This window comes from Mesoplodon mirus, assembly GCF_964341445.2.
Source record: "Mesoplodon mirus genome assembly, chromosome: 3".
NCBI lineage: Eukaryota > Metazoa > Chordata > Mammalia > Artiodactyla > Ziphiidae > Mesoplodon > Mesoplodon mirus.
Window position 1 is genome coordinate 145,160,219 of NC_138978.1, and position 517,537 is coordinate 145,677,755.

General features: G+C 42.6%; 4 protein-coding genes across 6 annotated transcripts; 2 read left to right on the forward strand and 2 right to left on the reverse strand.

The window, feature by feature from the left end:
- Positions 1–1,355: 1,355 nt before the first annotated feature.
- HHAT (hedgehog acyltransferase) lies at positions 1,356–365,604 on the reverse strand. Of its 2 annotated transcripts, none has more exons than XM_082612886.1 (12): positions 365,533–365,604; positions 351,119–351,252; positions 337,204–337,271; positions 301,026–301,139; positions 285,977–286,171; positions 283,048–283,263; positions 274,106–274,277; positions 215,869–216,019; positions 155,948–155,983; positions 83,853–84,054; positions 52,313–52,457; positions 1,356–2,895 (listed from the first exon to the last, which is right to left on the reverse strand). In XM_082612886.1, the coding sequence occupies exons 2-12, from the start codon at positions 351,207–351,209 to the stop codon at positions 2,804–2,806; spliced, it is 1,482 nt and encodes a 493-aa protein (XP_082469012.1). In that variant the 5' UTR covers positions 351,210–351,252; positions 365,533–365,604; the 3' UTR covers positions 1,356–2,803. The 2 variants fall into 2 exon arrangements, with proteins under 2 accessions (XP_082469012.1, XP_082469011.1); XM_082612885.1 differs by lacking the exon at positions 365,533–365,604 and adding an exon at positions 365,157–365,232.
- Positions 198,858–206,397, forward strand: LOC309801051 (Golgi-associated RAB2 interactor protein 4-like; the record flags this gene model as incomplete). The annotated part of the gene is made up of 4 exons (XM_082615503.1): positions 198,858–199,329; positions 199,402–199,712; positions 205,259–205,379; positions 206,281–206,397. The coding sequence occupies exons 1-4, from the start codon at positions 198,925–198,927 to the stop codon at positions 206,395–206,397; spliced, it is 954 nt and encodes a 317-aa protein (XP_082471629.1). The 5' UTR covers positions 198,858–198,924.
- A 76,193-nt stretch (positions 365,605–441,797) lies between the features above and the next one.
- SERTAD4 (SERTA domain containing 4) lies at positions 441,798–452,721 on the reverse strand. Of its 2 annotated transcripts, XM_082614671.1 has the most exons (4): positions 452,631–452,721; positions 447,512–447,703; positions 446,165–446,280; positions 441,798–444,305 (listed from the first exon to the last, which is right to left on the reverse strand). In XM_082614671.1, the coding sequence occupies exons 2-4, from the start codon at positions 447,684–447,686 to the stop codon at positions 443,547–443,549; spliced, it is 1,050 nt and encodes a 349-aa protein (XP_082470797.1). In that variant the 5' UTR covers positions 447,687–447,703; positions 452,631–452,721; the 3' UTR covers positions 441,798–443,546. The 2 variants fall into 2 exon arrangements, with proteins under 2 accessions (XP_082470797.1, XP_082470798.1); XM_082614672.1 differs by lacking the exon at positions 452,631–452,721 and having other exon boundaries at positions 447,512–448,260.
- On the forward strand, positions 451,655–454,195 carry LOC309799287 (uncharacterized protein; the record flags this gene model as incomplete). Its single annotated transcript, XM_082612239.1, has 3 exons — positions 451,655–451,982; positions 452,253–452,946; positions 453,885–454,195. 2 exons carry the CDS (start codon positions 451,655–451,657, stop codon positions 452,876–452,878), a joined length of 954 nt encoding a protein of 317 aa, XP_082468365.1. The 3' UTR covers positions 452,879–452,946; positions 453,885–454,195.
- Between the last annotated feature and the right edge of the window lie 63,342 nt (positions 454,196–517,537).

Genomic DNA, 517,537 nt, shown 5'->3' on the forward strand with positions numbered 1-517,537 from the left:
ACTTAATCAGTAATTATATTATTACCTAAATAAGCAATGAGCAGTCTAAATTTCTCAAAGGGGAAACCCCCTCCCACTAAATTACTGTTCTCCCAATATGCAGATCATTATACAATTATATATATGATTGATATATTTTCTTTCTAAGTCTGCAGCCTTTAGTAGAACAAAAGGCTTCTGCTGTCACTTTTCAAATAAATTAATCTGAGGAAATAACGAAATAAATACTTTTCAGTCTTCTTGCATGGTCCCAAGAATTAGTCAAAATGACCAATATTTTGCTGTCCTTCAGATGTTTTACTTGCCTCCTTGAGGCTCATCATGATGATCATGCTTGGAGCTCTCCGGTTTGCTCACAGAGCTAGGTTGGAGTCGGAGGATCCTGGGGCTAGAAATGACCTTGGGATCTGTCTAGCTGTTTCCCTTCCCTGTGCTTGAAGTGGCCCAGGGCTGATAACTATGGAAAGCGATGCATCGGATGCTCCTCAGCTGGAACTGCTCTGTCTTCTCAGACACCTCAGGAGTCTTTCATTTAAAGGAACTCCAAGATTTGAGCTCATATGCATGAAAAGAGACATCATTTTCATATTACAGTTGGAGAAAAGCAAGAGGTTAAAGAAAACACTGGTCCTGGATAATCCACATATTGTTTAACCAGGGCTCAAATATATAGCTAAAGACAGTAATCATTTACTCATTCCTGAGAACCACTCTAAATCATAGAATAGCTTAAAAGAAATTCAGGGTTATTACTTCCAAATATATTCACTGACTCTTCCAATATAGTTTAATGAGTAAATAAGCCTATTTATTTTTATATAAATGGCGTCTCTGAAGAGTTGAAAATATTTTGCACTGTTTATATATGCACATGCATTAGACATTTCCCTGCAATTATCGTCACACTACTTTTTCCCCTATAAACTTCAGCCAAGAGGGTTCTGGCAGACCACAAATCTTGAATGTGTTAAGAGTCCATGAAGTTTTACTGTATTCATCTGAGTGCTCAATCTTCCTCAACTTCATCCCCTCCTGAAAACTTCGCAGCACCTTGGACTCACCTGCCTGTCTCCCCCTTGTCCTTTACCAAGCCAGCTGCCGAGGCGACTGCTGCCCTGGTCTGCCTGCCTCCCTCCAGCCTCTGTCCTTTGCTGCAGCTAACATGGTGTGTGCCCCTCCCTGGCATCCATGGCTGGTCCCCTCCCCGCTCTCTTCCAAGCAGAGTGGCTAGGAAGAAAGGACATCAGCAAAATGGTCCTGCGCCAGGAGTTTAAACCTCATTGAGCTAATAACCACAGCCTGGACACAAGCACAACAGCAAATGACTAACGGGAGACAGCGGGGCACAGACCAGGTCCAGGTGCACCTTTCACTCAATGACGATTAATTCATGTGCTTGAGATGTTCTATTCTCCCGTAACTGGGTACACTCTGGATTCAAATTTTGAAACTGCTTCACTTACCCTCTTCCCCCTCAGAAGAAAAAATCCAAAGCCAAACAGAAGTATTCTGAGTTATCTACCACTTGGGGCCATTAATGGCCTGTCAGCATCTTTCCAGAAAAGTGAATAATTCAGAATTAGGTAAGTGTGGGTTTTTTCTTGTTTTTTTTTTGTGTGTGTGTGTGGTATGTGGGCCTCTCACTGTTGTGGCCTCTCCATTGAGGAGCACAGGCTCCGGATGCGCAGGCTCAGCGGCCATGGCTCACGGGCCCAGCTGCTCCGCGGCATGTGGGATCTTCCCGGACCGAGGCACGAACCCGTGTCCCCTGCATCGGCAGGCGGACTCTCAACTACTGCACCACCAGGGAAGCCCGGTAAGTGTGTTTTGATTTTAAACATTTTCCTCAAAAAATATTCAAAACAATTTTACAAAAATATGAATTATCTATGTGATAGAAAAGGCTCCATTTTATTGAAACAAAACAAAACAAGGTAAACCACAGAGTGTAAATCGCTCAGGGGGAAGATGACTGCTGGGACTTGTGTGAAGAGAGGAGAGACCACAGGAAGTTATCTTTACCCTCTATGGCTTGCCTGATAGCACCTGTCTGTGATACACTATTCCTTGGTTTTTTAATTCTGCTTCTTTATTGGGAAACAGTTAACTGTCAGGTAGAGGAACTGCCATGTTTATACTTCTCTGCAAATCTAGGGAAGAAGCAGCCAAATGTAGATCACCCTGATGAAGCTCAAGTAACAGCTCTCCTTGGGTACTGACTCCTTGCAATGCCACAGAACACATTCAGTCTTCTCTGACCCAGTAATTAGAAACACAGCTGTGGCTTTGTCACCTCCCTGCTGAGGAGCTAAAGTGTGAAGCTAAACCCAGTGCTGGTTCTACAGACTACACTGCAGGACATGGGGAAGGGGACACTCGAATGCCACTGACCCAACATGTTTCAGAAATACTGCCCAGTGGAGGACAGGCCTATCACTAATCAGAATTTCTATGCCTCAGTCAAGAAATGTCTATTACATTTCATTCTTGGTAAAGGAGAAAGAACCCAAAGGGCCCTTGGGACTGATTCTGGATCACAATGTCACCATGTGCAGGTAGGCAAGACATTTTACTGCTTTGGACCCCAGCTTACTCAACAGGAAAATGATTGGGCTGGGAAGATGATCTCTAAGTTCCCAAAGTTATGAGAGCTCAACCTTACAGTCTTGGAGTGAGGTAACTTCAACAAAAGATGAGCAGATCAGGCACTGGTCCCCTGGAGGTTACCTTGAGGTGCAAGGTCAGGGTGAAGCACTATTTGTCTTGGAAGCCAGCAAAAAGGTCTGACTGGGGCCCAGCGCCATTAGTTCACGGAGTATGTCTGGGCCCAGGCAATGCCCACGTGGGAGTAGCAGTACAGGAATCCCAGGACAGAGAGGGTCACACATGGCCAGCCTGCAGGGGGAGGACAGAGATAGAGGAAGATTAGAAATGTCTGGGGCAGGACCTCCCACCGGTCCAAACTGTCCCCTTTGGAGAAGGCAACTCAGGAAACAACGTGGGCCTCCGTTTATGCGTTAAGACACATGCCTCCTAGAAAGTCTGCACTAACTGGAACACCAGCAAGTTGATCCCTATGTCCCCACTGGGAATGGGTCAGCATAAAATGAGGGGGTGCACTATCACACATGCAAATTACGTTGAGAAATAGGACAAGCTTTTAAAGAATACATATTTAGAAGACTAACGTAGTTAATAATCAAAAAAGATGAAACATCCATGAGACCCATAGTAAATCTCAAAAATGTACATTGACCATTATATTGAATGGAGTGCCATCTGCCAGCACACAGAAAAGAGAGCCTACATTAAACATTCAGTTGCAAAAGTCAAAGCTTTTAGTGGTTCCTTCTACAAGTACTTGTCTTAGAATATCTGATGTTTTTTTCTTCTTTAAAAAAAAAATAACAGCCCTCTCTGCTACTTGTTACTTAATCATCTCCATGTCTTCTACATGTTTCACTTATTCAAACACTGGGGCCTTGGGGAGCCAGAGGTGCTGTGGAAGGTACCAGGTGCCAAAATAGAAAGATTTAGTCCTGTGTCAAAGGTGCTCTCACTTCAGCGTGGAAAAGACAAACACACTCCAGTGGGATCTACAAGCCATGTGATGTGTGCTAGGTGATGATGTGTACAGAGCACATTTAAACTGCACCATGTGGGATGAGCAAGAGTATGTCAGATGGAAAGGAACCAGGGACAAGCTACCAGAGAGACCACTTGACGTGTGACCATAATGGGGTCATCCAAGGAACAGGGATCCTGTGATGTGACTACTGCACAGGGAGGGGCGGGCAGGGTAGAGACAGAAGTAGGAGGAGGGAAGCCACTGAGGGTGATTATAACTCTGGCAGACTCTCTCCTTGCGATGTCAACCATTAGTTACTATTATTAATATGACATAGGTTCAGTCAATATAGCATAGTGGTTAAGTGTGCAGTTGCTGAAGTGGAATTGGACACAAGTTCAAATCCTGGCTCTACCATTTGCCAGCAGTGTGACCTTGAGCAACTTAACGAATCTCAAATGTAAAACTAGGAGGGATAGAGCAACTTACTGAATAGTGTCTTTGTAAGGTGCCACGGACTGAATTGTGTACTCACTCCTCAATTCGTATGTTGAAGCCCTAACCCTCAGTGTGATGGTACTTGGAGGTGGGGCCTTTGGGAGGTAAATGGGTTGAGATGAGGTCATGAGGGTAGGGCTCTCATGATGGGATTAGTGCCCTTATAAGAAGAGACAACAGAGACCTGGCTTCCTCTCTCTCTATGCCATTTAAGGACACAGTGAGAAGGTGGCCATCTGCACGTCAGGAAGAGAGTCCTCACCAAGAACAAAACCATCAACCAGCAAAACTTTGATCTTGGATTTTCCAGCTTCCAGAGAAATAAATGTCTATTGTTTAAGCCACCCAGTCTATGGTATGTTGTGATGGCCGCCTGAGCTAAGATATAACAATTGTGTGAAGTGATGTAAAGACCTGCACGGTGCCTGGCCCATGGTGGAGCACTAAAGAAAGGTAGTAATGTAAGAGTGGTATTGAGAGGGTACAGAAGTCTTTCTGCACCAAGATTAGAGTGACAACAGGGAGACCAAGCCCTGGTCTTCCTCCTAACTCCTGTCTTCGATTTGCTCCTGGGACTGGCTTGGCACAGTGTTTTCCCAGGCCCTGAAGGCAAGAGAAGAAAGGGCAGCAGAGGAGGCCCACCAGCCTGGCTCTAGGACCAGCCCTGCAGTCCCACCTCCCGTCTGCCAGTCAGCCAGGCTAAGAGTTTCCTATACCTGCTGGAACAAATTACCACAAACTTAGCGGCTTCAAAGAAGAGAAATTTATTCTCTCACACTTTTGGAGGCCAGAAGTCTGAAATCAAGGTGTTGGCAGAGCTCCCCTCTCTCTGAAGGCTCTGGGGGAGGATCATTCCTTGCCTCTTCCAGTTTCTGGTGACCCCAGGCCTTCCTTGGCTTACGGAAGCCTTCTTCCCTGTGTCCTCTTCTCTAATAAGGACACCACCAGTCATTGGATAGAGGGTCCACTCTAAATCCAGGATAATTTTTTTTCTCAAGATCCTTAACTAATTATACCTGCAAAGACCCTATTTCCAAATGAAGTCACATTCTGAGGTTCTAGGTACATATGAATTTTGTGGGTGCTATTCAGCCCAGTACATCCAGGTACTTTTTCAAGCTTCAAGACAGACCCATCCTGCCTGGAGGCGCCCTCAGATCCCTCACCCCTGTGGCTCAGACACAGATGCCAGGGGACCTTTCAACACCTGGTCCTCAGTAGCCTCAGAGAGCAGGGAGAGGGGAGGGGGCTTCAGGTGCAGGAGGCGAACCCAGACTTCAGCTGTGTTTAGGGTAAGGCATCAGCACGTGTTTGGTAAACACAGAAACCAGAGGCTGGCTGCAGAAGTGGGAGAATGGGGATGTTTCATTTACACAAAGCTGGGCCTGGGGCATTGCACAGCTGTGCTTGGCCCCGAGGCTGTGAAGGGACATCCCTGTGAAAGCTTCTGCCCAGCACACAGAACTGCAAGGAGCCCTGCCCAGAGGTAAGGCATATACATGTTCAGTCTGGACCACAGCTGGGCCCTGAAAATTCTTCCTAGTGTTACTGCATGCCATGCACAGAGGCAGCTAGACAGCAGTAATCCTGACGCTACTAGGAGACCCTAGCAGGATCTCAGTTTCTCTATCTACATAACGGGAGGTCAAAAATAAATAAAAGCATGTGAAATAAGATCACAGGTTTGGTAGTGCTTTTAAAAAGTATTTCAGAAAGGCAAAGGATTACCTGAGAATTCTCTTATGTACACACAGCTCATTGGTCTTTTTAATGCATGAGTGTTCCTCCAGACGGTAACCCCAGTGTGTACCAGATGGCATTCAAGAACCCGTTCTCCTTTCCTGACCTCAGGAGTAAGATATGTGATGACAACAAAAAGACAGATTCCACAACTCACCCTTCCACAGCATTCAACCAACACTCGACGAGCATGTGCTATGTGCCTGGCCCTGTTCTTCAACTGCGGTTGCTGCTAACCAAGCAGATGTGGCCCAAGCATGACAGGGTGCTTGGGGCAGAGGCCCCTCTTCATCAGGGCTCAGATAAGCACAGGATCATAAAACTGGAAATAAATGGACTGTTATTCTGGCAACATGCCAAGGGTTGCTATGATACATGGTCATCCAGGCTTGTCAACCGTTAACAAAAAAGATGGCATCAGAAAGGGTTCTGTCCTGCCAAAGGAACACGGATCTCATCCTTCAGCCCTCTCTCCCCCTGGCCTTTCCCTACTAAGTTTTCTTCTTCCATGTTGTCCCTTCTCACCAGGCTTTCCAAACCTATGTGTCCAGAAAACTCCCTTATCCCCACATCCTCAAACCCATGCATGCATACACACACACACATCATTAATGTGGCTTATAAAGACTGGTGGGCTGTACTGTACTGGTCAAAGGAAAAGATCCTACTTTAGGGCTGAAGTCCCCTGCACACACTCTTCATTTACGGCTAGGCCCCCAGAGTCAATGATATGTGCAGCTTCCTGGTGGGCTTTTGATACCTGGAGCTAACAAGATGCAAACAGGTGAACAGTCTGAACAGGTGAACGGCGAGGCAGCATTGAAGATATTATGAACAGTGTGCTAGCGAGCCAGACAACAGTTGCAAAGGATTGGGGTATACAGATAATAGGACAGATCATTTAACAGACAGAGCGAAATGCATATCAGTAGGATGTTTAGCACAATAAAGTCAATTAAGAGGACCAAGGTAGGTGTATAATATATGGAGTTAATAGGTGGCTGTATCATGATATTGTTAATAGGATATTGGTGGGTTGTATAATAACTACAGCTAATGAGAGACAGGTAGGACGCAGAGGGGAATGGCTGTAGCTAATAGAAAGTGAGCCATGTAATTTTACTTGAGGTTATTAAGGCTAAGCCACTCTGAGCAATTACATCAGTAGGAAAGGACTAGAAAGGCAGAGGTTCAGGACACTGAAGGAAAAGACCATTATCATGCAGGGCCATGAGAAATCAAAGGATATGTCCAGCTGGTTTTCTGGAAAGTGAAGGGATAATCAGAACAAGAAGCAGGTCTAATGAAAAATATTGTTTAAAAAGTTAATGTTGTAAAATGGTGCAGCCACAGTGGAGAAGAGTACGGAGGTTCCTCAAAAAAATCAAACACAGAATTACCACATATATATCCAAAAGAATTAAAAGCAAGAACTAGAAGAGGTATTTGTACACCCAAGTTCACGGCAGCACTGCTTACAACAGTCCCAAGGTAGAAGCAACAAGCATCCACTGACAGATGGAGACACAAAGTGTGGTCTACATATATAACAGAATACCAATCAGTCTTAAAAAGGGAAATTCTGACACGTGCTACGACATGGGTGAACTGTGAAGACATCATGCTAAATGAGAGAAGCCAGTCACAAAAGGACCAATACTGCAAGATTTTCACTTAGATAAGGTACCTAGAGTAGTCAAATTCACAGAGACAGATAATACAATGGTGGTTGCCAGGGGCTGGGAGGAGTGGGGAGTTAATGTTTAATGGGTACAGAGTTTCAGTTTTGCAAGGGGGCAAAAAGATCTAGACATGGATGGTGGTGATGCTTACATAGCAATGTGAATGTACTTAACACCACTGAACTGTAGAATGAAAATGGTAAATTTTATGTTATATATATAATTTACCACAATAAAAAAATTATGCTGAGTGAAAGAAGCCATCAACAAAATAATACATGCTGTATTATTCTACTTATATAAAATGCAAACTGATTTATTGTAACAAAAAGCATGTCACTGGTTGCCTGGGGCTGGAGCAGAGGGAGAAATAGATTACAAAGGGGCACTAGGAATCTTTGGGGATGATGAAGATGTTTTGCATCTTGATCATGGGACAGTTTTCCAGGGTATATACAACTGGAAAATACATTAAATGGATATATTTTATTGTGCGTAAATTATTTCTCAATAAAGTTGTCATAAAAAAAATTTTAAAGGTGTTCTTGGAACATTAGCAAATCACAGGCTTGCAGTACTCTACTGCAATGTCCTAGGCTATATATGCCCCAAGGTATTCAAACAAAAGATGCAATTCATTTTTTTTAACATCTTTATTGGAGTATAATTGCTTTACAATGGCGTGTTAGTTTCTGCAGTATAACAAAGTGAATCAGCTATACATATACATATATCCCCAAATCCCCTCCCTCTTGCGTCTCCCTCCCTCCCTCCCTATCCCACCCCTCTGGGTGGACACAAAGCACCCTAGCTGATCTCCCTGTGCTATGTCACTGCTTCCCACTAGCTATCTATTTACACTTGGTAGTGTATATATGTCCATGCCACTCTCTCACTCCGTCCCAGCTTCCCCTTCCCCCTCCCCATGTCCTCAAGTCCATTTTCTACATCTGCGTCTTTATTCCTGTCCTGCCCCTAGGTTCTTCAGAACCATTCTTTTTTTTTTGGATTCCATATATATGTGTTAGCACACGGTATTTGTTTTTCTCTTTCTGACTTACTTCACTCTGTATGACAGACTCTAGGTCCATCCACCTCACTACAAATATCTCAGTTTAGTTTCTTTTTACAGCTGAGTAACATTCCATTGTATATATGTGCCACATCTTCTTTATCCATTCATCTGTCGATGGACACTTAGGTTGCTTCCATGTCCTGGCTATTGTAAACAGAGAACATTGTGGTACACGACTCTCTTTGAATTACGGTTTTCTCAGAGTATATGCCCAGTAGTGGGATGCAATTCATTTCTTGATATGGTGCTGGGTCTTCAGTCCCTCACCTCCCTAGGGGCAGGAGGACTTTCCATGTGTGGGACTGAACGCTGGGCTCCTCTCATCACGCTTTCTTCCACTGGGGCCTCTGAGGAGGACAACCAGAGGAAGTCTCTTAGCCATGCCCATGTATTCAGCAGCTGAATCAGCACAAATCCCTATCCAGGGGAAGAAATCAATCCTTCCTAATGGGAGAGGAGTTAACTGAGTTGCTGAAATGTATATGAGCTATCAATTACCGCATCAAAGGCTTGCTCTGCTGTCAGGATGGGCAATGCTGCTGAGCCTGTGACCGCCATCTTGGCTCTAACAAGGCTTTTTTAAAGGCCACATCCCACTGTTAACCACTTTTAGAAGAAAATGGCTGGTGACCAGCATGTGAACAAACTTTGCAGTGAAGCCTTCTTCCCATCCTTGCTTCCAGTCAACCAGAAACATAGTCCCTATCCATATGTGAGTAGTTTACAAAGAATATGCAATCTACTGTACAGTTCACAAAGAATACACAATCTTTTTTTTTAGTTTATTTATTTATTTGTTTATTTATTTACTTATCTATCTTTGGCTGTGTTGGGTCTTTGTTGCTGTGCGCAGGCTTTCTCCAGTTGTGGCGAGCGGGGGCTACTCTTCGTTGCAGTGCGTGGGCTTTTCACTGAGGTGGCTTCTCTTGTTGTGGAGCACAGGCTCTAGGGCATGAGGGCTTCAGTAGTTGTGGCTCGTGGGCTCTAGAGCACAGGCTCAGTAGTTGTGGTGCACGGGCTTAGTTGCTCCGCGGCATGTGGGATCTTCCCAGACCAGGGCTCGAACCCATGTCCCCTGCATTGGCAGGCAGATTCTTAACCACTGCGCCACCAGGGAAGCCCAAGAATACACAGTACTAGTGAATCCTCACAACACCTTGAGATAGAAATTACTAACCTATACTAATATTCTTTCTTGAAGCTATGTTGCCTCAAAGGGGCCCAGAGTCCACATCCCAAGGCCAGGGTATCAGACTGAATCCTACCTGGAGAATAGTCTGAAGGACTTGAGTCTGTCCTTTAGTTTTATCTACAATTATCTATCATTTATCTACCATTAACAATGACCTAGCTTCCTCCCTCCATCCACTCAGGCAAGATTTCTAGCCAGAGGCTCTGATGCCCTGTTGCCCGTCGTCCCTCCCACTCATCCACTGCTCAGTCGTCCCCTTGCTGAGCCACAGTTCTCCTGAGGGTTGAAGAACATCTTGACCCTCTCAGCTTGGCTCTTGGGTCCCTACAGCTGGACGGATAGACTCTCACCTTCTGGCCGCATGAAGCGACAATGTCACACAGCGACTCACAACCATTCTAAGAAAGGAAGAAGAGGAGCTTCCCATCCTAAGAGCCATCAAAGGAAACAAGTCTCACCTCTCCAGACAAACTTGCCTTGGCTGGAGCCTAGAACACAAATGTGAAGGATGTATCATGATCATCAAGGGCCACCAACATATCCATCCATATCCCTGGGGATGCTGGTGCATATATATATATAACAGCCCACATCACCATCTGCGTGAAGACGAATATGAGACTGATGAATTTCAACCTCTACGGAGGGCCTTTGTGAATGGGCAGGCTCGGAGGATATCCAATAGGGAAATAGAATGAAGAGGGGATTCTAGAAGATGCTGCAGAAGACAGAGACATAGGATGTGGTGACTGATGGAGTTGGGGGCCAAAGAACACATTCCCTCTCACTGACCCTGAGGCAGTACCCTCAGGGCTGATACCAGCTGGTGCACATCAGAGAGACCATACCTTACGTTAATAGACTGATGCGCTACCCTACTAGTTAGTAAAAGCCATGGTCCCAGCCTTCCCTCAGGACCTGTCCTCTGATATATGTAACATCCAAAGGAGTAACACCTGGTTCTGTAGGGGCCTCTAGGGCCTGCTCCAGCACTTAGCCACCACCTTTTTGAGTTGACTGGTCTGTGCCCATTCCTTACCATTTGTTAGATATTTTGAATACCATCCCCACATCCTACATATATATTGCTCTGCCTTGGTGGCATTTTCTACTCTGAGGCCAGTGAAGGCTGAGTGTTTCTTTGCTTGGAGAACGAGCTGTGCATCAGACTCTAGTCCCAGAGGGGCTGGCTCAGGATCTGAGAAACACCAGGGCACTCTCTGCACCGCCCCACCGGCTTCACTACTGTCATTTCATTAATTATTCAGAAGGACTTTATACGCTGTCTTCATTAAAACAGCTTGCTCCTGACAGCACTTTATTTTTTAACAATACTCAGATCTGATGCGGGGAAGTGAAAAAGGGCCTTGGTAGCTTTATTTCAGTCTTATTTTCCCTAGTAGCCCCAGTCCGGAGATATTGTGGAGCCGTTCATCAAATGGTCCCGAGCCTGCAGACCTTCCTTCACAGCTCAGTTTAGAGCTTTCATCTTAATAAAGCTATAGGACAAGAGCCTTTTCCTGTCCAAGGGCTACCTTACTTATTTATTTTTTTTTTTGCGGTATGCAGGCCTCTCACTGTTGTGGCCTCTCCCGTTGCAGAGCACAGGCTCCGGATGCACAGGCTCAGCGGCCATGGCTCACGGGCCCAACCACTCCGCGGCATGTGGGATCTTCCCGGACCGGGGCACGAACCCGTGTCCCCTGCATCCACAGGCGGACTCTCAACCACTGCGCCACCAGGGAAGCCCAGGGCTACCTTATTGAAGGATACACAGCAAGAGCACAGCTGCCCAGGCTTCCAAGCCTGTACACTGCTGGGTCTATTTTCAAACCCATGGGCATATGGACAGAAGGTCTAAAGAACAGGCTCTTGCTATTCTAGGGTTAGAATAACCATTTCTTACCTTCAAGTCGTTTATAAACCAGGGCCTCAAACCCAGGTTTTGAGGCCTTGGTGTTCTTTCAAAAAACGCTCAGCTGCCTCTTTCGCACCCTCGCATGAGAAAGAAGAACTAGGTGGTTCTAATTTGTTCAAAATTGAAGCATGAAATTCTAGGGCACTGGTTCTCAAACACGAGCCCACATCAGAATCACCAGGAGGGCATGTTAGAATGCTAGGTCCCATCCCCCAGAGTTCCTGATCCAAGATGTCTGGGTGGGCCTAAGATTTGCATTTCTATCACGATCCCCAGTGATGTGGATTCTGCTGGTCCAAGAGTCACCCTTTGGGACCCCTGTTCTAGGGCACTCTGCACAGGGCTGAGGGAAGAGCTTATACCGGTCATTCACACACTGACTGGTCTCTCTCTCGAGCAGAGGGGATGGACGAGCACTGAGCATTACAGGTCGCCAGGTGCTTTGCTGGGTGCACTCCACATCCTCACAAACACCTTCTCAGGGAGGTATTATTCACTCCACTTCACAGAAAAGGATACTAAGGATCAGAGAAGGAGAGTAACTTTCTTGAGGTCTGACAGCCAACTGGTCATCAGGTCACACTTGGAACTCAGGACCATGTGGCTCCAAGTGTGCTCGGCCGCCTAAGCTCCAAAGCCCTGACTGGCCTCGGAGCACATCGGGGAAAGGCTCACATCAGAGCCCCACCTCCTAGCCTGGTGCCTTTCCTTTAAATCCTCTGCCTCCAAATCTCGTTTCATCCCTCTACTCATGGTGCTAAGGCAACAGGAAGTGGGAAGCATCAGGTTCATATTTTTAGGCGTCATCATCACTAACTTGCTTGGTCACCCCATCTCTGGGGTCCTCAGTTTCCCCATCTTTGTAATAATTGGGAAGAGAAAGCCTGGATGAACATTTTACACCCCTCGTGGCGGCAGCTGCCTAATTTAGACTGGGGCCACTATGGAACATGTTCCCAGTGCCTGGATAGTCTTTTATTAAAATTGTAAGAGTCACAGTTATTTGATCCTGGCCATGGGCTGAGCCCACACAGGGTATCCAGCAGGGAGACAGAGAGGAAGGGGTGACTGACGGCCCTCAGAGGGCTTACTGCCATCCTAAGCAAGAGTCATTTGCTGGGTGCTGTGTGCACATTTTAACAGGAACAAATAGCGTGCCTTTAATAACTCATGTTGTTCACAGTCAATTTCACATTCTGAGGAAGCCAACCTGTGCTGTAGTTTTCACCCTTCCCCACCTCCCAGCACAAGCCCCGCAGACTGGTGCTTACTGAAGCACTCGCTGCCATAAAGCAAAATCATTTCATGTGAAACTGAGGAAGTGGGGAGAACAAACCAGAGCCACTTTTTCTTATTCTGACAGCGTGAATAGAAGGTGGAGCTGAGAAAACACATATTTTCTTCTCTCTCCAGGGCAGGTGGGGGACCTGCTTCCAAGAAACTGTCCCTGCCATTGCTGCCACGCCCCCAACTCTGGCCACTGGGGCCAGAGGCTGTGCAGTCGGATCATGCTTCCCAGCTGTTTCTCTTCCTTAACGTGTTTTGTTTTAAACAGGCTGATTAGGGCTATTGTTCATCGTTAATTCATGTCCACGCAACATAACACGGCGGAGACTGCCTAGCAAATGAGCTCGGGGAAGCGGCTTCCCGCAAACAAAGGGATGGGGGGCAGTGTGGGGCAGGCTCCCTGTCACACGGCCCTGACAACCACTCACCCACCTGGGCATTTATGAAGCACCTACTGTGTGCCCAGCGTTTAGACAGGCAGCCTTGACACATGTCACACAAGCAGTCTGAGCTTTCATCTGAGGCCTGTGAGAACGTGCCCCCAAAGGCTAAGAGCACGCTCGGGGCCCCCAACTCTCCACCTAACCTTGAGATTTGGCTCTACAACTCCACCTCCAAACGTGCACGTGACGGAAGGCTTGGGGAAACACAGACGACAGAGACAAATTCTCAAACACCTGGGCCAGCCGGGATGGTGGGCTGACACTAGTAAGTTGACATTGCACTAGGATAAAAATGGCTGAGCTTAACGGTTTTTGTTTCATTTTCTAATCCAACTATATACATATGGGATGGCGGCGGCCTGGGATCCATGTCACGGGAGGAGGGGTTGACAGACCTGGCAATGTTTATCTGGAATCACGGAGACGCTGGAGAAAAGAAGTGCCTGCAAATATAGAACAGTCTACCCTTTGGAAGCAGGATGAGGAGACATGTGCACACCCCAGAGGGGGTGCTGGTTGGGGGAGGGACACTCTGGAGGCAGAGAAACACTCTGGAAGCTGGAGCCCTCCAGCACTGGAACAAGCTCAGGACACTCTGAGCATCCCCGTCCAGGGGAAGGCAGCAGAGGCAGGACAGGCGGCAAGGAGATTCCTCTTCTGGACTGGAGGTGGAATAGGTCTGAGAGTCTGTGAATCGGCTCCTTTCTTCCCAGGTCACTGGGACCAGGGCATCCTTGGTAAAGTGGTCAATGAATAAACAGACATAGGTACATGAGTACTTTTGAGTACTCAGTCACAAGACTCCCAAATCCCTACTACAGGTAATCAAAAATAACAGTTGCTGCAAAATCCCTGATCAAGAAACCCTATGTATGTACATCTGACCTCTATCTTCCCAGCCCATGGGACATGCAGCCAATGGACAGAAGTGCCCACAGTTGAACAGTTGAAGCATCATCTACACTTGTGCGCGTGCCTGGGAGAAGAGGCGCCTGGCGGGTACTGGCTGAGAACACCTAGACTTTAGCAAAGGACAGCGGAGCAGGAAGGCCACTCCAGTCATCCCGCTCCCTGTCACCACTAAAGGAATACACCAGGGAGAGCTGGAAAGGAAGAGAAAGAGAGCGACGCCTAAATCATGCGAACCTCTGAAAAGGTGATGTCAGCAGATCCGGCTGACACGTTCTTTTCCTAGAGCAGTTATTAGATAAATGACTCCAAATTACTTGACTTAAATTTCTCAGCAAAGAACACAATGATAAAACCAAGCTCCCGGCGGTGGCGGCGGCAGCATCTCTCCCCGGAGCTCTTGGAGACGACAGCGGGCTAGGCACTCCAGCCGCCCCTCGGGAAGAAGGAAATGTTCCTGCCTGTCAGAGCCACCTTTGTTCTCACCTCGCCGCTCCCACTTACTGTGTCTGCAAAAGTGTATTTTGCTCATCTCCACGCTGAGGAACGGGATCAGACTGAGCGCAGGAGGTACTGCGGAGCAAAGGGCTTGTCTATGCACCATCCTCAGTGGCTGCCACTCTTAATCCAGGGGCCATGCCCTCTCTCTCCCTGCTCCTCCTGCCTGGTCAAAGGCAGGCTGGCTGTGCCTGGGGCGCAGTCAGTGGCCAGGATGTAGTTTCTCTCTAAGGGTACTGAGCCCAGAGGTTTGGTCTCATTAGTGCTGACTTTAACCACCTGAGCTGCTGCTCGCCTTCTTCAAAAGGCACTTGACAGAAGCACGAAACAGCTCTGAGATGAGCTCAGAAAAAATGTGGCTCCAACATCTATAAATGGTATTCGGGAAAGGCATCTTCACTTCCTAGGTGCTGGTGTAAGGAGGGCTGTGGGAAACAGAGGTAAGAAGAGTGTCTAAGCTCAGAGGATGTGCTGCTGGCAGCAGCGTCCACATGTCCCCCTCCAGCCAGCCAGCTTGAGGCGGGGGTAGCAGCCTGCTCATCCCACAGTAACACAGAGCACCGAGGTGGTCCTGAGCACCAGGTGAAAGCAGCACAGGGAACGGCCAGCCACAGTCTCAAGGAGCCCGGGGCCCTTCTCTGCTGAAGAAAAATCAGCGCTTCCATGGGATGGGGCAAGGGCTCTTAGGTCACTGTTCCGGGGAGGGAAAAGAAACACGGAAGACTTCATAGGGCCCTCCCATCAAACCCACACACACTGGAGACCCAGGGCTCTGCTGAGGGTGGACAGAGAGGCACAGAGCAGCCCCACATCATAGCTGCTTTTCCTCTGCAGGAGGGTAAGGCTATGGGGCCGTGTGCAAGCATGGGGCAAGCACGGCTCTGGACAGTAGCCATGGTCACCGCTGCTGTCACCTCAGGCTACAGGGCACACTGGGGCTAGTGAGAGGGATGCACACACTCACACGTGTGTGCTTTCTCTTACTCTCAGCCTGAGAGTAAGAGAAAGCACACACGTGTGAGTGTGGACTCGAGCAAGGCTGACCAATTCCAGGCACCATGTTTTACAAGTGACACGATCACACAGAAGCCACTTCGAGGAGGGTCTAGAAGGGCTCCTCACGGTGGGCATGCTGATAAGTTTAGGTTTAGCCTGGAAAAAGGCCACGAGGCCACGTGGAAAGAGAATTAGTTAGACTTGTTTTACGTCACTCCGGAAGACAGAACTGGGGCTAAGAGATGGAAGTCAGAGGCAGATTTTGGCTACTACCGCAAGGAGCCTGTAACATTTACAGCCTCCGCATCCTGGATTCCCATCCCTGTCAGCATTCATATTAAGGATGGCTGCCTCTGATGGGCGATGGGACCAGATGACCCCTTCCAACTCTTTTTTTTTTTTTTTTTTTTTTTTCTTTTTGCGGTATGCGGGCCTCTCACTGTTGTGGCCTCTCCCGTTGCGGAGCACAGGCTCCGGACGCGCAGGCTCAGTGGCCATGGCTCACGGGCCCAGCCGCTCCGCGGCATATGGGATCCTCCCAGACCGGGGCACGAACCCGTATCCCCTGCATCGGCAGGCGGACTCCCAACCACTGCGCCACCAGGGAGGCCCCCAACTCTTAAAGAGATTACAGCCCTGTAAAATTCAAGTCCTCAAGTCATCTTCCCCTCCACCTGCCCCAGGAAAGGTACAAAGACTGAAGTTAGACTAAAAGACCACTGCAGTCAGGTGCAGGGAGAGAAGGGGCATCCTGTCTGGACTGGGAACAGAAAGCAGCGTCCTAGCAAACTGTGGAAATGTCACAAGATACGACAGATTCTTAGTGAGGTGCTTATGAAGATATTTACCTGACATATAAAGTGACTCAGACACTTTTTTGATTACAGAGAAAGATGTTTCTGTGCCTTAAAGATCCCATTCCAAAGGAACACTGTGTTCCTCTCAGGCTACTGACTCTAGCCCATGATCCTGAGGGTGGGTCTGCCTGAGACAACAGGCCGGTACCGCCAGAAGCCGGGATTTGTCCCCCGCTTCCAAGGGTCCCTTCTGGCACCTCTGCTCACTTGGGCAGCCTGGATGTACCTGATCCCATGCAAACCTCTGCAGGGAGCAAACATTCAGCAATCTCACAGGGGATGCTCACAGAGAAGCGCTCTTCCTCCCTGCCCATCTGCTCAGAATCAGACACCTCGAACCAGTTTTCTACGGGGCAGAGAAGACAGGACAGGGCTCTGTTTAAGTGGAGCCGAGGAGGAGCAAGGCAAAGGCAGCCTGGATCTCTCCACGGATGTTAGGAATTAACTAATGGTAATTAGCTGTAGTCACTAATAAGGAATGAGCACCCTTCCCCGCCACCTCCTCTGGGCTTCCTGCCCAGCCAGCAGGAGTGGCGGGAGGCTGGGACCCTTCAAGGAAACTTATCCCACTGTTTACTCTCTTCCCGGTAGTCTTTACATGGGATTAATTGTTGGGCTCCAGGGAAGGGACAGCCTCCAGGGAAGGGATCTCAGTTGCCGCAGTTTCTGGCGTGGTTCTGCTTGTGACCTCAGAGCACACATTACACTCTGGACTCCTTGCAGAGTTCCCAGATGCTGCCTCGGTGTGGGTCAACTCAGGGCGTGGAACCAGCCCGTAATGCGCTTTCTCGGATTCCTCTAAAGGGACAAGGCAGTGTCTCCGCGAGTCAGCTCTATGGCGTGGATCTGGACTCCCCCGCCATCTGACCCGTCACATCTACCCAGTTCTTCCTAACTTGTGTCCCAGCAACGGAGCTTGAAGTGGTGATGGAACTGTGACAGTCCCCTCTCCCATGACACTCCTGGGTGGAGGACTGACCTTGGCTGTTGCCATCTTTCATTGCAGAGCCTTCACCTCCCTCCCCTAGGGGGCTGCCCTGTGTTCCACTTGGGAAGATTTGGCTCCGTTCTTGCTGTAAGGGCTGGGAAGGATCTGATCTTAAACTAATCATCTTCGTGACTCATCATTCAACATTACTGAGCTCCTACTACATACAGGGCACTGGGTTAAGTGCTAGGGATACTGGAGAGATTAAAAGGCTGACTTGCAGTTACAGATACAGGAATTCCACGTAAAAAGATAAGTCATGACCTCAGGGTGTTTCCCAGTGTGGAGGATTTTTCCATGCACTGGACATAATGTCAAAGGCTGGTAAAACTGGACAGGAAGAACCGGCTTCTGTGCTCAAAGAGCTCCATTCTGGAGAAGGAGAACCCAGAGCACTGAAAGCCCGGCCGTGGAGGACACAGGATCAGAGAGAGCTAAGGAAATGTGGACTGCCTTGATTTTGACCATCACCAGTACGTGAGCCAGAAGGGCCAGCCATGGCTAGCTATGCCACTCTTTTAAGCGCATACCTTCCAGTAATTTCCATCCTCTGGATAAACGCTCCCTCGGTGGAAGAAGGCCTGCCCTCCAGTAAGACTGTCCATCTAACAAGACTTAGAATGGATTTTCCCCCCAGATTTTAATCTGTTTATTTTTTGACCAGGTAACGCACAATATAAAATTAAAATGTACCAAAGGGTAATGCACAATATAAAATTCAAATGTATCGAAGAGTAAGCAAGGAAAAGTAAATCTCCATCTCCCAACCCCCATGTCCAGTCCACCCAATTCCTCTCCCTAGAAGATCTGTTTCCAGTTCCTTGTTTCTACTCCCAGAGATATTCTATGCACACAGAAGCATAAATATATATATCCATATATACAAATGCACACATACAAATACATACATACACATATATATTTAAAATGGTTTTTAACTCTTCATTCAGAAATATGTATTATTTTGAACACAAACACTACACACACTGTTCATTTCCTTATTTTATTAAGGTTTTATATATTGGGGATTGTTCCATGTAAGTACACGTAATGCTGCTTCATCCTTTTTAATGGCTGTGGAAATTTCTGACTTTATATACCATAATTTATTTACCTGACTCCCTCTGATGGGTATTATGTCCACTCTAATTTTTGCTAATACAAACAATGTCACAATAAATATTTTTGTATAACATTTCATTTCACATGTATGAAAGTATATGTGAATGACAAATTCCTAGAAGTGGAATTGCCGCTGGGTCAGTTTTGGTAGATATTTCCAAACCATTCCCTACAGAGGAGTTACTATTTTATACCCCAAGACGAATGTATGAGGTTAAACTTTTTTTTTTTTTTTGCGGTACGCGGGCCTCTCACCACTGCGGCCTCTGCCGCTGCGGAGCACAGGCTCTGGATGCACAGGCTTAGCGGCCATGGCTCCCGGGCCCAGCCGCTCCACTGCACGTGGGATCCTCCTGAACCGGGGCACGAACCCGTGTCCCCTGCATCGGCAGGTGGACCCTCATCCACTGCGCCACCAGGGAAGCCCGAGGTTAAACTTTTTGATCTGTGCAATCTGGTGCTTGTAATTTTCATTTCTCTTATTGAGGCTGATACACAAATACTGACTCCTTATGTTGTACACCTGAAACTAATATAATTTTATATGTCAATGACACGTCAATAAAAAAAAAATAGTGAGATTGGGCATCTTTTCATTTCTTTCAGAGCCATTTGTGTTTCACCTTTCTGTGACCTGTCTATTCAAGTCCTTTTTCCACTCTTCTACTAAGTTGGTGCTTTCTTCTCACAAATTTTAGGGGTGAGAGTGGTTATTACTATGCCCAGCCTGAAGGGTGTTCTGCAACCATCAACAGGAGTGTGAGGTCAAGGGTGCTGAGTCAGTGGGTAGCTGGCCACAGTCAGGGACAGGCCTGGGTACAAGCTGCTGAGATGGGAACAGTCACCCTGAGCAATCAAGGGGCCCCCATGCGGGGATCCCTGCCCAAAGAACACGGCCAGCACTAGGTTCCACCTTCTGTAGCAGCTCAGTGTTCCACTGTTTCTGAATCTTTATTAAGTGAAGAAATCAAGACAAAGTTCTTTACTATTGGCATCATAATCTCTGCAGAGAGTTCTTGGTGAGCCAGGCAGGAAAGGCTGTACACTTCTATTCTCCCTCTATACGGCCCTTCAGCTGGGAGCTGGGGCAAGGCTTTATTTGCCTGCCTGTTGCCTGCCTTCCTTCCCTCCCTCCCTCCCTCCTTTCTTTCCTTCCTTCCTTCCTGCCCTGCTCTCTCCCTTTCATTCATCTCCCTCCCCTCTCTTCCTTCTATCCACCCCATCCACTGCTCACTTAATACTGAATTGTGGGGCAGGCAAGGCTTTGCTCCCTAAGCCTTCTCTCATGCATCTCCCAGTACAGCTGGGTGACATGTGTACCATATCTAGCATCTATTCCAATTACTTACCCTCTACCTCCTTGACAATTAGGTCTTCCTTCAGTTCTGAGCCAATCACAATGCATGGAAGCAAGGACTATATAAATTAGCCTCAGCCACACCATGCAATGGGCCTCGAGGCCAGGGTTCTGGGCTGTTGTGAGCCTCCCATCTACTGCTCCACTAGCCCCTTCTCTGGGCTTTCCTTACCGCCAACCAAGTCCTGGCCTAGAGGCTACCAGTGGCAAGTCCAGATATCTGCTTATTACTGTGAAACCCGGGTTTTCTATGTTCCTCTCCAGGATGGTCCAGGGCTGATCATTAAGCTTGTTTTGCTCCTCAATTCTGAGCAATTTCTACTAGAATGGAGGAGGAAGAGGAGGGGAAGAATGGACTTCTTTCTGTTTCCAGTTCTTGTCAGTATTCCTCCAGCACCAGAAGGCGGCAGTGGCTTCAAACTCCAGCTCCTACTCACACTCTCAGACTCAGCAGCACTCGACTCCCTTAAGGTCTAAGAACCAGTCACGGCACCCCTGGTCTGAGGTTCAAGCATAAGCCAGAGGGCACCCCTCCGAGATCTGAACACCAGCTACCAGAGGCCTCTTCTCTGAGCTCTCACAATCCAGTGATCCTACCCCTTCCTTTTTATTTCCCCAGCCCTAGGCTTAGTAACTGCTTTCTACAGTTGCTAATATCTGGGTTACTTCAGGGTCCCTTTTTGATCTTTCAGCCTTCTGATACTTATGTAATTCCCTGTATTAAATCCCTCTGTTTGAAATACCTTGCATCATCTCTATTTTCCTGACTAGACCTTGACTTTGTGCATCACTTAACTCCCAATTTTAGCCCAGAGCCTGATGAGTGTCCCCTGTGGTAGCAGGAGGACTAGAGAAGGAGAAACAATAATCATGCTGAGTCTGGAAAGGTGAATGGGGGAGACTGCCATGCACAGAGGAGGGACCCAAGATTCTGGGGGTTCACCATTTAAAGAGAATCACCTAGAGGGTTCTCATCCAAGTATTATTTCTCCCATAGTCAGAGTCATGATCTGTTGTAGTTTTTTTTTAATTGCTCCAGGCTCCATTCTGAGCTGGTTCTTCTCTCCCCGCCAAAGATGAGACTGTATAACTCCCAGGAGACAGTTATCCAGGGCTTCTCAACACAACATTTAATCAGTAAAATTTCTCATAGTGAATTATCTTCTCTTTCTCCTTCTGAATTTATAATATGAAAATATGTTTAAAAAAAAAACACACAACCCCCCCCCATGTTTGGCCCTCCTGGACAAACTAGAGAAGGAGTGTGCCATGAAGCAAATAAGTTAATAAAGGGTAGGCTTGCCCAGTGCCCACATACCTCTAGCTCATTCCCTACCTTCTCCATCACCTTATAAGGAGAGAAGGGTTCAACAGCTTATCTTGTCTAAATTAATAGCTATACAGGGATATCCAGTTGCTCTAGAATGAGATAAAAAATTCCTTTTGTCCAGAAATAAAAGCAAACATAAACAAGTGGGACCTAATCAAACTTAAAAGCTTTTCACAGCAAAGGAAACCATCAACAAAATGAAAAGACAACCTATGGAATGGGAGACAATATTTGCAAATGATGCGACCGAGAAGGGGTTAATAATGTCCAAGATATACATACAGTTCATACAACTCAATATAAAAAAATAAACAACCCAATCTAAAAATGGGCAGAAGACCTAAATAGACATTTCTTCAAAGAAGACATACAGATGGCCAATAGGTACATGAAAAGGTGCTCAAAATCACTAATTATTAGAGAAATGCAAATCAAAACTACAATGAGGTATCACCTCACACCCATCAGAATGGCCACCATTAAAAAGTCTACACATAATAAATGCTGGAGAAGCTGTGGAGAAAAGGAAAGCCTCCTACACTGTTGGTGGGAATGTAAATTGGTGCAGCCACTATGGAGAACAGTATGGAGGTTCCTTAAAAAACTAAAAATAGAGCTACCATACAACCCAGAAATCCCACTCCTAGGCATATATCTAGACAAAACCCTAATTCGAAAAGATACATGCACCCCAGTGTTCACTGCAGCACTATTTACAACAGCCAAGACATGGAAGCAACCTGAATATTCATCGACAGATAAATGGATAGAAAAAGATGTGGTGTGTGTATATATATATATATATATATATATATATATATATATATATATATATACAATGTAATACTACTCAGCCATAAAAAAAGAATGAAATAATGCCACTTGCAGCAACATGGATAGACCTAGAGATTATCATACGAAGTGAAGTATGTCAGAAAGCGAACAACAAATATCATATGATATCACTTATATGTGGAACCTAAAATATGATACAAATGAACTTATTTACAGAACAGAAACAGACTCACAGACATAGAAAACAAACTTATGGTTACCAAAGGGGAAAGGTGGCAGGGGACGGATAAATTAGGAGTTTGGGATTAGCAGATACAAACCACTATATATAAAATAGATTAAAAAACAAGGTCCTACTGTATAGCACAGGGAACCATGTTCAATATCCTGTAATAAACCATAATGAAAAAGAAAACTGAATCACTTTTCTGTATATCAGAAACTAACACAACATTAAAATCAACTATACTTCAATAAAAATGTTTTTTAAAAACCATAGTGAGGTATCATCTCACACCGGTCAGAATGGCCATCATCAAAATGCCTACAAATAACAAATGCTGGAGAGGGTGTAGAGAAAAATGAACCCTCCCACACTGTTGGTGGGAATGTAAATTGGTGCAGCCACTATGGAAAACAATACAGAGGTTCCTTAAGAAAACTAAAATAGAGCTACCATATAATCCAGCAATACCACTTCTGGGTATATTTCCAGAAAAGATGAAAACTCTAATTCGAAAAGATACATGCATCCCAATGTTCACAGCAGCACTATTTACATTAGCCAAGACATGGAAACAACCCAAGTGCCCAAAAACAAATGATTGTTTTAAGATGTGATATACTTATGTCCCATTATATATATATATATATATATGGGATATTATTCATATATATATATATATATATATATATATATATATATATATATATACTGGGATATTATTCAGGCGTAAAAAAGAATGAAATATTGCCATTTTCAGCAATGTGGATGGACCTAGAGATGATCACACTAAGTGAAGTAAGTCAGACAAAGAAAGACAAATATTGTATGATATCACTTATATGTGGAATCTAAAAAATAATACAAATGAATCTATATACAAAACAGAAACAGACTCACAGACATAGAAAACAAACTTATGGTTACCAAAGGAGAAGGGGAGGTGGGGGGATAAATTAGGAGTATGGGATAAACCACTATACGTAAAATAGATAAGCAACAAGAATTTACTGTATAACACAGGCAATTACATTAAATACCTTGTAATCACCTATACTGAAAAATAATCTGTAAAAAATATGTATATATATAGCTGAATCACTTTTCTGTATATCTGAAACTAATACAATATTATAAATGAACTATTCTTCAATTTAAAAATTGCCTTATGTCCAAGAGCTTCCAATCATTCTGATAAGAATTTGAGTTGTAGCTGAATCCCCTTAAATGTGTTTACAGTTGGCTAAATTCCAAAACTGCAAATAAAAGGCTTTTGTATTATGTTTGCCCTTTTAATAAAAAGAAAAAATAATCAGACTATGTTCTCCCCTTTGTTACACCCAAGAATGCACCTATACGCCAACCTGTTTAATGGAATCTTTAAAAATAAGTTTTAAAAAATCCTCTCTTACTTCCATCCTCTCTCTCTAGGATGAGGAACCACAAAGCAGAAAGGAGTAATATTACCTACCTCCATGGTTGGGCTAGTTTCAGGAGCCAGAACTCTCAGCCCCAGTAAGGAGCCCTGCCCTTGGACTCAGGAGTCTGAGTTTCACCTCACGTTAGCTATATATACTAACTTCGTGTTAGCTATATATACTAACTTCTCTGAACCGCTTGTTTTCTTTTCTTTAAAGACAAATTTTAAAATCTCCACTCACAAAATCATTATGATTCTCCATTCATTCAATAGGATGCCTGAAGAGAGCAAAACATCTCAAAACGCTAAGTCCAAAAAGGTTTCCTTATGCCTAAAACCTGCTGTTGAACAAGCCCATTTCTGGCCTGTAGAGGTATGGAGACACAAACCCTGAATATACTGTGCCTGCATAAACATTTTGCTATTTTGTTGTTTCTAACCCCAAACTTGCTGCTGTTATTTAAACCTATCATCCCATCAGCATCGCTGTTTGTCAACAGCATGATTTCTATAACACCAACTTGGATCCCCATGCCCAACATTTCAACATTCTGCTTTCCCACTTCCCATAAGCCAGACAAGCTGGTTGACACCTACATATGACAGGTCAAGGTCATTCGTGACTCTGACCCCCACGTGGTCACTGCCAGAGATAACACGGAACCTGAGGCAGCCACCTTTCAGACACAGTGTGGGCAGTGTGGATGGCTCCAAGCAGCCCACCCTCATAACTGGAAAAATACTGTGCTGTCTGCATCCTACTATCTGAGGGTCATCCTTGTACAGAAAGGTCTACCACGGCCATGGCAAGGTTTGCCTCCAGTACCACCAATCATTGCTGTATTCAGTGTGGCCAGCACTATGTGGGAGCTACCTCGGTCTGACCCACTCAGGCCTACCTAGGTTATCCTTTGGGAGCTGATATGAATCCAGGCTTGTTTTGTGAATTCCTTTGTAATTCTGCTATGCTTTAGACTCCTAGAAAGGAGTCTACATTCCTAAGCCCACTGAAACCTGGGGGAAAAGGGACTTCTGTGTATGCTGGGTGGTCAGAGGGCACCCAGAATGGGATTCCAAATGCCATCTGAAGACTGCCATCTATCTGAGGATAATCTCCATGTACTAGAGTTGAATGTATAGCCAAATATATGCTAAATATCCCTTGTACCCTCCTCAAGTATTTAAAATGGCCGAGGCCAAGATTATACAGTTGGGCTTATTCCAAGGATTTAAATTAGTGTAAGCTGTTTCATATACCCCAGGTGGGTTATCTAACACAAAATTCAACAGTGGTAGATGACTGAGTCTGAATAAATTATAGAATCATTATGCTGGGAATGGTCTGTTTTTAAAAGGCTCAATTCTGGTGTCACTTTAACTGAACCACAAATTCCCTGAATATTTTTGCATGAAGACATGTTAATTCAAACGTTCATAATACAACCAGTTTTTTGCATTTTGCATAATGCACTTTCAGAACTCCATGCAATTTTACAATTAATCCTGCATTTTGTATGAACACACATGCAAATACGTACAGCCACTAATTTCTCTACAGAACAAATAAACCCTCCTTTGGAGGGGAAAAAAAAACTGCTGGAGAATGCATATGGTAGTATACATAATCAATGAGCTTGTGGGGCTTTACACCAAGTGCATATGGATTTAGGGTCTTGGGATAATAACCAAACAGCACTGAATAAGCAAATTGGATACTGAGGTCAAGACTGAAGACCTTAACTGATGAGTAATTAACCCAGAGCAGTGAACAGCTCTTCCCTTTTCTCTCAATAACCTTTGATTATAAGGTATAACGTTCCAAGACAGAACCAGGAAGAAATAGAAAACATGAACAGACCAATCTCAAGCACTGAAATTGAAACTGTGATTAAAAATCTTCCAACAAACAAAAGCCCAGGACCAGATGGCTTCACAGGTGAATTCTATCAAGCATTTAGAGAAGAGCTAACACCTATCCTTCTCAAACTCTTCCAAAGTATAGCAGAAGGAGGAACACTCCCAAACTCATTCTACGAGGGTCTCACCCTGATACCAAAACCAGACAAAGATGTCACAAAGAAAGAAAACTACAGGCCAATATCACTGATGAACATAGATGCAAAAATCCTCAACAAAATACTAGCAAACAGAATCCAACAGCACATTAAAAGGATCATACACCATGATCAAGTGGGGTTTATTGCAGGAATGCAAGGATTCTTCAATATATGCAAATCAATCAATGTGATACACCATATTAAGAAATTGAAGGAGAAAAACCACACGATCATTCCAATAGATGCAGAGAACGCTTTTGACAAAATTCAACACCCATTTATGATAAAAACTCTCCAGAAAGTAGGCATAGAGGGAACTTACCTCAAAATAATAAAGCCCATATATGACAAACCCACAGCCAACATCGTCCTCATGGTGAAAAACTGAAACCATTTCCACTAAGATCAGGAAGAAGACAAGGTTGCCCACTCTCACCACTCTTATTCAACATAGTTTTGGAAGTTTTAGCCATAAATCACAGCAAGATCCTTTTTGACCCACCTCTTAGAGAAAGGGAAATAAAAACAAAAATAAACAAATGGGACCTAATGAAACTTAAAAGCTTTTGCACAGCAAAGGAAACCATAAACAAGATGAAAAGACAACCCTCAGAATGAGAGAAAATATTTGCAAATGAAGCAAATGACAAAGGATTAAGCTCCAAAATTTACAAGCAGCTCATGCAGCTCAATATCAAAAAAACAAACAACCCAATCCAAAAATGGGCAGAAGACCTAAACAGACATTTCTCCAAAGAAGATATACAGATTGCCAACAAACACATGAAAGAATGCTCAACATCATTAATCATTAGAGAAATGCAAATCAAAACTACAATGAGATATCATCTCACACCAGTCAGAATGGCCATCATCAAAAAATCTACAAACAATAAATGCTGGAGAGGGTGTGGAGAAAAGGGAACCCTCTTGCACTGTTGCTGGGAATGTAAGTTGATACAGCCACTATGGAGAACAGTATGGAGGTTCCTTAAAGAACTAAAAATAGAACTACCATATGACCCAGCAATCCCCCTACTGGGCATATACCCTGAGAAAACCATGATTCAAAGAGTCATGTACCACAATGTTTATTGCAGCTCTGTTTACAATAGCCAGGAGGTGGAAGCAACCTAAGTGTCCATCAACAGATGAATGGATAAAGAAGATGTGGCACATATATACAATGGAATATTACTCAGCCATAAAAAGAAACGAAATTGAGATATTTGTAGTGAGGTGGATGGACCTAGAGTCTGTCACACAGAGTGAAGTAAGTCAGAAAGAGAAAAACAAACACCATATGCTAACACATATATATGAAATCTAAAAAAAAAAAAAAAGTCATGAAGAACCTAGGGGCAAGATGGGAATAAAGACGCAGACCTACTAGAGAATGGATTTGAGGATATGGGGGGGGGAAGGGTAAGCTGGGACAAAGTGAAACAGTGGCATGGACATATATACACTACCAAACGTAAGGTAGATAGCTAGTGGGAAGCAGTCGCATAGCACAGGGAGATCAACTTGGTGATTTGTGACCACCTACAGGGGTGGGATAGGGAGGGTGGGAGATGCAAGAGGGAAGAGATATAGGGATATATGTATAACTGAATCACTTTGTTATAAAGCAGAAACTAACACACCATTGTAAAGCAATTATATTCCAATAAAGATGTTAAAAATAATAATAATACTATAAATAAATAAATAAATGGCTTCAAGTCTCCACAGTGAAACATACACTGACTGTATGTTCATAGTAGTCCTCTGAGGATTAGCGCAACAGCACTCAATTTGCTTGAATATTTTTATCTGTGGTTGCCCCGCAGAACGCCACCACCTTCAGCAAAAGTGCTTCAGGTATCGAGAAATGATGATGCCACACGTGTACCAAGAGGGTAAAAAAAGTTGTATTACTCACATAATGAGGATTTCTGGGGAAAGCAGGCACCCAAGCCATCCTGAAAGGGAGGGGCAAATGGCTTTGGTTTCTGTCGTGGTTGGGGGCAGGGCCAGGGTGAGCAGTGGCTGGGTTTGCATGGTTTGAGTTTGCCACCAGCACCCAGGGAAGGAGAGAGTCTGTTTTCTTGTTGGCTTGCCCAGAGATGGGACACAAGGGGATGAAGGAGGGTGGGGCTTGGGTGCTGTCAGCAGTCGAACATGCAAAATGGGGCCAGAATATTTATTATCATCTTCCTATCTTCCAGCTGTCATTTAAGGATTTAAATCTGAAATCTACCTACTCTGAAATTTACCTACTGTGTGACTCAACCTACTTAAACTCTCTCCTCATCAGTAAAAATTGCATAACATTTAAAACAAATTATGTCACACATATCAGAGGAAACTGGCTCAGTGGCTGCATAAAAGAGACACTCAATAATTGTTTCTGAATCTCAAGCTGGAAATTTAAGAAAAAAAAAACAAACCTGTTTCCTTCCCATAGTTCTATCTCTACCCTTAGTTTGTATTCTTATAAAAACTGAAGAGATGGGCTTCCCTGGTGGCGCAGTGGTTGAGAGTCCGCCTGCCGATGCAGGGGACATGGGTTCGTGCCCCGGTCCGGGAAGATCCCATATGCTGTGGAGCGGCTAGGCCCATGAGCCATGGCCGCTGAGCCTGCGCGTCCGGAGCCTGTGCTCCACAACAGGAGAGGCCACAACAGTGAGAGGCCCGCGTACCGCAAAAAAAAAAAAAAAAAAAAGGATTCAATGCCTTGTCTTATGGGCTTTTGTCTTGACTTCTAATCCTGGGGCTTGGGGATGTGTTCATAGCCTGCTGATTAGGCCTAAAAGGATTAGAATAGGGCAAGCAGTAGTAGGATGCATTTGTTCCTTGCGAAATTGGAAAAAAATGAACTTATTCTGCCCGCACAAGAGGCTCAAGCCAGGGAGTGTGAGGGTAATTTTTTTCTGATATAGTATAATAACATGGATAGTCCTCTTATTCTCAGGAGTTTTCACAAACGAGTCTTAAAGTCCTGCTGCTCGTAAGTGTCTTTGCAACAAAAATCAAATATATTTAGTAAAAATAAATGGAGAGTTCATGTTCTGAAATGACCACATAAACTTAATACAGCCTGTCTCCTGCTACTTACTAAAATGACATTACCAGGGCTTCCCTGGTGGCACAGTGGTTAAGAATCTGCCTGCCAATGCAAGAGACACGGGTTCGAATCCTGATCCGGGAAGATCCCACATGCTGCAGAGCACCTAAGCCCGTGCGCCACAACTACTGAGCCTGCGCTCTACAGCCCGCGACCCACGACTACTGAAGCCTGTGCGTCTAGAGCCTGTGCTCTGCAACAAGAGAAGCCACCACAATGAGAAGCCCGTGCACAACAATGCAGAGTAGCCCCTGCTCTCTGCACCTGGAGAAGGCCTGCACGCAGCAATGAAGACCCAATGAAGCCAAAAATGAAAATTAATAAATAAAATTAAAAATTTAAAAATTACATTATCAGCAACAAGAATTATAAAACTTCACTAATTAAGACATTACAGAATTGGCCCAAGAAACAAATAAACCATTGGACATCTGATTTATGACAAAGACTGCACTGCACATCATTGGGGAAATGATGATCTTTTCAATCAGTGTTGCTGGGTCAATTCGATATTCACACAGAAAAAAAAATCTTCAGCCCTATATCATATCATACACAAAAATTAGTTTTAAATGGAGTGGAGATGTAAATGGGAAAAATAAAAAAATTAAAAGGTCTAGAAGATAATATAGAGTGATACCTTCGTGACCTTGGCATAAACAAACAGTTCTTAACGAGGACACAGAAACCACTAACAATGAAGGAAAAGACTGATAAACAGGGCCTAATGAAAATTAAAAACATCCGTTCATCAGAAAACATCATTAAAAGAGTAAAATATGGAAGCCACAGAGAGGGAGAACGTATTTGCAATATATAAAACCAACAAAAGACTCTTAACCTGGAATATATAAAGAATGCTTACAAATCAAGGGAAAAAAAGGCAACTGACTCAATTTTTTTAAATGGCCAAAAGACTTCGAAAGGCATTTCACAAAAGAGAATATACAAGTGGTCAATAAACATATGCAAAGATAATTACACTTTAGTCATCAGGGAAATGTAAGTAAATTGATGATGAAATCACACACACACACACACACACACACAGCAGAAGATCAAGAAGATGGACAACTCCAAGTTTTGGAGAGGATATAGAGTCACTGGAATCCTCGTGCACAATGTTTAGAGAATAAATTGGTGCAACAACATTAGAAAACTGGTGACTTCTACGGAAACTGATCATATACATATTCTAAGACCCAGCAATTCTACTCCTGGGCTCACACCCAATAGAAATGTGTACATATGTCCAGTAAAAGACCTGTACAAGATTTTTCACAGTAACGCTATTTGTAATAGCCTCAATCTAAAAACAACTTATAAAGTCCAGTGGAACAGATACATGAATTGTGGTATATTCATACAATGAAATCTTATACATCAATGAAAGTGAAAAAACTAAAGCTATATGTAATGATATTGATGAATCTCTCAAACATAATGTTAGAAGAAGTAAGACACAAAAGAGAAATACAGTAAGATCTGCTAAAACATGATGTATGTGTTCCTTAAAATCACCACACTATGCAAAATCATGCAGTTAAAACCATAGGGCCTAAGGGGAAAAAAAAACAGACTTAGGGTCATAATACTCAAAAACCTTGCCAGTGACCCACAAAAGAAAAAAAAAAAGATAGAAATCTAATCAAAGTGGTAGCATGGTTTTACACATGTAAAATGATTAAGAAATGAGTAAATACTAAAATAAACAGTACTTTACGTTTACAAAGATCTGAAGTTTGCTTATGGAAGTGGGTGTCAGAAGGGCTGCAGCTTGCAAGTTACTATATACAAAGTGATGGAAGGAGGGTTGACTGACATTGGATGGAGTGTTGTAATAGTAGACATGGCTGGGTGTGGCTCACAACATGCTAGCTGAACTGAGGTGGCTGGTAGACCTTTGAGGTGTGTGCGTGTGTGCGCGTTGTGTATTCCTATGGGCTCAGTTCAGCTGGGTGCAGTTTTCTGCATTCACCTAGAGTTTCTTAAGGACAACACTGTTCATAAGCAAACAATAAACTGCATTATGCTCAAATTGTTCCCTTATGTATCAATCATGATGGAAATTTGCATTTCCAAAACAAGCATTACAGCAGAACTGACAGTACCTTATTATTCTATTTAAATAAGGTTCAAACACAGGCAAAATTAATCCGTGACATTAGACATCAGGATGTTGTTTACCCTAGAGTGGGTTGTGACTAGGAGGGATCACAAGGAGAAACTTCTGGAGCGCTAGGTACTAGCTAAACAGGTATGTTCAGTTTATAAAAATTCATCCTGATGTACACTTAAGATTCGTGCACTTTGATTTACATATATTTTAAAATAAAAGTTCAAAAAAACTTTTAAAATTGAAAAACAAAATCTGCCCCTTTTCAGGAAGGCTTCCTGGGCTTTTAGGATAAGTACTGAGATTTTCCTGCCCCACTGTATGGACATCCAGTTCCTCACAAAACACAGGGTACACTAATCGCTGACACTCATGTCACATTTATATAGCTCTTTTCATGCAGTGTTCAGTAGTTCATCATTCATACCCCAAAGAGTTACAAACGAGGATTCCTAAATTATCAACTCCAGACAGGTAGTTTAGCGGAAACTGCAGCATTTTCTTAGCCAGGTGAAAATAGCATTCAAGAAGAAACTACATGACATGGATTCAAGTCTCAGCTGTGCCATTTTCTAGCTAATTGGGCTTGGCAAGTCACTTCACCTAAGTTCTAGTTTCCTCACCCACTAAATAAGTATAATAATTCTGTTCAATCTGTAAAATAGGACTGTAATGCAAATGAAAGTGCTTTGCAAAATGTAAAGAGATATACATGCATAAGGTGTCGATACAGTATTTTCTCTCTCATGTTTAACTAAAATTTAGTTTAAGCCTCCTCTTTCCCTGTTGGTGTACATCAACAATGTTGTGGACATCAAAATCCCAAATAACAAGGATGGCTGGCATTAGCCTAGATTTTTTATACAGCCTCGTGTGTAATTAGGGCTTCCACAAAGGCATTTTGATGGTGATGTCATGAGGGATTTGGTGCTCTGATGCATTAATGTCTTCATCAGGAAAACATGTGTCCACTCAGCATTTGGAGGTATGTGCACATCTAGAGACACTGTAAAGCTTCCTCCCCACCATGTTGGAGTCAACACTCAGTTATCTGTGTTCAGAGAAGAGTTTTTGCTACAGCTAACACTGCCCCCTTTCCACTCCCCCTGACCCTGGTTCATTCTCTTCCTAAGGCCCCTCCATCCTGTCTCCTAAATTTTGAGTTTGTTTTTTCTATCAAGTAAATTGAAGAGGGCACAAAAATCTGTTATCTAAAAATATGCCTCTAAATGCAGATGATGGACTTCCCTGGCGGTCCAGTGGTTAAGACTCCGTGTTTACACTGCAGGGGTTCGATCCCTGGTTGGGGAACTAAGATCCCACATGCCATGCCGTGCGGCATGGCCAAAACAAACCAAAGAAACTAACTGAATAAATAAATCTTATAAAAAATAAACGTAGATGTTGATTATTTGGATAAATTCTTTTGGATTATCCATATATCATTGGATATATGGATGCTGCCTAGAGGTGCTAGGCTGTTGGGTTCTTATCTCCTTCCAGAATCTCAAAGCTCATTATAAATTCTACCCACTAAACTCAGTGGGAGAGGTTCACACACAGAATAATGCTTACTCCTTCTTAGCCATAAAGCAACTCTTCCACGCTTGAAGAGAAGGACACTAGAAGGGAAACTAGAAATTTCCCATATTGTTAACTAATGCTTGTATTAACAGACCTAATTATGCAACCAAAGGTCTCAAGGGTGACAGAGAGCATTTCAATTAGAATCATTAAGAGTGTTCATTAAAATACAGAGTTGGGGTGCTATCCTAGACCTACCAAATCAGAATCTCTTAGAGAATCTCAGGGTTATGCATTTTAAATAAGCTTGTCAGGTGGTTCTGATGGGCAATAAAGTTATGAAACGACTGTCCTGGAGGTTGGGCAAGAGAACGGCTGACAACATACTGATTAGTGATGACACAAAGGGGAGCAATCTCGTTAAGGAAGCTGTGTTAGACCAGATCAACCTTGAAATCACTCAACACTGTGTTAATAATGAGAAATGTAGCAACCAGGCATCAAACCTGCACTCAGCCACAGACAGGAGGCAGGAGAGAATGTCATACATATTTAACACTGAGTTGTCACAGCAAATAAACAAAACCAGAAAATTTCCTACACACCATTCTGAGGACTCATCAGAAGTGAGATGTGACCAGAAGTGAGGTGTTCCTGCCATTTCAGCATGCCCCTGACTACGTATCAATCTCCCCACTCTCCCCGCTTCTATGCATCCATCTGTTTACCAGATGGATTGATAAAGAGCATCTCCTCTGGAGAGCTTGGAAAAGTCACCTTATGCTAGGCAGTTGCAAAGCATAAGGACACCAGAAATGTCAAACTAACATGATGAAAGTCAGGGACTAGAATGGTTCCTGGACTTTAGCAGATGACCAATAAATCTATTTTTTTTTTTGGATTTATAGAGTGAGCAAGGAAGGAGAAAATGAGATAGGATAGGATAAGGGGATGGAAGACAAGGTAAATGGATAAACGCATGGACTGATAAAGAGTGGATGGATGGATGGATAGATGGATGGATAGATGATAAATAGATGGGTGGATGGAAAGAGGGATGGACAGATGGCTGGAAGAAAATGTAAGAGAACCATGTCTGATCAATTATCTTTTATCCCTAAACTACTTTTACAGATTTATTGAGATGTAATTAAAATACCATACAATTCACCCATGTAAAGTGCATATAATTCAATGGCTTTTCATATACTCACAGAGGAGTACAACCATCACCACAATCATAGAACATTTTATCACCTCAGAAAAGGAACCCCTGCTCATTAGCCATCATCCTTCAAACTCCCATCCCTCCCAGCCCTAGGCAACCTAACATAGTTTTTGTCTCCATAGATTTGCTTATTCTGGACATTTCATATAAATGGAATCATACAATATGTGGCCTTAATGACTGGCTTCTTTCACTTAAAGTTTTCAAGATTCATCTATGTCGTAGCATGAATCAGTACTTCATTCCTTTTAATTGCTGAATAATATTCCATTGTATGGATATACCACTTCTTATTTATCTATTCTTCAACTGATAGACATATGGGCTGTTTTCACTTTTTTGTCTATTATCAATAATGTTGCTATGAACATTTATGTACGAAGTTTTTGTGTGGGTATATACCTAGGAGTAAAATTGCTGAGTCATATGGTAACTCTATGCTTAACTTTTTTTTAAGTCCTGTTTATTTTATGTTACTTATTTATTTGTTTTTTATTTTTTGGCCGCACTGTGCAGCATGCAGTTCCCCGGCCAGAGATCAAACCCCGCCCCCTGCAGTGGAAGCGTGGAGTCTTAACCACTGGACCGCCAAGGGAAGTCCCTATGTTCAAGTTTTTGAAGAACTGCCAGACTATATTCCAAAGTGTCTGTTTTCTACTTTACATTCCCACAGGCAATGTATGAGGGTTCAAATATTTCTATATCCTCTCCAACACTTATTTTCCACTTTTTGTTTGTTTATTTGTTATTATAGCCATCTCAGGGGTATCTCACTGTGGTTTTTATTTGCATTTTCCTGGTGGTTAATGATGTTGACTATCTTGTCATGTGTTTGTTGGGTATTTGTATATCTTCTTTGGATAAATGGCTATTCACCTTTGCCAACCTTAAATTGAGTTATGTGTTATTCTATTATTGAGTTGTAATAATTCCTTATATAGATACAAATTCTTTATCAGATGTATGGGTTGCAAATTTTTCTTGTACTCTGGTTGCATTTTCACTTTCTTGATGTCCTTTCAGGCACAAAAATTTTTACTTTTGATGATGTCCAATTGATCCATTTTTTCTTCTGTTGCTTGTGTTTTTGGTGTCATACATAAGAAACTATTGGCTAATCTAAGGTCACAAGGATTTAGCCCTCTACTTTCTTCCAAGAGCTTTATAGTTTTAGTTCTTACACTTAGGTCTTTGATGCATTTTGAGTTAATTTTTGTATATGGTATGAGGTAAAGGTCTAACTTCATTCTTTTGTATGTGGATATCCACCAAACTATTTTTGATAGAAGAAAAAGAGGCCATGTGAGTAGAATATAATAATATAATATAACATAATAATATTACCAATATTATTTCAGGAGCAAAGGTAAGGAAACAGAGGAGAAATCCGTACTGGCCATTCCTTCTCCGAAATTCAGAAATTAATCTATGTGAGCTACAAAAACAGTGGATAAACCTCAAGTATTTCTGTCCCTGTCTCAGGTGCCAAAACCATTAAACTGTACAAATATGAAGACTTAAGCAATTCCCTAAAATCTTCTGTGGGAGAATTGTGAAGATTCCTTCTTCCATCTTTCCTGTCTTTGACACCCAGAAACCCTTGTCATTCCTCACATAGCCTTCCTCACTGGCTTTCCTGTTCCTAGTACTGCTTTCCTCCAAATCAGCCTCCACATTACCTCTACAGGGATCTTTCAAAAATGATTTGTGCCACTCCCTCGTAAAACTCTTTCTGTGACCCACCCCTATTTCAGCCTATGAAGGATGAAGTCCATGCTTCATGGCATGGCATGCGTGGCCTTCATTATCTTGTCTTCAAGTTACCTTTTTGGTGTCCCCTGGTGCAACCAGCCTATTCCCTGACATCATACTTCACATCTTCTCCTGCTATGATCCTAAGATGCTTGCAGTTTCCTGGATGTACAATTTTATGCCTCCATGCCTTTGTGCAAGCTGTGCCCATCCCCTAGGTCTGATACTTAAACATCCTTTAAGCCCAACTCTGAGGTCACCTCCTCCATGCTGAATTTCTCACCCAGAAGATAAAGTTAACCATTCACCTCTCTGTCCCCAAAACACTATGTCCCAAAGCACTGTGGCACACTTTGCCGTATTTGATTATCACTGTCTCCCAAGCACCTAGCACAATGACCAGGAGGAATACAGGAAGGCCCTCTCCTTTAAGCAATTTTCTCTGTAAAAAAAGATCTTAGCCTCATCCAGACTCATCTGAGCACTGTACCTCTTTTTCCTGAATCAAATAGGCAGAGACACTTCCCACATTTCTTATTTTCTTACTGGGTACTTTTGCTTCGTTTACTAAAATCCTCCCTATGGTAGCAATTTTTTACAGCAAGGCAAAAAGTATGACCCAACCCTCCAGCAATCTTGTTGGGGCAGCCATGAAGTGAGAAAAGTAATCAAGAGGCAAGCTTCAAAAATGAGAAAAGTAAGCGATAGGTAACTGTGGACACAAATAGAATGATAAAACAGGAGCAGAAACAATTTTATTATAAGTTATCTGTTTTCTTCTAGATTTTTTTTAAAAAAATGACTTTCCGAGGAAAGGCATGGCTCCCACGAGAGGTCTGTGTGACCACCATTTGTCTATCTGTCATTTGAAAGTCAGCCAAATAACAGCACTCATATGTTATCTGACATCTTCGTGACTGACAGCCCTCAGAATGCAAATGGTGCCTTCTTGTCCCTTATTACAAATGTTGTCAAAAACCTTCTCACAGAGGAAACTCAACTTGGAACCAAGACAAATGAGAGTGGACCCACTCTCATTTGGACCGACTCTCATTGTTACCCAATGTGCCGACAAACAATTGGGGAAAGGGAAATCAGGTTTATCAAGAGAAATCCCATGTTCCCGTGTCATAAACTGGGTGGCCTGGCCTCCTCCAAACAGCCCAGAGACATCTTCCTGGGCAGAGTGTTATATCCCCTGGCTCAACCCTCAGTTACCTGTTTTCTTCGCCCCCTAAAAGCCAGAGGTTATAGGTAACTCCCTTTGGTACATACCCCTGGCCCCTGGAAGTCTTCTAACAGCAAAGGAATACAATCACCATTTAAAACAAGATATCAGATTTTCCCTTTTATTTTCCTGACAGCAGGTGAATCTTCTCAGTTTTTTCCCCCCAAGGTCACATGAAAATGTCACCAGAAAAATAAAGAAAAGTCCGTAGATGTGCTGCCTAGAGACCTAAATAGGGCTAAAATTAGCAGCTGCCTCCTTCTCCGGGCAAGAGCTGGCAGCAGCTGGAGTGTGACAATACCCAGAGGAGAACAGAGGGGAGCAGAGAGGCGCCGCAGGCATGCTGCCACAGGCATGCTCTGTCCCCCACCAGGGAACAGAGGCTTCAAGCCTCAGGCTGGCTGGATGCTGGGCAGCTCCCGAGTGGAGCATCGGCCCTGCCTGCCCCGCCGGAAGCCTGACGTACGGTGACGTACATCTCCAGACCAGCTATTTCTATCTGCTGCTTCCTGTATAATCAATGTCATGGTTAGAGAAGGTCACACGAGCAAGAGACAAATGTTAAGGCAGGTGGTTGTTGGAAGTTTGACTTCGTTTTAAAATCAGCTGATTTGGGATTTCCCTGGCAGTCCAGTGGTCAAGGCTCCGTGCTTCCAATGCAGGGGATGCGGGTTCGATCCCTGGTTGGGGAACTAAGATCCCACATGCCACATGGCGTGGACAAAATAAATAAAACCAGCTAGTTAGTGCATCCCTGGATGGTCACTGTGGGTCCCCGCCTCTGCCGGCCCATCTTCACCAACCATCACCACTCTTTAACCTGACAGGGATCACCCATGAAAGATGAGATTTCTCCAGGAACTAGGAGGTCAGCTTTCCTTGCTTCTCACCTTCACTGGGCTCTCACCACTGGGCTTCTGGCTCAGAATACCCTACTCTGAGTGACTACATTTACCATGTGACATTGTTGTGGCCGGCATGTAACTACTCCCACCCTCATTTCAGACCTTTGGGATGCCTGTCCTGAGGCCCATGCCCAGAGAGCAAAGTCTAAGGTGTGGATCTCAACACTTGAAGAGTGTATTTCTGACCGTCCAGCTCTGCGCTCATGCTCTGCACTGCATTTCTTAGAGTGGGGAAGGAGTCACCCCCCGCCCAACTCAGTACTGCATCCGACCCCTCCACCCACCTTCCCACACCACACAACCTGTATGAGCTTCCTAGGGCTCCTGAAACAAAGTACCACAAACGGAATGACTTAAAACAACAGAAATTTATGGTCTCACAGTTCTGGAGGCTAGAAGTCTGAAGTTAAGCAGTCGGCAGAGCCATGGTCCCTCCGAGCCTCTAGGGGAGGTTCCTTCTTTGCCTCTTGCAGCTGCTGGTGGTCCCAGGCCTTCCGTGGCATGCGGCAGCTCAAGTCCAATCTCTCCCTCTGTCTTCACATGGTCATCTTTTCCTTGTGACTTCACATTATCCTCTTTCTGTGTACGCCTGTCTAGCCAAATTTCCCCTTTTGATAAGGACACGAGTCATATGGATTAGGGCTCACCCTAATGGTCTCATCTTGACTTGAGTCCCTCTGTAAAGACCCTATAAGGTTACATGTTGAGATACTGGGATGAGGACTTCCACCTATCTTTTTGGCGACACAATTCAATCCATAGCACCTCCTTTGCCATGCCTTCCTCTCTGAGTAAGTTCCCCTTGTAAAGAAAACTCCACAACAGCAGGTAATCTGACCGGGGGCAGCTGGCAGGCTACAAGAATCAATCGCAGGGTCAGTGCAGAGAAAAATGGTCCAGATGAGGCTCAAGTGCCTGTCGGCATGAAGCTCTAACCTCCTAAACAATCCTGTGTGGAACCAAACAGGTGCTCCCAAAACAGGATTCTTCTTTTTCTCTATTTTTTTCTCTATCTTTATTTCAAGACAATGAAAGGTTTTTCTCCATAGTTTTCATTCTCATTTACTGAATATTCACATAAATACTTGACTGCCTTAATTACACCCCAGAGAGGTGACCACAGCGCCCGACAGAATTCCTGAGGCAAGGTAACATTCCCCTGGATTCCAGCTCCTGATCTTTACTGCAAAGAAAAGAACCACAAGCAGCCCATGCTGCTGCTGCCTTCTGCTGCATTTCCAGCACTGCACAACATAATATATCACGATCAGAGGCCTTCGGCTCTTACAATAGCCATTCCTGAGATCGTTTCGTTTCTTTGGTAATTCAGATAGCACACCCATACAGAACCATTTTCTCCTTCCACTGCTTTCTTGGTCTGAGCAAGGGTGATGAGAAACAAGAGAGCAAGCTAATGCAATGCCCGAGTAAGCCTAAAAGAGGCAAAACCAACACCCTGAGGGCTGGTTCGACGGGTGAGCCAGAGTCCTCCACCAACTGAGCAAGATTAGGATAAAACTGCAGCAGTCCCTCCTTGTCTGTGGGAGATATGTTCCAAGACCCTGGTGGATGCGTGAAACTAAACCCTATATATACTGTTTTTTTTCCTATACATACACACCTATGATAAAGTTTAATTTACCAAGTAGGCACAGTAAGAGATGAACAACAATAACTGATAATAAAATAGAACAATTATAACAATATACTGTAATAAAAGTTATGTGAGTATGGTACAAATTTAATGCCTTTCCCATCTTAACTAAGTACCTGTAATGCACCATGGCCATAACTTTTGCAATTTGAGGTATAACAGCAAAACTAGCAGGAACTTCTTTTTCCTTCTTCATAATTTCATGTATAGAAGATTCATTCTCACTGTAGATCTTAGCACCTCAGCATACGATTTTTTTTCTTTCCCTATTAAGTCAAGAACTTTCACCTTTTCACTTAAAGGACGCGCTTCATGGTTTCTCCTTGGCATATCTATACTGCCGGCACCACTACTCCTGTGCTTTGGGGCCAGAATTAAGTAAAATAAGGGTTACTTGAACACAAGCACCAGGATACCGTGAACAACTAACCTGATGACCAAGACGCATACTAGGTGATTAATAGGCAGGACAAGCTGCACAAAGGGATGATTCACATCCCAGGTGGGTTGGAGCAGGACAGCACAAGATTTCACCACACTACTCAGAATAGCATGCAATTTAAAACTTAAGAATTGTTTATTTCTGGAATTTTCCAGTTAATATTTTCAGACTGCAGTTGACAAAGGGTAATTGAAACTGAGGAAAGTGAGACATAGGATAAGTGGGTACTGCTACAGCTGTAGAGGGATACAGACCAGCTAGCGGCCAATCCAGATAGTGGCCACGGGCTGGCCCATCAGCTCCAGAAACTCTAGGTCTGACCTCTGTCACCTAGCCCCAACCGCCTACTGATAACTACCAGAAACAGGACAACAAACCAGGCACCCTGGACTCTGTCTCCAACGAGGACACTCAGGCATGTTCTGTGATGACAACTGTGGTCACGTGAACGGTTTAGTCCTCACAGAGCAGAGAGGTCAGTGTAGTATAATACAAAGCTATGGGATTTGGCGTCAAAGGGCTTCTAACTCACCTGGCTCCTCTGCTTCCCAGCTGTGTAACGATAACCAAGTTTCCCGACCTCTGTGAGCCTCAGTGCTATTAGTAATACTGTGATGACGGCCGCCTAACGATCTCACAGGGGGTTGTGGAGAAGATCAACTGAACTAGTGACCTGGAAATTACTTAACCAACAATGAAGAGTTAAAATAGTAACAATGGATGCTACTAAGTGGCATTAAATTACATTGAGTCAGAGGACTCAGGAAAATCTGAATGCCAGGTAGCCTAGAAATCTGTGCAAAGGAAAGGAATACTTGGGCGCTGGTCCCACACCCTATGCGGACTCCACGTGGCCAGGCTGGACCACAGAGAAGCTCCTTTAAGTGAGATCAGCCTGAATGTCTCAATGTCCCAGATTTTAACAATATGGATCTCTCTCTCTCTCTCTCTCTCTCTCACACACACACACACGCACATGCACACACACACACAGAGTGTTAGTGATTATTTCACAGAAAGATGCAGAGCTGGCCAAGGACTTAGCCCCCAGGCTTGCTCCTGGCTTTCCCCAACCAAAACAAAGGGTCTGAGTTACCACACGGGAGGCAGAGAAACTCTCTGCAGGGAGAAGAGGGAGGGAATCTGGGAAGAAGAGGTCAAGGGAGAGACGGCAAACTGGGACCAAATTCATGGGATCGTCTAAATGACCACACTCTTGTGTCAAGTGAGGTAGACTGCAAAAAATGGTCAGTCACACTCCTTGACTCCTACTCGTATCAGCACCCTTTGCAATATGATTTCGTAGCTCTTCCTATCAGAGATGGAATCTATTTCCCCTCCCCTTGAATTTGGGCTAGTATATCACATGCTTTGGCCAAAAGGATGCAACAAGACTGATTATGTGCCAGTTCTGAGCCTGAAAAGCCTTGCATATTTTCTGCCCTTTCTCTTGAACCACTATGACTGCCATATGAACAAGACTGGACAGGTCTGCTGAAGGATAAGAAATCAACATGGAGCAGACCTGACTCAGCCAATTCATCCTAGTCAAGGCCTTAGAAATGTGACAGCCTATCTAAGATCAGCAAATCCAGCCCAACCACAGCTGACCCATAGATTGATGCATGCAGCCGTCCTAGACCAGCCAGACCCCAGTTGACAGAGAGACCCATGAGTTATATAAATGCTTATTCTTTTAAGCCATTAAGTTTTGGGGTGGTTTGTTATGTAGCAGTGGCTAACTGATACATGCTAACCTCAACCACTGTCCAGTCCAAATTAACACTTCTTTTCCTTTGGGCTAGAATAAAGATGGTGAGGCGGGACTCAAAGGACAGATTGACCTTCTCTCCCCAGTAGAGCAGTAGTCTTCAATCTGGGTTATGCATACCACTAGGTGTATGCAGCAGGACTTTCCAAAGTATAAACAACATGGAAAACTTTAGAAGAATGGATTTCCAGATCCTAAAAATTAACCTAAGGCTAAGTTTCTCCTTTCCCCTTCTCTTCTCATAAAATATCCTTCATCTCACTTTAAAAACAAAAAAAAAGCATACTTCCTCCTCATCTTTCTTATCTCAGATTATTTCTCCAGGATGTAAAAAAGCTCAAGGGAATCAGTACAACACTTTGAGAAACTATTTGACAGTGGCTATGAAAGCTGAATATATGTACACCCAGTGACACAGCAATCCCTTCCCAGGTATAAACCCAACAAAAATGCATACAGAGCTTAACCACAGGTCATATACATGACAGCCCATAGGAGCTCACAGCTATTATGTTCATCAACATTAGAATGGATAAATTGTGGCATGTTCACACAATGAAATACATTATAGTAGTGATAAGCAGGAAAAATCTATAACAACACTCAAAAATATGAATGAATCTCTCGATACGATATTGAGCAAAATAAACCAGACAAAAGAATACATATTATGTGATTCTCTCTCTCTTTATAGAATCACATAATATGTATGTATCTGTGTGTGTGTGTGTGTGCACTAAACGAACAAGCTCCTCACAGAAAGCTATGCATTTAGATGTCAGAATAGGGCAGGTAGTAACTGGTAGGGGTCATGAGAAGGAGCCTCTAGGTGCTGGTTATACTTGTGTGTTTGCCTAGAGAAAATTCTTATGATACATGCACTTTGCTAGGCTATGTTATATTTCAATAAAAAGCTTTACAGTAGAGGAAAAACATAAAGGGACAATTAGATAATTCCTTTAATGAAATAACCATAAATTCCTACTCCAACCATTTCAAGAGAAATTTTACTTTTTATGTTGAATAATTATGTATCAAACGGTATCATCTTTAAGAGAAGTTATGCACTAATAAGAACTGTAATGATAACCTAACCCAGGAGAAAAATGATTACACTTCTAGCCTTACAGTGGTAGAAAAACAAACCAAAAAAACCCAGTGCCAGAGAGAAGTATGATAGTTGATAAAGGACATAACTTTGAGACAAGACAAAATTCTGCAGGAGCAATGAAATAGAAATATGAAATCAAGGAAATGTTACTGTGAAAAACGATCTTGCTCATTTATATTCTTAAAGGATGATGGTGGATATCAAATCAGTAAGTTATTTATAATTTATATTATTTAGAGGTGTTGGTTTATCTTTTAAACGTCAATATTTATAATATGGCAAAAATTAGGTATTTCATAATTATTTAAATTTATAATACAAGAAATTAGATGCCTACTTTAAAACACATAACCGGGTACATAATTTCTCAAAGTTACTCTATTAGGAGGCACATAAGCCCAAAAAAATTATACCAAAAAATGATTCAGTATAAAAGAATCTCCCCAAATATCCTTCCCTTAAGGACCTGTAACAGTGGTGTATTCCACCTACATTATCTCATTAATCTACATTAATCATATGCTTTTGGTTACAAGTTACAGAAACCTAACCAAACTGGATTGTCAATAAGTGAAGGATCTTCTGAGATTTAACTCTACTTGCAAGCAACAAATTAGCCTGACACAGTTTCATGGATGCTGGCAGAAGACATGAGACTCTTAGGTCAGAGACAAAGGACTTTCTCGCTCATAGCAATAAAAGTAGCCAGAGCATCTGTGCCGTTTCCCTGAGCCCCAGATCCCACAGTGCGATGCGAAGAGGGCCAAAGTGATGCCTGCATGTGCAGTGGTTATGTTATAGGAGATAAGCCCCAGACATAGAAATCTAAATATATTACAATGGGCAGTAAGCCTGCCTGACCTTTGCCCCAGAGAGAGAGAGATTATTTTTATTACACTGGACAGTAATCAAATACCCTCTACATTGGAGAAAGACACTATCTCCATCTTCCAAAGATGTTTGCTATACAAATATTCTTGGAAAGACAGCCTGGAACAAAAGCAGTCAGAATATCTGCTCAAAAGACAAGCAGAAACACAAGAGAGCCCTGGAGAATTATGTGAACTGAGTAAAGAATAGAGCCTCCTATTATTGAAAAGTACACGTATATGTTGGCTTCAAGATCTCCTGGAAATCAGGAGCTTGGGATTAACATACACATGCTACTATATATGAAACAGATAACCAACAAGGACCTACTGTATAGCACAGGGAACTCTATTCAATATTCCGCAATAACCTATGTGGGGAAAAAAATCTGAAAAAATATGTATAACTGAATCACTTTGCTGTATACCTGAAACTAACTCAACATTGTAAATCAAATATAAAATTTTTTAAAAAAAGAATATGTTGCAGTGGGTTGTCTCAAAATACTACCTCCAAAATACAGTTTCTAACATGCAGTTCTGCTTTCCTCAGAGTCGGCTTCCCTCTCTACTTGGCTCTCCACTGGTGACAGCAAGAGGGCTGCCAGCAGCTCCAGCCCAATATTCTGACACCTCTGCAACAAAAGAGAGCTTCTTCTCCCTGACAGTTCCAACAAAAACTCTGGAATTGCACCACGTGGGGAGACGGACCATACTGATGGGCCAGTCCTGCTCACATGTTGACCCCTAGATCTCAGTATGACATAGACTGAGAGTGGGGTAACAGAGATTTGTTACCAAAGAATGCGGAGCAAGTGTTGAACAAGCAAAACTGCAGCTTTTCCCTACACTCCTCTCTAAATACCCTCAAGACAACAAATCTCACATGTGTACTTCTGTGAAATTAAGCATCATTTCTTTTCACAGACAGATTCTTATTTTAATAAGACTAGCAGTGTGTCCAAATTGCTATTTTATAATCAAATTTCTTGAGAAAGAAGCTATTGCAGTGGTGCAGTGGTGCCACATCCAGTGGCGGATGTTCTGTGTAATAGCAAATGTTACTCAATCGTGCTGTGGCGGGCTAAATAATGGCTCCTCCAAGGATGGTCGTGTCCTAATCCCTGGAACTCATGCAAGTTAGCTTACCTGGCTTTGCAGGGACTTTGCAGGTGTGATCAAGTTAAAGATCTTGAAATGGGAAGATTATCCTGGATTATCCAGGTGAGCTCAATAATCATAAGGGTCCTTATAGGCGAGACACAGGAGGAGTTAGAAAGTGGGCAATGTGATGATGGGAGCAGAAAAACAGGACAGAGAGGAGGAGATTTTACAATAGCCAGGACATGGAAACAACCTAAATGTTCATCGACAGATGAATGGATAAAGAAGATGTGGTACATATATACAATGGATTATTCAGCCATAAAAAGTAACGAAATTGGGTCATTTGTAGAGATGTGGATGGACCTAGAGACTGTCACACAGAGTGAAGTAAGTCAGAAAGAGAAAAACAAATATCGTATATTAATGCATATATGTGGAACCTAGAAAAATGGTACAGATGAACCTATTTCCAGGGCAGGAATAGAGATGCAGACATAGAGAATGAACATGTGGACACCGGGGCAGGAAGGGGAGGGTGGGACGAATTGGGAGATTATATGTCAATACATATATACACTACCATGTGTAAAATAGATGGCTAGTGGGAACGTGCTATACAGCACAGGGAGCTCAGCTTGGTGCTTTGTGATGACCTAGATGGGTGGGATGGGGCAGGGGGAGGGAGGTCCCAGAGGGAGGGGATATATGTATACGTATGGCTGATTCACTTCGCTGTACAGCAGAAACTAACACAACATTGTAAAGCAATTATACTCAAATAAAAAATAAAATTAAAAAAGAAAGATGCTACACTGCTGGCTTTGAAGAGGAAGAAGGTAAGCCATGAGCCAAGGGATGTAGCTGGCCTCCAGAAGCTGGAAAAGGCAAAGAAACAAATTCTCCCCTAGAGTTTCCCGAAGGAACCAGTCTTGCCAACAGCTTGAGTTTAGCCTAGCGAGACTGATTTCAGACTTCTGGCCTCCAGAACAGTAAGAGATAAAATTGTGCTCTTTGAAGTCATTAAGTTCATAATAATTTGTTACAGTGGCCACAGGAAACTAATGCAAGTGGCAGCATAAAGCAAGTGGTCACTGTCCGGTGTGCTGGTAAACAGAAACAAACTCAAGGATGGGGTCTACTGCACAAAAGAATCTGCTCCCAAAGCTGAGACACCTGAGAATGATGACTCTTGCTAGATTTGCCCTTCTGTTACAAAAATGTTACTGAATTCCAAATTAAATATTCTTAACTGTTAACACTTTAAAAAAATGTTCAGTAATGACTTGAGGAGAAGGTTTGGTGAAAGGGGCCTCCAGCGCGTGAGATAACCATTTCAGACTGCCAGGGCACTCCCCTTTCACCGTCAGCTGGCATTCACTGGCACGGCTGGTGCTGAGCTATTTCTGCACCCACTGGTAATATAATAATAACAGTGATAAGCAGTCAAATAAATTAATAATATAAATTCCAGGATGTGTGTTCATTTCAGAAATCCCACATGATTTCCTGGTTTGAGCCTTCGAGTACAGACTTGGGAATCCGGCTACAGATAGCCTCTTATATACTGAACACATATCAGGTTTAATTAGAGGATAAAGGGAACTTATTTAAATTTTTAAAATTATTTTGGTTTGATTTTAATTTGTAACATGCTTTTTTTTCCTATTGAGAAATAACTGACATATAATTATGGAGCTATAATTGACATGTAATATTGTATTTATTTAAGGTGTACAATATAATGATTTGATTGTAATATGCTTTTGAATTTCACACTGCATATATATGATTGAGGGCCAATGAGAGGTAGAGACTTCGAATCAGTAAAAATCAAAATTGTTTTCTTTTTATTCGATGAACTGTGTCTAACCATACTATTCTTTACTTGATATTCTATTTAAAGACACTTTAAAATGTTCCCAAATTCCATAAAACTCTTTTCAAATGAATTCACAAAAACTCCTAGTTAACAGCAAAAAGTTTCACACAACCTCACAGAAAGCAGGACTTAAATGCACGATGATTCAAACTCCTTTCTAGATATTTTAGAAATTCTCTCAGCTTTAACATAACCCCCAGGCACACTTCTGGAGAAGAACTCCCACTCTCTATTTCTCACGTCCTATGCCTAGTGACTTGTGCTGAAATACTTTTAGGAAAACTGATGCCCATGACATCTGGGTGACCACGTGGCGCAGACTAAAGAAGGAACCAAGGCATCTGAAAGTCTTGAAATTCAGATTCCAAGAATGGTCTGTAATGGACCAATGTGCAACCATGGATAAATCACTTCACCTATATCTACGTATCAACTTCACTGCCAATATGATGGGTGGGAAGCTCCTGCTCCTCAAATTCTTCTAGAACTTGCAGAGGATCCAGTGGGGCAGAAGCAGAATCAATCAGAGCAATGAAAACTCCATTGCAAGGTAAGGGCTAGTGAAGAGGGTGTAATAAGTAATCACAAAGAAGGTGCCTGAGACACCGACATCTGCCTTCTGTCTCCCCTCATCAAAGATGAAATTCTAGTCCCAAGAATGTAACGAGATGTGAGGGGAATGAGTTTCTATTTAACCACAGCCTTTAGGAATTTCCAGTGCAACACCCCAATTCGGCTTTAAATAAAATGCCTGTCCAGAGCCATCTGAGTCAGGAGATGACTGAACCGCCTGGACAAGCTAGTAATCAGGGAGAAAATATACTGTCCCCTTTCTCAGCTAGAGATAGCAAGCAAATATGGGGAGTGTAAAGGTTCTGACCTGCATAAGAAAATTGCTAGCTCCTCTCTCACTGCAATCTGGTGGGAAAACAACCCAAATCTCCTCGCCTTGACACAGGGTCAGGAGCTAAGTGTTGAGATGGATACCATGTCTCTACCACCTCCAACAGATGCAGGATCTAGGGCTCTACCACTTAGGAAATGATTAGGTTCCTTTTTGACAAAATCCATGCCTTCTGTTGACTAGATGGACTTTTCAGAAGGAACACGACCCTGCACCCAAACAACACTATAAAGCTCTCAGCCCCCTCAAGGCCAGATATATTCCCAGTGCATACCCATCCCCACTGACTGCCTTTTCTCCCCACTGTCCCGGGATGACAGAGCACCGCAAGGATGCTTAAGACACAGATTTGGAGTTATAATGCATTGATATTTTTGAGTTACAGAGCAGTCATCAACCGCTTGTTCAAGAAATTAACTTACACTTCAATGTGGAGATTTTAAGGCAGACATGAGAAAGCTCCTTCCAACAACAAATCCTTTTCAGAGACACAGAGTTATGTAAGAAGCAACCTGTGCCTGCTTCTGCAAAGCATGACACAGCAGGGTCCCTCTTAGAGCAGGCTTAGGGACCAAACCCCCAGCCACAGCCTTCTCAGATCCCTAGACCCAGCTAAGTTCCTTTAAATACATATATAATAGGCTTAATCAGTCACACTCCTCAAGCTGCTTGACGTAAATTTCAATAGTAAAAGTTGGGGGATTTTTTTTAAAGGTAAAGATCTAGATTCTTTATTCTCCACTGAATTAACTGAACATTACTTTTCCAGTCTCTGCAGCAGAGATAACACTGTGTGGCATGTAGCAGACCCCCAGAAAGCCACTCAGCATTTCCATCCTGTGGCTGGCATTGTCCACTTTTCTGGACAGCTGGGCAGAGTGCAAAGCAGAAAGGGAAGGATCTGGTTTTACAGCCTCACATCACCAACCCTGTTGAGACCAGGATAGAGATATTCACATAAGGTAAATATTTAGATATTTACTAAAACAAGCTTTGTAGCTTAAAGCAAACAAATCCATGTCTAAAGCAGTGAACTGGAGTCAGGGAGACAAGGCAACTCCTCCAGGCTAATCGTGAGATACTTCTAGAGACACCAGTGATACCGGGAAAAGGCTCCCTAAGGATTAATGAGGCTGGCCTTTAGGGCGTGTGTGTATCCACATCCCATTCACTGTGGGGCACTGGTAATCTCCTCCATAATCCCTGTCCTCCTTGGACACCTTGGAAGTCTGTGGTATTACCAGCTCCTCTCTGTCACTGCAAGTCCCAGCCCATCAAGGCACAAAGGGACAAGGGTGGCTACCCTTGGGGGAAGATTTACCTTCCCATGAAAGCTGGAACTCTAGAGACTGAGCTTAACCACTCTCTGTTCCCCACAGTCAGACCTCCTGGCTCACTCCTTCGCATTTTCCTCCGTGTGTAGAGAGGGGTCTTAGAAAAACAGGTCCTGATCACGTGGCCGAAGGAAGAGGCCAGAGACAAGCAGGATGTCTAAGTCCTGGCTCATCCATCAGCAGCTATAGGTACAGCACAACAATCCCTTATCTGAAACCTTTGGAGCCAGACGATTTTCAGAATTCATATATTTTTTTTTAATTTTAGAAAGCTAATATGACACCCCCAGCAGTGGCTGAGGAAGCAGCCTATAAACTCATTACTACTTTTTGGTACCAAAACATGAATATTCATACTAATCTTCTATCAGGTCAATCAAATTAATTATGAAAAGAAATCCAGAGTTCTCAAGGATGGTGGATTTGGCACCATCTGGTTCACTTTCCTCCAAGAGATATATGTAAATTCAATCACTCAGGGATAAAAGACCCACAGCAGGGAACAAACGAGGTAACCACCAAAACCCCAGGAAACCTTCCCTGACTGAGGGCACCCATGGGACAGACCAGCTGAGATGGGACCAGGCTGACGTGAAGAATCTCTGACATAGAAAATGCCTTCTAAGCTGAGCTTCCCTGGCCTCAGAACCCAGAGAGAAATGATTCCAGCGCCCCCCATATTCAGAGAATCATTCGCTCGGGACTCCAGCACCTGGCTCCAAGGAGGACACAGGTATATCCAGTCGTAGATCATAATAGGACCCACACAGCAGAAGCAGACCAGATATTTCAGAGCCCTGATCCCCGCACCCCGGGTGCCTGATGTTAGTTAGCTCCACCGGGTGCAGGGCAAATCACGCTTTGATCTTCATGTCTTTGAGAAGCAGAAAGAACATCTTACAGCTGCTGTCTTTCCTCTGCCCCTTTAAATGCCAGCATCGTCAGGTTTTACCTCCCAGCAGTCTCTTCTCACTCTGTGCATGATGCTCGGCGAACTGTATCCACTCCCACGGCCTCACCCACCGCCTCCATGCCCTGTCTCGCACTCATTCCGTCCCATCCTCCTCCCCAGTGCCAGGTCACATTTTTAACTGCCTCCTGGGCGCCTCCAGCCGGTTGCCTTCATGTGCCCTGTCCTGCCGGGCCACAGCCTATGGTACCTGTGTGCTTCCCCACATCTCCCTGAACTGCATTTAGGGTGGTCACATGACTGGTGCTGGCCAACGGAATGTGGGCAGAAATGCGGAGTGTTGCTTCTGGCGGGGGTGTTTAGTACCTGGTGACACTGTCCCCGTGTTCTCTTCTCCTCCATAATGCCGGGACAACAAGGTGAAGAATCAAAACAGAAACAGTCTAGGTCCTGGAGTCATTGCTTAGAAAAAAACACTGGACCTTCACTGAACTGTGAGAGGAATACACTTCTATGGGGAAAAATTGCTGAGAGTTTGGGATGGTCTGACGTAGCTGTTAGTGATCAATAACCCCATGCCCCTGCCTTCTTCACCTAGCAAGTTCCTCCTTCTTGCTCAAAGCTCCAATTCAGATGTCACCTCCTCTGTGAAGTTCAACTTCCACGGGAAGGCCAGCCCTCCATGCTGTGATGTCCAGCAATCCTGTATGCCTTTGGCACAGCATTTACCTGACTCTGTTGACACGTCTGCATGTCTGGCTCCCATATTTGTGCTTCTTTCTCCACCCTTGTCTTCTCAGAGCCTTACAAGTAGCAAACTCCCGCTGTGTTTATTTACTGAAGCCAAGATTAGAGTCTTCTTGCTCATGTGACCAGCAAAGCCCAAGTCAGCATTTTCCAGAGTCATCGTGTTCTTTGCACTGTGCTAGGCATGGTGGGAGGAGGCAAGAAAGGTCGACATTGTGCTGCCCACTTCGAGGAGGATTCTTTTATCTTTAGGTCCTCTGCACCCCATTACCTTCCATCTTTTTTGGTTGTGTTGGGTCTTTGTTGCTGCGTGCGGGCTTTCTCTAGTTGCGGCGAACGGGGGCTACTCTTCGTTGCGGTGTGCATGCTTCTTATTACAGTGGCTTCTCTTATTGAAGAGCACAGGCTCTAGGCGTTCGGGCTTCAGTAGTTGTGGCACGTGGGCTCAGTAGTTGTGGCTCGCAGGCTCTAGAGCACAGGCTCAGTAGTTGCGGCGCACGGGCTTAGTTGCTCTGCGGCATGTGGGATCTTCCTGGACCAGGGCTCGAACCCATGTCCCCTGCATTGGCAGGCGGATTCTTAACCACTGTGCCACGAGGGAAGCCCTGGCAGGCGGATTCTTAACCACTGTGCCACCAGGACAGTCCACCTCCCATCTTTATTAAAGGGCAGCTTCCACTTAAAAAAGTACCTGGTCTTTTCAGGAACTATCAGCTAAAACATTTCTCAGAAAGCAAGATCAAAGGGTTATTGTGACAAGATGAAAGCAGAACAGGGCTCTCTCATGGTCCCTTTGAGCCTGGCTCACCTAAGCCTGCCACAGTTTAGATTCATGACCTGGCACCCTGGGATCATGCAGCTGTGTTGGGGTTATTTCTGTTGTGAAAAGAGCTGCAGCCAAAGCATCGCTGGCTTGTTGGGGACCCAGATGTAGAGGTAACAGCCTAGCCATGACCATTACCACTTGGCAAAACTTCCGAAACCAAAAACACAAAACCAGGTCACTGGTCAGGGAAACAGAACAGGGGACCTTGGCTCTGAACACACAGTGAACTGGCTGAATAATGTGCTCTGTGAGTAGTTCCCCTTCTCCCAATACTCTTAGGACGTGATGTAACTCTCAGTTCTAGCCCAAAGGAAATGATGACCATAAATAAATGATGACCAATTATGAATGCAATGCAATTACTAATGCAATTTTACCTGCTGCAGGGGTGACTTCGCTGTGGACATGGAGACATACAAGACATTAAATACATGTACATTAAACATCAGGTTGGTTGCTGATGCTGGCAAGCCAGTGTTCAGAAAAAAAACATCCACAACAAAGAGGTGTGGCAAACCAGGCACCATGCCCATAGCAGCAGCACAATGGGGCTTCTAGGACATTCTCCTGGTAGGACATTCAGAGTAGTAAGTGGAACAAGGTTAAGACTCTACAGTATAGTGAAGGCTGATCTAAAGATAGCAGGGAATATTAGGAAAAATCCAAAAATTGGAGAGGTAACTTAGTAGAAGGGAATGATAAGAGTTTGGGAGATTTGGGATGGTACATTTTGATGATGAGTATCACACACGGCAGATAAAATGTACATCAAAATAGGGAACAGTTAAAACCACAGCTAAACACAGGACTTTGCTCCTGGCTGGTTATTTTTATAGGTCACACACCATGCATAGAACAAGGAATGCCTCCCCGCCGTCACATACATGATACCAGCTGCACAAATGCAGAAAACAAGAAGTTGTCTGAAAATAGCAACTTACCTTGTATGAAGATCCTATCCCAGTAGATTTTCCCGACTTGAATGCCCCCAAGAAACACCAGGTTGGACAGGATCAGCATGGAGGTGGAACAAGATGCAAGGGCAGCATGGAGTCGACGGCGAGCTTGTGGGGAGAGGAACTGGGCCTATGGGGAAAAGGTAGAAGGCATCTCATCACAAGGGTGGAAAATATCAGGCTGAGACATCACACAGCCTTTCTCTGTTACCAGCTCAGGATGCCTCCCTGCAGAGCCTGAGGTAGGTTGATATTTAAACAGCACTCAAAACTTCTGTTCCTGCAAGATGCTCATTCTGGTCTAAGGAATGAAGTGACACACTCCCAAGTTGCTATTTCCTATTGCCAAAATGGGCTTCCCTCTGACATGTGTAACACAAGTACCGAACCTAGTAAGGATCTAGCTGAAATGTCTCCACATGCTTTCTGCACATAAATCTACAGGTACAAGAACTGTTTAGACTCCTCTCCATGATAACAAGCACAACCCTATGTAATGAGGTCAAGCTCAGGGCGATCTTCTGGGCCAGTTAACTTGACTCCAGGAAGCACCCCCATAAATCTGACCCACTATTAGAAGGAATCCCATTAAAAGGGTTCAGGAGAATCAGTACAAGCCAACCCCCTTCCTGGAATCAGAGCTCCGGGTACATGCCCCACCGAGAGTGAACTTGTAGCAGCATCAGAGAATGTCAGCTTATCACAGCGCCTGAAATATGCAGGAACTGGAGAGATGTTTTCCAGTAATGATGATAAAAAATTCTGCTCGTCCATCCAAGGTCTTCACTGCACTTTTCCTCCCCTTCTAATATTTTCTCAGGGATTTCATAAATTAAACAAAGTGTTTATTTCTCAGCGTTGATCATTCTGGTGCCCTACTGAGTGAGATCACAATGCTGTGGCTGGAGTATGTGCGCCCCATCAGTATGTGCACAGGGATTGTCCTTCGGGACTGCAGATTCAGAATGAGAACCAGGTATGGCTCAACCCAAGGTTTCTGACAAATACCTCAGCCTAATCCAAAGATACAGAAAAGAGGGATTTCCCTGGTGGTCCAATGGTTAAGAATCCACCTTCCAATGCAGAGGACATGGGTTCGATTCCTGGTCGGGGAACTAAGATCTCACATGCTGCGGGGAAACTAAGCCCGTGCGCTGCAACTAGAGAGCCCGCGGGCTGCAACGAAAAGATCCCGCGTGCCGCAAAAAGACCCGACGCAGCCAAATAAATAAATATTTTTAAAGATTTTTTTAAAAAAACAAAAAAACAAAGACATAGAAAAGAGAGAGAGCAGAGGTTCTAGAGATCATTCCTGAATATCTTCCTAAAGCCTGCACATCTCTGGGGTCACTTGCATCTTGATTTCAGCTGTGCTCCTGTTACAAACAGAATTCTGAATTAACAAGCAAAAAGGACTAAGCTAGAGGGTGAGTCTCAAATAGGAGATTTACTTATTCCTGGTGACCCTACTATGGATCATCTGTGGCTACTCTGTAAGCCTTGGTCAGTGTCCTGTGAAAGCCTAGAGAAATGAATTCCTGATCTCCTCCCCGTTTCTCCCCTGCCAGTCCCAGGTCTGGTCTGTAGGCTCAGATATACCTGCTACCCTATAGCTTCCCATCCATGGCTCTCTCCTCCAGCATCATTTTGGAGCATGGGTTTTACTGCCACCCTATGTGAGAGTGTGGCTTTCTCTGATAAGCTGTGTAGCAGGCAGTGACTAAATTGTCTGCCTGCACATGGTTGTTCTGGAAAGCTCTCAAGTGATGCTGACATGGCCCTGGTTAGAGGCCACCAGACAAGATGACCTCTAGTCTCTCCCCCTCCTCTGAGAGGCCACAAGCATGCACAGGGGATGCTGCCAAACAAGATCAGATAAGAGATAACTACACAGCATAAAAACTGGTAATGAAAGAGAAATAGGGATGAAGCAGGATTGTAATTCAGCACTCTTCACCTCCGAGAATAAGGAGACATTAATCTGCCAGTTTCTGCATTTTCGAGCAGAGGAAGATACTTTAGGAGTGTTACTGACTCAATTAGCAGTGACTCAGGAGGTGGGGTGAGAGGAAGCAGGGGGATAGGGGGAAAAATCCACAATAATAAATCAAGAAAATATGAACTGTTGTAATTGACATAAATGTGCCCAAATAATTCTCTCCAGGTACAGGGGTCACTGATAACACATTTGATTTCTAAGGAACGTGAGGAACTTCTGTTCAAACCCTATCAGTCTTCCCTAACCTTATATCCTGTTAGGGGAGTTCAAAGACCCCACTGATCTTTCCCTTTTTAATGCCAATTACAGAGAGCGCACATTGCTTGGTTAAAGCTCAAAGTGGTTCTCCTTTTGTGGAAAATGATTACAATTATTAAATAATCAACACAGAGATGACGAGAGAGGAAAACACTGCTTGCGTTAGGTTGCTAAGCGGGGCTGTGGTGCCAGGTTACCTGGTACAGGGCGAGGGCCAGGATACAGGGGGAGGCAAAGCTGGGGGGCAAGAGGCAGAGCAAGGGAAGAGATGCAGCGGAGAGTGAGGGCTGGAGGCACGGGGATCCTCTCTCCAGCACCTGAGACCCTGGCTCCTACTGCTCTTCCTTTGATTCTCTGATTACCCCAGTATCTCTCTCAGCTACATGATTCAATAAATTCCTATTTCTGCTCAGGAAAGACAGAAGTCAGAGTAAGAGCAAATACAAAGGAGCCTCTTATCTCAGAGACAGGAGGGAAGATCTAAAATTTGAAATGACCGACTACAAGTTAATCTTTAGAAATAGTTAATTTATTTTTTAAAAATTAACAAGAATGTTAAAGGCACAGGCTGTTGGAATCAATAGGCTAGAAAAACTTAAGGAGAAATCAAGATGCTTATAGGCAATTCTTGATTATTTGCCCCCCACCCCGGGGTGAGTAGGTGGAAGACAAAATAGATGATGATAAAGAAAATCCCAAAGCCTAATTTTAAACTAATAGCCCCATCCTCTGAACTGACAAAATTAGCCTTGCCAACACGCAGCAAACTTGACAGAACATTGTCTCTCTTCTTTGTGAACCAGTGGGAAGGCAGAATGATGGGCCACAAGAAAGGAAAAAGAGGACCTGTCTGGATAATCCACAGGAGGGTAATAATTAATAGCAAAGGGGATGGAAGTCTTGGCTGCAACTCCTCTTTCCTCTTTGGGTTCCCTTGCCTCATTGTAGAAGGTGACAGATTTGACATCAGGGATTTCTTTCTATCTTGGGAACCATCTGGCCTTAGTCATTGGTTTACAGGAACTCTAGAGGTAAGCACCAAATTCAGGGTTCCCAGGAGAAAAAAAACGCCATCTGGGCAAGGCTGGAAGAGTATATTCCCTTGGCCCAGCCAGCTCCGTCAATAAATATGACTTTCTGAGCCCCTAGGGCCACAGGATCAAAATTCCCACTTTAAACACTTCGTATCTTTTGCACTGTCTCTTCTGAAGTCCTATTGCAATTACTGTCATCACTCCTGTGGTCCTTCACATCTAGGATGCAGGTTGTTCATGTGCAGGGTCAAGCCTCACATGTTAGTCACCCATCTTCCTGGCTCAGGTGCTTGAAAGGTTGAGGAATTGTAAACCAAATAGGGAGAAAAAAAAAAATCATTGTGCAATGAAGAGCCATCAGGTATGAAAAGAACTGCCAACTTGATCAGATAAGGCACTGATTAGTAAACAGATTTTCATTTTCATTAACATGACTACATGAGGATACAAAAGAGCCCTGGTCTGGTCATGGTCTCTTCCCAGAGGATAGATGAGTCTGTGGCCATCCAATATTCTGGCAGCAAAAAACCCCAGGGGATGTTTGGAAATTCGCTGGACATTTTTGGTTGTCCCAAGGACAACACAATTGGCAGGAGGTAACTGTGGCATTTGATGGGCCAGGGATTATAAACATACTGCAATGTGTGGGATAGAACCATCCTGCCCAAAATGTCAACAGCGCCCTCTTGAGAAAGGGTCAAAGGTTTTCTTCTACTTTCATTATAGAGCTAACTTCTCTCTCGGCCCATGGGGCACAGAACCTCCCTTCCTCTCTCATTAGGAGCAATGGCAAAAACATGCCCCTTTCCCCCTGGGGCCCAGAAAAATGCACCCCAGGGTAGGGAAAGCATTCTTTTATAGTGTCCCAGTGCTAGGCCCCCTCGCTTCCCCCCCCACTACCACCTGGTATCACATTTGAGAGAGGGGGAGCCTCTTGTGTCCCCAGTTATGTTCAGGCAAGACGTAGCAACCTCCTCACCCTCACAGCCCTGAGACCTGGAGGAGAAAGGAAGAATGGGAGGCCGAGCACGTTGGAAAGCACCATTTTGTTCCCCTACAGGGGTGACCAGTGCTCCCACACAGACTCTTAACTCATGTGACAGGTTAGGGCAGTTTCTCTCCATGTTAGTGTCGATATAACCCACTCTTCAGGCCCAAGGGCAAGTACCCTCTAATTCCTCTGGGTGAGCTCGCTGTCTCTGAAAGAAGAAACAAGAAGTGGAAATGCTATAACAGTTTAGCGATGGCTCTAAACTTCCCTCTAAGACACTAACTCCAAAGGTGAGGCATGTAACCCAAACAAAGGAAACCTGGGGCTGAACTAAACGTCTGTCAGAAGAGTTTGCAGTTCCTGCTGCAAGGTGTCTTCAAGTGTGTTTATTCATATCTCCATGGCAACCCCTCTATCTTTTCCAGTCAACATCCTGTCCTTGGAAATCACAGGACTGGCCAGGCAAACAAGCCAGGGCCTGGGGGGCGGGGGGGTGCGGTCCACGGAATCTGGGTCAGAAGTGATGCTCAGAGTGGCCATGGGGGTGAGAAGCAGATGGTGTGGTGGGGCTGCAGGTGGCTGTGCTCCGGGGGCCCCGCACTTGTCCACGGAGGGCCTGCACGTGGGGCTGAGACAGGAGGAGGGGATGGGCTGAGCATCTGGGGGAGCATATGGGCCGGAGAAACGGCTGCTGGAGACAGTGACAAAGGCTTGGCAAGTGGGACCTGATGCTGTTTATTTTTAAGTGGGGGAGAAGCTAAAAAAAGAAACTGGGTGGGTTTGAGCAGCTGGACACAGTTCTTCCATATAATCACTGAAGTTTTTCATTTTCTAATAAAAACACTAACCAGAGGGAAAGAGAGGATAAACAAGGACATGGCAACGGGAGAGACTAGTGCAGACCAGGGAGAGCAAACGAGGGGTGGACACACCACAGGCCATAAAGATGAGACCAAAGACAACAAAAGAAACAATTATAGCTCTTGTGAAAGAGAAGGGTGGTCAAAGTGAAACACTCAGGGTCAGGAGGACCCAAACCCCAAAGTCATTCCAGTGTCCCTGTCCCATCTCTGTACCAACCTGCCAGGACACTGCTCCCCTTGCTTTCTTTCTCAAGGCACTTGGGTCATTTCCACTTAGAAGTCTGTTTTACCAGTTACCCATCTCTCTCATGTTCCTACCAGCATGGTAAGTTCCTGAGGGACAGCGTGGCCTGTTCTTCAATCTGTATCACCCAAGGCCCATGCATACTCTGTGTGCGCTCAATAATTATCTTACACCTGTTCCTCCCATTGCCCTACGTAAGTTATGGAATCTCCTGACTTCCTTACTATTCCATCCCCATGCTATATCCAAGCCAAATGAATACATGAAGGCACTCAGAAAGCAACACTTCCTTCCCTCTTGTACACGTATGGAGCATCAAAAAATCTCTGGCCAATGAAGTTAAATTTTTCAATCTCTGTTTGCTACTGTGATCTAAGCAATGCATGCTCCTAAGAGACAGTCAGATACCTGCAGTGATGAAGGCAAAGCTGGTTTTGCTTAAACGGAACAGTTACCTGCTCCACAGTTTAGAAGTCCAGTTCAGTTAAAAACAGCAGAGGCTATAACTTAGGATCCAAATCCATGCAGCATATGAAAAAATTTCAGAGAACTTTCAAATAACTAAGCAAACAGCTGTCTCCTGTTACATTTAGAAAGCTTAAGCCATATATTAAGTGCCTGGGGTCCTGCTAAAAGTTCTGGAATGGCCAACAGAACCGTGTCACCCTGTGTTTTTACTTTTCCACTACCATGGACCCACCTCCAGTCTGTACGTCTCTGCTCTGGATTTCGCAGAAGCCTCTTTCTTAACTGGCATGCTCTATTCTGGCCTTTACCTCTCTAGTTCATCAAGCACACTGACTAGGACTCTCCATTATGCAAAGTATGTTAGTGGTTTTTCGTTGCTTACAGACTAAAATCCAAACTGGGAAGGCACTTTACAATCAGAGCCCATTTCACTTTCCAACCTTAATTCCTACCACTCTTTATCAATGGTATAGCTCTATTCACTGCCCTCCAAACATAACATGCACTTTTACATCTCTGTGCCTTTGTACAAGCTGTTTTCTCTACTTAGAATGTGCCCTCCTTATTCCTTCTTCAAGCTCTAGCCCAATGTCAGCTCAGGAGAGCAATGGCCTTCAACCAGCCCAAATTGGGTTCAGGTTCTGGCTTTCCACCTTTTAACTGTGCTGCCCAGAGCAAGCTCAGGCTCCCCATCTACCTAGTTCACAGTTGGTATTTGATAACTGTAGGCCACCCTAAACCTGGGAGTGTTGATCACCTATTTTCTGGTTCTATAAGCTATGGATGGGATAGAGAGCATCAATCTATAGGTCTTAGGGAGCTACAGTTTTTAATGTAAAACATTTCACTATGTGAGGAGCTTTACCTATACTGAAAAGTAGGTTAAATTATTCCCATTTTACAAAGGAAGAACTACAGGAGCAGACATTAAGTAACTGGCCCCAGGTTATATACACTGGTAAGTACAGAGCAGGATTCACACAGGTTTCTCTAACTCAATGTCTTCCTACCCCCCACTACATTATACAACTTCACGTCTGTGTAACAGTGATTATCCCCCTCCTCTAGACTGGAATCTTCAAGAAGTTTATCTCTTCAGTGCCAGATACAAAGTAGATTTTCAAGAAATGTTTGTTCCACAGATACTTCATGCATGTGTTCCTTTAGCAATGGTTGATAGATACCCACCAAGTGTCAATTTCAGGACCTCAATATTTTCAAGAACAATATGGCTTAGAATGACATTGGACTTTTAAAAAGCAATTGGAATTCACAATTACAGAAGGAGGTTTAGTATATCCCTCCAGAAAATGACACCTAACAGACCAAAAGTAAGAAAGAATACAGAGCTGCTGAATAGAAATTAATAGGCCTAGCATCCAAATTGAAAAGGATGAAAAATTACCTCTGTTCACAAATGACATGATCTTATATGTAGAAAGCACTAAAGATTCTATTTAAAAAGTTATAACTAAGAAATTCAGCAAAGGTTACAGTATATGAAATTAACATGCAAAAATCAGTTGTATGTCTATACATTAACAATGAACAATCTGAAAAGGAAATTAATAATTCCATTGATGATAGCATCAAAAAGAATAAAATACTTAGGAATACACTTAACAAAGGAGGCAAAATATTGTACACTGAAAACTACAAAACACTGTAGGTATGACATCCATATTCATGGGCTGGAATACTGAATATTGTTAAGATGCCATTACCACCCAAAGCTGTCTCTAGCTTCAATGAAATCCCTATCAAAATCCCAAAGATTTTTGTTTGCTGAAACAGAAAAATTCATACTAAAGTTAACATGAAATCTCAAGGGACCCCTGAGTGGTCAAAACAATCTTGAAAAAGAACAGGAGAGTCAATCAAGATGGTGACATAAGGGGGTCCTGAACTCCACTCCTCCCATGGAGGCACTGAATGGACAGCTATATATAGAGCAATTCCCTGTGAATAAATAGATAAAATATAATAAAGTATCAAACAGAAATCATAGAGCTGAAGAATACAATAACTGAACTGAAAAATTCAATAGAAGGGTTCAATAGTTCAACAACAAACTAGATAAAGCAGAAGAAGAGATCAGCAAACTCAAAGACAGGGCAGTGGACTTCATCCAATCAGAGGAACCAAAAAAGAAAAAAAAAGAATGAATATGAGTGAAGATAGCTTAAGGGACTTATAGATGCCACCAAGCAGACCAATGTATTATGGGGGTCCCAGAAGGAAAACAGAGAAAGGGGCAAAGCACTTATTCACAGAAATAATGGCTAAAAACTTCCCTAACCTGGGGAAGTAAACAAACATCTATATCTAGGAAGCCCAAACAGTACCAAATAAGATAAATCTAAAGAGACCCACACAAAGACACATTATAATTAAACTGTGAAAAGTTAAAGACAGAGAGGACCTTAAAAGCAGCAAGAGAAAGCAACTTGTTATATACAAGCGAACTCCCATAAGACTATCAGCATATTTTTCAACAAAAAATTTGTAGGCCAGAAGGAGCAGAATAATATATTCAGATTGCTGAAAGAAAAACACTGCCAACCAAGAATACTCTACCTGGCAAAGCTGTCCTTCTGAACTGAAGGAGAGATAGAGTTTTCCCAAACAAAAACAAAAACAAAAACAAAAGCTGAAGGAATTCATCACCACTAGACCAGCCTTACAAGAAATGTTAAAGGGATTTTTTTCAAGTTGAAACAAAAGGATTCTAATTAGTAACAGGAAAACATGTGAAAGTATAAAGTCTAATGGTAACGGTGAACATATAGTTAAATTCAGAGTACTCTAATGTTGTAATTGTGGTGGGTAGATCACTTATAACTCTAGAATAAAGGTTAAAAGCAAAAAGTTTTAAAGATAACTACAGGTACAATAATTTGTTTATGTCCAACCCTAATGTCCATTGATGGATAAATGTGTAAGCAAACTATGGTATATATGTAGAATGGAAATATGGCTCAGCCTTAGAAAGAAAGGAAATTCTGACAGACACTGCAACATGGATGAATCATGAGGACGTTAGGCTCAGTTATAATCATGACACAGAAGGGCAAATACTGCACAATTCCACTTATATACAGTACCCAGAATAGTCAAACTCATAGAAAAAGAAAGTAAAATAGTGGTTTCCAGGGATTAGGGGGAAGAGGTAATAGGAGTCATTGTTTAGTAGGCACAGAGTTTCAATCTGGGATGATAAAAACATTCTGGAGACTGATGGTGGTGACAGCTGCACAACAATGTGAATGTATTTAATGACTCTGAATTTTACACGTAAAAGTGGTTAAACTGGTAAATTTTCTGTTATGTATGTTTTATCACAAGAATTATTAGGCCTTATCTAATAGACAGATCTGCCGAATAGTGAATACATGCAATTTTCATACACATGTGGGCCATAATCAAACTGAATGTGTACTAAGCCAGGAAAGGAATATAAGTACATTTTAAAATTTTATCATGAAGTTTATGGTCACCAGCAACAAATATTAGCAAAAATTAACACACCAGTAAATTACTTTAAATTTCATTCATTTTAGCTAAAAGTTTTTATTGCAGGAATAATAAAATGGATAAACTTTGGCAAGTGTGATCAATTAAGAAAATAAGGTAAAATAAACAACAAGAGGAATACATAGGACATTTAAAAATCTTTGGAGAGTATATAGCAATATATTTGGAAACCTAGATAAAAGATAATTTATCTAGAAAATTTAAACTACCTAAAACTCTCATAGAAAAAGTAGGAAGACTAAAAAAAAAAAAGCATAAACATAGAAGAATTGAAACAGTGGTCAAAGCTCTATGCTCAAAGAAGAACTGCCCAGATATTCTTAATGAGCAAGTTCTACCAGATGGTCAAGAAACAGATAATTTCCATCTCATAAGAACTGTTTCAGAGGGTAGAAAACCATGGGAAGCTTCCACTCATTTGAGGATGCCAGCATAACTCTGATACCAAAGTCATAAAAAGCCAAAACAAGAAAAGAAAACCAGAAGTCAATCTTTGTTCCAGAAATTACCTTAAAAATTCTAAATTAAATAGCTGCAAATCAAATACAGGAATGGTTCAAAGAATACTCTCGATCAAGTAAGATTTATCCCAGGAATGGAAGGGTGATTCAACATTAGAAACATTAGAAATCCATATAACTCATGGGATTAAATAATTAAAGCAGAATAATCATATGATCACTCAATAGATGACAATAAAGTAAGCTTTTTTAAGTTGATAAAGAGGATATGTCAAAAACCCAGAGAAAGTATTCCCACTAGCTTCAAGAAAAAGACATTTTTTTCCTCTATCATTCAAAACTGTACCAAAGGACCAAGTATAGTGAAACAATTAAATGCAGCAAGAGTTAAAATTGTTGGCAAAAACAAAACTGTCATTATTTGTAGATGATATGACCATCAATCTAGAAAATTCAAAAGAAACAACCGACAAATCACTAGAGCTAAAAAAAGATTTAAAGTAGATGCAAAATGATCAACTCAAAACAAAAATCAATACCTTTCCTACACAATAGCAATAATTCAAAAAGAGATGCACAAGACTTCTAAGAAATGATAAAACTTTACGTAAGAACATAAAGGAAGACTTGAATAAATAACTATTCAAGGCTGGGAAGACTCAGCATTACAGACATGTCAACTCTACTCAAAGATACAATTCAGAGCAAATCTAATAAATTCCAATATAAATACCAAAGGGAGTTTTGAGAAACTTCACTTTTGAGGAATTCTAAGATTCATATAGAAGAAGCAATGTGCAAAAACAGCCAATGTAGCTCCAAAAAAGAACAAAAAGGAGCACAGGACTTTCATTACTGGGAATCAAGATATTCAAAACTCTAAGATTTTAAACAGGACTAATTAAATAGATCAATGCAACAGAAAAGAGAGCCCACAAATGAACCCGTGTGTATTTGGATATTTACAATATATTAAATGTGATCTTTCAAATCAGTGAGGGAAAGATTACTGAATAAAACAATTTTTAAATGTAGAAAGATTTCTTGTTGCAGGCCATACAAAAATGGGCAGCAGACCAGATTTGGTCCCTGGGCCATCCTTTGCCAACTCCTGCTCTATTCTATTCTCGGTAATGCCCTAAAGAAGCACTTTATGAACAAGGAGGCATGAACAGGCAATGTACTGCAGCAGCATTTGCAAAAGAAAAAAAAAAAGAGAGGCAAATTTTCAATAGAATAATTTTCAACAATAGAATAAGCCAATTATCACATATCCATATTATGTCCAGTTATGCAGATCGACATACTCTAATATAGAAACATCTTCAAAACATAATATGAGGAGGGAAAAAGGTGAAAACTTAAAAATATACATTTCTAAACCACACACACACATATATGTACATACAAAGTATGAAACGTATGCAAGGCTACACTGCAATCTGATAACAATGGCTACCTTTCATGGGAGGAAAGTGAACAAGTGTGTCTGTTTGGGTGATGAGTGCCTTATCTGTATTTTTTTCAAGATCATATGGTCATAAATGACTTCATAAATTATAAAGAATAAATGAATAAAAAAAGGAAGTCTAGGAATCTTTCCACTAAATGACCCTAGAGCCTTGGCCACCTCCCCTGAGTATAGAGAGTCAAGGCACATGGGTGGAAAGATGGAATCCAGACGACCATCACACCCAAGTCGTGGCTGCTCATGGCACTGGGGTCCTCCCGCTCTAAGCAGCACTGAGGTCCATTGGGACTATTAAATAAGCCTAGGATGTCACAGCTGTGGCCTCAGCTATATCCTGTTCAAACACAGAAACAAAAGCTTAGGGCAAGGCCTGCTTTTAAAGCAAACTTGACATTTAAAAATCTAAAACTGACAAACAGGTAAAGCATTCCAAAATAATTCACCAAATGATGGCACAGAAAACTCTTCTAGTGACATTCAGTTAAACACAGTAGATGAGACATCTCTGCTCCCTCCACAAACCCCATTAAAATGAAAAGTAAACATTTGAAAAGGTATAAATCCACAGACAGGAATGGAAGAGAAGTGAACAGCAAGTGAGCAAAGTCAAACCATCTTTATAAGATAGAAAGCAGATGAATGAATTAGCAGAGCTGAGATACTTGAATACTACTAGATGCCAAAGAGAAGAAAAGTCATTCATATACCAGGTCCCCAGAAGTCCCAGGCATTAGAGATACCATATACCACAGGTGACAACAGTAAACCATGGAGGAAAAAAACAGAGATTGGTTGAAAACCTGGGTAATGAGCATATGGACCACAAGGATAAAGATCCTCCTTTCTCCCCATCCCCACCCCCACCCATGATGAAGTTTTTTTTTCCATAAATAAACTCCATCAAAGAGATTCTAAAGTCAGGGACAATAAGCACAATGACATTTCAGAATTACCAAAGGTATCTGCATTAAGCTTCTAGAGAGAAAAATAGAGTACATACAAGGAATCAAGAATTAAATGGCATTTCTCAACAGTAAAGCTAAAAACTAGAAGACAAATAATATCTTGAAAATTTTCAGGAGAAATTACTTTTCAGCCTAAAATTCAGTGCTCAGATAATCAATTAAATGTGAGGGTAGAATAAAGAGAGTTCTAGAAATACTAGGTCTCAAAAAAAAAATAGTATCACCCATGATCCCTTTCTAAGGAAGCTACTAAAGGATGTGCTCCAGCAAATCAAAGGTGGGGGGGGGGGAACAAGGAGATCTGGGACCCAAGACACAGAGATTCAGCCTAGGAGAGAGGAAATGGGACATGTCAGGACAACAGCCACAGAGCAGATCTGAAGAGAAATAATCCAGATGGGAAGGGAGGATGGAAGGTCTTCAAGAAATATTCTCCAGGTAAAGAGAACTGACAGATTACCAGAGATATCTGACCACATGGAAAATAAAACACTATTCTGAGGGATTTTTCCAATTTTATTAGGGAGTTTGGAAAGAAGTGATGACAGTAAACCAATTAATCAAACAAAATAGGCAAGGCAATTCTTAATCTGAGTTGGGGAAACAGTTGACTAAGAAAGAAAATGCAATTATAGTACTTTAACTGGTTTGGCAGGGAGCCACACTTAACATAGTGATGATAATGTAAACATTGAGTTCTGATTTAACAAAAGGGAGAGATATTATTACATTAGGAGGAGAAGTGGGGAGTACATCTAAGAGGCTAAACCTCATGTAGAAATCACTCAATATTTATAATCTATAAGTGAAGAATAATAGAATACACTTTAAAAAGACAGGGGTAAATATCAGAAACAACTAAGAGAATTGAAAGTTGTGGTGGGATGAATTGGGAGATTTTGATTGACTTATATACACTAATATGTATAAAATAGATAACTAATAACCTGCTGTATAAAAAATAAATAAAATAAAATTCAAAAAAATTGTTGCTAATGGAGATAAGAACATAAACGCGGGAGGAATGGAGATAGCTCTTCTATTTATTTATCTAAATGAAACCTTGTGTAATATTTGACTTTTGAACCATGAACCTATTTTTTTTAAACTTCCTGGGTTTCAGTTTTTTGCACTGTAAAATAGGGATAATGATGCTACTTACCTAACAAGCTACTATTAAAATCACACGAGATAATGCAGTAAAAGTGCTTTGGGGAACATTCTCACTTCTCTTGGACCAATTTTTCAGAAGAGTTCTTCCACAGACAAGTTGTATGGAGCCACACTTAAAACACAAGTTGTCTAAGAACTGAGGGCTGTTTTGTTGATTCATCGAATGCCAAATGTGCACAAGCAGCAAGGAGATGGGACATGGATGAGTACTTTAAGTGGCTTGGGTTTATCACGGAAGACTCCTAGTCTGAAATCAAGGAGGCTTGAATAGATCATGAGAAAATGGATTTGACTTCTTTCTATCAAACTAATCATCTGTTCTTAGAAAGATTACTTATACATTCCTCATCTCTAGGTTCCTCATCTGTAAAACTGGAGGTAGTAACACTTGCCCTGAAGGGTTGTTGTGATGGGTAAATAATATAATGAACGTGAAAGATCTTTGTGCAGTGTCTGGCGCAGTTCCTTCTACAGCACAGGATGACAGTTACAATAGTCGCACATCCATCTGCTCCTGAGAATGACAACTTTAACCTTCAATTTCTAACATAAACTAAGCATCCAGGGTCAGCTAAGCAAAACCGGTGGGTAAGTCCACCCTCTTCCCTTTTCTCTCAATAACGCTTGATTAGACAACAATACTTATTCACTGTAGAAAAGGTTGAAAATATAAATGAGCCAAAACAAGAAAACATGCATCATAAATACTCCGACCATTGATGTTTTAGTGTATAACCTTCCATACGCTTTTCTATGTTTCAATTTCTAAATAAAAATGCATTTTTATTATACCTGTTATTTCGCATTCTTTATTTCCATCTTCTCACAGTGAAACTATTTCAACATCATCACTTTCAACAGCTGCATATTTGGCTTGACAGATGACCTGCACCGTTTATATTATACTCTTTCCTGTCACCCTTCAGGGGTTAAACAGTGGCCGTTCCAACACTCATTCTGGCCTACTGAGTGGATTACAGGGTTGACACCAGAGGAGAAAGCAAGAGCAACCTTAAATTGTGTGTTTCAGTACATGTTGGTGATCAACAGTACATTGATTCCAACCCAGCTCATCTCAAAAAAGGCCAGCAGCTGCTTGATATGCTTTTTAAAGCAACATTTATTTCTAGGCATTGAAAGGAATGTGAGATATTTTGGAAGTTCTGCACATTTCTGACATCTCAGAGATTTAAAAATGAATAGATAGACAAAGTTTTACTGAGCTCTGCCCACCAGAGCAACAGTCAGCTCTACCCACCACCAGTCCCTCCCATCAGGAAACTTGCAAAAGCCTCTTAGATAGCCTTATCCACCAGAGGGCAGACAGCAGAAGCAAAAAGAACTACAATCCTGCACCCTGTGGAACAAAATACCACATTCACAGAAAGATAGACAAGATGAAAAGGCAGAGGGCTATGTACCAGATAAAGGAACAAGATAAAACCCCAGAAAAACAACTAAATGAAGTGGAGATAGAAAATCTTCCAGAAAAAAATTCCAAATAATGACAGTGAAGATGATCTAGGACCTCGGAAAAACAATGAAGGCAAAGATCGAGAAGATGCAAGAAATGTTTAACAAACACCTAGGAGAATTAAAGAACAAACAAACAGAGATGAACATTACAATAACTGAAATGAAAAATACACTAAAAGGAATCAATAGCAGAATAACTGAGGCAGAAGAACCGATACGTGACCTGGAAGACAGAATGGTGGAATTCATTGCTGCGGAACAGAATAAAGAAAAAAGAATGAAACAAAATGAAGACAGCCTAAGAGACCTCTGGGACAACATTAAACACAACAACATTCGCATAATAGGGGTCCCAGAAGGAGAAGAGAGAGAGAAAGGACCAGAGAAAATATTTGAAGAGATTATAGTCGAAAACTTCCCTAACATGGGAAGGAAATAGCCACCCAAGTCCAGGAAGCGCAGAAAGTCCCAGGCAGGATACACCCAAGGAGAAACATGCCAAGACACACAGTAATCAAATTGACAAAAATTAAAGACAAAGAAAAATTATTGAAAGCAACAAGGGAAAATGACAAATAACATACAAGGGAACTCCAATAAGGTTAACAGCTGATTTCTCAGCAGAAACTCTACAAGCCAGAAGGGAGTGGCATGATATATTTAAAGTGATGAAAGGGAAGAATCTACAACCAAGATTACACTACCGGCAAGGATCTCATTCAGATTCAACGGAGAAATCAAAAGCTTTACAGACAAGCAAAAGCTAAGAGAATTCAGCACCAACAAACCAGCTTTTCAACAAATGATAAAGGAACTTCTCTAAGTGGGAAACACAAGAGAAGAAAAGGACATACAAAAACAATTCCATAACTATTAAGAAAATGGTAAGAGAAACATACATATCAATAATTACCTTAAACGTGAATGGATTAAATGCTCCAACCAAAAGACACAGCCTCGCTGAATGGCTACAAAACCAAGACCCATATATATATGCTATCTACAAGAGACCCACTTCACACCTAGGGACACAAACAGACTGAAAGTGAGAGGATGGAAAATGATATTCCATGCAAATGGAAATCAAAAGAAAGCTGGAGTAGCAATACTCATATCAGATAAAATAGACTTTAAAATAAAGAATGTTACAAGAGACAAGGAAGGACACTACATAATAATCAAGGGATCAATCCAAAAAGAAGATATAATAATTATAAATATATATGCACCCAAAATAGGAGCATCTCAATACATAAGGCAACTGCAACAGCTCTAAAAGAGGAAATAGACAGGAACACAATAATAGTGGGGAACTTTAACACCTCACTTACACCAATGGACAGATTATGCAAACAGAGAACTAATAAGGAAGGACAAGCTTTAAAGGACACAACAGACCAGATAGATTGAATTGATATTTATAGGACATTCCATCGAAAAACACCAGCTTACACTTTCCTCTCAAATGCGCACAGAACATTCTCCAGGATAGATCACATCCTGGGTCACAAATCAAGTCTCAGTAAATTTAAGAAAATTGAAATCATATCAAGCATCTTTTTTGACCACAACGATATGAGATTAGAAATCAATTACTGGGAAAAACACGTAAAAAACACAAACAAATGGAGGCTAAACAATACGTTACTAAACAACCAAGAGATCACTGAAGAAATCAAAGAGGAACTCAAAAAATACCTAGAGACAAATGACAATGAAAACATGACAATCCAAAACCTATGGAATGCAGCAAAAACAGTTCTAAGAGGGAAATTTATAGCAATACAAGCCTACCTCAAGAAACAAGAAAAATCTCAAATAAACAATCTAACCTTACACCTAAAGGAACTTGAGAAAGAAGAACAAACAAAACTCAATGTTAGTAGAAGAAAATAAATCATAAAGATGGAGCAGAAATAAATGAAATAGAAACAAAGAAAACAGCAAAGATCAATAAAACTAAAAGCTGGTTCTTTGAGAAGATAAATAAAGTTGATAAACCATTAGCCAGACTCAACAAGAAAAAGAGGGAGAGGACTCAAATCAATAAAATTAGAAATGAAAAAGGAGAAGTTACAACAGACACCACAGAAATACAAAGCATCCTAAGAGACTATTACAAGCAACTCTATGCCAATAAAATGGACAACCTGGAAGAAATGGACAAATTCTTAGAAAGGTATAACCTTCCAAGACTGCACCAGGAAGCAATAGAAAATATGAACAGACCAATCACAAGTAATGAAATTGAAACTGTGATTAAAAATCTTCCAACAAACAAAAGTCCAGGACAAGATGGCTTCACGGGTGAATTCTACCAAACATTTAGAGAAGAGCTAACACCCACCCTTCTCAAACTCTTCCAAAAAACTGCAGAGGAAGGAACACTCCCAAACTCATTCTAGGAGGCCACCATTACCCTGATATCAAAACCAGACAAAGATACTACAAAAAAAGAAAATTACAGAACAATATCACTGATGAATATAGGTGCAAAAATCCTCAACAAAATACTAGCAAATAGAATCCAACAACACATTAAAAGAATCATACACCATGATCAAGTGGGATGTATCCCAGGGATGCAAGGATTCTTCAACATATGCAAATCAATCAATGTGATACACCATATTAACAAATTGAGGAATAGAAACCATATAATCATCTCAATAGATGCATAAAAAGCTTTTGACAAAATTCATCACCCATTTATGATAAAAAAAAAACTCTCCAGAAAGTGGGCATAGAAGGAAACTACCTCAACATAATTAAGGCCATATACGACAAACCCACAGCAAACATCATTCTCAGTGGTGAAAAACTTAAAGCATTTCCTCTAAGATCAGGAACAAGACAAGGATGTCCACTCTGGTCACTAAGATTCAACATAGTTTTGGAAGTCCTAGCCACAGCAATCAGAGAAGAAAAAGAAATAAAAGGAATACAAATTGGAAAAGAAAAAGTAAAACTGTCACTGTCTGCAGATGACATGATACTATACATAGAGAAACCTAAAGATGCCACCAGAGGACTACTAGAGTTAATCAGTGAATTTGGTAAAGTTGCAGGATACAAAATTAATGCACAGAAATTTCTTGCATTCCTATACAGTAATGATGAAAAATCTGAAAGAGAAATTAAGGAAACACTCTCATTTACCATTGCAACAAAAAGAATAAAATACCTAGGAATAAACCTACCTAGGGAGACAAAAGATGTGTATGCAGAAAACTCTAAGACACTGATGAAAGAAATTAAAGATGATACCAACAGATGGAGAGATCTATTGGATTGGAAGAATCAATATTGTGGAAATGACTATACTACCCAAAGCAATCTACAGATTCAATGTAATCCCTATCAAATTACCAATGGCATTTTTTACAGAACTAGAACAAAAAATCTTAAAATATGTATGGAGACACAAAAGACCCCAAATAGCCAAAGCAGTCTTGAGTGGAAAAAACTGAGCTGGAGGAATCAGACTCCCTGACTTCAGACTGAACTACAAAACTACAGTAATCAAGACAATACGGTACTGGCACAAAAACAGAAATATAGATCAATGGAACAGGATAGAAAGCCCAGAGATAAACCCACGCACCTATGGTCAACTAACCTATGACAAAGGAGGCAAGGATATACAATGGAGAAAAGACAGTCTCTTCAATAAGTGGTGCTGGGAAAACTGGACAGCTACATACAAAAGAATGAAATTAGGGCTTCCCTGGTGACACAGTGGTTGAGAGTCCACCTGCCGATGCAGGGGACACGGGTTTGTGCCCCGGTCCAGGAGGATCCCACATGCCATGGAGCGGCTGGGCCTGTGAGCCATGGCCGCTATGCCTGCGCGTCCGGAGCCTGTGCTCCATAACAGGAGAGGCCACAACAGTGAGAGGCCTGCGTACGGCAAAAAAAAAAAAAAAAATGAATGAAATTAGAACATTCCCTAACACCATACACAAAAATAAACTCAAAATGGATTGAAGACCTAAATGTGAGACCGGACACTATAAAACTTAGAGGAAAATATAGGAAGATCACTCTTTGACATAAATCACAGCAAGCTCTTTTTGATCTACCTCCTAGAGTAATGGAAATAAAAACAAAAATAAACAAATGGGACCTAATGAAACTTCAAAGCTTTTGCACAGCAAAGGAAACTACAAACAAGATGAAAAGACAACCCTCAGAACGGGAGAAAATATTTGCAAACGAATCAAGGGACAAAGGATTAATCTCCAAAATATATAAACAGCTCATGCAGCTCAATATTAAAAAAACAAATAACCCAATCCAAAAATGGATGGAGGACCTAAATAGACATTTCTCCAAAGAAGATATACAGATGGCCAAGAAGTACATGAAAAGCTGCTCAACATCACTAATTATTAAAGAAATGCAAATCACAACTACAATGAGGTATCACCTCACACTGGTTAGAATGGGCATCATCAGAAAATCTGCAAACAACAAATGCTGGAGAGGGTGTGGAGAAAAGGGAACCCTCTTGCACTGTTGCTGGGAATGTAAATTGATACAGCCACTATGGAGAACAGTATGGAGGTTCCTTAAAAAACTAAAAATAAAATTACCATATGGTCCAGCAATCCCACTACTGGGCATATACCCAGATAAAACCATAATTCAAAAAGACATATGCACCCCAATGTTCACTGCAGCACTATTTACAATAGCCAGGTCACGGAAGCAACCTAAATGTCCATCGACAGACAAATGGATAAAGAAGATGTGGTACATATACATACAGTGGAATATTACTCAGCCATAAAAAGGAACGAAATTGGGTCATTTGTAGAGACGTGGATGGATCTAGAGACTGTCATACAGAGTGAAGTAAGTCAGAAAGAGAAAAACAAATATTGTATATTAACGCATATATGTGGAACCTAGAAAAATGGTACAGATGAATCAGTTTGTAGGGCAGAAATAGAGACACAGATGTAGAGAATAAATGTACGGACACCAAGAGGGGAATGTGGCGGGGTGGGGTGGTGTGATGAATTGGGAGATTGGGATTGACATATGTACACTAATATGTATAAAGTGGATAACTAATAAGAACCTGCTATATTAAAAAATAAATAAAATATAATTCCAAATAAAATTAAGATATATACACATATACATACATATACACATATATAAATGCACTATATATATGCTACACACAGTCACAGCATATATACACAACACACATCATACATAATACATAAATATACACTGTAAATAAATACATACTGTAAAAATATATTGCACTAAGTATGTGCATATTATTTTGAAATGAAGGGACTATTTTACCCTTCCATTGATAATAGGAACACTGAAAACTCAAGGTCTGCTACCTCTAGTGGGTAATTTGGATTTTCTGGGAGGAAAAAGAGACCCAGATTTGGAAACACACATCCAAAGCTTCAGCATGTACATAACAAGACTGTGCTTCTTCCTAAGCTCATCTATAGAAAAGTGCTAGGTGCTAGATTGATTAGAGTAACCACCACTTATCTGTGCTGTAGAAGCAGAAATCAGGGTCTCTCACATAAGGAATCTCATACCACAAGCCACCTAGAAAAGCCCGTTTCAACCATTTACATTCAAGCCATGGAATCTCATCTTTGGCTCAGCATTCTTTCCTGAGGCTACAGTTCCCCAGGGTAAGGGTTTGTGCTGCGCACTTGGAGGGGAGAATGGACAAGAGTGCCCTGGCGGCAGCAATGATAAGAGAGCAGCCCCTGCCTTGCTCAAGCCTAAACTGAGAGGGACGGGAAAGGCAGCAGAAGCCCCAGAGCTGACCAGACCAGGGGGGCTGAATATCTGAAAATTGCCTCCATTTAAAGCCTTCTGTCAGATAGCAGACTCAGTAATGGAAAGTTAAAAAAGAACCTTTGAAAATGCTTTTGCCTTTCTAAACATATTTGAACTAAAAGGTGGAATTATTTGCAGCATTCTACCACTCAGACCAAGAGGGGTTAAGGCACGGGTTCAGATTCCCACAGAGAAGAAAATGTATAACCAGTGAATTGCACCATGTTTCCTGCACTGTTAATGATCCTTTGGAGTGGGAGACAATGAGGGGGTTGCCAAGAGATCGTCATCCACCAAGGAACACATTGTTCATAAAAACGGGCATTGCTTTTTTGAGACCGAGGGGCCCAGGTGAGGGCTAGCAGGCTACTACAAAGGCTAATTTAACGTGTAGGATTAATATGTTAATTTGATGCTCTCCTGTTTGGTTAAGTGTTGCATTTCTATATTTCTAAGTCTGGCATTCAAATCTCTTTATGGGGGGACCATTTGGCCTCTCTAACGTCTTTTCCTCCATTGCCCCCAGTGACAGCCCCTTGACTGTCAAAGCAGCCTCCTCTCCTGAACATGGCATGCCCACTCCTGACTTTAGGCTGTGTGTGCTATTCCCCTGGCCTTGAGCCTGTCTTCTCTCTACTTACTTATCCAAATGCAAGATCTTAATTCCTCAGAATCCTACTCAAGCCCCAGATCTTTAAATAAACCATTCCTAAAAGCTTAGCTCACTCTGACCACCACCCCTTATGAACATCAGCTGCCTTTATGACTCAATCTGGTCTCTCTGCACATAATGCCTTATACTGGTCCTCAACTGGTTTGCACACATCTTGCCTCTCCAACCAAATCATAAACTCGTGGAGATGGGGATGATGACTCACTGCTCTTCTCTTCCACTGTTAGCACTCTGACATGGAGCCATAACCTCACCTTACTTGACTCCCCAATAGCATCAACACCATTGGCCACTTCCTCCATGAAGTACCTTCTTTTTCTTGGTCTCTGTGAAATTATCCTCTAGATTTCCCTCCCACCTCTTGGTCCCTCCTTCTCTATCTAACTTCTAAACGTTGGTGTCCTCAGGTTCATTCCTGGGCAGTCTCCTTTTCCTCTCTTTCTGTACTCCCTCTCTTTAGAAAGTCTCAGACAATTCCACAGCTCCAAAATATCATCTACATGCTCCGAAACATCTGTCTCCAGCCCAGACCTTTCTTCTGAGCAATGCCTGGGAAGAATAGCCCAATTAGTATTTTATGATATTTATGAAGACAAGTCCATTTTAAAAATATAAATCACTTAGCTCCTCATGGAGAAAAGCTCTCATTCCGTGGTTTTATTGCCTCTCTAATCCAAAGGAGCCACTGCAAAGATGATCATCCTGATAGGAGGCTAGGTGAGATACCTTATTCATGGAGAAAATCGACTAATAATAGACTGTACCACTATACACTGATATTCTGTACACTGTATTCATTGAAGCACCAAAAGAATATGCAAAAAAAGGAATGAGGAGGGAGGGATCAAGTCTTTTACTCAGAGTTCCCCAACTGCAATGTATCTCCCACATAGGGCGCTGAAATTTTTTTTTCCTAGATGAGCAAACTCAGAAACAAAGGACCAGGTTGACTCTGCCTAAATGGGCTCAGTCTAAGAAGGGTTCTGGTCTGAAGAAAAGTGCCATTGACAGGAAGCACTTGATCTCTGTTTATCAAAATGAATGCAAGCGGTGGAGGAATAGAAGATCATGAGCCATTGTCCAACAGAATAACTCTTCTCAGACCAGTTTGCTTTGTATTCCTTCAGTGAGTTAACTGGGCTATGATCACTGACCTCCAGTGAAAAGTTTTTCTGATCAGGCCAACTGCCATGTACATCTAGCCAATTGGTGAGTTAGGGTTCCACAGAACTAGGACACCATTGGGTGGATCATGCCAATAGTTTTACAATCAATTATCCTTTCAAGTTGACTGATCTCTCAAACTCCTCTTCAAAGTCAAACTGATCAATTTAACTGATAAACTGAATGGACATCACCACAGAGCTATGGGTTCTTTCTGACACAGCAAAGCATCAGGTCCCTCCAAGAACCGTTAGACTGACCGTCCATGATTTTCAGTGGAAGCATGTTTTCTCAATTAAGTCTATACATAGAAATTTTACTGCTTCAGAAAGGACATAAATCAGCTCAGCAGAACACTCTTGGGGCAAAGAAGAAGGGACAAGGGCTGGGGGAGGAGGAGGTATTTAAATTACTCAATGAAATGGAAATCAGGAGTAGGGTGGGTGAGCAGCTTGAGATGTAGATTCTTCTTTGTGTAGGAATAACTAACAAGCACCCTGAAGGTGTCTTCCTTCAAGGGAGAGATCAAAAGCTTTAAATGATACATTAAACAAGATGGACTTAATTGATATATATAGGACATTCTATCCAAAAACAACAGAATACACATTCTTCTCAAGTGCTCATGGAACATTCTCCAGGACAGATCATATCTTGGGTCACAAACCAAGCCTTGGTAAATTTAAGAATATTGAAATCATATCAAGTACCTTTTCCAACGACAATGCTATGAGACTAGATATCAATAACAGGAAAAAAATCTGTAAAAAATACAAACACATGGAGGCTAAACAACACACTACTTAATAACCAAGAGATCAATGAAGAAATCAAAGAGGAAATAAAAAAATACCTAGAAACAAATGAAAACATGATGACCCAAAACCTATGGGATGCAGCAAAAGCAGTTCTAAGAGGGAAGTTTATAGCAATACAATCCTGCCTTAAGAAATAAGAAACATCTCAAATAAACAAACTAACCTTACACCTAAAGCAATTAGAGAAATAACAAAAAAAAACCAAAGTTAGCAGAAGGAAAGAAATCATAAAGAACAGATCAGAAATAAATGGAAAAGAAATGAAGGAAATGATAGGAAAGATCAATAAAACTAAAAGCTGGTTCTTTGAGAAGATAAACAAAATTGATCAATAGAATTAGAAATGAAAAAGGAGAAGTAACAACTGACACTGCAGAAATACAAAGGATCATGAGAGATTACTACAAGCAACTCTATGCCAATAAAATGGACAACCTGGAAGAAATGGACAAATTCTTAGAAAGGTATAACCTTCTAAGGCTGAACCAGGAAGAAATAGAAAATATGAACAGACCAATCACAAGCACTGAAATTGAAACTGTGATTAAAAATCTTCCAACAAACAAAAGCCCAGGACCAGATGGCTTCACAGGTGAATTCTATCAAACATTTAGAGAAGAGCTAACACCTATCCTTCTCAAACTCTTCCAAAATATAGCAGAAGGAGGAACACTCCCAACTCATTCTACGAGGGTCTCACCCTGATACCAAAACCAGACAAAGATGTCACAAAGAAAGAAAACTACAGGCCAATATCACTGATGAACATAGATGCAAAACTCCTCAACAAAACACTAGCAAACAGAATCCAACAGCACATTAAAAGGATCATACACCATGATCAAGTGGGGTTTATCCCAGGAATGCAAGGATTCTTCAATATATGAAAATCAATCAATGTGATACACCATATTAAGAAATTGAAGGAGAAAAACCACACGATCATCCCAATAGATGCAGAGAACGCTTTCGACAAAATTCAACACCCATTTATGATAAAAACTCTCCAGAAAGTAGGCATACAGGGAACTTACCTCAACATAATAAAGGCCATATATGACAAACCCACAGCCAACATCGTCCTCATGGTGAAAAACTGAAACCATTTCCACTAAGATCAGGAAAAAGACAAGGTTGCCCACTCTCACCACTCTTATTCAACATAGTTTTAGAAGTTTTAGCCACAGCAATCAGAGAAGAAACAGGAATCCAAATCGGAAAAGAAGAAGTAAAACTGTCCCTGCTTACAGATGACATGACACTATACGTAGAGAATCCTAAAGATGCTACCAGAAAACTACTAGAGCTAATCAATGAATCTGGTAAAGTAGCAGGATACAAAATGAATGCACAGAAATCTCTTGCATTCCTATACACTAATGATGAAAAATCTGAAAGTGAAATTAAGAAAACACTCCCATTTACCATTGCAACAAAAAGAATAAAATACCTAGGAATAAACCTATCTAAGGAGACAAAAGACCCATATGCAGAAAATTCTAAGACACTGATGAAAGAAATTAAAGATGATACAAATAGATGGAGAGATATACCATGTTCTTGGATTGGAAGGATCAATATTGTGAAAATGACTCTACTACCCAAAGCAATCTACAGATTCAATGCAATCCCTATCAAACTACCACTGGTATTTTTCACAGAACTAGAACAAAAAATTTCAGAAGACCCTGAAGAGCCAAAGCAATCTTGAGAAAGAAAAACAGAGCCGGAGGAATGAGGCTCCCTGACTTCAGACTATACTACAAAGCTACAGTAATCAAGACAGTATGGTACTGGCACAAAAACAGAAATACAGATCAATGGAACAGGATAGAAAGCCCAGAGATAAACCCACGCACATATGGTCACCTTATCTTTGATACAGGAGGCAAGAATATACAGTGGAGAAAAGACAGCCTCTTCAATAAGTGGTGCTGGGAAAACTGGACAGCTACATGTAAAAGAATGAAATTAGAACACTCCCTAACACCATACACAAAAATAAACTCAAAATGGATTAAAGACCTAAATGTAAGGCCACACACTATTAAACTCTTAGAGGAAAACATAGGCAGAACACTCCATGACATAAATCACAGCAAGATCCTTTTTGACCCACCTCCTAGAGAAATGTAAATAAAAACAAAAATTAAAAAATGGGACCTAATGAAACTTAAAAGCTTTTGCACAGCAAAGGAAACCATAAACAAGATGAAAAGACAACCCTCAAAATGGGAGAAAACATTTGCAAATGAAGCAAATGACAAAGGATTAATCTCCAAAATTTATAAGCAGCTCATGCAGCTCAATATCAAAAAAAACAAACAACCCAATCCAAAAATGGGCAGAAGACCTAAACAGACATTTCTCCAAAGAAGATATACAGATTGCCAACAAACACATGAAAGAATGCTCAACATCATTAATCATTAGAGAAATGCAAATCAAACCTACAATGAGATATCATCTCACACCGGTCAGAATGGCCATCATCAAAATATCTACAAACAATAAATGCTGGAGAGGGTGTCGAGAAAAGGGAACCCTCTTGCACTGTTGCTGGGAATGTAAATTGATACAGCCACTATGGGGAACAGTAAGGAGGTTCCTTAAAAAACTAAAAATAGGGGCCTCCCTGGTGGCGCAGTGGTTGAGAGTCCGCCTGCCGATGCAGGGGATGCGGGTTCGTGCCCCGGTCTGGGAGGATCCCATATGCCGCGGAGCGGCTGGGCCCGTGAGCCATGGCTGCTGAGCCTGCGCGTCCGGAGCCTGTGCTCCGCAACGGGAGGCCACAACAGTGAGAGGCCCGCATACCACAAAAAAAAAAAAAAAAAAAAAAAAAAAAAAAAACTAAAAATAGAACTACCATATGACCCAGCAATCCCACTACTGGGCATATACCCTGAGAAAACCATAATTCAAAAAGAGTCATGTACCACAATGTTCATTGCAGCTCTGTTTACAATAGCCAGGACATGGAAGCAACCTAAGTGTCCATCAACAGATGAATGGATAAAGAAGATGTGGCACATATATACAGTGGAATATTACTCAGCCATAAAATGAAACAAAATTGAGTTATATGTAGTGAGGTGGATGGACCTAGAGTCTGTCATACAGAGTAAAGTAAGTCAGAAAGAGAAAAACAAATACCGTACACTAACACATATATATGGAATGTAAAAAAAAAAAATGGTCGTGAAGAACCTAGGGGCAAGACAAGAATAAAGACGCAGACCTACTAGAGAATGGACTTGAGGATACGGGGAGGGGGAAGGGTAAGTTGGGACATAGTGAGAGAGTGGCATGACATATATACACCACCAAACATAAGCAGCCACATAGCACAGGGAGATCAGCTCGGTGCTTTGTGACCACCTAGAGGGGTGGGATAGGGAGGGTGGGAAGGAGGGAGATGCAAGAGGGACGAGATATGGGGACATATGTATATGTATAACTGATTCACTGTGTTATAACACACCATTGTAAAGCAATTATACTCCAATAAAGATGTTTTTTAAAAAAAGGAGCGATCAAATCGAGAATTGGCAAGAAGTAGTTTCTCTCTATTGATGCTTCAAAATGTTTCCACTTATTAAAAGATTTCTATGCTGAACACAAATTCTAGCTCCCCGGGAGAGTACTTGTACAGAGAAGAAGCATGCTGCTTTAGCAGTAACTCCTCTTCATCCACCCTGCTTGGTGCCTTGTGAAAATGCCTTCTGTCAGCTTTCTACAGCTCTGGGCCTCAGTGAGTCACAGCCAATAATTCCCCCTCTCATAAAGCAGTAGGGTACCAGGAAGGCTAACTCCTCCCTACCCTTTTCTTTCCTCTATATATATTTTGTGCATCACTAGACCAATTAGCATTTTGCCATCACTAGACCAATTAGTGTCTACCCTGTTACAAAACAATCTCCCTATATAATGTTCAATAAGCCTCAGCCTTAGTGAGTTCTTCCAGTATTCAATCTATATTCTTTATGGTGCTCTGTAAGCTTATTTCCTCTTATATGCCCCTCAGTAAAGTCAGAAAATATATTCACTCATTCATTCAGCAAGTATGTACTGCATGTTTACTCTGCGCCAGGCATCATGATATGTGTCAAGGATACAGATCTCTGATTTCATGAGGCTTACAGTCTCGTGAGGGAGATAAGGATTAAATAAGTTATTGTATAAAAATATTTCATTGTAACTGTGATAGGTACAACAGAAGAGACCACATACAAGGTGCTCCAAATGAGTTACTAATTGGGACCTGATTGACTTAGGAGGGTCAGCAAAGGGTACCCAAACAAGCTGTCATTGAAGGTGAAATCTGAAGGATGAAATAGGAGGGAAAGAAGCAAGGGCATTCTAGAGATGGAAGAGCCTGTGCAGGGGAGCTGGGGCTGGAGGGCCCAGGTATGTAAACGAAGAGAAGGAAGGACAGAGTGCGAGGGGAGAGAGGCAGAGAGGATGGAGAGAGGTAGCAAGATCAAGATCAGCCAAGGCCTTATAGGTCATCTTAAATATGGTGGACTGAGCCCCAAGAAAATGGTATGCCACTAAGGATTTTAAGGACAACAACATGGTTAGTTAGGTTTTTATTGAGAAGCATCACTTAGTACTATGAGAATGATGAACTGAAGAAGGTAAAAGTGGAAGCAGGGAGACCAGTTCAAAGCTACTTGGTAGACTGGGCAAGAAATGATAACAGTGGGGTTAGGATGATTCAGTGGAAATGGAAACAATTTTTAAAAATTAAGATCTACCTAGGAGGTAGAACGTACATACAGGTAGAACTGGGAGAGAGGGAGGTACAAAGGATAACTTGATGGTTTGGGCCTTGAGTGACTAGAAAGATGACGATGGCTTTTGTAGAAATAGAGAATGCTAGAGGCAAAGGAGCTAATTGGAATTATTGGGGGACAGGGGTCCATGAGGTCAGTATTATGCATGTTAAGTCTGAGATATCTGTGAGATATTCAAGTGGAGAGGTTCAGTAGCCAGCTGGATATACAAGGCACCACATCAGTAATAAAAATCATTCTATATTATAGCAGAGTCAAACACTATATTCTTTTACTTTTTTTTTTTTTCTAGAAAAGGGGTATGTTCCAGAACTGTACTGTTCAAAATGGAAGCAACTAGCCACAAGGGGGCTACTTAGATTCAAATTAATTAAAGTTAAATAAATTTAAAAACTAGTTTCTCAGTGATGCTAGGCGCATTTCAAGTACTCAGTGTGGCTCGTGACTACTTGTATTGGACAACACAATGGACATTTCCATTACTGCATAAAGTTCGATAGGAAAGCCCTGGCTAGAACGTCAGAGGGCTTCCTATTTACAACAGTCAGCTCTGACTGGTCTTTCAGTGAGTGTTCAACTGTCACCAAGAAATAGAATCCTACTGTATTTTGTGTCCCAGACAAAGCTTTGAGGTTGAAGATGAAGAAGATATGGGAAAAGAAATAATGATAATCCTTGTTATTCAGATATCTTTCAATCCATCATAAAAATAAAAAAAAAAACAGATGAAGGATGAAAGGCATGGGGAGAGTGTATAAGAGGCATGGGGAGAGAGCCCATATTTTAAAAATACTATCAGATCAACTGGGGAGACTAAAATCAGATGAAATTAAGTACCAAGGAGGCATTAAGTGCTTATTCGGATTTTGACAAAAGAATGGTAAATTTATAGCCAATATTTTACAATAACTATAAATGGAGTATAACCTTTAAAACTGTGAATCACTATGTTGTACACCTATAACATATAATGTTGTACAATAATATTGTATCTCAATTTTAAAAATGAATGGGAAATGGATTCATGAAAGAGAGGGAAGGATGTAACCCAAGTGGGGAAACGATTTATTCAAAAGGCTGTGTACATCTGTGACGCCAGCCATGTTTTTCTGAAAGAAAAGAGAATCTGTGCTGAACTGTATAAGAAGCAGAGTAATGGAGAAGAAGTCCTTACGTGGACAAGTGGAAGAAGAACTAAAGAACCCAATTTGGAAGCATTAATTGTGTACTGACTTACTGAGGCTAACTCAGACACGCAGCTAACCACCGGGGATATAAGTGATAATGGGGTCCTGACCTTGTGCTCAAGGAGCTCCTAGTCTAAACAGCCATAGCCAAGCACCAGGCTGTCAGGATGCAAGACAGATGATAAAAATAGGTTTTACAAAATGTGTTCTTGCTCAATAAATATGTAAACTCAACACCACATTTGCAATATACAAGACATATATCTCACCAAAAAAATGCATGTTCAGAAATTACTATACACCTGGGAGCTTGAATTGTGGATGGAAGCTCAAATGAGGTGAACACGTGAAGGTCCTGGAATGAGCTGTGATGGGGCAGAGCAGACATTCAAGCGCTTCATCCCGTGAGCATGTCTTTTCACTGTCTTCCTTCATTATTAACCAAAATTAACAAGCCAGGCACTGCATTGCACAGTGTGGGTTATTCCTTTAATATTTTAGATTCTTTAGATTTCTTAGTAATGTAAGCCACGGCTCAAAGTCTACGGAGCTCTGCTTAAGATTAAGTTCAAGGTTAATGTCAGACCCTTCATGAGGAACATGGAAATATGTTATAGGGCTTCAGCCAGGGCTGAAAAGAATTTTCTGGCTTTCATGGCTGATGACTGGGTTTGCCACTTTGGGGAAGACTACTTAGATTTGAGGGTGAAGTTTGTAACCTTTATGATACCACCTTTCATGGTTTTTCTTTGTGTTACAAAGCCATGACTTTCATTGAAATTCCACTTTCTACTGGAATTCACTGACATTTCTTTCCTGCTGATTGCTGGGTACTAGTACTGAATAAAATACTTATCTGTAAACATACATAAACATATTTAAATTCCTTCAGGAGTGTTATCTTTGCTATATGCTTTGTATCAGTTTTTATTGAAACAACTGTCCACTTGTACTATGGCTATCTTTATAGAAAAACACTCAAATGTATTATATTTTGGTGATGTTGGCTTTTTGAAATACATTTGCTTTAGTTGCAAATACAGGGGGAATTTACCCACATTAATCATTTCCCAGTAAATTTCTTGTGTTTTACTGCCTGCCATGAACACTGATGCTAGCGTATTTCTTTTTAGATACTTTTTTCAGGGTTATCGGAATATTGCTGCATATTCAGAATTGATGATTTCCTATAAGATTCTAATACATACTATGCCAGATTTACATGATAAAACACTTGCTCATAGTTTAAAATCACTTAAGATATGTGTGTAAAGAAAAATGCTTAATTTTCCAAATCATTTGCCTATAGAGTGTGAATATGTCTTAAATCCTTACCTGATTTTTATGCTACTAAAACTTATCAAAATAGCAATGATTAAAAGTATCAGTACTACTCAGTATTGGCAAGGGCATTCTCAGGCACTGTTGGGTAGGAATGTAAATTGGCAAACTTTGTCTACAGGGCAGTTAAGAAACAGGTAAGCAAGTATGTATGGCAAAACTTAAAAGTGAGAAAAACATTTAACTTAGCAATGTTACACTGAAGAATGCACCCTGGTTATGACAGTCATCTCAATGCAACTGGTAACTGCAAAAAAACTAGAACAACATGTTAATAATAGGAGACTAATTAATAAATGTTATGACACATCCACATAATGGAATTCTATGAAGCCATTAAAAAGGGTTGTTAGAAATGCATTTGATGACAAAGAAAGGGGTCCTGATACAACTGTATCTCTAGTATAACAGCATGTTTTAAATGGTGTGTGTGTGTGTGTGTGTGTGTGTGTGTGTGTGTGTGTGGAGAGAGAGAGAAAAAATTTAGAAGAATGGGTATTAACAGTGGTTTCTCTCGAGGAGACTTTTTTCTTTCCTTATACTTGTCTGAATTTTCTAATTCTCATATAATAAATATGTATTACTTTTATAGTTAAAACATTTATTTTTTAAAAATAGCTACAGAAGCCTCTTTTTCAGCTGTCCTACTTCTGGGCACATGAGTTTTGAACCAATCTAGCAGGAATGGCCCACAATGGGGTAAACGTGATGACCGCCTTCCCTCCCAAACCCAGTCCACCGAGCGTGGCTGTCGCCTACTGCACAAGCAAGGACCCAGCTCACCAAGCTGTCCTGGATACGCGGCGCCTGCACAAGCCTCTGGACTCCGTTCTCCACGGTGACTCCCAGCCAGTTGAGTGTTGCCCAGCACCAGAGGTAGTCATTCCCACCATGCCAGAAGCTCACAAACGCAAACGTCATTGCAGTGGAAAACAGTGTCCCTAGCAGGCCGTGCTGGGACCCGCCCATTGGAATGTACACATACCTAGAGACAGAAGAGGCTTTTAAGAACCATGCGGAGGGTTGTCCCGGCAATACCACTTGCTCCAGGGCTTGATTCTCCCATCACACATTGCTATTCCCCGTGTGCAGACCCTTCCTGACTTCCAGGAAGCCACAGAGCACTCCCTGAATTCTCCAACACACACGGAGGTGGCAATACATAGACCTCAGCTCTGAGGGGCTTTAGCTTAAATGAACACACAGGCTAAAGAGCTCTCATTACTAGAGCAAAACAGCACTTATAGGAGGCAGGGTGAGGAGTACTGAATTTAGAGTTTCTAAAAGGGATGCACCCAACTCTAGAAGCTCACTCGCAGGATGGCAATTAAGTTTCTGGTTCCATGAGGACACCAGACTTCAAGGCAGGTATGTATTTTACAGCTCAAACTATTAAGTTTCTGGTAAACCCAGTATTTAAGCACAATTGCTGAATTCAGGCCCCTAAATGGCAGGACAGCTCCTGCAGAAGAGGGGTGCCAAGGCCAGATCCTCCAGCTTTCCCGGGAAGTTGCCCAGAAGCAGTACGAATTCGCAAGTGAAGAGAAGAGCTCTGTGCTCACAGGGCAGCCAACTTATCACCCGAAAGGTACAGCCATCCCTTGGGTATGTTCTCTACTGTTGAGGCAGCTGTCTGACTACATACCCACAGAGCCATGTTCTTCAATCAGTATGTTCCTGCTAGAGTTGGGCAAAACTCACATCTTGGGTTGTCAGGATCTGGACAACTAGGAACACACCCTCCTTACAGCAGCCTTTTTTTAAAAGCCCATAGGCCTTTGTTTACTGCTGGTCAGTGCTTCTTTGTCCAACCTCCTTCCACGAAGGAGAAGGAAATCATCATTTCCTGAATACACAGTGTGTCCCAGGCACGGCACTAGACACTTTCCATGGATCACTCAGCTTGATTCTTTGAAACACCATATGCTGTTCTAGCATGCCAACCCATGGACAAGTTGTCTTGTTTATATATTATTTTAATATTTTGTCAGAAATATTATTTTTAAAATCATTTTTGAATAGAACAGCTTTATAGGCAAGCCAAAAAATACAAAATAAAAACCATTCCCCAGTCAATAAATACTTCTAGAGACTATGTGACTGTAAGTATTTTTAAATGTCCTCCCTCACTTTCAAAGGTGCTCCAGGTTAGATGGTAGCTTATGTGATCAACTTAGCTAGCCCCACTATCTGGGTGAGAAAAACGGGCTGAGAAGGGGAAGAGCCTAGATGCAAATCTGCAACCATGGCACCAGAGTTAGTGTTTTCCATTACACCTCTGGGTTTATTTTGAAAGCCTTCCTATCTTACATCCCAATCTGAAACAAACCGGAAAGCATGTGAGAGTGGAGGTATTTCAGAAACAAGCGAAGCAAAGAAAATACTTTCTCTCCTGCACAAACAAGACCATCTTGACAATCAAGTTAGCAAATATGCATCAAGCACTCACTACCGATCAAGGAATCCTCCATCTGCTGTCAAGCATTTATTTAGGCCTCCAGGGCAGTCCTGGCATTATGAGCAACACAGAGACATAAGATGTTGTTCCTGCCCAAAGGACAGTTATAGCTGGTTGTGAAACAATAGCAAACAAGTCCCATCATTAAGCTGATATGGTACTTGTTTGCTCTATGATATGGTACAAAGTATACCAGGAGGGCTTAAGAGTGTGGAGGAGAACAGGGTCAGTGGAGGCGAGTGGGTTATGGGAGGCTTAATGGTAAAGGTTCCCACCCTGGCAAGGCCTAGAGGATGAATTTTGCCAGGCAAAGGGAAGAAGGGTGGGTGCTGCATCATGGACCAAGAAGGGGCGGGCAATGAGCCAGAAAAGCCTGACAGCCCCAGGAACAGGTGTTTTATTTGGCATTCTGCTGCCCCCTACAGGCTGCTTGGTTATTGGTGTAGAATGCCCAGCAGAGGCAAAAAATGGACCACAAACCTCTGCAGCCTCCTACCTGCATGAAGGTAACCACTGACCCATCATGGAGCTCCATAAGGCTATACTCCACTTCATACAATCAGTTCTGTGTGTAAGAAGGTTGCATGTTAAAAAAAAATGGGGTGGTTAAACCAAGTTCAAAAGGATAAGGAATAACTGCTGTTTACAGAAACTTTGCAGATAATCATTTTATAAAACAAGTTAATTCTGATCCTAATACTCTTCTCATCCAACACTGGTGTGTTTTATGTTGAGATTTTTGTTGTATCTCACTACATTAAAGTGAGCTGCACTATATATATCAGAAAACCCCAGTATAGAATAAAAACCTCGCATCGTCCACATCAATGGTCCTTAATATTAGATTCAACTCCAAAAAGAACATGTTTTCAAGCTTGTGACAAGGAAGCATCTAGCCCCATAATTACATGCACAGCTATTTCAGGCATCTCTTGGCATCATGACTTTGTTACTTTGCCTTCAAAAGTGACAGCCGACAAAAATTTCTGAAAATTCCTTTTACTCCAGAAACTCATATATGGCAGGTCTCCAAGGACATGAGGTTGCTTGCTTGTTTTAAACCAGAAGAGGGTATGGTTTCTAGACTGGAAGACAAAAATCCCTTCTCTCTTAATTTCTAGATGGCAGTAGGTACAGCAAGAAGGAGAGGGAGCATGTTTCCTTTTACAAATTCTACCAGGCTTGTGTCAGTTCTATGATTAATAAAAACAGAAATATGTGTCTCTTTTAGAAAAGTAGTAGTACGACCTCACTTACTTAGATCCACTTCAGACTGAAATTGATTTCCCAGTGGAAGAAAACATTCAGTACCACCTTCTCAGCAAAGCAAAAATAAAAAGATTTTTTTTCCTGTCAGTGACTGTGTGAGCTTGAGCGTGCACAAGGCCTGCCCCTGCCAGGATGGCTTCGTGGGGTCACTGCTTGCAGAGAATGTTGCCTGAGGTAGCTACCATCCATCTGTGCCACCTTATTAATTTAAAACCATCTAACAGAATTAATGCAACATAGCAAACCCCCAACTCAGGAGGAGGAACCTACATAAAATGTAGATGTTGGGCTTCCCTGGTGGTGCAGTGGTTGAGAGTCCGCCTGCCGATGCAGGGGACACGGGTTCGTGCCCCGGTCTGGGAAGGTCCCACATGCCGCGGAGCGGCTGGATCCGTGAGCCATGGCCGCTGAGCCTGCGCTCCGCAACGGGAGAGGCCACAACAGTGAGAGGCCCGCGTACCGCAAAAAAAAAAAAAAAAAAAAAAATGTAGATGTTATTTATAACGTCTACCCTCTACTGAATATCCATGTACCAGGTACTTTATATAAACTGTTTCTAATCACTTACACAACTTTGCAAGCCCTATTTTACATGGGAGAGGTGGAATCCGAACCTAGAATGTTCTACTTTCAGAACCCCTAGGCCTGTGTTCTATGAAGCCATTTACCGTAATGGGAGCATCTCTTGGTGATATGTTCCTCTGATTCAACCAAATCTTCAAAGCAGTCTCCACAGAAACATCCACCAGTATTTTATTAACTGAAGAAAGATGCTCATTATTTACAAAGGAGTTTAGGCCAAGGAGCTCTGTGCCAGAAAGCCAGAGTTACAAGTTCCATTTTTAAACAGACTAAATAAATTCCTTCTGTCCCACCTACCGTCTTGTCCAGGCAGGCATCGTGCAGATGTCTATGTCAGAAGTTAAGTGTAAGAGGTTGATGGTTGGGGCTTGTTGCTGAGTAGTAGGCATACGTGAAGGGAGAAGAAAGTATCTATTTCCCTCATACCCACTCTGAAAAACAACTCAAGAATGTCTGACAGTTGGGACAGGGGTGGTGAGAATCTACGTGGTAACAATAAATGCTGGAGAGGGTGTGGAGAAAAGGGAACCCTCTTGCACTGTTGGTGGGAATGTAAATTGATACAGCCATTATGGAGAACAGTATGGAGGTTCCTTAAAAAACTAAAAATAGAACTGCCACATGACCCAGCAATCCCACTACTGGGCATATACCCTGAGAAAACCATAATTCAAAGAGAGACATGTACCACAGTGTTCATTGCAGCACTATTTACAATAGCCAGGACATGGAAGCAACCTGAATGTCCATTGATAGATGAATGGATAAAGAAGATGTGGCACATATATACAATGGAATATAAATATAATACAATATAGTATATAATATATACTATATTATATATAATATATAATTATACTATGTTATATATAAAAACATAATAAAATATAACGTAAGTCTCAGTCACAAAAAGAAACAAAATTCAGTTATTTGTAGTGAGGTGGATGGACCTAGAGTCTGTCATACAGAGTGAAGTAAGTCAGAAAGAGAAAAACAAATAAATACCATATGCTAACACATACATATGGAATCTAAAAAAAAATGCTTCTGATGAACCTAGGGGCAGGACAGGAATAAAGATGCAGAGATGGAGAATGGACTTGAGGACACGGGGAGGGGGAAGGGTAAGCTGGGACGAAGTGAGAGAGTGGCATGGACGTATATACACTACCAAATGTAAAATAGATGGCTAGTGGGAAGCAGATGCATAGCACAGGGAGATCAGCTGGGTGCTATGTGACCCCCTAGAGGGGTGGGATAGGGAGGGTGGGAGGGAGACGCAAGAGGGAGGAGATATGGGGATATATGTATACATATAGCTGATTCACTTTGTTACACAGCAGAAACTAACACAGCATTGTAAAGCAACGATACTCTAATAAAGATGTAAAACAAATTAAAAAAATTTTTTTAAAGACATTACTCTTAAAATCACAATGCTCTCTTTTTTTTTCAGGACCTACCCAATAGCTTCCTGGCTTGCCATGTTATTTTCAAACCCTTTGCCACGAACCCCAGACCCTAGCGAGGTAAGAGGATGAGGCACCTAAGATACTGAAAGACTTAGTTTTTACTGTCCCATGGATTGAACTGAAGTTGCTGACTTCCCATCTTCAATTACCTATTACTTGGCTGGGCTGGGGCAGGCAGTGGCTGACATCCTATTCCAGCTCTACCTTATCTTTCTACTCTATTTCCCACTAGTTCTCTTGAAAAATCCTGAAATCCTGAACAAATGGGGCTTTCACACTTCTGTGCCTTTGGTCATACCATTTTCACATCCTCCATCCTCTCTGGTTTCCCAACTCTTCCAGGAAGTCTCTTTTAAATATTCCCACTCTCTATTTAGCCCAGAGAACCTACTGTTTGTACCATTGAATTGAACAGTTATTCATCAAAAGATGTCTTTTCTATTAAGATGGTCATTTCAGCTAAACTGTAAAATTCTTTTAGGCAGTTCTACATATGTGTGTGTGTGTATGCATGCATGCGTTATTATATAGTTACTAGTCAACAGTATTTAAATACCTAACAATATAATTTTCATTTACTTTTCATAATCTCCAATAGCTTTTACATTTGTGATAAACTGTCACACTGTCACAGACCCATTATGAAAGATTAGGAAACAAGGAAGGATTACACAGACCTGCTCTCATTATTGGGGAGGCTTCAGAAGACACCCATTCCCAAAGAATACAGACACCTGACGGCTCTGAAGTCTCCCCACACTTTGTAACCCTACTTCCCCTATTAAAGTAAAAATCATGCAGCCCCAAAGCTCCAGACATATCCCAACCTCGAGAGATTTCAAAAATGACAAGTACCAGCCTTTTAAACACTAGAGTCTTTAGTGGTTGGGAAGGGAGGACTTCTGGCTGTGTCTCACTGGTGGTAAGGTGACCCCACCTTGGCTTCACCTGGGCTCTGAGATGAGTTCCTGCTTAGAGTTCTCTGCAGAGGTGGCCGTGCTCTCCTAAACCCAGCTCTCATGGACAGTGGCTCCTGCAACCCGACCCTGGCTCTGGCTTTGGCCTTGGCCCAGGCCCACATCTGAGTTCTCTTTCTCACAGCCCAGTGATGACCCACCAGTCAAATCCCCATCCTCTAGGTAGTGGACAAAGGTCTGGTGTTTAGTTCTCACAAAGGAACTAAACTATATATTTGCTTATTAAAAGTTTTCAAAGGAAGATGCACGCAGAAAGTATAATTTACTTTTAATATCTTTCTGCCCTGTACAGATCATAATGGGATTTTAATAAGTAAAAACCAGCAGTTGGTTAATGGGCATCTGCAGACCTTATCATCTCCAGAGGCTAAGAGAGGTCCACTTTCAAAGCAGAGGGCACGTCTGAGCTGGGCTAATTCTCAGCTCCTTTACTGAAAGATGCTGGCTAAAAGTTTTGTATGCAACTCTGAAAAATTGCCTATTAAAAATGTTATGTCCTATTTGGCAACAAAATACTGTGGAATTTATAAAACAGAGATTGAAATCCGGCTATATTTAGTCTACATTTAAAATTCTAGGTTCATGTAATTAGATGCCAACATTTTTTTTTAATTAATATTTTCATTCCATGAAGCCAGTAGCTCAGTGGGCTGAAGTACCGTGCTGATGAACCTAAGCCTATAACTTCCATCCTAGAGAAAGATTCAACTCTACCCTCAAAAACCAAAACCCAAACTCTAGCTCCCCAAAAGCTCTATCTTCCTTCCTGCGGAAGAGGCTAAAAGAGCATGAATGGCTCAGCCCAGCTGCCCTTACCACTAGAACACGCCCAAGCAGCAACAGCAGCAAGGCATGGGACAAGAAGGAGGGCAGCACCTGGATGCTGGAGATGTGGCCTTGGTCCTGCTGTGCCACTTACCAATCTCTGTAACCTTGAACTTGACAATCAAGGCTGCTCAGCTTAAGTCTGTACACTGAGCACATACTGGGAATGTTAAAATCTTCTTTGGTATGAGTTGTTGTAAAGATCAGATGATACAATACATGTTTAAGGAGTTTGGAGATTTTAACACTCCATGTAAACAGAAGGATGCATACTTAATAACAGTGGGCCAGGAGCAGCATGCTTGTACTCAGGAATAAACAAGATGCCGTTGTCATAATGATTAGCATCCCTATATTTTTCACAAGCATTTCAAGGCACCAAGACCTCTGGCCTGCTTGCTCAGGGATGTTCTTCACTTAAAACCATTAGCCTTAAATATGCCACCATTGGCACCAGGTCGCTTAGTGCTAAGGGGTCAAAGCTAGAGCAGAGGAAAATTTTTTTCTCCTACTCTTCTAGGTTCTTTGGCTGGGTTAACAACATAAGAGACATAGGCAGATTAGTAGGAGAAAAACAAATGTAATTACATATGCAGGGGAGTTCACAAAGACAGTGAGACTCAAGGGCAAGTGAGGCCGTTGAGGCTCATATGCTGTCCTGAGCTAAGGAATGGGATAGGGATCTGGGGCTTCAAAGTGTAGGAAGGGAATTCACAGGGTGATTAAGAAGAGCAGATGTTTGGCCATTAGAAGTTTGCCCTGCCCTGCAGATAGGTCTTTCAGATAAATACGTTATCCCTGGTAATAGCTCTTTTTCTGGTACAGGCCCCCTATCTAAATTCTTTGAGATAGTTAAGTTAGAGGGAAAAGTTTTTCCTGAGTCTGCTGGATCTTGATTGCCTTCAGCTCAAAATAATCCACATGCCAAAGTGGCATCTTTGCGGGGTGGCACATTCTGCTCCCCTTCAAAGTTATGGGTTCAACACTCACATGGACTTGTTGATTATGCTTAACCCAGACATCTGATACAGGCTACAGAAGATCCTGTAGGGGCCATATGGGCGGATCAGGGCAAAGCAGACTCTACCACAACTTGGTCTGTTACCAACATCTCACCTTCAAATAGCCGTAGCCCTTCCGCTCAGGTCCCCTCTTATCTGCAGAGTACAAGTCACCTCACCAAATCCTTTCCTTATAACGGGGGACTGCTGGGTGGGCAGGACCAGAAAGTGCTTATTATACTGGTTCAGTCATTCAACCCATTTAAAGCAGCCTACTAATGTTCCAGAGGTTAGAGTCCTGGTGATGCCTAAGTCTTTGCAGTATTACAACCTTCATGCTCACAGACTGAAAAAACAAGCAAGTCTTTAAGAGGTCCTTCTTCGAAAACGAGCTTCCAGTCACAAATGAGAGATGGGAAGGCCCAGGGGGGAGTGAGCACAAAAAGGGGCCTGTGCTTTTTCCCTCCAGGGGGCTGCTAACCCTCTTTTGCTTAAGAGCACACTGAATCCTTAGCAATCCCCAGGGTTCCCAGGCCCACATCTATTTGGGGTTATACATAAACACCATATAAAACAGATTCTTTGGAGGTCTGAGCAAAGGAGAGTGAGCAGGAGTTTGCACTCTTTAGTACTAAGGGGTTGAGTCTCATTGCTAATAAAAAGGTCCTCAAAGCCTCAGTTTAATAACCACCAAGATTTCCTGGCTGCCTGCCTGTCTTCCCACCTTCCTCCTGAGAGGATGCTGAAAGCATCTATAAGCTGCCCTAGGCCAGACCAAGAGGGGGAGGGTACAAAAAGCCGGCTGTTTTGCAGGCAAACCTGCAAGTCTGTAGGATGGAGATGTGTGTGATTCCGTGTCTCAGAGTCAGAGGGAAAGGGTTGAGGGGAGAGACCCCATTGTCCCCTTCTCCTAACACACTTCTCAGCCTTTGCTCCATCAGCAGATCCCAAACCCAGGGTCCAAATTACCACCGTCCGGGGCATATGCCTCCTCTTCTCAGCGGCTGTCCTGTGTCTCCTTTGTGCTCCCTTTGCAGCTCTGACTCTCACCCACATCCTATTCAGTGCCACTCCTGCTGGTCCTAATCCTCTCACTCATTTATCGCAGCTGTTAGGAAAATGTTCACTATAAAACGAACATGTACAACTCAAAAATGACTGTGCTGGTACAATGCCTTGGGGGGGCCTCTAGAAGAACGTGCTCTGCAGATGAGCGCGCTAAAGAAATGCCTGACTGAATGCTGAAGCGTTTCATTCTCCATCTGGGTTGGTGGTGTGATGATTTTGAGACAGCCGTGCTGGACAGGTCCCCACAGAGGCAGGCCCACAGCCTTGACAGGTGTATACGCTACATTCCTATGGTGACACAGTATCTCAAGTGATAAAGCCCAGTAGCTTGGTCACTCGGGCAAAAACAAAAATGAACTGCTGAGGCAAAGAAGAGGCAAATTCTTTGTCCTCGGGAAGCATCCAGTCTTAGAATGGCAGTCCCTAGCCTCGGGGGTCCTGCTTACAGTGCATACCCATCACATTACGTCCTAAACTAAAACCCATCAGCCTGTTTTTTTTTTTTTTTTGCGGTACGCGGGCCTCTCACTGTTGTGGCCTCTCCCGTTGCGGAGCACAGGCTCCGGACGCGCAGGCTCAGCGGCCGTGGCTCACGGGCCCAGCCGCTCCACGGCATGAGGGATCCTCCCGGACCGGGGCACGAACCTGTGTCCCCTGCACCGGCAGGCGGACTCTCAACCACTGCGCCACCAGGGAAGCGCCAGCCTGGCTTTTTAAAAATCATTCTCCCGCTGGCTCCCTCCTATGCCATCAACTCCATCTTATGAGTCTCCAAAACAGGTTCTCCACTGCAATTAATGAACTTCATTCTGGCACAAGTGTGGGCCCTACAGTCATGCCAGCCCATCCCCCAATCATGTAAGACCTCTGGCTGTTCTTTCCACCATCTGATCTTTCAAAATGGGCTCGGCATTCACTTCAGGGACTATTTCCCCAGCTGATCCCACTGAATGCCGGTGGCCCGATGATTCTTCATCTCTGCAGAATTCATGTGTTCGTCTCGGGCTAAGTTATTTCTTCAGACTTGTTGATGTGCTGTTCCTTAGCAAGTCTGAGCTACTTCATCCAGTCTGAGGGTACGTGGGACTCCCCACCTCACAGTCAAGACACGGATCAGAGAACTATAACATTTCTCTTTTTATTTCCCCCAGAGTCTAACTTAAACTCTGAACTCAACCTTACGTTGATTTCATGGCTGAGTGATATTCCATTGTACATAAGTACATAAATACCACATAAGTACCACAACCTCTTTATAAAGCAGGGGGGTGCTCAATGAACCCTGATCAACTGCCTTCTTTTCCTGTTCTTTTCCTCATCCTCCTCATTTCTCTGACTCATTCATTCATTCCCTTCCTCTTTTCCTTGTCACTCTATATAAACAAAAGAGAATTCTCCAGCTGGAAAGCGTGGCCTCCTGAGTAAATGTCCTTGTTCACGTCTGCCTCCACCACTTTCTTCTCTAAAGTGCTATGGGGTTTGGAGGGTGATATTTACAAAGTCAGACTAAATCACAGATGCCAACTGGAGGTGCCCCTAAGTGAGGGGACAGCTGGCAGGGACCGAGAGGTGGGACAATTACCAACTCCAACTTCCCCAGGAAGCTGCCAGAACTACCCAAAAGGGAGATTTAACCAAAAAGCAAAACTTCAGCGTTAAATGGTTTTAATATTAGAGTACCCAAATTGGGAGGTTTAAGATTTGTGATATTAACTTTAAAAGCCTCAAATAAAATCCTGGACACGCTCCTCAGTACCAGATGAGTGCGGGGGTGGGTGTTCACGAGGCCAGCGGGAGTGTGGCTTTGGCCCTTCGCTGGATCGCTTGGCTTAACTTTGCTAACAAAATCTCTTCCTCTGCCGTGAATGTCACTTCCAAGTCCAATGCGTACTTTGGCCACAAGAAAAGTAGTGAGGGGTCAGGATCACTGTTGGACATAAACGAATGCACACACATACACATACACACGCACACACATACACACACACAGAGTGCCTCAGAGCACAGAGGAGAGTGGAGTGTGGATGGGGAAGCCAGGGTCACTGATTTCAGTGCTGGTCTCTTTTCCAGGCCTTGGTTTACAACTGGTAAAAGTTTCAGGGCTACGGGACAGCTAGGGGTGAGGTCTATATAGTTTGGAACATTTGGGACATAAGCACGAATGGTCTTGCAGAGTTATGATCAATTACAACAGTGTGCTGCTTTGCTACTGGTCTCTGCTAAAACAGAAAGATCTGTCTTCTCTAATGGATTTTCAGGACACGGAGCTCCTAAAACCATAGCTTATGCTCCTGAGCTCCCCATTCCCCCCACTTCTCTGCTGCCATGAAGCTAACTTATGAACTAATGCAAAATGCACAAGGAGAGGGTTATCTGAAGGAAGCCTGAAGTGAATCTTGACTCAAGGTGACAAATCCATTCCTAAGAGCAAATTTCCACCCCCCCACCCCACCCCCAGTTTATCTGCTTCGTCACTTCAGACATACGTATTCTGGACTTCCTTAAAAAGTAACAGTCATTGGTAATAAAAATATTCAGGTGAGCGGGCCATAGATGGGTTTCAATGCCCAGAAAGGGAGAAAAATGGGAGAAAATGCCAGCAGGTACACAGGTACCTCTTTCAAACCACTGCCATTGAAGACTGTTTTCAGGAGGAAGAAAAATAAAGGTCTCAGGCAACGAAGTGCTGTTTAAAAAACAATCAAAGACGAAGACCTACTAGAGAATGGACTTGAGGACACAGGGAGGGGGAAGGGTAAGCTGGGACGAAGTGAGAGAGTGGCATGTACATATATACACTACCAAACGTAAAATAGATAGCTAGTGGGAAGCAGCTGCATAGCACAGGGAGATCAGCTCGGTGCTTTGTGACCACCTAGAGGGGTGGATAGGGAGGGTGGGAGGGAGGGAGATGCAAGAGGGAAGAGATATGGGGATATATGTATATGTATGGCTGATTCACTTTGTTATAAAGCAGAAACTAACATACCATTGTAAAGCAATTATATTCCAGTAAAGATGTTAAAAAAAAAAAAGAAAGAAATTATCCTAAAAAAAAAATTAAAGAGTAATGGTTGCTTGTGGTAATAAAGAGGCTGCTGCTCCCTCTCTGGACTGAAATCAGTACTCTGACAAATCAGCTTTAACAGAACTGTGTTAAGTGCCTCTCATTTATCATAATTATGATCCACAGTCCCTACCAGACATGGTACCTTTTAAGGCTGGGCACTGGAAGGGAAAACTGATAATGCTTGGGTTTGGGCATGAATGACGATAAATCTGCAGCAGCGTCCAACAAAACCATGCTAGTGCAACACTTAATGGAAACAAAGCAAGATCATCATCCCATGCCCGGGAAACAATGCCCCATAAGCATTTTCCCCTTAATGCAGTGAGAGCCACCCAGATGACGCTGCTTATTCAAAAGATGCTATGGTATAATTGAATGAACTCTTGAGTGCACATTTAGAGATTAATATTTTAAGAGCTAGCATTTTACAGAGACAGTCTAACAATGACATTCAATGTGTGCCAGAAAAGGGAGTCTTCTGTAGATTAAAAATGCCACCGTTTATACAATAAAACCATACGAAATCCAAAGATGTCAGTCATGGAACTGGATATTACCATGGTCATCCATGTTGGGAAACAGTCACTTCCCAAGGGTTGGAGAAAGACGCAGACCATCAGAATGGGACTTTGCTCACCAGGCTCCCTCTCAAGTGGGGCTGAGATGAAGAAAGAAGCTTTATGGGCTGGAGAGTACTATGCTTGACTTTTACCTTATCCCTGAGAAAGGTGGGCGGAGAGGATGACGGGAAATCAGGTTCTCTCAAGCAACCTGTGGCTAATGTAGCTGCAGAGAAAAGCCAGATCTTGAGTCTGAGCCTGCAGAGAGGCAGCTGGGGTCCAAATGAAAGAAGTGCCGTTGCCAGCTCTCCCCTCCCACATCACCATCTTGCCTCCCGGTAAAACAGCAGACAAAGAGCAGCTCCCAAGCAGAGTCATTCCGTGGAGGCCAAAGGGCAAGGATGTCCCCTCGGAGCTCCTGCCTGCCTGTGGAGTCTCACTGGCTCAGGCTACAGCCACTAACACAAATCTAAGATCCAGTAACCGGTCCAGCAGGTCTGGGCCTCCAACATCATCAGCTTCCCTAAGGAAGGAGGAAAGGACGTGGAGGACATGCAGTCTATTTGGGTCATGTGCCCAAAGACAAGGTGGAGGGCAGGAGGTAGCTGACTCTCGGTTTACTGTTGGCGCCTTAGGTGGCACAGATGAGGAAGTCTGTTTTGAGAACTCAATAAACAGACCCTTTTCAATTCCATGGCCAAGTCTAGGAGACAGGGAGCCCCCTTCAAGAATATTCCCTCTTCTAGAATGAGTTTCTGGAACCTCCCGAGAGAGAGGGTGGCTGCCCATGCTGCAAAGCACAGCACGCACGGGCTGTGTGGCCATGGGCTTTAAACAGCAACTCCTCTTAGGGAGTCAGGAGCCAAGAACCATCCAGGGGGATGTTGGAGTGGACCAGATGGAGGGGACAAGCAATCTGTTCTTCAGAGTTCAACTCTGGGGCCAACATCCCCACCCATCTGGTTGTCATCACGTCTGCGACAATTTCCTGCTGTGTCACGGTCATGAGTAGGCCCCTGAGGCCTCAGGCTGGACTTGAGGGCACTGCCTTAAGTGACCTCTTCTGGGAGTTTCAGGACTGCAATTCTCAGTCACTTCAGTCCTCAGTGTTCTAGCTCCTCAGCGAGAAGTTTGCTGGGAGAATGGAAATCTCTCCCCCACACTGGATGTCAAGGGTGACTCGCAACCCACACTGGTAAACAACTCACACCACAGACAGCCTTGGGGCGGGTCTGGGGCTTATGCTCTTCCTCGGCAGCACCAGCCCCTGCACGTGCGGCTGCCTCTGATGCGGCTGCGGCATCCAGCACCTTCCATCCTCTCAAGGAACCCCTCGTTCTCAGGGGCTGCCCTGTGCAGTGACAGGTGCCCAACACCAATCTTGAGGGGAGCTCGCATCAGGGTCTCTGCTGAGCCCCTCAGGGCTGCACAGCTCTTTGGAGGACCCGAGTCCAAAGTCCCCTCGGGAGTAAGACACCCCACGGCATCACACGCTGAGCAGGGCACAGGACTCTGCCAAGGAAATGCCACCCTTTAAGGGTACAAAGCATATGAAACTCTAACGGAGACTCTGAGTTGCACCTGTATAACCTGGTATCACGTAACTGTACAGTGACTGTCCACTAGACTCAAACCAAGGGACTCCTTGCTCCCAAATCACGCATGTGTGTGTTTGCTTTTGTGAAAGGAATGTGCCTATAAAAAAATATGCCGACTACCTACTACAGTCTAGGCACTGTGAGAGACACTGAGATAATAAAAAAATGAATAGAAACATCCTGCTGCCTGGAGTGGATGGTCTAGTGGTAGAATCAGACATCTAGAGGTACAGTTAAAAACTGCACGTCAAAGCAGAAGGAAATACATGCAGCCTAGAGATGTAAACAGCACGCACGTGCTGGGGGTGTGCCGGGGAGGGGGGAGGGGGAGGGTCTGTAGAATGGTCCCCAGGGGAGGGTTTATAGAGAAGGCCACACCTGAGATAGAGAAGGAAGGGACTACAGAGAGAAGGGCGGGGGCTCTATTTTGCCTTTACTGACTAGTTGACATCAATTTCAAGTTAACCCTAATAAGGCTGGCAAACTCTCCCCAAAGCCAATGTCAGAGGAAAAAGTTTATCATTCCCTTCTTAAATCTCTCAAGGAAAAAAACATCTTAAAAGTTGACAAATCTTTAGAAAATGTAATCTTACATTTCCCTTTGGAAAATCTAAATGGCAGGCTACAGAGAGATATTTGGGTGCATGACACACGAAATAAAATGAGGCTTTCTTAATGAGTTACCTGGGAACCAAGAGCACCTAGATGTCACACGTGGATGTTAATGAGGCTGCCTGGGGGGTGAGCCTGGCTTGGCAGGCAGCACCTTGAGTACATGCCAGGATCTGTCTCCACCTCCATAATCCTGAACTGCTGTGACCCAGGCAGGACCAGAGGGTCAATCTAGGAGATACATTATTTATAATCCATGTCCAGTTCACCTCATAGGATTGTACATGATCATCAGATAAGGCAAAAGGGATGAAAAGAACTGAAAATTAATGTAAAACAAATGATTATTATATTAACAGTATATAGATAATAGTATATTAGGGTTACCATTATCCATAATAATCAAGGAAGGAATTTCCAATGAATTAAACATTTTTCTTAATAAGGAAGAGAGAGAAAACACTGACTGCTCACCGTAAGGCGGGCACTGTGCTGAACACTTTACATGTTATTCAATGTCCAAAACTACCCAGGGAATCTGCCCCTCCCCCCATTTACAGATGAGGAAAATAAAGCTCAGAGAAGGTTATTTACAGCCCCAGCCAAAGAACTGGAAGACTAGATCTATGTTGCATCAGAGAACAGGACCCAGACCAACTGGTAGGAATCACAGGGAAGCACGTTCTCTTCACTCTGAGCTGTCTGAAAGGAGAAAAGGAACACAGCTAATCGTGGAGCGGGGAAGGAGAGTCAGGTCTGCTTCCAAAAACGCATGCTCTTTTCACTACATCAAGTGGTTTCCCCACGATAACTATAGACTTGAGGCATAAATAACCTGTATGCCTAACATTAAAAAGAGAGTTAAGAAATATTAGATTAAATACTATCTATCTTTTTTTTTGTTTGTTTGTTTGTTTTTGCTGTACGCGGGCCTCTCACTGTTGTGGCCTCTCCTGTTGTGGAGCACAGGCTCCGGATGCGCAGGCTCAGCGGCCATGGCTCACGGGCCCAGCCGCTCTGCTGCATGTGGGATCTTCCCGGACCGGGGCACGAACCCGTGTCCCCTGCATCGGCAGGCGGACTCTCAACCACTGCGCCACCAGGGAAGCCCCCGATACTATCTATCTTTTGAGCCCCAAATAGGTGTCAGTCACCCTATTCAGTGCTTTCTACAGTATCACATTTGCTTTAGATGGCACTTTAGCATTTTTTGGTGCCTCAGAGTCATTTCTGCGAACCTAAATTATCTTTGTAGCAGCAAAGCATGACAGTTTTAGATAAGTGTCCAGATCACTATGAGATGACAAAAATCCAGTGAACTTCCACTCAAATAAATCTGGTAGAAATGTATTATAACACCTCAAAGTCTAGAGGTCAAGAACAATCCCCTCTTGTTGGCACAAAGGACCCTGGAGACAGTAAGGATCTGAGAGGTCATCTTGTGTATGGTTCCCCCTGTACTATACCCACAACCAGAAACCGTCCAGCCTACACCTCAATGCTCTCAGTGACCAAGAACTCTTGGCTTTTTGAAACAGTCTTTTCTACCCTTTTAGGACAACTTAGATTGGAGAGAGCATGCTTCTCTGTACTTTTCACTGTTGACCCTGGTTCTCCTCTCTGAGGCAACATTTTGAACATGGGTACCGGGTCTTCAACTGGCAGCCTGTCAAACATCTGATGAAGGTTCTCATGTCTCTCCAAAGGTTTGATTTTGGACACAACGTATCCTCAGTTTCTTTATCCATTCTTTTACACCCAGTTCCAAATCTCCTGTTATAATTTCCCTTTTTCTAGATATTTCCTCATTTGTCTGTGTTCCCCTGGGATCGTGATACCTGAAATAGATTGCACATTTATGGAACGACATGAATACTGAAGAAGAGACTCAGAATACCATATTCTTTTTCTAACCATATATTCATATCATCAACAAACATTTTCTATGTATTTACTATATGCCAGGTACAACAATTAGCAGTGGAGACATTCAGGAATGTGCCATGGAAGACTGCCCTCAGAGAGCTTACATCTAACCTATTATAATGATGAAGCCCGCTGTGACATTTATTTCAAGGCAGGCTTATCTCATACCAAAGTCTGCACCTACTATGTTTCTGAGAAAGTCAAGGCCATTGCATAAGAGTGCCCTCACTTCTTTCCTAACCACATACATTTTTATCTCTATTGGTACCTATCCACTCATTCATTTATGTGCCCACAGTGGAAGAGATGTCCTTTCCATGACTAAGGTTACCTCTGCTCTTTTGTTCTATCCCCTTCTGACTCCTGAGGGACCATGCTCCATCAATTACCCTGTATCCTTATCCAGCTTAACTGAACTGGTTCCCTCCTTAGCACAAAGACATATTTTCCAGTCCTTCCTATTTCATAAACACCCTTCTTTTACCCCGCAACTTCTACTTCTTCAACTTTGATCCTAACTACTTTTCTTCACAGTCAAGTATTTCAAGATCCTTTAAAGAGCAGTCTACACCCAGTCTCTAAGCTCCCCCACTCCCAATCGATCCCTAACCTGCTGCAGTCTGACTTCTGTCCCTCCCCATTCCATTCAAACAACATTTGTCAAGATCATTAATGGCCTCCAGATTGCCAAAGCCAATGAATATATTTATATCTTCCTCTTACTTGTCTGCTACATTTGGCATTGCCTGTGTCTTGCATTTTCCTCTTTTGATAAATTTCTGCTTTATGTCTTACCGTTACAGCACTACTTACGTTCATTATAGACAATTTAGAAACAGATATATAAAAAATCCAGAAATAACCACCAGTGACCGTTTTGTCTACATTCTCTCTGACATCTTTCTATAAATACACATTATGTACCACTTTAGGAAACTGCTCTGTTCACCTAATCTATCACGAGCATCCTTCCGTGTCTCCACCTTCCTTATTCACATTCTTTCCTCCCTTGGCTCCAGTGAAACCACTGTTTTTGTTTTCCTTTTACCTCCAGAGCCATTGCTTCTCAGTCTCCATCGCAGGCTTCTCACTCTCTGCCTCGTTCTAAAAGTGTCAGCAGCTTCTCAGAGCTCTCTCTCTAGACCTCAATGCGCTCACACTGGGGGGCTGCACTGGCACACTGACAAAGCTGTCACTGAGTGTGGGTTCATCTATCACAGCCAGCTAGTCCACCACACACAGAAGAGGTAAACGGAGATGCTAATATACAGAAGATGCTCAAGGAATATCTGCTACACTCATCAGAAGGCAAGAGGAAGGGAGAGAAGGGCTCTGGTGAGCAGTACTGCTGGGACATGACTTTCCCCAGCAGTAGACCCATCTGAGGGCAAGGAAAAGAAGAAAGAAGGGGTGAAGGGAAAACGACAGAGAAGCACCAAAACCAATCTCTCTCCTTCACGCCTTTGCTGAGAGCTGGATCTGTCATGCAGTGGCTGAGATGCACTACTGAATGGGCAAGAAGAAGCTCCCAACTGGCCCCTCGGGTGATCAGCCCCCAGCAATCCCTGGGCACAGGTACCCTTGGGAGGTGACCCTGAAGAAGTGCTCCCTGTATTTCACTCTAGAACCCTGCCCACCACGCCTCCCACCTTCCCACCCACTCTCTCAGGAACTGCCTTCCACTCCCCCACCCACCCCAGCTTCACCTCTCAGCTCCTTCCCAGATTAACGTCATTCAGCTGCCAAACCCAAAGGACAACCCCTGACCTCCAACACAATTTTTTTTTTTGCTGTTCTTAAATTTTTGTAACGATACAAGTTTTCAGTTGCTTCATTTTCTTGACTACAGTTGAATGCCATAGGGTTGAGACCTAGTCTGTTACTTGAACCTACAGCCCCAAATGCCCAGTATACTTCCTTATTCCCTCTAGGTGCTTGCCACAGGCAGAATCACCTGACCCAGGGGTATTAACATAAGGAGCTTAAAGTACAGTGGTTGAGAGCATGACTCCTCCCCTGGGTTCTAATTCCACCTTCACTTACTAGCTGTGAGGCTCTGAGTCTCAGGGTCCTGACTGGTCGAGTGGAGGTAATAAAACCCACCTCATAGGCTTGTCATAAAGATGACCTGGGATATTGAATGTAAAGAGCTCAGAACAGTGCTGGGCATACAGCAAGCACCCAATAGATGTCAGATGTCAGCTGTGACAAGGAAAACACACCTGAGAAGACGAGTGAAGAGAAAGCAAGAGAGCCTACTCCTCTCTCCAAAGCATTAATGTCCTCACATCCACAGCAACTTCACAATTCTTCACCCACGCCCACCCTCTTCACCCTTAGTGATTGGATTGAAAAGAACTTCTACAAAGCACTCTTTTCTTTATGAGCATTATCCATGCCTTAATAAGCTGGATAAGTGGGAGTCCCAAATGTCAACAATTCAGATTAGAAAAATACACATTATTCCCAAGTACCCTCTCTAATTAGTGTTTACATGATTTGCATGTCTAGTATATTTTACACTAAAGGGTGTTCTAGAAATAGCAGTAAATACCCAATGTCCTAAGAGTTCAATAGCTACCTAAAATTGAACTGGCTTATTGCATGATATTTGTGAGTTCTAATCCTGTAATTAAGGCTTCATTAGTCCCTGCAATGCCAGGGCTCTGTAGTGGGTGATTTAATATGATGAAGTTTGTCATATTCAGTTAACCTCTGTCATATTCATTCATTCACTCATTCATTCATTCATTCCCTACTTTGGGCACCCACTATGCACCAGGCACTGGGCTAAGTGTTGGGGATATACACACCTCAATGATGTCTCCCTGAAAATGTCTTGGCACCAGATACCTCTTGTTTCACCATCTCTAGGTGAACCTTCATTAAGGATTTATTAAGTGGCTTTTAGGTATCAGACACTGTGCTGAGCACGATGAGAAATATAGAAATGCTAGAGACATACTCCTTACCTCCACGGAATTGATGATCTGACTGATAGACTAAACAATCACTGCTTGAAAGAGACAGCAGTGTGAGTGCCTCTGAAAGAGGAATAACAATTAACGTTCATCCAGTACCTTCTATATGCCAGCCACCTGGCTGGGCACTTGCCACATTTAAACCTATCAGGTAAGTTAAAAACTTCCCATTTTCCAGAAGAGGAAAACTACTCAGTGAGTTTAGACTTGGACTCAGATCTGTCTCTGAAACTGGCATTTTGTCACCATACCATGCTAACCCTTAGCTCAACCTCTTCAGCTAAAACTTATTTATATAAAATTTATGCAAAACGAGGTATAGAATGGTTAAGGGCCCTGCTCATATTTTAAAATTATGAACAGATTTATTTTTAAGAGTTCTTAGTCTTTTAATCCTATAAACTCTCTATGACTAAACCAACAGCCGCTCTCTCTGCCCAAAAAAGTAGCCCATGATCACCCAGAAGCCATAACAAGAGTCAAGAGCATAGGCCAGGAAAGAAATTACCTGGTTCCACAGGGCTCGTCCCAAACTCAGCTGGGGACTGGAGTATGGCAAATGATTCTGTATTAAAACTAGGAAAGAGGGTGGCCACTGTCACCATATCTCTCAATTCTTTCTTTGAGAAAAGGTTTATGAAAGAACCTTGTAGAGAATCTGGCCCTCAGTAATGATTAACTTCTGCGATGGACTGATTTGTGTCTTCCCTAAATTCATATGTTGAATCCTAACCCCCAGTGTGATGGTATCAGGAGGTGGGGCCTTTGGGAGGTAATTAGTTCATAACAGTGGAGCCCTCATGAATGGGATTTGTGCCCTTGTAAAAGGAACCCCAGAGAGCTCTCTTGCCCCTTCCACCATGTGAGGACACAATGAGAAACCAGCGGTCTCCAGTTGGAAGAGCACCCTCACCAGAACCTGACCATGCTGGCACCCGAGTCTTAGACTTCCAGCCTCCAGAACTGTGAGCAATAAGTTTCTAGTCCGCCCAGTCTATGGTATGCTGTTGTAGGAGCCCGAGTGGACTAAGACAGCTTCCTTCTGTCTCCATGGTCAGTGTAGCTCAGGGTTTGGCATTTCTTAATCTGCAAAGCTTTCAAAGTGAAAAAAGAAAAAGGATAAAAGGAATCCACCGTGCTGTCCTCTGCTCATGCTATCTGACAATGTCACTGCTGTCCTTTTTCTACTGGCTCTTTCTAACCTGTAGTTAAGCACTCTGCACCACAAACATGTCTCAGAATAATCCCATTTGGGGAAAAGCAACCAAGTATGAGAGAGGCAAGATGTCAGATACGTTCTCATCCTTTCTCTCTTTGTTCACATTTCTAAAAGAGAATAAGCAAGAACTAAATTTAATCTTCAAGAACTAAATACCAATTCGAAGGTAGGGCCTACTCCTTAGAATGGTCCCAGAGAGAACCTGGAGGCCTGAACACCTCAGTACTGAGTATTTTCACATGATTCTAAAGGTTCATGAGAAAGGAAAGCACAGGAAAACTTTACAGAGTGGCGGAGCTACGAGGTTGTCAAACCAAAAGAAACATTGGATCCTACTAAATGGCCTTTTAGGGCCTTCTAATGTCAGAGTGGACCAAAGCTCTCACTCCCCTGACCACTACCCAAATTATTTCAGACTCATCAGGTTCTCAGCCTTATTAGAAACATTTCTGGGTGGAAATGCTATAATTTCTTAGATAATAAGTTATGGAGCCTGGAACATATTGTTTCACTTATAACACACACACACACACAAAATACCTTCATTTTCCTGGTAGCAAAATGACTAGACAGCTGAAAGAAGGAACAACATCTACATAACTCATGGCAGAGCTGCCAGCACATCATCACAATCAAATTAAATCCTGGGGCTTCCCTGGTGGTGCAGTGGTTGAGGGTCTGCCTGCCAATGCCGGGGACACGGGTTCGAGCCCTGGTCTCGGAGGATGCCACATGCCGTGGAGCAACTGGGCCCATGAGCCACAACTGCTGAGCCTGCGCGTCTGGAGCCTGTGCTCCACAACGAAAGGCCGCAATAGTAAGAGGCCCACGCACCGCGATGAAGAGTGGCCCCCGCTCGTCGCAACGGGAGAAGGCCCTCACACAGAAGCGAAGACCCAGCACAGCCAAGAATAAATTAATTATATATATATATATATATATATATATATATATATATATATATATATATATATATAAATTAAATCCTGGTTGGTTGGTCGAGCACATGTAGACCAGATCTGAATTTCTGTCTCTGACCTGTGGTCCCCAGGACCTTTGGGGGGAAGACCTGGTCATTTTTGTAGATGGCAGAATCCTGTAGCGGGAAGATGTGGCTTTAGGAGCCAGACAGGCCTGGGTCCAAACCCCAGCTCCACTACTCCAAATATCAGCGTGACTCTGCAAAGTGAGCGAAAATCTACATACAACCCGTGCTGAATAATATATGCTGAATGGAATTAAAAATTAGGCCTATTACTAAATCCTGCTTCACATTAACCTTTCCTGACAAACCTCTCCTCTAGCACTTAGGATCCACTCCACTGATTCAACAGATACTTACTGAGCACCTAATATGGGCCAAGCAGACAGAGATTAAATTGTTTATGTAAAATTGTGAATAAAACAGAGTCTCTGCTCTCACGAAGGATTCTAGTGGAGGAGACTTAAATAGGTAAACAAATGAATAGGTGAAATACTTTGATCCATAATAATTTTGATTATACTTTTGTTAACAATAATTAATTAATAATACTTTCTGTGAAAAAATAAAGCAAGATAAGGGGCTAGAGTCGGATGACATAATTTAGAATCTCACTAGAGATGACATCGTGTTATTCACTACTCTTTCCTGTATGTTAATCCATATCCTGAACTAGGAGATAAACTTCTTGGGCACACAAATCATGCCTATAAATTCTTTATGCTCTATGACATCTGTTAAGAGTGTGAAGTACACAGCAAATGTTCAGCAAATTCCTATCAACTGACTAAAACTGAACTGGCTAAAGAGGATTCCTTCAAGTTAGATGTTATCTAATTCTATGAGTTACTACTTGACATCATTATGAAATAAATAGGAACTTTACAAATGCAGTCTCCTCACTATTTCCAGACTAGGAGGTATCTTATATACTCCTCATCCTTGCAACTGATCTGATGCCAAGACAGAGCCTAGCCTTCCATTTCAATTTCTTTGGGCACCTTCCTCAAGGATGCTCCATCAAACCACATACCAACCATCTGACCCCAATCTATGGATGCCTAATCCTGAGAAAAACCTCCTTCCTCTGGAGCTGCTCTGGAGCTATGAAGAAAAGAGCAGAGATTGTTTAACCACATGGAAAGGAAAGTATTTTCCTTCCTCATTTTGCCAAAACATGTGAGCCCTTTCAATGAGGAATACCTCAAAACTGACCAGAAAGCAGCAAGAAAAGAAAGTTACTAAATCCATTTCCTAATGCTAGACAGCTTTTTTCCCTTCCCTATTTCTTTTCCCTAGCAATTCGCCCACCAGAATCACTAAACACTACAAACCACTCAAGCAAACAAAAACAGACCCAAAGGCAAGTCCTGGCAGGTGGCAAGTGTCTGACCTTTGGGACAAATGCATCCTTTGTCTCTGAATAAAGTAGCAAGAGAAAGAAACACAGGGTCAGCCGAGTAGGAGAACTCTGCTGCAGTACTCTGCAAAACAAAGTCACCAGCCTTCAGCTAAAGCTCCCACTATCCTGATTCCTTCTGTAATATTAGGACCCATCTAATAGTTGTGCTTTGTGAGGCACATTTCATTATTTTTTTAAGCTTTCATCCAACTACCATTTGTTGAATACCTTCTAGTAGAAGGTCCAGTGTTAGGTGTTAGAGGATATTCAAACCTGAGTAAGAAGAAAGTCTCTGGGCTTCCCTGGTGGCGCAGTGGTTGGGAGTGTGCCTGCTAATGCAGGGGGCACGGGTTCGGGCCCTGGTCTGGGAGGATCCCACGTGCCGCGGAGCAACTGGGCCCGTGAGTCGCGACTACTGAGCCTGCGCGTCTGGAGCCTGTGCTCCGCAACAACAGAGGCTGCGATAGTGAGAGGCCCGCGCACCGCAATGAAGAGTGGCCCCTGCTTGCCACAATTGGAGAAAGCCCTTGGACAGAAACAAAGACCCAACACAGCCAAAAATAAATAAATAAATTTATAAAAAAAAAAAAAAAGAAGAAAGTCTCTGCCACTTGTAATATGGTATTTCCCCCAAATACAAAGAGGAGTCAACCATTGTTATTACCTAAGCTGAAGAAAAAATCCTTGAGGATCCAGGTCCATGTGAAGTGTAGCCACTTGCCCAAGACACAGAGGAAGGTCAAGTAGGAAGACTGCCCTTCTGGCCCTCCTAGACGATGTGTCTGAATGCTCATGCAGACAGTGTCATCTGGCCTGCTCTACCTACATACTCTTGTTCACCCAAATAATCAGCTAACACCTTTCCCACTTCTTCCCTGACAGTAGCCAACAAATAACTGGCCCTGGGTACCTACTACCCAAGCAGGAGGCATTCATTCAGAAATGTGACTTGGGTTATGATCTCAACACTGGGAAGATTACAAAACTGCTCAACTCTCTGAACCAGGGATTGTGGAGCTGGAAGGGTAGGGAGGGGAGGTTGGCTCATCTGGGACTCACCTGTCATCTAAGGAAACTCTGACATCTGCGGGGTTATCTACTATAAGGAACCAGTCCTTGACTCATAAGAAAGACCTTTCTGTATCATTTATCCAGCAATTTGCCAAGTGTCAGTTAATAGCATAATGCATTTTACTCTTTAAATGAACTATATACTCAAAGTTGACCCCAGCAAATACAGCCTCTCTTCCTGAGGTCTCTTTCTCATGTATGAGTCTTTAGTGTCACTGGGCTTTCTCCACACTTCTTCAACACACTCAGGGGTAAGGACTGAGTGTGGGCGACAACCAGCACAGTCTATAGGAAACCTCACATGAATTTGGCTCCCATGCCCCTCCAGCCATAATGCTGCACCCTCCCTCATGTAAAAGGATGAAATACCTATCTGGCCCTGCAGGAGGTCACTGACTTTGAGCTGTTTTCCTGGTGGTATTAAATTATGGTGAGTCTGATATACTTACTCTCCCAGAACAAATCATACCCATTTGAGAGTGACTGGCTAGTTTAGGGGTAACATCTGTGGTCAACAAGTTGCTACTTTGGGGCAAATTACATGAAGTTAAATTTCACAGTCTTGGTCTCATCAGTGCCAGTCTCCAACTCAAAATGCTAATCGACAGCATCTGCCAAACTGCAATCAATCTAACGTGGGCACGAAAGCAGAGCTGTCGTGTCGGACTTTGGACTACTTCTGAGCCTGCAAGATGGTCTATGTGTGTATCAGTGGAAGGAAAGGACGTGCAGGGGTAGGAAGGTGATGACAGGAAGGCAGTACCACATGTTGGTAAGATGGCAGGGAGGGAAGCCCCCAGAGTCCTGGTGAAGCAGCGGGGAGAAGTGGGAAACAGGATGGGTGAGGATGCTTCTCCTTATTCATGCACTTAATGTCTGGGGCTGACCACAGATAAGGCATGTAGTGATAAGCAAAAGGGACACAGTGCTGCTCTAGTAGAACTGCCATTTTAGCAAAGATGAAGTCAAATTATAGAAGGTTTAGGGGTTTTGCTTGTTTTAAGAAAACTAGGTGAAAGATACCACCTAAGAGGAAACTCTCTCTGAAGGCTGGGTGACATGAGGAGGTGGTTGGTGGGACTGTGACTTGCACCTGCTGCCCTCCCCCCCGACCCTGCCCTATCCCCACCCCTCCTGAGAGCTGGGGACTAGCTGAGAAAAGACAGGGGTGAGGGATCCTGGGCATATATCCAGAGAGAACTCTAATTTGAAAAGATACATACAGCCAATGTTCAATTTAGCACTATTTACAATAGCCAAGACATGGAAACAACCTAACTGTCCACTGACAGGTGAATGGATAAAGAAGACGTGGTACAGGGAGATCAGCTCGGGGCTTTGTGACCACCTAGAGGGGTGGGATAGGGAGGGTGGGAGGGAGGGAGCCGCAAGAGGGAAGAGATATGGGAACGTATGTATATGTATAACTGATTCACTTTGTTATAAAGCAGAGACTAACACACCATTGTAAAGCAATTATACTCCAATAAAGATGTAAAAAAATAAAGATGTGGTACATATATACAATGGAATATTACTCAGCCATAAAAAAGAATGAAATAATACCATTTGCAGCAACATGGATAGACCTAGAGATTATCATACTAAGTGAAGTTAAGTCAGACAGAGAAAGACAAATACCATATGATATCACTTATATGTGGAATCTAAGATATGACACAGATGAACTTATCTACAAAACAGAAACAGGCTCAAAGACATAGAGGACAGACTTGTGGTTGCCAAGGGGGAGGGGGAGTGAGGGAGAAAGGGACTGGGAGTTTGGGATTAGCAGATGTAAACTATTATATATAGAATGGATAAACAAAAAGGTCCTACTTGTATAGCACAGAGAACTATATTCAATATCCTGGGATAAACCATAACAGAAAAGAATATGAAAAAGAATGTATATATATGTATAACTGAATCACTTTGCTGTCCAGTAGAAATTACCACAACATTGTAAATCAACTATACTTCAGTAAAATAAATTAAGAAAAAAAAAAGGCAGGGGTTGGGGGGAAGGAAGAGGAGCAAGAGTGTGGAGCAGACCAAACCCTCTGCAGATCACAGGGCTGAGCCTTCACAAATTACGTTTTCAAATGAAAACTGTCATTGCAAAAAAACACACAAAAAATCAGGTGGAAGGAAGGGTGAAAGAGAAAAGAACAAAGATAGCTGCTCTTATGAAAACAGGGACTCCAAACATCAACATTAATAAGCAGATTTACTGGTGGGAAGAAATTCCAATCAATACTAATAAGGCTCAGCTGGCCCACTTTTCCTTGCTGGGTTTAATAACCCTTCCCGGCCCTTATCTGATTGGAGTCCACACACATGCATACTAATGAGGCCACCAGCACCGAATTTACTGCTAGGCTTCCACGGGGCCCAATGGGCATCATTTCTGTCCCTGAGTGTCTGTCAACCATACAAGAGTCTCATGCCATTAGTTCAGTTGGTTTTTGTTGGTTAGCCTCTAAAGGTTTCAACCCAGGTGTCTGATCACGGCCACACTGCTGAGTCCTGTTATCGGATGGTTATCAGGGATGGCATGTGAAAGACTGGCTGGTGTGAAACAGCACAAACTCCCCTATGAAAACAGAAAACCAGAGAACTTCTTCTGACAGTGATTGACTGGTGGTCTCTTCTGATATTTCCCTAATGGCCCCAGCTACTCTATGTCATCCCCACCCTCCCAGGAACTCCCACTGATGGGTGCCACTTTCTGAACAGGATCCCAGCCCAATTCCAGGACTTCTCAGGCCATGTGACCTACAACTCCAATCTCATACATGAATTAAAACTAATCTCTTTCCTGTCGCCCCAGTACAGGCAGGAATTGTTGTATGTTCTACCAGCTCAGAGAGAAGGGGAAGCGGGTTCTGTAAGCACACGTTTCTCCTCCCCCGGTGTGTGCGTCACTTCTAGTGTCAGGGTAGGATCATGGGAGGAACAGATAGAGAGAGCTCTTCTCAGGTGAGGGCTTACGGCAATGAGATAGTCCCCTTTCTGTGGCCTGTCCCTGTTTCTTCAAACTGGCTCATGGTTAGTTTTTCCTTGTGGCAATGTGTCCAAATGCCAGTCTTTTGTGGCAAGCTTTTATTGGTTCTCAGGAGAGACTCCCTCCAGAAGGGTCTGGGTATGAGGTGTCCACCCAAAAGTTCAGCAAGGAGCTCCCATCCATCCATCCTCTGGTCTCTCTCAGAGGAGGCCCAACCCACACCTTCTTGCTTCTGGGACCCCTTACCTGGTAGACAGCTTTCTCGGCAGAAAAAGGGGAAGAAGCACAGAAGAGAAGATGCCAGCAAGACGGCTCAAGCCCTGGCACCTTCCAAGAGGCCCATCCAACAGACATGAACCTCAGGTATTCTAGCCTTGCCAGATGGCCACAGAGCAGACTGCTGGATGGCAACCCCTTTCCAGACTCTCCATTTCTCCCCTGACCCCATCTCCAAACCACAGCAGCTTTGGGATTTTGCAAACCTGGTGGCTCGACAACTTTCAGAGGTGAGGTAATCACTAGTCCTGATTTAACTGAGGGGGAAGAGTTTTGGGCACCCCCAAATTTTTATGAGTTATTTTCTTGGGATCTTCTTCTCTCAGCGTCAGAGAGGGGAAATACTCCTCTCCTTCCCCCAGGGATAGGGAATGGAGGAAATGAAGAGCATCTGTTTACGAACACCTCACTCCCCCTAAACCCCTTTCCTCTCTTCTGGTCCCTTAATATTGGCAAGTTGGTGGTGGGAGGGGGCACGTAGGGCTGCTTCTCTTGACTCAGGACTTTCAATAAGCCCTGGCAGCACTCTGAACTTAGAATGTGGGGTTAACTGCCTCTTGTCCCAGCTGTGGATCTTCACCAGCTTCCCAGAATAAAAAGAAAAATCTCTCTTGGCATCACGTTCCAACAGTTACCCACCCTTAGCTCAGATCTCCACTGATCACATGGGGCACCCTGAGGAAGACTAGATGGTTCCATATAAATCCATTCCTAAGGACAGGAAATCCCGGAAAACCCACCCTCCTGGCCATGGTTTAGGGATGGCAACTCCCCGCTTAAAGGACCACAGCACCTTTACAGGCTTAAGCTGAAAGCTACCCCCTTCCTCCCCAGCATCTCCCCTACACACACCAGCAACGCACTGACGCACATGCTCACGGCACCTCCACAGACTCACACACACAGACCCATGACTCTCTCTGTGTAGAGAATGGTGCCTTCATCCCCAAACCCAAATCTCAACCTTCAAGGCCTAGGCCCTACACTGAGCTCTAACTGAGACTTCACTGAACAGTGAAATCACTCCCTCGGCCCTCAGAGTTACAGCATCATCAGAGCACAGTACCGAACCAAAGCTTGTCGGCCAAGCCAGGAGAACAAAGCAGCAAAATGAGGCTATACCCTTAGCTGAATGAGAGTAGAGAGTTATGATTTTCCTGGAAGTCATTCATTCATTTATTCAACAGTATATTTCAACCCCTACATTATCATAAACACTCTAGACGGTACTGAAGATACAGCAGCGAACAAAACTCTAATTACACAATTGTAACAGTGGGTTGTCCTCGTCCTAAAATTATTAACCTATGTGTTTTTACTACTACTGCCGCCGCCGCCGCTGCTGCTGCCTACTACTATTACATTCTCTGAAAATTCCTGCTAGAAAAATCACAGGCACTCACCGTCCCCAGCCCTGCCCCTCCACACACACAGCTCATAAACGCCGTCAGCCCTCGGTTTCGCTCACTCACTCACTGCAAGGCTTTACGTGCCCGTGATATATGACAACATAAACGGAGCCTGCTCCTCTCGAAACTTTCCATAAAAATACACATCTAAGTGATGAATATTTTTATCCAGGGGAGAAAACAATCTCAGGGCCATTTCTAATAACACGTCAACCCCAGACAGGAGCAGGAGGGAGATGGAGACTAATGAGGTGGATAAGTACCAGCACCAGGAGAAGCCAGGGCCAAGGGCGACCAGAGGGGGAGAGAGAGAGAGGAAAGGAGGCCGCAACAGCCCCGTCTGCAGAGGAAGAAACCGAGGCCCACGGAGAGGTGATTTGGGAAGTGCACACCACAGGGGACTAGGCCAGTCCTGAACGTCAAGATGTTTAACCCTGGCCTCTGTAGGATGCTCTGCGAGCAGGTAGCAGGTGTAGGGATGGAACTCAGAGGGGCCTGTGAAACCCCATAGGTAAGCGAGCGGCCACTCCAAAACGCAGATGGCTTTCAGCCTGTTTGCCCTGCGCATGCTCTTGTGTCTAAAGTCTCTCTCTTTTGCCTTCGTGGGTGTGTGTCTATCTTCTCCATGATCCTGGAAGCAGCTCGATGGAAGGAATAATGTCCCTCCCCTCCGCCTGGAAGGTTCCTGAGAAGAGGGAAGCTGTGTAGCCTCTCTCCATCCCAACCTCTCTGGGAGCCTCTGAAGTCAGAGTGCAGAGAGGGGCCCCAGCTGAGAGCTGAGGAAGAACAGGCAGCAGGGGCTGCCAGGCTCTGAAAATTCACCGGACTTGGCCCTTCTTGCTGTGGACCGAGAAGCCAGCCTTGGTCCCCACCTTGTGGGCAGCCCTGGAGCCCCTGGGGACAGGAAACCTCCACAGCTGCCTCTGGAAACCTGTCTTCCTCTCCTCTCCTCAGCCCCTCAGTCTACTGGAGCAATAAAAGATGCTGCAGACAAGCAAAGATGGTTTACAGTTGCTGGAATGAGAGAGAAACTGTATTTAGTCATTCATTCAACCTGCGCTTACTGAGCCCAGGAACTGCAGTAAATGCCGGGACAAGAAATGGAGGAGGTAGAGGAGACCTGCTCCTGCCCTCAGGGAGCTCACAGTCCTACAGAGATGCGGGCAGGGGGCAGGACGGGGGGACGGGGGGACGGGCAGCTATGGTCGCACAGAAGCCAAGCCCAAAGGAGGGCACGAATCACCCTGCGGGGGGAGAAAGTCACAGAACACTTCTCAAAGGAGTGCTGATGGTGACAGGACACAACCACCACGACCACCACGTGCATTTGTTTTCCTGGTGGATAGCTGAGTCTCTCTCCAGGAACTGCCCTCAGTCAGACAGAGCTGCCAAGGGCCCAGCCTCTTCCTAGAGGCAGCTGCATCCAATAACTGGTCAAGAGGGAGAGGGCTGTAAAGGTCTAGCCTCTCTGTCTCAACTGTGAAGAGCATCCCGGCTCCAGAGCTACCCGTGGGCTCACTAAGGGAGGCCTCTTTGTGAATGACAGCAGTTCAATCTTCCCTTTGCTTAAACCCGCCTCCCGCGCTCCCTCAGAGGTGTTTGTCCAAAGAGCACTTCCCAGAAGAGAATCTGCACTCAGGATATTGAATATAGTTCCCTGTGCTCTACAGTAGGACCTTGTTGTTTATCCACCCTGTGACAAACCATAACGGAAAAGAATATGAAAAAGAATATATATATACACACACACACACATATGGGGGGGGGGGGGCTGAGGTACTCTGCTGTCCAGAAGAAATTAACACAACATTGTAAATCAACTACACTTCGATACAATTTTTTAAAAACCCAAAGGGGAAAAACAAAGAATCTGCACTCAAATCTCTACCTTGGAATCTCTTTCCCAGATAACCCACCACCTCAGCCAGGTACAGGGCACAGGCAGAGGTTTTTGGGGAAGACGTCTCTGAAGGAGATAAGTCTGATGCATAAATCACTTACATTTTAAACAAGTAAAGCATTAATTATTTGTCAAAGATGAAACTTTCTCCCAAAGCACTCAAAGTTATGAAACGTCTGGAGGAATCTATATGGAAAATTCTAATGCCTGGAGGAGTTCTCTCGAAACTTAATTCCCGCCACCTGCTTCCCTGTGGACCCTCTTCATTCTTCACAACCCTGTTTATCCACAGAAACAAAATATTACCGCTGTCATGAGGAATACAAATGGGGGGAAAGCTGCTCTCAAGGCAATCAATAACGCTGAGGGAACAATGTCACTGCAAACTTTTTTTTTTTAACTGCTGGTCATGGATTTTGAAGCAGAAAGAAAGGAAACTGAACTCTTCACATTGTAGCTGACTGTCAGTAAGGACAGCCTGTTTCCCTATCAGAGTCTAGTTTCGCCACTTTGCAGAAAATCAGAGCTCAGGCATAACTGAAATGGCCTTGAGAGTGAATTCGAAAACTAGCTTCCCTTTCCAAAACTTCCACATTACAAAACCTTCAGGAGCTCAGCCATTCTGCAAAGCTTGCACGCCTATTTACAAAGGTAAAAGCTTCTCCAAAGTACCTTGGTTACCAGAGCAGCCTGGCAGACAAAAAACCAATTTGTTTTCCCCTCCATAAATCATTCATAATGTTGCTATGACATTTAAAGTTTAAAATGGTTTTATGACTTGAGATTAAAAAAGAATCATTCCAATAAATTTCTTATAACCGAGAGGATTTCTGGCATTTTGATTAAGTCGTTCCTTGTGACGATAAAACTGTATCTTGAATAATGAAGGGGGACAGCACTCATCACTTTAAAGTCACTGGTGGCTGGTCCTGGAAGCCAACAGCCCAGCTGCCTCTCCTCGGGGTTACTCAGAAACACAATTAGGAAAACAAACTACCAATCTTCTAGCAGGGTTAGAATTTTCAGAAGAATTACTAAATCTGAGCTGTCTCTAAAATGGTGCAGGATCATCAGAATGGGGACAAGGAGGGCTGGGTGCCCTCCTTCCAGCTGGTCGTGGAATAGGGCTGGGGGAGGGCAAGGGTTCTGGATCTTGTCTCATGGATGGCACTTCCACTGGGGGTTGCGGTAGGGCAGCACTAAGAACTTCTGCAGGCACTTAAATTTGTGCAGCGGAGTATGTGTCACATTATACAAGGAACCCAAGACTTGTGAAGAGTCAGGACATCACTGCTGAAACCCACACTCTGGCTAATGTCAGGATTCTTGACACCACAAGATGTGTGCATCCGAGCCGTGTCAGTCTTCAGAAGATGTCCTCATTCCTGTTGAGAAATCATCACTTCTGAAGATGAGACAAGCCACTGAGAAGTAAATGTTGGGTTTCAGTGGGATTAAAAATATCTTTTTCACCTCTCCTCCCCTCCCCCACTAAGCCATTCCCAGCAGGGGAGAAGGGAACTGAAGCAGCATTTACTGAACGCCTACCACGTGCTCGTCACTGTGCTCAGAGCTTTCCATCATTTAAGCTGCAGAGAAATCCTGAAGTAGATATTAATATCACCATTTCACAGTGGAGAAAACTGAGGTACAGAGAGCTGAAGTAACTCACCCAAGGACACAGATTGTGGAAGGCAGATTCCAATCTCAAGACTGAGAGTGCTTTTTCTGCTGTACAGACAGATCTACTTCTCCAACGTACTTCTGGACGTACACATGATAACCGTGGCTCATACAGGCAAGTCGCTTACAAAGCCGTTAGAAACCCAAGCTATCTGAAGTGTAAGTCAGTGCTGATTTTTGGATTTTAGAAAAGAGAGAACGCTTTGTGGCTGGAAGAGTCAAACAGCTTTGGACCAGAGTGTGAAACGTAAGCTGGGCATGAAGGCAGAGTCACGTTTAGATAATGAGAAATAAGAAAGAAAACACTTCAGGAACCAGCACAAAGGCCTGTGCTGGGAATTGGGAGGTGGGGACTGACAGTAAATTTCCTCCTCGTTGGCCGTAATGATCCTTTGGTACATGTGTCCCAGGATAGATGATGACTCATTATGCTGTTTTAAAAGGCAGAACGTGAGGAGTGGGATCCAATTTAATAATAATAAAAAATCGCATTTATGGATATCTTAATCTTTTCAAACCTTTCCCTTCTTCATTTTTATGCTGTCATAATGCCATAGGGCTAACAGGGCATGCATTATACTGCTCAATTTAAAGAGAGGAAAAATGAGGCGTAACTGACCCACAACTGCCCCAGGTTAATGGTGAACCTAAAACTCAAGACTCATAACTGCCAGACCCTGCAGGGGGATGGATGATTTCCCAGGAAATGGTCACAGAGAACTGACCAGAGCTCTGGGTTCTCCTCCACACACTCTTCTTCATACAGTTTCACAAGTTCAGGAGCCCTGCCAGCTGACCAGGGACTCTGAATATCAAAGCCCACACAAGACCACACTCTGCTAGTCCATCCTTCATATATAAACAACAAAACGCATTCCCTCACTGCCAGTGGCTCAGTACTGACCCTTCATTCTGAGAACCTAAGCCTCGGTTGAAAAAAAAAAAGAGATGACATCTGATCCTGCTTCCTTCACCCTACTTTCAATAATAAAAATAACAATGAAAACAAAAACAACAATAATACCTAACTTAACACTTTGAATGTATTATGCCACTTGACCCTCACAATGACCCTGTGAGGTAGGTACTATTATTAATCCTATTTTACAGATGAGCAAACTAAAGCACTAGATGCCCAGGGCAGTAAGTGGCAGAGCCAAGACTGAAACCTGGGAGTCGGGCTGCAGAGTCCATGTTCTTAACCATTGCACGGCCATCTACCACCTGGGAGGCCCCCGCCCAATGAGAGGCTGGTGGTAAAGCACAGAATACCTTCCCCCTGGTGAGCGGGGTCTAGAACAGTCTGTTGCCTGCTCCCCAGTGCACCAAAGAGAACCAGAGCCCTGGATGTGGCATGGGCATCAAGCTGCAGCCTGGCTCCTGTCTCCAGCCTCCTCTACCCACCTTCTCACTGGAGTCCCCTGCCTCCTACTCTGGGTCCTTGGCTTGGACCCTGATTCACCCTTTCATCCATTTGTTCTTCATTCATTCATTCATTCATTTGCTCATTCATTCATTCAACTTACAAATAACTATTAAAGATTTACGATTTTCAGGACTTTCCTGGTGGTGCTGTGGTTAAGAATCTGCCTGCCAGTGCAGGGGACACAGGTTCGAGCCCTGGTCCGGGAAGATCCCACATGCTGCGGAGCAACTAAGCCTGTGAGCCACAACTACTGAGCCTGGACTCTAAAGCCCGTGAGCCACAACTACCGAAGCCCGCGTGTCTAGAGCCCATGCTCCGCAACAAGAGAAGCCACTGCAATGAGAAGCCCATGCACCTCAATGAAGAGTAGCCCCCGCTCACCACAACTAGAGAAAGCCCACATGCAGCAACAAAGACCCAACACAGCCAAAACAAATAAAATAAAATAAATTAATTTTAAAAAAAAGATTTACTATTTTCTAAGCCTTGTTGTAGGCTGGGGGGATATAAGCTTTCAAAGCAGCTACTGTTTCTGTTAACCCTAGCATCACGTCCCCTTAAACAGAGCCCCAGGGGCTTCCCTGGTGGCGCAGTGGTTGACAGTCTGCCTGCCGATGCAGGGGACACGGGTTCGTGCCCCGGTCTGGGAAGATCCCACATGCCACGGAGCGGCTGGGCCCGTGAGCCATGGCCGCTGGGCCTGTGCGTCTGGGGCCTGTGCTCCGCGGTGGGAGAGGCCACAACAGTGAGAGGCCCGCGTACCGCAAGAAAAAAAAAAAAAACAGAGCCCCAGAAGCTCTGTACCTCCTCCCATCTGCCCCAGCACCCATCTCGAGAACACCAACACAGGCCACGCTCAGGCCTGAGTTCACAGTGGCTCGCTTGGCTTTAGTAACTGGGTCAGGCCCTTTTCCCAGGTGTCTGTGGGAGCTTTCCCCAAGTTCCATGAGTAGGCACCAAGCAGATGGAAACGTTCAAATAAGACAACAGCGACTCCCGAGGACGGCCCATCACTTCTGGTGACAGTAAGTACGGCGGGATATGGAATAAGAGAGCAAACACAGCTCTCTCATCAGTCTCCCCCGAAACCTTCTTGGACTCTGTTTCAGGTAAACACCATCTTGCCGCTAGGTTGTTTTATACCCCTTTTATGTGAATAGTTTCATATTGTGACTTTTCAAGCCATCGCACTTCAAAGCCAATCTGCTGAGCTCTCCACACACACTTGGGAACCAGCACCTGCTCGGTGTGACACACCTGCTCAAGTAGCCCAGGTTCAGTACAGGCCATGGGAAGTGGGTCCCTGAGGGAGGCTCTGGAGCCCCTGGGGCACTTGGGCAGATTTACAAAATAAAGCTATCTGGGGGGAAACTTGGGAGTCTGAGTCACCAGAGGCTTTAGAAGAAATGAGGTTTTCACAACTCACTCAATCGTATTCCTCACAGCTCCCAACTCAATGCTATATACACAATGGGGGTCCGATAAATCTAGAAAATAAAAACGGTAACTAGATTACTGGAGTATTGCTAAATAGAGGCCCTTTGGGACCTGCCTTAATAAGCAGATAAAATCAATGTGCCCTCGTCACAGCTAGCAAGAGCACTGCTTAGGGGCTGGGATCCAGATTCTGAATGGACTCACACATGTCCCTGTCATTTTCTGTTAATACTGTTAACAAGTCAGGTAGCTTGCTTTTTCATAGAAAACCAGTTCAAATTTCTGCTCAGGCTGTCCTCAGATTATGAATCAAATATTTTTTTTCTTGCAATCTATTAAATTTAATTCTCTGTATTACATTTCAACCCACCCTGCTATCTGCAGACCAGTAAGGCCACCTGGGACCATCTGAAAGGGTCCAGAGAAGTCTTGACCCGCTCAGTTCAAAGCATCGTTATCTATCACTTCCCTCTAACTAAAAGCCCCAAGCCATCTTTGACTCCACTCTCCCTTCATTCTTACCCATCAAGACTCATTCATTATCAAGTCCTGTTTCTTCCACTTTCGTGATGTTTCTCAAATCATCCCATCCTACCCCCTGCCACTTCCATGGCGAAGATTCAAGCCCTTCTCATTGAGGGCGCGGATCATTGTAACGACCTTCTACCTATCACTATGCCTCCATCCTTGCCATCACCAGCTGCTGCATACTCTCCATACTAAGACTGGGCTATCGTTTTAAAAACATAAATATGATCCTGTTAATCCTGTGTTTAAAGCCATGCAGAGGCTCCACAGTGCCTGGGTAGGGTTAAGCCCCAGCTCCCTGGCCTGTTCCTCAAGCCTCCCCTCTCAGCATGAGACAGGCTGTGACCTGGGACCCTTTGCTGCAGTGCTTGCACCTGGACAAACGTCTCCTCAAGCAACAGAATACAAAGGAACTATAAGGGACTAAAAATAAATGCGTGCATACACAGCTGGGGAAAATTATGGACAACAAGATACAAAGAGACCAAAACCCCAACTACCACTTTCTGAAGAGCCGCGGGAGGGAAAGCACCGTGTTGGACTAAAAGCAGGGTACCGCGCATGTCCCCGGCACATACCACCACCAAAGGGGTGGGCAAACTACCTAAGCCCCGCCTCTGGCCCAACCCGTGGACACACGCCTACCCTCACCCCATATAAAGAACCAGCTCGCTGCCCCTCCGCAAGCAAGCGAGCAAGGGAACCTGTTGCTTATTTTCGCTTCCTTGTGCTGCAGCAGGGGCCCCCAATACAGCCTTGCCTGAATTTCTTGTCTGGCTTCTTATCAATTTCTATTGATTAAGGAGGCCAATAACCCTGGTCTGTAACAACCACAGTCCTCCACATGGGCCTGACACCTCTGCTCTAGCCACACTGAACCCCGTTCTCTCCAAACACATTCATCTTCCCACCTCTGCTCCCACAGCTTCCTCTCCAACAATGCCCTCTTCCCCCGCCCAGCAGGCTTAGCAAAATCACACTCAGATCTTCACATCCAGCCCCTGTGTCACAGTCTCTGAAGCATTCCCCTGGCTTCCCCAGGCTGAGCTGATGCTCCCTCTTCTGTATTTCACTGTCACTTTATGTTATCACTGAGCACAGCACTTAGTCACACCACATTCTGATAAGCTATGGGTCACCCTGTGTCAGGGACCTTGTCTTTTCCATCTGTATATCCCCAAGGAGCAGTGCATTGCCAGGCACAGCAGACACTGAGAGAATGTTAGCTGAACTGATCAGCTGAATTACAGAGTAATTCAGGCTGCTGAGGACTAGAATAGTATAATCTAGGATCAGGCATCTAGACTGAACCTTAAGTAAGAGGAGGAAAAAGAGGAGCGTCAGTGAGAAAACAACATGAACTTAAGTGTATGGTAACTGTCCTTCCTCGTGGCCTTCAACAAATATTTAAAGGAACCTATTAAGTACCAGGTATTGAGCTAAGTATTGGTGATCTAATAATGAGCACAACCAGACATGATCCCTGCCTTAATGGAGCTTACAGCCCAACAGGGAAATAAAGCAACTGAATCATTTAACAAATAAATAAAAAACCATAATGAGGCCCCAAAGAGGTAGAACATACTATTTAGAGAGAAGTAATAGGAGTATTTGACTTGAAGATCAGAAAAGGTTCTCCTGAAGAAGTAATGACTAAATTGAGTTCTAAAGGGAAAGTTTATTAAGCAAGTGAGAGAGGGATAGTATTCTAAGCAAATGGAATAACTTGTGCAAATGCCTGTGGCAGGAAGGGAAAGAGTGCATGCAAGGAATGAAAGAGAACTCATGAGGCTGAAGTGCAGAGAGCGAGGGATGCACAGCACAAGTTGAGGCTGGAGGGGTAAGAAAGGTGAGAGGCCAAGAGCAACTTCTTTGCCCTTTCCAGGTCAGTTCAAGAATTTTGTCTTCATCTTCAAAGCAAGGAAACCACTGAGTGTTTAAGCAAAGGGTGCCATGATCAGAACTGTGTTTCAAAAAAGTCATTCTCATTACAATATGGAGAATGGACTGGGGGTAGGACTGGGGGAATGAATGGAGGTTGACCACAGAAGAAATTATTTCAGTTGTCCAGACAAGAGGTGAGAGTGGCAATGGAGATTTGGAGACAATGGGCAAATCTGGGAGACATTACGGACTTAACAATCAACAGACTTGGTAATGGATTGACCTGGAGGTGAGGACAAGATATGAGACATGACTCCTGCAGTCTGGTACACGTAGCAGGAGAAGTAATGGCACTGTTTACTGAGATAACAAGTCTTGAAGAGATCAGATCTTGGGGAAAGGTCATGAGTTGTAGTTAACAAATATGTTTTGGATGAACCAGGAGGGGGCCACATGTAAGAGAACTGAACCCTGGAACCCCATCAGACCCTTCTGACTTTCCCTAGATGAAGATATTTGACAAAGTCACTTGACAGGAACCCACACAGTCAAAAGTCACGAAAACTGTGTGCACTGATGGCTACACCCTTCTCCAGGGAGATGCCAAGAGCTTGAGAGGATCCTGCCTCAGGACCAGTGCTGGGAGAATAGAGGGGATGGCAGTGCATACCACTTCCTTCTCTGTCCTTTTATCAGGGACTGGTGTTTGAGAAGGCCAAGGACCATGGAACTGACAGATCTTGGATCTTACAGACAGTTCACAGGCTATGTGCAACCCAAAGGCACAGAGGGGAGAACTGTCAACAACGTGTTCTGGACTAACAACCGTTTCAGCTCCGAGGTTAAGTGCAAGGTAAGGAAAGCAGGTGTAGAGAAGTAAGGTTGGAAAGGTGACCTGGGGTCCAATATGAAAGCCTCTGATTGGCAGGCCTCTGACCCTCACCCTGTGGGCAGAGGGAGGGGAGCTTTCAAAGGAGACTCTGATCCATGTTCTGAGAAGGGAATGAGGCAGTGGAAAGGCTGGGCTCAAAGGGCAAAAGAACACAGGCGATAATATGAAACACAGCGAGAAGACTATTGGAAGGGTCCTATGAAGAAATGATGAGAGTCTAACAACAAATTAAAAGAAGGAAAAACATGCAATTATAAAAATTCATAAAACCTGAGTTTAGAAGTGTCAAGAGATTATTTGAGCAACCCCTTCAGTTTTTCAGATAAAGCATGGAGAACCATCCCACTCATGAGGTTAACCCTTCCTGTCACCTTCTCCCCCTATCCCTCTGGTTAGCCTACCTTTATGAAATGTGCTGAATTTCTTTTCCTTCAAAACCCACCTGCTTTTTTTAAAAGTTCCTTTGTCGTTTCCTGATCATGGACTCACTAAATGTGCCTTCCCCCTCTCAGTCGGACTGAGGTTCTATAGAGGCTTTGGAACAGGAAAATTAAAACCTTTGCTTAACTCTGGTCATTACAGTGAAGTAAATGTAATTTTCTCCATGATGCTTGCCTGTGAGCAACAGTGTCGCATTAACACACCTCTATTGGCAACCAGATCTGAGAACAGCCCCTAAACCTTTTGCAAATGTAGAACAAAACAATCGAAAATACATAATCACACACATATATGAAATATCTATACAACACATATATGCAATATCTATACAACACATATATGACTTAGGATAATACTGATTCTTTTACACAAAACGCTGAAGCAGTAAAAACAGTTTCAGAATTTTATTAATTTCCTACACCTAACACTGAAACGGCAAAAACAGGAAAAGAAGCTAATGCTTTTGCTGGATTAGAGAGGAATCAAGATCTGTTTTTCAAATACAATGACCCCAGTGGGATAACCATGACAATGGTAATCCAGGGGTAACAGTTCAGTGACAGCAAGAGACATCTAGGCAGTTGGAAGCCAGTCTCCCCCATCTGTTTATTTCCCACCTCCAGGTCGGAGAGGCTGGCAGATGGGAAAGCAGAATAGTCAAAGTCTATAAGGATGCAAAGGCATCATTTCTGTCAATAGTGACAGTTTCTCGTCTTGTCCATCTTGAAACAGTTTGAATTTCATCTTCCTTTGCCACCCAAAAAGTAGGGCTGGAGGCAAAGGAAACAGCCAGGAAGACATCCAGGGGGAGCGGGAAGAGAAAGCAGGGGGAGGAGAGAGACGAATCCACCAACTGGTCAGCTGACCTGTTTAGACACTGGGGCACTACAGGCAACCACTGAAAAAAACCTTGACAGATTCCCCCAGCCAACTCAGAAGATGATCACCAAGGAGTCGCATGGCTGGCCTGGAATGCTGAGCGGACCCCGGGCTGACTCATTCAGACTAGGATGCAGATGATTCCATCGAAGCTCTCTAAAGTTCCCCGTGGAAGTGGATATTCTTTTTGAGGACAGTCAACCTTTAATGTAATGTAAATTTTCTCAGAGGGTGGGTTCACAGGTACTGCATAAATACCAGTTGTAAGGGATTACCCTAAGCTGTCTCCAGAGGCACAGACCTACCCCTGCAGCTCTTCACCCCCAGCCACGTATGCACTGCTATTCAGGGGCCCTTTCACCACCCCCGTGTGGCCTTGATATTACCAAAGTGCCCAAGAACTCAGGTCCTGGAGTTGAACTACTTGAGTAAATGTTCAGCCGTTCAACCTTATACAGTTACTGACACTCTTTGAGCTTTTTAACTTTAAGTGGAGTAATAGTACTCTCTAACGTCAAAAGGATGTCCTGAGATTTAACTGAAATAACACATATAAAACACTCAGAAAGTACCTGAAACTTAATGAGTACTCGATAAATGCTGGCTCTTACTGTCATATTTTCTGTGGATTTTGTCAGTCAAGTGGAGTCCAGAACTCTTTAAAAAGTGAGGAAAAAGTAGTTTGTAGGCTACAGTGAGTGTTGGAATGGGCATAGTTCAACTCATTTTATAGATGAGAAAATTGAAGCCCGATAGGTAGAGTAACTTGGCCAGTTTTATATAGATAGGTAGGGGCAATCTCCTGGCTCCCAAGCCATTGTTTTCTTTAATATACACGTGGAACATGATGTATTCAGGTACAAAAACAGAAAGAAATTAAGATAATAACTTATGGTTAGGTCAACTGACTCATTATAGTGTGAATATGTCTATAACTGATGTCATTTAAGGAAAGTACTGGAACATGTGTTACGATTTCTGGTTAGAATGAAAAATCTAGAATTTTCCATAAAAAATGTACAACTCAGGGGCTTCCCTGGTGGCGCACTGGTTGAGAGTCCGCCTGCCGATGCAGGGGACACGGGTTCATGCCCTGGTCTGGGAAGATCTCACATGCCGCGGAGTGGCTGGGCCTGTGAGCCATGGCCGCTGAGCCTGCGTGTCCGGAGCCTGTGCTCCGCAACGGGAGAGGCCACAACAGTGAGAGGCCCGTGTACCGCAAAAAAAAAAAAAAAAAAAAAAAAAAAAAGTACAACTCAGATGAAAAAGTAATTGCATGTTTCCAAATCATTGTTCAATCCATATTATGTATTGCATAATAATTACTGCTTTCTGGGACTTTAACCATAAAACTCTCTAACTGAACTCTACTGTACTTTACAACCCTGCCCATGTTTTTCGTTCCCATCTCAAATCCCTGCTAAAGCAAAAACGAAAAGCAAGCAACAACAAAGAAACGAGCCCAATTCTGGTTGGCGTGCTTGTTTAGATAAGCCCAAGAACATAAGAGTGGCAAGATGCCAAGGGACTGAGTGACCCAAGTCCTTAGTTTCACAAAGAAACTGAAGCTTGAATGGGAGAAGAGTCGATGACTTGTTCCATATCATATACCTGGTGGTTTCTCTAAATAACCTTCCTTCAAAAACCTGGATTCTCCCCAACATCTATTCCTCTTCATCCCAGTGCAGTGACACAAGTTTACAAGCCCCATCTCAATCCCTGGCTTATTCAGAAGATGTAGTGCAGTGGGGTAGAGAGAGGACTCGGGAGTGGAAGGGATCTGGATTCAAATTCCCAGACCTGCCAATTACTGCCTGTGAGACCTTGTCAAGTCTTTAACCTCAAAGAACATGAGTTTCCTACTCTAGAAAATGGCAATAACCCACCTTATCTTTGTTGGGTTCACAACATTTGGGGAGACAATGCTTTTAAACACCTTGAACATGGTACCCACAAATAACAGGCTCTTAGTAAGTCATTACTACGGTTTTATTTGGAAATGTTGCTCAGTATTTTTTCAAATGTTTTAATAATATAAAGTTTATCTTTTAATTTAAAAATCAACATTTACTCACTGAAGCAAACATATACACACAAACATCTGTGTGGATATGTGGTGTATGAGAGAGAGAGAGAGAGAGAGAGAAAAGAAAAAAAAATCACTTCTTGTCCCACCATCAAAGAAAATCATGTCAATATTTTGGTATGTTTTTTCCCAGTTTTCTTCCCAGGCTACGTCATAGATGTTTGCTACATTGTTGTAGTTATATTTAAATGCAATTAAAATCTTGATGATAAAACCATAATGGAAAAGAATATGAAAAAGAATATATATATATATATATATATATATATGTACAACTGAATCACTTTGCTGTACACTGGAAACTAACACAACATTGTAAATCAACTATACTTCAGTTTTTTTATTAATTAATTTTTTAAAAAGATAATGCCCTATGATAAACATATAAGATCATTATTTCTCTTATAACCAAGCATTCTAATCAACAGATAACCTTTAGCTAACAAAGTAGCCTACACACTGTTAATTCTTAATAAATATTTGCTGAAAGTCCTGATGATAAATGCTACCTCAGAGAGAAGCTGCTCTGGAAGATCCTTTATGTCAGATTATAGGATTATTGCCTAAATTAGGAATAATGATCCCTAACAACATTCTTTACTTTTTAAGTTTCATCCTGGTGCCACTGTGAAAAGAAGCACCAAACCCTCTGCCATCTTCTATCATGAGAGTGGCTAAGACATCAGGGTGGCCCACTAGGTGACGAGTGTCCTCAAGAATTTAGTGATAAATTGAGTATTACGCCTGATGAGAGGCCCACAGAGCAATCCAAACTTTTCATACTTCATTATTATTTGATTTATAATTTTTATTCTGCTTCAAGCAACTTTTTCAATTCCAGGTTCCAAGGTGGCATACTTCATAAGTCCTTGATTATCTGAAAACGTCCTTGTAGTAAGAACTTTTCTTGACTGGAAGGAAGAGACACTTGCTCATGCCCAAGAGGATTTACTGTAAGGACACAGGATAAAACTCGAAAGATGAAAGGGCTTCATGGGAACAAGAAAGGAACTGAGGTAGCAACTCTGTCTCCTTTCACAGCCTCTCTGCTTCCCTCTGACCCTGGTCTCTTCTCCTGTCTCTCCCCTGATCAGCTTCTCTGCATCCTCCTAGTTTCTGCTTCTCCCTGAAGGTTAGTTTGCACATGGTTTGACTTGCCACGGTCAATACTCTCATCCCTGTGACTTCCCAGCTCCAGTCTTCAAACCAACCACAACATTTTCTCTGCTCCAAAATCCCTGAAGAAGAATCTAATTGGCTCGCTCATCTCCATTAGCCAACTCTTAAGTCACAGGTTACTTCCGAGAGATGTCCACTCCTAGTCCAACCAGGTTAGCTGGAGATGGCAAGTCACATGGCTCAAGGGCCCACCTACTCCTCAGCGTCCTTAGGGTTGAAGGTGATTCTACGAGAAGAGGGCTTGACCACAGCAGGCACCTCAAAGCATCTTTAGAGCAGTCCTTCTGTTGACTTCACACATTAAAACAATTCTACTGGATATAAACTTCTTGAACTACCGTCTTCTCCTCTCAGTACTCGGTTACATCATTTCACTGTCTCTGGCATGAAGTGTTACCAAGCAGACGTCTGACATCTTTTTCCTCCTTATAAGCAACTCTGTTTTCTGCTTGGATCCTTATACACTTTCTTCCTTGGTTCAGGAATTTTAAAATTATGGCAGACTGTGCCTCCATATGGCTCCCTTTCTGTGTATTTTGTCTGTAATACGGTTAGTCCTTTTAAGCCCAGAAAAGATTTCTTTTCTCTTTTATAAAATGATTTCTGCTCTCATTGTTCTGGTTTCATCATCAGGAACCTCAATAATTCTATTCTATATTTACTACTTTCTCTCATAATATTCATCTGTTTTTTCTACATTGTGGAAGAACATCTCAAGACTGCCTTCCACATATGAGTCAATATTCTAAAAGTGTCAATTCTGATCTTTACGTTCTTCAAGTGAATTTTAATTATGTGTTTGCATGCTTATTGTTCCTATAATCCTTTCTTATTTCCCCTAACTCCATTTTCTTCCCTTCTTCTCCTCTATGTATGGCTTACCACTCCTATTTCTTATATACCACCATCTTCTTGTTTCATCCTGAGTAAAGAATTTTTTAAATATTTCTCCTGTTTCTCACAATAAATCACCTTACAGGTCTGCTCTTGCACTGAGATGTAGGGTGATGTGGCCTTTATTTTATAATGGGATTGTTTTTCAATTGCTAAATATTATTATATATATATATAAATCCCTAGATGAAGTAAATTATATTCAGACTTCGCATCTATCAACAACGTGATATCTATCAACAAAAACTATATTGCCTTTTACTTTTTTATATATTACATTCAGCATTATGTTTCAGAGATGGAAATAACTCATTTTCATGATGTAGGGTAATAGCAGATTATAGCACACAATGAATCCATTCTGATTAAAGTCTATATGGAGAAGAGCAAAGAATACAAAATACATACAACTGTTGAAAGGAAAAATGCCACGTAATATAAAAGATACTCTAATCACTATTTCTAACTATGAAGAAAAGAAAACCACTAAAAATTCTTACAGCATTTAATTACTCAAAAAAGGACCCATAAAATTACTTTCTATAAAATTAATAGATCATGAGAGATTATCACAAGCAACTCTATGCCAATAAAATGGACAACCTGGAAGAAATGGACAAATTCTTAGAAAAGCACAACCTTCTGAGACTGAACCAGGAAAAAATAGAAAATATAAAACAGACCAATCACAAGCCCTGAAATTGAAACTGTGATTAAAAATCTTCCAACAAACAAAACCCCAGGACCAGATGGCTTCATGGGCGAATTGTATCAAACATTTAGTTAAGAGCTAACACCCATCCTTCTCAAACTCTTCCAAAATATAGCAGGGGGAGGAACACTCCCAAACTCATTCTATGAGGCCACCATCACCTTGATACCAAAACCAGACAAGGATGTCACAAAAAAAGAAAACTACAGGCCAACATCACTGATGAACATAGATGCAAAACTCCTCAACAAAACACTAGCAAACAGAATCTAACAGCACATTAAAAGGATCATACACCATGATAAAGTGGGGTTTATCCCAGGAATGCAAGGATTCTTCAGTATATACAAATCAATCAATGTGATACACCATATTAACAAACTGAAGGAGAAAAACCATACAATCATCTCAATACATGCAGAGAAAGCATTCAACAAAATTCAACACCCGTTTATGATAAAAAACCTCCAGAAAGTAGGCACAGAGGGAATTTATCTCAACATAATAAAGGCCATATATGACAAAAGCACAGCCAACATCGTCCTCAATGGTGAAAAGCTGAAACCATTTCCACTAAGATCAGGAAGAAGACAAGGTTGCCCACTCTCACCCCTATTACTCAACATAGTTTTGGAAGTTTTAGCCACAGCGATCAGAGAAGAAAAATAAATAAAAGGAACCCAAGTTGGAAAAGAAGAAGTAAAGCTGTCCCTGTTTGCAAATGTCACGATACTATATGGAGAGAATCCTAAAGATGCTACCAGAAAACTACTAGAGCTAATCAATGAATTTCATCAAGTAGCAGGATACAAAATTAATGCACAGAAATCTCTTGCATTCCTATACACTAATGATAAAAAATCTGAAGGAGAAATTAAGGAAACTTCCCCCATTTACCACTGCAACAAAAAGAAAAAAATACCTAGGAATAAACCTATCTAAGGAGACAAAAGACCTGTATGCAGAAAACTATAAGACACTGATGAAAGAAATTAAAGATGATACAAACAGATGGAGAGATATACCATGTTCTTGCACTGGAAGAATCAACATTGTAAAAATGACTATACTACCCAAAGCAATCTACAGATTCAGTGCAATCCCTATCAAATGACCAATTAACTTTTTTCACAGAACTAGAACAAAAAATTTTACAATCTGTATGGAAACACAAAAGACCCTGAATAGCCAAAGCAATCTTGAGAAAGAAAAACAGAGCTGGAGGAATCAGGCTCTCAGACTTCAGAGTATACTACAAAGCTACAGTATTCCAGACAGTATGGCACTGGCAAAAACCAGAAATATATCAATGGAACAAGACAGAAAGCCCAGAGATAAACCAATGCACATATGGTCACCTTATCTTTGATAAAGGAGGCAAGAGTATATAATGGAGGAAAGACTGCCTCTTCAGTAAGTGGTGCTGGGAAAACTGGACAGCTACATGTAAAAGAATGAAATTAGAACACTCCCTAACACCATACACAAAAATAAACTCAAAATGGATTAAAGACCTAAATGTAAGGCCAGTCACTATAAAACTCTCAGAGGAAAACATAGGCAGAACACTCTATGACATAAAGCACAGCAAGATCCTTTCTGACCCACCTCCTAGAGAAATGGAAATAAAAACAAAAATAAACAAATGGGACCTAATGAAACTTAAAAGCTTTTGCACAGCAAAGGAAACCATAAACAAGAAGAAAAGACAACCCTCAGAATGGGAGAAAATATTTGCAAACCAAGCAACTGACATAGGATTAATCTCCAAAATATACAAGCAGCTCATGCAGCTCAATATCAAAAGAACAAACAACCCAGTCCAATAATGGGCAGAAGACCTAAAGAGACATTTCTCCAAAGAAGATATACAGATTGCCAAAAAATACATGAAAGGATGCTCAACATTACTAATCATTAGAGAAATGCAAATCAAAACTACAATGAGGTATCATCTCACACTGGTCAGAATGGCCATCATCAAAAAGTCTACAAATTATAAATGCTGGAGAAGGTGTGGAGAAAAGGGAACCCTCTTGCACTGTTGCTGGGTATGTAAATTGATACAGCCACCATGGAGAACAGTATGGAGGTTCCTTAAAAAACTACAAATAGAACTACCATAAGACCCAGCAATCCCACTACTGGGCGTATACCCTGAGAAAACCATAAATCAAAAAGAGACATGTACCACAATGTTCACTGCAGCACTATTTACAATAGCCAGGACATGGAAGCAACCTAAGTGTCCATCGACAGATGAATGGATAAAGAAGATGTGGCACATATATATATAAAAAAAATAGTAATGGAGTAGGACTTCAAATGACTATAGTTCCTCAAAATTTTTCAACTGAAAAAGATAAAGGGAACAATCCTTTGCCTTTCACTTTGTTCTGTCTTTTTTAAAAAATATCTTTATTGGAGTATAATTGCTTTACAATGTTGTGTTAGATTCTGTTGTACAACAAAGTGAATTAGCTGTAAGTATACATATATCCCCATATCCCCTCCCTCTTGAGCCTCCCTCCCATACTCCCTATTCCACCCCTCTAGGTCATCACAAAGCTTCAAGCTGATGCCCCTGTGCTATGCAGCTGCTTCCCACTAGCCATCCATTTTACATTTGGTAGTGTATATATGTCCATGCCACTCTCTCACTTAGTCCCAGCTTCCCCTTCCCTCGCTGTGTCCTCAAGTCCGTTCTCTACATCTGCATCTCTATTCCTGTCCTGCCCCTAGGTTCATCAGTACTGGTTTTTTTTAAATTCCATATATGTGCGTTAACATACAGTATTTGTTTTTCTCTTTCTGACTTGCTTCACTTTGCACGGCAGACACTAGGTCCATCCATCTCATTACGTATAACTCAATTTTGTTTCTTTGTATGGCTGAGTAATATTCCATTGTATATATGTGCCACATCTCCTTTATCCATTCATCTGTCGATGGGCACTTAGGTTTCTTCCATGTCCTGGCTACTGTAAATAGTGCTGCAGTGAACACTGGGTTACATGACTCTTTTTGAATTATGGTTTTCTCAGGGCATATGCCCAGTAGTGGGATTGCTGGGTCTTATGGTAGTTCTATTTGTAGTTTTTTAAGGAACCTCCATACTGTTCTCCATGGTGGCTGTATCAATTTACATACCCAGCAACAGTGCAAGAGGGTTCCCTTTTCTCCACACCCTCTGCAGCATTTATTGTTCGCAGATTTTTTGATGATGGCCATTCTGACCTGCGTGAGGTGATACCTCATGGTTTTGATTTGCATTTCTCTTATGATTAGTGATGCTGAGCATCTTTTCATGTATTTCTTGGCCATCTGTATGTCTTCTTTGGAGAAATGTCTATTCAGGTCTTCCGCACATTTTTGGATTGGGTTGTTTGTTCTTTTGATATTGAGCTGCATAAGCTGCCTGTCTATTTGGGAGATTAATCCTTTGTCAATTGCTTCATTTGCAAATATTTTCTCCTATTCTGAGGGCAAATTACCAATGACATTTTTCATAGAACTAGAACAAAAAAATTTACAATTTGTATGGAAACACAGAAGACCCTGAAGAGCCAAAGCAATCTTGAGAAAGAAAAACGGAGCTGGAGGAATCAGGCTCCCTGACTTCAGACTATGCTACAAAGCTACAGTAATCAAGACAGTATGGTACTGGCACAAAAACAGTAACATAGATCAATGGAACAGGATAGAAAGCCCAGAGATAAACCCATGCACATATGGTCACCTTATCTTTGATAAAGGAGGCAAGAGTATATAATGGAGGAAAGACTGCCTCTTCAGTAAGTGGTGCTGGGAAAACTGGACAGCTACATGTAAAAGAATGAAATTAGAACACTTCCTAACACCATACACAAAAATAAACTCAAAATGGATTAAAGACCTAAATATAAGGCCAGACACTATGAAACTCCTAGAGGAAAACATAGGCAGAACACTCTTTGCCATAAATCACAGCAAGATCTTTCTTGACCCACCTCCTAGAGTACTGGAAATAAAATGAAAAATAAACAAATGGGACCTACTGAAACTTAAAAGCTTTTACACAGCAAAGGAGCCCACAAACAAGACTAAAAGACCACCCTCAGAATGTTCTCTGTCTTTTTAAACAAACAAGAGTCCAAGCTCCTTCTCAGGCAATGCACATGAAGAATATAACGAGGTGTCAGCACCCAGTCCATTTCCAATTTCTAATGGGTATTCCCTGATATGGCTCATCTTTCCTCAATCTACTTCCTTGCTCATCCAATCAACCAACCAATATGACACATTAAAATGATGATTTCCAATGTGTTGGCAGGGCCCCTCCGTCTCCACTCTCACCTCCAGCAGAAATGCACCACTGCCAGTCCAATCCCACATTGCCCCCTTCCTGCCTACTTAACTTATTACCATCAGAGTTAGTCTCCATACTGATGCAGAAAGAGAGGTGCTTATGAAGGGAGGAGGAACAGAACAACTGTATTGGGACAAAATACAACAGCTATGGACTGGCAGAGGGCAGTTTACTTTTCTGGTGGGACAGACCATGTGTTTTTAAACTGGTAGAACAAATACTAGGAGAGGGGCGAGGGCACTGCCCAGCACAGTATGTAGGAGCCACTGAGTTCCTTCTTCAGATCAGCTCCGTGTGCCGTGTTAAAGGAAATTTCTCATTGATTCTGACAACAAGCTGAATTCCAGCCCTACTTTCCAGTATTTATTTTCATCTCTTCCAGTGTTTTCTAGGCATCATCATGGGTAAATGAGTGAGGCTGTATCAGAAGCCAGAGGCAGACATCATTTTAAACTTGAAGCCCTTATAGCCACCTTTTTCACATCCTCTTTATGTACAGTTCAAAACCAGACATGTTTTTTTTGTTTGTTTGTTTGTTTTGCGGTACGCGGGCCTCTCACTGTTGTGGCCTCTCCCGTTGCGGAGCACAGGCTCCGGGCGTGCAGGCTCATCGGCCATGGCTCACGGGCCCAGCTGCTCCGTGGCATGTGGGGTCTTCCCGGACCGGGGCACGAACCCGTGTCCCCTGAATTGGGAGGCGGACTCTCAACCACTGCGCCACCAGGGAAGCCCTGGTATTTTATTTTATTTTATTTTATTTTTTTTTTTTTTTGAGGTACACGGGCCTCTCACTGTTGTGGCCTCTCCCGCTGCGGAGCACAGGCTCCGGACGCGCAGGCTCAGCGGCCATGGCTCACAGGCCCAGCCGCTCCGTGGCATGTGGGATCTTCCCGGACCGGGGCACGAACCCGTGTCCCCTGCATTGGCAGGCGGACTCTCAACCACTGCGCCACCAGGGAAGCCCGCTGGTATTTTATTTTATAGAAGTTTCTCAACCAAGAGCAATTCTTCTCTCCCCACCCCACCATCAGGGACATTCTGCACTGTCTCGAGACATTTTTGGTTGTCACAACTGAGGCTACTACTGGTACTTAGTGACTAGAGGCCAGAGATGTTGCTAACCATCTATGGTAGACGGGGCATCCTTCCACAACAAAGATGTTTTTGATCCAAAATGTCACTAGTATCAAGGTTGAGAAATCCTGCTTTATATTTTAGCAAGGGTCCAGTTAGACAGTAGCTCTTGGGGGAACTATTTGACAGAGGCCTTTGCTACTCTCCCGATCACCTGTATTAGCACCACATCCCTTATCTGAATGCCCCAGCTACATTAATTTTCTGTTGATCAGAATACACAAATCCTTCTCCAGCTGAAATTGGAAAGGACAGCTTTTGCCCTCTTTGGTCTTCCCATCAGATGATGCAGTGCAGGAGAGACACACAATCACTAAAAGCCCCCAGGCCACAAGCAGTAAAGTGGCGCCGGACCCAGCATGACTGGGGTAGACACACACAAAAACAGCAGACAGCTGGGTTCCCCAGTGGGAAACTGGGGCAAACAGGACACATTTTGTCTAATTAGACAAACGGTGTTGAAAGAGCACCGGAAAGATGCTCCGAAACTCATCCTCAGAATACTAGCAGCAGCTTTGAACCAACAGGAGTCAGAGCCTCTGGGCTGCGTGGGTGGTGGACGGTGTGGGTCTGTGTGCAGGAATGGGCTACATTTATACAGCTGTCTCAGCGCCTTCAGATAGGTTATCTGTATACTGAACAGCAGTGGCTTCAGTGATTACCTGACGAAAGCTCTAAAAGTGTTTTCCCCAGTTAAAGGGAAGAAAACATTTTTTAAAAACTCTGTCACTTTAAGAGAACCAGACTAGTTACCCATGAGGCACGGGCTGGAAGTGACATGCTGGTACTCCAGGCCTCCCTGCAGCAGCTCTCTCTGAGTCAAGGAGCTGGCTGCTGGCTGAGTAACTGCTGGAATTAGCCTCTAGACCTCAAAGCCCACTGCCAAGATGCTCTTCCGGGCTCTGTAATTCAGAACCACGGGGGGTAATGCTACTGGTTGCAATGCTCTTAGCATATTTACATGTTTTCTGTGGTTGTCACTTTGGTTTGATCTGGAACATTGTTTATTTTGTGTCTTTGTTTTTTGGCTCTTGGAAATACACCCGTGGGTATGCTAGACACAGGGATTCTCCCCACCTCCAAAAAAAAAAATCAGCCAAAACCTTTGCTGTATTTCCCATGCAGATGCAGCATAAGGAGATACAGACCCTCACACACATCAGCAAGAGCATCCCTCAAAGTAGCTTCTGTTATAAAAGGCCAGTCCAGGTCTGACGTCTGATGTGTGGACAGAGCTTTCTGTACACTAAGCTGGCTGGCTTCCCTCTCCTGCTCTTCTCCCTCCCCCAGCCACTGGGATTCCAACCAATGTCCAGAGAATCATCAGCTACAAAACATCGATTATTTTTATATATCTGTTTCTCTTAGATCCTTGAAAGCAGGGCACATTTCTTCCACCTTAGCAAACAGCAAGAGGCAACCGACTGCCACATTATCCAGTCCCCTGTCCCCACAAGATTACAACCCAGTGGGTTAGAACAACGGGCTGGTAATTAACCTTAACGATATTTTACAAGGGTACCAAGTTCTTCTGCACAGATCATCTAACCCAGTCCTCCCCAGGGTGAGGAGGGGCGGGGGGGGGCATTCCACCATTCAAGACATTTATATTAAACAAAGTGCTGTACTAGATGCCATGGGTTTTTCAAACACTCAAGAAAAAGCAGAAGGGAGGAAGACCCACCCAATTATATTTTTAAAAATGATAGAAAGAAAATAAATAGTCTAGGATAAACAACAAGGTCCTAATGTATAGCACAGGGAACTATATTCAATATCCTGTGATAAACCATAATGGAAAAGAATATAAAAGAAGAATGTATCTATGTGTGTAACTGAGTCACTTTCCTGTACAGTAGAAATTGACACAACATTTTAAATTAACTATACTTCAAAATTTTTAAAAATAGAAAAAAGAAAAGATAGAAAATAAATAGTTTAGATTTGGCTCAGCAAAGAGAGTAGAAAACCAAATCCCATCATTCAGTTATAAATATTGTCCTTAGGAATTTGTCTAATTCCCCAGATTTCCCACTAGGACGCTCTTCCTTCCATATTCCAGAACAACTGGGAAAGCTTGAGCACTGGCATTTCTAACTGGCTTAATCTTCCTGACTATGTCATAAATGTTTGCTTTCCCTCTGCAATTAGACCACAGGAAATTTAGGCAGTTGCTTACGCTTTTGTTCCCTCACTGGCCTTAATGTACTCTGCATACAGTAGAAGCTCTGTGCATGGTGCTGAATAAAACAGAAAATCTAGTATCTTTAACTCCAGTCTGGGGCCTCAAGGAGACCAGAGTTCTTGGATGGCCCAAGTGCTCACAGGAATTTGTCCACTTTCACCAAGGCACAGAATCCTACAATTACGTATGGTCAAAGCTAGAAGAGACCTTTTAAATCATAAGGTATTTTACAGATGAGTAACTGATGCCCAGAAACGTAAAGTGACTTTCCCAAGACCATGAAATGAATGGAAAAGCCAGGACTAGAATCGCGGGCCTCTAAAGCATCAGATGTGAGTAAAAAAATGTCACAGAACCTAGAGATAAAATGAGGAACCTCTCCCCTCTGCCTACCCTGATAGAACAGAAGGAGACAGTATATAGTTGCATCCCATCCCAACTGAATAATTTGCTTGTGTAATCAGATGCACTTCCTCGGCTAAATGCTTTCCAGTTCACTATTTGGCTTAAAAAATGATTAAAAGGTTCAAAAATAATTATCTATTTCCATTTCCAAAATGGATTTTACTGCAACAGACTCTGTATTAATAAACACATACAAATGTCACTCTATGAAAAACATATTGTCTGCAAATAACCTTTCAATTAGAAACAGACGCTGTGGCTTCCAGTATCTAAAGTGTTTTTAATTGAAATGGCCTGGTTGCAACTGAAATCAGGCTGGAGGCAAATTCTTTCTACTCAGGCTCTGTTCTGAAGGTCTGACCTTCCCTTGGGATTTTATGTTACTACCCTCAAGCACCCGGGATGCACATACAGCCCTCCAGTCCAGAATGTGCTCCTGAATCTGTCCTTTCAATACAGATCATCCGGTCCTTGCCAGTAAGCGGTGTCCACACTGACTTAGGAGGAGGAAAGGAAACTGTGCTGGTTGCAGTCTATGTGGATATTTCTCACTGGATCCAAATTCAACAAATGTGGACCGAATGCCTATTACATGTTAGACCCTGTGAGAAGTACTTCACGCGAGCTTTCTCTCCTTAACCTTGAAGCAGATCAGATCATAGACAGATAGATGAGAAGTCAACAACAATAGCCATCATTTAGGGAACTGCCCCAAGTATTTCACATGCATTAACACATTTAAGACAGTATCCTCATTATCTCCATTTTACAAATGATCAAACTAGGGCTCAGACCTAGCACGTGGGAGAGGAGGGATTCATATAGAGGTGGTCTTTCCCAGCCTGTGCCTCTAACTTCTATGCCAGGCCATATCTCTTGCCTTCAGCAATAAGACAGTCTACTCTTCTCCTGGGGTTCCTCCTCTTAAATAATGCTGGGGATCCTTTATCCCACAGTCCCTTTATCTACAGGCCAAGGGTCTTCTATATTTTCAGGTTTATGGAACACTTTCAAATACACTCTCGTCTACTATAGCACACGTTTCCCTAAATACCATAGTACATATGTCACTGGTAAATAAATAGGAGAACAACGTCCATACAAAACACAAATTGTGTCGGTTTATATGTATTTTTTTCTTAGCTTGTTAATCTCAGCTGCAAGTAAAAGCATCTGAACACAAAGCTCACTAACAGAGCTGATTACATTACTGTACCAGGTACCCATTCATCCCACCCCTTTTACCTGTTGGCCTAGTACAGCCACATGCTCTGTCAGAGACATAATGCACAGCATCTCAAAGATGCAGTGTTGGGCTTCCCTGGTGGCGCAGTGGTTGAGAGTCCGCCTGCCGATGCAGGGAGCGCGGGTTCATGCCCCGGTCCAGGAGGGTCCCGCATGCCGCGGAGCGGCTGGGCCCATGAGCCATGGCCGCTGAGCCTGCGCATCCGGAGCCTATGCTCTGCAGCGGGGGAGGCCGCGGCATTGAGAGGCCCGCGTACCACAAAAAAAAGAAAGAAAAAAAAAAAAAAGATGCAGTGTAAAAGAACATCACAAAACAAGGATCCAGAGCCATCCACCTCAGTCATCACTGAAATCTGTGTAAAGCCTGCAAGTACTTTTCCCCACCTCCCTCTAACCTTGCCTTCAGAACTCAGCAGTCTCTATCCCCCTTCCATCAAGGTACCATCACCTTTTAAGGTAAAGGCTGATATTGCCTAGAATATTTATTTCCTAGTAATTCAGTGTGACTTTCCAGTTGAGCTGATATCCTTATTAGGATTGTTGTTTTTCTTAGCGTTCTGGATGGAGTTTCATAGATTTGGGGTGATCTAACCAACTCTATTTTTCCATAAGTCCTGTTATCTTTCTGTGTGCCATTTTATATAACCTGAGATTTGTCAAGTTTGCATGCCTCGCATTACACCAGAAACACCTTGAATTGGCAGCACAACCAAAAGCATGAAACTATCCAGTTTCCTCAAGATTCCCATGGTCTCTGGTCAGCACTGAGTTGTTGTGAGAACAGAGTTGCCTTGGCCATGTCCATTTATATAGGCTCCCATACCATTCAGAGTTTTTAGTTGTAAACAACAGAATGCACTCTAGATAACTGAAGCAGAATAGAAACTTCTTAAGGACATTAGGTCACAGAACATCTGGGTGGACCAGTGAATCAGGCTGGGAGATGACTGATTCACCAGAGAGCCCCTGCAGGCCCTACTGCAGATGCTACTACCGCCCTCTCCAGGAACACCGCAGTGGGATGCCTCTCCTAACTGCCTTCTGAATCAAAGTTACCCCTCCTTTTTTTTTTTTTTTTTGCCGTACGCGGGCCTCTCACTGTTGTGGCCTCTCCCATTGAGGAGCACAGGCTCCGGACGCGCAGGCTCAGTGGCCATGGCTCATGGGCCCAGCCGCTCCGCAGCATGTGAGATCCTCCCAGACCAGTGCACGAACCCATGTCCCCTGCATCGGCAGGCAGACTCTCAACCACTGCGCCACCAGGGAAGCCCCAAAGTTACCCCTTTGATGCATGTGACTGGCAGAGCCTATAATATATTCTGGCACTAGCTGCCAGGGAGATGCAGAAAGTGACTTTTTGATTTGTACTTTGAGGAGGTAGAGTTCAGAAGGCCAGACATTTCCCAAAGCCAGAAGGATGTTCAAAAGGTACTTACTGAGTAGCCAGAGTATGGAGCAAATGTTCACTCTATTTAGGAAGCAAATTTTACCCAACTCTTGGCAAACATTGATCTCCTGGTACTAGGCTGGTGCCCTACCAAGCACCTGCCCCATAGCAAGTCGACCCCTTTCCTCACAGGTGTGCCTGCTTCAATGTTCTGTCTGATGTCCACCAACTCAACAGCACGTATCATCCTCATTGCAACAGACCTTGATCTTGTATGTTGACTAACATTTGGAAACATCCCCAAGGTTCCAAGGCTGCACTTATTAACAGGTCATGTTCAAAGGAGTAACATATTCCCACGAGCACACCAGGATTTTGACAATCCCCCAAAAGAAATGATGGAGAAGAAAATCGCTACACTGACTCACAGCATCATACCTCCTCCCTGGTACATTAGCAACCCCTCATTCCTACAGACTGCATGGTATGCCCAACTCCCAGCTCGCTGACTGTCCCGTCACACATTCTTCTCATTTGGGTACAGGTTTTCTGAATGCAAATGAATCTTCTCTAATTGATACAAAAGTTTTCATCATTTTAAATGTTGGTATTATTAGTATTATTGTCATATTAGTGATAAAGATCCTCCCACTCTAGTACATTAATTAATAGGCTACACTATGCATTTTCTACTGAAGGTTTTTTCCCTTCAGTACATCAATTCCATTGTCTAAGTGAGGACTTCAGATATGTTAGAATACATATGCGTAAGTAATTTTTAACTACAGCTACACTTTCCCAGCAAACTCTTTAGTCACCCATTTCCAAGTTACTGCTTAGAATCTGAGCCTGACTGATTACTTTTTTAAAATTTTTTATTGAAGTATAGTTGTGTTAATGGTGTGTTAATTTCTGCTGTACAGCTAAGTGACTCAGTTATACACACATGTACATTCTTTTTTATATTCTTTTCCATTATGGTTTATCACAGGATATTGAATATAGTTCCCTGTATTTTACAGGAGGACCTTGTTGTTTATCTATCCTATATATAATAGTTTGCCTCTGCTAATCCCAAACTCACAGTCCATCCGTCCGCCATTCCCCCTCCCCCTTGGCAACCACAAGTCTGTACTCTATGTGTGTCTGTTTCTGTTTCATAGATAGGTTCATTTGTGCCATATTTCAGATTCCACATATAAGTGATATCCTATGGTATTTGTCTTTCTCCTTCTGACTTACTTCACTTAGTATGACAATCTCTAGTTGCATCCATGTTGCTACAAATGTCATTATTTCATTCTTTTTTATGGCTGAGTAATATTCCATTGTATAAATGTACCACATCTTCTTTATCCATTCCTCTGTTGGTGGACAGTTAGGTTGTTTCCCTGCCTGACTTTGATCTTTCAAACAGCATTCAGTGGAGCTTATTTTAACAAACACATATCAACACTTCCCCCCCCCCAGTTAACGGTCCTGTCTCAGGAGATGTTGATAGACAAAAATGACATCACAAATGGTCCTCACGGAGCTCACTGCCTCTCTGGGGAGACAGGAAGTGTGCCATGAGGACATGGTGGGGTAAGAGCTGTGAGGAAAAAAAGAAATCACAAGAGGCTGTGGATACATGTTGGAGAGCAAGGAGGCAACTCTGAAGAGGTGATGGATGGCCTGGGACTGAACGTCTGAGTAGGAAACAGCCTGGAAGCAAGGGGGAAGGGGAAGAACATTTGGGAGAGGATATAAAAGCCAAAGAGAGCATCGCCAGTTAGGGCGACACTGCTCGGCGTGACTATGGCTGGTGCCAGGGCAGCAGGAGGGAAAGTGGGGGGAGCTGAGGCAGGGTCAGACCTTCACAGGGCTTGTGTGGCCTGATGAGGAGAAAGCTTCAGGCGGATTTCAACAGATGACGGGACCCAACCTCCTTTTTGAGGCATCTGTGGCAGCAGAGTAGAGGGTGGATTGGAGGAGGGTGAGGCGAGAGGCAGGGATGCACACAGAGGCTAAGGTAGTCATTCTCACCATCCAAGGACTTGAATCAGTGCAGAGGAGAGCGAGGAGGAGGGCATACAGTTCAAAAGTAAAAACAGGGCTTCCCTGGTGGCGCAGTGGTTGAGAGTCCGCCTGCCGATGCAGGGGACACGGGTTCGTGCCCCAGTCCGGGAAGATCCCATGTGCCGCGGAGCGGCTGGGCCCGTGAGCCATGGCCGCTGAGCCTGCGCGTCCAGAGCCTGTGCTCCGCAACGGGAGAGGCCACAACAGTGAGAGGCCCGTGTACCGCAAAAATACAAAAAACAAAAGTAAAAACAACAACAAACAGCACTCAAGACCTTGCATGGCCTGGTCCAGGACAACCTCCCAGCCTCCCTGTGCCCCCGTCACTCTGCGCTTCAACCACTAGGACCTTCTTTTTGTCCTTCCTCCTGGCACCCTGCTCTTTGAGGATACTTTTCCCTCCACCTCAGCATTGCCTCCTGGGGAGCCTTCCCCCCCCCCGGGAAGCTCCTGTTCCACTCCTGGGTCAAGTGCCCTACGCACCTGTAGGACCATGTGTCTCCTTCTTGGCACTACTGGCTACTATACTTGTCCACGTACGTGTATTCTCTCCCACAGACAGCTCTCTGCTCCCAAACCCTAAGCTCCATGAGAGCAGGAGCCATGTCTCTATTTGCTTCCTACTGTTCCAGCCCACAGTAGGTACTAAAATGATCGGATGATAAATGAGTGGATCCCTGCATTTAGAATAACTGATCTCACCCATGTGGTATTGATTTGCTTGATTTAACTCATGTTTTTGAAGTGCCTGACTTTCTTCCTAAAAGCAGCATTTCACAAATGGGGAAACAGCAGCCGTGATATGAAAAAACTTGCTAGTCAAGTCACGTTGCTAGTAAGTGACAGTGCTGGCTTGGGTTTGGGCTTCAGCCAACTCCACCTGTTCACGTCCATCCTGTGGACACACCACCTGTTGCCAGGTGTTCAAAGGAAAATGGAGGAGAAAGCAAGCTCACGGAGCTTACATGTCAATCATCGAACCGAAGAGAAAGCACCATCCTAGATTTCTCTTCAAAAAAAGAAATTGGGGGCTTCCCTGGTGGCGCAGCGGTTGGGGGTCCGCCTGCTGATGCACGGGACACGGGTTTGTGCCCCGGTCCGGGAGGATCCCGCATGCTGCGGAGCGGCTGGGCCCGTGAGCCATGGCCACTGAGCCTGTGCGTCCGGAGCCTGTGCTCCTCAACGGGAGAGGCCACAGCAGTGAGAGGCCCGTGTGCCGCAAAAAAAAAAAAAAAAAATTGGTGTTGCCATTCAGTCTGCTATCACCCCAGCAGATGAACAAGGAGTCAAGTGAAGTATAATGATGGTGACAACAATGAACAATTATTAAGTGCTTACTCCATGCTGAGGGCTATTTTAAGCACTTTAAATATATCAATGTCACCTAATCCTCAAAAAAAGCCTGTGAATTAGGTATTATTACTAATACTCATTGTAGAGATGAGGAAAGTCAAGCACAGAGCTGTCAAGTTGGTCACAGAATCAACAGTGACGCAACCAGCATTCAAACCCAGGCAGCCCAACACCGGAGCCTGAACCCCAAGCCACCGTGACCTTCAAGACGGCAGAGTGCCCCGGGGGAGCACCTAACTATTCTGGGGGAGCCAACAAGGGCTCTGCAAGAGAGGCGACCTCTGGACCCAGTGCTGAGAAGGCCTATATGGGAAGAGGGAAGCAAACACGCACAAAAAGAAGAAAATGAAGGAGCGAGTCTTGTTCAGGGAACAGAAAGAAGTTAATGTGGCTGCTCATGGGGCTAAGAGTTAAGTCTGGAAAAGGCAGTTGAATACATGGCTGTGGAGGGAGGAAAATGGCTGATTAAAACTGCCTTTTGTTGGTTTGTCTGTAAACTGTGTTTCGATTCAATGGCTGGACTGAGGGGACAGGCGGAATGAGGAAGAAAGTAAAGGTGAGGCTCACAATAGAAGGGAAATGGAAGATGAGGGGCCTCGGTTATGGTGCACACAGTTCAAATGAGGAAAACAGGGCACATTCGGTTCATATTTAACAGGAGGAACTGACAGAACTTAGGGACCAAAATGGGGGATGTGAAGGGTGGTGACGAAGGGCACTTCCAGACCGACCCCAAGGTTTCTGCATTGGTTAATATGGGTGGGGAGCCATCCCTAGGATCGGGGGAGAGTAGGGATGGGACAAAGGGGAGGTTGGGAGGGGGTAAGAGTAGATAAGGAGTTCCTTTAGGGGCAAGCTGAATGGCTAATAAGATGGATGTTGATCTTTCAACTAAGGAGGCAGAAATACAATTGAACACCCGGCGCCTCTAGAAAGGAAGTAGACACATGGCATTATCACATAGACCAGTGTGAGCCAGGAGAATGTTCGTGATGATGGAAATGTTCCATATCTGCCTTGTCCAAGATGATAGCTACACGTGGCTACTGAGCACTTAAAATGTGGCTAGTGCAACTGAGGAACAACAAAATTTGTAATTTTGTCGGACTTTAAACCATTTAAACTTAAATAGCCACAGGTGGCTAGTAGCTGCTGTATTAAAGGGCACAGATCTGGACAACAGGAGCCGCTCTCTAAGAATAAAAACACCAAAGCTGCTCATCAGAGGCTGCCGAGATTGGAAGGGACCTTAGAGTTTATCAGGTATAATTTTCTCATTTTACAAATAAGAAAACAAAGGCCCCAACAGGAGAAGTGACTTGCACAACATCACTGCAGCGAGAGAGCGGCAAGGCAGGCTAGAGCCACGGCCTTCTCTATCTGATCCAATGCCCTTTCCATTTCACAGGCTGCTTCTGTTACTGATGCAAAAAATAACTGCAATTTTATTTAAATCTGGTGTGTGGAATCGATGCGGCTCATGGGCAAAGCCAAGTAAAGATCATGTACTCCCCCTGCTGAGCGAGACATCCCAAACATCACTGGGTAAGTAGTTACATCAGATCCTTTAGTTGCAGATAACAGAACCCACTCTGGTTAGTTTTAATATGAAAGGAATTGATTAAGGAAGGATCAGCAGTTTGTACAATCTCTGAGAGAGGGTCTCAAAGCCAGGCTTGGAGGCTATGCAGTCAGGTACTGTTGTCAAATCACACCACCACTGCTCTGATGGGGATCCTACTGTGCCTGCCACTGTGCTCAGGGGAGCGGCCAGCCAGATATCTGCCTCTCCACGCTGGACGGCACTGCTGCCAGGATCACCAGAATGCATTCCACAGCCCCCTCCCTCCACATGTCATTCTCAGTAGAAGCTAAATAGAGGGGAGGAGACTCTTACGACAAAGGAAAGCAAGTTTCTGGCTTCTACCTGGTGCAGAAGCCCCACAGGTCAGAACAATCCCCAGGAATTAGGAAAAGAATTTTTTAAAAAGGCACTGGGCTTCCCTGGTGGTGCAGTGGTTAAGAATCCACCTGCCAATGCAGGGGACACGGGTTTGAGCCCTGGTCTGGGAAGATCCCTCATGCTGCTGCGGAGCAACTAAGCCCGTGCGCCACAACTACTGAGCCTGTGCTCTAGAGCCCGTGAGCCACAACTACTGAGCCCACATGCTGCAACTGCTGAAGCCCGCACGCCTAGAGCCCGTGCTCCACAAGAGAAGCCCCCGCTCTTCTTGCCACAGCTAGAGAAAGCCCGCAGGCAGCAATGAAGACCTAAAGCAGCCAAAATAAAATAAATAAATTTAAAAAAAGAAGGCAACACCACCACCACTTAACAAATGCCCTGTTGAATAAATACCCCATCTGTACTGGTTTGGACCATGGATTTTACAGCCCATCTCACTCAGCAGCATCCTTCTCTGACCCAGAGCTCTGTACACTTAAAATTATGTCTCTATATTGCAATTTTTCTCAATTAATTCACCAGGGGCTCTTTTCAATCTTTTAAAGGATACATTTATTCACCAGAACATCTATATTGATAGAAGCTATGTACGGTGGGAAGTGAATTATGCATTTCGACTCTTGGAGCGTTAAGGGTTTCTTTTCTTTTTTAATCTGGATTTTCTAATTAACAAACTCGATATAGCACAGCCATGAAGATGAACAATTCTGGAAAGTTCTTCCTCAGAAGTGGTAGCAGTAGGAAGGAAGCAAGAGTGGATCTGACAAATCTTCTAAGAACTGAAAAGTATTGTAATGTGAGGCTTAATCATCAAGGCTCTTCCATCCTAAGATTCTACAAAGGAAAGGAAAAGACTACAAATCACTCCAGGTGTTGGAGTCTGGGGGAAGAGAAATGCTGTCTTGGACAGTGACTGTGATGGGGGAAGCCAGGAAGGGGTTCAGTCTGTGACAAAAACTGAGAATGTACCAACCAAGAATATGAGGGAAGAATATACCAGCTCATTATGCAACAGCTCTCATGAGCGAACCAGATGGAGTTCTCCTCCAGGCAGCCCCAAGGTGGGGCACCAGTGCTGTACTTAGATCGAGGAGGGAGGCCTCCTGTCCTGAGGGTGGCCGACATCCAAGGGGAGCGGCACAAAGACAGGAGCACGGAACTGGACCTTCAGAGACCCCACAGTGAAGGAGCGAGAGCTCACGAGACAAGATGGTTACTTGTCCCTGTGAGAAAGCTACGAACACCACCCCAGGTGGCCTTCCCAGAGCCAAGCCACGGTCTCCAAATGCCTATTGCCAGGTTCCACCATCATTTAACTGCCTCCAGGTTCATGTCCACATGTATAATCACACCTTTTACAACACACCAAGCAAACGTAAACAGAAGGAAATTAAAGGATAGTTAGGGCTACTGTTACTCAACACAGAGTAGCTTTCACAGCAGCTGGTTGTCAAAGAAACTTCCCTGAGGAGCAAGGACAGGCCTGGGTCACCAAGCTCCAGCTCACGGTAGAGCAGCATGGTAATGGCTGAGGTTCAAAGATCACAATTTCACTAAATTCCTAGCTAAGCCTGACACAGACCCTGTTACACCCCTACTGAAAACCCTCCAATGGCTCTTACCGCATCTAAAAGAGACCCTGCTCTTCTTCATGGTCTGGCCGTCACCTCGTCCTCCAGAATCATTTTGGACTCTTGGCTCCATGCTCCACACCCTCCAGCCCCACGGGCTTCCCTCCTTCCTTTCCTCAAGGGGCTCCTTCCCATCTCAGGGCCTTGGCGCCTGCCCTTCCCTCTGCCTGAAACAGCCCAGCCTCAGATCTCCCCCAGAAGCCTCTTCCCACTCACCCTTCTCTTACCCAGGGTCACCTACCGCCTCCAAAAGGCCCCTCCTGCCCATGCTATCGAAGAGAGCTAGCTCTCCCACCTGGCTTCTCCATCACATCACGGGCATTACAGGGCTTGCTTACTTGTTTTCTCTGTCTTCACCCACACAAGGCAAGCCAAGGGAGGGCAGGGGTATAGTCTACTCGTCACTGCTTTTATCCCAGCTCCTGGAATAGTGCTTAGACCACTTAATTGGTTGCATAAATAAATGGATTAAAAGAAAAAAGGTTGACCAGGGCTCCCTGACCTGTACAGGCCTCTGCTATGGGGGTGACGGCCAGTCCTGGTGTCTGAGTGATTCCCTGGGCCCAGCACAGGGACCAACTTTCCAGAGCCCTGAAGACAAGGGGTAACACCCCAAAATAGGGACTCATTTTCCACTCTACCTTCATTGGCCGAGCAGCTGCCAAGAACAAAGGCCGCATCTCCCGATACCTGGCAAACAAATGCAGTATTGCCTCACGAATCGATTGCTTCTCTGAGGTACCTACCAGTGTATTTGGGGAGAAGCTTCGAGAACAAGTTGAGGAGAGGCTGTTCTATGAGACTGGAGAGATTCCACAAAAGGATCTGGATGTCATGAAGGAGGCAATGGTTCAGGCAGAGAAAGCGGCTGCTGAGATTACTAGGAAGCTGGAGAAACAGGAGAAGAAACGCTTGAAGAAGGAAAAGAAAATGCTGACTGCGACTGCCCTGGCGTCTTCAGAAAACAGCAGTAGGACCCCGGAGGAATGTGAGGAGACAAGTGCAAGACCCAAAAAGAAGAAGAAGCAAAAGCCCCAGGAGGCTCCTCAGGAGAATGGAGTGGAAGACCCATCTGTCTCCTCCAAACCCAAAAAAGAAATCTTTTTCCAAAGAGGAGCTGGTTAGTAGTGATCTTTAAGAGACAGCTGGCAGTGAAAGTCTTACCAAGAGGAAGAAATCTTTCCCCAAAGAGGAACCAGATAGTGACCCTGAAGAGTCAGGAAACGAGAGGGTCCCCAAGAAAAAGAGGAAATTCTCTTCCAAGGAGGAGCCTCTCAGCAGTGAACCTGAAGAGGCTGCTGCCAGCAAGAGCAGCAGCTCCAAGAAAAAGAAAAAGCTCCGAAAGCTATCCCAGGAAAATTAGAATGGACATTTCCCTAGTAGGGCATAACTTACAGAGATATTTCCCAGCCCATCCCCTATAGCCCAATAAAAATAAAAACAAATTCACAAGTCAAAAAAAAAAAAAGAAAGAAAAAAGGAGATGGTTACTAAGTCATGTTAAATTTTTGAGAAATAAAACGTATTCATTAAACATTTTTTTAAATTAATGGTGCCAAATGCACAGGCGGCCACTTCCCTACACTCTGTGTCCTTGGGTTAGTCGGACTAGAGATCCTGGTTCAGCTCTGTCACCAAGAAAAGGAACTTTCTCAGTCCACTGCTCTACTCTTGTTTTTTAATGGAATAAATATTACATTATTTTAAAATGGAGATATAACTGACATATAGCCTGTTAAAAACAAGACAATGGGCCCAATATGGAGACACTTATGCTGAGCATGGAGAAGGCCGCATCTGAGATGGACCTGAGAGAAGCAGGACTTGGATATGGGGGCAGGGTGGGCACTTCATGCACAGGGAACACATGGGCCAAGAAAGGAAGCCAGGGAATGGGGGAAAGACAGAAAGCAGCATTTAGACCCATTTGGTGGTGACCCAAAGGAGAATAATGGTGAGATGAGATGGAAAGGGAGCCTGAGACCTACTGTGGTGGACCCAGGACATGGGGGTGGGGGGATTAGTCTGGTTCTGACAGAGGAAAGAGAATCACTGACTGGTTCTGAGTAGGGAGAGACGCATCAGGTAAGTCGTCAAGGGCTCAGAAAGGGATAGTGAGCTGCCTAAAGTCACACAGGTAGGAGAGGGGACAGGACTCAAACCCTGTTACCCTGATTCCAGAGGTGAAGTGGGGTAGGGGGAAGGACAAAACTAACCCCTACTATGTCCCCACTGTTTCCAGGCACGGAGCTAAGTGTTTTGTATATAGTATTAAACCTCACTACAGCCCTATGAGGTAAGAAGCCCAAATTACTGACAAAGGTGCGTATCTTTCCTCCAGAAACAAAGGAAAGGGTGATGTGAGAGATGGTGAGGAGACAGACTCAACAGGATCTGGAAGCTGACGGGGCCCGGGAGCAACGGTGGTTGCAGTCACCTTCTCTTCAGCATCCTGCCTGCATCCTATGACCTGCCTCTGTGGGGCCCCTTTGGGATCTGGCTTTCTTCATGCACATATTCCTCGCTTTTTACTGAAAACACTTTGTTACTGGAACACCACACAGCTCATGAGCTGCTGGTCTCATATTCCACAAGTTGAATGAAAGGAAGCTTTAAAAAGAAGGCTGGGAGGCTGCAGTCCCTGCAAAGGAGAGGAGTCTGCAGTGGCCAGGGACCAAGGGGACTTGGTGGCTCCGACCCAAGTGCCACATCTCTCCTCCCACTGCCACTAAGAGGGGATCAGCAGTGCCTAATCAGGGGCAGAAATGCAGAGTTCAGGCTCCCTCAGGTGGGGGCAGCTGTTTAATCAGCTCATTTACTTTTTATACCACTATTAAAAAATTATCTACGTAAACAAACAAAAGTTGACTTCTGTGTTATAGTCACACAATAACAAATTCAAAATCCTATGTAACAAATCAGGTATTTGGCCTCTGGGTTATCACCTCTGTGTGTGCTGAAATATAGATACATATTGGTTTTATCTTCCCTCCTTTTATATTTGTCCATAAAAATATACATAGGGCTTCCCTGGTGGCGCAGTGGTTGGGAGTCCACCTGTCTATGCAGGGGACACGGGTTGGTGCCCCGGTCCAGGAAGATCCCACATGCCGCGGAGCAGCTGGGCCCGTGAGCCATGGCCGCTGAGCCTGCGCGTCCGGAGCCTGTGCTCCTCAATGGGAGAGGCCACAACAGTGAGAGGCCCGCAAACTGCATGCATGCATGCATGCATGCATGCATAAATATATATATATATATATATATATACACACACACACACACACACACATAATGGTTTCAAGTAGGTATTTAAGTTGTTTCTAAGCTACTAAATGCCCACATTCTTCCTCAATGTCTCCGCTTCCAGAGCAGCTCAGAGCCTAAACAGGTCTCAACTGTCCTGAGGAGACACAGGAAAGAGAGAGGCTTATCCCCAGCACTCTTCCTTCTCCTTCTCAGGAGGACGCCTTCAGCCCGAAATGAATCTCGCTTTTGACTACTAGACTTCTTAAAGATGCAAGGCAGACTCTTTTGAACATTTTGGACAACACACAATCCAAGACATATTTCAAATGACTTCTTTATCAGCACCGTTAACTATAGCAAATGTGGTGGTGAACTTCAGGGTGCTCAGAATAGAGGTGGAGAAAAACTACCCTGTGATTCATGAAGCTTCTGTTCTGTTGTGGGGCTGGTTTTGTCACTAAGGGAAAACCAAAAACCGTTTGGCTTATTTCAGAATTCAGTGAACCATTAATTCACACATCACTGAAATGTGCTGCCCTCTGACAATTCAAAGACCCTCCAGACCATGGTGGGATCCCAGGATCAACCTCCAGAAGAAGAGCAAAAGACACTGCAGAAGTGAGCAGCTGGCCCATTCTACCTTCTCTCTCACCAGAACAAAATCACGCTTCAAAAGGGCACAGCTGTGCTGTTTCATGGATACATTAGCATTTGTACAGGATTGAATCTGCACTATACTGAACATTCTCTAAGCAGAATCTGTTTGCTTATGCAAAGGAATTTATCTTCTGATGAGTGTATTAACTCCAGAGAGCTTCTCAAATAGCTTTAGGGCCATGCCTGAGGCTCACTGCCTTTTTCTGTTTGCCTAAGAAGTACCCATGGCATCACTGCCACACTGCACTTCTGCTGGTCCTGACAGGATATCAAAACAGTCTCCTAAGGACAAAAGTAATGGCTCTGATGCACTCACACATGGACTTTAGAATAAAAAGGGAAAGTGATGGTAAAGAAAATTTATTTTGCTTTTTTTTTTTTGGCTGTGCCATGAGGCTTGTGGGACCTTAGTTCCCCAACCACGGATTGAACCCAGGCCCACGGCAGTGAAAGCACCAAGACTTAACCACTGGACCACCAAGGAATTCCTGCTATTTTTTTTAAGTTAGATTCTTATTTGAAATATTTGAAATGGATTAAATAGGTAAATATAAACAATACAGAAAATAAAACGAAAACACAGGTGAATATTTTCCTGTTTTTTACATGCATAAGCGTAGGAGCAACTGTTTAAAAAAAAAAAACACTGACAAATTTTATCTTTCAGACAATATGTAAGAGGGATGTCTCCAGGTTTTCTTTTAAAAGTCACGAGAGCATCCTGTATTACTTAAACTGATTCCCCAACCTGAGGAACTTAGAAGGGGGCAGGGAGGTAGGTACAAAGCAATTATAATATACCTTTCATAAAAGGGGTAGGGCTGGCTACAATTCTGGGTAAAAAGAAATATGCCTCGGTCAGCAAGAATCAAACCGAACATCATTAGTCAATTCTACTTTCTTGACAAAACTTAACTAAGCTAAATTTAAACAAGCCATCCTGTTATCTAAAATCAAAGAGCTGGTTTCTTCTGTAATCTCTTTTCCTAGATTGGTCACTTTTTTCCTTTTTCTTTTGTAGCATCACATTAAGAATTCCAGCCAATACTCTTCTTCTGAGGCTATTTCTTAAGTGAGTTGTGATTACTGTTTCCTGAAAGTCTTCCCTTTGGTTTCTATCAGATGCAGGACTGAACACACTGAGTTTTCCCACAGTCATCATAAAACGCCAATACCAAAAATGCTCACATTTCATTAAACGTGACAGCGCCTTCCTGCCCCATAGCTCAGTGAAGCACTCCAACAACTTAAAAGGAAACATGTCCCTCCCTGCAGTTGCGCAGGCTGAGATCACAGATAGGGCTCTTGCCTTTGTGGAAACTGATGTAATCCTAGAGAAGTCGACATTGCTTCCATCAACGTAAAAGATGCAGCTGATTAATTTCAGGCATGCTGCAGCTTCTTTCCTTCCAAACGCTAAGCATTCAATACAGTGTGACAACCCAGAGTACATGGTAAGAGTTTACTGTAGCCAATAAATGCAGTTAATTTAAAAAAAAAAAAAAAACTATGCCAATTTCTCCAACATCTCCTCTTTTACAAAGGGAAATATATTTTCTTCTCCCGGCCATCACAGAACAAGAAGGGTCCCACAAGTACGACCCCACATTCTTCCAACCTCTAAGGTGCTCTCCAGCGGTATACTTCCAAGAAAGCACCATTGCCCACTGGAGTCACTAAGTCACCATTCACTGCTTTGCTTCTTCGTTCTCCCGGCAATCGTGTGCTGCTTCTCTCCACCCAACTGAAAACACTTTCTCTAAGTCTAAAGGGCACTTAAGACCTTCTGGTGGCTAAATACAAGAGCTCCTCCAATTAAAAAGAAAAAAAAAAAATCCCCACTCAAACCACCTCCTCCACCAGCTGCCATGCCTTTCTTTCCTCCCTATCACAGCTTAACTTCTTAAAGGAGTTGTGGCTGCCATTCCCTCACCTCCCACTTTCATTGTGCCCACACCCTTCTTCAACCCCACTGGCTTCTGGGGTTGACATGCAGATGAAACAGTTCTCACTAAGGTGCCCAAAGATCAACAGGGCTCAGTCCCCACCAGGCATGACCTCCCAAACTGGGAGCAGAAAGAACCCATTTTCTAAAGACAGCTGCAAACAAAGGGGTTTGCACCCCATCCTGGGATTACTAAGAGATGGAGAACTGACTGCTCCCCCAACCACCTCCCTACCCCACGCCCTGCCCCACCCTATCCCCAAGCTGGTAAGAGGACCGAGGAAGAGACTCCTTCGAGCCCCTAGGTTCCTGGCTTAATGGAGAATGCTGCTGTATGTTGGGGGAGGGGATGAAGAGACTTCATCCAGAGACTGGGCATGCCTGCAAGAAGGGGAGACTTTTACTCCCACAGTGGATAACAGTGGGCACGTTGATCTGTCCTGCCCCTACCAGAGTAAAAGAAAGGAAAACTGCAGGAAGATAGCAGGGCAGAAAGAAGCCCCATTTCTGCTTGGTTCACAAAACAACCGATTAAGGTGACTAGTTGAGCATCTTACTAGCACGCACCCATAAGGGCCTCCTGCCAGGGCCAGGGCATCCCAGTATCTGTTCCAGTTACATTAGAGGCACTTAACCCTTCCCTCTGCCTCCTCCACACCCAACATAGGAAACATGGTTGGAGCCCAGAAGGACAGGGAGGAGGGGTCCCAGAGGCAGACCACCCTCCTCCTCACTTCAAGTTGCTCAAACCACAAGGCTGGCAAGAGATGAGCTCAGGGAAAGCTTTAAATCAAATGTCTATTTTCCTCACCGTGGTATTCCCAAGATGGAACCAAGGAAGTGGCACATGGTAGGCTTAATAATTATCTGTTGAATAAATGAACAGCTTCTTCTTAATCCTCTCACCCTCTGTGTCCTTTCTGCCTCATTTCATTCATTTACTCATTCAGTCACTTCTACACAAATGTTTGTTTTCTTGTTTGTTTGTTCTTTTTAACATCTTTATTGGAGTATAATTGCTTTACAATGGTGTGTTAGTTTTTGCTTTATAACAAAGTGAATCAGTCATACATACACATATGTTCCCATATCTCTTCCCTCTTGCATCTCCCTCCCTCCCACCCTCCCTATCCCACCCCTCTAGGTAGTCACAAAGCACCGAGCTGATCTCCCTGTGCCATGTGGCTGCTTCCCACTAGCTATCTATTTTACGTTTGGTAGTGTATATATGTCTATGCCACTCTCTCACTTTGTCCCAGCTTACCCTTCCCCCTCCCCGTGTCCTCAAGTCCATTCTCTAGTAGGTCTGTGTCTTTATTCCCGTCTTGCCCCTAGGCTCTTCATGACCTTTTTTTTTTTTTTAGATTCCATATATATGTGTTAGTATACGGTATTTGTTTTTCTCTTTCTGACTTACTTCACTCTGTATGACAGACTCTAGGTCCATCCACCTCACTACAAATAACTCAATTTCATTTCTTTTTACGGCTGAGTAATATTCCATTGTATATATGTACCACATCTTCTTTATCCATTCATCCAATGATGGACACTTAGGTTGTTTCCATCTCCGGGCTATTGTAAATAGAGCTGCAGTGAACATTGTGGTACATGACTCTTTTTGAATTATGGTTTTCTCTGGGTATATGCCCAGTAGTGGGATTGCTGGGTCATATGGTAGTTCTATTTTTTGTTTTTTAAGGAACCTCCATACTGTTTTCCATAGTGGCTGTATCAATTTACATTCCCATACACAAATGTTTGTTGAAGGTTGATTCCATACAGTTTAATTATAGGAAGATGACTGAGGTGTGTTCCCTGCCCTCAAGAAAGTTACTAGAGAAAGTAAGAAAAGTACAAACTTGCAGTTACCACAGCAATTATGTGAACAGTAGCACAGGAGTAATATAAAGTACCAAAGACATTAACTCAAAAAATCCAAACAACTCCCTGAAGTACACCCAGACAGTTTTTCTGATCAGTTTAGATATAGAATTCTCATGCCTGCCTTTCCCATGACCATTGGCCCTTTAAGCCTCCTACTAAAATACATTTACCCTTGATGTGTCAAGGGTAACTATTTACACACAGCCTTCTGTGTGTGATATCCTGGAGAAAGCCAGGATAATCCAGATTCCTTGGGTCTGGGGTAGGCCAAGGAGATTTCCATGCACAGTCTTGCATAAAGACCTAGAGAAAGGACAAGGTATGTATGGCCTTGCTCAGAACACCACCATATGCAATCTGTCACAGAGGAAATGCTGCTGGTATAGGATCAAGGTGATGCCAAAGATGTACATGTCCCCTCAGACAGCATCTTAACCACAGGGAGATGGCCATGAATTGTGGAGAACTGAACTACTATAACATCTACCCAGAAATCACATGTGATTTACAATACTGTTTATTAGTGGACTCAGAATTAATTAGCATTTAGAGCTACATATTTGCAGAAAGTAAATCATACTACATGATGTCTGGTTTCCTTGTGATCTTAGCTTATAGTCCCTCAGCAACCATTATTGCTCCCCACATATATTTTTGATAGGTGTTTTTAATGACCATTTTCTACCATTATTAGAATAATAAATACATGCTCAGTATAATAAAAAATCTAAAAAGTATAGCAAAGTTTATAGCAGGAAAAATATCGTGCATATTATTACCAACACTGTTAATCTTCTGGCATATTTCCATTTAACCTCTGTTTGATTTAACAGCTATTTGGAATTAATATGCCCCAGAAGCCAACTCTGGTAAAAATCACCAATATACTAGGATATAAACTGCCATCTGTAATCTCTTTCAATTATGAACAAGATTGTATCTTCATGATTGTGAAACAACTAGTAGATTCAGTTTAAAAAGCTTAGGGGCTTCCCTGGTGGCACAGTGGTTGAGAGTCCGCTTGCTGATGCAAGGGACATGGGTTCGTGCCCCGGTCTGGGAAGATCCCACGTGCCGCTGAGTGGCTGGGCCCGTGAGCCATGGCCGCTGAGCCTGCGCATCCGGAGCCTGTGCTCTGCAACGGAGAGGCCCGCGTATCGCAAAAAAAAAAAAAAAGCTTAAATTCAATGGAGGGAAAACTGATCAAGAGCGTTGTTTAATGTATGAATGCAAGCTGGCTCTCTCCACTTTCCTTTTTTAAATAAATTTATTTATTTATTTCATTATTTATTTTTGGCAGCATTGGGTCTTTGTTGCTGCTCACGGGCTTTCTCTAGTTGCGGCGAGCAGGGGCTACCCGCAGCATGTGGGATCTTCCCGGACCAGGGATCGAACCCGTGTCCCCTGCATTGGCAGGCGAATTCTTAACCACTGCACCACCAGGAAAGTCCCCTCTTCACTCTTCTATTTGTCTTTCTAGCAGCCCAATAGTTGGGTAACTATCATTTCAGATACAAACCCCTTTAAAAGTAAATTCCTTTGATTGTTTAAAAAGGATATTCTTGTGTGATTCTGTGAGGCACAAAAAACAGTGCTAGTGTGTTTTCTTGTCAAATATATGGTTGCCATTATTCATCAAGATATTTCACAAGGATTTTATTTTCATCTCAGTATTCCATAATAGACACGCTATTCCAATGATACCTAAAATAAAAACTATTGGCTTACCTAACTAAGAAATCATGCAGTCCAACGTCAAAATACCTGTTGAAGGGAGACAAAGACAAGCATATCAATAGAAGATATTCACAGCAGTGGTGGACTTGACCAAAAATATATCATTTACATTTGGAACATGGTGAATATATGGATTACTCCATGACAGTGGTTCTCGAAGTATGACCCCTGGAGCAGCCACAGCAGCATTCCCTGGGCAAATTCTCAGTCCCCACCCTCACACACTGATTCAGAAATTCTGGGGATGAGGCCCAGCAGTTAGATTTAACAAGCCCGCCAGATGATTCTGATGCAGAGACACTGCTTCATGAGAGCAAAAGTATCTCAGCAAGCCTAAACTCTCTCTCTCTAGAAACAGAAGCCAGAAAAGTGAACCTCATCACTTTTCCAAAAGGGGAGTCATTTTATAACACTAGTTGTCTCTGATGTTCACTTACTCAAAAATAAATGAAATTATGATTTAAAAGCATGAATCCACACTGGCCAGAGGGAAGAAGAGGCGTGGGGAAAGGTCAGCTCTGTTCTTCCATCTCCTCCTGGCCATAGTCCCTGGAGCTTTTCGCAGGAGAGAAAGACCCACCCATATCCGGGTCCACTCTAGCAGGGAAGGGAGAAGGCAGTTCCACGCACTCGCTGGTGAGCCTGCATTGTGCTTGGGCGTCACACCAGCATCCAGAAGGCCCTGGACGGTAGTGGACCCCTTCAGTCACAGCCTCCCTCTGACACCACCAGACTGGCTCAGTCCATATGAGTGGGACTGCCTTGGTTGCCCTAATGAGCACGCTTGTTCCCCCTAAACCTCTGCCCGCTTAGCTGGTGTCCTTCTCTCACCTTTGGGTCTGGCCGTGAGTAAAAAGACTGGGTAGCCCGAGTCATGATGGTGCTGCCCACCAGGTATAATCACTACTCCTAACACCTGGATGGTGGTGGTTATGTGCCACCCACTGGACTGGCCTCCCCAGTTAGCAAGCAGCTTGGGGAAAGCCCGAGGGACTTTTGTTCCTAGAGACAGTGAGCAGTGGACTCAGAAATTGCCCCTAGAGTGAGGTCCAACTGCCCAGGCAGGCCCTGACTGTCCCTAGCATCAGGGTCCACCCTAGCCCTTTCCCTGGAACATCTCAGCCTACTTGGCACCCCACCATCCCTGACATATAGCAGGTGATTATAGATATTAAGTAATATTCCTTGTGGGATACCTTTAAATGACAAGACTCTTTCATGCGCTCAAGCATCTGTTTATAGATTATAGACACAGGGTAGATGAGAATAAAGAAACAAAGCCAAAATACGAGGTACCTCATTTATTATATCACTTACCTGAAATAGTTATATAATTCAGGGAAACTCAAAGTCAAGGTATTGTGCATAAATTCCATCTACTCATAAGCCTCTGAACAGAGCTCTAGAGGGAGATATACCTGCAGGGATAGCTGATTTGTTTCAGCTGATTTTACATTGACCTGGATAAGGTCAATTCCTATAATCATATTTAACACAGATTAAAAAAAAAAAAAGAAACCAAAACAGAAATGATCTCTCCTCTCAACCAAAACATTGCTACGTTGCTCAGCCACATAAGTAAAACCTTCATATGACAGACAGCAATTGTATGTTTGCCAGAACAGCAATATGGGCGGTAGAAGTATGTATGGATTAAAAGAAAGATTTCAGTCTTTTCAGTCTTTTCAATTACACCAGCAACAGACTCTGTTACAGGAATCAGAGGATGAAACAGACATGAAAGGAATCACAGAGACCCTCAGTGCAGAGGTGCGGTAGGGGAAGAAGACCCTGAAGCAATAATGAAAAACCTAATAATATTCATAGAAATTGTTATTCATTTAGCATCTAGAAGGTGGCAACTACTCTGTTCAGTACTCACACACGTACGTGGTTGCCGGAGAGGTAGGTACTGGCATCCCCATTTATCGGTGAAGGAACTAGAGTGCAGAGGCTAAGTAACTGGCACAGAGCTCACAGCTAGGAGAGGACAGGGCTGGGAGTCAAACTAAGCCCTGACAGCCACGAATTACGTGCTCCTCCCACTAAAAGCACAGGCTCTCACTGCCCCTCATTATTACTAATTGAAAACGGCTGTTGATTTTAAATCAGCGCTTCCTTTCCACCTCCACCTGACCTCTGCTTCCCCCAAAGTGGCTGCCCTGTTCCGGGCAAGCCCACCAGCTTCGCTCCCTCTAGCACACCGGCTCTGCAGGCACCACCTACCTCCTCGGGTCTTAGAGTCAGCCAGGCTCTGGAAAGTTGTGTCGATTCTCTGGGCTCCAGCTTCCCCACTGGGAAAAATGGAGATCCCTTACTCGTAGGGAGGTTATGCGAATTAAGCGAGAAAATAGAGATACGGGGCTTAGCACAGTGCTTGGTCCACCACGAGTACTCAATAAATAGTAGTCTCCTTTCCTCCAGTTTTTAAGAGTTGTTTTAACGGCAGCCCCATTCCCAATAACTCAGCGGGAGAAGCAAGCCACATTAAAAAGAAGGACATAAGTTGTCTTACAATGCAGCCCAGAAAGGGAGGCCACTTAATCCAGGGCACGGGCAGGGCCTGAGCCCTGGAGAAGGCGGCAGCAGGGCCGGAACTCTGAGGGGCGAGCACCAAGCTCGGGGCATAGGCAGGCGAGCCGGAGGATCAGTGTCCCACAGAGAGCCTTGAAGCTGAGTGTGGGGGTGAGGGCTGGGGGCACGGGGAGCCTCACCCTGCCTGCCCCGCTCCTGACCAGCATCTCATACTGGCACACCAATACACACCAGTGTACACCCAGCTTCACCTGCAGCTATGGCGGCCCTAAAAGTAAGGGTCTAAATGTATGGAAGTGAGGGACTGTGACACAGGTTGTGTTTCAGACTATTTCTTCTAATACATGTGTGATTGGTGGCAGATGGAATTTGAGGCTGGGACAAGTGGAGGACTTTCAGCATCCTTGTGACAGTCAAGCTTATTAGGATGGAGAATGGTATAAAGAAGGGGTCCCCGACCTTTTTGGCACCAAGGACCAGTTTCGTGGAAGACAATTTTCCCACGGACCGGAGGGCAGGCGAGGGGGCAGGATGGTTCAGGCGGTAATGCGAGCGATGTGGAGAGGCAGGTGAAGCTTCGCTCGCCCGCCAGCCGCTCACCTCCTGCTGTGCGGCCGGGCTCCTAACAGGCCATGGGCTGCTACTGGCCCGAGGCCCAGGGGTTGGGGACCCCTGCTATAAAGGGTTAATAATTACCTGGAAACAAGTAGAATGGAGATGGTCAAGGTGAGGGTGGGATGGGGATTTGCATCAGAAAACGTGACAGGAAAAATGTAAGAGGACAAAAACAGAACTATTTCATAGGTAAACATATCTTATCCTTTGCTGCATTAATTCATCTGATATTCATCCATTCAACAGATATTCCATCTGGGCCTTCTATGGGCCAGGCATTGGTCTAGTCCTGAGGATGCAGGGGAGGGTAACATAACAAGGCACCTACTTCTCATGGCACTCACATTCTAGGTGGAAGAGGTAAACAACAAATAAGCACTTATATACAGAAGATAACATCAGAGGGCAGAGAATGCACACACAGTGACAGCACAGAGGGACAGGCCATACAGGCACTCCCGGAAGGCCTCTCTGAGGTGGTGACATTTGGGTTGAGATCTGTATGGTCAGAAAGAGCCAGCTATGCAAAGATCAGAGGATCTAGTGTTCCAGGCAGTAGGACATCCAGAGAAAGGGCCCAGGTTGGGAAGGAATGGGGCAGGTGAGAGATGGAGAAAGAAGGCCAGCGTGACTGGAGAATGGTGAGCGAGGGGAGCCGGGGACAGCAGAGGTTGGGAGAGGGGGGCAGGGACCAGATCTGAAAGGACTGTGCAAGCATGATAAGGAGTTTGGGTTTTAATTTAACACTGATAGGAACAGAGGAGTGGTATTTTTTCCTTTATTTAAATTTCATTCTTCCAGCGGTAGAGCTGTGGCATGCTTTGGTTTGCATATTAAAAAGAACACTCTGGGTGTCCTGAAGAGAATGGATGGTCAGAGAAGCAGCAGGGCAGGGAGACCACTTAAACAGCCACTGCAGTCCAGGTGAGAGATGATGGGGGCTCAGCCCCCAGATGGAAATACCGGAAACAAGAGAGGAGAGACAGGGACGGATTCCAGCAGGATTTTGTGTAGAGTCAAAAAGACTTGTTGACAGACTCATGCAGGGTGGAGCAAATAAAGGGAAGGGAAACATAACCTGCAAAATAGGTGTGAGCGCCTCTTATCACTCAATTTCAAACCAAGCAGCCTCAAAGTCTTGGCTTCTTAGGGAACTACCACCTCAATAGTGCTTGGTGACCCACATGAAGATTAAGGGAATGAGGATGGCCCGGTGATTAGTTACACTTAAAAATGGCCCACGTTGTGAGAGCTGTAAGTCACAGCAATATTTTTTTCTTTTTTTTTTTGTATTAATTTATTGTGGTGAAGTATACATCACATAAAATTTACCATTTTAACCATTTTTAAGTGTATAGTTCAGTGGCATTAAGTACATTCACATTGTTGTAAAACCATCACCACCATCCATCTCCAGAACTTCATCTTCCTCAAGTGACACTCTGGGTTTCCTCTATACCATGGAAAAGCTGAATTGGGCTCCTTCCAAAGGGTTCGGGGTGGGGTCTCCCCTGTGGGGCTTTGTCTTTAATTTCAAAACACAAGCAAACCAGTGAACTCTAGAAATATGTTCTCCTTGGTTTTCCTGGATAGATGGAAAAGGTGCCTTAAGGGAGCTAGAGTAGGAAGAGAATACTATTTTTTTTTTAGATTTGTATGCCAGGCACTGCTAGGCAATCTGTGTATTCTTTCTTTTAATCCTCACAACCACCTTGCAAAATAGGCCCCTATTTCATAAAGCTGCACGGCCTTATCCCCAGCCACCTAGCTGGCAAATTGCTAAGTCAAGACCTAGCTCAGAGCACCAGATGCCAAAGTCTGTGTTTTTCCCTTCATGCATTTAGCTACTGACCCATTTAACAAATATTTACCTTGTGCCTACAATGTGCCAGGTGGTGGGGATTCAGTAATGCATGGCACATAACCCCCCGCTTCAAGGAGAGCAGAGTCTAGTAAAGAGGTGGCAAAGTCAATAATAATTCAATACAGTGTGATCAATATCAAACACTGTCTCCCTCGGTGAACTGCAAACTCCTTAAGGGCAAGAACCAAAGGCAGCCACCAAGTAGATTCTCAGTAAGTATCTGTTGGATGAATCTGAGACAGGTTGGGACCTGGGACCCGGGACTCTTTGCTGCAATGCTTATACCTGGACAAACGTCTCCTTGAGCAACAGAATACAAAGAGACTATAAGGGACTAAAAATAAATGCATGCATGCACAGCTGGGGAAAATTATGAACAAGATACAAAAAGGCGGGCCTCCCTGGTGGCGCAGTGGTTGGGAGTCCGCCTGCCGATGCAGGGGATACGGGTTCGTGCCCCGGTCTGGGAGGGTCCCATGTGCCGCGGAGCGGCTGGGCCCGTGAGCCATGGCCGCTGGGCCTGCGCGTCCGGAGCCTGTGCTCCGCAACGGGAGAGGCCACAACAGTGAGAGGCCCGCATACCGCAAAAAAAAAAAGAAAAAAAAAAAAAAAAAAAAGATACAAAAAGGCCAAAACCCAACTGCCACTTCTGAGGTGCCTGGAGCAAAAGCAGGACACTGCACACGATCCCCTCCCCCCACACACTCACAGAGCCCCACAAGGGGATGGACAGATCACTCAAGCCACTCCTCCAGCCCAACCCACCGGTCCGCCCCAACCCTAACCCCATTTAAGGGACCAGCTGGCCCCTCCTCGGGAGCAAGCAAGGGAACCTGTTACTTGTTTTCGCCCCCTCGTGCTGCAACAGGAGTCCCAATAAAGCCTTGCCTGAATGTCTCGTCTGGCCTCTTATCAATTTCTATTGATTAAAGAGTCCAAGAACCCAGATGGGTCACAAATCAACGTGTGACTGATGTGCTGTAATAAGGCACCAACGCCTCTGCCTGCTCTGGCACTTAGCATAGTACACTGCAGACAGCAGATGCTCAAAAGTAATTATTTAACACATTCATTACTATATGTAAATACATAAAATAAATACCCACAGATAGAAATGGGGCTGAAATAAGATACCTACCAAACTATAGCACCATTATTCTGATCACCTTTTAAGAAAGTAATCTCTCACAGCTACCAGCTCACAGTAAACCAAGATATCCTTATGAGCAGACATAAGAAGCAGTGGTCCTGTGCCTATTATTCCCGGTTCCTTAAGGAAAATAAAAATGGGAAATCTCCTGTGTGCATATGTGACATGGACATTTTTGTTGTCTGAACATCACCTGATAGCAGCAACAGCTTGATAGAGGAGAGGGAAATTTGGAACAAGCTGCAGTATCCTAACAAGGCAGTGAATTTCCCATCACAAGACGAGTTCAAGCATGGGTTAAAAGGGTGTTTAGAGGAGACTGAACCATCAGATAGAAAACCAGAATGGATGAACTTAAAGCTGCCACCTAGCCTCAGGCTTCCGACTCCCTGTTTCAGTCACTTTCAGGAAGCATCTCTAAGTATGAAGCCTCACTTCCATAGCAGTAGCTCGTGTCTGATAACCATGAGCAAATTAGTAGACTGTGCCTGGGCTAACGCTTCCATTGCAACCCTGACGGTTTATTTATCACGATTCTGACTGCTGTTCCTGTTGGGGCCTCACAGTGCATCAAAATTAGGTTCGTACCACCTGCCAGAGTGGTGTGCACTTACATTTACTCACAGAGCACAGAGAACCCCCTCTGAGAAAAGGAAGGGTCAGGCCAACACAGCATGTCCATGGCAGAACTCAGACCAGAGCCTACAGTTAGATCCAGGATCTGTTCTGCTCTGCCAGGCTGCCTGCCTTTTGGGGTCCTGGTCCTCTCTCCCAGGCTGATCTTGGCTGGTTGGGTGTTAGAGTTTTAAAAAAAAAAAAAAAAAAAAAAAGCAATGAACTGTGGCCAGAAGCTGCAAATGTCATATAATCAGTGAGGTATGGTTTAGAACAGCAGTCCCCAACCTTTTTGGCACCAGGGACCGGTTTCATGGAAGACAATTTTTCCACGGACCAGGGATGGGGTGGGGGATGGTTTCAGGATGATTCAAGTGCATTACATTTACTGTGCACTTTATTTCTATTGTTATTACATTGTAATATATAATGAAATAATTACACAACTCACCATACTGCAGAATCAGTGGGAGCCCTGAGCTTGTTGTCACTTGCCACTCACTGATTGGGTTTTGATATGTCTGCAAGCAATTGATTTATTATGGTCTCTGTGCAGTCAAACCTCTCTGCTAATGATAATCTGTATTTGCAGCCGTTCCCCAGCACTATCATCACCGCCTCAGCTCCCCCTCAGATCATCAGGCATCAGATTCTCATAAGGAGTGCGCAACCTAGATCCCTCGCATGCGCAGTTCACAGTAGGGTTCACGCTCCTGTGAGAACCTAATGCCGTCACTGATCTGACAGGAGGCGGAGCTCAGGCGGTGATGTGAGTGATGGGGAGCGGCTGTAAATACAGATGAAGCTTCGCTCGCTCACCCGCCGCTCACCTCCTGCCGTGTGGCCCGGTTCCTAACAGGCCACAGACCAGTAGTGGTCCATGGCCCAGGGGTTGGGGACCGCTGGTTTAGAACCACTGTCGTTATGGCCACTTAGCATGACACATGCAGGGCAGTATTTGGTGAGGTACCATATTCAGATCTCAATCCTTGCCTCGCCTTCTTCAATGTACAATCCTCACAGTTTTTCATCTCCAGACCTGTTTATCCCATGAGTGGGCTGCCAAAGTTTAGCTCTCACATTCCTACCTGGGAAGTTTGCAGACTGACTTAGAGGGCTGGAGGTAAAAACAAAATCAGATCACTAGGAGAATAAAGTTTACACCCAGACTCAAGAAGCCCTGACTAGTTCTGGTTGGGCTACCTAACTTAATTTCAAAGAGTGAAAAAGACCTTAAAGTTTATCGGCTCTAACCTCCTCACTTGACAGATTAGGAAAGAAAGGATAAGGAAGATGAAATAATTTGAAACACAACTACGCAACGAGCAGCAGAGCTGAGGCTTAACAGTCCAGGTCCCCTAGACCCCAGTTCTAATTTATTCAAAGTGTCACAATACCGCCCTCCTCTCGGCCTCAATCAGCATCTTTATTTTCTGAGAATGCTCAGGACATGATATTGTTACTTAGAACAGGCTTCCTGTTGACATCATATAATAACTGGCATCAGGTCACACCATCTCTATCGCCACCTGTAAAAGTCACGTGTATAGAGTCTGCAGCATGCCGTTCCCTCACTTTCTTATGCTCTTCCACAGTCTGGTCCAGTCTGGATCTAACCTGCCTATCAATTTGAGATTAGAGCCTGCACAGTCACAAACAGAAAGTGATGTGGGGAAAACAGGGAAAAGTGAAAGTGAAGTTAGGCCAGTCAGATCCCAGTTGGCAGCCAAAACATGTTTGGTGAAATACAGTTTGACGGGAAGGTAGACAATGAGAATTGTAGCCCTGGGAGGACAAATTCTCAAAAACAAACATAGCGAAAGCTAGTGCCAGGTTTTCACATGACAGTTCTTCACTGCATCAGACAAGTGTGTCTGCCATCAGATTATCAGGGAGAAAATCCTGAGAAAATAACGCCAAAGCCTAGAGATCTGGACATCTCATACTGTTGGAGAAAGACAAGAAGAGAAGGCACAGTGCCAGGCATAAGTGGCTTGGGAGTGAAGAGCTTTCCTAAACTACAGTGGAAACCACGTCCCATGTTTCTTTATGTGGAATTAGAAATTCAAGGTCTGCTCTCTGGCTCTCCCACTTAATATAATTTGACCTCAGGCAAAAAAATAAATCATCCCTGCATGTCTCAGTTTCCTTCACTGTGGCATGGAGATGATGATACCTACAGTGCCAAAAAGGAATAAATGTAGTGGGTACAAGTGCATTCTACAAATGTTCGAGATTATTTTCTCTCCTCCTCAGTCTTTATTATGTTCCTAAAAACTCTTCTCCAAACTGCATGAGTGCTATTTATATTCATTCATTTATCCCACAAATATTTATGGAGCCCCTTCCAAATGTCATGCACTGCAAAAGATGCTTAGAATACAACAGTGAACAAGAAAGCTAAGTTCCTACGCTTGTGTACATTCTAGAAACAGGTCCTTTATCCAACGTGTGACTTGAAAATATATTCTCGCAGTCTGTAGCTTGTCGTTTTATTTTCTTAAAATTGTCTTTTGAAGTGCAAAAATTTTGAATTTTTAAATGTCCAACTTATCAACTTTTCTTTTATGGGTCATGCTTTCAGTGTCATGGCTAAGACATCTTTGCCTAACCCACAGTCTTGAAGATATTTCTCCTATGTTTTCTTCTAAAAGCTTTAAATTTTGCTTTTATATTTAAGTCACTAAACTATTTGAAGTTAATTTTTGTGCATGGTGATCTAAGTTCATCTTGCTTTTCATTTCTTCATGTAAAACTATCCACTAGACATACTGGTCAACATGAAAGGTCATTGGCAGCTTGGACCAGCGCAGTCTCACTGAGTGGCTGAAATGGAAGCCAGGCCAGAGTGAAGAGTGAATGGGAAGGAGAGGAAGCAGGGATAGTGGGTATAAATAACTCCCATGTTGGGTATACAGTGTGGTCCTAAAGGGGAGAAGGGAAGGTCATAGCTTCAGAAGGATAAGAGGTTTTTTTGGTTTATCTGGGGGGAAATTTTCCACTGTGCCAAGGGATGGGTGCGGAAGCCAGCAGAATTAGTAGAGGGAGGTCTTTTAACAGAGTATGAGACAAAGTCATCCGTTGAGAGAAAAATGGATAAGAGTTACGTGGTAGACATTTGCTGCTTCTGTTTGCTTGCTTGCTTATTTTGGGGGAAGTCTGACGTCCTTCTGGGGACCTCCCTCTCACCCACTGTGTCCAGTTCTAGTGAGGTAGTCAGTTCCTGTTTCTGCCTTCCTGAGGAGGATAGGAAAGACACCGAGGCTAAGCCAATGGGATTCTTGTTCTCAGGATTATATTTCAAATGTAGAGATAGCAAGGAAGAAAAAAAAAAAAGAATTAAGGCTGATCCACCCCAGATGTTGCACTTTGATATGTCCATAACACTTTTCTGATGTGGCTACAACAAATTCTACTAAAGAAGCAATTCTCTGCTTCTTTGTTCTGTTCTATTCCTAATGCACAAGTCCTTGTCCATTAAAATAATAATAAATAATGTCTCAATAGAGCTTTACATTTACAAAGCACTGTCACAAACAGTTCTTAACAAACTGTAAGGAAAATTAGGGCTCGTATATTATGCCCATTTGCTAGCTAAGGAAGCCAATGCAGGGTGCCTAACAGGGCCTGGCCCACAGGCTCAATAAATATGTGAATGAATGAATAAATGCATGAATGAAGGTTAAATGATTTGCCTACAATTATATAGTTAATAAGGAACCCAACTTCAACTTGAACTCAGATCTCCTCTTTAAAAATTCAGGGCTTTAGGACATGGAAGCAACATAAGTGTCCATCAACAGATGAATGGATAAAGAAGATGTGGCACGTATATACAATGGAATATTACTCAGCCAGAAAAAGGAACAAAACGGAGTTATTTGTGGTGAGGTGGATGGACCTAGAGACTGTCATACAGAGTGAAGTAAGTCAGAAAGAGAAAAACAAATACCGTATGCTAACACATATATATGGAATCTAAAAAAACAAAAAAAGAAAGAAAATGGTCAGAAAAACCTAGAGGCAAGACAGGAAAAGAAAAATTCAGGGCTTTTAAAGTGACATATATTATAAATCAAATGAGATATGCTTATCAAAAGATTGTGTTTGTAATTTCTGGACTAGGACAGATTTTTTTTTTATTCTTAAGAAGAATACACTGGGTTTGGACACCTGAAACATAGTAATAGGGGATATTAATTGCTGAGGTAGGACTATGGAAGAGGGGGTCTCCTCACATTAATAAAATTAAAGCACCTACTGATGGGATGGACAGGGTCTTGTAAAAAATCAAACAAACCAAAAAAAAACCCCAAAAAACAAACACAGTGTCCAGCCGCTCACGAAACAGGTATTTACATTATAACAGCAGGGGAGGCATGCAGTAAGGGCTTCCCAGAGGAGGTAATGTTCTAGCTGGGGTTTGTAGGATAAATAGAAGTTGGCCCATCTGGGGTGGGAAGTGCCATCTAGGCAGCATGTCAATTCCACGGTACTTAGGCTCCTCCCCCTGGAAGCCAGTTACTAGGACCCCCACAGAACATCACTATGGGCTGGAATCTAAAATATTGCTGAGTAGGAGGAGAGTTGGCTCCAGAGCCATAGGAGATGGTGATAGACGTACTCTTCTCTCTCCCAGGCAGCACTTGCAGTGATGATGCCCAGAAGGCAACCAGAAGCAATAAGATAAAAGGAGAGAAAACATACCCCCATGGAATTGCTGATACGGCCCTGCTGACCTTTCTGCCCAGGTTGCCCCTGACAACCTGACTACCGAATTATCTCCAAACAGAGAATGAGAACATCTGATCTTTGCCTTTTATTCCCCCATCAGGGAAGATATATAGAGACATGGGCCTCAGCTTCTGTTTATAAAGTAAACTGGACCCAAGATACTCAGTGTTTCAGGAACCTCAACAAAGTAGGTCAGGCCTCAGAAGGTTGGGATTGGGAACTAGGCAATTAAACAAGTCAATACTTATCCCTAAAATGCCACCAAAGCACAGGGATTTAACACAGAGCAAATGTTAACACAGTCTTAAAAGTTGAAAAGTCTTCCCTGTACATGCATATTTACAATCAGTCATCTGATTAAAATCATGTTCCACCATAAAGCATTTCCCTTGTGCATACAACATTACAATGAGTGATCACTCATGCCATGTGCCTGATGAAGCTGTTCATTATGGTCTGAAAAATTGCATCACATGATCATCAATGATCTAGTTTCACTCCTTGGGACAGTCAAACATTTGGTTCTGCCACTATTAATAATCTAAGGCCAATAGGTTTGAAAAGACAGAAATAAGACTCAAGTATGTTTAACTGGGGTGAGGCACACAGGTTCTTCCTCTTTTTTATACTGAAACAAACGATTCATTATCATAATTGGAATTTCAAAAAAATGAAATATATATCATTATAAATAAAAATGATACTTGATAATAAATTTTATAAATAAATTTGATATTAGTGTCAATTCTCACTAATTTGTACCCTTTGCCTCTTCAGTTGTATTTTCATACTAATTATATATGGGAACATTGATAAGAATGCCCCTTTGCTATTTATTCCCTACTTGACTGTCCAAGATGTAAGCAGAGTTGCACGGTTTTAAAACAATGGGTCTCCAAGTCTTTGTGGCCTCTCCTATGCTAATTACTAGCAAAATTTCTTAGTCTCTCCTTAGGCATCTCTTTTACCTAGATGGCTCCACCTAATCAAAGTGAATATGACTATCTTTCCTTCTGCAACTTTCTATCAAATTCTCTTTATTGAAATTCAGAAGAAAAAAATAGAAGAGGTTACACAGCAACCTTTGGCAAAGGGAAAATAACTCACATCGCAATAAAGCAGATACAGGTATAGGGAATGGGGAGCAGGGAGCAGAGGGACACAGATGAGGCTGAGACTTTGCAGGGCTGTATCACGGCGCAAGATCTGAGGCTTAAAGCAGCATGACACAGAAGGTCTTATGCAAACCAGACAGGACATACTGCATGGGACTGATCAGCCCAGCACAGCCAGCGAGGAAAACTCAAGAGACAGCAAGGCAGAGAGCTAATACACACAAAAGCTCTTGACTTTTCACAAACCATCATGCAGACATTTGCTTTTGTTTTTCATAGTTATAATGCCAAAGCCAGGTCAGTGGGCCAAGCCTACGTCAACCTCATTAGTGGTCCTTTGTTCCGTGTTCTGGATGTAACCAAGCAGGACCCTATGGGGCCTTCCAGGGACAGCCCCCTCCCCTCATATGCTCTGCTTTCACTCCTCTCTGAAGTACCTAGATAACAGTATCTGATGCACATTTCCTGAGTTGTTTTACAGATGCAGAAAAACCCCACCAAATGGAAGTTAACTACTTGATGACCATGAGCACATAGTCTCCAGGCCTACTAGAGCCTAAAGATGGATAATGTTAACCCCTGTGACGCCACCCTGTTACCTAACCATCAACCAATCAGAGAATTGGACACGAGTTGATCACATGACCTAGAAATACCCTCCCTCACCTTGCCTTTAAAAATGCTTTGCTGAAACCCATCGCATGGAGTTTGGGCTTTTCGAGCATTAGCTTTCCAGGACTCCTTGTCTGGCGCCTTACAATAAACGCTGCACTTTCCTTCACCACAACCCAATGTCAGTAGATTGGCTTTACTGCGCATGTGGGGAGAGTACCCAAGTTTGGTTCAGTAACATGGATAGAGAGGAAGTCATCTCATACAGCCGACTGATGATGCTGCCTGGTCCACAAGGACTCTGGCCTTCAGGGATGTACACAGCTTTGAACCTCAAGAGACCTTCAGTTCTTTAGCTCAGCAGTCCTCGACCTGCTCACTCACACTGTCAGTGGGCCACGTCTGCATTATGAAAATTAAGCCCTTCTGCCATTGAATGTTACCGAGAATGAGATAGGCTTCAAAGGAAAAAAAGATCTTACTTCAAGAAAGAAAAATGATATTGTAAAGAGTCTTCAACATTTTAAAGTTCACATATTTCAGGGAAAATTAAATTTTACTACACTTAATAGAAACACTGAGAAAAAGTAGCATCATATGCATATTGTACCACAAACCTTGTTCTACTAAACATAAACCCATTCAACAGAATAAAGAATTTTCTTCCTCCCTTCAACAAATGTGTGTCTAGTCCCTGCCTTGGGCCAGTTACTGGCAGGTGCTGAGGACAGTGTCTGCTTGTAAGAGTTTACTGGTTAGGGAGGCAACTAATACACAAATAAAAAATACAGTAAGCCCAGATCGCTAGGAGAGCTCCTCTTGGAGAACCAAATGGGCCTCTCTGTCCCTGGGAGCCTGCTGAGAATAACAGTCCTCCTCTGATCCTCCCCTGCAACTTGTGAAGGAGAAAAGCCCTCAGTCACAAGATCTCAACAAGTCAGAAAAAACCTATGGTTGCAGGGCTGAGAAGCAGTATGAGCATTCTGAAGCACAAACAGTAAACAGCAAACCACAAGGCTTCTTGTAAAACAGCTGTTTTCCAATTAATTGGTAGCACTCCCTTTACCCCTAAGAAACTACTCCATTTTGAAACTCCCAGAGTTTTAAGTTAAAAGCCAATGGCCATATTTTTTTACTTAGTGTTGTGCTTTCCACTGGTCTCTTAACCGTTTAACTAGAGACTTCCTAGCCCGCTTAGAGTCTATTAGTGCTTCAAAGATCATTTGTTCTTTTTCAGTCACTTAGCGTTAATTTTTTTAAAAATCGGCTAGGAAAGCTAAAACAGGTTTGTTTTTCACAGAGGGTATATTAAGCTATATTAAAAGTCACAGCTATAAATATTCTATAAGAGTCCTTTAAATAGGGCACATTGTTATGTATGTAATAAGCCTTCTTCACAAAATATAAAAGTTTAATTATAAACCTACATCTTTATCTACAGGTAAACCCCTTTATCTACAGGTAAAATTTCCCACTAGCTCATTACTCAGACCACACCCACAGGCCAATAAGCAAACAGGAAAAAAAAAAGGCAGAAAGTATAATTACTATCACAAACCCAGATATCATATTCCACAAGATACATGAAACAAGTCACACAGTTGGCATAAAATATGGCCACAGATTTGAAGTGAGAACCCACAAACAGCAGATGTGTTGGCAGATGACCAGATGGGTAAGTGATGCAGCACTACAGAAATCAGATGGGGGACCAGGAAAGGACACAAGCACAGGCTCATTTTATTTAAGGATAAACAGACCCACACAGCTCTTTAAGACTTCAGTTGTATTGTTTCATTGCAAAAATCACTGGTGTTCACATTCATGGTCTGAAAGTCACTGGTAACTAACCATGGGTATAAAAGAGCGGAGCTTCTTAAATGGGCTTCTGCCAGCTAATGTACACCTCTGTCCAATGGCACACAGTATGAGACATCGTAGAGCAGTGTTTCTTAAACATTTTTTCACATGACCCACATTAAGAAATGTAGTTTATATCTCAACCCAGTATTCACAAATATCTAGAGAGCTTGTGGTAGCCAGGCTCCAATGTGGTCCTCAACGGCCCTTGCCTCCTGGCATCACACCCTTGTATAGTTCCCACTGTGCCAGGATTGGTCTGTGTGACTAACGGAATAGAAGAGAATCATGGCAGACGTGACGAGAGGAGGTTATAAACAAGACTGTGGCTTCTGTCTTGGAGATGCTCTCTTGCCCTCTCTCTCAGGTCATGTGCCCTGGGGGAAGCCAGCTACGATGTCATGAGTAGCCCTAAGGAAAGACCCACATGACCAGGAGCTGAGCCTCCAGCCAATGGGCACAAGAGTGGTTGCAAGTGGTTCCTCCAGCCCAGTCAAGTCTCCTGATGACCACAGCCCTGGAGGACAGCTTGTCTTCAACCTGAGTCAAACCATCCAGCTGGGAAGCCACTGACCCTCAGAAATAATAAATGCTTGTTGTTTTAAACTGCTAAGTTTTGGGCTGATTTGTTGCATAGGAAGAGATAACTACTACAGGTATATAACTGAAACAGAGAGTTTCAAGAAATCTGACTTACCTTTACTCTGAGCAATTCATAGTGATGTTTTCTATTCTATTTTTCAAAATGCTGTCTGCAACCCACCAAAATGATTATGACCCACCAATAGGTCATAAACCTGAGTGTTCATGAGACATTAATAATATATCAAATATCTGGAATCCCATAAATGCATATATTCACATATAAGTATACATGCATATATACATGTGTGTATATGGATAGAGATAGAGAATATAGATATGAGAGAGGGAGTATGTGCTAACAAACCATATCTATATCAATTATTTCAACTGATTCTCACAATAACTCTGATAGTAAGACCAGGATTAAAATCCCCACTTTCCAGATGAGTAAAAAAATGTTGCTCAAAATAGCTATTTAAATTGTCTAGAGTCAAAATACTAAGAACAAGAGAACTGAGCCCAACACCCAGCTGTTCTGATTCCTGGTAATTCCCCCAGATGTAATCCATTACATATACTTTCTAATCTATTTGTATTTATATGAAGTATTTATTACATATTCATCTTAACTGTTACACATGATTATATTGATATTGTTTGTAATCTATCATATCAATATCTCCCCTGCCCTTCATTTAGTCATCCAGACACCACACTGTCCTGGTTTTCCTCACCACTCACTGGCTGCTCCTTCTCAGATGCCTTTGCCGACCTCCAACCTGTCAGGTCAGAGAGCCTTGGCTCACTGGTCCTCGCTCCTCTTCTCGTCCCCATATATTCATTGTTTTGGCAGTCCCGCCATCCTATATCCAAATTTTAAATGCTATCTGTATGCCCAAAACTCCCAAATTGGTATTTCCGACCCAGACCTCCCTCTTATCCTCCAGACCCACACATCTCCCTGTGTTTTTAAAACATCTCTAGTTGGATGTCTAAAAGAAGTTTCAAACTTAGCATATCCAACAGCTGGTGTTTGTCAAGTGGAGTAAAATTGGAGCTTTGTTTTCCCTGGACACTCCAAGGACAAAGTTAATGGGAGGAGCTGAGTTCTGCTGGAGTAAAGAGATAAGATGCCCACTCCTGAGGTTAAGGAGACCTCCCCAACTACAAATGTGCAGAAAAGTTACTTGGGGGTCAAAAAGGGAGGGGGCGGGCTTCCCTGGTGGCGCAGTGGTTGAGAGTCCGCCTGCCGATGCAGGGGACACAGGTTCGTGCCCAGGTCTGGGAAGATCCCACATGCCATGGAGCGGCTGGGCCCGTGAACCATGGCCGCTGAGCCTGTGCGTCTGGAGCCTGTGCTCTGCAACGGGAGAGGCCACAGCAGTGAGAGGCCCGCGTATGGCAAAAAAAAAAAAAAAAAAAATCAAATAATCAACTCAATAGATGCAGAAAAAGCATTTGAAAAAAAATCAATCATCCTTCACGATAAAACTGCCCAGAAAACTAAGAATAGAAGTGAACTTCTTAAACTTGACAAAGGGCAATTCTGAAATAAAACTACAGCTAACAACATACTTTATGGTGAAAGATTGAATGATTTCCCCTGAGAGAGGGAACAATGAAAAGATAACTACTCTTAACCCATCTATTAAATGAGCAGGAGTGTGTGTGTGTGTGTGTGTGTGTGTGTATGATAAAATTCACCACTGTAATTTTAGAGTGTTCAATTCAGTGGCATTCAGTACATTCACAATACTGTGTAAGCATCACCACTATCTAGTTCCAGAATTTTTCATCACCACAAAAGGAAATCCTGTACTCCCCATTCTCTGCTCCTTCCAGCCCTAGGCAACCACTAATCTAAAATCTGTCTCTATGGATTTGCCTCTTCTGGGTATTTCCTGATTCTATAAATAGAATCATACAATATGTGGTTTCTTTCAATGAGTACAATGTTTTCAAAGTTCATCCACGTTGTCACATGTATCAGTATTTCATTCCTTTTTATGGCTGAATAATATTCCACTGTATGGAGAGACCACATTTTGCTTATCCAGTCATTTGTTGAGGGAAAGGTGTGTGTATTTTAACAGAAAGATAGCCTTTACCCTCAAGGAATGAATCTCTATGGTGGGATTTCAAGCATAACATCAACCTGAAGATAAGAGAGTTGAGAGCAAGGGCCTTTCTCAGAACTTTCAAGTCACAATTTAGAAATCATTTATTCTGTGACTAGCTCTGTGGGAGTGGCAATGAGGCAGGATGTCTAATGGTACATGCTCCCCACAGGTGTCAAGGCTTCCAAACCACTTCTGCCTGGTAGGGAGGTTACTACAGGACAGCATCTGGCAGGCTCTTGGAATCAAAGCTTACATCTCAGGCTACTCACCCCCCATTTCACTGGGGGAGGACGTCATAAGAATAACTAGGTTTCCACACACAGGCTGTTGGCACAAGCAGAAAGGAAGGGAGGATCTGAATGATCCCCTGGATAATTTAATCCCCACATCAGCCCAATTGCTGTCTTGGGTTCTCTCCATAACATATATACACACATTTAAATTAATTATGCAACTTCTCATAATGCACCAAATAGGTCTTCTTAAAGGTAGTAAATCAGTCCAGTTTGAAAACATTTGGCTGGGCCAAGCTTTCTTGTGAAGCTAAGTACTGTAGTGGTTCAGAACAAAGGCTTTAGAATCAGGTAGACCTACATTCAAATAGTGCCTCTGCTACCATTACCTCTGGGAATTTAAACAGGAGATACAACCTCAATTTCTTCACCCATAAACTGGGAACAGTAGTTAACAGTACCAAACTCAGTGGATTCTTACCACCATATGTGAAGAGTGCAGCATGGTGCCTAGGAGAAGCAAATTTTAATGTTATTATTAAAAATCACCATCGTCCACGTTTACTGAGATTTTATGAAAGGACAGACTAAGGATCGCCACTGCCAACTCTGCCTTATTCAATGCAATTAAACCATGAGCTTAAATGGTTCAAATTGATCCCATCATCTTACCTTCCTATAGATTTCATCCAGTAGCTGAATTTGGGGGAGGAAAAGAAAAAGGACCCACACAAAACTTTCCCACTTGAAGACATTTTTATTTTGGTAACGCACCTGAGTCCCTGGCAGGATAGGCCTGTCCTCCGCAGGGGCAATGGGGTGTCTGGGAGAGGATGGGGGCCCTGCCCTGAGAGGGCAGCTGGGGGATGAGGCAAAGGGCTTTGTGACAGTGATAGGTCACAAAGGGCTTTGTGACAGTGATAGGTCACAAAGGGCATCAGAGGATAAATAGGCTGTGCCAGGGGGTTAGGCTGAGAAAGTGGTTACTTCTCTCACTAGGACGGAAGTTCACCACAGCCTCTTGGGGAGATAAAAACCCAGAAGCAGAAGTGAGGTGAGGCGGAGGGGAGCCTACCATACCTCTCGACACACTTGAAGAGATTCAGCCTGGGCTCCAGGCGCCCTACAGCGTCCCCGCTGTGATCATCTGTGCCCCTACCCACACCCCTGCCTCTGGGAGACCCGGAGGCAAACGTGGGGGCCTGTGGGGCGGGCTTGGAAGACCTGCCACAGGGCCGCCTGTGTGACGCAGGAGCATCGCAGCTCCCTCTTCTGCCAGTGAGGCCGAGGGAGGGAAGAGCCAGGGACCCGCCTTAACCGCGCTGCCTGTCGTGATCAAAGACAGCCATGAGTGGGGACTCTCTGCTCCCGTATCACACGGCCCGGAGCAGCACCTGGGTGGACCTGTTCAACACCACCACGGGGAAGCTGCAGCAGCAACTGCACAAGGGCGAATACGACATATTCAAGTACGCAGCAATATTCGAGAGCGACTTTATCCAGGTCACGAAGAGGAGAGAAGCGATTGACGTGCACAACTGGGGCGGCATGGTGACCATGGGCATCACATCCACCAGCCCCGTCCTCCCACTCCCAGACATCATGCTGCTGGCCCGATGGGCCACCGGCTGTGAAAAGCACGCCGAGCGCAGCCAGGCCACCAAGGGCAAGAGCCACAAGGCTGCAAAGACCTTAGAGCTCACCAGGCTCCTTCCCTTGGAGTTCGTGAGGATCTCCACTCACAGTCGCGAGAAACAACAGCTGCGTGTGAAGCTTGCCACTGGCCGCTGCTTCTACCTGCAGCTGTGTCCCCCTCTGGACGCGTGGGAAGACCTCTTCGCCGAGTGGGAACAGCTAATTTACCTCCTGCGACCACCAGTGGACAGTGAAAACAACACCTATGCCGTTCCCGTCTGGGACATGACCTGCATGCCTGTGTTCGAGGAGCAGGACGGGAGGAGCCCGGCCGTGGAGGATTTCCAAGGAAAGGGGCATCAGGACCAGGTGAGCGTCAGCAGCCTCCACACGTGCTCTGAGGTGGCCGGGACCACGCCTGCAGCTTTTGCTGGGGGGGAGGGGATCCAACTGGACTCCCACAAGCCCGACACCATGCCCGATGTGGCCACTGCGAAAACAAAACCTACTACAGGGCTTGACAAAGCGTCAGCATCGCAGTCAATGACAGAGGTGGGGACAGCAGGGGTGGCAGGAGGCACCGCAGCGGGTGCTTTGAGCACGGCAGTGATCAAGTCTCCTGCCGCTCAAGAGCGGAGCACGGCCATAGCAGCCACAGCCAGCGACGGGCCTGGAGGAAGCAAAACCAACACAGCCACTGGGGACACTGCCAGAACATCCCTGAGGAGGAGGAAAACGGCCTTGGCAGGGGCTTCCCTGGTGGCGCAATGGTTGAGAGTCCGCCTGCCGATGCGGGGGACGCGGGTTTGTGCCCCGCTCTGGGAAGATCCCACATGCCGCGGAGGGGCTGGGCCCGTGAGCCATGGCCGCTGAGCCTGTGCGTCCGGAGCCTGTGCTCCGCAACGGGAGAGGCCACAGCAGTGAGAGGCCCGCGTACCGCAAAAAAAAAAAAAAGCTTTGCTGAACCCCTTCAGGGAGCTGGGGGTATTCTGGAGGCATGAGCTACCTGTATCCTTGCATGGCCCTGCAATAAACCTTTCTGTGCTCCAAACTCTACCGTTTTGGTTTGTTTGGCCTTCACTGTGCTTTGGGCACATGAAGTTGCCTTAGGTAGCAATCATCATAATAGTGAATGTTTATTGGGTGTTTGGCATGTGTTAGAACTCATTTAATCCTCACAACAACCCTAAAGGATTCTATTATTACTATCATCTGTTTTACAGTTGAGGCAGCTGAAGCCCAGAAAGGTAAATATTTTGCCTAAGGGTTCTCAGCTGGGAAGCGGCACAGGCAAATCCTAACCCGGAAGGTGTGGCTCCAAACCCACAGCAGTGAGCTTGGCCTTCACACTGCCTCTTCTCAACAAGCTTGCACATCAGAGTTTGCAGTTTATCCTAAGGGCACTAGGCAGCCATTAAACAGATTCAAGCAAAGGAATGACTGGCCAGAGATTCGTCTTCTACCAAAGATCCCACCCTGGCCCCAGTGAGGGAACGGAGGAGGTGGGGAGGCCAGTTCTGAGAGATGGTGGTGGTCCTGCTGAGATCAGCCCGAGGTGCCTGGACCGGGCTTGCACCAGCATGGACTAGGGTCACAGAGGATTTAGCAGCACATAAAGAAATCCCTGACCCTCTCCCATCTCTTCCCACTTTCAATCAAGGGCTTTATTTAACGTCATTAAAAAAAAATGGCGTCTTTGGGCAGGTTCCATGAGATGGTTACAGAATAAAAAAGCTTCACACATTGGCTGTTTTCAACTTTTTCTTTATGGGACTTCTGGGTTTGGCCTGGTGCTCCTTGCAATGTGTCATTTTTGTCTCTGGCGTGAATAAAATGGTTTTGTAATTTCATATTGTAAGTACTCTTCTAGATGCAAAGTAAAAATCTCTCCTGTGGAATGTTTTTCTTAGTAGATGAAAGTCTCCACAATCTTTCCCTATTACTCAGCTTAGACTCGATGAAAATTAAGATGTTGACACCCAGGTTAAATGCCACAGACCTAATTTCAATTTCTAGTATAATGCCACCATCAGGTCCGTGGGTCCTGTTTCATTCCTTTTGTGAGAACATTAGTTTTGACTAATAATCTTATTAAAGATTTTTGCCTGAGGACACGCAGGCATGTCAAACCTGGGGACTTTTCTGAGGCATGTGATTCAACCAGAATACCACCTCTTGGGTGAACATGAACGTTCTCAGATTTGGTGTTTGAGCCTCAATTTTCATGTCCAGAGGGGTTCTCCTCTAGAGAATTCTCCTGGGAGCCAGGTCTAAGTAAAGGTGTGTCAACACCAAATGAAGATGGCTCAAGAAAATCAGTAGAAACACCTCCTCACTCATTGAAATTTGTGGTCGTTACTTCTGGCAGAGCGCCTGCAGGGGGCTGAAATTTCTCTGAGATGCTCAGAGATACATTTTCTTTCTTTAGAATGTGTTAAAGGCCAGTTTTCCTCTAATTTAACAAGTCTCTTTGCCTCCCCTTCTTCTACAACATTGGTTGGCCCATCACTTCATTGAGGCCCAATGTAACTTGAAGGTCTGACAGCCTATGGGCCCGGAGTCCAGCTCCCTTATCAGACAGATGCCAAACCTGGGCTGATTCAGGGGCCTCTTGGCTGGTTACCAGGTCTCAAAATGGTGTGTTTCAGATACATTGTGGACTTTTGTCAAGTTACTGTTCTTTCTAAAATGGTTTCATAAGGAACAGACTTGTGGTTGCCAAGGGGGAAAGAGGGGTGGGGGAGGGAAAGACTGGGAGTTTGGGATTAGCAGATGCAAACTAGTATATATAGGATGGATAAACAACAAGGTCCTACTGTATAGCACAGGGAACTATATTCAGTATCCCATGGAAAAGAATATATATATGTCTAACTGAGTCACTTTGCTGTACAGCAGAAATTAACACAACAGTGTAAATCAACTATACTTCAATAAAATTTTTAAAATAAAAAAATAAAATGGGCTGATAAGATTCTTTGCTTCCTTACATCTCAGTGGTTAGTAGAGGCTCTATGTTAGGACATGGGAAAATGGTTAAGGACTATGCCTCCGACAGATAAGCCCACTCAGTTGATTTGAAATAACCGTACGTGATGTAATGACCTTCCCAAAGGAAGCACCATAGGCCACTGGAGGCAAATACTTGCAAGTAACATGGGATAAGCATCCAAAACTTTCCACTGAGCCCTTCTTTAACTAAAGGCATGCATTCGAGAGGTGTATGCTCTGATTAACATGGTCAGGGGCAGTTTTCCTGGATTCTCCAGATTAGTCAACATGTAGGACACCTGACCTACAACCTCAGCTTTACAAGCTCCAAATAAGAAACTGAAACACAGCAGCTGATAGTTACCAAGACTGCAATGAAGACCAGTTGCCATGGACAAAGAACATTATAAAAAGAGACCCTGGTCAAGAGAAACTGCCAAAAAACTTGGGGAGGCTGAGAACAAACAAAATAATGCTATGGGGACAATTACAAACACAAGCCAAGGAGCACATAATAAGATCCTCAAATCAGGCCTGCTTCTCTCTCATGAAGACTTTAATCGGCGTGTCCACAACATTTCTGTATTTAACTATGTAGAGCAATTATGTAGTTAAATTGACAGGGTCTCCAAATGACTCCTGAGTCGTTTCTCCTAAAGAATCCCAGTGCGGCTCTGACCCCAGGTTTCTTCTTCCGCTCTTCTACTCTCTTCCCTCCAGCTTGGCTAATCGCACTCCCCACACTTGGCTCTTCACCGCCAGCAGAAAACTATTACCAACAGTAACACAACCTTTTGCAAGACTGTCATATTTGGAAGAAATAACTTATATTGCATTCAAGTTCAGCTGTACCAAAAATGAATAATCAAAATAATGCTTTTTTTTTGAGTTGTCATCTGAGAACACACTATGTGCATTACTGTGAAATTTGGTTACATCTACTGTTTTTCAAGGCTAGAATGTCTTAGGTGTTCCTTCCAGGTAGTATCTTTTAGTCTAGCACTTAATATCATTGCTTTTTTTTTTTTTTGAATTTTTGTATTTTATTTTATTTATTTTTTTATACAGCAGGTTCTTACGAGTTATCCATTTTATACATATTCGTGTATATATGTCAATCCTGATCTCCCAATTCATCATACACACCCCACCCCCGGACCCCCTGCTTTGCTTTTTTGTCAAAGAGATTGAATCTTGAATGAACAAGCACCGGAAAACCCATTACATATCAGTTGATAGAATTTATCGTAAACCATTCAGGAGTTGCTTCTGTTGTTCACCTTTTGTTATGGAAATTCCCTTTTCCTCTTACACCAAACTTGATAATGGGATTCCTCCAGGACCCTATTTGGCTTCTGGGCTATCTGTGAATGTTTTCTGTCTTAGTCATTTCATTCAACCGTTGAACAAATAATAACGGAACACCTACTAGGTTCCAGGCATCATTTTGACTCTTGGAATACATCAGTGAACAACACAAACATGGAGATCTGTTCCAACAGGGAGAGAGAACAATAATCAACACGCACTACAGGTAAGTAGACCGTATAGTGTGTCAGGGGATGGTGAGCGCTGGAGCAAACAGAAAGAGTAGAGCGGGGAAAAGGAGATGGGTGGGGATGGTCAGGGTGAGTCTCATGTTGAGGGCGACCCCTGAGTCAAGACCTGAAGGAGATGAGGGAATGTGTGATACAGAAGTTTGGGGGAAGGCCAGAAGGAAGAAAGGAAGAGCCAGGTGACTTTTATAGGTGTCCCTCTGTATTATGAACTACTGCCCTGAACTGTCAAGTTCTCCAGCAACTCTGGACCTCTTTTCCAAGGGGTTCACTATCCATCTCTCATGTCTCATCACAATGAAACAAACCCATCTTTCCCGGTCATCAAAACAAATGTGCAGGAGGATGGTGCTCTGTGGCGACCACCGTGAACCTTCCTTCAGAACGCTCTTGATCTTCATCTTTCAGCTGGATGCCCCAAAGATCATTCTCTTTGAAGTCCGGGAAGAAACTCAAATAGGTGTTGTGTTGTGTGGCTCTGCAGGAAACCGTGTTTATCCTCTTCCATTGCTAAAAAGCCCTCTTGGTAGCTTTCCCTTATTTTTAAGTCTTAACTAATCCTAGGCATTCCTAGCCATTACCATACCCTCCCAGTTCTGCAACGCCCCCCCCCCCCCGTGCTCTCACCCGTGGTCCTGAGCCCCTCCCTCCATCCACACCTGCTGAGTTGCCATCTGGCTGACTCTCAAGCTCTTCCACAGCCACACAGATGCATGGCAGCCCCCATTCTCTTCTGTCTTCTCCCACCCTCTGCCCCAAGATCTGGATTTCTTAGGAGTGAAACCTGAAAAATCACATCATAGGTAGGAAGCATAGACAATGAAAATGATTTAAAATAATTACATGGCTTTAGGTTGAGAAGGACTGGGGACTTTCTTATCCCTCCTTTTTACCTTCCTCAGAGGCAGATTTTTCCCTCCTTTTTAAAAAAGAGCTGATGAGGCTTTCAAAGCCACAGTATAAACAGCAAACCAAGCTTTCCTTTAGGCCAGCAGCCTGTGCAGGATTTAATGACATGGAGGAGGGGACACTTGCCTGCCTGTCACCAAAGCCAATAAGAAGAGAACCAAGGGTCTTGCTCTTAGATGACACTGGCTCCTGAGCTGGATGCTCTTGACTCCTGAGTTTGCAGAACCCCTTAACTTTCGAAGTACAAAACCTACAGAAAAAGTACTGGGACAAATCCGCTATAATGAACCACCTCAGAAGCTGGTGTGACGTATGGGAACCACTGTTCCTTCCCCGCACTGAAGGTCTGTGTGTGGATTCTGACTGTCCCCTTAAATGGACACACCCTCAGCCAGTTCTACCATCATCTAGCAGATGAGGACACAGAGCTGCAGATGGTCAGAGGACCTAGAAGAGCACCCAATCTCTAGACAAAAGCTCTAGTTATTAACAATGTGAATAGCACTTTCAGCATCTCCAGAACAATCCTTCAGAATGAGCGAAGAAGAAATGAGAAGCTGACTGGACTGGCTTCATTATAGGTAAGCGTTAACTTAAAATGTAGTCTCAGGAGGATTTCAGAAATGTGCCCTTTCACAGACTGTTACAGAAATTCACCTCCCTTCCTTCGAGAATACTTTGTGTCTATGCATCTCTATGTTATAGCTAGCAAAAGTATTCATTAACATCCTGATTATACTTCTATCATTAGAGATAATTTGGAGGGTAAGAAATTATTAAAGAAGGTAACCTATGCAAAGTGCCTGTTTTGCTTGACCCAAGAGCAGAATCTGTAGGGTTGATGGGTACGGACAAATATGTGAGAGTATCAATTCAAGCACATAAAATCCCTACCTCAACTTTCAGAATTAGAGAATTTTAAAGCTGAGGAGGATTTTAAAGACCCTAATTCTAGTCCCTCTTTCAGCATTAAAGGAAACTGAGGCCCAATATGACAGCTTATTAGATGCCCTCTGGAAACACAAGACAACATAGGGCATGCAGTCTTTGATCCCATGGTCCAAGTGGCCCTGGGACATGAAGAGTTGCTGGCGGGAGAGGTCCACATGTCATTTCTGCTGGAAGCCCCCAAGGAGGCAATTAAATAGCCCCTGTTCTTAAGCATCTGTGAACACAAGGATGAGGCCATAGCTCTGAGCGGATATGACTGGTGAACAAGTCTACAGAGCCTGACCCTGAACCCACAGAGAAGGACCAGCCTCCGAGTGACCATATTCTGGAACTCTAACTGTGCCACGTGTACTAGAGGGAGGAGTTCCTGTGTTAAAAGTCAAGCACACAGGTGTGTTCCTTGTTCTCATTCCCATCTACGTCCTGGGCCCCCTCTTACACGGGGGCAGGTCTGGCCTCTTTGTTCTTTCTCCTTCCTCACTCACATTCTCACATACCCTCTTCTCTCTCTTGCTCTTCTTGAGTCACTTGACATGAGGCAAGACACTGAAGTTCAGGTTTGGGTCCAATAATGAGCAAAGAGACCCCAAAAACCTCATCTTACTAGTACTCTGCACATAGCCATGACCCTGGACTTATTTGTAGACACTTCTGGGACCAGAGGAGAGAAAGGTTATTGGCAGGGCAGAGGTTTGCACATATGAGTATCCTTCCCAAATACCATTTGAGTATGTCCAAGGCAGGTTGATGGGGGCCCCACTGGCTAAGACTGGGACAATGTGAGCACTAAAAAAGGAAGTACAGTAATAAATTATAAACCTCTGGAAAATAGGAAGTGGTGCAATTATACAGATAATAGTGAGTTAAACAAATGGGGGAGAGGCTGCTGTTTACAATAGAATGCCAAGTGCCAACTGGTAAGCGCCAAAGTTGGAAAATCATCATTTTGCAAACACCACAGTGAACACTGGCTCAGGCGACGATCACCCATAATGCTAAATCTGGGGGGAACGTCTTGAAGAAGAGCAGAATATTTGTATCATACTAAAGTGTCTCCTACAGAATGCTTATGAGTTACAAGGCCAAAAAAGTAGTACTAACTATACAGTAGATAAATCCTTATCTACTGAAGTGTTCAGTATTCTCTTCCAGGATGGTGAAAACTAACATCACCAATGAGACTGTTGCTCATGATCTGCTTCCAGATGTGATGCCCTAAATAGGACACAAGCAGGATTTCCCTGGTATTGTAGTGGTTGGGAGTCCGCCTGCCAATGCAGGAGACACGGGTTCGAGCCCTGGTCCGGGAAGATCCCACATGCCGCAGAGCAGTTAGGCCCATGCGCCACAACTACTGAGCCTGCACTCTAGAACCCACAAGCCACAACTACTGAGCCCACGTGCCACAACTACTGAAGCCCACAAGCCTAGAGTCCGTGCTCCACAACAAGAGAAGCCACCACAATGAGAAGCCCACACACTGCAACGAAGAGTAGCCCCCACTGGCCACAACTAGAGAAAGCCCGCATGAAGCAACAAAGACCCAACACAGCCAAAAATAAATAAATGAATGAATGAATGAATGCATAAATTTTTTTAAAAAGGACACAATCTAAATCTACTCACAAGGAAACAGCAGACAAACTCACAGTGGGGAATGTTCTATTAAATAAGGCGGAACAACACTCTTCAATGTCATAAAAGACAGAAGGGCTGTGAAAATCTTCCAGGTGTGAGGAAACCCCACAACCACAGCTCCATGGTAGCCCAGAACTTTCCACTCTCTCCTCTGAAAGACATCAGGCGTGGAGTTAATAATAGGGTTTATCATTCCTATATGAATAATGAATGGGTGGAAAATCAGAAGTTGTTTTTTTTTTAATTCACAGACCTCTTACATAACCTAGCCCACACTGAATCTTGCAAAAATAAATAAAGTTAGCCCTCTCTTCGAAGATGAGCCTGCCAATCAGCCACAATCCCATTTTGTCTCTGGGCTTTGCTTCTTAACTCATTTTTTTTTTTCTGAACTGTGAATTCACAGCATTCTGAACCCAGCTTTTGCTTTGTGGTAAAAAAATGGATTTATCTTTATACTACAGAAATAGATTTATACTATAGAATGGTGGATTTATACTTCTATTATCCTACTTTGGTTGCTATGTCTTAATCCCCTTTCCAACTGAACTTTCAAAATGCAGCACATTTGAAGATATACAGTACATGTAATACAAACAACTTTCTTCTGGGAGCTGAGGTCCTAGTTCAGCTGGAAATCTAAAATACATCACTTCTTCGACTTTGTACTACAGAACTATTTATCTAGATCAGCGTTATTGAACACAACCAGAAGCTTATCTATTTTTCACACCACTTCCCCTTGCCCGCCCCCACACACACACAACCTAAAGCTGGAAGGAGCCATTAGAAATCAAGCAGACCTCTCCCTGTCTTAGGATGAGAAGATATCAGGAGCCCCACTTCACAGATGAGGCAATCATAGCTGACTTAAGTTCATGCAAGCAGGCAACACTAACTATGGGGTTAGGATCTGCCAGAGGCTCCAAGAAGCATTCACTGCACTCTTCTAAACAAAGTTATACAATCAGTATAAATTATTGCATTTCACAGTCTAGCTCTCCGGCTCATCTTGAGAATCACTAATATGGTTTGATTCATTACTTTTAATTTCCCACCATTTGAACAGTCTCAGTGCTCTCCTCATAGCACTAGAAGTAAAGGTCTGTGGACTCGGTGCCAAAGTAACACTAGAAAGATTCACAGTGACAAAGGGCCATCGAAACAGAAGACAGTGCTATTATTTGTTCATTAGTTAAGTTTACTGGTGGTAAATCTATAAGAGGCGCATTCACATCAGACAATGTGGGTAAAAAACAGCCCACCACACGGCCCCAGTGTCTGGAAGCACAAAAGTGGCTACACAATACAACACAGTATCTTTGGAAAATAACCCCTGGCTTTGAATCCAAGACGGGGAGCCAAGATCCGCTTGAGAGCATGAGGAAATGAGGAGAGAGTGAAGAAAAGCTACCGTCGTGAGCACATTACACCTTTTAAGCAGTGAGAAATTCATTTAATAAACCGACTGAAGCCTGAAATCGAATTAAATCTAAAAGAGGCATCAACCTGAAATGCTAATAAGTTCACACTTAAATTGTATACAAGGCAGCTCTGCCGTGCGTGCCTTTAATAATGCATTACCCAAAGTCTTTTCTGTATTCATTTGAGCCATGCAGCAACGTGACGTGAATTATTTCTACACTCTACTCTGGGTACAAATATCTTCACGCAGGCAATCTGTCTGGCCACGTTCTCCTTCCCTGTCAAGGTGAATGAGATGTGGTTCTCAAGGGATGTGATTGTGGTTGTGAAAAGGAAAGTCAAAACAGTAAGGATACATCCGTACCTTTCATTAAGAAAAACAATGGAGTATTTTTCTATCTAATTACTTGGCGTCCTGTATTTAATTTGAATGTGCAAGACTAAGAATGCAGATTGCCAAATTGCTTTATACAAACGAAAGCTTCAATTAGTTCAATTTCAAGCTGGAGCACATCTTCAGACAGGCATCAGTAGCACTGGGTACAGCAATCCTGTGGTTCAGCTCTCTTTTAGTTCCTCCTGAGGCTGTGCTCCCTTTTTTAACCTGAGAGTGGTTTAGGGGCAGAGGAGGGGCTGGAAAGTTCTTGTAAGCTGTGAGCCTCACAACGTCAAGGCCTGGTTCTGAGTTACTACAACACCCTCTTAACTGCTCACTGCTCTTGCCCTAACCCCTAAGGACTGGTCTCATAACACAGCACAGTGTCACTTCCAGCTCAAAGCCTTTCCATGTCTGCCCATCTGTGATGGTTCATTTTATGTGTTGACCTGACTGGGCTAAGGGACGCCCAGATAGTTGGTAAAACATTATTCCTGGGTGTGCTCGAGAGGGTGTTTCCAGAAGAGATTAGCAATTGGAATCAGTAAACTGAGTAAAGAAGATCCACCCTCACCAGCATGGGTGGGCATCACCCAATCCATGGAGGTCCTGAATAGAACAAAAAGGCAGAGGAAGGGGGAATGCGCTCTCTGCTAGAGCTGGGACATCCATCTTTCCCTGCCCTCGGCCATAGACACTACTGATTCCCAGACCCTCTTACTCAGACCAGGATGTATACCATCAGCCCTGGATCCTCGAGCCTTTGGACTGGGACTTATACCATTGGCTCCCCTGGACTCAAGGCCTTTGGACTCAGACTAAATTGTACGACTAGCTTTCCTGGGTCTCCAGCTTGCAGATGGCAGATAGTGGGACTTCTCAGCCTCCATAGTTACATGAGCCAATTCCTATAAAAAATCTCCTCATATATATAGTGGACCCTTAAACACTGTTGGGGTTAGGGGCTCCATCAACCCTCTGTGCAGTCGAAAATCCATGTATCACTTAAGAGTCGGCCCTCCGTATCCACAGATTCAACTGACTATGGATCGTGTAGTACTTTAGTATTTGCTATAGAAAACCATCCATGTATAAACAGACCTGCACAGTTCAAACCTATGTTGTTCAAGGGTCAACTGTATATATTATTGGTTCTGTTTCTCTGGAGGACCCTAAATAGTAAATTATCTAACTCGGATAAAATGCACAATAGTTTACAAAGCCCTACCTGACACATATACATACACACACACATATATTTTATTTATACGTGTATGTGCATAATTATATATATACACATTTACACACACGTATACATACGTATACGTGCACATATACATACATATATATACACATACGTATACATACATATGTATATATACACACATACGTATAGATACACAGGCAGCCCTTGAACAACGTGGGGGTTAGGGACACCAACTCACCACACAGTCAAAAATCCAGGTATAACTTACAGTTGTCCCTCTGTATATACGGCCCCCCTGTACCCACTAATTCAGCCAACTGCAGATCGTGTAGTACTATAGTATTTACTACTGAAGAAAATCCACCTATTTAAGTGTACCTGCGCAATACAAACCCATGTTGTTCGAGGGTCAACTGCATTGATTATTGGTTCTGTTTCTCTGGAGAACTCTATCTAGTAAATCTTCTAACTACAATAAAATGCACAACGGCTTACAAAGCCCTATGTGACCTGCCATCCCCCCCACTCCCATCTCCTCTAATCACTCCGCACTCCATTGCAGCTGCCCTGGCCTCCTTGCTCCTCCTTGAGCACTTTGGGCATGTTTACAGGCCGGGGCCTCTGCGCTGGCTGCACCCTCTTCCTGGAACCCTTCTCCGGATATCCATGTGATTCACACCATCTCCTCCAGGTCTTCACCAAATGTCACCTTCTCAGTGAGGCCTACCCTGATCACCCCATTTACAGTCAGTCCTCATTACTCTCTGATTCTGTATTTGCGAATTTGCCTACTCACTAAAATGTATTTGTAACCCCAAATCAATACTTGAGGTACGTGTGCAGTCATTCACAGACAAGCTCAGAGCAGAAAAAAATGTGAACCACCCAGCACCCATGTACCGGCCAAGACGGAACAAGGCAGCACTCTGCCTTCTTGTTTCAGCTCTCAAACTGTAAACAAGGGTCCTTTTCACAGTCTGTCTGGTACCATGTGTTTTGTACTTTTGTGGGGTTTTTTTTTTTTTTTTGGTGATTTCACTGTTTAAAATGGCCCCCAAGGATACTGCTGAAGTTCTGTCTACTGTTCCTAAGCACAAGAAGGCTGTGATGTGCCTTACGGAGAAAACATGTATGTTAGACAACCTCACTCAGGCATGAGTTATAGTGCTGTTGGCCATGAGTTCAAGGCTAAGGAATCAACAATATATATTAAATAAGTGCCCTTAAACAGAAACATACATTAAAACAAGGTTACATATTGACTGGCTGACAAAAATGTTGCAACCAGAGACTCACAGGGAACCTAATCCTGTATTTCCCCAGGAGCAATGGCTCAGTATTCGCTGATTCAGTGTTCGCAGAACCTTTACCGACTGAATATTGCAATGCTTCCCCTGGAATTCCAGATCTCCCTTACCTGGCTCGAGTTTTGCCACAGCATTTATTATGCCCTAACATGCCATATTACTTATTTACTATGTTGACTATTATCTGTCTCACCAGCTGGAAAGCAAACTCTGTGAGAGGGCATGCTTTCACTTGTTTTGTTCACTACTCTGTCCCTAGCACCTAGCACAGTTTTTGGTATAACAGGCACTCAGAAAATATTTGTTGGATCAATAAACAAATACACAAATCAACGGACAGTCAGAACTTCCCCTGAAGCAGGGGTCTGGACAAGTAGGTTCCTGAAGGGTAAGTCACACACGAGGGCATCCAGGGAAACAAGGCATACGGTGGCGATTCTGGGCTGGATAGGGTTTATCAGAGGAAGGTGACAGAAACAACAGCTCAGGGTCAGCTGGGACTAACGGAGGTGGAGGCCAGATGGGACAGAAAAAGTTTGCCCACAGGCTCTGAAGCTGAACCAGGTGGACAGTTAGGAGGTTTCTAAAGGTGGACTGTCTGCTGGGAAGGTGCAGGTCACCAGGGACACAGAACCCAATGAGCTCCAAATGGAGGGGAAAGGGGGCGCCAGGAGCACCCATAACGTTTCCTAGGTCTCTATATGGTCAATGCAGAACTGCTAAAAGAAATTATTAATAATCCTTGATAAATAAATTGCTGACGTTGGTTCCCCTGGAATAAGTTCCAGAGGTGCCCAGGTAAGAAGGACTGTCTCACCAATCAACAGCTGCAGGTCAGAGTGTCTGCCCGGGCACCTTTTGACTTGGGGCTCGACTCTGACAACTCAGCTTGTGTTCTGCCTGTGGAGTCTGAACTACACAGGCTACACCTCTCCCAATCCTCATTCACTCGTTGTCAGCACACCTGTAGGGTGACCACAACCCATCCTGCCCCAAGTGAATTCTGATATGCTGTGCAGCTTATATTTAAGTCAGTTCACCCCAACCACATACATCTTTAATGCCTGCATGACTCAGTAACAACCAGAACATGAACCTTATTTAATTTATAAAGAAAGATTAAACCCTCATTTCCACTCCAGCACGTATGCAGCATTAGCCCATTAACAGGTGGAGAAACTAAAACTTAGAGAGGTTAAAGAAACTTAATCAAGGTCACAGACCTACTAAGGAAAGAATGTGATGTCAGGTCTGTCAGACTCCAAAGCTCCACCTTATTCTCTGTACTATGTAATTCTTTAAATGCTTTTTAAACAAATTGATATAAAAATTGCTGTACTTTCTCAACAACTTTATGTCAATGGTCACATACTATTATCCAGATGAAACAACTTATTTTATATATTTTCAGGGAATTAGTGTAAATCGATTTATTTTTCATGGTGTCCATTAACTCTATGATATTTGCACCTTAAAGACATAACGGTTTAAACCTAATTATTGCTAAAATTTTTTTTTAAGCTAACATTAAGTAAATGAAGACATGTTATTGAGAAAGGACATGGTGTGGTCCCAGCTCTACTACTTACCTCTTTGGGCAAATCATTTAACCTCTATGGCTTTTATTTTCCTTGTCAATAAAATGGGAATAATAAAAGTAAGACCTTCTCTGACTAACCCACTGAACCCACAAATGAGACAACAGATGTGGAAGTATTTTTAAATGCTGAAGTACTTTACAGGCTCAAGGATGGTCATGTCTGTCTTGGGATACATTACTTGTTGGCATTTAATTCCCTGAGGGCAGAGACTCCCCTACTCAGCTCTGTATGCATAAATTGGTGGCTGGCACATAGTAGGTGCTCAATAAATACTGAACAAAGAGAATTTGGACTTTTAGTTACAATCCATTAAGACATCATTTACAATTTATTTAAATAGTCTGTAAATGGAAGATAATAATAAAATCAATCATTTTAATATTTGAGAATCAAATATGAAGTTGCAGAATAATTTGGAAATAAGCCCATGCAATAGGGACACTCTGCTCAGTGAGATGCTGATGAAACTTGCCTTGGAAAAGCAGACAGATTTTTTGCTGCCCCTGCTGCTGGGCACCTCCACCAGTGGTCGGAGCACTGAGCCATCAGTAATTAATTTAACCCCACACAGTCCAAGTGGTTTTGCAAACAGACCGTCCCATCCTGCTAATCCTCTCACAAATGCCCTTCTCTCATTATGGAGGGAGGGGCTTCGGACAACTATTCTCGATACCAGAAAAACATCAAGGCACATTCCCTGCTTCCAGCAGTTCAAGTATCCATCTGTGTTTGGAGGAGCAGTATGTTTGAGAAACTCACAAGAACAGCCTGTGTGGAGTTCTCGAGGGCAGCTCCTGTACCTCTCTACATTGTGCTGACATAGCACTAAATCCCTGTAGCCCAGGCTCCATCAGGGAAGAGCTTTTATAGAGTGGGAGACGATCGCTTTCCCCACCTCACCTCATACCCTCCCCTCTCCTCTGACTCCTCAGCCAGGAGACCTGGACCTCAGGTTACTAAGGATTTTCCCAGATTACAAGAGGTAGCCCTAACCCTCCCCTTTTGCCATGCCAAGGAGTCAAGGACCACAGTCAAATCCCTCAGGTCATTCAAGCTGAGGTCTCCCACTCAAACCCACAAGAGGTGATGGCACAGTTTCTTGGCTTTACTGATAGGACTTGAGGGACCAATGACCTTCAGAAAGTAAAGTGCACAGACCACATGGTAGTTGCTCATGATTTTGAGTCAAAAAATTCTGGCAGACGATCTTGCTAGCAACCTTTAGGAAATTAAATCTGCTGTCAAATAGGAAATGAAACACAGAAAACCTGACATACAAAACCGGTGCCTCAGATTTCTTTATGGACCAACCTCATGGAACTGAGTGACCACACAACTATTAGGAGAAAACACACCCTGTCTCAAATATACCACATCTCACCCTGTTGTCGAAACTCACTTGAAAAATCCTAGGGAATCTAAAATTTTGGCGCTCAGTTTTTGCAGTAAAACCGCAGACTGCAAGAAGGGTACCTAATCCTAGCTGTAACAAAAATATAAGTAGTCTGGGAAATATATTGCTATGACAATTACTGCTACCAATGAAGTCAGTTGCCAACTAGGCAAGTAATATCTTTGTATGCAGATTTATGTTATTGTAAGCAGCTCTTTACAGGAAGCCACCCTCAGCAGTAAGCCCCTTTTCTTGTCACTTTGGCAAAGCTATATTGTAACTAACTTTCAAACCAGGCACCTGCATGCTCTACTCATTTCCAGCCCAAGCACAGCTTTCAAATATTTTAATCACACAATACCTTGCCTAACTTGTTGGTTCTTTCCATAGATCAAAGAAGTGGAAATGAAGAATAAGTAAGTAACAGATGACCAGATCACCTCCCTAGCTTCCCCTTCAGTAATGTATGGAACAAGCCGTGAACAAAGCGTGTGAACAAGATAATATCTGGAGGAAGATCATGAGGAGTCCACAAGCCTGCATACACTGGCGGGTGGCGTCGACTCTGACCCCCATCTCAATGCTTAACTGAAATTACTTCCCTGTTGCTCTTTACACGCTTTCATGGCTGAGCAGAATCTTCAGAGGTTGTTTCTGGGGGACACTGAGTCTACCATCTCCCCAGATTGCTGGCATTCTGATTAAAGGCAGCTTTCCTTTCTACCATGTGTGAGTAATGATTTTGTAAGCAGCGATCAGCGGGACCCCCATTCGATAACATTAGGATGACAATGCATCATAATGGGATTTGGGCTACATCACCACCAAGCCTCTGTGAGTTCCTTTTCCTGTCCCCCTGATAACAACCCTGCTTCCCACCCACAGCAGAAGAACCTCAACTGTAATAAGGAAGCCAGCAACCTCATCTGACTGCTGCTAACTCATTCACTGTTCACAACCCAGTTGGCACCTGTAGGATACCCATGATGTATATTTTAATTATCTTCTTAGCAAATCCTCTATACACTGCCGCTAGCAACATTTCCCAGGAACATAATGACTACTTGTATCTATCATCTCGACTTTAACAGTAAGGTCATGTCCGCAGGCATTGCTTTCCAGAAGTCTGGTGGGCCAGATCTCCTGTGTAAACAGTCTCATAGGGAAAGCCATGCCCCTCCCTGCAATGGGGAGCAGGAAGGAAGCCCTCCAAAATCCAAAGAAGGGAGCTACACAGTCAGCTCCCAGGAGAGAGAGGTCAGACTTTCCTTCCTGGATGGCACATTCCCTCACCCGTGGGCTTCTTACAAAAGAGGAACAATTCTAGGAGAGCTGAGGGAAGAGGGCAGAGAAAGGGAGAAGTCCACGTGAAGGAAAAACAAGTTGGAGGACAAACGCATCCTGGACACAAATCGGGGTGGCTCACTGTTCCTATGTTTTTGTGACTGTAGGTCAGTGGCCTCCATCTTGCTTGGGTGGCTCCAAGTCTGGTTTGACTGATTTCTTATCTCTGCATCAAGAGCTACCCCCCCCAGGCCCCTCCTTACCTTGGGGCTGATTGAGTTCACCCTCCCCCCCATCTTTTTAGTCCCTCTGTGGCCCCCTCCTCTGAGAACACCAGCAAAAGCTCCTGCTGGAGGTCTTCCAGGGCCCAGTCCCTGTGACCCATGTGAATGTAAGATACTGAACATTCACAGATACTTAGAGTCACCCAAGGCCATCCTCCAGGTAGTCTACGGTCATGGCATGTCAGCAAGGAGGAGTCCTTAGGAGCCCTCTAGCCCAGCCCAGTGCCTCTTAAGTTTTAATGTGAACACAATGTTCCTAGGAGATCTTGTTAAAAATCAGATTCTGACTCAGTAGGTCTTGGGTGGGACCCAATATTCTGCATTTCTAACAAGCTCCCAGAAGAGGCTATTCCCCAGACCATACTTGGGCTAGCATGGCTCTTGCTAAATACAGACATTGGCTGTATTAAATACCAAAAATACAAAATAAACAAATACAAAATAAGTAAGGTATGGTAGTCCCTGGCCTCCAAAAGCTCAGTGAGCTAGACACAATGACTGCAAGAGCACGTATACGTATTAAAATACATGAACCATGTACCATGGAGTAAAGAGGAGAGAGCAATCCCTCTGCTGGGGGGTTGAGCACAGCTTGACAGACACTGAAGCTGGGACTGACTTGAAGACTATGTGGTATCTTGCCTGATAGAAGGAGAAGCATGACAGTGAGCCCTGCAGAACTAGCACATCAGCACCAGGGTCATGAAGGTTTGTGAGAGAACTGGATGGGCTCGACTGAGGAACAGTGACCAGTTCTGCCCCGTTGTCTTATAAGGTGAGTGAAAAGCATTTGAAATAGTAGGTTGGAGCCAGGTTTGTATGTCATGCTTAACAATGAAATATTATTAGAGAATTAGTCTTAACTTTACCCTGCAGGTTATCTATAGCATACAGTACTCAGGATGAGACAGTATTCATCTTGTTCATTAGATAAGTAGTTGGACAGTATCAGAGAATTTTATTAGCACACCAAGAGAAAAATCTTTGAATGCCTACTATAGTCAGGTGGATCGAATAAAGATGGCAGGTAATATGTCTGGAGCTAAAGTAGTCTGAAATCTCAGGACTCATAAGGTGGATGACATCAAATATTTTTGCACTTCTTCTTGGTATAACGGGAAAAGGAAACCTATTTACCCGTGGTGCTAGTGAAGGTATGAATTTTCACATACTCATCTACAAGCAAATGCATTATGCATCTAAACCTTTCTTATTAAGAGGATTAGGATTTAGATTTTAATGCAATTAGAATGTACTACCTATGTGACTCTGGAAACTTTACTTACATCTCTAGTTCTTACATGGTGACGATGATATTAAATCCTTATCCAACAATAGTACAAGAAAAAATAAGTTAATTCTAACAGGGGACTTTTTAAAACTAAAACAATGTATTTTGTTCTCAGCAATCCCTACTTCCGGGTTGTCCAACTGCTCACAAATTTAGCACTAAGTCTAACTGAATTGGATCTTAGGGTATTTTTCTCCATATTAATAAAGAATACCCCCTTCTACCTATAATACCTGGGCCACAAGGCTCTCTGCCCTAGAGGAGAAGAATATGTCAAAAGAGAAGATAGAAAACCTGCCCCCTGTGACTCAGTAGACTCTGGCTGGGAAGGGGAGGAAGGGATGAAAGAGGATGGAAGAATTCAGAAACCTGTCCCGGCTCCTCTTCCCATCAGCCCACCCCATGACACCCTAAAAGGGAAGTCCATTATACAGATGGAGATAAAAACCCAAGCAGAGAGACTCCGGCTTTCCTATCTGGTTGGAACTCTGAGAGACCACCTTGCAGGATGCTCTCTGCAACAAAGAGTGGGCATATTGGAAGATACATAGTTAGGCAGAGTGAAGGAGAGAGTGTAGCTGCATTGCTGAGCCTCCTTTAGCAACCTTATGGCAAAAGAGATTCAGAAGTTCCACATGGAAGGTAGTAAGATGAGAGCCAATAAACCTGGTTTAGGGACACCTGTGATGAATGGCAAGGTGAGTACACTGCAAAGTGTAGTGCACAGCTTTGCCAGGGCCTGGCCGAGACTCAAAGGGGTCTTCCTAATCAAAAGAACTGGGATGAGGCCGAGTCAGGAAGAGAGGAAGTCTGGGCCAGCTTCACCAGCTTCTTCGCATTAGACTCTGCACAGGTTCCTGGGGCTCAGATAAGATCCGCATTCTCCTTTGAGTCCACTTTAATGGGGCTTTTGCCCCTACCACTTCACTAAAGCTGCTTCTGTCAAGGTCACCAGTGACCTCCATAGGGGCAACTCCAGTGTCAATCCTCATCTTCCTTTACTACTTTAGGTAGGCATATGAAGAAGCAGACTGGACACAACAGAAGAAAGGAGCAATGAACTTAAAGATAAGCCAATAGAAAGTATCCAAATCAAAACACAGAAAGGAAAAAGAAAAAAGAAAAAAAAAAGAATTGGGAGGCAAAAAAGACAAACCAAGCATCAAAGAATTGTGGGATAATACCAGACAGTCTAATTGGAGTGCCAGCAGGAAAAGAGAAAATGGTAGGAAAGAAATATTTGAAGAGATAATGCCAAAAATTTTTCAAAATTAATGAAAGAAAATAAACCATAGATCCAAGCTCAGAGAACTCCAGGCAGAAAACAAAGAAAACTATACCTAAGCACATCACAGTCAAACTGCTGAAACCAAAGATAAAGGGAAAATCTTGAAGTCAGCCAGAAGGAAAAAAAAGAAATATAACACACAGAGGAATTATATAAGACTTCTTGTCAGAAACTATGCAAGCCAGCAGATAGTGGAAAGACATCTTTAAGACACTGAAAGAAAAAAATAATTGTCAACATAAAATTCCATATCCAGTAAAAATATCTTTCAAAAATGAAGACAAAATAAGAACATTTCCCCCCAAAGAAAGAAATAATAGTTTATATAATTCATTGCCAGCAGACCAGAAGCCTAAGGAAGTTCTTCAGGCAGAAAGAAATATAATATCAAATGGAATATTTGGATTTGTACAAAGAAATTAATAGTACGAGAAATGGGTTGGGGAGGAGAGTTATCGTTTAGTGGGTCTGGAGTTTGTGTTTGGGAAGATGAAGAAGTTGCACAGATGGATGGTGGTGATGATCACGGAATAATATGAATGTACTTAATGCCACTGAAATGTACACTGTAAAATGGTTAAGGGGCTTCCCTGGTGGTCCAGTAGTTAAGACTCTGCACTTCCAATGCAGGGGGGCATGGGTTTGATCCCTGGTTAGGGAATTAAGATCCCACATGCTGCACGGCACAGCCAAAATAAAATAAAATAAAATGATTAAAATGGTAAATTTTCCTATCTCGTTAAGGGAAACAATGTAGATACTTCAGTAACTGAAGGGCATGACAATATCACAGAAAAGGAAAGTACTGATAAGAGCTCAGATGATGCTATTGACCTGATCTGCATTCAAGTTCACATTAGTATAGTGACCTTAGGTGATAAAATTTATAAACTCCAAATTACTTACTTGTGCATTAGGGAAATAAACTCTTCTTCAGAGATATATTGTGGGCATTGATACAACCTTTGAAAAATACATAGCTCTATATAGTGACATGGAGGAAACCTTCAATAAATGTGAGCTCCTCATACTACAAAAAGTAAATTTTATATTAAACTGTGTGTGTTACCAAGAGAGATAGACAGACAGACATACAGATGGGTAGATATGAAGGCATAAAAAAAGAACAAATAACAAATGGGATAAACAGAAAACAATTATCAAGATGGTAGATTTAAATGCAGCCACACCAATAATAACATAAATGCCCCAATGGCACAGACTGTCAGTTTGGATAAAAAAGTAAAACTCAACTCTATGCTGTCTACAAAAACTCTTATTTTAATTATAAAAACACACAAGGTTGGGCTTCCCTGGTGGTGCAGTGGTTGAGAGTCCGCCTGCCAATGCAGGGGACATGGGTTCGTGCCCCGGTCCGGGAAGATCCCACAAGCCACGGAGCAGCTGGGCCCATGAGCCATGGCCACTGGGCCTGCACATACAGAGCCTGTGCTCTGCAACGGGAGAGGCCACAACAGTGAGAGGCCCACGTACCGCAAAAAAAAAAAAAAAAAAAAAAATCAACTAATCACCTCAATAGATGCAGAAAAGCATTTGAAAAACAATCAATCATCCTTCAGGATAAAACTGCCCAGAAAACTAAGAATAGAAGTGAACTTCTTAAACTTGACAAAGGGCAATTCTGAAATAAAACTACAGCTAACAACATACTTTATGGTGAAAGATTGAATGATTTCCCCTGAGAGAGGGAACAATGAAAAGATAACTACTCTTAACCCATCTATTAAATGAGCAGGAGTGTGTGTGTGTGTGTGTGTGTGTGTGTATGATAAAATTCACCACTGTAATTTTAGAGTGTTCAATTCAGTGGCATTCAGTACATTCACAATACTGTGTAAGCATCACCACTATCTAGTTCCAGAATTTTTCATCACCACAAAAGGAAATCCTGTACTCCCCATTCTCTGCTCCCTCCAGCCCTAGGCAACCACTAATCTAAAATCTGTCTCTATGGATTTGCCTCTTCTGGGTATTTCCTATAAATAGAATCATACAATATGTGGCTTCTTTCAATGAGTACAATGTTTTCAAAGTTCATCCACGTTGTCACATGTATCAGTATTTCATTCCTTTTTATGGCTGAATAATATTCCACTGTATGGAGAGACCACATTTTGCTTATCCAGTCATCTGTTGAGGGAAAGGTGTGTGTATTTTAACAGAAAGATAGCCTTTACCCTCAAGGAATGAATCTCTATGGTGGGATTTCAAGCATAACATCAAACTGGAGATAAGAGAGTTGGGAGCAAGGGCCTTTCTCAGAACTTTCAAGTCACAATTTAGAAATCATTTATTCTGTGACTAGCTCTGTGGGAGTGGCAATGAGGCAGGATGTCTAATGGTACATGCTCCCCACAGGTGTCAAGGCTTCCAAACCACTTCTGCCTGGTAGGGAGGTTACTACAGGACAGCATCTGGCAGGCTCTTGGAATCAAAGCTTACATCTCAGGCTACTCACCCCCCATTTCACTGGGGGAGGACGTCATAAGAATAACTAGGTTTCCACACACAGGCTGTTGGCACAAGCAGAAAGGAAGGGAGGATCTGAGTGATCCCCTGGATAATTTAATCCCCACATCAGCCCAATTGCTGTCTTGGTTTCTCTCCATAACATATATACACACATTTAAATTAATTATGCAACTTCTCATAATGCACCAAATAGGTCTTCTTAAAGGTAGTAAATCAGTCCAGTTTGAAAACATTTGGCTGGGCCAAGCTTTCTTTGTGAAGCTAAGTACTGTAGTGGTTCAGAACAAAGGCTTTAGAATCAGGTAGACCTACATTCAAAGAGTGCCTCTGCTACCATTAGCTCTGGGAATTTAAACAGGAGATACAACCTCAATTTCTTCACCTATAAACTGGGAACAGTAGTTAACAGTAGCAAACTCAGTGGATTCTTACCACCATATGTGAAGAATGCAGCATGGTGCCTAGGAGAAGCAAATTTTAATGTTATTATTAAAAATCACCATCGTCCACGTTTACTGAGATTTTATGAAAGGACAGACTAAGGATCGCCACTGCCAACTCTGCCTTATTCGATACAATTAAGCCATGAGCTTAAATGGTTCAAATTGATCCCATCATCTTACCTTCCTATAGATTTCATCCAGTAGCTGAATTTGGGGGAGGAAAAGAAAAAGGACCCACACAAAACTTTCCCACTTGAAGACATTTTTATTTTGGTAACACACCTGAGTCCCTGGCAGGATGGGCCTGTCCTCCGCAGGGGCAATGGGGTGTCTGGGAGAGGATGGGGGCCCTGCCCTGAGGGGGCAGCTGGGGGATGAGGCAAAGGGCTTTGTGACAGTGATAGGTCACAAAGGGCTTTGTGACAGTGATAGGTCACAAAGGGCATCAGAGTATAAATAGGCTGTGCCAGGGGGTTAGGCTGAGAAAGTGGTTACTTCTCTCACTAGGACGGAAGTTCACCACAGCCTCTTGGGGAGATAAAAACCCAGAAGCAGAAGTGAGGTGAAGCGGAGGGGGAGCCCACCGTACCTCTCAACACACTTGAAGAGATTCAGCCTGGGCTCCAGGCGCCCTACAGCGTCCCCGCTGTGATCATCTGTGCCCCTACCCACACCCCTGCCGCGGGGAGACCCTGAGGCAAACGTGGGGGCCTACGGGACAGGCTTGGAAGACCTGCCATAGGTGGCCACCTGTGTGACGCAGGAGCACCGCAGCTCGCTCTTCTGCCAGTGAGGCCGAGGGAGGAAAGAGCCAGGGGCCCGCCTTAACCGTGCGGCCTGTCGTGATCAAAGACAGCCATGAGTGGGGACTCTCTGCTCCCGTATCACACGGCCCGGAGCAGCACCTGGGTGGACCTGTTCAACACCACCACGGGGAAGCTGCAGCAGCAACTGCACAAGGGCGAATACGATATATTCAAGTACGCAGCAATATTCGAGAGCGACTTTATCCAGGTCACGAAGAGGGGAGATGCGATTGACGTGCACAACTGGGGCGGCATGGTGACCATGGGCATCACATCCACCAGCCCCGTCCTCCCACTCCCAGACGTCATGCTGCTGGCCGAGCACTGCCAGGCCACCAAGGGCAAGAGCCACAAGGCTGCAAAGACCTTAGAGCTCACCAGGCTCCTTCCCTTGGAGTTCGTGAGGATCTCCACTCACAATCGTGAGAAACAACAGCTGCGCGTGAAGCTTGCCACTGGCCGCTGCTTCTCCCTGCAGCTGTGTCCCCCTCTGGACGCGCGGGAAGACCTCTTCGCCGAGTGGGAACAGCTGATTTACCTCCTGCGACCACCAGTGGACAGTGAAAGCAACACCTATGCCGTTCCCGTCTGGGACATGACCTGCATGCCTGTGTTCGAGGAGGAGCAGGACGGGAGGAGCCCGGCCGTGGAGGATTTCCAAGGAAAGGGGCATCAGGACCAGGTGAGCGTCAGCAGCCTCCACACGTGCCCTGAGGTGGCCGGGGCCACGCCTGCAGCTTTTGCTGGGGGGCACGGAATCCAACTGGACTCCCACAAGCCCGATACCATGCCCGATGTGGCCCCTGCGAAAGCAAAACCTACTACAGGGCTTGACAAAGCGTCAGCATCGCAGTCAACGACAAAGGTGGAGACAGCAGGGGTGGCAGGAGGCACCACAGCGGGTGCTTTGAGCACGGCAGTGATCAAGTCTCCTGCCGCTGAAGAGCGGAGCACGGCCATAGCAGCCACAGCCAGCGACAGGCCCGGAGGAAGCAAAACCAACAGAGCCACTGGGGACACGGCCACAACATCCCTGAGGAGCGGGAAAACGGCCTTGGCAGGGGTTTCCCTGGTGGCGCAATGGTTGAGAGTCCGCCTGCCGATGCGGGGGACACGGGTTCGTGCCCCGCTCTGGGAAGATCCCACATGCCGCGGAGGGGCTGGGCCCGTGAGCCATGGCCGCTGAGCCTGCGCGTCTGGAGCCTGTGCTCCGCAACGGAAGAGGCCACAACAGTGAGAGGCCCGCGTACCGCAAAGAAAAAAAAAAAAAGCTGGATTCACTATATTAATATTAGAGAAAATAAACCTCAGAACAAGAAATATTAACAATAAAGAGGATCATTATAAAATGATTAAATGGTTCCTTCATCAAGAAAGTATAATACTCCCCAATGAGTGTGCACGCAGTAGCAGAGCTTAAAATTCATAAAGCAAATATAAACTCCACAGCCCTTAAAATGCCCCCGTCCTCTTGGCCACCCATTTGCCTCTACATTTACTCCTGCTCACTCCCCACCACACTGGCAGCCCTGCCATGCCTTCCACACCGAGGCTCACGCTCTGTCTTCCATGTACTTTCTGCTGGGAACACTCTGCTCAGCCACCAACGTGACCACTCCCTCATTTCGTCCAAGGCTCTGCTCACATGGCGCCTCCTCAGTGAAGCTTCCTTGTCCACCACACTTCACACTGCAACTGCTGGCACTCCCTATCCCCTTCACCTGGCTTATCTTTCTCTATAGTTATGTATGTCTAACAAACTACCTAGTTTACTTACTTGCTTATTATCTTCCTCTTATTATTATTATGGAAGTTCCATAAAGGGCAGGATGTCCTACTTTTTTTCTCACTACTTTACATCATGAGCCTAAAACAGCATCTCCTACATAGGCACTCGACATTTACTGACTGGCTTTTAAAACTGAAATGCCCTTTTCCAGCCCCATTCCCAGATATCATAATGAGGAAGAGTGGATAAACTGTTTGAAATAGAGAGATTACATTTATTGGGTATATTAGAGTGATAACACATGAACTACACTCCATGACGTGAAGAATATGAAAATGACCAGCCCAGTACCTGGCACATGTGATCACTTGCTCAGCCCTCTTGCTCCACTCCTTTCCCATCCCTCCAAGAGTCTGGGGACTTTATCACATACACTGTTGTACAGCCGAAACCTAACAAAGCCTGGTTCATGGGAGACATGATGATAAATGAAGAAATGAGCCCTCTATTTTTTTTAAAACATCTTTATTGGAGTATCATTGCTTTACAATGTGTTAGTTTCTGCTGTATAACAAAGTGAATCAGCTATATGTATACATATATCCCCATATCCCCTCCCTCTTGCGTCTCCCTCCCACCCTCCCTTATCCCACCCCTCTAGGTGGTCACAAAGCACCGAGCTGATCTCCCTGTGCTATGCAGTTGCTTCCCACTAGCTATCTATTTTACGTTTGGTACTGTATATATGTCCATGCCACTCTCTCACTTTGTCCCGGCTTCCCCTTCCCCCTCCCCATGTCCTCAAGTCCATTCTCTACGTCTGAGTCTTTATTCCTGTCCTGCCCCTAGGTTCCTCAGAACCTTTTTTTTTTTTTGATTCCGTACATATGTATTAGCATACGGTATTTGTTTCTCTCTTTCTGACTTACGTCACTCTGTAAGACAGACTCTAGGTGGATGGACCTGAGCCCTCCTCTTAATTGCCAACTCATTCAGAACATCTTGCTTGATACACCCAGCTGGAAGTAATCTCCACTGCCCCTGTACTCCACATACACTGACTGCCTAAGTTAGTCTTTAAGCCTTGTCATATTCTGCCATGTATTTGATATTTAAGCACATGTCCTCAGAGGGCAAACAAAATTCACATTTCTTTATTTCCCTCTGTTCTTCTTAGCACATGGGATATACTCAATAGTTACGTGTTAAGTGAGTGGAAGTAGTATTAGAAAAGACGGGAACCATGACGTTTCACCTCTACAAAGAGTCCTGAATGGCTAAGAGCACGCGTATTACCAGCTATATAACAATGGTATATTGTCATATAGTCAGTAACAAGATGTTATACATGATAGGGGTATACATGACAATGATCCTACCACAGACATCGCTCTAGCCACAACTGAATTATACGCTCATTCATTCATTCACTGTTCATTCCACAAACATTTACTGAATGCCTCCTAACTGCTCAGCGATGCAAAAGGCATATGTGACACGACAGGAGCACAGTGCTGGCCCTGCCTTGAGGAGCTCACAGCCCAACAGAAAGAGACAGGCAAGTTGACAAGTGATAATAATGCCAATGGGTACAAACCATGGTAATAGTGAAAGTACAGAGAGTACCATGGAAGCAGAGCAAAAGGGTACCTAATTCAACCTGAGAGAACCAGGTATCCCAGAAAAGATGCAGTGTGAGGTAAGAGCAGAAGATGCAGAAGTAGGAGGGAACAGAGAATGGGTGGAAGAGGAGGTGAACGGGCAAAGGCTCTCAGTGAAGAGACAGCTGATGGCCTTGGAGGATAACAAAGAGTCCGACAGAGCCAGGACATCGAATTGAGGGAGGGGCTGCAAGGAGATAAGGGTTCCCTCCCCTCTCACACACTGAGACCCCTCACATCCAGCCCCCAGCCCCTTTACTCCACTGAAACAAGCTCTCTTGATAAGGTTAGTAATAACCTCTAGTTGACAAACCCCAAAAGGCTTCATCACCCTCAACCTCTCAGAAGCACTGGGCTCTGGTAACCGCTTCCTCCTTTCTCAAAACACTCTTTGTTCGTCTTGGTAAAATATGCTCCCTGGTTGTTCTTTTTTATTTACCAAGAGAAGTTGGCCTTCTCTAGCCAATCCTTCTTTTTATCTGCTTTACAGGCTCAAACCTGTCCACCCAGGCTGAAAGTGCTTAAGTCCTAAAATCTCAGTCCTTGTTTGAAGACTAAATTCCTCCCTGGGCCTACAAGGTCATCTTTGGTCAGAGACCCCACCTGTATTCAGTCTCATCTCAAATGGGCCCCAAACATGTGCTCTGTGCACACCACACAATGGCCTTCTTCGGGCCAGAGAACTGCCACATTCTCCTACCAGAGGGCCTTTGGACATGCCATTTCCTCCTCCTGGAAAACTCTTTCCCCTCCTACTCAACTTTCAGACCTCAGGTCAATCCATATCTCAGCAGAGGAGCTTTCTATGATGAGAGCAAATCCCCCTACACAGGTTCTAAGAGCACCGTGGATCTCCCCTTCACAGCATCTGTCTCAGTGCAATTCTATTAGTCTTTGAATTCGTATCTCTCTTCCCCATTAGACTATCACATGGCAAGTGCTCAGAATAAAGAGAATGAAAGACAGTAGCTGGGGCAGATCAGGAAAGGCTCTGCAGGAATCTGTTCTCCTTCCCAAAGCTAAGGGTGATGGTAGCAAATGTTTCTTAAGTGCAGTCCGTGGACCACAGATCACTTTGGTTGCTTGACAAAATTCAGATTACTGGGCCCTACTCCAAACTACTCAAACGGAATCTAGACATGGACTCCTATTCTGCCATTTAACAAGCCCTGCAGATGATTCTAATACATACTATCATCTGAGGCCTACTCCTCAGTCCACTAGTAATAGTAATGTGGAATCTGACCATGGTTTAGACCAATTTTCCAAGGGAACATGCACTCAGGGGGGCAACCTGAGATGCCAGGAGCAATCTTCACTCAAAGCAAAGAAGCAAGGGCCTGCCTTCCCCTCGACTGATAAGTAATCAAGCTGGTCCTACTCCTCCCAAGCCCAGGCCCAGGCAGGAGACGTTATATCATGTAAAACAGGGAGAGAGGACAGAGAGGAGAAGCAATGGATGGAAAGCTCCAGGGGGTCCAAGGAGGAGAATCTGAGGTTCAGTTACTCAGAACCCCCGGTGCGGGGGCATAATTTTCCCATCCCAGATGACACCTACTCAGCCCCTTTCTTTTCCTCAGGAGGCTCCACATTTGACCCTTATCCTTTGCTTCTGCACAAACACCACTGACTGTCCACGATGAGGGTTTCACTCCTTCCCACCCACTGCGGGAAAGAGGACAGCCTCTCCCTAGTCTGTTGTCCCTGAAATAATGAAAGTGCTTTAAATTTTTTTGTTGTTGTGGTGGTGGTGGTGGTGGTGATGGTGATGGTGGCTGGTTTGCTGGTTTGGGGCCTTTAATGAGGAGGAATACAAGAGTTGTTTTCTTTACTCACCCCCTGCTCTTTTTTGCACCAGACCCAACAAAGAAACACAAATTCCCTCTTGGATTCTAATGGTAAGTCGTTCAATACAGAAAAGATAGAAACATTGACATTTGAAAGAAACACAGAACCTAGAATGCACGCTGTAGGAGGGGGGGCCCAGAAAGAGCCTCAGGTACAACATAGGAAACAGATGATACGGAAGCAGGTGGCATTGTATAAATGCACCATAAATGCGGTCAGGATGGCAGGTTAGCCACTGGGAATAATTAAGTTCGACCCATACTTCACATTTAAGCCAATTTCCCTTTTATCTCTTAAAGGAGTGGGAGGCATGGGGGATCATCTTTCTTTACTTGGGAAATATCTGTTTGTTGAGGGCCTACTATGTGCCAGGCCCAGTGCTAGGTGATGCAGAGACTATGGAGGGTGGGTTTCTGAGAATCTACAGAAAAACTCTTCCAGTAGCTTACAGATCCCCAAATGAAGGATTCTTGCCTTATATAAAAGTTAGTAAATGTCCAATGGACTTCCTCAGATTATCACCAAAGGCAGAAACTACAGAGGAAAATAAGAAGAGACCTGACCGCATACGAACGTAAAACTGATACATCAAAATGCCTATAAACATTTCAGGGAAACAGCAGGTTGCACTTTGAATTTAATCCTCAGAATGGAAGTGGGGCAAAAAGCAACAAGGGTTTGCTAAAGGGAGGGCGTGAATTAGAAACAAGATAGTGCTAAGTGCCCGTAAGGTTACCGGCTGGCAGATGTGGGACAATTCTCCATCCTTGTTGACAAAGAGGGTCTGACCCAGCCTGACATAAGACAAAGAAACAGAGCAGGAGGAGGAGGACAGCCATCAAGGTGGCCACGTGCCAGGGGACACAGGAGAAGGAGACACTGGCAGGAGAAACAAAGTCCAGTTTGTATGTGGGCACCAGGTGAAGCCCCCTTCCCACCTCCACTGAGGCAGCCGTTTCTGGATCACCAGTTGTAACATAAGGGATGTAACGTAAGAACAGAAACCCCGTGGACCCCACACCATTCCCTTGGTCAGTTACTCAGGGTTAAATGGCAACTCCCTGTCTCCTCATCCCTTTGGTACATAGAGGCCGACCCACTGCCCGACTGTCCCCTCCCCTCACCCCCTGCACCATCTCCCTTTCTAGGGAGTCAGTACAAAAGCCATCGTCATTCTCAAGTATCCCTAAGTTCCAGAGCCTGTCACACAAGCCTTACATTCCAGATCCTGGAGGAGGAATCCACTTCAGCTCCATTTCACTGGAGACAGTGAAAGGCCGTGATTCTGAGCACAGATGCTACAGGCATGTGCTTGGGTTCAAATCCCAGCTCCACCACTAACTAGCAGTGTGATTTAAGGATTTAAGGTGTGTGATTCCATCAGCTTCATCATTTGTAAAGTGGGGATAATAGAACCTACACCATAGGAGTTTCGTGAGGATTAAATAAGTTAAATCTATGAAAGCATTTAGAAATGTGCCTGGCATGGTGTACGCACTGTTTGCTGCCACTGCCTCTATTATTATTATTATTCCTGCCATAACTGTTGACCCTTGAACAACACGGGTTTGAACTGTATGGGTCCACTTATACTCGGATTTCTTTCAACAGTAAATACTACAGTACTATTTGGTCCGAGGCTGACTGAATCCAAGGATGCGGAACCACGGAACCATGGATACAGAGGACCGATCATAAATTATACGTGGATTTCCAACTGTCAGGAGGGTCGGCGCCCCAACCCCTGAGCTGCTCAGGGGTCAGCTGTATTCATTGTGAGGACGTGTTTTCAAAGCACTTCCCTCCAAGTCCTGTTCCGCTTTCTCCATCTTCCATCATAGCCCCTCCCTCGGAAAAATCCTATCTCCAAAGAGAAACAGTTGTCAAACTCCTCTCTCACATCAAAGTCTGAATGGAATCTCTTTTCTTCCTGTAAGTTTGCAACGTACTCCCTCATCTGGTATCAAGGACATGGCACAACGTCAGATAAAATAATGACAGTAATTAAGTGAGAAAGGCGTACATCCCTCATTCCTCACAAGGCAGGTGCATTCTCAAGAAAACCGCAAGCAGACAATATTTTGACAAGCCATGTACACACATTTAACGAGAAAAACAGGGAGATAGAGAGGGTTGGGTATTGACAGTGGTCACGGTGTGTGTACCTCAGCAAGGATATGTCCGTGCCAGCGACATAGAGCAACTGCTCAAACGCCAGATCAAACTATTTGAAAAATCTGGCTCTTCAGACCTAGTGTCCAAAATGACAGAGAAGAGTGACTATTGACCCATTCAGCACATATTTCCCGAGTGCCCACTACATGCTGGGAACCAGGGAGGGTGCTGGGGACAGAGCGCTGAACAAAACAAGATCTGATCATTGCCCTCAAAGAGCTTATAGTCTGCCAGGATATGAACAAGTACAGAGACAACTACTGTGGAGCATGGCTGCTGCATGACAAGTACAGGGTCTTAGTTCCCAGAAATGAGTATTATAATATCCCCATTTTCCAGAGAAGGAAACTAAGGCACAGAGGGGGGTCACGGGGTAATGAGGAACAGAGCCAGGATTCAAATGCAGGCAGTCGGACTCCATGTCTGGGCTCTGGTGACCGGTGACCAATGAAAGCCTTCTGTTTGAAGATGCCCTGGTGTTCCCTGCATCAAAGCGCTTCATACCCTAAAAAGTTTGAGGGTTCGCTCAGTAATATGTGAACTGAAAACACTCTCCACACAGGGAGAAATGGAGAGAGGAACAGAGCAACTGTCTTTGAAGTAAAAATAAATCCGGGAAGCAAAACATAATGATGGCTCACAAAATCTGCCTCAACTTGACATCCCATTTCTGCTTTGATTTACAGAAGTCTGTGTTTGGAGGAAAAGGTAAGAGGATTTTTGATATATGAATGCGAGAAGAAAGAAAATATGTTTTCTGAGTCTGTTGGGATTCAGAAGAGAGAAGGGTAGACTAAGAGAGGTATCCAAAATGTGAGCTAATACAAATGGCCAGCAGCTGGAAACTATTTGCAAAAAGAATTCCCGCAGGGGTGAGGGGGAGGTCGTGACGGTCTAGATTTCGGGGACCCCAGAGCTTCCATTTTGAAATCCACGCCTCCCACATATCGCCCTCCACCCCCACTTTCCACATCCTCACGCAGCCACCCGATCAGGCCTTCCTTTTCTGAGAAATTAAAAAACAAACAGTGCAGCCTTTACTCTCCTGTCTGCAGTTCTGATTATTAGCTAATGTGTTGATGTCTACAGTGCACCTGCTTGTGTTCACTGCTTCAGTACATGGTCTCACTTAGCCCTCGCACCTCCCCAGGGAGGCAAACACTATGATTTGCCCCATTTTGATACCTCAGAAAACACAGGCATAAGGAGGTTAAATCACCTGCCCAATTACACAGGTGGGGGAGGGGTAGGAGTATTTTAGCACGAGGATACTGGTGGTCATCTCCAACCAGTGGGGCTGGGGCTAATATCATGGTAGAACTGCAAGGGACCATAGACATCATCTAGTGACAAGAGTCTGTCTTTCATTTAACAGAGGAGGAAACTGAGGTAAAAGTAACCTGACCAAGCTCCCTGAGGGCAGAGCCCGTCTCTTTTCCACCACAGTCTGTATCTCTAAATTGTCACATCTCAGGCTCAGAGCTGGACCAGAGCCTCACCTCAGCCAGTCTCATCACTGACCACTGCTTCCCCAACCCAGCCCATCTCTCAGTCACCTCTGGCTTTGTTAGATTTTCAAGTGCAAAAAAGGTAAGAAGCTACCACTTCCTGAGGAACGACTATACCCCAGGATCAATCAACCCTCATGTCACCACTAGGAGGCAAGGGCTATTATTATCTCCATTTTAGAGACAAAAAGATTGACCCAGAGACTTTTAATCATTTGCCCAAATCACACAGCTAGTATGTGGCGTAGCAAACTCTTAGTTACTACATTGCCTCCAAAACACAAGTGAACTCTTATTAACAGCACCTGTTAATAAGCATCTTTTCTCCCTTATGTTCATAATTTCCCTGCTTTCCCCCCAACAATGCTGGTAGATACGGTGTGTATTTCACAAACTCCATGCTTGCCATTCTGCCCTGCAACTTGAGGTTAAACGTGATTCAAAGTCAGGACTCACACAAAGCCAAAGCCCACAGTTTGTGGAGCTGGTTTTTATCATCTACCGCAGGCCTGGACCAACTCTCCACCTGGGGACCTAAATTCTTCTATTGACCTAACAGTTCATGCAATCAATGCCCCACTGAAAAAGGGGGCTCGGATTCCTCCCATCCCCAGACCAAAGATGCCCCATACATTAAGGTCTAGTAGCCACCAAGAGCACCCAGATCCCTCTGGGATAAGCAGTGATGCATGAATTTGCCTGTGAAGACCTGAGAGCATCATAGTTCAAGAAATGCAGAGGGCAAGCTGTGAGAGATTCCTGAGATAATTGAAATTGACCCATAACTCACCAGCCACCATGGGAAATTCTATCACTTTGCACACTTTGCTTCCATAGCTAGGAATCAAATCAGAAGAACATGATCAGATTTCTAATTTGGAACCTCGGACACGCAATGTCATCTTTAATGACTCCTGGAAAAAGATGCTCATTACAGATCTCAGCCTACCTAAATTAAAACCTGAAACCCCCCCAAATTAAGCAGAAAATTCTCAATTTCTCATGTCTGTACAGCCACAGAAAAATCACACAAGCGAGAATAAACACACTCCTTAGGGGTTTGTTCTGCCTGCAAATATCTGAGCAAGAATTACACGAAACAGAAGAGCTAGTAGGAAAAAAAAATTATAAACACATCAGGTCCTAACTTTTACATTTGGGCCATCTGGGCAAATAGCAATTTTTCATGATCAATGAACTATCATGTCAGGGAGCATTATCTCTCTGCTGATGGCCAGTTTCATCTCTTCTGTGATGTAGAGCTCAGATTCCTCTGATACGGTAAGCTGCCGGCTTCAAGTCTTCTCTCACTGCTAAGTGGACTGAAAGATGGTGCAATCAGTCAGCACAGTGTTCACGTGTGTAAGGCTCCTTTCAAATAGGAGGCTAAAAATCCATTTCTCATCCTCAGTTGTAAACCTCATTCAGTGTGGATTTTCTAGAAGCTTAGGTAGCCATTAAACAATCTCCGGAGATGGTTTTTAAATCTCTTCCCTCCACTTCCCATCCACCTTGCCCTTTGTGTCACTGTATGAGTGGCTGCCACAGCCCAGCAGAATGATCTGCCTCACCAGCTTTCACATCTGTTCATGACTCAATTCTTCTCGAACCTTAACCCAGGAAGGGGGAGCAATGCCCTGTCTACAGCAATGCCTCAATGATGGCCCAGAAATATTAGACATAAATAGAAACTACAGATTGGAAATTTTATTTTCCTTTGGCATGACCTTTTACAGAGAAAAGTTAGAGAATGGGGACCAGGACCACTGCAGGGTTATGCGACCAGATCCTGACTATGAGCATGGTAAACTAAGGGTGGAGGAACATCATAAATAGTGCAAAGGAGAATCTACAATTTTTATTCTTTTTTTTTCACTTAAAAAACTACTTCTTCTGAACCTTAAATTGGGCCCCGAATTGCTCAAAAAGAGTTCATCTCCCTTCCTAAATTCAACTACTTAATGTGGAACAGTTATTGTACAAAGAATGAAGGCCCAAGTGTTTCCACATATAACTGGCAAACCAGAAAACCCTTCAAGAAACTGAAACAAACATGAAGGGGCATAGCTACCCCCATGCCTGCTAAAGGAAGCCAGGATACAAGTCTAGGTCACCACCAGGAAAGACCATGTCTGCTGCTTCATCCCACGCCCTTGTGAGCACCGCCCTTTACAATCACATCACTCCAAGCAGTCACCCCAGAGCCCCCCCTCAGAGTAACTTTTCATTATTACTCTCTTGCCCACACAGTAACTGAGAGGGAGGAGGGAGGATTTCAACAAGCTGGGGTTTTACACTATTTGAGTCTGGTTCCAAACAAGAATGACAAAGGTATTGGCAGACATACTTTCTCCACCTCAGTGGTTTGTCTATAACAGAGGATCCTGGATAAAAAATAAAATAATTAATTCACTCGCCTGGAGCCAGCATGCAGGCCAAGAGTCAAGGTTGTTTTTTTTTTATTATCCCAGCCAACAGTGGAGAAGCCCTTTAGGAGAATGTGCTTCCCAAGAAATGCAAGAGAGCAAGCATTCACACCAAGGAGGCAGAGGAACCGTGCTGGGTCCCACAAGGCATTCATCACATGTCCCCCAAGCCATGCTAGGTCCAACCCGTCTATTCAGTAAATTACTTTTACGAGCATGTCAAAAGTGAACAGAGCCCTCCAACCAGGCTCACCTTTCAAACAGAAGCACTTCCTGGCCCCCTAGCTAGAGAGAGAGCCCCTTTCCTAAACCTGTCATTAACGCCAGGCAACCTATGATATTTGATGAAATAATTAAAGACAAATCACAGTTCTAAGAGGGAAGTTTATAGCAATACAATCCTACCTTAAGAAACAGGAAACATCTCAAATAAACAACCTAACCTTGCACCTAAATCAATTAGAGAAAGAAGAACAAAAAACCCCCAAAGTTAGCAGAAGGAAAGAAATCATAAAGATCAGAGTAGAAATAAATGAAAAAGAAATGAAGGAAATGATAGCAAAGATCAATAAAAGTAAAAGCCGGTTCTTTGAGAAGATAAACAAAATTGATAAACCATTAGCCAGACTCATCAAGAAAAAAAGGGAGAAGACTCAAATCAATAGAATTAGAAATGAAAAAGGAGAAGTAACAACTGACACTGCAGAAACACAAAGGATCATGAGAGATTACTACAAGCAACTCTATGCCAATAAAATGGACAACCTGGAAGAAATGGACAAATTCTTAGAAAGGTATAACCTTCTAAGACTGAACCAGGAAGAAATAGAAAATATGAACAGACCAATCACAAGCACTGAAATTGAAACTGTGATTAAAAATCTTCCAACAAACAAAAGCCCAGGACCAGATGGCTTCACAGGCGAATTCTATCAAACATTTACAGAAGAGCTAACACCTATTCTTCTCAAACTCTTCCAAAATATAGCAGAGGGAGTAACACTCCCAAACTCATTCTACGAGGCCACCATCACTGTGACACCAAAACCAGACAAAGATGTCACAAAGAAAGAAAACTACAGACCAATATCACTGATGAACATAGATGTAAAAATCCTCAACAAAATACTAGCAAACAGAATCCAACAGCACATTAAAAGGATCATACACCATGATCAAGTGGGGTTTATTCCAGGAATGCAAGGATTTGTCAATATACACAAATCAATCAACGTGATACACCATATTAACAAATTGAAGGAGAAAAACCATATGATCATCTCAATAGATGCAGAGAAAGCTTTTGACAAAATTCAACACCCATTTATGATAAAAACCCTGCAGAAAGTAGGCATAGAGGGAACTTTCCTCAACATAATAAAGGTCATATATGACAAACCCACAGCCAGCATCGTCCTCAATCGTGAAAAACTGAAACCATTTCCACTAAGATCAGGAAGAAGAAAACGTTGCCCACTCTCACCACTATTATTCAACATAGTTTTGGAAGTTTTAGCCACAGCAATCAGAGAAGAAAAAGAAATAAAAGGAATCCAAATTGGAAAAGAAGAAGTAAAGCTGTCACTGTTTGCAGATGACATGATACTATACATAGAGAATCCTAAAGATGCTACCAGAAAACTACTAGAGCTAATCAATGAATTTGGTAGAGTAGCAGGATACAAAGATAATGTACAGAAATCTCTGGCATTCATATACACTAATGATGAAAAATCTGAAAGTGAAATCAAGAAAACACTCCCATTTACCATTGCAACAAAAAGAATAAAATATCTAGGAATAAACCTACCTAAGGAGACAAAAGAGCTGGATGCAGAAAATTATAAGACACTGATGAAAGAAATTAAAGATGATACAAATAGATGGAGAGATACACCATGTTCTTGGACTGGAATAATCAACATTGTGAAAATGACTCTACTACCCAAAGCAATCTACAGATTCAATGCAATCCCTATCAAACTACCACTGGCATTTTTCACAGAACTAAACAAAAAATTTCACAATTTGTATGGAACCACAAAAGACCCCGAATAGCCAAAGCAATCTTGAGAATGAAAAATGGAGCTGGAGGAATGAGGCTCCCTGACTTCAGACTATACTACAAAGCTACAGTAATCAAGACAGTATGGTACTGGCACAAAAACAGAAAGATAGATCAATGGAACACGATAGAAAGCCCAGAGATAAACCCACGCACATATGGTCACCTTATCTTTGATAAAGGAGGCAAGAATATACAGTGGAGAAAAGACAGCCTCTTCAATAAGTGGTGCTGGGAAAACTGGACAGGTACATGTAAAAGAATGAGATTAGAACACTCCCTAACACCATACACAAAAATAAACTCAAAATGGATTAAAAACCTAAATATAAGGCCAGAAACTATCAAACTCTTAGAGGGAAACATAGGGAGAACACTCTATGACATAAAGCACAGCAAGATCCATTTTGACCCACCTCCTAGAGAAAAGGAAATAAAAACAAAAATAAACAAATGGGACGTAATGAAACTTAAAAGCTTTTGCATAGCAAAGGAAACCATAAACAAGACCAAAAGACAACCCTCAGAATGGGAGAAAATATTTGCAAATGAAGCAACTGACAAAGGATTAATCTCCAAAATTTACAAGCAGCTCATGTAGCTCAATAACAAAAAAACAAACAACCCAATCCAAAAATGGGCAGAAGACCTAAATAGACATTTCTCCAAAGAAGATATACAGATTGCCAACAAACACATGAAAGAATGCTCAACGTCATTAATCATTAGAGAAATGCAAATCAAACCTACAATGAGATATCATCTCACACCGGTCAGAATGGCCATCATCAAAAAATCTACAAACAATAAATGCTGGAGAGGGTGTGGAGAAAAGGGAACACTCTTGCACTGCTGGTGGGAATGTAAATTGATACAGCCACTATGGAGAACAGTATGGACGTTCCTTAAAAAACTACAAATAGAACTACCATACAACCCAGCAATCCCACTACTGGGCATATACCCTGAGAAAACCATAATTCGAAAAGAGTCATGCACCAAAATGTTCATTGCAGCTCTATTTACAATAGCCAGGAGATGGAAGCAACCTAAGTGTCCATCATCAGATGAATGGATAAAGAAGATGTGGCACATATATACAATGGAATATTACTCAGCCATAAAAAGAAACAAAATTGAGTTATTTGTAGTGAGGTGGATGGACCTAGAGTCTGTCATACAGAGCAAAGTAAGTCAGAAAGAGAAAAACAAATACCGTATGCTGACACATATATATGGAATCTAAGAAAAAAAAAAGTCATGAAGAACCTAGGGGTAAGATGGGAATAAAGACACAGACCTACTAGAGAATGGACTTGAGGATATGGGGATGGGGAAGGGTAAGCTGTGACAAAGTGAGAGAGTGGCATGGACATATATACACTACGAAATGTAAAACAGATAGCTAGTGGGAAGCAGCTGCATAGCACACGGAGATCAGCTCAGTGGTTTGTGACCACCTAGAGGGGTGGGATAGGGAGGGTGGGAGGGAGGGAGATGCAAGAAGGAAGAGATATGGGAACATATGTATATGTATAACTGATTCACTTTGTTATAAAGCAGAAACTAATACACCATTGTAAAGCAATTTACTCCAATAAAGATGTTAAAAAAAAAAGACAAATCAAAGCAATTACTTGACATTCCTTACAATAATCACATGACATTTCTAATCCCAGGAAGCAAACTGCACCAAAAATAAAATGTGTACAAGAGGCTTAGATCAATTCAGCCTCCATAATAAATTACCATGGAAAACCAGGATGTTTGTTGCATGCTGTCTACCCCCTTTCCAACAGCATCATTAGATATAACAATATTCACTGAGCTCAGAGACGAAATATAAGACTGGATGAGCCAGGATGGATTTTCTGAGCAGGGCCAGGACTCGGGTGAGGCAAACAGAGGCTTCTAAAGAGCACAGTTTATGTAGGCATTGCCTCCCACAGATGTGCAAGTCCCCAGCCTGAGGTTCTTACATTAGCTTTGCAATTGCAAAGGCCAGCCAGCCACTTGTTCCACACTGGAAGCGATAATAAAACACAGTGGCAAGCAAGCCCATCTGGAGAACAACAATCAGAAATGGCAGGGGGAGCTGAGGGATCTTTTAGAACAAAGACTCTAGAGCAACTATATGTTTATGGGGCAAAATCAAGAAGACTAAGAAAACTCAGAAGAAGCACCTGTGTAGCCAAGTGCATGAGTGTAGGAATAATGTAAGGATAGGAACTTCCCTGGTGGCGCAGTGGTTAAGAATCCGCCTGCCAATGCAGGGGACACAGGTTCGATCCCGGGTCCAGGATGATCCCACATGCCTCGGAGCAACTAAGCCCTGAGCTTAGTTGCTCAGCAACTACTGAGCCTGCACTCTAGAGCCCGCAAGCCACAGCTACTGAAACCCATGCAACCTAGAGCCTGTGCTCCGCAACCACTGAGCCCACATGCTGCAACTACTGAAGCCCACACACTTAGAGCCTGTGCTCCGCAACAAGAGAAGCCACCACAATGAGAAGCCCACGCACTGCAAAGAAGAGTAGCCCCTGCTCGCTGCAACTAGAGAAAGCCCTCGTGCAGCAATGAAGACCCAACACAGCCAATAAATAAACAAATAAATAAATAAATAAATAAATATGAAAGCTAACGTTTGTAAACACCTACTATGTGCCAGATGCTTTCAATGTACATATTAGCTTATTTAATCTTCAAAACAGCTTTTAGAGATGAGTATTATTATTATCATTACCATCATTATTACCATGTAAGAGATAAGAAAACTGTAACTTAGATTTAGTAAGTTGCCCTGGATCTGAGAGCTAGTAAATGCCCTGGCCTGTGCTATTAACCTAAGTCTATTTTTTTAATCCACAGTCCCACATACAAAGATGTTACTTTCAAGAAAAGCAGACAGCGATAAAATCATCAAAATATACGTCATGGGGGCTTCCCTGGTGGCGCAGTGGTTATGAGTCTGCCTGCCAACGCAGAGGACACGAGTTTGAGCCCTGGTCTGGGAAGATGCCACGTGCCGCGGAGCAACTAGGCCCATGCACCACGACCTCTGGGCCTGCGCTCTGGAGCCCACGAGCCACAACTACTGAGGCCCGTGAGCCTGGAGCCCGTGCTCTGCAGCGGGAGAGGCCACCGCAGTGAGAGGCCTGCACACCACAACGAAGAGTAGCACCTGCTCACTGCAACTAAAGAAAGCCTGAGCGCAGCAACAAAGACCCAGTGCAGCCAAAAATAAGTAAGTTAATTAATTAATTTAAAAAAAATATATATATATATATATATGTCATGTCCCAAGTTAGTAAAAAACAGCTTTAGACATAGCCCTTTGTGTATCTGTACACAAACTTGGTAAGAAACTTTCTTACCTCACAATTTTCGTAGCCTGACAATATTTTTGAGAGGTTCAGAAAACATGGATTGTCATCCTGTTAGACAGATTAACAAAACCAAAGTGACAAACGCGGCTTGAGTGAAGGGCAGAGAAAGGATGGTGGCCCAGGCGCTTTGAAGCTGGCCAAGCCATGGGTCCTCCCACTGCATGTCCCTGAAGGGCCTTAATAAACCAAGCCACTGACCTCCACATCCCCGTGAAACTGAACATGGTGCTCACACAGCGAGGGAGCGGCGGTGGCGTGAGTCCATCCAGGCGCATGAGCAGAGCTGGGACACCAAAGAGCACCAAGTACTTCACATAGAAGAAGAGCACCTGGGCCAATGCCAGTCCTCCTGAAAGACAGAGGGACCTGTTAGACACAGTGACAAGAAGTGGAGCAACCTCCTGGGAAAGATGCAAGGCTCCAGAAACACGCTACCTGCTCCTGCTTCTCCGACCACTCCCCTCCCCTCCCCGCAACTCATACATTTAACAAGTCTCCCATGTCGGTTCTGGGCAATGATATTTTGGGATTAACAAATATTGAAATATCCTTTATTATTGTGACAGGCAACAGGACCTCTTAACAGTCATGCTTTTACAAATGCTAGAAAAGGGCACACTTTAAAAACACATAGATATGTAAATATATATATATATATATATATATATATATATATATATATATATATATATGGCATTAAAAACTATTAGAAAGGAAAAATCCTTCCCAAATCCTTTCAAAACCTCACGTGAGTTCACACCCACTAGGAGGGTTAGAAGCATAAAGTCAGATCAACAAGGGGGCAAAGATGTGGAGAAACTGGAACCATCATACACTGTTGGTAGTAATGTAAAATGATGTGGTCACTTTTCTTTTTGGCCATGCTACACAGCATGGGGGATCTTAGTTCCCTGACCAGGGATCAAACCCATGTACCCTGCAGTGGAAGTGCAGAGTCTTAACCACTGGACCACCAGGGAAGTCCTGATGTGGCCACTTTAAAAAACATTTGGCAGTTCTTAAATGATTAAACATACAGTCACCATATGACCCAGCAATTCCACCCTTGGGTATATACCCAAGAGAAATGAAAACAGGGGTTCACATAGCAACTTGTACCTGAATGTTCATAGCAGCATTATTCACAAGAGCCAAAAGTTGGAAATAACCCAAATGCCCATTGACAGATGAATGGATAAATAAAACATAGTATAGCCATATGGTAGAAAATTATTCAGCCATAAAAAGAAATGAAGGGCTTCCCTGGTGGCGCAGTGGTTAATAATCCGCCTCCCAATGCAGAGGACATGGGTTCGAGCCTTAGTCCAGGAAGATCCCACATGCCCTGGAGCAACTAAGCCCGTGCGCCACAACAACTGAGCCTGAGCTCTAGAGCCCATGAGCCATACCTACTGAGCCTGCATGCTGCAACTACCGAAGCCCATGCACCTAGAGCCCGTGCTCCGCGACAAGAGAAGCCACTGCAATGAGAAGCCCACGCACCGCAACAAAGAGTAGCCCCCGCTCGCTGCAACTAGGGAAAGGCCGTGCGCAGCAATGAAGACCCAATGCAGCCAAAAATAAATTAATAAATTTTAAAAAAAAGAAAGAAATGAAGTACTGATACATGCTGCAACAAGAATCTTGAAAACAACATGCTAAGTGAAGTGAGCCACAAAAGGCCACATATTATATGATTCCATTCAAATGAAAGTCCAGAAGAGGGAAACAAAAGCAGAAATAGAGACAGAAAGTTGATTACTAGTTCCTTAGCACTGAGGGGCTGGAGAGCAAGATTATGGGGGGGGGGTGGCTAAATGGTAGGGGCTTTTTCTGAGGTAATGAAAATGTTCTAAAATTGGTGGTGGTGATATTTGCACATACCTGTGATATACTAAGAGCCATTGAGTTGTACACTTTAAATGGATGGATTGTATGATATGTGAACTCTATCACAATAAAGCTATTAAAAAAAAAAACATAAGGGCCCCAAGCTGTAAGAACCAGCAGCTTCTTGGCCAGAACTGTGTCCTTCTGGAGCAAAAGGAATGCAGGGTGTGGGCACAGGGTGAGATCTGAGGCCGAGACACATACTCTGGCGCCACAGGCCTCCGCCTGTGCCCTCTGAGGGCAACCCATGTCTCCAGCTGGAGCTCAGGATGCTCTACTGATTGACACATCCCTGTGGGCTTCTGGGCCAGTTGCTTCCAACCTCTTCACCCTGAGAGAAGGATGGGGGATCTGGGCTATAGGTCTACAGGGCACCACAAACCTGGGCAAACTGCTGGCCTCAGCAGCAGGGTGAGGAGGCGAAGTGAGTCTGCCAGGGCAGTGCCCATAAGGAGAAGGCCAAGGGCAAAGTGCACGAGGAAACCCTGGAGTAGATGACCAGTGGCCACGTGCTGTCCAACCTCCAAACTCACCTTCCCCAGCGTGCAGGGAAATAATGCAGGGCAGGCTGATGCCACTGACCAGCTTATCTATGGGATAGTCTGAAGGAAATAGCTAAGCCTTAAAGAAGTACTAGCAGAAGATATTATTATCTGGTCCTCTTGATGTTTACACGAGGATCTTTGAAAGAATATCACTACCATGGAATGTGTGTCTATAAATAGTAACTCTGTGCCAGAAGAAACACATAAGCCATTTTCTGAATATACAATTTGGGCAAAGGCAAACAGTGGTTCAAATTCAACAGCCATATGTCCTATAAGGAGAAAACCCCAGGAATCACCATGTCTCAGTCCCACTCAGGAGTGGTCAAACAGGTTCTTTTTGGAAATCAGACTACAGTCATATCTGTTGGAAGGGCTGGTATCTAATGGTAGCCTTCTTGGATGTATCTGATAAGAGACAAGAAAAAAGCTGATGTGTGTGCATGTGTGTGTGTGAATACATATATATGTGTGTGTGGGTGTGTATATACAAATTCATCAAGAAGATGGATATATATGCTAACAATACCATCTTAAAAGCATTTGCTGGGGGGCACAGGACTACCCTGAATGATGGAGAAATCAGTTCCATTGGCTGGGGTGGCAGTGAGGGAACCTATAAAATATTTCAAAATGAACCACCAGGCTCTAGTCAGAAAAGTCCCAGAGCTACCAAAAGGCAGGACATAAGTAAGAATGACTAATTAAAAGGCACAAAGCTTCCAGAGTTGACAGTGATCAGCCTGAAGAACTGAAGGTATCAAAGGACCTATGGAAGACTGTACATGGATGGTCAAGGCCACCCAGAGCTCTTTTATAGATGAAGCATCAGAGATTTCTTTTCCTTGTTAACAGATACCGGATCAGAAAGAACAGGCTGCTCCTTGTCTCAAATGCTGCCTTTAATTTGACATTTTTTTTGTACAGCTGTTATATATGAGGCATATGAATTAAAATCCATAACTGAATCTACATTCTTATGAATCACCATTTGCATACAATCGTCACCATTTGTTAGTACTTTCATATGGAACTAGGCTAAGGAAAGGGTTAATTTTGTACAGGTATTTAATAGAACTCTGTGGCTAGATCTAATTGAAGATAACATAACTGGGGATTTTTTTCCCCCAATATGGATGGAAAGCACAAAAATCCACATATTTATCAATATGAAAAAAGTGCCCCATTTACCTGATACTGAGTATTTTTTTATGGATTAAGATACAAAAGGCTTAACATTTTCCTTGACATTTTAGTAACTGGTTCATAAGCTTATAGAAAAAGAAACGATGCATAGTGGTTGTTAAAACATTATAATTGTGATTTCTGTATTGTTTAGTCTTTCTGGAAAAAAAGTGTGTTTATACCATGAGTTTAACAATTCTGCTCTCTTGCTGTTGATTTCCATCATCCCTATGAAGGACGCATGGTTCATTCTTCTTTCCCCTTGACCTGAAGATTAGTCTTTCCCTTTTAAGATTTGGCCCAAGGTTTCAGGGCTAACCCTAAGGATTAACAATCTCCCACTAGGAATATGATATGCTGGAAAGCAACATAAGAAAGAAAAATATCATATGATATCACTTATATGTGGAATCTAAAAAATGGTACAAATGTACTTATTTACAAAACAGAAATAGAGTCACAGATGTAAAAAAAACAAACTTATGGTTACTGGGGGGAAAGGGGGGAGGAGGAATAAACTAGGAGATTGGGATTGACATATATAAAATAGATAACTAAGAAGGACCTACTGTATAGCACAGGGAACTCTACTCAATACTCTGTAATGACCCATATGGGAAAAGAATCTAAAAAGAGTGGATGTATGTATATGTATAACTGATTCACTTTGCTGTACAGCAGAAACTAATACAACACTGTAAATCAACTATATTCCAATAAAAATTCAAAAAAAAGAATACAAGTGACTCTACTCTGATTGAAAGTTATTTGACATACATAAATTGAACTCACTTTCAGTATATTTAAAAATACAAAATTTAGCTATTTTTTTAATACTTTAAAACATTTTTGCCAGGATTATATTTAAAAGATCTTCTTACTAGCAGGAGTTATGACTGGTTTTTACCTAACCCAACACCTTCCTCCCAAAAAAGTCATAGATGAGTTCATACGTTACACTCATTCATTCAACAAGCATGTCCCGAGCACCTGACCACCGAATCACAAGTTAGTTGCTATGGGAAGTAGAGTAGTGGTCAGACCAGGTGGGGACCCAGGCTTCAGGGAGCTCACAGGTCAGTTTCATTACAGTTCCATTTATCTCTCCCCTTAGCACTTGGTGTTTTCTTCTGCCTTTATGCCCTATCCCACCGTTTCCTGGCAAAATCCCATTTATCCTTCAGGCCCCAATTCCAATATGCCCTCTTCTTAACTTCCCTACGTTTCAAGTGGAATCAATAAATAACTTACTTTGCATTAATTCAATATATAATAATTGAGCACCAACTGCTTACCAGATACTGAGCCATACAGTGTTGAATAAAGACATGAGATCCCTGCTTTATAGAGTATACAGTGTGTTAAAAGTGACAGAAAATAATGTAAATCAGGAGTGGGATTAAAATCCTCACCTCTAGAACAATCTGAACACAGTGACTTAGACACATTTGTTAGAACACTTAAAACTATTCGTTGTAATTATTACGTGCCTAGTATGGTGTAGATGCTTGGTATACATCAGTAGACATTCCTGCCTTCATGGGGCCTACATCCTAACAGGACTCAACAAAAAACAGACATAAAAATAAATAAATTCTATATGGATACTAAGGAAGCATGGCAGAACATATTCGCCAACAGTGGCTGCAATGATATCTTCCATCCCACATGCCCTTCTGTAATGTAATCTTGCCACTCCCCCCGTCAAAAGTAAATCTGGACAGATCCGAGGACCAAGAGATTCAGGAAAAAAGTGATGCTGTTCCAACTCCAAGTGTAGCCTGTCATTGGCCTGGCATCTTCTGCTTCCTTCCCTTTGGAATGCTCACTCTTGGATCCAGCTGCCAGGCTGCGAGATGCCTGAGCCATGTAGAGAGGCCACATGAAGATGCTCTAGAGGACAGCACCCGCTGAGCTCCCAGCCAAGTCAGCCTCAATTGCCAACCATGTGAGGAGCCACCTTCGATGTCCTGCCCAGTAGAACCTTCAGATGCCTGCAGCACAAGCTGATATCTGGCAGCAACCACAGGAGAGACCCCAAGCAAGAACTACCCAACCAAGTCCTGTCAACCAACGGAACAGTAAGGGAGAGGAAATCACTGTTTTCAACTAAGTTTGGGGATGGTTTGTTATTCAGCCACAGCCAACTGGGACAGAGGGTGATAAATGCAATGGAAAAAGAAATAAAAATTGTTGAGCAGGGTAGGGGAACTCAGAATGCAGAGGTGGCAGGTGCTGCTATTTTCTAAAAGGGGAGTCAGGGTGGTCTTCATATTTGAGCAAAAACTTGAAGGTAAGGGGGTGAGCTATGCAGCCCCCCGGCTCTCTCCAGGCTGTCATCATACTTTGTTCTATGGTTTGTGCTGTGATTATCACACCAGACCACAGCTGTACCCATTCTGCAAGACTACAAGCTTTTCAAGATCAGGAATTATATCTTATGCCTCTTGTATTCCCAGCACCTAATATGTGACCTATAATTAAAGCTTAATAAATGTTTCCTTGAAAAGTAACTAAATTGATAATTCACCCTGTAGTGTGAAAACTATTTGTATCAGGGTTTTTCTGGGAAGTATACTGATATTCTAAAATCTTAATCCTCTATTCTGAGGACGAAGTCACTATTGAAGTTCAGACCTGCCACCAAATAAAAGAATCCTCTGTGGGTCTGGGACCTCCCAGCATCAAGAACAAAGCCAGGAAAGGGAGACAGAAACAGAAGTCCTAGGTCTATGCTTGCTATTGCCTCCAAGTGACTGAATGTGCAGTGAATTCTACCACCTGTGGGCCACCTCCAACTGGAAGGGCCTCAAACTCAACTTGTCCAAAGAGAATGAGGCTTTCTCTCCCTCAAAACCAGAAACAGAGTAGACTTTCGAGACAGAAGGAGATTAATTCCACAAAGAGTTCTAGGAGAATGCGGACTGAGAAAAAGCCCCAAATGTTGGGGTTCCCTTGAGTTCAGCCCTTCCTCCATTGACACCCCTACCTACCCAGCCCTCCATACTCTCTGCATTTGATATGACCTCACCATAATTTGAACTGATCTAAAGCAGCTGGTGATGGGCTCCCATTTGGCTTTCCCCCCTCCTCTCAGCTCTGGTCCTCAAACAAGTAGCTGAAGAATTTCATATTGGGGCAGCGGGGGTGGGGTAGGTGTGAAGGGGAAAGTGAGTCAGGCCCAACTCACTTTTCCTCCCTAGAACTACTCATTTTACCCAATCGCACCCTTCACTCTCTCTTTGCTCACTCATTCCTCTGCCTAAAGGTCTTCCCCTCTCCATTTTGTCTGCTGAAACTGTATCCTTCTTTAAGGCCCCACCTAAGGCCATTATTTCACAAAGTCTTCCCAAAAGCTCCAGCCAAAACAGTCACATGCTTCCTTGCAAGTACATAACGTGGGACAGCTTTCTGTGAAGTCCGGTCACTGTAAGCTCTATGGGGCAGGGGCCACAGCTGTCCTCTCCACCTACATCCCCTTAGCCCCAAGCAGTGTCTGACACAGCATGGATATGACCAATGGGTATTTGCTGAATGAAGAAATGCACTGAAAAAAATAAATGTACTTTCAGGTATATTAACCCACTGCTATTTTTTATTCAACCCTGGGTCATAAGTATTACTCCCATTGTCAGGTTTAAAAAAACAAACATTTGTAAGAATTATGACCTCCTCCAGTCTCAGGGGTCATCAACACTGGATCTTAAAACCCAGGTCTCTTGTTTCCAAAATCAATGACCTCTCCCTCTAGTGAAAAGCCTTCACTAACCAGAGAATGGGTCAAGTCATATCTTATGCCACAGTTTGCCGAGGATTGAAAAGAGACGTCCCTTGGCTCTGCTGGCCTGTTGCAGAGTGCCATCTTTGCATGCCTGAGCCCTGTCCTTGGGATGCCAACAGTCAGTGAAAGGCACTGGCTCCAGCTTCACTCCGCTTCAGAAGGCATGTTGTCTCTGTACTATCATACTGTCGTATCTGTCCTCACCAGCTTGTGCCACCCTGACCCACCACTATACTCCCATCTCCAGCCTGTCCTAGGCTCCTGCCTCAGTCCATACCCTGACCTCAACCCTGGACCTTTCCTGCTCCAAGTCAAATGACTCCAGTCACTTTCATCTTGCCTACATCTAACCTATTCTAGATTTTGTGAACCATTCTGTGATTATCTGTTCGGATTAGGAAGCCTAGATATTTTATAAAAGTTTCCTCACACATAAAGTTCTTTATAAGAATTTTCATGCCTACAGTGAACAATACCGTATTTTACACCTAAAAATGTGGTAAGAGCATAGATCTCATGTTAAGTATTCTTACCACAATAATAAAAAAAAAAACCTTTCCTATATAAGATCAGGGTAAGTACTAGAAGTATAAAGATTAGTCAGTAAGAATACAGATCAGGAACCACAACCTAAATAGAAGTAGTACCATGATAGAATTGGCAATTCTTCCCTTCCCGCTGGGAGTATCAGGAGGAAGGGGAGCTCACATCTTGGGAAGGTCAACACCAGTGGTCAGAATTACCATGATTTCACAGGTTCCCATAGAGACACTAAAGAAGAGATAGCTATTGCCTCGCAGTGGTTATATAACACTTTGTCAGGAGGAGAGGATGGATTGGTGCCGAGAAAACCAAGTCAGTAAACGTGATTGATGGGGGAAGGGCATGAGATAATAAAACTGAGGAATTGCTACCAGGAGCTCCAGAAGAGCAGCACTGAAGTCAGGAAGGAAAGAACGGCGTGCTGGTGAGAGATGCCGCCGACGGAGCTCATGAACCTTGTCCAGCCTGCCAAGGCCAAGGAGATAAAAGAGATTCAATAAGTAACTACAGCAAATTCTGTAGTTTCAACCTAAACCTAAGGATTTAGAAGTTGAACCTGCAGCTTCACCAGGTAGGAGTCAGTGTCCCACCTTCTGGGCTCAACAGGATAACTGACCTACTGAAGGAGAAACCAGCTGGAACCCAGTAATGAGTTCAGACTCATCCACTACATCATCCTGAGCTGAATCTCTAACTAACGTGAATACCTGTCATTTATCTACCGGGGCATGGTTTGTATCACAAGATTCCCTGCTCATACTATAGTAATAATATGGTCTAAACAACTGGCTGTACATGTAGATGATAAGGTCACCCACGCCCAGCAGTTGACCCTCCAGGGCTCAAAAAGGAGGGACGGTGGTCCCAGCACCCAGGCTGCATCTCCCCCGTGAGCAGTTCAGAGAAGGTTGCTTCTTAGAAATGCAAATACTGAGTATTCAGTGCAATTAATGCCAAATCAAGGAGCTGGAAGGAGTCAAAAAAAAAAAAAAAAAAAAAAAAAGGCAATGAGTTGGAGAGGCTAGAGGAATGGTAATCAAAGTGCCCAAACCCCCAAACTAGAGGTGAGCCAAGAGGGTGAAATGAAACAAGAACACACTCAAGTTGTTCAAGAGTGATCCTGGGGGCTTCCCTGGTGGCGCAGTGGTTGAGAGTCCGCCTGCCGATGCAGGGGACACGGGTTCGTGCCCCTATCCCGGAAGATCCCACATGCCGCGCAGCGGCTGGGCCCGCGAGCCATGGCCGCGGAGCCTGTGTGTCCGGAGCCTGTGCTCCGCAACGGGAGAGGCCACAGCAGTGAGAGGCCCGCGTACAGAAAAAAAAAGAAAAAAGAAAAAAAAAAAAAAAAAAGAGTGATCCTGGAGATGTAACTTTCCGGCCACACAATTTCTTTCTAAGTGACGTACAGCAGAGGACAGAGAGGCCAGGCTGTAGTCCTCAGGTGGGTCCCCATTCCGGTGGGGGGCGAGGCAGCAGCCAAGCAAGGGGACCAAGGCCTGGGCTCTCCTGACAGGGCATAAGTCAGAGCTCTGCCCTTCTTCTCTCCCTACGACTGTGAGGACGGGACCCACCACATCCTTTACATGAGGCTCCTCAAACAACTCTAGTTCATTTGCCACATGCCCTATTAGTTGCCAACAGCCATTTAAAACAATAGTCACATACTTAGTGAAAGTGTAAAGAAACACATGAGAGCAAAAATCACCAAACTCGGGATAGTGGTTACTATTTAGAAGGAGGAAGGGAAAGGCAATCAGGAGGGGTCTCCACGGGGCTTCAACTATGTTGGTAATACTTTACTTTTTAAACTAAGTGATGGATAAACACATACTCACTATATTTTTAATGACGTTTGAAATATCTCAAGAGTGTGTGTGTGTGTGTGTGTATAAAATATAGTCTCACTGCCAGGACAAGTTTACCAACAAACTAGTTTCTGAGAATACATTCTGGCATAATAGCAGCAGCTACTGATTATTAAGCACTTGCTCTCTCTATATATCGAGCAGTATGCATCATCATTTTTAATTCTCACAACATACCCCTCTGTGGGCATGGGTATTATTACGACCCACATTTTATAGACAGGAACTTGGGCACAAAAAAAGGTTACAAAGCTTCTTAAGATCACACACTAAAGTAGCAGAGTCAGGACTTGAATCTGGATCTGCTGCTTCCAAGTCACCACATTTACTAGATTCACATACAACTCTGAGACCAGACTCGGAACAGAGTCTGTGTGAGGTAGACCAGATGACAGAACAACAAGCGAGCTGCTAAAGGGAGTTGAAGGAGGTATTCCAAGCAGAAAAAAACAGGCAGGGACCAAGCTCTAAAGATCCTCAGGAAGCCAGCCTCAAGGAACACACAGTAAGTAAAGATATGCAAAAAACAAATGTGCTGTGGTGAGCAACTCTGGATTCACAGATTTGAGAATTCTGAGCCTCATAGCATCAAAATAAGTAGTTATTAACTCAGAAACTCAGAAAGTTTACCTTCCAAAATGCTTAATCTTTGGGCATACTAATTAATGCGAAATCTAGTTTTCAAAACTTTCTTCTTGTTAGAGTTTAAAGCACCAAAGTGCCTCTCTTCAAAGAAAAGGTATGTTGCTAGGGGAAAAAAAAGTTATCTGGATAGAATATTAAATCCTATTTTCCCATCCTCTTTAATTATAAATTGTTAACATCTTTAGGGAAAAGGCTATAAGCCACAATAAATCACACTTAATATCAAATTATAGCTGTCCAATAAAAATATTAAATACATCACAAAATATATCTTAAAGTAAAATCAAAGTGTTCCAGAAGCATTTTTAAATGGTAACATAAATTTAAAATCTTTTTTAAAAATGACTATTGTCATGTAACAGAATAGACATGCTGAATTAAGAGTTTATGTAAGTCTGCAAAGGCCCCTCCCCATCCAAAAACTGTGAGGGAAGAAGAACCCATGCAGCAGAAACAAAGTAATACTACACACACAGCTATGTAAGACTTAATGAAGTTATGTGGGAAAAGGAGGGAGATTTACACGGGGCTGAGTGACCTGAAAACTCTAAAAAGCAAATCTGCAGGTAGAGATCAGGTGTAGATTATTGTTTGAATTTTGATGCTTCAGTGTAACTCACTTTGCCCAGAAGAGGTGGTCTGTAAAATCTATGTACAGAAATAATTGGAAATTAACTACTAATTAAAGTACTCTATTGCAAATCCTCAAGAACCCACAAAATCCCTTTAGGAAGCAAATAGCTGCCTCCCCAAAGTATCCAACAAATTTAGATTTCCATATATCAACTATGCTTAAAAGAAAAATACGCCTATTTTATGTTATCTAAGAAGTTAGCTGTACACTAAGCTCCCTGAGCACAATAATGGGTTAGGTAGGGATCAACAAAGATCACAGTATTCTCAGGGATACTGGGGAGGGAAAGGGAGGGCAAGGGATAGTTAGTGTTTTAAATAACTGTGGTGCAACTTGCTACCCTTTATGACCCCGCATGGAGCAGGCATCTCTCCCATTCTGCAAGCATGCACCATGAAATTATCCTCCCACCACACGGAGCACCTGTAATTGAACAGTCAAGTCCCACAGTAGTAAATCCCAGTGTAGCTATGGGCTCACACTGTATTAATTTTAAATAACCTCAGGATTCTAATCCAAGGAGAGAATTTATAAAAATTTTCTGTTGTATCTTAACAAACCTTGGCATATTTAACGCCTCCAAAGGGTGAAAAAACGAAGAGACTCTTACGCTATCTGACATATGTTTGTGCCCCTAGTTTTCAAGACAGACATGAGATGTCAAACATCTGATCCCTCTTCCTTCATTGTGATGTTGTAGGAGAAAAAGTCAATGGATGGCTTTGTTAGCATTTCATTAGCATTTAGGTAGGTGCGCAGACATTTCAACAACAGCTAGTGCTTAAACAATGAGTTACAAAACTACATGTATTTAGGAGATGGGGCTCTAAAGTCCAACCAGTGAACAGTTAAGATTTCAAAAGACTCTAATGTACATTCCGCAGAGCTTCATTATATCTTTACCTATGAGGTAAGAACAACTCACTTGCAATTATTTTCACCACCCCACCCCTTCAATCACTCTCAAATCCCTTCTCAAACTCTCTTTTATCCCCATAACCTCATATACCTGGATTTACCATGGATTTACCATGGTGAAACACTATTCAATAAGGAACTCAAGAAATGTGATCTTTTGGGGGTCTTTTAAAGAAAAGCCATAAGTTACTGCCTTTGCCCTCCTTAATCCTAAACTCCTAAACTCAAATTCAGGTATAGTTTCAGGTTGCCATATTTTGTCTTCTTATAAGATTCTGATGTTCAAAAGAAAATGAGGATACATGTCATCGTACATTTGTCCAAAGCCCTAGAATGTACAACACCAAGAGTGAACCCTTATTGTAAACTATGGACTTTGGGTGATAATGATGTATCAATGTAGGTTCATCAATTTTAGCTGATGTACCCTCTCTGATAGGGGATGTTTACAGTGGGCAGGCAGGGGGAACAGGAGGTATATAGGAAATCTCTGTACCTTCCTCTCAATTTTGCTGTGAACCTGAAACTACTGTAAAAACAAAATAAAGTCTTTTTAAAAAAGAATGAAAGAAAAGAAAATGAGTTATTATCTTTTAGAGATACTACTGAAATGTTTATGTATAGTGATAAGACATCTGGGATTTGCTTCCAAACAGTAGTATCGGAGAGAGTACAGATGAAAGAAAAAATGGCCATGAGTTGATAATTGTTGAACCTGAGTGATGAATATTTGGGGGTTAATTATATGCTTATGCTTTTATTTTTCCAAAGTATGTACTTTTAAAATGGGAGACATTAAGAGCCCCCACCAGAACACTGAATTTTAGCCAGAAATATTCAACTTCCTGTTTACCCACCAACCAAATACATCTGCAGGGGATAGTGAGCAAAATGGACTAATACCAGCACAATTCTACCTCCTTCTCACACTGTGAGCACAGAAAGTCTGAAAAGGGTAAAATGGAGAGGCCAGTTACAGGAAGGAGAAGGGAGAGAATGCCATGAGGTGGAATAATGAACCTGCTTATCAGTCCCTGAATCACTGGGAACTGGCAGCCCATGAAGAAGCATGTCTCCATATAGGAAGATGCCCCACTGCGATCTTCATCAATAACAACGTTTGTCAAGTTGATTTGGTCCTAAGAATCACCTAGGATAACAGGTAATCACAGAGATTCCCAGGCCCCTCCATGACAGATTCTGGTTCAGTAGGTTTGGGTCAGAGCCCTGAAATCTGAAGGCAGAACAAGTCCTGGGAAGTTATGTTCAGTCAAGTTTGAGAAGTTCTAAGTTAAAAAATCCACACCCTATTCCCTTTCCCCATGCTTAAAAACATACATCAAAGTGTAAACAGCAATTTTCCTGGGGAAAGTAAGGTTACCTTTCTGCTGCTGTTCATTCACATTTTCTGATTTTCATATATAGAAAAGAGACGCCTCTCTTGCTCAGTCTGTTGGTTCTATGACAGAACTTCAGAGGTAATGTTTCAGACTCATTCTGACACTCATGGCCGAGTTACCAAAAAAGGGAACATGCAGGGAATTTCAAAGGAAAATCTGAGCCACAGGACTGACCTTTAATCTTCTTAGCTAAAGACTGCTATAATTTTGATAACAGCGACTTAATTGTGAAGAAAAAATATTCTTCTAGCTTGAGAGGGAAGATCAGTGGTCTCCCGGGCCCAATCTGATACCCTCCATTAGAGAAAGGAAGCCCCAAATTTCTCTGCAAAGAGTTCTGCTAAAATAAATACGTCCTCAAAAAGTCGTGCTACTCTATTTACAACAGCCAAGCAACCTAAGCATCCATCAACAGACGAACAGATAAAGAAGATGTGGTGTATATATACAGTGGAATATTACTCAACCATAAAAAAGAATGAAATAATGCCATTTGCAGCAACGTGGATGGACCTAGAGATTATCATATTAAGTGAAGTAAGTCAGACAGAGGAAGACAAATATCATACAAGATCACTTATATGTGGAATCTTAAAAAATGATACAAATGAATCTACCTAAAAAACAGAAATAGAGGACTTCGTTCAAGGTAGCGGAGTAGAAGGACATGCTCTTACTCACTCTTGTGAGAGCACCGGAATCACAACTAACTGCTGAACAATCATCAACAGGAAGACACTGGAACTCACCAAAACAGATAGCCCACATCCAAGGACAAAGGAGAAGCCACAATGAGACAGTAGGAAGGGCACAATCACAATAAAATCAAACCCCTTAACTGCTAGGTGACTCACAGACTGGAGAACACTTATACCACAGAAGTCCACCCCCTGGAGTGAAGGTTCTGAGCCCCACGTCAGGCTTCCCAACCTGGGGGTCTGGCAACGGCAGGAGGAATACCTAGAGAATCAGACTTTGAAGGCTAGCAGGATTTGATTGCAGGACTTCGACAGGACTACGGAAACACAAGACTCTACTCTTAGAGGGCACACACTAAGTAATGTGCTCATCAGGACCCAGAGGAAGGAGCAGTGACCCCATAAGAGACTGAACCAGACCTACCGGCTAGTGCTGGAGGGTCTCCAGCAGAGGCAGGGGGTGGCTGTGTCTCACCATGAGGGCAAGGACACTGACGGCAGAAGTTCTGGGAAGTACTCCTTGGCGTGAGCCCTCCCAGAGTCCACCATCAGCCCCACCAAAGAGCCGGGTAGGCTCCAGTGTTGGGTCCCCTCAGGCCAAACAACCAACAGGGAGGGAACCCAGCCCTACCCATCAGCAGACAAGCGGATTAAAGTTTAACTGAGCTCTGCCCACTAGAGCAACAGCCAGCTCTACCCACCACCAGTACCTCCCATCAGGAAACTTGCATAAGCCTCTTAGATAGCCTCATCCACCAGAGGGCAGACAGCAGAAGCAAGAAGAACTACAATCCTACACCCTGTGGAACAAAAACCGCATTCACAGAAAGATAGACAAGATGAAAAGGCAGCGGGCTATGTACCAGATGAAGGAACAAGATAAAATCCGAGAAAAATAACTAAATGAAGTGGAGATAGGCAACCTTCCAGAAAAAGAATTCAGAATAATGATAGTAAGATGATCCAGGACCTCGGAAAAAGAGTGGAGGCAAAGATCAAGAAGATGTAAGAAATGTTTAACGAAGACCTAGAAGAATTAAAGAGCAAACAAACAGAGATGAACAATACAATAACTGAAATGACAAATACACTAGAAGGAATCAATAGCAGAATAACTGAGGCAGAAGAACGGATAAGTGACCTGGAAGACAGAACAGTGGAATTCACTGCTGTGGAGGAGAATAAAGAAAAAAGAATGAAAAGAAATGAAGACAGTCTAAGAGACCTCTGGGACAACATTAAACACAACAACATTTGCATTATAGTGGTCCCAGAAGGAGAAGAGAGAAAGAAAGGACCCGAGAAAATATTTGAAGGGATAACAGTCAAAAACTTCCCTAACATGGGCAAGGAAATAGCTACCCAAGTCCAGGAAGTGCAGAGAGTCCCATACAGGATAAACCCAAGGAGAAACACGCCGAGACACATAGTAATCAAATCGGCAAAAATTAATGACAAAGAAAAAGTATTGAAAGCAGCAAGGGAAAACAACAAATGACATACAAGGGAACTCCCATAAGGTTAACAGCTGATATCTCAGCAGAAACTCTACAAGCCAGAAGGGAGTGGCATGACATATTTAAAGTGATGAAAGGGAAGAACCTACAACCAAGATTACTCTACTCGGCAAGGATCTCATTCAGATTTGATGGAGAAATCAAAAACTTTACAGACAAGCAAAAGCTAAGAGAATTCAGCACCACCAAACCAGCTCTACAACAAATGCTAAAGAAACTTCTCTAAGTGGGAAATGAAACAGAAGAAAAGGACCTACAAAAACAAACCCAAAACAATTAAGAAAATGGTCATAGGAACATACATATCGATAATTACCTTAAATGTGAATGGATTAAATGGTGAATGGAGCTCCCACCAAAAGATACAGGCTTGCTGAATGGATACAAAAACAAGACCCTTATATATGCTGTGTACAAGAAACCCACTTCAGATGTAGGGACACATACAGACTGAGAGTGAGGGGATGGAAAAAGATATTCCATGCAAATGGAAATCAAAAGAAAGCTGGAGTAGCAATACTCCTATCAGATAAAATAAACTTTAAAATAAAGAATGTTACAACAGAAAAGGAAGGACACTACATAATGATCAAGGGATCAATCCTAGAAGAAGACATAACAATTGTAAATATATATGCACCCAACATAGGAGCACTTCAATACATCAGGCAACTGCCAACAGCTATAAGAGAGGAAATCGACAGTAATACAATAGTAGTGGGGGACTTAAACACCTCACTTACACCAATGGACAGATCATCCAAACAGAAAATTAATAAAGAAATAGAAGCTTTAAATAACACAATAGACCAGATAGATTTAATTGATATATATAAGACTTTCCAACCAAAAACAGCAGATTACACTATCTTTTCAAGTGCGCATGGAACATTCTCCAGGATAGATCACATCTTGGGTCACAAATCAGGCCTCAGTAAATTTAAGAAAATTAAAATCATATCAAGCATCTTTTCTGACCACAATGCTATGAGATTAGAAGTCAGTTAAAGGGGAAAAAAAACGTAAGAAACACAAACACATGGAGGCTAAACAATATGTTACTAAATAACCAAGAGATCACTGAAGAAATTCAAGAGGAAATCAAAAAATACCTAGAGACAAATGACAATGAAAACACGATAATCCAAAACCTATGGGATGCAGCAGTTCTAAGAGGAAAGTTTATAGCTATACAATCCTACCTCAAGAAACAACGAACATCTCAATAAAACAATCTAACCTTACACCTAAAGAAGCTACAGAAAGAAGAACAAAGTCCAAACTTACTAGAAGGAAAGAAATCGTAAAGATCAGAGCAGAAATAAATGAATAGAAACAAAGAAAACAAGAGCAAAGATCAAAAAACTAAAAGCTGGTTCTTTGAGAAGATAAACAAAATTGATAAACCATTAGGCAAACTCATCAAGAAAAAGAGGGAGCGGACTCAAATCAATAAAATTAGAAATGAAAAAGGAGAAGTTACAACAGACACCACAGAAATACAAAGCACCCTAAGAGACTACTACAAGCAACTAACTCCATGCAAATAAAATGGACATCCTGGAAGAAATGGACAAATTCTTAGAAAGGTATAACCTTCCACGACTGAACCAGGAAGAAACAGAAAATATTAACAGACCAATCACAAGTAATGAAATTGAAACTGTGATTAAAAATCTTCCAGTAAACAAAAGTCCAGGACCAGACGGCTTCACAGGGGAATTCTATCAAACATTCAGAGAAGAGCTAATACTCATCCTTCTCAAACTCTTCCAAAAAATTGCAGAGGAAGGAACACTCCCAAACTCATTCTATGAGGCCATCATCACCCTAATACCAAAACCAGCCAAAGATCCTACAAAAAAAGAAAATTACACACCAATATCACTCATGAATATAGATGCAAAAATCCTCAACAAAATACTAGCAAACAGAATCCAACAACACATTAAAAGGATCATACACCATGATCAAGTGGGATTTATCCCACGAATGCAAGGATTCTTCAATATACGCAAATCAATCAATGTGATACACCATATTAAAAAACTGAAGGAGAAAAACCATATGATCATCTCAGTAGATACAGAAAAAGCTTTTGACAAAATTCAATACCCATTTATGATAAAAACTCTCCAGAAAGTTGGCATAGAGGGAACTTACTTCAACATAATATAGGCCACATACGACAAACCCACAGCCAACATCATTCTCAATGGGGAAAAACTGAAAGCATTTCCTCTAAGATCAGGAACAAGACAAGGATGTCCACTCTCACCACTATTATTCAACATAGTTTCGGGAGTCCTAGCCACGGCAATCAGAGAAGAAAAAGAAATAAAAGGAATACAAATTGGAAAAGAAGAAGTAAAATTGTCACTGTTTGCAGATGAAATGATACTATACATAGAGAATCCTAAAGATGTCACCAGAAAACTACTAGAGCTAACGAATGAATTTGGTAAAGTTGCAGGATACAAAATTAATGCACAGAAATCTCTTGCATTCCTATACACTAATGATGAAAAATCTGAAAGAGAAATTAAGGAAACACTCCCACTTACCACTGTAACAAAAAGAATAAAATGGCTAGGAATAAACCTACCTAGGGAGACAAAACACCTGTATGCAGAAAACTATAAGACACTAATGAAAGAAATTAAAGATGATACAAACAGATGGAGAGATACACCATGTTCTTGGATTGGAAGAATCAATATTGTGAAAATGAATATACAACCCAAAGCAATCTACACATTCAATGCAATCCCTATCAAATTACCAATGGCATTTTTTACAGAACTAGAACAAAAAATTTTAAAATTTGTATGGAGACACAAGACCCCGAATAGCCAAAGCAGTCTTGAGGGAAAAAAACGGAGCTGGAGGAATCAGACTCCCTGACTTCAGACTATACTACAAAGCTACAGTAATCAAGATAATATGGTACTGGCACAAAAACAGAAACATAGCTCAATGGAACAGGATAGAAAGCCCAGAGATAAACCTACACACCTATGGTCAACTAATCTATGACAAAGGAGGCAAGGATATACAATGGAGAAAAGACAGTCTCTTCAGTAAGTGGTGCTGAAAAAACTGGACAGCTACATGTAAAAGAATGAAATTAGAACACTCCCTAACACCATACACAAAAATAAACTCAAGATGGATTAGAGACCTAAGTGTAAGACCGGACACTATAAAACTCTTAGAGGAAAACATAGGAAGAACACTCTTTGACATAAATCAAAGCAAGCTCTTTTTTGATCCACCTCCTAGAATAATGGAAATAAAAACAAAAACAAATAAATGAGACCTAATGAAACTTAAAAGCTTTTGCACAGCAAAGGAAACTACAAACAAGACGAAAAGACAGCCCTCAGAATGGGAGAAAATATTTGCAAACGAATAAACAGATAAAGGATTAATCTCCAAAATATAGAAACAACTCATGCAGCTCAATATTAAAAAAACAAACAACCCAATCCAAAAATGGGCAGAAGACCTGAATAGACATTTCTCCAAAGAAGACATACAGATGGCCAAGAGGCACATGAAAAGGTGCTCAACATCACTAATTATTAGAGAAATGGAAATCAAAAGCACAATGAGGTATCACCTCACACCAGTTAGAAGGGGCATCATCAGAAAATCTACAAACAACAAATGCCGGAGAGGGGGTGGAGAAAAGGGACCCCTCTTGCACTGTTGGTGGGAATGTAAATTGATACAGCCACTATGGAGAACAGTACGGAGGTTCCTTAAAAAACTAAAAATAAAATTACCATATGGTCCAGCAATCCCACTACTGAGCATATACCCAGAGAGAACCATAATTCAAAAAGACACATGCACCCCAATGTTCATTGCAGCACTATTTATAATAGCCAGGTCATGGAAGCAACCTAAATGCCCATCAACAGACGAATGGATAAAGAAGATGTGGCACATATATACAATGGAATACTACTCAGCCATAAAAAGGAATGAAATTGGGTCATTTGTTGAGACGTGGATGGATCTAGAGACTGTCATACAGAGTGAAGTAAGTCAGAAAGAGAAAAACAAATATCGTATATTAATGCATATATGTGGAACCTAGAAAAATGGTACAGATGAACTGGTTTGCAGGGCAGAAATTGAGACACAGATGTAGAGAACAAATGTATGGACAACAAGGCGGGAAAGCGGCGGTGGGGTAGGGGTGGTGGTGTGCTGAATTGGGCGATTGGGATTGACATGTATACACTGATGTGTATAAAATGGATGACTAATAAGAACCTGCTGTATAAAAAAATAAAAAATAAAAATAAATAAATATAAAAAACTTAACACCATTCTATTCCATAGTGTAAGGAGTCACTGCAGGTATCAAAGCTCCCCTCAAAGGGTAAATCATCAGGTAATTGTTAAGTCTGCTAGAATTTCAGGGAAAAAGAAGTTTATAGATTTTATCTATGTGTTTATTTAACCTATAGTTTCATCACAATATGTTCCCTCTGCTATTGTGATAGTCCTTAAGGTACATGAAAATGATTCAAAATGTACCAGCGATAAAAGATATACAATGATTTCTTTTAATCTTTCAGAAAACGGAAGTTACACTCTGGGCACCTTTCCTTTCACAGGAAGAGAAATGTCTGAAAAGCAAGCTGTGCCCGACACCCCGGCGATCTATGTGGAGTGCATTTTCCCCACCTGGTATCAACTGCTCCCACAGCTTTAATGGCCACCCATTCGCTATGAAACCCAAACACATATCGCTAACACTGATATTTCTCTTGAATTCCAAAACTGTAGATGCAATCACCCCTGGACACCTCCACTTCATCTCCATACCTCTGGTCCCCACACAGTATTTGGCATCCAACACGCGCCTGAAGGAGGTCTGGAGAATGAGTGAGCAGACAGTGACTCCCTTCTGGAGGCTTAATGAAACCTTGTTGAATTGATTTGAATGAAACGACCATCAGTTTCTCATTGACCACAACTAGATCTGAGGAAGCTTAGCACTTAAATAACACTTCACAATCATTGAGCTTCACAATCACTGAACTCCCTTAAAATGCCCAGTATTGCAAAGTTGGTGACAATTCAGGACTAGGACACTCAACTTTGCTCTCCTAACCAAAAGTAATTCATCACAGTCGTTGGGGGTGAAGGGAGGCATCACCGGAACCTGAGCAACAGGGGAAATAGCCCAGAGGTGAGATGTTTTGAGGGAGGAGTTAGTTAGACAAAGGAAACCTCAAACGATGACGTGTACAAGCACGAGGATATGAAACGGTCCAACAAACGAACCTATCTACAAAACAGAAACAGACTCACAGACATAGAGAACAGACTCGTGGTTGCCAAGGGTTGGGAGTGGGGGAGGGAAGGATTGGGAGTTTGGGGTGAGCAGATGCAAGCTGTTATATATAGGATGGATAAACAGCAAGGTCCTACTGTATAGCCCAGGGAACTATATTCAATATCCTGTGATAAACCATATGGAAAAGATTAAAAAGAATTTATCTACGTATTACCAAATCACTTTGCTGTACAGCAGAGATAAACACAACACTGCAAATCAACCATACTTAAAATAAGTTTTTTTAAAAAACGGTTCAAGGGCTTCTCTGGTGGCGCAGTGGTTGAGAGTCCGCCTGCCGATGCAGGGGACACAGGTTCGTGCCCCAGTCTGGGAAGATCCCACATGCCGCGGAGCGGCTGGACCCGTGAGCCATGGCCGCTGAGCCTGCGCGTTCGGAGCCTGTGCTCCGCAACGGGAGAGGCCACAACAGTGAGAGGCCCGCGTAACGAAAAAAAAAAAAAAAAAAAAAAAAAAACGGTTCAATATGCCAAAAGGAAAAGCATTTGCGGGAATGGTACTGCAGCTTCAGTGACAGGAGAGGCATGATAAGAAAGGGTCATCTGTCAGTTATATAGTAAAAAGACCTGAGAAGCCAATCAGGAAAGTAAGATGATCTGTTTTGTTTTATTTGATTTTATTTTAGGCTGTTGTGTCTTCGTTGCTGCGCAGGCTTTCTCTAGTTGCGGCGAGCAGAGGCTACTCTTCGTTGCGGTGCGCGGGCTTCTCATTGCCGTGGCTTCTCTTGTCGCAGAGCTTGAGCTCTAGGCACACGGGTTTCAGTAGTTGTGGCATGCGGGCTCTGTAGTTGGGCACACAGGCTTAGTTTCTCCGCAGCATGTGGGATCTTCCCGGACCAGGGCTCGGACCCGTGTCCCCTGCATTGGCAGGCGGATTCTTAACCACTGTGCCATCAGGGAAGCCCTGTTTTATTTTAGAAAGCTCTGTCTGTAAGAAAACGGGGGATGGTTTTGTTCCCGAGAGAAGGGCAGAAAGAGGAGGAGGACAGAGAAAAGGATGGAGCAGCATAGCCAGGACCTGAGCCTGAGTTCCGACGTGGTGGAGGAGCCAGGGAACTCCAGTTGTCTATTTCAAGTTGTTAGCGTGGCTATCTGCCAAACCTTGACTAAAGTCCCCTAACACACACAAAGGCTTTACCTGAACAGATTTCAGTTCGTGTGTGTGTGTGTGTTTATGTAGTAGTTAAGAAAAAGAACCAACTACCATGTGATAATGAGGGCAATGCCCAGTGCGGACAGCACAAGATCCCTAAACAGAACAAACTCCACAAAAGCAAGAGATGAGAGACAGAGGAGGCCACGAACTGAGTCTCAGGAGAGCACTGGGCTCTGCTCAGTCCAGGGAACAAGAAGTCAAGTTCACGTTATCTAGAAATTAAGGGGCTGGGAGACACTCACAGCTAAAATCCAGTGAAATCTGATCGACAGCCTATATATAAAAACATGTTCCACAAAAGATCTGAAAATTAGAGTATATTAAGATTTTTTATTATTATTTTACAGAAATTCATAAAAAGAACTTAGAGTGGTAAGACTCAGGGATATTGCGGTAACTGGGATGAGAATGGCCACTATGGTAGACCGCCTCTCTCTGGTCCAGCAGCAGTACCACCACCTTACCCCCACTTCAAAACTTTGTAAATTGCCCAGGAGAGGTTGAAATGAGGTTAATAAAATGTTGCTAATTGGAATCGCTCAGATGACTGCCTAGCTTTTACTGCCACCTCCTGGCCCTTTCTGGTATGTCCCCCCTGAACCAGGGGTGCTGATAACCACACACACACACAAAATCCATTACCACGTTCACGCATCTCCAGCTAGATAGAGCATCAAATTAAACCATGATTACACTGCAACTGTAAAGCTGTGATATCGAGTGGGAGCCCCTGAATAAGGCAGCTGTGCACTGATAAGGTCACCCCAGCCAGGCTGACTACCCCCTGCCCCCGATCTGTCGGCACGCTGAGGGCAGATCTGTGTCTAGGGGCAGGTGCATATTCACCAAGCTCACGGAGACAGATCTCTAATACATGAACACCAATGTACCAATTTAGAGTGAGAATCATCACCTCCAAGGTAAGCCAGGCTTCATATTTTCCTACAAGAACCACTTTTCTCTCTAGGTCAGGCACACTGGAAATCAAATCATGCACTCAGAGAACTGCTTAGTGAGGAGGAAATCAGGGCCAGGGCACTGGCCAGAGAACATGAACTTTTAAAGGCATTGGGCTCTGAGAGATAGGGTCGTCTGTGCCACAACTGGAATATTCTGCCACTGGACACAACAACGCAAATCTCTGGAACAGGGTATCTATCCTTCTCCCGTCAATGCTTGAATGGGAATTATCAGGCCTTGCCTTTGAGGTGTTTCCCTGTCCAGTTCTGGCCAATCCACCTCCCTTTCTGGTTGGCAGAATGTTTTCATGGGGACGATAAAGCCTCCAGTGAAGCTTCCATCAGTCAAGTGTTGACCGAGATCCATGTCTCTGCTCCACTGTGCACCGATACCATAGTCGGCTGTCTGTAACGGGCTGTACTGTCCCTATTTCCAAGCTTTTGGAGGCACCACAGTAGTTCCATGTACTTCCAATAGTAGGTAATGATAATTTCCATTTGTTGAATGATCAGAAGTTTACACAGAGTTTGTACATCCCTCATTGCAGCTAGTCCTCTCAAGCACCCTTTGGGGTTCTTTGGGTAAATATTATGATTCTTATTTTACAGATAAAGCCACTGAGATTCAGAGATGGTAAGTGGTTTTTCCAAGGTCACAGAATTAGTGAATATAGGGTTAAGACTAAAACTTACATCTTTGAACCCCAGGTGAGTCTACTGAGGAAGCCAGCTCTTAACAGTAAACATAAAGGAACTCTGCCTGACCGACTGACCTACTCTAGTTATGGACAGTCAATTATCAGCTACCTGTTGTTCTAGGCACTTTGGAACACCAGGATGATGAATTTTTTTTTTTTATGCTATGACGTGGATGAATCTTTTTTGTTTTTTTGATCTAAGATTTCTACTTTACTTTTTTAAAAATTTCATTGGAGAATAGTTGATTTACAATGTTATGTTAGTTTCAGGTGTATGGCAAAGTAATTCAGTTATACACATACATATTTTCATTCTTTTTCAGATTCTTTTCTCATATAGGTAAAGGATGATGAATTTAAATAAGGTTCCTATTCCATGGAACATATATTCAGTGGTGACAGACAAACAAGGGAAGATTCAAATGGTGATAAGCCCTGTGCAGAGAATAAAATCGGGGATGTCAAATGCTGATTGGCTACTTCCGTTTGGGTCACCAGGGAAAACTTCTCTGGGAAAGGACATTTAAGCTGAGGTGGAAATTCCAAGAAGACATACAGTGATGAAGGGGAAGCGCATTCTAACCGGAAGGGACAGCTAAGACCACAGCGTGGTCCCCTGAGATGGGACCATACTGGCTATGTCTGAAAAACAACAAGAAGTCCAGTGCAGTGGGGAGCAGAGGGCAAACAGGGGGTGATAAAAGGCTAGTCAGGAGGTGGGTGGGAGCCAAACCACACGGCCTTTTGTTAAGGAGGATCAGTCAGATTTTATTCAAAGCACAATGGAAAGCCATCACGCTACTATGGAAATGTGCCACTTTTCAAAGAAGTCACAGTATTCTAGAATAGGTTTTACACCCCAGAATTCCAACATCTTAATCAGCTCACTATTCCTACTGCACAACGATTCAAGTCTTTGATGAACTTACAATGCTTTCCATAAACAAGTAAGAGGTATTTGAAAAACTCAGAACACAAGTTATCTGGGGAGAAGGAGAAAGGTTTGTCGTGATAAAAGAAATTTTCATAGACTGAGGTCTGGGGAAGCCATGCTGGCTTATACTTGAATTTTATGCTAAGTAAAATAGCCTGTTCGTAGCTTATCAAACACATATTGCACATCTGCTTTAATTATTAAAGAAATGGGCACACTGACCAGAAGTAAAGAATGTTATGTTAAAAATAAAGATGAAATGCCTCCCTTCCTGGGATGCCAGTGCTGGTACTCCTTCAATGATACGACTCCCTTTCCAGGTACCAAAGTCATGCTGACGCACTGTGTATGTGTTGATCTGTTGGTTTTGGGTTTGGGGGTTTCTTTGAAACCTTGAAGAAATGCATCCCTGACTTATTTGATGTTCTTTGTTCTGACAAGATATAAAACTGTGTTGAAAACCATGCTTCTCTGGAGCAGTTTCTCAGAGTAATCTGAGAAGCTGTCTACTGAGCTATGGTCCTCAGTTTGGCTCAAATAAAACTCTTTTCTGTTCCTATTATAGGTTGTTTGTTGATTATTTTCATTGGGAATCCTATCTATGAAAACCCGTACTTGGAAGTGGTGGATTCATGGCCTCCGCACTCCAGAAAGCCCAGCAAGGCTCCCAGGAGGCCCAGCGAGGCTCCCAGGAGGCACTGACTGCCTTCTAGAAGAGCTCAGTTCAGAAACACGGCGGGGGGGGGGGGGGCTGCCTGACTCCTCCGCTCACCCACCTGGACAGCAGCGTCTCCCTCAGGCCCAAGGCCATCCTGCTTTGCCGCAGTTCACTGCTCAGATGGCAGCCTGACAACTGCTTTCTCCGCAACTCTAAGATAAAACCTATAGCTGTCCCATAGCAAAGAGATGTTCAAAAACACCCCAAGAGGCGAGCAGGGAAGGCAAGTCAAGAAAAGAGAATGGCGGGGGAGAGAAAGAGAGAGAGAATGGGGGGGAAGAGCTCTGAGGGGTAGGGAAGAGGGTAAGGTAGGGAGGATACATGCCTTCTACATAGAAGTTCATTGCATAAAAAAATCACTGCCCTCCACGCCCGCTCTTAAACACTGCTGACACGGGGAAAGAAAAACGGCCCTATCTTTCTTTCCAAAGACTGGTTTGGCAACAGTAGCCTTTGACCTAGGAAATCACCCTCAGGACGTCATGACGGATGAGCTCAAAAAGGCTGACACAAATATGCTCGCTGAAGGTTTATTTACAAGAGGGCAAAATTTTAAACAGTGGTCAGCAACAGAGAATCAGTCCATTCAATTACAGTCAAGTCATAGGAAGAAACGTGATCAAACTAGCAAAACTCGTACTCTAAGGGAATTCGAATCTAAAAGACTCTTTCAACACATAAGGCAAGATTCAGAATATATTCAGTTAAAAAGTAGGTTGGAAGGTAAACAAGAGAACGCACAGATCTTTGTAGATCATCTGGACAAGAAACAAACGGGAAATGGGGAAAGTAGAGGGCGGCTGGGAAGACTTTGGCAGCCTTAACTCTGCACTGTTGGTACACTCGCTGGTGGGCGTGTGACGGCTAGAAACTCACTTGGGTAAGAGTTTGGCATCAGGAGGGTGCAGAGAAAGAGCAACCAGAGAAGTGCGCAAGGTCTCTTCTCGAAAGACCTCTGGGCCTGCAGCTCTGTGAAAACGACCACCGAGCTCCCTGCCTGAGGAGGGCCCAGCAGGCTTGAGATTTCCTAGTAACCCCCAGGAGGCCTCAATGGCAACTCTAAGATTCTCAGGCCATTCAACAACAAGCTGCTGTTGTCTGAAATCAACACTACACTTGCACAACTTGACTACAGTCCCCTTCCTCATCCTCATTCCTTACCATCCATCCGCATCACACAGGCAGAGACATCAATGGTTTGCATTCTTACCCCTTTCACAGGAAGACGCCCCCATCAGCCCTGACTGGCAACACTCACGTACCCGGTGATGCAAGGGGACCAAATGAGAGGGAATGAAGGCCACAGAAAGAACAGGGGCCTGGAAATGGACACACGTGGCACCCACCTATGCTTGGCCACCAACCAACCGTGACCCTGGAAAGGCCACTGAGTTTCCCTGAGCCTCCATTCCTAATCTGCAGAATAAATGTTAGACAATCTATGAGGTCTAATTTGGCTCTAAAATTTCAGAGTTCAAAATCTCCCAAATATTTCACTTCCAAAGAAATCCCTGGACCATGGGAAACAGATGGCCCAGTGTACCTGGAGGCCAGGGGATCTTCTCAAACAATTCCACTTTATAGTAACTCTCACTGCATAAATCTGGACTCTGCAAAACCAGTTTGGGTGCCTCCTCTATGGGCCTCTTGGGGAAGCCATTCTTTACAGCACTCCTTTTTTAAACGTGCATTTACTTCAGCGTGCTGAAGCACCCCTTCATCTGCTCTATATTCGGCTCTGAGTTCTCATATAGGGGAACCAAGCATCCCAGTTTGCCCAGGACTGGGGAGTTTCCCAGGATAAAACTCTCAGTGCCAAATCCAGGACAGTCTCTGGCAAACCATGTCAGTCGGGTCACCCTATCTCTCAACATGCTCTCTGTTTGCTTTGCTTCCCCCCAGACACCCTCTACACTCTGCGTCAGAACAAAATATAACACTTTTTTGACTTGTACTCACACTGCTGCTCAAATCGACACCATCTGCAGATCACCGGCAATGGATGCCTTGGGTTGCCTCAAGGACACTTATGTTCCTTAATTGAAAGTGCCTTCATTCACCTTGTCCCATTAGGTGCTCTTAGTTTGGCAGGATTTTTTTATAACCAATAAAACACATACACAGAGGAATTTTTGTAAGTATTCAACAATAGTCATATGAATAAGAAAAATCCCTTATTTTAGCATTGAACCATCACCGTACATTATTTCACTGCGTCATTAATGTCTTAAAGAAAATCAACTAAAAAACAAAGAAAACATATGGCTGACAACAGAAGAGTCAACAAAGGAATCCATTTGTTCACCTGCTGATCCTTTTGACAAATATGTAAGGAGCACTTATTCTACACCAGGCAAACAATGATGAAAGAGAGACACAGTCACATGGAGGTCACGATTCATGTCTGCTGATCATTAATGGATATTAACCAAAACCCTTAACAAACACATTTCTCAAATGGATTCCAGTCTGGTTACCTATAATAAAAGTTAAAACATTAACTATTTTACCCTTAAGATTACAGAAAAACAGGAGTATTACCAGAATATCCAGTTTGTCTCTTCCAAAACATTGCATATTCATAGATGACAGACATTGTGTCTTTTTGTAACCCTTCAGAGCACCTAACAAAATTTATGAAATTGACCTGAAATTTTCAAAAAGAGTCAAAGAACAAAGGATAAGAATGTCTGAAGCCAAAAGACAGAAAGGAAGCTGTTCTACTGCCTGTGATTAATCAACTGTACCCAGTCACCCCTTAGGCTCAGCCAGAATTCAGAAGCACCGGAGTAACTGAGAGCTCACACCCAATCTTAAATGCAGAGAAATCTTAGAACCAGAACAAAAGAAAAATAAGTGTCCTGCACTCAGTTTTTGTTTGTTTTTTTTTTCTTCTTGCGGTACGCGGGCCTCTCACTGTTGTGGCCTCTCCCGTCGCGGAGCACAGGCTCTGGACGCGCAAGCCCAGCAGCCATGGCCCACGGGCCCAGCCGCTCCGCAGCATGTAGGATCTTCCCAGACCGGGGCACGAACCTGTGTCCCCTGCACCGGCAGGCGGACTCCCAACCACTGCGCCACCAGGGAAGCCCCTCCTGCACTCAGTTTTCAGAAATTCTCTACATACTCAGGCAATGGCTAGTTTAATCTCAGGCATGCCTTTAAAAAACCAACACATGCATTCATGCAGTGTGCCACCCCCAGAGAAGTTGATAGTGGTTGCATGCAATCATCAACCTGTCACAGGAGAGTTGGGAAGACATGTTTAGTTGCAAGAAGAGGGCAGAGAGTCTCAGAACGTGTGGATTAAAAGGCTGATGGCACCTCACCTGTCAGGTTTCCAAGGCAGAATCCCAGCCTTCATCCCTGACTCCGCCTTCTCTCCCTCACGCCCGCCACCAGCTGTTTAGTAATGCCAGTCAATTCTACCTCATGAATGTCCCCAATTTCCTTTTATGTTCATTATCATAGATCTTGAAACTTTCCATCACCTCGTCTGCCTGCCTTCACTTCAACCTTGCTTTCCACCAAAACACACACACGTACATATCACAGGAGCTTCTAACCATGCTGAACTTCTCTCTTTTCCCCCAAACACGCCTTTAGATGTTTCCTCTTTGGACTTTTGGATGTGCTGGTGCCTCCACCTAGAGCACCCTTCCCCCAATCTTCATTCCCTCATCTACCTATTATCTGCTTAATTCCTAACCGTCCTTCAGGTTTCCTCTTAGACATCACTTCCTCTGAGAAGCCTTTCCAGGCTCCCCTAGACTGAGCTATGTACTTCTTGACACTTCCACAGCACCTTGGACTCCCATGATCACAGGACCTATTGCCCTGCATTGTTATTGCTTTTTCTGTTTTTCCTTTATTTTGTTTTTTAAACAACTCTTTAAACCACGCATTATGCCAGGACAGAGGCTGGACTTGCCTGTTCACCTTTACATCCTTGTTACCTAACCAAAACAGGTGTGAATCAATTAGTTCATTTGTGAATGAGTACAGCACAGTTCTTTACCTGTCAGTGTCTTTGCCACAAGGCTCCACCTCCCGGCCAGATTCTCTGACCCAAGGTGGGTTGTGACCTGCTTTCTGTCTGTCTCCTAAGCTAGACCTATGCAAAAGACCAACGCACTAATAGGTAGCACCTTGAGAGGAGACAAGTGTTACATAAATGAGCCAAAATTGGCTTCTGTGTACTGGCTCCTAAACTGTTTATTTCTTCACATTAGGCTGAGCCCCATTCGTTCAAAACCCCACTAGTGCCAAACTCAAATTTTTATACATCCAGTTTTTTAAAACACAGACCAAATAAGCAGACTTTTTTGCCACCTAGAACCTGCCTGCTTTGCATACCCTGTGAAACTGTGCCCAACATCTACTAGCCGTAGACAAGACAAACCTCAGGGCTACAAAGACCCACACCACTGCTGCCCTTTGGCGCTCTGTGACTCAAAGACTCCAAGCCATGGTGCTGAGCGACGTCACCTAGACACCCTCTCCTCTCTGATTCCACTCTCCCCAGGGAGTTCCCTTGCCCTCCTCCCCTTCTGAGTGGGGACCCACACCATATAGCCTCTGGAGGGACTCATACCGTGAGGGACTTCCCCTGAACGCAACCCGTCAAAGCATCACCCAAACAAAGCTCGTATGTGCTCTGCCACTTCGTGCTCGAGTCTTCTTCCTTGATCAGCCATGGAACCCCCTGAACCCCCTACAGGTAGATATCTGAGGAATTCTGTGTTTTTATAATTTCTATGTAGTCCCAGTTTGATAACTTTTAACCTGCCTTGTAACCCTAGCTTTAAATTCATCATCTGGTTTAGTCAGGATTGCTTCTAAAACCAAATCTTCACCTGCAGAGTTCCATTGCAGCAATTCAGGACAGCCTTCTAGCTCTCACGACCCTGGTCACCCATCTCAAATCTTACTGGACTTTCTATCTCTAGCTTCTATTCTCCTGTCTTGGACAATAATCTGGGACTGGCTTTATTAGTCCAATCTATCTTTCTAGCCTGCACTCCTGGCAAACAGCCCTGGAACTATACCTTTATCCATGGATGCTGTAAGAAGGTCTTGAACTGAAGCTCTATGAAATTTCTAGTTTCCATCCCTAAGATTCCAATGTCCATACTTTTGCAACAGAACTCACAGTAAGGTGGCTGGAGATAAACTCAAGGGTAAGGAGCACAAGAGCAAATGGCATTTATGTTCTTGTTCACAGGTCTACAGACAAGGAAAGAGATTTGTTAGCATGATAGGATCTTGTGTCTTGATTTTTTTTTTTTAGTATACATTTATTTATTTATTTATTTTTATTTTGGGCTGCATTGGGTCTTTGTTGTTGCACGCGGGCTTCCTCTAGTTGTGGTGAGCGGAGGCTACTCTTTGTTGCAGTGCGCGGGCTTCTCACTGAGGTGGCTTCTCTTGTTGCAGAGCTCGGGCTCTAGGCACACAGGCTTCAGTAGTTGTGGCATGCAGGCTCAGTAGTTGTGGCTTGTGGGCTCTAGAGCACAGGCTCAGTAGTTGTGGCGCACGGGCTTCACTGCTCCACGGCATGTGGGATCTTCCCGGACCAGGGCTCGAACCCGTGTCCCCTGAACTGGCAGGTGGATTCTTAAACACTGTGCCACCAGGGAAGTCCCACGTCTTGATTTTTTTTTTTTAAGTTATCTGTTAGGACACTGAGCAAGGCTGAGATCCTACTAAGAAATGCTGGAAGGAAATAATTCATCATCCATGCTTCTGAAGGCCAAGTACATTTTCTTACTGAATTTTAACTATCCAAAAATATCCAGAAGTAAGGTCTCACTTCCCACAAATCAAACAGTACAGTGGATAAGAAATGTTAACACACCTAATCTAATCATTTTTCCCATAGGGCTATCAGCCCAAGTTCAGGCTTTAACCACATAGAACTCTTGGCTAGGAAGAATGACCAAGAATCTAAAGAGAATGCCACAGGAGATGGGATAATTAAGAGGCCAGTGTAACTACAAAGGCTAGAAGTGACAGTAGTCTCAGATGGCCTATTTTAGGGGCCTGTTGATTTGAGTGGTTCGATCTGCCTATCCTCCAGGCTGCACAGTAAATTTCTGCAGAGCAAGGTACTCTAATCTTTCATCTCTTGCTCTGGCTTCAGAGGTATCAACATCTGACAAATACATGCACAGAAGCATTTGCTGCTGGGGAAGAATTCTCAGGTGGTGTCTATGGTATCTATCAGATAAGTGACCCCCACAAAAAAAACTTGACAATGAACATCTGGCCTCCATTTTTCAGTAGGCACTCAAAAGTCTTTTTCTTCCCTTTTTCTCAAAAGTCTGGGGCCTACTAGAACAAAAAATTTCAAAATTTGTTTGGAAAAACAAAAGACCCCGAATAGCCAAAGCAATCTTGAGAACGAAAAACGGAGCTGGAGGAATCAGGCTCCCTGACTTCAGACTATACTACAAAGCTACAGTCATCAAGACAGTGTGGTACTGGCACAAAAACAGAAAGATAGATCAATGGAACAGGATAGAAAGCCCAGAGATAAACCCACGCACATATGGTCAACTTATCTTTGATAAAGGAGGCAGGAATGTACAGTGGAGAAAGGACAGCCTCTTCAATAAGTGGTGCTGGGAAAACTGGACAGGGACATGTAGAAGTATGAGATTAGATCATTCCCTAACACCATACACAAAAATAAGCTCAAAATGGATTAAAGACCTAAATGTAAGGCCAGAAACTATCAAACTCTTAGAGGAAAACATAGGCAGAACACTCTATGACATAAATCACAGCAAGATCCTTTTGGACCCACCTCCTAGAGAAATGGAAATAAAAACAAAGATAAACAAATGGGACCTAATGAAACTTCAAAGCTTTTGCACAGCAAAGGAAACCATAAACAAGACCAAAAGACAACCCTCAGAATGGGAGAAAATATTTGCAAATGAAGCAACTGACAAAGGATTAATCTCCAAAATTTATAAGCAGCTCATGCAGCTCAATAGCAAAAAAACAAACAACCCAATCCAAAAATGGGCAGAAGACTTAAATAGGCATTTCTCCAAAGAAGATATACAGACTGCCAACAAACACATGAGAGAATGCTCAACATCATTAATCATTAGAGAAATGCAAATCAATACAATGAGATATCATCTCACACCAGTCAGAATGGCCATCATCAAGAAATCTAGAAACAATAAATGCTGGAGAGGGTGTGGAGAAAAGGGAACACTCTTGCACTGCTGGTGGGAATGTGAATTGGTACAGCCACTATGGAGAACGGTATGGAGGTTCCTTAAAAAACTAAAAATAGAACTACCATATGACCCAGCAATCCCACTACTAGGCATATACCCTGAGAAAACTGTAATTCAAAAAGAGACATGTACCAAAATGTTCATTGCAGCTCTATTCACAATAGCCCGGAGCTGGAAACAACCTAAGTGTCCATCATCGGATGAATGGATAAAGAAGATGTGGCACATATATACAATGGAATATTACTCAGCCATAAAAAGAAACGAAACTGAGCTATTTGTAATGAGGTGGATAGACCTAGAGTCTGTCATACAGAGTGAAGTAAGTCAGAAAGAGAAAGACAAATACTGTATGCTAACACATATATATGGAATTTTTTAAAAAAAGTCATGAAGAACCTAGGGGTAAAACGGGAATAAAGACACAGACCTACTTGAGAATGGACTTGAGGATATGGGGAGGGGGAAGGGTAAGCTGTGACAAAGCGAAAGAGAGGCATGGACATATATACACTACCAAACGTAAGGTAGATAGATAGTGGGAAGCAGCCGCAGAGCACAGGGAGATCAGCTCGGTGCTTTGTGACCGCCTGGAGGGGTGGGATGGGGAGGGTGGGAGGGAGGGAGATGCATGAGGGAAGGGATGGGGAACAGATGTATATGTATGACTGATTCACTTTGTTATAAAGCAGAAACTAATAAAAAAAATGTTAAAAAATGTAATGCAGAAAGTAAAGAAATAAACTCCATTCTGGCAAAAAAAAAAAATAATAAGAATAAGAATAATAATAATAAAAAGTCTGGGGCCTAAAAGAAAGTGCAGCCTTAAGCAAAGGGAGATGCCACAAAGAAATAGCCTCAGAGCATGAGAGGAGATCTTTTCCTAACACCAGGATCTTTACTGTAATCTCTCTTGTCCCCAACAGAAAGCCTCAGGTAGACACCCAGTTCACATGGCACCACATTCAGGATATACAGAAGATGTTCTTAGCTTCTCACGGGTCTGCTCAAAATATTTAGATGCACTAGAACCAGCATACAGGTATGAAATATGCAAATAGCACATATGTATACACATTCATACAAATACAACACACAGGCACACACACACACACACACACACACACTCCAACTTATGAGAAAGCAATAGGCCATATCATCATGGAGAAGTTAGGTCTGAGAGTGGAGACTGGGCAAGAAAGAACATAATTGGGAAATGAGGATTTGGAAAAATGAGAACGAGAAAGTCATAGAAAGACAGGTTCTTAGTTCAGAGAAAACCAACAGTTCTCCCATTTTAGTTCCTGGGACAGAACTGTGCATCCTAGCAATGCCAGATTACTTGACTTCTGATCTAAGGGACAAAACTGGCCCTATTTTTCTACAGTTATGGCATTTTCCAAGAGAATCCACTCTTATTTTTATCTATAGTTGCAAAAACACAAAGAATTCTTAATTATCTCACAATTAACCCCACATGTCTACTTTTAAATGTCTCGGTTTCTTGGCACATACGTGTCTGTGCTCTGTAGATTTGTCTCATTCTTCATTTGTCCATTCAACAGATATTGATGTGCCAGATATTGTGCTTGGTGGGGAAGACACTGCCACTCACCTATCCAATATCCATTTGCCCTTTCTTCCTAATAGAATCTTGACTTTGCTCAAGTAGCAATGTGCCCTCTTAAAAATAATCACCTTCCCAGGATGCTTTGCACCTAGGAGTGGCCATGACCCGTATCTGTCCCATGAGAATATAATAAGCAATTTTCTATTCCATCGGGCTTTTGGGAAAATGACTGTTTTTCCAACAAAAGGTAGAGCATGATTTGAAACTCATCTTTAACCTTTCTGTCTTCCCACTTTTTCCTTCTTATAATGCCTAAGTGAGGCCACCTTGAGACCACAAGCTACAGACAGCTGGAAGGAGCCCAGGTCACTTGTAACTCCCTAGAGCAGCTACACCAGCACTGACCTGCTCATCCTTCCATTTCTTGTTCTGTGAGAAAAATAAATGCCTATGTGATTGTGCTACTACAGTCAGGCTTCCATTATGTGCAGCCTAACTGGGGATACAACAGTCAGCAAAAAAGAAATTCTGCTCCTACCTTTAAGAGCCTCACTCTCAAAAGTAAAGGGCCAAGCATCACCAGTCATTCATTAACATGAAAGACAGACCAACAAAACAAAGGAGAAAATAGGAACCTGGAAAAAGGAGCAATGCAAAGAGAAGAACCCCCTGCCCAAAGACATAAGTAACATCACTAATGAAATAAGAAAAGATACCATGATCCATGAAAACAGAAGGCTAGGAAATACCAACACTTGAAGAACAAAAGGAACTCATGAAAATTAAAACTGTGAAAGCCAAAATTTTTTTAAAATATATTAAATAGACAGATTAGAGACAGTTGAAAAAAATATCCCAGAAAACAGAGCAAAATAAAATAAAAGGTGAAAAAAATAAAGGAAAAAGTATTAGAAAATTAGAGGCCCTGTCCAGGAGGTCCAAAAACTGAATGAAAGGCACCAAAGAGAGAGAACTAAAAAATTAAAATTAAAATATGGAGGTAAGGAAAGCATTAGCAAAATAATTCAAGAATATTAGCCAGAATTAAAGAAAATCAGCTCCTTTTTTTTGAAAGGCCCTCTGACTATAGATGAAAGTAGTCCCAAACCAGGACATATCGTTATGAAATTTTAGAACATTCTGGACAAAGAGAAGACCTTAAAAGCTCCCAGAAAGGAGGCTCAAAAAAGTCGAATTTCAGACACAAGATCCAGAAAATGAATGACGTCAGACTCAACTGTAGCACCACAAGCCAGAAAATAATGGGGCAATGTTCTCAAAACTCTGGTGAGGAAAAATGATTTCCAACTCTGAATTCTATACCTCGCCACCTTATAGAGCATGAAGAGGGCAGAATAAAAACATTTTAGATATGTATACTATCAAAAATTGACCTTACCTGCCTCCTTTTTCAGAAAGATACTGGAGGATATACTTTGTCTAAATGAGGAAGAAACTCAAAGAACAAGTGTATTCCAGGAAACAGGGCTCCAATGCACAAAAGCAGCAAAAGGAATCCCCAGGATAATGGAGAAAGGAATTTCCCTGGACAACAGTTATGCAGCAGGCCTGGAAATCAACAAACCCAGATGGCGTCAGGACAGAAGACTCCAGAAAAAGCTTAAAGATAAAATTCATATATACCCAATCTCTGTGAACACATTCAAAGGACATGTACGTAGCTGGGGGAGAATGTGGGAATAGATTAATGATGAATATATAGAAAAGCAAACAAACAAAAAAATTATTAACTTCAGGGAAACTGAAAAACTATTCAGTAAAAGAAAAATAATGATGGTAAATATCTAACTCAGATTGTCATGTAATGAAAGCATTACCTACTGATCTAACCAGAATTGAAAATAACTATATGGGAAGGGTGGGAGGGTGAGAAGTATGCATTTGTATAGTGGTGGTGGGGTATAAAAAATTAAATTATCATCTTCTAGAGTAAAAATGTAAGCAATAGCTTATTGCTGCTGTGCTGGGGGAAAAAGAGACAGAATGGTGACTATGTAAGGAATTAGTCATCAAGTTTGTTTGTTTCAAATGATACAGTGAACATTTATAATGACTTTTGGCTGCCTAGCATCTACCCTCGTGTTCAGGGAATTCCCCATCTTACAAGTCTTTGTAGTTGGTGCAGCCTTCCTCCTACTATAAAAGTAGACCATGCCAGACACGTGCTTCCCCAGATTCCCTTGCACTTTACTTAGGCTCTGCCAATCAGACAGGGACACTCTGGGGGCAGTGACATTAATGGTGGCACCCAGTGGCCAGTGCTGGTGTTGACAGTATGGGCTACAGAGATGGGTGCCAGCAGTGGCTGTGATGAGGGCAATGGTACCCTCACAGATCAGTTCTGTGGCCTAGTTTGGGGTTTGATTCCTGGCTGCATGCCCTGAATTCAGCTCTCCAGCCCTCCCTGTGATTCTATGAACTACCCATTTTCCTTTTAATGCATTTGATTTTCTGCATGAATCACCCAGAGGTGGTTTTTGCTATTTCCAAGGAAGAAACTGACCGATTAAGAAACTGATACCAGAGTAGCTATAGACATCACACCCTTGGTGAAAGCCAGGAAATATGGTGTGGGCTGCTTGCTTCCAACAGCCATGGAGAGCTTTAACAGGAGAGTAAGAAGAGGATGACAGGCTCACAGTCCTAAATTCTCAGCTCAAGCAATGGATTGAAATCCAGGGACATTTTATTACTCTGCTTTAAAAAAAAAAATCTCATCTCCTGCAGTCATAGGTCTGTGAGAGCCAAAAGCAACCCAAAAGTTTGATCCTTAGGTTTATCGAATTACAACATTAACTGAATTCTCACCCTTGCCTTTAATGCAAACATCACGTACCAATCTTTAAAGGGTGGGACCCCTAAGAACTACAGCGGACACTACCCAGAATACCCTGAACCCCCAAGCCTTAGTGAGCTTCCCTTGCCAGTAGAAGCAGTCCTTCTTCCCCTGTGAGATAAAGCTGATCTGGCCTTGACTGAAGACTCCTTTTAGTGAAGTCATTTGAGGGAATTCGTGTGCCAGTGAAGCCCATTTTCCTCATTCCTTCTGCCTACCACTCTTTACCAGCTAGGATGGACCCCAGCATGACCCAGGGGGCCTACTTCAAGGCTTTCACTCCAAAAGAATGGCAAGAGTTTGTCATCTTATATTGACAAAAATTGTGGACATGGATTCTGAGGATTCTAGATGGAGGAGAAAAGAAGAAATGCTACATTGGGTGGAATTATCAATATGAGTGCACTTACCAGCAACTCGGGATTCCATGTGACAGCTGTAGCAGCTGGGAATGGTGCTAATCGTTGGAGAGTTTAGAAACCCAGCCACCACAGTTGCCCATACTTACGGGACTGAGATGCCAGAAATTCTTTAGGAAATCATAAAGGAAGTAATAGAATCATTTCAGGAGATAAGAGTGTTCGGGTAGATTTATCACGGGTGACCTGCTAACCCACCCTAACTATGTCCCCAAGAGAGCCCAGAAGATACTCCCTTCACTAAGACTTTGAGATTATACATTAGTGAGGGGAGCAGGAACATCTCTGAAATACGTTGGCAAGTTGCCAAGGCCGTTCTCTGTGGGCTGGGGAGGCTGTTTAGGGAAAATGAGATCCCACCTTTCATTGTAGAGACAATGTTAAGTGATAAAGACTAAATAGCAGTGCCTTACCCTCAAGGCAAAGTGGGCGTAATTATGACAGTAAGGCATGTGGCCAGCTTGGTAGTCACAATGCTCTGACCCACAAGCATCTTTGGTGAAGGGTAACTGACCATGAGGTCCCTGGACCTTAAATCAATGGGGATTCTCATCACTTACTTTGGACAAACTTCTTCACTTACTAAATTTCTCTGTGTCTGTTTCCCCACCTGTAATACAGGTATAGACCTACTACCTACTCATAGGATTGCTGTGAAGATTATGTATGTCGATATATGTAAAGGTTTTAAGGAAATGTCTGGCACAGAGTAAGTGCTCAGTAAATGTTATATATCATTATTACCACTACTGTTATTATTATATGAATAGCTAGGGGGAAAAATCAAGTCTTAATGAACAGAGACCGGACCTAAGCCACCATGACAGTTATAGCTCTTCAACCTAATCCAAGACCTGAGTCAATTCATAGATCTAGAGTCCCTTGAATGAAGGGGAGGCCAAGTTACTATGAGGGAAAAAATTCTACAACAATATCACAAGTACACAGTATGACTCACCTCTTCTTCCTAGCACTCCCTAAAGAGACGAGGTCATTTACTGGGATGACTGTGCTTGCAGAGAAAGTAAAATATCCAGAATTTGGGGGTCTTTGAACACTGTCCCTAAGCTAACACTAATATGAAGGAACCCCAAATGCTATTCTGGCCCATGAATCAGAGTAGGAACAAATGGGGGCAAGTAGCAAATGGACTTTGGACCTGACTTTGTTTCACAGTAGCCCCAGTGGGACCCGAAATCCATCTGTAGTTATCTTCTGAGTTCTTGAAGAAAGAACCAGAAGAATCCCTACCCTTGCTCCCAGGTCTACGAATTAAAGTCTATTATTAGGAAATAAAGATACAGGCACACTCTCCCTATCAAAATAGTAACTCAAGAGCAACGTGGCATCTCTGGTGAAATTACAGAGATAAAAGACTAACATCCAAAGACCCAAAAGGTGTAGGTAAAATGATTCTAATCACATTGTCATTTAACTTGCCAATCTCTCAAGTATAAGAGATAGATGAGCCTTAGAGAATGACTATGCATTACTGTATATTTAATACAGTTAGGGACTCCAATTACAGATTTAGAAGGTGCTCTTCTAGCTGTAATATACTGAGGCAAATTCACACAGCCCCCGGCACCTGATTTTCAGCTCTTAACCTGGAAATTTTTTTCTCTTTCCTAATAAGAAAAAGTATCAAAAGTAGAATACTTTAACTTGGTTGGGACAAAAGGACACCTCTACAGTGTTGCCTTAGGGGTAACACTACCTCTCCAGTTCTGTGTCCCTAATTCATCTGTAGGAAACAAGTTTGTCTCTTCCCTCACGGAAGACCTGAAGTTGATTTGGTACCTTAATAGGATCATGCTAATAAGACCTATAAACCTAGAAGTTCCAGGTATACCAGATGTAAGATACAAGCAAACCAGAAATGAAAGAGAATATAGGGTTGAGTTACCTTAGAGAAATTTCTGTGGGGGACCTTGAGATCCAAGTAAAGGACAAGTAGATCCACCTTATGTTACTTAGTCCTAATAAAGAGGTACAACTGTTAGTAAGCCTCTTGGGACTTTGGAAGCAATATATACACAGTTGGGCATGCTGCTTTGACTCAGCATTTACTAGATGAACTATGCCTAACCATAGGATACCAGAAGACCATGCTACCCGAGTTGTCTTTTATCCACTGGGAGTTATCTGATCCACCTAGACATAAAATCAGGTATGCCTGGTAGCACTCCATCATCAATGGATACACACACATAATATACACATACATATATATTCATACACACAGACACACACATACACACAAAGAGAGAGGATCTTGAAGTCACAAATATGTTGCAGGAAAAGGGACCTCACCTTCCCAGTATGTTGACTCCTGCTAATTGCCGTCTTTCTCTCATCCCACATCTAAGGCCCCATGAGGATTTGATAAAGGAGGGAAAAAATGAGCTCTGTTCACGGATGGCTGTCTATGGTAAGCTTGGAAGTGTTGATAAGGAGATTCTGAAGAAGAGATGTGTAAGTAAACACCTTAGAATGAAGCCAATGAGAAAACTGTAACCCATGTAAATACTCAACCAAAGGGCCCTACTGCTCTCAACAACAAGGTGATGTGCCCTGTACATACCAACCAGCCTCTTTCCACAGCCATTCCAATGATTTTCAAGGGTTCCATGACCAAAGTGGCCACAGTGGCAGCAATGAAGGTTTTGCATGGGATCAACAATACGGAATGCCCCTCACCAAAATTAACCTATCACTGCTGCTGAGCATCTAACTTTCCAGCCTCCATACTCTGCTGTCAGGTTGATTACACTGAGAACCTCTTCCACCCTGGAGGGGCCAGAGAACTATTCTTACTCTGGATGTGAATTTGCTTTCCACAATGCTCATTCCAGTTCTGCCATCCATGGACTTACTGTCTTATTCACTGCCATGTTATCAGACCTAACACAGCTTCTGACTGGTGACCTGACTGCATCAAATGGAGTGAGACAATGAGCTACATCCATGGGATTCACTGGTCTTATGCCATCACCCAGAAGCAGCTGACCTTATAGAATAGTCTATCAATAGTTCCAGTGTGGCACCAGAGGAAAGACACTGTCTGATGACGCTGAGATGCCGTCCTTGCCTATGATGTTGAGGTGCTGTCTCACGGGATGTAGAAAGTGTTCTGAACCAGCAAACTACATATGCTTTTACTCATTGCTTAAATAAGTAGAGTCGGTATCCAAGAAGTAGAAGTGGATTAATTATACCAATTAATCAATCCGCTATTATGCCTATTATACTTATTAATCCATTCCTAAAATAGCTGCTTCCCATCCCTGCCAACTCTGATCTACTTGTCTGGAGGCTTAACCACCCAGCAAGGAAATGCTTCCATCTGGGAATACACAATGATTCCACTGAATCAAAAGCTACTATTATGTAGCCATTTGGGGCTCCTCATGGAACTAGGTGAACAAGCAAAGAGGGGTAATGGTGTTAGCTGGCTAAATTAATCCTCACTATCAAGGGGAAACAGAGTTACCCCTATACATTGGAGGCAGGAAGGAATACAGAGGGAACTTGTGGGGTGCTTCTCAGTATTGCTGTTTCTACTGGTTAGTTAATGGAAGACTACAGCAGCCAAACATACATAGAAGCACCTAGGGCTTAGAGCCCTCAGGAATGGAGATTTCAATCACACCACTGGGCAAAGAACCCCAAACAACAAAGGTACTGATTGAAGGCAAAGAGAACATGGAATGGAAAGTAGAGAACAAAAGTCATAAGTCCTCCGATTAGAATTAGCTCTAAAACATTTACCATTTTTCTTATTTGCTGTGCACTGTATTCACATATAAAATTTTTTTTTTCATTTCACCCAACATAGGTGTCTTTATTACCTGGACAAGAAGAATCTGTGCAGTTTGAGTCTGCCTAGCAATGCCTTGGATAGTATTAAGTAGCAGTATACTGAGGTACAACATTGCGAGTAATGGATTACACCTGTATTGTCCAATATGGTGACTAGTGCAAATGAAGAACTGATTTGTAACTTTAATTGATTTCAATTTTATATTTAAATAGCTATATATGGCTAGTGGCTACCATATTGGACAACACATATAAATTTTAACTAATATTCCTCTTCACTCCTAGCTCATTCCCCTACTATTTAACATAAAGTGTGTTGTTGGTAGTGAACTCTACAACTGAGCCCACAGTTATAGAATGTTATCATTACAACAGAACTCAAGGAGACACGGACACCCCCCTGAGAGCCTGGACTTGGACTTGGAGGCAGTTGTTGATGGGTTGTTCCTCTCTGGGGAAGGATGTGCATGTTTTGCGCTCTGTGAGGGATAGCTGTGTATCTTCTTGAAGAAGGTCAGTCTGTGGCAAAGCACTTGAGGACCATATCTAACAAGGTCTCCTTGCTTTAACTTAAATCTTGTTGGAACTCAACAGACATGAAGAGGAGCTGGTCAGCATCCTCTTCCTGTAAATTCCTGCGTTTTAACAGAATTCATCCTCCTGTTGGCCTTCAGAGAGGTACAATTACTGTCACTGTTCCCATTTGTGTCTGCCCTTCTGATGGTTTTTAGTTGGTCTCAACAGACACATTGAAAGTTACCCCCCAAACTGCTTCTATGGTCTCACTGCCGCCTTATTCTACAACCCCAGTTTATACTCCTCCAAAATGACCAAAGAGAACAATGACTTCTTAACTGCCAAATGAAACAGAATCCCTTCAAGTCCCCTCTTACCTGACCTCTCTTCAAATTCTGATCAATGGAGCACTGCTTTCTTCTTGAAACCTTCACAAAACCATTTGCTTTCTTCTTCATTTATTAATATTCCTTCTCATTTGTCACTGGATCCTCCTTTTCTACCTTCTCTTAAATGTTGATGTTTTCTAAAGTTCTATCCTTCTAGTAAGATATGTCTAATGGAGGAGCTGGAACAGCCCCCCAGCTCCACAGGGGGCAGAGGTAGCCCCATGAGGGCATGCACAACCCTGACATGGGCACCACCCATAGCCCCTAATGCTCTGTCCACTCTTTGCTCATGTAGCAAATCTTTCTAGAATCTGGTCTCCACCTGAGAATCTGATTATAGCAGCTCTAAGCCTCACTGGAAACTGAAGTAGAAGGGAAAAGAAACCAACATCTCGCTGAGAAGAGATAAAATACATGGGAAGAATATTTTATTTTGACATCTCTAGGAAAGTATGAAAGGGAATGAAAGAAAAGCAAATGTCACCTGTTGCCATGGAGCTCCTAAAGTCCTCTTAATTCGTGAGGCACACTTGAGCTCTGATGGCCAAGCCAGCCACCACTGCTTTTTCCATCCCCACCAGGAGAGGATTTAATACCTTCCACAGAGTTTGTGAATATCTTCATTGTTGGATTAACCAAACCAAATGAATCCCATAGTAAACAACCTCTATTTACACCCCTATTCCTGTTAACTTTGCAGTCATCACTTTTTTTTAATTGAAGTATAGTTGCTTTACAATATTATATTACTTTCAGGTATACAACCCGGTGATCCAATAATTTCATAGATTATACTCCATTTAAGGTTATTATAAAGTAATGGTTATATTTCCCCGTGCTTGTACAATATACCTTTGTTGCTTATTTATTTTATACATAGTAGTTTGTGTCTCTTAATTCCCTACCACTATCTTGCCCTCCCCGCTTCCCTCTCCAAACTGATCACCACTAGTTTGTTCTCTGTAACTGTGCATCTGTTTTTATGTGCTTATATTCATTCATTTTATTTTTCAGATTCCACAAATAAGTGATAACAGATTATTTCTCTTTCTCTGTCTAACTTCACTAAAGCATAATACCCTCTAGGTCCAACCATGTTGTTGCAAATGACAGAATTTCATTCTTTTATGGTTAATATTCCATTTTATATATACATATATATATATATATATATATATATATACACACACACACATATATGTATCACATCTTCTTTATCCATTCATCTGTTGATGGACGTTTAGGTTGCTTCCATATCTTGGCTACTGTAAAGAGTGCTGCTATGAACACTGGGGTGCGTATATCTTTTCGAATTAGTGTTTTCATTTTCTTCAGATATATGCCCAGGAGTGGAATTGCTGGATCATATGGTAGTTCTAGCTCTAGTTTTTTAGGAACCTCCATACTGTTCTCCATAGTGGCTGCACCAATTTACATTCCCACCAACAGTGTATGAGGGTTCCCTTTTCTCCACACCCTCTCCAGCATTTGTTATTTGTAGACTTTTTAGTGATAGTCATTCTGACTGGTGTGAGGTAATGTCTCATTGTGATTTTGATTTGCATTTTTCTGATGATTAACTATTTTGAGCATCTTTTCATGTGCTGTTGGCTATCTGTATATCTTCTTTGGAAAAATGTCTATTAAGGCCTTCTGCTCACTTTTTAAACAAGTTTTTTGTGTACTGAGTTGTACACTGTTTATAAATTTTGGACATTAACCCCTTATCAGTCATATCATTTGCAAATATTTTATTCCTTTCAATAGATTGTCTGTTTGTTTTGTTGATAGTTTCCTTTGCTGTGCAAAAGCTTTTAATTAGGTCCCAATTGTTTATTTTTGCTTTTCTTTCTTTTGCCTTACCCTTAAGATCCAAAAAAATATTGCTAAAATTTACATCAAAGATTGTTCCACCCATGTTCTCTTCTAGGAGTTTTATGATTTCTGCTCTTACAGTTAGGTCTTTAATCCACTTTGAGTTTATTTTTGTATATGGTATATATAAAAAACTATAATAGACTTCTGTACTTAATCTGTATCCTGCAACTTCACTGAACTCACTTATTAATTCTAATAGTTTTGTGGTGGGTTTTCTACATGTAGCATCATGTAATCTGCAAACAGTGACAGTTTTACTTCTTCCCTTCCAACTTGGATGACTCTCGTTTCTTTTTCTTGCCTGATTGTTGTGGCTAGGACTTCCAATACTATGTTAAATAGAAGTGGCAAGAGTGTGCATCCTTGATTTCTTCCTGATTTTAGAGGAAAAGCTTTTAACTTTTCACTATTCAGTATGATGTTAGCAGCAGGTTAGTCATAAATGGGCTTTATTATGTTGAGATATTTATGTTCCCTCTATAACACTTTGATGAGGGTTTTCATCATGAATGGATGTTGAATTTCGTCAAATGCTTTTTCTGCATCTTTTGAGATGATCATGTAGTTTTTATCCTTCCTTTTGTTAATGTGGTGTATCACATTGATTGATTTGCATATGTTGAACCATCCTTCCATTCCTGGAATAAATTCTGCTTGATCATGGTGTATGATCCTTTTTATATATTGTTGGATTCAGTTTACTAATATGTTGTTGAGGATTTTTGCATCTCTGTTCATCCAAGATATTAGTCTGTAATTTTCCTGTTTTGTATTGTCCTTGTCTGGTTTTTGTATCAGGGTAATGGTGGGATCACCAAATGTATTTGGGAGTGTCCCCCACCCCTTCAATTTCTGGAAAAGTTTGAGAAAGATAGGTACTAAGCTCTTCTTTATATGTTTGGTAGAATTCCACTGTGAAGCTGTCTGGTCCTGGACTTTAGTTTGCTGGGAGTTTTTTTATTACAGATTCAGTTTAATTACTAGTCATCAGTCTGTTCAGATTGTCTATTTCTTCCTGATTCAGCTGCAGAAGGTCTATGTGTCTGGAAAGTTGTCCATCTCTTCTAGATTGTCCAATTTGTTGCCAAATAATGGTTCATAGTATTCTCTTATAATTTTTTGTGGTACAGTTGTTATTTCTCCTTTCATTTTTATTTTTTAAATTTTGGTCTTCTCTCTTTTCTTCTTGATAAGCCTGACAAAAGGTTTATCAATTTTGTTTATCTTTTAAAAAAAACAGCTCTTGGTTTCATCGATCTTTTCTAACAGTGTTCGGTCTCTATTTTATTTATTTCCTTTCTGTCTTTAATTTTTCCTCTTTCCTGCTGACTTTGGGCTTTTTTCATTGTTCTTTTTCTAATTTGTTAGATGTTAGGTTAGGGTATTTGAGATTTTTCTAACTTCTTGAGGTAGGCCTGTATCTCTGTACACATCCCTCTTAAAATTATTTTTGCTGCATTCCATAGGTTTTGGAAAGTTGTGTTTCCATTTTCATTTGTCTTGAGGTATTTTCTGATTTCCTCTTTGCTTTCTTCACTGACGCATTAGTTTTTTAGTTTCATGTGTTTGTGTTTTTCCCATTTTTCTTCCTATAACTGATTTCAATTATAGTTTCATACCATTGTGGTCAGAAAAAATGCCTGATATAATTTCTATCCTCTTAAATTTGTTGAGACATGTTTTGTGACCTAGAATGTGGTCTATCTTAGAGAATGTTCCATGTACACTTGAAAAGAATGTGTTTCTTCTGTTTGGGGATGGAATGTCCTGTAGATATCTATTAAGTCCAACTGATCTAATATGTCATTTAAGGCCAATGTTTCCTTACTGATTTTCTTTCTGGGTGATCTGTCCATAGATGTCAGTGGGGTGTTAAAGTCCCCTGCTATCAATGATTATTGTAAGTTTCTCCCTTTAAGTCTGTTAATATTTGCTTTATATATTTAGATGCTCCTTATTGAGTACATAAATAAGGAGTGTTATATACTCTTCTTATATTGATACCTTTATCATTATAGAATGCCCTTCTTTGTCTTTTGTTATAAACTTTGTTTTAAATCTATGTTGTCTGATATGAGCATTGCTACCCCCACTTTCTTGTCATTTCTTTTTGCATGAAGTATCTTTTTCCATCCCCTCACTTTAATCTGTGTGTGTCTTTAGATCTGAAGTGAGTCTCTTGTAAGTAGCATATAAATGGGTCTTGTTTTTTATCCAATCAGCTACCATATATCTTTTGATTAGAAACTGACATTTAAAGTGATTACTGATAGGTATGTACTTATTGCCATTTTGTTACCTGTTTTCTGGTTGTTTTTGTAGTCCTTCTCTGTTCTTCTTTTAGTTTCTTTCCTTGTGATTTGATGATTTTCTTTTATGGTATGCTTGTGCTCCTTTCTCTAGTTTTTGTTATCTATTGTAGGTTTTTGATTTGTGGTTACCATGGTGTTCATAAATGTTGACCTATAACTGTATCTACTTGTTTTAAACTGGTAGTCATTTAAGTTCAAATACGTTCTAAAAGATCTACATTTTTTACTCCCCTCCCCCACATTTTGTGTTTTTGATGTCATATTTTACATATTCATGTTTATCCCTTTACCATTTATTGTGGTTGTAGTTGATTTTAAAATTTTTTGTCTTTTAATCTTTTTACTAGCTTATTTAAGTAGTTGATCCTCAGCGCTTAACATATATTTGCCTTTACTATACAGAGTGGGATTTTCCCCTCATCTACTGATCCTTGCTATAGCCTTTTCTTTTCCATTTAGATAAGATGCTTTAACATTTCTTTTAGGGTAGGTTTAGTATTGATGAACTTTTAGTTTTTGCTTTATCTGAGAAGTTCTTTATCTCTCCTTCCATTCTAAATGATAATCTTGCTGGGTAGATTATCCTATGTTGCAGGTTTTTTCCTTTCAGCATTTTAAATATACCATGCCACTCCCTTCTAGCCTGCAAAGTTTCTGCAGAAAAATCAGCTGACAACATTGTGGGGGTTCCCCTGTATATGACTCTTTATTCTTCTCCTGCTGCCTTTAGAATTCTCTCTTTAACTTTTGCCATTGGTGCACTTGATGCTGTTCAAGAGGTCCCTTAAACCGTTCTCATTTTTTTAAATTTGTTTTTCTTTTTGCTGTTCTGATTGGGTGACTTCCATTATTCTACCTTCCAGATCACTTGAGCGTTCTTCTGTATCACCTGGTCTGCTATTAATTCCTTCTAATGTGTTTTTCATTTCAGTTATTGTATTCTTCAGTTCTGACTTGTTCTTTTTTATATTTTCTAGTTCCTTGTTAAAATTCTCACTGCATTCATCTATTCTTTTCCCTATATCGGTTAACATTCTTTTTATTAATGCTTTGAATTGTTTACTGGGTAAACTATTTATTTTTGTTTCATTAGCTGTTTTTTCAGGGGTTTTCTCTTGTTTTTACAATTGAAACAAATTCTTCTGTCTTCTCATTTTGCTTAACTTTGTCTGTACAAAATTAGGTGAAATAGTTACCTATTCCAGTCTTGAAGGTGTGCTCTTGTGTGGAAGTCTCCCTATACTGTCTGCGTGTGCCCAGTGCCTGGATCTGACAGTGGGAGAGCTGGATCTAATGTGAGCAGGAGTCATGTCTTTCCCCAGGGTGTGCTGGCAGCTGTCACCTTGGTAGGAGGTGGGGCTGGAGATGGAGCAGATAGGGACAGAGCCAGGTGTGAGCTGGGACTTCTCCTCTGCTCAGTGGCCACCACCACCCTATGAGGGGCAGGGGTGGGCCCCAAGCTGCTGGAGCAGAAGCTCTGAGGGTTGGGTCCACGATGGTTCCATTCCCTTTAAGTGTGTGCTCTCCCCACTCCTAGCACTGGCACCCTTGCCCCAGAGCAGAGCAGTGCTGGAGCAAGAGGGCCTGGAGCAGGGGCTGGAGCAGGCGCTCAGCATGGGTCAGGGCTCAGGCTGTGGCAGCCCTGGCCCTAGAGTCCAAGACCACTTCTGATGCGCTGCCTCCATAAGGACCAGTACGGCTGTCCCCACCCTGTCCAGATGTCATTCCGGGTCCAAGCAGGCTCTATCCCTCACAACTGAGTACTCCGCTCAGCTGCAACGGCCCTTACTCTAGTGTGGAGCTGTATCACGAAGCAAGTGGGGCCAGAGTGGACACTCAGTGCAGGCTGGGGTGCATGCGAGGGTGGTCGTAGAAAACCAGCCAGAGTCCCATGCAGTTTCAATCTACTTTCTCCACCTTGTTCCCAGGAGTAAGCAAGTGTGTGCATGCTCTTCCTGAGTGGAGTCTAGGTTTCTTACAGTCCTCCTGTTAGTCCCACTGGCTTTCTAACCAGCTAAGGAGACTCATCTTCCTGGTGTTGGACCCCAGGGCTGCAACATCCAACATGTGGCTCAAACCTCTCACTTCCAAGGGAGGACCTCCACCTCTGTAATCCCCCTCCTCTTCTGAGTCCCCTCCCAGGGGCACAGGTCCCAAACCTCATCGCTTCTATTCACTTCCTACCCCACTCCATGTGGATCTTTCTTACAGCCTTGGTTGTGCAAGAGTCTTTCCGCCAGTCTCCAGTTAGTTTTCAGTGAGAAGTGCTCTGCATGTAGTTGTTATTTTTGAGGTTTTCATGGGGGGAGGTGAGCTCTGTGTCCTCCTACTCCACCATCCTCATTTGAATCTGCACTCATCACTTTCTGGATGATTTTCCTTTGGCACCTTATGCAGAATCTTGAATTGATCACTGGTTTGAATGTCTGATCACTCACATTCACTAGGCAGAATTCCTATAAGATTTATTTTGTTCACCTGAACGTGTACGTGAGTACTCATTCAGCACCTGTGCAGTGCACTCTTCTTTAGTGAGCGCTGAAGGGGACAGACACCAAAGGCAGTGGCACAGTTCCTTCTCCGAAGCAGCTTTCACCCTACTTAGTGGTGCTCAGAGGGAGTCATCTCTGGGCAGAGTAGAATGTCACTCAGTCCTGAGATCCTTGGAGGTGAAACCCCAGTTGTGTATCTTCTCGCATGTGAGACACAGAGGCACCTTTTATTCTGTCTGCACTGCTGCCTCACACTCAACTGCAGCTGTAGGGTGGGGAAAAAGGCCACCACAGAAGAAGAGAGAACCCCTTCACCAAGAGAACAAAAGCCTAACAGAATAAAGAAATAAAAGTATTTCTTTGCTATATCAGAAGGAAATCAGAAATTGCAGACCAGGGCCCAGGGGCCTTTGTAAGCCCTACCCTCCCTGATGCTTATTTTCTTTATCTCTCTGAACGTCCCAAGAGGGATTAGCCCTCCAACCCTGAAGCTGGGGAAATCCTGTGCACTGTAAAGAAAGGGGATGCTTGTCAGGCTCTACTCCAATCCCACGGCAGCCAGGAGGAAGGGAGACCCCGAGGAGAGACACAGGGGTGGCAGGTCTGCCACAGGGAAGTGAGAAGCAGGCCAGGCCATCTGAGCTTCCTTGACAGGGAGACAGAACACAACAGGCATTATCATTTAACACCATTAAAGCAGCATATTAGCTACTGCCTCTACTTTCTCACTTCTGATTATTCTACTACCCTGGTTTATACTCCTTAAAAATGACCAAGTCAACAACAAAACAAGTCAAACATGGCCGAAGTCAACGATGACTTTCAGAATGAAACACTCCCTTCAGTCCCCTCTTCCCTGGCCTCTCTTCAACTTCTAATAAATTGAGCCTCTCTTTCTTATCGAAACCTTCGCAAAACCATCTGCTTCCTCCTTCATTTATTAATATTCCTTCTCACTTGCTGCTGGCTCTTCCTTTTCTGCCTGCCTCTGAAATGTTGGCATTCCTTCAAGTTCTATAGTTGGCCCTCCTTTATTCTCACTCCACACATTTTTCTAGGAAATCCCTTTACTCCCATGGACTCAACTATCACATATATGTGATGGCTTTCAGATGTCTGTCTGCATCCCCAATCCCTCTCCTGAGCTCCAGTGCCATCTAACTGTAGCAGAGATGTCTCCACCTGGATGTTCAGTTTTAAGCATAACTTGTCAAAAACTGGACTCTTGGGGCTTCCCTGGTGGCACAGTGGTTGAGAGTCTGCCTGCCGATGCAGGGGACATGGGTTCGTGTCCTGGTCCGGGAGGATCCCACATGCTGCGGAGTGGCTGGGCCCGTGAGCCATGGCCACTGAGCCTGAGCGTCCAGAGCCTGTGCTCCGCAACGGGAGAGGCCACAACAGTGAGAGGCCTGCGTACCGAGAAAAAAAAAAAAAAAAAAAAAAAAAAAACTGGACTCTTTATTCTTCCTTAAAACCTGCTCCCAGTCCTCCTATATTCCCTGCTCTTGGTGAATGGAAGTGCCAATCATCACCTAAACTCTAAACCAGAAGATTCCCTAGATCTTCCCTCTCTCATCTTCCCTGTCTCACTGGTGAGCAGAGCCTATTGACTGTACCTCCATCCCTCTCATCACTCCCTTCTTCTCCAACCTCCCTGCTTCACTCAAGTCCTCATCACCTTGCTGCTGACTGAGTCTAATGTTCCATCATGTAAAGCACTGTCTGGCTCTTTAATATTTGTTGAATAAAGACATGGACCTTTTTCTATCAGATTTTCCTATTTCTAGTTTTACTCCACTCTGATTCATATTCTACACTGCAAGCAGAATATTTCTAAACCCCAAATCTAATTCTGTTTCCTCTCCCCTTAAATATTTTGTGGTTTCAGGGCTTCCCTGGTGGCGCAGTGGTTGAGAGTCCGCCTGCCGATGCAGGGGACACGGGTTCGTGCCCCGATCCCAGAAGATCCCACATGCCGCGGAGCGGCTGGGCCCGCGAGCCATGGCCGCGGAGCCTGTGTGTCCGGAGCCTGTGCTCCGCAACGGGAGAGGCCACAGCAGTGAGAGGCCCGCGTACAGCAAAAAAAAAAAAAAAAAAAAAAAAAAAAAAAAAAAATATTTTGTGGTTTTCACTCTTTGGGTATTTAAATTACTTAAAGTATAAAAATACGTCCATGGGTCCCTATTACCTAATAAAAGGTAGAACAAATCCTTCTTAGCATGATCCAGAAGCTCTTCCTAATAAAAACCCTTCATGTCTTTCTGGCAGAATCTCTCACTATACCTTAGACTCTGCGTCCAGCTCTCCTTACAACTCACAGTTCTCTGAGTACAGCAGAGTAACCCATACCAAGCAGGACCTTTATTTATGCTGCAGCCCAACCCCTCCCCCTCAGCCCTGTCCATATGTTCTTCTTAACAAGGACTGCCCTCCTTGTTAAGATAAACTATTTTACCAGAGCCTAATCTACTGGGATTTTATCAGAGCTTTACCAACTTGGGGAAAGGAAAATTCCCAACTCTACTCTGCTATATAGCCTTCCATATGAATGGAAAAAAATACCCAACTCCAGTACCCCCTAGTCCTCCTATACTACCAAAGAGGATAGGGGGGAGAAAACCTGAGACTCATTTGTGAAGTTCACATCACAGGGGCATAGACTCACTGAAAGTCTGAGACCTAATCACAGAACTAAAGAACACTTCCCCTCTCCCAACACCTTATATACTAAAGTTCTTTTTACTCAGCACATCATGTCCACCTTTCCAAAAAACATTACAAAGCATACTAAAAGGCAAAAAAAACAAAAAAATAAAACCCCAAAACACAGACAAAGCAGCAGAACCAGACCTAGATATGGCAGGGATGTAGGAATTATCGAATTGGGAATTTAAAACAACTATGATTAATATATGAAGAGCTTTAACAGAAAAGGTAGACAACATGCAGGAATAAGATGGATAATGTAAGCAGAGAGATGGAAATGCTAAGAATCAAAGAAATGCTAGAGCTCAAAAACACTGAACAGAAATGAAGAAAGCCTTTGAAAAGCCTATCAGTAGACTGCATACAGCTGAGGGAAAAACCTCGAGCTTGAGGATTTGTCAATAAAAACATCTAAACACGCAAAGCAAATAGAAAAAAGACTGAAGGAAAAAAACACAGAATGGAGTACCCAAGAACTGTGGGACAATTAGAAAAGGTGTAACATAAATGTAATGGGAATACTAAAAGGAGAAGAACAGAAGCAATATTTGAAGCAATAATGACTAAGAATTTCCCCAAATTAATATAAGACACCAAACCAAAGATCCAGGAGCTCAAGGAACACCAAGCAGGATAAATGCCCCCAAAACTGCACCTATGCATATCATATTCAAACTTCAGAAAACCAAAGGCGAAGAAAAAACACTGAAAGAAGCAAGGTGGTGGAGGTGGGAAACATCTAACCTGTAGAGGAACAAAGATAAGAATTACCTGCCGCTTCTCCTAGAAACGTGCAAGCAAAGAGAGTAGAAGAAAACATTTAAAGTACTGACAGGAGAAAAAACAACCACCTAGAACGCTGTGGTCCTGTGAAAGTATCCTTCAAAAGTGAATAAGAAATAAAGTCTTCCTCAGACAAACAAAAATGGTGGAGTTTGTTTCCAGTAGACTTGACTTGCAGGAAATGTTAAAAGAAATTCTTCAGAGAGAAGGAAGATGATATAGGTTAGAAACTTGGATCTATATAAAGAAGGGAAGAGCTAATAAATGAAGGTAAAATAAAACCTTTGCTAATTCTTTTCTATTCTTGATCTAACAAATAACAGTTTGTTCAAAATCATAAAAGCAACAATGTATTTACCACTACAGTTTATATATAAGTAAAATGAACGATAGTAATGACACGAACGACAGGAGGGAGGAATAGGCATATTTTATTATAAGGAACAATCAGGAATATTTTAAGGTACTTGCAGTATCTGTTAAGTGATATTGTGTTATCTGAAAATAGATTCGGAGTAGTTGTAAATGTATACTGCAAATTTTACAGCAACTACTAAGAAAGTTAAAAAAGAAGTATACTTGATATGCTAAGAAAATAAAGAAAACGGAATGATATAAAATGTTTAATTAAAAACAAAAAAGGCAAACAAAGAATGAAACATAAAAATAGGAACAAAAATCAAGGGCGATGAATAGAAAAGAGTAACGAACATGATAGATAATCCAATCATATCAATAATCACTTTAAACATCAATGGTCTAAATACATCCATTAAAAGACAGAGATTATCAGAGTGGATCAAAAAATAGGACCCAACCATATATTGCCTAAAAGAAACCTACTTTAGGGCTTCCCTGGTGGCACAGTGGTTGAGAGTCCACCTGCCGATGAAGGGGACACGGGCTCGTGCTCCGGTCCAGGAAGATCCCACATGCCGTGGAGCAGCTGGGCCTGTGAGCAATGGCCGCTGAGCCTGCGCGTCCGGAGCCTGTGCTCCGCAACGGGAGAGGCCACAACAGTGAGAGGCCCGCGTACCACAAAAAAAAAAAAAAAAAAAAAAGAAACCTACTTTAAATATAAAGATACAGTTAAGTTAAAAGTAAAGGCATAGAGAAAGATATACCATACTAAGACTAATCAAAGCTGGAGTAGATATATTTCAGACACATCAGACCTCCAAGCAAGGAAAATTATCAGAGATAAAAAGGGGCATTACATAATGATAAAGGGGTCACTTCTCTAAAAAGACATAATAATGTATAATACGTATGTGCATAACAACAGAGGGTCAAAATATGTGAGGCAAAAACTGATAGAAAAGCAAGGAGAAACAGATGAATCCAACTATTGTAATTAGAGATTTCACCACCCCTCTAACAGAAATGGACAGATCTATCAGGCAGAAAATCAGTAAGGACATGGTTGAACTCAACAGCACCATCAGTCAAGTGGATATAACTGACATCTATGGCTATTTTATCCAACAACAGAATACACAGTCTTCTCAAGCTCACATGGAACATTCTCCAAGACAGACCACATTCTGGACCATATAACACACCTAAATAAATTTAAGAGAACAGAAATCATACAATGTCTGCTCTCAGATAATAATGGATAATAATGGAATTAAATTAGAAATCAACAATAGATAGCTAGGAAATCTCAAAATACTTGGAGATTAAACAGGAAAAAAGGCAAGGATGTCCCCTTTCACCACTCCTTTTCAATATCATACTGGAAGTCTTAGCTAATTCAATAAAAGAAGAAAATGAAACAAAAAACATGTACTTTGGGAAGGAAAAAATTACTTTTCCTTGCAGATGACATGATTGTCTATGTAGAAGATCCCAAAGAAACAACAAAATCTCCTGGAATAAGAGATTGTAGCAAGGTTGTACAAAATAAGGTTAATATAGTAAAGTCAATCACTTTTCTATTTACCAGCAGTAAACAAGTGGAATTTGAAACTAAAAACACAATACCATTTACATTAGTACCCCCCAAAAAAATTCAGGTATAAATATAAATATAACAAAATATGTGCAAGTTATATATGAGGAAAACTAAAAAAGTCTGATGAAAGAAATCAGAGAAGAACTAAATAAATGGAGAGACAGCCATGTTCATGGATAGAAAGACTCAAGATAACAAGATATCAATTCTTCCATACTCCATCTATAGATTCAATGCAATCCAAATCAAAATCCTAGCAAGTTAGTTAGTGAATATCAACAAACTGATTCTAAAGTTTATATGGAGAGGCAAAAGACCCAGAATAACCAGCACAACATTGGAGAAGAAGAAGAAAGTCAAAGGCCTGCCACTATCTGACTTCAAGACTTACTTTAAAGCTACATTAATCAAGACAGTGTGACACTGGTGAGAGAATAAACAAAAAGGTCAATGGCACAAAACAGAGAGCCAAGAAATAGACTCATAAATATAAATAAAGTCGACCAATCTTTGACAAAGGAGCAAAGGCAACATAATGGAGCAAAGACAGTCTTTTTAACAAATGGTGCTGGAAGAAATTCATGTCTAATTTCTTACACAGTTCACAAAAATTAACTCGAAATAGATCATAGACCTAAACATAAAACACACAACTCTAAAACTCTTAGAAGATGACACAGGAGAAAACCTAGGTGACCTTGGGGATGGTGGATTTTTTAGATACAACACCAAATGCATGATCCATGAAAGAAATAATTGATAAGCTGGATTTCATTAAAATTGAAAACTTTTGCTCTGTTAAAGGCACTGTCAAGAGAAAGAGAAGATAAGCCACAGACTGGGAGAAAAATATTTGCGAAAGACACACCTGATAAAGGACTGTTATCCTGGCAAGTATGTGGAGTAGCAGGCACTCATAACTTGCAGGTAAGAAAAAAAAAAAAAAAAAAAGCCAGCTTGAAAAATGTCAGTTTGGCAGTTTCTTACGAAAATAAACATTTTCTTACCATATAATCACTCCAAAGGAGTTGAAAACTTATGGCCACATAAAACTCTGCACGTGGATATCTATAGCAAATTTATTCATAATTGCAAAACTTAGAATCAACTGAGATGTACTTCAGTAGACAAACAGATAAATGAACTGTGGAACATCCAGACAATGTAATATTATTCAGCACTAAAAACAAATGATCTATCAAACCGTAAAAAGACATGGAGGAACCTCAGATGCATATCACCATGTGAAAGATGCCAATCTGAAAAAACTACATACCGTATGATTCCAACTGTACAACAACATTCTGGAAAATGTAAAACTATGGAGATGGTAAGAAGATCAGTGGTTGCCAGGGATTAAAGGGGAGAGAGGGATGAATAGAGCACAGAGAATCTTTAGGGCTGTGAAACTACTCTGTCTCATATTATAGGAGTGGATACACGTCATTACACATCTGTCAAAACCCACAGACTATACAACACGAGTAAATCCTAATATAAAGATGGACTTCGGGTGATAATGACGTGTCATTGTAGGTTTATCAACTGTAACAAATGTACCACACTGGTGGGAACACTGATACTGGCGGAGGCTGTGCACGTGTGGGGCAGGGGATATATGGGAAATCTCTGTACTCTGCTCTCAGTTTTGCTATAAAACCAAAATCGCTCTAAAAATAAAGTCTATTTAAAAAAAAAAGATTTTATAAAAAGGGAATGATAAACCCAAAAGTCAGGTTATCTTTGTGGAGGGAGTGAAAGGAGGTGATTGGGTTATTATGGGTGCAAACAAAGGGCTTGTAGGATTCTGGTTAGTTCTTAAGCTGAGTGGTTGTTACCCAAATGGACGCCTAATGACTTTTCTTTGTCACTGGATCTACCACCCTTAGTGCTGACCTTAGGAGTAATAGCTGTCTAAGATAACTTTTCCTATTTGTTTAAACCCCATTTTCAGTTTTGCTTTCCAATTTTCATAGTTAAAATCACCCAAAAGGATACAATCTCTTAATTTGGATGTAGTACAACTGGGATCTGATTTAGCATAAGCCATCACTTAACCCTATTTTGTTTGCCTAAGTGTATCATGAAAGCCTTAGATTATTAGTTACCCCCAACTACGAAAAAAGATTTTGTCTGGGAAGAACAGACTGTCACTAAAACAACTCAGCATTTTTCCAATCCTAAAAGGCATCTTCCTTGAAAACATTCCGATTAAGCATGTGTGATAACAAGGGCAATCAAGATTTTTTTAAAAAAAAATCTATAAATCACCAAACAGATAAGAAGTCAGGCTATTACTCTTGCCCTCGGCAGAGAGCAGCTTAATCTGGCCGGAAGATCACACATTTCCCATTGGAGCCACAGGCTGGAGGTCAGAGCACGGGGCTGAATTTCAGTTCTTGAAAGGAGTGCAAAGAAATGAAAAGATTTTGTTCAGAAAGGAGCATGTTCTCTGCTGTTTCGGCCAGAGCAATACAGAACGATAGCATCTCCACAGAAAAGTCTTATACTGGAGACTGTGTCCTGCTAAGGAAATAAGACCTCCAGCCCACCTACCTGCAGACAGAAAGAAATGGGTAGACAAGGAAAAGGGGCCAACCAAGAGGCCTACATAAGAACACACCATTAATTCTATCTATCAGTCATTTTACGAGGTAAGCCCTTCACCTTCATGGTTTCACTTAATCCTCCAAACAACCTGCAAAGGTTGAGTCTGCTCATTTGACAGGTGAACATGCAGACAGTTCTAGCAAGCTGCCAAAGACTGCCCACTAGCGACTGGTGGAGCCGAGGTTCAAGCCTATGTCTGGCTGTGAATGGATAAAGAAGATGTAGTACATATATACAACGGAATATTACTCAGCCATAAAAAAGAATGAAATAATGCCATTCGCACCAACATGGATGGACCTAGATGTTATCATACTACGTGAAGTAAGCCAAACAGAGAAAGACAAATATCATATGCTATCACTTATATGTGGAATCTAAAAAAATGATATGGGGCTTCCCTGGTGGCGCAGTGGTTGGGAGCCCGCCTGCCGATGCAGGGGACATGGGTTCGTGCCCCGGTCTGGGAGGATCCCGCATGCCGCAGAGCGGCTGGGCCCGTGGGCCATGGCCGCTGAGCCTGCGCATCCAGAGCCTGTGCTCCGCCACGGGAGAGGCCACAGCAGTGAGAAGCCCGCGTACAGCAAAAAAAAAAAAATGATACGAATGAACTTATTTACAAGACAGAAATAGACCCACAGACATAGAAAACTAACTTATGGTTACCAAAGGGGAAAGTGGGGGGCAGAGGGAGGGATAAATTAGGAGTTTGGGATTAACAGATACACACTACTATATATAAAACAGATAACCAACAAGGACCAACAAGTATAGCACACGGAACTATACTCAATATTTTGTAATAACCTATAAGGGAAGAGAATCTGAAAAAGAATATATATATATACGTATATACATATATATATACACACACACACATATGCACGTGTGTGTGTATATATATATATACACATATATGTATGTATAACTGAATCACTTGCTGTACACCGGAAACTAACACAACATTGTAAATCAACTACACTTCAATAAAAAAAAAAAACTATATCTGTCTGACTCTAAAGCTCATGCTCTTTGCTTTATATCATACAGGAAAACAACAAGGATTACTGCAGAACTCAGTCTTAAAGCATTACCTCTTAGCAGGGGCTACAAGGCCTTCTCCTGTCAAGTGCAATGCTGGCCATACCAGGAAGATGCGGACCAGCTGAACTTAGCAGGATTCCATTAGGAAGACGGATTGCTACCATCCTTGGTTCCAAGACCACCAAGCCTGACCCTCACCTCTGTCAGCCACCTCACACATGCGTCACCTCGGCCACAAGAGGAACAAGGTGAAAAAAAGGAGGGTTTGCTCAAGGCAACTACACCCCTGTCTGCACCCGGTCCAGCTTCGCCATGAAGCTACCTCTCTCGATGCTTGTTCTACCGCCAGTGATTTCCACCATTACCTAAGGTCCAACATGAGACGGCCCTCAGGAGGGAGGTGCTGCTGTAGATGGCGTGCATGTACATAAGATGAATCATCAGCTCTGCCAGCCACCAACAGGAGAGGAGGCGGCCCAGCCCCCGGAGAAGGATGGAAAGGCTGGCCTTGGGCGAGCCCTGCTCCTGCTGCTGCATCTAAAGTAGAAACAGAAGAAGTCATTAGATGGCACCTCCATTTTTTTTTTTTTTTAAAGAAGATGTTGGGGGTAGGAGTTTATTAATTAATTTATTTATTTTTGCTGTGTTGGGTCTTCGTTTCTGTGCAAGGGCTTTCTCTAGTTGTCACGAGCAGGGGCCACTCTTCATCACAGTGCACGGGCCTCTCACTATCACGGCCTCTCTTGTTGCGGAGCACAGGCTCCAGACGCGCGGGCTCAGTAGCTGTGGCTCATGGGCCTAGTTGCTCCGCAGCATGTGGGATCCTCCCAGACCAGGGCTCAAACCTTGTGTCCCCTGCATTAGCAAGCAGATTCTCAACCACTGCGCCACCAGGAAAGCCCCACCTCCATTTCTAAAACCTTTCAGAGTCCCCTAGACAACGTTTTTATAAATTTTCGTTTTCGCTACATCTTCTAAGGGAGGGCCGGTTTAGTTTGCCTCGGGAACACTCGGCATTCTCGGGTAAAAAAAACCATGTCTGACAAATACCATATGATATCACATATATGTGGAATCTAAAAATTATGAGACAAATGAACTTATTTACAAAACAGAAATAGACCCACAGACATAGAAAGCAAACTTATGGTGACCAAAGGGAAAAGGGGGTAGGGATAAACTGGGAATTTGGGATTAACAGATACACACTACTATATATAAAATAGATAACCAACAAGGACCTACTGTAGAGCACAGTAATATATTACAAGATGTTCAATATCTTATAATAACCTATAATGGAAAAGAACCTAAAAAAGAATAGATAGATAACTGAATCACTTTGCTGTACAACTGAAACTAACAGAACATTGTAAATCAACTATATTTCAATTTAAAAAAAATTTTTTAAGTCATGTCCAAGCTAGAAAACTCTGTCCAAGAGCAAGAATAGGGTGGAGGCCATAAGCTAGCCCAGTGCCGAGAACCAAGAAGGGGTTCCGCATCCCTTCACCCCAGCAGCAGCCCTGCCAAAACCCAGGATGGAGGGCAGTTCCTGATGTATCCTAGACAAACACAGAAAAACAAGAGAGCACATATAAGTTTTCCAGATCTTACACTGACACGATTTTATTAGACTGAAGGCTGCCTGGAAATGCAGAGGTGAAGTGACTGCCTTAATTATGAAGTTGTATCTGCACACATTAGCTGGCAGAGGATATGGACTTGGTTCAGCAAGGGCTTGACAATTAGGGCTCCAGACACTACATGAACAAGAGAGGCCCATCCCTAGGGGAAGGTGATCCTGACATGCTTCTTTAACTTCTCCTCTCCTCTGACCATCAAGGCGCAGTGGGTCCCATGGCAGCCAGGAGGGGTGGCAGGCACTGCCCTTAGAGGTGATGGGCTATCTACACTCCAAGGAGTTAATTTCTATTCCATTCTTGAGCATCTATTCTACCACGGTCTCAAACGGTCCTCTTACAGCAAGAAACAAGACCAAGAAATTCTGGCTGGCGCAGTGAAACTGCGATAAGCTGCATAAATGGCTTTCCCCCTTTTGCCATCTGCTTGGTTAGCTACGCCCAGGAAAGCTGTTGTTTTAAATTTTTTAATGTAAGTTGATCAAATTAACAGGAATTTCCTTTCATTTTCTTCAGTTCACCTCAGAAAGATATTTATTAGGAAACAAAAGTAACTGCCTTGAAGGATCCACCCAGCCAAGTTTGACAGGGGAAGCGCTAGCTGGGAAGGTTATCCAGGAAGGAAGGTGGGGCACAGGGGGATTTGCAGTCTTGCAGGGATCACAGCTCACTGCAATTATAGCCGCAGCACAGCAACCCAATGCAGACCCCTTTCCCTCTCTAGGCATAACTGAGGGTGGTTTTCATATGAATCCTTACGTCAAGCGCGCGTGCTACATGCTACAAAGTCTGGAGAGGAGCATCGACAAGCCAGTGGATGGCGAAATCCTCAGTGAGAGACCCCCTACCTGCCCAATCCGTTGTGTCTGCATTATATAATTGAGAAGAAAAAGGAAATAACCCAAACTTCCAACAGTATGGGCTTGGGGCTTGGTTAAATGCATGAGTGCGCCTCAATCTTACATAGCCATGAAAACTATTTTTTGATATAAACGTGCATAAATAAAGAAAGGCTGGAGACACAGACACCAAAATGACAGCAGTGATGGTAACCTTTGGATGGTAAGATTCTTAAGTTATTTTTTAACAATTATTATTTTGTAATCAGGGCAAAAAGTAACTTTACGATATTGTGAAGACTTTGGTCCTCTCTGTTAAAGAGGCAAGCCCTCTGTTTCTGCAGCCTTCTTGTAAAAAATGCCGAGTCTCAGGACCTCCCCAGGGGAGCCCAGCATCCTCTCTATGAGCAAGTAAGCCTCTCTCTCTTTTGTGCTACCCATCTTTATTTCTCCTTACCTTCCCACCTCACTTGGAGACTTTCTTAGTTACATGCTGAGTTGCCCTTTGTTCATTCTCAACCCTTTTTCAACTCTCTAAAGCAAACTCATTTTGACCAAATGACCATCAGCAAACGAAGAAACAATTACGAATACAGTGTCCATTAGTCTATGGAGGCTAGGACAGTTCACACCAAGGCAACTGGGGAAGCTAAGACATGAAGAGACACCTAAAACCATTCCAGACCAACAGAAGGGGCCTTTCTTGGTGCCAGACTCTTGGCGGAAAGCAGATTCCCTGAATGAATGTGATAACGACCTCAAAAGCCTTGTTGACAAAAGACAATCTTTGCACAACTGTCTCCAGTGTTCCCAAATAAGCAATTATGCACATGGCCTGCAGGCCCCTGAGCAGTTGCCTAACCCCAAGCTCAGGTCCCCTGAAGACCAGAACTGCACCCGAGGCCTTGGAGCATCACTGGGTGTGCAGCCCCATCCCAGGGAGAGGAGAAGCATCTAGACAGGAGAGAAGCCACTGTGAGGTCAGAACAAACAGCCACGCCAGGCAATCAGGAAAATAAGTCTGTCCAATCACCTCCACCTCCAGGCGACCACATTTCAAGGTCAGTCCAGAGGCCCTCCTTTCCTTCCCCAAACAATGCACGGTCTAAAATGACGCGAGTATCTGTAATTAAGAAGAAACATGAGGTGCGTTTTGTGACTGACTGGCCTCCCAATAATGACTTCCCTACTTTCCCCAGGGCCAAACTTGCTCTCCAGGTTTAAAAAGGCATACTTATGTGTCACCACTGGACCAGAAGGGCTGGACTTTTCTCTGCAATGCTCCCTTTTTGTTGCTGGATGCCTCCCCATTCAAAGTAAGAGAAACATCTATTCCTTAAGTGCACAAGTAAACACAGCAGAAGGAAAACAATCCAATTTTTCATTCTATTCGCTTTTACTTAAAAACATGGTTATTAGTCTTTCTTCAGAGTTGCACCGTTATTACAGTCCATTTATATTTGTCCCCTGTCAATTCAGCAGGAGGAAAAGACACACCATACACAGCTCACCTAATGAGCAGGGTGGCTCACTATTCAACCTCTGCATGCAAAGCGTTTCACTTGAGATATTTCAAACTGAGGGGAGTGCCCATCTTAAGACCGCTGGAAACTGCCATCAATGGGAATTTTTAGTTAAGGCTCCACTAAAACATACACATTAACTCATCTGCAAAGTGCATTTTAAAACACGTTATATTTTAAAACCTCATTTCATGCAAATTGCATAAAAAGGAATATCGAAGCCCTTCAAAGATATTCTAGTGATTAAAGATGACAGTTCTCAAAGATGAAAGGTTCTTTTCTTTCACATACGAATAATACCCATGTTGGAGAGCACCAAACAGAAGCCTTCCCCAGAGGCAACTGTTCAACTGAGTTACCTCTGCTCCAACCTCCACGCTTGGGTCAAAGGCACTGTAGCCCGAGTCTTGTTCCTTTGTAACACGGGAGCTTCTCTGCAGCCCAGGGTCATAGACCGTACCCCCTACTTCCAGGAAATCATTCCCTAATCAGACCCTCACTGCCCCTCCCCAGCATCCAGACCAAGGCCAGTAGTACCGAGTGGTCTCTGGCAGAACAGCAAATGGGGCCTGCGGTCAGTGTAGCTGCCACAGGACTGGGACCTGGTCTGGCCAGCTTGAGCCTCCAGACCCGCACGTCCACCAGATCACACTGCTTCCTCCCTCTAACTCCTGTGAGGCTCACCAAGCTGGCAACAAGGCTCTGTCTGGTCTTTGTCCCTCCCACCCCAACGCGCATTGCATTAGCCTGTCCTTGCCTCTGTGTTACCGTCTGTGAAGTGGGAGTAACAACAGTGCCTCTCTCCTGGGGTTGTTGCCAGGATGAAAGGCATCAGAACATGGAAAGCCTGGTTAGGAGTAAGTGCTCGGTTAGGGTTACTTCTCACAGTTAGCACCATTCCAGATGCACCCTAGAACCAGAGCCCATCCCATACCCTGAGTGGTTTGTCTGGAACACTGACTGCCAGGCCTGGTCCTTCAGGGGCTGGGCCCGCCCCTGCACCTGCAGCCACTGCCTGCATCTGTCTTCCGCTGGCCTCCTCTGAGATCAAGGATGGTCCCTGTCCAGAATCCTGCCCAGAATGGCCCCTGCTGCTGCCCTCACCTATCAGCCTGGACACCCAGGGCCTCAGTTCTGGCATAAACTTATGTTAGTTCTCACCCTCGGGAGCTTCCCTGGGTGAAATCTGGCCCCTTGTACACAGAGGGCAAGGAGCGACCAAAGAAACACAGCCAGGTCATTCCGGATTGGCAGGTGGCAGGTTTAATAAGCAAGGGAGCTTACAGACGAGCCTTGCCTTGGGCGCTGAAAGGCAAGTGGATCTCTGCATCCACTGCCAGAATTCTAAAGTTTAAATAGAGGCCTTACCTGGGTTTAGTCACGTCGTCAGTTCAGACGGTCTCAACAACACCTTCCTCTTTCAAGGTCAAGGCTATGTCCCTGAAATGGCTCCTAGTATGGGAATGGCAGGCAGAACGTACATTCCAAGGGCAGGGGAGGGGTGAGGAGCCTCCAACTGCCCAGGTCCAGACTGCAGGTCAATCAGTGGTCACATCCTTTCAATGCCCTCCTCCAACAACTTACCCCAGAAGTGCCCCCGCTTTTGGATAACAATAACAACAATAGTAAGAGTTAACACCTCATCATGTTACATGTCGAGCCCCACTATCTATACAAAATCATTTAATCCTTAGGACAACCCTATGAGGGAGGTATTATTGCTTTTCCCATTTCATTGATAAGGAAACTGAGTCACAAATAAGGTGAGTAACTCAGCAAAAGCTCTCAAGCCAAAGCAGAGCAGGGATTCAAACCCTGTAACAATAGGATTGGGCGCAAGAGTCTTTGCTCTTAACCACCAACCTAGTTCCCTATTTGAGCACTGGCTCTTCCCCTCGGGGCAGGAGCACAGCCCTCAGCAAGGAAAAGCCCCCTGGTCCTCCCACACCCAGGCTCACCGTCCCCCCCATATCAGCTCCTCCCTCACTGCATGATTCAACCTGCTCAGAGTTAAGATGTGGTGGCCCCAGGCTCCCAGCTCAGCAAATAAACAGCATTTCCTGCCTTTCCCTAGACCTCCCCGACCCTGTCGCCCGACCTCACCCCCGGCTCCGTATCTGAGTTCCATAGAACCCTGGGAGAAAAATAAACGGGGCCCATATTCCTGAAACTCCAAATGCCATCAGAGATGGCCTTCAAGTTAAGGCACTGAGGCCTGTTGACAGGCACATTTTCCCCTGTTCATGATTGATGTGTACAAATTTCACATGCCATACATTACAGAGGCACCTCTTCTATACTTGCCTCATCTTGGATATGTAAATTTACACACTAAAACAAAAACAAAAACAAAAACAAAACTGGGTGAAAGAGAACATTCTCCCAGGGTGGACCTAGTACTGTAAATTTATGGACCGTGGTTCGCCCAGCTGGGTTCGTCTCCACGGTAAGGCTGTGCTGCCCCCTGGTGGCAAGTCTCTCTCTGCTCTTTAGAGCTTGTGAGCGTTGACCTGAGAAGCTAAGAGCCAAAATTTCAATACTACCATTTCCTATTAACATTTATTCATTCACACAAGCACTCGTTCAGAGCAAACCTTACTTACAAGCTCCTCCAGTTGGCTTTCTTCTGCCCCCTCCCGGCTTCTCTGAAGGAGTCCTTTCACTACTAGATTAGCTCCCTAGTTTAACTGCTCTCCTTTTAGACCCATTTTTCTCACAGGAGGTAAGTGCCCCATAGACACCCCCAGCAACTGCAGAAACCATCTGGCTTGTTTTTATTGCCCTGTAGCTTACTAAACATTTTGCATTTTCTAGACTGACTTTTCTATGAATCTTCTCAGACCATAGAGAAAGGTTTCAACTTGCCTTTTTGAGTTCCCTGCTTTTGGCAATCGCTACCACTTTGAAAGGGGTAAAAAAAAAACAGAGAGAGGGGACATAGATGCTACCTGGAGTCTCCAGACCTGACTCCCTACAGGGAGAAACCCCTTCATTTCCCCAGGCTGAAACTCAAGAACAAGAGCCTTTGGCTAAGGATTTAGGTGAGCGATAATCTCAAAGCTCGCCTCTGTGTAACATATTCAGGACCCTGAGACCCGCCTCTCATATTCCCTCAAGACCCTACAGGGTACAATCAGAAAGGAGGAGACAGACGAGAACTAAGAAGAATGATGATTTGCCTAACAACAAAGCACAGATCCCATAGGGCTAAGCTCCTTAATGGATAAGAGGCAGTTAGGAAAATAATTTGTTTCCTCTTTCTTTATATATATAAATTTATTTATTTTATTTTTGGCTGCATTGGGTCTTGGTTGCTGTGCGCTGGCTTCCTCTAGTTGCGGCGAGCGGGGCCTACTCTTCTTTGAGGTGCACGGGCTTCTCATTGCGGTGGCTTCTCTTGTTGCGGAGCACAGGCGCTAGGCGTACGGGCTTCAGTAGTTGTGGTGCACAGGCTCAGTAGTTGTGGCTCGCGGGCTCTAGAGCGCAGGCTCAGTAGTCGTGGCGCACGGGCTTAGTTGCTCCACGGCATGTGGGATCTTCCTGGACGAGGGTTCGAACCCGTGTCCCCTGCACTGGCAGGCAGATTCTTAACCACTGCGCCACCAGGGAAGTCCCAATTTGTTTCCTCTTAATGGGTTTAGTCTGTTTCTCTGAGAATTATCTATCTTCAAGGGAGGGGTGGGGGTATGCTTGTGGATGTTTAGTCCAAAAGTTATTGACTGCAACGTTAGAATTAAAAACTTACAGTGGCAAGGAGGCTGTAAAGGAGACAAAATTCGGAGGACCTGAACCCACCTTACCCTGGGTCTACCCCACCCTCACCCCACCCCCTGCTCTTCTAAGAACTTCGGATAGTGGTTCTCTACCTCTAACAGCATCAGGACCACGCTGCTGGGCCCCGCTCCCGGGTTCCTGATTCATTAGGTCTGGGGCGGGGCCTGAGAATGTGCATTTCTGACAACTTCCCAGGTGATACTGTAGCTGCTGGTCCAGGGACCACACTTTGAGAATCACTGAGTTAGAAGATCAGCTGTCATCACTAAACCACCTCTTTCTTTTACACAACAATTTTAACCATGATTTTCAAACACAGATTTTAAATTCCTTCATGGCAAAAGAATGATCCTAGGTAACCCAAACTGAGGTATGAGAAACCACGTACTAAACATACATCTGCCCACAATATCAATTTCACTTAAAGATTTGCAGAGGGGAAAACATTCAATGATTTAACTGGCAATGTTTAAACATTAAGTTATTGTTATAATGAAGAAATATACTTCTGAGTACAATGTGTAACTCAGTGAAATTTTTAAGACAAAATAAGGGATTTCTAAGAACCCTCCTGTTTGTGCAGGGGGCACCTTTCAGGTTGCCCTCCGAAAATGTCAAACACTGCTGCTGGCCCTGCTCTTCAAACTACGTGTCCAGGCCCCAGTGTGTGTGCACACGTGTACATGTGTGTGCTTGCACATGTGTGCACTGTGTGTGCATACGTGTTATTGTTCTCACCTCCATGGAGATTGTTTTGTTGGGGGGAGGGAGGCAGGAATGTCCTTTGAGAAACACTGTTTTTAGGGAACATCAATTGATTACTCACACTTTAGGTGAATTAACTTAGTACACGTGTTCCACGAGGCTAGCTGTGGAATGAGGAAAAAAATCCCAACTAGGAGGAAAAGTGAGGTGGCAATGACGAAGGTGGGTTCCCATGGGCTTCAGACAAGGCTGCTGTCCAGACAAGGCTGCTGTCCAGAAGTAGGCAGGCGAGATCCTGGGCAGAGACAGGCACCCAGACCCGAAAGCACACCATTGCTCTCAAACCCTCTTCAACTCCACTCTGTTATCCCATCCAGATCGCCCTGAACAATTCCCAGGCCACGGATGAGCTATTTCATAAGCAGTTTGTGAAAACAAAAGGGCACCTATTATTTGCCAACCAAGAGCTTAGCCAGTTCCTCCTCCCATTTTCCAAGTAATACCATGAGAAGCCAGTTTTCTTTCCTGCAGGGGATGCCTACCCCCAAGCTCCTGGCTGTGCCCAGTTATTATTTCTGGCTGCCACAGTCTACAGAGAATCCGGGTGGGAGCTCCTACAACCAACAGGCACAAGAGATATGCTGACCTTTATTTTGAAGGCTTATTTCCCCAAAGTATTTCATTTATTATCAGAAATCATGACAATAATGTGTGTTCTAAACTTGTGGGCACCCCTGTATGAAAAGACTCACGGATGACCACAGCAATAAAGACAGAAGCATCATCTGCAGAAACACCCATCCAATCCCCGAAAGGCTCTCACCTGTGCGATGAACTCCGGGAAGCTGAGGATGGGCCCGTTGTGGAAGACCGGGTAGTAGAAGACATAGGCCACCACCCAGGGAAAGGAGCAGAAGGTGCGCTCAGCCGGCGGCTGCTGCCAGCAGAGCTCCAGGCTGAAGCTGGTGTAGTACAGGCAGCGAACGGTCAGTGTGAACTGCAGCAAGTAGTACTCATTTTCCGTCTGGTACCACCCTCTCTGCAAAGTCACAGGGAGACAACAACCTTGAGTGTCAAGGAGGGACATCATCCAGTCTCCCAGGAAGGAGATCTCTTCCATGGGCAGAGCAGCTAGCTGTCCCATCCAGGGAGTCGAGAACCACTGAACAGCAGGTAAACATCATCGATCATCAAAACAAGCAATTAATGAGCAACGGGCAGGAGGGTGTCCCTAACATCAGCCATAAGCTTCGCATTAAGCCTGATGCAACACAGAGTGAAGGTTTTCCCAGATATGCATCTGTCAGATACACCAGCGGACAGCATGGAGATCAGCTACATCCAGTGGGTACTCTAACAGCTCCTTCAACAACTCTGAAGACAAAGAGAGACTTATACAGGCAGAACTCGGGGTACTGCAGGTTCGGTTCCAGACCACCACATTAAAGCGAACACCGCAATAAAATGAGTCACACACTTTTTTGCTTTCCCAGTGCACATAAAAGTTATGTTTACGCTATACTGTAGTCTATTAAACTGTGTAACAGCATTATGTCTAAAAAGACAAAGAACATACCTTAATTTAAAAATACATTATCGCTGAGAAAAAGAAAAACTGCTGTTGATCATCTGACAACGCAGGGTTGCCACAAACCTTCAATTTGTTAAAAAAAAAATGCAATATCCGCAAAGTGCAATAAAATGGGGTGTGTCTGTAAATGTCATGTGGGATTTATGTGTTCAGCATATCTTTCCTTTTGTTCTTCTATCATTAATTTGGCTCCACATGTAGTTGAAGACTATTTTCCAAATAAGCTTTAGAGAAACATCGTCAAAAGAAATAGTCCCTGCCCTCAATGTACCTAAATTCTCATACCAGAGATAGGTATGTAAAAGTATAATTACAACACAGCATGAAATAATAACAAGCACGTAAAAAATTAGGTACAGAACAAAAGACTAAAAACAAATGTGGTAAAATCTTAATATTGAGGGAATACAATTATGGATCATTTTATAATCTTCATATTTTTCTATATTTTCCATATTTTCTATAATACATATGTATTGCTTTTTTCATGAGAAAACAGGTTATGGAAATAGATACAAGAAATAAAATTGCGACAAAGGAAAGAGTTGTTCACTTGATCCATGAGGGTCTTTTAAGGCTTTACACTGAAAAACTAAGTACCAAACAGAGTTTCTATTCCACGTCCAGGACTTCAGCAGCCACCAAGAAAAATCAAGAAAACTGCATGTGTTAAACTATGGAACTTTAGGGCTTCCCTGGTGGCGCAGTGGTTGAGAGTCCGCTTGCCGATGCAGGGGGCGCGGGTTCGTGCCCCGGTCCGGGAAGATCCCACATGCCGCAGAGCGGCTGGGCCCGTGAGCCATGGCTGCTGAGCCTGCGCGTCTGGAGCCTGTGCTCCGCAACGGGAGAGGCCGCAGCAGTGAGAGGCCCGCGTACCTCAAAAAATAAACCAAAAACAAACAAACAAACAAACAAAAAAGTATGGAACTTTAGGGCAACTAGTTTCTGGTCATTTACTCTCTCCCCTTCAGCAATATTTTTCACACCACCAGCTTACATAACAGATGGAATACTTATTCACCACCAACACCCATAACTGATGCTAACAGTCCCCAGATAAAGGATAATTACAACTGGAGACCGTCTTTGAACGTTTGCCAGGTCCCCCAAAAGTTAGGTGTGAATTTGTTTTTATTTTTATCGCAAATCTATTTTTAAGCACGCTTATTTAAGTGATCGCCTAGTTTAATCATTCTGGGAAGTTACGTATCTTTGTTAGGAGAGAGACGCTACCCTACTTATTCCCTTAACTCCAGGTTTTGAGACATGTGCTTGAAGTATTCGCCCCAGTCCATTGGTAAGAGTGAAGAAAAATTAAGGTAGCCTAACAACAGCAAGAATTCTTGAATTTTCAAAATGCTACCATTTTCACAAAATTGCTTAACACGTATTATCTTGTTGGATCCTTAGAACAACTCCATGAGGAAGGCAGAGCAGCTATTACCTCCATTTTCCAAATGACTAAATTAAGACTCAGAGGTTAAACACCGCCTCCAGTTTCAAGAGCAGGAGAGACAGTGAATAGAAGACACTAGAAAACCACTGGCTCATCCTTCCCGTCGCATTCTTTTCCATGACTGTGCAGATCCAGGGCTCACCAATTCTAAGTGCCATCACTTAAATCAATGAAAAGGTGAACGAATAAGTGAACAAATGAACAAAAATAAAGACACCACGGGAAGCCCAGTTCCACATGACTAAAGAAAGAATATCAAAAGCTTCCCAAGATGTTCTGTGCAAGGAAAATACCTGCCTTATCTGTTCAGGGACTATGGTGGACTTCTGATGAGATAAGGAATGTGAGAGTTCCCTATAAACCGTGCAGCATTCTACAGATGATTGTTTTATTAAATGCATAGGGGATTACTGCTTTTTTTTCCCCTTTGTTCCTGTGACATCTGGCACCATCCATGCCTGCCCAAACTGGGAGAAAAGGTACAAGGTCAGCGCTGGGCAACCTCCAGGGACTAAGACATAGTCAGATACAAAAGACTGCAGAATGCAACACCAGGGTTCACATGCATCAACCCCCTGTGGCCACTAGAGGGAGCGCCACCACAGTTCTTCAATTGACTCATGTCTGAAAACAAAGGCATCTACCTGGATAAAGGCATTGCCAAAGGGGCCTTCTCCTTCCCAATGGTAAAACGGAGACTCTTACCTTAACTTCCTCCACATCTTGAAGGTTCAGTGTAGAGAGCAGGAAGACAGAACAGAGCCATGACAGGAACAGCGACCGGAATTGGGCAACACAGAAGGAGATGGTGGTGTGAATAAGAACCATGGCTGTGCCCTGGGTCCCCAGCACACACCAGCAGGCCCACATCCCATAGGCTGTGAGGATCCAGGGTTTGTGCTGCAGACAGGGAGAGACCCAGTGAGAAAGACATGGGGGGGGGGGAAGGAAGAAAAAAGAGAAGGGTAAGTTAACAGGCATTGCTATTGAAGGTTCTACATAAAAGAGGGTAATGACCTGTGACCCGTTAACCAAACTGTTCTCACTGGCCTGGGGATTTAGTGTAACACAGACAAAGAGGATTCAGAGGGACTTCCCACATTAACCCCAGAGTGATGGCTGCCTACCCCCAGGTCGCCAGAACTCCACCAGATCCACCCAGAGAAAGGAGCCACTTTCCTGCCTTCAGCCAAAACCACCCAGACCACTGGATCCCACAACAATAAGATTTATGGCTGACTTTCAACAGACATTATGGGAGACTGAAGATGGTTGGAAAAGCTGCCAACCTAGCACACTAGCCCCTGTGTACACTATTCTGCAAAACGAAGGTAAGATAAAATACTGGTGCACATTTCTCGGGAGTCTTACTGAGAAAACTGGACCATCCAAACCACAAAAGGCTTTCTAAAGTTTAAACCAGAGACTTAGGGCTTCCCTGGTGGCGCAGTGGTTGAGAATCTGCCTGCTAATGCAGGGGACGCGGGTTCGGGCCCTGGTCTGGGAAGATCCCACATGCAGTGGAACAACTGGGCCCGTGAGCCACGGCTACTGAGCCTGCGCATCTGGAGCCTGTGCTCCAGCAACAGGAGAGGCCTCGATAGTGAGAGGCCCGCGCACCGCGATGAAGAGTGACCCCCCGCTTGCCACAACTAGAGAAAGCCCTCGCACAGAAGTGAAGAACCAACATAGCCAAAAAATAAATAAATAAACAAATGTGGGTTTAAAAAAAATAAAAACTGGAAATAATAACAGTCCTTTATAAAAAAAAAAACAGAGACTTACAAGTAAATCTCTAATTACATTTTTATTTCATTAGCATATTATTCACAGTCAAGTTTGTGTCACAGAAGAAGTATAGCTTACCTGTTTTCAGTGATAGTGAGGTCTTTGCATAGTCAATCCGATTAATACATTTATTCCCATTTTAGGAGAGAATTTTTCTATTTCATTATCATGTTTTATAGTTATTGACACTGAATAACTAAATAGATAAATTAACATGTCTTTGCTTTTACAATATACTCTTGGTCATATCTGGCTGGTAAATCCTTACTTAAAAAACCACAATAGGGCTTCCCTGGTGGCACAGTGGTTGAGAGTCCGCCTGCCGATGCAGGGGACACGGGTTCGTGCCCCGGTCCAGGAAGATCCCACATGCCGCGGAGTGGCTGGGCCCGTGAGCCATGGCCGCTGAGCCTGCGCGTCCGGAGCCTGTGCTCCGCAACGGGAGAGGCCACAGCGGTGAGAGGCCCGTGTACCAAAAAAAAAAAAAAAAAAAAAAACCACAATAATGTTTTAACACTGTTTGAGAGGCAACATATCTTAGTGGTGTAATTACTCAAGCTTTGAAGTCCAACTGCCTAAATAAATCCTGGTATCCCCATCAACCAGCTGTGTGACCCTCGGCAACTTACTTAATCTCTCTGTGCCTCGGTTTTCTCAGATATAAAATTAGGATAGTAACAGTATCTACTTCATGAGGTTGTCGTGAGGATTAACCAAGTTAATGCATGTAAAATGCTTACAGTGGTGTCTGCATACACAGGAAGGACAAGGCAAATACTAGTTATTATTCCTATAGGAAAATAGGATGTGGCTTTTTGGTGAGCATTCAAAAATAGGATTTCCAGGAGTACACTGAGTTGAAAAGTAGGGGCTGCTTGAAATTAGGTCTTCCTGTGAAAACAAAAAGACTTCTTTAAGGGAAAGACAGATGTGGACTGCACACTGTAAATCCCATCCTTCAGTGCTAACTCTCCCAAAATATTGCCTTAGTACAATTCCTTACCAAACTTATACTCCAGCCTAAGAGAGAACATTTTAAATGAGGGACTAGGTCAGCCACTTTGAAGTTCCAGGAAAATCAGAGAAATCTGCAGTTTTTACTATTTTTCCATCCTGCTACCCACATTAAACAGCCACATAAATTTGCTTCAAACTTTCCCCCAAGCACTCACCTCTGGACAGAGTTCAATTATAAGGAACAAGGTCACCAGAGACTATTTTAAGAAGTAGTTCTAATGAACGAACAAAGGGGAAGGGGTGTCTTTTTCAACTTGATCTACAGCATTTACCACTTGGAATCTTTTTCCATGTGTGCATGGCTACATACATATACACATAACACAGCTACATTTTTATTGGGTGCTATTTGATCCATTTGGAAAAAGCCTGTTTGTTGGGATTCATTTGGGAACTTAACCACAGACTTAAGCTGCTTCAGCTTGAAAAGGCTGGAGGAACCTTCCGGAACTACTTACTAGTGCTGTGCAAACCCCATCTGCTCCAGAGATTCTCTGATGAATTTACCTGTGCTCACAAATGATACCATGGGGGCACACAAGGTTGTCCTGTACTCTCATCCCTCACCATCTTCCTCCTGCCAAAGAGTACAGGCAGACAACGTCTAATTGTCTCTAAGACATCACAGAAAATGCACCCACGTGAACCTCATATTCTCTGCTATCCCTCCTATTACCCACTCATCCTCCCCAACGGGCAAAGACAACTCCGCTATACACATTCACAGCGGGCAGGTGATAAAAAGGGAAAGATGTGAACAATGCAAAAAAAACACCGATTTTAAAACATAAATTAGAACCCGACTAACATATTGATTTTTTTCATTCTATAAAGTGAATGCGATTGGAATCCCATCCTTGAAAACACCGCTAAGATGCTGATACAGCATGATTAGTCTTCCATGCCTTGTTCTCTGATTGGCATCAGAGGTACAATCCCCCACTATCAATGCAGCCCTTAGGGCACACCTCCTCCAACCTCTATCCCCCCCACCACACACACACACACACACACACACACACGCACACACGCACACCTAGACCAGCAAGAAGCGGGGCAGAAAGGGCGAGAAGTAGAAATGTGACACTGCCTAGCAGTGCAGGCAGCAGCATAGAAGGTCTGCTGCTCTGAGGAGGAGGGAGGCTTTGCCCAAGTGTTTCAAAGACCATTTTCATATGCAAAGGCCTAAAGACAGCCCTGTCCCAGCTATTTCTACTCCAAAAGTGCTTATGTATTTAGTTTATCAAACTTGTGTCCACCTCTTTAGCAAAAATGCTTAAATATCAGATATTGGGCCTCTGACATCAAATATGCCAGGAATCTTTTAACTTTTCAAAACTAAAAAATAAAGTGTGTTATGTTTTATTCCAAAACAATACTTCTGATTCATCACTAGAAGGGCTTTGAAAACTTTTTCTGCAAGTTCACAGAGCAATCTGGGCAGATACACACAGTTTTGGTCACAGACATAATCTATGTCAAGTTCAAGATTTAAAAACCTGCCTAGGGAATTCCCTGGCAGTCCAGTGGTTAGGACTCCGTGCTTTCACTGCTGAGAGCCTGGGTTCAATCCCTGGTCGGGGAACTAAGATCCCGCAAGCCGGGCAGTGCAGCCAATATAATTAATTAATTAAAACCAATTAATTTTAATTAATTAATTTTAATTAATTGATTAAAGATCTGCCTAAAAGTCAGAACAGCCCAATTCATTTAAGTTAAGAGGTTCAAATGACGATTATGATTGGAAACTGCTGTTCACTTGAAATGAGGCACAAAGAATCATGTTGATCAAGTAACATGTACAAATAAAACAATCTTAATTTAATGTTGGGCTGTGATGTTTCTAATTTAGAGATTTAAATTCGAATCAAGTATTACTTTTATATGATGCTTTTTTTTAATTGAGATTTTTATTGAGACAGTTGTAGACTCACCTGCAGTTATAAGAAATAACACAGGGGCTTCCCTGGTGGCGCAGTGGTTGAGAGTCCGCCTGCCGATGCAGGGGACACAGGTTCATGCCCCGGTCTGGGAAGATCCCACATGCCGCGGAGCGGCTGGGCCCATGAGCCATGGCCGCTGAGCCTGCACGTCCGGAGCCTGTGCTCCACAACGGGAGAGGCCACAACAGTGAGAGGCCCACGTACCAAAAAAAAAACAAAACAAAAAAACTGCCCAACAGTTTCCCAGAGTGGCCATTTTACATTTCCACCAGCAACATACAAGGGATCCAAATGCTGCATCCTCACCAGCATTTGGTGTTGTTACTATTTTTTACCTGATCAACTCTGGTAGTTGGACAGGGGTATCCCACTGTGGCTTTAACTTGCATTTACCATGCTCTTTTAAAGGGTATCAAAGTGTGAGCAACCTGAACCTTGCATCAATAAGATGGACTGGGTGAACTTCGCTGGAGCACAAGATGCCAGCCCATCAGAACCATCCTGACCCCCTTAACTCTCTTTATTCCAGGTTCTTCAGTTCCTGATAGGAGACCAAAAGGAAGGCAGGGGAAGAGGAGAAACTTTTAAAAGTTTAACAAACAATAAGAGAGAAACTGTACTCTGTTTTTATGGCAGTTGAGATAAAGCGAGACTAAATACTATGGCCTTTCTGATGGAATTAGGCCAGACTGAACTGGGTAGGCAAACTTGCCCTCGGTTCCCATTGCCCCCTGTGTTTATACTGAACCACTTCTCAAAACAGGGCATAACCATCTCTCTTTCTGATAGGCTCCCTTAACAAATTAATATCCTGTCTTATTCATAATACAATAATGTAAGAATCTTACATGGTACCTAGCATATAGCAAGTGTTTCATAAACACTGGATAAATAAATGGTTAGAATAGTTGGATGGATAGATGGGTGGATGGATGGGTGGATGGATGGATGGATATGCTTCCCCAGATATTGGGGGTTTAACCTGGCAGTTATGACTAAGAACAAGAAATTAGCACCAAAATTTGGGGCTTTTTAGTCACTAATGTGAAAACCTGATGATTTCCAAAGTCTCTGCTTGTACACCTAACCCCTTATGAACAGACTGCTTTGCCAATGCAGACAGGATAAAAAGGTGTTATTTCACACCTCACTGCCTACTGCCTGTTTGCACTCAGAGGGATCTCTTACAATCTTGTGCTGGGGCAAGCCTCCAATAGTGCACAGCTGATAGGGTACAGGCACCAACCTTTGAAAGCAGACTCTTCGATAGAACCTGATTCCTGTCACCCCAGGGAAGACTTCCGAGAGATCAACAAATTCAGCTGGTGTGTTTCAAAGGCTGAAATCAGCACCCCTGAGAAAAGACCATGGACTTGTGGCCTTTTCTTTTGCAAACCTATATTCTTCAAATCTTCCTCATAGGGATCCAGGACCCAGCCACAGGAAGAGCTGGCTGGCTATGCCCCCCTCACGCCATCTCTTCTTCCCTTCTACTTTAGCTTGCTCTGTGCTGTGGACAATGAGTGATAACAGGATGTGCCTGAGTGGTTCCCCTCACTGGCTCACCTCTGTAGGGAGGAACCAAAGTGCAAAGGCTTGGTGAACTGGACCAGACTTTGCTGTGTATTAATTCTTTTTGTACATCTGCCCAGAAACCACTCAGTGGGGGCACTGTTTGAGAAATAAATGAGTCAATCAATAACCCTATGCACTGCATAATTTATTGCATACTACATAATCAACTGCAGCTGCTACTGAAAAGAAAATATATAAATATGTGTGTGTGTGTGTGGTGTGTCTGGTGTGTCTGGTGTGTGTGTGTGGTGTGTGTGTGGTGTGTGTGTGGTCTGTGGTGTGTGTGTGTGTGGTGTGTGTGGTGTGGTGTGTGGGGGGTGTGGTGTGGTGTGGGGGGGTGTGGTGTGGTGTGTGTGGGGGGTGTGTGTGTGTGTGTGTACCCCCACACAAACAAAAAGGGAAAATAACCAAAATCATCGCAGAGTCCACACAACAGCCTTCTAGCCTCCTTTTCCTGGGAGCAAAGCCCCGTGGGCCCAAACAAAGCCAATTTCATCCCTCCTTAGAGATGCAGTGATGGAGGTGGAAGAGTCTGATTCCAGGAAAACCATTAATGCATGAGATTCCTATTAGGTGTGTGGTTTTGATAATATGCTGGAAGGGAGCGCCTGTTTACCACGGCCTTCCAGAGGTTAGTTTACTTGTCTCAGCCAGCGCCATGGGACCACGCTTTTCAGCCTGCGGCCAATGAGCTCAGCCAGCCGGGGCCCAGTGCTAATGATGCAGGTGCTGCCAGTCAGAGGTCAGGTGAGAACGCACCCTGTGGTCAGCAACAGCACCCAGCCTCGGCCCCCCAAGCGGCCAGCCTTCTCAAAAAGTTTGCACAGGGGTATTTTTGGTTCTGAGGGCAGGGAACGCAATGTCTCAGGTGGTGAGGGTGTTCAAGAAAGGAGGCCACTGTCTGACCCACCCCACATACGTTCCAATCATAACAAACCCCTAGCCAAAGCTCAGAGCCGTTACTCAGCCTCCCCTCCCTCCCAGGGCACTGCCCGCGATGTAGTCTTGCCAAATCCCAGAGAGAGCCCTACCCAGAGAAAAGGCGTTTAACCTTGGCCGAGGAGCTCAGTGGAAAGTTTTATTACTTGTCATGGCAAAAAAAAAAAAAAAAAAGGAAGAAAAAGAAAATCTCACTTTTGAAAATAAACTCTTCTTTGCCTCTCTCTGGGAGGAGGTAGGGCCACAAAGGCAGAGACGGGATTAGATGGTAGATGACGGCGGGAAGCACCCTTCAGCGTTCAAGGGGTGTAACCACAAGAAGTGATAATGCCTAATCCTCTGCACAGCATCGTCCACAGTTCATGATGCCCCCCAGAATGGGGAAACAAAAGACAACTGCAACCCAAATCTTCCACCCTGAATAAGTACCAAAAACATCCACCCAAATTAAGACCATGTGGAACACTCAGTCCAGGTGGTGAAAGCATGGAACTAATGAGGCCAAAGTTGTGGTTCATACTTACATAAGGACCAAGCGGACTCAGACAAAGAGCACACTGTGCCCCAGCCCGACCAGAACCCTGCCCACCAGCTGTTGCACAAATCAAACCTGTGGTCACAAAGAGATGGGAGACCACACACACACACACACACACACACACACACACACACACACACACACGGCTCAGTGAGAACTCTGCCATGTTCCAAGAAAAATGCAAACAAAACCTCCTACTGAGTTTGGATAAGATGTGCTCTGCAGATAAAAAGACAAGTCCACCTATCCACCCATGCCTGGTAATGAGATACAGGAAGCTGAAATAAGCAGATGATTCCACTCCCTTCAAGGCACAGCTCACAAGCTACCTCCTCGGGGGCCTTCCCTGACACCCCCAGGCAGATATGGCCAGCTCCTCCCAGGATCCTGATCAGGATTTGGTTTCCTCTGTCACTTCTCACTCAGCTCCTGGGGGAGGGACTGTGTCTCCCCATCCTTTATCCCACAGCCCAGCTCAAGCTTGAAACAGGGTCAGAGAAAGACATGCAGGAGAGGAAGGTAGGTATGGCTGCACAGACAGCCTCTGCCCTCTGGGGTTTCAGAAGTTCTGACAGTCACCTCCTTTTTGAGCACCACAGAGGGAATGGCTCCCAGGAGCACACACAGACTGCAGTCACGGCACACAGCAAAGGCCAGCAGACCCCAGCAGCAGCCACCTCTTACTTGGGTCTCATCGTATGCGGGCACAACCTTGAAAACCATCGGACTCTCACCACTACCCCAGGAAGCAAGCGGTACCGTCCCTGTTGTACAAATGAGGAGAAAGGCTTCAAGATATTAATTAACTGGCTTAAGACTGCATCACTAAAAAGTGACAAAGCCGGGTTTCAGCCAGGAGCTCTTAGCCACCCTGAATGTGGACTCCTAACAGGAAGAGACTTAACTCAAAGTTACAAGCAAATTAACCATAGGAACATCTATATCCTAACCTAGGTAGGTTTCTGATGGTGGTAGGTGCAAAATAGGAGCTGAAAACGGAGGAAATTTGGAAAGAGGGAGGAATATCCGTCCACGAGCAGAGGGTGAATCTACATCTTGCACTGTCGACTGGGGCTATATCTACTCCAAGAGAAGGGGGGAATTGGTTCTTGCAGACAAGAAAACCTTCCTCTATGCATAAAGCACAGGCAGATACACAGTACATAAACAGACAGTACATCTGTGGTATTAAAATGTCATAAAGAGGAAGTGACAATTGGGGAAAAATAGCTAAAAATGCTCCTGGGGGAGAAATAATGAAGGAAAAAAAAAAAAAAAGCTAGAGAAACACTGATCTACAGGAAGCAAACAACAGGTAGCAAGACAAAGAGTGGGAAGCAAAGGAGACCAGTCAGATGGGGCCATGTTGGGCCTGATGCACATGGCAGAACGGTGAGCAAGGCAGGGGATGAAAACTCAGTGTGCCCAGGGCAGCCTCATCTTTCCTTCTCCCTGCCACACCATTCTTCCACATGTTCAGTGAAAAATATATCACATATCAAACACAGGGAAAGGAATATTTATAAAGTTTATAAGGTATAAAGAATAATGAAATAACACCTGCATACCTAGCACCAGCTTAAGAAAGATAAAGCTATCAGTGCTTTAAAGGGCCCCTGAGCATATGTCAAATACATCTCAATTTTTAAAATGTCAATTATACCTCAATAAAAATAAATAAATAATCAAAGCAAAAACAAACAAACCAAAAAAGGGCTCTGATTATCTCTCCTCTGATTCTTTTTTCAGTTTTTTTTTTTTTTTTTTTGGCTGCGTTGGGTCTTCGTTGCTGCGCGCAGGCTTTCTCTAGTTGTGGTGAGCGGGGGCTACTCTTCGTTGCGGTGCACGGGCTTCTCATTGCGGTGGCTTCTCTTACTGCAAAGCACGGGCTCTAGGTACACGGGCTTCAGTAGCTGCAGCACGTGGGCTCAGTAGTTGCAGCACACAGGCCCTAGAGCATGCGGGCTTCAGTAGTTGTGGTGCACAGGCTTAGTTGCCCCATGGCATGTGGGACCTTTCTGGACCAGGGATTGAACCCATGTCCCCTGCATTGGCAGGCGGATTCTTAATCTCTGTGCCACCAGGGGAATCCCTCTCCCCTCTGATTCTATCTCCCCAACCAGATATGACCACTATCCTGAATTTATTTTCATGGCTATCTCATCTTTGTGATCATACACATGAATGTATCATTTAGTCTGTACAGCTCTATGTGCATAGGACCATATCTGGTAGATTCCTCTGCAACTTGCCTTATTAGCTCAATGTCATGATCCAGAAATTCAGCCACGTTGACAATTACAATTATAATTCATTCCTTTCCATGGAATAAATTCACTACAATTCATCCATTTCCCCATAACGAATATTTGGATTGCTTCTGGCTCTTTGTTACTACAATCCCATTGCTGCAATGAACGTCCTGGCTCATGTCCCCTGATTGGCAGAGAAGAGCTTCTGCAGGGAACATGTCCGAGTTAGCACTGGTAGCTGTGGACTTCGTACCTCTTTGACTTCTCTAGGTAATGAAATACAAAGAAGCCATACCAACACATACTCACAACCACTCTGTATGAGCTCAGGTGGCCAGTACTTGATATCATCAGGGGATTTTTGTTTTATCTTTGCCAAACTGAAAGCATGAAATGGTATCTTGTAGTTTTAAGGTACATTTGCTTGACTACTAATGAAGTTGAACACATTTTCATAAGTTTATTGGTCATTTCTGTTTCCTCTTCTGCAAATTCCTTTTCCCATATTGAGCCCTTTTTCTATTGGGTGACTTGTTTTTTCCTTTTGAAATTTCTTTATATATTCCAATACCAAACCTCTGTCAGGTTGCAAATAACTTCTCAATTAGTGACTTGCCTTTTCACTTTCTTCATTGTGTTTCTGGATACATACAAAGATGTACATTGATTATTATACATTGATAAGTTCTTGGTTTTAATGTGGTTAAACTTATCAATTTTTTCCTCTACAAGTTATACTTTTTGTGTCTTAATTAAGAAATCTTTCTCTACCCTACCGTCAAGAAGTATTCTCCTCCTACATCATGCTTTCTAAAAGTTTCATACTCTTTTTTTTTTCTAAGTCCTTTTTTTTTTCTGGCTGCATTGGGTCTTCGTTGCTGCACGCGGGCTTTCTCTAGTTGTGACGAGTGGGGGCTACTCTTCGCTGAGGTGCGTGGGCTTCTCTTGTTACGAAGCATGGGCTCTAGGCGTGTGGGCTTCAGTAGTTGTGGCACAAAAGCTCAGTAGTTGTGGCTCTCGGGCTTCGCTGCTCTGCGGCATGTGGGATCTTCTTGGACCAGGGATTGAACCTGTGTCCCCTGCACTGGCCGGCAGATTCTTAACCACTGCATCACCACGGAAGTCCTATTTTAAGGACTTAATTCACCTTGAAAATGATTATGAATGGTATGAGGTAAGTATTCATTTCTTTTTAATATGACTCAACAATTGTGTCAGCACTGTTTATTGAAGTTTATCTTTTCCATGCAGATCTGAAATGCCACATCTGTCAAAATCAAGTTTCCATCTAGGTGCAAGTATTTTCTAAACTCTATTCTGTTACATTGGTCTATTTATCTATCCTGGTGCCAATACAACAATGTCCTAATTATTATATCTTTATTAAGTCATAGTATCTGGTAGGGCGCATACTCTGATTTTGGTATCAATGTTATGCTCTCTTCTTCATAAAATGAATGTTCCCTCTTTTTCTATTTTCTGAAAAAGCCTGGAAAAGATTTAAATAACTTGTGCCTTGAATGTTTGGAAGAAGTGGTGTGTTAGACTATTATTTTCTTTACAAATAGATTTTTAACTACTTATTCAACTTCTTTTCATGGTTATAGTACTATTCAGTCTTTCTATTTCTTCATGAGTCAGTTTTGGTAAGACACATTTTCTAGAAATGTGTCTGCTTTGCCAAAGTTTTCAAAATTATTGTCATAAAGTTGTGCAAAATATCCTCTTACTATATTTTTTCATCCTCTTTTCCACACCTACTATTGGTTATTTGTGCATTTTTTTCTTGACCAATCATGCCACTGATTGTTTCATTAATGTCTACTCTTATTTTTGTTCTTTCCTTCGTTTCTTTTTTCTGTTCTTTTCTAATTTCTTAAGTTGTATGCTTAGCTCATTAATTTTCAGCTTTTCTTTTGTTTTAATAGGAGCATGTAAAGTTATGCACTTACATAAACTTAAAATTATCCAAGTAGCACCCTACAAGTATTGATATGTAATATATTTTTCATTCATTTCTAACTATTTTCTAATTTCCAGTATGATCTCTTTTTTTACCTATTATTTTAAAGTTTGCTTTCTTTTTTAATTTCTAAATGAATTAGAGTTTTCAGGTCATTGTGTTACTGGTTTCCAACTTAATTACACTGGGATTAGAGAAGATAACCTATTTAAAACACAGCCTTTGAAATTCATTGAAAATTACTTTATGGTTAAGATGTGGTCAGTTTTTATAAATATTCTATGTGTTCTTTAAGAGGATGTGAATTCTCCAGTTGTTAGATGTAATCATTTACATTTCTTTTTTTTTTTTAAACCTTCAGTGGATTCCTGCTTCCCAAACTATAGTATTTAAGATCCTTCATAGCCCGCTTATAAGCTACCTTTTTATTTATTTATTTATTTGGCTGTGCCAGGTCTTAGTTGCGGCATGTAGGATCTAGTTCCCCGACCAGGGATCGAACCCAGGCCCCCCGCATTGGGAGCGCAGAGTCCCAGCCACTGGACCGCCAGGGAAGTCCCCATTTACGTTTCTTATATCAAGCTTATTAATTGTATTATTTGCTTTCTTCTATCTGATATATCAATTAGTGATAAAATTATGTTAAAATCTCTCCCTAAAATCACATATGTATCTATTTATCTTTAAGGTATTGATCAACTTTTGCTTTCTATATTTGGAAGCAAAATAAACAAACTTAGAATTATAATATCTTCCTAATGAAATGAACTTTTTATCATTAAACAAGAACCCTCTTTGTCACAAATAATGTTCTTTGCCAGCTGTTAATGAAAATGCACTAGTATCTAGGTGGACGTGACAAAGATGAGTCTTATATTTGCTGGAACACCTTTTTCCATCCTCTCACTTTCAAACACTCTGTGTCCTTGTGTCCTTCCATTTTAAGTATATCTTGCTAGGAAGCATCCCTGTGGATGCTGTTTCATTTCTTTGTTTATTTTTCTTTTTTTCTGTTTTACTTTTATCCAGTCTGACAATCCTTTTCTGGGGCTGGGGGGTGGATTGGGTCCATTCACACTGATTGTGACTACTGATATATTTGCATTTATTTCTGCCATTTCTTTGGTGCTTCCTCTTTGTCCTACCTTTTCCATGTTTCATCCTTACTTTTTAATGAAATTTCTAACAAATGAAGCCCACCATTTTTTAAATGTATTTTATTTAAGTACAGTTGATTTATAATGTTGTGTTAATTCCTGCTGTACAGCAAATTGATTCAGTGATACATATATATACATTCTTTTTCATACTCTTTTCCATTATGGTTTATCACAGGATACTGAATATAGTTAGGACTTTGTTGTTTATCCATTTATATATAATAGTTTGCATCTGCTAATCCCAAACTCTCAATCCATCCCTCCCCCACTCCTCTCCCCCTTGGCAACCACAAGTCTGTTCTCTATGTCTGTGAGACTGTTTCTGTTTCATAGATAAGTTCATTTGTGTCATATTTTAGATTCCACATATAAGTGACAGCACATGGTATTTGTCTTTCTGACCTACTTCACTTAGTATGATCATCTCTAGGTCCATCCATGTTGCTGCAAATGACATTATTTCATTTTTTTATGGCTGAGTAGTATTCCACAGTATATACGTGCCACATCTTCTTTATCCATTCATCTGTCGACGGACATTTAGGTTGCTTCCATGTTTTGGCTATTGTGAATAGTGAGAAGCCCACCATGTTTTAAAAGGAGGAAAAGAAAAAGAATACTACTATCTCATCAACCCTACTTTACAGAAGATGATAAATTAAGATTCAGTGGTGAAAAGCCTTTCTAAGGTCAGAAAGCTAACAAATGAGAAAGCCCAGGACCTAATCCATCATGCAGCACTCTTCCACTCCACGAGAGCTGACCCTTTCCCACAGCAGCAGTAGTGAGACTGGCTGAATTTCACAGATACTCCTCAAAATAGTTCATCTTCCCCCCCACAGAGATAGAGAACACAAGTATTAAGCTATTTATTTTACAGATGGGAAAACTAAGACCTAAGGGCAGTAAGTCATTTACCTAGGGGCAGAGAAACTTTGTGTTAGAAACAAAAATGTTAAATTTCTAGAAACACTGATGTCTTAGCAAATACCAAACAAATTTGTGGAAGAAAAGAAACACATTAATGAAGGCTGAGGTGGATATATTCATAACTAGTTTAAGAATACAAAAAAAATGGATTACTTATTATTAGGTTTGCTCAGAAGGTTATATAAAATTGAATGAAGGTGATCAAAAGGTACAAACTTCCAGTTATAAGAAAAATAAGTACTAAGAATATAATGTACAACATGATGACTATGGTTAACACTGCTGTATGGTATATTTGAAAGCCACTAAGAGAATAGAATAGATCCTAAAAGTTCTCATGACAAGGAAAACACATTCTTTTCTTTTTTCTCATTTTTTCTTTGTATCTATATTAGACAATGGATATTAACTAAGCTTATTGTGGTAATCATTTCACAATAGGTGTATGTTAAGTCATTATGCCGTATACCTTACTTATACAGTGCCATATGTCAATTACATCTCAATAAAACTGAAAAAAAGGAAGTTGTATGAAATTTTAAAATATATTCAGATCTGACAGCATTTAAAATTTTTAATTTTTTGCTACTTTAGAAGATGGAAACTTGAGTACAAAAAAGTCATCATTATCATATTTAAAACAAAGAAAGTTGGTGTGCTACTGGGATTTTCTGTATTCCAGGATGAGAAGCAGGCCCAGAAAGTACCGATTTTCAGGAAAGAGCTGAAAAATAGCCCAAGTCCAATGACATCTCTAAGCACATGGCACTGCTTTCTCAGTTCACGTCCGGGTCTCTTGAGCCCAGAGGCTCCTGCTTCTTCTGTCCCTTCAGTTACTTCACCTCCGTGAACCTCTAAGAATCAAACATTTCTCCTGGGTTGACTTCCAAGTCCATTTTTGGCTGTGCTTTGTTTTTACTGGGTAGAATTCCAAGCACAGACTCATTTTTTTTCAGATTAGGAAACCACAGAGGCAAGATGCATATATGAGAGGATGCTGGACAAAGCCTGGCCCCTACACTAGAGAAAGATGCTCCTGGCACTATCTCAGGCCCCGTATTAGCTACAATATAAAGAGGTTCTCAATCCCGCCTCTTGAAAAAGCACTTGTCAAACATCTGCTTGGAAGAATCTCTTGTTCTCAAAACCAGGCCAAGGAAAGAGCAAAATACTAGAATTCTGATCTACAACAGCTACTGTAGCATAAATTACTTGACATGAAAACCATTCCCACTTCTTAATGAAATCATTCTCTTTCTTCTGAACTGAAATCACATAGATTCTCAACAGGTGGTTTTTATAAGAGCATTTGATTAAGAATGGTCTTAAAGAATAACATCTGAAGTTAGTTTTAGTCTAAAACCTTCATATTCATTGGTTTGGAAAACGACTTGGAGGAAGTAAGCACAGGATAAGCATGTATGAAATTTTTATCTTATCAACATCATTAACAATTTATCTTATCTTTATCTTTTATTTTTATCTTTTTATCTGATAATTTATCTTATTGACCAGTAACAATTCTTTCTCATCTTTTCCAGTCTTCCAAGGCTAATATCCATGTCTCCTGATTTCCTAGCTCAGGTCTCTTTCTTCACAAAAAGCAAAGGAGAAAGAAGCTTAAATGGAAATGATGCACATAACCGTACCTTCCTTGCCAGCAGGTTGGCTACTTGAGACACACCCATGTGGCCAAGGAGAAGCCACACCAGCCGCTGCTTGCCCCACTCCATCCAGAAGCTCCACTCAAAGTCTGTTGGGTCCTAAATCGGCCAAAACAGCAGTTTATCAGAGGGATCTTGGTACGTGTTTGAGGCAGAACACAAACTCCAGTTAAGAAGAAGGCCAATGTGAGTCCAAATGCTATAAAACGGCATTTACACAACATTTCCAGCATCTACCCCACCACACACTGCACCTACTTATACACTCCCCTCCAGCTTAGCTGGTTTCATTGCCATTCCCCCACTGAGTGTCTTTGTTAAAGCTGATCCCCCAACCTCTGGACCCTCTATGGGATAGAAATGATTATTGACCCCACGTTATAAAATATGAAACAGAGACTTAAAGAATTCAGTTCATTTACCCAGCGTCACATAGATAGTACAAATAACAACTTAGGTTATCTCAGTTTCATCACCCAGATGCTTTCACCAGCAAGAGAAATGTACGCTGGACACTAATAAAATTGTGTAAGGTCAGTCATGTTAAATCTTGCTGTCACTTACAGGTAGGAGGATAATTTGATAGAGAAATTAACTAATTCCCTATAAGATTACAAGGAAAGATGAAAGATATACTTCCCTTCACCTTGGGAAGCTATGTCCATCAGTGCCCTTTGTCTGCGTCTGTACCAGGCTCTGTGTCTATATGGCTCCCTGACAAGGGCAGGTGAAAAACCTCTGGCAAGACTGGACCCGTGGACACCTGCGGGCTCACACCTAAAAGCCTCGGCCTCAGGAGCTCTGGGGAGATCATGGCAGCCAAGCTGAGCATGGAGGGAATAAGCACAGTGATTCGACACTCTCAAACGGATAATGCGGGCTTGGCCCATGAGCATCTCGGCACCACCAGGATGGAATGCAGATTTGAGGCCCTCAGAATTTTCTAGCCAAATCGTGTGGGTGACGAAGGAATCCCCCACTGACTATTGATCTATCGATACTGAACATCTCATCAGTCTCTACAAGTGAAACTTTGAGTCAAATTTTTAATTGGGTTTAAAGGAAAATAGGATTTTTTTCTTTTTTTTTCTTTCTTTGTTTTGCACCTGAGGAGTGAGGGGCAATTTCATACAAGTTACACATATTACAAAACTCTTTTTTTCAGAAGGTAAAATATAGATTGAAGTGATCTTGATTCATATCAGACTATGGATGTAAAGGTAGCAAATGTAGCAGCTAAGGCTGCCGATTCATCTTGGGTTTGGATCCCAGATCTATCTACATACTGGCTGTGATGACCTTGAGTGAGATACTTCACCTTTCCACTGTCTGCTCATATGATAACAGGACTGATTTTCTAGGAATCTGTGAGGTTTAACTGAAAATACATGCATATCAAAATTTTAAAACCGTACCCGGCACACAGTACTCACTAAAAATTGTTACTTGCCACTAACTGCTAGTCCCATGTGCTTTCCATCCTGTGTTAACCAGCTAAGATTGTATCACACTTTACATGTTGCCTCTTGTTAAAAAAAAAAAAAAAGTTTTTCTATTTTCCAAATGAAGAAAGACAGCAGTACTGTGCTTCTCAAACAGCACGTTTTCCCCACAACCAAGATCCTGATACACACACAACCTGCTCATAGAGCCCCCATCCCATGAAAATCATAGATCTGGTCCAATTCCGTCCATTCAAAGACTGACTACATCAGAGCCCAGGATGTGCCCACGCTGCACACCCAGGCAGCAGCAGAGCAGAGAACTCAAATCGTTAACCGGGCTTTATCCCTGTTCCAGAGCTCACTTCCTCATCTTAAAAATGTCAAATTAGTGGAGAGTCAATCAACTGATTAAAGGCGCAAAGGTCATGTGATGAGGCCATGCTAGTAAAATGCCACTTTGTAACATGGATGCAGACACTAAAAACCAAGATTGAATTTTTTTACCTCCCTCAAAATAAAAATCCCAACATTTTAGCTTTCTAAATATAAATAATGTTTTTGAACATTCAGAATTACATTAGAATTCATCACCTCAGACTTATACCTATGTTTCAAAACTTTTCCAAGTTTAATTTCTAGGGGGGAAAAATGAAATAATATTTCATAACATTCAAGAAACCAAAAATCCTTCATGCTTCATCCTAAGGCCCAGAACTACTTAAAACCCTGTGCTGGTAAAATCCCATCAACAGGGCTTCCCTGGTGGTGCAGTGGTTAAGAATCCACCTGCCAATGCAGGGGACACAGGTTCGAGCCCTGGTCCGGGAAGATCCCACATGCCGTGGAACAACTAAGCCTGTGCGCCACAACTACTGAGCCTGCGCTCTAGACCCCATGAGCCACAACTACTGAGCCCGTGTGCCAAAACTACTGAAGCCCACGTGCCTAGAGCCTGTGCTCTGCAACAAGAGAAGCCACCGCAATGAGAAGCCCGTGCACCTCAACAAAGCAGAGTCCCCGCTCGCCACAACTAGAGAAAGCCCGTGCGCAGCAATGAAGACCCAACGCGGCCAAATATAAGTAAATTAAATAAATAATTTTTTAAAAAAAATCCCATCAACCAAACTACATAGTCTCTCATCACTAATTATTTCAGAAAAGAGCCATTTAAAGGAAATAAAAACACTTTTCTTATGTCTATTCTTCTCCATTTAAAATATTTACCTAAAGGAAATAACCAGACAGAAAAGCTGAATTAATGAATAGAAGATGGCCAATAAGTAGCAGTTACTGATTTGGGGAAGAAAAATGTTGACTTGCCTGATTCCATAAGCAAAAGGCTTATAGACCCTGAGCTCACTCATTTCAAGGTAAATCTTAAAGTCTCAAATCAAGAACAACTTTTTCATGTTCTGTTCCCTCCCCCTTTCCTTTCTCGATCCTGTAATTCTTAGTCAATTAGAAGCCTCTTCTTTGGTTCTGTAAGGAAGTCAAATATAAACCGGGGATAAATTCTAGCTGGACAGAGCCAGGAAGGCTCCCCGTGGAGAAAGAGGAGCCTGAACTCCAAGATTCACATCCAATCTTCTACATCAGCACTTCTCAAATCTCAGTGGACACACAAATCACCTACAGATTTTGCTAAAATGCAGATTCTGATCCAAGAAGTCTGGGATAGGGCCTGGGATTCTGTCTTTCATCAAAGCTCTCAGGGGATGCCATGCTGCTGGCCTGGGGACCACATTTCAAGTAGTAGAGACTGACATCATCAATCATGATTCCCTACATTGTTCATAAGCCCAGAGAATCCTTAACAGCTCACATCACCCCATGCCATTCCCAGGCAGGGACACACTAAAGCTGACCACCTAATATTCACAAACAGAGCAACCATCAGCCTGCTCACCATGGAAAGCTCTGAGCGCCTAAATGTGAGAATTTAATAAACTGAGTGAGTTAAGCATGGTTATTCATTCTGAGGCTTTCAGTGTGCAATGAGGCAAGAACAGAGAACTCTAAGGATATGATGATTCTGGGTCTCTTAAATAGTGACTAACTTCCTGGTGAAACATTATTTCTCCTACTCTTAACAAGGAAAAGGACCTGGGCCTCTTTTCCCATAGAGAGCAGAGTTCTACACTAGGTATGGGGGGGAGGAAATGCAGAATTCCTCACCCTGGAGGAGGTCACGGTACCAACACTAACTCCCTAGACTCTGAAAACCACTGCAAAGCAAGACAGGTAACAGTGGTGTCATTCATGTACATATACTAGAGATACAACTGAGACCTTTCCTTTTTTTTAATCCATGTTACAGATGAGTTAACTGGAGGTCAGAGCAGGCAAAACTAGAGGCGGCAGAGCTGGGTTTCAAACCCAGTCCTGTCTGATACCAAAGAGGAAGCCCTTTTCCAAGATGTTTCTACTCGTGCTGACGCTCTACCTGGATTCCCCCACCATTCCCAGACACATACACACCCCCCACTATCCGACCAAATTGTTTCCAACCCCAGGGATGCCTCCTTAATGCCCCATATCCACAGACGTGTCAGCTCCAGTGTGAAGCCTTCTCCACCCTTCCAGGTGGCCCTCACTGCAACCCTTTCTCTGTCAATTCACAACTCAATTCTAACACTTTTACGATAGCACATTTTACTATAGCATATTTAGTATAGCACTTTTCATTCTAGCTATTTCATGTATTTTCTCTCTAGAGGGAAAACATAGTAAGTTCCTGAGAGCAAAAACCTTGACTTAACCACAAATTCCTATCATGATTACCCAACCATCAGTAGGCCTTTAAAATGGTGGGGAAGTGAAATCAGGTGACCTAAGTTCTCATCACATTTCTCCCCGTGTAAACTTGGACAAGTCACTTAACTATCTGGCCCTGAGCCTTCCTGTATGTAAGATGAAGGGCAGATTGCTTTCAAAGGGTGGAAAAAAAGTTATTTTTTTTCCTAAAGGAAAAAATACTAAAGGAAAGAAATACTAAGAGAACAGCTAGTCACAAGCCTACAGACAGCGTCCTGACTGAGTACCTATCATTCGGGGGGTAGGGGGAAGAGATCCCCCCTCACACTCCCATGTCACCAACCCAGGCCTCCAAGTTCCACATCCACACTGTCAGCCTGTTCTGTTCCAGCAAGTTCCCCAGTCATCCAGCCTCTTCCCCAGACTGGGAAGAAACTACAGCATACAGTCTGACTATGTGCTATGATTCTGCCTATAGCGAGATAAGAAAAGGAAAACTATCCTCAGAAAGGTTAAATATCACATCCAAGGTCCCACAGCTAATATATGACAGAGCTCGACTTTAAAGCCCCAGGTCCTCAGGCTGCAGAGTCTGTGTCTCATGTAATAAAATATATGTAACATACAATTTATCATCTTAACCATTTTTAAGTGTGCAGCTTAGTGGCATTAAGTACATTCACGCTGTTATACAACCATCACCACCATCCACCTCCAGAGCTCTTTGTTTTGTAAAACTGAAATTCTGTACCCATTAGACAGTAACTCCCCGTTCATACCTCACCCCCACCCCTGACAACCACCATTCTACTTCTGTCTCTATGGATGTGACTCCTCTGGGTACCTCATGTAAGTGGAATCATACGGCATTTGTCCTTTTGTGTCTGGCTTGTTCCAATTGACACAATGTCCTCAAAGTTCATCCATGCTGCAGCATACTGCAGAATTCCCCTCCTTTCTGAGGCTGAATAATATTCTACCACTGTATGGATATCCCACATTTTATTTATCCATGCATCTGTCAATGGACATTTGAGTTGCTTCCACTTCTTGGCTGTTGTGAATAATACTGTTAAGAACATGGGTGTGCTGAAGGTTTACCTTTTAGTATTTTGAATTTTAAATGATTTCCTAATGTTGCCAAATTATTTTTTTTTAACATGTGTACTCATATCTGGCGGTTCAAGTCTCTTTCAAAGTCATCTAGTACTTCAAGGGCAGAAAGTTAAAAGAAAAAACTCCTGGCAAATGAAGATCTTATGTTGCCAACTCACCACTGAGTAAATTTTTCCTCCTTCTAGCCGTGAATTCCCACCAGCCCTGCAGCTCACCAGATGACAGCACCCCCAGTCCTGGCCTCTGAGCTGGAGTCCTGCAGTGTTATCACAGGGGTGGCCGAAACTCTCCTGCTCTGCTTTTCTCCTGCATTCCTCAGACCACGTTGAATTAACATTGGCTGAAGATAACAATCCCATGGCTAATATGGCCAGGCCACTGGACTCAAATGCTGTTAAAGCACCCGGTAACAAGTACAACCCCAAGGCACCTACCAAGACACCCCAAGGGAGGCTGAGAAAGTCATCCCACAAAATCAGTTATACCAACTCCACCACTGGTTTTTTAACCCAGACTCTCCCAAGACCTTGCCTACTTTCCAGTAAATCACTGCTCTTACCAGCAGCTGCAACTTTAACTCACATATTATTAGAAGGTTATTTGCCAGGATTTAACAGAACTGAAACTCCACAACTTAGGGATTCTGAAAAAGCTTGAGTTTAGGGGAATTTGTTGTTTTGCTGCTGTTGGTTTAAGGTAAATTCACATAGCATAGAATTAATCACATTAAATTCAACTCAGTAGGGCTTCCCTGGTGGCGCAGTGGTTGAGAGTCCACCTGCCGATGCAGGGGACATGGGCTCGTGCCCCCGTCCAGGAAGATCCCATGTGCCGCAGAGCGGCTGGGCCCGTGAGCCATGGCCACTGAGCCTGCATGTCCAGAGCCTGTGCTCCACAACGGGAGAGGCCACAACAGTGAGAGGCCCACATACCGCAAAAAAAAAAAAAAAATTCAACTGAGTGGCATCTACACTTCCAGGGTTGTGTAACTACCACCTCTATCTAGTTCCAAACATTTCCATCACCCCAAAAGGAAGCTCTGTACCCATTAATTGGTCACCCCTCCTCCCCCAGGCTCTGACAATCATGAATCTGCTTTCTATCTCTATGGATGTAGCTACTCTGGGTATTTCATATAAATGGAGTCCTGCAATGTGTGACTTGGCTTCTTTTACTCAGCATAATGTTGCTAAGGTTGATCCACATTGTAACACGTACGAGTACGTCTTTCTTTGTTATGGCTGAATCATATCCCATTATAGGGATATACCACATTTTGTTTATCTATTCATCCATTAATGGATATTTCAGCTGTTTTCCCCTTTCGTCTACTGTGACTAATGCTATAAGTATCTGTGTACACGTGTTTGTTAAAATACCCATTTTCAATTCTTTTAGGTCTATACCTAGGAGTAGTCCTGTTGGGTCATATCACGATCTATGTGTAATGTTCTGAGCAACCCACAAACTGTTTTCCACAGTGGCTACACCGTTTTACATTCCAAGTTTGAGTTTTTAAGGCCAAAAAAAAAAAAAAAGTCTTCCTAAACTAACCCTCTGCCCACAGGGAGTTTTACTAGCATCACAGAGAACTCAGCTCTTTCAACAAGGCCTCTTGCTGCTCTGAGCCTGCTTACCTCCTTGGGCAGACACTTGAGGAATCTGCTGTTTTAACATTCCAATTTCATCCTGGGGGCAAACGTCAGCAATGGCTGGAAATAAGGGGGTAAAAATTGGCTTTGGGATATATCTTATTACATAAAGTGCTCCCTGAAAAGTTAATCCTGTCAGTCTGCAGGATTTTGCATCTGAATTTTTTAAATTCAGTAATTCTTTCGGTTTGTTTGAAAGAATTATTGTTTTGTTAAGATCGATACAAAGGCTAAAATGGCTATTTACTTAATGATGAAATCTGCTCTGACCAGCAAATTTATGACCATCCATAAACGCGATCAGGAACTGAAAGAACGTGATAGAAATCTCCTGGGTGCAGACAGTCTTGGCTCAGTACCCACCAGAAGGAGGGTTCAGGACCTTAGAATCGTAAAATTCAATTCCTCAGGGTTCAGGAAGAGCTGCAGCCTAACTGGAATGTTCAGCTACTTCCATTGACTCCATAGAGTTAAATCTGACCTTCATTTCTACACTCTTGTGGGGCCTTGAAGGGAGCACGGGTGGAGATTCCCACAGAGTTAACAGAGGGAATTAACATCACTGATGAGGAGATCGTGGGCTTTAACATCCCTCCCAGTAAAGGACAGCAAGAACACAGAGGAAAGTGATTGTAATGGATGGCCTCAGTGGAAGGCCTGTCTGCTTCCCGGAGATACTATTCTCACCTCGAATTTGTGTCTATCACAATGCAGGGAAAGTGACCTTATTCTCGAAGTGGCTGGATGGAGCCAGTGGTGTGCTGTGTGTGGCAGAGACTGGACTGTGCTCACGTTCAGGAGAGCCAGGCTTGAGTCTCAGTTCTGTCACCTACCCTTATGTGACCTCAGGCTGGTCAGTCCTCCTTTGTATAATTAGAATTTTTTTAAATTTATTTTATTGAAGTATAGTTGATTTACAATGTTAATTTCTGCCGTATAGCAAAGTGACTCAGTTATACATATATCTATGTGTGTGTGTGTATATATATATATATATATATATATATATATAATTTTTCATATTCTTTCCCATTATAGTTTATCACAGGATACTGAATATAGTTCCTGTGCTATACAGGAGGACCTCATTGTTTACCCATTCTATATGTAATAGTTTGCATCTACCAATCCCAAACTCACAGTCCATCCTTACCTCCCACCTCTCTGGCAACCACAACTCTGTTCTTTGTGTCTGTGAGTCTGTTTCTGTTTTGTAGATAAGTTCTTTTGTGTCATATTTTAGATTCCACATATAAGTGATATCATATGATATTTGTCTTTATCTGACTTACTTCACTTAGTATGATAACCTCTAGGTCCATCCATGTTGCTGCAAATGGCATTTATATAATTAGAGTTTAAAGTGATCATTAAAGCTAAAGGGATTGATTGGTGAATTGCAAAGTCTAAAGTTAAAAAATGTTAATGCCTCTAAAGTTGAACTCGTCCCTCGAAATCCATCCTGCTTATTGTTATCAAAATAATCACACTGAAATAAGGGCTAGCAAACTTTAATAAAGGGCTAGATGGTAAATATTTTCAGCTTTGTGAGCTACAGAGCCTCTGTGGCAACGATTCAACTCTGATGGTGTAGCCCGAAGGCAGTCACAGTAAGACATAAGCAAATGGGAGCAGCTGTGCTCCAAGAAAACTGTAACCACAAAACCAGGTGGAGGGCCAAATTTGGTCCAAAGGCCCTGGTTTGCAGGCCCCTCTTCTAAGGGATTGCCATTTCTCCTAGACCCACCACTTGTCTCCTAGTAAGAGTAGGTCAGGAACATTGTTTTATTACACATATTGATGGCATTTAGGTAATTTACTATCATCTCTGAAGTCTACATCTACAGACGAAGCAGATCCTACGAAGGCCACAGAAGTCTCAGTCGCAGCACACCCATTACCCTTGGTTATCCAGGAAAAACTCGGAGCTACTGCACGTCTTTTTCCTCCCAGTACTCTGCACTGGACATACTTCAAAGGTGGGGACTATTCTCTGCACAATTGGTCTTGTTCCCCCCATTCTGTTCCCTCTTCACAGCACCAAAGTAACATTTTTAAGATCGCACCTGATCAAGTCACTCTCCCACTTAATATTCTTCAGGTTTCCCCCTTAGCATACCAAAGAAACATTCTCAGCAAGATGTATGCAGCTCTTCCTATCTGGCCCTGCCCAGCCTTCATCATCCTACCCAACTTTTCTCCCCAGTTCTGCAACATGGCCATGCTGACCACCCAAATGTGCTGTGTTCATATGGCCGAAACTTCCCACCCTTTGCTCCCTTTACTTGGAGAAACCTGTCCCTCAAACATCAGGATGATTGATGACCTATCTTTCAGGCCTCAGGTGAGGTAAGCCCTCTCCCAGGAAGCTTTACCTAATTCATCCATTTATAGTCCAGACAGATTGTCCCTTGTCTATGCTCCCTCAATGTACGACGGTTACCCATATCATGGCAATTTACCACATTGTACTTTAATTGTAGGTTACTGAGCTGCCTCTCCACTAAACTGTGACCTCTCCCCCCGCCCCAAAAGGGACTACATGTATATTCAGCATTGTATCCTCCAAGAAACCAACACATACTAGACACTCAATAAAAGCTTGTTGAATAAACTGAATGACATATGGGCCAAATCATTTTTAAGAACCTAGTGTAAACACAGTCTACTGGGAAAAGGGAATAAGAGATACAAAAAGTGGAGAACCTGGCACCTATCCTTGAATGCCTTTATAATCACAGTTAGAGAACAGAAACTCATGGAATATTTCTAGTGTGTGATGTGCTCTGCAGATTATCTTCACTAACTCAAGGCCCACCCTCTGGTTATATCAATTACTTGCTCTAAAGAGATGGACAAAATAGAGTACTGTCATAATAGAGGGTCTATTTCATGATTTAATTATAAGACTTAAATAAATTAAAATATGGAAAATACTTGGAATAGTGCCTAGTACTTATTAAGTACTATGTGTGTGTTTGTTAAGTAAATATGCAAACAAAAAAACAAACAACAAACTCTATTTTATTCTGATAGCCCCAGAAACATAAATCTGAGAGTTTTCAAGCTGTATATCCTGAAACAGATAGAGATACTCATAGATATGGAGATAGATAGAAGTAGAGAGGGGACCTGCTCAAGATTCCCTCAAACCCAGTCAAAAGAAAGGAAAGCAGAAAGGTTCTAGAAACTGGACTGGAAAGGAGTGAATCCATGATTAACAAAAGGGGAACATCTGCATTCAGAAAAGCTGCAACATCTAAAATGCCTTGGGAAAGCAACCATCTTAAGCTTCTTCTCAAAATAAAATATCTGCTCTGTGTGGCTGATACTGCCAATTGCCTCAATCAACACTCCTCCAACCACTTCTAGCTTGACTTCCTATACATTAGAGGTTAGAAGGCAAAAAACTACATTTCCCAGAATTTCCTGTAGCTAGCACGTTTCCTTTGGACCTAGCTTCTAGTGAAAAAATACACACACGCAGACCTGAAGGTCAAAGAACGAACATAAAAATGTATGGGCTTTGAGACTTCTGAAAGAATGGTGTCAGAGCCTCTTGTTATTCTGCAGCAGCCACGGTGGAGGCTCCAGGGTCCAGTCAGTCCAGAGGTGCTGTAGCTTCCTGGTGTGGCAGCTTTTACTAATGCACCATAGCATTGCATTCTCCAGCCAGGAGCTGGGCAGCAGCCTCGGTTTTACAGGGTGGCTCTGGGAATTGCTCCAGGAACCTTACTTAGTGTCCATTCCTATAGTCCTTTCAATTATTCTGAAATCTCCTTAAATCCCTGCGATAAAGTCCTTTCTGCTTAAACTGACTGGGGTGGATTCTGTTGTCTGCAATGGAGCCTTGATCAACATACTTTGGAACGGATTTTTCTTCTGACTGCAGTACAGCTCTAGCTGTATTATAGAAGCATTATGAAAATAATTCACTTTGAAGAACATTATTCTGAAATAAGTCTATTCGGTGGAGAAAAATAAATGGAGAAAAAAACACCAGGTAGATCACTCCAAGGAGTGTTCTAGAACTGGATAATGAAGGCAGTGAGTGTTTCACATTCATAAGTGCACCAATTTATGGATTTCAAAACCAAACAGAAAATTAGCTACCTTACCCACTGGTCTGTATTTTTCATTACCATGGCTATTTTCTCCTTGGATAGGGAAAACAAGGAGAGCTGTATATATTTACTGTTTTCCTCACCTCATATCCAACATTTTGCAAAAAAAAAGCAATACAACAGAAACACTAAACACTTTTGCATATCTGTTTCCTAAACAGCATTTGTGCATATTATTTACTTTGAGACCATACCTAATTCCCAAACACACTGAGCAAAACTTATCTATGAATAGAGAAAACCTTTATAAGATACTTGAATCCAGAAATGTTTCCCTACACATTCAAAGGCAGCAAGCTCACCTTAATGGTCTATAATTTTCCAAAGGGGAAGGAAAAAAAAGATGACTAATTTGTAGGGATTTTGCACAGAAGCAGCACTGCTCTCTGGATGAACTCAGGCTAATGATTCATTTAGCAATTATTGGAAGAGTTTTCTTTATCTTTCAACAGATGCTTTGCTATTTCTAAAATAATTTGAACTAAATTATTTTACTGCTCACAATTTCCACACATAACACTCTTTCCCCAACATTTCCTCAAAGATAAAATATTTTCACTAACAAAACTTTTTTTTTTCCTGTAAATAACAAGTCTCTGCTTAAACGTCTTTACTATCCTGCCCAGGTAAAGAAGATGCTCACAAGGGTGGGGACGCCATCAACAGGACTAACACAAAGAGTGCAACAGGGAAGAGCCAATTCTGACTCCATGTTGGACCTGCTTCCTTTAACTTTTGCTTTTCACTGCTTTTGTTATTATAATCACTGTCTATGGCTGTAAGCATACATAATGGCCTGCCACAGGGAACCCTGCCCCTCTGCCTGTTAAACTAAAAGGTCTTTGTTCAGCTCACAGAGAGACAGTCTGACCCTGCCCACCTGTGAATGGCTGCAGAACATCCCGTCCTATTTTGCAAGATAAATGGCTTTTTTACTGTACTTCCTCACCTCCTCCCCTTCTGTTCTATAAAAGAAACTGTCATCCAGACCCTATAAGATGGTTTTTTGGGGACCCTAGTCCACCATCTTCTCAGTCTGCCGACTTTCCGAATAAAGTCGCTATTCCTTGCCTCAACGCCTCGTCTCCCGATTTACTGGTCTGCAGTGAGGCAAGCAGAGCAAGCTTGGACTCGGTAACAACAGTACTGTTTAACATGCACCATCCAGTCTCTTAACTGGCCCTCAGGATCTAAGCCTTGCAAATAGGTCTAGGGTATAATGGGGGTGGGAAGTGTTCTGCACAAGAAGAGAAAACCTCTCAAAATGACTTAATTCATCAAGGGGACCTAATTAATGTGGGTGGATTCTTTGAATCTCTTCAACCCAGTTGCCAACCCAAACTCAGTAACATCCTCGGGCTATACCTCTACCTCCCTGCTTTCTAGAAGTTGCTCCAGATTATTCAAGATATGTGCAATATATGTGATCAAACATATATAGATTCTCTCTCCGTACTTTGTCTATTCCATATTTCTCCCTTTCTTCCTAAAGCTAACAAAGAATCAATTTTTTTAAAGAAATATTAAATTCTGGTATGAAATCAAAGGTACAAAAACTATATTATAGTCTCCATATCTGTCAAACTGTTAAAACACTAACCATATTTTCTATAAGGTTTGTGGAGAAGTGAGCTATAAACAATTAATAAAGCTGCTAAATAAGTTAGGGGTCATGACCAAAAAAGAAAAAAGTAATAGAATGGGATGACTAGACAGCAAGTTATACAAGCTCATAAGATTTCCCAGCTACAAACTATGCTAATAAATCATGCATCTCATTAGTGTCACTCCTCCAGAACACCAAAAAGACAAAGTCACAGTAACATGGAGAAAAAAATGATCCCCAGTCCTTTGGGAGCCATGGCCCCTAAAATGGCCCTTACACTCAGGGAATTTGCTTTCTTCTTAGGAAGACTTCACACATTCAAGAAAACTCATTAACATGTAATGTCTCTGTGGTGGGCAAATACTAGCAAACTGCAACTCCAGATGGAATCCCAAAATGTTGAAGGTCCCCAGGGCAGAAGGCCAATTAAGAAAGGTAAGAATGGGCCTCCTTGGTGGCGCAGTGGTTGAGAGTCCGCCTGCCAATGCAGGGGATACGGGTTCGTGCCCCGGTCCGGGAGGATCCCATATGCCGCGGAGCGGCTGGGCCCGTGAGCCATGGCCACTGAGCCTGCGCATCCGGAGCCTGTGCTCCGCAACGGGAGAGGCCACAACAGTGAGAGGCCCGCGTACCGCAAAAAAAAAAAAAAGAAAGAAAGAAAGGTAAGAATAATACAAGAGAGAAAAAGGAAAAACTGACATTTTTGCCATCCATCTAGGGGGGAGGAGGGGAGCTTTTCATAATCCCACATACCATTTCTCTCCTTGAATTTTACACACTGCATGAAAGACCAGGAAAGTGAGCAATCAGAGTATGGGGAAGGATTCTCCCATGTATCTTTTCAGTCTGTCCCCTTTGCCCATTAGCTGGCTGCCCAAGCTCACAAAGAGAGACCTCCCTGTGAAATAATAGAAAATGTATATTGTTGACTGCCCATGGTGCCTAGCACAGAACTTCTGAAACCTTGTAATTTCCTGTGATAAGAGCACTAGGAACACCTTTTGTGTGAATATTTGGTCTTTGACCCTGGTTCCTGACACAAAGCTTCTAAAATCCTCTGGAATTTCCTGAGTAACAGCAGGTTCTTTTGTTCTAATAAGGTGACTTTTAGTGAGCTACTGGATGCAGGTTGGTCACCAGAAAGACCAAGCCGGGATTAGAAACTTGGAATTTTCAGCCCCACTCCCCATTGTCCAGAGAAGGGAGAAGGCCTACAAATGAAGTTAATAATCGATCCTGCCTACATGAGGAAGCCTCCATAAAAATCCCAAAAGGACAGGGTTCAGAGAGCTTCCGGATTGGTGAACACACAGAGGTCCTGGGACAGTGATGCTCTTGGAGAGGGCATGAAAACCCCATGCCCCTTCCCACATACCCTGCCCTATGCATTTCTTCCATCTGGATGATCATCTGTATCCTTTATTATATCCTTTTATAATAAACCAGTAAACAGTAAATTAACTGTTTTCCTGAGTTCTATGAGCTGCTCTAGCAAATTAATTGAACCTGAGGAAGGGGTGGTGGGAAGCTCCGACTTAAAACCAGTTGGTCAGAAACACAGGTAACAAAGCGGACTTGCAGTTGGCATCTTAAGGGAGGTAGGGGGAGCAGTCTTGTGGGGTTGAGCCCTTAACCTGTGGGATCTGATGCTATCTCCAGGTAGTGTCAGAATTGAGTTAAACTGTAGGACACCCAGCTGTTTTGCAGAACTGCTTGGTGTGGGGAAATCGCACACACAGCTGGTGTCAGAAGTACTGTAAGTGTGGTAGTATTATGAGAGTAAAGGAGAAACACAGGAGAAGGGAGGTTTTCTATACCTTTCCCTCCCAAAGCACCCCTTAGAATTGTCAGCCATCACAGTAGCTGAGATACCTCCAAGGTTGGGAATGGAGACAAACAAGAACAAGATCCAAGGCTCACCACATCTTCCGGGCACATCTCCACCAACCATTCCCCCACAGTGCATTGCCTCAGCCATCTCTCTGCAGAAACTTATCTGTTATTAAAATGACTTATCTTTTTTTTATCATTTCTGAACTTATTTTAAATACTTCAACACAAAGACTTCTAGTTCCAGTCAAGATACAATGAACACAGTTCTCCCTAACCCTCCCACTAAGGACAGCTAAAAACCCTGGATGTAATTATAAAACAAACATAAGAAGATTCCGAAAGATGGAAAGAAGAAGGCAGACTGGCTAGGGACCTCAGGACTTGAGGAATAAATAAAATAAGATAACTCATTGGATGGACTTAATAGCAGAGGTAGATTACAGAGGAAAGAAACACTGAGCCTAAGATATGTCAACAGATATTACACAGTCTGAATAACAGAGAAAAAAATAGGCTGAAAAACATAAACAGAGCCTCAGGGCCCTGTAACATGTTTACAAAAGGTCTAACATTTGTGTCATTGGAATCCTAGAAAGAAAGGAGAAAAATGTGGGGATGAAAAAATATTCAAAGAAATAAAAACTAAAAATTTCCCAAATTTGCAAAAGAAATAAACCTAAAGATTCAAGAATCTGAACCCAATCAAATTAAATATATCAATTAAAATACAGAGGTTGGCAGAATGGACTTTTAAGAAGCAATCCAACTCTATGCTGTCTACAAGAAACTCACTTCAAAGTAACGATATAGGTAGGTTGAAAATAAAAGGCTAGAAAAGGATATGGCCTACAAATATTAATCAAAAGAAAGCAGTAGTGACTATATTAATATCAGATAAAGTAGATTTCAGTGAAAGAAAATCACGTGTCAGAAAGGATCATTAAGATATGATAAAACAGTCAATCCATAAGGAAGACATAACAATCCTAAATGTATATGCACCAAACAACAGAGCTGTAAAACATATGAAGCAAAAACTGACAGAACAGATAAAAATAGACAAATCCACAACTATAGTTGGAGACTTTAACACCTCTCTCTCAGCAACTGATAAAACTAAGAGACAGAAAATCATTAAGGATACAAAAAAACTTACCACTACCAACCAACAGGATCTAATCAACATTTGTAGAACATGCCATTCAACAACATAAGAATACACATTCTTTTCAAGTACCCATGGAACATTCATTAAGATAGACTATATCCTGGGCCATAAAATGAATCCCAACAAATTTAAAAGAATTTCATCATACAGAGTGTATTCTCTGACAACAATGGAATCAAACTAGAAATCAGTATCAGAAAGATAATAGGAAACTCTCCAAACACTTTTCGAAATAACAGGAGTCAAAGAGGAAGTGTTGAGGGAAATAAAAAATAAATAGAACTGAATAAAAATGAAAAGACAAGGACTTCCCTGATGGTGCAGTGGTTAAGAATCCACCTGCCAATGCAAGGGACACAGGTTCGAGCCTTAGTCTGGGAAGATCCCACATGCCGTGGAGCAACTACTGAGCCTGCATGCCACAACTACTGAAGGCCTCACACCTAGAGCCTGTGCTCTGCAACAAAGAGAAGCCACCAAAATGAGAAGCCCGCGCACCACAATGGAAAGTAGACCCAGCTCACCACCACTAGAGAAAGCCCCCACGCAGCAATGAAGACACAACACAGCCAAAAATTAATTAATTTTTTAAAAAATGAAAAGACAATTTATCAAAATGTATAGCTAAAGCAGTGCTGAAGAAAATACAAAACACTTAACAGTTACATTAGAGTAAAAATCTCAAAACTCTAAGCTACCACCACAAGAAACTAGAAAATGAGAAGCAAAACAAACACAGAGCAAGCAAGAAGAAGGACATAAAGAGCAGAAATCAATGAAATCAAAAAACAGAAAAATAGAGAAACCTCATGAAACAAAAAGCTGGTTCTCTGTAAAAATCAATACACTCACAAATTTCCAGAAAACAAGTAAAAAATAAAGAAGATGACCCAAATTACCAAAATCAGGAATAAAAAGGGGGATATCACTACAAAGTCCAGACATTATGAGGATAATAAGACATACTAAGAAAAACTCTATATACATAAATTTGACAACTTAGATTAAAAGGCTTAATTCCTCAAAAAGCACAATCTACCAAAATTCACCCAATAGAAATATATCATTTTGGCCTCCCTAAGCTTCTCAGCCCCTCTCAGACAAATCACAGGGCAGGCCCTGAACCAAGATGGTGGACTAGAAGGACGTGCTCTCACTCCCTCTTGTGAGAACACGAGAATCACAACCAGCTGCTGGACAATCATCGACAGGAAGACACTGGAACTCACCAAAAAAGATACCCCACATCCAAAGACAAAGGAGAAGCCATAATGAGATGGTAGGAGGGGCGCAATCACAGTAAACTCAAATCCCATAACCACTGGGTGGGTGACTCACAGACTGGAGAACACTTATACCACAGAAGTCCACCCACTGAAGTGAAGGTTCTGAGCTCCACGTCAGGCTTCCCAACCTGGGGGTCTGGCAACGGCAGGAGGAATTCCTAGAGAATCAGACTTTGAAGGCTAGTGGGATTTGAATGCAGGACTTAAACAGGACTGGGGGAAACAGAGACTCCACTCTTGGAGGGCACACACAAAGTAGTGTGCACATCGGGACACAGGGGAAGGAGCAGTGACACTAGTGGAGACTGAACCAGACCTACTTGCTAGTGTTGGAGGATCTCCTTCAGAAGCTGGGGGAGGCTGTGGCTCACCGTGGGGACAAGGACACAGGCAGCAGAAGTTCTGGAAAGTACTCCTTGGTGTGACCCCTCCTAGAGTCTGCCATTAGCCCCATCAAGGAGCCCAGATAGTCTCCAGTATTGTGTTGCCTCAGGCCAAACAACCAACAAGGAGAGAACCCAGCCCCACCCATCAGCAGACAAGCAGATTAAAGTTTTACTGAGCTCTGCCCACCAGAGCAACAGTCAGCTCTACCCACCACCAGTCCCTCCCATCAGGAAACTTGCACAGGCCTCTTAGATAGCCTCATCCACCAGAGGGCAGACGGCAGAAGCAAGAAGAACTACAATCCTGCAGCCTGTGGAACAAAAACCACATCCACAGAGAGAAAGACAAGATGAAAAGGCAGAGGGCTATGTGCCAGATGAAGGAACAAGATAAAATCCCAGAAACACAACCAAATAAAGTGGAGATAGGCAACCTTCCAGAAAAAGAATTCAGAATAATAATAGTGAAGATGATCCAGGACCTCGGAAAAAGAATGGAGGCAAAGATCGAGACGATGTAAGAAATGTTTAACAAAGACCTAGAAGAATTAAAGAACAAACAAACAGAGATGAACAATACAATAACTGAAATGAAAACTACACACGAAGGAATCAATAGCAGAATAACTGAGGCAGAAGAACGGATACATGAGCTGGAAGACAGAACGGTAGAATTCACGGCTGCGGAACAGAATAAAGAAAAAAGAATGAAAGAAATGAAGACAGCCTAAGAGACCTGTGGGACAACATTAAACACAACAACATTCACATTATAGGGGTCCCAGAAGGAGAAGAGAGAGAGAAAGGACCCGAGAAAATATTTGAAGAGATTATAGTCGAAAAGTTCCCTAACATGGGAAAGGAAACAGCCACCCAAGTGCAGGAAGCACAGACAGTCCCATACAGGATAAACACAAGGAGTTGGCCAAGACACATAATAATCAAAATGGCAAAAATTAAAGACAAAGAAAAATTATGGAAAGCAGCAAGGGAAAAATGACAAATAACATACAAGGCAACTCCCATAAGGTTAACAGCTGATTTCTCAGCAGAAACTCTACAAGCCAGAAGGGAGTGGCAGGGTGTACTTAAAGAGATGAAAGGGAAGAACCTACAACCAAGATTACTCTACCCAGCAAGGATCTCATTCAGATTCAATGGAGAAATCAAAAGCTTTACAGACAAGCAAAAGCTAAGAGAATTCAGCACCACTAAACCAGCTCTACAACAAATGCTAAAGAAACTTCTCTAAGTGGGAAATGCAACAGAAGAAACGGACCTACAAAAACAAACCCAAAACAATTAAGAAAATGGTCACAGGAACATACATATCAAAAATTACCTTAAACGTGAATGCATTAAATGCTCCAACCAAAAGACACAGGCTTACTGAATGGATACAAAAACAAGACCCATATATATGTTGTCTACAAGAGACCCACTACAGACCTAAGGACACACACACAGACTGAAAGTGAGAGGATGGAAAAAGGTATTCCATGCAAATGGAAATCAAAAGAAAGCTGGAGTAGCAATACTCCTATCAGATAAAATAGACTTTAAAATAAACAATGTTACAAGAGACAATGAAGGACACTACAGAATGATCAAGGGATCAATCCAAGAAGAAGATATAACAATTATATATGCACCCAACATGGGAGCACCTCAGTACATAAGGCAACTGCTAACAGCTATAAAAGAGGAAACTGACAGTAACAAAATAATACTGGGGGATTTTAACACCTCACTTAAACCAATGGACAGATCATCCAAAATGAAAATAAATAAGGAAACAGAAGCTTTAAATAACACAATAGACCAGATAGATTTAATTGATATTTATAGGACTTTCCTTCCAAAAACTGCAGATTACACTTTCTTCTCAAGTGTGCATGGAACATCCTCTAGGATAGATCATATCTTGCGTCACAATTCAAGCCACAGTAAATTTAAGAATATTGAAATCATATCAAGCATCTTTTCTGACCACAATGCTATGAGATTAGAAATGAATTACAGGGGAAAAAAACATAAAAAAACACAAACACATGGAGGCTAAACAATACGTTACTAAATAACCAAGAGATCACTGAAGAAATCAAAAAGGAAATAAAAAAATACCTAGAGACAAATGTCAACAAAAACACGACAATCCAAAACCTATGGGAGGCAGCAAAAGCAGTTCTAAGAGGGAAGTTTATAGCTACACAAGCCTACCTCAAGAAACAACAAACATCTCAAATAAACAATCTAACCTTACACCTAAAGGAACTAGAGAAAGAAGAACAAACAAAACCCAAAGTTAGCAGAAGGAAAGAAATCATAAAGATCAGAGTAGAAATAAATGAAATAGAAACAAAGAAAACAATGGCAAAGATCAATAAAACTAAAAGCTGGTTCTTTGAGATGATAAACAAAATTGATAAACCATTAGCCAGACTCAACAAGAAAAAGAGGGAGAGGACTCAAATCAATAAAATTAGAAATAAAAAAGGAGAAGTTACAACAGACACTGCAGAAATACAAAGCATCCTAAGAGACTACTATAAGCAACTCTATGCCAATAAAATCGACAACCTGGAAGAAATGGACAAATTCTTAGAAAGGTATAACCTTCCAAGACTGAACCAGGAAGAAACAGAAAATATGAACAGACCAATCACAAGTAATGAAGTTGAAACTGTGATTAAAAATCTTCCAACAAACAAAAGCCCAGGACCAGATGGCTTCACAGGTGAATTCTATCAAACATTTAGAGAAGAGCTAACACCCATCCTTCTCAAACTCTTCCAAAAAATGTGGAGGAAGGAACACTCCCAAACTCATTCTATGAGGTCACCATCACCCTGATACCAAAACCAGACAAAGATACTACTAAAAAAGAAAATCACAGACCGATATCACTCATGAATATAGATGCAAAAATCCTCAGCAAAATACTAGCAAACAGAATCCAACAACACATTAAAAGGATCATACACCATGATCAAGTGGGATTTATCCCAGCAATGCAAGGATTCTTCAATATATGCAAATCAATCAATGTGATACACCATATTAACAAATTGAAGAAGAAAAACCATATGATCATCTCAATAGATGCAGAGAAAGCTTTTGACAAAATTCAACAGGCATTTATGATAACTCTCCAGAAAATGGGCATAGACGGAAGCTACCTCAACATAATAAAGGCCATATATGACAAACCCACAGCAAACATCATTCTCAGTGGTGAAAAACTGATACCATTTCCTCTAAGATCAGGAACAAGACAAGGATGTCCACTCTCACCACTATTATTCAACATAGTTTTGGAAGTCCTAGCCACGGCAATCAGAGAAGAAAAAGAAATAAAAGGAATACAAATTGGAAAAGAAGAAATAAAACTGTCAATGTTTGCAGATGACATGGTACTATACATAGAGAATCCTAAAGATGCCATCAGAAAACTACTAGAGCTAATCAATGAATTTGGTAAAGTTGCAGAATACAAAATTAATGCACAGAAATCTCTTGCATTCCTATACACTAATGATGAAAAATCTGGAAGAGAAATTAAGGAAACACTCCAATTTGCCACTGCAACAAAAAGAATAAAATACCTAGGAATAAACGTACATAGGGAGACAAAAGACCTGTATGCAGAAAACTATAAGACACTGATGAAAGAAATTAAAGATGATACCAACAGATGGAGAGATATACCATGTTCTTGGATTGGAAGAATCAATATTGTGAAAATGACCATACTACCCAAAGCAATCTACACATTCAATGCAATCCCTATCCAATTACCAATGGCATTTTTTACAGAACTAGAACAAAAAATCTTAAAATTTGTATAGAGACACAAAAGACCCCAAATAGCCAAAGCAGTCTTGAGGGGAAAAAACGGAGCTGGAGGAATCAGACTCCCTGACTTCAGACTATACTACAAAGCTATAGTAATCAAGACAATATGGTACTGGCACAAAAAGAGAAACATAGATCAATGGAACAAGACAAAAAGCCCAGAAATAAACTCACTCACCTATGGTCAACTAATCTATGACAAAGGAGGCAAGGATATACAATGGAGAAAAGACAGTCTCTTCAATAAGTGGTGCTGGGAAAACTGGACAGCTACATGTAAAAGAATGAAATTAGAACACTCCCTAACACCATACACAAAAATAAACTCAAAATGGATTAGAGACCTAAATGTAAGACTGGACACTATAAAACTCTTAGAGGAAAACATAGGAAGAACACTCTTTGAAATAAATCACAGCAAGATCTTCTTTGATCCACCTCCTAGAGTAATGGAAATAAAAACAAGAATAAACAAATGGGACCTAATGAAACTTCAAAGCTTTTGCACAGCAAAGGAAACCATAAACAAGACCAAAAGACAATCCTCAGAATGGGAGAAAATATTTGCAAATGAATCAAGGGACAAAGGATTAATCTCCAAAATATAGAAACAGCTCATGCAGCTCAATATTTAAAAAACAAACAACCCAATCCAAAAATGGGCAGAAGACCTAAATAGACATTTCTCCAAAGAAGACATACAAATGGCCAAGAGGCACATGAAAAGGTGCTCAACATCACTAATTATTAGAGAAATGCAAATCAAAACTACAGTGAGGTATCACCTCATACCAGTTAGAATGGGCATCATCAGAAAATCTACAAACAACAAATGCTGGAGAGGGTGTGGAGAAAAGGGACCCCTCTTGCACAGTTGGTGGGAATGTAAATTGATACAGCCACTATGGAGAACAGTATGGAGGTTCCTTAAGAAACTAAAAATAGAATTAACATATGACCCAGCAATCCCATTACTGGGCATATACCCAGAGAAAACCATAATTCAAAAAGACACATGCACCCCAGTGTTCATTGCAGCACTATTTACAATATCCGGGTCATGGAAGCAACCTAAATGCCCATAGACAGACGAATGGATAAAGAAGATGTGGTACATATATACAATGGAGTATTAGCCATAAAAAGGAACGAAATTGGGGCCTCCCTGGTGGCGCAGTGGTTGAGAGTCCACCTGCCGATGCAGGGGACGCGGGTTCGTGCCCCGGTCTGGGAGGATCCCACATGCCGCGGAGCGGCTCGGCCCGTAAGCCATGGCCGCTGAGCCTGCGCGTCCAGAGCCTGTGCTCCGCAACGGGAGAGGCCACAACAGTGAGAGGCCCATGTAACGCAAAAAAAAAAGTAATTAATTAATTAATTGAAAAGGAACGAAATTGGGTCATTTGTTGAAACATGGATGGATCTAGAGACTGTCATACAGAGCGAAGTAAGTCAGAAAGAGAAAAACAAATATCGTATATTAACGCATGTATGTGGAACCTAGAAAAATGGTACATATGAATCGGTTTGCAAGGCAGAAATTGAGACACAGATATAGGGAACAAACGCATGGACACCAAGGGGGGAAAGCGGTGGGGGGTGTGTGTGTGATGAATTGGGCGATTGGGATTGACATGTATACACTGATGTGTATAAAATTGATGACTAATAAGAACCTGCTGTATAAAAAAATAAAATTCAAAAATTTAAATATATATATATATATATATATATATATTATTTTAACCACCAAACAAATTAAATTCATAGTTTTAAAATCCCTAAAAAGAAATCTCCAGTCCCACGTGGTTTCACTAAAGAATTCTACATGACACCTAAAGAACCTCTCTGTAATAGGGGAAATACTGCCAAACTCATTTTTCAAGTCTAGTAATAAACACATGAAATCTGAAATTAAAGATACAAGACCATATATAATCAGTCAAAAATCGGACATAGACAGTACTCAGAGAGAAAGAGAGAACTACAGTCTAATATCCCTCATGAACACAGACAAGAAAAATCTCAGCAGAATATCAGCAAGTGCAGTCCAGCTACATATATAAAAAAATTATACACCATGACCAAGTGGAGTTTATCCCAGGGATGCAAGGCTGGTTCAATACTCAAAAATCAATCAAACTGGGCCTCCCTGGTGGCGCAGTGGTTGAGAGTCCGCCTGCCGATGCAGGGGATACGGGTTCGTGCCCCGGTCTGGGGGGATCCCATATGCCGCGGAGCGGCTGGGCCCGTGAGCCATGGCCGCTGAGCCTGCGCATCCGGAGCCTGTGCTCCGCAACGGGAGAGGCCACAACAGTGAGAGGCCCGCGTACGGGAAAAAAAAAAAAAAAAAAAAAAAAAATCAATCAAACTAATCCAACATATTAACATTTTCTTAATTAAAGAAGAAAAATAGCATCATCATATCAATTGATGCAGAAAAATCATCTAACAAAATTCAATACTGATTCATAAAAATTCTCAGAAAACTAGGAATAGAGGGAAACTTCCTCACCTTGATAAAGAACATCTACAGAAAAACCTACGGAAACATCATACTTAATGGCGAATGACTGATGTTAATGGTTTAAGACTGGGAAAAAGTCAAGGATGTACACTCTCATAACTCTTATTCAACATAATACTAGAAGTCCTAGCCAGCACAATAAGAAAAGAAAATAAGAGTCATAATAGATTGAAAAGGAAGACATGAAAATGTCCCGATTTGCAGGTGACATGATTGTTTACACAGAAAAACTCAACAAGTCTGTCCAAAAAGAAAGGAAAAAAAGCCCTCCAAAAAGGAATAAATGAGCTCAGAAAAGCCATAGGATATAAGATCAACATATAAAAGCCAACTGTACTTCTGTATACTAGCAATGAACATGTGGAAATTGAAATTTAAAATGTAAAACCATTTATAATCACTCAAAAAATAAAATACTTAGGCATAAATATAACAAAACATGTACAGAATTTGTCTCCTAAGAACTACAAAATACTAATGAAATAAATCCGAAAAGATGTAAATAAATCTAAAGACACACTGTGTTCATGGATTGGAAAATTCAACATAGTGAAGACATCAATTTTCCAAATCGATCTATAAATTTAACAGAATTCTATCAAAATCCCAGCAAAAAGTCTTGTAGATATAGAAAAGCTTATTCTAAAGCATATTTGGAAAGGCAAAGGAACTAAATGAGCTAAAACAATTTGGAAAAAAAAGAATAAAGTTAGATTACATGACTTGATTTTAAGACTCACCAGTAATCAAGAAAATGTGGCATTAGTGTAAAGACAGATACATATATCAATGCAACAGAAATGAAAACCCAGAAATAGAGCCACACAAGTTTGGCCGACTGATTTATGACAAAGGTGTGAAACAATTCAATAGAGGAAGACAGTCTTTTCAACAAAAGGTGCTGTAGCAACTGGACATCCATGAGCAAAAAAATAATAATAATAAATCTCTACCTAAATTAACACAAAAATTAACCCAAAAGGGATCACAGACTTAAAGGTACAGTGCAAAACTAGGAAACTTTGTGGGGAAAAAAAAAAATCTTTGGGTCATAAAACTAGGCCAAGAGTACTTAGACATGACACCAAAAGCACAGTTCTTAAGAGAAAAAAACATTAATAAACTGGATTTCTGTGAAAGACCCTACGAAGAGGATGAAAAGTCAAGCTACTGCCTGAGAAATAATATTTGCAAACCACCTACCTGACAAAGAACTAGTATCTAGACTATACAGAGAACTCTCTGAACTCAACAGTAAAAATAAACCAAACAATCCAAGTAAAAATGGGCAAAAGATATGAACAGAATTTCACTAAAGAGTATATAGAGGTGACAAATAAGCGCATGAAAATATGTTCAACATCTTTAACTATTAGGGAAACACAAATTAAAACCATGATGAGATATCACTACCCACCTACCAGAATAGCTGAAATTTAAAATGTTAATAAGGCCAGATGCTAGTAAGTGTGCAGAGAAACTGAGTATCTCATACATTTTTTTGGTGGGAATGTAAAATGGTAGAGCCATTTTGGAAAACAGTTCATACAGTTTTTCATAAAACCAAACATGTACTTATCATACAATCCAGCAATCAAACACCTGGGTATTTATCCCTGAGAAAATAAAACTTAAGTTCACATGAAAACCTGTACACAAATATTCACATCAGATTTATTTATAATAGCCAAAAACTGGAAACAACCGAAATGTCCTTCACGGGTCAAATGGTTAAACAAACTGCGGTCCATCCATATCATTAACTAATACCCTGCAAAGAAAAGGAATAAATTACTGATACACACAACTTGTATGAATCTCAAGGGCATTAAGTTGGGGGAGGGGGAGGGAGCCAGTCTCAAAAGGTTGTAATACTGTATGACTCCATTTATATAACATTCTCAAATGACAAAATCATGAGATGGAAAAACAAAACTGTGGCTTCCATGGGTTCGGGATGGCGAGAGCAGGATGGGTGTGACTAGAAAGAGGCAGAAAAGGAGTTCTTTCTGGTTCTGTATTTTAACTGTGTTGGTGGTTAGTGAAAGGAAAGGAATAGAACCACACTCAAAGTCCCAATATACCACATACAAAAACTGCAGTTTCCGTGGTTGAACCAGGATGGGGCTTAAAGCCCAGCCACATAGACCTCTGCTTCGCCCCCTAATGGTGGTTCCTGAGGCATGCGAGGAATACTATGGTGTTTGCAGAATCTCAAAGTTGATGAGTCAGACTTCTCATTTGCATACCCACAGTACCCTACACAAAGTACAATCCTTTCAAGTTTAAAAGAATATTCCTTGCAACTCAACATTTCTAACTATGAGAAGTTTGCTTACAAAATCTCTTGTACAAACTTTAAACAGGAAGTGCCCTTGGGGATAAAGAGCCACCATCAGTGAAGTAGGATCTGCGGTTACTGGAGAAATGAGCTTAGTAAACCAGTGTTATACTCTGGTTTCTCTTCAGATAGAATAAATCTTTCGCCTTTTACTAAAGATTTCCATGAAGAGAATTACGTCTGAGTGTTTGACAAATTTTTTGAGGCCTTGCTTTGGCAGGGCTATTGTCTGATGTTGTAATAAAAGACATGATCTTTCTGAAATAACCCCTCTTCCTGCTGTTTTCAACATGCCATTATTCCTCTTAACCTACAAAGTTTAGTATTATAAGTAAGAAGCTTATAGGCTAAGGTTTTATTGGTTTTCTACCTGAACTGTTCTGATTAACCTACACAGTTTAGTATTATAAGTAAAAAGCTCATAGACTAAAGTTTTATTGGTTTTCTGCCTGAGCTGTTCTAGTAAAATGTCATAAATTTATGTCAAATGAATTTCCACTGATGAAGTCTTGACTTGCCAGTTGCCACTCATGTCAGAAACACTGGCTAAAACAACTGAACGGTTCCCCTTCCCTCCCCTATATAATGAAGAATCTAAAATGTTGAAAACATATCCCAAGTGTTGGCCCTGAAGCCCCACTCAAAGGTCCTGTATTCAGTTACAAGTTGGAAAGTATGTGGTGGTCTGACGCCAGGTTGTCCAGAATCCCCAGTGCCTGATGTCATAGCCATGAGAGGAACCTTCAATGCATGGTAGTGGTACCAGCTCCTAAAGGACAAAGAGCCTCCTGAACCTTCACCCAGCCCAGCAAACAGGCTGGTATGAACTAGTTTCTACTGCTTGCCTAATAAATGTCTATATGTGTGATCAAATTTAGCTGGAGAACTGCCTTCATACAACCCAGGAGCAAAATTATAATGGACTAACTAACCCTCACCAACTTGAACTTTTCAGCAGATACTGTGATCCTGCAAGTGGCTTCAGTCAGTTCCCCACACAAAGACACCACCCTTCACATCTCCCACGGGCCCATGATCTTACTTTTTATCCTGCAGCTGCTTCTAATTTCTTTTTAACAGAGACTTATCAACTGTCATGTCATGATTTTAAAAGGTAATAACCTTTTAAAGAATGGTGACAGGCACCACTTTTAGGGAACGTACTGGGAAAAGGAAGGGTTTCCCCTCCTCCCCACTCCCCCATGTCTCTCCCCAGATTTCAGCTCTAAGCCGCTGCTGAACTCTGCTCCTTCTACTCTCAGAATCCTATCTGTTGGAGAACTTACATAGGATGTGTTGTGTAAACAACCCCCTCTACCCTGAGGGACTGTTCTTGACACTAAAAGTGCCCAAATGCGGAGTCCACATTCCAGAAGGAATGAGTAAGCACCCGAAGGGTCCCAGTCAGAAATCCAGTTCCAGACACGGCTACAATTCAAATGATTTCAATATTGGTATTGAAAGCTGCACCTGAGAATTTATGAGCATTAAGGATGTTAGAAATAAGTGATGTACAAATGAAGGAAGTGGTGCTCAACATAGGCAGCGGGTTAGAAATTTTCGCAGCCTCCAATAACCTCATAAGGGTGAGGCATCAGAATCCCTGGAGCAGGCACCCAGAGCTTCAGAGGAAACAGCCCTCCTTCTAGCACCCCTGTGCTTCTATGTCCTTTTACTTCATAAGGTTCCATTCCCCCTGTCAGACTAGCAGGGTGTCTGCTCCAGCCCACAGAGTAGAACTGCCTCAGCCTCAGATGAATCCTTCCTGCAGGGTGCTTGTTGGACAACCTAAAGACAGAGAACAGGTTCCGTGGCAGATTTTGTACCTGCCACTGAAGAAATAAATAATAAGTGTTTGCACACGGGGCAGAATTCAGATCTGAACTCTTTCCCTATGACGTACCACTTGGTAGTGAGGTTACAGGAAAGGAAGATATTTAACTCCTACCCACCTCCAACTACCAGAAGCTAATAAGAGTAAAACCAAAGAATTTGACTTTTGTTCAACCATCAGACAGACTCGGGTCAGTTCAAAACACTATCCTTCTGTTCAAGGCTCAGCTCAGATCCACCTCCTCTGGGGAGCCTTCCCTGGTCATTCCAAGGTTGGAAACTCACCTGGCAATTTTTGGCTATACCAACCAGGGACACTCATAAAAATGGAAACACTCTGTTAAATGTAATACCGATTTTCAGGCAGGACACACAAACAGGGTCAGTTGTCCTGGCTGCGTACACCTGCTATCTCTTCAGCTTGATGGATGCTGCTGCCCTTTGTTAAATAATTAGAGCATCATCCCTATTAAAGCCACGTGGCAGCTTGGCATTCTCAGATGGAGTAATAGCTTCTTGAGGAGAGAAACTATGCTTCTTACTTCCCTTAACCCACAGCACCTATAGAAAAGCAGTTGATTAGCAAAGAATTACTTGTAAACTGACTGGCTTGTGGCTGAGAAATGTCTCACCACACCAAGCCTATATCATCACCTCAAGGTTTTACTAAGTATTCATGGGGAACCTCTCTCTCTCTCAGTCTGTTTCTTTTTCTCTCCTCTCTCCCTCCATACGTGTACATGCACACATACACACACCTGATTTTTTAGTCCTGCAGGGCTAAACCCTTGGTTCTAACTTCACCTTATCTTCTCCTGGCTCCTTCAAGAAACTTTATAACAAAATAAACAATATTTGGGGGGACTTCCCTGGTGGCGCAGTGGTTAAGAATCCGCCTGCCAATGCAGGGGACACAGGTTCGATCCTTGGTCCAGGAAGGTCCCACATGCCGCGGAGCAACTAAGCCCGTGCGCCACAACTACTGAATCCTGCACGACTAGAGCCCGTACTCTGCAACAAGAGAAGCCACCGCAATGAGAAGCCCGTGCACCGCAACAAAGAGTAGCGCCCGCTCGCCGCAACTAGAGGAAGCCCACGTGCAGCAACGAAGACCCAACGCAGACAAAAATCGATCAATCTATCATTAATTAATTTTTTTAAAAAAAAACAATATTTTGCATGAGTTAGTAGATATAAAAGAGAGAGGAGGGCCAAGCAGGGGCCTTAGTGGCTGAGCTAATAAGCAAATTTGATGCTTATCCATCTGCATTACAGACCCTATTTTCACATAAGGCAGAGAGCTTCCCTTTCCTGTGCTCCCCAGGAAATCACGACTGCCTCACTTTTCCCCCCGCCTAGTTGCAAATCTCCTACATATCAGGAAGGACATCCAGCAGGGATGAGACTAGACAAGAGACAGCGTACTGGCAGGTTAAGAGCAGGAGTCCTTCATGTTAACAAGAGGGAATCAAGCCCAACGTGTGCTCAGGAACCTTCCCTCCATTACTCGTCTGTGGGCTTCTTGCCCTGACCATTTGGAGACTCCTCAGCCCACACCCTCTCTGCCTGGAGGGGCTGGCACAGGACACAAGAATCTACCTCTGCTGAGCAGCCCCTCTGTGAAGGGGCAAAGCTGCATCAAATCCAATCCTCTGTTAATAAGGACGGGCTGAAAATTCACACAAACAGCCCAACCACACGTTCACCTGTTCCCATCAGATGGAGGAAGGCAGACATGACCAGAACACCGGAATCATCTTGGAGGAGCTACGGCTTAATGAAAATGAGGTAAGGCCTACACTCTCTAAACCTGCCAGAGTTTAGGCCGTGAAACAAAGCAAACATTGCCAGGGAGCCAATGACCCTTCACAGTAAGTGCCCAACCAGACAGCCATGTCCACCTTAATCCAACCACCACTACTGAATGCCTGCTCCAGTGAGGCAGGGATGAAAGATCCCCTTACATCTAAAACAGGTAACTGCTCTATAACACAGGCTCGGGGAGGAGTCCTGGGAATGGAGCTCATAGGAGGGAGAAATCAATGCCAACAGGGGGAGAAGCTGGGGGAGAGGCGTCAGGAAAGGTTCCACGTGGGCTGTTCCTTGAGCCGCAGGGAAGGGTGCCCAGTCTGCATGAGGATGACGGGGAGGAAACCTCAAGGCATCCTTGGGGAATGGAAGACAATCCTGTTATTTAGTAGCACATGGTTACTACATGGAGATGTGGCTGCTAAAACAAGGTAGGGCCAGTGGACAAATGGGGGTGAATGTCAGCCACCGAGTCTGGACTTCATACTGTAAGAAATGGGGAGCCATGCATGGGTTTTGAGGAAAATTATGAGATATACATTCCAGTACGTTAAGTCCAGGGATGCACAGACCTTGAGTGGGGGAGATCAGGAGAGGCGGGCAAGGCAGGGAAATCCCAAGGCTCCTCAAAGAGTCCTCAGAAGAAATGGCAATGGCCCCAACCCCTTCAGTAACCGTCCCTTGCCTTCTGAATAAAGTCCAGACTCTACCTATGGCACCCAATGGCCTTTATTATCCAGCCCCTGTCTATCTTGTATCATCCCTTCCTCTCACTCAACCTCCCAGCCAAACTGAAGGACTCTCTCAAATCCAGTCCTTAGGCCTGCTGCTCCCTTCACCCATCCTTCCCCAATACCTCAGCTCTAATTTATGTGAGTCTGGGTTACAGGCACCTTCTGTTTCTGCATGCCCCGTGAATAGCTGCATCACTTACCTCACTGTCTCAGCATCAGTGTCCCCCGAATTCAGGGCCCAGTGAAGACAGAGCCTGGAAGGTCACAGCCTCCCAGCACCCAGCCTGGAAGCCTCTCACACAGCAGCCACTCAATGAATATTTGATAAATGATTCAACATAGAGCTTGCTGAGTTTTTTTTAAGTATCAAAATACAGAGGAATTTATAAATAACTTGAATATTAAAATCTTTATAGGTAAAATCTGAGTAGCTAAAAATTGTATCTTTACTTTAGAAACGACCTCTTCTCTCTTAACATTCAAAGACATAAGTGATCAAGCTTCCCTTCTCTGATCTTATCTTCCCTTTCTAACTTTCTTGGCAGGCACTGAAAATTCCTCTCTGATTCTACTTCTGAAAGAACGTCTCATTCACAAGTGGGCCCCAATTTCAGAACTGTCACAGGAAGAGGTGTCCTCAGGAAAGAAATGAGTAATTGACTACATGTAAAATTCTTCATAATGCATTAGGCTTTTGAGAGTTCCTTTCAGTAGCAATCCATCCCCTTCTAGATTTAAACGTTTCTCTGTAGAACATTATCTCCTTGCCAGACAGGGGGAATCAACTAATCTTAGCTCTAAAGCAAAGATGTCATCATCCATGGAAGGACAAAATAATGACCACAGCAGCATGGACTGAGGATCCATTCTGTACCAACACATACATGCTGGGTGTTTTATCATCATCTCTTTCTCCACAGTGAGACCTCCCGTTCCCATATTCCAAAACATAAAACTAAGGCTCAAATGAGGTGAATGATTCTCCAAAATGGAGCAAACTGCATCTTGAACTCAAGTCCATCCAACTCCACACCTGTGCTCTTTCCATTATAACAAGTATCTTGAATCAGAAATAAAAATAAAACAAATTCATGATAATACAACCCACCATGGAGCTTCATTCATGTCAGTTTGATTCAGAACCTACTATCTAGAAATATCAAGCAAGGAACATGGCCACTACAAAGTCTGAGATGAGAAAAGGGAACCACCAAACACTGAGACAGGTGGCCAGAAATGGAAAGGCATCAGGCTCGACCTGTCCCTGGCCACACACAGGTTCCCAGCACAGGACTGCTCCAAGAGGCCACTGGAGCTCACGCGGGGAGGCACTTTCAAGCCTGGAAAAAGAGACATCACAAAACAGGATGCAAACGTCACAGCATATGTAACCTGAACACTCCTTGAGAGCTACACCTATGCAATCTCCCCCACCACAACTGGCGTCTCGGCAGAAACAAGCAGCTTTGCACCAAAGGAATGATGAGACCCAAAGGTATTCCTGATTTGGGCTATAATCCTCCCTACCATCATCGGCAACCGGAGGACTGTGGTCAGGCCCAGCAACCTTTCACTGTCCTAAGGGAAGCTTCCCCTTGAGTCACCATCACCCTGATAGGTTCGTCCCCTTTCCGACCACACTGAGCCCCTCTGGAAGAGCATCTTCTCTACCGATGACCTTGCCAAATCCCACCCATTCTGTGGAGCTCAGCTGAAGGTCTGCCCCCAGAAGCAGTGTGGGATTGCTTGTGCCCACGGTGGTCTCTCCCTGCTCTGACTGTCAACACTGTCCCGCTCGGCATTCACGTACATGCCCATCTAGGTGAACTTAGGACTGATGCATTTTACGCCAATGTAGCCACCTGGCACAGTGTTATTCACTCTCTCCTGCAGTTAAATTCAGCAAAATACTCACCTACTCTGTCCCAGGCACTGAAGATACAGGACTCATTAAATCCCAGCCCTGCCCCTGAGAGATTCACAGTCTGGTGGAGGATGGATACTGCAAGATAACACTGTACAAATATATTTATCGTAACAGGGCACAAGATTCAATCCAAAGCATGATGACACATCACCCTGTTCATCTCCTTCAGATCATTTAGCTCAATCTGTGGCTGTTACGTTTATTTATTTACTTACTGTTGGTCTGTCCCCACTAGGAGACACTGGGACAGGAAGTTTGTCTGTCTGGTTCACTACTAGGTCCCTAGCACTCCACATGGACTTGGGCACAGAAACACATGCATTAAAAGCTGTATTTGTGGAAGGAGATAAAAAGAGAAGCAGAGAAGTGTCAGCAACTATGCACATTAAGCCCAAGTTAAAGGTCCAGGCAATGCTTCCGTGACAGGAGACACCTGGGCTCAGATGTGAAGTGTGAGTGAGGACCAGACAGGGAAGAGGTGAAGCACAATCCGGAGGAGGAAACAGGATGAGCAAAGGTAAGAAATGGCCAAGTCAGCATGACAAAGCCCTTAAATATGACTGCAGGCCAGCTGTTCTCAAAGAGAGGCGGTTTTGTCCTTAGGGGGCATGTGGCGATGCCTGGAGACATTTGTGACTGTCATGACTTGGTGCTACTGGCATCTACGAGGTGGAGTCCAGGGATGCTGCTAAACACCCTACAATGTACAGAACAGGCCCCCAAACAAAGGAGGTCAGCAGTGCTGAGGTTTAGCGACATTTAAAGGATGCACTGGTCAGAGAACATAAAAGCTTCCTTCTAAAGTTCTTGATTTCTACTCATGCGTAATTTCACCTTTTGATTAGAATCTAGACCAGAATAGCATTTGCTTGCCACCTCCCATAACCTCCAAAGGAAATACTCAGAACCTATTAGGCTTCTGTTTTAGCTGAAATAAGACTTTCAGCAGACATCAATGAACCTCCTGTCGCTACATATGGCCCCGGGTCTATTTTATGATCTTCACCAAGGACACAGAATCAATTTCCTTCATCTGTTGGCTATCCACCCTGGCTCATCATTTTCCCTCTAAATTCTAGGACTCCAAACTACTCATCCCCTATGCAGGGTAATGAGATACAGAAAGATGAGGACAAGAGGTACTCAATACCGTCAGATGAATGGATGGAAGGATGGTCAGCAGGACAGAGGAACAGAGATTTTTTGGAATAGAAAAAGTCCTTGGAGCTTTTATCTGAGCCTTGTGCACTGTTCCACAAAGGCAGGGTCGACCTAAACGTTGACATCCACTGCCTGTGCCCGTCACCACGGGGGGCTGTCACGGAGAATGCACAGAAGAGGTCACGTCCCCAGGATTCTGGAGCCTTGGCAGGGAGTCAAGCAGCTGAATGTGATGGAGTGGTGGGAGCTGGAAAGTCAGCGAAGACAAAGCCCCTTTGTCTAGAAGTAGCAACACCCGGCAGGGCTGAGCCTGCAACAATGAAATCCATGGGAGCTCCAAACCTGTCGGGGCCTGATTCCTCGTTCAGCTTCTCATACTGCCTCACAGTTGCTTCTCTTCAGCAAAAAGTCTCTTACTCTAAAATGAGTTTGCTTATTTTTGCCCCTGGCAAACAATTCAGTATTATCTGAAATGCCTGAATTATGACTAAAATTTTTTCTTAAATCACCATTTTTTTCTGTTGTAAGAAATCCAATAGCAGTATATTTCTAAAGAGTAGATCCCAGACACTCACAAGAGCTATCTGCTGTTGTAACCAGAGTAGGACCCAATGGGGCCTTCCCAGGACAAACCCCCCTGCCCACTCTCCTCTGCCTGTCTCGTCTGCAGAAAAACTGTAATCAAAGAGTAAGTTTAATCAGAGAAGTGAGAAAATGCAAAAACAAAGGAAAAAGCCAAACAAGGCAAAATAATAATAGTTTAGCCATTAAACAAAATCAAGGACCTTTAGTTTCTCCTCAGGGGCTATAGATATATTCTGAGCCATATCCTTTGAGCTGTTTTGCAGATACTGAAACCCCCACCAGGTGGAAGAAGTTAACTATATGCTGCCCACAAGCACGTAGACCCCAGACCAATCAGAACCAGAAGGTTGATGATGTTGACTCCTGGTTGCCTCGCCACCAAGAATGTCCATGAGCTGAACATGCACCTCGCAACCCTCTCCTCAACACATAGGCCCTTCCTCTTTTTCCTATATAATTTCTGAACAAAACTTGGGGAGTTGGTTCTTTGAGACATGGGTCCACCTTCTTGCCAGGATTGACAGCTACCTCAATAAAGCTACCTTTCCTTTTACCCAACACTTATCTCTCAGTATTGGATTCCTGAGCGATGAGCAGCTAAACCTGAGTTCTGTAACACTGTTACAACTCAAATTCCACCGTGACATAAAGCTTCCCAAATTTCCTCATCTCTGAAGTGGGCACAATACCACCCACATTACACGTCTTACTAATAATCCTAAAAAGGGCTTATTTAAATCAGAAACATTTACAAATGGATTCGATGAACGAAAATTAAATTTATATCCAACTTTTCACGGAAATGTCTGGTGGGTAAAACAACTGGGAAGAGCATCACGCGAGGCAGGACATTCTTCCCAGCCCCAGACAAACGTGGGCCATGTATTTAATACGGTGGCTCTGTATAGAGCCAGAGCTGGAAGAAAAGGGACAGGTTACCCTAGAAAATCAAATGGAAATTGAAGCCAATTTTCTTCAATTCTAAGTAAGATCTGCAACTCTCAAAGTAGGAAGATATCAATACAGGCAGTACCCAGTTTGGAAACGAATTGTCTTCCAAAGTTCATTTGTAAGTCAGGTGCTCAGAACCTGGAGTGCAAGCATCATTCTATGCCCCAAGCCAACCAACAAAAGCTGACTAAACTTACAATATACCTGGCACACTACACACTTAGAGCAAAAATAGTAAAAAGCAATGGTGTGATATCATTTTTTAAACATATCCAAATGCCTAGAAAAACAAATACACAACTCCTCACTAGGGTTGACCTGAAACCCAAACTATGAGCTGAAGCTGGACGTCATGTGATCCAAGTCATTACTGAAATGGGGTCCTGGAAAACTCAAAGGGGAAGAATGAGAAAAACTCTAGACTCAAGAGGAAAGGGGTTCTGGTGGGACACAGAAAGTAGTCTAACATCTTGCAATCAAAAGAGGAGGGTCTGGTACCTACCCATGACACTCTGAAGAACAGAAGTGCTAACCGTCACCACTAGGAGAGCAATAGCGGCCACCCTGCCCGCTATGTAAGCAGGCATAATGAGCTGCAGTGGAGGATAAATGGCCCACTGCCACCCGGAACCAGGGAGCAGAGGGGCGGGGGATTCCCAGCATGCTCTGCAGGGTGTGGACGGCCAGGGGCAGTAGAGGCAGGAAGGAAACAGTTCCATAGTTGCCATGAGTTGGTATAGGGAGTGTCCAGGAGCCACATTTGATTCCAATAGCTATGGCTAGGTCAGGAAGGAACTTCCTAAACTTTACAAGAGTGAAATTTGCATGAACCGATAAGGTTACTGATCCACATCTCTAGTATTTTGAGAGGAGAACATGGGATGAGATAAAGACAAAGCACAGGGAATGCCTTTCTCTACACGGCACACTCGCACCTTTTACAGCAGGAAAGGTACTAAATGTCCAGTTGTTGCTGAGTGCTATGGCTGGGTCAACGCCAAATACAAAAGTGATGCAAAACACTGAAACCAGCTTTGAAAATTGAAAAGGTTTATCACTGATCCACTCTGTACCTTCTTTAATCCTCCAAATAAAGTGCCAGTCTCCAGGTCAAATTCTTGGTCCAGTTCCTCTTCATGTTCTGACAAGAAAAACAGTGTGCATTAGTCACAAATCCAAATGAAACTGGACTTGGTTTAACAGGAGAGGTACCAAAGGAAACTGGAATACGTCCTGGAAAAGCTGCCCGTGGACTGAGCTACAGGCATGGAAACATGTCACACTCCTTCATTTCTGTGACCTCAGTTCCTAGAAATACACGGTGGGCCTGATGGAAATGTCCCTTTAATTTGTCATAAGGGTCAAAAAAGTGCAAAAGCTTCCAGCACAAGGAAGCACAGGAGGGATGAGGGCAAATGCCCCACTTGTACAGATGGTGAAAAAAATTTTTAAACGGACCATGCCACAAAATGATGGTGATCATAGCCCTGTGATATAAAGCTAACAAGATTATTGATGGAACTGTATAATGGTAATACATATGCTTATAAGTAAATAGTACAATTGGTTTAAAACAAAAAATATTTTAAAATCTTATTCAAATACTTCCTAAGGGTGAACAATAACCAGGCACAGTGTGAAATAGTTAGGAGTAACGCAGAACACGACTGGCAAGGCTTTTGCTCTCCTGGGACTTACTGTACACTGGATGAGAGAGACAAACAAATAATAAGAAATTACAATGGTGCTGAAGAATGCCATGATATGGGAGGTAAAGAGTGCTATGGGGGCTGAGTCTGGGGTATCTATTTGATGTCAATAGGCATGGATGGGCATGGATGGAGCTCAAAACAGCGCCTCCGTTGGAGGTAAAGACTTAGGAGTCCCCAGTATAAGGGTAGTAATGAAGCCTCCAGAATGGCTGAGATCACCCAAAAGGGCACAGACTGCATAGACAAGAAAAGAAAAATCCAGTGCTCATCAGACCAACAAACATACAAAAAACACAGAGGACCACAAAGGAGCTACCCAGAAAGATCAAAGGAAAACCAGGAGAGAGTGCGTCACTAAAACATAATCATGAAATGATGCTGGTTTCAGAGTAGGATCAAAGGGCAGATTTACACACACTAGATGCAAACAGCAGCCCCAGCCTCAAACCCCAGGCAACACTGCCCCCAGGAAAAGCAGAAAAGGGAGGCTCATCGAGTACTGGGGCCCAGTGTGCCACAGGGCGCAACTGCAGGACACATTCACAATGAATTCCATAAGGTCCAGGAGGTGCTGTGGTGGTGTGTGATTGCCCTGGTCCTTTCTGTTACAGCTGCACACAGGCCACATTGTGTGTGTGTGTGTGTGTGTACGTGTACGTGTGTGTGCGCTGTGCTGTACACAGACTCAAGTTCCAAGGGAACAACCCACAAACAAGCAGCAAGCTACTACAATCCAACAAAGTAACAGGTCTCTCTGAACGCTAACAAAAACAAGGGGGAAAACCTCTCTGCTTTCCTGCCTCTTCTGTTTTGGCTTCACTTTCCTACAAAGTGCAACCTCCAGAAACAACAGAATTATGCAGAATTGAAACAACGCAAAAACTTGAGTGCTTCTTTTTTAAAAGGGTACATTCCAAAGCAGTGAAGTTTACAAGCTAAGCAGCTGACTCCCCCATATTAGGACACATCTCCCCCTAGTGGGAAAAAGGAATCGTATGCAGATATGAGAATTAAGACGAAATCCTGTCTGGCGCTGTGCAGTTGCTATACTATCTGAGACACATTTATAATTTTAAAGTTTCTAGTAGCCACACTTTAAAAAAATAATTTTTCAAAGTGAAATTAATTTTAGAATATTTTATTTACCTTAATATGTCCAAACATTATTTCAACATGGAATCAATGTTAAACAATTATTAATGAGTTATTTTACATTCTTTTTTTCTTACTAATTCTTCAAAATTCCATGGACACATTATCCTTATGGCACATCTGAATTTGAAGTGGCCACATTTCAAGAGCTCATTAGCCACGTGTGGCTATAGCAATGGACAGTATGGTTCTACACCAAAACCCTCCCTCAGCTTTTGGAGAATTCCTACCAATCACCCTTCTCTGATTTCTTGGCACAAACAAATGCTGTATGACGTACATTTAAATTACAGCTTAAATCCATTCATGATACTTTGGTGATCACTGTCTTCAGACCGCCTTGAGTTAGCTGAAATGCATTGCTATAGAATTTGGTAGAGTTCTACCAAAGTTTGGTTGAATTCTACCAAATTTGGTAGAATTTGGTAGAACGGAAGCTGAGAAACTGTAGCAGGAGATCTTTCTGTGAAAGGTGACAACCCTCAGAACTTCTCTGATTATCCTGCTTAGGTGAGGACCCCACACCCTCACCCTCTGGGCAAGAACGAGATTTCATCATAACTCACATTCCCTCAAGCAAGGGGACGGTGCAAATGCAGAGAAGCCTTCTCTACGTGAGCACTTTTCTCTGCACCACACGGGCCTGACTGTGGGCAGAGCCAGCCCTTTCTTCTAGGTGCCCTGGTTCCATTTCCCCAAATTCAGCGCTCCACAAAACTGCCTGAGAGCAGAGAAATTAAGCAGTTTCTGCTGACGAGCCCTCAATACTATGTCAGCTGTTGATTTTTCCCCTGCCCTCCACCACCAACCACCACCCAACAACGGGATACATCAAAGCCCCATTCCACCTGCTGAGTGAGAGGGTTCGCATTTCAATCGCCAATGAGCTGTGGTTAAGTAAACCGTTCACTTAAAGCCTCTAACCTACCTACCCTTAATTAGAGGGAAGGGGAGGGGGACACACACACACACACACACACACACACACACACACACACACACACCCTCATCTGATACAAGCCGCTGTCGGGCACATGCACACCCAACCGTGGCCCAACTGTCCTGCTGTTTCTATGCATTTGAAAAATTCCAATCGGATCCTATGGATTCTTTATTTCTCTAGGAAGCCGGAGGATATACCAGACCATGGTAGTAAATGAGAGTGGGGGAAGGGAGCCGAAAAGATGGGCTTCTAAAGATAAGAGAATTTAATAGTAAGCAACTCTCAAATATGCACAAGTACATGATCATATACAAGAGGGAAGAAAAGGTGCTGGTTTCTCCATGAGATTCTTGAAGTACGTGGGCTCCTTCTCTCTTCTCTTCCAGTTCCCACTCGGGGAATAATAAAGTGGTTTAGAAATAGCCCAAGCAAAAACAAATCATATATGTAAATAGGATGCAAAGCGATATACACATAAATGATCTTCAAATCTCCCTGAAAGAGCTGCTCATCTGCGACTCCTTAGGAATTCTGGGGTCTATCAAGGCAGGCCACCAGGCACACAGTTTGCATGGGAATCCTTAGGGCTCCCTGGAGAGCCAGAAGCCCCAGACTAAGATGGAAACGCTCCAGTAAAGAAAAAGCCATAAGCTTTGATGCAACACAGAGCAAAGGCTGGGGGAGCAGGGTGCCTGAGAAGTGAGGCGCTGTAGAGTCTAACACTGAGGGCTGCCTTCAAATGCCCCCCAGCCCGGGGCCCGTTCCCGAGTCATTGTGAGGGGTTAACCACAGGTTTTAAGAAAGCAGACTGTCTGGAAGTCAACAGGCCCCTCCCTTGAGGATCAGTGTCAATCTAGGAAGAAAACACCAGTGCAAGCCTGAGAGGAAGGGGTGGGCCAGGAGACTTGGAATTCCAGTAGGAAGGCAGCAACTTGACGGTTTCCTATGACCCTGGCCATAGGTAACATGGGAAAAAAAAAGATCAAATATAACACGCAGCCCTGCCAAATAGAACACTCGGAGTCTTAGCTGCACCACAGCACACACTATTAATGCTGGCTATCTAGACAGGCTGTCCAGACCTTGCCTCCTGCACTTGGGTCCTTTCACAAGGCTGTATTAACTGAAGGGCCCCTAGTGGTTCTGTCCGTGGGCAGCCAGCTCACCTGGTTCCAAGGGCATAGGCCACCTGTACAAACACAGGACTGGTAGCCTTTGTTTCCCTACCCTGAACTGGGGCCACCAGATAAGTAACCAGCCATCTTGCAACCAAACTCCTAATCACAGAAGCAAGTGGGAAAAATAACCTCTGGATTGACAAAGCCTGTCCCCTATGACAGGTTAGTATGTTGCATGAATGACATAAAAGAATTAATCTATAAATGAGCTGCTATATCCTTTTCTCATAAGCTGGGATTAGTGACAAGTTATAAGAAAAGGCATGTAAAGGAACAAACAAAAGCCAAAAGATGAATATGCTCAACTATATTTGCATCCCACTTTAAGAACACCTACTATAAAAAAGAAAAAAGAAACTGGAGGCGGCAATTCAAATGATTTGCTCCATATTTGCTTAAATATCAGGGCTCTCTGGTGTCACAGAGTTTATTTAGAGAAACATTAACTGCTTGTCACTGAAGATTAAAGAAATGAAAATAAAATACCTGTGAAATAAAAACTCAAATCAATGGAAAGCACAGCTCCTTCTATAAAAATGTCTCTAACTGCAAATTTTCAGGAAGATAGCTACTCCATGAAAGGTAAGCCTGGGCTCTGTAAAGCCAAAAAGAACTAGGGTGGCTGCTGTTCATCAGAAAGTAATCACAGAGAACAGAAAAATGGTAGAATTTATAAGTAAATCCAAGAGCTTGTTCTTCGAAAAAGAGAATCAACCTACCAAATAGACAAAACCTTTTTAAATTTCCTAAAACAAGGGACACATGTAGAATTCAAAACATTTTAAGAATATGATATACAACCGTACATTAATATATCTGAAAATTTCAATGAAATCGAAAAATATAAATTACTCACACTGACTTAAGAAGAAGAGCTACGTATACCAATAATCCTGAAAGATACTGAAAAGTTTTCGATAAGTCTACTTCCAAAGAGACTCTGTGGCTAGACAAACTTACAAGCGAATGATATCAAACTTTGATGCCGACACTTCGTATACTACTTAAACAGTTCCATAATATTGGCGGAGTCAGTGGGGGAGCTTCCCCATTCATTTCAAAAACTTAACAGAATGCTGATACTGAAATGTGAGGATGAAACAATAAAACTACAGGCCAGTTAATCTCACTTCAAAATTATTAATATTTTTTTAAACACAGAAACAAGCAGTGTATTTAAAAATAGCATAGTCACAGTAGGTTTGTTGTAGGAAACCATATAAACTATATTGGAAATATGATTACAATATCAATAGGCTTAGAAAGGAAAACTATGTAATCATCTGAATAGATACTTTAAAAAATGGATAAAATTCAACATGTATTGCTGATTTTAAAATTTTAGTAAAAGGGAGCTAGACATATTCCTTAACATGTTTTTCTTCCAAAGAAAAGCTTATTCAGCGTTTCACTAATGGTAAAACAATATAGGGATTTCCATTAAAGTTAGGGATAACAGAATAAGGACAGTATTCTTTTCCAACTAGTATATTGTTCTAGAAGTCCTGGCTAAGTAATAATAGATGAAGCAAAACCATTATCATTATGTGTGGATATTATCTAAGTACAAAAACCAGGAGAATCAAATGATAAAAGCCAGTGGAACCCTAAGAGAATTCAATAATTTTTGGAACATAAAATAGAGAAACCAAAATAAACAACTTTACTATAGACCAGAAATAATCAGCTAGAAATTATAGAAAATATAATTGGAAAGTATCCCAATTATAAAACGAAGAAAAAGACTTATAAATAATCTTAGGAATTTTAACAGGGCCTATTATGAAGACAACCATGAACTTTTTTTAAGGGAAGTAACAGAAACCTTGAGAAAAAAATACCATACTCCTGGATGCAATATTATAAGATTGTCAATTATTTACAAATTAATTTCTAGGCTTACTGTAATTCTGATTAAAATCCTAATGAGATTTTTTTGGAACCTGCCAATTTCAAACATATCTCAAAGAATAAACCAGTAAGAATAGCTAAGAAAAGAATGGAAATAAAGAACAAGGAGTGGTAACTTACTCCACCAGATATTCAGACATTTAAAAAGCAAAAATAGGGCTTCCCTGGTGGCGCAGTGGTTGGGAGCCCGCCTGCCGATGCGGGGGACGTGGGTTCGTGCCCCGGTCCGGGAGGATCCCGCATGCTGCGGAGCGGCTGGGCCCGTGGGCCGTGGCCGCTGGGCCTGCGCGTCCGGGGCCTGTGCTCCGCAACGGGAGAGGCCACAGCAGTGAGAGGCCCGCGTACCGCAAAAAAAAAAAAAAAAAAAAAAAAAAAAAGCAAAAATAATTAAAACAGCACAGTACTGATGTAAGAATTGATTGAGAAATCAGTGAAACAGAAAAGACAGCCCCCATACTGTGTGTGTATGCACGTGTGCATATCCATAAAAGAATTTAGTAGGTACAATAATTTAGTACATGATCAAGATTGCATTATAATTCAATAAAGAAAGACTTATTAAATAGCGCTTGGTTACCTATTTGGGAAAAAAAGTAATTTAACTCTTCACACTTCTTATCAATATACCAAATACATATGAGGTGGATTGAAGAATAAAGGCTAAACTCACTGAGACTACAGTAAGATGGACATTCTCCAATAGAAAACGTGTTAATTGGCACAGCCTTCCTGGAGAACAGTCTGGGTATATCTATCAAGAACCTTAAAAACATTCATGTAGTTTGACTCTATACTTCCTCTTCTGGAAATCCTTCTGAGAAAAACAATCAGGTACAATAAAACAGTACAAATAGATTCCTCACAAAATAAATGAGCTAAGCATTCAACTCATGAAGTTGGAATGAAGGAACAGAGCAAACCCAAAGAAACAATAAGGAAGGGAATAATCAGATAAGGGCAGAAATCAATGGATTGGAGAACAAGAAGAAACAATTGAGAAATCTAACAAAGCCAAAGCTGAAAAGCTTAATAAGATCTCTAGCACCATTGATCAAAGGGAAAAAAAAGTAGGACGGAGGGAGTGAAGGAGAAGATGTAAATAACAAAGTATACGATGAGAGAAAAGCCAACTAGAGACACAACAAATGTTTTCTAAGATAAGAATTATAAACCACAATATACTAATCAAGTTGAAAACCTTCATAAAATGCACAGATTGCTAGAAAGCTACAAAATGTCAAAATAGGTACAAGAAGAGAGATATTTTGAATATAAATCAATAGTTAGTAAGCTGAAACAGTAGACCATGACTTCCCTTTCCAGATGCTTTTCCAGGTGACCTCCTATCACCAATGGTTTTCACTGATGAGAATTCAACTGTTTTCATTCCAAGAACTGCAATAAGCTGATATGAACAACAAAAATACATAGCCCTCTTTTAGGCAGAGGCATTAATTCTTTCAAGGTTACTGCATGACACATTGTATCTTTCCTCAAATTAAGTGCAATCAGAGAGACATAAAAGTATTTCTACATGTTCTAAACCATAAGACACAAACTTAATGTAGCAGGTTTGGATTAGCCACAATACTGCAGAATACCAGGGGAGAGGTCACCAAGCGTAGCAGGTCACCACTACCACCACCCCCCACCCCCAAGCATTTCCATATGACTTTGACACACTCTATGTAGACTCTTGGAAGAGCTGAGTGGAAGAAGGGCTGTTCTGTTCAGTCCCTGCTGTGGATTTACCAAGAGATCCCTTTTGACTAGGGCTGTTATAATCAGTCTGCTGTCCCTAATGGTCAGACCACCCTGCTACTGCTGATGGGGAAGAGAGCAGTGAATGAGACGCCTGCTCTGTGCCCAGAGAAAGCAGCCGTGTAAGTGCCCACCCGTGGCATTCCACTTAACGAATAAGTCCTGAGCCTCTAGTATGTTCTAGGCCCTATATTTGCTCCAGAAACAAACACTCCAAAAAAGTTCACAGAAGAGACAGTTTTCCCAGTGGATCTACTTCCATAATGTGGGTTAAGTGGCACTTTTTCCTGAATTAGATAGTAAGACATGGAGCCAAAAACACTCAACATTGCGTTAAACACACTTTGGCAAGGCAGGGGGATCTGGCTTCCATGAGCTGCATGGAAAGAGGAATAGAGAAATATGACATTTCTTTGGAGTGGCCACTTTGGCACTGATATTAAGAGAAAAAGCCTGATGGATAAAAGAAGCTCCAGGCTAGGGTGTGGTCAGTAATAAATCAAACAGGATGACAGCCGCTGGATCAACTGAGATGCAGAAAAGTTCTGTATTCTCCACAGAAGGATCCCCTCCCACCTCCATCCCAGTAGCTTTCACCACATAAGAAGGAAAAATTTTATTCCAGTGGGATAAAATTTTAAAGTTTGAAGTTTTACAGTATAATGGATAAAAGGGCTTCTCCTATAAAGCAAGCTGCCTTAGGAAATTAAATTATCAATAAATACGAGTGGCAGAATAGAATAAAATATTGGGTCTAGAGTTGGGCAAACCTGTTCCATTATGTATTAGATGTGTGGTCTTGGACAAGTTATATTTTTCAACCTCAGTATCCCCATCTGGGTAAAGAAGTGTAACACCCATTGTGGTAGAGAGACTCCAAAGATGGCCACCATCAATTCCTTGTCTCCGTGTCTATGTGCACTGCTCCAGCCATAAAAAGCCATAGTCCTTCCTCCCCTGGAATCTGGACTGGCCCTATGATTTGCTTTGACCAATAAATGAGGCAGAAGTGACCTACTCAACTTCCCAGGTTGGGCTTTAAAAGATCTGCAGCTTCTGGTTTTACACACATGCAATACTCCTTCTTCAAAGCCATGTGGAGAACCACATACAGAGAGCCACAGCATTCCAGTTGACAGCCTCCAGCTGAGCTCTTGGCTGATAGCCAGTCATGTGAGTCAGCCATCTTGGACGTTTCAGCCTAGCTGAGCCACCAGATAATTGCAGCCCAGCAACAACACACAAAGCAGAAATGCCCAGCTAAGTCCAATCCAGATTAATTAAAAACAAAGTCTCACAGAACGTGAAACTCGATCAATGTAATCCATCAAAACAACAGGCTAAAGAAAAATTACATGATCATACCAGTAGATGCACAAAAAGCATTCGAAAAAAATCCAACACCTATTTATGATTTAAAACTCCCAGTAAACTAGAAATAGAGAGGACCCTCCTCAACTGGGTAAAGAACACCCACAAAAACCTACAGCTAACATCATCCTTAATGGTGAGTAAGTAGGAGCTTTCCTGCTCAGATCAGGAAAAAGGTAAGGATGTTCGCTCACATCACTCCTTCTCAACACTGTACTGGAAATCCTAGCTAATGCAGTAAGAGGAGAAAATGAAATATAAGGTATACAGAATGGGAAGGCAGAAATAAAACTGTCTTTGTATGCAGATAACATGATTGTCTATCTAGAAAAACCAAAGAATCGACAAAAAAACTGCTGGAATTAATAAGCAATTATGGCAAGGTTGCAGGAAACAAGGTTAATACATAAAGGTCAGTTGCTTTACTATATATCAGCAATGGGGCTTCCCTGATGGCACAGTTCTTAAGAATCTGCCTGCCAATGCAGGGGACAGGGGTTCGAGCCCTGGTCCAGGAAGATCCCACATACCACGGAGCAACTAAGCCCGTGAGCCACAACTACTGAGCCTATGCTCTAGAGCCCACGAGCCACAACTACTGAGCCCATGTGCTACAACTACTGAAGCCTGCACGCCTAGAGCCCATGCTCTGCAACAAGAAAAGCCACAACAATGAGAAGCCCGCACACCACAACAAAGAGTAGCCCCCGCTTGCTGCAACTAGAGAAAGCCTGCGTGCAGCAATGAAGACCCAACGCAGCCAAAAAATAAACAAATATATATCAGCAATGAACAAGTAGAATTTGAAATTAAAAACAACAGCACCCCCCAAAATGAAATATTTAGGTATAAATCTAACAAAATATGCATGTTATATATGAGGAAAACAACAAGACTCTGATTAAAGAAATCAAAGAAGAACTAAATAAATGGAGATATATTCCATGCTCATGGAAAGACTCAATATCGTCAAGATATCAGTTCTTCCATACTTGATCTATATATTCAATGCAACCCAAATCAAAATCCTAGCAAGTTATTTTGTATGTATCAACAAACTGATTCTAGAGTTTATATGGAGAGGCAAAAGACCCAGAACAGACAACACAATATTGAAGGAGAAAAACAAAGTCGGACAACCAGTACTATCCAACTTCAAGACTCACTAAAAAGCTATGGGATGCAAGACAGTATGGTATGGGTAAAAGAACAGAGAAAAAGATCCATGCAACAGAATAGACAGCCCAGAAATAGACCCACATAAATATACATAACCAATCTCTGACAAACAAGCAAAGGTAATACGGTGGAGCAAAGAGAGCCTCTTCAACAAAAGGTGCTGGAACAAATGGACATCCACATGCAAAAAAAAATGAATCCAGACACAGACTTTACACCCTTCACAAATGGACATCATAGATCTCAATGTAAAATGCTAAACTATAAAACTCCTGGAAGATAACATCAGAGAAAATCTAGATGACCTTGGACGTGGCAATGACTTTTTAGATACAACACCAAAGGCATAATCCATGAAAGAAAAAATTGATAAGCTGGCTGTATTAAAATTAAAAAGTTTTGCTCCATGAAAGACACTGTAAAGGGAATGAGAAGACTAGCCACAGAGTGGGAGAAAATATTTGCAAAAACGTATCTTATAAAGGATTATTATCTAAAAGATACCAAAAACTGTTGAAAATCAACAGTGAGAAAATGAACAATCTGATTTTAAAATGGGCAAAAGTCCTCACCTGACAGCTCATCAAAGCATGTAGATGGCAAATAAACATATGAAAATGTGGTGCACAATATACATCAGGGAAATGCAAATTAAAACAATAACAAGATACCACTACACACCTATTAGAATGGCCAAAATCTAAAACACTGACAACACCAAATGCTGACAAGGATGTGGAGCAACAGGAACCCATTGCTGGCGGGAGTGCAAAATGATACAGCCTCTTTGGAAGAAAACTGGCAACTCTCTGGAAGAAAGCTGTTTATAAAAATAAACATACTCTTAACACACAATTCAGCCATTGCTCCTTGGTATTTACCCAAAAGAGCTGAGAACTTATGTCCGTACAAAAACCTTCACATGGATGTTTATAGCAGCTTTATTCATAATTGCCAAAACTTGGAGGCAACCAAGATGCCTTTAAGTAAGTGAATGAATAAACTGTGGTACATTCAGACAATGGAATACTGTTCATCACTAAAAAGAACTAAGCCACCAAGCCATGAAAAGTCATGGAGGAACCTTAAATGCATATTAAGTGAAAGAAACGAATGTGAAAAGGCTACGTACTATATGATTCCAACTATATGATGCTTTGAAATAGATAAAACTGGGAATTCCCTGGTGGTCCAGTGGTTAGGACTCTGCACTTCCACTGCAGGGGGCCCAGATTCGATTCTTGCTCAGGGAACTAGGATCCCACAAGCTGTGCAGTGCGGCCAAAAAAAAAAAAATGTTTCTTTTAAAACTGAAATAGGTAAAACTATGGAGATGATAAAGGGGAGGGAGGGATAAATAGACAGAGCACAGAGGAGTTTTAGGGCAGTGAAACTACTCTGTATGATACTATGATGGATACATGTAATTTATACTTCTCAAAACTCACAGAATGAACACCACCAAAAATGCACCCTACTATGAACTGTGGACTTCGGATGATAACAATATATCAATACAGGTTTGTCAATTGTAACAAACTGTACCAACTCTGGCGCAGGATGCTGATAGTCAGGGAGGCTGTGCCTGCCGGGGGCACTGAGTGCATAGAAGCTCTTTGTATTTCCTGCTCAATATTGCTGTGAACCTAAAACTGCTCTTTAAAAAAGTCTATTTAGGGCTTCCCTGGTGGCACAGTGGTTGAGAGTCTGCCTGCCGATGCAGGGGACACGGGTTCGTGCCCCGGTTCAGGAAGATCCCACATTCCACGGAGCGGCTGGGCCCGTGAGCCATGGCCACTGAGCCTGCGCGTCCGGAGCCTGTGAGGCCCGCGTACCGCAAAAAAAAAAAAAAAAAAAAAAGAGAGAGATTTTTAAAAAGTCTATTTAAAAGGAAAAGAACCTCACAGAACAGTGAGAGATAATAAATGGCGGTAGTTGTTTTAAATCACAAAGCTTCAGGATGGTTTGTTAGGTAACAATGGACAATGATCACACCCATTTTATGGAAAAGACTGATGATTAACTGCTAACACCCATTCTTTCTTTCTTCCTCTATACTAAAACCCTTTGGTTTAGCTGGAAAAAAAAAAAACGGCCTCCCAACCAAAGATTACATTTACTAGCTTCCCTCATAGTTGATATGGCCACGGGACTAGGTTTTAACGAACAGCACGTGAAAGAATATGACATAAGCAACTTTCAAGGTTATGATCTAAAAAAAGAGAGGGTCTGTCCTCCCCGTTCCCTTCCATGCTTCCTGCTGGGAAAAAAGTGAACATGGCAGCTGGAGTTGGAGCAGCCACCTCACATCATGAGGCAGAACCATATGTCAAGGATGGCAGAGGAACATCGTAGAAGGAGCCAGGGTCATGGTTGCTATCCAGACACCATACCAGCCCTGACCACGGTTATTTTGGAGGCTATGTTTCTGCAGCCAAGCCTATCTTCTAAGTAACACACCATCTCACAGGGCTGCTCTAAAGATAGAATAGACAGGGTACATAAAGTACCTAACACGGCACCTGACATAGGCCAGGTGAGCTCCTTGCACATGGGCCCTGAGAGCTCAGAGGCTCCGGCCAGGGAATGCAGCTACTTGGACAGCCTTGACCAAACAGTCTTCATCTACTTTAGATGGTCAGTCTCTCCCATGGCTTTGAGTGGGACATATGTAGAATGCGGGCAAAGCTGATCCCAGTGACGCAAGTCAATCCCAGTGATCCACAGGGAGGCAGCTGCTGGGGGCACAGCACTGTCAACTGTGCTTCCCAAAACCTACCTTTGCCATTTTAAGTGACCACAATTACTTTCAGCAAACTCCCCTGCCTTCAAGATAAAGTCCAGACTCCTCAGCCAAATAAATACACATCATTCACAATGTATCTCGCTCTTTGATCTAAGCTCAACTCTTACCACTCTCCCTCCACACACTACACTCCAGCCCTACTGAGTGGTTTGGAGTTCCCAGGTCATACTGTGTTTTCTCACACCCCAATGGCATTGCACATGCTGGTCCATTTGCCTGCAAACACATCTCTGTCCAGAGCCTCTGCCCCTTTCTCTACTTGGCTGACTTCTGTTCTTCCTTAAAACAAGGCTCACCATCACCTCTAGGAAACTGTCCCTGACTACGGAAGAGATCACTCATGGACCCTCCAAAATTCTTTCTTCCATTCTTCCCCAGTATGGGAAGTTTTATGTAGCACACAGCCACCAAGCTAACGACAATAGTTCCCAGCCTTCCAGCTGTGGCCAGGGAACTCAGTGCTGGCCAACTGGTGTGAGCACAAGTGACAGGGCAATGTTTATTCCAAGCTGCCCTTAAAGGAGAGGAGGGTTCCCATGCCCCTTCCCATGGGCTGGCATGAGGACTTTGTAATGAGTCCTCTTCAACATGTGCACAAAAGCACTGTGGACAGCAGAACAAGAAGAGTAAAGCAGTCCGGGCCTCCATGTGTCTGAGAGGAGTAATGGCGAGAGAGAAGTTAAAGAGATTACTGCTAATTATGAATGCAAATCATCTCCATGGCCTTCAGTAGCCATTGAATCAAACCTTCTTATTATAGGAGACCAGCCACAGGATCCCCTAAAAGATCCAGGATTAGGGTGGAAAACTCCACGACTCAGGTCATTGATTCAAACTGTCCAAGACAGGAGGAAAGCAAAGCAGGGCTCAAGTCATCCTGAGCCCATGAGGCTATCTTCCTGAATCTTCCACCTCTGAGCATTCCCTCCTCCATCTTTTTTTCTTGATACAAGTTTAGAAAAGTTGGGGCCTTACCTCTGGAGACTTTGTAAACTTCATAGAAAGAATAGAAGTGGAAGCCTAGGGAAACAAACAGGTAAAAAGACAGTTCCCATCGGGGCAGCATTGCTCCTTGTGACAAAGGGTCCCGTGGCCCACGCTGAGAGTTTCTAGGAAGAGAAACAGAAATAAAAACATTAAACCATAAACGTGACACTAGAGGACAGAACCTTACTTGTTCTCCCAGGGACCCATCACTACTCAAGGGGATACAGACATAACCCTCCTCCTATCACACCTCCTCCTGCCATGACCTTATCCCACCTGCATCACATCACACACACACACACACACACACACACACACACACACACACACCCTGCCTGCCCAGGGTGGGCAGGTCTTTCCCTATGAGCTCCCACAGCCCCCCATCTGCCTCCCATCACAGTGTACACCAGACACTTCTGTTCTCATTGCCTGCCACACCTGTCTCCCCCTGTGGAGTGGACCTTTAGAGAGTAGGGACCATGATCTCTGAGTCCCAGCACCTAGCACAGGATGTGGAATGTAGCAGGAAAGGACTACTAAATACTCCACGAATAAATAATAAATTACTATTCAAAAGCCTGAATAAAAGAAAAGCACAAATCATCTCCAAACCTCTTCTAAGCCAACAGCATTAACCTCCTTGTTCTCCCCTTCAAATGTCATCCCATAGTTGTTTATAAGAATGGATTAATAAAGCCACTCTGTCTTCCATCTTCTGGGTACTTCTTAAACAGAAGTTAATAGCCTGCTAGTTGCCCACTCTGTATATGCAAGCTCCCTTCTTACAAAGTAATTGAATTTCTATCTGAACACATGGATGCTGAGCTCAACGCTACAGTGTATCCAAGTGTGGACATTTGAATAGTTCTGGCTCTGAGGCTGTGGTCATCCCCTTCCTGCTGGGTGGAGTTGGAACAGCCACCTTTGGACCAAGAGGTAAAAGCCACATAGAAAAACAAGACAGAGGCGCCTTGGTCCCTGACTGCGTGTACCACCCCACCTCAGCCCCGCCCCCAAAACTGCCCTGAACCTCTTATATCTGGACCATTACATGAAAGAGAAATGCATCCCCAGGATATTTAAGCCTGTGCTGTTCTCGATCTCTCTGTTATGGCTGCCATGTCTATATTCTAGGTAATAAAGCAGGTAACAGAAAGTCCTAAAATGCTGCAAATAAAATGATCAGTTCCCAAATAACAAAGAGTTAACTAAATGTAAACCCTTTTATGGCCCTCATTGCTTTACTTAAACCTCTCAAATATGTCTCATTGTGGATGTCAAATTAAAACAAGAGCAAAATTTTAAGCCCCAAGCAAGCATTTCTAATACGTGACAGTAACGCCAAAAATCAGAATTCACACATGAGCTCGTTTTACCTTCACAACAGCCAGGTGAAGTAGGTGGAGCAAGGCATTTACAGATGAGGAATGTGAAGCACGGTGAGGTCACACAATCAGAAACAACTGAGCCAGGGCTCAAATCCAGGTCTTGGGACCATTGGGCCCCCACCCCACTGCTCAGGTACAGCCACCAACCCCATTAGTGCCAGTTCACAGGGTTACTTGTCCTTAGGGCCTGGCTCGGAATCTGCCACACACAAACTCCTTTCTTCAGGCTACAGGGAGATGCAGCACAAAGGGATATAAACTTTAGCTTTTGTAATAGGGAAGAACAAATCTGACTCCATGTTGGATCTGTTTTGTTTAACTTTTAACCTTTGTATTCTATTGTTTTTGCTACAAGTTAAAAATATTGCCTATAGCCTGAAACATACAGGAGAGCCCATTCTCAAGGCTCTGACCTTTAACGTTACAACACTTTTTCATTCACACAGAGATAAAAAGTTGCAGGACAGAATAACATTTGTCTTGTTGGAGGTTCACAGGAAAATCATAACCATCTGACCTACATGGACAGCTGCAAGAACAAAGGATCCTAACACCAAGATGTTCGCAACAACCAGCCACACACCCTCTCTCCTTTCACTATAAAAGAAACCTGAATTCAAACTCAGGTAAGATGGTTCTTTGGGACCCTAGTCCACCATCTTCTCGGTCTGCGGGCTTTCCGAATAAAGTCGCTATTCCCTGCCCCAACACCTTGTCTCTCAATTTATTGGCCTGTTGTGTGGTGAGCAGTACGAGCTTGGGCTCAGTAACAGTTTCATAAAATATGAGGTCAGAAATCAGTGGTCCTCCAACCAGAGGACCCTCTGGTCATTACCTAAAAGTTGCCAAGCCAGTCTAGTCTGAGTTTCTCCTGCAGATCTCCTAAAAAATCCAGAAGCAGCCACTCATGCTCTCAATCCCAAACTCTCTAAGCCCTAGTACTTCAACAACGCCTTCTCAGTTTCCCCTACTACTTTTCAGAGCCACTTCTAACTTCATACATTTCTAGTCACACTTTATTTTTAAATACCTGGCATCTCCTAGAATCTGTTAAGATTTCTTTCTGGAACTTTGTAGGAATATAGTAATTTCAATTTAGTGGGAAGTGAATTTCAACCTCTGGGTTTCATATTGTCTCTCCTTTCCAAGGATGTGGGTATTACTATATTGGATGACTTCCTCAATTAGCAAAGAGCTGAACCCCTCTTCAAATGCTACTAAATTTGAACATAAATAATCTTGGAGATTAAATCAAAGTTCCTGCTCTTTTGAACCTTTTCATGGACATTCTCCTTCTAGGATAGTTCCCCTGAATTAGTGATTTAACTGTCAGGAAACTAGAAAACTCAGCCTTACAACATTTTCCTTTTTGATGCTGCTCTTAGCTACACTGTATGTTTTGCAGACATATACACAAAGATACATAGTAATAAACAACAAAGCAGCAGGGCTGTGTCCTCATATTTAAAATTTGGGGACTGGACCAAATAGCCTCCTGCTGACAGCATATCAGGGAGAGATGCAACAGGGAGACATGCAGACCTAGGGGAGACCGGGCTCTGCTGCTGACGGGCTGAGGAATTTAAGTGGATCACAACTTTCCAGATACGTTTCCTCATAGAGTTATTGAATGGATTAAATATAAAATGTTTACCCAGGGCCTGGCACAGAGCAAGCACTCAATAAACATTAGCTAAGATCTGTCCAGCAGGACCAGTTAGTGAATTTATCATCAGGAGCTTACCTAGCCAGAGCCCTGGTTTCCTTTCAGAATTGATGACAGCTAACTGACCTTCCCATGGGGAGAGGGGGTGAGCATCCTACCTGCTGCTGGGCCTTCGTCAGCTGATCGGCATCCCCAGAGTTCTCTCCAGTTTCTCATCCCCATCCTCTCCCCACATTCAACCCAAGGCCACCCCAGACAGCTAACAAACTGTCCTTGGGAGCCACCTGGAGAGCTTTCTGACCAGTGTCTCTTCTCACCACCTCTTTTCTTAGCTCCAAAGGTATTATATACAGTCCTCACTTTTCTTGCCTCATCATTCACAATCCCAGGAATGTGACCTCAAAACACCACCACCACACAGACACCCACCTGTCCTTCTTAACAGATCTTTCTTCCTTAATACTTCTTTTCAACTCTTGTCCACTTATCTCAAGAAAATTCCTCTCCCCAATGTTTTCCCCCCTCCCTGTTCATTTCAGCTGTGCACTCAGAGAGCCAATCAGAGTAGATATGTTTTAAAGGATTCAATGACACAACACAAAGCTGTACCTTTGGGAATGTAACTAGAACTTTTTCTTAATGTCCAAACCCATAAACGTTCCTAAAAACTCTCTCAGAGAATTCTCAAGTTTCCATGTCTCATTTCCTAAACATGCTTATGTTCTTCTTTAGGCATAAGCTACCACGATGAAATCAAAGAAGCCCTTACTCAAATGTGTAAGTAATGCCTCTTTTCTGTTTTTCACGCATAAGATTCAGTCCTGCAGCAACATTATCAGCTAAGTGGGCATCCATTCGATGGCCCAGAAACTCGTCACCATTTATATCATGATTTCTATAGGAAACAGCCAATCTACAGCAACACAGCCTGTTTTTAAGTAGGAGACTACCTGATCGATCTATATAGAGGAGGTTCTAGTGCTGATATGTGAGAGCTAAGGCGGGTTGCTGGGATGTCTGATGGTGAAGATATATCTGAGAGCACTTCCACTTTGGTGGGAATACTGGTCAGGACTATGAGGAAGAAAAAATGGGGATAGTTTAGGAGCCAAGTGGTGGAGGGTCTTAAACATATATGATGACAGGCTCGGATCTGATTACCTGAAGAAACCTCAGGCTTGTGAGCCAGCTCATTTAATTTTTTTATGAAGCTTCAGGAAGAAGCCCCTTGACATACCAGTAGAGACTAAAGGCAGGGAGGTCAGCGGTTCAGGCTCTCGGTGGGAAGTGGAGAGAAAGTGCTAGAACCAAGCAACAGAGAGGAGGGAAAATTAAGTTGCACCTGGCACCAAGTTAGTCCAGGAGGCATTGGGGGGGGCGGGGGAGAGGAAAATAAAGGACATAAAATAGCACCTCCAAAGCTGTCAAGACTACAGTGTCTCAATGCTGATTTTTTTTTTTTTTTTTTTTTTTGGTTACGCGGGCCTCTCACTGTTGTGGCCTCTCCCCTTGCGGAGCACAGGCTCCGGACGAACAGGCTCAGCGGCCATGGCTCACGATCACGGGCCCAGCCGCTCCGCAGCATGTGGGATCTTCCCAGACCGGGGCACGAACCCGTGTCCCCTGCATCGGCAGGTGGACTCTCAACCACTGCGCCACCAGGGAAGCCCAAAGCTGAATATTATTGATTAAGGTGAGAAACAGGCACAAAGTGAAGACAGAGAGAAAATGCATTTAAGATTAGGTCTTGGAAGAAAATCATAGCAGAGGTTTCCCTGGGATTAGGGGAAAGAAGTCAAACAGGAGGAACAAGATTTCTCTACCCCCATACTGGGTATAAGAGCCCCAAGCTGGGTATTTCCAAAAAGTATTATATTTATCTGGGAACTGTAGAACTCAAGCGGCCCACATAATAAAATCTTAGCTGGAAAATGGCAAGAATTCCTCAGCTAAGAGGGATTTTTCTATACTGAAGCAATGTACATTTGCATTCACATTGTAATTTAACAGTCCACCTGCTTTCAGAGATGCCATCCACTCTCATTCTCACCAGGAGGGCTCACTGTTGGCTCTTTTTTCAGGAATCAGAATCTTGCTCAGAGAAAAGACGTGACCTGCCCAAGGATCCAGAGAAGCCAGCAATGGAGCAAAAAAGAGAACCCAAGTTCTCAACTCCCACTCTCTTAGGCAGAAATCCTGTTCTTTACTCTTGGTAGAAAAGTATAGCTCACTATGCCAGAGCCTGAAGTGTGCATACACGTAACTTCTGTAAGATGCTTTTCCCCAGTAACTTCTAATATCTTTTCAAAAGTCTTTTATCTCGGGCTTCCCTGGTGGCGCAGTGGTTGAGAGTCCGCCTGCCGATGCAGGGGACACGGCTTCGTGCCCTGGTCCGGGAAGATCCCACATGCCGCAGAGCGGCTGGGCCCGTGAGCCATGGCCGCTGAGCCTGCGCGTCCGGAGCCTGTGCTCCGCAACGGGAGAGGCCACAACAGTGAGAGGCCCGCGTACCGCAAAAAACAACAAAAAAAAGTCTTTTATCTTTATTGTTGATAAATACAACAAATGGATTCCAACACCCCCACTTTAAATTCTTTTCTGCTCCTCACCCTTGATTTAGCACTAAATGGGCTAACACCGAATACTCCCACGCACCAGAGGACTTTAAAACGGCACCCGCAGCATGAAGCTAACGATCTCCAGGGCCATCACCATCATCACTCCCCACTAACTAACTAACTAAACTGAAATTTTTCTCTACTGAGTTTACCCAGAGTTTAGCAACAGCTGTACTACAATAAGTAGTATTTACAGATGACCTATGCTGAGAAAGCACTTTACAAGTATTCTTTCATTTAATCTCCATAACAACTCTCTGAGGTTGGTATTTCTGGTATCCTCATTTAACACAGAAGATAACCAAAGCCCAGAAGGATCAAGAAACCTGCCCCAAATCACACAGCTAGTAAGCAGCAGAGCTTAGATTCATACTCATCAAGTCTAATTCCAGAGCCTTCTCTCACCCACCTCCCTATTCTTACAGAGTTCACAGGATTCATTTTTTCAACATCTATGACAAAATCAACTCATTGGGAAAGCTAGAAGATAATATAAGCTATATACATGCAAAAGAATCTAAAGTTATGTGTAACGTAGATATACCCCAGGAAGAAAATCAACCAGATGTAATCAAAATACACATGAAACATCTAACTCGTACATTCCTTTTAGAAGATTTACTGAAGAAGACAAACTAAACCAAATCAATTTACCTCGGAAGTAAGAGGGGAAAGTCAGGAGTTATATAGAGGTAATAAATAAATAATAAATTAAGGGCTGAATAAAATTGAAATGGTTCTAAATTTAGGAACAAATAAGCACTCTGGAAACCACAAAGTAATAAAGTAAAAGGAACTCATGCCCACTGAAATGACAATGGCTTTGAAGAAAAGAAAATATAATAGTAGAGCAATATTCTAGCACATTTGGAAAAGATGTTAGGAGACTTCTGTTCTTTTCCAGGTAGAATTTGATGAAACCTATTTTGCAGAATATAAATTACATGACTTTCACCAGGAAAACCAGGCCCAGATTCATCGTGTCCTCTCACAGGACAGTGTTCTCCAAACCCTGCTTAAGAGTCTTACAAAGAGTCTTATTCTTCTACCCACATGATACTACAGAGAAACGCTTTTCCAAACCCAGAAAGCCTTCAGCAACGCACTGGAATGATCAGCTAGATTGAAGAGGTCCACTGGGCTGGGCAAAAGTCTAATTACAGAATATTTAAAAATACATATCACTACTTCTAAATATGTACCAAATGTTATGTATCACTGTGCAATAAACCATCCCGAAACACAGTGGCTTAAAATAACAAGATCTATTCTCTCTCGTGATTCTATGGGATGGCAATCTGGGCAGTTCTTCTGCTGATCTCACCTGGCGTCACTCATATGACTAAGTCACTGCATGGCTCAAGGAAACTGGAGAGGACAACATGATCTCACCCACGTCTGGCATTTTGTGCCAGCTGTCAGCTAGGTGCCTTACTTCTCCTCCATGTGGGCACTCATCCTCCAGTAGGCTGGACCCTTCATAGCATGGTGGCTTCAGGGTCTTAAAAGAACAAAGGCAAGAGGTGCAAGGTCTCTTAAGGACCAGGCTCCAGAATTCAAAGAACATTTTATTGGTCAAGAGCCCAGCCCAGATTCAAGGGGGAAGAGAGAACAGCTTCCATCTCTTTACTGGAGGAACAGCAATGGCACCTAAAAATGGGGCAGGGACGTGGCTTACCATACCAGTATGTTAGAATTCCTAATAAATAAAATCTGGAAAGTTAGTGGAAAAACTACATCTCACAGTAGGTCTTTATTACATAAAATGTCACAAAGGTTGAGAGAGATGTATATTTTAAAGCATTACATTCTCAAATCAAAATTTCAAAATTAATATTGTCATCTGGTCTAATCTCCAGCCAGTTTGGGAATTCCTTTTACAATAAGCTACCTGACCACTTCCAGCAACACTGCAAGGCAGGGAAACTCTGTTTCTAAGAAGTTCTTATTGTTATCATCTTTTTTTTTCTTAAACTGAGTCAGAATCTGCCCCTCTATTTCTAAAAAATGTTCTACTACTAGTCCTATTGTACCTGCAGGAACTAAAAGCACGGAGGCTGGATAGTATGATAGTTTAGAGGATGGCTCTGGAGTCAGAATGCTAAAGGCTGAATCCCAGCTTTGCTGCTTTCTAGCTGTGTGACCCAGCACAAGCTGCATGACCTCACTGTGCCTCAACATCCTTACTTATGAAATAGAGATAATAATAACCCTCAGAGAGTTGCTGTGAGGATTAAACAGGTTTACAAAGAGATAGAATATTACCTTGGCCATAATAAGCTCTAAAATGCTTATTCTTGTTGTGTTTAATATTACTGCTACTGGGCTTCCCTGGTGGCGCAGTGGTTGAGAATCTGCCTGCTAATGCAGGGGACACAGGTTCGAGCTCTGGTCTGGAAGGATCCCACATGCCATGGAGCAACTACGCCCGTGAGCCACAACTACTGAGCCTGCGTGTCTGGAGCCTGTGCTCCGCAACAAGAGAGGCCGCGATAGTGAGAGGCCCGCGCACAGCGATGAAGAGTGGCCCCCGCTTGCCACAACTAGAAAAAACCCTCGCACAGAAACGAAGACCCAACACAGCAAAAATAATTAATTAATAAACTCCTACCCCCAACATCTAAAAATATATATATATATTACTGCTACTATTAAGTATACTGAAAGGCTTAATTATTCTTGCTAATCATACTCCTTCAAATATTTAGAGATAATTAATGCTACCCGCTCCATCCCAAGCCCTCTTCCAGGACAAACCCCCATGCTTCCTTCAATCATTTCAGTGGCTTGCTTCCCAGACCCTTTCCCATTCTGTCAGTTGTCTCTTTATAGTGTAGGTACCTAAAGCTGAACCCAAAATTCCAGCTGTGGAAGAGCAAGAGTAGGACAAACCATCGTTTCTCTCCTTCCGAAACTATACCTCAAATAGTGAAATCTTAGACTCATTCCTGCATTCGACAAGTATCAGTGAGCTCCTACTGAAGATCAGGAACTGCACTATTTGTGAAGGCAAGATATAAAGATTCCATCTGTAGGATCCCCCAAATATAGCTACCCCAGAAACGTCCATGCCCTAATTCCTGAACATGTAAATATGTTACCTTACATGGAAAAGGGACTTGGCAGATGTGATTAAGTTAAAGATCTTGAGATGAGGACATTATCCCTGATTATCTATGTGGGCCCATGTAATCACAAGGGTCATTCTAAGAGGGAAGAAGGAGGGTCAGAGACAGAGAGGAGATATGATGATGGAAGCAGAGGTTACAGTGATAACGCTTTGAGGACGGAGGAAGGGGCCAAGAACAAAGGAATGGTAGAGGCAGAGAATAGCAGCAACGAAGAAAGACACCATTCCTCTGCCTCGCACCCCCCCACTCCAAGCCTCCAGAAGGAATGCAACCCTGCCACCCCATTGTGGACTTCTGATCCCCAGAACTGTAGGTAATCAATTTCTGTTGTTTGAAGCCACTAAGTTTGTGCTCATTTGTTACAGAAACTAATACGCTACCCCTGCCCTCAATTAGTTCATGGCCTAGTGGAAGGAAAGTACCTAATTAAAAGGATTTATATAAAACATCAGAATATTTTAATCTAATTGTTATAAACTTTAAAAACTTAAATTGCAAGAAAATAAAACCTGAAAACAAAAATTTTGCATTCAGTTCTCAACTTAGCATTTTTTTGGCTTCTGTCTCACACTGATATCAATCTTAATATCAAACATAACTCTTAAGTCCTTTTATACGAACTGCCCTTAAGCCAGATCTCTGCTGTTAAAGACTGGCAGAAAAGGAGTCAGATTTATAAGCCCCTAGTTCAGAAAAGCTATTGATGTGATATTGTATCCTTTCCCCAGAAAATTCTCAACCTATTTTAAGCCTGTTTAATCACCAAGAATCATGCCCACCACATCTTACACTCCCCAGATTAGGGGCATCTGAATGAATAAAATTTTTTAATAATATATTTTAAGTAAACTTTGTATTAAAGTATGCTTAAAGAAAAAAAAAAATGTAAGGCTTTCAAAAAGCAGACTCACGCCAGGAATTACTGCTCAGATAAAAAACTGAATGCCCCGTCTGTTCTTTCCTTATAACTCCACTAAAGGTGACCACTAGCCTGACTCCTAACGCCCTAGTTTATTTAGTTTTGCCCTTTTTCGGACTTGAAAAAAAAAAAATGGAATCACATAGCACTTACTCTTGTTGTGTCTACCTTCTTTTTGCTCCGCTTTATATTTGTGAGGCTCATCCATGTTGTGTATAAAGCAATCATTTGTTCATTCTTATTACTGTGGAGTATTCCATTGTATAAGCAATTTACTTAGGCTTTTGTCCATTCTACTATTGATGAACCCATGGGTTGTTTCCAACTTGGGGCTATTAGGAATAATACTGCTCTGCATATTCTTTCACATGTCTTTCGGTACAAATACACCTGTCTTACTGCTTAGTGTTTATCAAAGAATGATAGACACTAAACAGTAAACTAGGTCATAGGGGATGTGTATGTCCACCTTTAGTAAATGATACTGCAAAACAATTTCCAAAAGTTACACTACTTTTCATAACAATCAGCAATGTATGAGAAGTTCAGTTTTCCATATCCTAACAAATACTCAGCATTGACAGGTTTTTTGGTTTGTTTTTTGTTTTTAGCCACTCTGTTGAGTATAGAGTGATATCCCATTGTAGTTTTAATTTGCATTTCCCTAATTACTAATGAGGTTAACCACTTTTTCATATGTTTATTGGGAATCTGGAAATCTTTTGGGGAAGTGACTTGCCTGTTTTTCTACTGGGCTTTTTCTCAATGATTTGTAAAAATTATTTCTACATTCTGGGTATGAGTCCTTTATTGGATATAACTATCCAATACCTTCACCCATTCTGTAGCTTGCCTTTTCACTCTCTTTATGGAATCTTTAGATGAACAGTAGTTCTTACCAATATTTTCCTTTGTAACTACTGCTTTTTGTGTCCTAGTCAATAAACCTTTGTCATAAAGGTGTTTTACTTTGCTTTCTTCCAGAAGCTTTCTTGTTTCAGATTTCACATTTAGATGTATGATGTATCTTAATTTTTGTGTACAGGGTGAGGTAGATGATCAAAATTCATCTTGTCCATTTGCAATATCCAATTGGCCCAGCATCATTTACTGAAAAGACTGTCCTTCCTCCAGAGCACTGCAGTGCCATTTCTGTCATAAATCAAGAGACCTCATACATGTGGGCCTGTTTATGGATTCTCTACTCAGTTCCGTAGTCTGTCTAGCACTGTGCCAACACCATGCTGACAAACTATGTACAGTACTATCTATTAGCTTAAGTTTTCCAATTTTGTTCTTTTACTTAGATTTTCTAGAATTTCCAAATATATTTTAAAATTGGCTTACTATTTTTGGAAAAAATCTGCTGGGATTTTGATTGGGATTATACTGAATCCACACATTTATTTGTAGAGCAATGACTTACTCTTCATTATTTTAAAACTTTAAATTCTCTCAATAATGTTTTAGTTTGCAAAGAATTTTTATGACAAATGGGTGCTGAAGTTCATCAAGTAGTTTTTCTCCTTTATTCTGTGACTGTGGTTAACTTATTTATTGATTTTCTAATGTTAGACAAAGTTTATATTCCTGGAATAAACCCAACTTGGTCATGGTTTAGTATCCTATAAATATAGGCATAGGTCGCTAGATTTGATTTACCAATACCCATTTTAGGGCTTTTGCATCTTTTCTGTGAGAGTTTGGACTATAGTTTCTTGTAACCTCCTTATCAAGCTTTAGTAACAAGGTTATGCTGGCCTTATAAAAGCAGTCAGGGAGTATTCCTTCTTTTTCATTTTTAAAAATGTTTGTAATATTGCACTAGTGACACCATCTAGGCCTGGAAATTCTGCTATGAAAAGATTTTTAATTACATACTTAATTTCTTTATAGATATGGAACTATACAGATTTTCTAGTTCTTATGTCTTATGAGGTATTTTATTGAAAAAACTTGTCCATTTCATCTGAATTTTCAAATGTATTACCATAAAATTGTTCATAATAACATCTGAAGATTTTTTAAATGTCTGTAGGATATGTAGTGATAACTCCTTTTTTCTTCCCTGACACTGGTAATACCGTACACCATTGGAAGGAGGGAAGGGAAGATGGTCATGCATTATATGACACAAATAAATCCACTATCACTGGAATATTCTCCAGCAGAATTACGCACAGAAGGAGCAAGAGAGGTAGAGCATGTAAACAATCCAGCAATTCTCTGTCAACAGCTTTTATCACCAGAAACAACTGTGCATCTGCGGAAAAGGAGACACGAACTGAAGGAGAAGGGAACAGCCATTAGTAACGCTGTAGGGTGGCCAGCGATAACGTGGAGGAAGAAAAACCACCACTAGCTGGGTTTGTAACCTAGATACCCAGCCCTCCACCCACAAGATGTCCATAGGCATAATTCAGGAGGCCATGAACTTAAATTTCTTTTCTCATATGTCTGTATTTTCACGAACCTCTAACTGAAATTCAGGATTTCATTTGATTATAAGTGCGAAGAGCAAATCACACTACTAAGAGCATTTCTGGTGACTGTCACCAATAAGTGTCACAAATTCTGTCATACTACAGTGCAGCTGTTGCAAATACTGCAAAACATCATTTACATAGGCATCACTACTTGGAAATTCTGAGACTTACCTGATACAGCCTTGAATTTTGTCACTTAATGCACTAATCAAGAAAAAAAATACTATTATAAATGTTGGGGGGTTTACACTATTTTGATCACTGTTTCAATATAATTTGTAACTCTACGTATTTTAAAATGCCTTTTAAAAATTGGCTTCCCCAGACTCCAAAGAAGTCCATGGCACAAAAAAAGCGTAAGGAACCCCTACAAAGAATCAAGGATCTCACCCAAGCCATGGAACTCCCAGGCCAACAGTTAAGGAGCACTTCCCTTTGGCCAGGCCCTGGCCTGGAAGAAGACACACAGGCTCACCCTGGCTAGTTCCTGACATTACCTTCAGAGTTCCCACCAACACCTAGCCACCCACAAAAATGACTGCTCTCTCTAAAGACTTGGCCTTCACTCTAAGTTAGTCTATATAACTTACTTCCTAAGGAGGGGGCAAAGTAAACAGCAGATAAAGCATAGGCTTTGACCCAGAAAGAGGAGTGCAAAACCCAATCCCAACACTTACTTTTCGTGGCTGTGGCATCACTTCTAAGTATTCCTTTCTTCTGCTGTGAAAAGGGCTAACACTAGGTATCCTTCCCAGTTATTGCAAGGTTTAAAAATAATGGATTTAAAGCACCTGACAAGCACATCGTCCCCTTCACTATTAGCTGAATCTTTCAAGTCGGAACTGACTGTTGCTATCCAACACTTAATCACAGCTAGGGGCTGCCACTGAGAAAGGAGGGAGACAAATTATAGGAAAGGCGGAACATGAAGAATGAAAGGGAAAAAAAATCATACTTATTCTTCAAATTCCAGTATAAAAACCACCCCCTCCTCAGGAAAGCCTTCCCTCTCCTCTCCTTGTGTTCCCATAGCACTTATCACATAGAAGTAAACGCCTAGCTGTGCGAATGAATGAACGAGGAATACAAATCAGAAAAGGACAGAAACAGTGAGTCGCACCCCCATATAATGTAAACCACCGAGGATACCAACTGGCTAGCCTGACTGCCCTGATCCAAGAGCCACGAAGCAATGAAGCAGCACATTTCTTACCACCAGTGCTATCCATCCTAGTACCTCTCCCGCCCACTTTGTAGGGATTGCGAGGAGGAGGGCCTTTCCACATCAAGACTGATGCCACCTAAAGGCCACAGGTAGAAGAAAAGAGGGAAACTGAGTCTGGAGAGTAGAAAGCAAAAGTCTCTAACATTGGGGGTCACTGGAGCCGCAGCAGTCAGGCAGGCGCACTTCTAAGATCGCCAAGGGGACGGACCGGCGTCCACACTTCCAGCAACAGTGCCAGAAACTGGGGACGAAGCCAAGGAGGGGGGACGCTGGCAGGGGCGTGAGCGGACTCGGCCGGCCGGGAAGAAACGCAGCCCTGACCCGGGCACACGCCCCCCTCACTCCTCACCAGAGGAGCCTTTGTCTCCGCTCCTCTGCCCCGCCCTCGGGCGCGCACGCAGGAACGGGAATTGGAAACAGAAAGCGTATCGGGCGTTTCTTTTTCTCAACCGAGTCAGTCGAAGCAGAAAGTCAACACCTAACTTCCCGAGGACCCGCTACGGTCACCAGCTACCAACCTCCGGGCTGTCCCGGGTGGCGGCGGCGTTGGTGACGCTCACGCCGCCCCGAGTTCCCAACAACCCTCTCCGCACCTCCGAGTCGGCGGCGGCGGCGGCGGGCTTCCCGAGAAACCGCCCTCTTCCCCGGGAGCGGTGGTTGGAGGACCAGCCCCGCGCGCGTCCTCGGGGCACGTCCCCGCCGCCGCCGTGCCCGCGCGCGCCGCTCCAGGCCGCCGGGCTCGCAAGCAGGCGGCGCCCCGGGAGCGGTTGCGAGCAGGCCGCGCGGCTGGAGGGGACCCGCAAGAGGACTGCCCGCCACTCCGCACCCGGAGCGCCTGGCGACGGCCCGCGGAGCCCCAGCCCCCGCTCACCCGTGGGCCCCGGTGCCTACGCCCAGCAGCGCACGGACCTCTCCACCCCCGTTTGTTAATTGCAGGCCTGGGGCTGCAGGTTTGGGAGCGGAAGTCACCTGAAGTCCAGCCCCAGTGGTCCCCACGTACGTTTTGAACGCGAAAGGAGGTAGCTCGGTGGGGTGGAAAGAGGGCGGGCCTTGCCGCTCCGGCGGCTTCTGGAGCTTGCTGTGTGAATTTAGCCCCTGCGAGCCTCCTTGTCCTTCTCTGTAAAGCGGAAATAAGCTTCCCGGCTTTCCTGGAGAATTAGAGTGAAGACCAAATGGGATGAACTTCATGAACTGCAAAGCAGCTTACAAAGATGATCAGCACTGCAAAATGCATATCAGTGATTTTGAATAGGTCGTAAAAGAGTGGAAGATCTGAAGCTGCCTTGGACTGTGACTTTATGCCAGGTGTTACTCAGAGGCCTCCACGACGAACGCCAAGGCTGCCAGAGTTCCACAGACTTACCTGGGCAGGAGAATCACCTGGGCTCTTGTTAAAACCGCTGGCACCTGGATCCCTCTTCAAACCAAAAGAATCAGACTCCCCAGGGGAGGGGTGTTTCAGGTGGTTCTGTGATCAGGTAAACGTGGACAACTCTGCGTTAGGCGGCAGGAAAACACAGAGGCAGTGCTCAAAGTTTATTCTAGCAGTCATTAAAATAGTCCAGGAGATTATTTTTCTGATCGCAAAATTCTGTGGGAAACCAGAGTATAAACTCTCTGAGGACAGGAACTATCTCCTCATTCAGCTCCCACCATCCGCAGCCCCAACACATAGTACAGGATGGTGTTAAGTAAGCAGGTGTAAATAAACTAGTCCCAAGTAGGAGTGCCAGATGTAGCAAATAAAAATACAGGATGCCCAGCTAAAATTGAATCGAGTCTCAGATGAACAATGAATACTATTTTTTAGTATCCATATGGCCCATGCAATATTTGGGACATATTGATGCTTTTTTTTAAAAAGTATTTGTTGTTTATCTGAAATTCAAATTTAATTGGGCATCCTGTATTTGAAATGGCAACCCTCACCTGGAGGGTTTGGCAGAGGGAGGGACAGAGTAAGAACTCTCACTACTCAGGTAGTGTCAGACTCAGGGACAGGAATGAGATAACTCCTGTGTTATTTCTAAATGACACTACTGGACAATAATGTAGGTTCACTGTCATTTACATTTAACCCCTTTCTGCACACACAACATATTCACTGGAAAACACAAATGAAAATAAGGGCAGATTCCATCACAGGTAAATTAGAAACATCAATTAAATAAAAATAGTCAAAATTGAAATGTAAGCAATAGACTGGGGAAAGTATTTGCAGGAACTATGATACAAAGTGTTATCGTTTATTATATATAAATTAAATACAATTAATAAGAAAACATTAGAATCCAATTGTAGATGAGCAAGACACATGAATAAACAATCCACTAAAAAAAAAATAGGATATACAGTAAGGAAACAAACATATTGAAAGAAGCTCAAAGAAGTGCAAAGTAAAATAAGAACACAATTTTTCACAAAAATAGTTGACAAAAATTAATAAATGACATTAAAGGCTGGCGAGGGTGCTGTGTGGTAGCATTTATACACTTTTTAGGTAGGTAAGCGATTTGGCAATATCAAAACCCTTAAAATTATGAAAACCCTTAATATTTAAACCTTTTGATGTTGAATTTTGTTTATGGGAATAAATCCAAAGGAGATAATCCATAATGTAGAAAATGCTCTTTACAAACAAAGATTTCAATTTTAATTTATATCATTTTAATTTATACCATAATAAGGAAAATATAGTATAATGCACCAAAATATACTATAACTGGGGAGGGGGATATCCTGAAAATTCCCTAATTTTCCAAAAATTAAAAAGTGGAAATTAAACTAAAACTTATATACTCTGTCATCTATTATACTTGCAACCTCTTAAAATAATGGTTACTATTCATATGTAATATGATCATAACTGAATATTTTTTTAAACTTGTGCATGGAAAAATGATTGGAAAGGAAATAAGGTTAAAGTTGGGTGGTGGGACTTTATTCTTAATTTTTCCACATTTTTATTAAGCACAAATTAATTTTATAACAGAAAATCTTAAGGTGATACCCCCTAAAAAACAAAGGACTTTTCTTATAATGTCAGTTTTACAAACTCTAGAATCTCACCTTTGCACAATCATGTATTAAGTGCTGAAACTATCTAAACAGTAAAAGCTCCTTAAAACATTTTCCCTAAATATAAACACCTTAGCCAACTCTGCATTGCTGTCTGTTAACCTAGGGTCTATCTTAGCAAATTGTTCTATGTTGAATTTATCAACTTAGTCATTCACATAACCATACCGTAATTAAAGTACCTTAAATGTTATTTTTAATTCAGCAAATTATATACAGCCTTGGGTTTTACATTCTAAAAGGTGACAAGCTTAATAGCATCGAGTGTTTTAAAATTTTGTAGTAAAATACACATAACACAACATTTAGCATCATAACCATTGTTAGGTGTACAGTTCAGCAGTGTTAAGTATATCCACATTGTTGTGCCACTCCAGACTCTTTACATCTTGCAGCACTGAAACTCTGTACCTATTAAAAAAATAATTCCTCACTATGCTAGTCCCTGGCAACCACCATTCTACTTTCTGTCTCTATGAATTTGACTACTCTAGGCCACTTATATAAGTGGAATCATACAGCATTTGTCCTTTTGTGAGTGGCTTATTTCACTTAGCATAATGACCTCAAGGCTTAGCCTGTTGTAGCATGTGCCAGAATTTCCTTCCTTTTTTAAGGCTGAATAATATTCCTTTGTATGTATATACAATCTTTATCCATTCACCTGTCAGTAGACACTTGAGTAGCTTCTACCTTTTGGCTATGCTGAATAATGCTGCTGTGAACATGGGTATATAAATACCTCTTCCAGACTCTGCTTCCAATTCTTCTGGGTATATACCCAGAAATGGAATTGTTGGATCATATAGTAATTCTATTTTTTAATTTTTGGAGGAACAGCCATACTGTTTTCCATAGCCTGTTTTCCATAGCTGCACCATTTTACATTCCAAGCAACACGCACAAGGATTCCAATTTCTCTACATCCTCACTTGATTTTGAAATTCATTTGTTTTTTGTTGTTGTTTTGTGTTGTGTTTATTTGTTTGTTTTGATAACAACCATCCTATGAGGTGATAAATCATTGTGATTTTGATTTGTATTTCTCTAATGATTAGTGAGGCTGACCATTTTTCATGTGCTTATTGACCATTTACAAGTCTTCTTTAGAGAAATGTCTATTCAAGTCCTTGGCCCTTTTTTTTATTTTGCGGTACGCAGGCCTCTCACTGTTGTGGCCTCTCCCGTTGCGGAACACAGGCTCCGGACGCGCAGGCTCAACGGCCATGGCTCACAGGCCCAGCCTCCCTGCGGCATGTGGGGTCTTCCCGGACCGGGGCACGAACCCGTTCCCCTGCATCGGCAGGCGGACTCTCAACCACTGTGCCACCAGGGAAGCCCCCTTGGCCGATTTTTTAATCAGGTTGTCTTTTTGATGTTGAGTTGCTGTAGGAGTTCTTTATATATTCTGGATATTAACCACTTATCAGACATATGATTTCCAAGTATTTTCTTCCCTTCTGTGGGTTGCCCTTCCACTCTGTTGATTGTGGCCTTTGATGTACAAAAATTTTTAATTTTGATGAAGTCCAGTATATCTATTTTTTTCCCTGCAAGCACTTTGGGTGTCATAGCCAGGAAATCATTGCCAAATCCAGTGTTATGAAACTTTTCCCCTAATGTTCCCCTGTTTTTTTTTCATAGTTTTATAGTTTTAGTTCTTTATAGTAGATATTTGATCCATTTTGAGTTAATTCCTGTATATTGGGTAAGGCAAGGATCCAAATTCATTCTTTTGCATGTGGATATCCAGTTTTCCCAACACCATTTGTTGAAAAGCATGGACATCTCACAAAGGCCAGGGTTTAGAGTGGAAGGAGTGGATGGTTGGATATTCAGCCCCTTTTGGAAGTCAGAGGGAAGATAACTGGAGTAAATGTCAGAATCTAGACACCAGGAGAAAAGTTGTGGGTGTTGAAGAGGAGAGGATTTTCCCTTTTCTCTTCAGTGCTTTACACATAGGTGGAAGTATCTGGCCTTCAGTGATCTGTGCCTGTCTTAGAGCAGAAGTATCAGGGTTCTGGCACTCCCTGACTTGGAGCTGAAGTGGCCAGTCCAGGGCCCAGACATAGCCAGAGCTGCCTTGCCTTGGAAGGCTTCTGTTCTGACCATTCAAGTAAAGCCAGAGAAATTCCTCCCTGGAGTTGAGAAGCAAACCATGCCTAGGGTAAACTGACCAAAATTGATGATAATTGAGGTTTAAAGGAGGAAACTAATTTGTGCCTTGGTATTATGTTTCTTTAAAAGTAAAAATATCAAAATTAGTATGTAAATGTGGGCAATTAATGATCAGTCACTCTTTATACCATTATTTTGATCCTGAAGTCATTAATCAGGTGCCTTCGCTGGGCATGTTTTCTCTCCGGCCCTCTCAGTTAGTGGGGCCTGAGTAGTCTAGTGGGGGCTCCTGTCTAGACAGGCAGCCCTGAGCACCTGGGAGCCACTCTCCAGATGGCAGGACTGGTGCTTAGGAAGGATTAACCAGCCAACTCTTCTTTGTGAATTCAACTATGACTCATAGAAATTATACTGATTCAACAGAGGCACAAATGATTGTTGAGACTTAATTGATAAAGGCTTAAAGATAAAGGAGTGAATTTCTAATTATGAAATTTCAGGCACAGGCAATAATGGGGAGCTATTCAGAAGGATTCAAGGGCCTTCCCAACCCTCACCACCTGGCACAGGCTCTCATCTGCTCCACCTATGAGGATGTTGGCTCTACTTTATGGTGATTTGCAATAGTCAACACTGACCTAGCATTTGTCCAGCATCCACTTTACACACAGCACAAATTGAATGCTGGGGGAGATTTTTTTAAGTGAAAAAAAGACTTGTCCCACAGGAAGTTGCAGTCTAGCTGGGGATTCATCAAATATACACAAAACAGCTAAAAAATAATAAGTATATTTAAAATAATATAATTCAAACTGCCCATAAATGCTGAAGAATGGATTCATATCAGTAGTGTAAACTCTACAGAGCACAATTCAATGCCACCACCTCCAAGAAGCCTTCCCTGAACACCTTGGCAAAATTAGTCTCTGCCCAGTCATTCTGTGTTCTATTACACTATTCTTTTATATTTTACTATAGCACTGCCACTCTCTGAACTTCTTTTGGTTTTTTAACATGTGTTTATTATCTATGCCAGTATTATTCCGGCTATTTGCAAGACGTAATACTTTAGTAGATTGTAAAATAAAGCTAATGGGTCATAACCAGACTTAATTTCTTTTAAACAAAGTACAATAGAATAGAGTAGAATAGAATAGAATGAGAACACATCACTGGATTTTTATTAAGAATTGTGAACTTGGAAATACTGCATCTGTTTGCTATGAACAGAATTAAGAGAAATAATGGAAGGCTATGATGAATTTCAGTTGACTAATACAAGTTATTCTGCCTTCTGCTAATTAACATCTTATTTGATTTTTTGGTATATGGTGTGAATATGACCATCACCGTTACAAGACAATTAACCAGAATTTATATTTTATATTAAACATTTTCAGACTTCATTGTAAAGCATTTTTCTGAAAGAACGTTATCAAACGTGATATGTTTCAGGTTTGCATCAAATGTACACTTAATTAAATTAGCATGAATTTCCCTTTAATGGGATTTCTCCTTACCATTACAAGAGCAAAGAATGATGAAGGGAAAATTGGAGGAAAGCCCCAGTTCAAACTCTAGGTATCTAGAACTGTAGACAGTGTTGAGAAAAATATTGGCTCTAATAGTAAGCTTCAACTTCTTTGGAGGAGCATTCTAAAAAGAAAAAAAGACTGGAAGATCTTATGAGGCAGATTATTTACAGTATTTTTTTCAGTGAGTAAAATCCAACAAAAGTGACAAATCCCAATATATTATTTGTAATGACACCTTCAAAACTAAGTAGGACACTTAGAAACACAGCATACTGGACTTGTCAACAAGCCACTCAAACACTTTTAAATGAAAACAAAAGACGAAAAATTATTGGCACAATTTCTTAGTTGTTCTACAGACTGTTAATGAGATTTTGTTGCATATGGTTTGGCAAAGAGAAAATGGCTCTTACAGATGTTAAAACATTACTCTTCTAACATAAATAGAAATGATGCGTACGCTTTTTAATGCTAAATCAGCTGATAAATTAAAATTTACAACTCTTTGGGATAATACTATTTGTAGTTGAATCTGCACTATTGCAGAAACTTCCAAAGCCATGCTCCTCATGTAGTTAAAATCCAGTATCGAGTTTGAGATCCATCTCCAAAAGAGCATGGATGCTGTAAGTTATTAAGTTATTCAACTCTTCTAGTTTATGCAAGATGACAAGGAATGTGTGTGTGTGCGTGTGCGTGTGCATATGCGTGTGTTTAAATTTAACCTGGCATACCTTGGGTCAGATATATTTACAAAACTGGAAAAAAATGCCTTCTCGGTCAATATCTATCAAACTGGAAAAATAATAAAGGAGGTGTGAGTGGTGGAGCCAGCAGATGTGGCTAGAAGACATAACAACAATTATTTAAATATTGTTAAAAGCTACTAATAACACTTGTGCTTAGAATCAATAGGAATTCTACTTGACATCTCTAGAAATGATTCTGCTGTATCTCATGGAAGTGTTAAAAAAAAATGAAAAACATGGTGAAGGTGTTAAATTTATTAAAGAGAGCTCATGGAACAGCCAAAATATTGACGTGTTTTGTTCAGACTGGAGCTAGCCAGACCCTCATGCTGAAGCACACTGAATGAAGTTCACTGACTGTCCTAAGGGCACCCAAGGAAAATGTGACTCACCATTAAGCATGGTGAGTAAACTCAGAAATGAGTCACATTTTTCTAGGTGAAAAGAAATCTCATTTGGCAAGCAATCTCATTTTTGAAGATGATGTTTGGGATTTAGAATTAGTATATTTAACTGATGATATTGATTTTTTTTTTTTTTTTTTTTTTTTTTGCTGTACGCAGGCCTCTCACGGTTGTGGCCTCTCACGGTTGTGGCCTCTCACGTTGAGGAGCACAGGTTCCAGATGCGCAGGCTCAGTGGCCATGGCTCACGGGCCCAGCCGCTCCGCAGCATGTGGGATCTTCCCGGACCGGGGCACGAACCCGTGTCCCCTGCATCGACAGGCGGACTCTCAACCACTGCGCCACCAGGGAAGCCCAATATTGATATTTTTAATAAACTGAAATTTATAACTTCAGAGAGAAAACAACATGATAATTCAGCAAGCTAAACATATCCAGGATTCCAAATGACATTTTGTTATGGCAAGTAAGATGTAAAAGCAATCACCCTAGCTCCTATTTGTTCCCAGTATTATCACAACATATTGAAAAGGACATTATCAGTAAAGACAGGGATGGAAATCAAATTAGGGAAATTGTTACATTCCATTTCTCAGTTTCAAATGTGTAATCATTACTTTCCAGAAGAGAAATTATAAATACTAAGAAAATTCTTTCAGATGAAAAAACCATTTTCTTTTTTAAAATTCTGAATCAATAATTGACCTAAACTTAGTGCCTCAGAGAGGCAAATGAATTATTGCACCTTATTTCTTCATTTGCGCTAAAGGATGATCACAAGGCATTAAATTCGTCACCATTTTAGGGTGAGATTAAAGAAGAATCTCCATTGCCAGGTAAAAAGAATGCATCACTATTATTACCATTATTGTATGAACCAGGATTTTCAAACTTTAAAACTGATTAAAACAAAGGAGAGAAACAGGCTCATGTGTTGATGCATGAAGTATAGTCCTTGTATGTTCTGGACTGGAATGAACTGAGAAGCATACAAGCACCTAGTGCACTAAATAAAATCTTGCCTAATTTTTGTTTTTGTATTGCTTATTTGGGAATTTTTTCTATGCTGCATTCAAGTATTAATAAGATAATATTAATTTTGGGGGGTTTTTTATACGTAATAAGAGTGTTACTCTACAGGGCTTCCCTGGTGGTGCAGTGGTTGAGAGTCCGCCTGCCGATGCAGGGGACACGGGTTCGTGCCCCGGTCCGGGAAGATCCCACATGCCGTGGAGTGGCTGGGCCTGTGAGCCATGGCCGCTGAGCCTGCGTGTCCGGAGCCTGTGCTCCACAACGGGAGAGGCCACACAGTGAGAGGCCCGTGTACTGCAAAAAAAAAAAAAAAAAAAAAAAAGAGTGTTACTCTACAAAACTTTTTATTCTGTTGGGTGAGGAGAAGAGAAAAGGAATGAATTTCTCTGCTGTGCAAAAGTATTCTTACTGGGAGGTGTGTTTTGCGAGAAGGTTGAAAAGCACCCGACCTGTCAGTGTCTACCCTCCCCTGAAAACAGCCCCTATAGAATATAAACTCCAGAAGGGCAAGAGTTTGAACTGTCTTGTTCACCACCAAATCTCCAGTACTACATAGCATAGTACCTAGTACATAGTTGATAAATATGTGTGGAATACACGAACTAACCAAATTGGAAGGCAAAAAAATTCATAGTTTGTGATTTATCTCTTGTTTGCATTATCCAGGCATCTTTCTCCCTTCTAAATATGTGGGTTTTAGAAGATAAAGAGAAGTTACTAGAGTCATTTCCTCTGAGGGCCTGCAGGTTGCTAAGAACCAGGAAGGACTCCAATCCCTTCTAGTTTGGGAGAAGATTGTAGATGACCTTGAGTTCTAGGCCGTAGGAAGAAGCCCTGGATGGGAAGTGACTAAGAGCAATGGGAGGGATCATGTGCAGGTCAAACTACAGGCTTACAACAGACTGTTAGTTTTCAAACTTCACAGAAAGCAGCTGTGCCTTGTGTAAGGTTGCTGAGCTCTTTTTTAGCTGAAAGAGATAGTCTAGTCCCCATCCCTCATCTTATGGAGGTGAAATCAGCACAAAGTAGGAAACAGACATGAGAAATGGTCTTTAGATGTTGAGGGAGGGGACAGAGTCAAATGCAGGTTAGCCTTCACTTCCTCTTTATAAAATGGGGATAATATTTGTACCATATCACTGAGATGTTATGGGGATTAACTGAAATAATAAATGTGAAAAGCCAAGTACAGTGCCTGACCCATAATATGCACTCAGTCATCATTAGCTATTATTATTACTATGAGCAATAGAACATAAGATGTTTGGAAATACTAACTGAGGCTTGATTTCTTTCTGTGTCTTTCTGCTACTCTTTCCTCTATCATTGTGTCATATTTTATACATATTGTTCTCAGAGAGTAGAGAAAGCTGAAAATAAAAAGTCCATTGAATGTCTGAATGGATAACTCGTAGTAGAGATAACATCTTGAAAGGCAGAACTTTCTTTTATTCCAAAAGCTGTGCATTTTGAGAAAGAACCACCTAAGTGTGGAACTGTTTCCTGATTTTTGATTTGGGGCCCAGTGCCCACCCCATGAACCAAATCCCAGGACTAGTGATGGATAGAAACCCACTATTAGGGGGCAGTGTTTTTCAAACTGTGGGTTGAGACCTACTCTTGGATAATAAGATTGATTTATTGGGTTAAAGCTGGTATTAAAGGAAATGGAATGAAATAGAAAATACCAGAGTACATTGCAGTACAATGGAGTACATTGGAGTAACGGTAAATATTGTTTCATGAAGCTGTTGTTTCATTTATGTTGTGTACATGTACTCAGCCATGATGTAAAATGTATTTCCTACTGTACCCACAGTCAATGAAATTTGCACATACCAGAAATGCCATAGCAGAGGGCACATGTGTCTCTCCTCTCAGAGTGTCCCAGGAAGAACAACAGCTCCTGGGAGAATTGCTGCATCCAGAATGGTGCTGGGAGAACATGAAAGCTATAGCCTAGAGTGGCTGCACAGAGTTCTAGGCATCTTGGCAAGGTGGGAAAAGATCTGAAAACTTTCTGTGGCCACCAAGAGGAAGGCATAAGAGGCCCTGAGCCAGCCAAACAGACTCAAAGGAACTAGAGTCTAGACTATGATGATATAGGCAAGGAGAAGCAATGGTGGAAACTTGGACTTCAGGAACTGACACTGGCTCAGGACAATGGGACCATGTGGGAAGAGTTGCTAGCAGTGACAGAGCCTCCTGGTGGGCTGTACACTGCTTTCTCTTCCAAATCAGGGTATGCATAAGCTCCACTCCCCAGAAGGATGTCCTCTGCAGCTACAAAGACTGAAAGAAGTAGAAGGAATAAAGAGAAGAAAACTCCTGAATAGCTACCCAAAAGAGACCATGTTTTAATCCTGTTTTAAAACCAGAATTACAAAACAGTATGGAGGTACCTCAAAAAATTAAAAATAGAACTACCATATGATCCAGCAATTTCACTTCTGGGTATTTATCTGAAGAAAATGAAAAGTCTAACTCAAAAAGATATATGCACTCCCATGTTCATTGCAGCATCATTTATAACAGCCAAGATATGGAAACAACCTAAGTGTCCATCAATGGATGAATGGATAAAGAAGAGGTGAGATATATATATATATATATGATATATAATATTACATATAATATATAATTGTATATATTATAATAATTATATGTATAAAGTTCAGCCATAAAAGAATGAAATCTATGCAAAAATCCTCAAGAAAATATTAGCAAACTGAATTCAACAATATATAAAAAGGATCATATACCATGATCAAGTGGGATTTATTCCAGAGATGCAAAGATGGTTCAATATCTGCAAATCAATCAATATGATATACCACATTAACAAAATGAAAGATAAAAATCACTTGGTCATCTCAATAGATGCAGAAAAAGCATTTGACAAAATTCAACACCCATTCATGATAAAAAAAAAAACTCTCAACAAAGTTGGTATAGAGGGAACATATCTCAACATAATAAAGGCCATTTATACAAACCCACAGCTAACATCATACTCACTAGTAAAAAACTGAAAGATTTTCCTCTCAAATCAGGAACAAGGATGTTCACTCTTGCCATTTCTATTTAACGTACTATTGGAAGTCCTAGCCACAACAATCAAACAATAAAAAGCAATAAAAGGGGCTTCCCTGGTGGCGCAGTGGTTGAGAGTCCGCCTGCCGATGCAGGGGACACGGGTTTGTGCCCCGGTCCGAGAAGACCCCACATGCCACGGAGGGGCTAGGCCCGTGAGCCATGGTCGCTGAGCCTGCGTGTCTGGAGCCTGTGCTCCGCAATGGGAGAGGCCACAACAGTGAGAGGCCCGCGTAACGCAAAAAAAAAAAAAAAAAAAAAAAAAAGCAATAAAAACATCCAAATTGGAAAGGAAGAAATAAAACTGTCACTATCTGCAGATGACATGATATAGAAACCCCTAAAGTCTCCACCACAAAACTACTAGTACTAATAAGTGAATTCAGTAAAGTTTCAGGATCTAGGTTAATATACAGAAACCTGTTGCTTTTCTATACACTAATAATGAACTACCATCAAGAGAAAGCAAGAAAACAATCCCATTTAGAATTGTATCAAAAAGAATAAAATATCTAAGAATAAGCTTAACCAAGAAAAAGACCTATACTCTGAAAGCTATAAGACACTGATGAAGGAAATTGAAGACAATACAAATAAATGGAAAGATATCCTGTGTTCATGGATTGGAAGAATTACTATTATTAAAATGTCCATAATACCCAAAGCAATCTACAGATTTAATGCAATCTCTATCAAAATACCCATGACATTTTTCACAGAATTAGAACAAATAATCCTAAAATTTGTTTGGAACCACAAAGACACCAAATAGCCAAAGCAATCTTGAGAAAAAAGAACAAAGCTGGAGGTATCACACTCCCTAACTTCAGACTATACTACAAAGCTGCAGTAATCAAAACAAGTTGGTATGGCACAAAAACAGACACACATCAACAGAACAGAATAGAGAGCCCAGAAATAAACCCATGCATATATGGTCAATTAATCTACAACAAAGGAGGCAAAAATATACAATGAGGAAAAGAGAGTCTCTTCAATAAGTGGTGTTAGGAAAACTGGACAGCTACATGTAAAAGAATGATATTAGAACATTTTCCCACACCATATACAAAAAGAAGCTCAAAATTGATTAAAGACCTAAATTTAAGACCAGAAACCATAAAACTCCTAGAAGAAAACATGGCAGGACACTCTTTGACGTAAGTCTTAGCGATATATTTTTTGGATCTGTCTCCTCAGGCAAGGGAAACAAAAGCAGAAATAAACAAAGGGGACCTAATTAAATGTAAAAGCTTTTGCACAGCAAAGGAAACCATCAATGAAATGAAAAGACAACCTACTGAGTGAGAGAAGATATTTGCAGATGATATGTCTGATAAGGGGTTAACATTCAAAATATATAAAGAGCTCATACAACTCAATATAGAAAGAACAAAAAACCTAATTACAAAATAGGCAGAAGGCTTGAATAGACATTTTTCCAAAGACACACAGATGGCCAACAGGCACATGAAAAGATGCTCAGCATCACTAATCATCAGGGAAATGCAAATCAAAACCACAATGAGATATCACCTCACACCTGTCAGAACGGTTATCATCAAAAAGACAACAGATAATAAATGGTGAGGATCTGGAGAAAAGGGAATTCTAGTAAACTGCTAGTGGGAATGTAAATTGGTGTAGCCACTATGAAAAACAGTATGGAGGTTCCTCAAAAAACTAAAAATAGAACTACCATATGATCCAGCAATTCCACTCCTGGGTATATAGCCAAAGAAAACAAAAACACTAATTCAGAAAGATACATGCACCCCAGATGTTCACAGCAACATTATTTACAATTATTTACAATAGCCAAGATATGAAAGCAATCTATGTATCCATCAACCGATGATGGATAAAGAAGATGTGGCATATGTACACAATGGAATATTACTCAGCCATAAAAAAGAATGAAATGCTTCCATTTGCAACAACATGGATGGGCCTGGATGGTATTATGCTAAGTGAAGCAAGTCAGACAGAGAAAGACAAATACTGTATGTTTTCACTTATACGTGGAATCTAAAAAACACAACAAACAAATGAATATAACAAACCAGAAGCAGACTCACAGATATAGAAAATAAGGGGGTGGTTACCAGTGGGAAGAGTGTAGTCAGGAGAGGCAAGACAGGGGAAGGGAATTAAGAAGTAAAAACCACTAGGTATAAAACAAGTAGGATACAATTATGTAATGTACAACACAGGGAGTATAACCAATATTTTATAGTAATTTTAAATGGAGTATAATCGAGAAAAATACCGAATCACTATGTTGTACACCTGAAACTAATATAATATTTTAAATCAACTATACACCAATTTAAAAAAAAGAATGAAATCTTGCCTTTGCAACAACATGGATGGACCTTGAAGCCATTATGCTAAGTGAAATAAGTCAGACAGAGAAAGACAAATACTGTAAGATCTCGCTTATATGTGAAATCTAAAAAACAAAACAAAACCAAAAACCAAGCTCATAGATACACACAGATAACAGATTGTAGTTGCCAAAGGCAGGGGCAGGGGGGAGGGGATGGGTGAACTGGGTGAAGGGGGTCAAAAGGTACAAACTTCCAGTTATAAGATAAATAAGTCCCGGGATGTAACGTACAGCATGGTGACTAGAGTTAATAACACTCTATTGCATATTTCAAAGTTGCTAAGAGAGTAGATCTTAAAAGTTTCTATCACAATAAAAAAATTATAACTATGTTTGGTGATGTATGTTAACTAGACTCATTGTAGTGATCATTTCACAACATATACAAATACTGAATCTTTATGTTGTACACCTGAAACTAACATAATGTTATATGTCGATTACATCTCAATAAAAAACACATACTTTTATTATGTTATGTTTTCCTTACCATAATATAAAGGACAAAGTGATATATAACACAACCATGTAGAAAACAAAACTGCCCGGAGTACCAGAAAACAAAGCTAATTTTTGAATCATAATCCCCCAAGTTATTGTCTGTAAATGGATCGAAAAATAAAACAGAATTGGCTGAGTTTATGTTGAATTAGGAAAGGCTATGTTTTCTGCTGCCAAGCAGACATTGGAATCTGAGTTGCTGGTCTGAGGTCAGTTCTAGGAAAATAAAGCTATATCCTTGAACACCAGGGGCTGAGACTATAAGAAATATCAAACCTGACATGTTATTAGTAATGAGGCCTTTGGATTGGGCACCGAGAAAGTCCTGAGCAGTCTCTAAAAGGGCAATTTCCAGGGAATGGTTAAGACAAAAACCAGATGGGAATAGGACAGAGGGGTCAGAATAAACTGCTCTTCGGTACTGATGAACGTAGGGGCAGGACAGGAATAAAGATGCAGGCATAGAGAACAGACTTGAGGACACAGGAGTGGGGAAGGGGAAGCTGGGGCGAAGTGAGAGAGTGGCATGGACGTATATACACTACCAAACGTAAAATAGACAGCTAGTGGGAAGCAGCCGCATAGCACAGGGAGATCAGCTCGGTGCTTTGTGACCACCCAGAGGGGTGGGATGGGGTGGGTGGGAGGGAGACACAAGAAGGAGGAGATATGGGGATATAGGTATATGTATAGCTGATTCACTTTGTTATACAGCAGAAACTAACACAACATTGTAAAGCAATTACACTCCAATAAAGATGTGGAAAATAAAAAAGAGAATAAACTGCTCTTTGGAGACAGCAGTACGGAGAGGAGAGCGGATGTGGAGGAGCATGACAAGAACTGAGGACAAGTTCTTCTTGTTCTAAATGGAGAAACCTAAGGATCGATAGGGAGAATTTGTAGGCGCACAGGAAGGGCTTACACAGAGCTATCTGGGTAAAGGTAGGAGCCAGGGCTAGAGGTGATTTCCAGTGTGGTGCACATTTGGGCAAAACCTGATAAAATTAGCAAACGGGGCTTCCCTGGTGGCACAGTGGTTGAGAGCCCGCCTGCCGATGCAGGGGACACGGGTTCGTGACCTGGTCCGGGAAGATCCCACATGCCGCGGAGCGGCTGGGCCCGTGAGCCATGCCACTGAGCCTGCGCGTCCGGAGCCTGTGCTCCGCAACGGGAGAGGCCACAACCGTGAGAGGCCCGTGTACCGCAAAAAAAAAAAAAAAAAAAAAAAAAAAAAAATTAGCAAAGGAAAGGTGACGTCTCACAATAGTCCCATTCATTGTGGCACCTGCAGGATGAGTGTGAAATTGGGGGACGCTCTTGGTAATGGTGTGTGTCTCAGCAGTGCTGATCTTGTAGTTCCGTCTCCCAGCGCCATTCCCTTCTTGGGGCCCAGTACTCAGGGATCTACGTAGATTGAGGGCCCCGTGGGAAGGTTCTAGAGTGTCTCCTCCTAGGAGCCTCTTTGTATGCCACAGCCCAAACTCCTCATTTAAACTCTATTTCCCAGCGGCTGCTGAGTTTTGCTGGCTCTGTTCTCTGATCACCATTTTGCTGCTCCTTTTCTGTGTCCTCCACAATCACTACAGTTTCTCAGTCCCAAAGAACAATTCTCTAAAGGAACTCGAATGGAGAGTTCAAAATTGAGGCGAGAGATCTTTGCTAAAAAGTCTCTCAAAGCCTGACCTTTCCCAGGAAACAAGGACTTTCTGTCTCACCCGGGCATTCATTCCACTCTCCCCCCCCACACACACACACCCTCCGTTTCAAAGGCATCTCTGAGGAGGAGGCCGTGACATCACTTCCTCCGGCTGGATCAGGGTCGCCCAGCCTCAGGCGCGGCAGGCTTTGGCCACCCATCCCTGCGGAAGTGGGGCAGCGACCCGAGCCGGTTACGCCTTCAAGTTCACCCGCCTTTCTCCTCTGGCTTACATTCCAGGGAGGGTCTCCAACGTCCTGAGGAAGTGGGGAATCTTCAGAGTACCTCGTGCCTGCAGTTTCCCTCAGCTCCTTCAAAAGCTACGAGGAACTGCAGGGATAAAGAGGCTCCACTAGGTGGCCGCACAGACCACCTGTTTGTTCCTGTTGGAGACAAGCTGATGGCAGAGACCAGACCCTCCCCAGCTACTCCTGTGTGTGGTGTGTGTGTCTGTGTGTGTGCGTTTAGGACCGTGCCCAGTGGAGAGGATGAGGAGGCCAAGATGGAAGTTTAAGAAAAATAATTAACATCAAAATACCTAAATTTATAAAACAAGTAATTAGAGGGTTATTTTTCTTAATACCTATTAATGGAAGGACCTCAGAGCTAATAAGGAGTAGAATTCCCTCAATACCTTTAATCATTTTGAGATCATCAGTTATTTAGTAGAGAAGTGTTAGCCTATTAACATTTCTGCCTACTGAAAATGAACCAGAAATGAGGGCATTGCATGAGATCTGTACTCCTCTAAGAATCTGATTCATACATTCATTTTCAGTCATAATCAGAAATTAAAAGGGTGTCTACTATGTGCCACACCCTGAGCTAGGTGCTGAGGATACAGGTGTGAAGAACAGGACAGTAAGACCCCTGTCCTCTCACAGAACTTATATTTTCTAAACATTCATACACATAGGAACGATTGCAAACGATTTCTCCAGCTCTTTCATCCTGTGTTCCATGACTACACTCCTCCTTTGCCCAGCCCTCACATGTAAACTATGGGATAATAAGATACAGTTTATCTACCACAATTAGAGGCACACATGTTTTCTGGAGTAGGGTCATGATATAAATTCCAGTACTTGGTCATTATACCATCAGGAGTTCCATGAAGAAACAAAGCCCTGGAATTTCCAAGCCTCTCTTCTTTATCCATCACCCTCTTTTTGAATGATCTGCCAGAGCCAGGACACACCATCTGAGACGTGACCACTCCTGGGGCAGAAAGAACAGTGGACCCGCTGAAGACCAGAGACTGAAATACTCAAATGGAAAAGAAGAAAAGAAGTGTTCTGAAACCCAGGACAAGCAGACTGTGGAAAAACTCAGGATATAAAGGTGCGGCATTTTTAAGCACTGCCAAATAGATTTCTCCAGCCAAGTCAAACACGACACAATGGAAGCGAGATTCCAGACTCCCCACATGAAACAGTATAAATTCAATACTCAGTTGGGTGTCTGGATGTGTCTGGCTTGATCTGCAGTAGGGAGGGGTGTGCTTTGCATGCATGCATGTGTGTGTGTGTGCGCACGTGCACACATGAACACATGTGAGATCTAATTAGAAGAAAGACTATCAAATGGAACCATAGGACAGTGGAGCTGGAAGAGCTCATTTAATCCATATTCTCATTTTCGAGATGCAGCAATTGAGCCTACAAAAGGGAAGATATTGCCCAAGATTGCAGAATCACTATTATTGACAGAACTAAGACTATAACCCAATGTCTTCACTCCCAGTTCACAACTCCAGTCTATTTTATCTGTTCTACAATTGTTATAGAGGTGTTGGTTACCTTTCTTATTTGGATTTACTTGATTTTCCTTTACATGTTGTATTGGTTAAATGTATCTCCCCAAAAGATATATCTACCTAGAACTTGTGAATGTGACCTTATATATGGAAAAACAGTCTTTGCAGATGTAATTTAATTAAGAATCTTAATTAGGATGCACCCTGAATCCAATGGCAAGTGTCTTTATATAGGAGAGAAGACACTCAGTGAAGAAGGTGCTGTGAAGACAGAGGCAGAGGCCATAGTGATGCATCTGCAGGCCAAGGAATGCCAAGAGTTGCAGCAGCCACCAGAAGCTAGGAGAGAGGCATGGAGCAGATTTTCCCTCAGAGCTACCAGAAAGAACCAACTTTGTTAACACCTTGACCTTGGACTTCTGACCTCCAGACCTGTGAAAGAACAAATTTCTATTGTTTTAAGCTACCACGTTTGGGGTAATTTGTTGCAGCAGCTGTAGCAAACTAATACATGTGTATCTCACAATTCCCTTCACTGCCTTTTTTTCCATCCCCCCTTCGCCTTGGAAAGGAGTTCTTTTACCACAATAACATGTCACAGTTATTAGAGGCCATCACTATTGACAGAAGAAAGACTGCTTCAGAATGGTGTTTTTGGATAATTCTGAAAATGTTGGACTCTAAGGAGCCACTAACTGAAATCAGCTCAGAGAAGTCCTCAAGAAGGACTGTCTCCAGTGACCCAAAAGGAGAGCCAATGGGGAAGGAGACAGTAGGTTTTCCCCATCCTAGATGCTGAATATGGTCATGACTGGCTTTTGTTAGAATCGTTTTCTCTCTGGTGATGTCCTGTATGAGCGTCTCTTTCCAGCTGTGGTGCATCTTGGCTTATGGACCAGTGTTATGGACTGAACCTTTGTGCGCCGTGCCCCTAATATTCATATGTTGAAACCCTACCTCCCAATGTCATGGTATTAGGAATTGGAGCCTCTGGGAGGTTATTAGGTATAGATGAGGTCATGAGGGTAGAGCCCCATGATCAGATTAATGTCCTTACAAGAAGAGGAAGAGACCAGAGTGCACACCTTGTCATGTGAGGACACAGCAAGAAGGCAGCCATCTGCATGCCAGAAAGGGAGACCTCACAAGACCCCAAAGATGCTGGCACCCTGATTTTGGACTTAGCCTCCAGAAATGTGAGACATAAATGTCTGTTGTTTAGGCCACCCAGTCTATGGTATTTTGTTATACCAGCCCAAGCTGACTAAGATGGACCAGAGATAGATGCATAGTTGCCTCAGAACTTTTCTACAGATACACATAACAGCCAGAAACTTAAACATCAGTCTTAGCAGCGAGGTGGCTGGAGGAACAGTAGAAGAGCCTATCCAGTCTGGCGGGTAGAAAAAAGAAAGAAGGAACTTCAGTCCTTTGAGAAAATGCCTCAGGTGAAGCATGAGTGTGAAAATACTAGGGAGAGACAACAGCCAGTGGTGATGACCCTGAAGGCTTAGGGAAAGGGGGACGTGATCAGCCCAGGAGCCTTAGGCAAGCAGCCTTACTCTCTTCACAGACACTGACAGATGCACAGCAAAGTCCTCCCCATTCTGTCTCTGATTTTCTCCCTTGGGACCAGGAACAGTTGTATTTCTTCCCCAGCTCTCTGAGGTCTGCTCTCAAGGCAGATGTGGTCACTTAAAACCAGAAGTCATAGAGCTGAAGAGAACTTTCAGGGTCCTTCCAACTTTTCTTTTTCAGGCCAGTGGGGCTTGCTGCCTTCAAGCTCCAATGCTCTTTCACTGCTCTCTTTAGCAAGTCCTTTCATCCCAAGGAGATCTCCCAAGCTCTGGGATCAGCCAGTGCACCTTCACTGGGAGCAGATCTCCTTCTGGGGAAACATGTGGGCTAAGTGGTTTCTGTTACCATCCGGGCTATGGTCAATCCCCTGGAAATCCCAGGGGCCACCCACCAGGAAAAACACTGTAGGAACCTGAAACTGGGTGGCACAGGAAAAGCTCAAAGACCTGTGGTATTGATAGCCCAGGTTTATTGCTTCTTACCCACTCACACAATCCAGCCTCTAGACCTCAGGAGCAGGGACTAAGTAGGAGACCCACAATGACTGAGATAAATCTATGTATCTGGCCTGGGTATTAGGGCATGAAGACCAGGACTAGGCTAGACCAGGCAAGGAGACCACGGCCAGGGTATCTGTCCCTGACAATCTAGTGTGTGTGATAATATCTCAGTTCGATCTGTATCACGCCTAATCTCAGAGACATGGGGGAGACCATGACATTGTTAGAGTACAAGCTGTCATAAAAAGTCCCTAAGGTTTGGATTGACTCGTGCAGACACTATGGAAAAATAAATTTATGCCCCACTTTGAGGAACCTGAGAATGAGAACTTCTACATAACAGATATACTAGGTATATAGTGAGCATTCACCTATGTCTTTCTCAAGGGAGCATGACTTTTTTGGGGGGTTGAGGATGGTCATACCTCGAGTGAATTTAAAACAGAAGTGGAATTATGTCATATAAAAGGGCAAATCTATTACATAATGCAACGCCTTCAAGTTTATTTTTCCTTTTCATGTGGTTGTTGGCAAATCTCTGGAATGGGAAACGGGATCATCCTTTTGGGAGGCTTTCTCTTTGTGTTTCTCAGTGTTGCAGAAATAAACACACAACTTTAATTTGTTCCCCAAAGGAAGGGATAATAAAAAACAACCACTCAAAACTAGTCAGAGTTGCTGGGAGAGCCAGGAAATAGCTTTTGTGGTTGGTTGGTTTGTTTGTTTTTCCTCGTAGCTTTCTGGGAAATATAATCAAGACAGTAGCTGCCCTTTGGGTAGCACATTCATTCCAAGGGCCAAAGGGATTGATGTGTTTGCTGAAGCTGTCTCATATCCTGAGCACATCTCTGCATTTAAGCTCATGGCACCTCAGGGGCTGGGCTCAGAGCCTTGGCTTGGACAAGTCAATGGTGTCATTCTAAGAAAAGCAGGACAGCTGATATCAAACTTGGCTCAAAGGAACATAGTCTGATGAATTCCACCTTGAGCCCAAACCAAGGTCCACACATGTCAGAGAATGTACCTAAACTGCTGAGTAGATGAGAGTAGTCAGTTTGTAGTTTTGTTGTATGGGCCTGAAAGAGAAAGGAGGAAGTTTAGTGACGACTGGTGGGGTGAAAATGAAAAGCCAGCATGGGATTTGTTCCCTCCTGGCACTTTAGCTTGGTGTTTGAGCCCTGTAGAAGAGGGCCTGAGCCAAAACTGTAGGGTTGGTCTTCAGGAAGGACTCTGCGAGTAGCATTCTTATATCCCCAGGAGAGCATGACACAGGCTGCTGGACAGATGGGCCAGACATAGCGCTATTCTGACCCTAATGGATTGGCAGCTTTGGACCCTATATTTATTTGCTTTGGCTTGAAAGTTGAAATTCTGACTGTGGTGGCCAGAAGCAGGGGTTACGGGGAGGCACCCTCAAGAGGCTTTGTGGACAGAGGACCTTGGATAGGCCAGGGCCAGGGAAAAGGGGATTCACCTGGGAGAATCTGCATGTTGCCTGTAATAACATGGTCACCATTCATAAGGACATGTGAGACATCTCTGTGGAGTCTGGGTGGGACTTTATTGAAATAGGTTGAAGGTCCTCATTGAATACACAGCAAGAAGACTCAGTAAAATTTGGATTGATGCTGTTAAGGTGACCCCCCTCCGTACCCAAGAAGAACTAGGCTTGAAATCACATTTTGCCTATCAGGTTGTAGCTTTCTAACTGCTTCACAGTAGCCTGAGTGCTTGGAGGTAACCCTTGAGAGAGACCTTGAGATTGGGGGAGTAGCTCCTGGCAGGTTCTGGGCCTTTCACCACCAATTCAACCATGACCGTCACTATTTCATCTGTTTTCCCTATAGTAGGAAAGTTTTCATAAATTAACAAAAAGGTCTCCATAGCTTAGTAGAAAGGTCTTGAAAACAGGCCTGTTTTAGGTGACTTGTATGTAGTAGATTTTCAATGGATTCTATATTTATTTGTATTTGCAATCTAGCCAAAAGAGGATTTGAAGTCATAATAACTTTTTATTAATGGATAAGACCAGAGTAAGTGATTTATTTCTAAAATACATGGAAAAGAACAAAGCAATTAAAATATTAACTGTTGGGAATACTGTTTTATTTCTTTTGCACACACCAGAAAGGAACAAACACAAATCTTAACACGAGACATTTATATTGATTCTTATCACTGAGAACAAGCAAGATAGTGAAAAATCATGAATACGTTTGTTATTAACTATATTTCAAAGTTATTGCTGGTTGTGTGGGTCTGTTGAACAGCTGTTGGCTAATTTTCTATAGCAAGAAAGAATAATGACCAACTCATAAATTGTGTTTCTGTATGCATTTTGATTAACAGAGATTATTATTGATTTTAAAAAGCCAGTTTGAAAAGATGAAAAGTCCATTAATAAATAAAAACTGTTTGAGTGTTAACAGTTTTGAATGTCACTAGCCTAACACTTCATAACACACAGATTTAACAAGTGTTTTCCTCCAGGCAGAAGGTCTCAATGAAAATAGCTTTGAAAATAGCAGTACTTTGAGACACAACTAAAGGCTCGGCTGCTTGTTTTGCTCTCTGTAAGTTGATTGACCATTTGCAAGAACCTTCCCATTTGTGTAACTATGTCTGACCAGATGGGCCTGCTTCAGGGCAGAGCATTCTTTCGAGGGCAGGTCAAAGCTAGCCAGATCACCAGATCCACGCATTTAAAAAAGGCCTCGTCATAAATCTATCAAATCACCTCTGACTTGAGCTAAGCCGCTGAGCAAATAAAACCATGTTATCTTCTAGAGTGTTCTTGGGAACTTTCCGTGGAAGACTTTGAAAAATAGATAAAGTTCTCTGAAAGTCTCCTCACTCGATAAAGTTTCTTTATTTTGTTTGGCACAGGTTATATCTCTAAGGAACTATTCTGAAAGGGGGCTAGCATTACCTAGAATTCCAGATCAGAGCCTGTTGCACCACAAGCTGGGGCAACAGGGGGTAACTTGAATCAGAATATATGGAGAGACGTGGTACAGCCACCATCTGTTTCCAAGCAGGCAAAGTAATCCGGCAGGGTCTGATCAGAAGGGGCCAAATGGGAATCCAGTTTCATGAGTTCTTGGCAGCAGCTATGCTCCCTGTTAGGGGTAGACTGAAATGCTAACAGGAACCAGCCAGCTCCATGTGAGGTGTGAGACTGGGATTAGACCCAAGTCCTGGGAAACTGAACTGGCAGCAACCAGCCGGGCAGCTGGAACACAGGCTAGGCCTACCTCCATGCCAAAGACCAGGGCAGAAGGGACCAGGCAGACAGCCTGGCTACTCATGTACTTCTATTTTTTCTATTTTACAGTCAGTTTCAAGGCTGTGTCCACAGTGCTTCAGCTACCAGCAAAAGGCAGCAGCAGAGGGTCTTCCCATCCCGGTCCAGATGGGAATGAAACGCAGCCTCTAGGCTGGGCTTCCATGGGCTGTAGGCAGGACATGGTGTTGGGATGGGGCTGGGAATCACTGCAAAAGGTAGGACCCAAGCATCAGGCCTGCAAAGTCCTGATTTTGTAGTGGCCAAACTTGAACAGCGCAATTCACAGATTAGGTGTACTTGGTAGACCACCACCAAATTCTGTATCTCCATCTTGAAAATGTGCTTTGACCAGGAAATCAAGATCAACTCTTCTCTAGCCAAATGCATGCAGGTAAATTCTACCTTCAACCTAGCTCAACAACAAATTCTCTGAAGAATTTCTGAATCATTTGGAGAAGCTTGAGGAGGTAGTGTTAGCTTTCCCATTTTCCTCCACAAGTGGACCACATCTTTTTTTTGTGCATTTTCCCAGAGCCTGGGAACCAGGGCGAAAAAATGTTGAAAAGAAGGGGGTTTTGAACATAAAGCAAATTCAGGTTCACGTTTAGACGATACTAAATGTAAATGTGCAATGTCATGTCACAGCCTCGCTCTTAATTTTCGTCAGTCCAAAAAGTAAGTATCCAGAAGCTGTTCTGAGTCTTAAGTCTAAAAGCAAGTATCTTCTGCTGTCTGGAACCAGTTTCCACCGTACCACACAGCCCCCTGAAAGATTAACCAGAATTTCTTTCAACTTACTCTTTGCAGCTGTTTGGAATTCCACAACGATGCTCTGCTGAGTCGCAGAGCCTAGCTGGGAGAGCTGTACAGTAAACACATGAATCTCTGCCAGCACTGGCATCTAACAGCACCATGATTTGCAAACATGTTGAATTGCTATTTTATTCAATAAACGGAACTTACAATAGAAAATAGATTTGGAAGTTACATCAAACTTGTTTATTCTGTTACAGTGGGCTGGGTGAAGCTATTGTGCTTTGGTTATGAAGGAATCTCGGTCGGGAAAGAGCAGGCGGAGTTTCTACCATTCTTTCCTAGCCTAATATGAAGCGCTCAGAGTATACCCCGGCCACACTCTCTCCCTTTAAAGACCTCTTCCCTTGGTACTAGCTCCAGAGTTTAGGTCAGCTGATACTAATTATGTCCTTGTTTTCAAGTCTCAGTGTTATTCATCAATGCCACTTTTCTATAAGCATTCTAAGAAAAACAATTTATATATTAATAAATATAATAATGTTTAGTGGAAATATATAATGTATATGGTTGTGCACATATGTATGAATGTGTGTATGTGGATATATACGAATATGTGTGTATATGTATATATGTAGGTGTCCTCAATGTCAGGGCTGTGCTCCATCAACTAGGAGCTCTCCAACCACAGATGGCTGTGTCTCCTCACCCAGTCTCAGGGTTTCCTCCCCCATCCGTCAAGAGGTATCCTCTGTCCTAGGACTGGGACTTCCCTGACCCTTGTCAAAGGAGGGCTCAGGAGAAAGGAGGCAGTACTTTCTGTACGTGACCAAATGAACAGGGGGCAGTGAGCACACAGCGGAGCACACAGGAGGGGGAAGACACGCAAAGATTTGCCCACGTAATAGCTACACTTACTTCGCCAGCTTTTTCTGTCTGAGCGAATGGGTGTGGTCATTATAAGATGGTGACTATTCCCCTAAGTAAATAGGGAATGCTATTTGGAGGAAAAGGAAATTGTAAGAGAAAGTGTCTCATTTCTGCCGTTTGAAAGCTGGTAATCTCTGTAGTCTGGGTGTCTATTTACACGGCTTTTCAGCAATAAAGGGTAACATTACCTTAATAACCCGCTCATCTGAGGCAGGGAGGATACTTAAGGCATCAGAGAAAGAAGCATTTACTCTGATGAGCCACTTTCCCCAAACAGCACAAGATCGGCACCATTTGCCCAGGAGTTTTTTTTTTTTTTTTTAATTTCTAAAAATATTTCCTGGTTACGACATGTGATCTAATGCAGAGGCACCCTTGGCTCACTTTCTGGGATGGCTAATGCCACCTTGATTCCCACCCCTGTCAGAGAGGGGGAAGGGAAAATAAAGGTAGCACTAGACTTTGAAAGAAGAAAGTTTGACAAGGTAAAAACCCAACCAAGTAATTGTGAGGCAGAAAATGGCTTAGTAATTTGATCTCTATGCTTCCAGAAACACCTGTAGGAGGAAGTGCTCAGTCAATGGGAAAAGACCAGCTCTGCTCTCCTCCAGACACGAAGGAGCAGAAAAGTCGTTTTTTTTTTTCCTTCAAAGAGACCTCTGGACATTTCTGACCTAGGTACTGCTCTCTTTGAGGCAACCGGATCATTTATTTCAAATTGGCCTTTTTTTGACACCTGTTCAAAAGCTGCCGGATGACAAGCTGCACCCACTCCCACACCCACGCCCACAGGGCATTGTTCTCGGTTCCAGCCAGCTTGGAAACCTCGTCTCAACTTGCACTTCTAAAAGGATCTGAGGACAGACTCAGGGGAAGATATTTTTCTTTTCAAAGCTATGGTCTAAGGCATACAATGTTGTGTGTGGGGTTTGTTTTGTTTTTTAATCAACAACTAGTATTTACAATGCAAGCAAATGCCTTTACTTTGACTGAAAAAGCTTCACTGGACATTATGGCAGTGATGGGCACTGGAGGTGTGAACTCCAGTGAACTCACCGATTCAGACACAGCTAAATCAAAATCCCATCATTCTGACCTTCAAAGAAAGGGTTGGGGGCCTCCCTGGTGGCGCAGTGGTTGAGAGTCCGCCTGCCGATGCAGGGGATGCGGGTTCGTGCCCCGGTTTGGGAGGATCCCATATGCCACGGAGCGGCTGGGCCCGTGAGCCGTGGCCGCTGGGCCTGCGCGTCCGGAGCCTGTGCTCCGCAACGGGAGAGGCCACAACAGTGAGAGGCCCGCGTACGGAAAAAAAAAAAAAAAAAAAAAAAAAAAAAAAAAAAAAAAAAAAAAAGAAAGGGTTGGGTCTTTTTGCTTTCTCTTAAAAACCTGTTTCTAAAGGTAAATTGAAAGGGTAGGCAAGATCAGAGAAGGTACGCTCAGTCTATTTGGCATGCTTCTGAGTACTGTAGGATATTACCAGCATCTCAATGGATGCGGCTCAGTAAAAAATAGTCTTACCTGTTCATTAACCGGGCTCCAGAAGACCATAAAACCACCTCCGGGAAATGCTATGAACAGTCGACTCAAATATGATCATGAAACTGAAATAACTGAAATGGACTCAACCGTCTTTAAAATGATTTTGTTAAGGCAGGTTGGGTTGAGGTGGGAAAGTATAGGTTGTGACTTTGGCATTTCTGGGTTCAAATCCTGGCTTACTCACTCTCTAAGAGACATTAGGTAATTCACATAACCACTCAGAGCCTGAGCTGCCTCATCCTTTGTAAGAAGTTTCTCATTCCCAAAGAGTAAATGGAATATTGATTGTCAAGGTGCTTTGTCAACTGTGCTAGACAGATGTACATTGCTGGAAGGACACTTATTAGATGACAAGATCGTTGAATCTGCATTTCTTCAAGTGGAGCCCAGGAATCGGTATTTTTAAATATGATTCCTTAAGCGCGTCCCGTTAGGCTTAGGAATCAGCTTGATGTGGTCCCTGGACCAGCAGCAACTGCACCACCTGGAGATGTATCCGAAATGCAAATTCTTAGCCACTCCAACCTACTGAATCAGAATCTCTGGGTCCTGCATCCCGAGTTTTAATGAGCCCTCCAGGTGACCTGAGCCAAGTAAAAAATTGAGAACCGCTGGTCTAGGGCATTACTTCTCAAGTTTTAGTATTCATACAGATCACCTGGAGGTCTTGTTAAAATACGTGGGATAGGGGGGTGGAAGGGGTGAGGTGATTTTGTGTTTTGAAGGGGTTTCCAAGTGATGCTAATGCTTCTGATCACATTTTAAGTGGCAAGGACCTGGAAAACACCAGCCCCCTTCAGCAGAAGGAGTTCCCACCTGCAGGGCCAACACCCGACAAGATTGCAGAATTTCTCCTCTGGCACACAGCCCCAGTGACTGGGGAGTCGAGTAGGAGCTGGGTCGGGGGGGCTTCTAAGTTGCCCTAAGGCCACTGTGCCTGGTGGAGGATGAGGAGGTATGGCTGGGAGGACTCTAGGGTGCCCAATCTGGGCCATCCCTTTGTATGGTTGGAAAAGGGGGTAACAAGAGCCCCCTCAGATCCTGATATCAATGACTGTGTGGGCATCACCCCAGCCCTGGAAGAATATGATTCAGTGTCTTCTCTGGAATCTTTTCACCAGGATGGGTTCTTGACCTTTTTTTTTTTTAATTTATTTTATTTTTGGCTGCATTGGGTCTTCATTGCCACGCGCGGGTTTTTCTCTAGTCGCGGTGAGCAGGGGCTACTCTTCTCTGCGGTATGCAGTGTTCTCATTGCGGTGGCTTCCCTTGTAGAGCACGGGCTCTAGGTGCACAGGCTTCAGTAGTTGTGATTCGTGGGCTCAGTAGTTGTGGCTCATGGGCTCTAGAGTGCAGGCTCAGTAGTTGTGGCGTATGGGCTTGGTTGCTCCATGGCATGTGGGATCTTCCTGGACCAGGGCTCAAACCCGTGTCCCCTGCCTTGGCAGGCGGATTCTTAACCACTGTACCACCAGGGAAGCCCAGGATGGGTTTTTGATAGGGGAGGAAGAAAGAAGAGCTGATTCAGATAACTTTTTTTTTCTTTCTTCTTCATCTTTGTTTCTTTCTTTCTGTTGGTTCAGATGATTTTTTAAACCTCACAGTCCAACACCCCCTCCTGATTACTGTCTCCACCACAAGATCCTGCCTCTGGGGAAAATGTGGCCAGAGAAGACTTTGATTTCAGACTCATGAGGATATTTCCAGTGATGGAAAAATTAGATATTGTATTCAGACAAGGAAAAACATTTGGCAGAGCCCTGCCCCTCCCATCCCTGGTCCCGGGGACCCAGCACCCGCCTCACTGACACGGCTCTCTCGTCAGAGATCAGGGCATTGAGGGGAGGTTCTTCTCGACGGGGAGAAGCATCTTTCTGGGTTTTAATGAGATCATTTATTGTCTCTTTGCTCTGACGAAGATTGTAAATGTGACGGGTGAAATATAAAGAATAATTAGTCCCAGAGGTGAATCCATCCCCTACAATATGTCTTTTCTTTCTCTCAGCCTGTTGAAAAGTTTACTGCTTCCAGATGCGCCTGATTTCAACAGTTAAGAGGGGCCGGCTTCTTTTGAGCTGCAGACTTGTCAGGGAAAAGCTTGTTTCTGAAAAAAGGCTTAAGCTGGAGAGATGATTCCCGAAGAAACAGCTGACGTTGGGAGGAAATATGGCCATAGTAAAGCACTGCTGACCTCCCCAGGGGCCTTGACCCCTAGGAGGAGGTGGAGGAAGGCCCAGGTCAGCCCCCATCACAGTAGTGACTTCTCACTAATTAGCTGTTAAAGGAATCCAGCAGCCTCTGAAGGAGACATTTGTGAGGAATGCTTTCCTCAGGTCCTGCCAGTTCTCCAGCAAAGCCAGCAAGCCCCAGCCTAGCCGGGAACTTCCTGCTTCCACAGTGCTCAGGACAGGCCTCAGCCATCGTCTGGAGGGGCCACTGGAGCCCATGTCTTTGATAAACACCAGCCACTCCCACTTTAGAAACATAAGTTCTTTAGTTCCTGCCAGTTGCCTGGTAGCTTGAAGAGAATCATAAGGGCTTTGAGGCCCCAGGGGCGGCAGGATCCAGCCTTGTGACTTCAGACAGGCAAGAAGCTAATATCATGCAAAAGCGGCTTTTTTTCTCCTGTCCACTCTCCTCCTGAGGCTCTCGGAAGCTGAAGAGGGGGCCTGCTCCAGGGAGGGAAGAGGGTGGGGAAGGCACAGCCAGATATGCCAGATGTGGGCCTCAGGAGGCGCACAGTGAGGGAGGCCGGCTGAGAGCCCCAGGGCCCGGGATGTCCCCTGGCAGGAGGGGCAGAAGAGATGCTCATCCCTGAAAAGGGACCGAGGAGATGGAGCTAGAGGGGTGGGTGGGCCTCACTCTACTTGCCTGGGTATGAGCAGAGGGAGTGGAAATGAAGGCGTGGAAGTGCAGAGAGCACATGTAAAGGAAGCACGGGCTGACCCATCCTGCAGGGAAGTCTGCACCACAGCCCGCATGGGGTGGAGACTGGATGGGAGGGGGCAGTGGGTGATGAGTTTGTGAAGCTGTTCCTTTCCGTCCCCCAGCCCTCAGTCAACACACTCCCATCTCAGTAGCTTCTCTGCTGGAGTTTCTCTAACGCAGTATGTCTTAGTTTGGGCTGCCCCCAAAGCAGACTCTGAGCTGAGGGCCCAGAGTCTCACTGGGTGAGGGCCGGCCCACTTACCATTACGATTATCCATGCAGAGGGTCCACAGTACTTTTGGGGGTCCGTGAAAATCTTTTCTTTGTAGAAACAGAAGAAAAAATAAAATTTTAGATTCAAAAATGTTTTAATACATAATATGAGTATATGCATCTTTATACCCATGCAATCATAAAATATATTTTTATTAAAAAAGAAAACTTTGGGCTTCCCTGGTGGCGCAGTGGTTGAGAATCTGCCTGCTAATGCAGGGGACAGGGGTTTGAGCCCTGGTCTGGGAGGATCCCACATGCCGCGGAGCAACTAGGCCCGTGAGCCACAACTACTGAGCCTGCGCGTCTGGAGCCTGTGCTCCCCAACAAGAGGGGCCGCGATAGTGAGAGGCCCGCGCACCGCGATGAGGAGTGGCCCCCCTGCTCACCGCAACTGGAGAAAGCCCTCGCACAGAAACGAAGACCCAACACAGCCATAAATAAATAAATAAATAGATAGATAGATAGATAGATAGATAAAAACTGCCTCTCTCTCTTTAAAAAGAAAAAAAAAAAGAAAAGAAAACTGAGGAGCAGGCCTACAGCCACAAAGGTGAAAGTGGCTATAATCCATGAAAGTCACAATATGGCCCTGGGTACAGTCCTCTCATTACCCATGTAATCAGTAAAGAAACTGAGGCTCAGAGAGGTTAAGTCACTGGCTCAAGGCCCCAGCCAATGGGCTGTGGAGTTAGGATTCCAGCGCATGGCTGTCTGACTCCCATGGCTCTTGCTATTCCCCCACCGTCTGCAGAAACTTGCGGGGCTTGGGTGGGCGGCAGGAGGAAGAGTGTGGTAGGGAAGATGTGCCTGCTCTCTTGGCTGGTCTCACTTCTCAGGAACCGTCCTGGGAGGGCACCCGAGCCTCTGGCAGCTCGACATCTGCAAACAGCCGTCACAGTGCACTCTGCAGACTTGGAGCTGCTCCGTCTGCCGCGGCCAGATGCGTATTTGTGGCTTTCCTCCTTGGCTTCTTTCCCCAGGTTTTCATTCCTTTTATTCTGAGATGGAGCTGAAATTTTTCCAACAAGGCCCATGGTGGACACCCAGAAGTCAGTAGGGACTCCAAAAGGAAGTTAAGGCCGGGGAAGGGGGCCAAGAAGAGGGGGACCAGTCTAAAGTATACAACACTCAATCCTTTATTACTCACATGTGGCCTGACCGCCAGTGGACTGGCTCCAGGAAAATCTGAACCCCGGACTAAGCCTCACTCCTGGCTGCCCAAGTCAGGCCTGGATGTCTCCCCCATCTCCCGCAGAGCCAGGGTTTTTTCTTTTTCTTTTTTTCCCTATCATAGCTGCAGAAAGCACTACGCTGGGCTCAACAGACTTGGTTCCTCCCAGCCCAACCACAAACTTCACCTGTGTGACCTTGAGCAAAACGCAAAACCTCTCTGGTTTCCAGTTCCCTCATCTGGGAAAGGAGAAGGCTGCTGGACTTGATGATCTTTGAGGTTCTAATATTAAACAAACAGAAAACCTGTGTTTTGAAGCTCATGAGTCTAGCAAGGAAGTCTCTTGCCTTAAAAAACAGTGCCCAAAGTCCCAAAGGCCACTAACGCCCCGTTTTCTGAGTGTTCTATTGAGGACAATCTAGGCGCTGCCCCCCCCCCCAGTTCTGGCGGGGTAACTGAGGACCACCGGCTTTAAGCGGACATTTGTCGCACACAGCATCCGTGACCTTGACGCCCCGGCAGAAGCAGAGGCATTTCTGGGGAGATGATGGCAGAGCTGGAGGGAGGCTCAGGGGGCCCGTCCGCGTCCGGTCAAAGGCGCCCCGCCTCGGACACCTGTGCGGGACCCATCCTCCCGCCGGGCCCGGGGCAGACACAGGCCGAGCCCGGAGCCCCTCGGCCTCCCCTCCCACCCGGGCCGCGTTTCCCTCGGGCCCCAGTGGCTCCGGCTCGCGGAAGTCGCGCGTTCTTTCTTTCTTTTCTCCTCTTTAGTCGAGCTGAAATCTGATCGTGGAAAGTCTGGGGCGGGTCTCAGACCTGGCCGGCTCGGGCCCCCAGCGCCTGGGGCGATTCCTGCTGGAGGAACCCGGGCTGGGCCCGCCGAGGGGGCGGGAGGTCAGACACCTCGGGAACAGACCGCTTTGTCTACGGGCAAAGCAGGAGAGGGAATTAATTGCAGGGGCGGGGAGGGGGAGGGGGCCCGGGAAAGCCGAGTGACACCTGACAGCTCTGAGCGAGTGCCCCCAGCCCCCGCAGGGGGGGGGGGTGGTCCTGCTAATCCCCTTCGCGAGAGGAAGCTAATTGCTGCAGCCAGAGAAGGCAGGATAAAAGCGAGCGTGGACCCACACCCACCAGCCCCGGAGTCATGCTATTTGCTGCTAAATTAATATAATTATATTACCTAATGCAAAAACCACGTTAAGAACTCCGTCTTTTGGCTCCGACTAGGAGCTTCTGATGGGTTAAAAGCAACATCTTGGTTTAATTCCCCCTTTTTTCCCATCCTCCCCCCACCCTTCCCCACCAACTACAAATGTCAGAAATAAATTATCGAAACCAGATGTAAGGTTTTGGGTGCACATTTTCGGGCAGTTCTGTGCTAACAGATGCCTTGTATTAATAATGTACAGTTGTGACAGGAAATATGGTTTAGAGTCCTGGAAAAACATGAAAGCTAATTCCATTACCCCTTTTCATGGTACCTACTTCTTCTCAAATGCTCAACTGGTTTGGATTACAGCGAAACTTTAGAGGAAAAATGATTTGGTCTGAAATGGTAACTTAGCTCTGCTTTCCAGCCTCTCCCCTCAAGCAGCACCCACCTTCCCAGGCACCTGCAAACCTACATTCTAAGTGCAAATAATCAGGGATGAGAACATCTGGGCCGGGTCACTCCTCGGGGGAGACGCCCCCAAATGTTCCCTACTTTCCTGTTCATGAGGATTTAGTAGACAGGAAAGCAGGGCCAATCATCCCCGCTTCACACTCTTGCCTGGGACAGTCCCTTTAAACCTGGCCTACCCCCTCACACTTCACTTGGAGCAAAAGTAAAAACAATAAAACACTTTTATGCTCGAGGAACCAGATAAATCCCGGTAATTGATCTCGCGAGAGGGATTATTAAGGGGCTAAGTGCAATGCTTTCCAGAACCGGGATGTAATAAGCATGAAGCCAAACAAATGCACAATTTGTTATCTGTATTTCATCACTTGATGCATTGCAAGCAACTGGCTTGAAAATGGCTTTTCTCCTGGAGAGGAGAAGGCACTAAAATAGCTGTAACACATCCATTGACAGTTATGCTCTGTTGCTGAAAAATGTCTGCACTCGCCGTGTCTCACACAGGCAGGCACACTCAGGAAGGTCAGAATGTTCCTGCTTTCCTTTTTTTTTCCCCCCAATTAATTAATTAATTAATTAATTAATTAATTAATTTATGGCTGCATTGGGTCTTCGTTGCTGGGGGGTTTTCTCTATTTGCAGTGAGTGGGGGCTACCCTTGCAGTGCGCAAACTTCTCATTGCAGTGGCTTCTCTTGTTGCAGAGCACGGGCTCTAGGTGCGCAGGCTTCAGTAGTTGTGGCACACGGGCTCAGTAGTTGTGGCTCGCAGGCTCTAGAGCGCAGGCTCAGTAGTTGTGGCTCACGGGTTTACTTGCTCCATGGCAGGTGGGATCTTCCCGGACCACGGCTCGAACCCGTGTCCCCTGCCTTGGCAGGTGGATTCTTAACCACTGTGCCACCAGGGAAGTCCTGCTTTCCTTTTTAAGAGACAGATTCCCCTCCACTTAAGGCACTGTGCAATGCAAAAAGGGAAAACTCTTTCCAGGTCTTTCTCTCTCTTACCTTCTGCCTATGAAGAAACAATAGGGCAACCAGCAAGGACATCCTAACTGACCTGGGCTTGCCATGAGAAAGGCTTTTCCTATCCCAGATAAAGGACAGTTAGGAAGGATAGATATCTACCAGTCAGTTGGGTGGAGCCAAACATCCAAAATAATAGCTAATATTTATGGAGAGCTTACTAAGGCCAGGCACTGTCCTATCTGCTCACGCATCTTGTGTTATCTAATCCTAACAATGTCTGATAAGGTAGGTGTGGTACAATCCTATCCCTAGTTTACAGATGAGGAAACTGGGTTTTTGGGGTACTCAGTCATCTGCTGAAAGTCACAGAGTTAGCGGCAAAGCCAGCACGCAAAATTAAATCTGTCTGATTCCAAAGACTGTTTTTTACAACCCCAACCATGATTTCAACCTGATGGGTAAGGAACGTGTGTCCTGAATTGTTGGCAAATCCGAACTGCGTCATTCTTTTAGCAAAACTTTTCTGCAGGCGGAGTGCATTAAGTCCAGAATAAATTAACAAAGGCTGCCCTGTAGATGGTTTGTGTTAATGACATCAATAAAACTAGGAGTGGAAGAAGCTACTGGGAATCAGGAATCAAAAGTCCTGGCTTTAAGCCCTGGCTTTTGCCCTCACTGGCCATGAAACCAAATCAGTTAGTCTCTTTGGCTTCAGTTTCTGTACCTTTAAGGATGACTTGATCATACTTGCCCTGCTTGTGAAGATTCTGTGAAATAATGGCTATACAAATTTTTGTCAAATACTAAAGAGCTGTGTGATCTTGGACACATTCCTTTCCCTTTCTGATCTTCATTGCCTCAATTGTAAAACTATGGGATTGAATGAAAGAACAAGTAACTTCACCTCCGGCTCGGAAACTAACTGCACATTTCAAGGATGGGTGTTGTGGCATAGTTCAAAGGAGCAAAAGCCAGGAAACAGAGAGAGAATGCCTTCCAAGAGGGAATAGTTAAACAAATTATTGTACATCCACACCATGAAATAGTATGTAACCAAAGAACATGAAAAATCAGAGCTATGCCAGATAACATAGAGGAATTTCTATGAAATGTCATTGAGGGAGAAAAGTACAGCATGGGGATAAAAGGTATATAAATGATCCACATTTGTGAACCAATGAACAGCCTCCCCTCAGTATGTGTATATGTATATATTCTATGTAGAATATGTGAGCCTAGAGAAAATATCGAAAAATAAACTCTATACTGAAGGCATTAAGCTGGGTAGAAAATGCGGCTAGGGCTGACCATAAAAAAAGGAAATGAGGGCTTCCCTGGTGGTGCAGTGGTTGAGAGTCCGCCTGCTGATGCAGGGGACACGGATTCATGACCCAGTCCGGGAAGATCCCACATGCCGCGGAGCGACTAGGCCCGTGAGCCATGGCCGCTGAGCCTGCGCGTCCGGAGCCTGTGCTCTGCAACGGAAGAGGCCACAATAGTGAGAGGCCCGTGTAGCACACACACACACAAAAAGGAAATGAAAAGAAAGACTGCATTAAAAAAAATAATAAAAGAGCATGTATACACTTGACACATGCATTTGTATAAAGATATGTATTGTGGATATGTACTATTTTTTAGAAGATTAATCAGTCATAAGTTATTTAAAATAGGTAAATAATTTTTTTTCATTTAAACCTGTGTTGAGATGCAAGAAATTGCTCACATCCATATAAGTACCAACCTAACGGTGCTCCCATCACAAGTTGGCTGTGTGGCAACAGGTATTTAGAATAGAAAGTTCCCTAAGGTAGTTTGAATATTACCCCTGCCCTTAAATCAAGTTTACACTACACATTTGCATATGAAACCCTGTTCTCATATAAAGAAAACCTTCCCAGCTCCTACACAAGTGCTTCACTGTGTTCACCAAAGACCTGTGAAGGGTCTGTTTGCAGGCACTGGCCAAGAGCCAAATCCAAGCCCCTGCCCTCACGGAGCTTACCTTCTAGTGGGGGAAGACAGATGATAAAAGTAAGGAAATAAACTATAGAACAGAAACTACAGAACAGGGAGTGATACAGAATGTGAATAAAATTGAAGCAGGGAGGGAATTCCCTGCCAGTCCAGGGGTTGGGACTCTGTGCTTTCACTGTCAAGGGCCCGGGTTCCATCCCTGGTCGGGGAACTAAGATCCCACAAGCCTCTCTGCCTAGCCCACACCCCTCCCCAACTCCCGCCAAAAAAAATTGAAGAGGGGAAAGGGAGTGAAAGAGAAGAGCGTATCTGGCACCAAATGCAAGAAGGTATTGAGGTATAGATGTATAAAAAACAAGGTCCTGGGCTTCCCTGGTGGCGCAGTGGTTGAGAGTCCGCCTGCCGATGCGGGGGCCGCGGGTTCGTGCCCCGGTCCGGGAGGATCCCACGTGCCGCAGAGCGGCTGGGCCCGTGAGCCGTGGCCACTGGGCCTGTGCGTCCGGAGGCTGTGCTCCGCAATGGGAGAGGCCGCAGCAGTGAGAGGCCCGTGTACTGCAAAAAAAACCCCAAAACAAGGTCCTACCGTAAAGCACAGGGACCTATATTCAATATCCTGTGATAAACCATAATGAAAAAGAATATATATATGTATAACTGAATCACTTTGCTGTACAATAGAAATTAACATGGCATTGTAAATCAACTATATTTCAAAAAATAAATTAAACAAAAAAAGGGATGAGACTTCCAAGGAGGTGGCGTTTGGGCAGAGAGCTGAATGAAGTGAGTTGGAGAGTGAAGCACAGACCAGACCCAGACGAGGGAGTGAGTTTGGTGTGCTTGAGAAGGAGCAAGTTTTCATCACAGGGGAGACACAATCTGCTTTGTCTCATCTGCATCACAGCTACCAACCTGATCAGCCCTCACTGTCTCCCACCTGATTCACTACTATAGCCTCTAGCCAGTGTCCCGATTTCTGTTTCTTGTTTTCTATGGTTGATTTTCCACACTTGAAGCCCGAGTGATCCTTTTAAAATGCAAATCAGATCATGTTACAACAAGGTGCAAAACCCTCCAAGACCTTCCCATCACTTAGAACAACACTCAAAAGAGTCTCGCTTGGCTGACAAGCTCTCTGGGATCTGGTTCCTGCCACCTCTGTGACCTCAGCTCACTCACTGGCCTCCTTGAATAGGCTGAGCACACACCTGCCTAGGCCTGCAGTTCCCATAAATGGACCCATGATTCATGCAATTGCTCCGGCCATGGATTTAAGAGTCATCCTTGACTCCTTTTTTTCCCCCAGACTCCATAGCCAATCCATTAGCAAGTCCTGACAGGTTTACATTCTAAAGAGATCCCAAATCAGACTACTTATTATCATCTCCATCAACAATCCTAATCCAAGCCACCACCATCCCACACCTGGATTACCATAGCAGCCCACTAAACGGCCACCTTACTTCGCATCTTACCCCTGCCAGCCTATCCTTCACCCAGTAGCCAGAAGGATCCTTTTAAAACATTTATTCCACATTCAAAAAATATTTACTGAGCTCAGCTATGTCTATTTTAGTTGCTAGGGATTCAGCACTGAACAAAATAGATAAGGTCCCTGCCCTGCGAGAGGGAAAGATTTGGGGAAGAAAAAGAAGAAGGGTTTTGTTTTGTACGTGTTAAAATAAGCAGTCAGTTTAATCAATCAATATTACCAAAAAGCTTTGGGTACAGAGATGAAGCATCAGCCACTGGCCCTTTATTGTTGTCCTTTTAAAACTTTAGTTTTACAGATACAGCTCTCAGGATGTTCTATTTTTCCCAGAATTGGAACGCTCTGCACCCAGCTGGTGGTAGATGCTTTGCTATCACATTCCAAACTACATTGCATGTGTTGTCCCTAAGATATAGCCTGGAATGATAAAATTTTCATTTACTTTAAAAATGAAAATTACAATTCTTTGCTAAAGCATATGAGCCATTTGGATAAGATGCTAAGGAAGCAAACTTTTCAATAAAACACATAAGCAAGGATATCTATCTATACTGACTCATGTCAGTTCCATAAAGGATTTCAGGGAAACAGCTACACAGAGTCAGTTAATTTTAACTGTCATCAATCACAATTTAAGCTTGGTCTTATTCCCAAACTTTGATTAAAATTTTTCTCCCAAGTTACCTCTTTTTTTTTTTTTTTTTAAACTTTGGATGCTTGCCCCAGGTACTTGGAGGGCAAAAATCATGGTTTATTTTTCATTTGACTCCAGTGCCTGGCCTAGTCTCTGGTACAAAATAAATGTTTGTTGAGTGAATGAATTAAACTTTCCTAGGGCAAGCTTGAAATCTGAGTCTTCTTTCCAAACTGGAATAAATATTGCCATAAAGAAATACCTTTCTAGCTTTTTATGGGCATTTCAGCAAGAAGAGTAATGTGACTTCCTCTTTCCACAGGCAAATACTAAAACTTTTTTTCCATAGTTCTCAATTCTCTTTTCTTCCACATCTTCCTATTTCAAAAGAGTTCAGTTGTAGGAAACAAAAACCATTATACCTATGTTAAACAGAAATATTATTTACTACTGGGAGTTAAGTGCCTGAAAAATTGTTGGAAGGGCTGAAGCAGGAGGCTCTAGATGGTGCCTCTGGAATAACTCCCAGAGCACCCCGGAACTGCCCCAACAGGGGAGCTGACACCTAGGTGGGTGAATCTGAAGCTGATGAATTAAAAAAAACCCACATGGCCATGGCTATAGCTGGATTCAGGGATCAGGAACCTGTCACCACCACCACCACAGCCACTGCTTCTTGACATCTACAAGACTGGTAACAGAACACTGGAAGGCTGCTGCAGAAACACATAGTGTCTACACAGCCGCACTCGCTGCAGGTTCCAGGATTACTCTGGGCAAGACCATGAGGTCGGACAAGCTGAAATCCCTGGTTCTCAGGAAGATGCCAAACAGCTAAAGCTGCAGGAAGAGGGCCTTTTCCTACTTGCCTCAAGTGCATCAAGTTGGCAGAGCCCAAATCCTCATTCAAAATCCTAGCTGCAAGGGAGTCTGAGAAACAGAGAGTTTAGTTTACCAGCCTGTGTAATCCAGGAAGTCATACTTGGGGAGGTGGAACAAATACTGAGTGACCATCAATCATCATCACTGCAGTCCTTTCAGCCATTTTGGCAGAATAACAATAATACAGCTAACACGTTGCATTTATTCTATGGTAGTGTAAAGAACAAAGAACTATCTGTGGCACCCCTAGTAGGAGAGCATGAGACTCCCCCGTGGACAAACACTTTAATGGGAGGAGGAATTACACTCTATTAACTTGAGGGTACACACCATCCCTGTTGCAACTGCAAGTGGAGAGCAAGAAACAGAGGGATGTTCTAGGTGGTAAGAGGAAAGATGAGACAGAGAGAGGGAGAAGAATTTTCCATTTTGAATAGGCATCTTTTACTTCAGATTGATTTCTCTGTGGCTGTACTGGGTGTCTTTCAGCTGGTCAGTGTGAGGGGTGGGGAAAGGACACAGCTGTCCTCAGGCTGAGGGGAGAGACCCAGTTCCTCCTCCTAGGGGCCTCTGGGGCTCTGGCTTGGTGACTTACTCTCTGCTAAAATGTGGTTCTAATTAAACACAGAGCTTGACAGAGAAAAAAATAATTAGATAAAATGGAGAGGGCCTGAGGGTGAGGATTGGAGGATTTTGCGGGGTCCTGGGGGAGAACACCATTTAAAACCACTGTGAGGGCTTCCCTGGTGGCGCAGTGGTTGAGAGTCCGCCTGCCGATGCAGGGGACACGGGTTCGTGCCCCGGTCTGGGAGGATCCCACATGCCGCGGAGCGGCTGGGCCCGTGAGCCATGGCCGCTGAGCCTGCGCGTCCGGAGCCTGTGCTCCGCAACGGGAGAGGCCACAACAGTGAGAGGCCCGCGTACCGCAAAAAAAAAAAAACACGAAAAAAACAAAACTAAAAAACCACTGTGGAACTCTGTGTGGAGAGCAAGGAGGAAGAGGAAGAGTGGGGCAGTGTGTAAATGACAACAGAACCCTGAGAGCAGCTGAGTAGCTTCTTGAGAACCAGACGTGCAGCAGGAGACCCCAAAGTTTCTTAGCTTATCTCTACATCCCTATTAGGGTTCTGCCCAGAACCATCCCTGGTACCAGAACAAGGTAGGCTCTGAATGCCCACCTCATGTTAGTTCTGGTGAATCAAAGGCAGGACTGTTCCCCTGCTAAGGTAAGACCCGCTCAAGGACACTGGCCAAAGACCCAGTGATCCCTGGCGAGGAAGACTGATTTGGTCAATGACAAAACGAGATCTACCAAGAGGAGCTAGGGAGATGCTGATGGAGGAGGAGGGGACTGTATGGAATTACACGTTTAAGAAAGTCTGCCTAGGGAATCCCTTCAGCTTGTCCTGTAAAGCTCAACAACCTGGAATATAAGAAGTGCCAGCTGCTCCCGGCTCTGTTTCTTTACCTGCTGCTGCTTGCCTGGAGTGACTTGTGCAAGAGGCTCCCCTCAGCAGGTGGGTTTCAGGGCCATCAGAGAAGAGCCCACAGCTGCCCCTGGGACCTCCTTGGTCGTATATAGCCTGGCTCTCACACTCTTCAGTGACCTCGAGGACTTTATCCTTGTGTGTCTCCGTTTAGGATTTCTAGAGTCAGGATCCCTGTATGATTAACGGTAAGAGCATCCCCTCATCATTTTGTGCCTCAGATTCCTCATCTCCAAAAGAGAGGGAATAAAACTTTTTACCTCAAAGTGTTGTTGAAAGGTTAAAATGAAATGTCATTAGTTTAGATGTTACTTGAATGAGTAATTAGTTTAGAACAGAAAGTGGCACATGGTAAGCACTGAATAAATATTGTCAGCATTTGTTCTTTTATTTCGATGGATTCTTTTCAGAAGCTGGAGATCACAGATTGTCTAGAGATGGGCCATGGTGGAGAATTGAGGATGGGATTGGATGGGGAAGTGATATAAGCTGAAGTAAGTAAGGGAGAGTGACTGAGGAAACTGGCAAAGGATCATGGTGGCAAAATGTCAGAGGTTGACCAGCCGGATGAAATGGAGTCTAGATGAGGATAAAAGTACCTAGGAGCAGGAAGAAATGTGGCTGGGACCAAGATGGGGTAGAACACAGATTTGACTACTATGCTAAAGGCCAAAATAATGGTGTCTCTAACAATGTATATTTCTCTTACATAAAGATCAGGATAGATGATGATTTAAGGCTGGGGTGGGGGGAGGATTCTGTGTTGTTGGAGATACAGGCTTCTTCTATCTTCTTGGAGAGCCAGGTTTCTTCTATATTGCTGCTTGCAATTCTACCTCCTGGTCTAAGATGGCTGCTTCAGCTCCTGCCATAACTTCTACCTTCCAGCCAGTGGGAAGGGGAGAAGAGGTGATGATGGGCACATCTTTTTCCTAAAGGAAAGATATGGAAGGTGCACATATCACTTCTGCTTACATCTCACTGTCCAAGACTCAATCATATATCCACACTGAGCTGCAAAAGAGCTGGAAATGTGGTCTTTAGCTACGTAATAATGTGCCCAGATAAATCTTGGTGATTCTATACTAAAGAAGGGAAGGGAAAATGGATATTGGGGGCAAACCAGTATGCTATAGGACTAATGCATATTTTAGGAACTAAGTGGAATTTTTATTCCTGATGATTTCTGAAAATACCTGGCAAAGTTGTACCATTTTGTTTGTGACTAATATTCAAAAGGCCAAACTGTACACAGAGTTGGAAGCTGGAAACTTCCTAGTGACCCCACAACTACCTAAGTACCAAAGCCACTTCTCACTGTTACTGACAGAAAAAGTCTTGAATTGTCCGATTCCTCTCTTGAATTTTCCTCCAGGAAAATATTTTGAAGACTAATTAAGTCAAATGGCTGTTAAATAAACTTTCTTCCTCCTGACTGATTCCATCCATTACCACTGAGATTTATTAAGTAGCTTACCTTTTCTGAGAAGGGATTATTAAAGGACAGAACATGCCAAGCTTTTTAAGTTTGACAAAAATGCTCACATAGATTATTATTAGATTCTGAGATATGCTCTAAAGGTGGGGAAGAAGCTTTTTGGAATACAGCCAAATGCTAATGCTGATTTCAACCGCTGAGCAAGGTCTCTGCCAGCATTCCAGGATCACTCCTGTGTTCTCTATCCTGCTGTCTGATACCTAAGACATAGATTTGCATATGTTGAAATATTTTTATTTGCTGCAAGCCCTTTTTGGAGGGAGCTGGGATACAAATAAACCATTGGATGGATACCTTCCCCACTAGAAAGTGAGAGTGGGGCCAGCGCCTTTGTTTTTCCCCATTCTCTCCTGATAGGGATGTTTCGTTTTTAAACAAACATATCAGAAGTATGTTAAGAGGCCTTCCCTGGTGGTCCAGTGGTTAAACTTCTGCACTTCCACTGCAGGGGGCACAGGTTCCATCCCTGGTTGGGGAAGTTCCGCATGCCATGCAGTGTGGCCAAAAAATAATGAAAAAAAGTCTTATTAATTAAAAACAAAGTGTGCTATGAGAAGGGATCAGTATTAACATCAAAGGGCATTTTTTGTCTTGCAGTTGCCCTGCTAGGAAAACTGAGAAAGGAGATAGAGAGGAGAGAAAAGGAAAGAAAGGAGAGAGGAGAGAGAGGCCCTGGGTTCTTAACCTTTTTTTGGTACCATAGACCACTTTGACAAACTAGTGAAGCCTCCAGACCTCTTCTCCAAATAGTGTTTTCAAATATATAAAATAAATACATGGGATTACCTGGGAAACCAATTGTATTGAGATAAAGCCCTACTCATGGACTCCTTTGGAGGTCTCCGGGCCCCAGATGAAAAACTCTCTTGGTTGCTTCCCATGTTTAGACTATCATCTCCCTTAAAATCACGCCCAGGTTCCAACTATTCAGGCTGCTTTAGCTGAGAGTTTGACAAACACAGTCCCTCATGTGAAGTTGCTACAAAATATGCCCAAACTCTTTCCCAGGTGCATAGTCACTTGTGTTCTGAAGACAGGTACCTAGCATTTGAAGGCTGTTGCTATAAAGCTCAAATGCACAGGCATATGACTTTCTGATTCTTGCCATCCTAGTAGGTGATTTTGATTTTGTACTTCCCTGATGACTAATGATGTCCAGCAACATTCCATGTACTTATTGACCGTTTGTTTATCTTCCTTGGAGAAATGTCTATTCAGATCCTTTCCCCATTTAAAAAAAATAAATTTATTTATTTTATTTATTTATTTTTGGCTGCGTTGGGTCTTCGTTGCCGCACGTGGGTTTTCTTTAGTTGCGGTGAGCAGGGGCTACTCTTCGTTGCCGTGCGCAGGTTTCTCATTGCAGTGGCTTCTCTTGTTGCAGAGCACGGGTTCTAGGCACACGGGCTTCAGTAGTTGTAGCACGTGAGCTCTAGAGTACAGGATCAGTAGTTGTGGCGCACAGGCTTAGTGGCCCTGCGGCATGTGGGATCTTCCCGGACCAGGGCTCAAACCCGTGTGCCCTGCATTGGCAGACGGATTCTCAACCACTGCACCAGCAGGGAAGCCCCCACCTTCCACATTTTTAACTTGGGTTACTTGTTGTGTTATTATTGAGCTGTTAGCATTCTTTATATATTTTGGATACAGTCCCTTTATATATATGTGATTTGCAAATATTTTTTTCCCATTCTGTGGGTTGTCTTTTCACTTTCTTGATGGTGTCATTTGAAGCAGATGAGTTTTTCATTTTGATGAAGTCCAAATTATCTAATTTTTCTTTTGTTGCTGGGGCTTTGGGTGTCATATCTAAGAATCTTTTGCCAAATCCAAGGTTATAAATATTTACCCCTATGTTTTTTTTAAGAGTTTTATAGTTTTAGGTCTTACATACATATCTTTGGTCCACTTTGAGTTAATATTTGTATATGGTGTGAAGTAAAGATCCAACCTCATTCTTTTGCATGTGGCTATTCACATTTCAACTACTTGAAATGTGATTATATATCTTTCCTGTGCCAGTACCACAATGTTTGTTTACTGTTGCTTTATAGTAAGTTTTTTAATTGGTATGTATGAGTCCTACTTTATTTTCTTTTTTCTTCAAGATTTTTCTGTTTATTCTGAGTTCCTTGCAAATCCATAAGAATTTTAGAATCAGCCTGTCAAAGAAACTTTCTACAAAGAAGTAGTGTTTTAAATACCACAGACTATCACTTTTCTCACCAAATACTTGTCCATTTTTCTTTAGTAGAAATTTCTTTATTTGCTGTATGCCATTGTGGTCATTTCCAGAGCCTTTAAATGTTGTTGTTTTTAAAGAATTGTTACCAATTTCTCTGGGGAGTGGTCCTGCAGAGCTCCCCACTCTGTCACGTCACAAGTCAATTTCCTGAACAAAACTCCTACAACCCAGTAGCAAAGAGAAAAAACAACCGAACATTGATGAGGATATCAAACAACCAGAACTCTCATCCATTGCTGGTGGGAGTGTAAAATAGTACAAACACTTTGGAAAATAGTTTGGCAATTTCTTATAAAGTTAAACATTCCACCTACCCTATTACCCAGCAATTCCACTCCTACATATTTAGTGAAGAGAAATTAGAGCTTATGTCCACAAAAAGACTTGTGTAAGAAGGCTCAGAGTGGCTTTATTCATAGCAGCCTGGAAACAACACAATTGTCCATCAATGAAAAACATGAATAAGAAAACAGTGATATATGCATTCAGTGGAATAGAAAGGAATAAACTGCTGATCCAAGCAGCAACATGGATAAATACCCAAAACATTATGCTGAGCCAAAGAAACCAGACAAACATGAATATATACTCTATATTCCTTTCATATGAAGTTCTAGAACAGGAAAAACTAATCAGTAGTGAAAGAAAGATTGAGATAATGGTCAGGGTATCTGAGGATTGAATAGGCTATAGAGAACTCCAAAGAATCTTCTGGAAAAAGTACTAGGCATCGAGGAGTTGTGAGTGATTCTTTCTCATCCAAGAAAAATGTTTAGCCCAATCAACCCCTGGTTTACTTACCTCAGTGACTACAACTGCCCTGAATTTGCCCTGTGGCCACTGCAGACCTACCACCTGGTGGTCACTTGGGCTTCATAGGGCAGGGTACTTCCCTGTGGGGCTATGGTTAAATGGTCCTAGGAAGGTCCTCTTCTGTCTCAGGGCTATTTCTCTTGGGACCTGGTGCCTTTTCTTGGGGCCCTTAGGATGAAATCTCTACCCTTGGGAAGATGCTTTATTGGGAAGAAGGACAAGGAGGGAATGAGAGAGAGAGGAAGAGGAGGAAAACAGCGGTGGTTGCAATGGGCTCCAGGACAATTCCTAACATGGGGGTGTTGGTGCGGGAAGATAGCTTCTTTCTCTTGAAAGTGACCATATTTCTAGTATTGGAAAGGGCCACGATGGTGTTGGATTATTACTTTAAGGCTTCTCCATAGAGAAGCCTTCAGTCATAAAGCTCTATGAAACTACTATCTCTGATTTTCAAAATGCTGTGATTTTCCCATGACGAAAAAGCTACCTTCAAGAGATTAAGAACATGGGCTTTGGAGTAAGGTATTCAAACTGCTGTGTGACCTTGGGCAGATTACCTGGCCCCTCAGAGTCTCTGTTATCTTTCTGTAGATGGGGATTGTTGTGGGCTGAGTCTTAACCCCCGCCCCTGAAATTCATGTGTTGGAGTCCTGACCCTAGTATATCAGAATGTGAGTATTTGTAGATAGGACCTTTAAAGAGGTAATCAAGGTAAAATGAGGTCATGTGGGTGGGCCCTAATCCAATATAACCAGTGTCCTTATAAGAAGAGGAGACTAGGACAAGGACAGGCACAAAGAGACAACTATGTGAAGACACAGGGAGAAAGCGACCATCTGCAAGCCAAGGAGAGAGGCCTTACAAGAAACCAACCCTGCCAACACCTTGGTCTTGGACTTCTAGCCTCCAGAACTGTGAGAAAAGTAAATAAATTTCTATTGTTTAAGCCACCCAGTCTGTGGTACTTGGTTATGGTAGCCCTAGCAAACTAACACAGGGACCCTAACTTCTATTGATGGAATTGTTAGGAGGACGAATTGAGATAATATATGAAAAGCAGTGAGCATGGTGCCTGGCACACAGTGAATGCCCAGTAAAAGGCTGCTTAATACTACAGTTGACCCTTGAACAACTTGGGAGTTAGGGGCACCCACCCTCCGAGCAGTGGAAAATCCACATACAACTTTACAGTCGACCCTCCATATCCACAGTTCCGCATCCTCGGTTTCAACAAGCCATGGATCGTGTAGGACTGTAGTATGTATTTAGTGGAAAAAATCCACCTATAAGTGGACTCGGGCAGTTCACAGCCATGTTGTTCAAAGGTCAACTGTACCCCATCTGGAAATATAAACTGCCAAACAACGTGTAAAAGGGAGCTTAGCTAGTGTAAATGGACATAAGGCTGGGGAACACTGTGTGTGTGTGTGTGTGTGTGTGTGTGTGTGTGTCCACAGATGTACGTAGTTTGCATGTTAACAAATGGAATCTGTCAGTCATACATGCCTCCCATGATGAAGCTTGGAGCAGAGTGTAAGCTTTCTGAGGGCAGGGCCCCTGCATGGGTAATCAGATTTCTTATAGAGCAACCTGGCCAAAGGGCCAAATCCAGCCCTCTTCTTATTTGGTTAAATTTTGTTGAAGCGCTTCTGTGCTCATTGACTCACACATTGTCTATGGCTGTTTTCACACTATGAAAAGTAGAGTTGAGTAGTTGTGACAACAGAGGACAAAGATTGCACAGACCTCAAGGTCTAAAATATTTATTGTCTGGCTCTTTGCACAAGTGTTTACCAACTCTGTTACAGAACCCCATGTAGTAAGGACTTAATTCTTCTTTCTCCTTCCTTTTCCTCCTTCTTGTTGTTAAAAGAGACCAACAAAAAGAAAAAAAAATGGTGTTGAACGGTACCTTAGCTTTATCTCATCTAACCTCTCTTTATAGTTATGAGGCAACGGCAGTTCAAAACAGAGATGTGTCGATGTCCTGAAGGTCATACAGGTCTGCCTGTTCCCTCATGTGTAAAATAGGGATATTTTGAGAACTAAGTGTGCCAGTGTATATAAAGCAATTAAACTAGTGCCTGGAACACAGTTTTGCTATTATTACTATCATTGTTAATTTCTGTTCTCCTGTGAACATCTGAAAAGCCATATCTTTCTTAGTTCGAATATACTTAATTCACATCCTTCCCTGCAGCTGGCTTGAGAGATGGGGGCAGAGGGGGAGTGGAACCTGGAGAAATGGAGACAAGCAACTGAAGGCCCTACTTGGCACCAAAGGCTGCTGGATGCCCCCCTCCCCTTTATAGCGCTACCCGCCCCCATCCCCGCCCCAGCCAGCCTGTGCTAATAGAATTCAGAAGGTAATACAATCCCCAGGCTCTGAATTCCTCGGGACTCCTGGCTGGGGGCGACTGGGAGCTGGCAGGAGGCCGGGAGGCTGAGAGGGCTCTGATATAGATCAAGTACCCACAGCCCTCCCATTTCACCGGGGGCTGCCTCCTGAAGCCTGGCCTCAGCGCAGGTTTACAGATTTTCTCCAATTGGCTGCCTGGAGAGAAAGTGTTCAAGCCCAGAATCTCAGGAATGGGAGTCTAATGAGACCCAGGTGTAGAGAAAGCCTCTCTTCCCTTCCCCTTGTTCTTGCTGCTTCCACCCGACCTGGGAGGAGACAAGAGTGGCCCGATCTGGGAGGGCCTTCCTCTGGGGGAAAGCTGGTGGCCAGGGTCCCCCCCGCCCTCTCCACCGGTCCTGCCCCAGGGCTGGAGCTTAGAGATGTCCTCACCCAGCCAGGAAACCTGGATACCCACAAGACTTTTGTTCCTCTTTTTCTTCCCTCCAGGAAGAACAATCAAAGCGGAAGCTACAAACAGAAGACAGTTGGGACTGAGAGGGAAGGAGGGCAGAAAACACACACAGGGGAAGAGTCACGACCCCCTTCACATCCCCAGGCTGTGAGGAGACTTAGCACCTGCCTAGAGCTCCTTGTCTGAGGACAGAAATGTGAGGCAGCCAACAGCTAGAAGAGGAATAAGAGAGCAACGTATTTACAAGAACAAAATTTGTAGCAGCGGGATGGAGCTATAAGGGGTGGTTACACCCCATTGTTGTATTACTGATTCTGCCAGGAGAGAATGGTGTGGGGACGTGCAAAAAAGAATTTTTTTGACTCTTTTAGGAACCAAATTCCTGGCAAAGCATGAACAATTATGGCAATAAACGGGCTGGAGGGCTTCCTGCCTTCTCACTGAGATTAGGAATCAACACTTCTGAACGCTTATCTACACCAGGTGCTGTGTAGGTGCTTCCACATCGTCCGTTCTCATTGTTCATGGTGGTTTTATTTGTAAAGTCGCTGTGAACCCTGAATTAGCAAACCATTGTTGAACCATTGCTTTTGGGGAAAATATGGGGTTAGTCTCCTGTGGGTCTCTGGTCACAACGTTTTCATCAACCAGTCAACACACAACCTTGTTTTATGTGTTTATTTAATATATAGTTTTGATTCATTAACATTGAACTCACAGCCAACAGCACTATAACTCACGGCTGAATGAGGTACATCTAACCCATGTATTTTCTCCATAAGGCACATCACTGCCTTCTTGTGCTTGGGAACAATAGATAGCACATCAGCACTGTGCTGGTGGGGGCGGGGGGGCGCATTTTAAACAGCGAAATTGCCAACAAGAAGCACAAAAATGCCAAAAACGTGGCACTAAATAAACCATAGTGGACACTTGTTTATAGTATGAGAGCTGAAACAAGAAGGCAGAGTGTGTCTTATTTGACCTCAGCTGGAAACGTGCATACCAGGTGACTCAAACTTGCTGCATTCTTTGTGCATGTCCAGGAATGATCCTGAATGCACAGCAAATATTGATTTCAGATTTACAAATACATTTGAGTTAGTAGGTGAATTTGCAAAGACAGAACCCCGCAAATAATGAGGGCTGACTGTGCATTATCTCACTCACTTTTTCTAGCAACCTCATGTGGTGGGAATTTTAAAGATTGGAAAACTGAGGCTCAGAGAGGTTATGCAATTTGCGCAATGTGATACAACTAGCAAGTGATGCTTTGTATTTCTCCCACATCAAATTTAAGACATTTCACTTGGAAAAAATACTACCAGAGAGGATCACCCTGCCTCAGTCAATTCTTTATTCTGTATTTATTCACTGTACCTAAATAGACTTGCTCAGCTGTTGCTGTGAGTTCATGTATTCTGCCTACCTGATTTAGGAATGCTGCTGGGGATGGGGAACCATATCCTCTTTCCCCTGTCCCCATATGGAAGCTTCCTGAGTATAGAAAGGGTCTCTTCTGCTGTTTATTCCCCAGGAGCAAGCAGATTCTTGAAAAATCATCCCCATCCCTCTCCTGGACTCAGCTATTGCTACAAGCTCAAAGGACATGTAGTCTGGGCAGGTGTGGGAGGCCACAGGGAGGCTCTATGCTGATTCATTCGATGGATGCAACAAATATTGGTCTCCTGCTGTTTACTTAGCTCAATGCTGAGCTCTGCTCAGGGTAACTGTGAAGACATAGGAAACATCTTAATCCTGCTCCTCTTTCACGGAGGTTGCATGGGGTCTGGGGAGACTAAATAGGACGTACAGGTCATGGGCTGGTCAGAACCACACCAGGTGCAGGATCAAGCTTGGGGCAGTGTGTAAGGGGATCCATGAAGGCTGGAGTGGGTGTTTCTTCACAGAGGAGGAGTCTTGAACTGGGCCTCAAGTGGTGAGTGGAATGGAAGAAAGGGAGGGAGGGAGGGAGGGAGGAAGGAAGGGAGGGGTCCAGGCATCAAGAGGGTAGGACCAGGTGTAGCCTGTGAGGAAACCAATGTGGCTGGAGTCTGGGCTGCATGTTCAGGATGGAGCTGGGCAGTAACCAAAAGCCATTCAGGGAAAAATCCATGACAGGAAGGGAGACAACAGAGCTGTTGGCTAAGGTTTGGAGGAGGGGCTGCAGAAGGCAGCACATTCTCTCAGTTCCCTCCCGAACAACACCGCGTGGAGCCCGAGAAAAATTCATCCAGGTTCCTTTCCAGTTTCAATGGGGCTTCAACTCCTCCCAACTTCTGAGTCCCTGGGCTTGAAGAGCCAACACAGATGTCCAGATGGACAACAGGACATGCTATAGAAGGGATGCAATGCCCAGGCAGGGATTCTATGGTGGCCATCTTTATCATCAGAAAGCCAGAGCTATCTTCACCTCCCCAATCCATTTATTACATTCGTTCCTCAACCAGCCCCAATCTGGCTTCCAAATAAAGCCGTTTTTATAAGAGTCACCACTGACCTTCATGTCTACATCCAGGCACATTTTTTTTTTTGGTCCTCACCTAACTAGATATTTTTCTCCTAGAATATAACCATCATGAAATCAGGGCATTTTGCATTTACTACTATAGTCCCAGTACCTAGAACAGGCTGGCATAGACGATCCTTGATAAATTTTGGTGAATGAATGAATGAACTGTCTTCCAGTGGCTTCTGTGATGCCAAACTCTCCAGTTTGCTCCTCTCTCCTCGCCTGCTCCTTCTCTGTCTCCCCTGTAGACCCATCTCCTTCATCCTGCCATGTGGGATGACTCCAAGCCTCCATTCTAGGCTCTTTTCTCATCTAGATTCTCTTTCTTCGGGAGATTAACATCTGTGACAGATTGTATTGCCCAAGGATAGCCACATCTATATATTTATTCCATCCCACATACTCTTCTTACAATGTAACTGACACTCTTCCAGCAAAAAGTGGGGTCTGAGTTCCCTCCTTTTGACTCTGGGTTGCAGCTTATGCCTTCCTTGGCCAATAAAGTATGGTGAAAGTGACACTACATGACTTCTGTGGTTAGGTCATGTAAAGGATACAGTTTCCACCTGGCTCTCTCTCTTGGGATTTTTCCTTTGGGGACCAATCCATCCAATTGTGAGGAAGCCCAGGCCACATGGAGAGGCCACATGTGGGTGTTGCAGCCAACAGCTAAGCAGTTAAGCTAAGGTCTCAGCCAACGGCCAATATAAACAGCAGATAATTCCAGCTCCCAGCCATTGAGTCTTCCAGCTGAGACCTCAGACATTGTAGAGTGGAGTTAAGTCATCCCCTCTGTACCCTGTCCAAAGTCCCAACAGACTCAAACCATAAGAGATAATAAATGATTGTTGTTGTTCTAAGTCACTAAGCGTTGAGGTAGTTTGTTACTCGGCAATAGACAACCACTACACTCTCTGTATGCTGGTATCCCTTACATCTATATTTCCACGCCAGTCTTCTCCTTTGATCTCAAGAGCCATATTCCAAATGCTTACTCATCGTCTCCACTTGGAGGTCTCAAAAGAACTGCCATCTCACCATGTCCAAAGCTAAACTCTAACTTTCCCACAAGTTTGCTCCTTTTCCAGTGTTTTCTTTCTCAGAAATGGCTCCACCTTCCTCCCATTTTCACAATCCAGAAACTTAGAACTCAGGCTTACTCATCTGTAACCCTTTCTTCTTTCCCCTGGTCCACAACAAATTCTGTCAGTTTTCTCTCTTAAATATCTCTCTAATCTAAGAGCCTCTCTTCATTCTCACTACCAGCCTGGTTCAAACCACCATCACTCCTCACAGGCCTCTAGCCCTGCCATTCCCCATCTTCCCAAATCTCACCTGTTTCTCTCCAATTTGTTCTTCACACTGCCATCAGCGTGATCTGTGTAGAACACTTGAATGACTTTTCCATGCTCTTAAGATCAAGATTAGAATCCTTAGCATGTGCTACAAGGCCATAGGAGATCTAGCCCTTGCCTAACTTCTCAAACTCTGGGCCATCCTCCTCTGGATCTCTGCTCTGCACTCTACCGCCATTTGCCAATTCCTGGATTGAGCTGTGGTCCTCCCTTCAGAGGGGTGTGCACAAGTGCCCATCCTTCCAGGAACATCTCCTCTGTTCCCCGTCTTTTACCTAATTAACTTTTATTCATTCTTCAGATCTGACTCTCCTCCATCCTCCCTGTAAGATTTTGTCATATGCTGTCACAGGTCCAGGTACTTTTAAGCCACAGCCTATCTCTGTCTATAATTGCATATCATCCATGAGACTGTTTGAATGATATCTCCCCTACAAGAGCAAAAGCTTCAGGCCGACAGCAGCCATGTCTCTTTCACCCCTAGCACAGGGAGAAGGCTTTCTGTAAGAGCTGTTGCTCATGAAATGAATGACTTAAGGAGGGCTGGATCCAAGTGCATAGGTGAGTGGCAAGCTCCAGTCTTGAGGGCCAGGAGCACATCTCTCAGTTTTATGAGCCCAGTAAGCCAGAGAGATTTTGTCATGAACTACACAGTGCACTTTCTCCTCTCTGGAAGGCACATATTTTTCTAACAAAATATAAATTGCCTTCAGGTTTCAGACCCCAGGAGGGTGGGGGAGATGAGGAATCACAATTAATTTAAAACCAGTCATGGGACTCCCCTTGCCCAGGGCTGATTTAGGAGTCGGCACATGATACAAGGCTTGTGAGACAGGAAGGGAAGTTGAGCTTTAAAAAGGGACAGGAGGATGCTCTTGGGTTAAGATGTAGTGTTGGAGTCATTGTAGTCTCTTGTGGCCCTGAGAGAACACAGGCCCCATAAATGGCAGAGGCAAAGCCTACGGATGGAGAGAACTTGGCTCTTCAATTAGCAAACAGAATAACCAACCATAGAACTGCTTGTGGTACGGGACAATAAATTGTTCCTTATTTGTTTAAGCCAGAGTTTGTCAACAACATCACTACTGACATCTTGGACTACATAATCCTTCATTGTGGGCTACATAATCTTTTATCGTGGGTAGCCATCCTATACATTATAGGATATTGAGCAGCATCCCTGGCCTCTACCCACTAGATAATAATAGTAGAGATTCCGCATCCCAATTGTGAAAACCAAAAATGTCTCCAAATATTGCCAAATGTCCCCTAGGGGGATCCGATCATCCCCCATTGAGAACCACTGGTGTAAGCCAACCGAACCAAACTATTTGCTACTTGTTGTCAAAAGCATCTTTAAAAAAAAAAAAAAAAAAAAAGCATCTTAAGCATCTGCTGAACTTTGTTTACTCAAAACAGACTAATCTGTTTTTTTAACATCTTTATTGCAGTATAATTGCTTTATAATTGTGTTAGTTTCTGCTTTATAACAAAGTGAATAAGTTATACATATACATATGTTCCCATATCTCTTCCCTCTTGCGTCTCCCTCCCTCCCACCCTCCCTATCCCACCCCTCTAGGTGGTCACGAAGCACCAAGCTGATCTCCCTGTGCCATGCGGCTGCTTCCCACTAGCTATTGATTTTACGTTTGGTAGTGTATATATGTCCATGCCACTCTCTCACGGGAATAAAGACACAGACCTACTAGAGAATGGACTTGAGGATATGGGGAGGGGGAAGGGTAAGCTGTGACAAAGTGACTAATCTGTTTTTACCTTTGCCCACCCACATCTTCCTCCAGCCCCAGACCTGCTCACAGATGCATTAACATGATTACACCGTCCCACCAGTCACCTTCCATCCTAGCCTTCCTTACCTGTGTTTCACCGGAACTCTCGAAACTAACTCGCTGCGGCAGCCACATCCCCAGGCATCTGTCCTCTGCCATCTCCTGCCACGTGCTGACGGGGATGCTCTCAGTTACGTGCTCTTGGTCTGACGCAGACCTCTGCCCCCTCTCCACACATCAGGTGAGGTCACTGAAAGCTTCCTTCCGACCTCCCCCTACCGAGACTCTTTCCGGATGCCCCCATTCCTACCTCATTCATCTTATGAACCTATCCCTTCCTCCACTATTCAACACGTATTTTGCACACTTAGTAGGAGCTACAATAGACACTGGTTAGCAAATGGATAAGATGCGGAACTTGTCCTTAAAGAGCGTACAGCCTGGCTAAGAAGACAGTTTGCTAAGCCAATGAGAAGTGCTACTAATGTTGAAGGTATCTGACCTATTATGAAATAATGTATTTTCACACGCTGAGGAGCCCTCACATTTAACTAGGTATTCAAGAGGTTGCTAATAACAAACTTCATCTATACATGAAGCAGACCTGGCAGGACCACATCTGCCAGTGTGGTTAGTCCATTTCCAGTAACTCGATGAACTTGGGGGGAATAAGAAGGCCTACATTTCAACGTATTCTGTTAAGTCGGATTTTTTCTTCCCCTCCGGACTGTTCTCCAACTGGTCTGAATTAGTGAGGTCCAACTGTTTCTATTTAAAGAAAAAGGCAACAAAATCTTCAGGGTGTGCCTCCAAAAATCATGCCAGAAGACACACACACACACACACACACACACACACACACACACACACACCCCGCCACCGCAGCCACCAACTCCATCATTCACACACTCTGCCCTAGGGACTGGGATGCACACTGACATACATTGTCAGGCAGTTGAGGAAAAAACAGAAGTTGGGCATCAGCTCAAACAGCTTGAAGCTAAAGAGATGGAAGGACGGCAGCGGGAGGGGCAGAGCAAGAGGGGGTTTGGTGAAGAAACGGTTCCAAGCACAACAGCAAAGGTCTCGCCTGAAGATTCTGGATTTCCTCTTTGGTTCTTTCAAAGAATAAGTCTCTGGTTCTATTTGGCTGGGGGACCAGCACTTGTGGGGTGTGGCCTTGGGCTCTCTCTTCCCCTTCACAGTAACTCTATTGTTCAGAAACTGCAGCCAATTTATGGAAAGAGGTGGAATGTTTATGTAACTGACTCTGCTTTAGACAAGACGTTTGAAAGGGGAAAAAAATGACAGATGGAAGGAGGCCAGTCCAAACAGGGTTTTTCTTCCTTTCTGGACACAGATGTTGGAAAATGGAGGAGAGGGAAGGAGGGAGGGAGAGAAGAAAGTCAGAGGCTGAGAAGGAATGCCAAAGTCCAGGCTGGCCGGAGACGGCCAGAGTCTGTCTCTGTGGACAGGGGCAGAGCCTTGGGAGCAGAACCTCCATTTCTGGAAGCTGCTGTTATAATTAAATAGGTCAAGCCAGTCAGAGCAGCTCCGGTGTGGGGTCTGGATCTCATTAGCCTAAAATGGGTGGGGCAGGGCTGGCGTGAGGGAGTGGATCCCCTGATGTGTACTTGAGGGGCGGGGGCCTGGGATGAGGGAACTTCTTTACTGCTTTCCCCAAAGCTAGGCCCCCGGCAGCTGGGGCTGCCAGGAGGGCCAGACCACAGATGGAGAATGCGCTTCATTAAGCAAGGAGTCCACTCTGCAGCCTGGAGGCCCAGGCAGACTGGAAAAATCAGAACTGCTCTGAGGGGGAGCAACAGGGACAGATCTCACCCCTTCACTCAGCCCAAGTGGGTGAGAAGTTAGGATTCCCGTCTTTGGGAGCCCCCATCTGATAGAAGAGACAGTTCTCTGCCCTTAGAGGACCCCAGTTTCACGGGGGAAATCCAATCCCTCCATTTAGGGATCCCCGATAGACATATCCTGACCCTGGGGTCTCCAGTCTGATAGGGAAGGCAGGACTGTAGTAGATGAAACAGATACGATACTCATACCAAATTAGCATGAAAACAGGCTCCACTGAATTTCATGCAAAGTGAGGACATGGCTCACCAAAGGAATTATATTTACAGTGGGATGGGTTAGGGATGTTTTCAATAGAAGGGCAGTTTTGAGCAGCTGGATGGCCATGGCTTGGCAAGGACAATAAGACAACAGGCTGAGTATGAGAGTCTATGAGCTGCACATTCTTACCTCTTAGAGAGCAGGAGTTAGAAGCCCACATCCCCAGAGGTCTCAGTTTGACTAGTCCAGGGTGGTGAGGCAGGGCCTGGATCTCCAACATCTGATAGTAGGAGCATAAAGACAGATCGACGGACTGCTAAGTTTTCCCCAAGGGATTCAAACCCAGCCGCTGGGATTGCTGGGTCAGGCTTCAATGACATCTCTGCCAGCATGTCCAAGAGGCAAAAGACCTGTCAGGTGTCCCCCAAGAATAAAATGACCATACCATTTCTCATCAAAATGGGGACATTTGGGGGAGGGGAAGAGATGTTATTAATAATTATGCCGGCCCACAAGCATAAACCAGGACTGTTCCAGATAAACCAGGACATTTTGGTATCCTCCCATCCTAAAATCTTTCAAGGCCTAGGCGTGTGTGCAGCTGAGGTTTTAGGCAACCAGAAAATTAGCTTCAAATATCGCCCTCAGCACCTCAATTCTATTTGAAGATTTTAGGAGGAATATGATTACTATGCTAAATAAAACATATATATATACACATATATACATACATATATATATACATATAGAGTACGTGTGTGTGTGTGTACTTATGAGTAGTATATGTGTGTGCTGTGGTAGACATATATACATACCTATGTCTATATAGGTAGATAGATTGAGATATATACACATATAATACAGAATTTTCATGAATTTTCAAAAAATATTTAAATGAAAATGAGAGACCTCAAAAAACTTAATTCTTGTAGCAAACCTCTTGGGACATGTCCCCAGCATCCCAAGGGGCACTATCATAGATATATGTTATTTGTGGTTGCCCAAATCTTTTAGACACTCCCTTGATATTTTAATAGTTCTTCAGAGCATACATCCTACTTTCCCAAGAAAAGTAAAACAAAATGAAACTGCCCAGGTTTTCCAGTTTCCCTTGCTATGAGGGGGCAGGTAAGGGCTTTACGTTCTACCCGTCAGTTGCACTTTTGATCGAGAACAGAGTTACCTAAAGACAGGGATGTAGCGGGGTCATACTTTTTTGCTGGCATCAGATTGCAGCAGGCACAGTATGGGTCGGAGCTAGCAGCTTCCTGCTTCTGACAGAGGCAGCAGCTCCCGTGGCAGCCAGATCTGCAGTGTGGCTCTGGGAGGTGTCCTAGAAACTCAGCTGGAGTCTATTGTTTCAGTCCTCCCAATATCCTTAAAAAATCTCATTATACTTAACCAGATGGAGAAGATTCCCGCTTTTTTGTTTTGTTTTGTTTTACAAAGAAGGACTCCGATAATACAGATGATTCAGGGGCAAAGTTTGAGGAGAATTTTGCTACACAGTGCAAGGGAAGGGGCTCATCCCAGGGGAAATTTAGTCCCAGGGAATGAAGTGGGACTCTAAAACAAACCTATCTCATTTATCGAGTGCCCAGCCCTGGCCTCTTCAACCGGGGTCCACATCCACTTGCTTCCCTCTGTTCTTCCTTCCACTGTCCTGCATCTCTGGAGTTCCATTGCGTTTCCTACCTTTGTATCCTCACACTGATCCTCAGAAGTAAGGAGTCAGGGGATACCTCTCTCTATGGTTCAGGAAGGGAAAATGTGGTCCAGAGAGGGTAGTTGTGGCCATGGTTGTGCAGTGGCAAAGTGTAGAGCTGAGACGGCACATCCATTCTTAGTCTCTATCTTGCTTCTGAAGCCGTGATTCCCTGGATCCATGAGCAGCTAGCTCAGGCCCCTACACACCTCATTAGCTTGGTGAACAGTGAAAGGAGCAGCCTGACTCAGATGTCCCACCTCTGCCCTGAGGCTGAGTAATGCTGGGTGCATCACTAGCCCTCTTTGAGCTTCAGTTTCCTTATCTGTTCAATGAAGGCATTGGAACAGCTCTCTAATTCTTAACCTTTTGGATGTCATAGACTCTGTTAAAAATCTGATCCTCTTTCTCCTTGTCTCTACTCCCCACCCCCCAAAATGGACACAAACTACGTTCTCTAAAATTTCAAGGGGGTTGTAGACCATTTGAAGTCCAGGTTTTCAGTGAGGGGATTCAAAAAGTTTTAACGAGACTCCCCCCAAAAACTAAAACCCCCAAATTTTAAGAATTTTGCTCTCAGGTCTCTGTGGGCGATGATTTTGGAGAATTCGATGTTGGAAAGGCCTGTCTGCCTGTTTATCTTGGTGCTGCCCCTTGAAGGAGTCTTTTGCTTCATTGAGCCACACAGTTTTCTCATCTGTAAAATAAAGATAATCATACCTGCCCTGGCAACGTTATAGGATTGTGAGGAGAATTATACTGCAATCGAGGTAAAAGGTTTTATAAGCCAAAAAGTATTTTATAATATGAGAGCTCAATTAGCCAGCTTACTTTTTCCTTTTCTAACATCTGGGGGCTGGTGGTGACATCCAGCTAGAGCTCACCAAATTCCTGGTATGAGAACTGAACCCCACTTGTGTTCTCTTACTGACAGGTGGTCCTCTCCCCACTCCCAGGGCCTCGCTGAGGCTGCGCCACGTTCCACAGTCCAGGCCTGTGAACATCATTTCCATCAAAGCTCTCTGCTCCTTGTAACCCCCGTCTCCCTCTACTCAACATACTGATGGTGGGATAGTCACGTGGTCACCCGCCCACTTCTATTCCACAAGGTGGCAATGAGCAGCCCGGGAGGAAGGATGGACTTGATGAGTACAGTGCCATCTGTCCCAGTCCTGTGGTCCTCTCCGTCACACTCCCATTTCTCATGTCTAAATTTGGGGGTCAACATATGAATCCAGGACTCATTCCCCCGGGATACTCTCAGACTGGAGAGATGCAGAGACAGGCAGGGGCAGCCTGATTAGAGGCTGGGACACACACTCACACACCCAGTCACACTCACCCGGGGTGGGTTCTGTCTGTCACAGGCTTGACCTGGCCTGCATGGCACCAAGGCACGACATCAAAGGAGGGGCGTGGTAGACTTGGCAGTTACCCGGGCATGTGGCTCACCTTCCTGCCAGTATTTTCCCCGACAAGACTTTACTTGCCACCTCTCTGGTACCACAGAGGATTAAAGACTGCTCTGCTTCTAACAGAGGCCTTTGCCACCCTGGGAACACGGCTGTCTGAAGCCCCTTCCCACCCCCTCCTGGGGAGTGGGGATGATGTGAGGAGAGAATGGACCAGAGCCAGGCCAGCCCAAGATGTTAACCCCCTGGTGCTGGGAGTTTTCATTGGAAATCACTGGGAGCGGCAGAGCTTTTGGTGCCTTTCTCTGGTCCCATGGGCTTGAACTAGAGGGCTGGGCCTGAGGGTCCCCAAGAAGCATGAACATGGTGCCCGAACAGCAGGGAGGAGGAGGGATGTGATTGTGAGCCAGGTGGGAGCTTCATGTCTCCCTGTACAAGGGATCATGGGGATCCAGGCTTAGACCCATAGCCAGGCCTTGGCCCAAACGGTCCAGAACTACACTGTCTGGTATGGTAGCCACTAGACACATGTGGCTATTGAGCACTTGAAATGTATCTTGTCCTAAGTGGTATGTGTTGTATAAAATACACACCAGACTTCAAAGACTTAATATACAACAAAAAAGAATATGAAATATCTCATTCATTATTTTTATATGGATTACACGTTGAAGTGATAATGTTTTGTACATATTGGGTTAAATAAACTATATTATTAAAATTAATGTCACTCACTTCTTTGAAATTAAAAAATGTGGCTACTAGAAAATTTAAAATCACATACCTGGTTTGCACTATATTTCTACTGAACAGTGCTGGTCCTGCAAAAGTGAAGCAAAGAGCCCATCCAGGGTGGTCAGCTTTGGAGAGAGGACCAGTAAGGAAGGGCCTGCTATGTCCTCCTCACAGGCCTCACTATGAAGTTCATCTGGGGTTAGGAGCCTCCGCAGAGCTTATCTGAGAATGGGCCAGACCTGGAACTAAAACCAGAGCTCCTGACGCCCATTCCTATGCTGGATTCCCTCAAGACAAGCCCCCATCATTCCCTTACTCTCAGGGCTGGGTTGATGAACTTGTGGCTTGCGGTAGAGGGGATGGAGGAGATGCCCACCAGGATGCTGCGGCCTCTGTCTAGGGGAACATACCTGCTGGACCCACTGAGGTTTCAGGGACCAGGGGAGGGGGTAGTGGTGGGGATGGTACCCATTTCTTCCTGCGGGGAGGGCTTGTCACAGTCTCTGAGCTCAGAGAAGAGAGAGACCCCTTCCAACATAGGGCATGTTCTATTATTTATTAACCCCGAGGAGGGCTGCCCACGCCGGCCTTCCAGCTGGTTAATTGGATTTCATGACAACTTTTTTAAAGGGAATTTTCTGAGGAGCAGTGTTGTGTCCTGCCCCAGGGGTCCTGTGAGGTTTCCTCTATCTCCTTGAAAACACAGCCGCTGCTGTATAACACAGAGCTTTAATCATATATGTCAGGCTAGTCCCAGCCCCATCGGAAGCTGTGGTGAGGCTCACACAGCCCTTGATGCTCAGGGATGGGAAATGAGTCCCTTTCTTGGCTGAGATGAAGAAAACATACACTGTGTCTGATATGCGGGGGACTGCTGGTTAATTTGTGCGTCACTTCTGTTTTGATTACAGCCCCTGGTAGGTGAAAGTGTGCTGCTTATCAGAATCAGAATGTCATATGTTTGCATTTCCTTCTGACGAGGAGAATCTAATAAACATAAGGTCTTGTGATAATAGTTATTATCAAGGCAGAAGCCCTATTTAAACAATTACTTGGAGAATAGGCAGCTAAACACTAGTGCATTGTGATCTGTTCATTGTCCTTCCTCTGTGGTCAGTTCTGCCATGGTTAAGACTTCATCTAAAGGATGCTCAGGGATGAACAGCAGGGAAGGCTCCTGCTCATTCATGGCCACTCACTGTCTCATGGCCTAAGAAACAGATAAGGCGAGGTGCAAGGTCTGCTATGCAAAATCCTCAGATGTCCCAAGCTATGTTTTCAAGCGCAGGCAAGAATGCTCGGTGTTATGGTAGGATTTACTGGAGAGCTGTTTTTAACTGTTAGATCCCTGCCAGAATGTGTTCATTTACAGGAAGGGTTGCTGAGGATGGAGGCTGAGAAACTTAAAGCAAGAAGTCAAGGAGCTGACACCCACTGTCCAGTGTCTTTCTTCTGCTGAGTTCTGACAGTAGACGCTTGTAGGAAGTAGGTGCCCATGAACCACTGCCCTGTGGTCCCCAGAGAAGAGTCCTATCCCAGGGTTTGGGAGAAACCCTGGAGAGAAGGGATGAAGGGGAGGCACTGAGGCACTGAAACCCCTAGAGATGCATCTAGCAGGAGTTCAGGTAGCCAGGGAATCCTTTTGACTGTGGGCTCTCTCTTCCTGGTGTACTTGTTCATACTCCCTGAATGGTGCCCCAAATCAACAATGACAATGAGCACAGAGCTATTAGTATCATATGCCTGCACTGTGTAAAATCACTTACATGCATTATCTATTTACACATCCTAATAACTTAGTGATGGAGATATTAACATTAGCCTCACTTACTCATGAGGAAACCAGAGCTTAGGGAAGTCAAGCCATTTACTAGACACAAGATATTTAGAGCAAGGATGTGCCCATAAATCACTTCACAAATTTATGGAAAGCCAGGATTGTAACTAAGTTCTCTGATGCTAAAACCCATGTTTAGTTCCGACTTTATAATTATATATATATATATATGTATATATACATACATATATATATATGTGTATATATATATATATATATATATATATATATATATATATATATATGAAGGTTCTAGCTGAAAAGCATTATAGATGGGGGGGGGGATATTACATTTTATAAGTCATGGACCAGCCTATAATAGCCTGGGAAGGGTTCATACAACATGTGGACCTTGGCTGCAAGCTAGGAAGGGTGCTCTCACTAGAGACCAATCAGCCGGCATCTTGATCTTGGACTTCCCAGCCTTCAGAACTTCCCAACTGGCCCAGAAAGCTGTTTTCTTGGTTTTCTGCCAGCTCATCAGCCACAGGATCCAATCCACTGCCAGACAGGCTGTTACAACTCCAACCTGGGTCCAGAGATGGGCTTTGGATTGTGCAAGCATAAAGGATAATAGTTTAAAAAAACATACCAGAGGGGAGACAGCAGAAGCAAGAAGAACTACAATCCTGCAGCCTATGGAACAAAAACCACATTCACAGAAAGAGAGACAAGATGAAAAGGCAGAGGGCTATGTCCCAGATGAAGGAACAAGATAAAACCCCAGAAAAACAACTAAATGAAGTGGAGATAGGCAACCTTCCAGAAAAAGAATTCAGAATAATGATAGTGAAGATGATCCAGGACCTCGGAAAAAGAATGGAGGCAAAGATTGAGAAGAGGCAAGAAATGTTTAACAAAGACCTAGAAGAATTAAAGAACAAACAGAGATGAACAATGCAATAACTGAAATGAAAACTACACTAGAAGGAATCAGTAGCAGAATAACTGAGGCAGAAGAATGGATATGTGAGCTGGAAGACAGAATGGTGGAATTCACAGCTGCAGAACAGAATAAAGAAAAAAGAATGAAAAGAAATGAAGACAGCCTAAGAGACCTCTGGGACAACATTAAATGCAACAACATTTGCATTATAGGGGTCCCAGAAGGAGAAGAGAGAGAGAAAGGACCCGAGAAAATATTTGAAGAGATTATAGTTGAAAACTTCCCTAACATGGGAAAGGAAATAGCCACCCAAGTCCAGGAAGTGCAGAGAGTCCCATACAGGATAAACCCAAGGAGAAACATGCCGAGACACATAGTAATCAAACTGGCAAAAATTAAAGACAAAGAAAAATTATGGAAAGCAGCAAGGGAAAAATGACAAATAACATACAAGGGAACTCCGATAAGGTTAATAGCTGATTTCTCAGCAGAAACTCTACAGGCCAGAAAGGAGTGGCATGATATACTTAAAGTGATGAAAGGGAAGAAACTACAACCAAGATTACTCTACCCGGCAAGGATCTCATTCAGATTCGATGGAGAAATCAAAAGCTTTACAGACAAGCAAAAGCTAAGCTAAATCAGCACCACCAAACCAGCTCTACAACAAATGTTAAAGGAACTTCTCTAAGTGGGAAACACAAGAGAACAAAAGGACCTACAAAAACAAACCCAAAACAATTAAGAAAATGGTCATAGGAACATACATATCAATAATTACCTTAAACCTGAATGGATTAAATGCTCCAACCAAAAGACACAGGCTTGCTGAATGGATACAAAAGCAAGACCCATATATATGCTGTCTACAAGTGACCCACTTCAGACCTAGGGACACATACAGACTGAAAGTGAGGGGATGGAAAAAGATATTCCATGCAAATGGAAATCAGAAGAAAGCTGGAGTAGCAATACTCATATCAAATAAAACAGACTTTAAAATAAAGAATGTTACAAGAGACAAGGAAGGACACTATGTAATGATCAAGGGATCAATCCAAGAAGAAGATATAACAATTATAAATATATATGCACCCAATATAGGAGCACCTCAATACATAAGGCAACTGTTAACAGCTATAAGAGAGGAAGTCAACAGTAACACAATAATAGTTGGGGACTTTAACACCTCACTTACACCAATGGACAGATCATCCAAAATGAAAATAAATAAGGAAACAGAAGCTTTAAATGACACAATAGACCAGATAGATTTAATTGATATTTATAGGACTTTCCTTCCAAAAACTGCAGATTACACTTTCTTCTCAAGTGTGCATGGAATATCCTCTAGGATAGATCATGTCTTGGGTCATAAATCAAGCCACAGTAAATTTAAGAAAATTGAAACTATATCAAGCAGCTTTTCTGACCACAATGCTATGAGATTAGAAATGAATTACAGGGAAAAAGCATAAAAAAAACAAACACATGGAGGCTAAACAATATGTTACTAAATAAACAAGAGATCACTGAAGAAATCAAAGACAAAATCAAAAATACCTAGAGACAAATGACAATGAAAACACGACAATCCAAAACCTATGGGATGCAGCAAAAGCAGTTCTAAGAGGGAAGTTTATAGCTATACAAGCCTACCTCAAGAAACAACAAACATCTCAAATAAACAATCTAACCTTACACCTAAAGGAACTAGAGAAAGAAGATCAAACAAAACCTAAAGTTAGTAGGAGGAAAAAAATCATAAAGATCAGAGCACAAATAAATGAAATAGAAACAAAGAAAACAATAGCAAAGATCAATAAAACTAAAAGCTGGTTCTTTGAGAAGATAAACAAAATTGATAAACCATTAGCCAGACTCATCAAGAAAAAGAGGGAGAGGGCTCAAATCAATAAAATTAGAAATGAAAAAGGAGAAGTTACAACAGACACTGCAGAAATACAAAGCATGCTAAGAGACTACTACAAGCAACTCTATGTCAATAAAATGGACAATCTGCGAGAAATGGACAAATTTTTAGAAAGGTATAACCTTCCAAGACTGAACCAGGAAGAAATAGAAAATATGAACAGACCAATCACAAGTAATGAAATTGAAACTGTGATTAAAAATCTTCCAACAGGGCTTCCCTGGTGGTGCAGTGGTTGAGAGTCTGCCTGCCGATGCAGGGGACACAGGTTCGTGTCCTGGTCTGGGAAGATCCCACATGCCGCAGAGCGGCTAGGCCCGTGAGCCATGACCGCTGAGCCTGCGCGTCTGGAGCCTGTGCTCCGCGACGGGAGAGGCCACAACAGTGAGAGGCCCGCGTACCGCAAAAAAAATAAAAATCTTCCAACAAACTTCCTGGTCTTCCAGGACCAGATGGCTTCACAGGTGAATTCTATTAAACATTTAGAGAAGAGTTAACTCCCATCCTTCTCAAACTCTTCCAAAAAATTGCAGAGGAAGGAACACTCCCAAACTCATTCTGTGAGGCCACTATCATTCTGATACCAAAACCAGACAAAGATATTACAAACAAAGAAAATTACAGACTAATATCACTGATGAACGTAGATGCAAAAATCCTCAACAAAATACTAGCAAGGAGAATCCAACAACACATTAAAAGGATCATACACCATGATCAAGTGGGATTTATCCCAGGGATGCAAGGATTCTTCAATATACGTTAATCAATCAATGTGATAAGGCATATTAAGAAATTGAAGAATAAAAACCATATGATCATCTCAATAGATGCAGGAAAAGCTTTTGATAAAATTCAACACCCATTTATGATAAAAAGAAACCTCACAAAAGTAGACATAGAAGGAACTTACCTCAACATAATAAAGGCCATATATAACAAACCCACAGCAAACATCATTCTCAATGGCGAAAAACTGAAAGCATTTCCTCTAAGATCAGGAACAAGACAAGGATGTCCACTCTCACCACTATTATTCAACATAGTTTTGGAAGTCCTAGCCATGGCAATCAGAGAAGAAGAAGAAATAAAAGGAGTGCAAATTGGAAAAGAAGAAGTAAAGCTGTCACTGTTTGCAGACGCCATGATACTCTACATAGAGAATCCTAAAGATGCCACCAGAAAACTACTAGAGCTAATCAATGAATTTGGTAAAGTTGCAGGATACAAAATTAATGCACAGAAATCTCTTGCATTCCTATACACTAATGATGAAAAATCTGAAAGAGAAATTAAGGAAACACTCCCATTTACCACTGCAACAAAAAGAATAAAGTACCTAGGCATAAACCTACATAGGGAGACAAAAGACCTTTATGCAGAAAACTACAAGACACTGATGAAAGAAATTAAAGATGATACCAACAGATGGAGAGATATACCATGTTCTTGGATTGGCAGAATCAATATGGTGAAAATGACTATACTACCCAAAGCAATCTACACATTCAATGCAATCCCTATCCAATTACCAATGGCATTTTTTACAGAAGTAGAACAAAAAATTTTAAAATTTGTATGGAGACACAAAAGACCCTGAATAGCCAAAGCAGTCTTGAGGGAAAAAAACGGAGCTGGAGGAATCAGACTCCCTGACTTCAGACTATACTACAAAGCTACAGTAATCAAGACAATATGGTACTGGTACAAAAACAGAAACATAGACCAATGGAACAAGATAGAAAGCCCAGAGATAAATTCATGCACCTATGGTCAACTAATCTATGGCAAAGGAGGCAAGGATATACAATGGAGAAAAGACAGTCTCTTCAATAAGTGGTGCTGGAAAAACTGGACAGCTACATGTAAAAGAATGAAATTAGAACACTCCCTAACACCATACACAAAAATAAACTCAACATGGATTCGAGACCTAAGTGTAAGACCGGACATTATAAAACTCTTAGAGGAAAACATAGGAAGAACACTCTTTGACATAAATCACGGCAAGATCTTTTTTGATCCACCTCCTAGAGTAATGGAAATAAAAACAAAAATAAACAAATGGGACCTAATGAAACTTCAAAGCTTTTGCACAGCAAAGGAAACCATAAACAAGACGAAAAGACAACCCTCAGAATGGGAGAAAATATTTGCAAAAAAATCAAGGGACAAAGGATTAATCTCCAAAATATAGAAACAGCTCATGCAGCTCAATATTAAAAAAACAAACAGCCCAATCCAAAAATGGGCAGAAGACCTGAATAGACATTTCTCCAAAGAAGACATACAGATGGCCAAGAGGCACATGAAAAGGTGCTCAACATCACTAATTATTAGAGAAATGGAAATCAAAAGTACAATGAGGTATCACCTCACACCAGTTAGAATGGGCATTATCAGAAAATCTACAAACAACAAATGCTGGAGAGGGGGTGGAGAAAAGGGACCCCTCTTGCACTGTTGGTGGGAATGTAAATTGATACAGCCACTATGGAGAACAGTATGGAGGTTCCTTAAAAAACTACAAATAGAACTACCATATGATCCAGCAATCCCACTACTGGGCATATACCCAGAGAAAACCATAATTCAAAAAGAGACATGCGGCGGCTTCCCTGGTGGCGCAGTGGTTGAGAATTTGCCTGCCAATGCAGGGGACACGGGTTCGAGCCCTGGTCTGGGAAGATCCCACATGCCGTGGAGCAACTAGGCCCGTGAGCCACAATTACTGAGCCTGCGTCTCTGGAGCCTGTGCTCCGCAACAAGAGAGGCCGCGATAGTGAGTGGCCCGCGCACCGCGATGAAGAATGGCCCCCACTTGCCGCAACTAGAGAAAGCCCTCGCACAGAAAGGAAGACCAAACACAATCAAAAATAAATAAATAAACAAAATGACGGAGGAATTATGTTTTTTAAAAAAAGACACACGCACCCCAATGTTCATTGCAGCACTATTTACAATAGCTAGGTAATGGAAGCAACCCAAATGCCCATCGACAGACGAATGGATAAAGAAGATGTGGTACATATATACAATGAGTATTAGCCATATAAAGGAACGAAATTGGGTCATTTGTTGAGACGTGGATGGATCTAGAGACTGTCATACAGAGTGAAGTAAGTCAGAAAGAGAAAAACAAATATCGTATATTAACACATATATGTGGAACCTAGAAAAATGGTACAGATGAACCAGTTTGCAGGGCAGAAATTGAGACACAGATGTGGGAACAAACGTATGGACACCAAGGGGGGAAAGCAGTGGGGGGGTTGGGGCTGGTGGTGTGCTTAATTGGGCGATCGGGACTGACATGTATACACTGATGTGTATAAAATTTATGACTAATCAGGACCTGCTGTATAAAAAATAAAGTAAAATAAAATTCAAAAATTAAAAAAGGGCTTCCCTGGTGGCGCAGTGGTTGAGAGTCCGCCTGCAGATGCAGGGGACGAGGGTTCGTGCCCCGGTCCGGGAAGATCCCACATGCCGCGGAGCGGCTGGGCCCGTGAGCCATGGCCGCTGAGCCTGCGCGTCCGGAGCCTGTGCTCCACAACGGGAGAGGCCACAACAGTGAGAGGCCCGCAAACCGAGAAAAAAAAAAAATTAAAATTAAAAAAAATGTGGACATTGAATTGGCCTTGAGGGGAAGTTACTCTTTGCATAAATGAGGACAGGGCAAGGTTATCCCAGGCTAAGGGAGAAGCAGGGGTGAGGGCTGGGCAATGGGAAGGAGCGGATTAGCAGGAGAGGATACTGAGAAGACAACAGTGGCTGAAGCAGATGCTTCCCTGCAGAGAGCAGGAGGTGGGGTTGGGCAAATAGCCTGGGCTAAAGTCTGCAGGGCACTGAGAGGCCTGAGAGGTGAAGGAAACTGCTAGCCTGGTGATTTTGGACAATCAGCCATAGAATGGATGGGGAAGGAAGGAATGCCTGGAGACAGATGGGGAGATTTTGAGAAGAGGTGAGGTCTGGGGTAAATCAGGGCTGTAATGGTAGTTAATTTCCAATTTAAAGATAACTAGAGGGAGAAAACTGGCCCATTATGGGACAGAGGGGGACAGTCAGGGGACTCTGAGGCTCCAGTTGGAGAATTTGGACAGAGGATCCCTCCCCACAGCCGTCCCCCAGCACAATATGAGGCCACCCAAATCTGGGGTCTCCTGTGCATCCACCCGACACTCCTGTCCTGCAGACCTGGCTTGGAGCTAGCATCTCCCTTCCCAGCTCCTCCCTGCCCCCTTCTGCAGAAAGGCTGAGACATTCCCCATTTCTCCAGCCTCTTGTTTCTCTAATTTTATGATTGTATGAAAATAAGGCTCCCAAATTGCCTTTAATTAGCTTTAATAAGACAGCTTTTTTCTAATTAAAATGATTATTAAGAAACCATTTATTGAGAATGAACGCAGTTGTTAGAACGTAGGAGAATTCTGAACTCTTAATAACAGCAGCCACCACCATCCCCTTTAGACCATCAGTTCACCTGCCGCACTCCTTAACTCAGATGGGGTGGCACTCAGGCTAGGGGCCCAGGGTTTCAACCCTTTTCCGCTCCAGGACACCTCCAAGAGCAGCTGCTGCCTGCATTCTTGTGCTGCTCCTTTCCTCGGCACTGGGGTTCTTACTATAGACTATGGCCCTGGTAAGTAAGCACCGGGGTTTGCCTATCAAAGAGTCTGTGCAGCTGAGCAAAGCTGGGCAGGCAGACAGAGGGCGGTGAAACTTGGAGATTTACTTCATCTCCCAGGGGCCTTGGTCTCCCAGACGATGAGAAGCCTGAGTGGGCCCCGGTGGCCTGAGAGGGGGGCCTTTTCGGCTCTAGAGCTTGACGATGCTAAGGCGCCTGATACAGGCTGCGCTTGTGGAAATGCACACCTCCGGGTAGTGGAGAAGTTGGGACTGGCAGAGCCCCGCAGCTCGTTCAGTTCTCCTCCCCTCCCTCTCCGGGAGAGCTGTGCAGGCAGCCGAGGCCAGGGACTCCTGTCACACAACGCGTGAGGAGCCTCAAAGGCGCCCGGCGCCCGCAAGGAAGAAGCGGGCGCGGTGCAGCGAGGCGAGACCCAGGCGCTGGGCCCGAGGCGCGGAGGTGTAGCTCCCTGGTCCCCCGGTCCCCGGGTCCCCGGCTGCAGCGCTCTCTCCCTCCAGCCTCCGCACCGCCCCCCCCGCCCCCGGCTGCGCAGTTGCCGACAGCTCCCGGATGGCGAATGGTTTGTGCCGTCATTTTCCCTTCCTGTAGGGAGGGTGCTGGGGGCCGGAGTCTGCGGGGGGCTGTACCGAGAGCCGGGCAGAGCGGGGAAGGGGCGATCAGGTCGAAGGTGGCGCAGAAATCGGGGCTAAGGGAGAGGCCCTGGGCATTTTCTAGGGACGTCGTCTGGTCTGTGTCTGCCTTCTCGGGGCCATGGGTCCTTGCAGGGACCTCGTCAGCTTGAGGTCTGCTGCGCATTAAACAGCGGTGTTTGTTTTCGTTGTTGTTTAATGTCACAGTGGGAAGAACGTGGGCTTCGAGTCCCACAGTCCTGGGCTCCAATTCGGTCGGCCGAATTACTGCTTTGTGACCTTTTGTGACACTTAACGGAGCCTTAGTTTCCCTACAGTTTTCTTCTCATGGGCAGCTCTAAGGATTATATGCAAACACTGAGATGAAGTTGCCCAGTCGGAAGCTTGAGACCCAAGCGCTAGTGTGGGAGGAATGTGCACTTGACCTCAGCCAGTGAAGGCGAAGGCAAAGCTTCGAGGCCCTAAACGCAGGGCTCGGAGGTCCTTGCTTCCTCGGTCGCTGGCTGGCGGCCGGGTCAGCCAGTCCTCACCTGTTCTCACCCCCGGGGCGGGTCGGAATCCGCGAGGGCGGATTAGGAGATACCGCGCTGGAGACCCCCGCAGGGGCCTGTTATTAGCGAGTCGGGGGCCGAGGGCTTTGTAAAAGCTCCCCAGGGGGTTCCACGGGGCTGCCAGAATTAAGAACCGGTGATTCTCTTCCTCTCCAGGGAAGGAATAAACAAAGAGGCCTAGGTGGGGAGGGAGCGAAGGGAGCTAGTGGGTCCCCTCCAGTCTGCAGGTGGCCTTTTCACATGCCCACGGCCACAGTCACATGCACGCCCATGCACACACTCACGCACACTCAGAGGCACCCACAGCATCCCTACACAGGCGCGCGCGCGCGCGCACACACACGCCCACTCACGTTGTCACGGGCACTCACACCCACACGCACTAATTTCTCCGGGCGAGCCCGGCGGCCGGGACGCTGGCCGACCTCGCGCTGGCGCGGTCATCTGCAATGGGGTCCCGCCCTGCAGCTCCGAGGGTCTCCGGCCCCGCGGCCCGGGGTGCGCTGCTGATGACAGCGCGGCTTCTCCGAGCCCGGGGCTCTCCGCAGAGCCCCAGCCGGGCCGCGCGGCGCTCGCTCCGGCTCTTTGTTATGCTAATTCCCCCTTCCCAGCTGGTGCCAGCTGCCTGCACAATGAGCGCCCCGAGCCCTCGCCAGTTCTCGCCAGCCAGGGAGTGGGGGCGGGGTGTGGGGTTGCTCTGCGACCTGCGCTCTGGATCCCAGCTTGGCCCAGCCTGGCGGGGTGGTGAGCTGCTCCCCTTGAACGCAGCTTCCCCCCGTCCTCCCCTCCCCCACGCTAGCAGGGCCTCGCCCCTCGGGGCCTGCAGGGCATCCACTGATTCATTCCAGTCACCCCGGCTGCCTGTCTTCCAGGTGCCAGGGCTTGATGAAAAGTAAAAGGCTCCTCGGCGGCTCGAGAGCAGTGCGGATGAAAGAGAAGCAGCCGCCTCCCAGACCACACAGCTAATCCTCCCATAAACCTCGAGCAAATAAGGGGAGAGGACCAGCTACAGATGTGGAGTGCAGCCCCCGGGGGTCCCCAAATTAAAACTCGTGCAGGGGAAGCACTTGGACCACTACCAAATGACACTAATTGGGTTACGGGACCATAATCTTGGCTCATATGAAAATAAAAAGTTACAGTCACAGCTTCAAGGACTGTCTTCACAAAAAGAAGGGGGAAAGTCCGCTATTTCGTTACTCATAAACATGAGAGAGAAGAGGGTTCTCGGATCTCCTGCCTGCGTAGGACAGGCAGGCTGGTTGCTTGAAGGGGAAGACAATCTTGTGTCAGGAGGAGCGGCGCTGCGCCTGGCTGGCTCCGAATGTGTGGAGCTAATGGGCTAATGGATGGGGGGAGCCCTCTCCGGGGAGGGGGAGGGTAACTGTACTGAGACACCGCGGGGGAGCATGGCCTATCTGGAGGAATGTATTTCAGGCAATTGGTTAGCAGCCATATGCAGAATACAATCATCTGGACGAAAACTCAGAGATTTATTATTTAAGAAACATCTAGAAGCAGTATCTCGGTTTCACTGGGGGGAAAATAATAAAGGCATACTGGGGAAGTAAAGGAAGGAGTGACACGTGTAGAAAATTCAAGTGAAAATCTTCAGAAAGATTTCCGGTTGTTTGAATCACAAATGTCAGGGCCAGAGGAGACCAAGGCCCTTTAAGTGGAGCCTCATCATTTGACAGATGGGAAATTAAGACTCAGAGAAGTTAAGGGCTTGTTGATGCTTAGACAGCTAGTGAGTGGTAGAGCCAGGCAAGAACCTGTCTCCTAACTCCTCATCTAGAGCTCTCAACATACTTGGTTATATTTCTATGGTTAAGAAACAGAAGTTATTTGATCAGAAACCAGTGCAATAGACTATAGGTAAAAAGTTAGAAAATTTTAGAATGAGTTAAACCGTGTCTGCTCTATAATGAGCATAAGGACTGGAAATCAATCAATTCTTGCAAACTCCACCCCAGGGTTCTTCCTAACATTTATCTATTCATTCATCCATTGCAACACCCAGATAGACAGATGGCCCCAGGATTTCCTTATGGGTCCTTCCTGTGCAGACTAATAACTTTTCCAGAGAGATCCCCACACACACACACCTGCCAATGCCTCATGTCCCTTGCACATTAAGTCATCTTGGCTAAAACCAGCTAGGTTAAGGCTAGACTGGTTAAGAATTCTAACTGAGAATGCTTACTGGTTGGAATACTACCCGCTGGAAAATAAAAAATCTACTCCAAGGGACTTCCCTGGTGCGCAGTGGTTAACAATCCGCCTGGACTTCCCTGGTGGCACAGTGGTTAAGAATCCGCCTGCCAATGCAGGGACCACGGGTTCGGAGCCCTGGTCTGAGAAGATCCCACATGCCGTGGAGCAACTAAGCCCCTGTGCCACAACTACAGAGCCCGCACTCTAAAGCCCATGAACCACAACTACTGAGACTGCATGCCACACCGACGGAAGCCCACGCGCGTAGAGCTTGGTGCTCCACAAGAGAAGCCACCACAATGAGAAGACAGCACAAGGCAACGAGGAGTAGCCCCCGCTCTCCACAGCTAGAGAAAGTACGCGCACAGCAAGGAAGACCCAACACAGCCAAATAAATAAATAAATAAATGTATTAAAAAGAAAAAATCTCCTCCAGCTGCTGAGTTTCCAAGTAAGGGGAGAACAAGAGTCTGGAGATGGCCAGCCTGGATCCCCTGGGCAGGTTGAGGTGTCCCCCCACCCCATGCCCATCTCAGCTGTTCTGCTAGCTCAAATGGCAACTACTGGTGTCACTTACAAGATCCTAGAGCTCGGTTAAGTAGGAGGAGAACCTGTCCCAGAGAAGTTCTGGAACGATCACGGCACAACACTGCATTTTCTCTCACTCTGGCACCAATTTCTCATTCTCAAACTATATGGTTCAGTTTTGTCCTCATTTCAGTCCTAACAATCAGCAAGCATCACTACAGGTGATGTACCTCAGCTTATGGAAAAATATATACTCTTGGAACATCGAGAGAGACAGAAATGTAATTTTAAAAATGAAATCCTATTTTGAAGTCATCAATTGGGCTCTGAGTTTAAAGGCAACATAGAAAGAAATGAGGTCTTGAAGTAGGGACAACCACTCCCTAGTTGAGCTATTTCTAAACTTAGATCTTGTAAGTGGAAACTGTATCGAAGTTATTTTATAACTACTTTGAGGCCATGTCCTCGAAGTTATAATTATACAGAAAATTCTGCTTTGGCCTCCATTATCAGATATAGGTACATAAGGAATAATGCTTGGTCTGTATTTATTTACTCCATATTATATTTTTTTCTGAGGAAAAACTAGGTCTAAGAGAATCATTCAATATAGTAATTGGATAAACTTGAACTTTGGCAAATCCTAGGGGTGAATCAGAGGTCAGTGGTTTTCAATCTTTTCATTTGTAAAGGACACCTCTTACACCTTTCAGGTAGCCACTGTTCTGAAAGATACTATCCTCAAAATAAATTTATTTATTAGGAAAAATGCCTTCATTTTCCCAGAGTTTCTTCTCAGTTTGTGCTGTGTTAACCCAGAGCTGATTTAATTCCAGCCAAGGGTAAAGAAATCTGACAAGGTAAAGAAATCTGACAATTTCCTGCACAACTGCTTTCAGGAAATTTTATGATTTCCAATAAGCTTTTGAAATATTAAACATATCTCAGGAACACCAATGACTACTTTCATAGCTGTCTAAGCGTCCTGGGTCCCCAAGTTTTACACCATCCCCCTATTTAATTTCAAACTTTCTGTACAAAACCCAGGAGGCCGAATGATTTCCCCAAAGAGGATCTGGTACTGTCAGCTCCAGCTTTCAGGAGGTCCAGGGACATTAGCGGAGAAGTCATGGAGGCTCACTGCTATTTCACACCCATAATGTGTGCCCAGGCAAGGTCAAGCCACTTCCCCAATATTAAAGTCTTTAATGCTGACAAACTGAAAAGGTGGGTACGGCATGCCACCCCATTTTACAGACAAGGAAACTGAGGTGCTAGGAAGTGAAGTGGCTTGCTGGCCAAGGCCAAGTTTGCACAGCTACACTGGCAGAGCTGGAATTTGCATCCAGGCAGTTTGAATCCAAGTCCTGCACTCTTAACCCTCTGCTGTATTCCAGTTTCACGAGAAACCCACAACCATTGTGCCTGAACTGAATAGGCGAGATGAGCTAATGCCTATACTTAGTCACAAAGACAGTTTGGTTGATTTATTGAAAAGCACAGCATCTAAGGACTTGAAGAACAATAATGAGAACCCCTCCCAGCTCCCAGAAAGGACAGACAAGCCATTTCTCTCTTCCTAAAAAAAATCAAGGAAATCCTTTAGTAACTGAAATGGTTTTTCTTGTCTTCATAAAGAGGTTTGACCAAAAAATTGCCTTTCCTTTTTAATCTTTAGACTTCTCCGTAAAGAAAGTGAACACACTCCTCAGTGCATGTGGAGTGCTGGATTTCCCAGACTTCTTCCCCTCCACTCCATCAGAGATCAACGCCCCAAACTTTTGCTGAAATCCCTTGCCTTGAAGGCTGTCATTCTCCATCTTTTCCTTATTATGCACACAGGGGTTGTGTGAGTTTGAGGATGGTATAGATGCACTGTGCCAGATGTGTTTCAGAGAGATCTGCTCACTTCTTAATTGACAGAATACAAGGGATACGTCACATCTGAGCTTAGCTCATTGCAGTTGCCTCAGAAGACATCTGCAGAAAAGCACCGTGTCTAGAAGTATCCGGGTTGGGTTCATGTGTGAGCTGACCAATCAGATGGGGTGGTGGAGTATCACACACCTGATGCCTGGACTCAGCTGCTCCCATGGAATGACCTGATTGGAGGCAACTCCTGCTGAAACCCATCCCCCCACCCCAAAGTTCTGCTATTTACGCACTGTGTTGGGATCTCAGCAGGAAGCAAGATCACAACTTACATCTCTGCTGTTCTTTTCTGTCTGTGTTCTCCCCCCAGGATATGGCATTTTATAAGATTTCATAATGTTAAATGAAGGGAACAGTTCCATTGACTGGGGTTGAGAAACACGGGAAATTTCATGAGAAAAGACTAATTCATCTCCATACATTCCATCAGTTTCATTGTGGTCAAAAGCAGGTGTTTCCAGGCTGTGAATAAGTAGTTTGCATTTTAAAAATTAACAAATTGGACCAACACCAAGGAAAAAAAAAAACAGCAATAGACAGCCCACCAGAGAATTGTTTACCAAAGAAGATGAAGCTCATGGTGATGGTTTGCAAACACCACCAGACTAGCTTGTGTAAATTCCCTTCCTTTAGTCATCGTTCTTCAGCCTGTCAGATACTGAAGGGAAATGCAGCAACAGGAAATTACAGACTATTTTAAACAGCATGTTTTATTAAACTCACTTGCTGATGCACTTTATGGCAGGATGTGAGATTCAAGTGTTCATAACTTACATCTTTGCAAGTGCTTTTCCTAAGTGAATTCTCCCAGCTAAATTATGGCAAGTACACAGGGCTGGAAATAATCTCTAAACTAGTAACTGATTTACTCCAGGTCATTTGGCTACATCACATAAAATGGAGAAGTTTTAGCCAAGTGAAGAGAATATACCTTGCTTATTCACTATACTATAACTAAGAAAGCACTGGAGGCATCGTGCAGTTAACTTAAAAGATCCTTAATGCATTTATTTTAAACCACAGAATCAAAGCACAACAATCTTAAAATGAATTCCTAGAAAACATACATTGTCTCTTTTATTATTTAAATATTGATTTCATTCTTCTTTTCACAGGACATTTCTGTATCTAGTTTAAACCACCATTATTGATGCCATGTTGAATCCTTGTTTTTGAAAAGGCCTAGTAAAACTGGAAGGAATGTGATTTCACTACAAATACAATGACTACAAATTTCAGGGACTGTCATAAAAGTGGATTTGAACAACTAATTATTTTCAAAAACGTTTTCTGCTCATAATTTGTTTGAGGGATATAAAAGCTTAGCTGCATTGCAAACAAATCCTCATATCCCTGTCTGATATTTATTGTGAGGCTGGCACCTCTTAACACCCATGTCTTCTGAAAATTGTTCTTGGCTCTCTTCTTGATACACAGAAAGGAAGTACTCAAGGGAAGCTGTAGTGCAAGTTCACATTTGGAGGGGTGGGTAGCCATGCTTTGATGGAGTTATAATCTATGAGCTCTAAAAGCAAATACCTTACATTCACTCGCTTTCAGCATCTATTTAACAAAGTAGCAGGTAAAATGTTCAACATTTCCATTGTCTTAAAAGATCAGGCCGAAGATGCTTTACCCTAATTATTGATTGTTGTCAAATAGTCACTGCCACTAGGTTTAAGTTTTTCCTACCAACCTTCCTCCCAGGTCCCTGTCCCTACAATCCTGTCCCTAGGACACCTTCAAGGTGAACTACAGAATAATAGGATTTTAAGAGTAGAAGCATATAATGATACCTTTGCCCTTTTAAAGGACCTTTGCCAGGCTATCCTCTACAAATCACACACTTTAAGAGAGGAAGGACCAGGGCTTCCCTGGTGGCGCAGTGGTTGAGAGTCCACCTGCCGATGCAGGGGACACGGGTTCGTGCCCTGGTCCGGGGAAGATCCCACACGCCACGGAGCGGCTGGGCCCATGAGCCATGGCTGCTGAGCCTGCGCGTCTGCAGCCTGTGCTCTGCAACGGGAGAGGCCCCAACAGTGAGAGGCCGCATACCGCCAAAAAAAAAAAAAAAAAAGAATAACAACAATACAGAATTTCATGGAATACTACTGGCAATAACCTCTGTAGCTATTTTAACCGTTTACATATGGGCCATCTTCTTGACAATTTGACATTTCATAAAGGAATCAGCTAGGATTCAGTATTTATGGCTTCATGTTATGCTATTTTTTTCAGAAACTTTATAAAAATGAAAACCTTCAGATCCTTTAAGATAAAACCTTATCGATCACAAACCACATCATTTACTAACACTGTACTCTTTTTTTTTTTTTTTTTTTTGCGGTACGCAGGCCTATCACCATTGTGGCCTCTCCCATTGCAGAGCACAGGCTCCGGATGCGCAGGCTCAGCGGCCATGGCTCACGGGCCCAGCCGCTCCATGAGGCATGTGGGATCCTCCCGGACTGGGGCACGAACCCGTGTCCCCTGCATCGGCAGGCGGACTCTCAACCACTGTGCCACGAGGGAAGCCCCTAACACTGTACTCTTAATCAACAGAAATCTAAACCTACAAACTAGGAGCATTCTGAAACACCTGTTAGATGGGCCTCTCAAAGTACACTTTAACTTTGAAAATGCCTGCGTGGCCACTGCCCATGACAGTTTCTAGACATTTTGAGTTTTTTAAGGAGAAAGAGCAATGGAAAAGAGGAACATAGCCAACAGTCATTAAAATAAGAAAATCGGAATGAATTTTGATCATTTTAATAAATATATATCAAGAAAACTTCACTTTATTACAACAACACATTCATATACAAGCATCTATCATCTAAGTTTTCAACATCAAATGTTTATCAAATATTGAAAATAAAGGACAAAACATCACTAGACTATTCAGCCATAACACAAGAACAAGTTTTAAAAATTGGTCCTTGTGGACATTGTCCAAATGATGATCCTACTCATACACTGTATGAATGAGACCTATATTTAATATTAATAGCAATAATAAAAAAAAGATTTATCTTGGAGAAACTGGGAGGACTGACTTATTTCCTCCGTTTGGCATTTGGTTCCTGTGAAGTATTGTGTAAGGAGGTCCAAGTCAGCCAGTAACCTTGGAAATGGAAATACAGTTTAGCAGGCGGAGTTGGCTGGTGTGGAAGGAAGGATGCTCAGAGGGGTACTCTGAACATCCTTGCCAATGCACAAATGAAAGAAATGATTGAGAAAAATCCCGACCAAATACATAGGAGCTTTTGCCGACTGAGTCCCATTTCTCCAAAATAACTTTCCCCAACTAAAATCTTTACATTCTTTAAGATAAAACCTTATTGATCACCACATCATTTATCAACATTGTGCTTCGTAATCAACAGCAAAAGTCATATATAAAAAACCACATGCTTTTATAATCTAAACGAGTGAAATGATGCAAAACAGATTAAAGTATGATGCATGCCACTGGTTCATGAACTTCATTGGACAAGAAAACAAAACAAAACAACCCAAAACCCAGAAAACCCAAACCCCAGCAACAGACCGTTGCCATAGAAAAGCTCAAGCAGCCAGTGCTGGTTTCTAACAGCTCTGTCTATTGTTTCCTCCATCCCTTTCTAAAAATGCCAAATCCGAAAGCAATTGGGCATCAAAAACAAAGGAAGAATAGAGATGCTGAATCAAAAGTTGAACGCAATAGTTTGACATTAACGGTTTCCAAACAATATTGATCCACCCTGTGTTTTTTTTTTCCTGTTTGTTAAATCCCTGCTGTACTCTGATTTATCCTTAATTTTCACATTGGCAAAAATTAAGATAAAGTAAGGCACCAAAAATCGCCCTGTATAATATATCTCTAAAAGCCTCATCACCCATCACAGGCAAGCTGGGAACTTGCAGGGATTAGCCTCTACTCATATTGTTGATTGCTGCCCTTAGACAGGTGTGTTTCTTTCCGTTCTATCCTATTTTCATCTGTCATACAAGACTGTTGAATCCAAACACTTAACAGCACCAGGAAGCCATTTCACCTAGCTCCCTGTCTTCAGTCTTTTAGTCAGAAAAAAATACTGTATCATAGAGAAGAAGCAGACATTCTTTGATGGTTATATTGATTTGCTTACCAAATAACTACCTAATTAAGTGGCAAACAGGTGGAAGGTTCTTCGCTAGTGACAGGCTCCTGGAGGTCACAGAAATATCACAAGGACACATTGTCCCCCATTCTAATCTACTGATCTTTTCTGTAAGAAAACTAAGATATACTTTAAAGCGTCAACTGTGTTCTCGGTAGCGTCACCACATTTATAAGTAGCTCGCCGATGCCTACTATACAGATGTTTTATGCAATCTGCTCTCCAGGCATTAAAATGACATGGCATGTTCATGGCATAATTGTATCAGTTGTACAAAACTATAAAATCCATTCAAAATAAAATTTATGAGAGCTAATTGATCATGCTGTGCATGCTTCAAAGTTTCGGTGAGAAGACGGCTCATATTTTACTTCCTTTGCTGCAGCACAGTTTGTTACTTGGTGAAGGCTCCTTTTTCCTTAAGGACTTTTTCCACGACTCACTTACATTGCTTTTTTCATTATATCCAGTCTCAAAATAATCATAAAATTGGCCTTTGCACTCAAAAGCAAGGTCATTTCCCACAGGTTCATGGCTTAGGGGGCCACCATCCCTGTTGGTGTCATCATTTGCTTTCTCATTTAATTTGGCCTTTTCCTGAACACCAAGTGACCTCACATTAGTAACAAAGATTTCATTGGCAGGTATCTGGCCATCACCCTTGTAAATAGGTGCACTGCCTACATCAAAATCCACCTGGTGGGAACAACTCGGTAAAGGCAGAGGGGGAGAGGAAGAGGAAGATGAGGAGGAGGAAGAGGCAGTGGTGGAGGCATTTCCGACATTAGCATTGACAGAAAGGGGTAAATTTAGGTAGTGACCACCACATTCTTGGTACAAGCAGCAGGCATGAAACTTCTCACACTCGTCTTTGGCCATCCGAGGTCGTTTCCGGTAAGGACAGTCTTGGGCCATAAACCACTCCTGGGCAGAGGTGCCATTGAAAGAACAGGCAGGAAAGCACCAGTTATTCTGCATGATAATTTCTCCATGGATCCTTTTCATCAAATTGTTTATAAGGACAGATCTTCGGAGGTACACTTCAGGATCATCGATAAACTTTAGCTTTTCTAAGGACATATAAAGGATGTGGGCTCGTTCCTCAAAGATTGAGATGGTCTAAAAATCAAAAAAGGAAGAGAAAGCTTAGGAAATGGTCTATATCAAAATATCACCACAGCACATTTCTCTCTTGGCAGTTTCTGAGTCTGAGAGTCTGTGATCTTGTTTCCCCAGTTTCATTTAGAGATGCTGTCCCAGGGGCTGCTAATGTCTCCCCTTCCCAGCAGACTCACTGTTGATGTCGAGCATCGGGGAATCCGGCCACAATGCAGAACTCAGCAGGGACAGGTCAGGATGTCTGATCTTTTACGGCTCAGTGAGGGGGATGCCAAAATGCACAAAACTAATCTATGTTGTTAGAAGTCAGGAGAGGGGGTTTTTTGGAGGGCAGAGAGGTAGTGACTAAAAGGGGACACAGGAAAGGTTCTGGGTTGCTGGTTATGTTGTTTCTTTATCTGGATGTTAGTTATATGGCTATTTCACACTTTGTGAAATTCATCAAGCTGGACTCTTATGACACTTGGGCCTTTATGTGACACATATATATTATATGTCAATAAATGCTTTTTAGAATATGCCAACATGCAGGTCATCATAAGTATACTTCAGACCCTGGCCTAGCTATCAAGGAGCATGAGATCTGGCTGTCAGATCTCATGGCTCTCTCTGGCTGTTTTTCTGGGTTTCATTCTTGCAATTATCTTTGCTTGACAGAGGGACAAAAATAATGAATGAGGCTCAAACCCTAATAGGAACTGTTGGTTGAAGGGCCAAAGTAGGCTTTTTCTGGTGTTGGGCAGGAGGAAAGACGCAGAGAGGGAATCAGACGACTCACTCCTGAGCTGTGTGATACCATCACTGTGTGATCATTGCTACAGACCCAGTGGCAATTTGGAAAACTGCTATAAGCCACAACACAGAAATCAAAAAGGACTTAAAATGCTTGTGTCCTGGGGGCCAGCTCTTCCAGGTCATAAAAAAAAAGCCAACCTGAGGAGCTGTGAATTAAACCAGCCCAAGCTGACCTAATGGAGGAACTACAAATGCAGGGGAAAGCCCAGCACCTGCCAATGCATGCTGATGACTTTTTATGAGCAGAGTCAAAGCAACATCTAAAGGGTGGGAGTGGGGGAGAGGGAGTAACAAGTGAGGAAGATGATTAAAAAATTAAAAATCTTCTCTGCGTTTCAAAAAACTCTGGTCTGGGTTATGCTCTCCTCGATTAAATAAGCAGATTGTTTTTGAAGGAAGGTAGCCATAAGGAAAAGGAACTGGTATTTCAAAAGCTTAGATAGCCAGTTTCGTACTTCTGTGAACTTTCCCAATCCTGTTATTTTCTTCTTATACATGCAAAAAAGTTAGCTTTGGTCTTTTCCTGGGAATGAATTATATATTTTAACAAATGAAACATGTGTAATGAATGCACCATGAAGGACGTTTCTACTTTCATGCACACATTCAAAGGATGGTGAGTCCCCCGCTGAGAGGTCAGGAAAAGCCCTGGGTGACCACCCCCATGTAGGCACATACGTGTGGCATTGGCCATGGTAGCTGGAGCTCAGATACGGGGAACAGGTCAGGAAAGGACAGGTGCATTTCTGCACACATGAAAGCACTAGTCGCCATGACCCTTAATGCAACTTGAGAAAATGAAATCATTAGTAAAAAAGACATTCTTCAGATTATATAATTTTGTTATTTCTGGGCAGAGGAGCTCTTGCTGGCTCTTTCTTCAAATACTTGTGAAAAATAACACAGGACCCAAAAAAAGTGACAACGATTAATATGGCTCTGCTGAGAAGTGGCTCATTTTCATTGCTTGGGTGGAACAATTTAATTTCTGGAAATGGATCAAGCAACTGTTACTAAGTATCTTAAACTCTTAATAAAAATAATGACTATTAAAAAAAACATACTTTATGGCTACAGCTGCTGAGTGGTGGGTGAAAATCCTCTTCTTCCACATACTTCCTCTTAAAGTATGTGATCTTGGATGTTGTTATAGGATTTGAAATTCCCCTGTAATGTGATCCTGTGGTAATAAATCAGATATGACAAATGACATGCGGTTTGCCAGAGGTTCTCCAAACAAAATACTTTCCTTGCCTTGCCTTTTAGAAGATAACTTGGCTACGTATTTGTCTGTACATGTGGTGATTAAAAATAAACATTAGTCTTAATAGTTGCTATCATACAGAATCCTGTGACCCAGGCTAGGCAAGGATTTCTAGACAATTATAGAGGAAAATGACATATTTCAGCACTTACTAAATACTCAGAATATCTATGCACAGGCAAACAGCAACATTCATAAAGGGGAGTAGTGTAATAACTCTGAAATAATGTAAGTATTTATTCCAATTATTTAATTAAACCCATGGTAATATAACACCACTGTTCAAATGTATATATCTTTAACTGTAAGCACTAATAACTAAATAACATTTAAATATTATTGGCTCTCAGTAAGTAAGCAAATTATTATCTGTACACTGGAGTCATAATATTCCTTCTTTTAAAATATAAAATTTAATTTTTTTAAATTTAAAATTAAAATTCAGGGTAACAAAAGTCCTTTTTGCTCTCAAAAATGTAACATATCAACCATGAATAAAAATAGGGTCTAATTTTTAAAGACCAAGCTTTCAATCCTTTTTAGCAAATCTGACTTCAACAGGTACTCATTTTACATTTTAGGGTTTGGTTTTTTTTCCAATCACTAGTACTACACAAAAATCCAAAGGAACTCACCTTAAAGTATAAGAATAAAGGATCAGGGAGAACATATTTTTTTCTGGGTTTAAAAATTTTTTTTTCCTATAATACCAAAGCCAATTGCACGCTTCATAAAAAGAAGAGCCACATAGCTGCTGGCCCAAAGTGCAGATTCCTTTATGTCTCATGGGATAAAGATTTCATTGTCAAGCCCACCAGGGCTTGTGTAGCTCTGAGAGAACCATACAGTTCCAGAAGGTAGAAAACTGAAACTCAAACTGAAGTTTCAAGATCTGGTTTGGTTCTCTTAAAAATACAGATGCCTGACTTTTACCCAAAGCAGCAGCACATGGAAACTCAGGTTTGAATGCAATTAATATCACTCCTGGTCCTTTCCCTGGAGCCTTGGGCTCACTTACGAGCGGTACACAGGCAGCCTGGGACGTTCCTGGAGCACGAGCTCTCTCAGCTCAGAAGGGCGCCCCAGACACCACCGTTGCCCATCAGTCTGGCCGCAGAGGGCAGCAGGGGAAGGTCAAGGGCAGTACCTGCCAGTGGGGGACCAGCTCCCCGGTCTCCCTGCAGAGGAGCCTGTGCTGGCCCTGGGGGGCTTGGGCCTCCGTAGCTGTCAGCCTCCCATAGTGTCTGGTACCCAGCAATTTCAGCAGCTCCTTCCGAGACAATGGGCTCGCAGAATCTATTCATGGACAGAACCAGAGTCATCTCTGACAGCCTCAGATCTGAAAAAAAAAAAAAAAAAAGAAAACAGCCCTAATCAAGAGCAAGCCAGGGGATGGCCTTGGCTCCTTCTTCCTTTGCTTTGGGAAACTTTTACGTCTCAGTCCTCCCCTTTGCCCTGAAACATTTTATTATTTTTTCAAAGAAAACCTCAGCAAACTCTCTTGCTGCTATTAGCTCAGCCTCTGTGTTCAGCAATCTGCATTTCATGGGCGGATCTTTAAAAACCCCATTTCTTATTGTTCTCAGATTCCCCTCAGCCCTCTTCCAGACAGCTGCTTTGCCTCCTAAACACATTTTCCTCCTGACCTTCCCGCAGAAAATGTACCGCTAAGAGGCAAGGCCAAAACCCTTGCTGCTTTCTATTAATAAGGCAAAATCAATTTTCTAGTCAATCCCCTGAGAGTCTCCTTTGATGAAATCCGCTAATCAATCAAAAGAAAAGGAAGGAGGAGACAGAAATCTTCCCCAGAATCCCTACTGATGCTCTCAGGTTCAGTCTGTTCCGCTGCCCGCTGCCCCCTCTTCCTCTGTTTCTGCAGGGCCAGTTCCTCTACAACATTCTGGGGCTCTCTCCACTTTCTTCTCCCAAAGCGAAGCAGACAGAGACACACTTGGTAGTTGTTTCCACCAGCCCTGATTGGCCTGAACTGGATCTGCCTCCAGTCAAAACACTGAGAGATGAAGACAGAAAATTGGCTCCAGTTTCCAGCCATGAGTTGCAGTCCCACAGGAGCCAAGCACAACATCAACGGAGCAGGCGGAATATTAAACAGGAGCCAGGGCTTCAGGGCCAGAGGCAGCGGACAACTCTACACCGCAAAGCCCAGAGGCAAGGCAGAAACTTTCCAAGAGGCAAAACACCACTGCGCTTCTGTCCAGTTCACGCCCTTCCCTAGGGTCTGTGCGGAAACTGGGAGCCTCTCTACTCTTGGGATGCGCCCTGGGCTCCTCGGCACCTTGGGTGGTGGGGGCCTTTCCCTGGGGGCTCAGTGTCTTCACCTGGTCCTAAGTAGGGCTCAAGGTGGGGTCCAGAGTGAGTGCAAAGGAGAAGAGAATCTAAAGCCAGAAGACCTCGGGGCCATAGATCAGTGGTGACTGCAGAGCAGCCTCAGTGCCTTATGATCCACCAATTCCTTTACAAGACCCAAACCTCCACTATCTCACTTTGCCGTTTAAAGAACTGTCACAAAGAGTGATGACAGGCCTGCTTTCTTGAAGACTGATTGTCTTTCAAATAGACGCTAAGGGTCTAGTTCTTGCTTTCTTCTCCAAATTATACAGCTTGTAATGTTTGGGGGAAAGAGTGAATCTACTATTGTCTTGTGGGAGACTATTATTACCTACATGTTATAACAAGGGTCCACTTCCAGGTAAAAGGAGGAAAGGCACAAGGGGAAGGGGAAATAGCTTCATTAAGTGACAATGTCCTTCTGGCTAACAGAGCAGTTCTTGGCAGCAATGAGTCCATCACCCAGACTTCTCTCTGAGACCTGAAATTCTGCCCCAACCTCACTGAAGAAGTAAGTCAGGCCTTCTGATATCCAGGTCAGTGGCTGGAATTAGGACCCAGCTGATTTGGGCTGCTAAACTACCTACCCCCTTTCTTTTAAAATGCCCTCCAAAGAGGCAGCGGCAAGGACTTATTAGAAAACCTTATTTCAAGAGAATAAAAAAGGTTCAATTAATTCTCTAAAAAGAAGTGGTCGGACATCCCATTTATTCTGTTCTGAGTCATCAATCAAGAAATTTAGACCACACTGATTTCACAAACTAAGCCATTCTATCGCCCCTCAAATTCGACATCCAAACAAGGTATTTATTTCCTGGAAGACTCTTATGAAATGGTCCAATTTCTTAACTTATCTAAGAGACAACTGCATCAGGAAGTGCTATGGCCAGGAGCACATGAATTATATAGCTTTTTCTCAGAGTCGGTAGCCCTGTCTCACTGACTGCAACAGTATTTTCTCGCTTGAAATTTACACTCACTTTGTGCTAGATTCTGGGAATAAGATCCAAGCTTTTTGCCTACGTGGAAATTTTATTACATATAAACCAAAACACGTTGACAAATCCGTATCGCATAAGACAGAGAAGCATTTGCAGGCCCCTAGCAGCAATTACCTTTGTTTAAAAGGACATTATATGGGCCCTGTGCTATTTTATGTTAGCAGGAGTTTGTTTATATTTTAATGACTTATCCTTGTAGCTTTTCGATTGTTAAGGATTTCAGCGTTTCTATTTGTTAGTATTGTTTCCAGCACGAAATGCTACTCATGCATTTGAACTTGAAACATGGCATAATAGTTTTTATCTTGGCTGTTTCTTTATGATATCTAGTTTCAGTAAGTTTTTCTTTTCTTGAATGGGAAACTTTTACACAAAAAATCCTAAACTGGAGAGGTGAGTTCCAAGAGTGATTTATGTAAGTCCGAATAAAAAATAAATGAGTTGGGATTATTTGGGAGCGGGGAGGAGATTTTGCAATTGAGTCTTCCTAGTCTATCCAGAACTTACACTGGGATGTTAGGAAATTAAGAAGGCAAGTTTAATGTTCATGAAATATTGGAGTATGGGGCACGAAGCCATGATTCTTTTTATTTGTATTATATGTACAGATCCAAACTGTCATTTTTTCTCAGTACAATGAGATTTACATTATAATTCTGCTACTGAGTTCAGAAGTTGAAATTCACAAATTTATGTGCTGTTAATACTAGAGTCACAAAGATGTACATGTATAGTAAATTTTGTTTTTTTTAACATCAGCTGTGAGTGAATTCAAAAGAAGGGTGTTAAAGTGTGTTTTGTCTACACAAGTGTTTAATAAAATAAAAACTAGAAAGGTCCTAACCTTTTATCCTCAGGCTCCTGCATGTCTGTTTCGTCAGCCAAGGGAATGTAGTAGAATGACACCTCAAGCATTCCCAGAAGGCCAAGGGCTAAAATGTCAAGTTTTTCCAGCAAATGTTCACAGTAAAGTTACCAGGCATTTCTATACAATTTGGTTTTTTCCAGATGAGTTGGGCTTCTTCTTTCCTTGGAGCCATGATGATGCTAATAGAAGGAGCACACATAACAGGGTAGCTGCAGATTCAGTGATGCCTTCCATCCAACAGGCGATCCTGGTCACTCTTTGCCCACCCTTCCCCCTCATCCATCATTAGAAAACATTTTATTAAGAGCATTATAGAAGTCAGAGGTCTGATTCCAATACTGAAAAGCAAGAAAGTAAAGGGCTGGTATTTTCGATACACCTTTGACACTGCCGGTCTTAGCTGTCCTGCCCCGGTGGAATCAAGCCCTTGACCTGACACTGTTCCTAACAAGACTTCAACAGCTTGTCCAGCTCGTGGTAGTGGTGGTGGTGGAAGGGGCTGGGTGGGTGGAATGAAATCCTTCAACTCTTCTAAATAGACAGATACTACTTTTCTACCAGTCCCAGCAGTACACCTGTCTGCCCTGGGAAATACATTTCCTCAGCTGCAGCTCTGAAAGGCCAAAATCTTTAGGTCGGGTCCTGGGGCTGGAATGCGGGTGCTGAGCAGTAGGGAGACGAGGGGGTGCCCGGGTGTCCGAGCCCGGGAGCCAGGTCTCCCCATCCCAGGCCTAAGACTGGGGTCCGAGGTTTAGAGACCCACCCCCTGCAGGCGGGCAGCAGACACCACGTCCGAGTTCTCACACTGACACACCCTCGCGTGTCGGTGCCGCAACCCAAGCCCCTCTCCGGGGAAGCGGGCAGAGCCCTGCAGGCCGCCGACCGAAGGAGAAAGTAAACAACACCCCAAGTGTCTGGGAACAAAGGCAAGTTGTCTTTCCACGGTGCTGGAGCCGTGCGCCTCTCCTGAAGAATAAGAGCTATGATTATTCTTCCTTTTCTTCTTTTTTTTTTTTTTTAAACCAAGTTTCCTTCTAAGGGCAATAAACACCAAAGGTAGGATTCCAAGGAAATGACTCACGGCGGTTGGCAGGGCTCTAGAGAGGCTGGCCCCGGCCCGCGCTCCAGCCCGCAGCAGATGCCTGCCCGGCCCTCCCCCCTTCGCCGGCCAAACCCACTCGGAGCCCGCGCCTGCGGGATCGCCCTGCGCATCCGTTGGAGCCGGGCGGCCAGGACTCTGCCCGTGCCTCCCGCAGGCGCCCGCCGTGTCCGCGCCACCCTCGGCCGCGGGGCCGCCTCTCCCCCCGCCTCTGCGGTCCCGGCCGGGCACTCCGGAAAGTTGCTAGGGCAGTGGAGGCGGGAGGGGAGGCAGGGAGGAGAGAGGCGGAGGCGTGGACCAGGCGGGCAGCAGCCGAGCCCGCCGGGGAGGTGAGCTGAGGACAGAGGAGCCGCCGCCGCCCGCAGCGCGGCTCGGCTGCCTGGGAGGAGAGTGCGGGGGCGGAGGTGGCGGGGGGGACAGAAGGTGTCAGCTCCTGCAGCTATTCCTTCTTCTTGCAAACGCGCGCTCCTGACATCCACCATCCCTCCCTCCCCACCTGCCAAGCGCCGCGGCGTCCAGACCAGGTGGCATCCCTCCTACTGACCACCGTCCCCCAGGACAAGGGAATAAGCGGCCACCGAGGACCCTGGGGTCTCACCAGAGCTGTGGTCCCCACCCGCCCCTAGACTCGCCTCGGTGCGCGCGGGCTGCAGCGCGAGCAGCCCTAGAGGCGGCGGCGGTTCCCGCCCGGGTAAAGGCTCCGCGGCGCTCGCCAGCCCCGGGAAAAAAGCCCGCGCCGCCTCCGCGCCCAGCAGCGCCCCGGCCCCCCAGCCGCCCCGGGTCCCGCTTCGGCCGGTGCGCGTCCACTCGGTGACCCCGGAGCAGCCCCGGGGCCGGAAGGGCGCGCGGGAGCCAGTCAGCCCCAGCAGACGCCCGAGGGGACCGGCTGTCGCGCTCCACCCGGCCCGGCCTCTCCGCCCCCGCCGCCCGCGCCCAGCCCGGCTCTTACCGCGGGGTCAGCCGGAAGGCGGCGGCCGCGGCGCTCGAGCTGCTGCTGGCCCTCTCCGGGCTCGGCGCCAGCCCGGCCGCCGGTGCACACTCGCGCGGGTCCCGGCCCGGCGGCCCGGTCGGCGGTGGCCGCTGGAGCGCGGCGGGCGAGGGTCCCGGCAGGTCCCGCCGCCGCGACTGGGGCGCTGCGCCGCCGTCGCTGCAGACGGTTATGGTAATGAGCGGCTCTGTCTAGCGAGGAGCGTGTGAAACCCGTCAATCCTGTTTGCCATTTCCCCGTGGATTTCCGAGGAGAGGTTCTGCAGGATGCCCCCAGGGTGAGAAAAGGAACATGACAAGCGCGCCCGCTCTCCCTCCCTCCCTCTGCTCCCTCCGCTCCCGCCGCCGCCGCCGCCGCCGCTCCTCAGGCAGCACACGGGGCGCCTTCCCCTCACCCCAGCCCGCCCCCTGCCTTCTTCCCTCCTTCCCGCCCTCCCTCCTTCTCTCCTCCCCTCCACTCCCCTCCCCTCCCGGTGCCCGGGGACACGCGGGCCCAGCTCCAGCCCGCAGCCCAGACCCCACGCGCTCCCGGGCTCCCGCCCCAGCCTTGGGGGCTCGGCTCCAGCCGAATAATGTATTCACTCTGCAACCTTCTGAGATGTCTTCTCTTTCTTTATTTGGTTTACTTTTTTGTTGTGCGTGCGTGTGATTTAAAAGAGAAAGAAAGAAAGAAATCTGTGCCTTTCCCACCCTTTGCAAAAGACTTTCTTCTCCTTTGCCACAGCAAACGGAGATGAGAAACAGATGTCTTTGCAGGACCAAGCAGTTATTCTCCCCTCGCCGCCCGCCCCCGCCCCTCTGGAGCTGTATATGTATAAAAAAGCAACCTTGGTCAGGCTGCAGCTTGAATTGGTAACTCCTTCTGGGTGGGGAGCCTCAAGGGAAAGCCTCCAGGAAATAAAAAAGTAATAAAGGAGGCTGTCCTTGGTCAAAAGAATGTAATTTAAGCACCGGAATCACATTTTGCAAACGGTAATTTTCCCCTATATTGGACTCAACTGGAGTTTGTGTTTTCAAACATTAATTCATAACTTCTGTCTAGGGACCCCGCCATAGTCGAGATGGGTCATTTCAGGTGTAATGAACACAGAGGCTTGGAAGGCATAGACCTAATAAAATGGGGGGAAGGCACCTGCACAAAAGTGTTACAAAGACTGTAATGTTTGTTTACTGCTACTATGCCAGATGTGCTAAATATAACACTTCTTTAAAACAGAGATCCTCCGACTGTGAAAAACCAAACCTCTTGCTGCCTGGCTCCCTAGGAATCAAGAGGAGGCACAGACTGAAAATCAGGGAGAAAAGGAACAAGATCAAGGATGAGGATTAGCATCTGCAAATTGAACCCTATCTAATTTGCATGTTTATTTCTTAGAATTGTAATTAAATTTGTGTAATAAATGTTTTCCATTTCATTTGTACACTTAAAATTTGGGTGACTGACATGCAGTTAAGTGAATTTTTTTTAAAGCAAATGTAGTTTATTCAATAAGGCAGCAAACAAATATTAAACATAATTAGAACTAATCTGCTTTGAAGGTATTTTTGCTGAACTTTGTACATTAAAGACTCTCAGAGGTTTTAAGGGTATTGGGAAGCTGAGAGAAGGCAATTAAGCTGAAAACAGACTAACTCAACAGACTTCCAGGAGCACTATTTCATTTTTTCCAAAAGGCATTTCAGGGTAGCATGCCTAGGATTGGGAATTGGGCATCCATCTTGGCTTTATTCTGAGCCAGATTAAATTGCATTGGCTCATGCACGATATATAGGCCATTATGATGATAATTTAAGAATTGTAAAGATTCTACCCAGGTTGTGGATAGAATGTAATTTTCATTTAGGTGGGGTAAGGAAAGGCACAAGGGCATTTAAAGCAGTGCAAGTACTTGAAAATCTAAGTGTCTAAAACTGGTTAGTGTCTAACTCAAATAAAGAACTAAATGTGAGGGCTTGGAGGCATGGCTTATTATTGTTTTTATCTCCCTGTATTAAAGTTTTATAGCCTTTAAAGGACTATGGGGAAATCCCCACATACCCTTAGCTGTGTCAAAATACATAAAACCAAAAGGAGCAAATTAAGCATAAAATTGAGAATAACATGAGACTTAAGTATCAGCATGGGTTGCATTGGCATCTTCAGAGCCTTGGCTCTGAGAAATAAGCCTTCTGGGAAACTGGCATTGCCCTTGGGTGGGGAGGACTCTTGGCTTTAATGTTACGAGAAAATGACATCATAACAGAAGTATGAAATCATTCTACTTCACAGCACCCTTGTGGTTCTGAGTAAGAACTTGACCCTGTCCTGTTCAGATATGTTAGGTTAGCATGTTTTACCGAAAGCTTTCCCTGGCCTACTTTTAATCTCAAGCTTAATGTTTGCAGAAATTCAGGGCCCAACTGTTGACAACACGAACTAATGTCTACAGGCAGAGGAGGCAGTCAAATGTCTGTGGAATGAGAAACATCATTTAAAAATTTAAAGTGAGTAAGTGATGGCTGTGGCACAAGGAAAGGACTCACTATACATCAATAATGAAATACTTGGAATGAATGAATGTAATTTATGAGTTGCAATATTCAACCTGAGAGCTCTGATGTCATCATTCTTAGATGTGTGTGCGTGTGTGTTTGAAGTTCCAAGACAAAAGTTCGATTATGAAACTTAAAATATCTTGAGCTGCAAATTCACTGAAGACCGTGATTGTTTTTCTTCAGTGAACAAAGAGAGTGCCAGACTTAAAACTGCTGAAACCCATTTCTCAAAAACTTGTTATCATTTGAAAGGGGGATTTCTCAAGTAAAATTTGATGTATTCAGATTACTGTGGACACAGTGCCCATTTGGGTTATAAAAAGAAAGAATTACTGGCATTTTTTTTTAAAAATGCAACCTTTTTTAACAACAAAAAGAGATATCTAATATTAAATCTCTCCAATTCCTCTTCTCTTATTCTCAAACCTTCTCTAATCAGGCTTTCTTATCCCATCACTCCATTGAAACTGTTATTGTCAATGACACCAGTGACCTCTGGGTTGCTAAATCCAAAGGGCTTTTCTTGGTTCTCATCTTTCTTGACCTGTAAGCAGCATTTGACCAGGTTGATCACTCTCTCTTCCTTGAAAACTTATATCCTGTTTCCAGGACAACATACACACCTGGTTTGCCTCCCACCCTACTGGTTCTTCCTTCTCATTCTCCTTTACTGATTCTCTGTGACCTCTGAAAGCTATAGTGCCTCAAGCCCAGTCATTGAACCTTGTCTCTTCCTTTTAACCACTCTCCTGTGGAAACCGCTCAGTCTCATAGCTTCAAGTACTGTGTATATTCTGATGACTCCCAAATTTAGATCTCCAGTCGAGACTTTTCTCTTGATCTCCAGACTCCACTTAGATGCTTCATAGACATTAGAGGATTTACAGATCCAAAACCAAATTCCCGATTGTCTCTGTTCCCCCTTTCTTAATATTCTCCCCTCCAGTTAATAAACCACACTCTAGCTTTGGAGTCATCCCTGACTCTTTTTTTCCTTTACACCCTACATCTAATACATCCCAAAATCCTTAAGGCTCTACCTTTAACATTTTTCTAGACTCTGATCACTTCTCATTATCTCTGCTGCCACCACCCTGGTCCAAGTCACCATCATCACTCTTGCCTGGGATATTGCAGTAGCCTCCTCCTTGCTTCAGTCTCTGGTCCTTTCTACATTCATTCTCAACCCAATAGCCAATGATGTCAATTTTTGCTCAGACTCTTCCTAATGCTCTCCATTTCACTCAGTGTAAAAACCACATCCTTTCAATGGTCTACACAGGCTGCAAGTCTCCCTTTACTTCTCTGACCTCACTCTGTCTCCAGCTACTTTGGCTCCAGTGTGTCAGGCCTGTGCTTACCTCCAATTCTTTCTCTTCCTCCAGTATGTCGGGCCTGTGCTTACTTCAGGACATTTGCACTGGCTATTCCCTCTGTCTGAATGCTCTTTCCCCAGATAGATGCACAGATCAACGCTCCACCTCTTCCAAGTCTTTGCTCACATATCACCTTCCTAACAAAGCCTGACCACTCTGCTCAAAATTCTAACACTTAATCTCCATATCTTATTTTATTTTTATCCAGAGAATTTATCACCTTCTAATAAGTTCTATATTTTATATATTTATTCTATTTATCACTTATCCCTTCTCACTAAAGCGGTCCTTGAGGGCAGGGATTTTTGTCTTTTTTATTCACCCCTATATCTCCAGCACCTAGCACAGTGCTTGGCATACTGAAAGCACTCAATAATTATGTACTGATTAACTGAGCAATTAACTGACAGTTTCACATATGTACAGAAACCCAAACAAAGCTAAAACAGAGCTACTTTAGTGTATGTAGGGTGGTGAAACAGGCAGCTCATTTTATCATCTACTCATTTGCCTATTCTAGAATTCTCTGACCCGGTGCTCTTATCTGCCCTGCAGCATTCCAGGACCTGAAGACACTCCCAAGATCCCCAAGCACCCAAATTGTTTCACGCTGTCCTGCCTTCATTGAAAGTCCCCAGTACCATGTTTTCATCCAGGTGGGTGCTGGTGCTCTGGACCAGCCCTCCTTTCTGCCAATGCAGATTTCCATCCATTGCCAAGATGCTTGTCCTAAGCGGTAGTCTTCAGGTTACCAAGTATGTAAAGTTGCTCTCCAGAACCCTGTAAAGTCACTTCTTGGCAAAGCCACCCTTTCAGAAGCCAGGAACTCCTCTACTGTCTTTTTCAACCTCCATCAAAACTTGCTAAGAAACCTTCAATAATTATGTGCATTTTATATGCGAGCATTGAGCTAGGAACTGCAGGTGAGGTAGAGATGAATAAGACACTGTTCCTAGACTTAGGGAGTTGTCAGTATAGTGAATAGCATAAGACAGGCATAAAAATAATGATACTGTTTAGTAATTCAGGGCATAGTAGCTGCCATGGGAGTTCAATGGTGGGACAGATCACATCCAGCAGTGGGGAAGTCCAGAAGGACTTATTGAAGAAAGCAAAATTTGAAGTTGACCTTGAAGGATAGGCTCTTAATGGGTGGAAATGGAAAATGGATGAGAGTATTTCAAGTGGAGGAAACCATTTGAGGCACATAGGTTAGAAAGCTAAAGGCATCTTCAGACAACAGTGAGTATTCCAGTTTTACTAGAGGGGTAAAAAAATAGCATGTGAAAGTGGAAGGTAGATGAGGCCATAGGTTAATAAACATTGAAAACCAAGATGAGTTTGATTTTAATTTAATGGGCAATGGGGAGCAATAGAGGGTTTTGAATTGGAGAATGACACAATCAAAGCCCAGCTTTAGGAAGAGTAGTGTACAGTGCAGAGTGGTGTTTCAGCAGCCCAGGTGAAGGGAAATGGGGGTCCGTGTTACAGTGGGGGTCCCTGGAGAGGAGGAAGGAGACAGGTAAGAGATGTTGCAGGGTTGGAATCTTTAGGATATTATCATTGATTGGTTGTGGGGAAGGGAGGAGTGAAAGATGACTCTGAGGTTTCTGCTTGAGTTACCGTGTAGTTAAGTGAACCCACAACAAATGAGAAGAGGCAAGTTTGAAGGGAATAGAATGTGTTGCTTCTGCTTACGTTGCGTATGAGATGTTCACGGAACAGACAGATGGAGATGTCCAACAGACAGACATCTGAATATTCTGGTCTAGCTGAGGATAGAATTTGAGAGCAAATTATAAAAATTTAGGATGATTTCAATAACTATGGAGGTGGAAGTCTTAGGACATGATGAGGTAATTGAAGACATTACAGAGAATTTAAGAGTGAAAAGCTTGGGTCAGCACCTTGAAGAATCTGATAAATGCGTTTATTCAGAGGTTAAAATAATGTTTTGGCCTAATGTGTGACCTCTTTCAGGGGTATTTGTATTTAATGGTGTACTAAGACCCTTTTGGCTTAAATTTAAAAGAAGAAATTTGGGATGGGTTGGTGGATGGGGGGTAGCAGGCAATCTTTCCTGACTATCCTGACATCACAACACGGAAGTCGTTATATGCTGTGCTTCCTCGTGTGACTGAGTCTACTGATTTGCCATCACAGGTGGAAAGGATTTGATATTTCATCAAAGAATCTTGAGAAAATCCCTGAAAAGATGTAAACCATTGATAACAAGCTTGGAGTGTTATCGCTCTCAGGCATATTTGTATTTTAATAGGAGTCTCCTAAATACCACACAAATTTTAATCAAAGTAATTAATAATTAATGACATGATTTCAGATATAACACAAGCCAATAAGTATTATTTCTGAATGGAAATCACACAACGTATATGATCCCTTGTTCAGGGTACTCTTTGGGGGCACCTATATTAGTGAATAGGTAAGAATGGTTTACAGTAAACATACCAATTATTTGTAAAGAGATGTTCTTCCAACATACTTGGTAATTTTTGTCATTAAAAATTTCTATTAAAACACTTTTAATGCTGTTAATCTTGTATTAGCTACAAGAGTGTGGTGCTTGGGTGTACATCACCCTTACTATTCAACCCAAGTCTTCAGGGAAAAGATGGATCCACGTGAGGCATGAAAGTTGGGTGGGACCTAGATTACCACAGATGGGGAGGGAGGAACCCCCCATGAGGATTAAGGGCAAGTGCTTATATGGTGTGATCCAGGGATGAGGACTGGATGGATAGAAGCCAACTCTAAGGTTTAATTCTTCATATTTGGAAAGATGGCAGTGCTATTGTTGGAAGGAAGAATTATGTGAGCAAGAAATGGTCAAAGTGTGTGTGTGTGTGTGTGTGTGTGTATTGGGGGTGGGGTGGGTTTAAAGTTTTTACAATATGAACTTTTTACAATATTCATTTAGTAAATAAATAAATGAAAAATGGTGATATGAATACTTTCTGGGTATATCACCTTTTTCTGTTAAACTATTTTCCTTTTCTTCTTCCAAGGAGATTTCCCCACCCATATTCCTTTCCTTCCTTTGGGATCAAGGGCCTGTACAGTTTTTTTCTTGACCAAAAACTTAAACACACGTGTTCACCTGTGCCAGAGCACAAGTTCAGAGGTCTGAGTTACTGAATAAGGAGGTGCGGTGTTTCATCTAAATCCTGAAGACAGATTTTGGCGAGGCCAGGGAGAGGCTAGGCAGGGTTGCAGGAGGGGATGCAGAGCTGGCCAGCAGAGTGGACCCCAGTTAATCTTAAGCCTGAATAGAAATCTCACCACATAAACAAGGGTAGGATTCAAAATTCACAATTTTGTCATCCTTTTGAAAAAAGACATAAGCCAAGGGGAATGAGACCCCAAAAGGGGGCAGTCTGTGGAGAAACTGTATCTACTTGCAATTTGATTTCAAAATCCCTTTCCTACTTTATTTACAGATAAGTACATTGTTGTAAAATAGATAAGCTAAACATTTTATGAGGCTTAACATCAGAACAGCAGGTTATATTTATGATACTATGTCATCATATCAAGAAGCATTTATTAAGTCACTAATAATTGCATTGGCACATAGAGAATTAATACAACATGGTTCTTTCAGGGTCTTGAGGAGTTGGCAGTATTTTCTTGGACTCGCCTTTTGTCTTATATATGTGTAATTTCTAGAGGTCTTTTCATCTTGGTGCATAGCTATTCTATTTTTTTTTTTTTGCTGTTTTTAAAAGATTAAAGCCTCAGAGAAGAGTTTTGATAGCTGATGAAGGCAAGGATGTAATCTGATTAAGTAAAATTTTAGGCTATATAAAATTATAGAGATTTAAGTGTGACCCTAATTACATTTATTAAATATTACCCAATTTGTTTTAAGTGGTATGCTCTCTCTTTACTGAACGAATCAATACTGGGTTTAAGTGAAATATGTGTGCTTTTCACAAGCATGTTTGATTTCCACAGGTCAAACATTCTATAACAGAGACTAGGAGAAGGAAATCGGTATTGTGAAGGAATAAAGCTCTAATTAGGATGAAAATGTAAGGGAAATATGTGGTTATCATTCTGCTCGTCTGTAGGCATTAGCTTGATTTCGATCTACTTCATATAATGTCCACATACACAATGCCAATAGAGTAAACCAACTGTATCAATAACTAGTGTCAGGAAAGGGGAATAAGGAATCATGTTTCACCAGGGGGATAGTTGAAGACAAATTTGTCTTTGAGCATTGCATTTTGTATTCCTAGTTTCTGAGTGATATAAAATGCATAGCCATATCAAAGTTCATAACAAAAACTGCTTACGCCACCAGGAAGATGTATTTATTTTCAATAATGTAAAGGGAAAAGCATACAATTGAGGTGGAGAGAGAGAGAGACAGAGACAGAGAGACGGAGAGACAGAGAGACCTGCAGCAGACATCACCTGAGTGGGAAATTACACATCCTGCACGCACACGCCCGCTCTGCACACACATGCACAGAATTCATCTCTGACAATTTAATTGTTTAATGGTAGGACTAACAAGGAATCCTTTCTAAAGTAATGGCATATAAAGGCTTCCTAGTGAAGTTAATATTCCTGCTGCATTTGATGGGTGTTTCCCATTTGTGCAGTTCCTCCCTAACAGACTCCTGGCGTTTGATGGGGGGAAGCAGGAAGGGTGGCGTGTCTGTGCTCAATTGCAGAATCTGGAGAATGCCTTAGCCTGTGACCTTAGCCTCGAAAGCAATAAATCCGAGGCCATGATTGGCACCAGAGCAATCGCTCCCATCAGTTGTAATGTCTTGGTTTGCAGTCTGAGGATCTGGTCTTCGTGGACTGTAGGCTGGGTGTTTTGAGCACAGGGCCCTTGCTTCTCATATAGTTATCTGTTTTCTCTTAGCTCACTAGAACCAGGATTTGGCAGCCATTTGTGCTGAGTTTCAGGACGCCGGTTTGACCAGTCTTCCAGATAATGAAATGCATGATGTCTCAGATGTTAGGGTTTGAATCCTCATCCTGAGCCGCAGTCTCTTCTCTTCATATTTCCTTATGGTTCAGCCTGGCTCATTTCGGCGCTTTAATTGGATCCCTGGGTGGCCTTCCTGTTACAGCAGTGTACACAACCACAGATGCTCTGCGAGAAGAATAACTGTGTCTCAAGAAGCATAAAGTTCTCAAAGCAGACCCTAAAATGTTCTCATTCTGTAGTTTCCATTCTTAAATCAATACATTTTACATTTATTACTCTGGTTATTTAACTTTGAAAAAAAAAGTTTCGTTGCCTGCATCAGAGGAACCCAGTGGTGGTGCTGGAGATAGAGTTTGACCACAATAGAGAAGCTGGTTTGTTGTGGAGCGGTGGTTGCCCTTTGGTTGTGGACTGGGTCCCAGGCTGCCTGCTTCTCTCCTCGAAGGTCTGTGTCTTTCAGTCTAGGAAAAAGCTTAGTAGGCAGAGTTGAAAATGACAGACTATTTTAAACACACGCTTTATATCCCACAGTTCTGGTTCTTACTTCTATTATCATTATTTATTCATAGACTTTTATTCCCAAATATCATTACCCTTTACAGTAATAAGATCAGCAAAGCGACCACTTAAAACAAAATAAACACACACAGGAATCTGAGGCACAGAAACATTTCCCCCCTTCTCTCCAGCGTTCTGCCTCCCTCTGACTACCTGGGGGAGAAGCAGTTCTTACCAGGCACTAAGAAGCTCTGCTGCTTCAGAAATACCAGTGCAATGGGGGCTTGGCAGTGGGAAATGATATGAGGCCTCCAGCAGTCTAAGGGAGCAGCAGAGAGGTAATGAAATCTGAAAAAAAAAAAAAGGGAGGGCTTCCCTCGTGGCGCAGTGGTTGGGAGTCTGCCTGCCGATGCAGGGGACACGGGTTCGTGCCCCGCTCCGGGAAGATCCCACATGCCGTGGAGCAGCTGGGCCCGTGAGCCATGGCCACTGAGCCTGCGCGTCTGGAGCCTGCGCGTCTGGAGCCTGTGCTCCGCAACAGGAGAGGCCACAACAGTGAGAGGCCCGCGTACCACACACACAAAAAAAATAAATAAAAGGGGGAGAAAGAAAGGAGTGGAGGAAGGTGGAAATCAGGAAGAAAACTGAGAAGAATATACAGTGTGCATCCCTTAAACTCAATTTCAGCAGAGGAAAATCCCCCTAAAACAGATCCCATTTAATTTAGAGCGACTCTAAAGTGGGATCACTTACTTATTCCTTGTATAGTAAGAATGACCACAGTATACTGAGGGCCTACTACATGCCCAGTGCTTTCTGTATGTTATTTGATTTGTACAGCTGTTAATAGTGGGTGTGATTATCTCCATCTTACAGTTAAGGAAACTGAGGTTTAGAAAGGCCAAGTGACTTGTCTAAAGTTGTATGCCTCAATCTGGTGGGCCCAGAGCATAAATTTAGATTTTATGAGTCTAAAACTGCTCACTAGAGTTTTTTCATCCTGACTCCCACTATGTTATATTGCATTCTATTTTATTCAGTCATTTGTCTCTCCACTCATATATTTATTTACATATATACCAACTTGTTCCAGGAAAGATTTAAGATGGTGAAAAGGGCTTGGAGCTACACACATATCTAGGCAGCTTGCACATGGTGAGGACATTCTACTTATTTGTTGATTGAGCTGTAGAACATCAACTGTCAAGAGTTCACAATTCTTTCACTGTGGAGTTCCCTTCCTTTTTTATCTTTAAAAGTAGGCCAGCCAGAAACCCATCTGTGCAGGATGGCTTGGGCCCAGAAACTGAGCTAACTAATCTCCCCAAATCTCCTCTACGTCTATGCTTCTATAAAGGACTAGATTAACATGCTGTATGGCAATTATTTTTTTTTCTTTAGTAATTAATTACAGAGATGTAAAAATTGAGTTGTTAGGAGGAAAAAAGAGTAACTTTACCATGATGTAACCTGACAAAAACTACTTCAACCAGGTGATCAAGGTCAACATTAAAAGTGATAAATCACGCTGATAGTATGTACCCTTGATATGATGCGATAAAAATGGCACTTTATCTCTGTAGTCTTCCGCCCCCAAACTCATCACTACCATCCAATCATGAAAAAATAGCAGACAAATCCCAACTGAGGGATTCTAAAACTGCCTCACCAGTATTCCTTGAAACTGTCAAGGTCATCAAAAACAAGGAAAGTCTAAAAAATTATCACAGTCAAGTGGAGCCTAAGGAACCAGGATGACTAAATGTACTGTGCTGTCCTGGATCAGGAAAGGACATTAAGTGGACACTAAGGAAATCTGATTAAATGATGGACTTTAGTTAATTGTAATGTATCAGTGTGAGTTCATTAATTGTAATAATGTACCACACTAACGTAAGTGTCAATAATAGGGGAAACTAAGTGCAGGAACTCTTTATACTGTCTTCTCATTTTTTGGTAAATCTATAACTTCTAAAAAACAAAATCTATAAAAATACTTTCACACACACTCGCACACGCACGTGAACTGACCAAGATTTTTGGGAGAAGAAATGGTATGAGTAGAAGTAGAATATATGTCTCTGTCCTGAAAGCCTAACCCAATAATCAGGATGCGTGTTTCCTGGATTTTTATGACTGGCTTAATTAATTTATTTTATTTTTGGCTGCGTTGGGTCCTCATTGCTGCATGTGGGCTTTCTCTAGCTGTGGTGAGCGGGGGCTACTCTTCATTGTGGTGCATGGGCTTCTCATTGCAGTGGCTTCTCTTGTTGCAGAGCACAGGCTCCAGGCACGCAGGCTTCAGTAGTTGTGGCTCGTGGGCTCTAGGGTGCAGGATCAGTAGTTGTAGCACATGGGTTTAGTTGCTCCGCAGCATGTGGGATCTTCCCGGACCAGGGATCGAACCTGTGTCCCCTGCATTGACAGGAAGATTCTTAACCCCTGCACCACCAGGGAAGCCCTATGACTGGCTTTTGAATAACTGAAGATAGGATCAAGCTGCTGAGGAAGGTCCACTCAGTTCCTGGTTCCCAGCAGATAATGCTTGTTGAATGAATAAATGCCACTGCCACATACACTGAAGGAGATTTTCTGGCTCTAGGATGCATATAACTTAGCTTGGGTTCCAGACCTTCCAATGATGGTACCCTGCACCCCAGTCTAACATGTAGCTACTCCAAGGTCTCTGTCTCATTCTTCACAACCCAGCAAGAGTGGTTGAACCACTCCAGAAACCGGTCAAATAACTATTTCCATTCAAAACTCTAATTCCACATCCTGTTTGGCTTACTATTTATTGGGGACATCCAAGGTCTCATTTGTAGCAGTGCCAGTTACGTGGTCACCAGTAGGAATCACAACCTTTTGCATATCACAGTACAGTTGTTGCAGATATATCAATTTCAATATCATTGAAATTGTGGTAATTATTAGGTTTGCTACTGTATATTGATATTTAATGCATTAATAAAAAGCCCATGTATCACTGTATCAAACATTTAAAAATATTTTTATTTTTGATAATTGTATTTTAATATATTTGGTTTCCTTTGTAATCATATGGTGCTTCTAAAATGCAATTAAAAACATTTTTCTGCTAAGGGGTCCAAAGGCTTCTGCAAATTCCCTAAGAGGCTCATGGCATAAAAAGATTAACACTTGATGTAATGGAATAAACACTCATGAGTCCTAAACTGCATAGTCTCCATCAAATCCTTTGACCTCTAGGTTCCTCATTTTTCTGACCGGTTCCCACCTTGGGGGAAAAATTGAGCAAATCAAATATTTTTAACAAATAGGGAGATGCTTGTAAATTGCGAACCCATGTATACATAAGGAATCATTGTTATTATTGTTATGTATGTTTGGCCATTAGATAAAAATGACTTTTTATTGAGGTTTTAAATGCAGTTCATTGCTAGGAATAGTTCTCACCCAATGATTTAGGCCATGCTTATATGAGTAAAGTGAAATGGAAAATTGATTCAATTCTCTGGATAATAATTCATGCTAATAGTTTCCTACATTTGCCTGCAACATCCAGATAATCAAAGAAAATGTGATTTTAACTTGAATTATCAGCATAGCTATATCACAATTCTCAACTCTTCTTTGAATGTATAGACTCAAGTGCCAGAATTGAAGTTCTTAATTCTAAGAGGAATAGAATCTTTTCAGGCCTTTATTCTAGAGATACTCCAGTTGTGCACATTGAGATAGACCATGTGTTCTAAAGACATAAGTGGTTGACTGTGCACTGAAACACGTAAGTATCATTAATTAGAAATTTCTTCTGTGTTAGGCAACATTTTCAATTCCATTTGTTTTCACAGATCCCTAAACCACTTGAACTTCTGTGTAATGCATATGTCTCAGGACAGTGTTGTCCAGTTAGACCCAGTATTTTGCCGTCAGAGAATATTTTAAATGGAAAGGCAGGCTTACTTTTGCCTTACAGTGTATAGATATTAAGCATTCTACACACAACTATGTGCCTTCATCTTTTAAGAAAACTTACAAATGAAATGTAAACTGACAGGAATTGGATTAGGTAGAAAATCAAATAAAGAATGCAACTGGAAAGTCTTAATGAATCCGATACCTTCCACCTCTGTTGTAAAAATAAATGCATTTGTTCAGTTTAAAGAAGTCAGTAATTACATTTTCTTTCTCTGCTATCTCACCACCCCCCCCAGCTTCTCATACACAACTATACAAATGTAACTCTAAAAAGGAATCTAATTCAGTTGATGATGCATTTGTGTTGTGAAGATACACTCTACCTATATTGACTCTTTGGAAAAGGTTTGCAACAAAAAGAAAATCATCAGGGAATTAGAACTTCACTTAATAGAGAAAGCATATTACATACCGTGTTAGTTTGCCAGGGCGGCCATAACGAAGTAACACCAATTGCGTGGCTTAAGCAATTGAAATTTAATTTCTTACAGTTCTAGAGGCTAGAAGTTTAGATCAAGGTGTTGGCAGGGTTTGTTCCTTCTGAGGACTGTGAGGGAGAATCTGTTCCATACTAAGCCCTTAGCTTCTGGTGGTTGGCTGGCAATCGTTAGCATTCCCTGGCTTTTAGAAGCATTACCAAGATCTCTGCCTTCATCCTGACAAGGCATTCTCACTATGTGTGTGTCTCTATGTCCAAGTGTCCAAATGTCCTCTTTTAATAAGGACACCAGTTCTGTTGGATTAGGGACCACTCTAATGACCTCACCTTAACTAATTATATCTGGAATGACCATATTTTCAAATAAGGCCACCTTCTGAGATACTGGGTGTTAGGACTTCAACCTATGAATGCTGGTGGTGGGGACACAATTCAACCCATAACATACAATGGAGTGTTCAATATATATCTGACACGCTGAACTGAAACATAATATACTTGTGAAGAGCTAGAGGGGCATGTACTTGAGAGGAGACACTTCTCAAAACCTCTAATGACAGTGTAACCATGTATATATCTTAGCAACCAAAGTAATCCAAATCTCTATCCTTCTTTAAAGTAACTTCTAGCGGCTGTTCTTAATTTTAATTCTGAAGTATCTGTAACACCAAAGAATGAACACATGGAAAATTTTTCCAGAAATGTATTTGAATGTTCCACCATCCTCCATAACATACGTATGTTTTCTAATACATACAAAGAAGATTTCCATGAGCTCCACCTGGGTAATCTTGACTCTCTACTGTAAAGATGGGTCATGCTTACACGGTAGTTTCTCATTCTCTCAGGAACATATTGGTTTTGACTTTCACACAATTTGAGGAGGGTGTCCTTACTGCCTAAGGACTTTATGTTCCTGAGAATATGTCCAAAGCAGTGAGATACGCCCTGGATAAGTCTTTGGTTGAAATAATTTGAAGGAATGTGTTTAACCCAGACTTAAGTTCCAAATCAAACTTAAGGAAGAACTTTCCCTTTACTACTTATTTTTCCCCCAATTTCTATTGAGGATACTTATATACATAGTTTAAAATGTCAAAATTCTGTAAGTCTTATAACTAAAATTGACAATCCCTATCCCACCTCTCCCCATCCCAAATTATTGCTACCCAGAAACAACCCCTGGTAACACTTTTAGGTCTTTCTTTTGGTATTTACCTTCATATTTCTGAACAGCATTTTTATAATGTTTCTTCCTTGTGTTTTTCATTTTGATTATCATTTATCATTGATTTCTGTGTAAGAAGGGGCTTTAATACTCTCATATCTCTTTTTATTCTTCCCTCTTCTCACTTCATCTTCCTACTACATGAGTTGGCCAAAAAGTTCGTTTGGGCTTTTCCGTAAGATGTTACAGAAAAACCCAAACAAACTTTTTGGCCAACCCAATAGTTATATCGTGATTTTTGGTTAGTTGAATATGTGTTTAGATTCTTATGACTATGTAAATACTTTGCACAACTAGCCATGTAGTGAACCTTTTTTTGTAAAATAGGTTTTTTTTTCCCTCTTGTATTAATAATTGTCAGGGCTGGGTTTCTTTCTTTCTTCCTTCCTTCCTACCTTCCTTCCTTCCTTCCTTCCTTTCTTTCTCTCTTTCGCTTAGTTTTTGATATATCTATCATTAATTCACCTTCAAACTCACTTCCAGAGCATAAATTCCTTTCAATAGTTCATCAGTAGTTCAAACCTTTTTCTTTTCTTTCCTTCCTTCCTCCTCTTCACTCCCCCTCCCTCAAGCGCTCCCCCGACTCTTCTCTCTCTCTGTCTCTCACACACACACACACACACACACTTTCTGTCTTTTGATGCATCCCTCCTGGAGCCCTGTATCTTCCTGCTCCAATCAGAGATCCTGATTGCTCCCTAGGCTGCTGCCTTTAGCAGTCATTCTGGGTCTTTCATTATCATCATTCTGGGATTCCCTTTACCTCATTCCTGTGATCAATTCCCTATCTCTTGTTTCTTGGATTTCATATATTCTTCTTTCCTAATTTACTTTCTTTTGGGGGATCACATTTTTAGTAGCTTCCTGAGAAAAGGCACTTGGGAGGTAAATATTCTGAGACTTTGTGTGCCAGTTATCAATTACTGCCTCTCGGCTCCATTGTCCTTCTTTATGGAAGTAGAGGTGGACCTTGTGAACATGTCTCCTTTTCCAGCAGTGTTAGGTTCGGTCAATAACCAGGTTCTGGAAGGACATTGCAAGGCATGGCAGAGGAAAGGGTTTCTCCTTCTAGGTCCCACGTGCAGCTGCCAACAGTTGTGCAGGGAACTCAGTGGCTCTTGCCCTCCAACAAGTTTCTCCACTCACCTCCAGTGAGTTCCTCCAGTTCTCCAACAAGTGATTTCTAGTGAGCCACCTCTCGCTTGCTCCAGTGGGTGGTCTCCTGCACACTGGCTGCAGTTCACCACACCCCAGTGGGCAGCTTCCTGTGGACCAGCTGTGGCCCACGGTACCCTAGTGAACATCTCCACCAACTAATGGGTCTCAGCAGCGCCCTCTATGATGAGGTCTGAATCTCAGCCTTAGGGAGAAGAGGCTCTTCTGAGTTTATTCCTTCCTTGGTTTGGGGTACTCTGCCTCAGCCCTAGAAGTAACTGCTGCCTACACCTGGTACTCCTGTATGCTTTAGGGTTCTTTTTCAAGGGATCTATTTTTCTTTTTTTTTAATTGAAGTATAGTTGATTTACAGTGTTGTTAGTTTCAGGTGTACAGCACAGTGATTCAGTTATATATATATATATATACATATATATACATATTCTTTTTCCAATTCTTTTCCTGTATAAGTTATTACAAAATATTGAGTATAGCTCACTGTGCTATACAGTTGGTCCTTGTTGGTTATTTATTTTACCTATAGCAATGTATATATGTTAATCCCAAACTCCTAATTTATCCCTCCTCCCCTAGGGTTCTTTCTTTTCTTTTCTTTTTTGTGTTTTTTTTTTGTTTGTTTTTTTACCACATTTATTAGTTAAGCATCTTCTACTAATTAATAATTCTTCATAATAAATTTTCCTTGTTCCAGTCAGAATGCCCACTTGGCACATCTAAAAATGTCTTTATCCTCTTATTTGATTACTTGGTTAGGTAGAGAATTCTGGGTTGAATATAATTTTCCTTAGAATTTTTAATATTGTTACATTTTTTCTACTTTCCATTGTTATTATGGAGAAGTTTGATGCTCTTCAGCTTCCTGATCTCTTGTATATGATATTTTGAAAATCTGTGGAAGCTTTTAGGATCTTATCTTTATTACCAGGGTTCTGAAATTTTATGACATATCATGGCATGGTAGGGTGTTGGGCATAATCCGAAAACTCATGTCATTGAGTTCTGGGACATTCTCTTGGATTATTTCTATACTAACACCCTCCTCTTCATTTTCTCTACTCATTCTTTCCAGAATACCTATTACATGGATTATTGGTTAGTCCACACTAGTCCTCTAATTTTCTCTCTCTTATTCCACCTCTGCCTTTTTTTCCTTCTGTGAGAGTAATTCAGCTCTATCTCACAATCTTTCTCTGCTATTGTGCGTCTTACTTAAGGTGTGAGGCACTAAGAAACTGTATTCAAGCCCTTGTGTGAGTGGTGGTGATGCTCCTGGAATGGTGATCTTCATCACAGGGTGACCGGGGTGGACAGTGTCATAAGTATCCTCTGCAGTCAGTATCTGTGAGTCTCTCGGGTTGGTCAATTTTCCCAGAGAAGAATCTTCCCATTTTCTGCTTGGGGGTATCAGCCTGGATGCCAGCATTCTTGGGCATCAGATTAAAGAAAGGCAATGAGATTTTCACCTTTCATATGCAGACTTTCATTACCAGCAGTGTATCCCTGTCTTTGGCTTCCTGATGTCCTATGTTCTGAGCCACCTGGTGCAGCTCCTTCAGAGATTAAACCAGTCTTCTACTGGGATGTTGAAAAGGTAGTCACTATGTGAGGTAGAAGAAGGGATTTGAGAGCTTTATTTCCTACACAGATTTACCCTGTCCTGTTTTTAGCCCCACCTGACCAGCACTTTGAGGTATATGATACCCATAATTTCTGAGACTTTTTGAGGTTCTGTGGAGTTCATTGTTTTGATTCTGGATAGCCCTACTTTGCCTCGCTGCTGGTTTAAATTTCAGCATTCTTTTATCTAATAAGTCATTTACCACTCATCTATTTACTTTTCAAATTCTAACATGTTATGCTGTCATATCCTTTCTCTTTCTCATGGCCTTTCTTGGTTTACATCTTTTAGGAAATCTATTTCATGTCATGAGGTTCTGGAAGGAAGTGGAGGTAAATATATGTGCTTAATCTGTCATGTTTGATCAGAAGTCTCTTTTGCTTCTTAAAGCTTCATTCTAGGACTGCCCTGGTGGCGCAGTGGTTAAAAATCCACCTGCCAATGCAGGGGACATGGGTTTGAGCCCTGGTCCGAGAAGATCCTACGTGCCACGGAGCAACTAAGCCCGTGCACTGCAACTACTGAGCCTGCACTCTAGAGCCCGTGAGCCACAACTACTGAAGCCCACATGCCTAGAGCCCGTGCTCCGCAACAAGAGAAGCCACCGCAATGAGAAGTCCATGCCGCAACTAAAGCCCGCACGCAGCAACGAAGACCCAACACAGCCAAACATAAATAAATAAAATAAATAAATTTATTTTTAAAAAAGCTTCATTCTAAGAGATATGGAATAGGAAAAATGTTCTCCCATTAGGCCTGTAGGGTTGACCTAGATGAAAAGGCCACATTTTCTAAATGCAAAGCTTACTACTGGGAGAACAGAAAATTTGAATCAGGATATCCTACATGAATATAGACCTTTCAGACTGCAAGCATCAACATTTCCAGCATATTAGAAATTTGCTAAATTAATAGATTAAAAAATACAATCAAGATTAATAGATTAAAAATATAATCAAGATGGCCAGAATTAAAAGCAGTCTATACATTCCACGATAACATGCTTCTTGATATGAATGGACTGGATAATCTATCCCAAATCTCAAAAGATAATTAGAAGCAGAAAGTTATGCCCTTCATGTATCTAAATTGGTTTGCAACCTAAATTATTTATAAAAGAGAAAATTAACTAATTAATTTCTTTCTTTCTTAATATTCTCCATGTTTAGAGATTTTCTATCTATTGTCACTTCTCTAAAATTTCAGAGAAAGAGAGAAAGGGGTTTGGTAGAGATGAGCAGAGGGGAACAGGTTACAAGCTGTAGGAGGTGACCACTTGGACCTTTAGATTCATTCATCAGCAAATTTATACTCATCAACCACCAGAAATGTGTGAAAACAATGTATGAAAATGTCTGCTTCTCCTCACTCTCACCGATAATCTAAAATAATTTAAAATTCCTTGATTCTTTGTATTTAAAATGGTTTTTTTCTCTGTACATTTGTAATAGATATAATAATTTTGAAGAATTTAAACCAACGTAGTCTTAAGTTTCTTTTAAAAATGTGAAGCTCACAGGATGATGTCTTTACTCACTGAATCAGTATTTCATTGTTTTAGAGAGAGGGCAGATACCAGCTAGAAAAACAAAGTTATTGTTCAGTTCTGACTGCCATTTTTTTTTTTTTTTTTTTGGCATCTGAATAAGAGAAAAGTCTTAAAAGCCAGGCTTGGTTGAGAGAGAAAATGTCAAGCCTTCCCTTTACTTGCTAACACCAAAGCTCAAAGATCTGAACGTAAAGTTCTGCATAAGAGAACTTGGAATATGAAATAAAGCAACATCTCCTTGCCTGGAGAGGAAGTGGATGGCATTTTCAGCTGAAAGATGGAGTGGGTGGAAGGAGGAAGATTCAGAAAGTGCAAGATTAGGGTGGAGAAACCAGGAGATTCCTGAGAAAGGATCCAGCAATCATACTCCTGTGCTTAAGGGTGAGGGTGTGCATGTGAGATCAGAGAAACTTCAGATGGATTGAGGGAGACTCTGGTAATATCTAAGCTTGCACTTTGGGCTATGAAGGATAAGGCTTAATCTATTCCCACTTGAGAATAAATAAGGAACACCATCTGCAAATAAGTGACACCTTGCAACTTGGTCTTCTATTCACAAACTGCTATTTTAATAATAATAATAATAGGTAATTATAAAAGCTCTTTTTATGGGTTGGACACTATGCTAAGTATGCTACATGGATTATCTCATTGTTTTTTCACAGTAGTCCTAAAAGAGACACTATTTCGCTGAGGGGCAGTGGAGTTTAAAGATAAGTACCTTGCCCACCGTGACTTGTTAGTAAGTGGTGGAAACAGGATAGGGACCAAGCTCTAGCTCTCCAAGCTCTGAATCCCTCTGCAGTGCTGCCTCTCTCCTGTACGCCTCCTCTTCCCTTCCACCCTCCCAAAAAGCCTTTCTGCTCTCCTCAACCTCTCCCCAAACAAAAGAGGCTAAGCTCTATAACTAACCACCCATATTAGTTCAGAGTTTGACTAACTGCAGTGTACTTGAGACTCATTCACACTAAACTGTTACCTCAAACAGGCACTCAGTTATTTTTTAACTTTATTGAGGTATCTTCTACATATTGTAAAACTCACTCATTGTAAGTGTCCAATTCAGCAATTTTTAGTAAGCTTACTGAGCTGTGCAACAATCCCTATAATCCAGTTTTAGAATATTTTCTTCACCCCCTCAAATTCTCTTATGTCCATTTACAGTATATCCCTGTAGTCACCCTCAACCCCAGACAACCACTAATCTACTTTCTGCCTCTATAGATTTGCCTTTTCAAGACATTTCATATAAATGAAAGCATACAGTATGTGGTCTTCTGTGTTTAGCTTCTTTTACTTAGCATAGCATTTTTTGGATGCCGTAGGAGGCATCAACACATTCTCTTTTATCACGGAATAGTATTCCATTCTGTGGATATACTACATTTTGCTTATGTGTTCTCTAGACCTTCACTGGACATTTGGGTTGTTTCCAATTTTTGGCTATTATGAATAATGCTGCTGTGAACATTTGCATGCTGGTCTTTGTGCAGACATATGTTTCCATGTCCCTTGAATAGGTATCTAGGAGTAGAATTGCTGGGTCATATGGTAAGTTTATGGTTAACTTTTTAAGAAACAGCTAGCTGCATTTTAAGCCTCATCTCTGAATGTGAATTTCAAGTCTTTTCCCTCAATTAAAGGAACTTCAACCATCAGTAAGCAATGGGAATTCTGACTTCATTCTCTCTCTTTTTTTAAAAAATAATTTTAAAAACACATTTGTTTATTTATTTTTGGCTGCGTTAGGTCTTCATTGCTGTGCGGGGGCCACTTCGCTGTGATGCATGGGCTTCTCATAGCGGTGGCTTCTCTTGTTGCAGAGCACAGGCTCTAGGCATGCGGGTCTCAGTAGTCGTATGTGGGCTCAGCAGCTGTGGCTCAGGGGCTCTAGAGCACAGGCTCAGTAGTTCTGTTGCACGGGCCCAGTTGCTCTGCAGCATCTAGGATCTTCCTGGACCAGGGCTAGAACCCGTGTCCCCTGCATTGGCAGGCCGATTCTTAACCACTGCGCCACCAGGGAAGTCCCTGACTTCATTCTTTAAGGATGCTCTGCAGAGTGCCCCGGGCCCTCACTGAGGACAGCCGTAGCTCCCTGTGCCACACAGCTCCTCCCTACTTGGGGTCAACTGTTGAAGGCTCCTGAGGTCAAGCCTCATTGTCATGGGAACTGCAGAGGACTCCTGCAAGGGCTGGTGCTCTACAAGAGATCCACCAGGAAGTCTTTTCCTTCTGACAAACTGGCAGTCTACAGACTGAATTCAGCCTACAGATATGTATTGTTGGCCTACACAAATTTTTAAAAATTAGAGTGTTGGGCCTCCCTGGTGGCGCAGTGGTTGAGAGTCCGCCTGCCGATGCAGGGGATACGGGTTCGTGCCCCGGTCTGGGAGGATCCCATATGCCGCGGAGCGGCTGGGCCCGTGAGCCATGGCCGCTGAGCCTGTGCGTCCGGAGCCTGTGCTCCGCAACGGGAGAGGCCACAACAGTGAGAGGCCCGCGTACAGCAAAAAAAAAAAAAAAAAAAAAATTAGAGTGTTTATAGATTGATCATACATTCTCCACTTTACCTGCATTTCTTATCACTTCCCACTGACTTACACAAGAACAAAATTGGAGGACTCACACTATCTGATTTCAAGATGGGCCATCAAGCTATAGTAGTCCAGACTCTGGTATTTGGTGAAAGAATGGACATATGGATAAATGGAACAGAATAGAGAGTCCAGAAATAGACCTGCTTTGTGCAGTCAATTGATATTTGACAGAGATGCCAAGGCAACTTAATACAGAAAAGACAGTCTTTTTAAGAAACAGTGCTAGAAATTCGATACCCATATGTAAAAAAACCCCACAAAAACTAAACAAAACAAAACTAAATACCTCTGCTCTTCAAAAACACTATTAAGAGAATGAAAAGAAAGTCACAGACCGGGAGAAAATATTTGCAAAACACTTACCTTCTGAAGGACTGGTAACCACATTACAAACGTAAAGAACTTTAAAAAACAATAATAAAAAACCAAATAACCCAATGTGAAAATGGGCAGTGTTTAAACATATACCACACCAAAGAAGATATACAGATGGCAAATAAGTGCATGAAAAGATGCTCAACGCTACCGGTCATTAGGGAAATGCAAATTCACATCACAGTGTGTTACCATTACACATGTAATAGGTGTGTAACATAGGTAATGGCTAACATGAAAAATCAAAATAAAAACTTCTTTTGATAACAAATGCTGACAAGGATGCAAAGCACCTTGACCTTTCATACATTGCTAGTGGGAATAAGAAATGTTAACAAGCTTTGTGGAAAACAGTTTGGCAGTTAATAAAGTGTTAATAAAGTTAAACATATACTTCCTATAAGATCCAGAAGTCCCACTCCAAGAAATTTATCCAAGAGACATAAAAACTTATGTTCACACACACAAAATTGTATATGAATGCTTATAGCTGTTTTATTTATAATCGCCCCAAACTGGGAACAAACCAAATGCTTGTCCACTGGTACATGGGTATGGAAACTGGTACACCCACACTGTGGAAGAGTGTTCAGTCATTAAAAGGAACCGACTGCAGATAAACATGACAACATGAGTGAATCTCAAATGCATTATGCTAAGTGAAGGAAACCAGCCTCAAAAGGTTTAACACTGTATGAGTCCATTTATGTGACGTTCTTAAAAAGGCAAAACACAGAAAAAAGATTAGTGCACTGCTGGGTTGAACTTGGGGGAAGAGGTTGAATAGAAAGAAGCATGAAGAAACTTCTGGGGAGAGGGAGATGCTCTGTATCTTGGGTGTGGTGGTGGTGATGGACTGTGAATGTTTGTCAAAACTCACAGGACTGTACACTGTACACTAAACATGACGAATTCTACTGCATGTAAATTATTCCCCAAAGAACCTGAACGCAATATAGGACTACTTTCAACTTTAGCATTTATAGGATAGTAACCTAATGGTTCCAGGTAACCTTACCATATGGACAAAGTCTCTCTCTTTTTTTGGATTAATTATTAAGTTTTCAATATGAGAAAAGGAAGGTTACCAAAGTTAGCTTGTATAAAAAATGCTTACAATTGTAGAGTATCTCTCTAGCATGAATCTAAATAACACTTTTCCGTTCATATTTATAGGCATGCTCACATTTTTACCTCCCTAATATAGCTGTTAAGAGTGTGAAATCTTCCCAGTTTCCACTTCAGCTATGAGCATTTTTCATTTGCATTTTCTGGTGTGCAAGCAGTATAAATTTTGTTGCGTCACTTTACACCTTTTGTTATTTCTGACTGCACCATTTGCAAATCACGTTTAATTTTGTTTGCCCAGAAGAACAACGAAATGCTATACATATATAAATTTTTTTCCTATTCACCCTTCACACTCTTATAGTAACATAAGAGCCTTAATGCACTTCTGTCCTCTGAGGAAGCTTGTGGTAAAACAGGAGAAACATTATGAATAATTAAAAATATGATATTTACTCCAGGAGGAAGATGAATCTTTGAAAAGAATCTCTGCCAGCAGAAAGCCTCACAATCAGGTACCATATCCTGATAAATAAATTGCTAGTCTTTTCAGGTGTCAAGGGATTACACAGTCAGATATTAATGAGATAAAGATGCTCAGCTTGATCATTAAGGGGAGAAGAATAAGGACTGAGTTGCTTCTTATTAATTCTTATCATTCTTCATTATTAGCTAACAAGTAGGTACCAGATGCTTACCTATGTGCCCAAACTAGAGTTATAAAAAGATAAGGAGGATTCTAAGTTGAAGAATTAATTCTGAGAGATTCCATTTCAAAATATTCAGAACTTAGGATATTAACTTAATTTTTCTTCATTATAGAGATCTGGTGTCTTTTGTGTGATTGGTCAATGGCCCCATTATTCTTTTGTATATTATTACAGAAAAATCTCACTTTTCTCTAGTTAAGGAATATGATCAATTGAAGAAAAAAGTATTCTGTTAGTCAACCTGGCCAATAAATGGATACAGTAATTGGCTCGAACTCAATAGATTTGGGATCCAGCTGCACTGAGACATTAACCAGCTGCATGGCTTTGGACAAGTGACTTCACCTATCTGGATCCTTAGTTTTCTTATCTGTACAATGATGCAGTTGAATTTGATAATCTCTAAAATCAACTATTGTTCTAAAATTACTGCTGATTCTGCATGCAATGTCAATTTTCAAATTATTTGAATATGATGCATAAGCCTATATTAAATATAATTAAGTCCTTGATAATTCAGAATGCATTTCAAAACAATGCAAACTTTAGAGTTGTCATTATGAATGTCTAGCAAAATTCTGGTTAAATAGAAGTTTCAGACTAATGAAAATACTTATTAGATTGGCTTTTGCAAACATTTTACACAAATATAAAATTCTAATTGTAATGAGAAATTTACTCTCATTTCAATAAAACAAAGCCAAATTTTGAAATTAACCAGGAAAGAAAGGGATATAAATCCTCTATACATGGGTTGAGGAAGTTCACATATAACATTCTGACAATTATCAGCCAATCCAAACTCTCTCACTAGTGTGAAAGGCAGATTATCAGCTAGTGTTTATGAAAAAATTCAGACAAGAGAGAACTTTCTTTTTTTTTTTAAGTATATATTTATTTATTTTTTGGCTGTGTCGGGCCTGTGTGGCACACGGGCTTAGCTGCCCCACAGAAGGTGGGATCTTAGTTCCCCGAACCGGCGCCCCCTGCACTGCAAGATGTATTCTTAACCACTGGACCACCAGGGAAGTCCCAGAGAGAACTTCCTCATGGGCTCTAGGTAGGCATCTGCAATGCATTCTATGTGGATTTTATTATAATTGACTGATTTAGAAGCCAACATATTAATTAAAAAAAGGATACAGTTAACCTATTTTAATATGATTATGTGAACTGAAATCTGTGATTCTGTGGACAAAGACCAGGTTGAAATTCACATTTCTTTCCCTCATTTCTTCCTTCATTCCAGCCTTCCTTCACCAAACCTGTATTGAATGGTTATCATACCAGACTCTGTAGTTGTGAGATAACTCAAAAATATATAAAACAAAAATCCCTGACCTTAAGGAAGGTCACAATCTATCAGGCAAAATATACTTTGATAATTATAAAGTGATGTGACAATTTAGTGATAGAAATATGTATATAGGTTGTGAGGGGAGAATTTACTTACCTTGGCACTGTGTCACACACACACACACACACACACACACACACATATTTGTGTGACATGACCATTCCACATCAAATTTTAAAGAAAAACTTTGAACCACTCTGAAGCATTTCAGAGCACTAGGTTTACATACAAGTAACACCATTCTCATTGGGGGCTTTTTTGTTTTTTAAGATTTATTTATTTATGGTTGCGTTGGGTCTGCATTGCTGCACGCCATCTTTCTCTAGTGGCAGTGAGTGGGAGCTGCTCTTCATTGCAATGTGCGGGCTTCTTACTGCGATGGCTTCTCTCGTTGCCAGGCTTTAGGTGCGCGGGCTTCAGTAGTTGTGGCTTGCAGGCTCCAGAGTGCAGGCTCAGTAGTTGTGGCACACGGGCTTAGTTACTCCGCGGCATGTGGGATCTTCCCGGACCAGGGATCGAACATGTGTCCCCTGCATTGGCAGGCAGATTCTTAACCACTGCATCACCAGGGAAGTCCCCATTCTCATTGTTTTTGAAAGCAGATACAAGAGTCCATACTTAAAAAAAAAATTACTATACTTTTGTAGTCACTATCAGTAGGAGAAATCAGAAGTAATAAAACCACATTTAAAAACAATCTTAGATGGAATGGCCATCTTGTTTTGGTGAAAATGAAGAGAGGCAGGCATTTTTCATATATTTCTGGCTAGGAGTAAAAACTGGTGCAACCTTTCTGGAGGACAATATGGCACGATTTATCAGAAGGTTTAAAAATGTACATACCTACTTCCAGCAAATTTATCCTAAGAAAATAACTGAGTATGAATGCAAAGATTCAGCTCTAAGTGCATACACATTTAGGATTGTTATGTCATTTTGTTGAATTGACCCTTTTATCAGTATGTAATGTCCAGCTTTATTTCTAAAGACTGTGAGAGAAGTAAGATTCTCAGTAGAGGGATACAAGTAAATCAATTCCTGTTGTAAGAAGTGGAAACCTGGAAAAATATGTTCTTTAACTTACAGTTAAAAACAGTTGCATGGATTCTGCTTGAGCCAGAGCAGGTACCTGTTAGTGATAACGTATATTTGTAGAAACAGCTTCCTATTATCAAAAATCTGAGAGGCATGACTTCTAATTAGTCACAAAACAAAAGTAAACTTTACACATTGTTCATAATCATATTAAGGGTTTATTGTTTCTGTAAAATTCACATGACTTATTATCCCTTTGGATAAATTTTACTGCCTTCCTATGGCTTTGTGATTTTTCTTAATATCATTTTAGAGCACCCCTTTGAGTTCATATTATAGGATTTAAAAATGATTAGAACTAAATAACTAAGCAGAATGCCAAACACAAAATAGAGAAACTAAGCTACATTGCCTTCTTTAGACCAACTCTTCCCTAGCCAATTATCCAGATAGTTTGATGAGAATTAATTGAATTCAAGCTTGTGCTGACACCTTGTGTCTAAATATATTTGAGCGAAGTTTTGCCAAGTTAAAAGAATACGAATATGAAAACTAATGTACAGCTGTATCTGCTTCACCATTTCAATGGTCTGAATTTTTCTTAATTATAGTCAATCACCCATTTCACTTTCCATTTGCTATATTTTTTTGCGGGGGTGTTGCATTGGGTCTTCATTGCTGCGCGTGGGCTGTCTCTAGTTGCAGTGAGCGGGGGCTACTCTTTGTTGTAGTGCGCGGGCTTCTCACTGCGGTGGCTTCTCTTGTTGCAGATCCCGGCTGTAGGCGCGCGGGCTTCAGTATTTGTGGCTTGAGGGCTCAGTAGTTGTGGCTCATAAGCTCTAGAATGCAGGCTCAGTAGTTGTGGCGCACAGCATGCTTAGTTGCTCTGCATCATCTGGGATCTGCCCCGACCAGGGATCGAACTGTGTCTCCTGTACTGGCAGGCAGATTCTTAAACACTGCACCACCAGGGAAGTCCCCATTTGCTATTATTTGACATTGCAATATATACAAATGTTCATATTCCAAGTAATTAAATCATGTTATAAAAGTAGATCTCTTTCAAACAAAGATGGCTGAAAATTCTCTGCTATTCTTCCCATTAACAGGTGGAATCTAATTTCACTCCCCTTAAATCTGGGCTGGCCATAGTGATTTGTTTGACTGATACAATGTGGCAAAAGTGACATTCAAGGACCTTTGAGGCTATGTCATGAGAAGCCTTGCAGCTTCCTCCTGGGCCACAGTACACTCATTCTTGGAGCTCTGAGCTACCACTTTTAAAGGTCTGACTACCTTGATGCCTCAACGCTGTAAGGACACCCAAGCCAGCTCCTACTCTGTTATAGTTTCCAGCCATTCAAGTCCTACCTGCTGAGGCCTCAGACATCCGGAGTAGAGATTAACCCTCCCCACTGTTCTGTGTCTGAATTCCAACCCACGGATTCATGAGCAAAACAAATGATTGTTATCCTGAGGAGCTGCACAGCGTTGATAACTGAAACAGAATTTGGTGCCAAGAATGGGGTGCTTGTAACATTGGTTTGGGACTGGGTGGTATGTGGAAACTGGAAGGGCCTCAGGAAACTCTTCATAAGGCCTTGAAGGATGATGAGGAAAATGTTATCAGAGGCGGGAGGAAAGGGCACACGCGTTCTGTCCTGGTAGAATAGTTAGCCAAACTGTTGCCTGTGGTAATGTGGGAAAGAGAGATCTTGAGCATCTGGCTGTATAGCTCTCCAGGCAGAATCCTCAAAGTGCTACTTGGCTTTTCCTAGTTACTTATTATAAAATACGAGAAGTGAAGGAAAAAATTAAAGATGGAACTGTTCAATTTTTTGAGAATCTAGAGGACCTATTAAGGAGTCACGACATTTTTTGTTTTTTGTTGTTTTTAGTATGAACTCAATACATATTTATTGAATATTTGAATAACAGTATGATTTTCAACTCACTTGGAAAATGTCTTCTTCTTTTTTTTAACATCTTTATTGGAGTATAATTGCTTTACAATGGTATGTTAGTTTGTGCTTTGTAACAAAGTGAATCAGTTACACATATATCCCCATATCTCCTCCCTCTTGCGTCTCCCCCTCACCATCCCTATCCCACCCCTCTAGGTGGTCACAAAGCACCAAGCTGATTTCCCTGTGCTATGCGGCTGCTTCCCACTAGCTATCTGTTTTACATTTGGTAGTGTATATATGTCCATGCCACTCTCTCACTTCTTCCCAGCTTCCCCTTCCCTCTCTCTGTGTCCTCAAGTCAATTGTATATGTCTGTGTCTTTATTCCTGTCCTGCACCTAGGTTCTTCAGAACCACTTTTTTTTTTTTTTTTAGATTCCATATATATGTGTTAGCATACGGTATTTGTTTTTCTCTTTCTGACTTACTTCACTCTGTATGACAAACTCTAGGTCCATCCACCTCACTACAAATAACTCAATTTCATTTCTTTTTATGGCTGAGTAATATTTCATTGTATGTATGTGTGACATCTTCTTTAACCATTCATCTGTCAATGGACACTTAGGTTGCTTCCATGTTCTGGCTATGGTAAATAGAGCTGCAATGAACATTGTGGTATATGCCTCTTTTTTTTTTTTTTTGCGGTACGCGGGCTTCTCACTGTTGTGGCCTCTCCCGTTGCGGAACACAGGCTCCGGATGCGCAGGCTCAGCAGCCATGGCTCACGGGCCCAGCCGCTCCGCGGCATGTGGGATCTTCCCAGACCGGGGCATGAACCCGTGTCCCCTGCATTGGCAGGCGGACTCTCAACTACTGCGCCACCAGGGAAGCCCTATGCCTCTTTTTGAATTATGGTTTTCTCAGGATATACGCCCAGTAGTGGGATTGCTGGGTCGTATGATATTTCTATTTTTAGTTTTTTAAGGAACCTCCATACTGTTCTCCATAGTGGCTGTATCAATTTACATTCCCACCAACAGTGCAAGAGGGTTCCTTTTTCTCCACACCGTTTCCAGCATTTACTGTTTGTAGATTTTTTGATAATGGCCATTCTGACTGGTGTGAGATTATACCTCCTTGTACTTTTGATTTGCATTTCTCTAATGATTAGTGATATTGAGCATCCTTTCATGTGTTTGTTGGCAATCTGTATATCTTCTTTGGAGAAATGTCTATTTAGGTCTTCTGCTCATTTTTGGATTCAGTTGTTTGTGTTTTGGATATTGAGCTGCATGAGCTGTTTGTAAATTTTAGAGATTAATCCTTTGTCAGTTGCTTCATTTGCAAATATTTTCTCCCATTCTGAGGGTTGTATTTTCGTCTTGTTTATGGTTTTCTTTTTTGTGCAAAAACTTTGAAGTTTCATTAGGTCCCATTTGTTTATTTTTGTTTTTATTTCCATATCTCTAGGAGGTGGGTCAAAAAGGACCTTGCTGTGATTTATGTCATAAAGTGTTTGGCCTATGTCTTCCTCTAAGAGTTTAATAGTGTCTGGACTTACATTTAGGTCTTTAATCCATTTTGAGCTTATTTTTGTGTATGGTATTAGGGAGTGTTCTAATTTCATTCTTTTACATGTAGCCGTCCAGTTTTTCCAGCACCACTTATTGAAGAGGTTGTCTTTTCTCCATTCTATATTCTTGTCTCCTTTATCAGAGATAAGATGACCATATGTGTGTGGGTTTATCTCTGGGCTTTCTATCCTGTTGCATTGATCTATATTTCTGTTTTTGTGCCAGTACCATACTGTCTTGATTACTGTAGTTTTGTAGTATAGTCTGAAGTCAGGGAGCCTGATTCCTCCAGCTCCATTTTTCTTTCTCAAGATTGCTTTGGCTATCCGGGGTCTTTTGTGTTTCCATACAAATTGTGAAATTTTTTGCTCTAGTTCTGTGAAAAATGCCATTGGTAGTTTGATAGGGATTGCCTTGAATCTGCAGATAGCTTTTCACAGTTTTGATTCTTCCAGTCCAAGAACATGGTATATCTCTCCATCTGTTTTATCAGCTTTATTTTCTTTCATCAGTGTCTTATAGTTTTATGCATACAGCTCTTTTGTCTCCTTAGGTAAGTTTATTCCTAGGTATTTTATTCTTTTTGTTGCAATGGTAAATGGAAGTGTTTCCTTAATTTCTCTTTCAGATTTTTTCATCATTAGGGTATAGGAATGCAAGAGATTTCTGTGCATTAATTTTGTATTCTGCTACTTTACCAAATTCATTGATTAGCTCTAGTAATAATTTTCTGGTTGCATCTTTAGGATTCTCTATGTATAGTATCATGTCATCTGCAAACAGTGACAGTTTTACTTCTTGTTTTCTGATTTGGATTCCTTTTATTTCTTTTTCTTCTCTGATTGTTGTGGCTATAACTTCCAAAACTACGTTGAATAATAATGGTGAGAGTGGACAACCTTGTCTTGTCCCTGATCTTAGAGGAAATGCTTTCAGTTTCTCACCATTGAGAATGATGTTTGCTGTGGGTTTGTCATATATGGCCTTTATTATGTTGAGGTAAGTTCCCTCTATGCCTACATTCCAGAGGGTTTTTTATCATAAATGGGTGTTGAATTTTGTTGAAAGCTTTTTCTGCATCTATTGAGATGATCATATGGTTTTTCTCCTTTAATTTGTTAATATGGTTTATCACATTGATTGATTTGCATATATTGAAGAATCCTTGCATTCTTGGGATAAACCTCACTTGATCATGGTATATGATCCTTTTAATGTGCTGTTGGATGCTATTTTGTAGTATTCTGCTGAGGATTTTTGAACCTATGTTCATCAGTGATATTTGCCTGTAGTTTTCTTTCTTTGTGACAACTTTGTCTGGTGTGGGTATCAGGGTGATGGTGGCCTCATAGAATGAGTTTGGGAGTGTTTCTCCCCCTGCTGTGTTTTGGGAGAGCTGGAGAAGGATAAGTGTTAACTCTTCTCTAAATGTTTGATAGAATTCACCTGTGAAGCCATCTGGTCCTGGGCCTTTGTTGGAAGATTTTTAATCACAGTCTCAATGTCAGTGCTTGTGATTGATCTGTTAATATTTTCTATTTCTTCCTGGTTCAGCCTCGGAAGGTTGTGCTTTTCTAAGAATTTGTCCATTTCTTCCAGATTGTCCATTTTTTTTGGCATATAGTTGCTTGTAGTAATCTCTTATGATCCTTTGTATTTCTGCCATATCAATTGGTACTTCTCCATTTTCATTTCTAATTCTATTGATTTGAGTCTTCTCCCTTTTTTTCTTGATGAGTCTGGCCAATGGTTTATCAATGTTGTTTATCTTATCAAAGAACAAGCTTTTAGTTTTCTTGATCTTTGCTATTGTTTGCTTCATTTCTTTTTCATTTATTTCTGATCTGATCTTTATGATTTCTTTCCTTCTGCTAACTTTGGGATTTTTTGGTTCTTCTTTCTCTAATTGCTTTAGGTGTAAGGTTAGGTTGTTTATTTGAGATATTTCTTGTTTCTTGAGGTAGGATTGTACTGCTATAAACTTCCCTCTTAGAACTGCTTTTGCTGCATCCCATAGGTTTTGGGTTATTTAGTAGTGTATTGTTTAGCCTCCATGTGTTTGTATTTTTTACAGATTTTTTCCTGTAACTGATATCTAGTCTCATAAGATTGTGGTTGGAAAAGATACTTGATACGATTTCAATTTTCTTAAATTTACCAAGGCTTGATTTGTGACCCAAGATATGATCTATCTTGGAGAATGTCCCATGAGCACTTGAAAAGCAAGTGTATTCTGTTGTTTTTGGATGGAATGTCCTATAAATATCAATTAAGTCCATCTTGTTTAATGTATCATTTAAAGCTTGTTTTTCCTTATTTATTTTCATTTTGGATGATCTGTCCATTGGTGAAAGTGGGGTGTTAAAGTCCCCTACTGTGATTGTATTACTGTCAATTTCACCTTTTATGGCTTTTAGCATTTGCCTAATTGAGGTGCTCCTGTGTTGGGTGCATAAATATTTACAATTGTTATATCTTCTTCTTGGATTGATCCCTTGATCATTATGTAATGACCTTCTTTGTCTCTTCTAATAGTCTTTATTTTAAAGTCTATTTTGTTTGATATGAGAATTGCTACTCCAGCTTTCTTTTTTGTGTGTGTGTGTGGTATGCGGGCCTCTCACCTTTGTGGCCTCTCCCATTGAGGAGCACAGGCTCCGGACGTGCAGGCTCAGCAGCCATGGCTCACGGGCCCAGCCACTCCACGGCATGTGGGATCTTCCTGGACCAGGGCACGAACCCGTGTCCCCTGCATTGGCAGGCGGACTCTCAACTACTGCGCCACCAGGGAAGCCCTCCAGCTTTCTTTTGATTTCCATTTGTATGGAATATCTTTTTCCTTCCCCTCACTTTCAGTCTGTATGTGTCCCTAGGTGTGAAGTGTGTCTCTTGTAGACAGCATATATATGGGTCTTGTTTTTCTATCCATTCAGCCATTCTATTTCTTTTGGTTGGAGCATTTAATCCATTTACATTTAAGGTAGTTATCGATATGTATGTTCCTATTACCATTTTCTTAATTGATTTGTGTTTGTTTTTGTAGGTCTTTTCCTTCTCTTGTTTCCTGCCTAGAGAAGTTCCTTTAGCATTTGTTGTAAAGCTGGTTTGCTGGTGCTGAACTCTCTTAGCTTTTGCTTGTCTGTAAAGGTTTTAATTTCTCCATCGAATCTGAATGAGATCCTTGCTGGCTAGAGTAATCTTGGTTGTAGGTTTTTCCCTTTCATCACTTTAAATATGTCCTGCCAGTCCCTTCTGGCTTGCAGAGTTTGTGTTGAAAGATCAGCTGTTAACCTTATGGGTGTTCCCTTGTATGTTATTTGTTGTTTTTCCTTTGCTGCTTTTAACATTTTTTCTTTGTATTTAATTTTTGATAGTTTGATTAATATGTGTCTTGGCATGTTTCTCTTTGGATTTATCCTGTATGGGACTCTCTGTGCTTCCTGGAGTTGATTGACTATTTCTTTTCCCATGTTAGGGAAGTTTTCAACTATAATCTCTTCAAATATTTTCTCAGTCCCTTTCTTTTTCTCTTCTTCTTCTGGGACCACTATAATTCGAATTTTGGTACATTTAATGTTGTCCCAGAGGTCTCTGAGACTGTCCTCAATTCTCTTCATTCTTTTTTCTTTATTCTGCTCTGCAGTAGTTATTTCCACTATTTTATCTTCCAGGTCACTTATCCATTCTTCTGCCTCAGTTATTCTGCTATTGATTCCTTTTAGAGAATTTTAAATTTCATTTATTGTTTTGTTTATCGCTGTTTGTTTGCTGTTTAGTTTTTCTAGGTCCTTTTTAAACGTTTGTTTTATTTTCTCCATTCTATTTCCAAGATTTTGGATCATCTTTACTATCATTACTCTGAATTCTTTTTCAGGTAGACTGCCTATTTCCTCTTCATTTGTTTGGTTTGGTGGGTTTTTACCTTGCTCCTTCATCTGCTGTGTGTTTCTCTGTCTTTTCAATTTTGCTTAACTTACTGTGTTTGGGGTCTCCTTATCACAGGTTGTAGGTTTGTAGTTCCCGTTGTTTTTGGTGTCTGCCCCCAGTGGCTAAGGTTGGTTCAGTGGGTTGTGTATACTTCCTGGTGGAGGGGACTGGTGCCTGTGTTCTGGTGGATGAGGCTGGATCTTGTCTTTCTGGTGGTCAGGACCACATCCAGTGGTATGTTTGGGTGTGTCTGTGACCTTATTATGATTTTAGGCAGACTCTCTGCTAATGGGTGGGGTTGTGTTGCTGTCTTGCTAGTTGTTTGGCATAAGGTGTCCAATACTGTATCTTGCTGGTCATTGAGTGGAGCTGGGTCTTAGCCTTGAGATGGAGATCTCTGGGAGTTCTTTCACCATTTGATATTACGTGGAACTGGGAGTCCCTGGTGGACCAATGTCCTGAACTCAGCTCTCCCACCTCAGAGGCACAGGCCTGACACCTGGCCAGAGAACCAAGACCCTGTCAGCCACATGGCTCAGAAGAAAAGGGAGAAAAAAGAAAGAAAGAAAGTAAAAAATAATAAAATAAAGTTATTAAAATAAAAAAAATTATTAAAAATAAAAAATTTAAAAGTCATAAAAAAAAGAAAGAACAACCAAACCAATAAACAAATCCAACAATGATAACAAGCACTAAAAACAATACAGAAAAAAACAAAAAACAAAAAAACGGACAAACAGAACCCTAGGACAGATGGTAAAAGGAAAACTATACAGACAAAAACATACAAAGAAGCATACACATATACACCCACAAAAAGAGAAAAAGGAAAAAATATATATCTTTTGGGAAGTCTGAGGTCTTCTGCCAGCATTCAGTCAGTGTTCTGTAGGAGTTGTTCCACATGTAGATATATTTCTGATGTATTTGTGGGGAGGAAGTTGATCTCCAAGTCCTACTCCTCTGCCACCTTGAAGGTCTCCCATTTTGGGGTTTGAAATAAAACTGTGTTATCCCCAGATTCTTTCAGCAAAAATTCTCAGTGTAAGAAATGGCTTCAGAGCAAATGAACTCTTGATATGGATCTGGATGGATTTCACAATGATTGTGAACCAGTGACTATTAGGAGCCTTTTATTCCAAACTTCTCTGTTTTGAATGGCAGTGTTTATTGCAGTTACCTTACAGCAGATAACTTGTATCTTTATTTCCCAAGTCTTCAGATTCATATGAACTGTATGTAAGGAATGGCACCCAGGTGCTTCATCCTGATTTGCACGATGAGATGTTGGACTTTGGGTCAGTGCTGAAATGGGATGAGACTTTTAGGAGCCTTGGGAGGGGGTAAGTGTATTTTGCATGTACAATGAATGTAAATAATGTGGCCAGAGGACAAACTATGGGAGATTGAAGATGGCTATGAATTCCTTGTTACTGCTTCCACTGAGAGGCAGAGTCTATTTCCTTCTTCTTGAATCTAGCCTGGTCTTAGAGACTCACTTGACCAATAGAAATTGGCGGAAGTGATGTTCTGGGACCTCCTGAGGCTAGGTCATAAGAAGACCTGCAGCTTCCTCCCAGGCCTCTTAACGACACTTATCTTAGGGCCCTGACTGCCACGTAAGAAGTCTGAAAACGCAGAGGCTGTCATGCTTTGAGGATGCTCAAGCTAGCCATGTGGACAGGCTGTGCGCAGAGAGAGAGACAAGGGGTGGGGGAGGTTGTGGGAGCTCCCAACTTTGGGGTCATCCCAGCTAAGACCTTCAGACATCATGGAGCACAGATGAGCCATTCCCTCTGTGCCTTGTCCCAATTCCTGACCACAGACTTATGAGCAAGATAAATGATTTTTTCTTATAAGGCATTAAATTCAGGAGTTGTTTTTATTTAACAATAATTAAGACATCCCCCTTTGCTCTTAGGGATCCCACAGCCATTTCCTGTGATCCAGACTTGGTTTGGTCCTACCTCAGTTCATCAGAAATGTTGTTTTATTCTTAAGCCTCATTGGATGGCAGTTACATTCTTGCTGCTTCCCCTCTCAAGGGGACACCTCAGTCCATGTGTAAATCAATGGATGCAAAGCACTTCAGTGGAAGTTAAGCTGACTGAATCTACACTTTAGTACCTATGAAGTTGGCTCAGTTCCAAAAAGATTCTAGTAGTGACAAGGGTAAAGAGAAGTTCCTGCCCAAATAAAATGTCCTGCTAGAAACAAACATATTTAATGAACACATAACTGGACTGAAACATTTTGAAAACAATATTCAATGTATAACAAATATAGTTTAGTTCTACAATAAACATTAAAGCCAGGTCACATTTTCTAGACCTCCAGAGAACACACATTCATTCAAAGCCTGAAGATGCTTGAGAGTAAACTCTGCACCTGAAATTTTTCCAGGTGACATCAGGGTTTGGCCTCACGTTCAGGCTACTTCAGAAGAAACATTTAAAGTGTTTTCAGAGGAAGGAACCAGAAAGGGTAATTCTCCCAAGTTTAGAGGAATTGATGCATAGATCCAGTCAAGGGTTACTCCGTTGGCCCTAAATCTATTTGATCTTTGGGGTTGTCTCGGGATGCATCTATGAGGCCTGAAAATCTGTATTTTTAACACTTCTCCCTCCCCAGGTGATTCTCAAGCACATGGAAGTCTGAGATCCACTGATTTAAGAACTGTGATGCCTGAGGTTTTTTCCTATGCGCCCCCCCCACCCCACCATCTACCACCTGACCTCCCAAATGCCCTTTGAGACATTTCACCCTGTTGCTGTCAAAGAGAGACCCATTTAGAACGAAATCAAATGCAAGGAGAGAATCAGAAATACCTTTATTGGAAACAAAGTGATTAGATTTGTAGTGATAATGAGTAGGTAGATGACCATCCACTAATGGGTTTCAAGAAATAAAGACTAAAAAGCCTTGGATGATCCAAACGATTTTTCTTTCTTTTCTATGCCTCAAGTGCTAGGCACGTGTCTCTAGTTTCTAGTGCATTTGGCATTATTTCAGTGAGCATTTCATTTTCATACCATGACCCCCAATTTGACATCTTGAAATATAGCCCTGTAACTCACATATTATTTCACTCAAAGGTTTTTATGGATGATAACTTCTTCACTTAATATTAATATTGCGGCATTCAGAGCCCCAATCAAACCAATTTGGCAGGTATTTTATTTCAAAACTATCATATAGAGCAATTTCCCCTTCAAGAAATTTTACTCCGTTGCTGTCAAAGAGAGATCCATTTAGAACAAAATCAAAATCAAAATGAAGGAGAGAATCAGAAACAACTTTATTGGGAGCAAAATGATTGTGTTTGTAGTGGCAATGAGAAGGCAATGACAAACCTCCACTAATAGTTTTCAAGAAATACAGACTCAAAAACCTTGAATATACCTTGAATAATATGAATAACCAAATTCATTTTCACCTTTTAAGATTCCCTATAGCCTACCAGTACAGTGTTAAAGAAGGTTTATTATCTATCACCTATCATCTATCTATCTATCTCTATCTATCTATCTTTAATAATGATTCAAAAGAACAAACTTTTACTTTAATTTTTTTTAAAAAAGAACATAAGCGGGACTTCCCTGGTGGTCCAGTGGCTAAGACTCCATGCTCCCAATGCAGGGGGCCCAGGTTCAATCCCTGGTCAGGGAACTAGGTCCCACATGCTGCAACTAAGAGTTCGCATGTGGCAACTAAAGATGCCATGTGCCACAACTAAAAAAAGATCCCTCATGCAGCAAGGAGGATCCCGCATACCGCAACAAAGATCCTGTGTGCCGCACTGCTGAATAAATAAATAAATATTTAAATATTTTAAAAAATAAAAAAGAACATAAGCAAGGAAGTTTCCTTTGCATTCAAAGGCTGACATTAAGATTTATGTAGTAAAATCAGTATTTATATATTAGTAATTAGTATGGCTAATGTTTAAGTTTACTTTTAGCTTATAGAGCAATTCAATTAATTAATCAAAATACTACAATGACTCAAAATAAAATTGATCTGAATTATACTTTTAAACATCTTATTATCCTTTAAGAAGTATTTCAAGTCCCACAGTCTCCATAAGGCTCTCTCTCCTTGTTCTCAATGACAAAGTAGAGTCAGTTGAAGAATCAAGATCATATGACTTGGAAAAATTAGGTTGATGCTTAAATCTAGGAGAGAAAGCTGAGGAGCTGTAGCAACCCTCCTAAAGATGGCTCACATAATGTAAATAGAAGAAAAATCTGTCAGTTTCTCTAAAGTCATGCTTAAACTATTTTCTAAAACAGTATTACCTCCTGAATCTATGACTATATTTGCAAATCTGATACTCTAAAGTTTGGGTGTTTCCTTCCTTCTGCAGTTAGAATAGAGCAACAGTAAATGGCGGTGAGGTCTTGGTAAGAGTTACATGGTCCCAAGTGAAGGCTGTCATTCCAAGCATGCTTATTTGACATGTAAAGATGCAAATTTTTCTTTTAAAATCTATTTTTAAAGAAATTTTTTTGGAGCATAGTTGATTTACAATGTTGTGCTAGTTGCAGGTGTTTTAAAAGTTGAACTTGTAACTATTACTAACATGATTTAAACTGTTATACCTACACAGCAAGTATGTAGAGAAAGACACCCAAGTAAAACCTGCTAATTTTCACTAAAACATAACTTATTAATCACTTTTGAGTAAGAAACATTTTTTTATTACTCATTCTGCTTCTCTTACTTTTAAGTCAAAAGTCCTGTTCAGGGTGACTGCAATGATCCAGACTATCTGTAGCCACTCCAAGCATCTCTCTTCCTGTGCTTATTTTTCTTCTGTAGCCCTATGCCTATAGAATATTCTCCATGTGTTGAGTGTCTCAAATATAGCAGAAAGGATTATATATTAAATACTTCTCAGGGATTCCCTAAAAGTCTGCATCAGTTATGTCTTCCTTTGGATACAGAATTTAGCAAAAGATCCTACAACCAACTTTTAAAAAGCTACCTCTTGGAAGAATTAAGCATACAATTAGATTGTTACATACTCTTGGGCTATATTCACAGAAAGTATATATTAGTTGATTTTCTTCATGGAAGTGTGTTAGTGGGAAAGAAAAATTAAGCATGCTAATAATTAACCATATCAAAGGTCTCATAAAATTATTCACAGGTTTTGGGGAGCTTGGGAAATTAACTAGTCTGCCCCTTGCCAGCAAAATTTAATTCTCTTCTTGATAGCGATAATCTAACCATTGTAATTGATAGTCGAAGTAGACAATGCATTCAATTACACATATAAACAATCTATTTTAAAGGGTTGAGTTAGAATTTGTTCAAACAGTTAGACTGTTCAAACAGTCTTTCCAATATCTTTGTTCAAAATATTTAAAAAACTCTTCGGGTATTTGAAAGCCTCCATGGTATTCTTCCCAATACCTCAGTTATAGTTCCTTGAAAATGGGTTTGATCTTCAGAAATATAAAAATATCATTTGGGACCCAGACTTGTGAATGAGATACAAGTTAAAACTGTAAGTTAAAGCTAAGTAATATCCCTCAACAGTAGTGTGGCAGATTTTTTTTCCCCAAAGATGGCTGCCACCTCATATTATATCTCCCATATTCCCTCCATTCTCACCTGGATAGACCTGTGTAACTGTGTCAACCCACAGAGAATGGAGGAAGTGACACTATGTGGCTTCTGAGGCTAGGTCATACAAATGCCACACACTTCTGCCAGTTCTCTTGGGACACTAGTTCTTGGAACCCAGACACTATGGTGCTAGGAAACAAGAAGAATTCATGTGTAAGTGTCCTAGCTGACAGCTCATTATCGACTGAAAAGAAATTGAGGAAAATGTTATTGGGAATTGGGGAAAAAGACCTTTTTTTTATAGTAGTGGAGAGTTGTCCCCAAAGTCACCTGCAGTAATATGGAAAATAGGAAATGCACCCAATGCAATCAATAATCCAGTTAAGGAGATTTGCAGGCCAAGTGTGAAAGTGCCACTTGACCTCTCACTGGCTCTGGATTAGAAGAGAGATAAGAGAAAGAACAGTTAAACTTAGAAGAACCCAGGAATTGCTGGGTGCAAAAATTAAACTTTCTCATTTTCAGCCTCTCCAGATGGTAAATGACACTCAAATTAAGAAATGGCTTCTAGGAAAATCAGTGGTGCTGCAGAAAAATGTGGTCTAAATATGAAGCCAAGGACATGACTGGAAATTTCTTTGTTAAGATCTCAGAAAGACAAGATGGTGTTTTATGGACCTTTTCAAATGGACAAAAAATCCTTCTAAAGATCTTGAGGGTGTTGTCAAGTAGCAGCCCCACAGAGATTCCTAGGTAGAGAAGGGCTTTTCTTAAAAGCCCTTCTACATTTAATGGCAAAGAAAGGACTACTCAGAGGGCAGAACTCTTTTTGAACAGCAGGGTTTGGAGTAGCTATCCTCTGCCTGAACCATCATTGTATGGAGAGTCTATGTTGAGTATAAAATGTATTTCTTTAGTTCTTAGTTCTTCAGAACTCTATTCAAGGAGCTGAATTCAAGGAACTGCTCCCAAGGAGCCTCAACCACACTTAGACTTGAATGACATGACATAATGAGATCTTGGACTGTCAGTGAATACCATAATGGTTAGAGGCTTAGGGCTCTTGGGAGAGGGGTTGAATGTACTTTGTATGTGGGAGGGATGTGAACTCTTATGGCCAGAAGGGAGACTGTGGCAGATAGCATTATCCAAAGATGGCTATCATAATATGCTCTATCCCACACATCTTACAGTGTGACATTGACACTTATGAGTCATGAAGTCTATGTGCTATTCCATTGAACCTAGATAGAACTTTATGACTGTGATGGCCAATAGAATATGAAGAAAGCTACGCTCTGTGATTTCTGAGACTAGGTCATAAAAATGCCACACTTCTGCCTTGTTCCCTTGGGATGCATGTTCTTGGAGCCCAGCTGCCAGGCTGTGAGGAAGCCAAGGCCCCAGCTCAGTTCCCAGCTAACAGCCAGCATCAACCATCAGGCATGTCAGTGAGTCTTCAGATGATTCCAGCCTCTAGCCCTCAAGTGACCTCCAGCCTTTGAGTCACCCCAGTTGACGCCATGTAGAACAGGGAGAAGCTGTCCCTCCCATGCCACAGACAAAGTGCAGATTCATGAGTGAAATAAATGGCTGTCAGTTTTTTAAGCTACTTAGTTTGGAGTGGTTTGTTAGGTGGCCATAGGAAACTGGGACAGGGAGGATGGATAAACAGATTGTGGGCTATCCATACAATGGAATAGTATCCAGCCATAAAAAGGAACGAAGTGCTCATACATGCAACAACACAGGTGAATCTCAAAGCTCTTATGCTGAGCAAAAGAAGCTGGACGTGAAGAGCATATACTGCATGATTCCATTTATTTGAAATTCTAGAACAGGCGAAATTAACAAAAGATGAATTCACTAAATAGTGGTTGCTTTTAGGTGCAACTGACTAAGAAGGAATACAAGGGGACATTCTTAGTAGACGAAAATGGTTTATATCATGATAGAGGTGTAGGGTTCCAAAGGTGTATCCATTGTCAAAATTGTACAGCTAACATTGGTGTATTTCAATGTACGTGAAATTTACCTTAAAAACTAAAAAATTATAAATAAAAATTAAGTGAGAGTGGGAAGTGTGTCTGAAAATATAGATGCATTAAGAACAGCAAAATGTTGATAACTATTAAATCTGGGTGAGCAGTACATAAAAGTTCATTTTTTTCTATTCTGTTGAATTTGTTTATGTTTTAAATTTCCCATAAAAAACATTAAAAAAGAGGAAAAAAAGTTCTGATTTTTCTGAAAAATGAGACTTGACTATAAAAAAATGAAGTTTTTTTTCTTGTATATGGCCACTAGGGAGGCTCTGAAAATAATACCAAAAGAATATGTTTCTAAAATGTTTTGAATAAGCAGTATTATTTATTTAAAATTAATTTTTATTTTATATTGGAGTATAGTTGATTAATAATGTGTTAGTTTTAGGTGATTCAGTTATACATATACATGTATCTATTCTTTTCAAATTATTTTCCCATTTAGGTTATTATAGAATATTGAGCAGAGTTCCCTGTGCTATACAGTTGGTTCTTGTTGGTTATCTATTTTAAATATAGCAGTGTGTGCATGTCAGTCCTAAACTCCCAATCTAGCCCTCCCCCCGACACTTCCCCTCCGGTAACCATAAGTTCTCTAAGTCTGTGAGTCTGTTTCTGTTTTGTAAATTAGTTCATTAGTATCATTTGTTTTTTAGATTCTGCATATAAGTGATCTCATATGATATTTGTCTTTCTCTGTCTGACTTACTTCACTTAGCGTGATAATCTCTAGGTCCATCCATGTTGCTGCTGATGGCATTATTTCATTCTTTCTAATGGCTGAGTAATATTCCATTGTATGTATGTACCACATCTTCTTTATCCATTCCTCTGTCAATGGACATTTAGGTTGCTTCCATGTCTTGGCTATTATAAACAGTGCTGCCAGAACATTGGGGTGCATGTATCCTTTTGAACCATGATTTTCTCTGGATATATGCCCAGGAGTGGGATTGCCGGATTATATGGTAGCTCTATTTTTAGTTTTTTAAGGTATCTCCATATTGTTCTCCATAGTGGCTGTACCAATTTACATTACCACCAACAGTGTAGGAGGGTTCCCTTTTCTCCACACCCTCCCTGGCATTTACTGTTTGTAGATTTTTTGATGATGGCCATTCAGACTGGTGTGAGGTGTGATATATCACTGTAGTTTTTTTTTTTTTTTTGCAGTACGCGGGCCTCTCACTGCTGTGGCCCCTCCCGTTGTGGCGCACAGGCTCCAGACGCGCAGGCTCAGCGGCCATGGCTCACGGGCCCGGCCGCTCCGCGGCATGTGGGATCCTCCCGGACTGGGGCACGAACCCGTGTCCCCTGCATCGGCAGGCGGACTCTCAACCACTGTGTCACCAGGGAAGCCCCACTGTAGTTTTGATTTGCATTTCTCTTATAATTAGTGATGTTGAGCATCTTTTCATGTGCCTTTTGGCCATCTGTATGCCTTCTTTGGAGAAACGTCTATTTAGGCCTTCTGTCCATTTTTGGATTGGGTTGTTTGTCTTTTTGTTATTGAGCCACATGAGCTGTTTGTAAATTTTGGAGATAAATCCCTTGTCGTTCACATTATTTGCAAATATTTTCTCCCATTCTGTGGGTTGTCTTTTGGTTTTGTTTATGATTTCCTTTGCTGTGCAAAAGCTTTTGAGTTTGATTAAGTCCCATTTGTTTATTTTTGTTTTTATTTCCAATACTCTAGGAGACAGATCGAAAAAGATATTAGTATGATTTATGTCAAAGAGTGTTCTGCCTATGTTTTCCTCTAAGAGTTTTATAGTGTCCGGTCTTACATTTAGGTCTTTAGTCAATTTTGAGTTTATTTTTGTGTATGGTGTTAAAGAAAGGGCAGTATTATTTAAATGTATAAGTAGCACACGATGTTTTAAGACTACCAAAGACAACGCTCAATGTAACATGTAAATACTTGTTTTAAAAATGTTTTATTACTTTATATGGTTCAACGTGTTACTTTAACCATCTTATAAAATTTTCATTATTTAGTTAGTATTTACTGTCCTTCCACCTAACATCAGTTATGTCCATCCACCAGAAAACATCAGTTGTAGAAACTAGTTCCAAACAGAATAAAAAACACAAACAAAAGGAAACAAAAAACAAAGAAAAAGAACTAGTTCCTAATAATGATCTAAATGGCAGAGGGACAACAGCCACTTAAGTAAACACAACATTAATTATGGTTGCTCTTTACAATCTAGTGTGAATTTTTAGTTGTCATTTAATTTATTTGAAATCTCTTCTAATTATTTTATAATAATCCTTTTAGTGAACAGTAGGAGTGTTTGTTAGACACTATGCCATCTTCCCATTGGGTTTAGTGTTGCCTAAATGATTTTTTCAATGTTCACGTAACATGTACTGCTTATACTATATACTATTGGCATATAACAAACCCCATTTATCCAGACTTCAAATAATTTGAAATTTGATGAACCACAAATTCATTTCTTCACGTCAGAGTTTTCTTTTTTTAATTTAAAAAATTATTTTTATTTTATTTATTTATTTTTGGTTGTGTTGGGTCTTTGCTGCTGCATGCAGGCTTTCTCTAGTTGTGGCGAGCGGGGGCTACTCTTCGTTGCAGTGTGTGGTCTTCTCATTGCAGTGGCTTCTCTTGTTGTGCAGCATGGGCTCTAGGCACATGGGCTTCGGTAGTTGCAGCACATAGGCTCAGCAGTTGTGGCTCACGGGCCTAGTTGCTCTGCGGCATGTGGGATCTTCCTGGACCAGGGCTTGAACCTGTGTCCCCTGCATTGGCAGGCGGATTCTTAACCACTGTGCCACCAGGGAAGCCCACCTCAGAGTTTTCTTCTGGGCTTTGGATCTGCACATGCAACAATCTGTTGGAAATCTTCTCTGGGTTACCCTCACAAGCATCTGAAACAAACTTACCTTCAGAGAGGCTCACCCTGTTAGTAGATAGCAACATCCTCTATCCAACTGTCCAAACCAGAAATGGAGTATCTTCGCATACTTCTCCCTCTCTAATCCTCCACATCTAGTCACTCACCAAGGTCTGTTCTGTCTTTTTGAGCATTTTCTCTTTTTTCCCCCTGCTATTATCCTAGTTCAAGCCCCCAACATTTCTTACCTAGATTACTGCAATGACCTATTTATAGGAGGTTGTGCTTCTAGTTTTTCCCTTTGCTCAGACGCATCCTCCAAATAGCTGCAAGAATGGTCTTAAGAATATGAAAATCTCATCGTGTTACTATCTAGCTTAACATTCTTCAGGGATTCTCTGCTGCCTATTGATAAATGAAACTCTTAGCAAGGCAAACACAGACCTCTATGGTCTAATCCTTGCCTGTCTCTCCAGCATTATCTTTCATCCTATCATCCTCACATGTTATGCTCCAGCCGTGATCAATGATGTATGGTACTCATAAAGAAGCATGCTGCCTCTGTCTTCATGCCTGTGTTCAATCTGCTACCTCTTCATCCCAATTCCCTAGAAAATATGTACTTCTCTTTTTAGATTGTACTCACGTGTTAGATCCTTGTTGAAATGCCCCCCTCCCCAGATCCCAAAGAAGAACCAACCATTATAGCATTTGTAAGCCTGGGTACCATTTATAGCCTTATAGCATTGCACTTTAACGATTTTTTGCCTTGTTTGGTTTTCAGGCCCAAGTAAAAGTGGCTTTTTTTGATGTTCTACTTTTATCAAATAATAAGAAAAAATGAATATCATAAAATCTACAGGATAGATTCAGATTATAGATGGTTAAAGTCCTTTGACAAGTATGAATATTTCTACAAAGAAAATTTTACACACATTCAATCTCTCTCTCTGTCTCACACACTCACACATGTAGTCTGAAATCCTATCACTTGTAAAGCTGGGATTCATAATAAATATTCTAGGGTTCTGTTTCTGATTCATTAAAAAATCTCCACTGAAGTTTAACATATTTTTGTTGCTTTCAAATTCTCTGGATATCTATATGCATGTATGATATGCAATATATAGCAGCTTCCAGTTAACAAAATGTGAAAGTAATTTGGGTGAACATCTGCATTGCATAGTTTAAGAACAAATATAGCAAAATACTGCCTAGTAGTTAAAAATAATCTCAAAATTTTTGTTTTGTTTAAACAAAACTTTTTCTTAAAAAGTCTGTAAATAATTAAAATTGAATCCTCATATGTGATTCAAAAATAAAGAAAATGAGTGGTGTAAAATGTAGGGTCATAAAGTAAGCCCTTATCATGTTCTGACCCTTGATAGATAATTAAGTAGTGGTTTAGATTTCACAGATTAAGAGGATGTTAAGATAGTAGTTCAAAAAGATCTAGAGGATGGAAAAGCTGGAAAATAGAATTTATGGAAGGTATTAGTATTATTTAGAATAAAGATGGTCGATTTAATAATGCTTCTTAAGCATATGAAGTTACTATTCTAAAGCTCATGAGTTTCTTTTCATTAAGCATGAAAAGATGGAAATAAAGAAATAAAAGTACCTAAACAATAAGTAAGTGCTGGATAATCCCAGTCAAGCTGCTTAAAACTCATAACTCTGTGCTGAGTAAGTGTATGGTCAGGCCACTCAAGACGGCTGTTCTCTTGTTCTCTGTAACTCCCCTGCCCGACCAGTGCCTGTCTCACCTGTACCCTTCTCACATGACTCACATGACTGACCTTCCTACATACTTGCCCCTGCCCAGCTAGTGACTGTTCTTATCAAAGGGGCGGTGAGGGGCGTGCCCCTCTACTGGTTTCCTTAGTAACTAATGAGCCCACCTGATGCCAATGTCAATTCCCTTATAATCTCCCCCCCCACTCATCTTCCCCCAACCCACTTCGCCCCCTCCCCCCACCCCGGGAGGAAAGACCGCCACCATGTCCTCCTGCCTGTCCTCAGAAGTGTAAGCTCCCCCATCCATTAAACCACTGATGTCTCTGTTGCTGACTCTGGGCTCTTTCTTTGGTCTCAAAGCTGGGCAAGCACAGGCCTTATAGGCCTGTAGGGTGTAGCCCAACAGTAAGTCATATCTCCAAATGAGAAAATAAGCTCAAGTGGTTAAAAACCTTTCCAAGGACTTCTGGTTTCAGCTTTAACATATAGAGCTTGGAAATTGTCACTTATATCTTTAAAATAAGAAAAAGCTGAACAAAGTAAAAATCAACTACATTTCTTGATTTGGAAATTAAATAACATGCTTCTAAATAACACATACAACAAAGGAGATGTCTCAAGAGAAATTTTAAAAATATTTAAACTAAATGAAAATAAAAAATATAACTTATCAAAATTTGTGGGATACAGCAAAAGCAGTGCTTAAAGGAAAATTTACAGCTTTAAATGCATATATTAGAAAGGAAGAAAGTTCTAAAACCAATCATCTAAGTGGACCTTAGGAAACTAGAGAAAAAAGACCAATTTAAAATTAAAGCAGGCAGAATAAAAGAAACAATAAAAATTGAGCTGAAACCTATGAAACTGAAAACAAGAAATCAACAGAGAAAATCAACAAAACCAGAAGATGGTCTCATAAAATGTTAATGAAGTTGATACACTTCTAGGCCAGGCTAGTACAGGAACAACAACAAAAAAGAAGACACAAATTACTAATACCAGAAATGAAAAAAGGGACATCCCTATAGATCCCATGCACATTTATTGGATAATAATGGAATATTATTAACAACTCTGTGCCCACAAATGTGATAATTTAGATGAAATGGGCAAATTCCTTGAAAGACACAAAGTACCAAAACACACAAAAAGATGTGTGTTTCTGTGATGATCTGAATAGGGCTTAATCTGTTAAAAAATCAAAGCAGTAACTTACAACCTTCAAAAAAGAAAGCACCAGGTGCAGATGGTTTCACAGATGAACTTTAACAAACATTTATGAACCTGACATTACCCCAATACAAAAACCAGATAAGGACATTACAAAGAAGGAATCTACAGACCAATATTTGTTATAACATAGATGCAAAAATGCTCAACAAAATATTAGCAAATTGAATACAACAATATATAACAAGAATTATACACCATGCCCAAGTGATATTTGTTCCAGATATGCAAGGCTGGATCAACATTATAAAATTAACCAATGTAATCCACTACTTAAACAGGCTAAAGAAGAATCATGTGATCAGTATCAATTAATGCAGAAAAAGCATTCGACAAAATTCAAACCTATTTATGATAAAAACTCTCAGCAAACTAGGGGCAAAGGAGAACTTCCTCAAACTGATAAAGAATATCTACAAAAACCCTACAGCCTAACATCCTTAATGGTGAGAGACCAGACAATGTCCCCCTAAGATTGAGAACAAGGCAATGGTGTCCTCTGTCACCACTCCTACTCAATATTTTACTGGAAGTCCCAGACAATATGTAAAGAAAAAGAAATAAGATACACACATTGGGAAGAAAGAAAGAAAACTGCCTTTGTTTGCAGATGACATGATGGTCTATGTAGAAAATCCCAAAGAATAAACAACAACAAAAACTTTTGAAACTACTAAGTGAGTATAGAAAGGTCACAGGACACAAGATTAATATACAAGTCAATTGCTTTCCAACATACGAATAATGAAAAACTGGAATTTGAAATTAAAAATACAATGCCGTTTATAATAGCACTAACAAGAAAAGAAGTATTAGGGACTTCCCTGGCAGTTCAGAGGTTAAGAAGCCATGCTTCCAGTGCAGGGGGCAGGGGTTTGATCCCTGGTCGGGGAATTAAGATCCTGCATGTCGCATGGTGTGGCAAAAAAAAAAAAAAAAATTAGGTATAAACCTACCAAAGTATGTACAGGAGCTGTATATGGAAAGTTATAAAGTTCTGATGAAAGAAATCATCTAAAGATCTAAATAAATGAAGAAATATTTTGTCTTCCTGAATTATAAGATTCAATATTATGAAGATGTCAATTTTTCCCAAGTTGATCTTAATATTCACCCCAATTCCAATCAAAATTGCAATGAACTATTTTGTAGATATCAATAAACTAACATTAAAGTTTATATTGAAAGGCAAAATACCTAGAATAACCAACACAGTACTAAAGAAGAACAAAGATAAGAGTACTCACAATACCCAATTATCAAGACTTATTACAAGTCTACACTAATCAAGACAGCATGGTATTGGTGAAAGAATGAACACACAGATCAATAGAAAAGAACAGAGAGCCCAGAAATAGGCCCATACAAATACAGTCAACTCATCTTTGACAAAGGAGCAATAGGCCCATACAAATACAGTCAACTCATCTTTGACAAAGGAGCAAAGACAATTCAATGGAGAAAGGATAGACTTTTCCACAAATGGTGGTAGAATAATTGGACACCCAAATGCAAAAACAAACAAACAAAAAACACATATCATATACCTCTCAAATTTTTTTTACTCAAAATGCATCATAGATACAAATGTAAAATGCAAAACTATAAAACTTCTAAAAGAAGATCAAGAAGAAAATCAAGGTAACCATGGATTTGGCAAAAAGTTTTTAGATACAAAACTGAAAGCATAATCCATGAGGAAAAAAATAGATAAGTTTAACTTTTTAAAAATTAAATACTTCTTCTCTGTGGAAGACAATGTTAAGAGAATGAAAAGACATGCCACAGACTGGGAGAAAATATTTGCAAAACTTATTATCTGATAAAGGATCTGTATGCAAAATATACAAAGAACCCTTAAAATTCAGCATTAAGAAAACAAACCAACCAATTTAAAAATGGGCAAAGATCTGAACAGATACTTCATCAAAGAAAATGTACAGATGGAAACCATATACCCCATCTGTAGGGAATTGCAAATTAAAACAACAGTGAGATACCACTCCATACCTATTAGAATGACTAAAATCCAAAAAACTACCAACTGCTTGCAATGGAGTAGAGCAACAGGAATTTTCATTCATTGCTGGTGGGAATGCAAAATGCTACAGCCACTTTGGAAGACAGTTTGGCGGTTTCTTACAAAGCCAGACATAGTGTTAACATACAGTCCAGCAATTGTATGCTTAGATATTCACCCAGTTTTAGTTTGAAAATGTATGTCCACACAAAAATCTGCACGTAAACGTTTGTAGCAGGCTTATTTAAAGTTGACAAAAACTGAAAGCAACCAAGATGTGTTTCAAAAGGTGAATGTATAAACAACTGTATATCCATACAATGAAATAATAGCCAATGATAAAAAAATACGAGCTATCAAGTCATGACAAGACATGGATGGTTTTTTAACGCATATTGCTAAGTGAAAGAAGCCAGTTTAGGGCCTCCCTGGTGGCGCAGTGGTTGAGAGTCCGCCTGCCGATGCAGGGGATACGGGTTCGTGCCCCGGTCTGGGAGGATCCCATATGCCGCGGAGCGGCTGGGCCCGTGAGCCATGGCCGCTGAGCCTGTGCGTCCGGAGCCTGTGCTCCGCAACGGGAGAGGCCACAACAGTGAGAGGCCCGCGTACAGCAAAAAAAAAAAAAAAAAAAAAAAAAAAAAAAAAAAAAAGAAGCCAGTTTGAAGAGGATATATACAATATTATTTCAATTATATGACACTCTAAAAAGAGGCCCCCCAAAAATGATTGTAAAAAGATCAGTAATTGCTTGAGCTTGAAGGAGAGGGTTGAATAGTTAAACACAGAAATTGTGTTCATTTAGGGTGGTGAAACTATTCTCTATGGTACCATAATGGTGGATACATGACACTGCATTTATTAAAACCTATAGAAGTTTCAAATACAAAGAATGAATCTTAATGTATGAAAATATTTAAAAATCATTTAGGAAGTCAAGGAACCCCAAGACGGAATACAGGATGTAATAAAATGATCCAACTGTATTATGAATATATAAGACAATCTCACTGAAGGGAGTAGGGAAAGGTGCTCACCTAAGTAGCTTTGAAAATGGGAGGAATTTGTAAGAAAGAATAAAGGCAAAATAAACTGTACTATTCCCTAGTTGATACAGTTGTTACTCATGGGGTATGGTTTAATGCTGTACATGTATACTGGAATTGAACAGATCCAGCAAAGGGATGGCGAATGCTCACTGCTGGAGTGGGATTTTACAGACAAGCAAGGAGAGGAGGCTAGAATGATCCATGTGGTAATGGGTTAGAGTTGAAGACAGTATGAACTCATGTTTAGCTTAATATAGGTACAGATTGTTAAATACACACATTTGTAGATATATGTATACGCAGGTTAGTATACACATTATATATTTCCTGTCAGCTTAGAGGGCCTGGAGTCAATGATACCCCAGTAGCAACAAGCATACCTAGTGCTCAGATAGTGGTTTCTGATACCTTTCCCTAATAGCAGGAAAAGAGACTTCTTGGAGAAATGGCTGATTCTAGGACTGGGGCCAGAAATGTACAAGATGAGCTGAGCTTGGAGCATCTCTACAGTGCCAGAAAGTAAGGAAGTACTAGAAAGAAAGAGAGGGCAAGAGGATGAAAGAAAGAAAGAATGAAAGAAAGAAAGGAAAGAAGGAAGGAAGGAAGGAAGGAAGGGAAGGGAAGCAAATAATGCACCTACAATGAAGGAGGTATGTCAAAAGGACACCGGAGCCAAATGAAGGAGTTCCCAATTGGCAAAGCTAGAACATTTTGAACAACAAAATAAATATAGTAGTATATACCCAAAGTATAAGATATCTATGAGTCTATACTGATATTAAATGATTGAATAAATGGGAGAAGAGAACAAATCTCCTGTGCAGAATTCCAAATAATTTATGTAGATACTCTGCCTTCAAGAAGGTGGAGCACAACTCCTTAAGTGTTGGTGCATAGTGACTTCCTTCCAAAGAGTACAGTATACAAAGGGAAAAAAGAATAACTTTACATTGGAGAATTACGTTGGAGAAATCTGACAAACACTACCTTGGCCAGGTGATCAAAAGTCAGCATCAACAGTGATAACGCATGTGGATAGTATGCACCCTTGATAAGATGCACTGAAAATGGCACTTTGCTTCTGTGGTCTTCCTCCTGAAAGCCCATACCCTCAGTTCACTCGCGAGAAAAACATTCAACAAAGCCCAAATTGAGGGACATTCTACACAATACCTCACCAGTACTACCTGAAACTGTCAAGGTCATCGAAAAAAAGGGAAGTCTGAGAAACTGACAGGATGAGTAAATGTAGTGTGGTGTCCTGGATCAGGAAAGGACATTAAGTGGAAACTAAGGAAATCTGATTAAATGATGAACTCCAGTTAACTGTAATGTATCAATATGGGTTCATTAATTGTAACAAATGTGCCACACTGATGTAAGATGTTAGTAATAGGGGAAACAGGGTGCAGGGTTTGTGGGAACTCTGTATTATCATGTTATTCTTTTTCTGTAAATCTAAAACTGTTTTTGTTTTTGGTTGTCTCTTTAATTTTTCTTTTTTTAATTTAATTTTTATTTTATATTGGATTATAGTTGGTTTACAGTGTTAGTTCCCGGTATGCAGCTAAGTGACTCAATTATACATATAGCCATTCTTTTTTCAGATTCTTCTCCCATATAGGTTATTACAGAATATTGAGTAGAGTTCCCTGTGCTATACAGTTGGTCCTTGTTGATTATCTATTTTATATATAGTGTTGTGTATATGTTAACCCCAAATTCCTTATTTATCCTCCCCATAAAACTGTCTTAAAATAAAGTTTATTTAAAATATTTATAAGCTTAGTATTAGCTTAATATTGCTTTCCCATTAACAATTATAACTATGTCAGAAATGGAATTTTTATCAACTAATGAACCAGAGATCACAGATGCCATGGGGCTTCATAAATCAAATTTCATGGTTAGACAAGAAATTTTTCATTTCAGGTACTAGGAAATATTTCCAAAATGTATTTGTATATTTTTCTTGCTTTGGTAAATTTCACACATTAAATAGCACCTTTCTGGATAATTCTATTCAACCAAAATAATTACCAAAAAAAGAGACAAAAAACAAAAAAAGAAAACACCAAAGAATCCTCCCACCCATACTTCTCAAGATTTCAAACCTCAGTCAGAGGTTCATTAATATCAGTTATGCCCTAGACACTGTTCTAGGCACCGGGAATACAGTTATGAACCAAATGAATAAACAGTTTCTGTGCCCAGAGGACTCACATTCTAGTGAGAGGATGTGTTGGCTCTTGACTCCTGTGACTTAATCACTCTACGGCTTTGCACGACACCCAAGACACATTTTAGTCTGTATCTTTTCCCTAAATTTCAGTCCTTCATTTCCAATTCATGGACATTTCCCACAAAATGTCATTTGAAAGTCAACATAGCTGAGACCAACCCTTATAAACCCAGCTTCTTTTCTGGACTCCTTTATTTGGTGGTCCCACTCCTCACTCACCTGATCCTCAAAAATCACTCTATTTAATTCCATCCTCTCTCAAGCACTATCCCCATCACCACTTTCAATTAGTCATCAAGTCGCAGAGACTTTTCCTTAAACAACAGTGTCTTACCAATTTTATTATTATTATTTTTTTGGCTACGCCCTGTGGCTTACAGCATCTTAGTTCCCCGACCGGGGATTGAACCCAGGCCCTAGGCAATGAAAGCACCGAGTCCTAACCACTGGACCGCCAGGGCATTCCCTCACCAATCTCATGTTTTAAAAAAATATTTATTTAGTTATTTGGCTGCGCCAGGTCCTAGTTGCGGCATGCAGGATCCTTAGCTGCTGCATGAGGTTTTTAGTTGTGGCATGCCAGGTCTTAGTTGAGGCATGTGGACTCTTAGTTGCAACATGCGAACTCTTAGTTGTGGGCACGCACGTGGGATCTAGTTTCCTGACCAGGGATCGAACCTGGGCCCCCTGCATTAGGAGCTCCGAGTCTTAACCACTGGACCACCAGGGAAGTCCCACCAACCTCATTGAAAAAAAAAATGTTTTTTTTTAACCTCATTTTTAAAAAACATTCTCCACCCACCTAAGCTAAGCTGCTGGTATCACCTCATGTCTAGTTATTTAACATTTGTAAAACATCTGGATTCTAAGAATAGCTTCCTAACTGATCCCCTATTCGACGACAGTTCTTAAAACCCACTCATCTACTCTAAACCTTATCTCAAGTCCAGAAGTCTCTGAACTGGATTCAAGGTGCTTTTTCGTTTGTCTGGCTGTTTTTAACAATCAGGCTCTCATCACGTCCCTCATAATGTTTCCTGAGGTCCTTGCCTTAACTGTGCTGTGTTATCTGTTCCAGCTCGATTTCCTCCTCTCCCTCACCCTGTGGTCCTCCAATGTTCTTACTGCCTTAGTTCTGTCTCTAGGTTTGATGCCTAGGTTTTAGGCTTTCCACCCATCACCTCATCTCATCTCTTGGGTCACAGTTTAAACCCGCTTCTCTGGTCAAGCTGGAGAGACAAGTAATTTGAATCGCTCCAGTAGCCTTAAAACCTGTTCCTCAAAATAATCTCTTCAGGGAGTGCTGGCAGGCAGTGTTCCTGAGACCTACCTCGTTCCTTGGTTTTGGCTCCTGAACAATCAGGTGTCAGACATGGTCCTTCCTCACATCATATGGAAGTCTCGTCTTTTTGGCAATGGTGACATCCAGACTTCTCTCAGTTGCTAGCTTGGAACCCATGAGCTTACCTATTAGTGTAAGGTAGGTGCTGCAGGAACAAAATAGGCCTGAAATGTAATTGATATAACAGCTCACAAACACAGATGTTTACTTCTTGCTCATGTAACATGGGAAGATGGCTGCTAGGAAGACGATCTCCAAGCAGTGGTTCAAGAACCTAGGCTCCTTTCGTCCTGCGCTCCACCATCCCCTTGGGCACTCATAATCAGCTAATGGATACGGAAAGAGAAGATGAAGGAGGCATTTGGCCTAGAAATGACATGTATACTTCCCCTCAAATTCCAGGTGGCTAGAACTCAGTCACATAGCCACAAACATTTGCAAGAGAGGCTGAAAATGTCGTGTAGTGTGTGTTGAGGAAGAGGAGAACAAAGAGTTTGTTAAATAGCTTACATTCTCCCTAAGGGAGACAACCTCAAGTGCCACCCAGTTACTGCAGTCCTTTCAAAGTCCCATATCTCTGGGGATGCGCTCTCCTTCCCATCAAATCCAGGGATCTGGGAATTTAAAGACAAGTTACCTGCCCCCAACTTCCACCAAATATACAGTGTGGAGCTGGAAGTGGATAACTGCAATTAAAATTCTCATTTGAAAAGGGGAACAATGAGAAACATACGGCAGTCATTGATAAATAGCGGTGAAAACACCTACTTCCCTCCTAGTAGAGGAGTTTTGATTTGCTCTGGGCTTCTTCTCTAAGAGAAACTCCCTCATCCATAATTCTCAGTGGTTCCCCGCTTTGACTTCTGGGAAGGTTTTCCTTTTCCCTCTTATGCTATGGTTTCATTGGAAGTAGGCATTGAGAATTATTTCCTTCTTGGGGGTTATACAACTTTCATAGCTTGCTTCATGAGCATGCAAGTTTACCTTTTCTTTGAAATGAGGCATCGCTTTAAAAATTTTGAACTTTGCCACATGGTTGAGTCCTTTTGTTTTCTTGTGCAGATTTAATGGGTCTTTTTAACTCAAGACCCATTTTAGTCTAATCTTAACATTTGGGGTTCAGAAGCAGCAGACTTTTCAAACCCCTAAGGGACTTTATCTCCGGGCCCTCTCCATTCCCTTCAGTCTCTGCTGGAAGACCATTTATTTATAGCCTGAGTTGACTGCTTTCTTGTAATATCTTTTAACAAAAAAAAATCTCAAACACACTGTTACTCTGGCTTTTCTGTCCAATTCCCCTAAACTATAGGTTCAGCAGTCACACAGACCCCTTCCAAGTAAAACTCATATTGCCACTGCATAATATGAATTACAGTTCTTCAGCCTGCTGTATCTATTTCCTCTCTGCTGGCTGCTTGGCTGCTAAATAAACCAATGAACCATATTGAAGGTTTTCATCCTCACAGAGCACCCACTGTCAGGTCCCAATATTTGTTTCAGTTTCAATTGTTTGCAGTAACAAATGAGTCTAAATGTGTATGGCTCAAATACAATAGAAGTTTTTCTTCTCATTTATGTTAACGTTCCAAGGGAAATATATCTGGTTGTCTCTTTTCTGTGATGTGACTCAGTGACCCAGGATCTTTCCAACTCATGGTTCTGCCATTCCCTCGGCTTTCATTTTCCCCCGCTTCCAGCCAGTGGAAAGGGAAAGAAGGCATGGAGAGCACAAAATTGTTTCTTAAAAAGCCTCCTTGAAATTGGTGCACATCACCTTCTGCTCATATTCCATTGGTTGAGCTCAGTCACACGGCCATACCTAATTTCAAGGGAGGCCAAGAAAAAGTAAGCTAGCCATATGAACAAGAAGAAGAGAAAACATGAATTTCGGTAGAGTGGGTATATTAAAAGTATTAAAAGTACTGTTTGGAAAGTTTCCCCTTAGATATATTTCCTTACGTCAACTGAGAATATGCTCTCATTTTTTTCCTTTTACTAATTGAGTTTGTGAGATCCTTCTAAAATTTGTTCCCATTTTTTGGCATTTACTTAGTAGAAGCCTTTAGTGTGTTATACTATTATTATTTTTTCTAATATATGCATTAATATTTTTTATTGGAGTAATATTGCTTTACAATGTTGTGCTAGTTTCTGCTGTACAATGAAGTGAATCAGCTGTATGCCTACATATATCCCCTCCCTTTGGGCCCCCCTCTTCCCCTCCTCCCCCCACATCTAGGTCATCACAGAGCACCAAGCTGAGCTCCCTATGCTATAGAGCAGGTTCCCACTAGCTATCTATTTTACACATGGTGTGTTTATGTCAAACCTAATCTCCCTGTTCGTTCCACCCTCCCCTTCCTGCCGTGTCCACATGTCCGTTCTCCGCCTCTACGTCTCTATTCCTGCCCTACAAATAGGTATATTTCATTATAAAGTACTATTCAAACAAAATACTTCACATATTTTACTGAGACCTTTTATTTTTGAATTGGAAATGACTTTATTTTCAAATGGGAAACATCATGGAATATTTTGATAATCTATGGAGAGAAAAAAATTGACTTAAATATTACTTTGTATATTGAAGATCAAAGGAGTTATAGTCAATTTACAATTAAAACTTAATCTTAAGTATGTAACATGGTATGATGAATAACTAAATCTCTCTGTAACAATAAAAAATGATAATTTATTGATTTGCTTGTTGTAATGCAGATGTGCCTATTTTCTGCTGGAATTTCATTTTATATCAATTGTAATTCTGTGAAAGACAAGCCATGACCCAGACGAATATGACTTTTTTTGCATAAGCAGGTCTATTATTTTTCCTTCTTCAACCTTAAATGTCTTAATAATGGAAGCCCAACATGGGGGAAGGGGGGAATGCAGCAGCACGTACTGGGAAGGGATACAAATTCTGTAAACCTAGTTGGAGATTAAATTATGAGTCCATTTATTTTAAGCAGAAGTGTTTCATGTTTTCCTTGTGTTTAAGTAACGATGACTCTTATAAAAAGAAAAAACCTAAACCAGACCAATTGGGCACTGGTGTTCTATTGTTTAAAAAATTAACTTAAAAGGCTTCTGGTTAGGTTATGGAACTAAGGATTCAAAGGCAATCAGAGGTTAATGTAGCAACTTTAATTTCTGTCAATTTTAGAGCACTAAAAGTTTAAACTCTTTTGAATATGGAAAATAGTACTTGTTAAGTCCGTTCTTATAAATCTTTGTTGCTGGAAATAAAATGGACAAGGGAATGAAATATGAAAAACATCTAAATTCAAGGTCTTTGGGAAACATACAATAACTACCTAATTAAAAAAGATTTAGGGGGCTTCCCTGGTGGCGCAGTGGTTGAGAGTCCGCCTGCCGATGCAGGGGACACAGGTTCGTGTCCCGGTCCGGGAAGATCCCACATGCCGCGGAGCGGCTGGGCCCGTGAGCCATGGCCGCTGAGCCTGCGCGTCCGGAGCCTGTGCTCCGCAACGGGAGGGGCCACAACAGTGGGAGGCCCGCGTACCGAAAAAAAAAAAAGAATTAAAACTCAACAAACTAGTCTTGCCAAATAGAAAGTGATTTTGCTAAACAGAATGACAATACTCATATGAATTATGACAAGTTCACATTAAATGAAAGAGCAGGCTAGATAACAGTGTGTATGTATGCATACTGCAGCTAAAGATACTATGATCACTTTAAAGCTACTTAGTTTTATTCCTGATTTGAAAACTTTAAAGGAGATTATTTTTAAATTTGTTTGTAGTCTATTTTCTTTGCATGTCAGATTTGACTTAGAATTAAAGAAAATAATATGACCCAAACATTTTGATAGCAATATTTTATAGCACATTTAAATAAGATTCCTTTCAAACTCAAGATCTGAATAACATCTACATATATCCACTTGATATCTGCTTATGGAACTGACATTATTTTATTTTGTGTAACAGTCACAGTAACACTTATTTGTCGATAAGAATTCAGGCTGATTTTTGTGTATCATCATCAGAGAAGTCAGATGCTTACCCATTCCAAACGAGCACTAAAATGTAAAGAGATTTCTTACAGAAAGGTGAAGAAAAGTAACTTGTAACCCACACAAAAATTTATTCTCTGGAAAATTAAACTGCCATTAAAATCTCCTTGGATTAATAATTTTAACAGTTTTTACATTGTTTACACAGAGGTCAGCAATTTCTTTAAGTAATACAATTATACAAAAGGAAAAACGCACCGAGACAATCGGTGTATAGATAGTAGAAAAGTTGATATGAGAAAAAAATGCAACATACAGCACATTTTCAATTACATGAAAATGGTTAGATATATGCTCATTCTATAAAATGGGTTGTTTCACACACACATCTGTTTATATTTTTAATCAAAAATGCAAATTAATATGTGATAATAATACAACACTGTTGATAACCATACAGACGCTATATTAGTAAGGTCCATTAATGGTATAGAATCACTAGAAAATATTTGGAGACAATTTAAGACCAAAGGAAATGTTAATCAGCAGTGCATTTCTTCAGGTTGTTTAATAGAGTATTTTGCTCATAGAGCATTTAAACTTCATCACGCTGTTATATACACTATTAGAAAAATAAGTAAGAAAGCTCTGTAGAAACTATACTATTAAGCTTCTTGCCTCGAAAAGAAAGAAAGAAAGAAAGAAAGAGAAAAAAAGAAAGAGGAAGGAAGAAGGAAAGAAGAAAATAAGGGAATACTGAATAAAAGATTCCACTAATTGAGTTTTCCATAAAAATTACATTATTTTGACAAGTAAAACACAACGTAAGAGTACTGAGCAGTGATAACCATCATGAGTTTTAGAAAAAGAATAGATGCCAACATTTATCAAGACCCTTAAAGCCCATATAATAACTGTTTCTCATCAAGACTAATTGAACTGAAAAGTAATATTGATATATTTTCTTATTTCAAAATTCTAGTAAAAATCCAGCCAAAGTTTGGCTATCCCCTCTGTGACAGCTTTAAAGATTCCTCAAAATTGTTGCCACTATATTATTTTCACCACAAAAAGAAAACTCATCTCAATAAAATTATGTAGAAACATTATAAATTAATTTTGTAATGCAAGCTACTACTGGAAATTTTCTCTTAGTAAATTTAAAGTAATATTTATAATTGCAAAATACTGTTGGAAATGTCACCATTATTTCCTAGCTGTGTTTCAAATGACTGTTTAAATATACGTAAATATTAAGAGAGCCAATTTCTATGTAAAAGGTACCCTGGTCTCCCCTCACAAAACAAATGTGACATAATTATAGAATGTTGTAAATATTCTCAATATTTATGCAAACAGACTGCCCCAACAAAAACCCTCCCTGCTCAAAGCCTTCCAATGACACTATCTACTTCAGTTTTCCTTTTTAGTTACGAAAGTGCCCAGTTAAGTCAACATTAACAATTTTAAAACCAGGAATTTAGAAAAGGGTTTCTCATAAAATTTATAATAAAAAGAATGTTCAAGCTAGAGGAGGAAGAGAGAAGACCAAAAGGATAGAATTTATGATATAATGACCTAACATCTCATTTCCAAGAAGTTGGCTTCCACTCCATTACGACTGAAATCATATTGAGGTATTAACGGGGTCATCTTATACCAGAGTGCTAAGATATTGATCCTTTACACTTTAGGGGTCTTTTCTTCTACTGGTGCTTATGTATTACTTTCATCAACATTAATGGGGGTTATGAACAGGAATCACTGGTAAGGACCAACCTTGAGGGTATAAAATGTTTGGTTGTTACCCAAAATAATACCATCTGGAGGAGGTGAGCACACTCAGAAATTGACAAATGAAGTGCTGGCAAGAGGTTCACAGCCTTCAACCAGATGTAAAAGCCAAGAGAGACAATAAATCTCAGAGATAAGGGAAAAATCCCTATTTTCTCATTGAATACAATAGCCATATTTAATATTAACTGCTTAGATTTATGGAAATAAGCATTCTAGCAATACCTGAATATATAAACAAATTTCAGATAATTATTTTTTCAGTGTATAATAGAGTAGTATATTTCATCTGTTGGGTGTTCACTTTAATCACAAAAAGTGTCAGGTGAGAGATCACATGTGAAAGGAAGAAACAGAAAGGTGTTAGGTTTTTTCTTTTAAAAATAGTCTCGAATATTTAAAAGACAAACTCAAATATCAAACAGTCATCAGAATAATAAAAAAAAGAGTGAAAAAGGGCCCTGAAATAATAGGACAATTTGAGATGCAGACTGTCAAAATGACATTGAAATAACGTCAAACATCTTGCAAAACTACTGCCACATCAGTGACTTTGTTCTCATAATTATTTAGAAATTTTTATGTACTAGGGGGTTGAAATTCTACAATAAAATTATGCCATATTTTTGTTAGATTAATAATCAAACTTCCTTCTCTGCTCCCAACCCATATAGCATGATATTAGGGAACTTCACCCTATTCAAGATTAGGTGCACAGCAACAATAGCAACCATCACAAGAGATACAACAAACTTAATGACTAAAGAGGGTTATGCTTTGCTCTCTCTCTAGTCTCTGAGAAAACCTATCCAGTCCTCTCTACTATCCAGCACATGTGATTAAAATGAAAAAAGTCAGGGTATCACTTTTTGTTAGGAATTATGCAGCTGTGATGAACTCAGAAATCCAGTGTGAATGTACATGAATAGGACTGGGGAAAAAAGTCTGGGAGGAAGAAAGAAGGAACATTTTAAGCAAGATACATACTTGTCTATTAGGGAGAGAATAAAGCAAGATTCTTACATTCATTTTTGATAATGGACTAATAATTCAAGTTTATCAAACACTTTCACGTTAAGATTATGTTAACCAGATTTCAAGCTATAACCGGATCAAACACAATAATACAGCAGCAGTCACAAAACAGCCTAATTCCACACCATATTATTTCAACGTTCAAATAACCTCATTTTTCAGTGGGTTAATCACAGATATTTGTTGGGAAAAATACTTTCAAAATGTAAAATACACTCATGCAAAATATTACACCAGAGAAGGAGGTATGCCTACATTATAAATGAGGGAAAATAGGAACTCAGATGAACCTATATATGGCATTTATTTTTAGAGAACAAGGAGGACTTGAGGCTGCTGTATTAACTTGTTATTTGAAATAAAAGACCCTAAGAAAGAGCCAAGCAATCAAGGAAATAGAGATCAGAGCAGAAGTGATAGAAACATTGCTATTTCTAGTGAAGAATCCAGGAATGAGTTCAGGAATGAGGTTCATCTGATGAGTGTATTGACAATGAAGCCATTCAGGATGATGATAAAAGACGAGAAAGCTTACTATACACAAGAATGAAAAATGCCACCACCTATGGCTGCCACTATACATACTTAAAGGTCAGCCTTATTTCATTTAGAATATTGACAGATGTACTAGGTAAACACCTTCCTCAGACTCTCTCTTTGCCTTGTGTCTATCATTGTAAGGACAGTTTGGAAGGAAATATTTGAAAATAATCCAAAGTAATTTTCAGGAATCATAAAACTAACATAATAGAATTTATTTATTATACCATGAAACACTTTGAAAAAGTTATCTTGAATGTGAATGCACGGGAACTCACAATTAAATATCACTTTTAATTTCTCATTAAGTATCTTTCTCTTTAAGGCAGCACGCACACACACACACACACACACACACACAAATCAACAGCACTAATCCTAGTCTTAATCTTGCTCTTCTTTATTACTATCACACTTCAAGAACTAATCTATGGTTAGACAGCTGCCAATAATTCTATATAATGAGCTCAATATTCTATACCAGTGCATCACAGACAGAATTTCCTGGGGAGCTTAATAAAATGTAGATTCTTGGGCTCCACTCCAGACCAAATGAAATAGAATCTCTGGAGGTGGGGATTTGGAATACAAATTAAGCTCTCAAAATAATTCTTAAACACACCATAGTTTGGGAACCCCTGTTTTAAATTTTGCCCTCGGGGAGAGTAAGTTCCTTGATGGGAGTCTAATCTGTATTTATTCTCTAAGACCCAACCCAGGGGTTATTTTCTCCAGGAAGACTTTTTTGAACTCCATGTTGTACTCCTGTGCTAAAGTTATATCATTCTGTGGCTATCCCCACCTTAGCATGCAAGCTCCATTAGGGCAAAGACTTTGTCTACCCAATTTGTTATCTCTGCATTTGTAGCACTTAGAAAAACACATGGTACATAGTAGGTACTAATGGAGACATAAATAAGTCCATGCATAAGATTCATAAATATTGAGACATATAACAGTATTATTGATTTCCTCCATAGGGAATTTAGTTTATTCAATATTTATAGTGTGCCTACTATGAACAAGGGGCACATAAAGATAACAAGACAGAGCATTAAGTACTACCAAGGGGAGAGACGTATGTAATAAAATTAGCTGTAATCCAGTTAAACCCTAAGAAAGGGTAGAGAAGCAACTTAAATTGCAATCAGAGCGCAGAGGAAGACAAAAGTCTTTCCTTTCACCACTGGTGTTGGCAAGATATGTGCTCATGGACACAGGCTATCCACTTCGTAGGGTAGAAAGGGGATCATGTACAATTAAAATATTTTGGATTCCCAACAGTGGACAAGGAGCAGAACAAATTGATTAATACACTTTCAGAATATAAGTAAGTATAGGGTAAACTGGCAGAGTAAATTAATCCCCAAGTCTTTGAAAATATGTCATCTACAAAGTACCATTTGTGTCCCAAGAAGAAAAAAAACCCCTCTAATCTTCTTTTCTTCTTTGCCTTGTATTTCTTTTTCCCAAGCTCTGTTTTTTCCTTCTCTTTTTCTAGTTCTGCCATCCAATTAAAGTGGGTGGGGTTACTGATGAATATAATGTTGTCCTGTTTTTTCTTGCAACTAGTAAAGAGGGATGCAATTGCAATATGTATAATACAGGGTCTAGAGTAATTTATATGTGGGCTCTAATCCCAGTTCTATTATTTACTTACTGGATGACCTTAGGCAAGTCTGTTTAACCTCTATCCTGCAGTTTCTTCATCTATAAAATGTTGATAATATTACTTACCTCATACCACTGTTGTGAGAATCAAAATAATAAATTATTGTGCCAGATCTTACTAAATTATAGCAGTTACCATCATCATTATTAGACATTTTGGTGGATACAGATGATGTTTTAAAGTGGAGTTAAGAAAAATGCTCCATAGTATGTTTAACCTTGTGCTCAGTATTGAGTTTGGTTGGTGATGATGATACTGATGGCCACCTCCAGTGTAGGTCATGGGTGAACTGGGGACAGTAAAAAGGAAAAAAAGGGGAAAACTTCTGAATAATAGCTATCAATGAGAAAAATCTCTATGAGTAGACTATCTAGTCTATGTAGGCAAATGGCAATTTCATGGAAGTGAATTTGTGTTATCGCTATTAACAGCTGGATAGAGACCTTGAAAAATTTGTTGGTGACTACTGTTCTAGTTTCATCTAAAATTTACACTTTCAAATAGCTTATCTCTCAGTTCACTTGAAAAACTATGATATCATTTGATCTCTATCATCTTCATCTTAAAGAACACCCTCAGTTCTATGAACTCTTGCCCCACTGGTTCTACCTTCCTTTTGCAAGCATTGATTATGCTTCTGATTCACTAGGTAAGTGAAAATGATGATGGTATCAAGAAAATGATTTAACATATAGCCCTGGGCTTCTGAACTAGACTAGATGAAAGTGCCCTACCAGGCCCTACACTTAAACATGTATGTATTAATAAGGGTAGTTTAGATATTTTCTCACTGGTTTTTCTTTTTTAAAAATTATGATTCAGTTTATTATTTTTGTCACTAAATACAACATTACTGAGAACTCACTGAATGCACAGTAAGAAAATATGCAAAAAGATTTCACACAAAATGCGAATAGTACAGAAGACATAAGATTATGGAAGAAAACTTCTTAAAGGTAAGAGGATATACTAAACAAATTCTTTTTTGATTTAAAATACACTTTGCTTCCTGGGCAGTAATAAACAACTACATGTTGCAGCTCATTTGGGAGACAAATAAAGCTTGTAATTCCATGCTCAGGAGCTCCCATGAATGCCAGTCAGTCGCTGTATTTGGACTATCTCATTTTATTATAAAACTTAGGAGATTTTAAGAGAACAATAAGAAAGTGGGTTGTCTTTCTCAAATTTCTCAGACAACACGTGCTGCCCACCAGTGGGCCCCTATTTGCTTTAATTGCTAAGATACAAGATTTTGCCTTTAAGCTTTCATGCAAATCCAAGCACACAAAAGAGCAGTAGTACTGTCTCGTACATTAGATTCAGTAGAGTGAGTGGGTCTCTTGAGCCCTATTTAATCTTTTTCTAAAATAACAGACAAATTTGGGGGAGTAATTACTCTAAGCTGTGTCAATCCAAAGGATAAAAAGATATATATTTTGCTGTGTGTGGAGGAGAATGGCAGCAAATAGCACCCAAAACCAAATATAATTTCTAGTAAACATACGGAGGAGAAAAATAATCCATAAACTTGATAAATGCTTTTCTATTTAGTTATCTGAGAAAGCCAGGGCACCTTCACCTATACAAATACATATATATATATGTATATACACACACACACATATACATATTGTATATATATGTTGTGTGTATAGGCATGTGTGTGTGTGTATACAGATACACATACATACACTTCATGTGAGGACTTGGCAGCTGGGGTGGAGGTAGGGTCTTTCTTGAAATATTTAAAAATTGTTGATTAAATTTTAGGCCATACCGGATTTGATATACTCAGACCAGATAAACCCCTAAGGATATATCCAAGCACACACACACAATTCTGGGCGTAGTC

Excerpts from the sequence above, each read along its gene's own strand:
- SERTAD4 (XM_082614671.1), bottom strand. The coding sequence starts at position 447,686 with ATGACTCTGGTTCTGTCCATGAATAGATTCTGCGAGCCCATTGTCTCG. Across the intron at positions 446,281-447,511 it reads AGCTGGTCCCCCACTGGCAG|GATCACATTACAGGGGAATT; the intron begins GTACTGCCCTTG and ends TTATTACCACAG. Across the intron at positions 444,306-446,164 it reads TCAGCAGCTGTAGCCATAAA|ACCATCTCAATCTTTGAGGA; the intron begins GTATGTTTTTTT and ends TTTGATTTTTAG.
- HHAT (XM_082612886.1), bottom strand. The coding sequence starts at position 351,209 with ATGCTGCCCCGATGGGAACTGTCTTTTTACCTGTTTGTTTCCCTAGGC. Across the intron at positions 286,172-301,025 it reads CCAACCTGCTGGCAAGGAAG|CACAAACCCTGGATCCTCAC; the intron begins GTACGGTTATGT and ends CCCTGTCTGCAG. Across the intron at positions 274,278-283,047 it reads TCCCGGAGTTCATCGCACAG|ATGCAGCAGCAGGAGCAGGG; the intron begins GTGAGAGCCTTT and ends TTTCTACTTTAG.